Here is a 576,716-nt window from a genome sequence, read left to right as displayed (position 1 = left end):
CATTCAATTTTCATAACAATGCCCTAAAGTGGAGACTAGAGAGGTTAAGGGACTTGTTTGAGGTCACATGGTCAGTGGCCACATACTGGCCAAGCTGGAGCTAGAAATGTTGTAGGCCTCTTGGGCTCCTGATGTGAGAGGAGCCCAGAATTCAATGCAAATAGCTTCCTCATGAGTACTTACAGACTTAGAAGGGACACTGCTATACTGGGACCTCTCTCTTGGTTGCTTGCAGGCTGCTGCTTCAAGGTGACAAAGGTTCGTGCTTGCTTCAGTGCCCACGGCACGCTTTCCCAGCACCCTCCACCAAATCCTCATGCAAGGACCCTTCCCCATAGTTGGAGTTTTAATTCTTTGGAATGACTAAACTCAATATTCAAAAGACTGTTGCTAAAAAAAGTCTGAGGGGTCTTTTTTTGGTCTTAGATGATAACCTTCTAAGGCAAAAGCATTTCAGCTTTGTGTCCAAGGAAGAATGGGAGCCAGATTTCATTTTCATGGGGTGATTGGTCTGCACATCCACTGTCCTCTTCCATTTGAATGTTCAGACAGCCCCACCCCTGAGCCTGCAAGGTTTCCTTGGCTGACCACCAAGCTCTGCCCATTCGTTCTCCCAACACATCCCCCTAATTAAATCTCAGGGCTTTTAATTTTCATATACATGAATATGGAACATAAGGGAGGCTGGGAGAGGACCCGGTGTGGAAAGGCCTGCTGTAGCTGGAAGGGCAAGGTCAGGACTTGGACTCTTTCCAGGAGGCTCCCCCTTGGCATGGTGCAGCCTTCAGAGAGGATGGCTCTGAGGACGTGTCTGCTGGATTCATCTTAAAGCTGAACCGAGAAACATTCATTTTGTCTGAAAGGGCAAGGGGAACCTGTACTTTGGCTGAGAAGGCTGTCAGCGAAGGCACTGCCTCCACTGTGGGCAGCGAGTGGGTGACACACTCAGGGCAGGGGGCTGGCAGCCTGGCCCCATATTTGTGCTTCAGATTTGAATGGGAGATTCAGAACAGAATTTGCAAAGGCTGCCTCTTTGTCTCTACCTGGTATGTGCCTGAGCCTGTCACCTGTTCTCCTCCTTTGTCCCTGAGGTGGAGCTTCTTCTGGGAGTTTCTCCTGAAGCTCTCAATCACCAAGCCTGAAAGTAAGCGGAACCCTGTGGGATCTTCTCTCCACATTTTACCTATGACACCACTTCCTTTAACACTGCCTGCTCCTTATTGTTCCTGTAGGAGCAAAACCTTCCAGCAGTTCTTATCTTGAGATTTAACAAAGTTGCCATGTTTTGTAAAATGTTTTTTTATTTTGCTTGGAGAGGTGGCGAGGGGCAGAGAGAAAGGGAGACAGACAGAATCCCAAGCAGGCTCTGCAGTCTCAGTGCAGAGCCTAACACAGGGCTCAGTCCCACTAACCATGAAATCATGACCTGAGCTGAAATGAAGGGTCAGACACTCAACCGACTGAGCCACCCAGGCGCCCCAGGAGTTGCCACATTTTGTGGCTAGTTGAGCAGAATGAGAAGTGAGAAACCTTGCTATGAACCCCTTGGTTATGTAGTTTCTGATGTGTGGGGCCAGCAGACACATCGATGCCACTGTGGTGAAGGTCCTTATCTACAGGATGGTTAATACAGCCATGAAGATAGGCCTAGCCTATATAGGTTCAGTCTCTAAACATACTGGCGAGCCCAAAGGGAATCAGCCTGAGAGAGACCAAGTGCATACCTTCCTAGTTAGCTGCCCCGGGCTGGGCCTTGTTGAGGGTGAATATTGTATGAGGAGTGAAAATTTCTCTCCTCCACTCTGGAAATGGGCCATTCTCCGGAGGAGCTGAGCCAGGTAACAGGGCACTCTCATCCCCCACTGACCTTATTTGGAGATGGGGTAATTATAGAAGTAATCAAGCTAACATGAAGTCATTAGGGTGGTTTCTAATTCAATATGACTGGTGTCCTTATAAGAAGGGGCAATTTGCACAGAAGGGAGAGATGTGAACAGACACAGGGAGAAGAAGGTCATCTATAAGCCGCAGAGAGAGCCTTCCCTCACAGCCCCCAGCGGTGTGTGAGACCCTGCCAACACTTTGATTTCAGATGTTGAGCCTCCAGAACCCTCAGGCAATACATTTCCGTTGAATAAGCCACCCAGTTTGTGGTACTTTGTTATGGGCAAAGCATTACAGAGAACTTCATCAGCCAAAGCAAAAGAAAACACAATTACACAAAAAACACCTCTAGCTAAAATTTTAGGACTTAGTAACTGGGGATGAAAAGTTCCTCCCCTGGCAGCAGGGGGAGAGGGGGTCCTAGAAACCTCACCAGGCAACTTCTGGGGTATGTGCTTATGACATTTCTAACTGTGAAGAAGAAGGCGAAGGCAGTTTGCCAAACCAAATCCAAGGGCAAGAAGGGTTTCATCATTAATTTTTTCAAAGTAATTTGTAAGGCTCATTGCAAATTGTGGCTTTTCCATAGTTCAGGGCTATGTTATGGCGTTCCATATCTGCCTTCCTTTTATGAAACAGGATTCAGACAGGCCAGGACTCCATAATTGAGAGGTGTGAGATTTTAAGATTTATTGGGTGTCTGTGAGAGATACTGTGATATTTTGTTTAATTCTAAAATAGTCCTGCTTAGGAGATATTTTTGTTTCCATTTTGAGATAACCCTGAGAATCGGAGGGTCACAGTAACTTGCCTGAACTCACACAGCTGTGTGTTGGAGGAATATCTCCCACAAAAGCACATAGGCTTTTCAGAACAGTTAGTTTCCTGTGAATCAAGTGTCTCCACTAGATATCTGAGATGTCCTTGCTCCCGCTCTCCCTGAGCTTTGGCCTAATTTAGGAGAAGTAATCATTTTAAATAAGGTCCCATTCTTAGGATCCAGTGAATGTTTTTCTAGCTCCAGGTGGCAAAACTGCTTTTAATGTTGGGGGGAGGGTGGGTACCATCCCTCACTGCTCATTTCTAGGGGGGTGTCACCACACAAGGCACCAGGTAGGGTGAAAAGGCCTGCAGATCCATGCCTGGTCTGTACACTTTCTGGGTCAGAAAGGCAGCCCAAGACTATCTTCATTTACTGTGTACAGTATGCTCTGTGGGCATTTGAAGAGTATCTGGGGGCAAACTCTACAGAGATGGACAGTTGAGAAGCATATGGTAGATCCATAGCTTGCCACTCGTCTTGGTTCAACAAGCAAGTCTAGCCTCTTATTTCCATTTTGCTTCAATGCCAAGTGGCTGCATGAGTTTGCACACGCCTAGTCTTTAAGGGAAAATGAACACTTTCTTGTGGGACTTCAGGGGTAAGTCCCCCAAGCTCAGGTTGGGGTTCCTCTTTCCAAAGCCTCTGAGGCCACCCATGTTCTGCTCTCCCCTGGACCACAGCACCTGGGTTCTTTTACCTTGACCTTGGAGAGAGTATGGACAGTCTTTGTCTTGTGCGGTACTAACCTGCTTCATCTGTCTGAGTCCAACTGTTTATCGTTCCTAACCCCTCCTGTGGCCCCACTCCTGGCCTGGAGCCTCCTCTCAAGCCCCAAGACTCCCACAGCCACTTGGCTGTCATTTCTGAAGCACTCACCTCTGATGCCCACTGTGTTTACTTTTCACAAGGGGGCAGCTCCCAGAATTTGGAAGGGGCTTGCTCCGCTAAACTCGCCAGTGAATTGAACACCTCCCCACACTAGTGCTTCTTATTTCTGTCACGAAGTTAACCTTCAGCTCACCTGGGTTTCCTTGTTGTTGCTTTTCGATTTGATCTCCAAGTTATTCACCTGACAGAGTGATCATCTCTCCTTCAAGCTCTCTTCGTCTGCAGTGACTCCCCCACCCTTGGAGTAACTCTTTTATAAATATTAATAATTTGGAGAATTATGGACCCCAGTGTGACTACTTCAAGATTACAGCTGCCCACCAGTGTAGACCATCCCCAAGACCTCTGTCTAGCAGTGTTCGCATGTCAGTGCCCTTCACCAAATACATGTGAGTGCTTTGACCTTTAGAATGCTGTCGTATTTTCACTCCTTTGACGACTCGTTCTATGGCAGTGCAGCGGTTCCCAGACTTGAGCATGTACCAGACTCACCAGAGGCTTATTAAAACCAGATTGCTGGACTCCACCCACAGAGTTTGATTCAGAGAGTTTGGGGTGGGGCCTGAGAATTTGCATTTCTAAGAGGTTCCCAGGCCAGGTTGATATTACTGGTGGAGAATTACATCTTGAGAGCCACTGTGGCAGCATAGGCCTAAAGTATTCAAACCCCATCTAATATGAATGTAGGCTAACATCTCCGTAAGACAAACGATCAAGTTCATGTTATTCATTTAGTCAACAAATATTTCCTGACCACCTATTACTCACTAGCCAGGCCTTGGCATGAAATGGTGGCTAGGACGGATCTGACTCCTACCCTCACAGAGGATGAGCCAGACCAGCTCTGATGATTCAGTGGACTCAGGGCTGTAGGAGATGTACAGGCTGCTCCTGAAGCTCAGAGCAGGGGGCCAGCCCAGTCCCATGTGTGAATAGCAAATAAGGGGGAAGGGACTGGTCCTGTAAGGCTTCCTGGAGGAAGTGGCATCTCTGCTGGATCTTCAAACAGAGATAGCCGTGAAACGGGAATTTGGGGAGGGATTGTGTTCTAGCTAAACCAGAGAGCGTGTTTAAAGATCTGGGGAGAGTTATGGCATGGTGTGACATGGAAGCTGGAAGAAGGTCAGTGCTGGTGGGGAAGGTGTTTGTGTGTGAGAGGAGGAAGGGGAGTAAGTAGAGAGAGAGACAGGAGTCTGGAGTTGGTCATGGTAACAAGGGATGCTAGGCAGTGACTCCCTAAGTAATTCTTGCACCAGCAGCATCAGCATCACTTGGGAATTCGTTGGAAGTACAACGTCTCAGGCCCCATCAAGGACCTTTTGGCTCAGAGCCAAAGGGGGGATGAAGTCCAGCCATTTCAATTTTTTCTTCCTTTTTTTTTTTTTTTAATTTTAGAGAGAGGGAAGAGAGCACACAGAGGAGAGGGACAGAGGGAGAGAGAGAATCTTAAGGAGGCTCCATGTTCAACACGGAGCCTGATGTGGGGCTTGATCCCACAACCCTGGGATCATGACCTGAGCCTAAATCAAGAGTAGAATGCTCAACTGACTGAGCCACCCAGGCACCCTGGAGCCATTTCAGTTTTAACAAGCCATCCAAGTGACCTGATGCTGCTCAAGTTTGAGAACTATTTGACTTAGAGAAGTGGGCAGAAGCTGGATAGAATCCATGTAAGTTGTACTAGGGCATCTGGATTTGATCCTACAGCACCCACATCACAGAATCATTTCTCAGTAAATACATATTTATTGAATAAGCAAACAAGTGAAAAGAATTTAAACAAAATGGTAATGTGACCTACTTGCATTTTCAGGAAATCTCTTTGGCCAGTGTGGAGAATGTCTTCAACTACATTTCTCTGCATATCTTTATTCTCAGGGTTAGTTGTCTTTTCTTTGAAGCAAGGCTTTGGGGCCATATTTACAGAGGCCAGAAGGTAAAAGTATTGGCTGAGCCTGGCTCCCTATGACTTTCAAATATATTTATTAATATATACCTACAGTAGAATCAACTCAACTTGTGTGGGAAGAAAGGGTGTTCTGGTTCATGAAATGTTCTGGACGGCTGGGGTTGAACATACTCCTACTATAAAAGTACTTGGGATAGGGGTATTGTTCTTATTCTCTCTCTCTCTGTCTCTGTCACTTTCTAGTATTAGGATCTACCTCTCCAATGGGACTCCCTCTCCTGATGACTGAGAGTAGAGGGTTGGAGATGCAGATATGAGCTTCCCTCTGGGATGCAGCAGAGTCTTTGTGACTGTGAGTCATGTCTTGCTCTGCCTTTTCTTGCATCCGGTTCTGGTGTCTGCTTCCTGATGGGAGCCCTTCCTCAGATTCTTGGGATCCTGCCCCTCCAGTGTGAAGCCTATCTCAGTGATCCTATGGCACTGCCTTGATGTCTATCTGGGTCTTTAACCACCAGGACAACCCTGTACAGACTGTTCTGTCTGGTACTAGAGAGGGTCCTTCCTACCTGCCCTGCCCACACCCTCAGTGGAGGCTGAGTGGGCCTGGTTGGGGGCTGTACCCCGTAACCTGTCCCCTGAGCATGGCTAGCTGGACCAAGAATGGTCTTCTGTCACTGTTTGGCCAGCCATGTGGGACTCTGTGCCTGGGCTCACTAAGGCCAGTTCAGACTGCTTCCTTGGGAATGTGGAGATTACCAAGGATTGGGCCATGTGTGTAGCGACTGAAGTAACAGAGCCCTTGTGCAGGGAGAGTAAGTCCAGCACAGCCACGGGGGTTTGTGCAGTCCAAAGCACATGGAGGCAGGAGGTGCTGGTCAGAGGGGAGAGGTGGGAAGACACAGGCATGCACAGAGGCACTGAGGGAGAAACTTGTCCTTACAGCTTCCTTGCTCTCTGGCTGCCTCAAGTTCCAGTTTTCCCATGATCTGGAGCTCCCCAGTTTCACTCTGTGGCATCCAGCAAGAGTTTCTCCACCCCCACCCAACAGCATTTTAAAAACTGGCTTGAGAGATCTCTGTTAATTGTAGCTCTTTGCCTCTCATCACTGGTTGTATGCCTGGGACTGATTGGTTCTGTCTGGAGTCTGCTCTGCCCCGGAGATGCCTGTCCCCCTGATGGAGACTGTACTGTGCCCTGGGGACCAGTCTGGTCTGCATCCTGCCCTTCCCATTTGGCGCCATCTTGCCACCTATGTGCACAGCTGTGGAGGGAGGCTGGTGTGGACATGTGCACATTGGTGTGACTTGGCCTTTTCAACCACTGTGTGGAGAAAATGGGCTCCCAGGTGTCCGGGTACCCAGCTATGGACATAGACTTGCAACGCCATGTGGCTGGTGTTCTGACACAGGTGGTATTTTCCTCTTAGCCAAAGAGGAGGCTGAATTACGTTCGCCCTTCAACTAAAAGACTGTGTCAAAGGGTTAACTTGATAGGCATTTAAAATCAGGCTTGAAGGTTTTTGGGAAATGCAAAGTGAGTATTCTGGCCTTTCTGGCTCCACCCTTTAGCCCATGTCAAGATTGCAGGCTGGCAGGCCTGACTTCGTAGCTATGTGACCTATGAAGTCACACAGGGCTCCACACTCACACTCAGAAATACCCTGCTTGGTTTAATGCTCTGCCCTCTTGAAATTTTTAATAAATCTTAACAAGGGGCCCTATGTTCCCATTTTGCATTGAACCCTATAGGTAAAGAAACAAGGCCTGCAGACCGAGCCCTATTCTTGCTCTTTCCTGACACCCACACTGATTATTCCAGTGCAGCTTGAAGGTGCACAAATCTGGGACTGTGTACCCTAAGTTCTTGCCAAAGGCGTTATTCTTGTTGCTTGTAAGTGAACATCTTTGAGTGCCCATGCTGTGCCAGGCGCATGCTGGTGCAGGGAGCTCTTGTGTAGGGGAAGAGACAGATGCATAACTGGATAATCAACATTCAGGGGTGCCTAATCTGGCCCAGCTGTGGAGAGAGAAGAGCCTTCTTGAAGGAGTAGACACCTGAGTTGAGTGTTGGGTGATTAAAGATCCTCCAAAGACCAGGGAAAGATATTCTAGGCAGAGTCAACCAGAACAAAGATCTGGGTGTGTGGAATGTCACAACATGCACTGGGAGTTTGGAACATTTAGGCAGGACACGGTGTGAGGCCAGGAGTGATGAGGCTGGAGGGACCAGCAAGGGCCAGATCAGGGGGCCTTTTACATACTCAAGGAACTTGGAATCTTTGGCATCAAATGGGGAGCTAGAGGAGGATGGGAAACAGGCAGGGACGTGATCAGATTTGCATTTTGGATAATCCTTTGGTGCCTGTGGACCCAGCCAATGGACTAAAGGCCATGAGTCAGAAGGGTGTCTGTAACATGCTACCCCATTATTGAGGATTATCTTTAGCTAGCCAGATGCAAGTTTCCCAGGAACAAGGACTGCGTTTGTCCTGCTGCAGACTTTGCCTACAGATCTTCATTTTGCAAACCTTGCTTAACAGTTATTAGAGCTCTAATTAAGGCAATGAAAGGCTTTAACAGTAACCAGAGGCGTTTTTCCCTCTCTTCCTCTTCATGGTGCCAGAGGGCTCTGAAAACCCATCTCTCTTCTCAGTTGGCCTTGGCATCCCTTCCTAATTCTGGGTGAGCCCAGGTGCTGGAAGCCCTGAGACTCTGTGTCCAGGTACTGACTGCTTATATGGATGACACTAGGAAGGAGTAATTTCTGCGAGTCCTCGCTCACTGGGAAGCACGACAAACAGAGTCCTGGAGTAGGTACATGTCTAAAGATGCTTCTCAAAACTCCTGCCCCCTAGTTATTCAGTCAAACACTAATCTGTGTACTGCTGAGTAGAGAGTTTGAAGATGCATTAAGGTTGTCCATCAGCTGGCTTTAAGGCAGGGTGATTATACTGGGCTATCCAGGTGGGCCCCATGTAATCACATGAGCCCTTAAAAGCAGAAGAGGATGCAGGAAAGTTTCAGGTATGAGAAGGATCTGATGCGCTGTTGCTGGCTCTAAGATAGAGGGGCCGTGTGCAAAGATCAGACTAGTTTTAGGCACTAACTCGGAGGAACCCCGGTTGACAGCCAGCAAGGAAATGGGGACTTTAGTCCTATAAGCTCAAGGAACTGGATTCTGGTAGTAACCTGACAGTACGTGAGAGGGATTCTCCCCCAGAGCCCCCAGCAGGCAGTATAGCTCTCTGTCCCTTTCTTATCTTATGAAGAGCCCTGGCCTGACTCAAGGACCTGGTTTGATAAGAAAGGGACAGAAGTCAGGCCAGGAGTCTTGGGCTTGGAGACTCATGAAGTAGAATAGCTTTGGGTGGCTTTATGGTAAGCGAGATACGGCTTTGGGTAGACTCTGATGCTGGCTAAGAAACAGATGAGAGAGTTTATTTTTAATTAACCATAGGTTTCATGAGGTGCAGGTACCAAGTACTTCAGTAGTTCTGAGTGTGGTTCTGGACCAGTGGGGTGGGCATCCCGTGGGAACTTTTGGGAAGTGATTGCCGGGTTCCATGTCAGAACTGCTGAGTCAAAGTGTTGGGTGAAGACGGAGTCTGTGTGAACAAGCCCTCCAGGTGATCTTGATGCTCCAGTGTTTGAGGGTTACTAGGGTAACGCGAGGACTGCAGTCTCCCCCTTGGCCCCGTATCAGGATCCCTCGAGATACTCTCAAAACTACAGCTGCCTAGACCCTACATGAAACCAATTTATTAAACATTTCTAGGGTGGGACCTGCACATTTGTAATTTTCAACAGTTCTGTCAGTGACCCCAGTGTACACTGAGAATTGCTGCTCAGGTACCTGGCACGTTATTGAAGCTGAATAAATATTGCCTGACTGCATGGATGGTTAATAACATACGCTGGAAAATCCTGATGTATGTGATTCTCCAGAAGAGGAGTAACCCCACAGCTGGACCATTTGGGGTCCCAGGGAGTTGTCGGGGGAGGGGTCAGCTTTTGGAAGAGTACACCCAGCGTTGGTCCTGGTGTCATCCTTCCAACCCAGCAGTCTTCTGACCTCTAATCTGCTCTGTTTCTGTTTACCCAGAAGAGGTGGAGACGAGACGCAGGTGTAGGAGGAGAGCTTACACTTATTTCTATTTCCCTTTACATCATGTCTTCAGCCCTAGGATGTGCAGTGTAAACAGGTGCATTTCTGAGACATGGAGTAGCTGTAGTATGCCAGCTTCTCTCTTGTGCCTCTGAGCATCTTCCATGTCATTTCACTGATGTGCAGGGCTGGCACGTCAAGGCTACATGTCTTCTTGTGGGGAGACTTCCTCCTCTAAGGTAAGCTGCCAACAAGTGTGCGGTGGTGGGTCCTTGTCTTTGTAGTCCGGCTAGCAGTCTTCTCCAGTGAGTGGATAACAGAGAGAGACCCAAACCACAGTTCTCAAATATGGCTGTCCATAGAAATCTCCTGGAGAAATCTTCTCCAGTTCCCATCCAGACCCATTAAATCAGGATGTTCAATAATGGGGCTCTCGATCAGTGCTTTTAATAGAACCCCTGGAGATTGATGTCACCAGTCCATGGGAGTTCGGGGATCACTGCATCCTAACCTACTCTTTTCACAAAGTTATAACTCTTTTTCTAGAAAATGAGAATAGGTCTTAAATTTGTTAAATGTAAACTGGCTTTAGCAAAAAGATTGTATCATGAAAGCTGCATTATTTAGAGTAGAAGTTAAAGAATTGCAAATGCTATAGAAGAGTTACAATTCTTTCTCCTTATCTTCCATTCCTTTTTCACTGTTCTCAGGACTTAGTGGTACTTCTCATCCTCATCTCTGGTTTCAGAATTTAATTCTCTTCCCCTTGTGATTTTGGGCCGTTAAGCTAGTTTGTCATCAAACACCGTTCAAATGCTTCTACTTTTCCCCCTTCTAGATGCAATCACTGCTTAGGTGTAGCACAGTGGATGAGGGGTGATGGAACTGATCTCCCGACCCACAGGGTCTTTGCCATTCTCCCTCTTAGCATTCACCTTCCACTGGTCAAAGGAAAACTATAAATAGTTAAATAATAGTATTGTCAGGCCCACTCCAGAAAGTCTCCTCTTGTGTCTGTTTCCTCTTACTAGTACTTGGGCTAATTAGCTTCTAAGTCTTTCAGAGTTACAGCTTGTGTTGATGCTAATTTGGAAAACAATGATAAGATTTACATAGCAAACACTTTTCTCTCCATTCCCTTAGTAACCATCCCCAGATTTGATACTAAATTATCAATCCACGGTGGCTAGAAAGTTACTTTAAGAATATATTTGGACAGATGCTAACAAAGGAAGTCAACATCCTCACTTCCAGTTGTGGGTGCTGAGACTCACAACAGGCTAAGATTCTCAAGGCAGGAAAACCCAGCCTCCTGCTTCCATACCATTAACTTTGCTGGATTCTTGAATCCAGCCAAAAGAACCTTGTCTGTCTTTCATCCAGGCTGAGTGGAGGTGGACAGCCTGAAAGGCTGATGAAGAGCAATCCATATCCGTCTGGATCCACATGAGTTCATCTTCTGGTTGCTGCCCACTGACCCTTGAGAAATACTCAGAATATTCTTAAAGGGTATTCTTAAATCTGTATGCATTCTGGATCCCTGACTTAGAGGCAGGAAAATTTCCAGGGATGACGGTTATTTGCAAGCGTGCTGGTGAGATCAAGTTGCAGACATCTTTGTGCGGGGAAAGTGGATCTAGCCATCCAGGGTAGGCGGGGTAGAAGCAGACACAGGCATGCTGAGCAGAGGCATCCCAGCAGACCTGTCTGAAACAACAGTCTTGGCCACCCCGTTGCCTTCTTCCCTGCAGGCACTGTGGGCATTGTGCGATTTCGGTGCCAGGAGAGGAGGTAGATGGGAGAAACCTGACCCTTTAATACCAGACACCCACTGCAGCTGATGCATGGCTGGGTTCTCTTGCCAGACTTGGCTGGCCTCCCTCTCGGTTCGAGGCAGCATTAAAAAGATTGATTTCTGTTAGCCAGCCATAATGGGAGACTGTAATGGCTGTGAGGGAGACACTTGGCTTGTGGACACCTTGTACGGGTGCCAGTCGCTTCAGGGGAGACCACTTGACAGGGAGCCAGGCAAGGTTTCTCTTTAACTTCTTGCTTTTCTGTTTTTTCTTCTCTCCTCCCCTCTTCTTTTCCCCACATCTCTCCTTTCCTCCATTTTATTCTGCCTTTCCATTCCCCATTATCTCCCTATGGTTTGGAAATGTTCCATGAAGAAAGGATCCAGAGCCACTCTTGGCTTTGGATGCAGGGTGCTCTCTCACCTAGGTTTGTCTCGCTGTATCCTGCCAAGGGTGCGCATGGGGGCTGGGTCTCTGCAGCACCACAACAGGGGCTCTCACTACTTCTCCTTGACATTCCAAGATGGCCCATTGGCAGAGTGCAAGCATTTCCTTGTGGAGTTTGTTCCCATGAGGGAGCAGAGAGCTCGGTCATCTCAGGAACTGAAGGGTCGTTCCCAGGAGCTCAGCTTGACTGTGACTAAGTTTATGTCCCTTGCAGCCTTTTGGGATGAGTAGAAGGGAATTTGGCTTCTCGTAGGTGGAGATAGCTAACCAGGCCAGTGTACCAAGGCACTGTCGTCAGTGAACCTCTCCTAGGAAGGGCTATCTAGATTCTGAAGCATGGGCGGCAGCTGTGGCCTCTTCTTTCACATACCCCAAGGTGTGCCCAGAGGTTCCCAGACCCCTCTGGAGCATGCTCGCCAGCCCCAGCCTCGCACCCACCCACTAAGCACATGGGTGCTTAGAGACAGCAGGGCTGCAGGGCATTCCAGATGGAGAGCCACTGCATCCACTTCCCAATTCTCATCCCTACCCCCCAGGCTGCAGGATCCTGCTCCTGTTTGCTGCCACCAGCACTCAGAAGTAGGGCCAGGCCTCAGAAAAGACAGGAGACCCAGCCGTCACTTACAGGTGGGCTCCCTTCCTGCAAGAGCCAGTCTTTCTTGGAGCAGGCAGAGCCATCTCTACATGGTCTGGCTGGGAGGGACTTGTGGAGGCCACTCAAGCCACTCCCTTAGCCCAGGAAAAACAGCACACATAGAAGCCAAGTCTATTCTGAGCCATAAGTTCCAGGCAGTGCTGTTGTAGTAGGTAGGGTGGGGGAAAAGCCAAGTGCGCCTGTCATGTTACCCCCAGTCCCAGGTGTATCCCTCAGCAAGCATCTCTATGAATGCCATATTTAGAACACAACCTAGAACAAAGAGGGCCCCACACAAATGAACCCTGTCCGTCTTTCCAACCTCACGTCCTATACTTTCAGCGACTTGATCCTCACTTACTAGGCTTCGGCCCATTGCCCTCCCCTGGCCTCTGACATTTCTGTTTACTTGAGTGATGTTATGTCCTCATAGATGCTCCCCAAATGGCCCTGGGTGAAGTCGTGCTCCTCATCCCACCAAAGGTGCCCCTCTATCATACAGTGTTTTACTTTCTACATGGTTCTTAGTTGGCATCTCCGAGATGGTCTTACTTGTGTTTATATAGTTTCTTAAGGGGACAGTCTGTCTCTTCTGTAATTTAACATCCATGAAAACAGGGACTTCTCGTTGTTTCTCCAGTGCCCAGTCTTGGTGCCCAGCATGCTACAAGTGTTCAGAAAATCCATGCTGAATAAATCATTGACTAACAGCAGGAACAGAGAATCTTGCCTTGCCTTGAGGGAAGGAAGCAGCTCCCACTGGCATGGGACATCATTCCTAACTGGCACCTCTCCCCCATGTGGCTGTGTTAGTTCACAAATTGGCCCTCATAACATGGAGGGCAAGGAGAGACTGAAGAAAGAAACAGACCACTACAGATCAGTAGGTGGCAGGTTTAATAAGCAAGAGAACTTACATACGAGGCTTGTCTTGGCCAAAAAGTGAGATCTCTGCACCGTCCTGCCAGAATCTTAAAACTGTTGTAGAGGACTTAATGGGCTTCAGTCACATATACCATCCACATAATCTCAACAATTTTTGAAAACAGCTCCCACTGTGGGAACAGTAGGCACACTTACATTCCAAGGACAGAGGAGGTGGTAGCCTTTGTTGCCTGGGTTTGGCTCAACCAGCGGTCACGTCCTCAGTGACATCCTGCAACAGGCTGATGCCAGCAGCTTCCTCACCTTTGCTTCTTGTTCTCTTCCACAGGATCTCTGGGTGATGCTGGTATCTGCGATCTTGCTCCCTCCCTTGTGCTAAGTCATGAAGCTAAGAAACGACACAAATAATTTACTCTCTGATTTAGCATAAAAACTTAAAACAATTCTTAACTCAAGGCAATATAATGACATACCATGATATTAATGTAATAGAGAGGAAAATTACTTTATTAATCCCTCAACACCTTCTAAGAAGAGTGAATCCTGTAAAATGAAAGACCCTGTGCCCCACTCAATCCCTTGATGGACTCTTGTCCACATGGGTAGCCTGAAACAAGAACATATAATGTTATCTCTGAGGCCATTTGTGTTTCCGCAGAATAATTATCTCCTTCATCACTGCTGAATAGTTGGGGAAGTCTCCCTCACACCCAAATTCTGTGTGAGAATGGTGTGTGTGTGTGTGTGTGTGTGTGTGTGTGTGTGTGTGAACAGAGTGGGGGCCAAGTCTGTTTGAGTCAATTTGGTGCCTCATAGAGATGTTGTGGAGATCTATGCATGGAACTCATGAAGCAGAAGGTGTCAGAATTGAAAGCTTTTACATCCTGCCAATATTTCCTCAACTCTAACACTTCAGTCATAGTGACTTGACTCCCACTGCCAGCTTTGGGCCCTAGAGGCTTTCGCTGGGACCTTGGAGGGATCCCCTGCCTACCTTCATGCAGCTGGAAGTGCTGTAGAGTTGATGCTCCCCACCTTGGAAGCCTGAACTAATGTCTGAGGAGAATTGGTATATAAATACCCCAGATTCCTTGCGCCCTGGGTGAGATAACTCTTAAGTGTGTTCTATACTGGCTTCCCAGGTTTACTCCACAGGATTAATCTCTAGTCACCCATGATGGTGGATGGCTTGATAGTATACCATTATTGGCTGCTTTGCCTTTTTTGTCTGGCTTCCACACTCACCAATCCATGTTTCCTTCCCGTCCTGCCTTAATGAGGTCCCTAGAAGCAGAGCCTGACAGAGGGGCTCATTCAAGTGACTTAGTGGGAAGAGGAGAGAGGCCTGTAGGATGGAGCAGGGGAAGGGGCTGAGCAAATCTATGGTTTTCGCTAGAGACTGGTGTCAGCTTGATCCCTTGGGGAGCTCTAGAGTACAAATAGTATCACAGAGTTGGGCCCCCCCTGGGGTCAAGAGAGCTGGCTTAAAAAAAATTTTTTTAATGTTTATTTATTTTTGAGAGAGAGAGAGTGTGAGTCGGGGAGGAGCAGAGAGAGAGACACAGAATCTGAAGCAGGCTCCAGGCTCTGAGCTGTCAGCACAGAGCCCAATGCAGGGCTTGAACCCATGAGCCGTGAGATCATGATCTGAACTGAAGTCGGATGCTTACCTACTGAGCCACCCAGGCGCCCCAAGAGAGCTGGCTTTTAAACCCCTGTTTCAGTTAGACATTTCCCAAGGATTGCTCTGAAGGGTGGAGGAGGGCAGGCATATCCTCCTAACTTCAGACAGTGCCCATTTGGCGAAAGGCAAATGCTCCAGAAAAGGGCTCTGCTGAGCTGTTAGCAGCAAGCATTCACAGCTGGAGGATGGGTGAAGTAGTCAGTAAAGGGGAGCATCCAGTGGACCTCCATATGGGCTTGCATTCTAATCTTCGTCTCAGGATCTGATTCTGGGGTATGGAATAAGATAAATTTATCTAGATCTCCAGGGAGACCTCAAATCCCTTGATAGTATATTCAAGTTCCCATTTGTCTATTTGGTACTGGAGGTCATTCTGGAAAATTGGTGGAGTTATTCAGACAGTGAGCTCTTCCCTCTCCATCATTCTTTCTGTGTGAAATGGTACCTCTCCTGGAGTAACTCAGCCTCTCTTTTTCATTCTTCTCATCCTTACCACCGTTCAGCTATGGATGTAGGGCTCTCTGCCTGCCCAAAGCCCTCTTTCCCGCATCAGGTCTACGTAGGGAGTACTAATGGCGGAAATGGCACAAATGCCAATTGTTACCAACATGGCAGATGCTTTTTCAGCAAGCCACTTCCCCATTTGTCCGTGGACAGAGATATCTGTGGTGTTGTAGGACTGGGTCTCTGACTCCCCTCCCTACAAATAGCCTAGCCCCTCTGGGATGCCCTGCACTACAAACCCCTCCGTGGGGCCTTGATACCTCCCTAATCCTTGCTAACTCCCTGCCCTACAGATTCTGTTTCCCATGGTTCCAGTCAGCAGCTGGTTGGGGTATAAATATAATGCAGGCTATATATTTTCTAGTAAACACACTAAAAAGGTAAAGAAAATAGGTGAAATTCATTTTAATAGTTTAATACACTGTGTGAAATTATCATTTCAACATGAAATCAGTATAAAAATTATCAGTGTGATATTTTACATTTTTTCATACTAAATCTTTGAAAACTGATATAAATTTCAGTATATTTTATATAATGAAAGTATATTTCAATTTACACTAGCCCCATATCAAGTGCTCAGTAACCACATGTGACTAATGAGAACCATATTCGGAGGCTCATTCCTAGAGTCTCTGGTAGTAAACCTCGTTCTGTTGAAATGGTCTGATCACAGGGTCTAGTCTGGACTAGGAGGCACGTGAAGGCAAGAGTACCTGATATTCTTGATGGTGTGGGGCAGCTGGGCTGGGGTTGAAACTGGAGGGAGTGGTGAGGAGTAGGGGAGGGGAGGTTGATGGAAGCCTGGGAGGTCCTGGTCCAAGAGGAGAATTTACAGAGGTAGAAATCATGGAAGTGGGGCAGGGTCTGATGCTAGTGGCTGTCAAGACGGGTTGGGGATAGGGACCAGTTCCCTGATGTGGTGGAGATTTCAGGCCAGTGTTTTTAAGGCCTGTGAAACTATCTGTGATCCCGGCAGGAAGAGGAACAGAGGAACAGGCCATGGCACCCATGCTGGTGCTATTTGGGGAAACAGGACTGTGTTTAGACAAGGTGAGATCAGAGCCAAACTTGCCGGTCTGAGGCTCATCTATTAATCATTAGAAAAACCAACCATCTTCAGTTCTTTTTTTTTTTCTAAGATTTCAAAAGGCAAAAAGTGACAAACACAAATTTAAGTAGCATGCATTCTGTTGCATTATTGAGTCCATGGTGTAGCTGTTAAAAAAGGCACATGTTTTGTATTGACCTCCTCATAAAGCACTTGTAGATTTTACCATTAATAAGTCCCCTTTAGTTCTCTCTCCAATTAGTTGTGTGATCATCTAACAGCATTTTGATCTGGACTGCATTTCTTGTTATAATGATTAGCATTTCATACCTTGGACTGTCTGTGAAGAGCAAGATAAATTGCCTTCATTTCTTTTCCTTGATCAACCACACATAGCCCTTCATAAAGAGAATGATCTAATTTTGCACTCGCAAGTGCCTGTTAGCTGACTTTTGAGCAGAATATATACTTACTTCATTTTTCAGATGGGTAAACCGAGGCTTTGAGCAATTACTGGACTTGTCCATTTGACTCACTTTTAAAAAAAAAATGGTAAAACCCAGAGAGTATGCTTCATAAAAATACATGGAAATGGTTAGTATTGTGGTTTCCAAGTCTCACTTTTGGTAAAATTCAGTCTTTCAAATGACTGAATTTTGTAAAGAAGGGACTTTGTAATTCACTGCTGTATCCCAGATATGGACACATCGTATGCACTCAATAAATATTTTTAATGAATGGGTGAGCTGTATCATCTCTTCATTTAGTTTTAGTTAGATGGTCAAATCTCATATTGTTTCGAAAACATTTCTAAATTAATATTTTAAAACATTAGTTCTTCATGTAGGCTTTTCTAAACAGAAAATTCTGTTCAGAAACAACTCAAAACACATAAAACGTGTACATACAATCAGGAAGTCACACACACACACACACACACACACACACACACACACACACACCTATGGGAAATCTAGGACTGTTTTCTCTCGTTTCTTCTGCAACTTGCCTTTTCACAGAACCCTGGATCTTGAAGATATACTCACATTAAGTGCAAATAGTTGCACATCACTCTTTTTACACTTGTATAATATTTAGTAGTATGGCTGGATCAGAGTTTATTTTCCTTAATTAATGGCATCTAGGTTATTCTCAATTTTGCGCTATTTTAAAATTTGCTGCACTGAACATCTTTGCACACGGCCTCCTTATGTGCTCCATGGTTTTTTCCTCTGGGTTAGTGCTGAGCAGCGAAACTGCAATACATAGAGATGCCCAATTTAGGTTTTCTTAGATACTGCCAAAATGCCCTACAGAATAAAACTGCAATTTATACTTTTACTGTCCATCTGCCCACATCCTTGCCTGCATTTAATATTAACAAACATTTGTTTTTACCAGTCTGCTGGGTGAAAAATTATATCTAGTTCATTTTGAGGAGATAACTTTACTGTTGAAAGTATATACAAAATAATGAATAGAATATACATATATATGTATGTATGCATGTATAGGCATACAATTTAAATATTAATACCTACCTAGCTGAATATTGATGTTGTCTTAGGAGCATCTTCCCAACTGTGTGACAATAATTTATTCATTTTTGCTCGTGTATATGAATATACCCAATACTTATTTTTTTGTTTCACAATGATGGACATTTGAGGTATTTCCTGTTTTTTTCCTATTATGAGTTGAGTATCTGTGAACATTCTTGTGTATCTCTCCTGGTGCACATGTACATAAGTGCTGCTAAGGTATACCCAGCTGTGAAATTGTGGAGTCCTACGGTGTAGTGGGGATTGCCAGTTGTGCACCCAAATCTGTTCTCTCCATCTTCCCACTTGGAGTCCAGCTAGACGTCTTTCCCAGCCTCCTTTTTAGTTGCATATGGCTGTGTGACTGAGTTCTCACCGAAGGAATCTAAGCAGTTTCCATTCTGCTACTTTGGGATCAGAGCCGTAAGGCAATGAGTGTACCTCGTCCATGCTCTCTTCTCCCTTCATAAGACCCAAAACCCAAACATGGCGGTGACCCAACTTCAACTTTGCAGAAAAACAACAGAGTCCTAGTTGTTGGTGGAGCAATGACTTAGAAAGAACCAGCTATCTGACCATGAGGACCAAAATTGTCTCACTGACCTGGATGGTAAACTTTGGGATGGATATGTGAAAGAGTAATACTTTTTTTACCATTAAGCCATTTTATTGTTAGTGTCTGTATTATGGTGGCTTGTACTTACTCCAATACATAAGAAAGCATATGTTAAACTTCATTGAGTGATACCATACTCCTGTTCAGAATTCGAGCCGATCGATACTCCCACCAGCAGTGTATCACCACTCCTGTTGTTCCATCTCCTACCGATCTTAGCTGTTGTCTGAAATGTCTATTCAGATCTTCTTCCCTCTTTAATATTGGGTGATTTTAAAAGTATGATTAAATATATAACATCAAATTTGTATGGTAACCATTTGAAGTGCACAGTTCAGTGGCATTAATTATGTTCACAATATCGTGCAACCATCACCACTGTTTCCAAAACCCATTCATTACCCCAGACAGAGACTCTACCCATTAAGAATAACTCCCCCTCTGGGGCGCCTGGGTGGCTCAGTTGGTTGAGCGTCTGACTTCGGCCCAGGTCATGATCTCACGGTCTGTGGGTTTGAGCCCCGCATCGGGCTCTATCCTGACAGCTCAGAGCCTGGAGCCTGCTTCGGATTCTGTGTTTCCCTCTCTCTCTGCCCCTCCCCCGCTCATGCTCTGTCTCTCTCTCTCTGTCAAAAATAAATGAACATTAAAAAAAAAAAGTATAACTCCCCATACCTCCTTCCCAGTAAACTCTAATCCACTTGCTCTCTTCATGAATTTACCTACTCAAGGTAGGTAATCATATGAGTGGAATCATACAATATCTGTCCTTTTTGTGTGGTCTCAAACTACGGAACACTTCATAAGTGTGTGTGTCATCTTTGCGCTGGTGTCGTGCCAGTGTCTACATCATCTACATCATCTCAATTTTAGTAGATGTGCTGCCAGAGCAAGCACATGGGCCCTTTTAAAAATGTTTATTTCTTTTTGGTTTAGAGAAGTTCTGTATATAAATCTGGATATGAATATTTTTTTAAATTAGATGGGTGGCAAATATTTTCTCCCAATGTGTGGCCTAACTATATTTATGGTGCTAAAAGTACCAAAGTTTTTCATTTTATGCAGTCCTTCATATATGTCTATATTTTCCTTTGTAATTTGTGCTTTTTTGTGTCCTGCTTATGAAATCCCCCTCCACCCACCCGTGTCATTAAAACATTATCCTATATTTTCTTCAAAATTATTTTGAAACTTTTGCCTTTCATATTTGTTTTTAATCCACTGGAATTGATTGTATTGGTGTGAGAGGAGTCTAATTTTGTTTTTTCAAATTGTCTCTGCAACATTTATTGAATGGTTGATTCTTTCCCCAGTACTTGGTAGTGCTTTCCTTGACACGGTGTTTCCATAAACACATTGGTCCTAAATCCCTACATCAATTCCATATTGTTTTAATTATGCCTCCCATTCTGTTTGTCTTCAGAATAGACTTGGTTATTGCCTTTTGATTTTGAATTTGGGGTCAATTTGTCAAATTCTTCCAAAATTTTGTGGGTATTTTTCTTATATTTGTATTCAACTTATATTTAAAGTTGTAGAGAATCACCATCAGCTTTTTTACCCACAAAGATGGTGCATCTCCCCAGTAATTTACATGTTCTTTCATAAAGTCTTATAATTTTTTCCATACAGGCTGTTTAAAACTTTCTTTAAATTTATTCCAAGATACTTTGGAGTTTTTGTTGCTATTAAAATGCCATAGCATTGAAAATTATCTATTTTCTGTAGATGTTTAGGAAAGCAATAGATTTTTATATACTGACTTTGTAACCAGCAAATTTGCTCATTTTTCATGTTTGGTCTACTGGTTTGTCAGTTTCTTGGTTTTCTATATAGATAATCTTAGTGTTTGTGATAAACTTACTGTTGGTTCTCTTTCTTCCTTATGGATTTCATTTCTTTTTCATGTCTAAGAGTGCTAGCTAGAACCCTAGTTCTAGCAAGTGTTGAATGGCAGCAAGGAGAGTAGCCATCCTTTCTTCTTCCTCAGCTTTAAAGGGAATACTTCTGATGTTTCATCATTAAGTGTATTATGTGCTCTGGGGTTTTGGTAGATACCATGTCTAAAGACAAGAAGGTTTCTTTCTATTCCCCCTATTAAATACTTTTTAAATTGTGACGAAGTTCTGAATTTTTATCAAATGTTTTATGTCTCTTGAGATGATTATATAGGTTTTGTCCTTTAATCAGTTAATGAGTGAATAGATTGTCTAAAATTAGACTGTTCTTTCATTTAGTTATATTTATTGTGTTGCTGATACCCTTATTGTGAATGCTGGCGTAAATATGCATTTATTTCCATCATTTTATTTTTCACTCTGTGTGTGCAATGCTCTTCTTACTTATTTTTTCTCCTCTCCTACTTACCATTGTATTGGTTAGTCCACCACCACCACCACCCCCGTACCGCTGCTTATCTGGAAGAGGTTACCCTTAACATTTTTAAAGCATGGTTGACTTAGCAACATCTAAAACTGCCTTCAGAATGGTACCAGGGTTTTAGAAAACTAAAGTTTTTAAACTCCTGACTTAGATGCTGTTCTTATTCTGTATTTTTAGTATTATCTTGCTTTTATAAACCCCAAAGATTTACCCATATTTACCACTTCCTTTGCTCATTATTGCTTCATTCATCTTACTTTGCTCTTCTGAGTTCATTTCTTATTTCCTTATTCCTGAACCATTTCCTTAAGTAAGTCTCAAAGATGGCACCTGGCTGCTAACCTCCTTAATGTTGCTTGAAACATCCTTGTCTTGCTTTCAGTCTTGAAAAAAATGTAGCTGGATGTAGGATTTTAGGTTACATAAAATTTTAAGTTGATGGTTATTTTCTTTCTGTACCGAACATTTTGCTGCTTGGAAGACTCATGGTCATTTCTTACTAGCATCTTGTCACTTCACTCTGATGGCTTTTAAGTTTTTGTCTTTGGTGTTCTAAAGTGCATTACAGTTTGCCTAGTCAGGGATAGGTTCTTTTTATTTTGCTCAGGACTTCCAAAATCTGTGTTTCCTGAATCTGAGTAATTCATTTCCTTCACCAAGTTCTGGAAATTTATCTGCCATTTTCTTTTAATATTGCTTATCTCCTCCCGCCCCCCCCCCCCCCCCGCCACTTCTATTATTTCCTCCTAGGTATTTGAAAAATGATAGCCTTATCTTTGCTTCTATCATATTTTCAACCCCTTTTTAAATGTTTTACATTAAGCTTCACTTTTCTCTGTTGCGTTAGAGTTAATTTTCTCAAATTTAACATGAAGTTCAGTTAACCTGTCCAGTATATAGAACCTCTTAAACCTATCCAGTTTCTAGTTTCCTTTTCTATGTGGTTCTGTCTCAAATCAATAGGTTTTTTAAATAGTGTTTTATGATTTTAAATGTTGATATTTAAGAGACTTTCTCTGGTAGTTCTACAGGAATAAGGGCCTAATCCTGTTTGTTTTGCCTGCTGAATTTTGCTCATGGTAGATTTATTCATGTGCTCTGTGATTGTGGATTGTGAGTTCATGTCTGTCAGGGCTTTATCTGTGGAAACCTTATGGGAGGTGTGTTCTTTTTTGCATTTCCTCCTGCCAATGCATTTACAATTAATTGTTTTCAATTGAGTTCTTGGCTTGGGAGATCTGAGATCAGATAGTATAAATCTGAACTCAAACTCATGTAAGTGAAGGCCTATGAGAGGAATTCTGAGGGGAGCTGCCCAGGCTGAGGGGCAAGCTTCCTTCCTCTCCTCTGTGAGAGGGACTGGAGACACTTCCCTCAGTCCACTTTTTTGGTGAAGGTGTTGCAATTTGAGGTCTCAGCTTTCTGCAGTGATCGTTGTTCCAACTTTTTGCCTTGCGTTCATTCGAAGTCTTGTTTCCAATTCATGTACATTAAAATTCAAGCCATTAGATTTCCCAGAACAGGGACTAATCCCCACCCACACTGCCATGTAAGCTCCCACATTTACCATTTGGGATTTTAGTGCTTCTTTGTTTCAAGGCCCTTGGGAATACTTCTTATGAGCTCTGTAATATATTGAAAAGAAGCTGTTTTACTGAGTTTTGCTAGCTGTGGTTAGCAAAAGTTTTGCAGGGTAACCTGTAATATTACCCTAAATTAAAATTATTCTTTTACTATGTATTTTTCCCTTTGTTTTAGGCACCATATGTAATGATATTATTTTGTAGCCAACAAGTGTTTTTAATCAAGAGTCAGTTCATTCATATTTGTAATTGGAAGTGATTATGTAATTTCTAGTAAATGCTTATTATTTAAATAATAACTTCCCTTCTGTTAATTTAATATTTTTAAAATTCATTTAAAAAAAACCATCGGGGTATATTTCATTTTTATCTTCTCCAGTATTTTCAAAGGCATATATACTTCTTTTAAGTATATTTGTGCAAACTTTTAAGTATTTAAATTGTTTTTAAATGAACTTTAATTATTTTAAAGCAATTTTGGTATTTGTAAGATTCGAGCATTAAAAAAACCCCACCTCTTCTTTTTTTTTTTTTATATATTTTATTTAAATCCAGGTTAGGTAACATAGTGTAATATTGGTTTCAGGAGTAGAATTTAGTGATTTATCACTGACATATAATGCCCAGTGCTCATCCCAACAAGTGCCCTCCTTAATGCCCATCACCCATTTAGCCCATCCCCCCCACCCAACACCTTTCTAGCAACCCTCAGTTTGTTCTCTGTATTTAAGAGTCTCTTATGGTTTGCCTCCCTCTCTGTTTTTATGTTTTGGGTTTTTTTTTTTTTTAGTTTTTTTTTTTTTTTTAACGTTTATTTATTTTTGAGACAGAGAGAGACAGAGCATGAACGGGGGAGGGGCAGAGGGAGAGGGAGACACAGAATCTGAAGCAGGCTCCAGGCTCTGAACCATCAGCCCAGAGCCCGACGCGGGGCTCAAACTCACGGACCGCAAGATCGTGACCTGAGCTGACATCGGACGTTTAACCGACTGAGCCACCCAGGCGCCCCTGTTTTTATCTTATTTTTAAAAACACCTCTTCTGAATCCCACCCATGTGAACAAGGAATTTCACATAGCTGTGCTACCTCTCCTTAAATTCCTCTTCTCTTTGTTCTTAATTAATATGATCTGAGTTATTAGATTTAGGTTTTTGTAATTAGAATGTTAACAACATGTATATTCTTTATTGAGACTATTTTTGACATTTCAATTCAATTTAAAAGCAGTTTGCAAACATTTAGACTTCTATTTTAGTTGATTTTATTGCTTGTCACCAAAACTCGTCTCTGTCATTTGAATATATTTTCAAGTATATTTTTTCTAAACGGTTGCAAGCTTTCTGAGACCTGAAAATGTAACCAAAACATCTATTGCTTTCAGTCAGCTGGAAATATATTTTTTGTGTCACAAATTTTCCCTCGTAAAACTCTATAGCTCCGGTTCCATTTTCTTTTGGAATTTAGTGTTACGAAGTTAACGATTTTTATTCTACTGTAGGTAACCTATTTGTCCATGTGTGTCCTTATACAGATGTAAGGTTTCTTTAAAATCTCCATACAGTTTGAAAACATTACCTAGATGTAATTATCAGGTTTTTATTCAGCTAAGACAAGTTTTATTCTTTCATAGCTCTGCCATTACTTTCATGGCGTTTGTAGTGGTATCTCTTTTAGGAATGATTTTAGGGACTCTTTCAAGTCCCCAGTCCTTTGCAAGCATGGGCACAATTTTATATATGTTGGCTCTACATTTTCTGTTTCCTATATGTTCTGTATTCTCTTTCAATGGTTTTCCTTTTCTGTCCATTTTGTAGTTATTGTTTGAAAGATTCTGTTTGTCTTGCATATCATTCATTCATTGCTCAACAACAACACATCTGCCCTTTACTGCTACACCAAGGTGAAGTTCGATTCTGACACTGCAGTTTTGTTTCCTGAAAACCCTTCTCTCTTTCTCTTCCCATCTCTCATTCTGTTGTCTTTTCTGCTTAACCTGCTTTCTTGTAAACTTGGACCTTTTTCATGGAGTTTGTCTTCGTGCATGCCAAGAAGCTTCCTGAAAGTCTCTCTTGACTGTACAGAACATCATTTTTAAAAAGATGCTCCCCTCTGGGTCGTGGAGGTGTTGTTCTGCTCTTTGTTCTTCAGTGTTCTAATAGACCCTGGGTGTCATGATTCCTCTTACTGCTCCTTGAGAAGGAAGAGACTCATTAATTCTTGCTGTTTTTTGCTAGGCAGGATGAGTGGGTTGGCTTTGGGCCCTCCATCTCTCTCTTGCTTGATGGTTGAATCTTCTGTTTAGACCTATACTGGAGGGCCAGCCAATGTTCAATTGCTGGTTGCCAACAGGCTTCATCTAGTGTATATCTGCTCTACTGAAGTGGCATCTTTCCCCAACCACCGTCCTGATTCTCTGGTGCTCTGACCTGATGTGTCATAGGAAAAACAACATTCAGCAGGCTGCACAAATTCCATAATTATTACTGTGCCTGCTCCAGCCTCTAGACCATCCTTCACATCCTGAATACACTGTGTCTTCACCAGCCCATCTGTCTTCCCAGTTGTCTTGCTCATTTTGGGGCTCTTCCTGGGTATAAGAAGACCTTGGGGGAAGGGAGGAAGATGACCAGGGAAAACTGTTCTTTATTTGGGCGTCTGAGTCAGGTATTGGCAGAGAGGGAACTACAACATATCTTCCTATCTATTTCTTTAAAATACATCCTCCTTATAGGGGAGAACTTGGCATATGTCATACATGTGCTTGATAGGTTGTTCTCCAACCAACTTCATCTGCCTTATAAGTATTGTCAGTTCCTTCTACATCCTGGCAATTATGTTGTCTGTCAGTGTTCATTCACCTCATTAGTGTGAGTCTTCATATTTGTCTATGTTTTCTGGGATATTTTCCTGAGAAACAAGGAAAGTCTTGTTGGAAGGCTCTAACCAGAGGCCATTTTGTACAGAAAGTCCCACAATGCATTTTGACATCTGTTTTCCTAGGGAGACCATGAGATCCTCAAAGGGAGGGGCTGGGTCACAAACATCACTGGGTCCCTAGCACCTTGCAGGTGACTAACACAGAGTTGCTGCACAATAAATGTTGAAAGAGCACAAGAGAGAGGAAGATTTTGTTATTTGTCTATCACCCATTGTTAAAATGTTTTATATGACTCGTAAATGGTTAACCTGCTTCTCCAAAAGGAATTGATGAAAGTGGTATCTTGCAGCTTAAGAATAAAATTAAAGGTAACTTGGGTCATGGAGTGTATAACTAAAACTTTAATTTATGCAGTTAAGTAATATTTTTAAAAAGATGGGATAAGGGAGCAACTTAACATCTTCTCAGGTATAAGATAGCCATATAATCATCCTCAGGATGGTTACTGTTTGTCTACGCTTTCCACCACTAGGTAGAATGAAGAAAACAGCCTTAAATTACAATAAAAGGGATGCAGGTTAGAGGTGAGCAAGCACATTTTATAGGTTAGCTTTATAATGTGTAGAGTTATCAAGGGAAGTTATACAACTGTGTTCACCAGAAATCTCTTTCAGCCTTTTAGACAGACTCTTTAGAGTTGGGGGGTGAACTGACTGGCTGCCCCAAAACCATCTAGCCAGAAGGACTTCTGAGCTGTAGACAAAGGGTCAAATCACCTTTGGGTTCCTGGGAATCCTTAGCTGCAGGCTTAGAGGTGAGCATCTATAGCTTTGAAGGAGTGATTTAGTGATATCAAATAGCTGGGTGATTAATCAAGAAAACAAGCGAGCATTTGACAGCAGAGAGAAAAACAAAATAGCCTAGGAGATGCTTTGGGGAAAATAGGCACCCAGGCTTGCATTCCCCAACCAATGGTGCTTTCAGGGATATTTGCAAATCACAACCCATTGCAAGAGAAAGATCAATTTGCTGCACAGCTAAATTAATATTTAACTTGCTCAAGAAAAGTCAATCCCCTGGGTTATTAGAGAAATTAACAAAAGCCCTAAACTGATGCTATTCTTATCTGAGCCATCAGCATGCTTTCAAAGTCATCAATGCTGTTTTCCTTACCCCTTCTGATCTGATGTGCCCCAACCCCACCCCAATCCAACCCTCTCTTTTAGCCCCTCTTACCTCCCCTCTGACTCTTCCTCTTCTTGCCACAGAACCCTTTCTTCAAACAAAACCTGGTATTGATGCCCCCCGCGCCCCCCCCCCCCAATACAAAAAGCTGCTGGAATAGAAGGGAGGTCTGGGGCTCCATCCCCTGATCACTCCTGTACTTCCCCACCTGGAAGTCCCCTGAGATGACCTGAGAGCACAGTTTTAAACACCTGGGCAGGAACAGTGACTCCCAAGCCTCATTGTGCAGCAGAATCAACCGGGGTGGGGCCTATAAAATCATATTTGTGGGCCTACCTCATGCCTACTGACTTCAAATTCTCAGGAGTGAAGCTTGGGGGAATTAGAAGACATTAAGACAGAAATTCTTGTGTAATTTGCCTGGTACAGGTTGAAAGACCCTGGCAGAGTTCTCCTTGGGATCCCTGTACCTACGGTTTGCTAGGGTCTTCCCAGCGGTGACGTTTTGCAGTTGGACAGTGGTCTTCAGCCAGGTCTGGAAGAGCCACTCAGAACTGCCCAAAGAGATGTAGCAGGAGACTGTGGGTGGGAGGGACCAGCCGAGGGCCATCAAGACTGCCTGGGCAAGGAGGGATTTGGGAAGAAGTAGAGGTCAGGAAATTCTACCCACTTCGTTTCAGTTTTGCACGTAAACATCCAGCGCAGTGCTTGTTGGCAGAAGGTGTTGAGTAAACAGAAGCCGTTCCCCTCATGTCTGACTGCACCATCTCCCTTCAGCTGTTGCCTTGCCTTCTTCTCCCCCTGGCATTGCTACTGCCTCTGTCATCCTGCCCCACTACACTGCATGCTCCCTCAGAGCAGGGCCTGTGTCCACTGAGTCCCCACAGTCTAGTGCAGGGCCTGCCTGGCTTCATCGCAGGTACTCAATATTTGTTGAGTAAGTGGGTGGGCGTGTGACTAGCCACGTGCCGGGAAAGGGGGACCTGGGTGTGGGGGTGTGGAGAGTGAGGGGTTCAAGCTGGCTGAGCCACCCAGGCCCAGAAGGCAGGTTTCAGGGAGCCTATAGAGAAGTCTGGACACCGCGCCAGAGTGGTTGGTCTTTCTTTAGCAGACAGTGAGGAGCCACTAGTTTTCTGTGCTGGGAAGAGATAAGATCAAGTTTGGCTTCAGGAAGATTGGTTTGTCAGCAGAGTGCAGAAAGATTAGAGGGGGAGGGGACAGAAGCTGGGCAGCTATTCAGACTCCCCAGTTGTCCTGGGGAAGGAACATGGCTGGAATTGAGACAGTCTTGTAAGCCTTGTTTGGGACAAGGGCACTGGGAGGAAGATGTGGCAGAAGTGGACGCTGCCCGACATGCCTCTCAAAAGGCTGTGATGTAGTGAAGGGGAGAAAAGAGTCTGAGCCTCATCCATCCATCCATGAGTGAGGGGAGCGATGGAAGGTACATGAGCAGGTGAAGCTGCGAAGGAATTGTCCAAGGACCCAGGGAGCAGAGTTTCCAGGGACAGAACCGGTGGAGGGGATCTGCTTTGGAGAGTTGAAGAGGGAACAGTAGAAAGTGGTAAGACAGTGGTAAGAGAATGGGGACCTTGGAAAGGGAGGCAAGGGCTGCAGGACAACTGTTGGTCATCCATTGGCGGGGGCGGGGGTGCTAGGCATCCAAGAGGATGATGGGTAACTGGGGGTGGGTCATTCCCACTGTGATCACTCCAGAGATGTTGGGACACCATTGGTGGTGTATGGCAGGGCAGAGGGCAGCTGGCATGGCGTCAAGATAGATGATGATGGGATCCACCTTTCAGGTGTTGAGGCAGTGTGGGCTGGAGGGTCAGGGAGAGGCAAGAAGCCCTAGTGAGAGTGGGGGAGGAAAAGCAGGATCAGGATAGGGAGAGGAGTTTGGCTGTGACAGAGGGGGTGTGGTCCCAGCAAAGCAGAGGCCACACACACACACACACACACACACACACACACACACGGTGGGAAATGGACTTAGCAAAGCTTGAGAAGGAGGACAGAGAGCACGGGAGGGTCACCACACCTGCTTACTGTTAATTCATTGGCAACTCTGGGAAGGGCTTGATGGGGAAGAGGCAGGCACCTTTGCTGTTGTTAGGCCATCCAGCAGGCCCTCCCTGACCCTGTAGGACCAGACCATCATCAGGTCTGGGGTGGGAGTGCTGGGGTGAGGACACTTCTCCAACACAACATTACAGCCTCAAGGCAGGTCCTCAGTGTAGAACACTTGCTATGTTCAGAGACGGGAAGAGACAGGAGGAGAGGAAGAGTGGGAGCTGGGCCTGGGAGAATCACTCCTACTTCTGGTGCCCTGTCCCCTTGTTGCCCAGTCAAGTCCTTCCAACCCATGTGTGAGGTCTCACCTGCAATTAGGGTGCCTTTTTCTGTGCCCCACTTTGCAAAACCTTTTGCTGCTTCTACTTCGATCTCTGCTTTTTATAGCAAGCTGTGTTCACCATTGGTCTCTCCCACCTGACCTGACTTCTGGGGTCAGGCCCTCTGTGGATGCTCATAGAATACATTTAGAAGTGAAAAGTAGACAGAAACTTGTGGAGGACTAGAACAGCAGGGAGTTAGACAGGACGCATATTCAGCGAGCTGTACACACTGGAACAGCAGTCCACAGATTCTCTGAACTTCCTTCCTTCCTTCCTTCCTTCCTTCCTTCCGATATATGCCATCACCTTCACTGTTCAAGGTACTGGGTTTTCTGTAGTAACAAAACACATATGAATCCCAAGAATGGAGATCCTTTCCATTCTAATAAGGGGAGACCCACAATAAACATATTTTAAAAATTTATTTATTTATTTTGAGAGAGAGTGTGAGTGGGAGGAGGGGCAAAGAGAGAGGGAGAGAGACAATCCCAAGCAGTCTCCACACTGTTAGTGCAGAGCCCACTGTGGGGTTAGATCCCACCAACAGTGAGATAATGACCTGAGCTGAAATCAAGAGTCAGATGCCTAAGGACAGGTGCCCCTAAACATCATTGATTAGTAAAAAACAGATGTGAAATCCATTCTGTGTTAGAAGGTGAAGTGCTGTGAATAGGAAGGATAGAGTGCACCTTCCGGTTGCACTCTAAAGGGTAGCCAGGGTAAGTGTCGCTAAGATGAAATAAGAAAAAATTGATTATTTAAAGCTCACCCAATCCTGGTGTGCTATAAGGAGGGCAAAGCGCCTCAAAAGGCTCCTTGACTAGGCCTCATAAGTCTGGGGCCTCGGGAGCTGGGCAGGCGGGTGCGCTTCTCAGAGAACACCACGAGGGGGAGCCCGGACCCCTCCTAGTGCCTTCCGAGCCCTCCCGCACAGCCTTGCAAGCAAAAGTTTTTCTTAAACTAACAATGCCTGTGTAAGGAGGTGCTCGCGCCTGATTGGACGGGGGAATTTTGCAGGTTTGATTCCTTGATTGGACAGGAGGTGTTAGGGGTGGGGAGAGAGCTGATGGTGGGGGATTCCACTCCCTCCCGCGTCAGTCTGGCCGGCTCCGTCCTCTCGTAGGCTCCGCTGTAGCTCGCAATGTGACACCAGGACGCACACGCACTCGCGCGCTCTCCCCAGCTCACACTCCCTCGCCCTCTCTCTCCCATACACGCGCACGCACACACCCACCTCTCCCATAAACACACACACACACATGCACACCCACACCCACGCGCGCCCGCACCGCCCCACGCGCGTACACTCCCGCCCACGCCCACGCCGCGCTCCGGGGAGTCCGGTCCCAGCTAGAGCGCGAAAGGATACGGAGAAGCCACCGGCGGGGAGTGCAGCGGCGCCCCGGGACGCGGCGCCCTCCCCGCGCGGCCGCCTTGGCTTGGGCTCGGCCTGGGGGCCGCCGGCCGGCGATGGCCCCGGATTGCCTGCTGCTGCTCCTCCTGGCATCCGCAGTGGCCGCTATGGAAGGTAACGTAGCCTCCGCGGAGCAAGTTGGCGGCTGGCGGCTGTATCCCCGGGGCTGGTCTGGATGCTTTGCGCCGCCAGCCTCCCGCGCCCGGAGGGCACGGCTGCTGGGGAGCCCCGGCCGCAACCGAGCTCGAGGCTGGGGCGGCACCCCTGGCGCGCCCCCGGCTGGCTCTCGGCGCCAGCAGCTGGTTCGCGAAGCCCCTGGCTACCGCGCCCCGGCGCTCCTGGGCAGCTCGGGTCTCTCAGAGCTCCGGCTCGGCTCGGGGAGCGTGGAGCCCGCTGCATTGCGGTGCAGGCTCCTTAGCTCCGGGGGTGCCCGGTACTGGGGACGAAGGGACGGCTCCGGCCATCCGGTCCCTGGAGTGCGAGCGCCTGTCGGTTCCCTTCCTGTCCCGGCCACGGATGCGCTTAGGTGGCCGTGCGCCACCTCTCCTTTACCTCTGCTCGGGCTCGGGGACTCTGGGCTCGGCGGGCTAGCTCTGAGCGCGGGGACCAGAGCTCTACCCCGGTGCCCCGAAAGTGGCCGCTGGAGGAGAGGGACTGAGTTCATTGGCCGTACCCTCGGGGGACAGTCTGGTGGTCCCGGAGCCCGCGGGAGCTGCATCTTTCCTGGGTCAAGTCGGGGCGAGGCGGACACCTTTGTCGCCTCTTGAGCCTGGGAACGGGGGTGCTGTGGGTGGGTTGTAGGTCCTGCCGAAACTCGCCGAGCATCATCTTCGCCTCGGAGGGGAGACTCGCCGGCCGGGAGGCAGCGACACTCCCCCTGCTACTTCAGCCTTGGCTGCGCTTTGGGCTGTGGCCGGGCAAGCGCGCCCCGCGGGCACAGCGCCTGGCGCAGCAGGGAGCACCCGCGCTCGGCGGCGCCCGCGAATCCCTGTGGGAAATCCCTGCCTTGCTCCCCGCCCCCCCCCCTCCCCCGCCCCTGGTCCCAGCCGCTGAGCGCGGGCCGCAGCCCCTCCTGGGAACGCGGCTCGGCCCCCGAGCCGAGCGGAGTTGCTGGGGGGAAACCACTGTCGGGGTGGTGCGCCGCCACGGCCGGGCTCGCAGCCTCGTTTCCCGGTGGCCGGCGGGTTGAAACTCCGCGGAGGGACTCTGCGCGGGAATCACGCGCAGCGTTCTGAACTGGTGGCTCGCTGGGCTGGTCTGTCCGGTCCCTCGCAAGCTGTTACCGGTTGCCCAGCGGAAACGCCCCCACCCCAGACACCGTGGTCCAGCGCTCCTGACACCTCCGGAAAGCGCTGCCCTTCTTGGAGCGGAGCTGGGGCATTCGGGGCCCCAGGGCGGGGCTGATTCCTTCCCCGCGTGGGGAAGACCACGGTGTGCCGCGTTCGTTCTGGTGGCAGCGCGGGGGTGCGACGATGAATGCCTAGAAAGCTCTCACTTGCTTTTCTGAAGATGGTTTTTTGTCTGCCTCCCGCTGCCCTTCCCGGCTCCTGGTCTTTGTGCGGAGGGGATGCATTTTGGGACGTGCGGGGACTAGAGCTGTGTGGAGCGCGGGCGACACCCCGGAGCAGGGATGCTTGGGTTTGACTGACAGAGAGGCAAAGGCGGGAGCAGTTGAAATAGGACAGGTGCAGCGTTTCACACTTCCAAACCGGTCAGGACAACCTGGGTGAGCGAGCGTAAACAACGAGCTAGGCGAGGCTGGACTTTGTAGCGTCCAACGTCCTAGCGTCTTCACGCCCGCCAGAGGGTCAGAGGCTGAGCCTCGGAGAGCAGAGGGGTGCCCACTTTGGGAGCCTGGTCTTGGCACTGGGTCTCCATCGATGAAAGGAGGGCATGCAAGCGAGCAAAATTGTTCGAAGAGCAAGTGCGTGGGAACCCACGTCTGGATGCTCGCAGTTTCCTCCCTAGACCCCTTCTTGGCTCCCGGTCGGCTGCTGGGCTGGAGCTGCCCGAGGGAGAGTGCCCTTGTACGGGTGGCGCCCAGCCCTGTATATGCGCCCTGTCACTAGGTGTCCTGGAGTGGCTCCTGTTGTGGGAGTTGTGTTTCTTCTCGGCACAGCCCCAGCAACTTTGCCAGCAGCCTGGCAAGAAGAGCCTGGCTTTCTAAGCTGAAAATCTCTCCAGAAAGGGTTAAAAGAAACACCACATTCAGCAGAATATTAAAGCAGCCCCATCGTCCCTGCTTAGTGCGCAGGGATAGTACACACCATTCACTCCTATCTCTCCTCCAGCGAACACAGACAGGTTCATTTTCTCCTCTTCACACGCAGAGCCGCCTTCCTGCCTGCCTGGCTGGGCTGGGGCCAGCGTCATTGGGTTTGTGATGAGTGAGAGATAATTATCAGAAAAGTGGATCAATGAGTTGCCTACACAGACAGCAGATCCCTCCCAAACTCTGCTGTATCTAGGGGTGCCTCTCTTTGCTGGTTTGGCCCCTTAACCTGTCTTTTTTCCCTTAGTGGGGCTCTGGTGGAATTGCACTGGGGCAAGCAGCTCCAAAACCAGGCAGGTCCTTAGTCCAGGCCAGGGCAGGAACAAAGGGATAGTGGCAGCCATGGGCCAGTTGGGGACACTTGGCCAGACAGGCAGGCCCCTATGAGATTCTCTGCCTGGGAGGAAGGAAGGGGCTGGTTGACATGAGGTGTGGGAAATCCACACTGAAAGAGAGCACCCCTCCCTTTCCTCCCCTTCCCCATTTCCATTGGCTCTGCTTTGTGGGGAGAGAGATGGCATTGTGGGGGGCGGGGAGGAGGCTGCCTGGGGCTTTTAAAGTCTATTTTCAGAGGAGAACAGGGCAGCCTGGGAGTCAGGGATGCTGAAATCCTCTGGCTTTCCAGACACAGAACCGGCCTCTTAGTCTCCAAACACTTGCTTCTTCAAGCTTAAGTCCTTTCACACTGTGTCTGGGGCTTGTTGAGAATGGGCTGCTGGTGTCTACAAGGGAAGACAACCACCTGCCTTCTCTGAGCTGCCCTTTGGCCTGTGCAAAACAGGGTCTGGAGACCTGGCCTTCTTTCGGGCTGTTTCTGCAGCAGTAGGACGTGTTGGGCTGGCAGCAGACGCCCACCCTCAGAGTGGACTAAACATGTTGGCCTTTCTGGGAGGCAGCCATCTGGCATCACTGAAAGCTCATAGCATCTTCCCAGCCCCACCCCTGGCATCCATGAATGACCATATACCTGCAGGTGGCCTCACTGTTTGGACAATGGCTGACCAGAGCTCTCCCAGGAGATCTGCTTTTAGGTGTGGCCTGCAGTGAAGTCCTGGGCTTGCCGTCCTTGAACATACACATGTGTTTGATTTGGTGGTAGATTTCTCAGGGCCTGACAAATAGTGGGTTTTCAGTAGGGGCTGTTGATGCATGAATACACAGCTGAGTTACTGTGCTCCTTTGTGGAGCACACCTTAAAATACAAAGGCACCGAGTTACACCATATGCACTTAAATCTCCATTACAAGTTTATGGGGGAAAAACCCCCATCCTCAGCCCCTGTGTCTACAACAGGCCACCAGGCTAGGCACTGATTGGCTCTTTCTGCATTTTATGTTACTATTTCTTTGCTGTGTGTGCATCTGTTTTGGGTATCTGTGAGTGTACATGAGTCTACAAGCAGTAGCAGGCGCCAAAGATTTAAAAAAATGTCTGGGAGAGACAAGTAAATTTGAGGAAATTCTATTAGGTGATTTTATTTTCTATGCATTGTGAAAAGGTGGCTATTACTCAGTGTTTGTGGAGGGACCCCCTCAAGCCAGTGAGTGGAATGCTGGTGAGGCAGGGCAACGCAGCTCTGGGTAATTGCTTGAGAAAATTCTTGGCAGTGTAAACAGCTGCAGAGATTGGACCCGGCCCCAGCTTGAACCTTCTGGGTTGACAGAGCAGAATTGTCACCGGTGATGCCCAGGGACATGAGGAAGGCCTGCTGGGCCACATAGTATCCTGCTCCAGCCCCTCCTGCCATTTGTTGATCTGTATAAAACCAGACCTAGATCCCAGAAGCCCTATCCTGGCCCCTCACAAGTATGGATCCTGATTACCAACATGTGCTTTGGGAAAGGCCCGTGAGGCAGAGATAGGATACAGCATCCTGTACAATTGTACCCATCCAGAAGTAATCGTTGATAAAACAGATTAGACTGAAGAAGGGTGGTGTCAAGGTGTGCATGACCCCTTCTTCTGGATCTAGTGTGTGGGCCCACCCCCACCCCATTCACTAGAAGCTACCTCTTCTCTAGTTGGTTGACTGAATTTCAGGAACTTGGGGTAGTGGAGGAGGTGTAGGGTCAGGAATGGGGTCTGACCACGGGATGGGGCTGAGATCTACACAAAGTGGAGACAGATGGCTGGATTGTGAAGGCAGGTTTTTCATCTTCCAACTCTGTGGCTGGGGAAAATCACCTAGTCCCCCGGGCCAAGTGTCTTTCTCTGTACAGTGGGTCATGAAGCTCACCTGTTCCAACCTTAGAAGTTGGGCAAGTTATATATGTTATGAGGATACACCTGTACTAGTTCAAAACATGAGATGCTGTTAAAGTCAAAGATATATTTTTGTTATTGAATCAAAACAGTCATCTGTAACTATTCTATAAGAGTTCTTAATACCACTCATTCAGGAGCATAAGTCTTTGGCAGTGTGAGCCAAGGGTTAAAGCAATTTTAAAAGCCAGAAGAGCAGAGTATCATCTTGGGCAGTGGTTCTCAGGCTTCAGGAATCTTCATGGCACCTAGGCAGTTTGTTGTAGGCTCATGGGCTCTAACCCCCAAAGTTCAGCAGGTCTGGATGGAAATCTGTTTCTGGCCTCCCTGTAAAGATCCTGATGTAGCGCTTCCTGGAAACACTGCCCAAGGGGAGGTTCTCAATGAGGCTGCAGCCAGAAATTATGGGCAGTCTTGCTCCCCTTTGTACTTACTGAGTCAGAATGGCCTGGAAATCTGTATTTTTAACAAAGGGCTCCAGTGATTCAGATGCAGGCCACCTGGCACCAGTATATTTGGGAGCTGCTGGTAATAGCCAGCACTTAACATAGGTGTTGTTCTAGGTACTTTACATAAGTCAATTCATTTAATCTGTACAACGTCTGTATCAGTTAGGTATTGTTATCAACCCTACTCTCCCATTTTTCAGGTTAGAAGACTGAAATACAGAGTAGAGAAGTCATTTGATAAGGTCACATAGCTAGTTAAGTGTCAGTGCACTTGAACCCAGGTGGTCAGATTCTGGAATCTGTGTTCTTAACCATCCGCCTTACCTCACCACTTTTGTAGGCTTTGCGTGAAGAAAGGTTCAGATTGGCCTGAATCCACAGGCTGAAAGAATTCTGATGCTAACTCGGCCATTGAGTACTTCATTGATTACTGGGCACTCCATGCTTCCATGGTCATGGGAGAAGGGATGAGTGAAGTGTTCAGATAACCCCAACACTTCAGCTTGAACACCAGTCTCCGTATAGCTCCCTTCCTGCCCCTTCTTCCCACCTCCCACCCTACACACCTACACACACACACACACACACACACACACACACACACACACACTGCTGGAGACCTATACCACAGCATGGCTTATGGTCAGGAATCTAGTGGAAGGACTGGAGTATCTTTCCTCCTCTCCTCTCCCTGCCCTGGCCAGCTTCCCAAAGAAGAAATGATTACTGGCAAGTGTCCTCAAAGGGGATGGGCGTGAGCACCCTGTGCATTCTGGGAGTAGTGGAGGTGGCACATGGGACCCTTACCTGTCTCCACCTGATAGCCTAGAGCACATCCGTCCACCTGGATTTCAGGAGTTTGCATTCCTTGGAAGAGCTCCCTTTATGTCTCCCTCTTCTGCACTAGCCACTTAAGCAACCTGAATATTTCTGTTAGATTTCCATGTCTCCAAAGGTGGTGGAGAAACAGAGCATTGGATGCCTGCCCTTCTGAGGAAATTACTATAGTAATAAAGTAACGCCCTGGGAGAGATTTCATATTTAAAAGCAAAATAGTACATGAGAAATTCCTCAGCTCCTTTTGTGGATTCCATTTCAATTTCAGCAACAGTTGGGGCTCTCGGTCAGAGTGTGTTTGTGCTTGGAGAGGGGGCATTGACTGGCCAAGTCAGGGCCACCTGCTCCATCAAAGACCCCTGACACCTGACGACTGAGCTGCCTCGCTGGCTTTAGTGGATCACTCCTCTGGGGATTAGAGAAATGGGAACACACTTTCCAGGGAGGCCTGGAGGATGGGGAGTTGGCTCTTTGCTAACGGAAAACTGCTTTCCACCTGGCCTAACACACAGGGAGCAACCAGATGCATCTTTAGCTCTCTCCCTCCCTGTGCCTCAGTTTTCTCATTGCTGAATCAGACTAGAGGAGAGGTTGTTAGGGTGGAGAAGGTTAGCGGGGGTTTGGTGTGGGGGCAAACCCCAGGGTAGAAGCAGTGTAGAAGTAGGAGGTGGACAATTATAGGATGGTCTGGGGCGGTGGGGCATGGTGACCCCCTGGCTAATTGTGGGCGGGGTGTGGCTCCTCACAGACTGGCGGGATTTCTGCGGGGGAAGCTCAGGACCCAATTTTGGGGCACCAGAGATGAGTGAGGGGGAGCATGGCTGGCATCAAGAAAGGCCTTAGCCTAGTGCCTCCCTCAAGTTCCCTGCTCTAGGGACCTCCCACAGGCCAGCAGCAGGCCCAGTCTGTGTACCTACACACAGCGGGCCCTGGAGCCATGGTCCCTGCTGGCCACATGTGGTATCACCTGCTGGGTGTCTCTCAGTGCAACTGGCTTGTAAGTTTGCCTCCAACTTAGTGAATGAGAAGGTTTCATTTCCACAGCCTAGAAAAGGCATCTTGCTCACCTGCTCACTCACTCCCCAGCCAGCACGGAGCATTCCTCAGCTCTGTGAGAGAATGAGCAGAGCTGAAGATGTGGGAGCCCTTCACCATACTATAAGACCCTGCTGACCAGTGGGGCTTCAGGCCAATCTGTTTGCTAAAGAGGAAAGAGGATAAGAAGAAGGACCTGTTTCCCTCTCTGTCACCTGTAGCCATGTTCTGGTCAGTTGAAATCCCAGCAGCACAGACAATGCCATTAGTAGCTGCTTAAGGAGGCTGCACTGTCCCCTCATGGAAGTTTCCCCTAGAGTTCTTGGTAGCAGAGCTGGGCCAATATGGACACGTACAGGAAATTTCTTGAGAATTACCAGGACTCATTTCTGCCTGCAAATTGCACCTGAGGCCCTGATCTCTCCTCTCTCCCCTTCGGCTTCCTGGCAGCAAGTGAAAAAAATGACTGATTTGAATTTAACCTCCTTACACTGCTTCTCCATCCCCCAGTGGAGGTGATAATGAGCAGAGAAATGGGCAGAGGCAGGTGACCAGGAGGGGAGGGGGCAAGTGAGGGGAGCAGGGGCCCCAGGCTGTTGCCTAACATTAGTCTCTGAGGTGTCTTGGGGCTGTGTAAGCTCCAGAGAGTCAAGACAAGGGGTGGGACTTAGAAGAAACTTTCCAGAAATCCTATACCCTAGTGGCACTAGAACCAGAACTGAACTAAGTTCTCATCTGCCTATCGAGCATTTACCACATGCTGGACCCTATGTATATCTTGATCCCCATACGCTTAATATTGAAGCATTCATTCTCCCATTTTATAGGTGAGGAAGCTGAGGCTCTGAGAGTTTAAGTTACTGACTCAAGAACTAAGATTCAGACACAAGTTTTGACAGGTTTGACAACTCCCCAGGCCTCTGCTTCCCAGTTCAGCACCTTTTCCATTAACGTTACTTATTCATAAATTAAATCAGGGCACATCTATTAAGCACCAGCTGTTTACTGTCCTGCCAAGTGCTGTCAAAGGTACCAGACAGTGCCATGGGTCTCCACATTTAGGTCCTTTGGCCAGGCTCTCCTTTTGCTCTCTGGAACTGCCCCACCTGTGCCCCAAACTTGAAGAAAACCTTTTTGCATTTTCCTACATGTACTTTGCCTTTCCCGTGTGCTCCCCAGCAGTTAGATCCCCACTGTGGCATTATTGGTTTTCTTTTTGCTGGATGTCCATCTGGCTCTTGTCTCTGATGAGCTGTTTTGCTTAGGTGATTGCAGTTTGACATCTGTGCCTGGCTCTTAGTGGTGGGAGTTGGAGGACCGTGGGGAGCGGGGTCACTGTGGGTCTCCTGGAGCTCCGTCCACAGGCCCACCTTCTAGGGGAAGGGAGAGCTGTGGGTGCTTACCTTTGGAGACCCAACCCCCCGAGGTTCTGTCCTGTGGGCCCTGTCCTGCCTGGGGCTGTGTTGCTTCTTTAGTTCTGGCTGTTCCTACCCACCTTGCCAGATGTGGACACCATGACATCAGAGGAGGATGTTGGGATTTAGCATTAGCTTTGAGCATGGAGGGATGTGTGGGAGGATTGGGAGGAGAGCACCTCAGTGTCCTAGTCTCACTGGACAGTGGTCCCCCTGGAGGCTGTGATTGTGGAAAGGGCTGAACAGGAGCACCAGGAATAATTGCAGGCAGCCCCATTGACAGTGTAGGCTGAGAAAATGCCTTATCTGAGAGAGGCAGCTGGGCCTTGCAGTTAATTATTCTGTTGTTTTCCTCTCGCTGTTTTTCCAGCACATCAAGGTAGGACCTTTGCCCTTGGCTTTCTCATTGAGGTTAAGGCTGGAACTGGGTGGTAAGCTTGGAGGAGAGGAGAAGGAGAGAGGAGGAGCCTCACTGGGGAAAGGTGGAACGGGAGCCATCCTGGGATGCTTTCAACCCCTTAGGCAATGCATCCAAATGGTCTGGGTGGAGGAGCACAGACTATAACTTTTGGGGCAGGGAAGAGGGTTTCAATAGCACCAGAAAATCCACTGAGTTTTGGCGGATGCCCAGGGGCATGTGTTGGGCACAGGTCAGACCATATTTTGGGTATCAGACCATAGATTGATATTTCGGTTTACCTTGGCCACTACCTGTGAGTCTCTTCCAGCATCTTCATGACGAGTGGAAGACACTTCACAGTCTAGGTCCTCCTTTTATCCTCTCCTCCTGGCCAGCAGCATCTCCTGCTGCTTCCTTCCCCCCTGCTCCACACAGCACACATGCACACACACTCCACAGGTACACACACCCTGAGCAACATCCCTATTTCTTTTTTCCCATCTGTGCAGAGGCCAAACTGAGCCTTCTGTTGCTGTGTGCCTCTGGGTCTGCACCTGCTCACTCTGCCTTTGTTATATTTTTCACTGATCTTTTCCTAGCTAACCCTAACTTATTCTTTAGAATTCACAACAGTGGTCACCTTCTCTTGGAAACCTTCCTCTGAGCCCCAGTCTGGATTAGGTGGTCTGCTGGTCTCTACCACAGCTGCCTCTGCCTCCCTCTTGGGGAGCACATTCCCCACTGGTCTATACTTGGATGTTGCTTTTGCTGGATACCCCATAGTGCTGTGAGCCTCTGAAGGGTAGGGCTCTATCTTAATTGTCATGATATTCCCAGCATGTGGCACATAGGTAGGTAGAATCAACAAGTGTGTGTTGTGTAAAAACCTGAAATCATGTCACAAGTGGTAGTTTAAAACATCTCTGCAAAGTTTTAGATGCCCTTCTTGTCAAAATATGAAGCCCGTTCCTCTCCTCTTAAATATGGGTTGGCCGTCTTACTCCATCTAATGAATAGAACATGGCAGAAGTGATCCTGCGTAATGTTGGAGGTGAGATCATTGAGGATTCCAGCCTCTGCCTTGCTGTCTCTCTCCTGGCTTGCTTGCCTTTGTGACCCAGCCACCATATTGTGAGGGAGCCCAAGCCACATGGAGCGGCCATGTGTAGCCCCAGCCCCAATCCCAGCTCACTGCCAGCATCAAATGCCAGACATTGGAGTGAGGGGGTTTCAGATGGTTGTAGCCCCCATCCTTCCAGCCATCCCTGCTGGCTCCCAGTGGGAAGAGACAGGCTTTCCTCACTGAGCCCTGTCCAAATCATAGATTTGTGAACAAAACAGATGTTGTCACTGTTGAAAACTATCAAATTTGGGGTTGGTATGGTATGCAGCAATTGATGACCAAAATATCCTAGGAGAAGTAGTAGAAGAAAAATTGTTTAGAGAAGACCAGAAGGAAACTGGGGAGGGGGAAGAGATATGTTACCTCATTCATTCAACATCTACCACATATTTGTTAGCCTACTATGTGCTAGGCAGTATGCACAAAACAGGAAATGTTCCAGCTCTTGGGAGCATCCTGGTGGGGAGGACAGACAGTCATTAAGATAAAAAATAATATAGAATCTAATTTTAGGAAAATGCCATAAAAGGATAAACAGGGCAATGTAATTGAAAGTGATGAGGGCAGGCTTGGACAACTTAAAACGGGGGAGAGGCTGGGGAAGGAAAGGCATCTCTCTGTGAGTATGTGAAGGCTGGTCTTGCCAAACAGGCTTAGCTTTACTCTACATGCATGATAGATTTTGGCTTGATTATGAAGTTCTTTCCAGCAAAGCTGAACCAAGATGGAATAGGCTGCCATGAGGGGTGATAGAGCCCCATCCCAGGATATCCAAGTGAGGGCTAAGCCACTTCCAGATTAGAAAGCCCAAATTCTATAAGAGGGAAGGAAATGGGGGGTGGGAACAAAGAGAACTGACACCTTTGCTTAGGAGCCATCAGTTTCATGAATACTCATGCAGAACACATTTATTGGGCATCTGCATGAGAAACATTGTGCTTGACACTGAAAACATGAAGTAAAGAAGACATAGCCTTTCCTTCAAGAAGCCACCTATTAACAGACTGGTGGAGGAGACAGAACCATGCAGACTACAGGCTGTAACAGGACATATGATGGAGTCTGATAGATGGGGTATAACATTTACACATTAGCTGCTAGGAGAAACCAGATGAGAGGGTCATATTTCTAGTGGAAAGGATTTGAGGAAGGAGTGTGTATATGTGTGTGGGCATGTGTATGCGTGTGTGTGTGTGTGTGTGTGTGTGTGTATGTATGTGTAAGAGAGGGAGACCATATAGAGATACAGGGTGAAGCTCCATAGAGGTAGGGTAGAAGTTTGTCACATAGAGGTAGGAGTGGTTAGGAATGAGAAACCAAGACTGATAGTTATTCTTACTCTCTGTGTCATGAGGGTAGACATCCAGAGCTCTTCATCAAGAGCTTTGCCTGTTTTATTAGCCAGATCTCTGGCTGTAGAGACACATGTTCAACTCAAGCTGAAGGAAAGCAAAGGGTAGGGGTGATTATTGGCAATTGTTATTAGTGGACAGTTTGGGACTTAGGTTGTGATTATACCTAGGGGCACCAGGGCTGTCGCAGACTCAGTCTCCTTTTTCTCATACCTTAGCTCTGTGTCTGTGTCAGGAAGGGTCCTAACAGAAAACAGACTGCTCTCTTAAAAGGGTTATTTGAGGAGAGTTTAGTGAAGAGACTCTTTACAGAGTTACGAATAGGGTTAAGGGAATCACTAAGGATGGAGATGCAGCCAGAGGCTGGCAACAGTGGGAGGCCATGACTCCCCATAGCCAGTGGGACAAGGGAAGGGAATGATGCTTGGGGGCCTGGAAAGAGCTATAGCATGGGAGAGGGCTCGCTGACAGGGGCTGTAGACATAGAGGAATGAAGCTGCTGCCCAAACCATGCAGGGCAGAGATGGGGCATTGTATTCCCTGAACTTGTTCACCTCTACTTTTTCTCTTTCTGCCAGTATCTCCCATTGGATGAACTCAACAAGAAGGCATGGGGTATGGAAGCCTGGTTCAGAAAGGTCAGTCTCCTGAGGCTCAGAAGAGGGCAAAGAAAGGTGGAGAATGGATCTGAAGAGACAATGAACAGAGTCATTTAGGTTGACTCCATCCTCAGACAGACCTTCTTGCTATGGTCATGTGGCCACTGGCAGCTCAAGCTCACATCCTCTTGAAACTTCAACAGAAAGATAATGGCTCACCCCCAGTAGCTGGCCTTCCTTGGATCCTAAGCCTCTCTTGTGAATCAGGCTGTCATGAGGATGATGGAATGCACTCATTGGCCAGGCTTGGGCACACAGCTACCTATCTCTGGAGCTGGAGGGAGGTGCATGGCCTGTAATGAGGGCTTGGCCACCACAAAAAGTCAGGGTGCCATTACCAGATGCAGGAGTGGGTGCTGGACAGTATACCACATTTGCTGCATAACTGATTCATGGAACATAATGGAGAACTAGTGTGTGCAGTAAAGGAAAGGACCCAGAGTGCGGGTAGAGAAGGGGCAGATAGAGGGGGTTGTGTCTGTGAGGGTCCTGGTGGAAGATATGGGAAAAGCTGGGTAAACTGAAGGTGATAGAGAAAAGTAAAAACCCAGGAAGGGAAAAGCTGGAGGTGGCTGGGCAAACAGCTTCTTTCTTGATGAGGATGTTCCCTGTCTTCCTAAGCATCATGATCAAACTCAAAGTAATGAACAGGCAGACAGCAAGGGTGTTTGGCTAGAGACAAAGTGATTTTAAGACAAGGGTATCTCAAAGCAGACTCTAAAGGAGGAGGGCTCTTTTTTGGGGAAAGATGAAAACACAGTGCATGAGGGGCCATACCTCTTACTGTAGCTCTCCAGGTTGTGACATAGCTATGAGAACATCTTAACCTAATTGTTGCATGTAAATTGGATACCCAGTGGAGAGCAAGAACGAAAGAAATGCGAACTCATAGGAACAATGAGATGGCTCAATTCCTTTCAGTTCTCAGCATTATCTTATCAATCATGGCTTAGCCTTACCTGGAATTTCTGTTTTGCATCAATAGAATATGTATCCACAGTTTTCTGTGTACATTTTGTGTCAAGGCTTTAAGACTTGTATAACGATGGTAGACCTTCAGAGTCCTTTGCAGACTCCTTCCTTCATACTTCAGATATCTCTTCCTCTCTTGAGGAATCTGCTTAGAATACATCAGAGGAGGACTCCATTTGCCCTTCCAAGTTCCCTGCTCTTGGCTCCAACTTTCCTCTACTCCCATCCAAGCAGAAAAAGAACAGTTAATTTTTTTTTTTTTTTTTACACAGTAGCACAATGCTGCTGCTCTGCATGAAAACCCATGGTTTTCTTTTTCCAATCAGAAGAAAGTAATTTTCCTTTCACTCACCTGACTAACTTGTTCAAAGCGTCCCCTCCCCACCCTTTTCGGATATCTTGCTGCTAAGTATTTGCCAATTCATTTGCATCTCAATGGTTCCTTAGCAACTATCATACCCTCAGGATTAGGTACAAAGCTGCTCTCTGACACAGACTGCCAGGGCTACATTGCCCTCTTTTATGGTGCCTGAGTTACCAAACCAAGCCCTACCCAGACACAAAACAGGTTTACTCACAACATCACATGGGTTCTGAATTACAATGCAGTGCCTCCTTACCTTATCTGAGCATGCAGACTTCCAAGTGACCCTTGCACCGAAATGCCCCCCAGTAACCTTGTAGCTCCTGAAAACTGTCCTCTGATAACATGTCTTCAGAGAGAGAATCCCAGATCTCCACATTGGAGGAGAGTCCTGTCTTCTGACAGGCCGTGAATTAGGTCCTTTTTACAGATCTGGCGGCTGAGGTTCAGGGAAGTGAAATGACCGCCCCAAGGAGGGGCAGGCACCTGGAAGGCATCAGGGCCAGATGAGAGCTCAGGGCACCTCTGCTTCCTGGTCCACTGTCAACGTGCTGCAAAGAGAGACTCCCGTTTGCTGCCTATTGTGAGCTTTCCGAATAAATTTAAAGAAAAAAAAATTTTTTTTTAAGCATAGATATGTGACTCTATTCAACTGCAGTTCTAGCAAATTTCACTTCTCACCGAACTAGAGAGTAATTGCCCACATGAATAGGCCAAGTGTGTGTGTATCCCCTAGTTTCTCTAGTCCTGGCAGTTGATATTCTTTCTATTCTTGGGCTTGTAGCTGAGGGCAGTATGGGTGGGGTGCGGGAGAGCCCAGAGTGCGTGTGTCTCTGCGTGTGTCTCTGTGTGTGTCTGTGTGTGTATTTATTCAGACGATGTAGACAGACAGTGGCACTGGACCATGTAGCAAATTAGAGTATTCCACCCTGAGGAGGTGGTGCTGTTTCTGTAACAGCACCAGGCATCCACCACCAGGGCTCACTGGCATGGAACAGCCTGGCAAGTGGAAGGCACTATTCAGAAAAGGACAATGAGAACAGAGCTCATTGTACGGTAGGGCTGACCTTTGCGACTCCCACTTCACGTTGTTATTAAATATCGGGAAGAGACTGAAAGAACAATTATAGTATTGTCATAATGTATAAGCGTAGAAAGCAAGCCATTCCCAAGGAGGCTCTGGCTCGGCTGAGCTTGACAAAAGCAGGGGACTCAGCTCCAGTGCTTATTTTCTTCTCATCTGGAAGTTGTCTCTATTATTGAACACAGCAGAAAACCATGAACGTGCCGTGTGCAGTTCTGCCATCACGGGCTCCAGAAAGCTAAGATGTCAGGGAGGAAGGGGGTGGAGGTGCTTGGATTTCTGCTCATGTCCCTGTCGACCTCAGTGGTAGAGTTTTGGCTGCAGCTGTCTTGATGTCTTGATGGCCTGGCCTTAGCGGGGTGCTGGCTCCAGGGGTCCTGGGGAGAGTTTGCTGAGTTGAGCTGGCTTCAGGGCTTTCATGGGACAGTGGGTGACTGGCTTTCCCCTGTAGAGAAGGATCACAGGAGCTCCTGTGGCCACTCCCTCCTGCACACCCTCCCAGCTACTAGGCCACCTAACCATGCTGATGACCGGGGCTCACCGCATTGGTAATGTTAGCAGGTGGGATTTCCACACCGGGCCTTGGCATTGCCCTCTGGCGTCACACTCTCCCATGGAGAGCTGCATCAAGACCAGTGTCTCTCAGCCTCATTCTCATCCTTGCTGCTCTAAGGAGTCTTTAAAGACCTTTTCTTCCTAAGCACGCCATACCCCATGAAATGTTAATACCACAGATACACTGTACGTGTGTTTATATGTTGGGGCCCTTTGAAGGACCACAAACCATTGTAATATCTAAGTGTTTTTGTTCCCCATTGTCCCCCAAGAAGCAGTTTTCACCCCTGTTCAGAATACATAACCAAAACGAAATAAACCTGGCAGCAAAGTAGCCAGCCCTCAGCTGAGTTAGAGCACTGCTTCGCACCATCTGTTTTTCCGTATAACTTTTACCAAGGGTGGCACTGACCCATTGGGAAGAATATTCCCCTTGGCTGATCCAGAAGGTCCCCTGCTGGCTGTTATTAGCCTTTAATTCTTGGGTCCTGGGGCACAAGGGTAATCAGTAGGTGTGGAAGTATTTCAGTATTTTAACAAGCATGCCTTTGCCAGGCTGTACTTTCTGGACATCAGCCCTGAGTATACCAGTTTTGAAAATAGTTTCTTGAGTCTGTCTGGGTCCATTTTTTAGTGTTAATTTTAATTGAATTTTTTTTCACTTACATTCCAGTTAGTTACCATACAGTGTAATATTACTTTCAGGTGTACAGTTAGTGATTCAACACTTACATACAACACCCAGTGCTCATCACGAGTGCACTCCTTAATCCCCATCTAGGTCCATTTTTTAAAATAAATATATTTTTGGAATTTGAGGAACTTAACAGAAGACAATGGGTGAATGGAAAGGGAAAAATAGTTATAAACGGAGGTAGGCAAACCATAAGAGACCCTTAACTACAGAGAACAAACTGAGGGTTGATGGGGGGTGGAGGAGAGGGGAAAATGGGTGATGGGCATTGAGGAGGGCACTTGTTGGGATGAGCACTGGGTGTTGTATGGAAGCAATGAATCATGGGAATCTATTCCCGAAGCCAAGAGCACACTGTATACACTGTATAGCTAACTTGACAATAAATTATATTAAAATAAATAAATTTTCTTGAGGTATAATTTACATACAATAAAATTCACCAATTTTAACTGTAGAATCCCTTGAGACTTGACAAATGAATGTGGTTGTTAGCCACCACACAAACACAACACGGAACATTTTCACTACCCTCATGTCCCTTCTCTGTTATTCCGTTCCCTCTGCCCTTGGCCGCTGGCATCCACTGAGCTGATTTCTGGCTCTCTATTTTGCCTTTTCCAGAAGTTCACATAAACAGAATCGTAGCATGTATTTGGCTTCTTTCACGTAACGTAATGCGTTTGAGATCCTCCATGTTGTTGTGCGTATTGCTGGTTCCTTCCTTTTTATTGCTGAATACTGTCCCATCGCATAGATAAATCATGGTTGGTTTGTCCATTCAATAGATGATGGGTGTTTTTTTTTTTTCTTCCTAGTTTCTAGTTTTGGGGCTTTTATGAATAAAGCTACTGTGAGTACATGTCTTCCTGTGGACACAAAATGAAAAATAGGTTTGCATTTCTCTTGGGTAAGTGCCTAAGAGTGGAATTGCTGGATAATATGGTAAGCGTAAGTTTGACTTTATGAGATGGCCAATTTGTCTTCCAGAGTGGCTGCTCCACCTTGCATTCCTACCAGCAACGTATGAGAGTTCCAGTTGCCATTCTGGTGGGTATATAATGGCATCTCATTGTGGTTTCCACGTACATTTCTCTAATGACTAATGATGTGCTTTTAACGTGCCTCTTTGCTGTTCATATGTATTCTTTGGTGAAATGGACGTTCAGATCTTTTGTCCGTTTTTGTTAGGTTGTCTGTTCTGGGTCCATTTTCAACTTGGTTGTTCGGAGGTAACAGAGGAAACCCCCCTCCCCCCCACTTCCGCCTGACTGTTGGGTTGCTGTGTTGTGCTCAGGAGACCATAGGTTGCTACCTGCTTGGTCCCATGCCTGGCGTGGGGGTAGGTATGGACCATGATCTTCTCCACAAGAATGGGTGTTACTTATCAGGGACAAAGTGCATCCCCATACAGGGGCTGGCACCTTGGAAAGTGGGCTGTTAACTATGGCACTGTGTGAGCCTCCATAGGAAACCATAGTTGAGGTGATCTGGGATTGTGTTCCCAGTGTTTATTTTCCACATTCTAACCTTGTCTCCACCATACTTCTGGGTATGAAGGAAGGACCTGTACCCCCACCCCTGCCCAGCTTTGCAGGGGGAGCTGTGTCTCCATGGTGACAGCAGAAATCAGGTAGAAATCTCCCAAGGGTTCTGCTTCCCCAGGGTATTTCTATGACAGGTATCTTTTGGTTTGGGGTTTTCTTTTTATAAAGAAAGGCGTGATTCCCCTAGGAAAGGTGCTCTGATCCTACACAGGGAAGCACACCCAGGCTGGACTCTCAGGCCTGGGCTCACTGGGCTGCCCATCACCTTTCTCCTGCCGCTCCAACTCCTGAGGGGTCTCCCAGCCCTTCTGCTTTGTGCTGCATTCAAGCTGAGGAGGATGCCTTTGGCTCATTTCTGAACTGTAGATGACAGACTCAGGATCCCACGTCTTTCCAACACTGGGGATGATGTTCATGCTTCAGCCATGCTTGCTGTTATTTGCGTGATGATCAGTGATCATAGTAATCATGGGGGAGGTGACACGTGACAGGGATGAAAAGGCCTGCTGTGGTGTCATCAAGGATTGGTGTGCTCTGCTGGGCCCCGTGTCACTTCTCACAAGTGCCTCTTATGCTCGTGAACAAAGCTTCCATCGGTGCTGCCCCACTTCTGGCTGTGGGCAGCACGGGCTGCCTGAAGGTCCCCCAGAATCCAGCCCAGGGCCTGGCACAGAGTAGGCACTTAGTAAATGCGGAGGAGTAGACGGATGAATGGGTGAACTGGGTCTCTGTTACACTGCATAGGTCACTCAGGGAGAGGCTGATGCTGGTGACCCCAAGGCATAAAGCCAGGGACTCATGTCAAACAAAAGCAATGACAGCATGGGAGACCCTGAAGATCTAGTTGTGGAGACAAGACCGGTGCACCTGGTGCTGGGTGGAGAGACCCATGGACGGTTCAGATGAGGAGCTGCCATTGAAAGGCCTGTTTCTAGGGGAAGCTTAGAGGTAAACTGGGCCTCAAATATATGAGCTGGAGGGTGGTAGGGAGCACATCATGGGAGAAGTAGCAGAAGTGGAGGCCTGGTGATGGGAGAGGAAAGGCACGTACCTAGAAGGGAAAAGCAGGTACCTGGAAGAGTAGTTACAGTCAGGTGAGTGCTCAGTGGTACAGCCATGCGGTCAGTGTTGTAGGGAGTCAGAGGATGGAGAGATTAGAGTAGGCTAGGGTAACTGGGTTGGCTTCTTGAAGGAGGGGGTAACGTTTAAAGGAAAAAGAGCGGTTGCTGTGGTAGAGGAGGCAGGGCATGGGTCTGCCTTCTATTCAGGCTTGCCCTGCCCAAAGCTGAAATCATCTGGTATGGAGAACTGACAGAGATGTTTGTTTCTGTGATATATGCCCCTTTGTCTTGGACCTCTTGCCTTCAGAAAGCCTAGGAGGTGTTCCTGTGAGAGAGGGTTCAGCATCAGTGTTTTGTCTTGAGTCCCGAGGCCCAGTTGGCCTTGCCAACACGGTTCACCTAGAGGAAAGCAAGAGGCTTCTTGCAATGCTCTGCACCAGACTTTCACTAGCTATTTCCTTTGGTTTCATGCTCTGTGTGTGGTCTGTGAACCGTGGTCTGTGGGCCTCACCTGAGAGCTTGTTGGAAATGCAGTATCTCCGGGTCCCATCTCATAGTGATCAAATGTTGGAGCATAAAAAACAAAAAACTAAGGAGACATGACAAGTGACTGTAATGCATGACCTTTTACTAGATCCTGCACTGAAAAAAACGATGATCTTAAGGACAATATTGGGACAATTGACAATTGACAGTGGGCTCCCAACATTAAGGGAGAGGGTCTCATTAAATGAAAGTATTATAACAATATTAAATGTTTCAAATTTGATAACCTATTGTGACCAAATAAGAGAATATCCTTGCTTTTTTGATGTATACATCCTACTCTTAGAGGGTTAATGGAATTAAATCAGCAAATAAATCAATGTGTGTGTATATACTATAATGAAGGTGCATATAACACAATACTGTATATGAAATATGTTATATTCTGTTATAATTTATTTTTCTTATTTAAAAAAATTTTTTTTAAATGTTTAATTTTGAGGGGCGCCTGGGTGGCTCGGTCGGTTAAGCGTCCGACTTCAGCTCAGGTCATGATCTCACGGTCCGTGAGTTCGAGCCCCGCGTCGGGCTCTGTGCTGACAGCTCAGAGCCTGGAGCCTGTTTCAGATTCTGTGTCTCCCTCTCTCTCTGCCCCTCCCCTGTTCAGGCTCTGTCTCTGTCTCAAAAATAAATAAACGTTAAAAAAAAAATTAAAAATAAATAAATAAATAAAAAATGTTTAATTTTGAGAGAGACAGACAGAGCAGGAGTGGGGGAGGGGCAGAGAGAGAGGGAGATACAGAATCTGAAACAGGCTTCAGGCTCTGAGCTGTCAGCACAGAGCCCGATGGGGGCTCAAACCCATGAACTGCAAGATCATGACCTGAGCCAAAGTCAATTGCTTAACTGACTGAGCCACCCAGGTGCCCCTGTTATACTTTAAATATATGTAGAAAGAGAGAATGAAAAAAAAGAATGTGGCAAAATGTTAAAAATTGGTGAATCAGGGTAAAAGATCTGTGGGGTTGTTGTTCCCACTCATGCAACCTTCCTATGTGATTGATATTTTAAATATAAAAAGTTTTTTTTTTTTTTGAAAATATGGCTTGTTTAAAAGTTTGATGGATGTTGTAAGTTACCCTCCAAAAAGGCTGCACCGATTTATATTCTCACAATGCCACAAGACGGTTGGTGCAGCTGTTTGATGTAGCTATTTTTATTCAGCTATTTTGATGGCAGGGACTTTTCTGATGGGGTCATATATCAGTTTTGACCTGGGAACATTCATTTTCCCCCCCAATTTATTATGAATATTTATAAAAGTATAGAAAAGTCATAGTGCAATGAGCATCTATAGCCCACACCTCGATTCAACAGTTGTTAATATTTTACCATGTTTATTTATCAGTACACAGTTTGGGGGAAGGATGGGAATTGAGACCTAGCAAAATTAAGTACTTGCCACAGTTAAGTGAGGGAGCCAGACGCCATATCCTCTGTACCTGGTTCTTCATCTCCTGCCATTCAGGTTTTCCTGGATTGTTTCTAGATCAGATAGAACTGATATATATATGTATGTATATATATATATATATATATATATATATATATGTATATATATATATATATATATACACATACATACACATATACGTATATATATACGTACATATATGCATATACGTGTATACACATATATATGTATATACATATATATATATATATATATATATATGTACACGTATATACGTGTATATATATATATTTTTTTATTTTCTGAAGCAGTTTAGTAGAGCATTGGTGTTGGGCAGATCCAAATTAGAATTCGATCTCTGGCCGTGGGCAAACTCCTCAACCTCTCCTTGTCGCAGTTTATTCATCTGATAAGTGGGGATGGCATCACTTACCTGTCAGGATGGTTGAGAAAGATCAATGAGACAATCCACTGAAAGCATGTAGTAGCCATTATTATTGTCATTTTTCCTGTATCCCTCTTTTCATCTAAAGCAGATCTCTAGGGCACCTCGTCCAGGTCCCTGTCTTTACCCTGCCTGCCGGTACTGTGTCTGGCCCATTTATTCCTGGTGTGTGGCTCTGTCTTGTCTACTCCAGCAGATGTGGAGGGCCGGTGCTCCAAGTCTCTGAAAATTTGTACTGGGCACGTATACTGGGTAATGTTCAGCGGCTTGCCATCACTCATCATGGACCCAGAACTCCAGGCCTGGGCATCAGGCCTCCCAGGTCACTAACCCCCAGGTGAGCAGGTCTGGACCAAATCCCAACAGCGCTGGACTAGCAAGGAAAGGGCGTGTGGCCCGTTGTTCCCTTCCCACCCTGTCCCCAGGACTTCTCATTAGACCAGAGTTCAAGATTGTAAGGAGGGGGAGGCACAAGGATAGGACTAGGGTAGGGACAGTGAGGTGCTCACCTTGGGTGCACAATTTAGGAGGTACCCAAAACCTCAGTAACCAGGCTAAATATTAGAAAAGAAAATAAAATCTTTAAACTCTGGCCTGTGGCTGGCTGCCTGTTTTATAAGTAAAAAATAAAGTTTAGGGGCGCCTGGGTGGCTCAGTCGGTTAAGTGGCCGACTTCGGCTCAGGTCATGATCTCACGGTCCGTGAGTTCGAGCCCTGCGTCGGGCTCTGTGCTGACAGCTCAGAGCCTGGAGCCTGTTTCAGATTCTGTGTCTCCCTCTCTCTGACCCTCCCCCGTTCATGCTCTGTCTCTCTCTGTCTCAAAAATAAATAAACGTTAAAAAAAAAAAAATAAAGTTTAAAACTAAAGTTTGAAGGTCTCAGTCTGCCCACACAATCTCTTTGTGGCCCTAGAAATTGGGGGTGACTGGAGAGCACACCCCTGGCCCTTGTGGTCCTCAAGACGGCAATATCAACGAGGCTGCAATTCTAGATTTAGTGTGGCTCTTTCATCCCTTAAAGGGCCAGACACCTTGATGCTCTTAGCACCTGGCTCCCCAGGCCTGTGGCTAGCGTGGCTCAGAAGGAGGCATAGGTATGTGGTGGCTTCTGTTGGTGCCGGGTAGCACTTGTTTCTCTGTCACGGTGGAGGGGATACACAGAGCCCCTCTCTGGCCTTAGAACTGAAAGTACGCCTCCGTGGAAGAGATGTGGTGTAGGGGGCCGGAGAACTGGCCCATGTTTACCTGCTGGTGAACTTAGAAAGCCACCTCATATCTCTGAGGCTCATCTTCATCCCCAGTCCAGTGCTGGTCACAGAGTTCAACCTCCTCCTTTCTGGGTTCTTCAGTGAGAGGTTGTGGAGTAGAAGCTGGAGCCAGTGTGTATGAAATGCTTTGTTCTAGAACTGGGACGTGCTCTGGAAATACAAGCTGTCCTCTGGAGTAATAGTGGATGCGATAGATTCCAGTGGATAGTGTCAGTTCCCTGGCCCAAGGCTGGCTAAGTGATTATTCCTAGAGAGGAGGATCAAGTCCAACACCCTGACCAGCCTGGAGCAAGAAGGGGCAGTGACAGGTGGAGGGGCTGACAGCTTTCAAGGTCTCATGCCTGTGCTCCCCACCCACCCACTTCTCAAACAGGTGGCTCCCCAGTGCCCCCCTCCTGCCCCATTCTTGGCTCACCTAAGAATTGTGGGGCTATTGACTCCCCTGAATCTTCTGAGAATCATGTGGAGAGGCTGCTGGGGACATTGCTATAGTCACCTTTTTTTTTTTTTTTTTTTTTTTTTTTTACCTCCAAGGGAAAGAGAAATAGATTCCTCTTCTTGATATGAAGAGTGGTATGCACATAGAAGGAGGAGGGAATTAATGGGGATTTTGGCCCACAATTCGTATCACTCACACATGCTAAGTAGGCACATCCTCACCCAAGACCCTAACGTTTCATTCCATCCACTCTGGCATCAGACTCGGGATTTTAGTATAGGATATTTTCATCTAAATACGGTCTCTATCCAGGAGCAGATGAGGCTCCTCAGATGGAGTCCTTCAGATGAAGAGACCTGGATCATTCGTGGCGCTGCAGTCAGATGGGAACTGAAATGTCTACAAATAGTCCACCCATGGTACAGGTGATGAAGTTCATCGTAAGTCTGGAGTTGGTGCTGTTAGCTGGGATGCCTGGATCTTTTCCAAAATGCTCCTCCTCATCCATAGCTAGACCAGCTTCCTCCCAAGATGATCTCAGGGCAGCCCTTCTGCAGGAATATCTTTTATGGTGAGCAGGGAGCTGATTGGAGGCTGAGGAACAGTAGGAAACAGTCAACCTGGCTGGAAATGGGATGGAGGTGGGAAGGGGGGCAGATTCAATCTTCAGACTACCATGAGATGCCTAGGGGTCAGCTTCTGAGCAGAAGTGGACATTTGAGCAGGGTAGAAATGGATCTATACATGGAGTACCAGACAGGAGAATGCTTTGCCAGGTGGGTGTTTTGCTGTATACAGAGGTGAATTCCTCACTGAATACAGAGAAACGGGAGTGGGGTAGGCATCAATATACCTCTGTATTACATTTCCATTATAAATTGGGGTTTTCCATTTGGCGTGTGTCTGTCCTCTCTCTGCCGAGGGCTGGGAGCCTCCTGTTTGTGCATTTGTGCCTTGCATAGCTGGGCAGGGGTAGGCAGGATGTGTGCCCCACTGGTGACTCCCTATTTCCCAAGTTCACAAATTGGGCCCCATTTGGAGGGCAAGGAGAGACCCAAGAAAGAGGCAGACCACTCCAGCTAGGTAGGTGGCAGGTTTAATAAGGGAACTTATGTATGAGGTTTGTCTTGGGTGCTGCAAGACACATGGATCTCCACCAGACTCTTAAGTTTATATAGGGTCCTTGATGGGGTTCCATCATGTATACCATCCAGATAGTCTCAACAACACATTGCTCTCTCAAGACTGTGTCCTTGAAAATGGCCCCCACTGTGGGGACACGGGCAGAGTGTACATTCCAAGGACAGGGGAAGAGGGGACGAGGACCTTCCACTGCCCAGGTCCAGCTTGTGGGTCAGCCAGTGGTCATGTCCTCTCAGTGACCTCCTTCAAAACCATGACGGATGTAGAATGGTGCTCCTTGGGGGGGCGGTGTCTCAGAGACCAGGTGCCCATCTTCACTTGGTTGTTCTTGAGGTGTGGGCCTTGAGCAGTCATCTTGGCCTCTGCAAAATGGAATGAGTAATACGTCCTTATAGGGGTCTCAGTGTAAGTGAGAGAACGTATGTCTAGTGCCCAGTGCAGTGTGGGGTGTGCAGCAGGCACTCAATAAATACTTCCTTTCTTCCCCGTGTCTCTTCTTTCCCTTCTCCTTCAAGGCTATGGTGTGGGGGTTCTGCTTGGAGAAGCTGCGTCTCCACCTTACACCCACACCCTGCCTCCTGCAGCTGTGTAGACACTGCCCTTGTAGCTTCTCCTTGTGGGAGAGGTGACTGCCCTGTAACTCATTTTCCTGCTGCCCTGCCTCCCTTATCTCTGCCCTCCTGGGGTGCTTCCTTGTGACAGGCAGCCAGGAGTGCTGATGCCCCCTTCCCTACCCTGGTCTTGCCACCCCTGCCTCCTGCTCTGTGCCTTGCTGGGGTGGGCCCCGCTCAGAGGACAGATGGACAGTCCTGGGGCCAGTTTCTAATGTGGCTGGTATTAGCTAGTTGCTAGAACTGACTCCGAATCTGTTATTCAACAAGATTATTTCTCTTATGGGATCTCTGTCCCATCCCACCTCAAGGACCCGTGCTGATGAAGGAGAAGGCACACCTGCTCTTACCTCCCTCAGCCTGGAGGTGATGCATCTCTTCCCCTCTCCAGTGACCGCACCCATACACCAGCTGAGAAATGGGGTGAACGTCCATCTGGGAAGAGGGTGCTGGTTTAGAGAGCAGGTAGCATTGTCCCTGCAGTACCACCACAGCCTCTCTGCAGGCCAGGGACAGGGACAAATGCCTCCCTTCCCCCAGGGGAGGCCTGTCCACCAAGAGGGCTCCAAAAATCCCTCTCTTCTCCTCTCCCTACATTCCTGTCTTTCCCTCCTTCCTTCCAGTGTTTAGAGAGCATCCCCTTGGACCAGAAACTGGTCTTGCCTCTACGAAGTGGAGGAAGAGATACCTGAGGGTAACTATTCGGATCACGGAGGCTGGGCTCTCTGACCACAGGCAAAAAATCAACCACATTATTCCACACAGAGACAGGTGACTAGAATAATTAGGGCTGAAGCGCTTCTTCAACAGCAAGTTCTTGGTGTTGTTTTTTATTTACTTCTGTTTGCCTGGGCCGCCTGCAGTGTGCCCCCCACGCTGGCTGCCTCCTCTCTTCCTGGCACTCCCCACGAGCTTCCTCCTGCCTCCCAACATTTGCACCTGCTGTTCCGCTGCTGGGTAAAGGGAACAAACATTTGATATGCTTTGAAAGGGAGAATGAAATTTAATTTAAAAATTAAGAAAAAGAAACATTAGAACTGGTTGTTGTATGGAAACCAATTTGACAATAAATTATATTAAAAAGAAAGCATTTAGAGAAATGTTTAGAAATGATAGTAAAGTAAAAAACCAGGGAATGTAATTGCTTAAAAGGATTTGTGAATAATGAAGATGGTTCAAGTAAAGATAAAAGATAGGGATAAAAATAATGGTGGACTGAAAGTGTAAGCCCAGGTGCACAAGAAAAAATGTGAAATCCAGAAAACGAAAATACTTTTATGCTGGATTGTAATAATGCAAGAAGAAAAAATTCAGAAGGAAACAGCTGTTCCCAAACCATAGGTGAGGTGGGGGAACAGCCTGGCTCTGTGATTGTTCTGGAGGGAGCCTGTGTCTCTTCCTCTGAGAACTCTTGGTGTGTGAAAAGTTCCAGCGCAAACAGAAACAGGTTTCTCTGAGCAGGAAGAGGCTCTAGGTGGAGACCGTGAAACCGGGAGGCGGGGCAACTTGCACCGTTTGTTGTATCCCTAGGGTCCAGGCCTTCTGGGTCTCTCCTTTCTCCCTGTCTTTGGGGCAGTTGTGTGGAGCACAGAGATTGGGAGGTCAAAATTGGGGCCACCAAGAGCAGAGGGGTCCCTCCCAGACAGTGTATCTAGGAGAACGTTGGTTAAATGAGAAGTGAGATGGTGTTAACATGGGGCAGGAGGAAGAGGTGTCACCAAAGGTCTTGTGCTGTCTGGGAAGTAGTGTAGGAGCCGGGAGGTCTCCCTGCTCCACTTTTGGAATTGGGGACTGTATCTTGGGTGTGAAGGGGTGCTTCAGCTGGCAGAGACACCCCCTTTCCCTCTGACTGCCCTCCTGCCTGGAACCTGGTCTGCTGGACACCCCCGTCACCACACTGGAGGCTCCAGGGCTGTCCCCCGAGGCAGGCGCATGCTCCACAGACACCCTGTAGCCTAGGCTCCCAAGCCTCTGGCACCTCTCTGCTCTGACATTGGCCACCTTTCACTGAGACGTTGGCTCCAGGTGAGCTGAGCTGTTATAGGCTGACAGTGTATGCGGGATGGAGGGGGCACTAACCAACAGGTATTCCTTTCTCATTCCCATTGTGAAAAGATTTACTTTCTAAAATCAGGATCTTTCCCTGACCCTTCAGGAATGCCCATGATTCTTATTTAAAGTTGTAGGATATTATTCCATAGCATTTGTGAGCAGGACCACTCCAGCCTCTCCCTGCCCGGTTCTGATGAGCAATACAGCACCAAAGCACATTCCCTTTTTATTTTGCCTCATTTTGCAAAGATGACAGATCTAAATTACATCAGGGACCCTTCTGTTTTTAAATAGCATACTTTTGTTGTTACAAATTTTTTTCCCACTCACCTTGGAACAGATTTGTGTCCTTCTCAGAAGTGCTGGAATGGTTCATGGGAATTGGGGTAGCAGATTGTAGCTTTGACTTGGCATACATGAACCTCAATTATCCACTCAAGGATCATACTGGGCTGATTTGTCAGCACGACCTGCACCCTTGTCTCAGATCTGGGCAAGAGGGAAACAGAAGCGCCCTCAGTGGGTGGACTGGTCCACCTCTCACACCGCTGGGACCGTCTGGTTTCCTAGTTCCCTTCACACTCCCAAGTTTCCAGACACTGAGTTGAAAGGCTATAGTAGCTTGTCTCTGGGCCTGTGGCCTCTCAGATCATTGCTTTTGCTTAAAAGCCATTGCATCTCGCAGGAGAAGGTGTGAACTGGTGTAGATGACACTCACCTGCCTCCTTAATGGAGGAAGCAAATTTGGAGAGAAGTGTCCAGAAAACAAGGACAGGCCAGGGTCTCCCAGAAGGGAAGTATCTTCTGTAAACAGTGGGTGTGGTGAATGGAGAGGGCCGAACTTGCACAGGAGAAGGGATGGGGTGGAGGAGGTCACTCTGGACTTGAGAATTGGAAGCAGCAAGATGTTTCCAGAAACAGCACATTTGAGATGAGAAAACCAGCACATTTCTGTAGCAGTCCCTGGAGGTAGGGGTGGGGAAAGGGGGGCTTTGACTCTTGGCTGGAAGGAAGTCCCTGTGCAATCCTCAGAGCCCCCCTTCAGCATCCAGGGCTGATGAATCTGCTTGGATGGGGCCACTGGGACTACAGCATGAGTGCCCAGGATGGTGGGAGAGAGATCTTTCTGGACTAAAGGAGGGGCAGGCTCTGGATTGCTGAGTGTGGGAAGATAGGAAGGAAAGAAGGAGGGAGGGAGAGGTGGATGGAGAGAGGAAGGAAAGAAAAGGAGGGAGGAAAACAGGGAGGAAGAGAGAGAGAGGTGGAGTGGGGCTGCTTCATATGGCCCTTTCTGGGCAGAACCAGACAAAGAGGAGAGAGAGGACAGAGAAAGAAGGGAGGGAGGGGATCAAGGGGCAGCAGAATTGATATCATCATGGCTGTCTTGGGAGCTCAGGATTTCTAGCTGCCATTTCAGCCCCCCAGCACCTGCCAGGGCTCTTGCTGAAATGTGCCACACATACTCTAAGTCAGCTCTGGGGGACTGGGAGAAGAGAAGGCCTACCTGCTGGGCACCTGCCTTGCCTCAGACTCTGCAACGCCTAACTCTTCATGGATGCCTTGCAATAACCCAAAAGGCTAAGTCTTGTCATTTCCATTTCACAGACAAGGAGGTCAAGACCCAGCTTGGCCAAAATCAAGGCAGGTTCTTTCTACTATTCTCATGAGGCAATCAGTTGCATGGAACATAGTGAATACTCAGGAAACTGCTAAGTGTCCCACTGAACATCATACATGTGAACATCCACACTGATGTCTTCTCAAGAAATTGTAAATACAAACATATTTTATTGCCTGAAGTCAGAAGTTGGTAATAGCATCAGTTTCCATGGCAACATGCTATGATGTCACAGACAGATGCCTGCAATAGCAGAGAGACAACAGGCAGGGGAGTGGGGAGCCACGGTGCAGAGGACATGATCTATTAGTACAGATGCTGAAGGCCTTCTGTCCACCCTTCCCCCAGCATCTACACAAACTTTATGAACCACTGAATGCTTCAGCTTGCAAACTCACACAGTAATCCAAAGCAAATAGGATTTCCTTGGATGTTTTCTTTGAATATTTGCAAAAAGAACCATACTTGTTGTAGTTGTAGTAGTAGTAGTAGTAGTAGTTGTTGTTGTTGTTGTTGTTGTTTTGTAATACTGGGCTTTTGCAGTGGACTGATTGGTGGTTGGTTCTTTGTGTGTCAAGCATGGGGAAGCTGTTAATTCCTGTTGATATGGCATGCCAGGGTGGAGATGGCAGTGAGACAGGACCAGCTGGGGGTCAAGTGCCGGGAGGCAAGTGGGTTTCTGGAAGGAGACTGGAAGGTGGAGACCAGATGGTGAACATGCTGGGACAGAGTGCCAGTTGGTGCACATTGGACTTAAAGGGTCTAGGTCTGGGCTTTGCAGGGTATGACACACAGCAGCACTGTGTACCCTTGCCAACTGCAATCCTTTTCATTACAGTGTTCATCTTTTCAAACTTGTGGCCCATTATGTTGTTCAAGGATGGCTCCAACAATATCTTCCATCTCACGTGTGCTTCGGCAATGGGCCTGTTCCAGTGTAGAGGCTTATGCCCTTTCTCTTGAATCTGGCCTGGTCTTGGTAACTCACTCAACCAATAAAATATGACACAAGTGATGTTCTGGGACTTCTGATGCTAGGTCATGTACAGCTTCACAGCTCCCACCTGGATCTCTGGGAACTTGCTCTTAGAATACTCACTCTGGGAACCCAGTTTCCATGTTGTAATGTGCCCAAGCCATGTGGAGGGTTGACAGCCCCAGGTGACCTCCCAAATACCAGCCAGAACCAACTGCTGGCCATATGAGTGGGCCATTTGGGCATCAAACTGGGAAGAGCTTTCGTGACTGTATCTTCTACCAACATTGACTGCAACGTTCTGAGCAAGCCCAGGTGAGAATTACCCAGTGGAGCCCAATCAACCTGCAGAACTGTGAGGAATAATAAAACATTATTGTCCCAAGCCACTGAATTTTCAGGGTGATTTGTTACACACAGTAGATAACAGGAACACAAGCAATCACTTGAAATTGTCATGTGAGACAAAGCCCAGGTCAGTGACCGCAGTGGCATGTGTCTATTCCTCTAGTAGGCCCAAGGGGTCAAGGCGTTACACCTTCAAAACCAAAGGAAATGATCAGTGGCCTGTTGGTGAATCCTGGTCCAAGGAGGGCACACTGGAGGTGAGGAGATCATCTGTCAATCAACTCCACAAGCTTGGCGGTTGGTCTGCAGTTTGGCAACATCAGTGCCAATCAAGCCAGATCTATTCTAGCTCTGATGGGATCGTTTTGAACCTAAGCATGCAGGACTGTTCATTTCATCTGGTTGGTTTTGGCTGAGCGTCCCAGCAGTTGAGATTGGATGAGTGTCCCTTGCAGGGTTTCATCCAAGTGGTTGATGAAAATGCCAAAGAGAACAGAGCCTGTGAAATCTCACAGGAGATGCTGCTTTCCATTGGGCCCTCTTTGGCTACTGTTTTGCCAGCTGTGAATCCACCAATTTGTACTTGTCTCTGCCCAGAGCTCTCCATCTGATCCGCCATTTCATGAAGTACTTAACCGAGATTCAGATACACCATCATCTAGGGGCCTGGGAAGACTTTCAAGAAGGAAGGGATATATATTCGGTGGTTCTTACTCAACCCATGGTGTCTCCAGGCCATCTCCATTATTTCCTCTGTATACAAATATACTCCAGTCTCCATCTTCCACCATGGCTTGGCTTTATGGCATGTAGTGTTCACTTTTTCTTCCTTAAAGAAATAATACGTTTGCCTCCCAGTTTTCTACCATGTTTTTCATCCTCTGGCATTGCTTGAAGAATATAGTAATTCTTTGACCATATCTGCATTGCCTTTCTATATTACATTTTCTTCCAGATAGTATTAGAACATAAAAGGTGCTAGAAAATGTTTTTAGATGACTAACTTAGAAGCAGTATACACTTAGGAAGTTCTTCCTGTTACCATTTTGATGTCTATCCCAAATCAGTCCGGGTGCTTTGCCATTTTTTGTCTCATTTCTTTTCCTCTGTTTACATAGGGGCAAGATACGGGCCTCTCTAATTGACGATTCTTGCTGTGTCCTTCATCTGCCTTCTCAGGTTCTGGATAAATAACCCCCAGCTCCTTGTGCATTTCTTCACCACTCCTGTTTTTCAAGGCCCTAATCAGTTTTATTTCATTCTCCACTATAAATGGTTTTAAAGCCCCTTGGAAATATAAAGGTTGTCTAAATAATAAATCATCATTTTGGCAAATGATACTAAGACATTTAGAGACATAAAATTAATCACCCCTTATAGCTACATAGCAGCTTTTCCACAGGGAGTACAAAGTAGTTTGTAGAGCTCATAGTTAATGCTCCACCCAGTCCTGGAGAAAGAGGGTAGGGGTTGTTTATCTATTTTACTGGAGGAAAAGCGGTGGAAGTGCAGGTGACTTCTTTTCTAGCAGCCTCTGGCAGGCACGGTCCATGGTGTGAAAGAGGCCTCAGCTCTCTACTCAACATCTGACACTGCACCCATGGGGTGTGGTGTATATTCTCCACCTGGAGCCCAGCATGCGGTGGGCTCCCTGGGTGGGCATCATTCCCTCTATCCAGCCTGTACTGCGCCCAGGCTAATGAACACAATGCACATTTTCCTTAGAGCAAATTGTCTGCCCAGAATGCTTCAGAGTCTCCCACCCCATCAAGTACAAGTGCCACGGAGTCTACCAATATTCACGAAGCCTGAATTTTCATATACATCAGCTGATGAATTATTCTGCCCATTTTGTAGATGAGGAAACTGGGGCTTGTAGAACCTAAGTGACTTATTCAAACTCACACAGCTATTCTGTGATAGTGCCAGGATCTGAGGCCAGGTTTATTTATCATCCCAGTCTAACGCTTTCTCTTCTCTCTAACCTGAGCTTAGGGCTATGCCCATTACAATTATTTTGGTTCTGAGTAAGCAGAGTCAGTGCATATGAATACATATGCATTGGCCCATGTAATTGAAGGATCAGTGATGATGCTGGCTTCAGGCATGCCTGGAGTCAATATGCTATCAAGACTCAGTTTCTGTCCTTCTACCCCACTTCTTTGGGGTTAGCCTCAGGCTCTTCCATAATGGGAAGCAGGTCTATTGTTCTGACCACAACAGAAACAGGGAGACTCACTTCTTGGTTCCGGCACAGTCCTTGGGGTCATTCTGATTGATCCTAACCTAGGTCACATGCTTATCCCTGAACCAGTCACCACACCAGGGGGCTGGGATTCTATGGTTGGCCCACATTACTCCTTCCCCTAGGGGAGCTGGGGGCAGTGGATGGGCAGATGAAACTATAGAGGACAGGAGTGGTTATGAAAAGTAAGATAACAGCCCTCCATTGGCACCCCACCCTGAGTCCTCACGTTCTGGCTGGGCTGCCTCTCAGATGGGCATTCCCTGCCCCATGTCTTTGCTTATGGTTTTTTTTTTTTTACCTTCCCCTGTTTTTTGCTCTTCTCATCTGAGTCCCCCACACCCTTTGGCCTATTTCATGTGTCCTCGGACTGAGGAAGCCTTCCTGGCCCCCTGGCCCAGAGGCTTCACCTCTCTTGAGGACCTGTGATCTGCATTCCCGTTTTCCCTTATTTGGTACTCCATTGAGGAAAGACATATGCTTGGCGCCTTGGACAGTTTTCAAGAAAAGAGATTATGTTCAAGTTGGAATAAATGTGCACAATTCACATCTTGGTGCTATTTGGGCTTTTGGTGAATAGTTGGTGAAAATCACTGCCTCAAAGATGGAAGCAAAAGCAACTCTGTATGAGTAGGAACAAAAAAGGTCACGGGGTCTTAATAGGCTAGTGATGAATATGACTCTGAATATAGTGCCATAATGAGAAGTTTAGCATGGACCTCCCAGCTCCCTAGGTGGGATTAAAACAAATAGGGCATTTCAGGCTGAAGGTTGTCCTCTTTTTCTCTTCCTCCTGGTCAGTTAGAATCTTTTTAGAGACTAGTCCCCAGTTGGGCCATTATACCTGAAAACGTATGTTAATTCCCAGCATCTGACTCAACCTAATTATTTTACAGATTAGGAATCTGAGATTCTGAGAGGTTGAATTAACTCCCCAGGTCATGCAGTGGGTTAGCAGCACAGCCAGAAGTGGAAATCTCGTTTGGTGCCGTTTGCAATCTCTGTTGTTTTCCAGGGGTCCAAGCAAGGTTTTTAAGGCTGGGGAATACTCTGTGAGGCTGTCCCAAGCCAGAAGGAGGCTGAGGGTCATGGAAAGGAGCTGATGGTACTTCCTATAGGCTGGTCAGCACAGTCCTGGTACATGTGGACACTGAACCAGTGTAAGGACAGACAGCTGGATTGGCTTGATGATGCTTCTCAAGCATCTAGTTAGGAAGATGCCACCCCACCATTTTCTGTACTGCAGGAGAATGGGACTGTCAGGGTGATAGAGGTTGGGGTGGGCCATGCATGGTAGCCACTGGGTTCCTTCTCCAGAGGCATTAGAGGAGGAGGTCTGAGTGGCACAGATATGAACTACCTGAGGCCGGCAGGTTGGGGCTGTCCATCACCCGGCTCATCCTCTGGGATGCACCTACTGTCCCCGTCTTCCTCCCTGTTGATGAAGTATTGCTGTACAAATGTGTATTTCTCAGACATGATTTGAATAAATGGAAAACTCTCATATGGAGTGTGCTATTTTTAAGAGATACTAGTTAAGGAATAAAATTCTGTGAAACACACAATTATTTAGCGTCTTTGTGTAGCAACATTCTTCTAATTAACTACTGCTAGTGTCTACTGAGATGCCGGGCAAGTGCGCCCCACTGTATTCTTGTTTCAAAGGGGAAAAAAAATTATTTGTGTTCTTGACCCAAATCCTGAGTGAGGCTCCTCTTCAAGGACCTGAGTCTATCACCACAGAGGTGGGAGTAGGAGGCTGTCTTTGTCCTGGGGGCATAGGGACTTTGTCACCCCACTAGGCTCCTCTCAGCAGCTGCCTCCCTTGTGGGCTTTTAGAACCCCGTGGCTATGAGAGGGCTCCCTGATAATGCTCTCCTCCCCTGCACACCTTCCCCTTCAGGCCTTCTTAGAGCTCCTTTCTATTTATCTTTTAAAAAAGAAACAAACAAACACTCTCAATTTTGAAATAATTTCAGACCTACAGAAAAGTTTTAAGTATGGTACAAAGAACTCCATTATACCCTTGTTACAGGTTGAATTGTATCCTCTCCAACCCAGAAAAGATATATTGAAGTACTTATCCCTACCCCTGTACCTCAGAATGTGACCTTATTTGGAAATAGGGTCCTTACAGGTTTATTAGTTAAATTAAGATGAGGCCATACTGGAGGAGGGTGGGCCTCTAATCCACTATGACTGGTGTCCATATGAAGAGGGGAAATTTGGACAGTTCACACACACAGGGAGAAGGCCATGAGAACATGAAGGCAGAGATCAGGGTGATGCACCAACAAGCTGAGGGAGGCCAGAGATGGCCAGCAAACCACCACCAGCTGGAGGGGAGACCTGGAACAGAGCCTTCCTTATGGCCCTGGAAGGAATCCACCCTTGCCAACACCTTGATCTTGGGCCTCCAGAGCTGTGAAAAGATACATTTCTGTTAAAGCCACGCATTCTGTGGTGCTTTGTTACAGCAACTGTAGCAAAGTAATAATACACCCCTTCACTCAGGTTCCTCAGAGGTGAATGTTTTACCACTTCCTTTCCCTGCACACATATGCTCACATACACACATAGAGTTGTTATTTTCTGAAGTATTTGAAAGATAATGCCTGTTCATTCCTAAATCAGTGGTTGTTTCCTAAAAGTGAGGAAATTCTTACTTAAGGATCAAAATCAGGGAATTAGCACTGATATAATACTCTTACTTTTTCAAATATACAGACCTTCATATTTTGCTAATTTTTCCACTAATGCCAAAGAAAAAAGTTATTTTGATCCTTTTTATCTTCCTAAAATTTTTTTAATTAACATCTTTGATTTTTACCAGCATAAATGCACATTTGGAAAATAACTCTGAAGGTTTTAAAAACAAAAAGTTAATATACCTGTGTTCCACCTCTTCCTGTTCTCGGCCTTACTTCTCAGAAGTGACCATTTGTGTTGTATTTATATTTTCTTCTTCTGGTGATTATGCCCATGTCTGTACACATGTGTAGCCTTGTCTCTTTATTTCTCAAATTCAGTGGACTTTTGAATATCCTGTCTGTTGACATTTCTGAAATAATAGATTGGAGCCTGAACTTCTTTTATCCCTCCTCTTCTCCCCATCCCACTCCTCCTGATATCGAAATCTCTATTTCTTGTTCAGTCCCCCTGATTCTGCATTTTTTTTTTGTGAGGTGAGGACATGGGCACCGGTCACCCTTCCCAGCAGCTCATCCCGAGTCTCGTCAACTGTGCCTTCACCTTTGCATTGTGAAGGTCCATGTTTATATTCAGTTTTTTAATCACAGTGGAATATTCCATAATTTGACCACGGATTGATTCTAAAAGGCAAAACCCATTGCATGGCATTTATGACATCATAATCTGAAAGTGTCATTCACTGCAAGGCCAAGCAGCATGCTGTAACTTAATTTTCTTGTCCAAGTTTCTAATGCTATCACTCCTGAAGGTTCACACTTATTTATATATCTATTAATGCCTATTTATTTTGAGAGAGAGGTGGGGGAGGGGCAGAGAGAGAGGGAGAGAGAATCCCAAGCAGGCTCCATGCTGAGCATGGAGCCCAACGAGGGGCTCGATCTCAGGACCTTGAGATCACAACCTGAGCCAATACCAAGAGTTGGGTGCTTAACTGACTGAGCCACCCAGGCGCCCCATGATCCATTTAAAATTAAGTATTTCTAGCATTAAAAAAAAAAAATTTTTTACATTTATTGATTTTTGAGAAACAGAGTGAGACAAAGCGTGAGCGGGGGAGGGGCAGAGAGAGGAGACACAGAATCCGAACTAGGCTCCAGGCTTTGAGCAAGCAGTCAGCACAGAGCCTGATGTGGGGCTCAAACCCATGAACTGTGAGATCATGACCTGAGCCGAAGTCGGACACTCAACTGACTGAGCCACCCAGGTGCCCCTAGCATTTTTTTTTCCATATGCTACCAATTACTTAATGCCTTCATTTGGTGTGGTACATATTTGGATGGTGCCTTTCTTGTCTTTTTTTCCTCCTGGAGTTTTGGATTGCCTCTTTCTTTCTTGCATATTTTTTTGTTTTGTTTTGTTTTGTTTTGTAATATATGCCAATACAATATCCCCACGTTGCCCCCATAATAAGTTTTCCCCAAAGTATTTTCAAACACTCCATCGCAGTATGTAACCGAGCTTGTACCCCCTCATTTTTCAGAAACTTCCCTCCTGGGGTTCTTCACCATCATGCTCCGGTCCAGGCTGGTTTTCTCCCAAGTCTGCTGCACAGCAACCCCCAGAGACTTCTCAGCTCTAATCTCATGGGTTGATCCACTTCCTGTGTCCTGGCCCCTTGTCTTTCTCTTGCATGACTGATACCCTTGTTTGACTGCAATACAACCTCAAATAGCTTCTAAGAAAAGGTGCATAGAAAGTAAACTTGGCATTAGCTGCCTGAAAATAGGAGTTGGATGCCTGGAAGGAGCCTCCATGACTCTTACCTCTTTTTCTTATTTCCTGTTCTATGTGGGGATATTCCTTGGCTTCATCCTACAACTGTTGTTTGAAAGATATATATATTTTGACAGTAATTTTCTAAGCTTTATCAGATCACTGTCCTCTGTGTTTTCTCTGTTTTTGTACATGGTATTCTATTCTTGCTGCTCGGATCCAATGCCTTGTTTTCAAGGGTACTGATTAGAGAATTTTTAAGTGGGGTTGGGGAGGTGAGGAAGGACTGAGGAAGTATTTTTTGAATTGACCATTTTTTCTTGTTTGTTTGTCTATCTTGTTGCAGGGCTCCTCAGAGATATAGAGGTCCACATTTAAGAATTGGATAGTAGATTGTTCTCTAGATTGTCTCTTAACTGTAACTCCCTGTGTTCTTGCCTATATGACTTTTTCCACTCTGCTTCAAAAGGAAGCACTTGTCTATGGACTTTAATCAAGGAGCTTAATGAAATCTTTTCTATACTTCATTCTCTCTGTGGATCTGGGTTCCTGCTCTCCTCTACCTGAAGGAAGAGGAGAAGCTGTGTTTTCAGCCTGCTGTTTTCTGAACGCTGTGGTTTTTTAGGGCTGTGGTCTGCCTGCTAACCATGCAGACTCACTAGCTGTTATGGGACCTGTTACTCAGTGTGAAGGGATCCCTTTTCATTAGCATATATTGATGCTGATGGGCTGAGAAACATTGGAGAACATGTATAGAAGGTGCTTTATTCACAGGAGGACCTTCCCATCCTGGGGCCTCAGGGCTTGGGGTTTGGGTACTTTGCATTTGCTCTGATGTCATCCATAAAAGGGTCCCTCCAAAGCTCTCCCTCCGTTTTTGAAATGGATAGTGATTTCCTATTTTCCTGTAAACTGTCATGGCATCCCTCATCCAACTAGAGTATTGTTTCCATACCCTTCTAATAAATAAGTTCCAGAGTGGTCTCCTAGGAGGGGATGAGTCATAAGAGGGTGCCTCATAATTGGCATAATTGAGATCCAGTGTCCTCTCCAGGCAAATTGCTTCCAAGAGCTCTGAAAACACGTGTGGGTATGGCCTCCAATCTGCCACAGAGCTTGGGAGAGCAGCTGGGAGATGAGACCAGGTGTGGACCCACAGAGTCCCAGAATCTAACTAGGGAACTATAGCTTGTTGAGCTGCACCCCTGACCCCACAGTTCCAGACCAGCTCGCTGACCCCAGAGCTGGTCAGATTCAGGTGCCAGCAGATGCTCTGGGACCATGCGTTCCCACTCTTTTCCGTCCTCACTTTCTCCAGCTTGCTTTCCCCAAGTTGACAGATTGGCTCACGTCCCTCCAAAACAAGCAACACATACTTGCTTCTGGCCTCTGATGTTTCTTCCTTCTTTTCCTGCATTTTATTTTTTTTTCTCCCCTTATTTAAGTACTTATTTATTTATTTAATTTTAATTTTAATTTATTATTTTTTTAAATATGAAATTTATTGTCAAATTGGTTTCCATACAACACCCCGCATTTTCAACACACTTCACGCAAGCTGCTTCCACTTCCCTGAGGACATTTTCCCTATGTTTGGGATTGATTTGACTTTTTATCACCCAAAGGTTGTCTCTATACAAGTGGAAAATTACCTTCCAGCTTTGGCCTTCTGTCCCTTCAGACCACTGTGGTTTGGCCCAGTGCTTTGTTTCTATTTTATAAGATTTATTGTCTCCCCTTATCCCCTTACCCCCGCTACAAAGGAGTTATGTGCTTCTGAGCTTTCCTTATTTTCCAAAGTGAAGATTCCATATCCAGTGACAGAACGGAGCTGAAAAGAAATCTGGGATAAGGCATGAGTCAGCTGAACTTCCAAATCTTCAGATGAAGTGTCTGAGTCATTGTACTGTCCTGAAAATTTGCTGTGTTGAGGACATGTTTCTGTCCCCCAGCTTCTGCCATCTGAGTGTCACCGCTGTGATTCCCCCCTTATCCCCGTGCCACCAGTGCTAACACATACCTAATATTTGTCCTTATGTTCACTTAAAATCTTGAATACATGTATTTCAAAAAGGAGACTTGATTTCACCACTGCCAGGGAAAACCAATCTCACTTTTCACAGATTGCAGGTAACTGTAAACATGAGGACATTGAAATTGATGGTATTGAAATCTAGCTTTTGACTCTGAGTGTGAAACCTGCTCTTGATTCCTTAAAAAGTCAAATTGGGAAGTGGTAGAGAGATGCTAATAACACACAAGTCCCAGTTGGAGCTTTCTTCTGGACATAATCAGAAGAACAAGAGAAGAGTTGCAAAGGACACAACTTTCTATCCCTGTGGGTCAGCATATTTAATGCTGTGGCCATGCATTCATGGTTGATATGACTCTCACTTCTAGGAGGTGCTGGTATTGGGTATGTTTTAGCAGTGGCCAGTAATGCTGGTTTATTACTTATTTACTTATTAAAAAATCCTTTATAAGTGAATTTTTTTTCTCTGTGGAGAAGAAGAGATTTGAGTATTTGAGTTTCTGCAGAGCATGCCCACAGTGATCTAACCCATATCCTTTGCGCTCAACCTCAGGGACAGTGTCCCAGGGCCATGAGCCAACATCCGACAAAAACCATTTTGGGGTCCCTGGGAACTCACATTCTCCCATGAGTGAGGCTGCAGGGGTAAACCCAAATAGATTATCCAGCTTTGATCTGATGGTGGCCACACACTGACCCTGTGACACCACCAGGGCCTCTGGTTTGATGGGAGGCACAGCACAGGATATGCCAAATGGACCAATATTTTTGTCGTTGGAACTTTGAATGGGCAAACTGTGTCCCCGACAGGCCAGGCAGAACTTGGAGCACAATTTTTCCATGGAAACAATGTACTAAAGGGTGGTTAGGTTTTATGGTATGATTGGTTCAGGATAGTAAACTTTCATTGAACACCTAATATGTTCCAGACACTGTGCTGGGAGTATAGAACATATAAAGCACTGTTTCAGGCTAAATGGAGTTCAGTCTTGAGGGAGAAAGAGAAAATGAGCAGGCAGTGGCAGGTCAGTATCGTGGGTGCTGGCATTGAAAGAAGCCGAGGGTGCTGTGGGGTCTGGCAGAGGGGCCTGGCCGATCTTGAGGGCATCTGGAGGAGCTGCCCTAAGGCTGTCTCAAAGGGCAAAGAGGTGCTTAGTGGGTGAAGAGCAGGGATGCGGGGCGTGCATGCAGGGCAAACAGCCAATAGCAGAGCAGGGAGCTGACCAGCCCTGTGTGCATCTCACATGACTTGAATCTGGAAGGATATGCAGAGAGGATTATGGGAAGCACACCAGAACCTAAGAAGCTTGGACTCGCTATTTTAGGCAGGGAGCCACTGAAGGGTTTTGGTCAAATTTACCTTTAAGAAAGTTGCCCTGGCAGTGTGCGGGTGATGGCCAGAAGGCTGCTCAGAGGGAAAAGACCAGCTTCTGTGTCTTTCTGGGCAAGGAATGAGAAGGCTGGACCAGATGAATTGCCAGGCTCCGTGGAATGTAAACCCCATGATGACAGGCATCTTACTCTGTTTTGTTCAGACATACCCTCTGTGCCCAGAATAGAGCCTGGTAAATAGTAAGTGACAAATAAATATGTGTTGAATGAGAGGCTCAGACTGAGGGGAGATTTAGGGCCTCCAGCTTTGTGGAGATGAAATGGGCATTTGCTGTTCCAACCTGGATTCCTGACTATCCCCTTTAGACCTCCAGAGCCAAGACTTTTTCTTTTTCTTTTTTTTTTTTCCACACAAACTGACTTATGGGTGATCTTTTGGGATGTGAGTGTGAGTTGTCTGTGACTATCTTTGGTGTGATCATCCCTGGGGTCCACTAATGGATCTTTTCTGCTGGATTCAGATTGGCCAGTCCCAGTCTCTCTTCCTTGGTCCTTAGTAAAGATAGAACAGTGCTCTGCCTTTTTTTAATGCTCAGAACATGCCATCTTCTAGCTTCTTCTTAAGGATGGTCCTACCCTTTGAGCCTTTTTACTATGTTAACATCAAGTGGTCTTTTCAAATACTCCCCATTGGAGATGCCTTAGAATCTGTGAGTTGGGGACACCCAAGCAGAGGTCTCTTGACCATCGGGGCAGTTTGGGATGTCACCCAGTGGAGGAACATGAGCAGCCACCATCAAAATCTGTGATTAATAGACATAATCTCCACCAGAGCATTAATTTTGGGTATAATCAAAGCCTGCTGAATTACTTCAGTAGAAGTAATTGACAGAGAAGTCAGCCTGGGATTAGCATTTTGATTTAAAGTTCAATGGGTGGTATTTATCTTTATTTCTGCCACATACAAGTGATTGACTGTCTGTCCTGGAAAGTAAAAACAAATGCTACTTCCCCAGTCAAGTGAACAGGGGGTAATTTAGAGGCGCTCTCTCACGGTTGGCTGGACACGTGTGTAATGCGTTGGCAGCCTCTCTTTCTTGGCTTCCACAAGGTGTCTGGGATTCGGGTTCTTGATTCTGTCAGAAGTCAGGTGACCATGGGAGATGCTGCACTAACATCTGAGCAGGTGTATTCCTCCTGATGGTAGTGCCTTAGTCAAGCCATTGCTTGAGGGGAAAGATACTGGCACATGATATCGAAGGTGGAAGGGACTCTGGAGAAACCAGGTCTATCCTGGTGGCACTGGGGTCAGAACACCAGAGATCCCTTCTCTTTCCTAAGATGGACAGCTTTTAATGGTGGTAGGTTCCAGATTCCTGCTCATATGATTGCTTGCTAACTTGCAGCCCAGCAGAGGAATTGATAATGGGAACACATTAACAGATGTGGGTATGACATTTATTGATGTTGACAGTGCAGCTGGGCACTGGGCTGGTTTTTACCTGTGTTGTCTTGAATCTTGACCACAACGCTTTATACTTAAGGACCTGGAGGCCCACAGAGGCGATGTGACATTCCCAACATTAGTAGAAATGCCAGCCAAGAGTCCAGTCCAGAAAAGTCTGGCTCCAAAGCCTGTGTTCTTCCTGTCCCAGCACATGATACATCTAGCCAAGTGGGACACACTCTGGTGGAGGTGAGAAGACAGGCCACGGAACTTCAGTGGTGGTTCTGTGAATAGAAGGGCTTGACTAGGGAGGGAGGAAGGGCGAGGAAGGTGTGTCAGAGTTTCCTGGGCTCCCAGGGCTCTGATGTTCTCAGCCGGCATCGGCATCCCCTTCATCAGAACCTGGGGGTTTCTGTCTCCCTGCCTGTGGCCTCCTTTGGTCACAGGTTGGAGGCCGCAGGTGTGGGAGTTGTTTTGGTCCAAATGCAGAAATTGCTGATGCCTTACCAAGAGCCAGCAAGCTTCTTCATAAATAAGGTGTTAAAGAAAGGTTATGTATGTCTCAGTCAGCAGTTTGTATCTTTTGTGAACGTGTTGTTTGAAGGCAGAAGTTGATGCAGAGGGTGTCTGGAGGTGAGAAAGGGATGGATCCTCCCTCTCGGAGAGCTGTCTCCTGGGCACCCAGTGGCCACAGCCATCCCAGTCCCTCTGGTCACCTGGACACACTGAACACCCCCTAAGGCATGATCAGTGCCTGTTAGTTCCCAGGTTGATTTCACAGCAATAGTCAATGCAAAGCATGATTTCATCACCTATTATATGCAGCTTTTTCAATTAAAATAAATTTTAATAATGGATTTAAGCTCTTAGTTTTTCCTAAATCAGATGCGGGTTTTTTTTTTTTAAAGGTACATTTAAAGAATTAACTTCATTTGTCTATTTTTAATTTGCGTCTGAAAATGTAATCTTTTCGGAATTTTATTTATTCATACAAATTGAAGCAGATATTTGTATAATAAGAGTGAAACCATCACCAATCTACCAGAGAAATGATATATATTTGGTGAATTTTTTAAAACTGTATTTTATTAGGCAAATAAAGTGTAACAGAAATAACAGATATCCAAATTATTTTGTTTGGTTAAAACCACATATTTATGTATTGTGACTATCTACATTCAACAAAAGCACATTTTAACAAAAACATGCACACATTTTGTTAGCATTTCAGTTATAAATATGAAATGCAGGCTTAAAAAATAACAATAAATATGAATCAGCCTAAGTTTAATCAAGATAAGAAACTTAATGTCTTTTATTATGCAGCTACTTCCGCATTTACCTTCTCCTTCATGTTAATTCATTGACCCGGAAAAGAAATAGGAGCTCTCCTGCTTTTCCAATTCCCAAGTGACTGATCTTGAATAAATTTGTCTAAAGAAAGAAGACATTGTTTCTCTATTTATAGAGGAGGCTACTGTTAATAAAAGTTTGGTTTTCCATTTTAATATTCTGATGAGTTTAGGTAAATGACTTTAACTAGTTCAGATGAATCATTAGCAAATATCTATCTTTTAATGTGTTCCTCCTTAGGATTGACCATAGAGTCGACTTTGAAAAAGGATGATAGTTGGTCATGTGGCTGGAGGCTAAGGTATCCCTGAAGTTAAGGAGCCTCTACAGCCTGTTCTCTATGGAGAACACCAGCAATCAATGTGTCAGGAGCATGTGGGGACCCATTTGTAAAACTTTTCTTTAAAAGATTAAAATAACTTAGTCTCTCAAGCACCTCTTAACTAAAGAGTGTACTTTCTATTTCATGATCCTGTCTTTGAGCTGTAGCATATCTTTTTGGCTATAAAAAGGCAAATCAGTGTTTTTCAAATTGAGGATAATTTTTTTTTAAAGATGTTTTAAAACCTGGTTTACTCCTAAAGAATCCCTGACTGTCATTCTTCCTGGTTCATGTGGATGCAGATGTTGTTGACATAAACTCAAGGGTGACCACCAGAGGGTTCCCGGAGGGTTCAGACTGCTTTGCAGAATGCCCCAGCTGTCCAGGATGATGGCCGGGAGGAGACAACCGCTCTTTCCATGCAAACCTTGCCAGAGCAGGGGAGGGGTGGGGTTGGTAGGAGAAGATGCCTGCAAGGCTGAACTTTAGTGGGGAAGAAAGAGGAGTTCTTGGCCTGGGACTTCCTTCAGTCTTGCATGCTCCTGTGTATACAAACTTTGTTTTTTCAAAAGCACAAAGTCTTATAGGAAGTTCTCCCCCAGTTGCCAAAGATTGAGGATTTGCCAATATGAAAGACCTAGGGGTTAGGGGCTATTTGATGGAATTTTCTACTGTGTCCATACAAGGACAATTTAAAAGGAGAGCGGGGACCACGAATAGCCTTATTCATGCTGTTTCTCCCTTGTGGATGCTCTGTTGGTAAGAAAAGTGGTGATAGTTGCCTCACAGAACAGTCCCTGGACATTACACAGCCGTATACACAGCCACGTACAAGGAGGAGATAGCACCTGGGTGGACCCCAAGAATAGGCAAGCAGTGGGGGTAAGACTATGGGGAGTATAGAACAGCGGTGCGGTTTGAGTGGGATTGAGCTTCAGGACTATTTGGGAGGTTTGGGGGGTTCATTGGTTCTGTCCTGCTCTGGTCCCCACTCTTGCCCCGTAGCACCCTTAGACCTAGTGGTCAGGTTTGTTGGGAATGCAGCTGTCCTCCTGCGATTCTGGTCTGGGGTCTGGTTGGAGATCTGTCATTACCAGAGATGACAGAGGCTAAGATCAAGGAGATGCAACACAGAAAGGTAGAAGATTCATGTCAGCCAAGGTCATGGGAGCCATAAGAGATCATTTGCTCCCTGATTTCCTTTTATAGTGAGGAAACTGAGGCACAGAAAAGTTTGCTGTTTTGGCCAGAGTCTTACAGTATGTTGGAAAGAGAGCCAAAAGGAAATCCTAGTTTCTTGATTTTCTATCCTAGCCTTTTTGTCCCCTTACAGCTTTTCTGGGCTTATTTTGGCTCTTGGAGACATCTCCTGCGTGTCTTCTGTACAGAGTCTCTTAACAGTTTATGCTAAAATGTTATTATCCTGTTGGTCAATCAGTTCTTTCTACTGTGTCATCTATTTTGCCCAAATTTAAAACCTTATCCTCTCATGCTATACTTGAAAGTCATGGGAGAATAATTGCTTAGCACTTTCCTTTAAAAAAAATCCTTCACTTAATAGAATCTTCTAATCAATCATATGTAGCCTTTCTTGCTCGTTGAAAATTAATGTCTGGAAAATTCATGGGTGTAGCTGGATCTAAAACAAATCATGAGTTTTCCAGCCCAAAGTCAGCCACTGCCACCTGGTGGCAGTGTACCCTAATTACAAGAGAAGTACATAAAAAGAGGGCAGCTTTTTTGCATGCAACTTTGAAGCTAGGAAATAAAAGTAAACACTCGACTCCCAGGGAGATTCTAATAAAAACAACAAGAATGGAATAATTAGAAGCAGTCTGGAGCATGTTTAAGTAAATTCTTTTTTTCTACCGTATATTCATCCATTAATTCATCAAGTAATGTTCAAATGGAAGAGAACTAATATTTACATAGTGCCTTCTACATGCCAGGCACTGTATTAACTGCTTTGCATATGTCACTTCATTTGATTCTCAGTGTACAATCCCAAAATATTATTCCTATTTTACAGATGCAGAGGTTAATAGGCCAAGACACACAATCTGGAGCTCACAGGGTTAGGATGTGAACTCAATTGTTCAGGCACAAGTAACTGTCTTTCTTGCCCCACTGCCCGCTGATTCTACAGGGTCCTGTACTTGCCTAGCATGAGTGCATGACAGCGACAGCCACAGCCTTGCCATTACTATGCTAGTTATTGGCTGGTGGCTATTTCCATGCATGGATAGAATGAGTGATGTGAGCTTCACCTGGACCACTAGAGGCTGTTTCTTTGTTGTTGGCTGTTCTGGCTGTGTCACCAGCCACTGCCTGTCATGAGGCAGGAGTGGAGGAGAATAAGTCCTGTGGAAGACAGTGTGACTGGAGCTAAGGCAGAGATTTTAGGTTACAAGGAGAAGGCTCTGGCATGTCTTTAAAATACCTCTGCCCTTGGACACTTTGGAAGCCACTCTGTGCCATGCCTAAGGCACAAGGCCAAGGATGCCCAATCCTGGCCTCCTGACTAGGTCATGACCTCTGGTCAGACTGTCCCTGATTAGGATGGCTAGTGCAGTGGATAAACCCCTGACAGAAAAGATGTGGCCTAGATGGGGTCTGGCATAGGGCAGGGCAGTGGTGAGTAATGGGAGACAGACCACAGAGCCACCTGGTGAGTGTTTTCCATGTCCTGGTGAGCATATTCTCCCCCAACCCCCAAGAGGGAGCCCAGCTCCTTAGATGGTAGGACCTGTTTGTGTGTGGGATGCAAAAGCTTCCAGGTGATTCTACTATGTGCCCTGGGGAACTTTGTGGAATAAACAAATGAAAGGTAGAATATGCTTCTGCTTTGTTGAGGATTAGCTTGGGATGGGCTAGGATTGGGACCTCATTAGGGCCCCTGGGACATCCTGCTAGGGGGTCTTGGGGCTGGGGCAAGGAGTCATATTTCTTTGTGGGACCACATTGCTCCTCTGAGTCTCCCTACAAAATCTCTTTATCTCCACTTGGCTCCTCCATTATTCTCTGACTCTCATTTCTCTTTTAATCAGTTATTTCTGTGTGTCTGTCTGTCTTCCCAAGCAGAATGAACCACTAGGGCACAGGGATCAGGCCTTACTTACTTGTTTCCCCATGGTGCCTGGCACAGGGCTTGGCCTGTAGTAGACTACTGTGTCAGTGTTTGGAGTTTGTCTAGAGCAAGGCCCCATGACTGCTAGAGATTAGAGGTTTTGTAACCAGGTGGGGTGGCCTGGTGGGTGCTGTGTAGACAGATGAGCCCACACCCCATCTAGGTATATGGGCATTGCCTTATCTTCTGGATTTTCAAGGGGATAATAACCAATTTTTAAGTGTTGACAAAAACACATTCTGTCTCTCTCTCTCTCTCTCTCTCTCTCTCTCTCTCTCTCTCTCTTTGTAACATCTCTGTGCAGGCCAAATAAAATCAGTCTGGCTCTTGGATGCATTAAAACCCTCTAAATTAAAGCACTACAAATAGTCTGTGTATGTCCTAGTCTTTAAAAAATTGTTTCTTAGGGGCGCCTGGGTGGCTTGGTCGGTTGGGCGTCTGACTTCGGCTCAGGTCATGATCTCACCGTCCGTGAGTTCGAGCCCCGCGTCGGGCTCTGTGCTGACGGCTCAGAGCCTGGAGCCTGTTTCGGATTCTGTGTCTCCCTCTCTCTCTGCCCCTCCCCTGTTCATGCTCTGTCTCTCTCTGTCTCAAAAAAAAAAAAAAAAAAAAAATTGTTTCTTAGTGTGCATGTGTAATTAAATGGGCCTTGGCAATTGAACTTCAAACTTTCAAACGAGTGCATGTGTAACAGTACCCTCCTCATAAGAAGGAAAAATTTTATGAAGTTGTCTGAGTCAGAGCCGTAACAATACCAATAAAATGTATTTTATGAAGTTGGTGGAAAGTTGTAATGTGGATGCCATTTTGCAGTGTGCAGAGCTGGTACATGTTGTAAATGCCAGCTCCCTGACCACCCCCTGGGTCTCTCTTTTGGTGGCAGATGTGAGGCCCCTTCCCTTCTAGAGGGAGCTTCCAGCACAGTGGTGGATGTTAGTGGCTTTGGCCACTCATGGCCCTCTGGCTCACTTCCAGATCGCCTCATTCTGGTAGTGACAGTTACCGGACTGTCATTGGCAGGTGTTATTAGGAAGGGTGGATTCTGAACCGTGTGATATGCTTCCCCATCTCAGGGCTCCTCCCAGGAAATGAGCTCCGTTCCTGGACTCCCATGCTTCCAGAGCCCCCTTCTCTGGATGCACTTCCCTGTACCCCACTTAGGAGAGGATGTGTGTGCCAAGAAGGGGCAGCAGTCACTGGCACCGCAGTATGACTGGAAGCCCCTGTTCCTCCTGAGGTGTTTTCCTGATTTCTGTGAAGAGCTCTGATGTGAGCAGCAAACAGTGTCTCCAGAACCCTGTTAGGTGCCCTGCCTGCCCCGTGTTCAGACCCAGGCAGGGAGCCTTGGAGGAGTGGAACTTCCTTCCTTGCAGCCTTGTACCTCTTGCTATTCATGCTGCGTTTTAGTGGCGGCTATTTTTCCTGAATGTATATCAGTATGTATGTGGGTGTGGGGCATGGGTGGGAGGTACTGAGGCAGCTCACAACGGAGCAATGCTAAGCCTGGGTGTTTTGTTTTCTAGGGACCCCAGACAGGGATGAAAGATTGCTGAAAGGAGACAGGAACGAGTCTAGCTTAAACAGTTTTCTACTCATTTCTCCATTGATTTGCTTGCAAAAGCTGATGGTTGGGGTGGGCACCTTCTCACCTGAGGAGCTGGTTGAAAGTGTGGGAAGAGTGTAAGTGGTGATGAGTCAGGTACACGTGCATCTGAATTTGGCTTTTGCTCTGTGTGAACCTTAGGCCAATATGTCCTCAGTCTCCTCCTCTATAAAATACATTTAATAAAATCTCCCTTTCAGGCTTAAATAAGGGAGTTTGAGGTGCTTATCAGACCGCCTGGCATTGTGTATGGATTTATTGAAATTCTCTTATTTTCTTATTCACTTGAGTGTCCACTCCTCGGGGTCTCTCTCATTGCTTTACGCCTCAATGAGCTTATTGGCAGCAACTTTGAGAGCTGGGGAGAGAATGAAAGTAAGAGGACGTCATAGATATCACCACATGTCATTACGGTGGGCTCCTGAAAACCTCCCTTATAACGAGCCTCACTCTTGCATGCCCATGCCATCTGGAGCCTGTGCCATCATGGCACTCATTCCATCTGGGACCTGAGCCATTGCAGTGCCAGGAGCTAGAAGACACTTCCTGAGGCACTGATTAGAAAGATTTATTTCTCTAATTAAAAAACAAAAAACAAAACAAAAAGCCCTCCAGTTTCCTTTTGAATGGGGAAAAACCAGTCCTGTTTCCCTAGCCTGGCTTTGCACAGGTTTCCTTAGTTACCTGTAGAAGACTCTTCCAGCCTTATCATCTGGGCCCTCAAATAAGACAACTTGCTCTTCCTCAAACACAGCTTTCCTGTCTCCACACTTGTGGCTCCTCAGCTCTCTCTGCCTGGAGTCCCTTTTCCCACTCTCACTGCCTGTTAATACCCCCACATCCTTATGGCCTGGTTGAAGTGGTGCCTCCTCTCCTTTACGCTATTCCTGTTGTATTTTCCTGTTGCATTTATAGATGCTATAAACCCAGCAATACAGCCTTACAATTCTTACTTTATAATCTTATGCTTTTAAAATACATTAAGAGAAGACTCACATACTTACATATATTACATGCTTTCCATTACCTATTCTTTTCATGTTTTCATGTTACCTTCTGGTTTATATCTTTCCATCCTGAGTGACATCTGTTACTGGTTATTTTATTTTAGTTTTTTGTAAGGCAGGTTTGCTAGCAGTGAATTCTTTCTGTGTTTATTGGGGAATGTCTTTATTTTGTCCTCTTTTTTTGTAGGATAGTTTTGCTAGATATAGAATTTTTGGTTGGCAGTTTTTTTTCCCCCCTTTTAGCACACTGAATATCATTCCACTGTCTGTGGGACTCTTGTTTTGGAAAAGAAGTCATTATTAATCAGATCATTTTCCTCTGTATGTGATAAATTATTTTTCTGTTGCTGCATTCAAATGTTCTCTTATCTTTTAGATGTTTGACTATGGTGTATTTATGTGGGAGTCTCCTTAACTTTGGGTTCATTGAGCTTCCAGAATATGGTATACATCAATGTTTTTCATCAAATTTGAAAAGTTTTAAGGCATTGTTTTTCAAAAAATTTTGTGTCCCTTTTTCTCTTTTTCAATTTGTGTAACTATCATCATATGTGTATTGGTGTGCTGGATGTTAGTCAATCAGGCTGCTGAGGTTCTGGTGGTTTTTACTTTAATCTTCTTTCTGTGTTCTTCAGATATGGTAATGTCCATTGATCTGTCTTCAAGTTCACTGATTTTTCCTTTTTCCATCTTGAGTCCTTGGCTGAGTTTCTCTAGTAAGTTTTTCATTGTAGTTCTTATACTCTTTAACTCCAGAATTTCCATTTGGTTCTTTCTTTATAATTTCTGCCCCCTTAGTGAAAATCTTTGTTGATTCATTGTTGTCACACTTTCTTGATTCAGTGACATGGTTTCCTTTGGATTTTGAACATATTTATAACAGCTGATCTGAAGTCTTTGCTGAATCCAATATCTGGGGACTCAGAGACCATTTCTATTGACTGCTTTTTTTTTTTTTCTTGACTATTGGTCACACTTTCCTATTTCTTTAGATGTATCATAATTTTTAAGTTTCAAACTGGACATTTTAGATAATGTATTGTAGCAACTCTGGCTCCCCCCGCCCCCAAAAGACTGTTGTCACTGTTTTGTTTATTTGTTTGTTTAGTAACGTACCTGGGCTAACTCTGTGAAATTTGTCTCCCTTGAAGTGTGTGGCCACTGATGTGATGGTTTAGTTTTTGTGTTTTAATTTGTGTTTTTATTTTTAAGCTTTTTTCCTGGAGGTAGCTCCCTTGCCAGGGTAGCTGAGGAATTTGCCAGTGGTGAAAAAGAGGTTGTGCTTAAACACTTTGAGTCAGTAAATCTTCCGTTCTTTGCTGATGAATCTGTGTGTAGGTAAAAAAGCACATTCAAAATTAAGGCCATCTTGAAACATACTCTGGCTTTGACTCTGCTTCTACTATGAGCAAGCACAGTCTTGGGGCTGGCCAGTCATGTGTGGATATCTTGGGGCCTCCCTGGTTTCATTGGATATATGCACAGCCTCAGCCAGGAATATGCTTGCCCCAACCATGACCACAGCTGTGCCTGATGAGATCTTTACTTCTACTGACAGTGCTCCTAGATGTGGGCATTGTCAGCCGCTCCAATCAAGTGAGTCCTCTTTGACCCCACACCTCCACTACTCTCATGTCATTTCCTTTCCTGGAAGAATCTCCATGTCAGCTGAGCTGGGGGGATGGGTGGAGAGGAGGAAGCAGCAAGAGTCACATGGATTCCCACTATCGTTATTGGATGTTCAGCCTTTGAAACATAAACACTTCTCAGATTGTCTCTGGATAAATTTCCAGAGTGCTGAGATGGTTGTTTTTGTCACTTTTGCCCAACTTTATAGTTGCTTTTTAGAAAAGGGAATTAATAATCTTCTCCCTCTGCTCTAGCCATATATCTCTACCCTGTTGCATATTTTTTGATGTGATAAGAGTTTTTCTTGGCTGTGGAGTCTGTGGAGAGCTTGAGTTTCCTCCCCTACTTACCCAAGGGCTCCATCCAAATCCACGTCGGATTTGTCTTTGAATCCTCCATGTGTGGCATCACGCCTGGTGCACAGCAGGTGCCCAACAAATGTTTGTTGCACTTATGATCTGAAAGATGGCTGACAGATGGCATGATCCATTTAAACACTGGATGTGGACTCATGCAGATCTAGCTTTGGGTCTCACGTACAGTGCTTCCCTTTATTGATCCTTAGTCGAAAATAAACATCACTTCTTGGGATATTTGTGTGAATTAAATATGATAAAGTATAAAAGTCATTTACAACAGTACCCAGCATGGAGTAGTGCTTTGTAACTATAAATTTCATTTCTTTCCATAAGATGTGGGATTGATGAAGATTATATGCCTTGGGTATTCTGATTTATCCATCCATCCATCCATCCATCCATCCATCTTAATACAGATGCAGAGATAAATGAAACTTGATCCATGCTCTGGAGAAGCACATCTAGTAGCATAGACAGCCATATAAATAGACAATTTGTAATCCTGTAGGCAAGAGCTATGGCAGGCATCAGTGAAGGGCTGTGGGTATTGAAGCCAGAGAAGTGACATTGGGTGGAGGATCTGGTGTCCATGACACTTCACTGTGGCTTTGAGGCTGTCTGGCTGGGGGCAGGGAGCCAGAGTTAAGTAGAGACAAGACTGCCAAGCCACTTCCTTCATCCCATAGAATCCCAATGTCTGGTCTCATCTGGGGAGGCAACCCGGCAGATGTCACACTGTGGTAGTCATCTGTGTGCTCACACTGCTTCTCTAGGAGGTTCCATTTTATTTTTCTTGCCAAGACACTCATCACTTCTATTCATTATTTTACCCCAAAGCACTCACATGTCATAGTTTTTCAGTAGAGTCCAGGAGAGCCTAGGAAGTTCTCACTTTTTTTTTTTTTTTTCATGGAGGAGGCATCCCTGCCTTTTTAAGGTGACTGGAACTATTCCCCCCACAACACACACACTCATACTTGGGAGTTGGAGGTTTCCTTGCCTGGGTCAGACAGAAGAAGACCTGTGGTCATTTCTCTTCACATGCACAGAAGGTCTTCTGCAGTGAGCCACACCTCTGGGGAAGTGGGACTGCCAGCCTGCACCCCAGGGTTGCATTTTCTGCTCTGCTTCTATGGCCTGTTCTCAGGGACCCAGGGGACAGGAGGGCAAGGGTTTTTCCTGGGTATATTAAGCCAGGAATTATTTGTCTCTGCAAGCACAGACCCATTTTAGGAGGCAAATACTCAGTGCTGTGTCCGAACAGAAGCCCATTATGGAGTGGTTCATTGCTTGCATGTTGCCACCTGCCAGGGTAGGGCTCCAGGGTCCCATTCGAAGGGATGTCAGTGCAGCCCAGTGCGGCCCAGGTTGCCCATAACGCTGCCTTCACGAGACCTCCCAAGCCCTATATTGTTCCCTCCACGCACATCATCAGGAGCATCGCCCAGGTGCTCCTTTGCTGGCCCTGGGAACTTTATAACCCATATTTACTATTCATTATTGTTTCCAAAGTACATCTTGTGTGATGCCTGTTCAACGGTAAAATGGTTTTCCCCTCTCTTCTCCATGGAGTTACTTCAAAACCTGCTCCTGGCTGAGGGCGGGGGACAGTCCTCTTCAGGAAAGCCTTTGTGGTGGAGGGAAAGGCACAGAAGCCTTGCTCACCTTTGCAGGCCGTGGTCTGGGAAGGAAAGGCTAAGTAAGGGCAGCCAGGGTGGCTCACTGGTCCATTTTGGGAAGTTGAAACTGAAACTTCTGGGTGTTTACCCAGCCAAGTCACCTGGCTGAGGAATGGTTCAGGAGGGTCATGTGACGGGAGTCAAGGCGAACACAAAAGAATCCATTTATTATCCTGGCAGGAAATTTGTTCTTTTGGATTCTGTAGCTGCAGACATAATGATTTCATTTCCTTCAGTGAAGGGAGATTAATGGCCCTTACCCCTGGGCCTGTGTGGACTGCCGTTTCCTTCATTTCCCTAAGTGTTGTCAACTCCGGTATGCCTGCCTTCCCGTGGGGTCAGAGGGCATGTGCCGGTTCACGCTGATTAACAGAACATGGCCTTCCCTGTGGAAGGCTCCAGGATACCCGGAGGTGACCCAGGTTAAAACACACACATCATGGAAAAACACATCCCAGACAGAGAGGCTGTTCACAGGAGCCTCTGAGAATTTCCAGCACAAGTAGGGTGAGGCTTGGTTCCCCTCCTGCTTCAGAGGTGCCTACTCATCTTGTGGCTGGAGAAGTGAGCTGGAGCCTTGACTGCCCAGGAGATAGCTAGCACTAGGATGACGTTGCCATCGGCCCTTTAGCAGTGTGACCTGGAGCAAGGTACCTACCCTCATTGGGCTTCCGTCTGTAAATGTGCAGATGATACCTACTGTCCCAGGCCTTGGAGAGGATTAAATGAGATCTGTGCCAAAGTGCTTTCAAACCAAGGTCCTCTCCGGGAGTGATGGCAGCTCATGGCCCTTCTGGACTGGTGGCTGCGGGGAGGACATGCCTTGTGTTGAATCAGCCTTGTTTATTATACTTTTTTTTTTTCTTAAAATTTTCATGTTTATTTTTGAGAGAGAGAGAGAGTGAGACAGAGACAGAACATGAGCAGGGGCGGGGTAGAGAGAGAGGGGGACACAGAATTCAAAGCAGGCTCCAGGCTCCAAGCTATCAGCACAGAGCCCTACTTGGGGCTCAAACTCACGAACTGCAAGATCATGACCTGAGCTGAAGTTGGACGCTTAACCAACTGAGCCGCCCAGGTGCCCCGAATCAGCTTTGTTTAAAGGACATGAGAAGGTGGGTGGATTGAATCTGTTGGTCTGCCCTGAGATGAGTTCAGGAAGAAGGAGGAGGAGGAAACCAGAAAGCCTTGGCCAGGGTGCCCCTCCTGGGAGTGTCACCGGGTGATCTGAGTGGCCATTTCAAGCTGGCTCCAGTGTTTCATATTTCATGGAGCAGATATCCCATAGGGGGAGTCACATTCTGTGTTTGGATAGGGATCAGTGTTTTTTTTTGTTTTTTTTTTTGTTTTTTTTTTTTTAAATCAGGCTTAAACAATTTTCTCTCCATGGCCTTTAGACATTGTGTGCCCTGATGCTCTGCCTGGAGTCAGGCCCTGGATTATGAGGCACTGTGGCTTCTTCCCACTGAGCCTGCTCATAATTGGTGCTTATTGGCTTTTTGCTCATTATACCATAAATTAAACCAAATGTTTACATTCCATAGAGATGCAAGGTGATTTATTGGGGGGAAAGTTTTGTATTTCCATGTGCCTCAGTTTCCCACCTGTGCCTCCATTCCATCCCAGCCATGTACCCGTAATGGAGAGTAAGGAATTTCTTACGGTTTGCATGAAGAGATGTCAGATTGAATATCATGAAATTAAACTGAGTTAAACTGTGACAGAGCTGTTGAATACAGGACTGTGTGACCAGGACAAGGATTCTTCCCTGGGGGCCTCAGGAACGGGGTGAAGCTCTGAGCAGAGCTTGGTTTTAGGGGAGTCTTCCTGGAGGCAAGGGTGTATCTCGATGAAGCATTACAAAAAATACGTTAAATATGGTAACAGAGCAATTTTAATAAACATTTTACTTTTAATATGTTTATAGCGTTGTTAATTATCTCTCTAAGTGGAGAAAATAAGAGTTGTAGCACATCGAACAAAGATTGCTGATTAGGATAATAAAATGGAAATTTTAATCAAGACGATAACTTTAAGTCAAAGGGGGTTTTCTCCTAGGCTGCTGGAGCTTTCATCTTTATTAAACACCCCATTTATCATCACCACTCCATTCATCGTGAGCGTTAGATTAATATTGACAATTTAAAATAGAAATAACTTTTTCTGGCCATTATGGTGCTGATTTGATAATGGTGTTGGAGACTTTGAGGGAGCCATCACCAGCTGTCGCTTCCCCCTCTGCTGCATCGGCTGCCACTCTCCAAGCCAAGCCTCAAGTCACCAGCTACCCGGCAGGGAGGTCTTCTCCTGCCAGGAAGCTCCTCCGTGCTATGCAGCCCACTGAAGCTCCTGTGTTCTTCACTGAGAAAGTGAAAGACCTCTGCTGCCTTGAGGTTGTCTCTTCATGGTGGAAGTGTGCCCCGAAGTCACAGGCCTCTCTTTCCCAATCCAGTGGGAGAGGTATTTATGGGTACCGGCCAGGTACATGGATCGCCCACACAGGCGGGACAGCCCTGCCCTGCAGAGATGGTGCTTGCACCTAAGGCGGGAGGCCTGAGTGTCAGATGAACAGCTTGGACAGGTGCACCCCAGAGATTTAAGTGGAGGGAGGTTCTTAAAGGGTGGCGCCCGCGCCACCGGCAGCAGCAGGCACACCAGTGGTTGAGGTCCACTGACCCTAACCGGCGGTTCTCTGACTTCCAAAGGATGATCTGGAGGGCTTGTCGAAACCTGTTGCTGCTCCCCTACCTCAAGCTTCTGACCGAGTAGCCTCTGGGTGGAATGCAAAAAATTGCATCTTGAACAAGTTCCCAGGTGATACTGATGACAACTCTTGGAGAACTACTGATTTCAACTCAGAGAAGACTGCTGAGAAGAAGACCAGGAGGACTTCATGGAGAAGGTCCCTTTAGCTTCTGTGGGAGAAGAAGAGCCTCACCACGCAGAGACAAGGAGAAGGCCCCTGGAAGGTGAAGTGGCCAGAGTCAGAAAGGGGAAGTTTGGAGGGCAGCTGGTCCCAGGGAGAGGCCTGGCTTCGGAGCCCTTGAGGCTGACACGGAGGTGGACCAGCAGGCGGACCTGGGGATTGGACAGGGGAGCTCCATCTCTGTCTCTGGAGAGGGGTGAGTGCGCAGGGGGAGCTGTTGCTGCCGCCGTGATAACTCAGGGGGATCCTGAGGGCAGAGCTAGGAAATCAAGGTTGGTACCAGCTGGATGGCTGTCTCGGAGTACAGCCCAGCCCCCACCACAGAGACCTGTGCTTCAGGCCACATTGTCCCAGGCCTACTGTCTGGGTTAATGCATTTCCCTACGTTTCTGCCTTTGCTGGGCGGCGGGGGGTGGGGGGGGGGGTGGGAAGGGAATGGGCGTGGGTGCGTGTCCTGGAGCTCTGCTCCACAAGCCCCCGCTTGTGCGGAAAAACACCACCACCTTGGGAAGAGGATTGCTCCTGCCTTGTGCTGTGTCTGCTGGCCCCAGCTTTGGGGGTTCAGCCAGCAGCAGGGGCCCTTCAGCCGTGCTGGGAGGCTGCCCCTGACGGTGCTCTGGGGCACTGGGGAGGGGACCAGGTCACTGACACCTGCATGGAGCTGCCTCCTCTTTGGAGCCACTTCATTCTTCCACCTTCCCCAATCCTCTAGGGCTTCTTAAATGTGCTACATGGCTTCTTAAAAAGCCTCTTTCCTTTCCTTGATCATAAAATTGCCAAGGAACAATGGCTGTCATTTAACACAGCAGCATTAAAGCTCCTTCCCACCGGTTACTGCCATGTCATCGCTGTTCCACATCAAAGCAGCACTGAGCTCCCTGGGGAGGAGAGAGAGGAGGGCCTGGCCTCAGTCCTCCCCGGTGCAGGGGGGCAGCCAGCCTGTTGGCTGACACCTCTTCTGAGCGAAAAGGGTATCCTTCACGTTGGCCCCTGGGGAGACTGCCCTGGTCTGGGGCCTGAGAGAAATGAGGTTGGGGACCTACAGAGATGGGGTTCCCTCAATCTTCTTGAGTATCCTCTGGGCGTGCCCCCACTAATTGCTCTCAGTCAAGGGTGGGAAACCGGAGAGCATGGGGCAGGAAGGAGGCCATGTCCCAGGCATGGAGGTGAGAAGGGGTTATGGGGTCTGAGGGCTGATGTGGGAGTCTTATGCCAGCCCCTTATGCTGGCCCCAGAGGGCTTTGGGGATTGTGCCTGAGCAAGGAGGGGCAGCCTATGTCATGTGCCCACATGAGCTGTGGGGATTCTTCTGTTTAATGGGGCTGGGAGGTCATTATCCCCCCCCCCCACTCCCCTTTCTTTGGGGAGCACTCATGGCTGCTCCACGGGCATCAGGAAGGCCGGACAATGTCACCATGGAGCAGGGTCAGCCACAGCAGATGCTCTGGCTGGTGCTTACAGAGCCAGGAGTGTTTGTCCCCTTCCCCTTGGGGACAGCCCCACAGAAGCAGCTGGAAAGGAAATTGCATCACAATAGAAGGATGGGCCTTGACCTCCACCCCATCAGGAACTGCCTTTCTCCTCTCTTCCCTGTTGGATCACTGCCCTGTTTCCTCCTGGGCTGAAGGTCCGAGTGTGTTTGGGAGGAAAGGTGCTGGTTCTGTGTCCCTCCAGGGTCTGGCTGGGTCCAGTAGGGAGGGAAAGGGAGGTGGGGCCCCTAGGGCTGGGTAGGCCTTGTCTGGAAGAGTCCTGGCTACAGGGAGGTTGCTGAGCAGTTGCCCACATGACTCCTTAATGCAATGCCACCTTCTCAGTGACAGGTTTCCAAGGCAATTAGGCCCCTGGAGAGACTCATCTTGGGGCCCTCCTTGAGGTCTCCTCCATTGTCCATTCCTCACAGCCTTTCCCCACAGGCCCCTTGTCCTGTGCATTCCAGCCTCGACTCCTGGTACTCCCCCTGCGTCCTCTCCCCACCGCCCCTTTTCTTCCCTTTCATTTTCTTCCTCACCCCTCCAGTTTCTCCCGTCTCTCCCCCACCTCATCCTCCTGTAACTTTGTTCATAGAGTTCTCCTTTTCCGTTGATAGGCTCCCCTTCTTGGTGGATGTCTACCTTGAACTCCACACATATTTGTATGGCAGGGTTCATATGGGCTCTCTGCACTTTTGCAGTCATGTTCCTCGGGCTACTGCAAGTTCATTGTGGGGGCAAAACCATGCTCACTGTCCTCGGGGCTCTGCCCCATGGGCACCGTAGCCACTCTTCATGGCCAGACAAGGGATAGTTTGTTTCAGATCTGAGGTTTGCTCACATGTTGTCTTAGAAAAGAAAGTATAAATATTAAATCTCCCTTGTTATACATTACATGAATTATGTTGGCTGAAAATCAGTTACGTTGGCTGAAAATCATATAATGGTGCAAAATCTTGGGGGGAAAATGGGGGGAAAAAAGCAACCTATAACCTTGTTTAGTATTTTGTAACTATGTCCATGCTCAGAGCCAAACCATTGTCCTTTGCTAGGGTCTGGAGACCTGATGTGTGTCCATGGACTTTAGGATGAGCCCAGGATCTTGATGCATCCTTCTTTGCTCACTGTTTTGAAACTCTGCCCAAAGGTGGATTTTCAGTGGAACCCCAGGGCTATCAGGATCTGTCCAAGTTCAGATTATGTGCCCCGCCCTCATCCTGTGCAGGCGGCTGTGCACTTAACCCACCTCGGGGGTGTTTTCCTACCTGTTTTAAATGGTCGCCACAGGACAGTGCACCGCCATCTGGTGTCATCCACCTGCCCCCACCTCTCACCACTGTCCTCCTCAGTGGTCCCCTCATCGGCTGCCCACCCCTCTGGCAGTCTGCCTGGACCCTGAATCTGCAGCCGCAACACACCCTGACACTCCCACCCTGGCCAGCAGCATTTTCACAGATGGCTCTGTTAAATCTGGATGGGTTCCGAAGGTGTTATTTGATTTCTGCAGCCCTCTTGTGCCAAGACCATATGGGGCTACAAGGAGAGAAGGGCAGTGGGTCAGGCACTTACTCCTTCACCCCCACGTCCCCCTGAATTTCCTTTGGGCACCGTCTTCGTGGCATTTTTTTAAATCCTTTGTGGTGAAGTGATGGGATTTTGCAGACAATTTTTGTAGGTGCGTTCAACTGCAACAGAATGTATCACCCTCACCAGGAGGAGAATGTGAAGACCTGAAAAACCACAAAAGTAACATTTGGAGAGGGTGAAGCTGCTCTCGTCTGAGATTTGGGGTTGCAGGTGTCCATGTGTGCAGTACATGTGGAGGGGGAGAGACACAGACACACAGACATACCCAAGCACCCTGATTATTAATGTGTGTTTTAGGAAGAATGACTGTTCCTGTCTTCAGCAGAGGGTCACAGACCTGGAGTAAGGGACAGGGACTAGGAAAATCCATGCTGGCTGGGGTCAGGGTATCCCCCACTGTTGATCTTGCTGCCTGCCAAACACAGTGAGAATGGGGAGGCCCGTTTCCCACCCTGAGCCTCACGTTCCCATCCATAAAGTCAGATGGGCAGATGATGTTACTGGCAACTTTGACTTCCTGTGACTCTCACATCTGAAGAACAGGAAGGAGTGGAGCTGGTGGTGGTTGGAAAAAGAGAGAGAGAGAGAGAGAGAGAGAGAGAGAGAGAATATGAATAGACAAGGCCAAGGAGTGGGAGAGAGAGAAGCAGAACAGAAGATGAAAACAGAAGTGGGGACAGACATGGAAGGGAAGCCAAGACAGAGTAAGGTGAATGCTGCCCTGGGAGCTGGTGTGGTTAGAGGGAGAGAGAGGAGGGCCGCAGGGCAGAGCTTGAGGATCCGCTGTGTGCTTGTGCTCTCGGGTGACTTACAGCCCTCGCCCTGCCTGGGTCAGCCTGAGGAAAGCCAGAGCAGGCCACTGGCACCCCTGAGGATGCTCCAGTTCATGTGGTGGCTAGGGCAGCCTCTCACAGTGGACCTGGAAATGAAAAGGAATGGCAGACGAGTCAACAGATTTTAGTTAAGGGCTGGCTGTGGGAAGGAGGGGAGAGGGAGTTTTCAGACATGGCAACCAGGTTCCCGGCTTTTACAGCCGATGGATGATGGTACCACTTGCTGAAATGGGAAAGGATGGAGGGTTGCCACGTGTGGGTGACTTAACATGGAGGTGTGGATCCAGGGCTCGCAAGAGAGGTCTGTGATTGGGATGAAGGTAGAAAGTTGGTGGCTGTGGCATACAGATGGGGGCTCCCCATCACAAGCACCATGGCCCAGCAATATTCTTTGCCCCTTCTAATAGGGGTGGGGAAAAGAGAAAGCTTTGGGAAGAGAAGGCTCTGCGCTCCACCACCCAGAACTAAAGCCAGGGGGAAAATACTGAACATGGTTCCTTATAGGAGCAACATCACATCTCTGTGAAGTGCGTTCTCCTCAACCAGGACCAGAGTGCATCCATCATGGAGTCTTTCTCAGGAGCTCATACTCAGCCCCAGAATCCTTTGATAGAGCAGCTTCTATCAATTGTGACCTCTGTTGGTGTTCAAGCAGGCAAACGTGTTCCTCTCCTGCCCTGGAGATTAACCTGAGGCTTCTGTGCAAAAAAGTGGTGTTTGTCTTGCTGCAAGCCCCAAGGTGGTGTCAGGTGGGACTGGCTAGGACCCTGGGTGCATGACAGGTCTGGGAGTAATTGTGTGATAGGAGTTTGCAGGAGGTGCTCAGCGAACATGTGTGGAATGAACAAACGTCTAGAGGAGTCGGTGTCTACAGCCTCTTTGGGGCAGAGGTATAGGATCCTGCCTCATGACCTAGGGGACCATGCTGAGCCAAGCCGAGCCTGGAAAGAGCCAAGCTAAAGGAGGAGGATCCTTGAAAGGTGATCTGTGTCCTCGTCTTGATCCTCTAATGTCTCCCTCTGGATTAAGTCAGATCCACTGTGAACCCTGTCTCATGGTTTCCACTCCTCAAGGAATTGCTTTTACAAATGCACTACACTTTGGCGAGACATCATCAGCCCGCGCTGAGGGGCTTTAAATGAACGGCCCTGGGAAACTCTTGGTGGTGTTTATTGTGAGTGTGTCGTTGGCAGCGTTCATTGCATTACACGGTATCCTCTGTGAGGGCCCGTGGGAGGCATTTGCTTCAGGCTTCCATATCAAGAACGGCTGGGCTTTTCTGAGCAGCCATTTAGTTTATGTCCTGTGGACCCCCTGACCCGTGTAACTGATCAGGTTTTCCTCATCCAGTGACCGCTAGAAAATCCAGCTCTGAATGTGTGGCTTGGCCACAGAAATGAGCTGTTTTGGCCTCACTGTGGGCTCCAATTTATGTCTTCATTTTTGGTTTGGCTTTTTCTTTCTTGCCTGTGTTTCTTTAAAGGCTTTTCACTGCTTTTCCTCTTATTATAAGACAAATATAGGTGCTCTACAAAAAGTTAAGAAAATATATAGAAAAGTGTAAGGAGAAAACGGAAGTCATTTATAATGCCCACCCCCTCCTCATGGCAATCTATTAAATTTTGTGTTTAGCTAACCTGTGACTTCCCTATACATGCAGGAGCATGCAATACATAAGTGTGTACACACATGCAGATTATTCAGAAAATTTCACCATGTTGTGTATAGCGTATGGTAACTTAAAAAATAGCAATGTATATTTTTTACTTGGTTACTTAGATATCTTGTAGTATTGTACTTAATTCTTGTAAGACACCCTACATCTTCTAGGATGGAGTGGATTATAAATAAAATAAGATAAAATAAAATGTAACATTTAAGGTAGAGACTTCCAGGGAAGTTTTGGAACCCAGAGTGAGGCAAGGCCTGCAGCAAGTTCTAGATAAGGGGCCATAGGGGCTCCCCAGAAACTGGAGGCTCTGGACCGGGGTGAGAGCTGCCCCTGGGGTGGAATTGCCCTGGCAGGCTTGCCTCAGGTCCTTGAGGGGGGAGTTGACCACATTGGAAGAAGCTCAAAGGTGCTCATTGGATTCCACAGACAGATGGGAAGAAACTTATCTGTTGAACCTGTAACAGAATGTTGGGGCAACTATGAGGTGTTAGAAATGGGGAGAATGTCTATCCTCTGAATGACAACCTACCACTCATGTGAGCAGAGATATCAGAAGTCACCTTGAAGCAACAAGCTGGCTCCTGGATAAGATGGGGCTGTGACCTGAGTATACTAGCTGTAATGGGAATAGTATTTTAGAAATATTTCCTGATATATTCTGTGTTTGTAGGGTTGTTTATTTCCCTGTAGTCCTCTCACCAATGATACTGGCAGAAGGAGACGGGAAACATACTGCACAGCAGAGAAAAAGGAAGATAGGACCTAGAGAAGTTTCTGTTTCACTACTATAACTCATGTTATTGAGCCCTGACCCAGTACCAAGTACTCTTCTGTGTATGAGTATTTACCATTCAGTCCACAAAGCACCTCTATGAGATGGTAGTATTGGGGATTATGCCCATTTTATAGATGATGAAATAGAGGAAGAGAGGAGTCAAGTAACTTATTCTTGGTCATGGAGCTACTAACATATAGAGCTGAGATCCAAAGTCAAGTGGCCGGACACAGACAGCAGCCTTAATTTATGAGGGCCTAGGGCCCACTCAGGAATACAAATAAGACAACTCTCCTGGTTCTTGGAAGAAGACAAAAAGAGAGGAAGACAAGGGTGGAACTGAGTGTCAGGGCCCCAGAGCCCCACTTTGAGATGGGGGAAGGTGCTGGGGTTTCCAGGGGCCTGGAGACCCATAGACAGGTTTGGGGGAGTGAATGTATGGGGAGAAGCAGCAGCTGGGACCAGGCCTGGAGTGGGGCTTCATCAGGAGTGGGAGGTGCCCTATGCTGGTGCCCATGAGCCTGATGAGCCAGGCAATTCAGCGTCCCCTCAGAGAGCAGCCCTGGCAATCAGCCTGGGTGGGGCAGGAGCAGACAGTCACATCCCATGAGGGCAGCTCAGCTTCTCTGCACCCTGCTCCATCTCAGTCCTAACTGAGAGGTGCTGGAAGTTAAATATACCCTGGGTTTTGAAGACTTAGTATGAAAAAAGGAATAAAATATCTCAATAATTTTTATATTGCATATATGCTTAATTGGTAATCTTTTGGACATAATTGGAATAAATAAATTATTAAAATTATTTTTACTTTTTTATTTTTCATAATTTGGTTACTGAAAACCTTGAAATTATATATATGACTTGGATTACATGTCTGTTGGACAGCACTGGTTTAGACAGGAAGAAAAGATTAAAAAAAAAAAGGTTTTAATTTTTGCACTGAGCTATGTGAATTTCTATTGTGAAAATGAATCTTGAGAAAGAAATAGGGGCAGTGTGGGAATTGAGATCTCCCAAGTGACTAATCGGGCAGGGTGTTGTGGTAAGGGCCTGATGCCAGGCAAGTGGGGAAAGCTGAGTGAGCCGGCCCCAGGAGGGCAGTGCCCGGCGAGTTCCAGTGGGGCCAGCTCCTGGGAGAGCCCAGGCTGCCACTGATGCAGCATGAAGCTCAGATTTTGCTCATGCCTGTCTCCTCTCTGTCTGCTCCCCTGGGCATATACCCTCCCTCTTCTTTTAGAGTCTTCTCCTTCCCTCTGAGTTCCTGCTTCCTCCCAGCCTGTCCAGCCCTTCTTCATGTCTTCCACGTGGCCTAGCCTCCTGCTAGCTGCCTTAGCCCTGCAGGCCTTACTTCAGAGTCCTGATACAGGCCTACTGGTGGACGAATCATGTCTCTCAGCAGGCAATGGAATGGCCACTGACTGGCTGAGGGTGTTGGCCTTGGGCGCAGTGCTGGCCTCTGATCCACTCTGTGGTTTCCTCTGTTTGGATGCCAACTTGGCATATGCCCCTGAGCAGAGGGCAGAGAAGTTGGGCCTGACGGCACTGGATAATCGGGGGATGGCGTGGTTAATCATGAGAACAGAAACAAAGACTGGCAGTGTCCCTCTCAGCACCATGTTGGAGGGCAGTGCTTGTCCCAAGCACCTGTTCAGAAGTGATTCCTGGTATATCCCTAAGGTAGAGGTGAAGGCATAGCCTACTGGATGCTGATGCTGTTAAGTATTTAATTCTGTCATCAATTTCCCTGTACCTGTTGGATAATGTGACTGTCTATGTAGCTTGTCTCTAGGGAGAGAGTGTGTGCTGGTGAGTTAACATAGGTTTTCTGGCTACCTGGATGGTTACTCATTTCATTTAGAAGCAACACATTGACATCCTGGTTATACATCACGCTTTGTGAATGTTATTAGCAAAAATTACCATAGTTGTGGGTCTGACTTGGTCTGGGGTAATTTCATGAAAGATGATGCGAATTTGGTAAGCTTTGTGGAAGCTGTCCAGGGGGCCTTAGACTGTTCTATACCCCCCACCTAAGTCTTCCAGAACTGCTCCAGGCTGACAACTTTTTTTGCAAGCATTATGGTCCCATCAACATTATCATCATCATTATTGTCATCTCCAGGAGATCACCGTAGGTTGGGGTGATAGGCACTCCTTGGTTGGGGCCCAGAAACCTGTTCTGCAATCATCCCATGTGCTCATTTCGTTCCCTAACTGGTTGGAATCAAAGGCAATGCTTTGAGTGTATTTATGTGAGCACTCACAGTGGCACGTGGGAGGGCATCTGGGGCTACCATAGCCGAGTAATTAAACAGGAAGAATATATCTGATGTCCAGGTAATTACTGCTGAACATCTGCTAAATATGAAGTTTCATTGATGGCTGGTGTTGTTAGGCACGGAAGTGATGGTGTGTTTGCACTCAACATGGCAAGGGATGATTTAAAATCTGTTCCCATCAGCAGCCCACAGAGCAGCCCCAACAGAAGGATCTTGGAGCTTATATAACCTGACCCAAAAATCACTTCCAGAAAAGGGCACAAGAAAGCTTCTCTTCTTTGGAAAGGCAGCTAGAAATAACAGCACGAAATGACAGAGGCACAAGAAAGGACTGTTGAGAGCTGGTCAAGTCCACTCATCTGACTGTTGAGGAAACTGGCACAGCATAGGGAGGGCAAGTGACCACAGAGTCAGCGATGGCGCTGGAGCCAGGACCAGCCAGCCAGGGTCTCTAGCCAGGACATCCCCCCCGCGGGTCCTCAAAGCCCAGCCTACAGTCCCCTTGGAAGCACTGGGCCGTCCCCACCGGAGCGTGGGAATCCTGGGTGGGCTCCAGCTCTGTGTGCTGCACAGACATGTGTGGGGCAGGCTGCTTACACCAAGTCCTCCTTACCTGCACTGCCAAATGAGCTGAGACCCATGGGGGAAGTGGGACGGAATTCAGGGAGGTGTTAACCTCTGATTTAGAGGGCTTTTTCTTTCTCCTGTCCACTTCCTTGGGGCAGGAAAACACCCTGCACTTCTCCTGATTTCTTGTGTCCTTCTTGTCAGCAGCGTCTCTCAGCTAGCTGTTTTAGGCTCTGACCCAGGGACATGTGGTATCATATCTTCTCTCCTCCCTCCCTCTCCAATTATTGCTCCTCTTTAGGCCTCGCTGGATGACCGTCAAACGATGGTCTCCAAATAGCAGAGAAAATTCTTCTCAAACACAGCCTTGGGGTGGTGGTTATCAGAAGCCAAAAATGAAACTCCACCCCACTCATCCTGCTCGAAGTTACTTGGGGAGTGGTAGGAGCTTCCAGCCTGTTCTAGCTCATTCTGGTCAAGATGTGTGGCAGCTCTGTGCCCTGATCTGGGTTCAGTGGTTCCAGGCTTGAGATCTCTAGAGGGCTGGTCCCAGGGTGCTGCTCTCTGAAGCCTGATGCCCCCATGCCCCTGGCTGAGACGCCTGCCTTCCTTCCCCATTCAAGGACCCTTCTGTTGGAGCCTGCAGCAGCCAGTAATAGGATTCATAGCATCTTCCTTCTGAGACTCAAGACCCTGTCTTCTGTCCCCTTGGAGCCTGCCAGCTGCACCATTAAGACTTTGAATTTCCCTATGCAAGAGTAATCACTCATTCAATTAACAGGCATTTATTTGCAAATTTCCTCCTTTTTTAAAATAATGATTTATGTCATAAAATCCCTAAGTTCATTTTTTTTTTGGTGTTTCCTCTTCTAGTCCAGATGCATATAAATTTAATGTGTGTATTTTCCTTGTTCTATATAATCTCTGTAATTTTCATTTTAGATAGCTTTGTCATAGTCCATCAAGGGGCTACATAATATTTAACCACTCCCCTGTTTTATGAAATTGGGATAAATATATCTGTATTTAGCTTTCCTTCATACTGCTTTTTATTTCTTCTGGTAAACTTTTAAGAATGGATTATTTTGAATGCCTTGATAGCTGTTGAAAGTACAGAGCTACATCATATGTACGTTTAAGTGATCTTAATTCAACTCTAACAAAAGGGAAAATGTAGAAATACACACACACACACGCACACACACACACAGAGGGAAAGGGGCACAGACTCTGCTGACCCTTCAGCCTGCCTTCCTCCTGCAAGCCTCCCATTCTGGAAGTCTCTCCCCACACCCTAATTAAAGATTCTGGTGTTAAAGATGCGTGGTTTTTGTGTTCTCTGGCACCTAAGTGTATACCAACTGCTTCATCTGGCACCCAGCCAAAGAAAGAGGCCATCTGTTTCTGGGCTGCTTGGAGATGTGGAAAGATGACATGGTGGTCTCCAGTGTGGTGCCTTCCTCACTGACTCTCAAGGACAGTTTTGACCATAGGGACCTTCAAACCTAACCCTGGCACACGAAACAGCTCCACTTAATGCTTTCCAAAAAGGTTACTTGGTACTGTCACTGTGAGTGACACTAGAGCCTGTCACCAGTTGTCACACCCACCATGCACCCAGGCTCACCCCAGATTTAATAGATGAAAAGTAGTACTTCAGGCCTCACTGTTTAATCTGCATATGTTTGCTGCCTGTTTTACTTTTTGTGGTTCCCCAAGAAGTGCTCGGTGTGCAAGAGGCGGTGAGGAGGGGAGAGCATGAAGAATGGGGCACATGGCAGAAAATCGGTGGGCTGGAGTGCCTGGAGGAGGGCAGGGCTGGGTTTGCAGCTGGGTTTGGGATCATGATTGAGTGCAGTGGGGAATGGGGTCGGGGAGCACATACATGCAGAGCCACGTTGGGGTCTAGAAGAGCAGGGGGTGTGACTCTGGGAACAGGAAAAAGGAGATGCAGTAGAAAGACAATAGTGTCCTTCTAGAGTTGGCGAGGGCCAGGGAATTTAAGAAGGCAGGCTAGGGGCGCCTGGATGGCTTGGTCGGTTAAGCGTCTGACTTCGGCTCAGGTCATGATCTCACGGTCTGTGAGTTCGAGCCCCGCGTCGGGCTCTGTGCTGACAGCTCAGAGCCTGGAGCCTGTTTCGGATTCTGTGTCTCCCTCTCTCTGACCCTCTCCCATTCATGCTCTGTCTCTCTGTCTCAAAAATAAACGTTTAAAAAAAAATTAAAAAAAAAAAAGGAAAAAGAAAAAAAAAAAGAAGGCAGGCTAGTGCATGGAATGTGTCCAAGACCACCAGCAAAGGGGGGTGCAAAGAGCAACCTTGGCAAGCTTGTTTCCTGGCATGGTGGGACGGAATCCACATCACCAGGGACAAGGAGGAAGTGGACCTCTAGGTATAGACCATTCACCTGAGTTTCAGCAACCAAAATTTGAGAATTTGCAGTGCCAGCTAGGGGAGGCAAACAGCAGAATAAGGGGAGCCATGCAGGTTCCAGAAAAAGAACTGGAAAGGAGGTGTATGGAATAGTTAGGGACTGGACGGGGCCAAGGAGAGACAGGAAGAGAACCCCTTCACCTCCAGAGGTGGCAAAGATGTGTTCAGCACTGTTGGGCTACAAGAATAGCTCACTTGTAATATGGCGGTCCTTGGGCTTCTGACCAATATGTAACTTGGGTATTCATTTTGGAGGAGTCAAGAGGAGCCCTTAGAAATACTTAGCAGCCTCCCAGCCAGGCCTGGGGTGGGGCCTCTGCTCTAGGGATTCCTTATAACGTTTATCTTGGTCTCACTGCTGCCCCTGCACATGATCAATTCTCAGAGTATCAGAAACTGCTGAGCATCATGGGTGATGGAGGGATGCTGTGGTAAGTAAGAGATCATAGGGCTTGCCTGGGGCCTTGCCTGTCTGCCAGGAGCATGTGGTCCAGTGCAAAGGGTGATGGGGTTCAGGGACAACACCACCTGGGTGTCTCGAAATGGGGTTGATGTCTGGGAGAAGCACCTGAATCTCTGGGGAAGGAGTGGCTGGGCAGGTTTGGAGTTGGGGCCAGCAGGGAGGGAGAGGGAGCAGTTTGAGTTGGCCCAAAGAGGTCAGAAGTGTGTATCCCATGGACTTCCTTAGTCTGTCTCCCTACAGCCCTAAAACAGACTTACACCTGTCTTAACCATGGTTCTGCCCCAGGGCTACTGGCTTGTTTGGTCATAGAATTACTTTTATGGGCAAGCTATTATTCTTTTTTTGGTTTAACCTTTGTAAGGTCAAAAAAAAAAGATACCCAATTAGAATAAAACTTCAATTAAATTGAAATATCAATTAAAATATATCATCAATTAAAATAGAATACTAATTAAAGTGCTTCCAACCATAGCAGCCAATATGGCCCGGTGGCCTGGGGCACCAGTGTTGGCCATGGGTAGCTAGAGGGTCAGTCGGACATGTTGCTGTACCTCTTGGGGTTTGGGGATCAAGAAGGCTGGCTTTCGGCCCTGGGAGCAGGATGTCTCTCTTGCAGAGTTCCTCAGTTCCATGGCACAGTTGGTGACCCTCTTGCTCCTCCTCCTGGAGTCAGAGGGGCTCACAGCAGGTACTAGCTGTCAGGGGCTGTCCTCCTGGGGCCCTGAATAGGAAGGGCTGCAGGACACACTCAGGACTTTGCAGGTACCACTCCTGGCAGAGTCACTTTGACCCAAAGTCACATGGACATTTGTAGGTGCTATTTTTCTTCCACTTAAGATGGAACTTGGGGCCGTCCTTGGCGCTGTGGCTGTGAGAGCCAGCGCCTGTGTGTAGCTTTGCTCCAGGGGAGCCTGGACATCAGCTAGGGCCCTAGACTCCCCTGATGGCAGATCTGGCATTCGTGGCCTCGTGCCACCTCTGTCTTCCCTTTTGTCTTCCTGTCTCTCCTCATCTCTCACCAGGCCTGTGTGTACAAAGACCTTCCACTCAGCCACTCTAGTCTCCCAGCTAACTGGTAAATTGCTGGAAGTAATAAGATGTTTCTCCAAAACTGTCCCTGGCCACCTACTCCCCAAGGCCCACTTAGACATGTCTTCTTGCTGCTCCTCTAAGTCTGTATGTTGGCCTTGATTGGTCTGTTTCACATCGTATTACAATTACTTATATACAAGCCATTTCAGTTCCTTTGTAGATGTCAGGGTATCAGTTAAAAATAGCAGTAAGTTGCATCTTTCTTGTATAGTTGACTGTGTTTTTCTAACGGTAGTAATTGACCTTTACTTATTTTGTATCCATTGATTTTTATAATTACTCATTAACTTTCAAACTTTAACAATAATATATTTCACTCTTCTAAGGAAGAGCTCTATTTTGACACGAACAAAGTGTCAGTGTGTCAAAGAGCCCCTTCTGTCTCTGTCCAGCAGTCCCCGCCTGCAGAGGCTGGGATCGCAGGGCCATCACCTGGACCCCCGCTTACTTGATGTGAGCTCACTTCAAAAGCAGCCGCGTTCTTAGGTGGAAATCAATAACCTTATGTATGCTTGTCTTTTAAACCCAGTGCTCTTAAATGGAAGCATGCTCCACCAGGAACAAAAGAAGGAAGAAATTAGGTAAAAGGAGAATCAATATTTGTGTTGGGTTTTTAAAGACTTAACAGTCTTTTACTGTACTTGGTTCCGGGGAAGAGTGGCTATTATTCCAGACCTCCTGGAACAAGCCTTGGGAAAGCTCAACATTTTGAATGTCGTCTTTTACCTGAGAGCCTGGAAATAGAACAGGTGTGGCACACCCTGCAAAGCATTGTTCCTTCTTTCTAATGTATCTTCTTCCCCAGCTTCGTATTTAATGTAGAGACCAGGGAAAGCAGGCCTGCTGTGTGTCAGTGTCCTATGCCCAGACTGTGGCCCTTGTCCCACTACGTCCCTTGTAAGATGGAGAATAACAGTGGCGACAACAGTTGTGTTCCATTTCCCAGCTTCCAGTCAGCGTTCACCGGGGAGGTGGGTGGCGGGCAGGTGGGGGGCTCAGAGACCGTGCTGTGGGAGATGGCAGTGCCTCCACTGGTGTCAGGATGGAATCTTTCTCGTCAGGGAAAAACGCTTTGGGGAAAGTGGCGCATTCTGTCCTCTGTTACGCTGAGAACAGCAGAGATGGTGTTTTGCCTTTTGATGTTTGTTCTAGGCCCAGTACTAGGCCTTTTGATGTTTGTTCACCTCCTCTGCTCCTCTTCTGAGCCCCGCTGCCTTTAGTTGCTTTCATGTGAGGTTCTGTTCCCCTCCTTTCCTTTAATCCCCTGTTCTGTGAGTTCTGAACCGTGCTTAGCAATTCCAGTGTCAGGAGAAGGCTCCGGAAGACCTGAACCCTTGTTCCCAGATGTAAGGAAGGGCTTCTTTACTTCAGGGCTGGCTGTTTTCTTCCCTGAGCTCGCTGGCTGGCCTTTCCTCTGTTTGTTGGGATACCTTTGCACACATGCACTGCTGGTTCCTCTTCTTCCAGTTTGCCTCCCCCTCCCTCCCTCTGCCTCCCCTCCCAGTCTTTCTATGATTGCTCTAATTCTTTAAGGAGCCACAGGCTCAGAGGAAAAAAGAAGTCAGTGGACTCGAAGGAGAGACATTAATTATTCTATTGCCCTGAAATCTGCTCTTTCTCCTTACTTTTCATAAGAGCCAAAACAGCAGGTGGAGAATAGTCTCCCCATGAGAGTTTTCTCCCCGAGAAAATGAAGGGGTGGGAGAGGCCATGTGGAGGTTATATGTCAGGAGGAAGCTGTTTGTTCATTTATTCAGTGTAGCAGATGTGTTCAGAATGCCCATTCACTGCCCTCTGGGCTGACCATAGTGGACGTGAAGGCAAAAAATCCCACCGGCCTGTCCTTGCTCTGCTCACAGTCATTGCCCAGGACGTGCTCCAAACCCAGGGTCTTTGCATGGACCTCCCAGAGGTCAGAGAGTTAGGGGCACATTTTCTCAGAAGAGTTTCTATAGTCTTTCTCAGATTCTTGAAAAAGTTCAAGATCTAAGATTGACTTTAAAACTTTTTGACCATGATGTATGTGGTAAAAAATACATTATCTTGATTCTGTCACACACTCTGTGTATGTATGTCTGTGTGGATGCATGAATATGGTGTGTGTGTGTGTGTGTGTGTGTGTGTGTGTATGTATGCATGAGTTTTTTTAGGTATATCTCTATCTCTATCTCTATCTCATCCCTGAAACAAAAATTCTCCAAACAGTGCTTGACCTTTCTACATTCAAATAAATATGGCATTTCTTTTTTTAAAATTTTTTATTGTGGTATAATTGACATATAACATTACATTGGCTTTAGGTGAGCAACATGACGATTTGATATTTGTGCACATTATGAAATGATCACTACAGTAAGTCCAGTTACTATTCATCATAAACTACAGTTAACTTTTAGGATTTATTCTCTTGGTAACATTCAAGTGTTCTCTACAATATTATTGAAGCTAGTCACCATGCTGTACGTTATATCCCCATTACTTATTTATGTTACAAATGGAAATTTGTGGCTCTTGAGCCCCTTCATCCTTTCTCCCCCTACGCACACGCGCTCCCTTCTGGGAACCACCATGCTGTTCTCTGTATCTATGATTTTTGTTTTATTTTGTTTGTTCATTTGTTTTGTCTTTTGAATTCCACACATGAGTGAAATCATATGGTACTTGTCTTTCTCAGATTTATTTTGCTTAGCCTGATTCCATCAAAGTCCATCTATGTTGTTGCAGATAGCAAGATTTTATTCATTTTTATGGCTGAGTAGTATTCTTGCGTGTGTGTTTGTGTGTGCACGCATGCACCATATCTTATTCATTCAATGGATACAAGTTATTTCCATATCTTAGCTATTGTAGATAATGAACATAGGGTTGATATACCTTTCTGAATTACTGTTTTCACTTTCTTTAGATAAATACACAGAAGTGAAATTGCTGGAGCATATGGTAGTTCTATTTTTAACTTTTTGAGGAAACTTTATTTTGTTTTCCTTAGTGGCTGCACCAGTTTACATCCCCACCAATAGTTCACAAAGCTTCCCTTTTCTCCACATCCTCACCAACACTTTTTATTTCTTGCCTTTTGATAATCACCATTCAGAAAGGTGTGAGGTGGTATCTCATTGTGGTTTTGATTTGCATTTCCCTGTGTGATGAGTGATGTTGAGTGTCTTTTCATGTGTCTTTTGGTCCTCTGGATGTCTTTGGAGAAATGTCTGTTCATGTCTTCTGCCCATTTTTTAATTGGCTTGTTTTCTGCTGTTGTTTTATGAGTTCTTCATATATTTTGGATATTAACCCCTTATTGGTATATGATTTGCAAGTATGTATCTTCTCCTATTGGTATATGATTTGAAAGTATGTAGGTTGTCTTTTCATCTTGTTGATGGTTTCCTTTGCTGTGGTCTAGTTTCATTCTTTTGCATATGGCCGTTCAGTTTTCTCAACACCATTTACTGTCCTTTCCCCACTGTATGTTTTTACCTCCTTTTTTTGTAAATTAATTGACCATATATGCGTAGGTTTATTTCTGGATTCTCTATTCTGTTTTATTGATCAGTGTCTGTTTTTATGCCAGTACTGTACTGTTTTGTGATATAATTTGAAATTGGGGGCATTATGGTTCCAGATGGGTTCTTCTATCTCAAGATTGCTTTGGCTTTTATTGTGCCACACAAATTTTAGGAGATTCGTCCTATTTCTGTGAAAAATATTGTTGGAATTTTGATAGGGGTTGCATGGAATCTGTAGATTGGTTTGGGCACTATGGACATTTTAACAATATTAATTCTTCTAATCCATGAGCATGGAATATCTTTCTATTTATTTGTGTCTTCTCCATTTCTTTTATTAATGACTTACAGTTTTAGAAAAGCATCTAATTTTTGTATGTTGATTTTGTACCCTGCTACTTTACTAAATTCATTTATTAGTTTAAATAGGTTTTTTTTGGTGGAAGGTTTAGGGTTTTCTGTATATAAAATCATGTCATCTGCAAATAGTGACAGTCTTGTTATTTGCAATTTGGATGCCTTTCCACCCCCCCCCCCTTCCCTGACTAATTGGACTGGCAAGGACTTCCAATACTATATACACCACTGAATAAAAGTGGTGAGAGTGAGCAACTTTTTCTTAGTCCTGAATTTAGAGGAAAAGCTTCCAGCTTTTCACCACTGGACATGATGTTAGCTGTTGTCTTATCCTATACGACCTTTATTATGTTGAGGCACGTTATTACTTTTGTCTTTTAACCTTCATACTAGCTTTAGAAGTGATTAATACACTACTTTTATTATATATGTACCTTTTCCAGTGACATTTTTACTTTATTGTGTTTTTGTTATTAATTAGGGCCATTTCTTTTCAGCTTAAAGAAATCACTTTAACATTTATTTTAAAGCCAGTTTAGTGGTAACAAACTCCATCAGCTTTTGCCTGTCTGGAAAACTCTTTATCTCTTCCTCAATTATGAATGATAACCTTGCTGAGTACAGTATTCTTGGTTAGAAGTTTTTTTCCTTCCAGCAGTTTGAATATATCATCCCAGTCTCTTCTGGCCTGCAAAGTTTCTGCTGAAAATTCTGATAGACTTATGGAGTTCCCCTTGTACATAATAAGTTGTTTTTATATTGTTACTTTTAAGATTCTCTTATTATCTTTAACTTTTGACATTTTAATTATAATATGCCTTGGTGTGGATCTCTTTGGTTTTATCTTATTTGGAGCTTTCCGGGATTCCTGGGCCAGGATATCTGTTTTCTTCCCCAGGTTAGGTAAGTTTTCTGCCATTCTTTTTTTTTTCAAATAAGTTCTTTGCTTCTTTCTCTCTCTTCTCCTTCTGGGACCTCTATAATGTGAATGCTATTCTGCTTGATGCTGTCCTTAGTTTCCTTAAGCTATCTTCACTTTTTAAAATTCTTTTTTCTTTTTCTACTCTGTTTTGGTGAGTTCCCTTGCCCTGTCTTCCAGGTAGCTGATCCATTCTTCTGCTTCATCTAATCTCCTGTTGAACCCCTTGACTGTATTTTTCAGTTTACTCATTGCATTCTTCAGCTCTGTAACTTCTGTTTGGTGGTGTTTTCTTATAGTTTCTTTCTCTTTGTTGAAGCTCTCATTGTGTTCATTCATTCTTCTCCGTGGTTCAGCAAGCATCTTCATGACCATTACTTTGAATTCTTTTCAGGTAGATTACTTATCTCCATATCATTAAAGTCTTTTTGTGAAGTTTTAATTGTTCTTTTGTTTGGAATATGTTCCTCTGTTTCTTCGTTTTTCTGGACTCTCTGTGTTTATTTCTATGTATTAGGCAAAACAGGTATCTCTCCCAGTCTTGAAGGAGTGGCCTTGTGTAGGTGATGAAACTTATTGTTCAACCTTGCCATAGATCTTGGTTGTCTTCTGAACCTTCTTTGATTGTCTAAGCAGCCTGAAGTGTTCTTAATATATCCCTGTTGCTGAGGGTGTGCCAAGACATGTCAGTGTTCCAAAGGGACGGATCTCACTTAGTGCCTAGTTTCAGGCCAATTGGTAGTGGGACCCTCAGGAAGCAGCTTTTAAATTCTGCAGATCTATATAGTCGTGTGGGGCTGTAACCTTAATCCTTGTGGGCCTGTAGAAGATCTGGAGGCATCCTCCAGGTGACAGTTGCAAAAACTTGGATTCCAGGCAACTGTATAAGCTCCTTTCTGGGAGGTACTATTGAGCTGTAGCAAGGCCACAGGAGTGTGCAAGGATGATGTCTCCCTGTTTCCATTCCCTGAGAGTGCTTCTGTAGCCTCTAGAGGTATGTCAAACCTGAGGTCTGTCCCTCAGATGGAAGTTCCAGGACAAGCAAATAGGCCTTTGCCACAGGAAGGCTGGTGGTGGGTGTGTTTCCATCTGCTGTCTGTGCGGTGTCCTGAGGGTGGTGGCCTGCCGAGAACTGTCTTTCCAATTGGTACAGTTCTGTGGAGCCCAGGAATGCAAGTTCCCTTGGCCCCCAGGGCCAAGTGATCAAGAGGCATCCCCTGTGTGGGTTGTATGTGCCCACTGCCTTTACTGAGGCAGCTGGAGAGTGTATGGGGTGGAACACACTTGCCAGCTTCAGCAAGGCGGTGGGGAAAATGGCGTGTCTGTGTACCCACTAGCTTTAGCAAGGGAGCAGAAGAGTGCTTTGTCTTCACAGGCTTGTGGGCTTTCCGTAAGGGAGTGGGAGAATGCTGTCCTGCTCACATTCACTGGCTTCAGCCAGGGATTGGGGGACCACCACAACTCTTACTCCCGCCAGCCTTAGCAAGGCAGCAGGAAGGTGCCACATTTGTACGAGCCCACCTGTGCTAGCAAGGTAGGTGGAGAGTACCACAGCAACATCCACCAGCACCTCTGTCTCCATAGAGAGTCCCAGCTGTCCCCTGCCCCTCCAGCCAATGCCCCCAGATTAGCAAATGAATCTCTTTTCACATATAGTCAAACTGCCACTTTTGCTCTGGGTCCCCAGGCAATGTAGTATTTTCCATTTTATTCTTCTTGATGCTATTATATGCTATCCTATTTTATTTCATTAAGAAATACTGATTGCAACCCACAAAATTGATTTCATGACTCAGTAATGAGTCACAACTTGCACTTTGGAAAACACTGATCTAAAGGAAAAATGTTAAGAATCACTGATCTGGGAACTCTCAAACATCACTAGTGGGGATGTAAATTAGCACATTCTTAATGAGGGCCTTTTGGCAAAATCTGTCAAATTTACAAATATATACACCCATTGACCCTGATACTCCATTTCTAGGAATTTCTCTTGCAGATATACTTGTGCAAAGTGATGTTCAAGATAATTCTTTGCTCTACTGTTTATAATAGCAAAAGATTGGAAACAACCCAAATGTCCATCATAGGGGACTGGTTGAATAACTAATGCAACATTCACACAATGGAATAATACTGTGCAGCTGTTAAAAAAACAAAAAGGATGCTCTCAATGACCTGAGTTGGAAAGATTGCCAAGATTTATTAAGTCAAACAAGCCAGATGCAAAACAGAGTATTTAATATGTTACCTTTTGAGTTAAAAAACAGGGTAATTAGACTGTATATTCACACCTGCTTGTATTGGATTAAAGCGAATGAAATCACATTTTTAAAGGTCAGAATGATTGAATATAGGCAATTTCACATGGTTCAATGCAACATATGCCTAAAAGAAGGATAAGCTAAGAAACGGAATTATCTGGAGAAGGGTGGGACCTTCTCAATGGGACTTGCTAAAATAGATCTCTTTGAGGTGGCTAATGGGAAAGGAATGGTGGTCACTCTAAACTAGGACAGAACCAGGGACAGCCTCTTGTCCAAGTGGAGGGTGAGCAGAGGCCTCCTGCCCCTGTCCTCACACCTGAGTCCCAGGTAACACCAGCCCCAGACGGTGGGAAAGAGGCTGGGACAGGGTGGACCAGCTGCTGAAAAATGCCTCTGTCTCTCTCCTTTATCCTCCCCTGTCTCTCGATATTGTGTGTGGACGTTATGGTGAGAATGAGTTAGAAATTTAACTTTTTCAAAATTTTAAACTTTGAATGCAGTTGTGTGTGGCAAAGAAAGTATCAAAGTTCAGAAAAAAAAAAAAAACAGAAGTAAAACCCATGAATCACTGAAGTAGTAGTTAGTAAAAGTTTATTGTGCGCACACGAAAAAGACAATTTGCAAACTGGGAGCACTCAAACCAAAACATGGAATGAGGCTTGGAGATATATTGTTACAAAGTAGATTACATTGTGTAGAGGCACTGGCTGTTCTTCATGGTGATTGGTTAGAATATTAGAATTTTCTTTTTTTAAAATATTTTTTAAAATGTTTATTTTTGAGAGAGAGAGAAGGAGAGAGTGCACACATGAGCAGGGTAGGGGCAGAGAGAGAGGAAGACAGAGAATCCAAAGCAGGCTCTGCGCTCTCAGCACAAAACCAGGCATGGGGCTCAATCCCAAGAACCATGGGATCATGACCTGAGCTGAAGTCGGACACTCAACCGACTGAGCCACCCAGGTGCCCCTAGAATTTTCTTAGTTGAAAGTGAATTGTTTACTCGTTTCACTTAGATTTTCAGAGACATAAGCAAGAAGAGGCCCCGGGTCAAGTTAGCTTCACTTGTCTTGCAAAATAAGCTAAATCAGGCTTTGCTTGTATGACTAAACTTGTTTTGTCTGCTCAGGAGATTTTCACGGCTAGTCTCCATTTGTGTTTGATTTTAACAAAAGCATCGCCCAAGAAGTGTCAGTCTCTGTAAGGCTGGACCAAGTGGGCTTTTAAAGAGAGCTGCCCATAGTGAGGGACCACTTTTTTCATGTCCAGTACCTACTACCTTCTGCCCAGCCTGATGGTCAAGGTCTGTGAGGTTCCTAGGATCCTGGGGTCATCTGGGCAGGTGTCTTGAGGAGTGGGCCACTGCTGAGGTGAGAGTGGATAGAGGTGGAACCTGGTAGGTTCATTCCAAAGCTCATGCTGATTTTTCTTTTAGGGTTTCCAGGGCCAAGGAGGATCCTTGGGCAGCTGGCAGGGTAATCTGCTAGGTCCTATAGGGCACTTCACCACCATGGGGAGCTCGATCTTTGAGCTGCAGACTTAGACATTTGTTTTCATCAGCATGTGGAGGACAGATCCATCTCTTCAGGGCGGAGTCACACACTTCATGCACCCAGAGGCTCATATGTGGACCCAGCCCTGTGTGTTTGTTACCCTGGGAGCAGAGCCTCCAAGGGGAGCAGACACCCAGGCTGTCTGGCAAGGACACCCTGCCCCTCAGGCAACTCCAAAGGGGCAGAAAACCTTCATCTGGCAGGTGAGAATCTGAGCTATGCAGGCCAGTCTGGGGCTGTGAAACACCAGCCCTGGTGTATCACTGAATACATGGGGACTCATCCCTTCCACTGAGAATGGGAAATGCATGTGTGCATGTGAGTGTGTCAGGGGCGCAGTGCTGGGAAGGCCATGGCTTAATTCTCTCTGAGAAGTTTCTTTTTATTCTCTGGGTGTGACCATTCTCCCTGATGGAGCACATTCCTTTATTAGCCTTATGAATACCTTTAATTCAGCTGTTGTTAATGCTAGCTGGACAGAGATCTTTAGTCTCCTTCTGAAAATACCATGATGGAGCATTGACGTCTTTCTATTTTATATGTGTATGCACGTATGTATGTATGTATCTACTTTATATGTGTACTTATGTATGTATTCTGTCAGGGGAGGATCCTATACTCCCTCTTATTTTCTGCGTACATTTTACCCAGCAGCCTACTGCTCAGATAACAGAAGCAGCATTGGACAGTGTTAATAAAGGGATTGGTGTGACCACAGTGGGGCTCTGTGAAATTAATCAGGAAGTGCTAGACAGACAAAGGGGGGTGAGCAGGAGCCACATAGCAGCCAGGTAGGAAACTGCTGCAATAGCTCCAGGAGCAGCCCAAGGGCCCCACCTGGGAGGAGCAGGCAGGCGAAAGGGAGAGGTGGCAGTGGCCTTGAGAAGGAGGAAAAAACAGGCTTCAGAAGCTGACTTAGGGAGTGCCTGGGTAACTCAATTGGTTAAGCTTCCTGCTGTTGATCTTGGTTCAGGTCGTGATCTCACAGTTGGTGAGTTCTCCAGCTCAGCCTCCCACTCAGTGCTGGGGCGTGGAGCCTGCTTGGGCTTCTGTGCCTCACTCTCTCTGCCCCTCCTCTACTTGTGTGCACACGCACAAGTTAGTACTCTCTCAAAAATAAACAAAACAAAACAAAACAAAACAAGCTGACTCAGTATCAGAGGTGAGAAGACAGACCCGCCATCACTCTGGCTCCAAGTCTGGTGTTGGAAAGTGTGATGGAGAGGTGCCTTGGGGAAAAGGTGTTTAATTATTAAGTTCAGAGCTGGGCATTCAGATATGACTTGGTGATGGGCATGGAGAGTCCCACTCTCTACCTCCCTTGGCCCTGATTTCCTGACCCTGCTAGTGAATCTCAGGCTCGGAACTGAGTTCAAGATTTTGGTCCAAAGTTCACAGAAGCAAAAGATGGTGACTCACTCAGATGAAGGAATAGGTGAGATCTTTTAAGAGGGAGTATACAGAAAGTAGGTGGCCAAAGACCAGATCTTGGGAAATGCTTTACTCGGGAGTGCTGTGCCATGTCACTTCTCACTGGGCCCTGTGCTGGCAGTTAGGAGAGACGGCCGAGGGACAGTAGTCGGGTCTCCCGGGACATCTGGGGAAATGCTGTGGGCACTGAGTGCTGGGGACTCCTTCCCAGGGGCTCTGGTACCAACCATCCCTTTCTCCTATACTGGGAACAGAGCTGGGGCACTGAGGGAGATGTGGAACCAGTGGAGCATGTACCCTGAGGACAATTAGTAAAGACCTCATCTCTGAACACAAAATTCAGGGAGATTTGAAGGGGGATTCTGCTGCAGCCGGGGAAGAAGACTAGGGTTAGGTGAAGCGTTGATGGATGAATCAAGGTTTAACAAAAAGATACCAAATTGTACTTAAGTGCTTATCTTTCTTCGCCTCTCGTTCTTAAATTATGTATCAGATTTTAAAATGTAGACATGATTAATGCTACTTAGGATCTCTGCCTTGGCTGTTTTAACAAAGAGTTATATTTTAACTTAAAGAGCATAACTGAGAGGAGACTCATCATTTTTCATCAATCAGCGGTCATGAAGCTCAGCTCTTTGGACCCCAAGGCCGCATGCAGAGGCACCACTGCCCAGTGGGTGGTAATTTACCCTCATTATGGGTAGGGTACTTTGGAGAAAATAAACTGCCTCCTGGGTGCTGCCGCTGTAATGTGTGCTGAGGGTTACAGGAATCCAGAGGTTCTGTGTTCCATGGAGAAAGGAAATAGATGTAGAGGGGGACGTGGGGGAGAGGAAGTACAGTGCTGATGCTGGGGCAGGGGGTAGTCTTAACCTCTAGACGCATCAGGGAGACTCCTTGGAGAAGCTGGTCTTTGAAGGGAGCAGATATTCTGGAGGATTTGGGAAGTGAAATAGATGGAGTAAGTGCCCCACTTTTACAGTTCAGTTCACTAGGCAATTATGAAGCACCTACTATGTGTCAGGTTCTGGGGATACAACAGAAATAAGACACATTCTTTAAGTTGTTTATCATATAGCAGGGAAAATAGACTGGTGAACAGTTCGGTCCATACCTGTGGCCTGTTCAGTAATGGACATTTCTATAAGGCACAGAATCGGCCTCCTCATGGGAAAATAATGAATCCACAGAGCAGGCCAGCTGTCATGCTACTCCCATAGCTGTCATGTGCCACTGAACAACCACTTGGTGCCTTTGAGGCCATGAGCCTTCAGGGTTTGATGAGCTCTAACCAGAGGGATGATTAAGTGGGTTCAGATCTTGCCTCTCCCTCTTACATGTTGTGTAGCCTTGAGAAAGTCACTTAATGTCTCTGAGCCTCAGTTTCCTCACAGTGGTACTTACTTCACATGGCTGTTGGAAGGATTAGTGGTATTACACAATGTTAGCTTTGATGATGGAGAAGAAGGAGAAGAAGGAGAAGAAGGAGAAGGAGAAGGAGAAGGAGAAGACGTCTGGAAAGCAGAAGGGGAAGAGAGTTCATAGAGGAGAGAAAGCTAGGTAGGTGATAGAAAACCTGACCCAACATGGTTTAAACCAACAGAGAATTTATCACTTTTCCAGTGGGCCAAGAAGGTCAGACAGTGCATGAATCTGCTTTCTCTCTCTGCCTTGTTGGTCACTCCCTCTGGGGTGATGCCATTCTCACAGAGTCTGTATGTGACCTTACCAAGATGTCTGCAGGCAGCTGCTGGGACTGCAACCTCTCAGGATAGATTCAGTGGGAAGTAATAGTAAGAGTTGTTGTTCTGGGACTCCTAGGAAGAGCCCTTTCATGGACCCTGGGAGGGTAAGGACTGTGTCCCACCTTGAATCACTCTCTTAGGTCTGCTGCATGCCCAGGGGTCATTCTACTCTGGCCATCTAAAGTACACCTTCTCTAATGGCCACTTCTGGCTTCTTTATGTGGAACAAGAACTTGAAAACCCTGAAGCATTTTGAGTGCAAAATCTGCTAGCTTTTTAGTGATATTTTGTTTCTGATCTTTTAGCTTTGTCTTACCCTGTCCAAAAAGTGAGCAGTTTTGGTTTTTTGTTAGCAATTTGTGTTTGCTGTCTTTCCAAAGCATTCAACTTAGTGTCATAGGAGCAGCAGCTCTTTTTCATATTCATACTTAATAGGTTTATTAATAGCTAATTAAATTAAGTATTTATAATATCAAATACAACTGGCAAACAGGTGTGGGGGCACACACAGCATACTGTGGGTAATTATTCTACTTCACTCATGGGATACAAGTGCAAGAGTCTCCTTGAGCTGTCACAAGGCTCTGGGCACTGGGTCCATACATTTGACAGAGCAAATAGAAACAATAGGTAAAGCAGGAGAATCAGATAAGGACATTAAAGAGAGTTTTCACTGCCCAAGTTTGTTCTCTGATGACTGGATAGATGGGCCAGTTGCAGTGAATGCTGAGAGGGTGAGCTGGACCCATATGAGATGGGCAAGAGAGAGAGTGAGCTCTGGCCTTCCTGAGGAGAGCCAGCAGTCCAGAGAGAGACATAATGACATTAGTCCATACCCAGACCTGATGTGCAGCATCTGTGAGCATCTCATCTAAGCAAGGAAGATGCCCAGAGCAGAGTTCATGGGGGTGGAGAGGAGGAGGTTGGGAAAGCATAGTCCCAGCCTGCCCACTCTAAGTGTATTCCATTAGGGCGTGCGAAAGAGAAGACGATGCCATCCCCTGGCAGAGCAAAGCAGGGGGTAGCCCTAGCTCACAAAAGGGAGTACTCCCCTCGGGTCACCTGAGGCGTATTTGGAAGGGGTTGTCTACACAGGAAGGCCAGGATGGCACTGACCACTTTGTACAGGGATCTAAGCAGGCATGGCAAGTTTTGGATCCCACTGAATTTGAAATCTTGGGCAGAGACTGGCATCATCTAATACTACCTGGGACTGCCTGACCTCAGCTGCAGTGTGCAAGAACATTCCAGCCGTAGAAAACCTGAGACAGAGGCAGAGTCTGTTTTAGGAGCCTCATCAATAGAATGGGGACAGGGGTACCTACCTGAGGATTAAATGAAATGAGAATCACCGTGTTCCCTGTATAGAGTAAGAACGTAGTATCGGCTTCCTCTTAGCTACATCTCCCTGGTTTTTAGCATGGGTACTGAGGCTCACAGAAGTTAAGCAACTTGCCTCGTTTACATGGCACAAGAGTGGTAGGGAAGAGTACTGACTCTCCCTCTTTTCCTCTCAGCCCAAGTTTGGTCCATACACCAGGCAGGCTGCTGCTTCTCTGATAGTTCAGACCCCTGCTCCGGCCCCTGGAATGGGTGGCCTCGGACCCTTCACGGTGGGTTACCGCGCAGGGAGAAAGGCCTCCGCTTAATAATGCAGCAGAGATTAGAAAAGCATAGGCCGGAGGGAGGCCATAGAAATACCTGGTTACTAAAACAATATCAGATAACAACCTTTTAAACCAGCTGCAGTTCAGGGGACAGAGTGGTGCTGGGTAATGTCTACAGCTCCGGGCCTAACGAGAAGGCCATCACTTATTTATAACACTGCCGCCTTCTTTCTGTTATTGCACGTGTGCCCCTGGGGCTAGGCAGGTGGGCTCCCTTCACAATCTGAGCAACAAATGAGTCAATTTGTCCAATTCTCTGGGCTGAGGGACTGGCTGAGCTGAAGGAGGGGAGAATTTAGCAAGTGAGGTCCCCAGACCTCACCAGGGTGAGGGGAAGGAATGTTAAGCTCTGGAGTACTCTGAGTCCTTTGTTCCAAGTGGATTCAGTTGCTGGGAACAAACCAAGTAGACGTGGGGCTGTTGGGCTGCCACCTCGCCGTATTCATTATTTATTATGTGTGGTCATTATTATTATTGCCTTTATTGAGTACACTGCATTTTATATTCCAGGGCTCCCTAGGGGATTTCAACCACTGCCTGGACTTTAAATACTAAGTAAACACTGATGACTCCTGAACTTATTTCCAGCCTGAACTGTCCACTCACTACAAACACATATTTCCCCTTTGTCCCTGAATCCCTCCAAGGGGACATCTGACAGGCTCCTCACTCAAGGCATGTCCAAAATGGAACCATTCTTCTGCCGTTCTTTATGTCACGGTAAATGGCGTTATGATCTACCTGATTGTCATAGCCCCAAAGCATGGGTCACCTTTAATCCCTCCCTTGCCCTCATGGCCCTTATCCAGTCTACCCACAGACCCTGCTGGCTCCTCTTCCAAAGGGCCTCCTGCATCTGTCCACTTCCCTCCACCTGCACTACCTGATGCTGCCCAGCAAGCTTTGGCCTCCTACCCAGCAGGCATCGCTGCTTCCAGGTTCCTTCTCACCCATTCTAGTCAGGGAATCTCTCTCTCTGATGCAGAACCCCATGTTGTCTTCTTATTACACTTGGCATTAAACCCCAACTTTGTGCCATGACCCTTGAGTTATCGTCATGTGCTCTGACCCTTGCCTGTCTCTGCAACCTTGCTTCCTACTTCTCAGTACTTTCCAGGCCACACAGACCTTTCTGGCCAATTAACAGACCATGCTTGTTCCTGTCTCAGGGCCTCTGCTGGTGCTAGTCTTTTTGCCTGGAATGGTTTCCTTCCAGGATTCCTGGGACTTGCTCCTTCTCATCACTCAGGGTCTCCTAAATGCCAGCTTCTCAGAGACATCTTCCTAGCCTACCTTAGTTAAATAACACCCTCTGCTACTCCTTAGCCTATCTTCTTGCTTTATCATGTATGTATCATATATCATGTATATATCATATATATGACACTTATAATTGTCATGATTATCACAATTATCTTACTTGCATGCACTGGGGGCATAGACTTTCCTGGAGCAGGAACCATTTGTGTGTGGGTTCTGCTCTGAACAAGGCCTAGCACAGTGCTTGGGACATGGTAGGCTCTCAGTATGTTTATTGAGTGAATTTATGAGCAAGTGTTTTTCTAATTTAATTAGTAACCTACCAAAGGAGGTTTCATTTGCTCAATGTTACAGTAAGTTCAAGTTCAAAGATGTCCGCCATCTTGCCTAAGGTCATCCAAGCTTGTAAGTGGCAGAGATGAACTTCAAAACCAGTTTCATCTTGTTCCAACACTCTTCTCTAAGCCACGCCACTTTCTCTAAAGCCATGCCACTTTTCTAAGACAAACCCACTTGGGTGCTGCTCCCAAAACAGAGAGTTTCGGGGTCTCTGGGGAAAGTGTTACCTAGCTGGCTCAGGGCGACCCCCCCATAGAGGAGTTACTCTGCTTGGACCCTGGGGTCTTTGCAGTTATGATGATCATCATCCCAGTAGCTGCAGATGAGGGAGCACGTGTGAGCGTGAGGGGAACAGGTGGAATAGGTAGTAGCTGTCCTGAAGTTCTGGGTTATCCTCACAGGGACCACATCAGTGTGGCCCTGTGGTGGCCTACAGACAGCCTGCTTAAAGGAGTTAATACAGTAAATTGCACCAGGCTACCAGTGCGAACAATGGTGTCTGAGAAAAATCCAGAGACACTAGAATGGAACCACTTGGGTAGCTAATTGATAGCAATCATTCGATGCTATGTTTCTATGTGGTAACACAAGAGCTGCCAAATTGCTCTTCTATCCACCTGCACCTGCTCTTTTCCCCCTGCTTCTGTAAAATCCTTGACTTTCTGGTTGTGTCCCACCTCTTCATTTTGCCTTGGGTGCGTTCCGTTTGCTCTCATCCTCACCTGACATCTGAGAATAAAGGGTGGCCTCTTACGACAAATTCACAAAGGAATACTGGATTCGGGGTAAAAGCTTTGCCTCCCTAGGAGAGAACTGATGATCCTGCCCACTCCGGAGTCTCCCAGCATACCTCACAAAGTAGCCTTGACATGGTTTACGTGGGCTCTCATAAGCACATCTGAAATATGGCTCCTGTTCAAGGGACAGGCCTTTTGCAAATAGTGTCTTAGTTCTCTCTCCCATCGCCTCTTCTATTCCTTATAATTTGGATCTAGCACAATTAATCAGATTATAAAAGAGTCCTGGAACAGTAAGCAGAATTTGCCATTTTCATGCAAAGCTGAAAGACATGGCTATTTCACATGCAGCGATTAGACGTTTTTATGGCCAACCTATCACATTACACACCACAGATTTCCAATAAATAAAGGAAAGCTGGAGTGGGGGCTGCCAATTGTATAACAATCCAACTAACAATATCGTGGACAGAACGGTGCTTTCTTGACATCTCATTTACTCAATTACATGAGTGATCATGCCACTCCCTGGTTAAGCTCCTTCAATGTCTTTCCATAAATTAGAATGACGGGTGAATACCTTAGTGCTTCCCTCCATCATGGCACTTATCACAGAGCACTGGAAGAGAATATTCCTGTGTGCCTCTCCCATCAGACTGGGTGTCCCATGAGGCAGGGACCACACTATTTTTCTTAGTATCCCTGGGCTACCTGGCATCCTGAGAGAACCCTCTCGGGGTTCTGAGTGGTTTGCTCATTTACCTGCTGAGTGGGTAAATTACTGATCAGCTGGAGAGACTGTGGACAGGGGTGGGGATGGACTGGGGAGCATGCCATGGACCTAACATGGTTCATGTGGTGGCCAAGATTCACAAAGTGACATTTCTCCATATTTGACACATCACCTGGAATTTTCTTTCTTAGTGTAGACCCTGAAACTCGAACTGTTAGATTAGAATTATGCTAAATTAACTGCTATTGCTGTGACAGAGATTGGGGGAAGATGAGCAACTCATGCCCAAAAGAGAAAAAAGGAGGGAGGAATGGGGGAGGAGGCCTGGGGAGGGAGGGGGAGAGAGAGAGAGGAGGGATGTGAAGGGAAAGGCAATGATTTCTCCTCTATTCTGGTTCTCCTGTGCTCCTTGTGACCAGAATGTCTTGCTGCTCTGAGTGTGAGAAAAGATTTGTCATTTATACTGGCCTTAATACCTAATTCACCCCACCCTTACCCCAAGTAAGGGAAAACTCTTCTGGGGGTATATTTGCTGCATCCAAGTGACCCAGATGGTTTGGGATATATCCTGAATTTATCCGTATTCTAATAGCCAATCCCAGTAATTGTCTTTTTATCTAATCTACATCTCAGCAATAATAGTGTGTATATTTACTGAAGACATATGGTGGTGGGGACTCATTACATGCTGTTGTCAATTCACAGGGTTCTGCTTGGAGCTACCTGTCATACAGCCAGGGAATATCCTGCCCCTTAATTTAGTGGAACCCCCACTGGGCTTCTGGAGGAGTGAGACTGACAAAGTGTCCTGGGCCAGCAGGTGGGGACAGACCATGTCCTGTGACAGCTCTAGGAGGGGCAGTTGGGGAGGCGTTAAATGAGTAGAGGGATCTCTGGTGTGGGTTGAAGAACAGAAATAAATAAGAACAAGGTGGTGATGTCTCTCTCAACCTCAGATTCCGGTTTGGGCAGAGTGGCTCCTATTGGGAAGTCACTGGCAGTGGTTTGTCATTCAGGTAGCTCTGAGAGGTTTCAAGGAGAGGTGAGGAAGGAGAATGAGGTGCTGCTCTCTGTAGAAGACCTTTGATAGGAGCAGAAATTCAGCTGCTTCTGTGGGTTGTTTCTAGAGCAGAAGTGTAAACTCGCAGGGCCTGGCAGGTGATGCCGACAGGGAGGCTGGGCCGGCCCGTGGCCACAGGATAACTGCTTTGGTCCTGCCATTCACCTCCAGTGGGAGCATGCTAGGCCAGAACTTCAGATGTTCTTTAACACAATCTGGAAATTGGACTTTTTAAAATTTGAAATCATTGCTTTTTTAACATTTGCAAGAAATGTTTTATGTTTTTATTTTTAATGTTTTTATTTTTATGTTTTATTTAATGTTTTTATTTATTTTTGAGACAGAGCATGAGCAGGGGAGGGTTAGAGAGAGAGGGAGACACAGAATCTGAAGCAGGCTCCAGGCTCTGAGCTATCAGCAGAGAGCCTGATGCGGGGCTTGAACCCACGGACTGTGAGATCATGATGTGAGCTGAAGTCGGACGCTTAACCGACTGAGCCACCCAGGCCCCTGCAACAGATTTTTAAAGCATCATACACTGATCCCTCCCCCAACCCAAAAAAAGTCTGTGGATAGCATTGGAATCATGGATCCTTCAGCTCTTAGAGGCAGCAAGGTGGCCTGGATGACCTGTGGAGACTTTTGGGTTGAATTCCTCGTGGGCACACAGTGATTCTCCGGTCCTCATCTGAAAGCACAGAATTCACTCCTGAGGTGAAGATATGTCCCTCTTTTCTTGCTTGAGCATTTTCAGGAGGAGTAACCCCAACGTGTGGGCAGCAATCATTATTGTAGTTACCCGATGGTCTGTTTCTACAGCATGGGCTCCGTGTCTGCAGTCATCGTGAGGCCCCTCCTCTGCTTGCCCGTGTAGCAGACTGAGCCTGCATTGTCCGGCCCTTCGTCCAGCTTGAGCCTGTCTGCGGGAGACAGTCCACCTCCTCCTTCCTTCTTGTTGTCTGACTTGGAAGGCCACGGGGCAGGGCTTTTGCATCACTACTGGGTGCTGCCTAGGGCTTGGCTCCTGGAATCCTTAGGAACTCATCTTCCCAAGGGGTCAGCCTCCCCTGGTGCTTGCTTGTACCTGGACTGAGTCTTTGGTTTTGCAAGGCAAGGAAGCCAGGCTGCTCAGTTTAGACTCGGCATGTGGCTCTGCTGGCTCCTGGGGAGAAGCGGAGTGTTGTCTCTGATCCCTTTCCTTTTGAATCAGCCAGGAACAGCTGACCTGCCCGCCTGGTATCTCACCAGGCTTTGTGTTGGCGGGCAGAAGGGAGCAGAAGGCCAGCTGGGAGGGAGTGTTTGGGCAGATGGAGGTGCTGCCGGCAATGGAGACGCGTGCGTGTGGGCAGGAGGGAGAGGACTCCTGTGGAAGGCAGGGGCTCATACAGAACTGCAGGGAGAAGAGGGCAGTGGCCTTAAGGGGACTGCACGGAGGCCTGGGCAGCGTGGCCCCGTAGACATGTTCTGTCCCGAGCCTCCACATTGGTGCTGCCAGTCACGGGAAGTTATGCAGCGCCTCTGAGCTCTCCTTTCCACATCGAGAAAATGCAGATAATAACTACCTCTCACCGTGGTGATGAGCTAATGTTTGTGAGCTGGCTTGAAACGCCATAGATCGCTATACCTAAGTGAGATGATTATTATGTTTACCTATTTTTATTCCACTTCATAAGTACTTATTTTTTCCCCAGGTCTTTAAAGCAGACATTTTAAAGACCTCCAAAATGGAACGGGTCAGGGAAGTGGCCACAGGGCCTCTTTGGAGCCTTTGTCATCTCCTGCTGGCACCGAGACTGCCGTCTCCGTCCCTAAATGGCCTCCCAGCATCCAGCCTGGCCTCCTCTGCTTCTTGGTCCACAAAGCCTCCAGAGCTAGCTTTTGAAAACTGCTCTTGGCACCTTCCCACTTCACAACCCCTAGTTTGTAATTCTGCTCTCACGCGGGAAATGTCCATTAAGCTGGGCAGGGGGCTGGGATGGGACAATGGAGGGCAGGCTTACGGGTTGGGGTTCTTCAATCCCTTCTGGACAAGAGTCATGGCTCCCAAGTTCTCTGGGGGCTGTCCCTGCCCATATCTCCAGCGTCCTCCTCTGCCCCTTTCACACCAACCTCCTGGTTAAACTCCCAGAGCTGATTGGTCAGTGCTATTCTCAGACCACGCCCAGGCTGGTGTTGGGTGGCCCATCTTTGCTTGCTCATCTCCCAGATGCCCTTTGTACTCCCTCTGTCCCTCTTCATTTTCCAGTTGCCAGCCCAGCCTTCACGACTTAGGCTTTGTTGGGTTGTGAGCGACAGAAATTTAACTCAAAATAACTTTAAGTAAAAGTGAATTTATTGATTCACAAAACCAGAAAGTTACGTGCTTTCTGGATCCAGGTGTTCAGGCAACACCAAGAGCTGGTCTTTCCCATCCCATGGCTCTGTTGTCTTCTGTGTGAGCTTTTTTTGTTCTCCTGTGAGCTTTATTCTTAGGCCTCCAAAGTGGTGGCAGAGACAGCTACCCACAAGTTCACGCTTAAGATACACACAGTGTATGCTCTATAGTGGTGCCAGCAAAAGGCCTGAGGTGCAGGCTCCATGGGGTGGTTTGGGTCATAGAACTCATTGTTGTGTTTGGGAGTCATGGATTAGAACAAGGCCCATGTTTGGGGCAGGCTGGGGAGGGTATGAGCCTGGCTGAATCTCATGGACTAAAAATGGGAGAGAGTATTTTACCAGAGCAGAATTAGGTGGTCTTACTAAAGAAAGGGGCCACAGATGCTATGTTGGGGATCACAGCAAATTCCAGCACACCACCCTTGGGGTGGGTTTGGCAGGGGCAGTTATGTGCTATCTATGGGCCTTGCTGCTTTTATCAGATGGAATGAATTTTTGCCCATGCACCTGTTTCTCCAGTGAGCTGTGGGGTCCCTGAGGTGGGAGTGTGTGTCCCAGTTAGCTCTGACTCCTCATCATCTGACTCTGGGTTTGCACACCTCAGGGCTCAGTACTTGTGAACCCATTGAATGAGGCCCAGTCCTGCACAAATGGAGCCACACTGAGAAGAGTCTGGAGTCAGCTGGCAGACCTTGGGGTCATGATCCTGGCAATAGGCATGGACCCTTGCTGGGCATAATGGCCCAGATCCCACAGATCCTGTGGTCTGTTAATCCTTCATTTACTCCATTAATTTGTGGCCTGAGAATGTTGTGTCATGAACAGGATGCCCAGAAAGGATAGTGATGCATACACTTCATCATAGGAGCTGGTCCTTTCCCTGTGGGGGGGAGAAATCAACCCAGTAGCCAGCACCATGATCCCCAAGGAGCAGAGTCAGCCCTGAAACTGTGTTCTTCCTTTTTGAGAACCTCTCCTTAGCCTCCTCTGACCCTCAGGCCTCCATCTACAGCCAGTCCCCTTCAGCAGTTAGCTGAGGATACTCAACACCAACCTTCCTAAAGGCACTCACTGCAGAAATAGGATCACCATCAGTTGGGAGATACACTACAAGAAAGTTGCTCCTAATAACAAAGAACACAGGTTTGTGAAATACAGGGGTTCAAGGTTATTTTCTATAACACCTCTCTCACTTGCATGTGCTTTCCTGAGTAGGGAAAGAAGAGGATGGCTCCACTATAGGGGTCTGGGGCCTGTGTGTTACCTTCAGCCTCTCATACCTGTGCTGCAACCCCGTCATCTGGGGTTTCTAGGGAGCCTCTGCCAGGCCTGGTAGTGTCACCCACCGAGGCAGAGAGTCAGGCAAGATGTGCTACCCTAGGCCTTCCTCCTTCCCTTTAGCAATAGGAGTACTTGCCCCTGAGCACCCAGGGCTGCCAGGTGAAGTTGGGGTGAATCACACACACTCCCTGGAAGGTGGTTGAGAGAAGGCCAGCTCCCTCCTCTCTGCTTCTGTGTGAGGATTATCACCCACTCTCCCAGCTAGGGTGCTGGCGGACCTGAGGGAGCTCAGGTGAGGATGGCCTTGGGAAGTCTGAAACTTCTGGAGGATGTTCTGGTCCCATCTCCATTGGTCTTTCTGAGGGATATTTGTATATTATGACTTAAGAACAAGTTTCAGGATGCTCTTAAAACAGTTTCTTAAGAAAATGGCTCTGGTGCAATGAGCTGTTCTGAACAATTTATTTGCCTTCTTCCAAACTTAAATTTTCTCTTCATGGAGAAGCAGCCAGATGTGAGGCAGGGATAGTTGGTGGCTCATATTAAAGTTATTAAAGGACAGGGAGAGGCTGGAAACCCTGTGAGTGTCAACAGAGAGAGGTGACCCAGGGGTCGGTGTCACCATCCACCGCTAGAGTGGAGAGCTCCTTGCTGAGCACCTAGCAAGCCCCCCCCAGGCTGGAGGGCAGAGCTCCTGGGGATGGGGACTTCTTGGCTGTGACTTCCTCTGGCTTCCAGACGGCTGGCGGGAAGGGCAGATTTGGCCCCTTGGTGGCAACTGTGACTATATATACAGGGGTCGTGGTTTTCTCATCAGGACACCTGCGCTGAGGGTGGAAGGGACCTCCAGTGCCATGTAGCCCAGCATTTTCTGAACTTCCGTTATACACCAACCACCTTGTTGAATTTTTGACACACTGGCTTACTATCTGTACCACTGTTGGTTCACTTTTTAAAAATTTAAGTGCCTTCATTTGTAAAAGAAAGTTTAAATCACGCTAGTCTGTGGACAATTGGGCACATGTGATAAGTAGAGGATGGCTATCAAGATGAATCAAATGAAAAATATGGTCTTGAGCTTTAGCTAGAACATAAAGCCTGTTTTCTTGCATTTGAATATCGGGTGTTCAACCGTGGGCTGCTTCTGATCCTTCTCCTTTGTCCATCCTTCTTGTCCCTAGCCTGAAAGGTTCTCTGTGCAGGTCTGCTGGTGGTGGGCATATGTCCACCCAACCAGGAGTTCTTGGAGACTGCAGTGACCCTTCATATAGCCAAGAGATGGCTCCAGCCACTTCAGGGGGCATGGCATTGAGGGCCCATCACCAGGAACCACAGGGCCAGATGGCTAGGCCCATACCACTGCTCCGCCAAGATTCCTCTTCCAGGACCACCATCAGAGCACCCAGCCAGTGCTTGGCAGGGTAAGGCCGCAGTAGATGAGCATCTGTGCTGGCGGTCTGCAGGCCTTCCAGGCTCACTTACTACTGATGAGAATCCCAAGTGTGTCTTCATAAGAAGGTTAGGCAGCTTGGAATTGGGCTTCTGGGTCCTTCTTGCAAGAGGGAAGAGCTGTTATTGCTTTATGTGTGAGAGGAAGGTGTGATGTGAGAATTACATGGCCACGGGTTCTGGAACTTGGGAAGCAATTAAGAGGAATCAAGGTGTTCATCACTGGAATAGCACCAATTCTACACTTACCTCAGCAGATCAAGGGTAGCACAGGGTCTGGTGCAAATAGTTCGAGCACTCTGTCCTTGTGGGAGATTCTGGGTAGTCGAGCCTTTGCTGGTTGTGGGAGGACCCTTTGTTAGCAGTGGCCCAGAACCTTCCTACCAACATCCTTAATGCACGAAATGGCATCTCTTAGGGAGGCAGAGGCCCCAAAGACTCCATGGGAAGAGGCGGTTGGGTGTGTTTCACATGTGGATGGGATCAGGTGTGTAGCATGTACCTAGTAGTATGTTGTATGTAGATGTGTATATTGGGGGATAGGACATGTAGGTGTGTGCAGACAGATAGGGGCAGGGGATTCTCTGAAAGGAAAACCCAGCAAGAAGCAAAATGCAGACCCCAGGCTGACTTGAAATAAAGGTGCCTTGGTTGGTGATGGATGAGATGAGTCCCCATTCCAGAGCTGCCCCATCTGGGGTCCTACCTGCCTCATACTGATAGGGCCACTGGACAGACCACTGGCAGAGACTGAGTGGTGGCCATCTGCAGAGCCAATGCAGAAGGCATGCTCTTCTGAAGGGACCTCTTTTATAAAGCAGGCAGGATCCACAGGGGAAGGGAGCCTGACAAGAGATGCTAACTGGTTTATGTCCATCAGCAGAGCTGCTTCAACAGACATTCACAGGATGGTAAATAAATGAATAATTGAGAGTGAGAAAGAGCCTTTTAGACAAGGCAGCCCCTTAACACAGGCATAGATCTTATTTTTATTCCCCGGAATTCTGACTTTTTAAAAAGAGCTTGACTTGGCAGGCAGTAGAAGAAAACGTGGGAGTGAGTGCTATGTCTGACCATAGGTTGGCACAGCTTCCAATCAAAGATGACTGAGCAAATGAAAATAAGGGTTCGCAGAGGGTTAATAAAGCTTTATTGCAAAAACCAAACAAAGAATTCATGGAACGAAATGATAATGGGGAGCTGTCCAACAATATTCTTTGGGATGCATCCAAGACTGCAATCAGAGGCAAGCTAATTCAGTACTAATTTCAGGAAAAAAGATGGGGAAAAAATGGATAATTAGAAAAGAAAATGGAAACACTAGAGGAATCACATAAACATAAATTAGGTCCCAAAATACTAACACAATTAATCACAGCCAGGGGTGAATCAAACCTCATCCTATCAAGAAGAACTGAATATTTCATAAAGTATACATAAGAAGGATGAACTGAGGGCCATAACTAAACACACACACACACACACACACACACACACACACACAAACACTTGTCAGAAATTAACAACCAAAATGCAAGAGAGAAATAACATCTTCATTAACCAGTGGGGATGAAAAATGGACTCAGGAATTACAACAAATGCTCATATTCCTCAAAGCCCAATCTCCTTCTATTGAAATTACAGCCATAACTTTCAAAAATCTTTTTATTTTTCCTCTCTCAGGAACAGAATGATTCATTGTATATAAAAAAGAGAAGAGAACAGAGGAAATAATTAAAGCTATAAAAAAATTCCCCATTACGAAGCATCAGAGTCCAGATGGCTATACCACAGAATCACCGTGAAGAATCAACTTGTGTGCGTGCGTGCATGTTTGTGTATGTTTGTGTGTGTGTGTGTGTGTGTGTGTGTGTGTGTGTTTGGTGGGGAGAACATCTCCTCTAAACTGACGGAGCCAGAGACCTGCAGAAGGATGTCCTGTGAAAAAACTTTCTGCCTGCAGCGAGAATGTCTTAGGAATGGAAAGGGATATACAAGCTCACATGTTCCTGATTTGCTTATCCCCACATGTTGACACTTTACTTTGAAGGAGGAGAAGCAAACCTTAGTCTGTTCCAAGGAGCCACACTGCAAACCTCTCCCAAGAAGGCCCGTGGAGGAAATGAGGGCAGGCTGGAGAAGAGAACTCTCAGAGGTAGACATGAGTCACTGTAAGGGAGAGGGCTCACAAACACAGAGTGTATGCCAACTCTCTGATTTGGGCCCTGGCTGTCCTATGAAGAAATGTCCTGCCGTGGGGTGTAGTGAGCACTCCACCCCCACGGGGATGTACAACTTCTTGGAAGAAATATGGAGGGGGATACAAGTACTGAATTTGAAAGGGTCCTATTTAATCTTTGTGTTTCATAATTTTGAGGTCGCAAGCCAGTCTAACTTTAAACCCTCTCAGAAAGGTCAAGTAGACATATTTAAGATTTCTGGAGGAGGACAGGGTAATGTGGCTAACTTTTAACAACTGTCCATGACCCCTGAGTTGGGCATCAAAAAATAAAGGACATTGTTTCGTTTGTGGAGAGGAATTGGGCTGGGGGTCTGGACAAGGGCATGGCTGCCTGTTCTGATATTGGACCTTCCTGAGTAACTTCTGGTTACCATAGAGCCTCTGTGCAGCAGCTCCCAGCAGGGGCAAGATGCTCAGAGGACATATTCACCGTGCCTTGGTTAGCGGAGAGGGTGGTCAGGGACAGTCACCGTTAGGTGCCTTCCTGGTACTGGGAATAAATGCATTTCATATACCATCTTATGGCAACTCTGTGAGTCGCAAACCATTTTCCTGGGTTTTAGAGGTGAAGAAATGTAGCCACCTTGAATTTAAATGATTTGAGCAAAGCCACAGACGTGGTCGGTGATGGAAGGATGGCATTTGAACCCAGGTTCATCATTCTAGAGCTGGGTGCACTACCCTGTGCTGCCTTCTCTTCTAGTTTCTATGTATCAGGCCCTGTGGTTATGATCAGACTGCTGAGCCAAAGACATCCAAACGTCCGAGCAGTGTTCTGATGTGGGGTGCCTCTGGCTGAGTCCCACGTGTCAGAGGCTGCGGACCCCGTTGCAGCATGTCGGGGAGCAGCGATGGTGTGGGAAACGGGGATTTGAATATTCCTTATTGGATAGTGAGCAGCTGGAAGAATCCTGAGTCCTGGAGCAATCACCATTCTATCACTTCACTGAAGCCTCAAAGAAGCCTTTTTATATGCATATGCTTATCATAAATCAATGAGTGTAAGCCTTCTTTTAACTCTTTGAAAATACATGCTTGAAGCCACAGCTTCTCAGATGCCCTTCCTGGGGATTCAGAAGTTCATTTGATCAGAAGGTGATCTGTTCTTCTAGAGAATATGGTGGGTTCTAATTAGTTGGGGTTCAAAGTCTGAGCGAGCATTGCACACAGTTCTGTTAGTTAAGCAAAATATCAAAAATCAGCATAAACAAGCAATAGGACAAGAGTTAATAATATCATTTCCTTTCAAAAGACTTGGATGACCGAGACTGTATTTCCTTTGGCTAATTTGACTCTGCATTTTAAGAGGCCAAGGTACTGGGGCACTAGAATATTGGCAAGAAAGCATCTCAGTTTCCTCCATAGTGCGGGGTGAGCTGTGCTGCACCCACACCCGATATGGGCAAGCACAAGGGAGGTGCTGGGCCAGTAAATAGGAATTGGGCAATCCACCTGCTTAGAGCTGATCTCAGAAATGCACTCAGTCAATCAGCAAGCATTTATTGAACACATATAAATAAAGTCCTGCTGGAACTGACATCAGCCCTTGGAAGAAACACAAGGAGTGGATGCAGTGATTTCCATACTGGCTTTCCCAAGTTTTAATGGAAGTAAGAAGTTTTAGATTGTAACAGTGCTGAGAATTGTCTCTGCTTTTCAAGAGGAATGCATGAACACGGTAAGGGGAGACATAGAAGATAGGGAATGGGTCCAAATGGCACACCTGGAGATGAACATTTGAGATGAAAAATACACCGGGTGGGATCGAAGGAAGATGAGGCTCTGGAGAAAACATTAGTGGCCTTGAAGACACGCTCGTACGAATGATCCATAATGAAACACAATAAAAGATTGAAGAATAATGTGCAGCGTCCATAAACAGTGGACCTTAGAAAAATGACAACGGAATAGTATGTGCATAATGCTAGACAATTCAGGCAGCAGACAAAAATGTAGAATGAAAAGCAGTGGCCTCTTTCCCCAGTCTGTGTCACCGTTTCTTTCCCCAGTGATAATCACTGGTAACAGTTTCTCAGGCTTCTTTTCAGAAAATTAAATATGCCCACATCTACATGTTTGTATTTACGTATCTGAGAGGTGATCCCATTTAACCAGGAGGCAGCAGACCCTCCTCCCCATTTCTGTGACTCCAGGCACTCCTTCACCGAATTTCCTCACCTGGCCTCCGGGGGATTTCGTGCAGCCTAATTGACATTGTGAAAAAGAAGGGTTCCACGGTATAGAAAGTTTGGGAAACCCTGGAGACAACAAAGCCAGGAGAGTGGTTCTAGTTGTTGCTGACTTGGCAGAGCAGCCGACTCCCAGTGGAGCAGAGCATGAGCAGTGTTCCCCAGGATTCTTCTCGTTAAAAGGGGCTCCTTCAAGGAAAGGTGTGTCCTGTCACTACTGCTGCGGGTGCGTTCTCTGGGGGACGCCCCTCTTCCAACACGTGAGAGAGGGCGACTTGACTGGAAACTGAGCTGAAGGGAAGGGGCCATTGTTTGTGAGCCTGACGATGGGCAGCGTGGGAGAGCTCGTAGGCTGGGCAGCTGAGGGAGGGGCTGAGCAAGAACCCAGACTGGGCAGGATTGGAGGCGGACCCCGTCACAAGAGAGGTGTCACAGGGAGGTGAGCGTTGGATAAAGAGTTGATTAAAAACAGCAACAACAACGACAACAACTTTTCTGGGAGAAGAAGTTGATTCAGCAGGTGAATTTAGCTGCAGAAAAAAATAAGGGTGGAGAAGCCGGCTCTGCTGCTGGAGTTGAGCAGAAGCAGGAGGGCTGGGGGGCCCTTTTTCACAAGTGTGACAGTGGCGAGAGCAGAAGGCATGGGGTCAGGTAGCTCTTTTGCTCACTACCTGGTGGTCCTGTTCACCTGACTCATGCTTTCTGAGCCCCAGCACCACCATCTGAACCAGGGGGATTATAACCTGTGGCTGATATTTATTGAACACTTCCCGTGGTCGGCTGCTCTCTGCATGCTTGACAGGAAAGAACTGAATTACTTCTCACAACAACTCTGGAAGGGAAGTGCACTTTTTCATCTCCACGCTTTGCATGTGAAAAAGAACTGAGGCACAGAGAAGTTAAGTCATTTATCCAAGGTCACACAGCTTGCAAGTGACAGAGATGAGAATCAAACTCCGGCACTATTTTCTGCCATGCCCATGTGCACATCGTTGTAAAGACAAAAAGAAATAAGGCTCCGTGGCACAGAGAAAGTGCTGCATAAAATGTGAGATCTTTTCTTCCTGCCATTAACAATTTGGTAGAACATTCAATAAAAGTATTTCTCGAATAAATATTTTATAGTCATAATAGCAGCTAATATTTTTTGAGCACTCGTAATGTACTGGGAACTGTGCCAACCTTTTGCATGTTTCATCTTACGTCCTCAATAACTCTGGGTTGGTACTATGGTTATCTCTCCTTCATAGATGAGGAAATTGAGGCAGAGGGTGAGGTTAAGGTACTTACTCTAAGTCACACAGTGAGTGGATTGGTGAAGGCTAAGGAGGCGTCATGACTTAGTCCAAGACCAGAGGCTATTACAGGAGGATTATGAATCAGAGTGGTGCTCCTTTCCGAACAGTGTGTTCACCTGGAGGAAAACCTGGGACAGAAGAAAATAGCAATTAGAGATGCAGAATCATGGGGCAGCAGACACAGGGCAATGGTTTATCCATTGTCTCATAGCAAACCATTCCCAAATGTAATGGCTTAACCTCCTCTGGTGCTTTCTCTTCTGGTTTCACTTGGGCTCACCTGTGCAGCTGTATTTAGCTGAAGCGTTGGTGGCTCTAAAGTGGTCTTGCTCTGTGTCTGGCAGTTGGTGCTGGCTATTGGATGGGGGCCGCCTTCTCTTCCAGGTGGCCTCTCCTCTCCAGTGGGCTTGACTGGGCTTCTTCATAGCATGGTGGGCTCAGGGTTGGAGGACTGAGTGGGAGGTGTTAGGCCTCCTGAGTTCCTGAATGCACACATCACTTCCACCCATACTGCTGCTCAAAGTATGCCACAGGGACAGCCTGGCTGCAAGAGGGTGGAGGACAGACACCATCTACCGAGGGAAGGAGTGGCAAGTTACGTTATAAGAGGTGTAGACACAGGGTGGCAAGATTCACTGGAGGCCATTACCATAACCATCTACCACATTGGGTCTGGGACAGAAGGGTGGCCAGAAAGAGAATGATATTTACAAAGGAAAGAACACCAAGTATTTATTTTCATATATGCCTTGATGTCAGAGCAAAGGCTATCTACTGAAACAACTCTTTATAAATCTGAATAATGCAATGAAGTTGTTTGGGGAGTGATGATAAAAGAAGTCAAGTTTTCGTTGTTTCAACTCTGCAGGACGATCCACTTTGTAAGTTAGTGAAAAGTTGAAGAGTAATGAGACTATATCCATGAAGTATTTAGAGCTCCTTGCAAGGAGTGAGAACTATATCAATATTAGAGGTATCATAACACAGCTATCAAAATGCCATTTAAAAGAGGACAGGTCATATTTTCTATCTGGAAGGATTTGCTTCTGATTTTCATGGGCAGCCTGGATTTGCATTGATTACCTTTCCCCATTCCTCTTGGCAAAGGTGGAGTGAGGAACTTGCACTCCTTTCTGGGGGTGCTGGGTGAGGGGCTGCATGGAAGGTTCCACCTCTGGGGCATTTGTTCTCTTCCCTTGAGGTGACCACCAGGGGCAATTGAGACATACTCTGTGAAGGGAATCCTTTCTGGGGGGTAGGGAAGGAATATCCCTTGATAGGCAGCATCTGTGATTTCACACAGAGGCAGCCAGCTGGAACACTGGGGGCCTTTCCATATCTGGCCTCATTTGGCCTGATATATGGTTCACAATATCACATTAGAATGGTCTCGGTTCCACACCAACCTGGAAGTTGTCCACAATGAGCTCCGTGTCGTCAGGGAGGGGATTCCTCAGGATGTCTAAGGACCTGTGGTACAAGCATTCTGTGGTCTCATGTGGCCTATATTCCCCAGTCTCTCTAGGAAAAGGTATCCCCTCTTTTCTGGAAATAGAACATATCTTCCTGGAATGTCAGTCTTAGCCACATGTGATTTGCTTATTCATCAGATATGTTGAGTGGCCCATGCCAGACCCCGTGTGAGGAATGGAGACACAGCAAGGAACAAGGCAGACAGAATATCTGCTCTCCTAAGAGCTTTGAAGAATGCTCTAGAAGGGAAGGAGAATACTGCAAAAGTTCGGAGGGGGTTGGAGTTTGGCAGATTTCAGTAGCAGAGAGAAGGTCACTTGCTAGGGACTGAATATAAGGGCCTTAGGTTCTCAGAGGTGGGTTGAGGTAGACCCCTGAGGAGCCAGTCATAGGTCCTGGTGAGGAATTCAGATTTTCCACTGAGTGCCATGGAGTGCTATTGAAAAGGGTCAAGCAGAAGGGTGAATAGATATGATCTACATGTTTAAAAGATCTAGCAGTTTAGGGGGGCAAGAGAAGAAACCAGGGGAGGGGACCTGTGAAGAGCAGGTGCAAGAGGCCAAGCCTGATGAGATGGTGGCCTGGGCTGGGATAATTATGAACAAGAACTTATTTTTGAGTAGATTGCAAATTCTGCATTCAGTGAAACAGTAAAGGTTGAATCTTCAAAGAAGTTTTGTCCCCATAGTGGGCCACTTTGGGCTGTGGTCCCAGACCTGCAGATCTCTTTTCACCACCATTTGTCATGAGGGATCCTTGGGTGAAAAACTGAGGGGCACTCCCCCATACAGACAGTGCTGTGTTAGAGCAAGTAGGTAGCCCTCTGGAAAAAGAAAGGTGCGGAAATTTCTAAATGTCCTAGTTTATTCCATTAATTGACATCTTTTGTTTAAGTGTATTTTTGAGAGAGAGAGAAAAAGAGGGAGAGAGGGTGGGGGGTGGAGAGAATGAGTGGGGAAGGGTCAGAGAGAGAGGAAATCTCAAGCAGACTCCATACTGTCAGTGCAGAACCCAACATAGTTTGAACCATGAACTGTGAGATCCTGACCTGAGCCAAAATGAAGAGTTGGACACTCAACTGGCTGAGCCCCCCAGGTGCCCCAAATGACATCTTTTGATGCCAATACCACACTGCTTTTACTGTCTATGGCATGATTATATGTTTGAATACCTGGTAGGACTAGTTGCCACTTACTGTTCTTCTGTGAAAGCTTTCCTGGTTCTTCTTCCTTTTTATCTTACACTAGAATGTTTCAGACCTGTGAAGAATGTAGAGGAGAATGCAACACTTAAAAAAAGTAGAAAGAAAGAAAGAAAGAAAGAGAAAGAAAGAAAAGAAAAGAAAAGAAAGAAAGAAAGAGAAAGAAAGAAAATGTGTTCTAGACACTGACCTACCTACAACCCAGCTTCTGGAATGTCTCCAGTTTCATCTGCAAATGCAGAGGAAGCCCCTCCACCTCACCTCAGCCCCATCCTCCTCCTACCAGGTGGCCATTGAATTCCCTTCCTTGTATTTCTACATATTTTATTCACTTATAGTGCCTGTGGATGTGGGCCTAAACAAAACAGTGATGTAGATGTTTCTGAATTTTAGGTAAATGCTATTATACTTTATGTGTTATTCTGAATATTTTCCCTTTTTATCCCCCCAACTCAACATGATGTTTAAGAGATTCATCCACAGACAACTTGCTCTAGTCCATTATTGCCACAGCTGCGTGGTATTTTATTGTAGGAAAATACCACAGTTTGTTCATTTTCCTGTTGATGGACATTTAGCTTGCATACGATTTTCTGCCCTTATAAACAGTACTTCTACTGACATTCTTGTACATGTCTAAGAATTTCCCTGGGATTTTTTGGGTCTATACCTAGGAATGGAATAACTTGTTCATAGAATATATACACTGTTCATCCCTCCTATATAGAATCAAACTGCTCTTTGCAGCAAGTGTACCTGTTTTTCTGTTTTCACTTTAGAATTCGCTTTACCATTTCAAAATGAACATAAATATAAGTAACAGTTTTATTGGATTAAATTTATAGATTGATTTAGGAATAATTAACATTTTATGATATTTAGGATTCTAGGGGTGCCTGGGTGGCTCATTTGGTTAAGTGTCTGACTTTAGGTCATGATCTCACGGTTCTTGAGTTCAAGCCCCACATTGGGCTCTGTGCTGATAGCTTGGAGCCTGGAACCTGCTTCAGATTCTGTGTCTTCCTCTCTTTCTCTGCCCCTCCCCCATTCATACTCTCTGTCTCTCTCTCTTTAAAATAAATAAACTTTAAAAAAATTAAAAAATAAAGAATTTTTATCTAAGGATGTGGAACTTTTTTGTTATTCAGTGTATCTCAAATTATGTTCTCTTTTTTTGTTACTATTATAAATGAAAATTTTCTCTTCCATTCTATCTTATAATTGGTTGTTGTTTGTAATGATAAAAACCATTGCTTTCTTTATATTACTTTTGTAACTTGCCCCTTTATTCTTCCGAGCATCTTGCAAGTTGATTGTCTTGGGCTTTGCCAGGTGTACAATCAGATTATCCACTAATGTTGACCATATTTGTCTCCTTTCAAATTTGTACATTGAATTTCCTAGACTAATTGTTTTGCCTACTGCTCCACAATACTGCTAAATAATGGTGGTAAGTGTGGACATTTTGCCTTGTTCCTAATTTTTATGGGAAGAATTCTGGTGTTGTTCCATTAAGCATTTTGTGTTGAAAAAGATATATATCATCATGGCAGAAAATATCCATCTATTCCTGTTTTATTATGAGATTTTCTTTTTTTTTTTTTTTGAATTTTTTTTTCAACTTTTTTTTTTTTATTTATTTATTTTTGTGACAGAGAGAGACAGAGCATGAACGGGGGAGGGGCAGAGAGAGAGGGAGACACAGAATCGGAAACAGGCTCCAGGCTCCGAGCCATCAGCCCAGAGCCTGATGCGGGGCTCGAACTCACGGACCGCGAGATCGTGACCTGGCCGAAGTCGGACGCCTAACCGACTGCGCCACCCAGGCGCCCCCTATTATGAGATTTTCAAAATCAAGAATGAGTGTTGACTATTATTTATTGCCTCTTCAGTGTCTGTTGAGATGTTTAGATAAGGCTTTACATTCAGTAATATGGTTATTTTATATTATGAATTCTCTAATATTGAACCATCCTTGCTTTATAGTCAACCCTACTTGGTTCTTCAGTGTGTTGTTGGCTTCTCTGCCAGTAATGTATTTAGGAGTTTTGCATTGATACTCATAAGCAAGCTTGATTTCATGGGCCTGTCTGGGTCTCTGGGATCTATGTATGAGGCACCCTGGTAGGATCTGGGTGTTAGAGTCCTCCTTAACAGCTTCAGCATTTATACTAAGAACCAGTTCTCATGATTATTTGGGTCTCCAAATGTTCCACGGAACTTCAGCCTTCTAGAGATGATTTTCTCCATAATCTTTTCACAGAGTAGGGTGGCATCTCAGATAAGAGGGGTTCTGTTCAGATTCCTTGAGAATGGCCATGGACCACAGTCTCCTGTTACATAGCTCATCTTGTTCTCTCTCTAGTCAGGCTTTCTTCCATATAAGTGCGTTTTGGAGAAAGTGCGGCCTAACTCATTGTCTAAGCTGACCCTCTCCCAGCTCCCTTCCTGCTGTGCTTACTGCTTCACTAGAAGTTCTTCCCAGTTCTCTAAGCAGGTTATTTTTCCAAAGTTGAATTTATAAGGGAGCTATTTGGATCAGGAGTGTATTTTTCCAGAGAAAACATGTTTTAAGTAATAGTTGAACTACTTCCTTATCCTGGCCTTGAAGCCCATTTACTGCTTAAAGTCCCTACTAGAGGTGTGGGTCTGGCAGTCCCAACTACAGCTTGTCACCAGTTATCGTGGTCTTATGACAGGAACCTATGTGGAGTTCCATTGCTGGAACCCTCACCAGAAGCCCACTCTTTCCAACCTTGGCCTGACAAGAGCATCTTTACTTTCAAAAGGCCAGTTGCTTCTGGGGGATTCTTTAGACTGGGCTGCCTACTTGCACCAGGAACAGGTTAACTCTGTAAGAAGAGGTCCCCTTCTCTATTTGCATGAGAAAAGAGAATTCTGTGCATTTGCCTAGGAGAAAGCAACTACCCATCAATCACTCCCTAGGTGACCCCTCAGGAGAACAAAGGGCAGTTGGTTTTTTTAAGTCAAGGGTTTGTAAGTTAGGGGTTACCAGCAAATGGGATCTCTCTTGGTAGGATGCTTTTCTTTTTCTTTTTCTTCTTGATGGACAAATTAGGCTCCATTTTTATTTCTTTCTGACTCCAGGCATCTCTGTAGGTCTCTATTCTCTGGCTTTCTCTATCCTCTTCCTTTCTATTCTCACTTTCCCCAATTGGCTACCACTCTGCTCCCCCCTCCCGCCCTCCATCCTATCTCTTGGTGTGTAATTTGTTTGCAGTCAGGTTGTCTCTTTGATTTACTAGGCCTCTTCTCAGCAGAATTATAATAAATGGATTGCTTTGCTGAGCCCCAGCTAGTTCAACACCATTTGCTCAGCCTGGGTCAAGCCCCTTGCAAACAGAGGATGCGTACAGCCTGCACAGAGGCCCGTGCTCACACACACGATACCAGCCCTCTGCATCTCTTCCTAGCCAAATATAATGAAAAATCACAAGTCATCCATCTGAGAACCAATTACGTTACAATAACGTGAAAGAGATGTCCTTAGGACAGTTTGTCTCCCCATAGTGAGTCCTGGGTACTGATGCTCTTGGGCCTGGAGATTGTCCTGATTATAGACTTAATTAGTTGTATAATTAGCAAATGTAGGCTTATAAAACCTTTTGTTGTTTGCATCCAAAATACACGTAAAGAACATAAACCTAAACTGTGTTAACTGAAATGGGGAATGAACAAATCCATTCACGGGCCACTGTGCCTCGAACACTTTCAGTGGTTTTCCTTCACATTGAGAAGGAAGTAGAAAAGCAAGAGAACAAACCATAAATCCAAAGAACATCTTAATGCGGCCTATGAGGCCCAGCCTGCCTGCTTCCCCTCCCATTCTGTCCAGTGCAAGTGCGTACTCCGTGCCCTACTCTCTCTCTCTTTCTCTCTCTCTCGGGCCCCATAAGAGCCTTTCTCTTGCTCAGAAGTGCCAGACCCCATGAGGGCTTTGGCCTCACCCTCACCTCTGCCTGACAGTTCTGCTAGGCACCAGCTCCTTCCTTTCCTTCATCAGGCCCTTTTGCTCATCCCTCCAGGCTCAGCCTCAAAGCTGCTTCCTCCAGGAAGCATCTCATCATCTACATGAGCTTGGTCCTGTTGTCTTCACCACCCACTGTCATCCTCCTCTGTGTCACCTAGTGCAGTGGTCATGACATGAGTATTTGGGCCACTCCTTGAGGGTTATCTGTCTGTCCCTCCGGACCACACAGTGCCTGGCATTTGGGCTCCTGTCTGTTCCATTCTGGGTTTTATCTGCAGAGCAGGTACTCCCTAGGGTACCTGTGGGCAGAACTGAGTGAAGGAAGGAAAAGAATGCCAAGAGCAACAGCAGCTTTGTCTTTCTTCACTGAGTTGTCAGGAGAGGTTTGCACTGAAGTGTGAAATTTCTCTTTTCATAGCTCCCTCTGTTTCCCACCCTCACTCACCCACCTTTATTCCTGTGCATGGCCCATTCTTGTTGAGGTGAGCCCATGCTGATTTCTCCTCACCAAAGATGGAGCCTGAAGGGTAGCGACTGAACCTCTGCCAGCCTGGGATTCTGCAGCCCAGTGTGCATGGGCTCATTTCAGATTCATTGAACTGAGTTGGTGACTTCATCGTGAGGCGTCCTGGCCAGGGATCTCCCGCTGTCACCGCATCTGAGCTGGGCACAGCGTGACTTATGGAAAGAGGTGCAGAGTGGTGGCAAGGCCTGGGCTCTGAGTGGACCCAACTCACTGTGCTACCTTGAGACACCCTCCCCCAGGGTCAGCTTCTCATCTGAGGCCCCTCCTAATGATATGATTTGACCTCTGAAGCAGAAATGCAAAGACTGGGTCTTCTCAGCCTACAAGTCTTCCAAAAGGTCACGTCAGCCACCCCTTACCTCCAGGAAAGGTGGCACCTTGTCCATCTGTTTCTTCTCTGATGTCTGTACTCTATTGTCCTTGTCCCCATCTAGTGGTGTTTATGAAGCCGTGAGCTGTCGGTTTGGTTCTTTCTTTGGGTTCTGGCAAATGAAATAAGGTTCTGGAAGAAGGGTGGGGAGTTCTGTTTGGACCAACGGCTCCAATGTGGAAGACCGACCAGCCTCTGTCACCAAACTCTCTGGGCTTTTTGAGATGCACTCCTTAGCGCAGCGTTTTGTGAGTATATCAGTCAGAGGCGGTACATTTCCCCTGCCTCCTCCTGTGGGCACCTCTGATCCACAGAGGTGTGTTGAAGAGCCAAACGCTTTGTTCCTGGAAAACATCCCCTTCTGATGGTTTGATTCCCTTACCTGGTATTTTTCTCTGTAGTTTCTCATTTTCTCTGTCTCGGGGAACGAGGAGCCGTTGCGGTGATGCTAGGGCCTCTCCTTTTCTTGTTGGAGTTCAGTAAATCTGCAGCATCTGAAGGGAGTGGCAGCCTCCAGCCTTGGGCTTCAACAGGGAAGTAGGACACTTAATGTATAGCCGAAGCTTCTGCTTTCATAACCAGCCCCCTCTCTTCTGGAGATTTGTAGTTTAGAAGGTGTTATTTAGAAGAAATCAATGCAAAATAGGAGTCTGAATCGGGGAGAGCCCTATGCTCTCCGCTCGCTCACCCCTGCTCTCCCATGGCCCTGCAGATTTGCCTTGCTTTTTCTAGCCAAGCCTGGCCCCCAGGAGTTGACACCCACAGAGATCAAAGCCACCTCTATCTTGTCTTCTCACTCTGCATTTGCTGGCTCTCTGGATGCCCAGTGAATTAAGCATTTCGCTCAGTGACAGAGAATCAGGGTCCAGATGGACGCAGGAATGGTCTTGGTGCCCGGTGCAGAAGGTGGGTGTTGGACAGTGACTGCCTGTCTTTCCGGCCATTGCAAGCAGGGGGAGAGTAAAGGTCTTGGAGAGAATAATCTCGAACTGTTACCAATGCATTTTTTTCCACAAAGAAAATAAGAAAGCCACAGCTTTGAAGTGGAAATTTTCTAGGCTTGGAAGAAGCTGAAAAGTAAAGTGTGGTGCTAGGGACCTTTTGTGTGCAGATGCAGAATGTGAAAACATGTACTTTTCCCATTAAACATGCTCAAATATCCTTCTAGTACTCATGTAAGCAAAAGTGAATTTGCTGTTTATAAGTCTAAGAGGAAAAGCCACCTGAATGTTAAGAAGGGCAGCTTAAGTTTCTATTCAAGTTTAAACTGCTTGAGAAGGTGGGCCGATAATAGGAAAAGCATGACAGGTTTTTCTCCTGCATTTTGAAATGGATGGGCAAGGGGAGGGGGAGTGGGCACAATTGAAATCCAAAATGAAAGGTGAGGTCCTTCCTCTACCTTTCTTTTTCAGTTCCAGTTTCTGCAGCCTATGCCAATCGTTGTTGGAACAGGCAAACAGGCTTGGGGTTGGGGTAGGGGTTGGAGAGAAGCAAGGAACTGGAATCTTCTCTTGGACTCCTCCAACTTTCTTCCATGTAGCCAATAGCAGGGAGTTGTAGCAAGAGGGAGATGTGGACATGGAAGTCTTTTAATGGATCACCAGGTCAGGTTTATGGCACCTCAAGGTCAGGGAAAGAAGCTGTGAGATACCACACAGACCGCCCAGACCTGCAGACTGTTCATAGTCCCCAAAGGTCCTCCGAGGCCTCCCTGTAGAAGCCACCTCAGAGATGCCCCGTGTGTGTTTGCCACGTATCTGCTGGATGTCTACCTTTCTCTTCAACCAGTGTTCTTCAGTCTTGGTGGCCTCCTTCTCATAACCTGTCACACTGGATGCAAATTATCCAATTATCCTGTCAGTGAAGGGGGTAATCACTGAACCTACCTCATGGGGTCACTGAAGACTGACAGAGGCACTGAGACCATGCCGTGAGAATCCGGTAATACTTGACGCCATGGTGGTGGACGTTGCTATTACTACTCTGACAGTCATTGTCTCCACCCACACTGGCGTGCCGCTGCTCACCTTTCTTCTTGCTGAGTGACTTGATGGTTTCCTCTTGTCCAAGGCCTGCTCCCCAGCGGGTTGGTCTCTACTGTAGATCGTTACAGAGTTGGCCTCCTCCAGCCCATGTCCTCTGCCCACAAGCCTCTTGCTTTGCTCATCAGTAGTCCCCTGCAGTGTCAGGCTCAGAGGGCAGCCCTCCTCGGGCAGACTTGCTAGAAAGCACCGTGGGTTTGGTGTTGACAGAGGTGGGAATCTGGCTGGAAGCTGTAGTTGTCCTCAGGCCCCTGTCCGAAGGGCCCCACATGAGCCTTCTGATTCACAGGGGCAGAGGTTGGTGAAGGGTCAGCCCTGGTAGTTCAGCTTCATGATGGGGTGTGGGAACCGCTCAGTGGAGAGTTGCCTCCTGGCGAATGTCCCTCTGCTCACGTGATATCTGTCTCATCACCAGGAGGACTGTATGAGAGTGGAGGCATGGGCCTACACAAGGTGTGTGTGGACGGGGGAGACTCTGGCCCTTTGGTGAAATGAGTGTGCCTTGGAGAGTTTTCTTGAAAAGGTGAGGGCAGAGTTGTTCCCTGATGCTTTCTCACAACCAGGTTTAAGTCAGGGGATTCTGGGCATACCCCAATCCCCCCTCGCCATATTCATAAAGAGTGGTTTTATTCTTGGTCAGCTCCTCACTCTTAGGATTCTGGAAGATTCCACCTTCCTTTGGCCTGGGAAACCATGAGGGGCTACATGGTTGCTGTGGAGGGATGCTGCGATCCTAGCTGCTCTCTGACCCCTGGGACTCAGGCCAAGGGCATGGGGGGTGGGGGCAGGCAGCAGCAGCCCTGCAGGAGAGTGTGACTGCAAGTCAGCAAGGCAGGGTGGTAGGGTCATTGGCAGGTCCCTTAAGGTGGCCCTCCCACCACAGGTGTGTCCAGTCCTTAGGTATCATTGTTCCTCTGCCGAGAATGCCTTCCCTGCTGGTCTCTTCAGGGACATGACTCATCTAAAATTCAGAGGGGCAGGGGCGCCTGGGTGGCTCAGTCGGTTAAGCGTCCGACTTCAGCTCAGGTCAAGATCTCACAGTCTGTGAGTTCGAGCCCCGCGTCGGGCTCTGGGCTGATGGCTCAGAGCCTGGAGCCTGCTTCTGATTCTGTGTCTCCCTCTCTCTCTGCCCCTCCCCCATTCATGCTCTGTCTCTCTCTGTCTCAAAAATAAATAAAAAAACGTTAAAAAAAATAAAAAAAAAATAAAATTCAGAGGGGCATTTCCTCTGGGCTGCCTGGCCCGACTCCTGGCTCTGACTGAAGTAGCCAGCCCATCCTTCCATTGCACTGTTGACTGACACATGGAATGAATGAAGGATGGATGGTCACTTCTCACTTTAGGACCATTATTACCTACTTCAGACCCTCCTTCATCCAGGCTCAGACATTTTGGGACTAGCTATGAAAGATGGGGGCTGGTTTGGGACTCCAGCCTGAGTGGGTGTGTCTGCCTTCCTTCCCCAGGGGAATCATCTTTCTGGTGGGCAGCTGGGTCTCAGTGAGATGTGAGGAAGGGAGGGGTTTTAGAGCCGCTTCTGTAGGCAGCCTCCCTTCTCTTCTCTTAGAGCCCAAACTGCATGTGGACCATGGCCCAAGGCCATGACACGCCCTGTGTTTCACCATTAAACATCCCTCAAGGATTCGTGACTTGGAGCCTGATTAATCCCTAGAGGGCAAATCGATGCTATCTCCTGTGCCAGTGGCATCTATCGGCATGTTGGTGGGGTGGGCTGCCATGAGAAGGATTGTGCCCTGGTGGCTTAGTGTGCCTGGGCTGCTGGCAGTGTCTGTCATGGGTGAGGGGAGAGGTGTGGCTGCACAGAGGCCAAGTGTTTTGTCATCTCAGCTATCCACTTCATGCCCAGCCTCCTCTAAGTTACGTTTTTACAGTCGTCACCTCCAAGTGTCATCCTATAAAAGGGATTCATTAGCAGCCCGTGTTCAGCTGGGGAAAATGACTTGATCACAGTGGCACTGAGTGCTGAAGGCAGGACTGGGTGGAGAAGCTGAGTCTGTAGGATTTCCAGCCCAGTCTCCACGGGTTCCTCCTTCCTGCTGACCCCATGGTCTCATTTAGTGGCACAGATTGGCCTTCTCTGTGTCGCTGGTGGCAGGCCAGCCCTGATGCTCCAGACTCCCAGGAGATTGCAGGAGAGGTTCGGCAGTCAGCATGCTGGCAGGTGATACAGGGCTTCAGCACAGTGTGTAGTTTGGAAGCGATTTTGTGTTTTCTAGGCGCCCATCTGTGGAGGAGAGCAGTGTCTGCGCGGGTCTGTCTGCTTACTGAGGAAACAGCTGATGCTCCCGTGTGGAACTGTCTGCCCTCTGCGTGTGTCATTTCATTTCCAGGCTGAGAAGCTCCAGGCCTTCTCAGGAGGTGGGTCCAGCCTTCGGGAGCTCTGCCTCCAGTCCCCGGAAGCGCCCTGATGTTTTGCTTCCTTGTGGGAATGAAACGTATGCCATGCCAGGTATACAGCATGCTGGCTGGGAGCTCAGCTCCCACTTCTGATTCTGGCCAGCCTCCTGAGGGCAGCATGCAGGGCGGCATGGTCTTAGAGGGTGTCTTGAGCCAGTTCTTAGTGGTCTCCTAACAGATGAGGTAGATGCCCCTACGTAGCAGTTCCGATTTTCTTAACTTCTTTGTGTAGTGTGGATCGGTGAGTGGAGGGCAAGCAGAGGGCCGTGGGCTCTTCATATCATGGGCGTTTCCCAGGAGTTAGGAGTAGAAAAGACACTTTGGACTCTTGATGCATGAAGTTCATCATCATTGTCCTAATCATCCTCTTTCTCATCATCCTCAGCCATGGGGACCTGGGGATTAAGGAAAATTTTTGCTGGATGTTCTAGGCAGAGAATGAGACAGCTTCTAACTCAGGTTGACCTGAGTGTTAATTCGCTCTTGTCAGTCCTTCTGAGATCCTACACTGGGCAGCTTGCTGATCCCCCCAAACACACAATTCTTGCATGTGTCAGTGCCTTTGCTCTTGCTGTTCCCTCTGCCTAGAATTCCTTTCCACGTTTCTTTGACTAGCACACTTCTCGTGTGCTAAGCCCCAGCTCAAGTACCCCTTTCTGTTGCACAGAATAAATGTATTTCCAAGGATAATGTTTATCACATTCTAAAGTTGATCTCTTCCTTGTTTTCAAGTGCCCAAATACACATGCAACTTTGGGTTTATTGAGGGGAGGGTAGGCACACACAGCAAGGATAGTGGTGGGAAGTCATAACTATAACTGGTGAGTTTGTGAGATGATGGAGTGACTGATGGACTCAGAGCTTCTTTCTAGGCCAGGAGTGGCAATACATAGGCCAGGTGGGTCAGGGATGTCTTTGGTGTATAAGCTGATAAAACTATCCTAGGAGAATGGACTTTAGGGTTAGATAAGACCTTAGTTGGAATCAGGCCCTGGTTGCAGCATGTTCTGAGGCCTCATCTTTGAGCCCGGTTTCTCTTTCTATAGAAATGTGATAATACAGTCTGCCCATTAGGCTTCTGTGGGAAGCATGTGGGGTGATGTAGGTAAAGCACACAGTAGGTACTCAGTCTGGGTGGCTGTAATTGTGACCGCCCTGGCTGAGAAACTGAGGCCTTTAGGAGCAGGTATCTTAATCGTGTACAACTTTAGATCTGCCAGTAGGCCTAGCATGGTGCATGTGCATACTGGCTGCTCATTTTTTGTAATTGGTTGAGTAGAGCTAATACCCTAAGGATTTTGTGCCAGGAGGAGGCTGGGTGAAAGTGGTAATTAAGGAAGAAGGCTCTGGCAATGGCATGTGTGTAGGGTGAGTTAGAGGTGAGTAGAGGTGTTGGAAGGGAGAGGAAGAACCTTGAGCCTCAGAAGTGAGGAGATAGCAAGCACACTGTGACGTGACCTGGTGGGGCCAGGTGGGTCATGGAGCCTCTTCTTCCAGTGTGGGCTCATGGGGCTGAGTGGGAAGGTAGCCTTGGGCAGAGAGGTGGGAGGGGCATGTGTGTGGGTAGAGGTACTTGTGGGTGTCTGTAGGTGTTGGGGGGAATGTGCATGCGTGGGTGTACATACATACACGTCCAGAGGACCCACCGCTGACCAAAAGACACATTTCTGCCCTCACACAGCTAACAGTTGCATGGGAAAGAATGGCATTAATGAAATTGTTAAACATGTAGTGATTGGTCTGACGGGAAAATTCAGGGATTCTTTGGAATTCATACAAATACCTAATTCATACTTGGGGGCTTGGGGTAGGCAACTTGTTTTCAAAACAGCTTTTATCTTTTGGTCTTATTTATCCATAATAAGCATAATTTAATAATTTTTACATAGATAAATATGTTGATCTTTCCTTTCTTTAACATAACTACAATACCATTATTACATCTAAAAAAATTAACCTAACTTCTTAGTGTTCTCCAATATCCAGTCAGTGTTGAAATTTCCCTGTGTGTCTCATAAAAGTTTTTATAGTTGGTTTATTCAAATCAGGATCCAGACAAGATCCACCTGTTACATTTGGCTGACTTGTCTCTTCTAATCCATAGGTTCCCCTGCCGTCTTATTTTCTCAAGTAATTTGATTGTTGAATGACCAGGTTGTGTGTCCTGCAGAGTTTCACGGAGTCTGGGTTTTGCTGATCACACCCCCATGGTGTCAGTTAATTAGCGTGCTGCTGGGGCTCTTGCACACCCTGTAAACTGGAAGTTAGAGCCAGAGGCTTGAACAGGTTTGGCTTGACTTGGTTTCCCCATAGGCCTTTCACCTACTGCTTCAGCAGCCGTTAGTGACTGTGGCCTAGGCGGGAGACATGTCATTGATGGCAGCATCCACGCTAAAGCCAGCCAGTGAGAAGAGTCACCCAGGGAAAGGGAAGGGGAGGGAGGTAAGGCTTGGGTGAAAGAGAGGACGGACATGCCAGCACTGAGAAGAGCTCTAAGGAGCTGGTCACTGTAGTGAAAGAGGGCTGGGGTGGAAAGCAGAGGCAGCACTGAGCTGTGGGGACCTAGAAGGTCTTTTAAACTCTTTAAGCCTCATCTGCAGAGTGGACAGAGTACCTATGATCGCCTCTGAAAGGCCTGTGGAGATTCAGAGAGGTAGCGGATGCAGGACATTTAGCAGCGGTGCCTGGAAATAGAAAGGGATTACTGGATGTTATTGGTAACAATGATGATGATGATGTGGAGGAGGAGGAGAAGGAAGCTTGGACTTTCCCCCCAGGTCCACGAAGCTGTTGAAAGCTTTTGGGCCAGAGGGTTATGACCAGATTTGCATTTTAGGGAGCCTTACCTGTTTGCAAGATGGAGGATGGGTTTGGGACGGGGATAAAGGGGGGCGAGACCGAAGTTAGGTTGATGCTGTTGTCCAGCAGGAGAGGGGGCCGGCATGAGTTAGTGATGCCAATGGGGGTGGAGGCAAATGGACTTATTGGAAGGTATTCAGAGAGCAAACACAGAGAAGAGGTAAGAGTCAAAACAGGTAAGAGGAGGGAGCCAGGAATCCAGGAGGGGGTAGAGGGCTTTGGCTTGACTCTCTAGAAGGAGGATGGTGGTAAATCTCTGGGACCTTGGGTCAAGCATGCACTCTAGTACCTATATATTTCTGTGTTGTGTGACTGTGTCTGTGCTGCTGTACTAATATATTCTGTGCATTTTAATATACACAGTAAAATAAAAATTACTTAAAAATCAGATAAAGATGAAAGAAACAATATTTTAAAATATCTTGCTATGATTAAAATGTCTCCTTAATCTCATTAGCTGGGAGAGCAAGGCAAAATACACACTCAGGGAAAGGTGCATCATTAGCAATAGCAGGTATATATCCACATCTCAAATAGTCTTCTTGATTATTTGATGTTTTTGGCCAATTTCTTTTCAGATCTGATTAGACTAGCATGGCTCTTAGCTCCTTGTGTGGCTGATGAAGAGCAATTACTAGATGTAGGGCAAGTGTCAGCAACCTCAGGCTCATGGGCCTTATTTACGCTTGCAGTACTGGAATGGCTCAACTTGTGAGTTCTTTGCAGGAATCTTTTAGAGCCACTGATTCTATTTTTATAAGGGTTCATTTGGCCTAAACCAGATTATACGCTCTTTGCCAGGCATCTATAAGCTGCAGTGTCACGCTGAAATGAACACACTGTTAGGGCACGCTGGTCACCCTTCTGCATTTTGTCCTCCTGTGCTTCTCTCAGGACACCTGGGAAGCTGTGCCTGACACATGACCCCTACCAGAGCCCCAGGGAGGGCACCAGGGGCCATCTGTACACTCAGAAGGACTAAGCTTAACTTCTTCCTTTTATCTTCTTTTATGTATTAAGAAGAAATAGAAAAGGAAGTGCAAGCACCATACTTAGATCCCTGGGTTGCTCTGTGACAAGCCAAGGGTGGCAGAGTGTTTTGTGCGAGGTGGTTAAGGCAGGTGAGGTCCTGAGCAGCCTGCTAGCATGTGGCTCCAGCCTGGGCTCTTGCATGCCAGGTACCCCTGCAGCTCATGGAGTCTGGCTGTTGAGGGGTGCCCCCTTTGTGCTGGAAAAGCCAGGGTGGGTGTGTGGAGGAGGGTGGGGGCAGGGAGGAGCTGGGGTGTCACATGTACCCTCTCTGACCTCTAAAGCAGTCTGCCCAGGAGCGAGGCCCCAGCTTGCCCCGAGGCCAGGTGTGTGGGCCTGTATGGGGAATTTGGCACATTTAACAGCATTACTTGCCATTAAAAATGAATTTGCATAAGATCACCTTCTCAGCTGGTCCTGGGGGCTGGGGGTCCAGGGTCCTCTCACTTACTGCCTGCTCATGGACATTCCCCTCCCACCAGCCAGGGCCCTGTGTACGTTTCTAGGGATGGCAGTGGTGAGGCCTCTGCAAAAGGAGGGGCCCGGGTACCCACCAGAGATGGGAACCAGATAATGGATTAACCAGGCAGAGTTGGTGGAAAAGAGATTTGTGAGGTTGTTTAAAATTGTTCGGCATTCTACAGGCTGTTATTCTCTTGCTGCTAATCCTGGATTCTGATGAATCCACAGGAGACCCGTGGACTCGGACGTCATGCCTATGCTGAGCAGTTCCACCGCGACCTCACTGCAGCCAAATGTGCCTGGGAGGGAGACTGGCTGGAGGAACGTGGGCCCTAGTTGGTTGTTGCTGTAACATTGCTTCCTGAGCCTGTGCAGAGCCAGTGCAAGCATCTGCTCTGGCCCCAGAGCCCCTGCAGTCCTTGGGAGGGGGCAGGCGCCTGGGCACTTGGGGAGGGTGCGTCCGCCTTGACGGGACTGGCTGCTGCCAAAGGGAGCTCATTGGAGTCAGCTCCACAGTCACCCTGTGCAGTTCCCAGCCCTGGAAAGGAGGCCGGCTGTGAGAAGAGGCAGCGCTGCCGACCAATTAGGAGCCCAGGCCGCGTGGCGCTTTCCTCCCCTGAGTGATCATTTCCTTCTGAGGCTTGGTTCTGCCCTCTGATTATCGCGACGCGTTGCCTGTTTGGTTTTTCTCTGCTTAACTCCCACACTCATTTTGTGCATGAATGAGTACAATGAAACCAGTTTAATTTGCTGTTAATTCTCTGTTCAAAATATTCTCTTGTGTTTAAGGGACATGGTCCCTTTCATCTTTCTGCGGTGGTTCTGGAAAGAAGGCAGCTGCTGGGGTGGCGGAAAGGGTGGGGAGGGCGAGGGGCTGTGGGAGACAGGCACAGTTCTTTGCGGAGCAGGTGGGCACTGTGGAGTGGGACATCTTTCACAGCCTGTTTGAGAAGAGGGCCCGTGGGGGTGGGGCCTTTAGGCTTTGGAGCTAGGGGTCATTTTGGATTCTCACTGTGGGGTGAAGTTCATGATTGAGAGAAATACCTCCCAGTGGAGGGGTCATGGCAAGGGATTCGAGGGTGCAAACCCAAGCTGGCTTCTGTGGATCCCGTGTGTAGGCATGAGAAAATGAATTCTGCAGCAAGTCACAGTTGTGAGGTGGTCAGGGGAGATGGTGATGTAATTTACAGAAGGCAAACTTTAAAAATTGCTTTAAAGCATCTATGTGTAGTGTTTATACAATATGCTCGAGCTTAGCCAGTCTGAAAGAGACCTATTTTTTGACAAAAGTTGCTGGTTTTGGTCAGCCGTGCCTAGCTCTTCCACCTCTCTGCTTTAACCAGAGGACCTTGGGGGAAGAGAGCTTTGTACCTGGTGACAGGTATCCAGTCCCCAGTGTCAGGGCTGTATTTTGAGTGACAAATGATCTACACAGGAGCCGAGTCTGCCGAGCAAAAGTAATGAGGGGGGCGGCAGCTTTGGGGCTGGTCACCCCGACAGTCCCTCAGGCCATGTGGGAGCAGAGGCAGCTGGGTGGAGGGTGGGTGAGGCTGATCCACCATGAGGGTCTGCCTCATTCTCCAGTAATTGCAGAAAGACCCCATCTTTTGGGGAGGCTGTTCTTTTGGATGCTTTATGTAAATTGAAGATGGAGGAGGTTGAGAAACCACCAGGGATCAGCTTCCCTCAATTTTCCTGCCTGGAGGTACCAAAAGTGCAGGTTGAGGGAGCCCAGGAGCCTCCCAGAGCCTGTCAAGCATTCTTCTGGTGACCTAGCTGGGCATTCTTGATTCCCTAGGTAGGAGGGCGGAGCTCCACTTTGGAAAACACACGTGCTTTATCCATGATTTTAGCACATCTGTAGAGACTGCCTGCTAGATAAAGGTGCACAGGAAAGGGAGAAGAGCAAAGGCAGCCTGTGATGGGTGGATTTACAGGGGCCAGACAGTACGGCCCGTGGGACTTACCACACTGTTCTGCCTGGGGTTCTTTGCCAGAAGTGGGGAGAGAATTTCAGAGGCCCAGGATGCTGGGAAGCAGGGATCATTGGAGAAGATGGGGCTCTGAAGATGAAGTCGGGGGTCAGCTTGGCTGGGTTGTGCTCAGGGAGTGGTGAGGGCCACCCTCCCCTGCCCCAGGCATGGGGCTCCTTCTTACCTGCTTCACTTCCCATGGCCCCCTCTTGACATGAGCACAGTTTGGGGAGTTAGGGCAGAGATTCCCAGCAAGGAGTGAGCTGAGAATGGATACAATCAGGATCAATGTGCTGTTTGGGGGCACTGTAGTTGTACCAAGGTAGAGCATTGTCATTAAGCTCATCTGAAAGGATGTGAAATGAAAATAAACACAGTGCGTGCCCTGTCATCTTGCCTTCTTTTTGTAATTAGGAAATCTCCTTCCTCACCAGAGAAGGCATAGTGACACTCATGTTCGTGTGTCTTACCAGGTATGTCTCTACCACAGCCTGGGCCCTCCTCACCTCTGGCTTCAGACCACCTCCTGAGTCGTATGGGTGGAAGGCTGAGAATGGTGGGGACAGGTCCCATGTTCTGCAGGCTGACACCAGCCTGGCCCTGCCGTGCCCACTCTCTGCCACCCATTTACCATTTACCATCCCTCTCCTTGGCAGCCAGAATACTTGACCAGTATTAGCTACTGAGGATGGTCTGTTTCTGGAGCCCCGCTTCACAACCCACCCCTTTATCCTTACCAAAGAGTCTTGTGGTAAGGACACTGGTTTAATTAACTTTTCTAACTAACTGGACCACATAACATTTTTTTCCCTGGAGCATATATTCTTGTTTCCCAGTTCCACATATTACCCTTTGGGAAACATTGCTCCAAACCTTCCAATCCCTTATGTCTTCTCCCATCCAAATCCTTTGCAGAATCCGAGAGGTGCCTGTAGTCTGGCTCTTGCAGGAAATCTTCCCTGACCATCGCTGTCCTCCCCAGGGCCCTGATAGTTCATACCACTTAGCTCCAAGGATTCTTTTACAGACTGAGGTGATGAAAGTAGTTTTTCAGGATAGTCACAAGATCCAGGGTCATGGTTTTCTCAGGAACCTGATTACTACTTCCTGCTGGACTTCCAACCTTTGCTGTCACTTGCTACACTTCCTCACCCCAGTGCTCCAATGCACTTGAACTTAGGACTTCGCAAGTCAGAGAATTCCACAGCCTTCAGGCCAGTGCCTTGACCAGCTATCTCCCACCTCTTGTCCTACTCTCAGGCCCAGGGGCCACCCATCAGTCAGCTCAGGGCTTGCAGCAGCCTTGGCCATCCATGCACTGAGCAGGTGGTGAGTATTTACAATGTGCCTGGACCTGAGGATATAGGTGTAGACAAGACAGACCATGCCCCTGGAGTCATGGAGGGAACATGCCATTCCTGGCTGGATTAGCTTCCTAGGGCTACCATAAAAAATTGCCACAAGCTAGTTGCTTAGAACAACAAAGATTTATTCTCTCATCGTTTTGGAGGCCAAAAGTCTGAAATCAAGGTGTTGGCCAAATCGATTCCTTCTGGAAGCTCCGAGGAATAATCTGTTCCTTGACTCTCTCCTAGCTTTTAGTGGTTGCTGGCACTCCTTGGTACTCTTTGGTTGTAGTTGCAGAAATTCAGTATTGGTGGTGACAGGAGCCTTGCTGTGTCCATTATCCCCCAGCTGCCCTCTAGGCTGTGGAGGGCGGGCAGAGTTTTGCCATTTCCCCATGATTCCTGGGTAGGCCTTGGCTTGTTTTGATTGAGCATCTTGCTGTTGGCTTCCCTTCTGAAGCCCCCTTTGCCCATCTGCTGACTCCTCTCCTTCTACCACCTGGTTTTGCTATGTTGCATTTTCTCTCAACTGATCTCCTTCATTGTGCCTCTGATTATGGCCCCATCAGATCAAAGGGGACTCTTCCCTAAACATGACAACATGTTTCTGTTGATGTGCCAAGTTTACAGACTCCCAGCTGACAGGAACACTAGTTACCCATGTGTCTCTGAAAATTCAGTAGTGGTGAGTGAGACTTGTGTTCCCCATGCTTCTTCTGTTTTCCTTCAGGCCTTCTAGGAAGAACTTAAACTCCTTCCTGAAGCTGGTGGAAACCAGTAAGCCAGAGAGAATGGCATCATAGACCAGACTTAGGCCAGTCATCTTCCATGGATATACTTTGCTTAGAGTACTCAATATAAACTATGTTTAATTTTGTTTTTGTTCACTAAATATCCCCAGGGACACAGCTGGTGTCTTTCTGGTGTTCTGAAGGGTCACAAAGACTTCTGCAGAAGTTTGTAGGTGTACTGATAGCTCAAAGGCTATTTTATTATTGTATGTTAAAATAACAAATTAGTTGATTAAAAATTACATGAAAAAATTTAAATCTCACTCAACAAATTCTGTCTGCACATTTGTCCAGGCCAGACCCTTTTCCTGTCTAGATTTTGGGTGGGCAAACAGTAGGCCACGGGCACGATGAAGCCTGTAACCTGTTTTCATGCTGTAATGGCAATGGCAGATTTACATAGGTGTAACAGAAACCTTATGGCTCACAAAGCCTAAAATATTTACTATTTGTCCCTTGACGGAAAGTTTGCCAACTGCCAGCATAGACCATCGTAGCGAACATCATTCAGCCCAGCTTCTGGGTGGTAAACTAAGGCCACTTGGGAGGGTGTGCTCTTGAACAGGCTGGAGGACTTCCCCTAGAGCTGTGTTCTTTCCCAGCCAAGATGGTATGTTCCCTACAGAGGTCCAGGGAATGCAAGCCAAGATCCATTTGACTGATGGTACTATGGCTAGTGTGTGTAATAAGATCTCAAGCAATAGGGCACATGCCTATCTCTCAACTGTCTTTTGAAGATGTGATGATGTCTGTGAAAACATTTTATAAATTCTAAGGGCTGTTTATTAAAAGCATATGTTAGCATCCCCTCAAAAATAAAATCTAGCAAGATATGGGTGAGATCTTTATGAAATGAACGGCAAGACTCTGATGAAAAAATTGAAGAAGAACTAAATAGGGGGATATTCCATGTTCGTGGACAGGAAGATTCAATATTGTCAAGATGTCACTTCTTCCCAACTTGAGCTATAGATTCGATGCAATCCTAATGAAAATCCCAGCAAGTTATTTTATGGACATAGACAAAATGATTCTAAGGTCTGTATGGAGAGACAAAAGACGTCAAATAACCAAAACAATGTTGAAGAGCAGAGGTGGAGAACTGACACTACTCACCACTGAGCTTGAATGCTTTACATGGTGACAGAGGAGCAGCACAGAGGAGGGAAGACTTACTATAAAGCTGCAGTAATCAAGAGAGTGCGGTATTCCTTTTTTTTTTTTTTTCCTTAACGTTTATTTATTTTTTTGAGACAGAGAGAGACAGAGTATGAACAGGGGAGGATCAGAGAGAGAGGGAGACACAGGCTTCAGGCTCCGAGCTGTTGGCACAGAGCCCGATGTGGGGCTCAAACTCACGGACTGCGAGATCACGACCTGAGCCGGAGTCGGACGTTCAACCGACTGAGCCACCCAGGCACCCCGAGACTGTGGTATTCCAAAAGAATACACATAGCAATGGAACAGAATAGAGAGCCCAGAAAAAGACCCCTACAAATATAGTCAAGTTCTCTTTTACGGAGGAGCAAAGGCAATAAAATGGAGCAAAGACAGTCTCTTCAACAATTGGTGCAGGAACAATTGGAGGTCCACATGCAAAAAATGAAGGGGCATGGGACCCCTGTCTAGACACAGACCTTATACTCGTCATAAAAGGCATATATCGGGGCGCCTTGGTGGCTCAGTTGGTTAAGCATCCGACTTTGGCTCAGGTCATGATCTTACCGTTTGTGGGTTCGAGCCCCACATTGAGCTCTCGGCTGACAGCCCGGAGCCTGGAGCCTGCTTCTGATTTTGTGTCTTCCCCTCTCTCTGCCCGTCCCCCACTTGTTCTCTCTCTCTCTTTCTCTTTCTTTCTCTGTCTCTCAAAAATAAAAAAAAAGTTAAAAAATTTTTAAAAAGCATATATCTTAACTTTTTATCCAACTGTTTCAAAATAATAATAGATAATGAGTGATTATTATGGGCCAGGTACCATAAAAAACACTTTACAATAGCATCATTAGACCTTGATATTACCTTGAGAAACAGGTATATTTTACCCATATTACTGGTGAGAAATCTGGGGCTCAGAGAGGTTGTGTAGGTTGCCCAAGGTCACACTGCTATTATATAGCTGGATTGGAACCCATGTCTTCTGACTTCACCTCCAGTGCTCTGTTAGCTGCATCATAACTGGCTAGGTAGGGGTCCTTTAAATAAGGCAGGTGTGTATTTTCCTCTGCTGGTAAGTAAAGCTTTGCATCATTTTTTAAAAGGAAGGGCAGGTGTACCTAAGGAACATGGTGAAACATAAAACACAGCTCAACTGTCTCTGGCCATTTCTAGCCTTAACACTGAATTTTGGCTGTTGTAGAGTAAAGCTCCATGTCATTTCGCTGCGATGTGAACCCAAGATGTGAAGCACCAAGGGAGCTTCCAGGAGGGACACAGTTTGCTGTTTGCCAGTTGTCATCACATCATACATTAGGGCAGTTCTTACGATGTGGGGAAATGGTGACCCCCCCTCCTGTCCAAGAAAGCCAGCCTGTAGTACTGGTGATGGAAATCAGGAGGATGCAAAGAGAATTGACACCTTACCAGAAAGAGTGTACACTTGATTGTATTACTCAATTTAAAAATTAATAGAAGTCTTGGAACATGACCACATTTAGATATTACCACTTGACTGTCCTTGGGAGGCTGAAGAATAACCATTCATGTCCCTGCTTACCGCCTATGCACTCTCCCCACCCGCATTCCAGAACTTGGCGTTCCCTCTCCAGGCCTCCAACACGTTGCTGCCTTTAAATTCACGGTCTCCTGGTACAGAGTTAGGGACCAATACATTGCAGATAAGCCTCCTCCCCTGAGAAGACTGTAGGCTGACAGCCTCGCTAGTGTCTTGTTCCCCTGCTGATTTGGTCACTGGCCCATTCACCCAAACCTGAATGGGCCCCCAGTGCTCTTACCCACATCCTGGGCACATTTCTGCCCCCATCCCGTAATGCCCTGAGCTGTGTATCCCATCTTCCCTTTTGCAAGCCCTCACCCCTCCTATTCTAAACACAGGATGTGGGGCCTTCTGCGAATACACCAAGATGCTTCCACGTGTCAGGCATGGAGGTGCTCATATTCCCAATGAATGCATGGGGCGGGGGGCGGGGAGGGCTTGCCCAGCCTCTGGGAGCTCTGACTAGAGAGAGGCTGGTCCTTGTCACTGGCTTTCCCGGGTCAAGGACCTAGGGCTCCAGCCTTGCTGCACAGGGCCCCATGCCTTCACAGTAACCCACGTGGGCTGCATGCAGGGAAGGGGATCTGTTCCCTGTGCCTGTCACTCTGCACTGTGCGGAGGGAAGTGGGGCTTTTGTGAGTTCTCAAGTGAATCTGCTGGCCCATTGTCTGGGCTAGCTCTCCACAGAACTCCACCAGCGCCCATGAGGACAGGGCGGGGCTGGGAAAGGCAGGATGTATTCCCAGCCAGGGCTGAAAACACTATTCATCCCAGAAACACCCTATTAAGCAGCAACAATGGCACAAGGAGGGAGAGGGGAGAGTGGGAACAAGGAGGGAGAAGGCAGGAGAGGTGAGGGAGGGGAAGGGGGGAAGAGGGCCGGGGGAGGGGGGAGCGCAAGGAGGAAGAGCACCCACACGCAGAAGAAGGGGCCACTTGTCAGGTCCTTGTGTTCCTGGGGAAGGATTCAGAGCTTTAAGGAGCCACATTTCTGCTAGGGAGACCCTGGCATGCTCAGTGGGATTCATAAGGGAGATGAGAGGTAGGATATGCCCACCAGGGAGGTGACAGCCCCCTTCCCTCCTCTGTGCTGCTCCTCTGTGACCATGTAAAGCATTCAAGCTCAGTGGTGGGTGCTGTCCCTTTAGGACGGTGCCAGTGAAGTGGTGGGGCTGACAGAAGAGCTGAGGGAACCAGAGTGAGGGGGAAAGAGACTATTCAGAAGGTCCTGTCCCCTCATAATCTGAAGGGCTGACGTGGAGAAAGGGAAGCAGTTGGTTTTGGGGGGAGGGGCTTTCATGGTCACAATAAGGTCCAAAGAAAGGAAATCCCAAGGAGCCAGCCTTCTGACATTTGGACCAATCTGACAAGAAAACGGCCAGCTTGGAAAGGTAGTGAGTGACCCGTCTTGGGTGGTATGTAAACTGACACTGAATGGTCAACTGGTGAGGGTGCTGTATCAGAGGCTTGAGCTTAGGATGGAGGAACATACCAAACTTCTGGAGCTTTTAAACCCAGAGAGGTTCTGAATTGAGAGTGATGCCCAGATTCGGGACCCAATCCCCAATGTATCTGGATAGGAAATTGTGAATGGGCAGAGGAAATCTGGGCAAGTCATTGTGTCTGAGCTGGAAAACATGGAACAGAGCTCCAGATCCTGAAGCCACTGGACTTGATCTTTTCTCAGTTCAGAAGGAAAAGAACTGCAGGTGTCGTTTTTCCCGAAGCCTGTTCTTTAGGCCAGAAAACCGAGAGAGAGAGAGAGAGAGAGAGAGATTGAGAGAGAGAGTTGAGAGGCACAACCCTCTCAAGGAAACCTCTCCCCCAACCTAGAAGGGAAATGCAAGGCCAAGTTGATGAATGAACCTCGCCTTGAGCTTCCAGCATGGAAGAGGAGGTGACTTCCAGGCAAGAGCCTCAGTCCAGAAAGGCCTAGAGTGATCATCCACCTTATCCACTGTCTACCTGGGGGACTGGGCAGAGAGAGAGAGATCCAAGCTTATAGCGCATGCTGATGGCAGAGCCAGGCCTAGACCCCGGGTCTCCTCTGTAATTGAGAGTGCTCTCCTAAGCCTGGGACATCCAGGTTGTGATGCTGAATTTATCCAGTTCCAAAGCCCTGGTAGCTGTGGGAGTGTGACAGCTTCTGCCCTGGGAGGTTTCAGGCATCAGACTTCCCCCTGCCCTCCCTTCCTACTGCAGAGGGCAGATCAGGTGCTCCTAACCAGAGCTGGAGCTGGACCCTGCGGCCACCAGTCTAGCTTGCCTCCAGTTGTGAAAACCCAGCAGGACGCTTTGCAGGCCAACAAGGGAACTTTGCCTGGAGCTTCAAATCCCTCTGGAGACATTTCTGCACAAAGGCATGCACTGCAGGAGTTTTTCAAGGCTTAGGGAGAACATTTGTGGCATTGAAACCATTTGGGATCTCAGGAAATGCTGGATGTCAGGAGCCAGTCAATGCTATTGATTGGAAAACACAAATAGAAGTCTTCCCAGGGCCCTCTCCAGACACCTTGGCGGTGAGAGAGAGGCCTTAGGGGCATTAGTGACAAGCAGGGCTGGACAGGCTCTCCCTGATAAGGAGAAATAGAGTGGCAAGAGGTCCATTCCTGGGGGCAGGAGACATTCGTGGAGTTCAAGGGGTGGTGCTGGAGAGGCCTTGGGCATCACCCCATTGACAACCCCCCCCCCCACCCCCCCCCCACCCCCCACCCACCCCCGCCAACCACACAGCTCAGACAGGCCAGAACTGTGATCTCACAGCTAAGATTGAGCCATTCCCTGGCAGGCCCCTCCTGGGGTCAGCTCTTGGTGGTCCATTGCTTCCATCACTGCTTGCCTCCCTTTGACCCTCTATGTGTTAACAGTGGTCATGTGATGCAACAGGACAGGGTTAGACCTAGACAGACAGCACCTTGCAAGTAGTTCAGAATCAGTCCTTCCGGACAGGGTAAAATGATGAAAGCAGACAGCGATTGAGCACTGCACTGAGTGGTGGCTCTGTACCAAGGTGAGGGTGGGGCAGACTTGGTGGCTGGAGTCTTAAGGGAGGCCTTCTGAAGGAAGAATGATCGGGCCTCTGTGCCTTGCCACCTCTGTGCCTTGCCACCTACAGCCTTTGAACCCAGTACTGATTCACACAGCTGGGCCCATGGGTCAGCTCTCCAATGGCTGTGCATTGCCACTGCTGGGTGATCTGCAAGGTACCTGTGGAGGAAAGTGATGTCATTTGGTCCTGCTGTCATGGAGCTCGCAGGACACTGGCCAGGAAACTGCAGAGATGACATGGAACACAGACCCTACAAAGCTGAGGTGCTAGTGGGGATGGGCTACATCTTCAGGGGCAGGAGGAACGTAAAGGCTGGGTGGTCAGGCAGGCTTCCTGAAGGGGGCGAGAGGGGCCATGGCTGGAGGAGTTTGGGGGGTGGACAGTTAGGGTGTGATGAGGATAGATTCAATCGGGGGGACCTGGGTGGTGGGTCTGGGGGTTGCATTAGACCAGGCTGGCTCTCTGGAGAGGGAGGGGGAGGCCTCTGTGTAGGAGTGGGGTGGGCAGTGAGGAGGCATGAGGCCACGTGCAGAGAGAGCGGTGGCATGAGGCACAGAAGCCCCAGCACAGGACACTTGGAAGAGGATATCGGCAAAAAGTGTTAGCACCTGATGGCAGGTGTGCTTTGGAACAGCCTTAAGGGTGTTCTGGTGGCTCCTGGAGACTCAGCACCCCCAGTCTGGTCCAGGGTGTGTCCAGGAGAACATGAGAGCCTGCCTGGCCAGCCCCACACCCTCCTTTTCTGACTGGTGGCCCCTCCCCTGGCACATCCCCTAAGCCCTCCCCCCTGGGGGCACCTGGTTTTCTCTGACTGCTCTCAGTGTACTTCAGAGTCAGTTCCCAGTGCCAGCAACTTCAGAGACATACTGTGCCACAGATCAATCCAGGATGAGGGCACAGGAGGGCCTGGAAGGGGAAGCAGACGGCAGCGTGTTCCTTCTCATTAACGAGCTCGGGCCACCATCCATCGCTGGCCTTCATTAAGACTGCACAGAGTCATTTTGCATGGGCATATGGGCTCTCCTCCCTGCTCTTCTCCCGGGTGATTGATGCCTCTGGGGGCCTGTACCCCCAAGAAGGGAGAGGCCCTCTTTCCTGTGCCCACGATAGACAGGAGGCAGCAGGCTTATTCTGCACAGCTCTTTTTTGTGTGTGCCACTGGTGCCAACTCATGGGTATGTCCGAGTGGCTGGGGCACAGATTTCCTCTCCATCAGAACCCATGGTGATGGAAGAATGGAAAGTGCCAGGCTCCTCAATTTTAGTAGTTCTTTGACATCCCTCGCAAAAACGCAAAGAGGTGAAGCACTGAGCGGCACTGGGCTCCTGGCCAGGCCTGCACCATCAGTGGGGGGTGTTGATTTAAATGATGTCCTCAGACCACCGCATCCCTGTGTGGTTTCCTTTTCTCTCCTGGTGCCTTGCGTCTCTCTCTCTCTCTCGTTCTCTCTCTCTGTCTTTGCTGCTGCTGGATTGGGCAGAAAGGTGTGCCCTGTGTTGTCAGGGAGGAATCTGGGTTAGGCAGAGGTGAGGGCCTGAGAGCCAGGTTGGCTGTAGGTCTGGTTAAAGGTCCCAGGACACTTGATGGCCCGGCAGTAGGCAGGGCAGTCAGCAGTCATGCCTGGGCCGGAGGCAACCTCAGAAGTCTGCTTTGCCTTTTCCCACTCGCCTGATCTGGCTGGTTTGGCTTGGGCCCATAATGTTTGATGCCAGAGATGCCTGGAGATTCCTGACCAGGGGTGGTGACCCCCAGTTCTCTTCTTGGTTCTCTGGCTGTGGCATATTTTCAGGCACAAGAGGGGCACACGTGGATCTGAAGGGGTGTCTGGCCATCTTAAAGGACAAGGGAATACTGATATCAGAATGGGAAAAGGGAACTGAGACAGAAGGAAAAGAAGGCAGAAGAAGGAATTTGGCAAAAGAAAGACTGTTTGGGATTTTTGTACCCCAAATGGAACGCTTCCGGTCTCTGTGTTTCCTTGTTCCTGTGTAAGTCTCACATGTGCAGGGCTCCTGCTATGTTGGAGAACATACCTGGGGCCCCCATCCATCTGTGAGCCATGTGGAGACAAGAAGCTATGCTCAGGGTGGGGAGGCCAAGGTGAGGGGGGCCTGGGAGCACAGAATGAGTGCAGGCTGTGCAGGGGCATGGGGGTGGTGTAGGGGTGCATGGAGGGTCCTGGTGGCCAGACCTTCATGACAGCAGTCTCCCGCAGGCAGGGTCCAGCACTGAGCTTCCTCTCCAGTTAGACAGGAATACTGTTGATGCTGTAAAGAGTGAGCCCAGCCGACCCGAAACCTCAGGAAGACTAGCAGCATGTTGTCTGGGAGGGTAATGGGACAGACACTGTTGTCACCCTGCCTTTGTTCTGAAGAACTACCCGGACTTCGCCCCCTTCGGGAAACCTCCAAGGGTTGTGGAGCTGCTTGCTGACCCCCTTCCCAAGGGCTGTGGATGCAAGGAGAGACAGACTCTTGTCCTAAGTTCTTGGTGGCCTTCCCAGAGAGAGCCCTCTCTGGTGGCTCATGAGATAGTAGATGGGAGAGGAGCCCACTGCCTGGCACTGTCACGGGGAGGGGAGCAGGGTGCAGAGGAAGGCAATATGGGGAGCACTGGGATTGGGGTGTGGCCCTTTCATGCAGAGCAGAGCCAGTGATGAGTGCCTTGAGTGCCAGCCTCACATGCTCTGCCTCAGTTCCAGGGCACTGAAGGGAACACTGGACCCAGGAAAGCCCAGTGCTGCTTCCTGGGCCTCAGTGTGTGTCTGGGGGTGGGGTGGGTGGGGAACCACTCGGCTATTTGGGCTTCTTCTTGTTGGCCTTCCCTATTGCTTCAGACCTGACGGGGGCCACACAGGGTCCAGGTGGTCCTCAGGAGGAGCCGGCCAGACAGTCATTTAGTGAGCTCTTGCCCGGGCTCCTGCCCCACCCCAGATCCCTCATTCACAGTGTGTGTGGGAAGAATGAGGCTGCACTGAGTGGCCTGTCTGTGTCTGGGCAGGGGGTGGCTGAGGAGAAGCTAGTGTGACACCTCCATCAGCTGAGGCCACCAGGGCCAGGTGGAGCCAAAGCCCATCCTTCAGAAGGGCCTTTGGGTGGGAGACAGGCATCCGGCCCAGTCCCAATGGGTGTAGCTGAGGACCTTGGGCCATGAGAGACTCTGCTCCACACCAGGACCAAACTTGGGACATAACAACAACTGCTGTTTGAGGGTCAACAGCAGCTTGTCAGTGGCCGGGAGAAGTGCTGGGTATGAATACTATCTCATTGGCTCCACACAAATACCTTGTATGAGGTGTGGGTGCTCTTATCTTCATTTAGTGGATGGCTGAGCATGAGCTGCAGGGGCCTGAGCACCTTGCTCAAGGTCAGACAACTGGATAGCGCTGGAGCTGGGACTCACACCCAAGTGTGTCTGATTCCAGTCCCATGTGACCAGGACTCTGCCACTCTGCAGGTGGCTGCCTCCCGTGTGCCTGGCTGCAGGACCTGGCTTGGGAGGTACAGGAGATGCGGTGCTGCCTATCCTGGGTTACTAATGTGAGCCCTGAGGATCGTAGGGGCCTGGCCGGAACACATGGGGGCCCAGAGAGGTGGCGGAGGGGAGATGAATGAAGCGGCTGTTTACCAGGGTTTGCATGGGGGAAGCACAGCACCAAGGATGGCAGAGCACTTAGAGACCAGTAGCGATGGGGCACCTTTCCCACCCGCAGCCTGAAGGCAAGGTGGGGGCCCTGTTAGCAGACCCGGGCTGTAGGAAAGGGCCACCAGCCACTGCACGCTCTGCAGGGAGGAGCCAGGGATGTGCCTTAGCCCTGCATTCCCCACACCCTCCTGGCTCCTGTGCTGAGGGGCCCGGCTGATGCCCCTATACAGGTCTCTAAAGGTCTGCCTTCTGGGACAGAACGAGAAGGAGAAGGGTGGCCAGTGGATCTGGAGGAGAGCAAATGAAGACTGTCTCTTACCTGTTAGAAAGGATGTCTGAAGGAGACACCGGCCTTGTCTGTGTCTGTATTTGCCAAGCTTCCCATGCGGGACCTGAGTATTTGTTAGAGGAAAGCTTACAGCTTTATTTCCTGGCAACTTACCCTTCTGTTACAGATTAAACTGTGCCCCTCCCCTCTGCCAAAAGAAAGGTGTGTGGAAGTCCTAATGCCCAGCACTCTCACATTGTGATGTTATTTGGAAATAGGGTTGTTGTGGATATAGTTGGTTAAAATGAAGTCATGTCGAAGTGGGATGGGCCCCTAATCTAACATGACGGGTGTCCTTGTGAGAGAGTCACATGAAGACAGAGACACACGGGGAACAGTATGCGCCGCAAAAACAGACATATGATGCAGCTGCAAGCCAGGGAGCACCAAAGTTTGCCAGGATACCACCAGAAGCTAGGAAGGGTTCTCCCCTACAGGTTACAGAGAGGGCATGGCCCTCATGACTCCCTGATTTTGGACGTTGCGCTTCCAGAACTGAGATAATACAAGTCTATTTCAGGCCACCCAGGTTGTGGTACTTTGTTGCAGCCCTAGGAAACGAATATGTCTCCTAAAGCAATTTCCGTGTTTTATTAGCAAAAAGCATTTGCGAGGTACAAGTGTATGCATGGCTAAGTCACCAGAGGACCAAGCCAAACCTGGGGATTCAGGAGGCAGAGTTTCCCTTTGGTGTTTGGCCATGTTTCTTAGAGACCACTCTAAGAATTAGGAGCCAGAAGTGACCCTCTGAGGCCAGAGAAGAGAGGAAATTCTCTCGAGCCATATACCAAGTCTGAGGCCAGGCTGGGCAGAGAAGGCAGCCCATGTGAGGCTTATCTCCAGCCCGATCCAGCTCCACAACTGAACAGCTCATGTCCCGTCCCCATGCTCTGGTCTGTTGCCCTGTGAGCCTCGGCAGTGCCCTTGGAGGGAGGGAAATCAGAAGCGGGGCTCTGGGCCTCATGCTTGTTCTCGGGCTGTGCCCTGTGTGGACCAAGCACAGATGGAGACCTGTCCCAACTCCTTGAGGCACACTGCTGTGCTGTGCCCCACCTTCCTTCTATGTACGGTAATTGACTGCACCTTGGAACAGAAAGAGAAAGGTGTGTGTTGCCGGTTGGGGGTGGGGTGGGGGTACTGCACTGATCTGTGCATTCCTTAAAAGAGTAAATTTCACAGTTTGTAATTTATCATTTAAATGCCTGTTCTGACTCATTCAGTCCGTCAGTCAGCAGATGGGTAGGACCAGCTCATCTGTTTACTCGGTGTTATCTCTCGTCCCCACTGGCCACTACGACACATCCAACAGTGGCGACTTCTCTAATCATAGCTTCTCTTACCTAGCATTTTACACTTGGCAAAGAGAGTAAAGAAGTGTTAGTCCAATGGGTATCATTAATGATGTGCAGAGCCTCTCTCGGCCTGGGCTGGCTGGCTCATGGATGCAGGCGGGAATGCCTCTACCTGTGAAGATCAGGCTTTGACACTCAGAAGAGATTTGCTTTGCTTGTCAGTTGGTAACCCAGGACTCCAGAGTTGACTGAGCGTTTTGCTTAGTGTGGCCATATTGCTTCCAAACCGTTTACATTGGCACCAGATGGCTGAGATGGGAGCTTCTGTTGAGATGTCGTTGAGGAGGCGGTTGCTGTGGTCCCAGTGTTCGGGGGCGAAGCCCCGGATCAGAGAGGTTGCTGAGAATGGAAAGAGGTGTACAGATCAGTGCTGCAGAAGGTGCTGAAGAGAAAGAGTCCCTGTGGTGTGGCGAATGATCTGATGAGACTCGGGGGGGAACAGGGAATCGAAGCTAAATGCCTCTGAGGCTTCTCTCCTGGGCTCCAGGGAAGGGTGGCAGGAAAGTTTGGGCAGGAACCGTGTGCACAAGAGGAGACATGGAGAGATTTACATGGGCTGGACACATGGGATGGGATGTGAAAGGCTTCCTTAGAATGCTTGCTTGCTTTAACTAACCTTTTGTATCTGTGCAGAGCCCGGGCCGGTTGTGCCAGAATGTGGGCCCTTGAGGCTGGTTGGTGTCCTCAACAGTTCATATTCAACCACTTCACCCCAAACCCAGAGCCGGCAAAGCCTCTCTCTCCCCTGGTCCAAGGAAGCAGCTTGAGGCCGAGTCAGAGGCCAGAGGCGTAGGGATGAGATTACAGGGAGGCTGGCCTGAATTGGCAGCAGGAGGTATGGGTGTGGTGTGAAGCTGAGGGTTAGACGCTGTTGGTTCTGGGACCCTGTCTCAAAGACTGAGGATTGGGAGGGGAGCCACGGGGGCATCGTTCAGAAATTCTGTGACAACAGGCTGGCTTGCCCGGTGAGCACAGCACGTGGAGACAGGACACAGCCCTGAGGAAGGTCGGGGAAAAGAGCTACAAAGGACTCTGCAGGGAGGCCAGGCTGAGTCCTTGGCAGGCTGCTGTGATGGACGGAGCAGGGCCAGGATGGGAGCACCACAGGAGCCTGAGGTGGTGGCTGGGGGGTGTGAGCTCCAGGGGGTGCTCAGACTACTTGCTGAGTCCAGGTCTGGAGGGTAGCACGGGCCTCCCCGGAAAGACAGAGGGCCTCGCCGTGGTCAGAGGTGCCCAGCACATTCTGGTCCCTCCACACTCAGGATGTGGGAGTGGGGGCGACTGTGTGATACACAGACTATTCCTGCCAGTATGAACTCAGTCTTAGGGCAGGTGTGTGTGTGTGTGTGTGTGTGTGTGTGTGTGTGTGTGTGTGTGTAGGTGTAAGTACATGGGGTGGTGATCCCTGTGCTTTCATCAGCTAGGGGATGGGGAAGGAAGGAGGAAGTGCCAGCTGTGTGCCAGGCTCCAGTACCCCTGTCATTTTATTCACTGCTCACAACTCTCCCTGGGATTCCCCTTTCCTGCCATTCAGAAGCTGTAAATGCAGATTTACCTGCATGGTTATTTGATTAATTTCTGTTTTCCTACTTGCCTGCAAGCTCCCTGAGGGGTGGGATGTCTGTCTGTCCCCTGTTCTGTCTCTAACGCCTGAACAAAGCTCATTCTGCCTGCGGGAGTGGCTCAGACAGCCTTTGCTGAATGGATACCGGAGTCACTTCATACCACCCTGTTTCAGACCTCTTCCAACCATCCTGAGCCCTTGTGAAGGCTCAGGGAGGGAGTTGGGGCTGCAGTGAGCTGCCCCTCGACTCAGTGCATTGATATAATAACAGCTTGCTTCTTGCAACTACACCTGGTGTGGCTTCTAGCTTCAGCAGTTCTGTGGGCCCCGGAGGGCAGCCCAGGGCAATGACTGCATGGTTGTGCTGGCCTCCTCTGCTTGGAAGGTCCACAGACTCGCCTTATCGGATGCACACAAGGCACTGCTCCGAGACGGCCTGGAAGCCCCGATTCCATCTGTATATGTTGTCGTATATTGTTACCACCACGGAAGGACGTTGTAAATATTTTCAGCTGAATGTCTGATTAATGTCTCTCCAAAAAGAATGGCAGAGCTGTAAGGAGAGGGTTTATTTATCTCTCTTTCATCATGATGGGTATCTAATTCATCCCAAATGTCAATACATCCCGAGGTGCCAATCCAGACAGAGACGGGAGCCGCCTGCAGAGCCAGGCAGCAGCCGCCTCTTCCTCCTTGCAGGGGCTCTGACCTGGCCCTTCACCCGGACCTCTGGGCACTGGCCCCCACAGTTGGAGGGGGCACCCTGAGGGTTTCTGTATCGAAGCCACTTCAAGGAGATTGTTCCTTGGGAAACTGGGGTCTCTCTGCCAGGCTTCTCATGTGCCTGGGTTCTCAGGTTCTTGCCAGTCCAGCCAGCTCTTGCCAGAGGCCCCCTTCTGTCTCCCCTCATGGCCTCCCCTCTCCTCTTGCTCAGTCTTCCTCACCCTCTTGTATGTTTGGGGTGGCTCCCACTTGGTTCCCATCCACCTGTTTCTGCCGCTGCCCTTGTTGCCCCTGGGGAGTCACTCCATCATCTCTGTCCCAAGGGCCAGGTGGAGCTCTCCATCCTCCCCTCCCCACCACTGCTCACCACTGTCCAGGAGACTGCAGCATCTCCTTTTGCCTCCACGCAGTGTGAGTCTCTCATTCTCCCTGTTGGGATGGGCCCACTCATTCCCCATGTGCAGAAGAACCCCATTCATTCCCTTGAATTTCTGTCTCCTTCTCATGGCCTCGGCCAGAATAGGATGCCAAGTGTAATTTTTTGCTTCTTGTCCGTCCCTGGACTAGATCACGAGTCTTACCAGGGCACCCACCTCTCTGATTTGCTGCTGTATCCTCAACCTGTTCCTCCTTGGTCTTTATAATAATGCAAGGAAGAAGGTAGACAAGATATTATTAGATATTTAATATCGTTAAGTCTTACAGATCTCTTATAGGTGTCTTACAGATAGCACCTTTAGGGTTTTTGCCTAGCAAAGGAAACTGCAGCTTGGAGTGATTAAGTGGTAATAATAACAATAGCATATGATTTGCAGTGCTTTATCTCCCCCTACCTCCCCATTCCCCCCACCCCAGTCCTGTGTATTGGAAAACTCTAGCCCCATTCTGCAGATGAAGAAGGAAGGAGGGAGTGATGACTGAGTGAGGGATGTGGGGGAGAGGGAGGGAAAGAAAGAAAGAGAAAGGAGGGAGAGAATGGGACAGAGAGCGAGTCGTGGAGGTGGGATCCCGACTCAGTCCGCCTACAGCATCACCGCCTCTTCCCCTCTCCAGCATTCCTCCCTGCCGTGGGCAGTGAGGACATGCTCCCAGAGGGCAGAGGCCAGGCGGTGGGTGTGAGTTCCAGAGTTGCATCCCCTGTAGGCATCAGATCTGACAGCAACACATGCACCTCCAGCTGGTTGGTCCCCACGCCACTGTTTGAGAGCAGAAGTGATGGTAAATATTTAATTGTGCTTCCACCATAACTTTCTGCCAGAGCTCTCAATATGCTTTATAAATGCAAATGAGTGCTCTTTTCCTCTCCAGGGATATGTAAACCTCCTCAAATCACTTTTATTCAGCCCCCACCAGAATGTAATGCCATAATCAGGAGCGCTCTGTGCCAGAAAAGAAACTGCCCTTAATCATATCGAGTGGATGGTTTATGGTTTTGTGGTCTTCTGTCTCCACGGCGGGCAGGATGCAGGGAAATGGATTCCTCTTGCTGCAACTTCTGTCCAGTAGGGTGGATGGAAAACATTATTTAGAAATAGTTTCAATTATAGCCCTTGAGCAGGCGACTATGAATAAAATGAAGTCTTAGATTATATTAATGGGACTGACAGAACACACTAGTCCTTGGAAGCTTTAGGAATGAGGCTGATTCTTATTTTTGATTCTGGACTCGGTTTCCCTTGCTGCCTGCATCCTCTGCCTGTCCATCACTACTTCACCTCGATCCTGAAGTTAAGGCGGGGTGATGCATGATTCTGGCGGCTGTTGTGGCTTCTTGGGTTTATGAGCAAGGCCCCCACCCTTCCCCCAGGGCCACAGTAGAGCCCCTGGAAGCCCAGATCAGCCTGGTAGGGAGCACCCTGAGGTTTGAAGCTATAGCGTCAGGGTGGGAGGCTGTGTGGCCTTGCAGAAAGTACTGCACCTTTATGTGCCATGGTCTCCAACTCTGTCAAATGGGTTCACTGGCCCCTGTTCAGGGCCACCTGGTGGAGCCATTTAAATCATAGAGATGAATTTCTCCAGAGCCTCATGGAGTGTCTTCTGAGAAGTGTGTTATGTAAATTTGGTGTGTCATGATCATTATTAGTGCTGTGAAGTGGAGATGAGGGGGAGAGGGAGGGTTGGTCCTGGAAGGGACCGGCCTCCCCAGCTGTCAGAAGAATTGGAGGAAAAAACAAACTTAAGAAGTCTCTTCCAGTGCTTGCCTTCCTTCAGATATGCACAGTATGACTCTCAACGCAAACCCAAGCTCAGACAGGCGAGAAAATACAGCTTTATTTACTTTATCCCCTTGATTTGCTCTTTGAGCCCCATTCCCCTGGGGTGGCAGAAATGTAATTTAGGTTACACGTAGGCTGTATGGTGCCAAGTTGTGGAGGAAGCTGCCTCAATGCCTCTGTTAGCTCCTGTCCACACTGGCACCCATCGAGACACCCCACACCCCATGTGACCCTTGCCTATAGTCCATGCAGGTCACCACTGGGTCGTTCTGGGTCCCCTTCATTAGTCCTGATGGGACCTAAGGCTCCCTCTGCTCTGTCCATGCCATGTCAGCCTGGTGGGTCACTCACTGCTGCATCCCACACTGGAAAGAATGCTGCATGTCCAAGGCCCTGTCCCCTCCACAGACTCCTACCATCCCTTCTCTGGGATTGAATACCAGGAGACAAGAGCATAGGGAACCCGTTTTCTCAACCAACACTACCCCTCACTTATCACTTCGATTTTCATTCCTCCCACCTGCCCATAGGGGGATTGCTTCCCAAATCTTTGGCTTATGCCAGGAGTCCTTCTGTTTCTTGAGGGGCCCACCATTTTGTAACTGTACATTCTGCATTCATATCTCCCATCTCCTGCCTGAAGCAGTGAACACAGAATGGCTGTTCACATGGGGCATAGGAGCATTCAGGAAAAAAAGGAAACCGAGGAGGGGGAAGCCAAAACAGCTGATGTTTATTTCCCCCTCCTTGGTTGGTTGAGCACCTAATGCACTGGGCCTATTCCTCTGATACATGTCCTGGGAAATCCAGGTGGATGAGACACTTCCACCAGCCTAACCAGCACCATGGTGTGAATTTAAAAAGGTGCCCCTCTGCAACTACTGGACATCCACATGACAAAAACAATTGTACGTTTGATTCACCTTGCACCTTATGCAAAAATTAACTCCAAGTAGATCACATACCCAGGTAGGAGGAAAAAATCTTTGTGACCTTGGGTCAGGCAAAGATTTCTCAGTATGACACCCAACCATAAAATAAAACATTGATAAGCTGGATTTCATGAAAATTTACAACTTCTGCTTTTTGAAACACACTGTTAAAAGAAAGAACATACAAACTGCAGAGTAGGAGAAAATATTTACAAAGCATATATCTGATAGAGGACTTGCATCCAGAATATATAAAGAACTCTCCAAATTCAATAATAAGAAAGTAAAAAATCATAAAATATTGAACACACTTCACTAAATAAGATATGCCAATGGCAACTTGGCACGTGAAAGGATGTTTAGCGTCATTCATCATTAAGGAAATGAAAATTAAAACCACAATGAGCTACTGCTACATACTTATGAAAATGGCCCAAATTAGAAATGACCCACAATGGCAAGTTGGTGAGGATGTGGAGGAACTGGAATGCTCATACACTCTCATGTATAGCCCCAAACTGGAAACAACAGGTGAATGAGTAGGCAGACTCAGTGTGACCATACAGTAGAATATTACTCGGCAATAAAAAGGGATGGACTGCTGATGTACACAACATGATCAGTCTTTTTAAAAAAAGTTTTACTTATTTATTTTTGAGAGAGACAGAGCAGGGGAGGGGCAGAAAGAGGGAGGGAGACAGAAAATCCCATGCAGGCTCTACACTGTCAGTGCAGAGCCTGATGCGGTTCTCAAACTCACGGACCATGAGCTCATGACCTGACCCAAAATCAAGAGCCAGATGCTCAACCGACTGAGCACCGGGGACCCAGGTGTCCCCACAACATGATCAGTCTAAAATAGTTATGCTAAGTGAAAGAAGTCAGATTAAAAAATAGTATATGCTATATGATTCCATTTACATAAAATTGTAGAGAATGCCAGTTAATCTATAAAAAGGAAAATCAGTCATTGCCTAGGGACAGTGATAGGGTGGGGCAGGGACAAGGGAAGGAAGGTTTACAAAGGGACAAGGGCACTTCTGGAATTATAGATATGTTTATTATCTTGATTGTGGTGATGGTTCCCCGTGTAAATATATGTCAAAACTTATCAAATTGTATGCCTTAGCTACATGCCGTTTATTGTACGTCATTTCTACCTCAATAAAACTGCTGAAAAAACACCCAAAGAGGATTTTGGCTTTGCTGATCAGGAGCTTATGATCAGGCTTTTGGGAAGTAGTTTCCATTGAGAAGTATGGGCTGACAGCAGTCAATAATGGACTGACGAGCAAAAAAGAAAAAGGCACCTTGTTTTCAGGACACTTTACTGCTATCTGCCAGAAGACAGTTCTCATAAATAGTAAGTCTGTGGTCACTCTGTGCCTGATGATCTTGGTGTGTGCACTGGAGCTGCTACAGTGGCTCCCAGGAGCTCACAGCTGGAGCCACAGTGTCTCTTTCTCTTACTGGCCACAAGGATAGGTGAATAGGAAGCAGGCTGCAGGGACATGACAGGTGCATTTGTGTGAGCCCCTTGTAGAGTCTTGGAGAAGGGGGTGACGTGTATCTAGGTCCAGGGTCTAAGGGGCCTGCAGGGAGGCTGAGTCTTGGGAGGGTGGTTGGGGGCCAGGGGAATTTATGGGAAATTATCCAAGGGTGTCAACTTGGATGCCTGAAAGGGAGGCGGAGGAGAGTGGTGGGGAGAAATGGGTGCAGACAGACGAGGTTGGAGACGCAACCCAGTGGGGAGGAAGATGGCAGAAAGACATGGCTCAGGAAGGCCAAGAAGGAAGTAAATTGGCCACTGAGTTGGCATGGCCCTTGAAGAGCCTGTGGACAAGTACAGTGGGAAGAAGCCGTGTCTGGGGATAAAGTGGTGGGTGGACAAATGACTTCATCCCACACAGGGGGCTTTCAGTCTTTCAGGGAGAGACCAATGAATGTAGCATCAGGATACGTAAGCTGTGGCATCTGACAGACTTCCCTTCTCTGAGCCTTAGGCTTCACAGAGGGCCCAAGGCTCCTAATATAGACATTTACAGTTATAAGTAACCTTATGAACATAAGGGCCACTGCCTAGAAATCCTTCTGACTCATCAGATTTTCTCTTTTGACCCACAGAAACCTTAATGGACACCAGAACGGCTACCGCAGAGCTGGGCTGGACAGCCAATCCTGCGTCAGGGGTGAGTGTCAACCATCCATCCTTCAATCCTGCTGTGAAGTCTAGGGCCTATGGGATGGCTGGGGGAACAGAGCCTGCCTACAGCAGGACCTTTGTGGGGGGAATGTAGATGTGAGTGGCTGTGTCCTCTGCCCATCCACAAAGAGGCAGCACTGAAGATCTTTGGCCTGAGCTGCTCCCTGGTAAGATGATGTAGACCATCTCTGACACAGTCCTTCAGGAAGCTGGCTCCCAGGTGACTAGGGCTGTGCCTGTGTGGGAACAGGGGCAATGGCTGCCAAGAGCTGAGCACTCAGGCCAATGGCGCTGGGGTAGATCAGAGATCTGTGATGCCCACAGGGCTGCCAAGAGGCAAGGGCACGAGGAACTGGAAGTCAGAAGGGCTGAAGCTCTCTTTCACCTGGAGCTTGCCTTTGAGAGATGTTCTTGATTCATTTGTTCAGTGTTCATGTCCCTGGCCAGACCCTGTAGCCACAAGAATGGAAGAGCTCTGAGGACCTCGTGGTCTCCATGGGTGTGGGGACTGCCAAGTTCATAAACAGGCAGAAGTACATCTCTTCTTTGTGGCAGTGGAGTAATCAACAGGCAGGTGTGGCCCAGAACTTGGGATGAGGAACTTGGCAGGGACACAGGAGCCTTTGCAGAGAAGATGCATGCTAGTTGGGGTTTGCAGAGTGAGTAGGAGTTTGACAGGTTAGAGAGTCTGCAGAGATATTCCAAGTAAGGGAAATAATTGACCAGAGGCATGGGGCCATGAAAAGACATGAGACAGGAGAGTCTGTGTTTTTGGAACATGGCAGGGTGTGGACAGGGCTAAGATGGGGCTGGGGTGTGGGTTGGAACTGGGTCTGATGGCAGAGGACTATGCCTGCCATGCTGAGGAAGCATAATGGATTTTATCCTGTAGGTAGTAGACAGATCCTGGGCAGGAGAATAACATGTATTAGGCTCTTGCAGCTGTCTTCGGTGGGTGGGAAGAGTGGGATGAAAATGGGATACTTAGAGGGCAGTTGGAGCAAAGCAAAGGAAGAAGCATTGGCAGCCCTGGCAATGGATGGACTGCAGGAGGATGGAGCGGGAGATGGAGGAGGGGAGATGACATTCAGGAGCCTGGCACGAGTGACTGATCACCAAAGGAGAGGGGCCGGGGAAGGAGTGGGCTCTTCATCCCATCAGGGAGCCAAGTCAGCTGGGGTGGGGCTGCCCACGCCTCCTGTCTCCTTCCCTGCCTTTGGTGGCCTCTACCCCAGGGCCCCTTTACACCCTGTGGTGCGTATCATGACCAGGCCTTTCACCCACTTTTACTGTAGGGTCAGTGCGAAATGGCCACTCAGGTCCCAGCAGGCTGTGCATCCTCCCCGGCTCTCACTGTCCCCACTCTATCCCAGCATTTGGAGAAACACACCCCCCGGGAGCAAGCATCCTGCCTTGGAGCAGGAAGGCAGGGATTACCACGGGTTGGCGTTTTCCAAAGCAGGGCCCAGAGCAGGGGCCAGTCCTGCCCACGCAGACCAAGTCCCAGTCCTGCTGGGAGCACGGTGGGCAACTAGGGAAACTCCCCTACTTCTACAAGGGACTTTATACAAAGCCTGTGAGGCAGCACCTCTTCATGTTGCTGGATATTAAGAACCTGCCACTCTTTTACAAATTACGTTATTGTTTGAAGGCCTGTGCTTTCACAAAGTATCAACATGATTTATGGCGAATTTTCCCTGTGATTTTTGTACACCTGTGTTCTTTAAACTTCTGCTCTCCTTTCCCAAGGAAGATTGTCCTTTAGGAAAATACTCAAAGTCAAGTGATGCCCTTTAGAGACAGCAGCTGCCGGGCTGCTCTGTGCTTGCCTTCCCACTGGTTAGCAGCCAAGGTTCAGCTGCCTTCCTCCACACCCTTACAGCCAGGTAGCTCTGCTTTAGGTGCCCTGAGCAGCCTCAGAGCCTGCCTGGTTTATAGTGAGTGGCTGGAGGGTCAGGCTCACCCTAGCCTGGGTCGAGAGGGAAGAGCAAGGACCACGCTTCCATCCCAAACCTCTCCTCCTCCCCCTCTGTTATCATCCTGGATAGTTGCCCCTGATTCTGTGAATACCCCAGTGGCTCCCAAGTGTGTGTCCCTAGCCCATCCTCCATTGGATGCTCATGGGCATGCCAGTCTAAGCCTGGCCCAAGCAGAATTCAACCCCCTCCACCTCCCTCACCAAACATGAGGTCTCCATTTTAGCACATTGTAAAGACCAAACACTGGAGTGATTCTTTGTCATTTCCAGGCCCATCTACACGAGCACCTTTGCTGTCCCCCTGACTGTACTGGGTCCCCATCACAGGTCCACTCAGGGCCAGGGAGCTTTCCTCAATAACACTTTTCATAGTTGCAGATTTTGCATCTTTATGTGTCAGTGTTGGATTAGTTTTTATCCCCCCTAATTCTAGCTCCTCTTTGGCCATACTGTCACCTCAAAGGTAGCTGGGATTCTCCCTATTTGCTCACCGTTGGAAACTGGCACTGCCTGACTCAGCTACTTGCTGAAAGTTTCTGACCTGGGCAAGTGGGTGGATGATATGGTGCCATTCTTGGGATGGGGGACACAGGAGGAGCAGCGAGCTTGGGTGGGAAGAGGCAGAGTTCAGCATTGGACCTGTTGAGTTTGCAAGGCACCCATGGGGACGGGCTCTGCCAGAATTTGACTCATAGGCAGTGGAATCAGAAGGCAGGCAGCCTCACTGGGAAGGGAGCTTGACAAGAATGTGTCAAGGAGTAAGAGGAGACAGAAGTGGCAAATGGTGCGGGGGGCTGGATGGGCTTAGTTACAAGGACCCTGTTGGTGACCCGTGTGGAAGGTTTCACAGGGGACAGGCATAGAAGCCAGAAAGCAAGGGTTGAAGGTCAGTGGGAAGTGAGACAATGGAGACAACACTTTGTGAAGAGGCAGGAAGACCAAACATGGGGACAGAGGGAATGGGGCTGTGGGCACATTGGCTCTTCACGGGAAGAGACTCCTGTAGAAATGGAAGTACAGAGATAAGGTGGCTACAGAGAGATGTGGGCACTCAGATTTTGTGACAGAAGCCGTGAAAAGGAAAATTATTTCAATGTTCTATCTTCTCACTGAGGTTGGAGTCCAGGTTCAGGCCTCGAGGATGGGGCGGTCTTGGGCAGCAAGTTTTAGGGGGGCAGAGCAGGTCTGAAGGCACTGCTGGTGTTGGAGATGTGGAGAGAGACTGGGTGTGTATAGAAGGAATGTGGCCTAGCTGTGGCCACAAGCCATGTGTCTGTGGTGCCCTGATCTGCAGGCCCCCTTCAGTGATCTGACCACATAGGAGGACGTGTCCTGGTAGATCGTCCTGAGGTGTGGGTGTGCAAGAACAGTAGGCCTGGAAGGGTAAGGGGCTGAGGACATTGGTGAAAGGAGGTTGGCATCTTGTATCAAGGCATCTACTCAGCAGGAAGAAATGTGACACCAGGAGGGATTGACCACTGTGACAAAGTGCAGGGGCCCAGATGGAGGTCTCAGTAAGACTGGAGGAGGACCACAGGCTACAGCCTTGAGGCAGGGCTTGGATTTAGGATATGCAGAGTACTTCTGGGTGGTAAAGAGGTCCAGGGAACGGGATTGAGGTCAAGTATTTGAGAAGACAGGGGGCTGGGTGGGTGACCACATCTTCCTGGGACCCACTGAGGATGAGACACTCCCCACCCCCGCCCCCAAAAGGGGGAAGAGGCCTCAGATCCTCTCTGCAGTCGTGATACTATGCATGCATGCCTAAAATGGAAAAGGGTGGACTGGCATTGTTCCGGTAGCCTGGGGGTCCCCAGCGAACTGAGTTTGTCTTGACCAGAAGAAGCCTAATTCTGCCAGGGGGCCCAACTGGCATTCCAGTGAACCCTACCCACAGTGCACAGCCTGTGAGGTGGCTCCCCAGAGAGAGGCCATGGGACTCTTCCTTTTATGGGGCTCCCTGGATGTCTTCACAGCTGTGCTTGAGAACCACCAGTTGTGGGAAGGCGTTGGACTGCCCACCCACACACAGCCCACAAATTGTTTTCAGTTCTATTGCTGGAAAGTGGATCATAATATTCCATGTCAAACACAGAAAGTATTTGTGCCCAAATGAAAACTGTTGCTTTATGATCTAATTGTAGCTTTAATTCAAAGCCTTTAGATTTAACCTGAATAGAGGCCACCTGGTGAGTAGAGGGAGAACGTGACATTTATCCAGTAACAAATGCCAGGGAGGAGCTTAGCTGCCCACCAAAGGGCATCCCAGGGACCCTCACTGGTGACACGTGTGACCTTGGGCTGGCTTCATAGATCTCTCCCAAACCCTTGCTTCCAGCCCTGCTACAAAATGTTCCCTGACCTTCACATTTCAGGGCCTCTGGGCAGTGGGGGTGTTCAGGGAGGCCTCATGGTAGACACTCAGTAAGTGGTGGTCTTTATGGCTACCCCTCTCACCAATCTACCCCCCCCCCCATTTCTGGATGCTTCCTGGCCCTCCCTACTCTTTTCCTTCCCCCCTCCCTTCCTGCATCACTCCCTGCCCCTCAGGTATCAGCTCTGTACTCACCCCCTAGGGGAGCCCTCCTGGATCCTTCTCTCCACCAGGGCTCACTAGGTGCTCTCTTCTTGAAGCCCAGACGGCTTGGTGCAGACTTCTGACACACTGTCCATCGCTCTGTGAGCTAACCAGATATTGGTGTGGTCTCCCCCGCTGGCCAGAGGATGAAACAGCCTTATCTCTGTATTCCTGGTGCCCAGCACCAGCCCGGCAGGAGACAGGCCCCAATAAATGTTTGTTGACCAAATAAACGAGGAAGGTCCAGAGCATTCCTGATACTTCTTGCATCTCCAACCCAGGGTTCTGAACATAAGAGATGTTCAATTTTGGTTTATTGTAGCCCAATGAAATACTTGTTTTAGGCCCCTCAATACCCAATTGGTTGTCAATATCTTTTCAAAGAGCTTACTTAGTGATGCAGATGGTGCCACCTGTCCTGAAATAAGCCTGACAAAGGAGACCTGGACACCCAGGGGAAGGTGCCACTTGCTTTCAGGTGCTGCCTATGATGGGTTAGAAAAACAAGCCTAGGTCCCTCTGATAGTGAGGCTTATTCCATTCACTTATTGGAAATCCAGCCCCAGAGCTCTTTCACTTTCCATGAGTTTTGCCAGGGCTCACTGGCTCTGTGCACCTGGGCTGCCCATGGGCTCTGTGTGTGTAGGTTTCTGTGTCTGTGGGCCATGTGGCCTAAGTGTAAACATCTACCTCAGTTATCTGCAAAGAGTGCTCCCTGGGCTTCCAGATTCCAGCTGCATCTGCACTGCCCTTGGGAACCACCTTCCTGGCCTGCTACAAAGTCTGTTCACTACTTCAGTATTGGTAAATCCTTATCATGGGAAGGGGAATTTGATGGTGGCAAGATAGAAAAGGACTCCAGAGCCAAGCCTATGGGCCTTGAGGATGAGCAAGCTGGGTGTGTGTGTGCCTGTGCTCTGTGCATGTGTGTAAATGTATATATGTGTGTATATGTTCATATGTGTATGTATGTGTGTCTGTGGAAGTATACATGTGTGTGTATATATGTATATATATATACATATGGGCATCTGTGTATATATGTTGTTTGTGTGTATATATATGTGCATCTGTATATATGTGTGTGTGTATGTGTCTATATGTGTATGTATGTGTATATGTGTGAATATTCATGTCTCTGTGTATGTATGTGTCCATATATATGTCTGTATATGTATATGTGTATATATATGGTCACCTGTATATGTGTCTATGTGGTCATCTGTGCATATATGTGAGGGTATATTTGCATATATATGTGCGTATGTATATATGTATGTTGGGGGGGGAGTTAAATGAGTTTATTTCATTTCATGCCCCTGTGGGCAGTTCCTAGAGTTCTGGAAATATCTTAAATGATGGGAGGGTTATTGGACTTAGTGGCAGAGCTTCCAGAGGAGGCCCCTGTGAAGGGAATAACACTCATTTGAATGCGTGTGTCTGGTAAACTGATTCATTAGCTCCCAACACCAGATGCACGTCCATGAGAACAGACACACGAGGGCCTCACCGCCACTACTTAGTGTCCACATATGGACCTTCCTGGACACTTGGCAGTCCCTGGCTGCCTCCCTGCTTGCTGTCAGTCAGTCCTCCAGGCACCCCTGCCAGCTGCCCTTATCATGGGAATAAGGAAAGCATGGTCAGGAGAGAAATTTGCTCTTATAACACCCCATTTATTCCAAGGCCATGCAAAATCAATTGAAATTTGTCTGATGGATGAGAAGTTATAGAGGAGCCCTGAAGGCTCCAGGCCTTGGCATCAAATAAACTGGCTCCCATTCAGCTCTGCAGCTCCCTGGCTGTGTGATGTTGGTCTGGGCATTAAGACTCTTTCAGCCCCAGTTTCCCCCTCTCCTCAGTGGGGCAAGGTTGGCACCTCCTCATACATGAAACACTTCAGTAGGACATTTTCCTCTGTAAACACTCAAGAAACATTAGCATAGTACTAGCCCTTTGGAGGGCTGGATTTTCTCTTTTCTTTATTTGATGACTCAATCATGTTAATGAAGACAGAAAAGCCTGAGCTAAATTAGGCAAATCCAAGAGAAATTTAGCTCTGGGCAAAATGATTTTGTGAATGGAGCTTTCTGGTATTTGAATTTCAGGCCTTGCTGGGGGACAGGCCAGCAAAGGGGCTTGGGGTTGGTCATCCTTTCTCAGACTGGTACCACCACCTGGGACTTGGGAGCCTTTGGCCTGATTTGGCTTGATTGCCGGAAGCCACACTTTTGTATCAGTCCGGGTTCTCTGGTGGCCAGTGACAGAAGAGCTCAACTCAGTCTTTTTTTGTTTGTTTGTTTTAATGTTTATTTAATATTTGAGAGAGAGAGAGAGACAGAGAAACAGAGCTTGAGTGGGGGAGGGGCAGAGAGAGATGGAGACAGAATCTGAAGCAGGCTTCAGGCGCCAAGCTGTCAGCACAGAGCCCGATGCGGGGCTTGAACTCATGAACTGCAAGATCATGACGTGAGCTGAAGTCGGACACTTAACCACTGAGCCACTGGGGTGCCCCAAGCCCAACTCAGTCTTAAAGAAAGTGCCCTGGCTCATGTAACTGAATGGTATAGGGGCCGATGTGGCTTCATGTGTGGGCTGCTCCAGAGTCTAAGGATCTCTCTCTCTCCCTCTCTCTCCCTCCCTCTCTCTCTCTCCCTCCCCACACACCCCTGCCCATTCTCTTTTTTTCCCCATCTACTTTTTTCTCTCTCTACTCTCATGGTGCTGGTTCCCTACTGGGCCTCCTCTTGGTCCTAAGAAGTCCAGCTTCTACAACCTTGTTCATTCATATCCCCTGGGAAGAACATGCCCCTCTTGGTGGTTGCCCCAGAAGAAGCCCTGGAATTAGCTCTGAATGGGCCTGAGCAGCTTGCCTGGAATCCCATGCCTGCCTCAACTAGTTCTGCAGCCAGCAAAAGCCTAGTGCCCACTGGTCCTCCCAAATTCTGGGTCTGTCTCTGTGTTGTGCTGAGCATACCTGAACCTGGGGATAAAGGGCGAGAGGGAGTAATTCCCCAGAAAGAATTGGGATATAGGTACCAGAAGGATGAATAGATGCTAGGTAGGGAAAAATTAAATCTCATAGTGTATCACAGGCTCAGAGTGCATTATAGTCATGCACACATGATTCCTCAACAGCCCCATTTTACAGATGAGGAAACTAAGGCACAGAATCAGCTGTGAAATTACTCCCAGTCACATGGGTAGAAAGTGCCAGTGCTGATATCTCATCTCCTGCAGGCTGCTCTCCTGCTGACAACCATGGGGTACTGTCTTTCCCAATGAAATGCTGCCCACCTTGGTCTCTTCAGAGGGTGGCTCCAGAAGGAACTTCCAGGTCATGCTGCGGTGGGTTCCTCAAACTCAGACTGAGTACATGAAAGGTTTTCTCTTACAGTATGAGAGATGAGTGGTGTCCTTTCCCTGAGCTGTTAACAGGAATGAATATTGCTTTCTCCAAGGAGAGAGGCCCTGCCTCCCAGGGAGGAGGCCTCTGACCTCCCTGCTCCCTCCCCCCTTTCCTCCCCTCCCCCCACCCCCTCAGGTAAACCACTGAGATAAGTCAGAGCTCCCCACCCTGGGCCTCCCACCCACTCTTTATCTTTTTCTCTCGCTACCAAAAGGCCTGTAATTAGGAAACATTAGCAGGCTCCAAACAGCTTTCATACCTGAAACATCCTCTGTAATTGCACTCAGCAGTGCTCTTCCCTGGCTATTAATGTCACTTTTATGAAGCAATGAGGAACAAAACACCCCGAGGCACTTAAAACATTTTTTTATATAATATGCGTCTTTTAGGAATGGAAGTTTAAAATCACCTGCCTGACAGAGACAGTGATAGACAAAGGCCCTGGAGCTGTGGAGGTGGGGCCCTGGAGAGAGGAAGGTAGTCCATGAGGTGCTGGGGTGCCCGGGGCTACTCTGGGAAGAGTGTGACAGCTAGGGGCCCGGGGGCTGAGGACAGCAGGTACCCAGGGCAGGGGAGAGGTGGACCAGAGGGAGCAGCAAGGGCACCATTCTGCCCTGCTTCATCGTCTGTGATTGCGCTCTCGTGCGGCTTTTATATGAGAGCTTCGTGGGCATGTGTGGGCCTTTAACAGACAGGTGAAGAGAATGTTACAGATGACCAGTGTTGTTGAGTAGAATGGTAATTAGTATATTGGTTGCAGAAAGAAATTGGGTCTGACTGTGTATACGTGGGGCGGGGGTGAGGTAGGGGCGGAGCAGGGAGAGAGATTGAGGGAGAGATGCTTCTTTAGCTTGCTGGATTAAAGAACTTTGGGGGTTTGTGACGGGTCACCAAAACCTGTCTGGCAGTATCTTGTTGTTCTTGGAAGGAGCTCACAGGCTCATTCTGCAGCGGAGCAGGAGATATGTCTGTCTGCAGACTCTGAGAGGGAGCCCCAGAGGTCACCAAGCCCCCCTTCCCCTTCTTGGAGGCGGGCTTAACCTTCATTTGCTGGCACAGACAGGTGTTTTTCCTCTTTCCTAAAACCTTCCCCAGAAAGGCAGTCACCTCCACCACATCCCTTGTTCTAACGCTCAAAGTTTTCTGCCACTGATAGGTGAGCCTGAGGACCAACTGCCTGATGGCTGCTCTCCTCACATTGAAGGCAGGAGTCGCTCTCAGGGCTATGGAAGGAGACGGGCACCAGGACAGAGCTAGGTGGGTCAGCAGGGGCTCCTTGCCTGAATTCACAGCTCCATCACACTGGCTGCCTTGGTGAAGAAAAGAAATTGGGGAAGACAAAGCTTTAGAAGGAAGGTGAGACAGAGCTTCGAGTCCTAGCAAAGATGAGTGAGAGGCAAATGGAAGAAGAAGGGAGGGTCAGGATGGGCAGACACAGATGTGGACCCTGAGTCTAGGTCTGCAGGGACCAGCCTGGCCTCTGTGGAAACCGAGCAGCCCTCTGATGATACCTTTGACTTTACCTCCCCTTACGCCCAAAAGCATTGGAATAATTTGGCCCCAACCCCAGTGTATAATAGTCTCCCCTTATCCACAGTTTCACTTCCGTGGTTTGAGTTACTCACAGTCAGCTGTGGTCTGGAAGCAGGTGATCCTCCTTCTGATGTATCGTTAGAAGGTCAGTAGCGGCCTAGCGCTCCGTCACAGTGCCTGTGTCATTCCCCTCACTCCGTCTCATCACGTAGACATTTTATCATCTCCCATCATCACAAGGAGGGTGAGCTCAGTACAGTAAGCTGTGTCGAGAGAGAGAAACCACATTCACGTAAGTAAGTTTTATTACAGTAGATTATTATAATCTATTTTATTATCAGTTCTTTTTGTGCTAACAACATTTATACATTTATAATTTAAAATTTATATTTAATTTATAAACTAAACCTTGTCCTTGGAATGTTTGCTTAGGAGAGGACCATATAGGGTTCGGTACTATTCGCAGTTTCAGGCCCCCACTGGGAGTGCTGGAACATGTCCCCCGTGGATAAGGGGGACGACTGTACTTTTGGGAGTATAAAGGAGCAGGCCCAGCATTTGGAATCAGTTGTCCTGGGCTATTTCCATTTTCCTTGAAGTTCTTTAACTTCTCTGAGCCCATTTTCTGCCTCATCACCTGGGTAATGTGACATTTTATTTATACAGTGGATGGCAGGATTAAATAGTGTTTACCTTCTTTGTAAACTCTGAAGCTCGGTCAGTAGCACTTGCCCTGACTAGTACTAGTAGTTGCAGTGACTCTTGTTTGAGGACTTAACTTGCATAGAATTAACCGACGACGGGGGTGGGGGGTGCTGAGATGCGAGATCAGCATTCTAGCTTTTCTGTTTGGCTCTGGCATGAATGCCATCGGAGGGTGAACCTCGCTGTTAATAACCATGCTATTGTTAGTAATAGCGATAACCACCGCTACTGCTAGTCACCCATCATTAAGTACCAGCTGCATACCAGGCACTGAAATTACTTGTATGACCTCAATGGATTTTCACCAGGACCCTGCAAGCCAGGTGGTATTTCTCCCATTTTACAGAGCAGACATTGAGGCTGAAGGCAATTACCCAGAATCATAGGACTGCTTAGAGGTTTCACTGAGGCTGACCCCAGGCCAATCTGGACACAAAGCTTACTCTTCTTTTTTTTTTTTTTTAATGTTTATTTATTTTATTTATTTATTTTGAGAGAGAGAGAATCCCAAGGAGGCTCCACGCTGTCAGCAGGGAGCCCAACATGGGGGCTCAGTCTCGGGAACTGTGAGATCATGACCTAAGCCGACATCAAGGGTCAGATGTTCAACCGACTGAGCCACCAGGCACCCCCCACAAAGCTTAGCTTACTCTTGTACCTCTGTTCCTGAAGATGTGTTAGGAAGGGATCTCAGAGTCATATGTCATTGAGAAACTGGAGAACAGGGGTGAGGTAAAAGTTTCCTTGTTTTCTACAAAGGGAAAAGGTAGATTTGAAACCCATGTGCTAGTGAGTAGTGCACATTTTAAGCACCCCATGAATTTATTTTTAAGTGTTTATTTATTTTTGAGAGAGAGATCACCAGCGGGGGAGGTGCAGAAAGAAAGTGGGATAGGGGATCCAAAGTGGGCTCTGCGCTGACGGCAGAGAGCCAGATGTGGGGCTCCGACTCAGGAACCGTGAGATCATGACCTGAGCTGAAGTCGGATGCTCAACCAACTGAGCCACCCAGGTCTCCCCCTGCTGTGAATTGTTTTTTAAAGCAAGCTGTATGGGAAGAGGTGGAACAGACGCTTTGTGACATATGGGGCTCAGGGTCCAGGAGGACTTGGAGGAGGACCAGGTAAGGGCTGGCTGGGATCCAGAGGAGGGCACAGGTCGTCCCTGGGGATGGCTGGCTCTAGGCAAAGATGGAGGAGCCTGGGGGTCAGCTTCCACCCCCAGGCCTTGGCAAATATTCAGGAAGTGAGGACTCTAGGAAGGGAGACACGTGAGGGGATGGGCTCTAGTGAGTTGCTTTGTCCCATCCAGTGGCCTCTTGTCACTTCTGTAGAAGCAGCGCCCGCTCCACTTGAGATGCTGTTCTGCCGCTCTCATGGCAGGGAGTTCTAGTCATGGCACATCCTCACCTCCGTGGACACACTGTCCCACTCACCACTCTGGTGGGGACAGGCATGCCCGACATTTCCCAGTGCCACAAAGGACAACCAACATGAAAGATGTTGGAGTTAAGATTTAAACTTATCCTGCCGATGGAGAGCTCTGCTGTCAAACTGACATGGTTGATGGTAATGGGCTTCATTTGCATTTATATGTGAACAGCTCATTATGCAGCCAACAAGCCCCAGGGTGACCCAGGTGGGCAGTGCCTCAGGTGGTGGGGACTTGCATGTGGCTGGTCACATTTTTGTGGGGACTGACCATAGGATGCAGAAGCAGGAGAGGCCAGACTGAGCTGGTGGTATTTGGAGCAATCCAGGTGCAAGTCACAGGTGATGGTGGCCCCATTGTGTGCTGTGCTGGCCTGAGTACATCTGCCATCATGGGCTCATTCTGGGAGCTGAGTTTTAAAAAAAATATTGGAAAGTCTGGAGCATGCCTAGTAGAGGGTGACCAGAATGTTCGTGGACCTGGGAAACATCAGTCCAAAGACAGTCTGTAGCAAAGTCTGCGAGGCAAAGGAGTAAGATCGAAGTCCTCCCCGGGCTTCCCAGAACCACACTCTAGCAGCTGCAGTCCCAGGAAAAAAAGTCCCCTGAAGTGGGTCCTACATAGTGACCACATTCTCACAATTGGGAGGGAGTAGGCAAGATAGAGGACAGTGTGTTCTCTTTCCAGGCTCGATTTGAGTTTATAGCACCCTGAGAATGGGAATTCTCCCCCACCCTGAGAATGGAACAAAGCCAAGAACTTTAGGAAGGCCAGCCTCTTCCTCCCCCCATGGCTTGCTCTCTTGTTTCCGGGGTGGCTCCAGCTGGCCACAGCCAGCCTGGCCCTCATGCAGTCAAAACTCTGTGCACTCATGCACTGAGGAACCCATTCCCCCAGGCTCTAACCCAGTGCTCCAGCCCAGCCCCAGCCCGGCCCCCTCTGTGCGTTCTGAGCAGAGATGGCTCCAAGCTGCTGGGAAAAGTCATCAGTTTCTCCTGGTGATAACTCTGCTCCTCGGCGGTGGAACCCAGATCTGGGCAGAGCAGGATTAGGCAGCTGGGGCCTGGGGCCCTGCAGCTCCCGCCCCTGCCTTGTTCGACAAGGCCTTGTTGGACAGCAGCGAGGACCACATTCAATCGACAGCTTAAGATAATCACATGTGTGAGGCACTGGGATAATGACAGCTGAATACCCTGCCATGGTTGCCATAGTGACCAGCCAAGCACTGGTTCCCTCCTTTTTTTTTTTTTTCTTTCTTGTTTTCTGGGCCTCCTTGTTATAGGGCTGGCTGGTGGGGTGGGGGCTGAGTTTGGGAAATGGGAAAGAGGAGGAAAGGGGGAGGGGAGCCCCAAGAGGGGCAGCCCATTATACTCTCTTTAAATACCCCAGCTGGAGGTGTTTTAAATCCCAACAGAGACAGAGAGAAACAGTGTCTTAATCCCTAGCTCCCTGTGAATTATTGAAAGGGATCTTGTCAGAAGGATGAATTTGTCACTGTTGCAGTGTCAACAGCAGCAGCAGCAGCTGTCATAATGGCTGAGGACCCCACTCCAGGCAGAGCCTGGTACGAAATGCTGCTGCCTGGTGGAAGTTCCAGTGGCCTGGGGGCTGTGGACAAGGAGCCCCCTCCGGAGGCACAATCCTGCAGTGTTTCTCCCAGCAAGCTGACGGAGACCTGGGTGTGAAGTGTGCCAGGATGCAAAGAGATGCATGCCATCTGGACCTTGGGCCCAGTCAGCCTCGCTCTCTGTTGGTGTGATCTCTGAGCAGTGAGAGGCGTCACCCTGGCTGGGAAGGTGCAAAGCCGACCGGTGCTCATGAGACAATTGGTGTGTGGGCATACCCAAGGGAGGGCACACAGGCCCTACCCGGGCCACAGCCAGCACTCCCAGCCACACACGGGCACATATATACACATATGCATGTGTGCACGTGCCAAAGATGATGCACAGGTGCAAAAAACCAGACAGCCAGGAAAGAGTCCTAGATAGTACACACCATGGAAGAAAAGCCAGGACTTTTAAGGAAAAATAACAGAACTGTGCTCAGGGAGAGACTAAGCATGTGTCTCTGGAGGGCTGATATCCATAATAACTGACTTACAGGGGTCTCTTATTCAGATTTAAGTACTTTATGTGAATTGTCATATTTAATCCTCACATTGAATCCTCATGAGGTAGGTACCCCTGTGTCCCTGTGATAGAGGAACAGCCGGGGCTAAGAGAGGGGTGAAGACTTGCCTGTGGTCACACACATGGGCTTAGCTGACTCCAGAGTCTGTGCAATTGAACTCTTGTGCTAAACCAGGGGTCACCGTGACTTCTGGGGTCCAGTGTTAGGCACGGTGATGGCAGTGCTTCTTAATTCCAACCCTTTTTTGGTAAGCACAGAACTATGCTTCCCAGGGACACGATGTGTTCCACTAAGGCTGTTTCTCCTGCTTGCAGCTGAAGACAATATTTCTTGCATTTCCCGACCTAAGGTTTTAAATGGATTTTGTAGAGACTCTTAGAGCCTGCATTGGAAACAATGAGTGTGTTTTCCATATTCTAATTATTTCCGTACCTAACTGGGTCCCTCACCCCCCTTCCAGTGCTCTTCTGCATGGCAGAGAGTAAGTAAATCCTTGAGGGAATGCATGGATTTGTACCACTGCAGTATGAAAGCCTTTCCAGGCAGTCCCTGTCTCAGGTAGCCTGTCCAGTTCTTTGGCACATCACGTGGAGCCATGGTAATGAGTGGAGGGTCATTCCTGTCCGCCCAGCCCGGCACATCTGGGAGGTAAATTAAGCCTATTGGGAGGTAAGCTGGTGCTCGCAGCCCTCAGGGGGGCCATTGAGTAAGTGGCTGCCTTGGTTGGTTGGTGCACTAAATGGTAGATCCCTCAGGGCTTGTAGGAATTTATGCCCCATGGACCACATTTTACATTTTAATTAGGCCTCTAGCTTGTCTAATATCCCAGCTCTTTCAGGCCTAGTCTACTGTCTGTACAGGGGCCGCATCCTTGGCATCCAGGCTGCTGGGGTGGCAGCTGTGGCCCAGCGCAGTCTGCTGCCCTGAAGAACCGGTGGCCTCCTGTGGGCTCTGTGAAGTTGTGTACTGTTCGGGTCTCAGTGGGCTTCTTGTTCAGAGAGGCAGCCATCTCTAACTGGGGTCTGAAAGTGGGTCTTTGGGCTTCCTCTGATTGGGCAGTGACAGGCAAGTTCCATATGGCTCCATGTTGGCAGCGACTGTTTGCAAAATAACAAGTTCTCTCAAACAGCAGTGTGTGCCCCAATACAGACTGCTGAATGGGACCAAAGCCTATGTGCAATGTCAGATTTCATCTCCTTGTAGTTTGAGCTGGTAGCTGATCATGCTTCAGGGATTGCCTAGTTGAGAGAAGGGAATCCATACTTAAACCTGCCCAGAGGATTCCAGGAGGGGCAAGAAAGGGGGGTGCTGACTGTATGGAGAGGCAGGTTTTGGCTCTTTAGTCCTGGCATTCTGCTGACCAAAGACAGGATTATTTATCCAAGATGGAGGAGACAATTTCCACACCCTCATGCATCAGTCGGAGGTGGATCCTGAGATTAACATTAACAGTGGTGATGCTGCTGATGGTAGTAGAAATGATAATTGGTACTTAGTGAATGGAGGGTATTTGCAGGCATAGCGCAAAATGAGTTTCTTACATGATCTTTCAGTCCTCATGGCACCCACCAAGGTAAATAGTCTTTGCATATGAGGACACTAAAGCTCAGAAAGTCATCCATGGTCACAGAGCTGTAACTGGCAGGGGTGGGGCCCCTTTGTCCTCTGGCAACCTCTCCTGCCTCATCTCCTCCCTTTTCCCCTTGCCCTGTGCAGTTTGGCAGCCACCCTGGCTTCCAGGCTTTCCTGGCAATGTGCTAGGCACACTCCTGCTCTGGAGAGTTCATTCTTCTTCTCTGAGTCTGGAATGCCCCTCCCTCGTGTGCCCTCCAGGCTGGTGGCTCCTGTGTCATTTAGATCTCTGTTAAAAGGCAACGTTCCACGATGACCCCACTACCAGCTGTCACTCTGTCCCCTTACCTGTTTCTCAAGAGTGTTTGACACTGTCTGACTTTATATTATTTATTTGTTTGCTTGTTCATCCTCTGGTTCGCTCTATTAGAGCCCACGGGGGTGGGGACTTTGTCTCTGGTTCACTGCTGGGTCACCAAAACATAGAACACTGCTTGGGAATGTGGTAGATGCTCAATTCTTTATTTAAAAAGTGAGTTAAATGAGCTGGGCTTCATACAATCAGAATGGCTGGGGTCTTATTAGGCTAATAGAGGCCAAAAAGCCCCCTTTGATTATGTCTTCCTCCTAAAGAGCAGTATCCAGAGCAAGTGTCCTTCCTGGCCAGACTGGAGGGAAATGGCTTATTTGGGGGCAGTTCTGGATGCAGCACTGTGGCATTGGGTGGGCATTCAGGAAGGGCAGGGTCTACCCAGGAATGTCGCTGCAGTCCAGGGAGTGGCCAGCTATCACAAATCTTTCCAGAACTCCATGCTTGGAACTAGTCAGAGGCATAAAGTGGAATCAGCTCACTTCTCTAAAGTTCGTTTTATAGTGGCTCTTCATTTTTGAACAAGAAATATTTCTTAGCTTGTTCATTCATCTGACTCATCAGATTTGGCTCCAAATGACTTTTGCCTGTTTCTAAAATCCAGATCCACTCTTGGAGGGTAACGAATGTGTTAGAGTTTCTGATGGTTGTTCTAGAAGGCAGTGTGGATGGACAGATAGATAGAATTCATGGCAGTGGTTTTGTTTTACACACACACACACACACACACGCAGAGCCAGACTGCAGATAGTCAATATGCAACCAGTATGCACTGTTCAAATGTCAGCAGGCACTGCTGCCTACTCCTGAGCACAGACCTGCAAGATCTGATTTCAGCAAACAAGTCTAACAAACCTGGATCTTGGAGGAACCTAGAAGTGTCTTTCTCATACATCAAAGTCATGGTCTTAAAGCCTGAACAAGTACTTTCTAATGGATGTCATTGTTTTCTTTACTATGCTTATCTCAAGGACAGGTGGTCCATTTGCATCAATAATAGAGCCTTTTCAGAGGCTGTTAATATTCTGCTGGGTGTGCAAAGCCGCTTTGTTTCTTCTCCTCCCAGGAACAAGGTAGCCTGGAGTCACCTGCAGTAAGTCCCTAGCAAAGGACCAGGGGCTAAAGAGGTAGAGAAAGTTAAGGAACAGACCAGGGCCTTGTTCATTACCTCAGTCTTCCAGTATTTATTTATTCATTTGCTTATTTATGTTTATTTTTGAGAGAGAGAGAGAGAGAGGAGACAGAGGATCCAAAGCAGTTTCACTGCAGAGCCCAATGTGGGGCCTAAACCCATAAATCGTGAGATCATGACCTGAGCTGAAGTCCGATGCTTAACCAACTAGGCCACCCGGGTGCCCCCTTCCAGTATTTACTCAGGGCTAGGTACTGGGACTATGGAGAGGCAACCCCATGGGGAAGATGGAGTTTTACAAAACTCACTGGGGTAGGGGAGTTAAAGAGAATGACTGGTGGAGTGACTAGGAAAGAGAGGGAAGTCAAGTGGGGAAAGGGACACACCTCATAGATGAGCTATGGAGGGGAAGGGAGATGTGGGTTTGGTGCCTAAACCCCGGGATGGGCAACAGAAATGTCCAGAGTGCTTCCTGGAAACCCAGTACAGGGACAAGGTGCCGTCTGTGAGCAGGAGGACCACAGAGAGCTTGGGTAAGCACCAGGTGTTCATCAGGAGGTATCTGGCAGGCAGCTGGGGAAGAGTCTGGGCACTGGGGAGAGGTTAAGTTTGGCGATGTACTCTGTGGTGGTTGCCTTGTGTGTGGACTACATCTCCCAGGGTAAATAGTGAAAGAAGAAAGGACCCCTGAAAAACCAGTCGATTTCAATGTTTCCAGACATTACTGAATAAAAATGCAGTTGTTCCGTATCAGTGCTGCAAAGCTAAATACGTGGAATTATTTTGCTTGTCGAAATCAACTAATAAATTAGTCAAAACATAATTCCCTATCCTCAAGGAGCTCACAGCCTGGTCACAGAATCCAAAGTCATACACAAAGCAATTAATGAATAGTTCAAAATATTGTACTATGAAATGCTAAATTGTATGGAATGAGCTCAATCATGCTATAAGGATTTGGAAAAATGATAGCTGAATACAAGCTAGGAAGGCCTCCTGGAGGAAAGAATACCCAAGCCCCCTCACAGGAGGGAGCTACATAGAGAGTTTGGCTTTGCCCCCCATCAACTGCCTGACTTCAGGCCAACTATTGAATGGCTCTGGGCTTCAGTACGCCCATTTGTTAACGAAAGGTTTTGGTCAACACGATCTACAGTGGTTTCCAGCCAGATCAGTTATTCTCTGGTTCTCTGTCTTGGAGGAGTTGAGATGGGATGAACATGAGAGAAAGGTGTTAGGGCCGGTCAGAGCATCCACAACAACATCAAGAGGCAGGGATGAGCACTGTCTCAATGTGCAGAGTGAGAGGACCTGGCTCTGGTTTGAACCCTTGCCATCTCTTTCCTGGTCTGTTGTCATTACTTTCTGACAAACAGCAAGCCAGGGCATAAGTCCAGGCATTAAGTAATGGCAGCCCTAATGCATGGTCAGGGAATGCAAGAGAGAGGTCAAATAAGAAGAACATTGTTCTGGAAGAAATGGCAAATTATGGTGACAAGGAGGGGTGTATGTTGGACATGGAGGGCACTTTTGGCCTGATACCTGGCTGACTCCAGGATGGAAAATCAAGTGATTCTTGAACGGGGTCCTGGGCCCAAGATTCTGAACCCATCTTAGGACCATTCTCATGATTCTACTCAGACTCCAGCTTCAGGGTAGGGATTCCACTTCCTTGGAAGTGTCCCATCTCAAAGATGCCATCTTTGCCTCAACTTAGACATCACTTGTTCATTCACAAATAAACTTGGTCAAGCACATACTGGTCATAGGGATGTAGGGATAAAGGAGTGAGAAGGGTATCCCTGTCTCAGTGGATAGGACAAGCAGGGCCCTCTTGTTGCAATGGGCATGGCATTTGTGGAAAAAAAGAGACCAAACCAGCATTGGTGGGGTATAGAGGTGGAGACTGGACTAAATAACAAAGAGGTGTTTTTTTGTTTGTTTTTTTTTTTTAAGCTGGAATCAAGTGTTAGTTACATGTCATAAAATTTATTCATTTGAATTGTACAGTTCAAGAATTTTTAATAAGTTTGCAGAATTGTGTACTTATCACCACAATCCCATTTTAAAACATTTCTGTCACCTCCAAAAAAGATTCCTCATGCCCATTTGCAGTTACTCCCCATTCCCATCTCCAGTGCCAGGGAAATACTGATACTAATACCTTTCTATTTATAGATTTGCCTTTTCTGGACAGGTCAGGTATATGGAAACATGCAACATATGGTCTCTTGAGTCAAGTTTCTTTCATTTAGCATAATGTTTTAGAGGTTTGTCCGTGATGTTGCATGTACCAACACTTCATTCTTTTTTAGTTCTGATTAGTATTCCATTGTTTGGCCACATCACATTTTGTTTATGTGCTCACTAGTTGATGGACATTAACAAAGGGTCTTGGGTGCCATATTGGAGTCCGATTGAGAGCTCCAAGAAAGGAAGACTTAAGTAAGATTGGGGTGCAGCATTATAAATCTTACCCTCAAAACAAAGATGCACAAGGAATATCCTAGCCTTATTTTCTTTTAGTAAAATTATTTCAAACTCTGAGTTCCCCCATCCTACTGGTTGGTGAGAATTTCAGTCTCAATGGTTCTTTCTACCATGCTTGTCTAGAGGTCCCACTCAGAGCAAATTTGAGAAGGCTGCTACATTCTCCATAGGCCCACAGTCCCCTGAGGCCTGGCCACCTCCAGGTGTCCTGGGCATGCATAAAACTCTGGAGGTGATGGTGACTGCAGGTAATACCGTTCATACCTAATTTTATACACACACACACACACACACACACACACACATGCACACGTATATCTGGGGTTTGATCCTAGAAGTGAATGGCTGGGTCAAAGGGTAGAGAGAGCTATAATTTGAATAAATAAAACCACAATTTTTATAGAGGTTGTACCAATTTGCCCTTCATCTAGCTATGTATCAGAATGATTACTTTCCACACACCCTCCAATATAGTGTGTTATCAAATTTGTCTGACCTGCCCACCCAAAAACAAAGTATCACAACATGGTTAATTATCATTTTGATTATATTGAATGATGTTCAACATCTCTTCACATATTTATGAGCTATCTCTCTTAGTAAACAGTTTGTCAATATCCATGCCTATTTTGCATCTTATTATTGATATATAGATTATCTTTATATATCAGGGGAAATTAACACTTTATCTGTGATAAAGTATAAGTGGTTTCTTCCCAGCGTATTTCCTTTTTTTTCCTTTTGATTTTACTTCTGGCCATTTCTGTTATGTCACTTAAGAAAAAACTTTGTAGAGCTGAATTGATCAATCTGTTCATTTGTGGCTTCTGTGTTTCATGTCATAATTACTATACATAAATTATCTCCAGGGTTTCTTTTAGTATTTTTCTGGTTTCACTTTTAATGTTTAAATCTTTGCTTCACTGGGAATTTATCCTGAAGTAAGGAACAAGGTATGGATGCAAAGCTGTGTTTTTTTCCCAGATGGCTACTCAGTTATCACAATGATCTTTTTTTTTTTTTTAATGATGTACCTTTTCCCTGCTTATTTGAGTTGTGGCCAACATTTGAAATGTTGAGAGAAACTGTTGATTTGACTTCTAAAAGATTCCACCAGTCACACGGTCGCCACTAGGCTTGTGAGTCCCCTTGGCTTCAGATTCTTACCAAGACTTGCTATTGTATCTCTTTAATTTTTCGCCAAGCTGATAAGCAAATCATGGTGCTTTGTTCTCATTTTAATGGTAAAAGACAATTATAGAAAGGAACACAGAAGCAGTATGTCCGTTGCCTAGAAGGAGAGGCTGAGAAGCTGCCACTGAACAGAGACCCTTAGGAAATCAGCTTGGGGATAGGCAGTGAGAGTGTGTCACAGGGACCAGGGCTGTTGCAGGCCTTGAGTGAAAGAATCTTGAGTTCTGCACATCCATGGGTAGGATATCCACTCTTGTAAGGAGTTGGGAGTGGTGTGCCCCAGGGACACAGCAGAGCTCAAAGCCTGATGTGTGGAAGAGTGCTAAGGGATACATGGGCCTTGGGTCTGGTCAGGTCTCTCTCTGTCCTCCACCCCACACTCGGCTCAAGAAAACCTAGAGGTTCTACCCCAGATTATCTTTTCAGTTTCCACTGGTTTACTCCAACCTACTGTCCTCTGTTGCCTGTACTACCATACCTGCACCCAGTTGTCCCCACCATCTATTGGGGTGGCCCTCCAACCCAATCTGTACTTTATATCAGATAAATCTTCTAAAACCTCAGCTCTGATAACCTGTACTTTTCCTCACGGAAACTCATCAATGACTTCCAGTTACCCTCAGGATGAAATTCAGAGTTCTTGACCAGACTCACCCTCTCCTCAGTCTTATTCCTGCATCTGCAGTTTTTTTATGACTCTTCTGTCACACAGGCAGCATTACTCAATGGCTCCAGGCCACATTTTCCCACCACAGGGCCTTTGCAATTGCTGTTCCTGGGCCTAGATTCCCCACTCCTCCTCTGTCCCTCTTGGCCCCAGCAAACACACACTTCTTCTAACTTCTATCCGTCCATCCCCTCTCAGTTTGGAGGTTCTTCCCTGACACTCCTTTCTGCATCAGGTACACCCCCTCTCTAGGCACCCTGTAATTTTCCCTCACAGCAGCTAGCACAATTGTAATTATTTAGTTATTTTAATCACCATTTATCTAATTTCTGTTTCTCTTACGAGATTATAAGCGTCATATTGTTGTATCCCCAGTGGTTAATAGAATACCTGGCATAAAGTTGGCATTCAGCAAATATTTTTTTTTCATTGATGAATGAGTGAGGTATAACTATAAAGCAACGAGGCTGACTCCAGATATCACAGACAAATAACAATGTTTGTCCCTCCCTGCTAAGAATGCCATTCCACCCGCCTCTCTGTTTGCCAAAATAATTCTCTTTCTTCAAGGCCCCCGGTCCTAATTGCCGCTTGCCCGGAAGGCATTCATGCCTACTCTAGCCCACTCTGTAAGCATATTTTTCCAACCCCTGTCGTACCTGCTGACAGGAGAATGAAAGAGAGAAAGAAATGAATGTGAGGCTCTGTGATGGCCTTTCCCCAAACAACAGGGAAGTTATTTCCTTTCTCTCAATTTCTCTCTACTCTTTCCCTTTGAATATACAACTGTATTCCTCCTAATTTGCTTTGATCGCTCCCTTAGGAGCTGTCATGGAATCAATTAAATCTGTGTAGATTTTATAACTTGAGGTCACCCAGTATGATTCCTCATTTTACAGATGAGAAAACTGAGGCCCAGAGAGGTTAATGTTTGAAACGATTACCTCTATTGGGTCTTATAATACCAATCAGTGTCATTTTCTAAGATAAATGTTCTCAATATCCCCGCTCCGCAAGAGTATAAACGCCTCATTCTGTCTATTTAAGACCTGCTGGTGGTGACAGTCTCAGTGCTAAGGTGAGCCCTGAAAGGCGGGCTTCCTGTCCTGCTCCCATACAGCGAAGCCGCAGCTGTCTTGAGTGGGTCAACAGCTCTGGCTGGGACAGGTCCCTGCCCTAAATGGGGCCACAGGCTTCACCTGTGCATTGACAAAGGGGCCCTGTGTTTGTGCCGCCACTTCACACAGGCCAACTGAAGTCATGGACTAGGAGTCTGCTGTGCTTAAGCACCTACAGAACAGCAAAAGAAAGCTGTCCTCTCAGAAGTCACGTAGGGTCAACTGGGGAAATGTTATTTCAAAATGGCCACGAAAGGGAGAGAGGTCTGAAAATTGAAACTAAAACAGCTGTCAGAGACTTCTCTGTAATATATTTGCTTCTGGTTCCAGAAGCCCAGGCAAGCAGAACATAACTTTAACAAACACATTTAACTAGGACATTACATAATCTTTAAGAGGAGTTAAAAGTGGTTCCTTGACATCTAGAGAATCGATAAGAAATTAAGCAAAGTTCCAGGTGACGTTTGGCAATGTGCAAGGATCTGGAAAGAACTCACCAAGGACTCCAAGCTGAGGAAGAGACTGACTCCTGGGGGTGCTGGAAGGGGATGGGGGAGAAGAGCCTTGGATAGATTGGTACTCAGGTGCCTCAGTGGCAGGGCCCGGGCGGCAGAAGTGGCCATGAGGTCACTCTTCAGGTCTGGGTGGGCGGGGCCAGCTCTCTACGTGCCTGTTTGTTCTACACACCACGCCTGGTCTCAGATGCTCTGGCGCAAGCTTGAAGGGCAGCCTGGCCCTCCCGCTCCTACAGGGGGCTTAATTCTGTGCAAGAAGCAACTGTGTGTATTTTCCATGCACACAAGATTGACTTCAACTTAAAAAAATTTTTTTAATGTTTATTTTTGAAAGAGAGAGAGACAGTGGAGAAAGGGCAGAGAGAGAGAGGGACACACAGAGTATGAAATAGGCTCCAGTCTCTGAGCTGTCAGCACAGAACCCGACACTGGGCTTGAACTCATGAACCATTAGATCAAGACCTGAGCCGAAGTCGGACACTTAACCGACTGAACCACCCAGGTGCCCTGACGTCAGCTTTTTAAATTAAGAATACTATTTTATATATTTCAGCTCTATACTGTGAATAATAAGCAATTAGCACAATATTTAAAGAAATAGATACTATTTTGTACTTTTACTTTTTGCTACTGCTAAATATTAAAGTCAAGGATCATCATCTGTTTTTTCTTTTCACGTAAGATAAAGTTTAATTTCTTGGGGCGCCTGGGTGGTTCAGTCAGTTGAGCATCCAGCTCTTGATTTTGGCTCAGGTCATGATCTTGCGGTCCATGGGACTGAGCCCTGCATAAGGCTCTGTGCTGACAGCCCAGAGCCGGCTTGGGATTCTCTCTCACTCTCTCTCTGTCCCTCCCCTGCTCATACACACTCGTGCGCGCACACTCTCTCTCTCTCCCACTCCCAAAATAAATAAACATTAAAAAGGAGAAGTTTAATTTCTTCAGTCCCTTATTTGTTTCTGGCAAGCAGAACAGAATTTAATGAACATATTGAAACGTCCTGGGAATACTCTCAGTTCTTGAAGTCAGGGTCCTGAGAGCTCGCCAGTACAGGTAGTGGCTTCCTGTCCCAACCCAAGGAAGAGAGAATGCCCCATGACTCTCCTCCCACCCCTGATGGAAGTGAATTTCTTTGGCCATTCAAAATACCTCTTTCTCCTCTCTATCCTGTCTCTTATGGCCATGTGACCATGGGTGAATTGCATGATATCTTTTCATCTGTAAATTGGGGGTGATAATATCTAGTTTTCAGTGTTAAAGGGAAGATCAAGAGACACCACTTAATAAATGCATTGTTCCTCTTCTCTTTCCCACCTGCAGGGCTGCTAAAAATGAGAGTTTTCTTTTCTAGTGTGAAGCATGCTGTCTCTCCCCTGTTAAGAAGCTCTCCTTCCTCCCTATGTGACATCCTCCAGCATTCTCCTCCATTACATCCCTGCTTTCAGTTTGCACCCAATGAAGCTTGATTTGTTTCCTTAAGCATCTCACTTAGTAGCCCCTACTCCTACCAGTTTTATGGTTTAGCTTTTTCAAAGGAATTGATGTTATAAAACAAAAGTTTATGAGAATCTAAGTTTGTTGAGAGGTTGTGAAAAGCCTTATATTCGTATGCTTTTCACAACTCTAAAGGAACCACCATAAAGAATTAGGTTCAGAAGTGAGGATTTCTAAGGTGAGGGGTGTCCTGTAATTAGACCCCTAATCCACAGAGTGGTTGTGGAGAGGAGAGGCTGTGTCACTCAGGAATCAAGTCGTTGCCATCACATAGGGCAGATAGCCTCAGGCTTGTCCTGTGGAGGTGATGAGCCATAGTCACAGCAGGAGTGCTGTAGGTTAGATGAAGGAAGGCTTTCTAGAGTAAAGTCTGTTCTATTTCAGGGTGACCAGTGGAGAAATATTTGAAGTCTGCATATAAGGAGGTCTTTAAAAACAAATTAGGGTTAGGTATGTTTATTTCTCACGTTAAGTGGCCGGACTGGTGAGCTCATAAGGCCCTCTGCAGAACGAGGCTTCTTTGCTCTGCCTCTTTTTTTCTTCTTACTCTCTATTTTGTGTTTTTGCATGTGTGTGTCTGCGGCCTGCTTGGTACAGTGGGAAGAAGTCAGTGGCTACGATGAAAACCTGAACACCATCCGCACCTACCAGGTGTGCAACGTCTTTGAGCCCAACCAGAACAACTGGCTGCTCACCACCTTCATCAACCGGCGGGGGGCTCATCGCATCTACACAGAGATGCGCTTCACTGTGAGAGACTGCAGCAGCCTCCCCAACGTCCCAGGTTCCTGCAAGGAGACCTTCAACTTGTACTACTATGAGACGGACTCAGTTATTGCCACCAAGAAGTCAGCCTTCTGGTCTGAGGCCCCCTACCTCAAAGTAGACACCATTGCTGCAGATGAGAGCTTCTCCCAGGTGGACTTTGGGGGAAGGTTGATGAAGGTCAACACAGAAGTCAGGAGCTTTGGCCCTCTTACTCGGAATGGTTTTTACCTCGCTTTCCAGGATTATGGAGCCTGTATGTCTCTCCTTTCTGTTCGCGTCTTCTTCAAGAAGTGTCCCAGCATTGTGCAAAATTTTGCTGTGTTTCCAGAGACCATGACTGGGGCAGAGAGCACGTCTCTGGTGATTGCTCGGGGGACATGCATCCCCAATGCAGAGGAAGTGGACGTGCCCATCAAACTCTACTGCAATGGGGATGGAGAGTGGATGGTGCCCATCGGGCGCTGCACCTGCAAGCCTGGCTATGAGCCCGAGAACAGCGTGGCCTGCAAGGGTAAGTCCTAGGGCCTCTTAAGGCCTCTGCTTCTTGCCCACCTGGGACAGGGTCCAATCTGCAAATCTTCCCCACCTCCAGCTCTGGGTCATAAAGGAGCAGAAGAGCCTGATAGCTTATTACAAAGCTCTGTGGGAGTCGGGGGGTTCCTGGGTGGCTCAGTCAGTTAAGCATCTGACTCTTTTTTGCGGCTCAGGTCATGATCTCATGGCTCTTTGGTTCAAGCCCTGCATCAGGCTCTGCACTGACAGCACAGACCCTGCTTGGGATTCTCTCTCTGCCTCTCCCTCTGCCCCTCCCTGTCTCTCTGCTTCTATCTCTCTCTATCTCTCTATCTCTCTTTCTGTCTCTCAAAAATAAATTTTAAAAACTTAAAAAAAAAAACACACAAAAGGTCTGGGGCATCTACATCCCCAGCTATGATGATTTTTCAACTGTGTCCAACCAGAATGCAGTGTTCATGATGGGGAAAGAGATAGAATTCCAAATGGTAGGCAATCACGTAATAACCCTGGACATTCATATTCTGTTTTGTCTGTGTATGCACTCTCTTGCCCTTCACCATGCACACACCCCTGCATCATGTCCAGCCCCATGCTCTGAAGCATGGAGAATTTGGGTTGTCATGGGCAGTTCACTCAAGGGTAGTTGAGAAGTGACTGAATTTTCAAAATACTTTAAGTCATTTCAGTTCAGTTCCCCCAGAACCCAGCTTGGTCTTGAACCCATGTAGCTCATTAACTCAAAGCCTTTTGCTCAGCTGTCTTCCTCCAGGGGCTCAATGCCAGGGGCAGGGGTGGAGCTACCTTTTGTGTACTGGAAGGAGATGAGCTAATGCAATGGGGGGAGGTGGTATCAGGTATTGTATTACTTTTGCTTCCGAAGGATACAGAGTGATACGAACTTGGCAGTTTGGGAGTGTCACGGAACTGTGTGCTCACAATGGCTCTCCTCAGTCCAAGAGAGCACATTTCTAATACATGGCAATAAATGAGCTGAACTGGTTTGAGATTCTTCTCTGAGAATGAATAAGATGGTCTAGAGAATCCATGACTCATTTCTTTAGTAAGTGCATGGAAGCTGAACACAGGGAGGGGGTGTCCAGAGTTGGGGAAGAGAAGACTTCGTTCCTCAATTAAATTTTGCCTGTGGCATTCAAAGTTTCAGATTCTTTCAAGGGCAGGGCTTCCCACATAGACCTCAGAAATGACCACCTTGACCCTAACTCATCGTTTAGGTTACCCCAGACCTCTGGGGGCAGGTTGGAGTTGGAGCTCCATTAGCTCCCTCTGCTCTCTCATGAGCTTCCTATCAGCCATCCTCCCTGTTGCCCCCCCTCTGACACTCCGCCTGACCACCATATTGTCTTTGCCTGTCCCTTTCCTCTCTTACCTTGCTCCCCAAACACCTGCAGCCAAGCACCAGGCACAGGATTGCTAATGCCCATCAGCTCTGCGATCCTTTGGACTCAGCTAATTGCCTGGGCTGGGGCACTCACACAGCCTTTCTGAGGCCTGCTGAGAGCGGAGAACTAAGGCCTTTGTGTCTTTATTGGATTTCTTGGTTATGGTGCCCGTGATGGATGGTGTGGAAACAGAGGGGAGAGAGTGCCAGATCAAGTGATGAATCAAGGCAGACAGTTTTAAAACCAGCCTAGCCTGGCCCCACAGCGTTCCTCTTTGTCCCCCTGGTTGGAGGTGGGGCAGGAGGCGCCCTTTTTGGCATTTGTCAGGGTCTGAGTGGGGACCCGGGCACTAGGCTGAGTTCTTAAAGGTGCAGGTGCGGCAGCTGCCAGGCACGCTTGCAAAAGTGCTGATGATTTCTTCAGGCTTCAAAGAGCTGCCACACTGCACTTCCTGGCTGGGGCCCTCTTGCTTTTCCCATTATTTCCCGAGCAGAATGGCAGGAATCAGGGCAAGCATTGATTGGTTCTGATTTAATTGGGACTCTGGGAACTGGCTCTCATTTCTTTGGGCTAATTGGAACTTTTCTCTTTTGGGGGGTTCTGCTGTCTGTGCTGTTTGTCAAGTCACCTCCTGCAGTTGTTGTGGGATGGCCTATGGAGACAAATATGTAAATCCAAGTGGCTTCTTTCCATTCTCCCTACCCAGCTCCAACCCCCTTCTGACTTTTGGTGGACGTTCCTAATCTAGAGTTATTATGAAACTGGCTTGATTTCACAAATTGCCTATTGCAAATGTGCTGGAGGGTGGAGGAAACGGGGTGGCCAGGGCATCACTTTGCCATTTTAGAAGCATAGGCAGCCACGTTTTGGTGGCATTTCTGAGAGTAGAGAGTGGCAAGCCAGGTGGTGTCATGGGTCTCACAGCCCAGCAGCCTGGCTGAGCTTGTGTCCTAGAAGGGCAGAGAAGCCCACCTTTTTTCCTATCTCAAGGACTTTAAGATACATCCTCCAAATCTTAGCCATTGGCTCTGCTAGTAATCTGGCTTTGATGGATGATCATCCAGGACTCCCTTTCCAGAACTAAGCGGGCTGCCCCAGGGAGGCAAAGAGGTCTTGGCCATCGACGGTGATATTGGGAGGACTCTGCACCCTTTGGATGGAGATGGGCGGTGCATGTGGAAGGATTTGTGACTCGTCCCTGTATGTGTCTCCAGGCAAGGGTACCCCACCCATTTTGGGTTCTTGTGCTGTGCTGTCAGGTAGGCACCATAGCCCTTGACGGCAGTTCTGGGGTGGCCCACCTAGTGTAGCCAGTTCTCCGGCCAGAAGCATGGAGAATGGGGGATGCCAGAGAATTGTGGGTGAGACACGATGAGCCCCTTTCAGCTGTCCTGGCAGGACCGGGGAGGGAAGGCAAGCTATTCTCCTCCAACACAGCCCTGAGAATTAATGCCCTGGAGCCTGGCTGGGCCAAACCTGGATGATTCTGGGCTTCACTCAGTTATACTGACCTGATAAACTTTTCTCTGGATATTTGAATCTGGGCCTTTGCATGTGTCAAATCTATAGAATATCTTTATATTATTTTCTGGCAAGACAGACTTTCATCATGGACAGGAACCTTATTCTGACCTTCACTTTGTGTCTACTAAACCTGCTCCTGTCAAAGTCATGGTGACCTGTTGTTCTGTTGTGCAGAAGCACCTGGAGACCAGTTAGGTAGCCCAGCCAGTGAAGAGTGGTCCTGGCCTAGAGCTCTCCTGTCCTGATGAGGGTGGGGGCAAGATGGGGGCAAGCAGAGGAAGCTGTTGGGGGGACCTTATACATTAGGATGTGCCACAAGTGGCAGACATACTTTCTAGAGGGCTCCATGGCCCAAGGCCTCTTCTGGACTCATCCTTTATACTCACACAGATTGGACCAATCAGTCAGAGTCATAGTAGCCTGCTGACCCCTCCAGTGACTCTGGTCCCGCCTATAAAATTATTAATTACTAGGAAAATGGCCCATCTGCCCCAACTTCAAACCTTATGCTCATAGTATAGTCGATCAATGAGCACTCATGGCTTTGTCTTTACCCACCCCATACCTTTCCTACTCAGGTTGATGGCTAAGTTGATTTTCTGTGTGGCTGCCTGCAGTCTGCCCATCCATGGGGCCAGGGGCCCTGAGAGCTGGCACTCAGCAAGCTTCCTCTGTGCCATGGAGCCTGAAATATTGTGCCAGCTGAAGTCAGTCTTGGGGAGGAGGGCTGGGCTGAGACTGACAGTTGCTAGGGGGAACCTGGCATGTGTAGGCCTCTTAGCTGTCTGTTGGAAGCTTGGAGACTATGGTATCCCATTTGGGTGCCCAGGGAGGGGTCTCAGGTGCTAGAACAGCCTCTGGCAGCCAGATCCTAGCTGGAGCAATATACTCATGGGGCTTGATTCTGTTTCTGCCCCTGAGTACTCCTTGAGGGCCTGGCTTTCCTTCCCAGACATAGTCCTGGGAGCTTCCAAAAAGAGCTGTCTCATTAGCCTGCATCTCCAGCCATACTCAGGACTCAGAGAATGACAATGCTATGTATGACCTTCCCTGCTATCCTCCCTTATTCCTGTTCCTGTGGGTGTTTAGGCCAGCCTTGGCTCACCACTGTAGAAGGCACACGCTGACCCATTGGGCCCAGGCCTTTGTTGTTGGTGCTGTCACTCGAGGGGAGGGTGTAGGAAGATGAAAGGGGAAAGGAGTATATCCAGGTGGAAGAGGTCTAACCTAGAGATAGGAACTGGTTTTAGTCCTGACTCTGCTGTGAGCTTCTGGGTAGTTTTAAGGTAAGTCTTTTCCCATGAGAGCCCTTTCTTCTGTGCCTACTTCTTAGGGTGTATGAGAATTAAGTGGATAATTAGTGCATATGAGAGTGCTATGAAAGCCATGCGATGCCATGGCATTGCCCTTAAGCCCTGAAACACACCATCTGACTCTGGCTTCTAAGGGGATAAAATTCTGGAATGAAGGTGGCATGTGATGTCCCCACTCAGAGACACAGGTCAGCAGGAGACCTGAATATTCATCCATCACTTGCCTGCACCTGCGTGGCCCCAGCTCCATGACTGTCCAGCAGTGACCAGTGATCAGCATGTCAGTGTGATTCACTGTCCCTCAACAAGTCAGTGGGTCAGTTAATACACATTTGAAAGGTGTGGCCCATGCCAACTGCCTTGAGGCAGGTTGTGTAGGCAGGTGGTCTTTGTGAGCTGGAGGTCTGAGTGAGGAGAGAAGACTCCCCAAGCCTGAGGAGGATGGTCATCTGCAGCAGTGATTCTTGATTCCATGGTGGGCATGAGACCCCACAGGAGAGGTTTTATAAAATGATATCCCCAGGTGACCCCTTCTGAGATTGTATTGCATAGGTCAAGTGGAGCCCAGGCCAAGGACCCCAGATCTAAGCTCTAGACCAGAACCTTCTATGTTGCTGGAGTATAGAAGAAGGGGGCTCAGGGGAGGTCACTGAAGGCATCTTGGGCTTGTGGGATTTGCAGAAGGGTGGACCTGAGGTGACATGGAAGGAGTCTGGGAAAAGGGACTGCAGGAGTGGGCTGGAAGCTGGGCAGACTGAGCACGAGGCTAGCTGGCCAGCAGCAGGGAGATGCTCAGAGCATCAACACACTTTGAGCAGGGCCCTACAAGCCGAGCTGCTAGAAAGCCTGAGAAGGGGGCTATGGACAGAGGAGTGAGGGACAGAAAGCTGAGGGAGGACTGTCTGGGAGTTACAGAAAAAAGCAGCCTTTCCTGCAGCTGGCCAGCACCAGCTGGATCACTCAGGGCTATTCTCCAAACAAACATCAGGGGTGGATTGCTGTCCTCAAGGGCACCGTCAAGCCTGCAGGACTCCTGTGACTTTCTCAGGTCCTGCCAATCAGGGTTGGAGCTGAGGACGTGTGTGCCGTAACCAGGAATCCACATGGCTTTTCCAGGGGACTCTCAAGTCAGCTGAGACCATCCATCCCAACTCCAGATGTTGGCAGGACCTTGACAACTTCTGGAGAAGACCAGAGCAGTTCTTGGTTCATCCAACTCCCTGTTTCATGTCTCTCCCACTCCCCACATGTCTGTCAAAGCCCTGAGCTAGGGCCTACACCCTCTCTGGCACTTGTCCTGTGTAACCCTCCCAGGCACTCCTCAAGCCATCCACTCCCTTGCCAATGCCCCAGAGGCTGCTGTCCTTCCCCAGCTGCTTAGGCACTCCCCTTTCTTCAAATGGGGCCTTTTTTCATGGTAATTTTCCACCTACATGTAAATTCCTTCATGCCTGGAAACCCAAGGGACATTTTGAACCTTTCAACAGTTTTGGTGCCTTTGTCAACTTGAGTGGCTGAGATGAGCCAATTTATAAGCCTGGGGGAGTTGAGACAGAAAATCTGCAGGATTTGAAGGTGGAGAAAAATATGTCTAATTTCACTCGCCTTGGAAAAAAAAGTTCTGGGGCCTATTTCCATCTCTCTTGGGGTTGCTGGTCCCAGCTTTGGGTTACCACCTGCATTCTCATCCTGGGTGCTGAAAGAGAAAGTGGGTCCCAAGGGGAGGGTGTGTGTGTGTGTGTGTGTGTGTGTGTGTGTGTGTGTGAGAAGGTGTGTGCACAGGCGCAGCCACCAGCCTGGCAGCTGCATCCGGGGCACTGGGGAACCCTGTCTTCTAGCTCCAGCCCATCAGCTGTTGGCTGGTGAGTGAGAGGAAGCCTGCAGCTCAGTCAGCCTCCGCTCCAGCCCCAGGGAGACCAGCTCTGCTCAGGGCTCGGGGAGGACAGGGTCATTAACACCGCAGCCTTGTAAGATGAGCTTCATAATAGGATTTCCCAACAGGCTACTTCATTTAGAAGTCTCTTGGGCTTCCTCTGCTCCCTACAGTGGCCCTGCCCAGTGCCCTCCAGAGAAGAATCTAATGTAATTGGCTGGATGTAATGGGCTGTGACACCAGCATGAGCAACAGCAAACAGAGCTGGAAGGATGCCCCAGTGCCTCCCTGACTCCAGCATATGAGGCGGGAGCACTCGGTCCTGTGCTCTGGTGATAGTGGAGGACAGCAAGAGGGCAAGGGAGGGAAGAGAGGGGAGCTTCAGGTTCCAAGTCCTCTTGTGATCTGTGCTGCCCCTCTGCCTTTGAAAGACCTGGGTGGAAGCACCAAATTCCACTGGTGTTGACCAAACAGTTGTGATTCTCCCAGGTCAGTGCTGGAGTGACTGAGAACGATTTGGCAGTGTTCTGTGCACAAGAGCTGCCCGGCATGGAATCCACCACTTACTAAATGTGTGCTATCAAAGATGCTGACAGACACACTATGTAGCCGTTACTCAGACGGTGTGGGTAGTGGAATTGTCACGGGCGATCGGTCCACTTGAGGCCCTAAGGTCACCACTTACTGCACCGTCATTGGCCCATGCAGAACTAGAGAGTCTGAAACTACTCAAGCTGGACAGGCGTGTGGGATGATGAGAGACCACCACGGTATCCACAGAGAGAGGAAAGCCAGGGAGCATTTCTGGGTACCAGTCTAGAGAGCCCTGGCTGGCTAATGTCAGAGCAGGGATCAGAATCCCGGTCTGGGGAGGCCACCATCTCCTTTTGCATGTGAGACTGGATTTTGTTAAAGTTAACCATCCTTAAACATACAACATGTATCTTCAGGACTATCAGGCTTGCCTCAGCTGTTCTCTCATAGATAACCCTCTCTTGTGACTGTGTTATCCACTGTTGTTTCTTGGGTCAGGGCTCCCTGGCACCGTGTTCTGTGGCCATACGTTTGCCCACTGTACAGCACAGAGCTCCACATTGACTGCCAACAGCTTCTTTTAGCCTCTCTGGCTGCAACCCTGTCTCTCCAGATCCTCTGACATGTTCATCTGCTAGTTGAGCCACCCAGAGGTTGCATAGCATCTTAGGGTTGGGGGGCGACCCCAAGCTCCCTGGGAAGGATGAGGTCTAAGGCTTTGTGCTTATAAAAGGGGACAGAGGGAAGGTGGTGGGGATGTCAGCTGGAGGCCTGACTGTGGCTCTCTAATGGGTCTCAGAACCAGCATGGGCTCCCAGGGCGGAATCCCAGCTCAGGCAGGGTGGGGGTCAGACTTTCCCTCTTTGCTTCCTGTCCCCATCTCGCTCTGGAGCCGGGTAGTCCCTGCCTGCAGAACTTGAGGATGAACATCCACACAAACTTGCTTGCCTGGGTGAGGAATCACTACATTTCATTTTGAAGCATGAAGATCAAAATCATTCTGAGTCTGAGCCTGCTTGCAATGGGGTTCTTCAGTTCTGGTCCCCAGGGAGCTCTGACAGTCTGAATTCTTTTCCCATTGCTTTTGGCCTTTGACAAGCTGTGTTGACAGTGCCCTAATGCTCCTGGGTCTTATTTCTCCCTGAAGGAAGTGGGGTGGAAAAGACTGAGAAGAATCAGCCCAGGATATTTGCAAACAGAGAAGGGATGCGTCCCAGACATGGGCAAACCACCAGGAGCAAACCTTAGTTTACCAAGAGGGCTTTGACAGGAACAGGGAGAGAGGGATGCTCTTGGTCTTTTCCTAGGGGAGAGGTCTCTGCCTGTAGAAGTCATATCTACACTCTTTGGTGGCTTAACTAAGAGCTTGAGTACCAGTTGATATGGCAGCTGGGCCTTCCATTTTTGTTTCAAGGGCCAGCTAATGAGGGCAAGGCAGGCCAATCCTGTGGAGATGTGGTTTAGTATACAGGAGTATGTCTAGGTTGGCTCTGGGCCCCAGGAGTTATCCCCTACGACAGAGAACATCCCACCTTCCTGTGGATCCTCCCAGCCTGTTGCAGAATGAATCCGTGCAGCTGCAGATAGGCTGGGCTTATCCTGTGTGTGTGTGTGTGCGCACGTGCGAGCGCACTTCTGGCCAAGGGGGTCAGGAGGAAATCAGGAGAGGTGAGGGTGAGGCTAATGAGGCACTGTGGGGAGTCTCAGGAGGCTTCTTAGAATCACAGGACAGAAATTCAGGGCCAGAGAGGGCCAAACCCAGCCCTAACAGAGGTTTTTATTGAGGGTAGGGCCCAGTTCTGGGGAAGAGATGGACAAAGAAACAGGTCCTTTGGTTTCTGGCTTGTCCCTGGACTCTGCCTGGAATAGCCCACTGTCACTAGGAATGGGGACACATTCCTAGTGGTGACTGGAGTTACTTGGTCTTTGGGTATTACCCTTGGGGACCTGCTCTGGTCTCCTCCTTGCAGGTCTGGGCAGTTCTGGCCTTCTGTTCTTCAATCAAGTTGGGTTCCACTTGTGAGTTCATGTGGATTTAATGATACCTGTGCTCATTCTTTCTTTAGGTACTTACTGGGTACCTACAGATGCCAGGCCCTTTATACTTCTGTACATAGATTGAGCGATTTTACTTCTAAGAATCTGCTACATTCTTAGCTCTCTGGAAAGTGGTTACAATGTCCACAGTACAAGGGAGTCACAAGAAGCTATGTTGCCCTGGTGGGACCCGGTGGAGGATAGCTCCTCCCAGCTAGGTAAGACCTCTAAGGAGAGTGAGTCCAGCCCACCAGATGATACATTGCTTTCCCACAGTGGTCCACCGCCCTGCTTTTCAACACCTCCAGTGATGAGACACTCAGACTTCCTGAGGCAGTCTGGTTCATCGGAGCCCTTCTTCCTAATAGTGAATCAGGGCTCACTGATCCAGTCCCTGGGGTAGAACTTTTATGCAAATCTCTCTTCTGCAAAGTTACTTTTTGTTGTTATTTTAAAAATGTTTTGTGGGAGCCGGGGTAACCGGTTCATTCAGTTAAGCATCCAACTTCAGCTCAGGTCATGATCTCCCAGTCCATGGGTTTGAGCCCCGCATCAGGCTCTGTACTGACAGCTCAGAGCCTAGATGGAGCCTGCTTCAGATTCTGTTCTCCCTCTCTCTCTGCCCCTAACCCACTCATGCTCTGTTTCTCCATCTCTCAAAAATGAATAAATGTTAAAAAATTTTTTTTAAAAATTAAAAATGTTTTGGACAGGTAGTAAATAGGAAAAAGTTTCCCTCCCACTCTTGTCCTCACCAGGAGCCCTAGCTGTTAAAGTTTCTAATATGCAAAGAAAAGTGTGTGCATTTGCACACCCAGAATATAGCTATATCTTTTTCCCACCTGTATAGAGACATATTACCCAGGGCTTTTTACCTAGTCACCCCACCTGTTTCTTATTTAACAATGAAGTTTTCAACAATGAAATACTTATTCTGTATTACACAGAAATCTGCCTCATTTTTTCAAATGATTCTGTAGTGTTGTATTAAATGGGTGTGCCTTCATTGTTCTTCATTTATATACATGTAGGTTGCTTCCTGGTTTTTTTTGTTGTTGTTATTTCTAAACAATATTTCAACAAAGATCCTTGCATTTATCTTTGTACTTGTGTACGAGTATATCTGCGAGTCAAATTCCTTAATTAATTTATGCAATGAATATTTATTGAGGACTTTCTATGTGCCAAGCACTTTTCTAAGAACTAAGGGTGCAGGAAATTCTTAGAAGAAAAATTGCTGTGCTCGCTTCGGCAGCACATATACTAGAAGAAAAATTGCTGAATCAGAGTATATACATTTCTAATTTTGAGAGACGTTCCTGAATAGTCCTCCAGAAAAAAAAAAAAAAAAGGGCATTTTCTACCAATTTTGCTACCTCCAACAGCGTAAGAGAGTGCCTACTCCCCACACCTTTGCCAAGAGAACAAAATGTCGATCATTTTTATCTTTGCCAATCTAGTAGATGAAAACCAGCAACCCACTGTGGTTTCAGTTTACATTTGTCTTGCTATGTAGGGCATTGAACATGGTAGCATTCACAAGTTGCCCTGATGTTCAGTTGTACGGGACTTGACAAGCGTTCCTGTACAACACATCATTAAATCAGGTGGTTTGCTTGTTGCAGACCTTTTGGGGTTTGCTCCCTCCATGGCATGGTCTATTCCTCACTTTCCTCTGTCCCCCTCTGTCCCGTTCCCTCCTGCCATATATCCGCCCTTGATCTGTTCTTTGTCCATCTATAGCATCAGGACATGTTGGCACATGCCGCTCACCCATTTTGACATTTCTTAGTTAGTGGCAGGTGACCGGTCTGCAGATGGGACAGGACAGGAACAGATGCTGGTGCTCAAGGGCCAGGCTGTTCTCCTGGTCCAGTCCCAGAAAACCCGGCCAGCCTGGTTTGTGGGGAAATACACCTCACTTTTCCCATCCTTCCTCTCCTGCCCGGAGCCAGTTCTGGGCTCCTTGCTCACCCCGTGCAGTCCTGCTCTGCTCCCTGCATCTCTCAGCTCTTACCCTTTGGCCCAGACCCTCTACCACACATCCTTTCCTTCAGTTCTCCCAGCTTAACTCTGGGGCTTAGGGTTTCAGCACACCCTGGTGGCTCCCCCTCAGCTGCCCCTTCCTAAATCACCAGTGCTCAGCCCTCACCTGCCCCACCCTCCTCTTTGTTTCTTCTGCACCAACCCACCCTCAGCAGAGCTGTCCAGCAGTGTCAGTCCTGCCACTGACCAGGCATCTACTCCCCAGGCCAGAGCTAAATCCTGCAGCCCTGCTGAAGCCCTGGCCCTGCTTCTACCAGCAAGCCTGATCTTAGCCCTGGGTGGCTGCTCACTGCCTCCTTCTCTCTGTGGCTTTTGTCTTCCAACTCTGCGGGTTTTCTTTCTCTCTGAGACCAGGGACTTCCTTTTTCCCTTCCTTGTTTCAGTCGCCCCTCCTCTCTTGTCTGCTCCCCTCCCCACCTGTGCTCTCCTCTCCCTTCCCTGCCCCTCCCTTTTCTCTCCCCTGCTTCCTTCCTCACTTTTCTGTTATTTTCTGTGAAAATAAATACATTCAGGTTAAATGAGTCAACTTAAAGAAAAATAATAACTTAGCTAATAGACTAAAAACCTGGTACATAGATGTGGCAAAAAGCAATGAAGATGGGATGCAAAATGACTGATGTGTGGTAAGAATGCTGATTTGCCCTGTGTACCTGGGCTAAGGAAGCACCTTATATAATCTTCTGGGCAGTCTCACCATTCACTGTCAGATCATGGTGATGGCTATCATTTGGGTAGGGAGCAAACCTTTCTGGATTGGCTTCCAGCTTGCCTGAAGCACTAATACAGCGGGGCTATTATTTGCAGAGAACTCACTATGTACCAGATGCTCTGCCTAATTCTTTTCGTGCATTATCTCTTAAATCCTTACAATAGCCCTATGAGGTACATATGATTATCAACCTCATTTTTCAGTTGAAGATACCAAGGCACAAAGAAGCTAAGTAACTTTACCAAGGTCATACAATGTAGGACTCTGAGGCCTGGCTGATAACTGCTATTCTCTACTCTTCCTCTCCTCACTCCCTACCCCCAGCTGGAGAAGAGAGAGATTCCCACAGGGCAGAACTGTGATTTGTGGTGGGGGTTGGGCCTTCAGCATCCCATTTGGACTGTGATATAATCCTTCACTAAGGGACCCAAGGAAAACCCATCAATTTGATATGCATTTCCCATTGGTTACGGATGACCCAGGAGATCCGTGGAGGGACCGTGCTTGAAGTTGAACCCCTCCACCTCTGTCCTCCACCTAGCCTTTCAATCTCTGTCACCTACTTCCCAAGCTCCTCATGGGCAGGGCCATGCTTGCTGTGTCTCTGTGTCCCAAATGCCCGCTGTGTGTCATCTGTTTAATGAGAACAAAACAAAATGCATTGAAAACAAAATTTGTGGAATCAGGGTGAGAGCTGAGGAAGAAGAAAGGCTTTGCATGTGTAAGAAAACATCCTAGCTGCACTGAGTAGTGTAAGCTCCGTAGAAACTGGGCAGGAACCATGCGGAGTCGCTGACAAGGCATGTGCTTATAGAGGTGATGATGGCAGAACCAGATGGAGGAAGTAACCAGTGATGGCAGAGGCCTTGTCTGTCTGTTGTCCAATATAGTGACACGCTGTACGCACACACGCACGCACACACACACACACACAGAACAAAATCAACAGAATGGCTGAAAGCCCATACATTATGAAACCCTTTCACTAAAAGTTGGTGACAATGTCTCAGTTTGACAGAGGACATAAGGTCAGTGCAACGTGTGTATTTCAAGTGGAAAATGACAATCTGCTCTTAGAACAAGATGGATACAGCTTCTCATTGAAATTGTATGGAATATGCAAGAACTCTGCCAAATCATGAACTTGGCAAAAATTTGCCTGTTCTGGGAATTAGGCGATTTGAGGGTTTCTATTTGGTTTTTGGGTCTATCACACACATGCCTGCATTGATCTGAATGTGGAGGTCCTTGTGACGTGGGGCTTTTCTTTTCCTGCTGGTTCTGTTTGTCTTCCTCTCTGCATCTTTGGCCAAGTTGGTCTCCCTGTTTTCTTTTCTTTTCGTCCATTGACTCTATTCTCTTGTCTGTCTTCTCTCTGGACTTGATTCAAAAAGGAAGAAAAGAGAAACACATTTCATTGGTAGAAGTTTAATGAATGGATGGTTATTTCCATTCACTGTTTTTATTTTTTTCCCTTGGAAACTGTTTACATGCAAACTACAATAAAAATGAGTTCTTTCATGTAGTAAAATGGAAGAAATCAATGTTTATCATTGAAATTGATTGCAAATATTACAAGAGTGATTTTTGTCATCAGAATTACTAATATATAGTCACACATGCTGATAATGAGACCATTCATTAAAAAGAACAATAGCTTTTTTTTTTAAGTGTCTTTGTAGAATGCCCTGCTTCTCTGTGCTCATTTCTGTATTTTTCTGGAGCATATTCCTATTTTTTTTTTTTTTTAGCTTTTCAACCCCATTTTTTTATTATTCTCCCCTTTTGAGAATTCTTTTAAGCTCCCCCTTTTTTTTCCCCTAACATTTTTTAAATCTTTCAATCCAGCTACGAGTTAAAAACCAGTAACCAAAGCTGTGCATTGTTGAATTTAACTTTCCCAATCAGAGTGATTGATTTCAGCCTTTGGGGTTGACGCCGCCACTCCTGCTTTGTGGGTACCTCTGCCCACTCACCTAAGAATTTCTTCTAATAGAAAGTCAGTTATTTGGGACTGACAATGCAAGAGTGAGCAGTTGATCCCCCTTCCCTCCAGGACCTTCTGCAGCTCTGGGGGCAATGGCTTTGCTATCCAGAGAACTGATAACACATCAGTACGCAAGCCAACTGAATATCCATACAGCCACTTCCTTCTGGGCCGGGAGGAGGGGGCAGTGTTGCTCCTGGATATCCATCCCATGGGTTGATGGTCTCCATCCCCTCCCTACCCTGGCTTCTCCCAGGGTCCGGGCCTTTTCAGGCCTTCCCCACAGACTCCTTTCCTGCCTGTAGCTGTGTGCCGGCCCCTCCTTCATAGCCCACAAAGAGCTCTGTAGACAGACATTGTGTGCTGTTTGCCAACACGGGGGCCCGGGTACACAGAGGGGGCGAGGGAGAAGCCATCTGCTCTCTCCTTTCACAGAGACCTTTGCTTTCTCCCTTTCACTCTCCTCCTCGCTCTCTGTCTTTGAACGTGCATACAAAAATAAAAAAAGCAGTTGCTAATTAGAGCAAGAGAATGAGCGTGAGCCTGGAAGGGGGTACAGCGGAGAGGCGGCCCCCGTGCAAATCAGCCCGCTGGTAAGAGCCAGTCGGGGAAGGATGAAGGGGCGCTGAGGGGCTTCGGAGGGATATTTTGACAAAATAAGCAACAAAGCTTCTTCTTCAGAGTGGCAGAGGGGCTTTGTCTTAACTTCTCACCAAAGAAGGGGAAGAAATAAGAAATGACAGAGTTTTTTGTAAACTCCCACTGCTGGTGTCCACTGACCTTTGCTCTGATATTTTCACTCCCTCAATAGCCCAGTAAACAATAGTCTCTACTGGGGGGACATTTAAGTGTATCCTTTTATTGGTAATTTTTGTCCTGGCTGATAGCTAGTGGGAAATCACTGGCTTCATCTCCCAGGCAGTGCTGGCTGAGGGAGAGCTTCCCCATGCAGGAGCAGCTGAGTCATCAGGAAGCCCGAGCTGGGAAAATATCCCCGGACAAATCCAGACTCTCTGTCAAGGCTTTTTTTTTTCCACCCTACTCTTTCCTGTTCTTGGTTCACCAGGTGATTTCTTTTCCCAGACCCATGTTGTTAAATTGGAAGGAGCAGCCTGATGCGTGGTGCTGATGTGTTGGCTGCCTGAGCGTAGCTGGGGTTAGAACAGGATGCTGCTCCAACCCTGAGCTCTGGGAATCCATCCTTCACTCATGGAAGGTTCTGGACATATCACCTCAGCCAGGCCTGGGGCCATCTGCTGGGAAGTTTTGCCATGGCTTTAGAACAGACCCTTTCCATCTTTACTCAGCCAGGCTCACTCACTCATCACCCCTGGGAGGGTTACTGCGTGACTAGGCCTCTGTAGAGATGCAGTTTTTCCAGGTATAAACTTAAAGGACGGATGACGCAGATAAGGAAAGATTTGGATGTAACTACCCTGTGCATCTTAAGAATGAGGTGATTTTCTGATTTCTTGTGAATGTGAACAAGTGAGAACAGGAACATGGAAGTCTCATCAGGATACACACTGGTTACTAACTAGTCAGGGAGGAGGAGAGGAAAAGGCAATAGAACCTGGAAAGATGGATTATAATTAGTTCATTCTTCCTCCACTGGGCTGTTTAAGGTGATGGCTACACACGCAAAGACAGAAAGACCTCTCTGTAACTGCTGGGAATATCCCTGGACTCTCAGATGATGTCCCCAAACGAACTTTTCATGGGTCCATACTCAGTGCACCTGTCTCTAGCACACAGGGGTGCTTCCCCGGGAGCCCAGTGCAGCCCGTCTTAGCCCCGTCCGAGGACCCCTCCAGGGAAAGCAGGGCAGGAGTCCACACACCATGCAACTAGGCCAAGCCACCAAAGCCATTGAGGAAACAGCCGTGGATGGGGCCTTGTTAAGAGCCGGTGACAGGAAAGCTTGGGTTTTTCCATCCGAGCTTTGTGTTTGTTAGCAGAGTGGTATCTCTGGGTCTCAGCATTGTTCCCCATTAAGTGATGGTTTAACACAGGGCTCAGTCTTGCTGTGAAGACTGTATGATAATCTGCCTGTGCGGAGCTCAGCAAAGAAAGACCTTGGCACATTGCAAGGGTTCAGAAATGGATGCTGATGTTACCAAAATTTTTGCTATTAAATAAGCCCAAGGATAATTTTCTGCTGGTTCCTTTGAGATGTGAGGACTGTGTGAAGAATGTGGGAAATGTACAGAGATCCCATAAATATTAGGAAGGCTTAGATGGCATGATCTGAGTCCTGGGTACATGAAACATTTTAAAGTAGAGTTGCTGAAGACAATGGAAGCCACCCATCTAGTCATAAATGGATGTGAGTTTGCCCAGTTTGCCACTGCAAGATTAAATCCTTTTTTAAAGTTAGTATTTTTTTTAATTTTCTGTGACTTTAAATTTCATTAAAAATTGTCATACAGAAAATGTGACTTCTTCTGGTGGAAAGTTTTATGAATTTTAGTCCATGCACAGATTTGTGTAACCACCCTAAAAATCAGAATACAGAGAAATGCCTTATGGTGTTGCTTTATGGTCACTGCCTCCTCCCACCCCACCCCCTGCTATCAGTGATTCTGCATCCCGTTGTGTCATCTTTCTACATGGAGTGATATAGGAAACCTTTGAGACTGGCTTCTTTCACTTAGCATAATGCCTGTGAGATTCACGTAAGCTGTTGCTTATGTCACTGGTTTGTTGCTTTTTGTTGCTGAGTAGTATTCCATCCTGTGGATGCACCATAGTTTATCCATTCACCTGTTGAAAAACACTTGGATCATTTCCAGTTTGGGGTAATCATGAATAGAGTTGCTGTAAACATTCATGGGCAGGTTTTTGTGTAGACATACATTTTCATTGCTCTAGGTCAGATACCTGAGAGGGATTGCTGGGCCACATAGAAACTATGTGTTCAACTGCCAGATTGATCTTCAGTGCCTGTTCCATTTTGCAATACCACAGCAATTTTTCTGCGTCTTTTGCAGCACTTGGTATGATCAGTATTTGTTATTTTAGCCATTCTATTAGATGTGTCTTGATATCTCATGGTGGTTTCTAGTTGTGTTTCTCTAGTGAATAATGATGTTGAGTATCTTTCATGTGCTTATTTGCCATTTGTTTATCCTCCTTGGTGAAGTGTCTATTCACAATGTTTGCCCTAGTTTTAATTAGGCTGTTTGTTTTCTTACTATTGGGTTTCAAGATTTCTCTACATATTTTAGATACAGGTCTTTTTGTTGAATATGTGAATATATTGTTTGCAGATATTTTCTTCCATTCTGTAACTTGTCTCTTCTTTCTTTTAATGGTGTCTTTCACAAAACATTTTCAATTTTGATGAAATCCAATTTATCCATTAATCTTTTTTATTGAAGTCTTTGTTTTCTTAGAGAAGCTTTAGATTCATCATAGCAAGATTGAGGGGAAGGTACCAGGATTTTCCACATGACCCCTGCCCCTGCATATGCATGGCCTCTCCCATTTCAATACCCCCCGCCATGGTGATACACTGGTACAATCCATGAGCTACACGGCTGCTTCATAATCACCCAGAGTCCATGGTTCACATTAGGGTTCACTTGTGGTGTTATACCTACTATGAATTTGGACAAATGTATAATGGTATGTATCCAGGATCCACCATTATGGTATCACACAGAGTAGTTTCACTGCCCTAAAAATCCTCTGTACTTCACCAATGCATCCTTCCCTTTTCCTTAACCCCTGGCAACCACTCATATTTTTACTGTCTCCATAGTTTTGGCTTTTCAAGAGTGTTATACAGGTATATAACAGGATGTAGCTTTTTCACGTTGGCTTCTTTCACTTAATATGTATTAAGGTTTCCTTACGTCTTTTCATGGCTTGACAGCTCATTTCTTTTAAAAGCTGAATAATACTCCATTGTCTGGAGAATTTATTCATTTTTGTTCTCAGTGTGTCCAACTAATTACTTTTTCAATTGATCCAGGTTATGGATCATACTTTTGGTGGCATGTCCAGGAAAGTAATTCCATGCCTAACCCGAGATCACAAAGGTTTTCTCCTAATGTTAATCTCCTAAAAGTTTTACAGTTTTATGATCCAAATGCATGTCTGTGACCATTTTGAGTTAGTCTTTATTTAAAGTATGAGATTCAGATTCAGGTTTATTTTTATTAGTTTTGTCTCTGATGTCCACTTATACCAACAACAGAGAGCTGTGGTGATGGCTCTTTCACCTCCTCCAAGCCTTTACTTGAATATTACCTTCTCAGTGATCCCTACATTGACCACCCCACTCAGAGTGTGGGCTCCGCCCTCCTCGCACTGTGGGCCCCGCCCACCTTACAGTGTGGGCCCCGCCCCTCCAAATGTGGGCCTCGCCTTCCTCACAGTGTGGGCTGCCCTTAACAGCCCTCCCATCTCCACTACCTTGCATTATTTTTCTCCATAGCACTTATTGTCTGTGACATAGTGTGCAGCTTGCTTACTTACTGGGTACACCATCTCACTGGTATGCAGGCTGCATGAGGGCAAGGATATTTGAGTGCGTGCTGGGAGGGGGTTGCTTGTGAATGGATGTTTCCTGAGTGGTCGGTAAGTGTGGGGTGCCTGAAGAGGCTGGGGCCCGCCTAGGGCACATGGCTGCAGAGGGAGAAAGCACAGGCCTCCCTGTCTCACACATTCATCAGGCAGAACAGGTTTGTCAAAGTTAACACTCCACTCTGAGGTCTTGTCTTACCCACCCGCCCACCATATTGTTTGAGATAAATAAGAATTTAAGCAATTAAACCTTTTTCCCTCTCAGTCTTAACGTATTTGTTCCTTGAAACTTAAGCTTTATCCCTTATGCTCCTTGAAAGAAAGAAAGCACTCTAATGCCCTGGGAAAATTATCTTAAATTCTAATCAGCCCTCAATCCTGGGTGTGAGAAGCAACTCAGAGATGAGGTGGTTGGCAGAGCTGGGGGCAAGCAGGGAAAGCTGTTTAGGCAGCAAAGCCAGCTAGAATTGAGGTTTTCAACTGGCTAATAGTGCTTCATTTCCAGCGAAGAGGCTTAACTTATCAAGTGAGAGGCCCAGGGAATCCGAGAAGCAAACAGTGCAAAGATATGGAGATCCCAAAAGAAAGTGCAGATTAAATAAACTGGGATGCAGAGTTGAGTGGATTCCTGTCCCCCTGCAATGGAACCTTCCTCTTTATTCTGTCCCTACCCTGAGTTCCAACATCACTGTGCCCTGGGCTTCTCCAGTAACAGGTGGAGTGGATGCATGCCCTTGCATTTCCCTGGGGCCTGCTCTGGAATTTCTTTATCAGGTAGCTTGGGGGCAACAGTGTGGTTAGCTGAGTGGGGAGGGGGCCAGCTGGGCACTTGAAGCTAGCATTGGCACAGCAAACACACCGTCCTTAAAGTGAATGTTAATTTTGAGTGAGTTGGGGCAGGGCTCTAGAGGACCTTGATGGGAGGGCTGCCTCTGTGTCTGTTAGGACCTGGCTGGTGAGGGCTGGTGAGGGCTGGTGGGAAGCATTTACAGAAGGCGCTGGTCCTTTCCCTTTCTTGCTGCAGAGAAGCCAGCCCCCTAGATGCCACTCCACCCCCCGCCCTAAACTGGTCCCCTGCAGGTCCAGCAGGTCCTGGCAGACAGCCCTCTGTTCAGCTAGTCCTGCTCTTTGATGATCTCTGAACAGCTAAGGCTCCTGGCCTGTTTGGAATCTGGTCACATACCGTGTTTGTTCCCAGAAAAGCAAACCCACGTTGTCTCCAATTTCTCTCTTTTCCACCACTGGATGGACCAAGCCGGCTAATTTTCCCTTTTCATAAATTTGTTTCGCTTCAGTGGGAGGAGCTGCTGATTGTGAGTCATCAGACCTGTGAGGTGGGGGAACCCAAGTTGTAATGTTTCATAAATAATACTTTAATGAAGACACCCATTAACACTTGTAATAATTCACAGAAAAGAAGCCCAAGCAGATCCGGTTGAAATATCTTCTTTTGTCTTTTTTTTTTTTTTTTTTTTTTTTTTTTTAAGTGTTACCAGCTTAAACAGAGGTCTTAATTACAGAACAGAACAGAAGCCAGCAGTGTCTGGGAATTTCCTCTTGCCAGTGTGTACCAGTCCTTGGCTACACCTTTCTCCCGTGGCTCCTCCCAGAAGACCTGCCCCAGGAGAGGCAGCCTCTCCCCCCTCACCTTCCCCTCCCTTCCCCTCCCTTCCCCTCCCTTCCCCTCCCTTCCCCTCCCTTCCCCTCCCTTCCCCTCCCTTCCCCTTCAGAGCATCCTTGCTATGAGCCAAAGCTGTGTGCAGGGCTTTGTCGCTGAAGAGTGCCTAGGTCTTTAAGTCTTTCTCAATGGATGTGCATGTGCGCACACGTGTGTTTAAAGAGGTGAAGTCAAAACAGGATTACAAAAATTGTGGCATGACTTAAATGTTTGCTTTCCACAAATAAATGCTTTTAACACAAAAATTGCAATACTCTATGTTATGCTCTAAGAAGATACTTGCAGGATTCATAAAACGTATTCATGTCCAGTGCCCAGAGGCAGGCTGCTTGGATAATGCGATACAGTTTTAAGTTGTATGGATTTCTCATTTCAGTCTGTGAGTATGTGTCACTGAGTGTGAATTTGAGCCCTTTTTTGAATGGGAATGAGGCCGGATGGTCTCCATACTTGTCTGTGACAACCCTGCTGGGCCTCTGAGTCTGGGAGGGCCTGTCCCTCATGCACTTGCTCATCCCAGGTTGGTTGCGTCCTCCATCTCAGGGGAGCATGGTCTGACTCCTTTTCTTGCTCTCTCTAGAGCAAGGTGGGTGGGTGCCACCACCCACCGAGAGCCAGGGTGGGTGCTCCACCAACAGAGACATAGGGAGTCAGATTCAGAGGACAGATTTAAATCTGGTGCCTGATTGAGCTGGGGGCTGCTGGAGCAATCAGTCTCCTTCCCTGGGTGTGGGGAATGTGTCATGCTGTAGAGGCCTCGCCCCACCACACCCTCTTCTGACACACGGGCCCCCAGCCTCTTCTAAGGCCAGGCACAAAACAAAGGGACAGCTTTCTCTGGCTGTGTTGGCTGGCTCCCTTACCTTCCTGGGCAGGGAAGGGGGGAACATGATGGTGAGGGGCAGGGTTGACTGACCAACGTTCAAGGCACCAGGCAAGGCCCAGCCTAGCTCTCTGTTTCTTTTTTTTTTTTTAATTAAAAATGTTTTAACATTTATTTATTTTTGAGAGACACAGAGAGTCAGAGCACAAGCAAGGGAGGGGCAGAGAGAGGAGACACAGAATCTGAAGCAGGCTCCAGGCTCTGAGCTGTCAGCACAGAGCCTGACGCGGGGCTCAAACCCACAAACTGTGAGATCGTGACCTGAGCTGAAGTCGGACGCTTAACTGACTGGCCACCCAGGCGCCCTTCTCTGCTTCTTTACTCTGGGAGAGTCAACTGCAGATCTCGCAGTAGGAGGGGAGCTGAGCAAAGCTCTCTTTGCCTGTATTGTGGTCCTCGGAAGGAATCCTCTGAGCAGAATTGAAATAATGCCCAGGAGTGCTAGGGGTGGGGTGGGGTGAGGGTGGCCAAAGAATGTGGAGAGAAAACATTTCTGAATACTGACCCCTAGAAGAAACCCCTGCAGTTCCAGGCTTCATGGCCTGAGTGGGAAGGTGTGCCTTATCCCTTCGTGACATGCTAGAAAGCGTCGTCTGCCTTGGAAAAACCACAGAGAAGCACATTTGCCAAAGGGATGATCCCAAGGCCGGGGAAAGTTGGTGTTTTGGCTAAGGGGATAGTCTTCAGAGATACCATAGAATGATTTAGAGCTGCCTCTGGGCTGGAGGGCCTGTCCCATCTCTGCCTTTATCTTTTTTTCTTGATGGAGACCTTGCCTGTAGCAATGGTGTCCGTCCAAACCCCTCCCCACCAGGACTCTGCATTCACCTCCTGTCTCCAGACACATCTTCCTAAGTCCGGGTCAAACTGTGACAGCTCCCCACTGCTATGTGGCACGTTCTCAGGCAAGAAGCCAAGAGTGCACACAGGCACACGTATTGGCACACAGGCCCCAAACTCAGCTTGGTTAAGAGTGTACACTCTGGGGCTGGACCACTGGGTTTGAACTCTGTTGCTACCGCCATATGATGTTGGATAGGTAACCTTACCTCCCTGTGCCTCAATTTCCTCAGCTGTAAAATGGGCATTATAGTAACTACTTCCTAGGGCGATTGTGAGAATGGAGTGAACCAGTGCTCAAGATGTACTTGGGACCCTGCTGGCTCTCAGGGAGCATTGAACACACATTCGCCGTGGCTGTTGTTTGCCAGCCCTCTCATGTAGCTTGTGGAACCTTCCCCCTTCAATTCAGCAGTTGCACTTTGAAGTGTCATCAACCTTTCAAGGCCCACTGGAACTTCTGCCTCGTCTATGAAGAGCTTTGGATTCCCTCTCCAGCTGTTAACTGGACAAACTTACTTGTCCCCACCTGTCTTCCCAGCACTTTGCCTGTTTGTTCCTTGTCCTCTCTGTCCCCCACCCCACAAGGGGCCGAGGCAGACTGTCCGCCCCTGAAGAACAGCAGCCCCATTCCTCTTCGTGGCCTGCTCCCTGCTGGTGGAGCTGCTCCTGCGTGGTGCCTGCACATCTCTGTCCTTCTTCCTTCTCCCTTTTTGACTCTTCTCCCAGCCACCAGCCAGCCTCCCTCTTTCTCTTGTCTTCCCTTCTCTCCATCTCTTCCTTTTTGATTCTCCTGGTTTCTCTGACCTCCTCCACTTCTGTCTTAATGAGAACTTTCACACATCATATTGATTTGGAGTTTTAAAAAGTCAGAATTGATTTTTCTGGGGAACTTTTCATGATCTTATTTTTAAATGTAGGAAGAAAGCTGTTTCCAGGGCTGTTGACTTTGTTCTATTGAGTTAGGAGTCGATGTTGGAAACTCTTTTCCGGAAACTCAGAGAGCCTAGGGACCTCTGATGCCACATCTAATGAGCTGTGGGTCAGGGCTTCCCTCCCCTCCACAGGCCCAAGTGTGGGGGCAGAGAGTCCTGGCAGGGGGAGGCCTCGCAAACTGGCCTGGGTTAGAGGACAAGGTTAAAGAGCATGTACAGAGAGTGAGCACACACAAGGCAGACTTACAAGGCCATAATGAGTAAGGGGCAGGCTAGGGGAGAACAGCAGTGGGAATTTGCTGGTGAGGCCACAGCTTCTGCTGTGAACCCATCAGAGATGGGTTCCATGGACTGTCTCCTCTATTCCCACATGTAGCACATACTGACCTGACACCTTTGCTGTGTGCCTGGCCCTGTGCTGAGGGCCTTGCCTATATCATCTCATTCAATCCTCCCAATAACCTCAGGATGCAGGTCATATTATTTACAGCTTGCTTTAGGGGTAAGATAACATTATAGCAATAAATTACAGTTGGCAAAGGGCAGTGGGCTAAAAAAACTATCTGTAAAGATGGAGTAGTAGAAAGATCTAAGAGAGCAGGATGAGGGGGAAGAAAGGCAACATCTTGCCTACTGGGATGGTTGTATGTGCACATGGGTCTGCACATGCAGGCTGCATTGAATCTTTTTGGGGAATGAGGCTGGATATATATAAATAAACTGAGAAAATAAATGGAATAGATGAGGATGTTGGATTAAGAGAAAATAAAGGCAGGGAAGTAAGATAATCTATAGCTGAAGGTCCTGATTCCCATGGTCGGGGGTGGATCTTCTGGATGGACTGGTTGGTTGTCACCAGGTCTGACCTGCTCTGCTTTCTTGGGTTGTGCAGCCATGAACTATGACCACCCCTTCCCCACATGGGTTCAAAGCTCCATGGAAGGGGCCAGGAGAACAGCAGCCTCACCACATCTCATCTGACCCAGTCTCCCAGGCAGGGGCAGGGCAGAGGGGCCGAGGACATTCCTGGGTTGGTACAGCAGCCCCTCTAGGCACTGAAGCCTGGCAGGCCCTCTGGCAAATGCAGAACAGCCTTTTCCCCCTGGCTCAGTAAAGGCAGCATTGGGCAGGGCCAATTCGCAGGAAAGTTGAAAGGTGATCAGACCATCCTGAGATGACCTGGAACCTGCTTGCCAAGTCTAACATTGTCTGGATTTTGTTGCAGAACAATTTTGCTTCCTTTTTCACCTGGCTGACTGCTCCTCATTTTCACATTTCAGTCTAGGGGTCACTGTCTCCACAGGTCACCCCCTCTCCTCCTCTGTGTGCCTATGAGCCTCTTAATGGCCAGGGCATTTCTTCCACAAAGCCACATATACTTGCCTAAACAACCTTTTCTGTAAAATCGCAATCTACAATAACAGTGCTTATGCGGAAAGAAAGGTTAGGGCTTGCCATTTACACCTGCAGAACTTTTAACCAAAGCCTTAAGAAAAACAACAATCCCAATAAAAACAGTAGCCCAGATAAATCTGTTCCAGGGCTTGCACCCAGCCTCACAGCAGATGGAGCTTTGAGAACCCTGGGGCACCTCCTTTGACTTTGAAATGTAGGTCTTAGAGGGCATTCAGCCTAGTTGAGACCCAGTTTATCAACTGAAACTTTGTGGATGCTTTCGCCACAGGCAGAAATGTGTTTGTAGCTTCTTCATCTGCATTCCCACCTTCATAACTTGACAGAGTGGAAGAGTGGAGGTGCTTGAAGCGGCTAACAGTGGAGCTTACACTGAGGAAAGCACTGTGTAGACTTTGGGCTTGTGCTTCGTGTTGTCATGGCGCTGTCACAGTGAGTGCCCTGAGATGTGCAGGCGAATGCCTCAGAACACCCCCCAGCTCCTGGCCTGTTTTCTTTCAGGAAAGGTATGCTCTGGGGAGGGACAGGATGGCCTGCAGGAGCCATCCTGGGCAGAATGGACTCCTACATCCTGTATCTGTCTAATAGCATCTCTGAGGCCTCCACCATGGTGACTCCCCCTGAATCCTCTTCCCTCATTTTCAAGCTTCCTTCTCAGGAATGATAGCAGAGCCTAGAATGTTGGTGGCAAGCCTTTCTTCAGTGACCAGGACACCCGCTTGTCCCCTCCCATGTCCCCACCCTGTTTCTCCCCATCTTCTTAAGCACAGGGTGAGGGTTTCCCCCCACCGAAGTTTTGGTTTTTTGTTTTTTGTGGGTTTTTTTGCTCTTACGGGGTGAGATGCTCCCCACCAGGTTCATTTTCTGTAGCTCTTCCTGCTTATGTTTCTCCTGTTCCTTCCCAGCTGCTCTTCCCTCCCTCCTTAAATCACCATGGAAGGGAGGAGTTTTCCATTCTCCCAAGATGCCTCTGGCGCCCCTTGGGTTGTCCCTTTGTGCCAGGCACAAAGGCCGAGGCCTGACCCCAGTGAATGTGGGAAACCTTCAGGGCTCGGAAGAGAGCATCCGGCCTCCCCAGGCCAGGCTGGCGGGATAGCTCTACCTGCAGAGGAAGGAATGAAGGAGGCTTGCCCAGCATCCTCCCTGTCCTCTGTTTTCCTTCCTGCAGTGTCCAGGCCTCAGACAGTGTGATCCATATTGGAGGAGCCTGGCATCTCTGCCGCACCCACACATCTCCTGTGGCTCAATCAGCCCCTTCTGAGGAGCCAGGGCTGCTGGTGGAGTCTCAGAAGTCGGAGGTTCACGCTTTTCCCTCCTTCCGCCGTGGAACTCCCCCTGCCCCTTCCCAAGCCACTGAACTACCAGGTTCTGTCCATTCTGCTGCTGAAGATCTCTGGGGCCTTCCCTTTCTCTTCATTGCTCCTACCCTAGGGCAGGTGGGCCCTCTCTGGTCTTCCTGGCTCCTGTCCTGACCACTCTGTGCATCTGCCCCATGGCTGCCCCAAGGGTTTCCCCAAACTAACGCTGGCCCTGGCTGGCTGTGCCAAACTCTTCAGGTCTCCCCACTGCTTCCAGGATAAAGTCTGACACACTCCCCCTCCCCACCCCTTAGCACCAGGGCATTTAGTAATCTGGCCCCTGACTACATCTCCAGACCCATGTCCTGAGGCCCCACTTCATGCTTCTGGCCAGACAATGCTCAGGGGTTGCCAGAACCGAGTCTGGTCATCAATGCTGCTGACACACTCTTTCCTCCTTCTGGATCTCCCTTCTCTTTCTCCTCTACTGGTACAGCTCCAGGTCTGTTCGTGTGGCTCCTTTCCCTACTAAGCCCTCCCTGTCGTCCCCTGCAAAGGCATGTTAGCAGCTCTTGCTTCTGTGTCCCCAGTGCCTTGTGAGCATGAACTCAAGTGGCATTCATCGCACTGTACAGCAGAGTATCCTCTCTCCTGGTCCCTCACAGGACTTGGTGCTCCCTGAGGGCAGGCAGCCTCCAGGTTAGTTCTGCAGCTCCTCACCTGGCCCAGCGTAGGTATTACAAGGACTCATTCCATACGTGTTGAGTGAATGAGTGAATGAATGAGCGAACGTGAGAATGGTGTGAGAGCTAGACAATAATATGAGAGGTGGTAGACACTGCTGCCATCTGGCTTCAGAGGAGGAAAATAGAACCAGTTTTCTTGAGCTTCCTCCCCCTGAATGCTGTCTCTGTGCAGGGTGGAGCCAGGCAGGGGCCTTGGTCTTGGCATCTGGAAGCTAGACAAACACTCAGGATTTCTGGTCCCGTGGTATAGATTGTCAAAGCCCCTAGGGCAGCGAAGTCAAGAGATGTTAGAGGATTTTTCTTCAGGAAAAAGAAATATTCTCAACTTATATATTTAGAATGGTACAGTATCTTCTACCCTATGATTTGACTGACAGAAGAAGTGTATTTAAGCTATTTTTAACCTGGAATCTTAGGAGGAAGAAATCTAGCGATTAGATATTTGGAAGCTATTGTGTAATTTTAGAACTTTGGTACCAAAGGAGCATGTTGAGAGAAAGAAAGACAAAAACCCAGATTGATGTGTTTCAGTTTTCTCTGTAGCTCTAGACTTTTGTTCTGGAGAAATCCATTGTCTTCAGAAAGGGCATCCAAGGGTGTGTGTGTACGTGCACACACGTGTGTGTGTGCGTGTATAACTCACTCCCTTCTCCATAAATAGCTTAAGATTATGTTCTTTACCTAAAAAAGCATTTTAGAAAGGGCCTCCTTCACTCTATTGACAGCAGCAATGAGCATTTGTACAGGGCTTGGCAGGCTGTACCTTCTCATTTATTTATTTTTTTTAACAATCTTGTGGGGAAGCCATTATGTGATCGTTATTATTCACATCTTGTGGAAGGAAAAGAATGAAAAGAAGAGTGGCTGGGTGACCAGCCCAAGACCATATCTAGTCAGGGCATGGTTGTACACAGTGTTTGAATCCAGAGCCTCCCACCCTAAATCGTATGTTTTTTCCCCATTACTCTGATACAAAAGTTATGTGGGCTCTCCATACATGGCATTGCTGGGACCATAACTTGTAGGGTTATTTTGGTTTCCAGTTGCTGCATGACAAGTCACAATTTTACTCCTCTGAGTTCATTCTTTCAATAGCAACCATTTTTATTACTCTCATAGATTCTCTGGATCGGGAATTTGGACAGGGCACGACGGGGGTGGGTTGCCTCTGCTCCATTATGGCTGGGGCCTCAGCTAGCAGATGGAATCATCTGGAGGCTTCTTCACTCACATGTGTGGCCCCTGGGCTAGGATGACTAGAAGGCAGAACTCATCTAAGAGTTCTAGAACTGGACTGGAACCCTTACAGGTATCCTCTGTATGTGGTTTGAGCTTCCTTATAGCACAGTGGTCTCAGAGCAATTGCATTTTTCTCACGGTGATTCAAGGCTCTGAGGGAGAATGTTTGAGGAAAGGAGGGGGAAGCTATGTGCCTTTTATGACAGTCTCAGGAGCCACACATCATCACTGCTGCCATACCCTAATGGTCAAAGAAGTCACAAACCCCCTCGAATTCAAGAAAAGGGCGCATAGCCTGCCACCCCCCCAATGGGAGGGGTATCAAGAATTTGCTGCCATGTTTTTAAAACTACACCAGACAATTTCTCTTCTGACTAGATTGATCTGGCTTCACTGCTGTTTGGAAGAAATCAAATGAACAGCATAACCTCTAGAGAGACTTACTAGCAGTGGACTCTGATGATATCTCAGATTTCTCTCTCCACATGAGAAGACAGGCCTTCCACATTGTCCCATGTAGTTCTCCCTGGCAGTACCAGGTCAGAGAAAAAGTGGTCCTTGCCACCCTCTGCTGGGAATGAATACTCAGTGCATGTCAGGTAGATTACCGGGTGCCATGCTAGGCCCGGGGCTTAAGAATTGTATGTTTTGGGGGTCTCTGGCTGTTGCTCCTAAGCTATAACACTGCATCACCTTGGAGGGAGGGTACTTCATCTGGCATAATCCTTGGGAGTGAAGGGACTGAGAACCTTTCTGAAAGAGAGAGACCACAGAGACAACTTCCTGGAAATGCAAAGTGCTGTATCTGTGAGCTTCAAGGGTTCCCTTTCTTCAAGGCTGGATCAGGGAGATGAGCAAGGACAAGCAAGGGATCAGACCTTGCAGGGTCATCCTTGTTGCACCAAGCCATTGCTGACACATTAAGATCTCCTGGGACACATGTTGACCAATTTCTTCATTTTTGGTAGTCAAAGGTGGCCCCAAATAAACCTTCTCATGTGTGTGCCAACTTATATGGTAGTGTTCTCAACTACACTCCAGACACGACAGATTCTATCGTTAGATTTTCACAGGCTGTTGTGCTTGTAGTGGTCAGCATAAGCTAAGTCATGTTGCAGTAACAAGCACTCCCTCAACAACACATGCTTATTTCCCCCCTCACCAAGTGTTTATCATGAGTTGGCAGGGGTTCTGTTCCATGCCATTGAAAGTCATCTGTCAGAGGTAAAGGGAAATCTGCTGGGTCTTGCATTGATGATTAAGTGTCCTGGCTTAGAAGTCACATACCTCACTTATATTTATAGAAGTCTGGCCAGACTAGACTCATGGCCTCACTCCCACCTCAAATGGTCTAGGAAGCATAATCCTACCATGTCCCTGGAACACAACTGGAAAAAATGACAAATTTCACTGACTGTTATGTGATTACCATAATGCTCTCCTTAAATCAGTATCTTTGCCCTCTTTTTAGAATGTCCTTTTCCTTGGGGCACCTGGGTGGCTCAGTCAGTTAAGTGTCTGACTTCAGCTTGGGTCATGATCTCACAGCTTGTGAGTTCGAGCCCCACGTCGGGCTCTGTGCTGACAGCTCAGAGCCTGGAGCCTTCTTCAGATTCTGTGTCTCCCTCTCTCTGCCCCTACCCTGCTTGTGCTCTCTGTCTCTCATAAATGAATAAATGTTAAAAGATTTTTTTTAAAATAGAATGTCCTTTTCCTCTTCTCCACATTTTCATTCATGCATGCAACTGTCTACCCATCCACCCACCTAATATTTAGTGAGCCCCTGTCCTGTCCAGGTATGGCTTCAGGTGCCAAGAATGTGGAGATGAAGTCATTCCCTCAGGGAACTTCATCTCTTCATCTCCCTGAGAAGTCCCTGACCTTTCTGGAATTGTTCAACTATCTAGCTTTTTCATGCCATAGCTAGACTCCCCTTAAAGACAGCCAGTATTAATGGAGCCTTAATCCCTGATATATCATTGATGGTTAGGCATAGCAACTATTACTTAGTTGTTATTGAGCCCTTACTTTAAGCCACAGACTTTGCTGAGAGTTCAATTTAACCCTCACTATAATTTTGAGTGGTTGGCTGTATTATGCCCGTTCACAAATGAGTAAATTTACCCTCACAGGGGTTAAGGCACTTGTACAAGATCACATAGCTACTAAGTGGTAGCATTGAGGTTTAAATTTGGCCTGAGTCCATGTCCTTACTCTTCAGTGGCTGCATGACACTTACCTTTAATGCTCACGCAATTGTTTCTCTGTATCAGAGACCTGAAAACAAGGAACCAAGATTACTCCCTGCAACTGTACTATGAGCGCTTAGAAGGCAGAGATCATTTCCAGTGATTTCAGATTATTCGATTCCTTTCTGATGAACGAATGAAGCAGGGAGAAAGGGAGGGAGTGAAAGAAGAAAGGAAGGGAAGAAGGCAAGAGGGAAGAAAGGAGCAAGGAGGAGGGAGAGAGAGAGAGAGGAAGGAGCTGGTTTTCTGAACACAGAGGGGAAACCTTGCCAGCGAGGTGGAGCGGCGGTGTGGCTGCCTGAGAAGACAGGCTTGAGCTCTGATCCTGAGGAAGAATGTGTAAATCGCGGCAATGGTCTTCTAACCCGACCGAGGGCAAAGTCTCCGAGTAGAAGAGCTCTGTGCCTCAGCGCGTCTCATTACCGCCAAAGAGGTTCTTCAGTCTACCACGTCTGAACTGACTACAATTAAATACACAGATGTATTCCTCCTCACTCGGCTGCTGAAAAGGAAATATTTTTGAAAACTATGACAACTCAGTATCACAGCTCAGAGAAACTGGAGGAAAGGAAGAAAGGGCTACAAAGGAAGCATTAAACAGAATTTTTAAAGGTCATCCTCTGATTTTGTGTATTACTTTCCAAAGTGGTATTTTGAGATTAAAAAAAAAAAAAAAAACCCGTGAGTGTAACAATTATGGCTAGCCTCCGCCCTGTACAGTTAGATAATGGTTTCCACTGGGGATCAACAATGGTGAGGCCTGTAAGCGTCGGCCTTTTCTGCAGCCCGGCCCTGTGTGCCAGGCCCAATTTGTTTTCCATGATTGCTCAGTCTTTATCAAAAGAACAATCTGCAATCCCATGCTGTTCTTATCTGGTGCTGGAGCCTTAGACTGTGTCTTATACATCAATATAAGGTTTGGGTTAACCTAGATTCTTCTAATGCAGCTTCTTGACGTTTTAATAAAAAGCCACCCCCCCTCACCCCCCCCCCTGCCCCCGCCATAGTGTCCTTTAGTCTCCAACCTTGAGAGTCAGATTGCTTTGTTCTGTGTTCACTCCTTCATCAGGGAGTGTATGTACATATTCCTGTATGTGTGTGTGCATGTGTGTGTGTCCCTGGATATGTGTGCATGCTCATAGACGTGTGTGTGCTGCGTGTGTGTGTCCCTGCATGTGTGTGTGTGTGTGTGTGTGTGTGTGGGTGTGTGTGGGTGTGTGTGCATGTGTGTGTGTGTGACCATGCATCTACTAGTGACTACTGTGTTGGCAACTTTCATCCTGGAGATAATGTGTAAGTGCCTAATTGCATTTGCTATTTAGCAATTAACCACTTGCAGGTGCAACTAGTTGTAAGCACAGTTCTGCATGTGTGACTAATTGCAGGTGTAAAATATTCACCTCTTAAGTTCCCTTCATGGCTCAGTGGGGCTTGATGCTAATTCTCCCTCACCATCTGGGTTCAGCCTCATCCTCTGGCCACAGCATCTCCTCAGGAGAGGGAGCCATGGGGAAGGTGGGAAAAGTGTTTTAGGGCAGGAAGGGACAAGGAGATGAAGGGGAGCAGGGCGGAGTTCTTTGGAGACTTTGCAGAGACTCAGAAGCTTAGCCGGTGAGTTTCCTCCCCACCTTGCTGCCCATGCAAAGCAGGGGATTAGCTGGGCTCTTGGGCTGCAGAACCCCCACATCAGGGGCCTGGCATCTCCTCACATGAAGCCCTCTGTGAAGGGCTTTGCTTGTCTGAAGGTCTTCCCTCTCCTAGGACCCTTTGCCCAGGCAGTGGTGCGAATCTTCATAGAGTTGGCTGATGGAAGTTTGGACAAGTATTCAGGAAGCTTGGATCCCTCTGCAGCATTGCCACTACACTGTGTGAAAGCTGCACTCTTGGGTCTCAGCAGTTGATCTGCAAAGTGGGGGTGACACTGTCCCCTGCGTTCCTGGTGGGCCCCCAGGGTGTTCTGAGGGTTTGGTGGATGTAACCTCAGTCCTGGACTTGCCTGGCGAAGAATATATTCTGTGTCTGCAAAGGAGCAGATGACTCTTAGTGGTGGCCATAGGGAGTTCCTTGAGTTCATGATAAAAATCTCTAAAAGGTGTCAAGGGGATGAAGAAGTAGGAGTTCTGGCCCTGAGCTTCACTCACGGTACCTCTCTCTCACCACAAGTTGCAAATGAAGGCCTGAGAACAAGCCCTTTTCAGGGCAAGGACCCATCCTCCCAGTGGCCCCCAGCTATGAGCTCCCTGCAGCTGGGCAGTCTTCCCCTCCCACTGAGGCATACCCACCCTGTGGACAGTGACCCTGACAGCAGCCTGCAGACAGCCCCTCTCCACAGTTTGAGAGATGGATGAGCAGAGCTTCCAGGAAAGGAGAATGGGAGAAACCAGGATCCAAAGGAAGAGGGAAGGCCAGGAAGAAGCTGGACAATGTCAGATGGCAAGCAGGCAACCAAATGGAATATCAAGCTGTCTGAGAAGCTTCTCTGGAAGGTCTAGGGAAGAAGCTACTTCCAGGCACCAGACAGGGAATGGCCCTGTCCCGGAACTCCTGAGGGCTCGGAGCTTCCAGCCAAGGGTCTACACAGAGCCACTCTTGCCACATTGGACTAGGTCTCACTGCAGCTCTAGACATGCATTTCCTGGGGTGAGGGGGCAGGGGAGTGGTTGGGAGAAAGCCTCCAGAGGCAACAGCTTGGTGTACTGCCAGGTGGGGAGTGTTACAAGAGGCCTACTGATGAGGGTGTGAGCATGGGGCCTGAGGCCAAGGGAGAGGTGAAGCGCAGAGGGAAAACAGTCATGTCATACGCTCCATTGTGGTCAGGGTTAGGGAGCTTAGGTGGCCTAAGTGGAGCTCCGTGGAAGGGTGCGGAGCTTAGTAAGGACTTCATGGAGTTTGTGACTCCCAGAGTTTACTCCAAGGGAGTGCTGGACCACTGGAAACCACCACTCTGGAATCATGTGTTCAACTGAGTCCCTTTTATTGTATAGCTGAACTTGGCTTTCCGGTCCTGACACTTGGGTTCCTACTCTGGTCAGCTTTCAGTAGAGTACCTTACAAAACTTACCGTGACCCTGGGACCCCTGGCCTGCCTCTTGGTGGGGTTCCTTGGAGTGCAATTAACCCCTTTAGTTGGCTTTCTGTTGGGATTGAGTTGAGCTGTCCCTTTATGCCTTATTTCTTTTTTTATTTAAAAAAATTTTTTTTTAAAGTTTATTTATTTTTGAGACAGAGAGAGACAGAGCATGAACGGGGGAGGGTCAGAGAGAGAGGGAGACACAGAATCTGAAACAGGCTCCATGCTCTGAGCAGTCAGCACAGAGCCCGACGCGGGGTTCGAACTCATGGACCGCGAGATCATGACCTGAGCCAAAGTTGGATGCTCAACCGACTGAGCCACCCAGGCGCCTCTATGCCTTATTTCTTCAGATTTGAGAACTCCTTAAAAACAGGAACGAGGACTTTTCTATACCTACTTCACCACTTGCTACTTGTGCCTCAGATTTCTCATCTATGAAATGGGATAATAATAGAACTTATTTGATAGGGTTGTAGAGAGGATTAAATGAGATGAGTAACATGTTCATCATGTTAGCTACGATGGCGCAAACCCTCACTAAATATTAGTACTCAAGTTATTTATGTTATTGTTGTTCTTAGTTTTCTTTTACTGAGGCTCCTTTCTTCCCAGAATTCCTGCCCCCCACTGCTGGACGGCTTAGGGTCAGTGTTGTCTGTTGGCTTTGGATGCCAGCACCCCATAATTCTGAGACCAGTGTGGTTTGAACCTGAATTATTGGCTTATTCGTGACAGCAGATGGCTTTGGGGACTGCTGGGAAGCCTCTGGTCAGGAGTCACACACAGTTCCAGCCAAGCAGAAAATGTGTTTGCCCCAGATAATGGCCATCAGACACAGATTTCACTAGCAACAACTCAGGGATCAGACTCAAATAAGGAAGTCTGCCTTTTGGCCATTGCTTTAGATTATAAATTCAGGCTTAACATAACGGGTCAGGATGTGGTAATTCAAATGCCAACTCCTCAGCTTCATCCCACAATCATGGGGAGTGACTGTTTTCTAGATAATTAAAGAATGTGAGTGCTGTGAAAATCCCTCATGATTACTCCATGAAACCATCTTTTTCATTTGAGAAAAGTGGTAACAGTGTTTAGAGAATTTAGCCGGAGTTCATCCTATTCGGGGTGCTTTATCTCTTAGCTGGTTCCTTTAAAGTCGTTCCTGTCAAGTGCAATGCAGCTTAAAAGAGGCTTTCTTAATTGCCAATCCTCACAAATAAGCATATGCATCGATATGTGTCTGTGTGTATGGCATTATGCATGCCAGCCAACATGCAGCTTATTCTGAAAGTTTGCCTCAGGGACTGGCTGAGGTTCCACATCAGCCAGACCACTTGGAAACACCCAAGTGAGGTCATGGTCCAACTTACTTATCTGGAAAATGGAAGCCTGAGACAGAGAGCTCAGCTTTTCCAGTTCATATTAGACCAGAGTCCAGCCCATGGGCTCCAGGCTTCTGGACCAAAAACGATATGAAAAATACCAGGTTACTAATACAAGCTTTCCATTAAGTATATTAAAGCATACACATGCGCGTGCGCGCACACACACACACACAGCCCAAACAAGAACATGAAAGCTTCCCTCAATTGTCGGTGCATCATTTCTTTTTTAAAAAATGTTTATTTATTAATTTTTGAGAAAGAGCACACAAGCAGGGGAGGGGGCAGAGAGAGGGGGAGACACAGAATCTGAAGCAAGTTCCAGGCTCCAAGCTGTCAGTGCAGAGCCTGATGCGGGATTTGAACTTACAAACCATGAGATCATGACCTGAGCTAAAGTCAGACTCTTAATTGACTGAGCCACCCAGGTACATCATTTCTTAAAGGGAGGTTAGTTTAACACCAAAACAAGGACAAAGCAGAGGATCCCTTTGTCTTCAACTCAATGTGTGTCATCACAATTCTAGAACAGCCTCATTACATGTTTCCAAAATAAAAAGAGAAAAAAAAATACAATCTCAGAACTTACACATTTAAGAATTTCATCTTTATGAAATCTTTGAAAATTTAATCTTTGTGAAAATCTCGCCACATTACATTTATTCCCTGTGTGCATACAGCTTTGTCACTTCTAGCAGGTCTAAGTGAAGGAATAGCTGTTCTAACCTGATCTTAAGATGAACGACATTTTCTTTCTTACTGTATACACCTCATCCAAACACTCACCTGGAGGGAACTTTAACCATGAAATATTGGGCACTCGCTGTTCTTCAAACATTAGTCTATCATGACTCAATGTTTTGAAAACAACAATATCAGTAGTAATAATTGCTAACATTTATTAAGCGTGTAGTATGTATAGGCACCATCCTCCTAAGTGCATTATGTGCATTAACTCATTGATTGATCACATACTGAATTATGTCCCCACAAAATTCACATGTGGAAGCTCTGACCTTCCATGTGACTGTGTTTGGAGATGGGGTCTTTAAGAAATGTGATTAAGGTTAGGAAATCTTAAGAATGGGGACCTGATCTGATAGGATTGATGTCCTTATTAGAAGAGGAAGGGAAACAAGCTCACTCTCCATGCATGTGCAGAGAAAAGGCCGTGTGAGGACACAGTGAGAAAGTACCATCTGCAAGCTCAGGAGTGAGCTCGCACCTGCTGGCACCTTGGTCCTAGACTTTAGCCTCGAGAACCGTGAGAAAATAAGTATCTGTTGTTTCGACTCCCAGTTTGTGGTGTTTTATTAGGGGAGCCCGAGCAGATTTGGAGTAGGTACTTCCGTCAGCTCCATTTTGTCTCTAGCATCAGGGCCCAAGTAGCAGGTGAATGTTTGATTTAAGGAGGACCTTGAATCCCGGAACTGTGACTAGCATGTCTGAGGCTGGACAGGAATTATGGAGCTTGGCCTTATTCCAGAGCCTGAGCTGGTAGCCACGCGGGAGCTGTCCTCCCCTGAGATCGGAGCGGCTGGGGGTTGGGGAGGCAGTCCTCGCTCTTCACTCTAATAAGCCTGTAGCCCTGTGTCTCCACCCAGCGGGGCTGTTGTGGTAGAAAGAGAATGCATCCAAAGTGGTGGGCTCAGAGCTGGGCACCAAATGGGCGAGACCTCAAGAGATGCTAATGGGATGTGATGAGCAAATAAATGAATAGTATGCTGGCCTCCCTATGTCTTCAGCTTAATGTGTGTGACCATAGTCATAGAACAGCCTAATGATATATTTTTTTCAAAGAGGAGCAGTTAGCCTAATGAAATGAGTAAACATGAGCAGAACGAATCACTGTCAGGTTCTATAAATTGTGTCTTGAAGTGCTAACTGCCCTAATAAGAGCAACCACAGTAAATGAATGCACCATTACCCTGAAAATAGGACTATCAATACCAGAAGATGCCTGCCCCCTCACCCTCCTGCTTATTGCTAATGGATGCTAGCTGGATGGGCTATGACAGACACACGGTACAAGCATTCAGGTAGCCATATCCACGTGGTTTTCACTTGTATTACTTACAGGGATTTGTGTGTACAGTAATCCCTCCCCAAACACAGATTCTCTTTTTATGAAATTCTGGTATCCTTGGATTTATTTCTGTATACTTTGACAATTTCTGTTCCAGGATACTCAGGTTTTGAGTCACTGCTGCTGGAGATAATTTAGAAATAGAGGAACTGGTGGGTGGTAGGAGAAAAGAGAGTGAGTGGAAGGCGGAGCGGTACCAGACGCTTCACAACACAGTCTTGGAGGGGGGCGTGTGATGCCTTCCTGGTCTGAGTCTGCTCCGGGAAGGGGACTGAGATGTGCGTGACTTGGGATCTGGGTTCCGGGCCAGGAGCTGAGGAACTCTGGCTGTCTGTCCTGCCACGCTAGTGAGCAGGCTGAGGAATTGGATACCCCCGGGGCTCTTCTGAGCTGATCACATAAAGACTCCTGAAAATGTTTCAAACTTCCCAATTAGTGTATGTCTGTAGCATCAGGGCCCAAGTAGCAGGTGATATAAGTAAGAAGGGCTTTGAATGTTTGATTGGAAGGTAAAATAAGGCAAAACAACAACAACAACAAAACGAATTAGCGTGTGCGTTTACTGCGCGAGAGCAGGAGAATTACAGATGCCTTTTCAAAACTGTGGAGGGGGAGCCTGTGTGGTTCAGTCAGTTGAGTGTCCAACTCTTGGTTTTGGCTCAGGTCATGATCCCAGGATTGTGGGATCAAGCCCTGAGTGGGGCTTCTTGATGAGCATGGAGCCTGCTTGAGATTCTCTCCGTCTCCCCCCCTGCCTCTCTCCCCTGCTTGTGCTCTTGCTGTCTTTATCTTTTATTTTATTTATAAAATAAAATAAAATAAAATAAAATAAAATAAAATAAAATAAAAACTGTGGAGAGGGAGTTTCTGAAAATGTTTTAGTAAGTAGGGGCCTAGTAAATGAGAATTACTAACATGGAAATCCTAATTATTACTTTAACTTATGCAACATGTATTGATCTCCTTTTTGTGTGACATTTATATTTTTAGAAAAGTGACTTTGTTTTTATTAAGGTGACACATTTTTATTGACATTCCAGAAAAGAAAAGAAGAAAAAAGTATAGCGAGTAAAATAAAACATGACTTAAAAAAATCCAGAAACTACCATTGTTAAATTTAGGTCAACACCATTTTATATATATGTCTGTATAATCTGTCTTCACTGTGACTGGAAAGAGAGATGGAGAGTTAGAGCTAATTTTAGGAAACTATGGTAATGCTAAATCTTGAAAACAGTAATTTAATTTTCTTTAAATGTAACTAAGAGGGGGTGCCTGGGTGGCTCTGTCGGTTAGGCATCCGACTTCGGCTCAGGTCATGATCTCACGGTTGGTGGGTTTGAGCCCCATGTTGGGCTCTGTGCTGACAGCTTGGAGCCTGGAGCCTGCTTCGGCTTCTGTGTCTCCCTCTCACTCTGAACCTACCCCAACTCATGCTCTGTTTCTGTCTGTCTCAAAAATAAATAAACATAAGAAAATTTTAAAAAATGTAACAGAAGAGAAAGAAATGAATACAAAACGGAGGAAATCTCTCCATTTTGTGTTTCTTCAGCACAAAATATATTATTTCTTGAAAGGTTCTCTTAAGATTAAGAAAGAATATTATAAAAACGATGAAACTAGAATTATTGTTCTAAATTTCCTATTTCAGTTTTAAGTAGCTGACAGTTAACCCCTTTCTATGAAAGATAAAGAAATTGGTGTACTTCTATTTCTTCTCTCTCTTCCCCTTCCTCCCCTCCTAGTTTTTGTTAATTTTTTAAAATTACTCTTTCATGATAAGGTTTATAACAACTTCAGAATGTTTTCATTTTCTTTCTATATTTAAGAGACTGTCATGACTCCCAGTCGCCCCATCACAGCTTCTCCATGCTGAACTCATTATTTGGATTTATCTCTTGGTTGATTGAATTTCATTATCAAGTAATTGTTCCCTGTGGAAGGACTCTTCGTTACCTGAGGTTCTACATCCATGAGGATACCTGCCTGCGAATGTCACTATAGACAAGTCTGGGGCTTGCCTATGCTTCCCCTTAGAGTGACTGCTCGCTCCATCTGCTGCTTGAATACTTTTTTACCTTTGAATTTAGGAACTCCACCAGGTTGTGCTGATTATTCCTTCATTTTCAGAAAAATTTTTTCCTATTAGCTCTCTGAGCAGAGTAGGCACTTTTTTTTTTTTTTTTTTTTTGGCTGGGACCTCTAGTTTAGGAATACTAGTTTTCCTCCATAGATTATTTTGAGCCTTTTCTTTGCTAATCATCTGTGTTTTATGTATTTACATGATCTTAAACTGGATCAACTCTGTAGCCACTTGTGCTTTATTAATTTTATGATGTTGTTATCTTGATCTGTAGCTTGTTTCTTTAACTCTGCCATCTCCCTTTCTAATTTTATTCTATTGTTTTATCGTCTGGTTTTGAGCTTTTGTATTATTGAATTCGTCTGAGAATGAATCCTTGTGGATACGCTTATTTCTTGGACTATATTTTCTTCCTTACTGAGCTCTTTTTCCCTTTCTTTTCATGTTATGTTTCTGTATTTCTTTCTTATTTTTCGGACAGTTGTTAGTGAGTTTGTGTATTTGCCCCGTTGTTCATTTCTTTTCATTGCGGTGACTCTTAACAAAGGTAGCTCAGCGCAAATTTCCTGTTTCTCTGAAGGGCAGTGGGTGGCTCCTCCGGGACTCTCTGCCCACGTTGCCTGAGCCACACCTGGAGTGCTGGGTCACTACCCACCTCCACCTTCTGTACCTGGGGGAAGAGGAAAGCTCATCTGGGTCTGTACATTGTCTTTGAGGGAGATAAATATGTCTACTTTCTGTCTGGAACTTTGTTCAATGCTTCCGGCCAAGACTGGTCTTCCTCGAAATTGGAATGGGAGTAGGGGTAAAGCCTTGGTATTTGAATTCTTTGCCTGCTTCAGAGTGGAGCCCTATGACTTATCTTTCCAGAAGGGTGTTAGCCCTGGAAAATAAAAAAGAGGTTTAAAAAGACCCTTTCAGCTTGCTCCTTTGCAGCCCTCCAAATGAGGGGGTCCAGAGGGAATTCTCAGAACCTTAAGCCACCACTTGTGCCACACTGGCCCCACAGAGCTGTGTGGATTGCCGGCCTCACCCCTAGTTCCCGTGTATACCGCTGTCCCCCTTGCTGGCTGCCCTTCCTGTGGGCCGGCTTCCCATTCCGTGCCTGCCCCTCCCTGTGCTCTTCTGACTAGAGGCCTTTCCAGCATTGATCCCTCTGCTTGGCTCATGCCTCCCTTCCTTCCCCCTCGTTCCCTAAGTCACATTACAGTTCAAATGTCACAACCTCAAGGAGCCCACAAGGAACCCTCACACAAGGCCACACCTCTGTTATTTGCACAGCTCCGCTGTCTGTGTTGAAATTCTCCTCTCCTCCAAGTTGCAGTGTGCAGTTACTTTCTTGGGACTTTCCCTCCATGGCTGAGTCTGGAAGCAGGCCTGTTTCCAGGGCTGTTTTTTTCCAGTTATCCGTTTCTCCCTGTGACTCTCTCTGCCTCTACGTTTTCCAGCTGCATTGTAGAAACTTTAATCCCAGGCTCCCTGTGAGGAAAAACTGACTTGTTCTCTTTTCTTTTTTTTTTCCTTGTAATTTTTTTTTTAAAGGTCATATTTTAAATGAGCTCAAAGTTGGGACCTAAAGTGAGACACTGTGGCTGTAGAAGCCTGTGATTTATGGTGCCAAGACACCATCCCAGAACCTGAGGGGGTGGTCCAGGGAGCAAATAGGCTGCCTTGGGGTGAAAATGAAGGCCTGAGATCTGCTCTCTCCCAGCTCTGTAGGCATCTCTCACTTCAGGCCGCAAGCTTATGAGAACTTGGTGACGCCTTTGGGACAGGTGTCCCCATACATGTGGCAAACGATGCTTGCTCCAAACTTCCCTCTGGTCCCAGGACTAGGTCAGTGAGATGAAAGCAAGCTGCTTGTGTTCCTGTTTCCTGAGACAAAGGGGTTACAGCAAGACAAACATCCCACCAGTTTTGACTGACCATCTACTATGTTCCAGACACTACCGTAAACATTTGAACATGAGCAAAAAATGATTCTGACATAGTGAAAGGGATCTTTGCTAGTGCTTGGGCTGCTGATGTGATGCCCTCAAAATCTCTTCGGCCCACAGCGTCAACATTTTGCCTCCAACAGAAAACAGAGTGTATAGAGTCAGATGGTGGCAGGGTGGAGCCCCAGTGTCTTGTCATACCCCCATTATGCTGGGAGCTCCCGGAGGGTGAGACCTGTCTCATTCATCTATCCACCTGCAGTGAGACAGCAGATGGAACAGAATCATGCAGGCCCCCTTCTTCCTCATACCACACTGGTCCTGCTCTTGTGGTCCCTGGATACCGCCCGTGAGAGGAGCCTATCTGTGGTTTTCTGCCTCTTGGTTCTCACCGGGTTTGGGACTGACTGGTGGTCTCCCCCCATTCCACCAGCCCCTATCCTCTTCTGAAAGCCGTTGTCCAGATTACACTTGTCCCCAGCAGGCATCTCACAGTCCAGAATGATGCCTGCTTGGCCAGAAAGGGTGCTGTGCGCCCGCCCCTGCATGCCTGCACTGCCAGCTTGCCTATCTGCAGTGCTTGCCCTGTCTCTTTCTAAGCACAGCAGCACAGGCTGCCGGCTGCCCTTGCTGCCAAAGCACAGCCTAGGAAGCCATCCAGTCTCATCCCCATGCCAAGCGAGCAAGACCTGGGGAAACAGATAGATCTAATCCTGGCCTCAGAAGGGACAGCTAAATTGTCAAGCAGCACACTAATGGGGGCTGCTGACTGCACAGGTATCTCTGGGTTATAAATGCCCGGCACCAGAGAGCCTCCTAAGTCACACAGAGGACAACTTTATGATCCAGAAAGTAAAGAACTGGAGCAAGATCAGCTTGTGACAGGGAGCAATTGATCGGGGATGGGAGAGAGCTTGGCCCAGGAGCTCAGGACTCCATAAACCATCAGAACTCAGTGCTTCCTGAGGGGACATGCGCTGACCACAGCACGGGGAGCCAGGAAGCTCCGTGTGAGAGCTCCGGAGGGCTGTATGGTGTTGTCCTGGAGCTGGGATTCCCTGCAGCACCCCGGTGTATTCTGCACTCGGAATGATCTTCCCATAACCCAGTTCTGATCGTGAGCCTCTCCTGTGGAAAAGATTTCAGGGGTTTCCCCAGCGTCCTAAGAGTCAGACTTCTTAGTATGGCATTCAGGATGCTATGGGATCCTGGGTTTGATGAGCTTTCCAGCTGCATTTAACGTCTTGGGTTTCCCCAGTTGTGACACACGTTTTTTACCTTTGGGTCTTTGTATAAACCATTGATTCCTTTTCTCTCAAAGGCCATCCTCCCCCATTTTTTCCTCATTTGGCTTGCTGTCACTCATGCTTCTGGTTTTAGCCCAGATGCCACCTCTTCCAGATTTGGATGCCTCTGCCATACACGTACCCTGTGCATATCTGTGCATACCTTGTCATGGCATTTATCACACAATAATGTATTTGATGTTTCTGTTTGTATATCTCCCCATCAAGATCTTGGCTGGAGTGGGGTGGACAAGGTTGGTCTAATTTTACTTGTCATTTTATCCCCAGGGCATGGTGTACTGTCTGTCCCATGGAGAATATTTGTTGAACAAATGAGTGAATGAATAAATAAATGAATGATATGATAAGTAAGCAAAACAGCATGACAACATGGGGAAAAAAGTTAGCCCTCCCAGGGCATCCTCTGTCCCTGTCTGCCCTCCCAGAGATACAGTCATCACAGGATCTCAGGCTATATCCCCATCCTCTGTTGCTCTGTGCCTGAGAATGCTCTTGCTGGTTGCAATCCTTCCAGATTCCTCAGTCAACCTTTCTTGAGGAGGCCTCCCTGAATCCCTTGTGGGACAGAATTCCCACTGTGCCTCTCTAACTTCCAGTGTTCCAGCCTAACTATGGTTTGACACATACTTTGTTGTATCTTCACTGTATGTTTTTATGTCCCATTGTCTTTTTTACCTTTTTATTTTGAGAAAATTATAGATTCTTAGGCAGGTATAAGAAATAATACAGAGGGACCTATGTGCCCTTCATCCAGTTCTCCCCAGTGAGAACATCTTGCATAACTGTAGTGCAATGTCACAAGGAGGAAATTAACACTGATCAGTGCCATCCATTGATCTTATGCAGATTTCACCAGTTTTACGTGCACTCACTTGTGTGTGTGTGTGTGTGTGTGTGTGTGTGTGTGTGTGTGTGTGTATTTAGATCTATTCCATTGTATCACATGTGTAGAATCAGAGGACCATCACCACAGTCAAGATACAGAGCAATTTATCATAAGCATCCTTAGTGATCCCCTTTTATAGCCATAGCTTATTCTCTTCTTCCTCCTTCTCCCTTACCCTGGCAACCAGTCTACTCTCCATCTTTATAATTATGTATTTTCAAGATTTCTGTATAAAGGGAATTATATAGTCTCTAACCCTTAGGGGTTGGCTGTTTTCACTCTGCGTAATTCAGCTGAGATCATCCAAATTGTATGTATCAAAAGTGTGTTCCTTTTGATTGCTGAGTAGTATTCTATGGTATGGATGTACTCTAGGTTGTTTAGCCTGTTGAGAGACGATTTGGATTGTTTCCAGTTTCTGGCAATTATGAATAATGTTGCTATGAACATTCATGTACAAATTTTTGTGTGAACTTAAATTTTCATTTTTATACAGATGGACCATAAGCACATGAAATGGTATTCAACACCATTTCTTGTTAGGGACATGCCAGTTAAAACCACAATGAAATATCACTGCACACCTATCAGAATAGCTAAAATTAAAGGTAGTGATAACAGCAAATGCTGACAAGGATGTGAGAAACTCTATCCCTCACACATTGCCAGTACCATTCTGGAAAAGGGTGTTATGGTTTCTTACAAAACTAAAGATGTGCTTATCACATGACCCAGGAATTGTACTCTAGGGCATTTTAATTGTATTTTAAAACAAGTTGGAAATAATTCATGCATAATTCATATTCATGGTAAAAAAAATAGAAATACAAGTAAACATAAAGGAAAAAAATCTGTCGTCTTGCTATCTAGACGTAACTATTAGTAATGTTTCGGCATATGGTGTGTGTGTGTGTGTATTTTTTTAATAAAAAATGGTGGCATATACTTTTATGACTTTTTTTTAACAATGTATTGTTTCCCCCTCCATGTCAGTGGGTGCCTGTGTTATCATGTTAACACTTGCCTTATATTAAATTCAGTGACTCATTTCACTGAACTGAGACCTCTAGGTCATTTCACTTTTTTTCTCCTGCTGTTATAATAATACCTGATGAAGTTCCTTGTTCACATATGTTTGATAACTTAATGGATGCTATTCTAAAGATAAATTCTAAGCAGAATTCTTGGATTAAATTTTTTCCCATTTTTAAGACTTTTGATAAAAATTTCCAGTTGCCATTCAGAGATGCTGTACTGATGGATCCTTCAGATCCTGGATGACCATGAGTGACCCCTGACTGTTCCCACCATGGTCCTTATAATTCTTTTGATTTTAGGTTAGTCTGATAGCTGAAAAGTGCTAAATTTTAGCTGTTTGAATTTAGATTTTTAAATTTGATTACCAGTTGGACTAAATACTTGTTTGTATTTCATCTTTGTTAATCTCCTGTTGACAGTCTTTACCCATTTTTCTATTGATTTGAATGATACAAACCTTCATATATATTTCATTTTTTCCCCTTGTTTTGTCATTTGATTTAGAACAGCATTTTTGCAGCAAACCTTAACATTTTTCTGTAGTTATTCTATCAGTCTTTCTCCTTATGTGCTTTTCCCTCTGGTTCCCTCTTTGCAAGTTCTTTCTCCCCCAAACTTACAAATATTCATCTGTGTTTTGCCATATTTATTTTTATGGCTTAAATTTTCATTTAAGTATTTAATCCAATAGAGATTCATTTTGGGGATTTGGCATAAGGTAGGGATTTACTTTGTCTTCCAGCAGCTAACTTGTGACTCTGTCTTTCCCCCTGACTGGAAAGGTCCTCTATGTTACTGCCCGTGTTCTCCTCTACCCTCAGGTCTGTTCTATGTCAGAGATGTCTGAAGCCACCTATTCAACCTGCGAGCAGACGGCTTTCTCTCTCCAACATTATCTTGATTATTTTCCATGATGTGTCTAGGGTCGCTTTTTGCTGACTTTGCCTGGTGAGCCCATCTGTCTGTACACACAGGCCTTTATCTTCAGCTCAGTAACATTTTATTACATTATATCTTTCATTTCTCTTCTGCTTCATTTGTGGATTCTATTTTAGGAATCCTCATTATCTGCATGTGGCTCTTCATTCTCTATTTTCCAGCTCTTTCACCTTCTGCCATATTGTTTTAATTTCTTTCCCATTTGTTTTCTGTGTTACTGACTTCATATCCTGAAGCTTCACTGCTAGCCTTCCCTGCCTGCAAAGTGGCTTTGTTTCTGTGATTGCATTTTTAGTTCCCTTGCTATCTTTCCCTTTGGAAAGCATCTTCTTTTCCATCTCATCCTGCAGATTGTGCCTTCTTGTGACTTTCTGCTCCTGTGACTTAGAAGCCATGCTTTCTTGCACACTACTGAAAAAGTGTACATTTTCCTGAATTTTTCTTCTGCATTGCAGGGCATCTCATTTTTAGAGGTGTGCTCTTCCTCTGAGTCTACAGAATGATGTTCCCATTGTGGCGTATGTGGTGTTTTTCCTTCTCCTTTGAACATGATGCACTTTGGTGGGACTTGGTGAGGTTCCACAGACAGCGTGAGTACGTCTGTCCTGGGACTCTCTTTCTGCCCACTTTCGGGTGATTTCACCCCTTCTCATTTCTGTACTAGCTGCAGAGGTCCCCATTACTTGCCCATATCTGAAATGTCTCCCTTGATGTGTCTCTGCTCTGAGCAGGGGCATATTCCTTTGACCTGCAGCATCTGGTTCTTTGTTTCTTCTGGTCTGATGCAGTCTGAGAAAATTACGGTTCCCTGCCAGTACCACTTCTGGGCATTTCTAACCTCACCCCTTCCCGCGAGTGCTTCCCGCTTTGGCCAGCAGCTGTCAGATGCTTGATGCCACTTGCAGGTCTTGGGCGGCCCTGTTCTGTGCAGCTGTGTTCTGGGAAGGGAAGAGAGCATAACGGGTGAAATGGAAACTTGCTTGATCTTTAGCATAGCCCAGCTCCTCACTGGTGGCAGCCTGGAGCCTCTGACACAGGGACGGAGGGTGGCACTTACTGCCTTTTTTCTCTGGCAGATTCCGTTTCGGGTAGTTGAGTCAGGGAAAGCATGTCCTAAGCTCGAGTGGGTTCTTTCATCCATCCTGGTGCATCTTCCTCTCCCCTACTCTGACACTGGATTATCGTTCAGTATTCGTTTGGAGAAAGGGTGTCGTGAACTTCTGCTGTTTGTCTGACATCATGATAATTGACCTGAAAGATTGGGAGTGTCTTGGGGCCTGCTCTCCCCATTTTGAGCCTGAAAGTCTTCTTCATGTAGTATATTAAATCATCCATTTATCAGTCTGAACCCACCCCCCGTCTGACATTTGTCTGTCAGGTTTTGGAAAGAATTACAACTCACCACGACACCAACAGTGTCTAACACAGTGCCTTGTGCCTGGTGTTTCATACTAGTTTTTGAATTAAATTGGGATATGATTGCCAAGAAAGGGAACATAGAGAGGAAGGAAAGGAGAGTGGACAGAGAGAAGTTGAGGGACATGACAGCAGCAGGAGGAGGGGCACAGGCCAGCGAGGGAGGCACAGAAGTCGCAGGCGGAGAGGTCGGGGGAGCGGAGAAGGTCTGATGAAGCACAGGTGCCTGGAGGACACCTAAGGGAGGACCGGTCAGCGATGGCGGGCTTGGCCACCTGGCTGAGAGGGGTGATGAGGGAGGTGATTGCATGCCTGGACCATCACTGGTGACCTTTAGTTTCAGGAGATGGAGGCAGTCCTTTCCTGAGTTGGAAGGCTGAGTGGGTTGAGGAAGAGGAAGCAGTTCCATGCAGATTGAAAAAGAAAAAGAAGAGAAAAAAGAGGGCTTGAGGGGAAATCAGCATGCCAGAAGGTTTTTGTTTTGGTTACTGATGTTGCTGTTGTTGGCATGGGGAAGATTTGATCAGCTTTATATCCTAAGGGAAGGAGGTTGTGACTAGAAAGAACAATTTGTAGGCCGAGAAGAAATATTTGAAAGAGCCGGTCTGACTCTGATCTGCACAGGGTGAAGTCAACCATGTGGAGAGAAGACGTGGTCTGAGAGCCCCCAAGGGCAAGGGCTGCCTCCCACTGGGTCCGGCCAGCACCGCGGCTGTGGTGGGTTCACCTTAAGGTAGCAGCGGAGGTGGGGAGGGTGCTCCCCCTTCTGCCTCCTTGCAAAGGAGGGGGCAGGGCCCAGCCAGGCCTGGTGTGGCGAAAAGGAGAAGACTGAAAAGGGTTCCTGGCAGCCCTTGGGCCCAGACGAGGGGCAGAATAAGCCTCTCAACTGGATGCTGGGTGGCACCACGAGAGAGCCTTGACGGCCTCTGGCTTCAGGTGGTCTTTTGCCGTGTGCTAACATTGATTGCCTTTCTGGAAGGCTCGAGGAAGGCTCTGAAGCAGTGGCTTTGGTTTAGCCAGGAGAGGGACTTCTTCTGGACCCAAACCCTCTTTTCCTCGCCTTTCGGGTACTGTGAGGTATTGCTCCCCATTCTGTCTCCGGAGACGTGAAGTTCATCGGCTGCGGACGCACAGTGAAGCTCTGTGGGGATGTCCTTGTCTGATCCCCAGACGCCGGGCAGCACTTGGCCTCACTCTCCTCTGTGTCCCTGCCTACCCCCTCTCCGGGCATTTACCTCTCCGAGGGCTGACTTGAACCCACCCAGCCTGGCTCAGCGCTGTCAACTGGACAAGAAAGCCCGCTGTAAAATAGCCAGCACTGAACTGGGCTTACGATAGACTTATTGGGTTGAAAAACAGGATATTAATCTTACTTCATTAACTAATTAATCAATTAATAAATAAAACATCTTTGAGAATCTTCTGTGTGTCAGGTACTGATACCATAAAGGTGATGAGGCCATCATCCCTGCCCTTGAGAGTATATATCTAGTTCAAAGAGGTGACACTCACTTAAATAAAGGCTTTTAAACTAAGGGGGAGAATTCACGTGAGGTGTAGACAGTCCATTCAAATGAGAGGCACAGGGATGGATTAAGTAATCCCTGGAGTCCTGTCCCAACCAAGTAGTTTCATTATAAAGCAGGACCTGCAAATTGGCTTTTCCTTTCAGTGTTCTGCATTGCCCTTTCAAACAAATAATTAACCATGCAGCAATCATCCAGCATATTCTAGAACTCAATTCCTAGTACTACTCTCCGGAGTACTTGAACCGTGCCCTGGGGTTGGCATTGTTACAAGAAATTCTTGATGAGAATAATGCCTGATATTGTGCAATTGTGTGCGGTTGGCCTTCCTTGCGCGGTTCTGTGTATGCACATCAATTACACGCATTCGGTATAATTTGTCTTTTTAAAATCACACCTTCTATTTCACCCCAAGAAGATAAATGGATCCTGCCTCGGTCCCAATTCCATTGATTTTTTTGTGATCCTATGGTGAAGCTATTATCAACACTAATCTCAAACCCTGCTAGGAGCCAGGAAGTCCTTAGAATACAGAGTGCCAATTTCTGTGACTTCCAACTTATTTTTCTTTTCACTGGCTTTTGTTCTGACTCCCCTCTCCTCATCTCATTTTCAAAAATATGATTTGATTATCATCCTGTGAGGTCTGTTCCACTGGCTCTGAGCAGAAACCTTTTCGACACATCCAGCCTGGAGGAGGTTGCCGGGAGTCTCTATTGATGGAGCATGACCCTCCCCGGGGCAGGGTGTCCCTGCAACTTTGAAGCCCCACTCGATGGCCTCCCTTTCCAGCGGGGTGAGCCCACATCCTTCACCTTGCCTCTCTCAAAATGGCTTTTCTAGGGAGAGGTGGAAGAAAAGAAGAAACATGGGGATTAGAATTGAGAGACTACAAGGCACCGGGGAGGCTTTTGACAGTGAGCTCAGTGTTTGAAGATGGGGAAGCAGTGATGTTTCTAGGACTTGAAGCGATTAATGCCAGACGGTCATTTGCTTCCATTTTCCAGGGCTGTTCCGCAGCCTCCTGGCTGTCACACACCCCACCTTCTGATGGACCTGTGACCAAATTTAAAATCTTAAGAGATCACATGCCAATTAAAAAGCATATTGATTAATTTTCAGAAGGCAAAACATTCAGTTCATTAAAATATTTCCAATAGTACAAAGGGCATACAGTGAAGAATGTCTTTCCTCACTGCTGACCCTGGGCCCAGTGGCCTCCTGAGCACTGCTCTTACAGGTTCCTGTGGAGCCTTCCAGAGACAGTCTGTAAATCGGGCATGCACTCAGTTCCTCCTGCTACTGCCATTGTCCATGCTGTTCCTTCCCTCCCTTCCTCTTCCTTTCCTCCCTCCCTCCCTCTCCTTCCTCCTCCTCTTCTTCCTCTTCCTCCTCTTTTTTTTTAATGTAATATCCTTTAGATGATTCCATACCAGAATTCATAAGCCTGCCTCATTCTAAAGGGTTGGATGGTATTCTAATGTGTGGATATGCAATAACTTATTTTACTAATCCCTTATTAATAGCTATTTAGTTTGTTTCCAATCTTTTTGCCATTAAAAAGAATACTTCCCAAAAGACTTGAGAGCAGGGACTCAAACAGGGACTCAACATTTTGTACAAAAATGTTTACAGCATCATTATTCACAGTAGCTAAAATAGGGGGAAACAACCCAGATGTCCATCAGATGAATGGAGAAACAAAATGTGGTATGTCTACACAATGGAATACTATTCACCCATAAAAAAGAATGAAATATTGATAGATGCAACATAGATGGATCTTGAAAATAGTATGCTAAGTGAAAGAAGACAGACACAGAAGGAAAAATACTTATGATTTCACTTATGTAAGGTACCTAGAATAGGCAGATGTGCAGGGACAAAAAAGAAGAGAGGTTATGAGGCAAGGAGGAAAAGGGAATGGGGAGTTCTTGTTTAATGGACACAGAGTTTTATGTTAGCGATGATGAAAATGCTTTGGGTATATTTAGTGGTGGTGGTGGTTGTGAAACTATTTAATGCTGCTAAATTATATGCTTGCAAGTAGTTAAATTGATAATTAGCATATAACATATGCTTTGCCACAATACAAAGAAATGATGATAGAAAGAGAGGAATATGCTGCTAAAGCCTAAAAACAAAACAACCAAAAAAAAAAAAAAAAAAGAAAAAAAGAAAAAAAAAACCCAGGATGGTGCTATAGTGAACATCTTTGTACAATAGAGAGCTCTGTAGGAATGCAAGTGTATCTGCCTGATACGTTTCCAGAAACGGGGTTATAGAATGAGACAGTGTGTGCATTTAAAATTTTGATATATGATGCCAAACTTTCTTTTAAAACATTGTGTTACGTAATGCTCTGACCATGAGATACAAAGTTGGTTTGATGCCAACCACAGTGTGATATCAAGTGTTTTCATCTTTGCTACCCTGACAGCTGAAACAGGGTCCCCCTTGTAGATTTAATCTGCGTTTCTCTTTGGGGCTTATGCTCTGTGTGGGAGACTCTGGAGATCAGGAGTCGTCTTGGTCCCAGGTCAAGACAGAAACAGGTCAGGAGCAGCCTGGAGGCACAAGGGAGGGCTGGTTGGCTGAGCTGACTCAATTTACTCCTTCCTCAACCTCCTTGCTTCCTCTGCTTGTTGCATCAACCTTATCCTGTGATTCATGGGGCCATGGAATGGCATGTGGAAGAGAGCCTGAGGCGTCCAGTTGCCTAACAAAAGTAGGAGTCCTTGATCTGTTCCCTTCCCAGCCTTGAAAGCCTCTGTCCACAGCTAGGGACAGCAGGCTTACTCCTTCTTGATCCTTATGGAGGCTATGCTCCCATCACATGCACCTCCTGGTTTCCAACCCACACTCTTAGACCTTCCAAAATAACCAGAACAAGGGTATTCCTTCTTTTAGCATCTCTTGGGCCAGTGACTTGCAGAGATAAAGCCAGAAATGTGAGGGTGGTGAGGGGATCCATGAAAAATGAATTCTCTGCAAACTCTAGTCACTCATGTTCTTATTATCTTATGGCTTCCACAACAGCACAGGATTCTTTGGAAGGAACCTCTTCAGCTGGCCCTTTCTGGGATGCAGCTCTGTCCTGGATCAGGGCAGGAAGCACAGAGTCAGCTGGCATGCCTTGGTCTTCTTCACAGAGTGTGCTGAGGAGCCAAGACTCCTTGATTTATGTACATTTGTCCTGTCTGAAGAGCACCTTCTCTTGGCTTCAGTCCAGAATTCCAAACCCCCATGATCAATCTGAGCGAATCTTAGCTCGCTCGCTGGCACTTCGGTCATTTCTTCCAGCTTTCTGTCACTTCCTGATTTGATATACATTCTGTTAAATATTTTTCCTCCACGTTATGGATTAAAATGTTGATTAGGTCAGGACCAAGGGCAATGTCAGGTGGTGACATCCCATTCCTCAAGGCTGACAGGATACAGTTACTTAACAGAATTATTACTAATGGAATGGCTGAGGTCTCGGCCAACTATCGTGTCCATGGTGAGATCACGAGGGGCTCAGACTCTGCTGAAATCAGGATGCCCAGGACTGTGGGAAGAGCTGGGGGACAAGTGGGAAGGACAAAACTTAGTGCCTGAGTTCTGACTGCCATGGAAGAAGTAGACTGTGCAGTGAAAGTGGAGGGGGTGGGTCGAGACAAAGTACTGGCTCGGTGTGTGGAACTGAAAGAGGAGAGGAGGGTAGTTGCCTTCAGACCTGTAAGTACAATTTGAGAATACAAATAATGAACATACACATAGAGCTTCCCATGTGCCAGACATGGTCCTTTGCATACTTATATATATATGAACTCGTTTAATCCTCATGCATCCTGTGAGCAGAGGTAATTATTATCCCCATTTTACAGATAAGGACACTGAGGCACGGAGGATGGTTAAGGAACTTGTACTTGAGTCATACCTCTGGGGTTTAAACCCAAGCAGGCTGGCCCCAGTGCGTGTGCTCCTAACTGCTACACTTGTGTGGCCTTGGCAGGTGCAGCTTCCATCATATTATTGACTGAATTTCAATGAGTGCACTGGCATGTTCAGCTTCCAGAAAGAGGACTTGGAAATTCCAGATCTCTCCAGGGGTAATCTCTCCAGGGCCAGCAGTGCCTGTGGAATCTTCTCTTAGCAGACCGGGAGAGTGAAAGTGACCGCTAGGAGTTGTTGGATTATCTCCCTCCAGAGGTCATCCCCTCTGATGAGAACGCATGGCAGTATTTCCTAACAAGTGGAAAAGGCACAGGGCCAGCAGGAGAAGGTCTGGCTCAAGGGAGGGCTTTGCCATCACCTGACACCTTGGTCTTCGGTCGCTTCAGCTATGGAAAGATGAGGCTGATCTAGAAGACAACTTGAGTGTAGTTACTGTCTTAGTAACAGTTTAGTGTGTCTTGAGAGGGGGAATGTAAGTCACATATCTGGGTGTCTGTGAGATAAGTGCGTTCAGTGCTGGCAGACCCTTTACTGGACCGGTGTTGTCAACAGCCTGATGGACTTACCTATCCATCACACTCAGCTGCAGAGTCACAGAGCCCTGTGCTGCCTCTGGAGATGGGAGTAGCATAATCCCACATCTTTCATTAGATCCAGCAGCAGCAGATGTGAGAGCAGGGGTTCTCAGCCCAGCAGCAACGAGACCGAAGTCCACTGATACCGTGGACCATCTACAGAGTCTGATTCACTCCTCACATTTTAGGGGGCAGAGATCAGGACCACTTGGACAACCGTTTCCAGGTGTGATTCTGAGAATCATCAGAGTTTGAAAACCAGTGGTCTGGGGGTGTGGCTCTGAGTCATTTCTTAGAGCTTAAAGTGTTTTACTGTGCAGCTAAGGGAGTACAACGGGCAGGCTCTCCTATATCTAGGTGTTAGGGGTGCAGAGGGTAGCAGAGGAGAGAGAAGCTAAGGCAAGCCTTGGTAAGCTCACTTGGGCTGGGCAAGTTTAGGATGGGCTGCCCCTGAGGCTTCAGGCACTTGCCCAGGGCACCAGAGCCCCAGAGATGGCCAGAGGTTTTGCAAACTGCCAGAGAAACTTCTCAGTGCAAACCATTGCAAGATTTTCCTAACATCCTGATACTGGAAAATCTAGGTCTGTTGGGCCTAGAGTAGTTCAGTTTTTAGCCAGCTTATCTCCTAATTTGACTTCTTTTAATCTCATTTTAATTATTTTTTCAAGATTGATACAATTTAAGTACTAACTAGAACATCATTGAAATTTGTTATTTTAAACAAAGGCCTTTCTGATTATGCTTTTTAAGAAGGTTTTTTTGTGAAGTGAATTCAAGCCCATTATTTGTTTTTTTTTCAATTAAGTAATATACAAAAGTACCCAAAAAAGGAAAATGAAAAAGAAAAAAAGAAAAATTACTTCCCATTTCCACCACGGAGAAGAAATTAACATTTGGTGAACATCATCACCACACTCTTTCTCTGATAGAATGATAGCTAATTAGGTAAATTGAAACACTTTTACAAAAATAGAATGTTACTGTACACATTTTTAAATTAAAAGCAATATGTTTAATTTGATTTGAATTTAATAGACAAAAAAATTCAAATGGAACTTCAAAAACTGCTGAAGTTCAGAAATATTTTTTCTTCATTACAGGTTTTCAGTTTCTGAAACAATTTCTGTAAGGTTATTTATTTATTGGGAGGCAGGGGGAGATGCGATTTTTTTTTTTTTCCCCTGATTCTGAAATTTCCCATTGTCTGCCGGGGTCCTGCCACTCCCTGCATCCCAAACCCTGGATGTCTTAAGGCACTATTTTTATACGGAGGAGGTGTGAAGCATCTGTGTTCTGTTCCCTGCCCTGGGGGCTCTGCCTGGCCCTCCACTCCCTTCAGTGCCTTCCCCTTCTTTCACTGGGTTTCTTTATTCCAGCCTAATGAGTCCCAGGCCTTAAAGTGCATATGAATCGCTTGAGGGTTTGGGTAGATTGCAGATGCCTGTGCAGTAGGTCTGAGGTAGGGCCTGAGGGTCTTGATTTCTAACAAGCTCCCTTATGATGTCCATGTTGCTGCCCTTAAGAACCACGCTTTGGTAGACAAATTCTAAAATTTTTTGTTTATTTCGGTGTTAACCAGATTCCATCCTCCCCCACCACCTCCACCCACCTGGCCCTGCTACCTCATTGGTGCTGTGTTCCCTGAACTGTGGCATTCTTTTTTTCTTTTTTATTAATTTTTTTTAAATGTTATTTATTTTTGAGAGAGAGAGGGGGACAGACAGAGAACAAGCAGGGAAGGAGCAGAGAGAGAGAGAGAGACACAGAATCTGAAGTGGGCTCCATGCTCCAAGCTGACAGCACAGAGCCTGACACAGGGTTCGAACTCACAAACTGCAAGATCATGACCTGAGCCCAGTCTGATGCTTAACTGACTAAACCACCCAGGCACCCCATGAACTGTGGCATTCTTGACAATGCCTGGATCTTCTTGCCTGTTTGTGTGCAGGGGGTGAGGAGCAACCTACCTGGGTTTAAAACACATAGTAACTTGGGGTGCCTGGGTGGCTCAGTGGGTTAAGCAGCTGACTTCGGCTCAGGTCATGATCTCTTGGTCAGTGAGTTCGAGCCCTGTGTCAGGCTCTGTGCTGACAGCTCAGAGCCTGGAGTCTGTTTCAGATTCTGTGTCTCCCTCTCTCTGACCCTCCTCTGTTCATGATCTGTCTCTCCCTGTCTCAAAAATAAATACAACGTTAAAAAAAAAAATTAAATTTAAAACACATAGTGACCTAAAGTTGTTTGTTTTTTTTTTCCCCCTCAGGATTGATGACATTGCTTCAGTGTCTTCTGGCATTGAACATTGCTGTGGTCAGTTTGGGGCAAAGCCAGAGTGTTATTTTTTTTTTATTATTATTTATTATGTTTTTTAGGTGATAATGCCTTTCTCCACCTGGGTGTCCAGAGGAGTCCTTCTTTAGGCTTGAAGTTTAGTGATTCACCAGGATATGTCTTGATTTGATCTTGGGATGTATTCTGGCTTTTTCAAAATGTACTTTCAAGCTTTTAATTCAGGAAACCTTTCTCCCATAGGCCTGTAAATTGTTGTTGCTCTCCTTTTGGTGTCTCTTCTGCAGAGCAACAATGATGCATATGTGGGTGGATGCACAGGGGTACATGTTTTTGTCATAGCTGCTGTAGGCTGTGACCCACTGAAACTGTTACCCTCCCTAATCCACACTCTCTTCTGGAAGTTTCTCCAGGCCAGGGTCTGTCTGCCCAGGAGCCCTGGAAATGGGGGCAGAGATAGAAGAAAACCCTCTGGGCTGTACCACAGGTTCCCACAATTTCCTCTACACCTTGCAACTCCCATATATTGGGCCTTTCTGCATGCTATATTGGCCTTTAGAGAAATCCGATCTTGCCCAACTTCTGAGGTTTGTCAGTTTTCAATATTCTTCCAAATTCCCCTGCATTTTCTATTATGTGGTTTATAGTGCTGGCTGTTTATTTATTTTAATAAAGGTTGATATTTCATCTCTTCCTACAAGAAAAAATCCCTTTTCTTTTTTGCATTTAGCTGGAGATCTATGGGAGGAGGTAGAAGGCCTCAGAAACAACTTTGCTTTCCTCTACCTTTCTTTCTTGGCTGAGTCCAGGATGTGGTTTAATTTGATCCACAATTAATTGGCCTATTTTCCCCTCTTTTCCCAGATCAACATGGCTAACGGGGGGTGCACATGACCAATAAGTGCCTGGCTCTCTGTCCCCATTGCCCTGGTTCCTGTAGCTGTACTAACTCAGTTCTGAGGCTCCCATGGGCCAACTCCGTTAGAGGGGAATCTCTTTCAGCCGAACCTTCTCAGCTTGTGTCTCTGGGAAGGCTGTTTTATTGGCAAATGATGAATGAGAAAAGAGTCTGAAACTACCAAACCCATTGACCTGGCTCTTTGGGTGAAAGCCATCATTTCATGTACTATTATTTGCATATCTGTGCTTTATTGGAAAACAGGGAATGTTGGCTAGAAGTACTTCAGGGTGGGCCAAACCTCCCTTCTTCAGTTAATTTCAAGCCATGACATCATAATAGATGTGGCACCTGACCACTTCAGAGTGAAGGCCTTTCAGTCTCCAGAATCGCCCCACCTTTAACCCATTTAGTAGGATCGTGCCCAACAGGAGGGGTGTCCTCTGCACTTGGGAGAAAGGAAAGTTGAGAGCACAGAGGTGGGCGTCACTGACCCACCTTGTTTGTACCAAAAGCCATGAAACAGGTGACGATGACCCCATCATCTCAGGACTTTAGTAACAGATACCAGGAGGTTGAGGAAGGTGCAGAGTGTGGTCTCTCCCTGTGATGCCTGCCCAGTGACGCCCACCTTCTCACGGGATAGCGGTGAAGTCGGGGCCTGCCTGTCGGGGAGGATAGGAGGTGAGCAGATTGCGAGCACTGGGAGGCAGCAGCCTGACCCATGTATCACCCCAGAGTGCTGTGGAGCCCAGATGTCAGAGGACACATGTGGGAGAGCTGGCTGCAGATGTAGATGGACGCTCTTAGTGTGGCAGCAGGGAGGGAACGGGTGGCGGTGCCAGCCACTGGCTGAGAGTCTGTGGCTAAACTCAGGAAAGCAAAGGAGTCTTGTCCAGACCCCTGCCTCCAGCCAAGAGTGACTGCTGCTCCCCCCACTCCTAGGCCACGGACTGGAAACGACCCGGTTCTCTATCTATCGAAACACCTCAACGCCTCAACGCCTTCCCCAGTGTCTCCAGCCTCCCTTGGTAACCAGAGGCTAAAGTTACAAATGCAGCTGTTTCCTCTTGGCTATGGCTTTAGCACATTATAAACACTAGACTGTAAAACTGACTCAATTATACACCTCGCAAGAGAGCTTATTTCTGCTTAAATTCAGCTACTTTTACAAAGTCTGATGGAATAAGGTTGCTGTGGAAGTTGAAGACGGGATTCCATGTCGTAGTGGATGTACGTCTGGTGTGTGCGGGTGGGTAGGGGCACTACCTGGAGTCTGAACACTTCTTCCTACTTGGAGGTGGGGAGGGTTGTCTTCCTGGAGAGTGTGAGGAAGTCCAAAGGGCCCAGGTGTTCCTCCTTCCCACCTTTGGGGAGCTGGAGCATGGGTACCCGGCCAGGTAGCCCAGCCACCCGGATGTTCCTGACTTAAGGCTTTGACTTTTTAGAGAGTGGCTGGAAGATTTGGGAGAACTAGGACTTTTGCCACAGCATTAAGTCCTAGCGAATGCATCTGCATTGTTAGGATGGTCGGCAGGGCAGAGGGGTTATTGGGACGCGTAGCCTGGCCCAGACCCTCCCTGAGGTGTTGGCGGGGCTCTGGAGCCCAGCCTGCCTAGACTCCTGCCCAGCCTTTCTGATGATTCTGAGCACTGTTCCATGTTCTTCCAGAAGGCTGCCTTCCTTTTCTGTCCCTTACGTTGAACTACAGTCAATTTCTGTTACTATAACCAGGCATCCTCACTGATACAAGAGTGATGCTGAGTTTTGAGTCAGCCTTCCTAGGGGAAGGCTGCTTCCAGCAGAAAGACCATACCTATCGAGTGGATCAAGAAATGTCCATTCATAATTCAGTAAATAACCAAGTATATGCTGGTGGCAGGCACTGTGCGAAACACTAGGAATCATGTGCCATCACGGAGCTTAGGCCCTGGTGGAGGAGACATGCCTGTCTGGCTTCCAGATCACCATTCCACACGGGTCCCATTTGGAAGGCTGCCTGCCTGGTAGGAGGATGTGCCATGTGTCCATGAAGCAGGTGCCCAGCAGGCCTTTGTGGAGAGTCAAGTAAGGTTCTGGCATTCAGTAGTGGTAACTTGTCTAGAGACTGGCTTTCACGTAGGCACAAATCACCCACTCCTTTATGTGTTATTATAGCTATTTCATCTAGTTTTTACTTTCTTGTTTTATTTTCCTATCTTCTTAATTAATAGACCTCAAGAGGGAGAGAATTGCTGGTCATGGCCAATCATAGATTTATCCTCTATCTTTAGGAATGAAGGGACGCTAGGCTGCCAGGTATGTATGTGTTTGGGGTGTCAGGAACCCCCACAGCAGCAACGCAGGCTCCCACACAGTACACAGGCTCCAATCCTGAGTCCTCCTTTGCAAGGCCGTCCCATTTGGGCTTGGAGCCTGACTGCACCCTCCTGTGGGCTTGGCCACACTTCCCACCTTCCAGTTTCTGTGCTTTTCTTGCTTATTTCTCCATCTCTAAAGGTACTGGGCCTCTCAGTGTCCATTAGCCAGAGCCTCAGACTCCCTGGCTAGTCAGCATAGGCCCCAGTGGCCTTTGGCATGCCCCAGAGCGCAGGCACGGGTCATCGTCCAATGAAAAGGTAGCAGACATAGCAAACATCCGTAAAGTGCTGATCCAGAGATTCTTAACCTGGCTAACCTTGAGAACAACCTGGGGAGCTTTTAAACAAATACTGATGCCAGCCCCCATCCCTCCCCTGTCATTCTGACTGAATTGGCCCTTGTGGGGGTGTGGGCAGGGTATTTTTTTAACCTTTCCAGGTGATAACCATGAGCTTTCGGGGTAAAGAAGCACTGTTTAAGGTCTTTTTTTTTCTGAGATGACCCTTCAAGGAGGAACCAAGAAAAGGTTAGGGAAAGGAAGGGTCAGGTCAGAGGTAGAGCTTAAGGAAAAAGTGGTGGGCATGGCTGGTGGGGCTGAGTAAAGAATCTAGGAGTGTGGACTGGATTGTCAGCCTCTGCCCAAATATAGCCACAATCTTGCTACATCTCCACAGCGAGAGGCACATAATTGTTTCTTATTTTTTATTTTTAATGGATCTGCCCTTTGGCCATGACCCTGGAGAAAAAAGGAGGGGAGCAGACCCTTTTAGTCTCAATCCCATCACTCTATAGCCTATCCTTTCTCTGGTGGGGTGGGGGAAAATTGTCTAAGGAACAAAGTAACAAGAATCTGAGCTTAGGACAAGGCCTGGGAAGGAAGATGGAGAGAGAGTGCCTGGAACTGGGGCTACTTTCAGTGGGTAGTCCGGGAAGTCTCTGAGCTAAGGGCAGGAAAATTAAAAGCCATTTCAGGCTTCCCAAGTATCATGAATTGATGCTTGGGAAGAGCATTCCAGGCAAAGGACCCAGCAAGGACAAAGGCCCTGAGGTGGGAAGGTCTTGGCAAAGTTGAGATTGGGTCTGAGGAGTAGGTGTGGGTCAGGTGGTATGGGACTTGTAAGTTGTCCTCAACTTACTTTTCTGACGAGTAGAGATGACCTCAGTCCTCTTCAGCATCATCATACCTCATCCTGAATAGGTAGAGGTGGAGATTTGGAAATTGAAGAGCCTTCACTTTGAAGTGGTCAGGTGCCCTATCTATTATGATGTCATGGCTTGAAACTATACTGAAGAAGGGAGGCTTGGCCCACCCTGAAGTACTTTCAGCCAAAACATTCTCTGTTTTCCAGTAAAGCACAGATGTGCAAATAATTGCATGTGAAATGATGGGTACCTGTGGCTTTCACCCAAGGAGCTGGGTCAGTGGATTTGGTAGTTTCAAACATTTTTCTCATTCACCATCTGCCCATAAAACAGCCTTTGCAGAGACACAGCTTAGGGGGGAAGTGTATTCCCCCTCTGTGTGTGAAGGAAGCCACTGGGGAGTTTGGAGGAGGTGAATGGTGGACTGACTTAAGTGAAATAATAATACCACCCTGACCAGTGTGTGTGGAGAGCTGGTGGCAGTGGAATTCCGAAGGCAAGGTAGGGGTGCCTGGGTGGCTCCGTCAGCTGAACATCTGACTTCAGCTCAGGTCATGATCTCATGGTTCATGGATTCGAGCCCCGAGGTGGGCTTTGCACTGACAACGTGGGGCCTGCCTCAGATCCTCTGTCTGCCTCTCTCTCTGCCCCTCCCCTGCTCCCTCTCTATTTCTCTCTCTCTCTCATTCTCAAAAATAAATAAACATGAAAAAATAAGAAGGGAAGGCAAGGGGGCTGAGGCTGAGAGGGGCAGTGTCCCTCCCACGGTTACCCAGCACTCGAGTGACAGAATTGAGCCCCGCCAGAGCCTGGAAACCAGGTGGGCAGGCCCAGATCCAGAATCCTGAAGGGCAGTGTCCTCCCTCTAAGGGCTCAGGCTCCTCCCACTTGCCAGGAAATCAATAGTTTTACTGCCCCCACCCCTGCACCCCGCCTTCTTTCAAGATCAGAATAGGAATTTCACTCCATGCATAGCTTCCATCCCATCCATTTGATGCCTTTCCTTTAAAAATATCTCTTAGGCTTATTTCTTAGGACCCTGGCCAGGAGTATTTTCTTCCTTGAGAGATTCCCAGGCAGTTCTCCCCTCAGGCCTGGGCTTTCACCAGCGAATGACTCCCTTCCCTTCTCTCTAAGCAGCGGATGAAGGCCTCGAGCTTGAGGGGGAGGAGGAGGCAGAATTGGCAGACTTCTTCCTCAGGCACGCTGGGAAAGATTGTTTAAATTTAGGCCTTACCCTCCCAGAATGAAAATAAGTTATTTTTATGTGAGTAAGTGTTAGTTATTGAATTAAATATAAGTACGGGGCACTTCTCCTAATTTATAGCTCCGGTCTGGGAGCTGAGGCGGTCTGCGTCATCCGGGCACCCTCCTCCACGGGCCACACTGGCTTCTCGGCTTCTCCCACCCTCTGTGCTCATCTGTCTTGGTTGTCTCTCCCAACTTTGTCAAATGTAACGTGAAAGAAAGGGAAATTAAAAGAAAACAAAAGAGAGATTTTCCAAGAGGGGAAATCAGATTTATCCTGAGGTAATTAAATGTGTAGGAAACTGAGAACAAAGGATTGCAAATAGTGTTGTGTGTGTGCGCGTGTGTGTGAGTGAGAGAGAAAATAAATCATTATTTCCCAGGCAGCCAGAGCCCTCTGATGAATCTTAAATTCAGGTGCCTTTGAGGTGGAATTGGCAGAGGAAGCCAAACGTGGGCTTTGTGTGGCTGCAGCTGAGTGCTCAGGTGTCCTGGGCAGCTGCACACACCGTTGTCAGCTTCCCGTGGCTCCCCACAGCCCCTCGGCATGTCCCAGGAGGGTGGGGGGGGGGGGTCACTGAGGGAGCCCCTCCCTGCCATGGCTGGGAGAAGCACCATTCACCCCCTTTATATGTGGCCTTCTGCTCCCACCTCCCTGCAGAACTGGCCGGCCCTGTCTGTGCACAGGGCCCTTGTCCCTGGACTTTTCTTTTGTTTTTCTCATCCACTAGAGGCTGAATACATTGGGGTCAAGGACGGTATCCTTTATTGTGCATTCCTAAGTGTCTACTGCAGGGTCTGGCCTACTGTGGTCACTTAGTATGTGTTTGTTGAAGGAGTAAGTGAATGAATGAATGGGCCTAGGGAGTAAGTGAATGAATGAATGAATGAATGAATGAATGAATGAATGGACCTAGGAGGGACCCTCATTCATTCAAACGCATTAAGGTCATCTCACTGCCATATTTGACACATACATCACCTGTGACTAGGCTGTGAGGTGGGGTGTGACGAGAGCTCTGGGAAGGACAAGGTGGGGGGGAGGAGCAGGGAGGTAGAAGGTGGTGCTTAAACTGGGTCTTGACAAATGTCCAGTTTTTGTGAGGTCCCCATCAAGCAAGCAGCAGTCACCCCATCCTCCCCACACTCTGCCCAACTTAGACCAGTGAAGGCATAGTTCTTCCGAAAGACAGTGCTCGTGAGTGGCCAGCAAGGCTTTCAAAAGCTGTGATGGGCATGCTGAGCAAGGACCAACCTCCTCGGGAAGCTTTCTGGAGCCAGTCTCCACAGCCCATCTTCCTATCTGCCAGCCCCTGGGCTTTTGCTGATACTGTTAGTTCCTTCTGTAATAGCCTTCCTCCCCTTCTTCACTGACCAGCTCAGATGTCACCTTCCTCCCCTTGGCAGATTCTTGAAAGCTTTGTTTATTATGCCATGGCCACTTTCCAGCCTGTCGTGCTGCTCCTGATCTACCTTTTCTCATGACCCACCCATCCATAAGTGGCACAGGACATGGCCACATCCCACTCAGCTAGCCTAGGAGCTGCTGAATAAATGCAGGGCTTATTTCCTTTACAGACCAATGTCCTAATGCTTTTTGAGTGACAGTGGGGGACAGGGATTTTACATGGCCTTTGCATGATGATCTCACTTTCTTCCTCAGTGCTGGATAGGAGTTGGTCTTGCCAGCTGATGGGGACTGAAGGATAGAAATTCGTGGGGCGCCTGGGTGGCTCGGTCGGTTGAGCGTCTGACTTCGGCTCAGGTCACGATCTCACGGTCCGTGAGTTCGAGCCCCGCGTCGGGCTCTGGGTGGACCGCTCAGAGCCTGGAGCCTGCTTCCGATTCTGTGTCTCCCTCTCTCTCTGCCCCTCCCTTGTTCATGCTCTGTTTCTCTCTGTCTCAAAATAAATAAACGTTAAAAAAAATTAAAAAAAAAAAAAAAAGAAATTCGGGGTTGAGGCTGTGCCTTGGAAAGGTTGAGGCAGAGGGGGCCACAGGGTAAGCGGCAGCCTTGGGTAGGTCAGTCCGAGAACCTGTGCGTTCGGAGTGATCTTGCCCTTCTACCGAGGCTTAACCATCACAGGCTGCCCAGCCGAGCTCTGCTTGCAGTGCTTTGAAATACCTGGAGGGCTCCATATTGGGGTCTCCATGCCCCAATCTTTGCCCCCAGGAGAGGTGGGGGCTGCCCACCAGAAGCAGGCTTGGCTACTTGGGGATTCCTCCCCACCTCTTTCCAGAGGCCTGAAATTCCACCATTGAGACCTTGTTATTATTTTATTGTGATAAAATACACACAACCTAAAACTTCACTGCTTAACCACTTTTTAAAATTAAAAAAAAAAATTATTTATTTATTTATTTAGAGAGAGAGAGAGCAGGGGAGCAGCAGCAGCAGGGAGAGAGAGAGGGAGAGAGGGAGAGAGAGAGAGAGAGAGAGAGAGAGAATCCTAAACAGGCTCCACACTCAGCCTGAAGCCCGACGTGGGGCTCGATCTCACAACTGTGAGATCATGACCCGAGCCGAAATCAACAGTCAATGCTTAATTGACTGAGCCACCCAGGTGGCCCTCTTGCTTAACTATTTTTAAGCGCACAGTTCAGTGGTACGAAGTGCATTCTCACCTCTGTGCCTGTCAGCACCTTCCATCTCCAGAACTCTTTTCATCTTGCAAAATTGAAACTCTGTCCCCATGAGACACTGACTCCTCTTGACCCCCTAGCCCCAGCCCTTGGCAACCATCATTCTATTTTTGCCTCCCCACTTACCCCACCCTCCACCCTCTGGTAACTACCATTCTACTCTCTGTCACTGTGACTTTGCTGTGTATGTGTGTATATGGATGTGTGTGTTTATACACACACATATATATTCATTCTACGTGTAAGTGAAATATTGTCTCTCTACATCTGGTTTATTTCACTGAGCATAATGTTCTCCAGGTTCATTCATCCATGTTATCACCAGCAGCAGGATTTCCAGCCTTTTTAAAGACTGTATGGTATTCCATTATATTATGTTATATCACAGTATGTACAGTGGAATATATATTCCATTATAATAAATATATATCTCACATTTTCTTTAATCATGAAACATTCTTTTCACTGGATTCTAAATGTTCTTTAGTCTTCAATGTGATCCATGTTAGAACAAATACGACTTTGAGGTACCTGGGTGGCTCAGCCAGTTGAGCATCTGACTTTGGCTCACGTCATGATCTCAGGGTTCATGAGTTTGAGCCCCTCATCGGGCTCTGTGCTGACAGCTCAGAGGCTGGAGCCTGCTTCAGATTCTGTGTCTCCCTCTCTCTCTGCCCCTCCCCCGCTCATGCATGCTCTCTCTCTCTCTCTTTCTCTCTCTCACTCTCTTTCTCTCAAAAAATAAATAAACATTAAAAATTTTTTTTAAATAAAGAACAAATACCACTTTGGACTAAAAGACCTTCACGCTTATCAGTGATATCAATAATAGCTTTATTATTCTTTGTGAGACTCAGCCCTACAGAGATAAGAAGCCTAGATAAATTAGAGCAAATGAATGGGGGCCCTTAGTCAGTGCTATGGTCTGAATATTCATGTCCCCCCAAAATTCATATATTGAAGCCCTAACCTCTAAGGTGATGGCATTAGGAGGTAAGGCCTTTGGGAGGTGATTAGTCATGAATGTGGAACCCTCACAAATGGGATTAGTGTCCTTCTAAAAGAGGCCCCAGAGAGCTCTCTCCTCACTTCAGCCATGTGAGGACATAGTGAAAAGTCTGCAGGCCCGAAGAGGCCCTCACCTGACCATGCCGGGACTGTGATCTCAGACTGCCAGCCTCCTAAACTGTGAGAGACAAATTTCTATTGTTTGTAAACCACCCATTCTGTGGTGTTGTGTTATAGCAGATCACGCGGACTAACACAGTCAGCTTGGTCAGAAGGTGGGTCTGCCTCCAGAGGTTGGCTGGGCCTTTACGGCTGCCCCTCTACAGTACTCTGGGGCAAGGGAAGGTGGGGAGGGGTGTGTGCAAAGCAGATACCAGCTTTTAAAGGAATTGCATTGCAGTTATTCCTCTTCTGGCCAAAGACTTATCTGCAGATGAATATTCCAGAAAATATGCCCATCGTAGAAAACAAGGACTCTGCAGGAAATATAAAGAAAAACTGACCATCACCCAGAATGCCACCACCTAGTGATCTTTTCTGCAAGCCCTTTCCTGTATTTCATGTTAGCATTGTGTGTATATGGGATCATATTGTAAGCAATTTTATATCCTTCATCCATTGAACATTACATTGTGATCATTTTCCCTGTCATTAAATTTATTTGAAAACATCATTTTTAATGGCTGCATAATATTCAGCCTTGTGGCTGATCCATAATTTATTTAACAATTTCTCCCTTTTTGAGCACTGATGTTCATTCTAATTTGTGGATATTATAAATATCCACAAATAATGCTGTGAACATCCTCATGCATAAATCCTTGGGTATTTTGTGCTTATTTCTTGAGGACGGATTCCTAGATGCAGAAAAAAGGGGATGTGTATCTGGTCGTAGATCTGGATGCTTATTCCCAAGCTGCTTTCCAGCATGGTCTCCAGGTGAAAGCTTTGCCACAGTAGAAAAGAATGTCCTTGTTCTAGTACCTTCTTGTGTATTGAGCATTTCTTCCTTCCTTCCTTCCTTCCTTCCTTCCTTCCTTCCTTCCTTCCTTCTTCCTTCATTCCTTCCTTCCTTCCTCCATCCCTCCCTCCCTCCCTTCCTCCCTCCCTCCCTCCCTTCCTCCCTCCCTTCCTTCCTTACTTCCTCCCACCCTCCCTTCTCTTGCTTTGCTTTGCTTTGCTTTGCTTTCTTTTCCTTTCCTTTCCTTTCCTTTCCTTTCCTTTCCTTTCCTTTCCTTTCCTTTCCTTTCCTTTCCTTTCCTTTCCTTTCGACAAGAGCACTTTATTTAGTTATTTCTTTAATTTGTTTGTTTATTTATTGAGAGAAAGAGAGAGAGAGAGAGCGCGCACATGTGCACATGAGCTGGGGACAGGGGAAGGGGGCAGAAGGAGAGAGAGAATCTCAAGCAGGCTCCACACTTAGCACAGAGCCCAACCTGGGGCTCTATCTCATGACCCTAGGATCACAGCCTGAGCTGAAATCAAGATTCGGATGCTCTACTGACTGAGCCCCCCAGGCATCCCAAGCATTACTGTTTCTTGAATCACTGCTAAGGTGATAGAATAATCACTGTTCATTAGCCTCTTAGTCATTTATTGTCCCTTCATTGTCTGCCCAGTTTTCTAATAGGGTGTCATCATTTTACTTACTATTTTTAAGTGTTCCTTATATAACAAGATTATTAATATTTTCCTGAGTATGTTACAAATATTTCTCCCAGTGGTTATTTGCCATTAAATTTTTTATAACAGCTTTATCGGGATATAACTCATACAATTCACCCCATTAAAGTGTACAATTCAGTGGTTTTTAGAATATTCATAGAGGTGTGCAGCCATCACCACTATCAATTTTGGAACATTTTCATCATCCTAAAACGAAACCTCATACCCATCAGCAGTCACTCCCCATTTCACCTCAACTCCCCCTTCCCCCAGCCCCTGGTAACCACTAATGTACTTTCTGTCTCTATGGATTTGCTTATTCTGGACATTTCATATAAATGGAATCATACAATATATGGTGTTCTGTAGCTGGCTTCTTTCATTTAGCAGAATGTTTTCAAGGTTGAGCAGGGTCTTAGCATCTCCATCCGCCGTTCAATTTTGCTTATGATTTTTAATAGTAGAAGTTTAAAATTTTTATGTACTAAATATTTTGAGCTTGCCTTTCATGATCTGCCCCCTCTCTCCTCAGGGCTTTTATGCTTAGAATGTCCTTCAGTTAAATTTACAACTATATTTTCTGCTAGTTTTTTTTTTAATGCTTCATTAAAACATTAGAATAATTAAATCTCAAAGTAATATATGGATATAGTCCTTTTTTAAATGGCTTTCGTTTTTATATCAACTCTGCAATCCACCTGGTGTGTATTTTAGTAAATAGTAATAGGGTGAGAGTCTAATTTAATTTTTTTTCCAATAGCCAATTGTCCCAGTGCATTTCTACCCCATTTACTTAGACTGCTTCCTTTGTAATTTATTAAGTTCCTAAATGTACTTGGGTCTATTTCAAGACTCTTCTGTTGCAGTGCTCTGTTTATCGATGATTGCACTGGTGCTGCACATTTTAACAGTTGTAAAAAGCAGGGGACAGTCTGGTTATTAGACAAGTTACCTCCCTTTAGTCTTCTTTTTATACTTTCTTAATTCCTTTACCCTACTCATCTTAGCAGAAGATCTTAGGTTTTTGTTTCTTCAAAATCCCTTCTCTTCTCTCTTTTTTTAAGAATTTTTTTATTTTTGAGAGAGACAGAGACAGCATGAGCAGGGGAGGGGAAGAGAGAGAGGGAGAGGGAGAGAGAGAGAGAATCCCAAGCAGGCTCCCACTGTCAGTGCAGAGCCTGATGCAGGGCTCAAACTCACAAAACCATGAGATCATGACCTGAGCGGAAACCAAGAGTCAGACACTTAACTGACTGAGCCACCCAGGTGCTCCTCTTCTCTTCTTTTTAACAGTGCTTCTCCCCTTCCCCAAACCAAACAGCCGCCCATGATTTCATTGCTTATGTTGTAAAGTTATATATTATTTTGGGAATTAATTACATTCAGTTTTCCATCCAGGAACACATTCCCATTTTGTCAAATCTTATTTTATATATTTTAGTAATGTTTTTAATTTTCTTCATTTTGGTGCCACAACTTAGGGCTATTCTTATGTCTTTGATTGCTTTTGATATTTTTTATAGCTGTTGTGAGCAGATTTTTAGAAGTAGCTATTTCTAGTGTTAAAGAAGGGTGCTTGTTTGTTTGTTTTGCCTTTGTAATGGTCTACATTCCTGAACCCTCTTTCTAATTATAAGATATTTTCCAGTTGTTTCCTTTGCAATTTCTGTGTCTGATCATACTGTTTGAAATAATGATTATTTCTTCCTTTCTAATAGTTATATCTCTAATTCCTGTTTCATTTCTTATTGCCTTGGTCTGATCTTCTAGAAAAGTGTAAAGCATTAGTGGAAGGGAAAGAGCTCATTTTCTCTCTAATTTTAACAGAACTGACTTTAGTTGTTTCATTAAGAATAGTGTAAGTTCAAAGTAGGAAACTAGGAAGAAAATAATGTGTATTTACTTGAAAGAATAGTAAAGAAGAATATATTCAGTATGTTTTGAGGTAAGCATATGGTTTTCCTTATTGCTCAATTGACACAAGGTTTTGGTTACTGTTAGCAAAAATGATAAAAACTGTATTTTCAGTTTTGAGAGTAAATCTTAGTTGGCCATGGTGAATGATGTATTTGGTATATGATGCTTTTATTTAGATGCTCACATCTGTATCTGTACATTTTTATTTTGTTTTTTTTTAATTAGTTATATTGGCACATTTTGGTATAAGGTTTTACTAGCTTCATAAAACAGACTATAGTTATATATATATGTATTTTAATATCTAATATTAACTAATATATAATATTAATTACAATATATAATAATATATAATGTTAAACATGGAGCTACCTGTTTGTTAAATGTTTAAAAGAACCCCCTATAAAAGTATTTAGTCTTGGAATCTTTTCCAGATATAAGCTTTGGTAGTTTTCTTATTCTACCCTCACAACTGATTTCTTAAGGTTTTTGTTTTATCCTGTGTCAAACTCTGGTAATTTACATTTTCCAGAAAAGCCATCCAATTTGTCGAGATTTTTCAATTCATTAGCAAGTGCTGTACGGAGAGATTTTTTTGGACTAGAAGGAACCACTGTCTGTGGTTGTGTCCCCTTTCCTATTATGATATTTATTTTCTCTCTTTCTCATTACTTACAATAATAATACAGAGAACTTTACATGTAAATGGGTTTTATCACTCATCTCAAGCCACACCATTCTTGAGTTCTTCATTTTGATTCATCACTCAGTCAGGTGGAGTATGTTTTCAAGTAGTATTTTCTCTTCTAAATGATACATGTTATAATTTTAGAGTTCATACATATCTTGAAATGCCTTCATGGCTCCACATTTAGACCATGGATTATCGTATTGGTTGAATGTAAAATTTCTAGCCACAGCCATTTTTTGCAAAACTCAGTGGATATTGTTGTCTAATGTCTTCTGTTCTTTGTGATGTTGCAGAGATGGTCAGAGGCAAGTCCTCCAGTGGTTATCTCATTTTTTGTTTTGCTTTTTTTCCCTGCATGAATACTTGTAGAATTTTAAAAGCTCTTTTAGATAACATTATTAGGGCCTTGAAACCTAATGTATTAAGGTGTATGAAACGCGTCTGTCTGTGTGTGTATATTTGTGTGAGACAGAGAGACGGAGAGAGAGAGAGAGAGAGAGAGAGAGAGAGAGATTGATTGATTGATTCAGTATGATGGGGAAACAGACGTTCTTAATGCCTTCAAGTATATCTCCTGCACAGTACAGCGGTTTTTCTCATCCTTGGCACAGAGCCATTCTGTGCATCGTACAATGTTCAGTGGCATCTTTGGTTCTCTACCCATTATATGCCAGGAGAACCCCTCCCTTGAAGTCATGATTGCTCCAGACGTCCCCAGAAATTATGAAATGTTTCCTAGGGAGCAAGATGGACCCCTGTGGAGAATCTCTGTCACAGAGTGTGGCGTGAACTTGTGTTCTAAATTCTAATGCGGGAACTGAACATCCTGCCTATCTTATTTCAGTTGGGCTCTAGTTCAAGCAAAAAAAAAAAGAAAAAAAGCATGTGTCTCAGTTTGTGTTTTTCACTTCCACTCCCATGGCTTTACAATTAGTGGAAATCCCGGAGGGTTTAACACTGTATCAAATTGTAGTTAATGTAGTGGCATTTGAGTTTTTACTTGCCTAGTTTTGACTGGTCTTTAGTGGGAACCTGGGAGAAACTGTCAGGCATTGCTGGCCAGCCACTGTTTAAGACCATTTGCTGTGGATTTTCTTACTCTGTGCATTTTTATACTCAAACTCTTTAAAATTTTTTTTTGTTTCTTAGGGGAATTGGTCTTAATATATATGCTGGTGTTTCGGGTGAATATATCACTGGTTCAGATGGTAATTTGGGATGCCCAGTGAAGTAGTTTCTTCTGGGCCACATTGAAAAATGGTCCCTCTGTGACCTTAAATACGTGGTCAGCTCCTCAAGACCTGACGACACTTTTCTCAGGCCACAAACGCTAATGACGACTGAGCTGAGCTATCAGCTTACAGTCTACACCGAGTCAATTCTGAAACCAGGCAATGATGAAAATCCCCTCTAAATGCAAAGAAGTGTGAGACGCAGTCAAGGCATGGTGTGAAAACAGTTTGGCTGCGTACCCTTTGCCCAACTTCATCTCGAGAGACTCGGGAGAAAAAAATACAGAAACACCTCCTTTCCAGTTTTGTTTATTTTCACGTCACAAACTGTGCGGTGGGATGAAAACAGGGCCCTAGTGTGGCTCTGGTTGTGAAATGTGATTTTACTTCTTCTATTTTTAATCCCAGAATGGGAAAGTTCCAAATTATCTGCTAAAGCCACCTTTTTTGAAACCTTTCAACAGCATGGTTTAGAAACAACAATTGATGTGACCAGAATTTAGGAGGGATGTCCAAACCCCAGTCGGAGTGGAACATGTGTTTGGGGTTCCTTTTGCATTTGGCCTCCCTCTGACCCACCCCAGGGGGTACACCAGCACCTTCTTTTCCAGGTTGTTGTAGGCCCACTTGGGGGAGCGGCAGCTTTTCATTTTTTAAATTAATTTTAGTTTTTATCAAAGTAATGGATTTAGAAACCCAATGTGTACCAAAATGAGAGAACATTAGCCTCCTGCCCGCATCCCCCACCCCATCCTGTTCCCTGACACTTGGATTTGTTTCTTGTATTTACTTCCACGTTTGGAATTACGTGCTTATAATGCTACTTGTTGATACCAATTTAGACCTTATCTTTTGACTTACTTGAGAATTTAGCTCTCTGTTTTGCCCTTCTCCATAGTTTTCCTCTTCTTTTGTTTTACTAATACATCTCTCTTGCTGTGTTGCCTGTCTATAATGTTTTGGTTTTACGTATATGAATTTGGGATGTAATATATGCACAAGATAAAATTTATCTCTACTTATTTTGTTAATCTCTATAGATGCAATCCACGTCATGCTCATATTATTATATTTATGCAACTATCTTTCAGTGCTGAGCTCAGTAGAGTAGTATATGGTTACTTTCTCATATACTTTTGATAAATTTTGGGATTAATGGTTTCCTAATTTTTTCGTTTATCGAGTTTTCTGCGTACTCGGAGGGTCCCCCCCACCCCCCAGATCTGGCCAAATCTGGCCAATTATAAGCAAGATTATATCCCAAATTCTCAGAAGATTCCCACCTCCTTCCTGCAAATGGGTCTGTTTACGTCCTGCTCACTCTCTGGTCCTACTGCACAGTTAGCATGTTAGGACTTTTCTGTTCTACTTTGGTGCATTGCCGATGTGATGCGTATCCGTGCTGTGTTATTTATATGCTTATTTGTTGGGATAGTGGCATCTGTGCCTGGACGCCTCACCTCCACTCTCTGAGGACTGTGCCTCTGGGGGTCCCAGTGACCAAGCTGCTCATGTGCCCCGTTAGAGGCATGGACATCGTGTCCCTTGTCCAAAGTCACCGTTCACTCCTCCCTCCAAAATGCATACAGACCTTTGAGACCTTCCCGGTGCTTTGTGAGGAGCTCACACCTTTCTGTTGCTTATTGTCATTTAGTGTGGTTCCAGGAAGTAGCCAAGAGAAATGTGTGTTTGAGTCAGAGATTTGAACACAGATGGCTTTGGTGGCAGAAATCCCTGTGTCTGAAGACTGTAACACCATAGGGAAGAGGAACCTGAGGCCATGGCCAAGAAGGAATAAGAGTCTCCAGGCTCCCAGAAGGATTCATTTTGTGTTGGGATAGTGTGTTGCAGGAGATTCCTGTCCTGCAACGTGACAATCAGGGTAGAACCTGGAATGGTTTATTTCAGGTTTGGCTTAATGGCAGAGAGATAGACTCAGAGAACCCAAGACCAAAGCTCACCTTGAAGACAGGGCAGCAGTGTCTCCTGGGGAAGGTCAGCTCCCCCTGGGACCTTCCATCATTACAGCCACTAGAGTCCCCAGAATCAATTGTCACCCCAGTCCTGTAGGAAACACACAGGACAGCTGTTCTCTTTGCTGTGTTGATTCACTAGGCCTCAACCCTCCGGGCTACAGAGTGGGGACATTGTCGTCAGCCTTCTGGAGAATGTGCCTGTGAAAAACACAATATACATGAGGGTCTGGAGGCTCCACGAAAGCCTATGGTCATGACTGAGAACTAACTTTGGCCAGGCCTGGCACTGAGGATTCACACACGTAAATCCTCGTCCACAGCAGATTTTAATATCTTCCTAGGACGATGAGAAATAGCTCAAGCCAGGGTAATATCCCTTAAAAAGGAGAAACTGCTGCTTCTGAATAAATTGTTTGCAAATAGGCTGAGAGAGAGAATCAGGAAATGAAGACTAATAAATCACTAGACCTTTCCTGTTGCATCAAGAAGGTTCCATCTGATTCCCGTGTGCTCCAGCCTTGGCCCTGGAGCACTCAATAACGTGTGTGTCACAGATTCAGAGAATTTAGTTGCTGGAAGGGGCCTGAAAGGTTCTAGCAAAATGCATCTCTTTGTAGATCCTGCCGCAGAGGAGCCATTGTGCGGCACACTCTCCCTCACACCATTAGTGTCAAACCTTCGTCAATATTTAAACATTCATTATTCAGAATTTCATTTCTCTGCTCCTCTTCTTTTTTTTTTCCCTTACTTGGAAAAGGGAAGAAAAACAAGGTTAGCAACTGTATGTTGTATTTCTGCAGGAAAGAAATGAGCCACTTCAAAGCTGAGCTGATTTACTGGATAAATATATATTTAAGCTTTTGGGGACTTTAAATGTATATGATTTACCAGAGAAATAGGGGGCATCCTTCAGAATCCACTATGCAAAGATATATTGACACAATTTCATCTGTATGGTTTTGTCTCTGATAAATCAGCCTGCCTCCTTCAGACCTTCATGGTCCACTGGAGATAAAATATGCATCACCCTTTTGGGGAGGGCAAGGGGCAGGCAGGCCAGGTCTGTGGGGAAACACCTCACAGGGAGGCTCCTGTAGGGCACAAAAGGCCCGGCCTGGGAATCCTGTGCGAGGCTGCAGGCTCCTGACTACTCATCTATTGCCGGGTTCAGGAGGCTGTGAGAGGCAACTGCTGTCTGCCTAGGGGAGCTCTGGAAGCTGAAACCCCATACAAGAAACTGGGGAGGCAGACTGTGGTGGAATGATAGGTTTAGTGCCTAGACAAGGCTCAGCTCCAGGCTGCAGCCAAGAGACCCTGGTCAGGTCTTGCAATGTGGTTTTGCCTAGGGAGGCCCGGCATGTGAGCTCAGGTGACCCTGTCAGGGCAGCTCTTGTGGTTTTTGGTAGCAGTGCTTTCTAAGGTTGCTAGAGTGGGGCTTGAGAATACGTAAGCAGATGGGGGACCTGGGCCCTAGAGCTGGCTTATAAATGTAATGTTTCATCACAAGGGTGACCTTTGAAACCTCTCCTGCAGGGGCTCCTGCGGGATGGGCCCTGCTTGTAGGACCTGAGTAGGACTTACGACCAGAAAGAAGGAGGACAGCTGATGGAGAGACTGCCGATGAAGCTGAAGAAGGACAGGGTCTGAATATCGGAGGCCGAGATGGAGGCCCAGTGCTCACGGGCCTTCCGTGGGATCTTCCCATGGGCACACCCACTTCCTGCTGAGAGCTCACAGGCATTTCCATGCCAGCTGTGGACTTGTTTCCTCTATGGCCACATTCTGAGCTCATTCTTTTAACCCCAATGGGGATTGGAGCCACATGGCCTGAGCCCTAGGGTTTGTGCTCATAGGGTGGGGATGGGTTGTGCCAAACATCCCCTCTACGCTCCTCTTCCCTCCCATACCTATCTCTCCTTGGGGAGGCTGCAGAAAAGCCTGTAGTCACCCTTGTGAGGGGTCTGTGGTTTCTCTTAGGCTTAAAGCTTTGTCTCCTGCCCCTTTCCACAGAGAGGGACTGGCTTATTGCCCATGGAGTTGGGTAGTACTGCTTAGTTCCATGGAAAGGAGTGCTAGAACTACATGGGAAAAAAGAAAAGTCTTTTATTCTAAGCCAGTATTTACAATAATTATATGCAATGGTAAGTGGAACTGAGAAAGCAAATTACCTTCAATTAGGGGATCTTTTATTCTTAAAGTAGATTCTAGGGAGCACATCCTTGGGTATTTCAAGAAGGTGGTTGAAATCCAGCAAGTTCTGCATTTGAGTCTTCCACTCAGGACTGTCCTGCTAACCCCCACATCTGCTCTCATACCCGTCACATGGGTCTGGGTCCTGTTGCTGGGAAAAGCTAGGCCAGCTGGAGACCTGGTATCCGTTGGCCTTGAGGTTCTATCACAGCATCTCTTACATCCACAGACATCCTTTCATGATGCATGAGTCATAGACCATTGTAAAGCGTACTTGCTTGTGGCAAGGGTCAGATGACTGGCCCACATGGAGGCCTGTTGGTAACATGCCAGCACTCTGGTGTAACACAGAGAACAGAGAATTCATCCCTAGGGAGATGGGCACGTGGGACTTTTCAAAGTATCTGGTCTGGCCAGGTCCACAGGTTTGAGGAAAGGAGGGGCATGGGTGCATGGAAATCCCATTTGGAGCTAACATTTATTTATCTCTCCATCCACCCTCCCTCCATCCACCATCTCCACCCATTCACTGATCTCACATCCATCCATTGAGCACCCTCCAGTGGCTACCAGGCTCTGGGCTAAATGCTGAGAAGCTATTCCTGACCGCCGCCAGCAGCATACAGTTGGGTGGGGGAGGGCAGACCAAGCTGTTTGCATGAATCATATGGTGAAGCTGATGAAGCACTGTCTCTGGAGGATCAGAGCCTCAGGCCCATATTATACTTAAAGGGGGTGGAGGGTGGGTAGTGCCAAGGAAGCCTGGGGATAGTTCGACCCAGCTGCTAGGGCTTGCTTGACTTAGATGGGCTGGGAATTAATTAAGGAAGTGGTGGAATTTGCCCACCTGTCCACACTGGCTAGGATGGAGTTGGGGGACAGGCTCGATGGCCTGTAAGGTCAGGAGCTCCTTGTGGCTTTCCTATTCTGGGCCATGCCTACCGTGTGAATACCCTGCAGTGTGCAGATTGTGTCCTGATATTGGGAGAGATGTGTCCCCTACAGGCTTGAACATCTTGGGTGCAGCTATTTTTGTCTAATATTAGTCCCTCCTCCTTAGACCTGTAGAGGGTCCTTCTAACTCAGTCACCATGACAGTGTAACTGGTAGGCATCCTGGTCCTTGCCTTCCCCTGAAGGTATGTCTGAACTTGGGATAGGTGCCTTAGCCTCTCTGGTCAGTGGGGACATTGTGCCTATTTAGGAAACTTCTAGAATAACAGGTTGTGCTGATGACAGGCAGCCAGTTCAGGAAACCCAAATTGGACCCCACAGTTGGGATCTGGAGGAGGGTATAGCAATGGACTGAGGTGGCTGGGATCTAGAGCTACAGAGGTTTACAAACGTGGGCATCAGGGCTTGACGAGCCATTGCAGTGTAGCCATAAACATAACCTCCTGCTCCCCTGATTGGTTCAGGCAGTGAAACACCAGGTGAAATGAGCAGGACTAGAGCTCTGGGATGGTAACTGGACTTGCAGAAGATGAATGGGTTGTTATTCTGTGATCAGACAGTCTGAAGGCATGGGGCTGCATCCTGACCTGGGATACCAGCAACCTCACACCAGGCCCTTTAATGAGAGAATTAGCACATTACCAAGGAGGTGGAGTAACTGCTCAGGCCTGGAAGCAAAGTAGAGGATTTTCAGTGCAGTGAGCCATTCTGAAACTCAGTCTCCTTACCCTAGATGCACACTAAAGATGAAAAGTTCACTGTTTCAAATCTCCATGAGATGGGGTGAGTAGGGAGATGAGACTCTGGCCTCTGGGAGGATTTGATAGAATCCTTCATAGTCTTTGCCTCAAAAACCAGAGAGGGTTCAGACCCTCCAGGTGATGTCCTTTAAGGATAAATATGCAGAGCAACACTCATTAGTATGTAAGGGAGAAAGTGACTGGTTTTGCATGAATTTGGCTTTCAGAGGTCATTGGCACTAGTTCCCAATGTCAAAATGTTGGAAAGGATTTAGAAAGCATGTAGACTAAGTCCATTTTACATAAGGGGAGACTGAGGTTCAGAGCATTTAAGTGACTTGCCAGGAAGAGCGTTTGTGTCTATCCATTCCTCAGCCCTTCTCAGCACTGACTTCTTTAGAGTGGGTATTTTGCACTCCTTACTTGAAAAGTAGAATGCACAGCTACAGTTTTGCACAGTATCTCATCTTCACTGAGGACAACAGTCTCGTTACTGAGTAAGCCAAGAGGTGCAAGGTTGATATGTGGATTTTATGTATTTTGGAAGTTTCATGATGTCTGTGTGGAGCGTTGCATAAATGGTGGATTTCATCAGGCCACATTTGCTCTGCTCCCTTAGCCTTTGACTGGTTGGATGGCTTAACGCAGAAAAGTTACAAGAATTCTGTAGTTAGTGTTAGAATACTTTTCTGGTGTGCCCCTTATCAGACCCCACCCTTTATTCTCATCATCGTTGTCTACACTCATTAGATCCCCCAGTCTAAGAGCCCCTGGAGCATCTGGTCCTATTCACAGAGCTCTGGTGTGTCCCCTTTGTGCACAACAGATGTGAGGGGCTGTTGGCCATTTGTAGCTCCAGTGGGGTAGCTTTGCCAGGCCCTGGCTTATGTACCATCTATGGGTTTACTTGCCACCTGTGGTGGAATAGGACAGCAAATCCCTAGATACTTGTCCCATGCAGAGATGGGACCCATTTATACCCCCCTGCCCCCTTGAATCTGGGCTGGCCTGTGGCTACTTTGACCAACAGAGTGTAGCAAAAGCAACACTTCGCCACTTCCAGACCTTGCCCCTTAAGAGCGTGTGTTGCTTCTTTCTTGGTCTCTTGGTGCCCTGAGCCACCATATAACAGTCTAATTACCCTGCTAGAGAGAGTACATGGGGCAGTCTTGATATTGCAGGCCGAGGGAGATGGGCGCAGCCAAGTGCAGCCTGCCAGCCGGCCCCACCAGGTTGCCAGCAGGTGAGTGAAGCCATCCCAGAGCCTCCAGCCCAGTCCAGCCACCAAGTGACTACCACTGAGGGACACTGCTCAAGAATCTTGGAGCTCAAGAATTACCCCACCAATTTCTGTCTGAATTCCTCACCCACAAAAACTTTACATGTAATAAAAGTATGAGCTTAGAGTCTGACTTTCTGGGTTTGAATCCCAGCGCTGCCACTTTCTGAATGTGTGACCTCAGGCAAATACCAATCCTCTCTGGATGTTGGTTCCAACACCTATAAAACGGGCAACAGTACTTTTCAGAGTTGTGAAGCATTCACCATGGTAAGGTATAAAGGGCCTGGCATATAGTAGATGTACAATAAATCCAAGCTGTTCTTTCACCTTTTTTCATTAAGCCAGAATTCCATCAGGCGGGGTACCTTGGGAATGGCTCCCCACAGGCACTGTGATGTTCTGAGAGCCACCTGGCTTGTCCTTTTGGGGACCTGCAGTGTTAGAAGGGAAAGACCACCCAAAGACACTGAGTCTTGGGTCTGGGGATATTTGGTTAGCTGGAGGCCCACGTTCCAACGTGCAAAGAACACAGGAACCACACAAGGTTTATAGATGAGGCACATTTGCATCCATGGGCATGCCCATGTGCCCATGTACACACGTGTGTGTGTGTGTGTGTCTCAAAGGAGGGAAGGGGAAGGAGGATGAGGGTATTCAGTTCAGTGAATGTGGCTGTAAGGAGGGCTGGAGCAGGAACCGTGAAGTCTCAGGGAACCCTGTCAGAGCCCAGGCAGGTCACTGCACTGCCCAGCCTCAAAGTAATGCCCGGAAAGCTTTTTCTAAACTGTAAGGCACTCTATGAGTGCAAGGCATTATTCTTTATAGCTTGACAAGGAGGAGGAGGAGATAGGGGAAGTGGACGAGGAGAAATCCGCCTGAATCCTCCTGATAACAATTTTACATCTATAATTCCTTCCCCTTCTTACAGCATTGGAATTTTATGGGGATTAGTGAGCATCCAGTGTGGAAGGCCTGGAGCCCCTTAGGAAAGGCTCAGCCTGGACTTTATTTAATGAATCCCCTCAGAGGGGATTTTCTTTTGTGTCAAAATATTCCCTGCTGGTAGGGGATGTCTTCCACTGCCTAGGGCCCCTTCCCTGGGTTTCTGTAAACCAGGAGGGGAAGGATGTATCCACTCTGCAACATGTCGTGGTGGGCATGTTGGTTGAATTACTTAAAATTATGGAGCCGCAGTTAGTTTCCTTCCTTCTCGTCTCTGCCCTGGAAAGAATAGCTCCTGGCCCTCTCGTTCCCCATTCCTCCCCTGGGTACCCCTGGAGTTTACTTGTGTGGCTCAGAACTGCTGGGATGTTGAGAAGCATGAAGTGCCTGGGGAAGCTTCTGCAGCTCACGGAAATGTGAGCTGTGTTGCTGGGTTCTTTGCCTGTGTGAAATGGAGTTTTTCGAATGCAAGTATTCCAACTTGCATGAGGAACCCCTTGGTCTTAGCCTCCCCTCACAGCCCTGAACAACCCACTCCTCTGAAAATGGCAAGGAAGCTCCAGACTGCCAGGTACCATGAGCAGGAAGGTGAAAATTGGAAGCCCAGGATTTGAGACCATGAGGATAGGGTGGCCAGACAAAACGCAGACTTTCCAGTTAAATTCAAATTTCAGATAAGCAGTGAATAACCTTTTAGTATAAGTATGTCCCAAATGGAGTTCTCACAAAGAATGATTTTTCGGTACATGTCCTGTGCCATCTTTGGGATGTACTTACACTAAAAAATGTTACTGAAATTCAGATTCACCTGGGTAGGCATCCTGTATCCTGTTTGCTAAATCTGTAACCCTTCCTGCGGAGCACTGCCTCTCCTGCAGTGGAGGTCGGGTCTTGCACAGTGACCTGACTTTTGCTGCATCTGCAAGGCAGCCTTCACTGGGATGATGGTTCCCTCTCAAGGAGTTCACTTGCACTAACATCAGTGGCCCCAGGTAGGCAAGGTGCGCCTTATTATGCCTTATTATCTGGTCTGTCCAAACAGCAAGTGCATTCTTCAGCTTATCTGGAGAAACCTCATGATTCATTCCCCTAATGCCCTGTCTTTAAGCATAGTAATAGCTCTCCATGCCAAACAGCAAATACTAGACTATTGAATTGGAGATAAAGAAGTTAACTCAGATTTTATTTTCTTGTTTACATGCTACTCTCAATTCAAAAAGAATATAGAATATCTGAGCCCCTAAATATAGTTAGGTACTTTTCTCTCTGATGTTTTAACTGTTAGTAAACCAGGCTCAAGCTTAATCAAGGCTAGAACAGGGCTCTCTCTTGTGTACAAATATCTGTCTCAGAATGTGAAACCCTCCATGAGGCACGTTTATGCCCCTGGGCCTCCCTGGGGCCAAGGTCTGGGATGGAGACTCCTGGCATCAGCTTTCCTCTCTTCCTGCCTCTGCCCCTCCATACCTTCTCCCCTGACCTCCCTTTCTAGGGAGGCATCTGTCACTGTGTCTGGTTTGGGATGCCCTGAGGACTCCCTGTCCTCTACCATGGAAGGTCCTGCTCCGTCTCCATCCCAGAAATTCCCAAGATGCATTCCTCTGGTGGAAGTCTTTGGCATCCATGGACATACAGTTGCCTCCAGTGTGGATGGCACCTTGTGGCTGGTTGGACCCTGTACCTCATACTGTTCTCCTTGGGTCTTTTCTTGAGTTACTGCTTGTGGAGGAAGAAGCAGAAGAGAGGCGGAGCTGCACGTTGTCCAAAACCCAGGGGGAGGACAGTAAAGTGGGAGCACTGAGAACAGGGCATGCCGGCTTCCCAGGGAGCCCATGCCAGCCCTGCCCATCGAGTCTCCTCAGGACGTCACTCTTCCCAGGCTGACATTTGACTGGGGGTAGAGGGTGAAGACTCACCTCAGAGTGAGAAGGACAGTCAGAGACTTTGTGTAATGTATACCCTGAGTAGTGAATTTATCAACAAACGAGTTCTAATTAAAACTGAATTTGTCTCACACTCAAACCACTAATTAAAAAAAAACAACAACGGAGGTCTGATTATATTTGTTGCCTGTATTTGCTGCAGTTCCCCAGGATGTCAAGGGGCAGACAATTCTGTGTATATCGTAAGTATGCTGGGGGACCCTATGGTTTGTGGCAAGCTTGCTGCCGCCATTGGCTCTGTGACAGGTAGAGGGAAAGGGACCCATCTTGCGGCAGAGCTGGGCTGTCCTGGGGGAGAGCAGCTGTGCCTGCATCTGCCCCGAGGGATGGTCCCCACGGATGCAGGTCAATATCTCGCCCCCGGCGAGCAGCAGGGTAACTTCGGCTCAGCAGTGTGGTCAGCTGTGCCTGAGGGACTGCAGAGCAGAGGCCCTGAGCGCACCGCTTCCTGGTCAGACGGAACCAAGTTCATAATCGCGGTTCTGCTCTCTTATTACTGCTGTTTAATACAGGGCACATCACTTCACCTCTCCGAGTCTTACTTTTCTGGCCTGTAAATGGAGGTAATTATATTTGTTTCATAGGGTTGTTGGAAAGATCAGACAGGATAACATAGGCTGAGGTCTCAACACAGTGTCTTCCCATAGTAAATGTTTAACAAATGGTACCGATTATTATTAGAAAACATATTAATTGGGTCTGTAATGTCGTAACACATTTGGTTGTTTTTAAAATGCTGCCTTTGAAGCTAAATTAAGCTGCTTGCTTAATTCAGCTATATGCTTAGCACATGCATTGCAATAAAGACTATCTTCCCTGAAATGTGTTTCCCCTACATGTTCACCTTTGTGTTTTCTTTTCTTGATGTATTTAATCTCTTGAAACATCTCAGAGACAAGGCTGAGTATGAACAAGATAGGTAGGTATTCAGGAAAAGTTTGAAAAATGCTGAGGAATTTAATGCTCCAGAGGTTCTCAAAGTGTGATCTATGGACCTCCCTAAGGGTTCCTTTTAGGAGGTCTTCAAGGCCAGATCTATCTTGATAATAAAACTTGCATGCCACTTGCCTATTTTTCTGTGTTGATACTTTATTTTTTAAAATGTTTATTTATTTTGAGAGAGAGAGAGAATGGGGAAGGGGCAGAGAGAGAGAGAGAGAGAGAGAGAGAGAGAGAGAATCCCAAGCAGGCTCTGCACTGTCAGCTCAGAGCTCAATGTGGGGCTTGATCCCATGAACTGTGAGATCATGACCTGAGCTGAAATCAAGAGTCAGACACTTAACTGACTGAGCCACCTAGGTGCCTCTTACTGGGTTGATGTTTGCATGGATTATGGGTAAAAATTGAATCTACCTGACTGAAACTGGTATTCTTTTTTATTTTTTTAATTTTTTAATGTTTATTCATTTCTAAGAGACAGAGCATGAGCAGAGGAGGAACAGAGAGAGAGGGAGACATAGAATTTGAAGCAGGCTCCAGGCTCCGAGCTGTCAGCATAGAGCCCGATGTGAGGCTCGAACTCACTGACTGTGAGATCATGACTGAGCTGAAGTCGGATGCCCAACTGACTGAGCCACCCAGGCGCCCCGAAGCTGGTATTCTTAATTCTTGCCAAAGCAAGAATTAAAGCAGTGGTACCAAAGTGTTCTCGCGTTCTCGCAGTCATTCTCTTCTTTACGAACAATCACTCATAAGAAGAAACCAAACAACCCCTCTCCTAGGAAAAAGCTAGTGTCAGTTTTACTTAAGAATATCCTTGATGGGAATACCTGGGTGGCTCAGTCAGTTGCATGTCTGACTCTTGATTTTGGCTCAGGAATGATCTCAGGGTATGGGATTGAGACCTGTGTCCTCTTTGCAGAGAGTGGAGCCTGCTTAAGATTCTCTCTCTCTGCCCCTCTACCCTGCTCTCTGTCTCTCTGTCTCTCTCTCTGTCTCAAAAAAAAAAAAAAAAAAAAGAATTTCCTTGATGAAGCAGTAAAAGTAATTTTTTTAAGTCTTGATCCTTGAATACATGCCCTTTTATCATTCTATGTGACAAAATGGTAAGTTCAAATAAGATACTTCTGCTGCATCCTGAAGTATTATGGTTATCTCAAGGAAAAGCACTCATGATTATTTGAGTTGCAAGCTGAACTAGCCACTTTTCTTTCAAGGAACATCATTTTCAGTTGAGAGAATGTCAGATAAACAAATTATAGCTATTTGGACTTGGATATTTGGCAGATATTGCCTTGAAAATAAAAGAGTGAGCTTACCATTCCAATGAAAACCACTGAAGGTATTGGATGCTAATGATAAAATTTGAGCTTTCAAGTAAAAATCAGAGTTTTAGCAAATTGAGAGCTTCCCATTTTTAAAGAGGAGTATTAATGAATATAGTTTTTTGATACTGTATGATGTAATGTGTCAATATTTGGAAGATCTTCATAACTCATTGTACTGATATTTGCCAAATGGCCAATACATGATGTGAACAAATCAAGCATACATAAAAGTTTCTTTGGAAACTCAAAATAGATGAATGCATTCTAATGCAATGTGAGTGCAAAATTTTCATTGATCAGATTTAAGATTCCATATTACAGCTAAACTTCCTGAGTTTTGGTGTAGTATCAAAGAAGAATGTCCTCAATCATCTGAAAAGGCTACAGTAATGACCACCTCTTTTCCTTTTTTCCTTATTTCCCTTTTTTCCTTTTTTTCTTTTATTAATTTTCTTCATATATTGCAATTAAAATGGCATATTACATCATATTAAATTCAGAAGCAGAAGGATCCAGCTGTCTTCGGTTGAGCCAAATATAAAGAGATTTGCAAAAACCATAAGGCACTGCCAGCCTTTTTACCTTTTTTCAAAAATATATTTTTAGAATAAAAATCTGTTATTTGTGTGCACATGCAATGAATTTATTATTGGGGTTCTCAAAAATTTTTAAGAATGTAAAGGGGCCCTGAGACAAAAAAAAATCGACAAATTTATAACAAATGCTTTGTTCTTTCTGAGCAATATCTCTACCTACACTTTATTACAGTTATTGGTGTTGTGTACCTTTCTCCTTCTCTGGACATGTAAACTCATGGAGGAAAGCTTCCCATTTTTGTTTGCATCCCCAGCAGCTAGCACATGGCAGGGCATGGGATAGATGTTTGGTAAATATTTAATGAATTGGGTGATGAATGTTAGATTGTCTCTCCATCTATAACAATGGGGTCTGTTGACCCACAAAGTTACCTGAAATGATGCCAGGTATGACATCAGATTCTACCATACAAGAAACCTGTTTCCCATATATATCTTCCCATTGACAAATGTGTGATTTGAGTAAGTGACTTGATTTCTAGTGTAAAGTGTTAATCCTCTGATTGAGAAAGACAAATTTGTAGGCCCCAGCCCAGACCTACTGCATCAGAAACTCTGGAGATGGGGCCCAGCAATCTGTGGTTTAACAAGCCCTCCAGGTGATTCTAATGCACCCTTGAATTTGAGAAGTTTTAAATCCCTTTTGTTCTTCTGTAAAATGAAGAATAGGGGTGCCTGGGTGGCTCAGTCAGTTAAGCATCCGACTTCGGCTCAGGTCATGATCTCACAGTCCATGAGTTCGAGCCCTGCATCAGGCTCTGTGCTGACAGCTCGGAGCCTGGAGCCTGCTTAGTATTCTGTGTCTCCCTTTCTCTAACCCTCCTCGTGTCTCTCTCTGTCTCAAAAATAAATAAACATTTAAAAAAAAATGAAGAATAAAACTCTTACTCTATAAGGTTGCTGACAGATTACATAATACTCATAAAATGGTTGGCAATGCCTAAGCAGGCTCTCACCAAATGGGACCTATTCTTACTTTATTTTATTTAATTTAAAGGTTATTTATTTTGAGAGACAGAGAATGAGTGGGGGGAGGCAGAGAGAGAAGGACAGAGAGATACCCAAGCAGGCTCCATGCTGTCACTGCAGAGCCTGATGGAGGGCTTGAACTCATGAACCATGAGACCATGACCTGAGTTGAAGTCCCATGCTTAACTGACTGAGCCACCCAGGTGCTTCAACCTATACTTACTTTAAAGGACAAGAAAGCCTAGACTATTTTACATCTTACTGAACGACTTCCTTGTCCACAGCCCCAGCCCTTGGCCACATTCTGTGGCCCCAAGCCCAGGATGAGGAGTGTGGTTGGGTTGGAGAGGGAACAGAGATTCCCAGAAAGCTGAGGAAGGACAGTGTGTGGCCAGATCCCTGAACCTTGTTTCCTTTTCCTTCCTGATGAAATAAAGTCTGCTGACCTTTAGCTGCACAGGTTCACTGGTCATACCTCAGTGAGGGACAGCACCCAACAGTTTAGTCAACTTTAGAAAAGGCCCTGATGGAGGGAGAGGGAGGAAGAGAAGTGAGAGCTTCGAGAGAGGTCAAGAGAGGAGAAATGCCGAGCAAATTAGAGCAAGTAACCTTTGCAAATGGCAGCTGGGGAAACAGAAGGTGAGAAACTGTCATTCCAAATTGCAACTTGACAAAGAAAATGAATCAGCGCCTTGGCAGACAGGTGCCTGAGGTTCCCTGTGTCACATTCTGCAGTCTGGCTTATCAGAGGCCCCATTCCTGTGACCCTATTGAAGGTCCATTGGCATCTGCAAGTCTTCTTGTTAATTGGAAATGCATCAAACTGCACAGTCAGCAAAAGCCCATTGAGAATTCAGGGTCTCAGTAGGACTCGCTGACCTATTAACTGCTTCTCTGCCTACAGCTTTTAGTTTATGTACCCAGAGTTCCCTGGAGGCAGTATGCTTCCTCTCCAGTGCAGTGAATGATTGATTGACTGATTCATTGATTCATTGATTCATTCATATATTCATTTCTCTGTTCATTTGTTCTTTCTCTCAACAAACATTTATTCACACCCTATGGCAGCTTGTTTTTATTCTAGACCAATGGTTCTCAAACAGGGGCATTTTTTCCCCTTTTCCCCCAGGAGGAAATTTGGCTTTTGGTTGTCAAAAGTGGAGGGTGTATGGGCAAACAGTGGTAGAGATGCTGTTGCTGAACATCCTGCAATGCACAGGACAGCCCCCAACAAGAGAAAATTGTCTGGCCCCAAATGTCAGTAGTGCCACCATTGAGAATACTGCTCTAGATGGAAAATGAGTGTTTGAGGGTTGCTGAGGGAGTGAATTGATGTGGAGCTGGCAGATACCAAACTGTATCAGCAAAGTGAAGAGCCACACAGTGGGGTGATGGCTTTAAGAGAGAGCATGGGGGAACTTGAGATTGTTCTAACAGTTGGTGGAGGACAATGGTGCTAGGGAGGCCAGGTGTGACTGCAGATTGAGGTCTCAGGGGAGCAGGGGAAGGAAGCCATTTTTAGCCTGTCTTTTGTCAAGTCTTAGAAAGTCTCTCCTCTCACTAAGGGCCCATGACCTTAGGTTTGAAGCATGTGTCATGGGGCATAAGGGAGCACCATAGCCAAGTCTTCGCACCTACCACTCTGCCATGGGCAGACTCATGCTGCGATCTAGTCCCATTGGGTGGATAGTGAGACCTCTGTTCTGGGGCCCATGGCCTCCACAGCAGGGCTAAGGGGCCCTTGATTATGGGACTCTTGTGGCTTCTGGTTCTTCCAGCTTTGTAAGGAAGCACGAAGTCAATTCATTCCTGCTTCCTTCCTCTGTGGGCTTGGTTGTTAAGTCCTCAAAATGTGATCAAAGAGGAGTAAGAATTTGGCTGTTCATTCATTAATTCATTGGTCAAATAGTCGTGAACACTAACTTTGTACAAGGCTCTATGTGGGGACAGAGGCATAAGCCATGCCTCCTTCCTATGAGGAATGCAGGGGTCATGGACTAATTTCTAGACCTTTGAACTCTGTTCTGAGTGTTCTTCCTGGTTAGAAACCTGAGATGGGGCAAAAAGTGACTGGGCTCTGAGTCCACAATGTTGCTCTGCTGTGAGCTTCTGATGGTACCCCAGAACAAGCAGCGTGAAGGGCCTCACCCTGGAAGTGAAGCCTTCCTCCCCCTTATCTTTTAATATTCACAGCCAATGTGAGTTTAAGCTCAAGTGCAGTGGGTTTTCTGTTACATGCATTCAAACTTATATAAGAACAAAACAGAAGGAATGATACAGGAATGCACACAAGCTATCATGTATGCATGGAGGTCATGATGGCTGTTGGAGGGGCTTCCTAGGATTATACTGTATGGCTTTTGCCTTATGTCTTGGTTTTATAGCTTACACTTTGAGTTAGATATGACCCCTATGAAGCCATTGAAAATATGAGCATCTATAGCCATTGTTAATTCTGTAAAAGAGAAGACACCTTAATCCCCATCCCCCAAAGTGGCAAGGACATAGTAATAAAAGACAGTCCTTTTGATGAAAATAAATTTATCTTTATTAAGACTGAATTTTCATACTTTTGTCATCATGTCACAGCCTAATAATCAATGTAGTAGGCACTGTCCTCCTGGGGCCCTTCCTTTCCACATGGAGGTGAGTGGCCTTTGGTTACTAGGGCATGGTTTCTGCCACTTGCAGCTGTGGGTCTCACCTCATTCAGGAGCATCTCCTGAGAGCCTCTGATCTATCCTAGTTTCTGATGGAATAACTCAAGTGTCCACCACCATATCTAAGAGTCCTTCTATCCCAGACTTTCTGGGCTCTGTTATCTAATCTTTGAGAATGGCCAAAGGAAGGGCAATAAGAAGGGCAACAAGCTAGATTTGAAGAATCAGTTCATTCTCACCCACCCTTACTCTTGGCCTGGGTCCTTAATCACCTTCTCTTCTTTGCCATGTTTGCTTATTTTTTCTTTGAAAACCTAAAGCAGGACAAAGGCACCAAGGTAGTGATTCTCTAATAATAAACTGCCCCCCACCCTCCTTCCTATCCCTGTGTTAATGACTTAGTTCCTTGGAGGTTTCCCCTTGGAAATTTTGGAATGGCTCAAGCAAGCTGTCATCTTTTGAAATCATTTCTGATCATAGTCTCAAGATTGATTAGCACCTGCTCTCCTATTTTCCCCACCCGCAGGCATCTCTGAGAGCAACATGCTGAAAAGATGACAACAGTAGGGACCTACGTAATTCATAAATGCCTTTGACTGCATGGGTTTTGATGAGGCAATATGGAAAATGATTGCATTAAGCATTGCTATTTATTTACTTGACTTTGTACAGGACAATCAATTTGTTCACGTTCCGTGCCTCCTGTCAGGAAGTTAAACGGCAGAGAAGGCAGGCTGGATGCATTACCTCATTGCTCTAAGAGATGCTGTCACTTCTCAAATCACTTTAGATTGTTTTTAATAACAGCATCTTTCATTCCTGTCCACTGAGGGAGTGGAGAATTCTCTTTTCACGGAAAACAGGACACTGAGGAAGGTGAGGTCTGACCAGGAAAAGATGAGCTCATTTTTTTCTTGGACTATATGAAAATGCTATTTCTGTAGGTCAAATATCAGCAGTTTCATACAGATCAACCTAATAGTTTAGTACAACCCTTTGCCAGAATGCGTGAATCTGTCCCAGGCAGGCAGGAATTGGTCCTGTTTGAGCCTTTAGGAAAAAAACTCCAGATCCTCGCCGAGGGAGCCAGTCAATATTCAGCCTTGGTCACAGCAGACATCAAACTGGGGTTATGTAAAAAGATTGTGGGTATTATGAGGCTGAACTGGACTCATGGAATGGGCCCAACGACAGAATGCATGCCTCTCTGTTGTGTGTTGATTGAATATTTTTGGAAGGTCTAGAAAATTTATCAGAATGATAGCTAGTCTCTGAGTTTGAATAAACTCTGGAAATCAGTCTTCTCACTTGGAGGGAAGGGCTGGTTAGAGAAAGAAAAAGAGAAAACAAATGCTTTTATTTAAGAAGTAAAAACTAGAAGAGAGAAATCACTTAGACATACAGTTGAATTTGAGTTTAGGACTGCCAACTAGTTCTCTAGGCAAGACCTGTTGTCTCCAAGGACCTGTTTCTTTTCTTTCTTTCTTTGTTTTTTCCTCATTTGTGAAAGTATAAGGTTGGTGTGATGGTTAATTTATTACATCAACTTGGTTAGGCCACAGTATCTGGGTGTTTTGTCAAACATTATTCTAAATGTTTCTGTGAAGGTATTTATTTTTAGATGAGATTCACATTTGAAGCTATAGACTTTGAGTAAAGCAGATTACCCTCTTTAACATGGGTGGACCTCATCCAATCAGTTGAAGAGGGTTTTTTTGTTTGTTCGTTTTTTTGTTTTTTGTTTTTTCTTAATACTGACATCCCCCAAGGAAGAGGGAGTTATGCCAGCAGACGCCTTCTGTACTTGAGCTACAGCACTTTCCTGGGTCTTTAGCTTGCTGACCTATCTTCCAGATTTTGGTCTTGTCAGACTCTGTAATTGCATAAGCCAAATTCTTAAAATCTCTCTCTCTTTCTACACTCTAACACACACAAACACACTCAGCCTGTTGGTTCTGTTTTTCTGGAGATACACTCTGTTTCTCACCAAACAGTGAATGAGAAAATTTTTATGTTATTCCACATATTCGTTCAAGACATGAGGCACCTGCTCTGGTCTGACCCGGCACAAGGTACCTTGACACTGATTTAAGCTCCAGGAGACCACACGTGTCCCACTCCCTACTGGCCCTCCAGTTCTCTGCACAGCACCTAGCACAAAATTCATTTCTTGTAGATGATCATTTCTTTTCCATTTCAGCCCTTAAATCCTGGGTCTGTTCCAGAGAGGGGGCTTTACCTGGACCTGGAGCAGGATGGTCTTTCTGGGAGACCTTTCTGGGTGGGTGCTAGGAAGGCTCAGGATGAGAGTACTATAAGCTGAGCATCTGTTTCCCTCTGCCCTGGAGGGCATCCTGGCATCACACGCAGGTGAAGGAGGGTGAGCATCTCAGAGCATGGCCAGCTGAACTTGCCATTGTTGCAGCCAAGCACCCTGATCATCTGCAGGCAGCCTTGGACTTTGCACAGCACCAACTAGTGTGGATGTTAGCTCGTCAGATCTTCACAGATTTATCATAAAAGATTTACATCGTATACATATTTATCGTTCCTTTTTCCAGATGCAACACAATTTCCACAAACACTGCATATTTATTCCTTATAAACTCAAATTTATTATAGATTCAATTTTCTTCTTCTCTGCATGGGTTTATCTTTCCCTTTCTGCGTGTTTTCCTGATTTTAGAGATGCTTCCTTCCAAAGGCATACATCTGTCCTTATGCTTCCTATGGCCTTATAGCTGCTTATGTCCTACATGATATTTCTCTGGCTCTCAATTTTCCTTATTTTTATTCAAGTAAATTAAGATTTTTTAAAATATGGAATTAACAGATGCCTACTGTCAAAAACTTAAGAAGCTAAACATAATAAAGAAGTAGGCAAAATACTACCCAAATTTCTGTTAATATTTTGGTGTGTTTACTTTATCTTGTAGCCTCTTCTTCGAGTTCATTAGCATTTTGTGCCTAACAATCTAGTCTAAGCATTTTGATATAAAAAATCATGAACCTTATTTTTAATGGCTGTCCATTTGGCTGTCTACCTTTGGGTATAATATCACATACAAAACAATTTCCGTAATGTTGGACATTTGGTTTGAATCTGCTTTTCATAAAATGACTATGCATAACACTTAAAAGAACATATTGTACCTACATCTCGTCTGCCTTTTGGGGTACATATTTAGGAAAGACTCGATCATAATGCTGGCTTACATCTAGTGAGCCGTCCCGTGAGCCAGACCCTATGCTAAGTGCTGGCTGGTTGTTTCTGAAGCAGCCATATGGAATTGATAACCATGATTCCCATTTTTTAAAGATGAGCACACATAAGGTACAAGGAAATTAAATGACTGGGACTTGTCCTTGATGACCACTCCGTTAGCAAGTGCCAGAGACCAGCTCTGAGGATGAACGGGCCCATCCAGTCCAGGCCTGGCCCCAGCCTGACACTTGGGAGGTGCCATCAGGGATAGCTGCTGTCATTTCTATGCTGAGGCCTCCACAGCCCAGGTCTGAGAATGGACCTCATTCTTCCATGCTTGTAGGGAAGTCCCCATTCGTGTCCTGTGGCCCAGAGGATAGGGAGACAGGAAAAATGCAGTGCTTGCCTAGGTGCTCTTCCACCTGGGGTTCTCCTTCACATCCCCCTATAGCCTGGCCCACAGCCTTTTCATCTCTTCTGTCTTAGCACCAGTAGCCTGCCTGTCAGACACTAACTCCCCGGAGAAGGAACGGTGTCTACTTCTGAGCCCAGTCCACCAATGCCAGTGACCATGGAACCAGGGAACCTGTACATCACTGTTGAGCATTGAGCTGCTCCCTGCAGAGCTGGATCCTTCTGCCTCTGAAGTCCCCACAGGGTGGGTGCCCACCACTGCACACAGGCAGGAGGGGTGAGGCCCCCTCCTGCAGTGCCCATGCCCCTGCTCACCCCCTGGGCCACCTCTGCGTCCCCCGCTGAAGAAGCTCTGTGGACTTTTAACACACCCCTCCTTCCTTTAGACGGAACAGCCCTGCTAGGCTCTTCCCAGAATGCGTCCTCCTCAGTGGGCACTTGAACTCTCTAGAGCCTCCGGAAGGGCCTGTCATGGGCAAAGCGGATGTGACACTCTGTGTTTTTACCCTAGAGGCAGCAGATTTCCCCATAAGGGTCGGAGCTGGCATGGAGACTGACTCAGGTGTGCTCACTGTGCCCTGGGGCTCTCCTGAGCAAAGGCAGGGCCACAACAAGGCAGACATGAGATGGCAGCGTCATATCCAGAACTGAGAGAGAGAAGTTAAATTCTGTCTTTCTATTCTACTCTGGTCTCATTAGATTTCCAACAGATTTCATGCTTCCAAATGCATTTGCCACACAGAGATGCTTGGGGTTTCTTGGAGCCCTCAAAGACAGATGGCGGAGAGGGGTGGTGGCTGGGTGGTGGGGGTGCTCAGCTCTGAGAGCGGGGCCGACTTGCAAGCAGGGAGCCTGAGGAGTATGGGAGGGGATAGAAGGCCTGAGCCCCTGCTGAGAGGAGATTCCTGCCCAAGTGCAGACTGAGGGTGGCCTGCCCCTCCTCAGCTCTGCTCAATACCACTCATGGAGGCTGGGAGAAGGACGTTCACTTAGGCAGAGTGGCCAGATCGAGAATCCCCTTGGGACCTGCTCAGTAACCTCTGATTAAAATCATTACTTGGTACCTTGGAGAAATCATTAGACACCCCCCCACACCCCCCCCAACACAGCATGGCCACATCCTTCTTGATGCCTCAGAGTGCAGGAGCAGGTGAGGCAGGGACTGGAAAAGGAGCCAGGCTTGGAGGCATCCTGGTTACACAGATGGGCTCCCCGTGCCACATGCAGCTCAGGATATCTTTGGAGAGTGTCTTTTCCATGAGAAGTCCCTAAACAAGGAAGGCTTATAAGGGAGGGGGTCAAAGAGCAAGAGATTACAGGCCAGAGGGGCCTGGGGGCAGGTGAAAGGGATGGAGAGCAGGCTCTGTGGGAGCCTCATGAGCCCTCACCGTCCAGCGCTGTGACCACTGGGTTCATTCTGCATCATTCAGGGACAGTGCCCTATTCTTCCTTTCTCTCTCGTTTCCCTCTCTATTATTCCTTTGTCCTTTGAGGAGTTTCTGGTGTGCCCTGCCAGTGGGGTTTTCACGTCCCCCAGAACCCACATCCCCCAACCCCCAGCCCCATGCATTTTTCAAACCACCCTCCTGGGCCCATGGAGGACCCGTCTCTGCTGTGCTGTTCTATCTGTTATGCTTGCAGGTGCCCTGCCCTGTCCCGCCTTCTCTCCAGGCTCCCCTGTCCAGCTTTTCAGAGGGGTTCTGTCCCCCAACTCCCATGGCTTTGGTCACTGTTTCTCCCTTGCAGGTTTTCTGAGCGTGATGACCACATTTTCCGATCTCAAAATTGGATTCTTTAATAAAAGTGCACTTCTGTCGTAGGTATGCATACGTCTGTATATACACATGTACTGTATGTATACACATGCATATATCTGTAGGATATAAACAAAATCCTGTCCTTGGTTGCCTTTACTGAAAGCCCCAGACAACCTAGGCTGCCGGGCTGAGCCCCCACCCAGTGAGGCTCTGTGCTGCGGCTTTGTCTTTTACGTTAGCTTCATTTGAGCTCCCTTCTTTTAGTGAGTTTATTTTTCTCTCTCAACTGGAAAATCACATTTGATCAGCTGTAGAGAGCAATCAGATACCGAAACATTGGGATTTCGCCCCGGAGGCAGTGCCTCTGAAGCTGGTACGGGTTCTCTGGGGCTCACCCAAGCCCCGGGAGCAGTGGGTCAGGCAGATGGTGGACGGGCACAGAGAGGGCAAGAGGGGAGTGAAGCAGCCACATCAGAAGCTGGAGAAGGCCATACTGAGCTGAGCACTGGAGCCCTGTGCATCTGGGTGCGGGCTGCTGTGTTCTGTGTGCCTCCTTGTCTCCCTCATCCCTCTGCTCTTCCTCTGTCTCGATGAATGTAGCATAGGTGAATGAAGTGTCCTTGTCTCAGCACTGGTGTCCAGCCCCTCTGCTGCTGGGTGCTGTGTGCTGTGAATGGAAATGGTCACCTGCCTGACAGGGTAGTGAGCTCTGCCCTCCTCCCCTCCCTTCTCCCTCCTCTGCTGCCAGTGAGCCACCGCAGGCCCTGGGGAGGAGGGCCTGGCCACACCGGGGGCTTCCTTGCTAGCTTGCTTTTCCCACCAATGTGGATCTCCTAAGCGTGGCTCTCCTCCTGCTGTAAAAACAGTGTGAGCGGCATCCCCGGCCCTCTTCCCACGTAAACCTCCTGAGGGGCACGTGGCGTTCCGCAGCCCCGAGGGTTCCTCCCACCACCCTCCTCGTCCCACCTTTGTGTGTCAGCCCGGAGTCTATCAAACACCTTACTGGCCACTGCTGTTCAACCATCCCCGGCATCAGAAGCTCAACCTGCTCCTTCACCGCTGGCCGCCCTCCCCCTCCACCGCCTTGCACCTTGGTTCAGACATGGCATCTCCTGCCTACGCGCCACAGAGCTCTTGTTCCTTCAGCTGACACAGGGGTTCTGGGGAAAGGGGTCTGTGGCCAGAACAAGATGGTGTGTGTGTTAGGAGGGGGGGTTCTTCTGCAGGACTCCACAGACCGTTTTGTATCCCAGTGTGCTCCTTAAGACTCCAGGAAGGGTATTTAGTATTAATCGTTTCCTAAACTCTTCTTGCCACAGGAAGCTTTTCTCCTCAGAACACCTGATGACACCTCACAGAATCCAGTTTGGGGGAAGTGGTGTGGGAGAAGCAATTTGTTTTTAAACTTGACTCCTCACTCATATTCATGACAATGATCCTTGTGGCTATTATCAAAGAAATTGTGCAGTGCACCTACGTGCAGTATCTCAGCTTGGTCCCTGTGATGTAGCAGATTCTTTTGTCCAAATTCTGTTCCGTGATAAAACCAGGGATCGTACGTTCAGCTTCTCGACAAGGTTTACTTCTGAGGTAGGAACAGTGTTATTACAGAAGGAGTCCGCTCTGAGTGAATACAATCATTTACTGCTTCACAGCGACTAGGCTGACATTTAGAATTCAGGTGTCGCCGAGAGTGCCTGAAGTACCGCGTTATATGGGATATTATGACATGGGTCACTTTTCTCCTGTAGGCCTGATCCCCGGCAGCTCACCCCATTACAGGGAGGTCTCCTGATTTGGCATTACTGGAGGAGTGAACCCCCACCTGCTTGAAACAACTTAACGCAAAAGGGGGGAGAGGGGAAGAGAGAGGAAGGGGACAGAGCGGGGAGGAAAGGAGGAGGGTAACCAGGGAGGAGAAAGTGAGGCACAGGCGGCTTGCACCCCACAGGAGCTTCAGGGATCAAAAGTTGCTGAGCCTCCTGGCTTTGCTATCAGCGTCTGTTGCATGGGCACAGGGTTTTTACTTGGTTTTAGGAATGGTGGAGTCTTGCTTCCTAGTGGGAGTAGGTGAGGGTGGTGATAATGTAGACATTTCAAGGTCTTAAATTCCTAGAGAAGCTGCATAGGCTCTTAAGGGCCCTGAGGTATGGGGATCCGGGCCCTGGTTCCAGTGGTGCCACTGCTAATGTGTGACCTTGGTCAAGTCTCTGTGGCCTGTTTGGGCCCCAGTGTGCTCATGCATAAGGTGAGAATCATTACTGGCCACAGTTCTCAGATGTAGTGCTTATGAGGGCCGAGCAAGGAGCAAGGCAATGGGGAAGGATGGAAGTGCCAGTGTGCGTGCACATTCCTCCCCTCCCCTCCTCTCCTTTTCCCTCCCCTCCCCCATCCCCTCCTCTCCCTCCTTCTTCCCCTCCCCTCCCTTCCCCTACCATCTCCCATCTCCCCTCCTTTCCCCTTCCCTTTCCCCCTCCCCTCCCCTCCTCTCTCCCCTCCCCTCCCCTCCTTTTCCCTCCCCTCCCCATCCCCTTCTCTCCCCTGCCCTCCTGTCCTCTTGTCCCCTCCCCTCCCCTCTCCCCTCCTCTCCCTTCCCCTCCTTTTCCCTACCTTCCCCCCACCCCTCCCTTCCTCTCCCCTCCTCTCCTCTCCTCTCTATTTCACATACCAAAACCTTTGAAAGTGGTTTTTAGTATATTCACAAATTTGTGCAATCATCACCACTATCTGATTCTAGAATATTTTCAGCACCCCAAGAAGAAATTCATACCCATTAGTAGGCTCTCCCCATTTCCTCCTCCCCCTCAGCCCCTGGCAACCACTAATCTACTTCCTGTCTCTATGGATTTACCCACCATGGATATTTCATATAAATGGAATCATATAATATGTGGTCTTTTGTAACTAGCTTCTTTCACTTTGCGTAATGTTGTCAAGGGCCATCTGCATTATAGCATGTATCCGTACTATATTACTTTTTATAGCTGATTAATATTCCATTGAATGGATATGCCACATTTTGTTTATGTGTTCATAAACATGGAAGTTGTGTTGTTTCTACTTTTTAGTCCTTATGAATAATAATAAGCATTTGTGTATATGTTTTCACATGGACATATATTTTCAATTCTCTTGGGTTTAGAATTGGAATTTTTAGATCATATGCTAGCTCTATGCTTAACTTTTTGAAGAACTGCAAAACTGTTTTCCAAAGTGGGGGGACCATTTTTTATTCCCAGCAGCAATGTATGAGGGTTCCAGTGTCTCCACATCCTCTCCAATACTTGTTATTGTTCATCTTTTTTATTATAGCTGTCCTAGTGGGTGTGAAGTGGTACTCATGAGTTTAAATTTTTTTGTTTATTTTTGAGAGACAGACAGAGACAGAGCATGAGTGAGGGAGGAGCAGAGAGAGAGGGAGACCCAGGGTCCGAAGCAGGCTCCAGGCTCTGAGCTGTCAACACAGAGCCCAACGCAGGCCTCGAGCTCACAAACCATGAGATCGTGACCCGAGCCAAAGGTAGATGCTTAATGAACTGAGCCACCCAGTTTAAATTGCATTTCCTTAGGCGTGCCTGGATGGCAGTCAGTTTAAGCGTCCAACTCCTGATTTTGGCTCAGGTCATGATCTCCCAGTTTGCAGGTTCAAGCCCTGTGTTGGCCTCTGTGCTAACAGTGTGGAGCCTGCTTGGTATCCTCTTTCTGCCCCTCTCCCACTTGCACTCTCTCTTCTCAAAATAAATAAATAAACTTTTTAAATGAATAAATAAATTGTGTTTCCCTAATGGCTAATTTGATAGAGAATCTTTTCATGTACTTATTGGGACTACTGATGCATTTTCAGAGAAATGTCCTTTCAACTTTTTTGCCCATTTTTAAATTTGCCTTTATTGTTGAGTTGTAAGAGCTCTTTATATAATCTAGATACTATTCCCTTTTCAGATACATGATTTACAACTATTTTATTTCTCTCTGTGTTTTGACTTTTCACTTTGTTGCTAGCATCGTTTGAAGCGCCAAGCATTTAATTTTTTTTCATTGTTTAATGTTTATTTATTTTTGAGAGAGAGAGCACAAGTGGGGGAGGGGCAGAGAGAGAGGGAGATACAGAATCTGAAGCAGGCTCCAGGCTCTGAGCTGTCAGCACAAAGCCCACAAACTCACAAACTGCAAGATCATAACCTGAGCTGAAGTCAGATGCTTAACCTACTGAGCCACCTAGGTTCCCCTCAAAGCATTTAATTTTTTTAAAAATTTTTGTTAACGTTTGTTTATTATTGAGAAACAGAGACAGAGCGTGAGAAGGGGAGGGGCAGAGAGAGAGGAAAACACAGAATCTGAAGCAGGCTCCAGGCTCTGAGCTGTCAGCATAGAGCCTGATGCGGGGCTTGAACTCACAAATCGTGAGATCATGACCTGAGCCAAAGTCGGACACTTAACTAACTGAGCCACCCAGGCGCCCCTGAAAGCATTTAATTTTGATGAAATACAATTTCTGTATTATTTCTTCTTGTTGCTTGTGCTTTTGGTGTCATATCTAAGAAACCACTACCTAAATCAAAGACCTTAAAGGTTTATGTCTATGTTTTCTTCTTAAGAGTTTAATAGTTTTAGCTCTTATGTTTAGATGTTTCATCCCTTTGAGTTAATTTTTATAGTGTACTCTCTTAACATATTCACCTCGATCAAAAACAAAAGAAAGCCTGTAAATCGGGCCAAGCCAAACCTTCTTGTGGGTCACCAGTTTTGCAAGTTCTGAGCAGGGGTTCTGTAAGGGCTCTCTGCTGCTTCTCTGTCAGGCTGCCTGCCTTCTGTGAGTTCGTGGAGAATCACCTAGATAGAACCCAAGGGAAGACAGTTTGGAGCAGCAGTACAGGCCAATGGTGGCTGTCCTGTGCTGGGTCTTCTGGAGAGGAAAGCCACGTGGCCATGGCCATGCTTCTGAGCAGGCCTCAGAACTGGGTAAGGCTTTGCCAGGTTAGATTGAAACCGACCGTAGGTTCTGTGGGCTCAGGCCTCATGTGCTTGCTCACACATGTGCTCCCAGAGCCCGAGCACTGGCCTGGTTTCTGGAGATCTGGGTCCTTTGATTAGTTCTACTATAACCAGCTATGTGATCCTTTATCACTCACTGAACCACTCTGAGCCTCTAGTTCTTGCTCTGAAACAGGTCATTGGTGACCTTGTGTTAAAGATTTTGATAATTGCTTGGGTCATTCTGACATGAGATAGATGCTTCCAAAAGTTAAAATGGTTTGATCATGGAAGTGTTGAATAGTGTTTCCCCAAGTGTATTACCTTGCAAATGTGAGACACAGTGGTTGTGTGGTTGAATGACTGAGAAACACTAAATCAAACATAAATAGGTTTCTTTATTAGGGGATTTTCCAGAGCCTTTCTGAGAACATATCGTCTGAATCTGTTGGAGGGGGATGTGCTATGCAACATTTCCTAAATTAGTCCAACTATGAAAGAAATATTGTAAAATGTAAATGTTGCCAATTTCAAACAATGTGAATGAAACCACAGTCCTGGAGCCAGACTTCTGTCTGTGTGTGATGCTGTGTGGGTCAGGAGCCACATTATCTAACCGGGTGTATAGAAGTATGTCCCCTTGAGTAAACCTCGCACACTGGTGTGCCTACAACAGTCCATCAAGCTGACCTAGATTATGGAGGGAGACTCTGGTCAGCCTGTGGGGTTTTCTGATTTTCACTCCTGGCTGATGTGAAATTCAGGGCTGCCCACATTCCTGTCTTGGGCAGCACTTAAGGGCCGCTATGCCAAGAACCCCAGGATCCATCTGACCTATCCCACAGATCAGTGGGACTTTGATCTTTGATCATGTCAGAAGTAGAAAGCCAGGTGTCTCTGGGCTTACCCCCCAGCATTACTGGCAGTAGAACTGGCCAGGCCACTGGGAGACTGAGCCCTAGGGTTTTAGAAAGAGTCTCAGGCACAGGGAGGTAAGGAAGAGACTGGCAAGGCCACTACAAGGTGATCTTTCTTTTTGCATCAGCCCAGGTTATTTGCTTATTATTGTGAGGAGTATTGGGATGGGGTGGGTAGAAATAGTAATGAAGGAAGAAATTATACACAAACAATTTAATTTACTCAAAATAATTTTATAATATATTCTTCTTATATTCTGTTTAACTCACCAGTGCTGCAGTTTTAGACAAATGTTTGCATTATTTTACATTCCTAAAGTACAGGTTGAGAGTTGCTTGATGCATAACAAGGTTGGTGGGAGACATGGGGCATGGAAGAGGGAGTCCTATACCTGAGACAGTTAGATGAAAAGGGACATCAGACTGTAGGCTCTATTCTGCACATAGTGAAAAATGGTGCACACGGACAAGTGTTCATTATACTGCATTGTATGTGTGGCCAGTGGGCCCAGTTGGTCTATCTGGTCTGTGTTTTCTCTCTCCTCCCACACCTGGAGGCTTTTTGGGGTCATCAAGGACCCCAAAGGTCCTTGTATAGCATCTTTCTCAAAGGCTAAGGAGACCTGACCCCCACCAACCATCCTTTGCTGACCTCATCTGGCTCTGCCTTGGCACAAGTCTTGTAAACCTTCTTTAACAATTAAGTATATTTCCCTGGTAGAACTGCTGAGGAGATCCAGGTTCCAAACATCCATCCTGTTTGTACTGGGATATAAAGGTGAGGCTGAGATAATGTCTGCTCCTGGGGACATCACAGTCTCACCGAGGGGGACTGTGCCCACATAACCACAGCACTAGGCTAAAAGCAATAAGATCTTGAAGGAAGGCAGATATAGAGAGGAGTGAAAGATTGTTTCCAGCTAGTGTGAAGGACAGGAAGCCTTTGTGAGATTAGAATGACTTTTTAAAAGAGTTTTTAAAGATGGTAGGGCTTGAATAAGCTGAGATGGGGGAAGGACTCATGTGGCTTCTTCCGAGAATTCATGAAAGGCAGCTGCAGTTATATGACAAGACAATGTGCTGGACCAGGATGTGTTCAGTCTTATATACTGGGCTCTGGGGATTGACAATTTAAAGCAGTTGGACACCTCTTTCTGGTCCAACACCATTTCATTTGAGGTTCAGGGATGGCTTCAGAAAGGAGGGTGGTGCTCCTCTTTGTGCTTTATTTTGGTAATGAGTGAAAAAGCTCATCTCTCTAAATACCATCTATATGCTAATGACTTCAGAATTTACATCTCTAGCCAAGACCTGAGCTCAAGAGTCATATATTCACCTGCTGACTTGACACGTCCCCCAGGATGGCTAATAAACTTTTCAAACTCAATGCATCCCACCTGGAACTCTTGATTTTCTCCTTCACATTGACTGCTCCCACTCTTTAGCATCTCAGTAAATGGCACCATCACAGATCCAGGTTTCAAATCAAGAGAAGTTAGGTCATTCTTGATTCCTTTCCTACCAGTATCTTCCCCAGCCCTGCTTCCAGTCCACTGAGTTCTTTTGGCCCTACCTGAGAATATGTTCCTGTCTCTGCTTTGTTCCATCTCCACTGTAGGGCCAAAGCACAGTCTGCCATGGTTTCTCCTCTTCTTAATAAAATCCATTTCTTACCAACTCTCCTTGACCAGCCCTCACTCTGCTCTCTGATGTGTTTTTTTCTGTTCTGTTCAGGCCCACCCAGCTGCAGCCACACTACCCTGTATGTTGTTCATACTACCCTAAGGTCATTCCTGCCTGAAGTCTTTGCACTTGCTACTCCCTCTGTCTAGAAAGTTCTTTCCCTTGATCTTTTTTTGTGTGGTCAGATCTGACCTTAAAGTTTAAAGCCCCTTCCACTCCTCATTCCTGTCCCCTCATTTTCCCTGTTCTATTGTCTTCAAGGCATTTGTTAATATGAAAATTTCCTGTGCGTTAATTTATTGTCTTTACTCCTCGCTTCCCTCCTCACTAGAATGGAAGACCCATGAGCCCTATGAGAATAGTTTTATTCTTTGTCTAGTTCATCATTGAACCCTCTGCACCTGTCACCTCATAGGAGCTCAAAAATATATTTTTAACATATTTAAAATGGAAAATTTCAAGCACATACAGAAGCAGAGAATAGTATAATGAACCCACTTCTACCTATCACTCAGCTTCAACAATTTATCAACTGAAGGCCAATCTATTTTCATCTATCCCCCTATGTTGAAGCAAATCCTGGTTATCATATCACTTCATCTATAAATATTTCAGTGTATATCTCAAAGATAAGGGCTCTTTGGAAAAAATAACTACAATACCATTATCACATAATTTACAGTAATCCCTTAATATCATCAAATATCCAGTGAGCTTTCAGAATTCCCTGAATGTTGTGCTTTTTTAAAAGTTTGAAATAGGCTCTAAAGAAGGCCTTTAAATTACAATTGATTTATTGTGCCTTTTCAGTCTCTGTTAGTCTATAGCTCTCTCTCTCTCTCTCTCTGCAACTCTCTTGCTTTTTTTTTCTTGAAACCTATTTGTTGAAGAAAGTAGATCCAGCAGAGTATCCTGTAGCCTAGGTTTGCTAATTACATTCCAGTGGTGTTGCTTAACATGTTCCTCTGTCCCCTACATTTCCTGCAAATTGGAACTAAGAGGCTTGATTAGATTCAAGTTTGTTCCTTTGGAAATAATACTGCAGGCTCATATATTCCTCTATCAGGAGGCACGTTGTGTCTGGTCGTCCCTCTGTGATGTTATAGGTATTGATCTTATTGTCTAGTTCCTGTATTTCATTCCAGTTTACAAAATGTTAACATTCTAATTCTGTAATTACTTCTGCATATATTAGCTGGAATACTTTTATAAGAAGCTTACCCTCATTAGTTATTTGATTACCCTGAAGCAGACCTTCCCTCACACCACTTGAGATATAATTTGTATAGGAAAGGCAGAGAAATGCTTGATTCTTTCTTGTGTCAGATTTCAAGGTAACAATTTGGTTCCTACATCCTCCAAAGTTGACCAATGAGGATTTTATTTTAAGTATCATCATGAGCTCATAGATTTAAATATACTTGATGCATTTCAATCAATAAAAATATGCTGAATTAATGAGTGAATAATTGAACAAATGCAAATTTAGGAATTTCTATAGGCTTTTCAGTTTTTTCTTTCCAGACTTTATAATCCCAGATTTCATATGCAAAACCATTGCATGATTTTTTTCTAGAGTTAATTCTATTCCTTGAATTTTTACTTAGTACTCTGGGGTTTAATTGAATAAGTGAAAAACAGGCCCTGCTTTTAGGAAATTCTTATCCATCTGCTACTGAACAAAACAGTTTTAATTAGATCTTGAATCACTTCATTATTGAAACCCACTGATGCGTTTCCCACCTGAGAAAGTGCTGGTCAATAGCCCAGGAGCAGTGGCATTGATCTAGGCCTGGTTCAGGCTCCTATGCTATGGGCTTGGGCCAGTTACCTCCCCTCTGTGCCTCAGTTTCCCTGCCTGAACATGTAGGGATGACAGCAGGTCATTACCAGGGCTCTTTCTAATTCTTATATGATGGGAAAGTCTCCATTCTCTCTGCTACATGTGACCTCTAGGTAAAGGCCACGTGAATGTGTCAGAAGGAGCAAGCAAGGCCGCGCCGGAGTGGTGGGGAGTTAGGAAGGAGAGACCAGGAGGGAGAGCTCGTCATGCATAATTCAGCCAGCTGCTCAAAAGGAGCCATGGCTGACATACATTTGGTGAAATACATTGTGCTATTTTCTTTTAAAAGCTTTCTAAAGTTTGGCAGGAGTGCTGGGTGCTCACCAGGTTAGGAAAAATTTCTGGGAGTGTTTGGTGGTCTTTGAAGGAAGAAACACTAGGTGCTAGATGCAGGAGCCTGGTACTCTGATGCTTGAGCCGTCCCACCCCCTAACCCCGCACTTCCTGGCAGGGCTGCTCCCACACCTTCAGTTCATCCCCCACCTGTAGTTGCGGCCCTCCCTGGAGGCAGAGGAGGCCTTGCCAGCTCCTGGCAGCATTGCCCGTCTGGGAATTCAGACGTTCAGAATGCCAAAGAGTCCGCTGGCATTTTCCTTTTGTCTGCGCAGGGCTAGATTGCATGAGAATCGATAGCCTGCATTCCAGGAGCTTTCTGATGAGCAGGCCTGCTGCTGAGTTGTCTGCGTCCAGCTCTCCAGTCACAGGCCCCCCACTTTCCCATCTCTGTCAGCATGCAACCCAAGTCCCCAAGAGGAAATCAGTTTATCTGATGCTCACATGGATCCAGTGAGGTACCCAGTGGTGATGGAATGTCTCTTTTTCCTGCTTCCTGACACTAGCTGCCAATAGCTACAGGATGATGGGCTTTCTGTAGCCAAGGATGGGGCCTTGGCTAATAAGGGGTGTAGTGGCTTACATGGTGTCATCCACAGCTCCTCTCATCCCCTCTGTGGGATGAAGGGGAGCTGCTCTCCTGCCTCCCTACCCCCACCCTCACAGTTCTCCATCACTGTTCTCTTCCTGGGTGTGAAATAGTGGGCAGCAGACTCTAAGAGGGAGGAGTCAGGGGCTGGCATGGTGAGGCGACCCTTCTCCCATTTGAGGTCCCTGGGGTTGAAGGGACAGTCAGAGTTCCATTGGTGGTGGGAAATCATCCCATAAGGTGGCTCCTGGTGTCCATTTAGAAAGAAGAGAAGGCAGTGAGACAATTGGAGATCCATATGGAAGACAAGCAGACCTTTCCCTCACACCCACTTGCCAATATTAATTCGAAATGGTCATAGAGCTAAATATGAAAACCAAAACTATGAAACTTATCAGAAAAAAAAATTGTGACCGTAGGACAAAGATTTCTTAGATATAACTCCAAAAGCACAATCATAAGAGAGAAGATTGATAGATGGGACTTCATGGAAATTAAAACTCTTGCTCTTCAGTCAATACCATTAAGAAAATTAAGAGACATGGCATAGACATGAGAGAAAATATGTGTAGCTTGTAAATCTGATAAGGGACTCATATTCGTGACATAGAGAATGCTTAAAATTCAATAATAAGGAGTCAAACAACTCAATTTAAAAAATAAGCAGAAGTTTTTAATAGTATTTTGGTAAAGAAGACATATACATGGCTGAAACACAGCAGAAATGCTTAGCATCATCAGTCAGCAAAGAAATGCAAATGAAAAACACAGTGAGATACTACTTCACACTCACCAGGATGCCTGTAATTTTAAATTAAAAGAATGGAACACTTGTACACTAGTGGGAGCATACAGTTGCACAGCCACTTTGGAAAACAGTTTGGCAGTTTCTTAAGTTACACCTAAATGAACCATATGACCCCGCACTTCTACTCCTGGTTTTCTACCCAAGAGAGTGAAAACGTGTCCCCACAACAGCTTGCATGCAGATGTTCACAGCAGCATTATCCATACTGGCCAAAAAGTGGAGATAATACAAATGTCTATTAACTGGTGAGTGGATAAATAAAATGTGGTATGTCCATACAATGGAACATTATTCATTAATAAAAAGGAATGAAGCACCCATATATGTTTCAGTATAGATGAAACTCAAAAACATTAAGTGAAATGAAAGAATCCAGATGCAAAGAAAATATAGATTGAGTGCATGAAATATCCAGAAAATAACAAATTGGTAGAAACAGAAAACAAATGGGTGGTTGCCTGGGGTTGGCACTGGGAGCAGTTATTGGCAGCAAATGGGCATGAGGGAACTTTGGGGAGTGATGGAAGTGTTCTAAAATTGGATTGTGGTGATGGCTGCACAACTCTATAAATTTACTAAAAATCTTCGAACTGTACACTTATAATTAATTTTACAGTATGTTAATTATCCCTCTGTAAAGCTATTTAAGAAAAAAAAGGAGAGAAGTAGATTCCATCATGTACTTTGCCAAAGGTACCCCAAAGGAGAGGGAGAGAAGGGGAAAGTGGGCTCAGGACCCTTTGGAACATGTCTCAGCCTCCAGGGAGGGTGCAGAGCTTACCTGGTCCAACCCACTGAACTGAGTCCTGAGCATCTTTGAAAAGCAGTTAACAGCAGATCATGGATTAGAGTCCAAGCAATCAGTCTGGTTCCTGCATCTGTCCCCCACCCTCACCCCTGCCCCACAGGCCTCTGCCTAGTGTGGATTTGATGGGGTAAGAAGCCAGACTCTTAACAGGCCCCGTATGACAAGGCTGGAGGTCCTTCAAGACAAGCTCATCCTCTGGGTTCAGTGTGGGGAAGAGGAAGGAAAGGAGTAGGAGAAGAAGGTGACATGCTCTGGACAGAGGAGAGGCACAGGTCCTTCCAGAAAGGTGTCCTGGGAACCTGTCTCCCGGAGGGAGGGAAGCTGGATGGGCAAAGCACCTGAGCCTAGCTCCCTGGCTCCAGCTACTACATCTATAGGGTACACATAGATGGAAGCCTGGGCCAGCAGCACCGTCCATCCCTTTGCACACTCTGGCTTGGGCACTGCAAAGCCAGTACCTTCCTTGGCCACAGCCAGCTTGTGGGATGGAGGGTGTCTTCTGAAAGAGCAGTCTGTAAGGCCAGTGTGCTGATGACCAAGGACAAAAAGGCAGCACCTATTAAAGAGGGAGGCGGTCTAATGCAGAGGGAGGTTGGGAGCTGGGTCGTACTCTGCCCAGAAAAACGTGATCATGCATCTTTCTTAGGGAGATTTCGGGCTCATGGTAGCAGGGGCTGAGCCTAAAAGAATCCAGTGACAGAGGAGTCTTGAAATTCAAGAGGATTTTTACCTTTACCTAGTGTGGCTTCAGATTCAATCTGCACTTTTGAGCACCTACCATATGCTTGGCTTTCTGGACAGAGACCTTCTCGTGGATCTTGGCAGGTGCATTCTCTTCTCTGGTCCCTTTTCCTTTTCTTTGATTTCTGCAACCCCCACCTTCTCTAAGCTTCAATCAGGAACCTGAGCAATGCAGACCTGGGTTGAATGTTGATTCTTTCACTTACAGCTCCTTCCAGAGAAGGACCTTGGGATAAGAGTACTTGTGAGCAGGTACCTCCAGCATCCAGTGTCTAACAGCATAATGTTGAGCCCCAAACAGTGCCTGGGGAGTTGTGGACATAAGTTTAAAAGCCCAACCAACCACTAAATGGTTACCCATTATAACATATACTTGGGGAATTGTGTCATTCTTGGGTTTGGGCAGTGATGACGTAGAAGGCTAAAATGAGTCAATCAGAGAGCTCTGAGCTTGCAGAATGATGCTAACCTGCTTATGGACCATGCCTTCATCCAGATGGGTCCCATACTTGCATCCAATTGGGACCCATACTTCCATCCAAAGTCCCATTCAAAGGGGCACCCATGCCTCCATCCAGTTGGTGCCTTGTGAGGACACCTCTGCCTGCTGCTGCCACCACACATTCCCTGACCCCATTAAAGCAAATGCTCTGAAAGGCTGTGCCCCCAAACTGCATGTGAGGGGAGGCCTCAATCTGCTTCCTGCTTCCCAGAGACCGGCCTTTTATTTAAGATAATGCTGGTGGAGAGCAGGGCAGGGAGATCCTTGGAAAGCAGTCCTGAGCTCCCTCATGGCTATTCTCCTTCCCTTTCCCTTCAGCTTGATTATTATTCCAAAGGCCTCGTTATGGAAATTACAAAATAATGGTTCTGCAATTTGTGCATGTGTGGCTGTGTGCACACTAATTGTCATCCGTGTACCCTCTCTCAGAGGGGCTGCAGAAGAATACAGACGCAGCTCACTCTCTGCTGCAGCCTTTCCCTCCTCCCCTCCTGTCATCTGTCACCACAGCCATCCCCCTTCCCCAAAGCATGAGGATAGCATGGAGTATCTGACCAGAAATGACCACTCCAAGGTCACCTACATATGTCCAGAGGCGCCCAAGACTCAGAGATGTTCCTCGGCTAGAAGAGGAGATGTGGATCTCTATCTGTGGAGCACACACGTTGTTTTAACAGAATGCCTGTTTGTTTGGGGTGGCTTTGGGGGGCTGGTGGAGACTAGGAGGCATAGTCCCCCTTGTCACTGGCACTGTGGCAACTCTACCTCCCTGACTTGCATCATCCCCCTGTGTTGGGGAGTTGCTTGCATAGTTGGGAAATGAAGGTGGAGGAAGACTCTTAGGGGGTGGGGTGGTATTACTGAGTAGGGTGAAATCTTGGCTCTAGAGGGAGGTTCCCAGAGTGGGTGGAGTGGCTCTGAGCCAGATGTCTTTCAGAAGGGGAAGCTGGGGCCAAGGCAGAAGGCAGAGAGGGCAGGAGGAGACAGGAGCAGGGACAGCCTGCCCCAAACCCAGATTGCTCAGATTCTTTCTAAAGGAAATTGTTTTGGGGGAAAGCTAAGCTTTCTTTTCAAGAAGGGGTAAATTGCTTTAATGGAAACACCCCTGGGAATACTAGGGGTGGGGCAAAGGCAGAACCTTCAGAGGGCCACTTTTGGACCACGAGGAGAATGTGGTCCTGGGGAGAGGAGGAGGGCAGTACGTGTAAGAGGGACTCAGAAGCACGTGCTGTCAGTGGGACAACTTGGCATCTTTAGGATTTGAGTGCCAGTGAGATGGCTGGAGGTCATGATCAAAGCTTCAACCCCCACCTTCTCTAAGCTTCGATCAGGCGCCAGAGCAGTGTAGACCTGGGTTGAATGTTGATTCTTTCACTTACAGCTAGCTGTGTGGCCTAGGATGAGCTACTTAACCCTGCTGTACTTGGGTTTCCACATTTATTTAAAGGGGTAGTGACACCACTGACTTCATGGGCTGCTGGGAGAATTGAACATGACAACGTAGCTAAGCCCTTAGCACACTATTCATCCAGAACAAGTCCTTGTCCATAGTGGCTGTTCTGTTATTATTGCCAACGGTTATTCGGTTGTTTTAAGAATTCACTGGTATAGTCGTATAATTTCTGTTTAGCTCTAGCACAAGCCCTGGCATGTAACCACTCTGTATTTGGTGTCGATTGCTGCTTTCACATCCATCCTCTTCTGGTTCAGATGGACATTTTCCATTCCAAATCTCCATCCCATCTACTGCTAGAGAAGTGAGGAGAATAAGGTGGGGGGCTGGGGAGGAAGGGGCAGGGGGAGAAGGAGGAGAAGAGCCTAGGATTCCACCCTACCCTCTCTGTGCCATCAGAGAAGCTCTCTATGTCTTTGAGGAATTTCAAATTCCTGATACCTTTGAGTATGCTCCTCACAAGTTCTTAGAATGTGTGACATGAAAAGAGGTCTTCAGGAAGAATTAATTTTAACCTATTTTAGTAAAAAGCTGTGTGCTGTGAGGAGGAAGGGAATTGACATAGAAATATCGCAGGTTGTTTCAGGTATAAGCAGATTTGATATAGGAATTCAAAACTCTTGAAAGAGATGGGGAGACAGAGGTCAGACCAGGCCACTGAGTACTCTCAGGTTGGCCATCAACTTTCAGGGAGTCTGTAACCAGAAGATCCTGTTGACCATGATCACAGCACTAGCACTGAGGCAGGTGCAGAGGAAATGGCTGGGGATCACTGCAAAATGTCACATGTGCCAGAACCCATGGGCTGCTCACCACCACTGCCCAAGAGCCGCATCAAAGCTGCTGTCTCTCTTCCCTCTCATATGTGGTGGGTGGGCCTCTCATTGGTGAGCTCTAATCCAGATCCACAGGCCAGCATTTTGGGAAATGTCGTTTCCCTGCTTCCAGCCCCTGTGAACCTGGGGGAAGCATAAAAGGTCATGGGGGATGATTTTCCAACAGATAATCTATTGAGGTGGGGATCTGATGCCTTTAAGATCTAAAAGGCAGTGGTCACGAGTGCAGAGGCAGGGCCCGCATCAGGACCACAAAAGGACACAGAAGGCACCACCATGTTCTTGTGGGCAGAGAGCTCAAAGCTGCACAGCTCCTGGGGGAGGAAGGGGAAGGAGAGGCAGAGGCCCGGGTACCTCTCTGTGAGGCAGATGGGACAGCAGCAGGAATGGGAAGATCTCAGCAGGAGATGCAGGCTGGGAGGTATTAAATGCAGACCCTCCCCAACATGAGTGATTAGCAGTGTAGGTGGGACTCAGAGTTAATAGGAAATCTGGTACTGCCCCAGAGGACCCCTAAAACTGGATCAGGGCCAAGAGAAGAGCCTGGAGAAGCCAGAGGTTCAGTGGGAGGACTGTAGGATCACCACGGACAGACATAAGAGCCATAGACCAATGGGGATATAAGGACAGTCTGTAATGGATTAATTTAAACAAGTACCCAAAGCCACCGCCTGGGTTGGTCAGGACCTTGGACACAGAAGGGTAAAAGCAAGACCTGGATACAGCCTGTGCTCTGTGAGATGTGATGATGATGGTAGTGGTGGTGATGAGGAGGAGGAGGATAGTGATGAGGTAAATCTTTTGACTGCAACTTATACGAATAATTTTATGTGGATTATCATGTTTAATCTCCAGCAGTACAGTAGGTACTCTTATTATTATGTACTAGAATTATATGCTATTATTATTATATACTATGACTGTTATAACAGGAGCTATTATTATGCCTAATTTACAGATGGGGAGCCTGAGGGTTGGAGAGGTTGGGGATTCACCTGTGGTCACAGTTGATAGGAGGTAGAACCAGAATCTATCTGTGGACTCCCTGACTCCATATCCTGTGCTATAGTACAAGACAGAGTGTGTTGGTGGGGAATGACAGGGTGCAAACGCATGGATGGTGCTCAGGGCATTCTGGGAGGAGACATTCACGCCCACTAGGAAATGAGGGACTAGGGTGGAATGTGAGGTAAGCTCTAGGGGATAGGCACATTTTAGGTGTAGAGATGGGCAAGAAAGGCATCCAGATGGTGAGATCCATGTTAGCAACATCTTGGAAGGCCATTAACAGTCATATAGTAGGGAAGGAAAAAAAAAAGTCTGAACTCTAAAAAGTTTGTCTTGCCTCTATGCACTCGTTTGCTCATTCACCACGAGGATGTGAGTGCTGTTATGTCCTGGCAGGCAAAGATACACAGGGAACCAGGAGCAGCTTGGCGGGGGAGGCGGGCAGGTAGACAGCCAGCCATACCCAGTGTGGGAAGTTCTACAGGGAAGGCACCTGGAGTCTAGGACTGGTGCAGAGGAGGGCAGTTCACACACATGGGTGGGAGGTCCTCAGGCAGCTGCAGGGGCAGCGAGAGGCTGGAAGTGAGCCGGGCCATCAATCCTGAGGGGCTGTGGAAAAGTCACATTCAGGCACAGGGCTTCTTTGCCAAGGCAGGGGAGCCCTCGAAGGTATTAGACAGGAAAGAGGCACCATCAGATCCCTGTTACTAGAAGATTTCTCTAGCAGGTGTGTAGAGGAGGCAAGCAGAAGTTGAGGACATCAGACAGGTGGTGACAAGACAAGGGTCTGAACAGGGGTGAGGGCAGACATTAGGAGATCTGACAATAGCTCAGAATGTGGAGACAACAGGATGTGGTGACTGTTGGATGTGGAGGCTGAGGGAGTGCTAGGGAAGCAACAGGTTATGGGACATTTACTGTGAGCTGTCCGCAAGTCCTATACCCAGAAATTGAAAACACAGAAGAGGGGATGAAACAATTAGGGAAGGGCCCAGAGCCCAGCAGAAGAGGCGTGAAATGAGGCCGGGAGTGAGAGGGAGTGGGGCAGAGGGGTTCTCTCTATGGCAAGCAGAAGCTTCTCCTGAGTTCATGGCAGGTTTGGGAGGGGGGGATGGCAGATGGGAGGTGGTGAGCCTCCTGTTTCTCTAACTGGAGCTTTTAATTGTGTGTGGTAGGCAGGAGTGAGTGCTACGTGGGTCAAGTTAATTAAAGCCTATACGTTAAATATAATCATAATCAAGGCCAAGTGAGTCCCTCACATTAACGGTGCCTCCTGCTCCATCCCCTTGCTTTCCGGGAAGCCTGGGGCAGTCCTTGAGGCATCCTGGGGCCCCCTTACTTCCCAGGAGCAGGTGACAATGGCACTAACACAGGTCTGTGTTTGTGGTGGCAGAAGTGTAAAATAGTTCATCTAGGCAGAGAGTAAAATCTCTGCTGGATATGGTTCCTCCCTCTCTCTTTTCAGGAATAGATTTTTGTTTCTCAGCCCAGAAGTATGCCAAGAAAATGAAATAAAAGTAAAGGGGAAAGAGAGAGACCCAGAGCATGAGCAAGCCAGTAGGAGAGAGTGCGCAAAGTGCCTTTGATTTGAATAGCTTTTCCCCATGTGAAAAAGCGACAGTTCTTTGCAAAATATTTATCTTCATTACGGTTGGTATCATTATTGATGGAGAAGCTCTGCAGACTAATGGGAAAATCTCTATAGGAGGCCTGAATCCAGAGAGCTGTCTCCACCTTGCCTTCGACATGCTGGGTGAGCATGGCCTTTAATGTCTAGGTGCCCCAGCTGACCCATCCTTGCAGCCTGGAGAGGAACGTCTTCATGGCTAGATCAGCCTCACAGAGCTGGGAGAGGTCTTCCAGATCAGGGCATGAGCTCCTCGTGGCACGGACTGCTTGGATCACATGGGTCCTTGCCATGTGGCTGAGTGACTCGTGAATGGCGTAAGGGTGAGTGTGTGTTAAAGGGATAGGTGAATCAATGGATCCGGTTGAACCATTCATTCCTCTGAAGGGGCAGTGTGGTCCAGAGAGGGGGCTCACATCCATCAGCTGTGGAGTCGGCCTGAGGTTCAGCTCTTCCTTCCCAGAGGCCTCTCTGTCCCTGTCCCTTCTGCTGAGACATGTTATAAAACATAAATGAGAATGTGCTCTTGTAGTTACTTTTGCTATTCAGAATAAAAGGAGCTTATAAAAATCAAAGTATCATTTATCATGATGGATGTTTGAGAGGCTCAGGTTAGCAGCGTTGGAAGCTGTAATTCACAGTAAAATCAAGCCTCGTATGTGTTCGCCAATCAGCAGCAAAGATGAGGAGCTCTCCGTGTCCCTCCCTCCCAGAGGAGCCCACTGTGGCTCAGAGTGACTGCAGTGGGACTTGCCCAGGACTTCACAGGTAGTAAGGGTTTAGAAGCTGGTTCTGGAACCCAGGTGTGTGGAATCAACACTCAGGGTGAATTCTGCTTCCTAGTGGCCACCTCCTGTGACATTCTGGGGCCTTTCCTCTTGTGAGCAGGAGGGTCCAGGGCTCAGAGCTGTGTTTTCCGGCGCCCGAGTCAGTGGATTAACACAGGAGGTACTGAGAACATCTCTGACTTTGAGGAATTCCTTGAGGGGAACTGACTGTGTCTTCCCAAGCTCATTACCTGGTCTCAGAACTTTATAGCCATACCTCGTAAATTGGTACTGTGTGACATTTGGCTGTTTGCTTGGAAGAGACGTCAGGGGTGATTGAGAGCTCCTGCACGTGGTTTCCGGTATGTGTCAGTGCATGGAAAGCTTGCATAGGATGGAGGCCTTTGTGCACACCCAGCCACCTTCAGGCCCAGGTTTACTGCTTTGAGATTGTAAAGATGCTGAGGAAAGGGAGACTGGGCTTGGCTTTTCCTATGCCTGCCGTGGACGGCATCTACTTGTCTGGACAAAGATAGCATCACACACGTCTGATGGGGGTGGCTCACCTTGTCCTGAGGGTGTCATCCAGTACTCTGAGCACACATTCATGCCTCACAGCTGAGGCAGTGAGGCATCCAGGCCATGCCCTCCCTGCCTCTGTCTCCACCCCCCTTCCCCCCCGTGACTAGCGTCCCTTGCCACACGTCCATCTCAGCATATTACCAACACCTCCTTCTGTCTTGAACCGCTTCCCTTCCCCCAGGGAGTGCTGTGGGTTTGAAATGATGGTCTTTAATCATTTCTTAAGTGACCAGCCCAGAAATCATTTCTTAGTGCCATACACACAAATTAAATCATAAATCCACACTGGGCCCTGCCCAGGAAGGACTGAAGTGCAGCCTGTTTCAGAGCAGAGAGGAGGCCTCCACAGGAGAAGGAAATCAGCATGCACCTAGAGGAAAGGCCGGGGCCTTGGAAAGAAGGAAGAAGTGTCCCTGCTGTCAGAGCTTGGCTGCTATAACAGAGTACCTTAGACTGGCGGCTTAAACAACAGACATTGATTTCTCACAGTTCTCAAGGCTGGGAGATCCAAGATCAAGGTGCTGGCAGATTCTGTGTCTGGTAAGAGCCCCAGTCCTGGTTTGCAGACAGGTGTCTTCTTAAGTCCTCACATGCCCTTTCTTTGGTGCTTGCAGTCAGACAGAGAGAGAGAGAGAGAGAGAGAGCGAGCTCCTGTCTCTTTCTCTTTTTATAAGGGCATTAATCCCATCACTGGGGCTCAACTCTTAGGACCTGTAAAGGTACCACCTCCAAATACCATCATGTTGGGGATTAGGGCTTCAACATATGAATTGGGGGAGGGGAACACAAACATTCATTCCGTCACACCTGCTAACAATTCCCCTTTTGCAGAAGGTTCCTTTGCATTTCTGTTGTCTTGCTCTAGACAAAAGAGGTCCTGGAGAATACAGACAGCTATGTTCCGGGCATTAGGAGGTACCCATACATCTCATGGTTAGCAGGTCTGGGCAGACCCATCCAGGGCTGACCTGTCTGTAGCCCACTATCCATAATGAACCAGGCCCGAGAGGTTCTCTCATTACCTGTGAGAGTTCAGAAGAAAGGGGGCAAGCAGGATTACCTGGGAGAGTGAGGAACTGGCAGGCACTCATCAAGAGAGATGTGCTGGTAGGGGTTGAGTATGGTGTTCCTGAAACATGTCTACGATTTCTATTTATTTTGAGGCTCAGTTTAACATTACAGCCCCAGTTAAGTTCAGCCTATTTGGAACATCTGATAATCTGTCCCCGTGAAAACAAAGCCTCTGCTTCACTAGGTTGGTTATGGGTATACAGTAAGGACACTACCAAACTTTTAAACATCCTTGACTCTTTCCTACCGTCATGTCTTTGCACATGCCGTTTCCTTTATCTGGAATGTCTTCCTTCATTTGATCTACCTAGTAAATTCCTATTCATGCTTCAAAACCCAGATCAGCCTTCCCTCATTCCTAACTAACATAGAGAGGGGACTGCTTCTTTTCTCACCAGTCCTATACATGCTCTCTTTTCATATTACTCAGGCTATTTTACAATTGCCGTTAGCATTTGGTTCTTCCACCAGGCTTCATGTTCCTTGAGAATGGGGACTCTAGCTGACTCTGTTCTGTATCTCTAGTGGCCAGGTCAGGGCCTGGATCTAAGGAATGACCTTACAGAGGCTGTCTAGTGAAGTGGTTGGGGCCCTAAGGTGAAAGAGCTGCTGCGTACCTTTTCTTTGCCTCCAGCGTGCTTTGTCTGCATAAGTCACTCGCTGAGTTGAGACTCTGAGTTTCTTGTTCTGCAAAATGGGAGAAATAAAGCCAGTGCTTTGACTATTTCAGAAACCTACGAAGAAGATGAATCTGAGAGTGGGTTGGTGGGGGAACGTGTCAAAATGCTTTAGCTCCTTGAAAAATTCCATTAGAAAGTCAAGGTGTTGGTATTGCAATTATTATTTGATTCCCAAATGGTGAGAGCGCTTCCAGAAATGTGCTTTGCTTGATGAACCAATACATTTTCAGCCCCCACTGATGAGTTTGGGAATCGAATACCTGTCATCTTGAAATAATTGACACATCTTGGTGAAGCGCTTACATTCCTCTGATGAAATTCTGGATTCTTATTGAAAGCGAGGAGAAAGACATGTTACGTGGGAGCAATATTGTTTTATGGACCTTTATCTTGGTTATTAACAAATGAGCGTTACGTGTAGAAATGGGAAAGGGGGAATTCAGTAATGAAGTTTCATAGGATTATAATGATTATTAGCCTGATGATGATGAAATCCAGATTATATTGCATGTGGTTTCCTTGGCACTCGCTGTTCTGTGGCCCCTAAGGCTGATGGACAGCGGGCTGGCTACTTTTGTCCTTATACCCTACCCTGAAGTTATGTGGGAAGTGGGCATAAAGGTGATAGGCCCCTTTAGCATATTTGGATTGGGGGATCAGTAAACAATAATAATTACAGGCGCCCGCATGCCATGTCAATAGCAAATACCTTACATACTCAGAAACTGGCCCCCCACTAGAGGTAGGAGCAGTTAATGCCACTGACCAGTTACCTGCAGTGCTGCTGAGCTGCCCAAGCACCCTCTAGAAAAGGCAACCGACCCACCATTTACACCCTCTTCATTTCCCTCTGCTCACCAGGAGCCTCTGGGAAGATGAATTTGCCTTTCGGAGCAGGCCTCTGCAGAGTACCCAGTGACCACATCCATATATCACCTTTTTACATCTGGTCAGGAATTCAGGCAGGCAGGGACTCAGAGGTCTCAGAGCCAGCGTACGACATAGACCACAGTTTTTTGTGTTTTTTTCCCCTCCCTCTGGAGGCAGGGAAAGTAGGGCAAGATGCCTTCAGTAAGCAGAAATGAAATACACTTGTCCGTTTCCCAAGCTTCTCATCTGAACTCATGTGCACTCGAATGCATGTTCCTGAGCCTTAGTGCACGTGCCCATAAATGCAGAAGGCCCCCATCCCCATGAATAACTTACCTTAGTAAATAACTGGAAAGGGCATCAGCATTGAAGCCTGGCAGACCTGGTTTTGAATTCTGCCTCTGCCACAGTCTAGCTGTGAAGATCAGGCGAGTTGTTTTACCCCTCTGAGCCCTAACATCATAGCCAGTGAAACTGGAGATAAGGACTGTTACTCTGTCTTTACAGTTGAAACGGAGATTCAGACAGATGACAGAACTCAATTCCTATGGCCATAAGTCATGTAGCCTGTTACTCAGGGGCTGGTGCTCTTGTCCCCATGAGGTTATGCTGGCCATAGTTTATATTTAATGTGATATACACTAACTTTTGTTGCTTCCGAGGAAATTTACTTGATTTTAAGATACTCCAGCCAATGAGCTATCAAGTCTCCGGAGTCAGTCAGGCAGCCCAAGTTCAATGCCTGGCTTCACCACTTACGGGGACCTTGGACAAGCTGCTGACCTTATTTGAGTCTCAGTTTCTTCCTGTGCAAAATGGGAATAATTGTAGCACTCTTAGGGCTATTATGAGAATAAAATGAGATCATGCTGAGCACCTGGCCCATGAAAAGTGCTTATTTAAATGTTGGCTACTATTGTTATTAACATTATTGTTACTCATATCAACACAACTTTATAACCAATTTCTGCAGGTGGTAGTCAGCTTGGCAACCTATGGACCTTTCGCTAGAGAGATGTACAGGGTGGGAGCGGGCTGGTCCAACATCCCACGCTATCCTGTGCTCCGCAGGACATGCTAGTCTCTCATTTAATAAAAGAGCTTTACTGGCCTGACCCAGAAGCCTGGGGGTGGAGGATGGACAAGGAGGAGTGGGCCCCTTCTGTTGTAGTGGAGGGAACCAGCAGAGTGGTCTCCTGTCCAGCTAGGTTCCTGTCATCCCTTTGGCCCTGGACTTGTTCCCTTTGGGGGAAGGCCTTTCCCAAGTTGCTCAGCAGGACCTGCCCCCACTTGCCTCCCTCCTACTCCCCCCCCCCCGGCCCTCCCTTGGGTCTGTACCTGCTACTCCTTCCCTAGGTCCTCCCTGATGTGGGGCCTTCAGTTGAATGGCTCTTCCCATAAGTGCACATCGAGATCTAAGTGCTAAGTGCACCCTTAACACCTCTGATCTTTGCTGCAAGCTTCTCCCTTAATCATGTTTAACTGACAAACCTGAAGGCAGTTTGTAATGCTAATGTTCATCCAGGAACTGCAAATAGGGAGGACACAGAGCATTCTGGAAATTACCTCTCAGCACTTGGGAATAAATGGTCACTCTGGAGAACACAGCTATCTGATGCTCTCCTGCCTCCCCTGCCCTGCAGCAGGAGCCCTCCCCAGCTGCTCTCATTGTAGTAGCCATGGGTCTGCTCACCGCCCCCTAGTGTGGGCCCTGCTCAACTGTTCAGAAGAAAGGCATCCTCCCTATTCTAGAACCCTCGAACCCCCTTTCTGTGGTCAGAGGCTACTGCAGATTTGGTGAGGTTCCCGAGCAAAAGTCATGGGACAGACAAAGTGAATTCTGCCAAATTATCTGCCTTTTGGCCTTTTGGATAAATGTCATACAACAGTTGTGCCTTATCACGTTCACTCCTACTTGGGGAACCTTGGGGGATGAGTATAACCTTATTATTTCAGTATTGATTACATTACTTCCGGTTGTTTCACTTTTCCAGAGTAGTCTCTGGGACTCGCAAAGGGCTACATCCACTGTCACTGCACTTTAGGAGCTGAGATGGGGTGGAACCCTGGCGAGGGTGTGGCAGAGCCGGTTAGATCTAACTTTGGTTCCTCTGTGACCTTGGACAGGCCACCTTTCTCTCACATTCTGCCAGGAGGCCCGTGCCACACTCTTTGGCTGACAGACAAGGCCAAGGCAGTTTGGAGGAAGGATTCCTATCCTTTATCTGTCGAACAGCTCTGGCAATACAGCTTGAGAATTTCAGCCTCAAAGCTTTTGCTCCTTCATTACCGTAAAATAAAAATCATTTCTTTTGCTTACTTGTCTCACTTGAATGGTGTGTTACAGATTTATGTGTTTATGACTTGGTGACCTGGGGAGAAGCTGGAAATTCCACTGTGCCCATCTCTACTCCTGGGTTTCTGTAAAGGTCACAGCAAAATTATTTTATCAAGTACACCACAGAAGGGGAAAATCTTAATCTTATATTATACATATGCAGCACTTGACCTTCTCTTGAGATGCAGCACCTCTTAGCTACACTTACTTAAACATAATGCGGCTCTTCCCCGGATGCACATAGAGAGAATAATTAGGTGCCCTGGCATCCCAGCCGGAGAGGAGGCTGCACCGTGGGGCTGACCTCGAAGATGAGAAGGAGAAAGAGTTGAGGGCAGTGGGGGCAGGGATGGGGTAAGCCCCGCAGAGCTGCAGCAGGCTCGTTCTGATGAGTGGGTCACGTGGGCAGGTGGAGCAGACACCATGGCTTGCTCTGCCTCCCCTGCTGACTGTGGACCTTTGGTAAAAGTCATTCCGTGCCTTCTCCTGGCCTTAGTTTCCCCATCATAGGTATGGGATGTGCCATCTTTGATCCATGAAGAGTGGCTGCCTGGGGCATTGTGTTAAAGATCCTGAGTTCTGGTCTGGGTTGAGTGGGAATGAGAGCTGTGATTGATTAGTGATATCTGCCGTGGGCAGCATGTGAGGTAGTGATTGTAGCAGTGCTGGCTAACCTTGTTCTAGGGTATTTCTAAGGTCTTTTCCCACTCTGGCTACCTGTGATTTGTGGACTTGTCAAAGCCCCGGGGCAATGAAACTTGGAAAGGGAAAAACAATAACAAGCTTTCCTAAGAGAAGAGTACTATTTGCTTTGTCAGGTTTTGGAGGGGAAATGATATTTGTGTGTGATGCATCCAAACATGGTTGGTTTTTTTGTTTCTTTTTTCTTTTCTTTCTTTCTTTCTTTCTTTTTTTTCTTTTTTTTTTTTTTTTTTCATACTCGCTCTGTGAAAAGCAGAGAGAGCAGAGGAAAGCAGTGCTATTTTTCTGGGTGTGATGACTCACCAGACCCAACCATCTGTGTGTGTGCAGGTGGCCAGCCCATGCCCCCTGGCCCACAGGAAAGAATGAGGAGCCCTGGGTGACTTCTCACCATTGTCCAGCCTTAAGAAACACAGTGAGAAGTCACCTTCGTTCATCTTACGAACTTGGTTATAAATTATTTTTTAAGGGAATCCATCAAGGTCTGTGTCAGGGGAAGTACTTAAAATAGGTTTTTCTCAAAGGGTAAACACTTCAGTTGGAAAATGTGGGAAGCTGCCTGACTTCCAGCATATGTCCCCCTAGCCTGCTGCCCAGAGCTACCAGATTGATGGTGTTTTTAGAACTTTGGCAGCCAAGCTCTGACGTTTATGGAGACAGGGCCTGCGGAGGGGACATCTGGGGATTCCCTACCCACCCCCCTGGCACAGAAGTGGAAGCTTAGGCCTGACAGCCCTGGTGGCCCAGTGGGCCCAATCAAGAGAGATGACCTTGGAGCCCCTTAGAGTGGCTGAAGTGATCTGACCCTCGCCTTCCTATTTGTTGGGTCCCAGGGGCCCTGTGAAGCATCTCCTTGGTGATGAAGAGGGAAATGGGAGGCCATGCTCTCTTAAACATGTCGGTCCTGGCAGGGTGCTTCTGCTCTCTTCTAAAGACCAGACCACCCACCCCATCACCTCTGCCCCAGCCCCCAGCACAGACTCACCTACCTCTTTCACCACCTGGCTACGACATTGACTGTCTTCCAGGAGGCTTTGTTCTGCCCTTAAGAGCCTGACACTTGGAGAATTCCATCCCCATCTGGCCATTTGCTGCCTCTGGATTGGGGGCTCCTCCAGGCCCCTTTCCACTTCTGATTCCCCGTACATCTGCCACCTCTCCTAAACAATAGCCTTCTTCTTTCCTAATTTAAGAAAAGTGACTCTCATCTTTAACTTGGGGCGTGTAGAAAGTGCCCCCAAATGCGTGTTGCATGTAATGAATGAGACTAGCATATCACAGGGAAAGGCTCTGTTGGACTAAAGCTTTAGGAAGCAGCCAGGGGCTTTCCACAGCTACTGGCTATCCAGGTGACCTGTGGGAGAGGGGCTCAGGTAGTTGCATCTTCTGAGTCCAGTAAATAAAGTAGATGCATGGCTGGCTCTCCACTAGCAGCCTCTCCCTGTCCCATTACCGAGTCCTGGAGGCTCTTCTGGCCGCTGAGAATTCCTGAGTCTGAAGACTGTTGCATCCCCTCCTCGGTGCAGGAGCTGCTTGAGCCCTGTTTGGAGGCTGGCAGTTAGAGGATGGACAAAATTGGGGAGCAGTCACAGCCAGCTCCAAGGGGAGCCCAGTCCTGGTTTGTGAGTGAGCCCTCACCACCTCCCTTCCCTGCTGTGGGCCCTTTCCTAATATCACTCCCAATCCCCTCAAAGTCATGGACATCATGGACACAGTGGACACACTGCCAGGGCATTGGATATTTAAAAGAGAATTCCAGAGGGGCGCCTGGGTGACTCAGATGGTTAAGCATCCGACTTCGGCTCAGGTCACGATCTCACATCTCACGGTTCGTGAGTTCAAGCCCCCTGTTGGCTCTGTGCTGACAGCTCAGGGCCTGGAGCCTGCTTTGGATTCTGTATCTCTGCCCCTCCTCTGCTCATACTCTGTCTCTTTCTCTCTCTCTCTCTCTCTCTCAAAAATAAAGTAACTAACTAAATAAATAAATGAGAACTCCAGAAAGCAGAAAGTGTAAACTCAAGTGGATGTAATGTGGAGGGTGGGTTCAGTGCTTATCTGCTGAGTGAATGAGTGAGTGATCCCAGTGAGTCACTAGGTCCTCCTTTTCTAAATGACTCTTGAATGTCTCTACTTCTCCCTGTTTGCATTACCCTGATAATGATCACTCTTTCTGGGCCACTGTGTCTCTCCCTAACTATCCCCACCCCTCCAGTCCTTTCTGTTCCCAGAAGCCATTGTGATCTTTCAGAAACAAAAGTCTGATTGTAGTTCTTCCAAATTTTAAGTCCAATCAGTGGCTTCTATGACCTGATGATAATAAGATAATAAAGCTGTTTGATGACATGAACTCAGGTTACGTCTCTAGACAGCCTCCTCCTTGCCACGTGACCCCTGCCTACCCCATGTGTGCTTTCTGCCTAGCCATGGAAACACTGCTCTCAGTTTCTTGACTGAGTCACATTCTTTCTCCTGGGACTTTGTACATGCTGCTCTCTCCTTGTGGAGGCCTCTCTGTCTTCCCTTACTAACCCATCTTACCTCTGCCAATCTGTACAGCTCTTACTTAGTCTTTGTGTCTTAATTTGGATGCTACTTGCCTGAGACCCTCCAAGATGGGGTTAGGTCCCTGCTCCAGCCTCCCCACCCTGATTCCCACTCTTGGAATTTCCAGTCTAGAGTCTGCCTTCCTCCACCAGGATGTCAGCTCCATCAGGGGGGACCTTGTGTGTTTTGTATCCCACTGCCAAGCACAGCTCCAGGTATAGAGTAAGTGGTCACCTTAAATAACTTAAATTCATCCTGGCACCTCTCAGAAAACACCCAGTTGCTATTTATTGAGGAGATGCTACATTCCAGAAAGTTTATATACATTACACTGATCTTCACAAAGCTGTGAGAAAGCTCTGTTTTACAGAGAAGGGGGCTGAGATTCAGAGGATTAAGTAACTTGCTTAAGATCACACGACCAGTTAAGTGGCAGTTTTCCTGGACCCCAAGGCTATAATGTTTCTACTGTACCAGGTAGTCAAGAACAGTGGTTCTCAAAGTAGAACCTGCATCAGGTCTCTTGGAGGGCTTGCTATAACACTTTCATCACTGGGCTCCACCCCAGAGTTTCTGGCTCAGTAGGTTTAGAGTGGGGTCGGGCACTCTGCATTTCTGCAAGTTCCCAGGAGATGCTGCTGCTGCTGGTCTGGAGACCACAGTTGGAGAATCACTGGCCTAGATCATTAGGAAACACCTGGGTTTGCCTTATGGCTACCCCCACTCTCTAACCACACTGACCTTGGGCAAAGACTACAGGATGCAGCTCTGAGCTCCCTTCTGAGAAGCTCTGATGCCTCCCACATCTGGACCTGGCCTTGGCTGTGCTGTGCCTGGCTGCTCTCTGGGGACACACTGCCATTGCTGACAAGGATCTGAGTGCCTGCCCCTCCCCCTGGGACCCTGAACTTCTGTTTGTCATCCTTCAGTCCTGACTGGTAATCTCCCCATTCCCACTCCACCCAGGCAGAGGCCTCCGTCTCCACCCCACCTCTTTAACAACTTCCATGCTGATTGATGCATTCTAGGCTCACTGCTGCTGCTGCTGTCTGAACAGCTTAATAGCACTGGAAGTTACAGTCTTGTCTGTGTCGCGGTGCCTGCAACATTCATCAATTTCAGCAAGTGTCACCAAGAGTGATATGAGTGTGTGACACAGCTAAGTATCCCCTCTGCACAGGCCATTACAGCTGGCACCTGGCCCAGGGAGGCAGAAACTGGAGACCCGTTTGGCTTCGTTTGTGCAAGTCGACATAGACGCGCACCTCCTGCATGGCCCCTTTAAATGCTTTGTGTTCCTAGCAACCTCTAGGACTATCCAGAGTTTCCCCAGGCAAGCCAGCCCCCTGCTCTCTGTCTTGGCACATTCTCTTCCCTTTGCCCCACCTTCCCATTTCTGCATCAGCTGTTACCCATCTTTCAAGGCCTGTGCATGTCTACCTTCTCCAAGAAGCCTTCCCAGCTCGTCTTCACTCTCCCCGAGACCTGCAGCAGGGGGCATCTCCACTCTTGTCGTAGAGTTTTTCTCAGTAAATGGCCCACCCTGACCTGCTGTGCTCAGCTTAGCTCCCACTGGGATGTCCTGGGGTTGCTCAGGGAGGTCCATTTCTGGGAAAAGCAAAGACTTCTGGTAAGAGTGGACACGGGAATCTCAGCACAGGGGTCCAGCATCTTCTCCCTTCCATGGAGCATCATGCCTGGGGTTCCAAAGTCAATAACCCATGGTGCCAGCCACCAATAATGTGAAGGTGTTGGAGACATTCGGCCACAGTAATGACTACATACCAGGCTCTACGTGGGACCACAAGAGCTCTGGGAAGAGCTGTGCAGAACTGTGCACATGCCCTGCAGGAAGCTCTTGTGTCTCTCCCCTTCTGCCGCCACCACTCATCCCGTAGTTCCCTGCAGCTGCCCCCAGAGGCTCTTCTGCCTTTCCTACAGAGCAGGAGCAAAGCATGGAGAGGAAAGGGAGATTTCAGGAGCAGAGAGTTGAGCTAAGGGCTATGGCCAAGGGTGAGTGCCTTGCCCAGCTCACTGTTGCCCCTAGAGGCAGGCAGACCTCGCTGGCCAGCTGCTGGCCTGCACCTGCCTGTAGAAAAAGGCACCCGGTTCTTAAGCAGGGAATGAATATTCATGGGCATGAACCCTTGCAAACTCATTTGGGGAAAAAAATTAGATCAGGAGAAGTAATCAGATTATTAAAAAGAAAGCAAGGACAGAAGGCGGCGGTGGAGGGAAGAATCACATTTAAAATGCAAGGAGAGATTTCCTTCCTGTGGAGTAGCTGTGACCCCCTGGACCATGCACTGGGAATAGTTAAGCTCTCTCACATTTCTGCTGCATAAAAATGTTGTGTTTTGAGGCTTCAGTGGATGAGGGAGGGGCAGAGGCAATGTGTACCCTCCACGTACGAAAATTATAAAATAATGTTTTGAGGTTTTCATTTTATCTTCCTTGGCTATCAGAAAAAAATCATGAGAGCTAAAGAGGCTCTGGTGAGTGCTGAGTGACAGGTTAAAGGGCTCCAATAAAGATTAGATGGTCCACTATCTCCTGAGGAAATTGCATAAAAGTGGTTATTCCCTCTTGCTTCTATTAATTTCCTTTTCCTGGCTGCTTGGAAATGCTTCATAACCTGATGCTGCAGATGGGGACGAGAGGCGCTTTCCATTATCTCAATCACTGCACTGTTTATGAGACACTTAATCTGTTTCTTTATAAAGTAATAGTACTGTAGGTGATGGATTTAGTGTCACTGGTAGCCTGCGTGCAGGGACGGGAGGGGAGGGGTGTTCTCGAGAGCATTGTAAGCACCAGGTAATTTGTTACATGGTTGAGGCTCTGAGAAGTTGGGTGGGCGTTTCGAGGTGACCTTCGGATATCAGCTAGAGGTCACATGTACCGGTCCCTTGTCACTTGAAAAGGGAGAGAAACACTGTGCGTTTTGCCTGGGGAATGGCAAATACACACATGCTTAGGGACCTGGTACTCAGGTCTCGTCTCTTCCTCTCTGCCAGAGTTGGGGGTGGGGAGGTGCCACCCAGAAGCTCTATTTATCACCTGTCTGAACTGTGATCACTTGCAATAGAGGGAAACAAACTCCCTTTTCTTAAGGAAACAAAGCAGTCTGGGCTGTGCTGGTGTCAGAACCGTACAGGCCTGCACTTACAGGTGTCTTACTGACAAAGGTCTTGTGCCAACATACGGCCAGGCACATGCAGCTCTTCTCTTCCCACCCACCTCCTGGAATAGTGATGAGCCCCTTCCGGCTGAGATAGGACTGGGCACTCTTTGACCTACTTTCTCTTCCTACCTCTCCTTTTCTTCCAGCTCTTCCTTTTTTTGCCTTGTCTTTGCTTCTCCTGAAACTTGCCTCCTCGTTGCCACAAGAAAATGCTTCTTCTGGTCCTCATCTCACAAGGACAGAGCCTCATCCTGATGCACACCCTGCCTCACCAGTCCCCTCAGCCTGTACACACAAATATCGCCCAGGTCATCCCATATGGGAATCAGCTTTCATTTCCATTGTCTACCTCCCCAACCTGGAAGGGTGCCTCCCGATGCCTGCCCCCACCTCCTGCACTCTGCTGTCCTAGCAAAAGGTCTCTAGCTCCGGGCAGCTCTTCTGTAAACATTTGTTGAATGAGGGGCTCGTAACTGTAGTGATTGTGCTGACCATACTTTTATATCAAGAGAGAGGCAACCCTGAGTTTTGCTTTAATGATATTAAAGCAAAGAACTGTGCTGTCTACATCGAAATTATTTGAAAGTTTGTATATGTGCTTGGTTAGTTTATCACAGTATTTAATTACTAGTTTCGTAAAACCGTAGAGCCTGTAGGCAGGTATGCCGTCAGCAGGCTGCCAGAGCCCCCACCATTCTTCACTGTGTTACTCCCACCTGCTTTACATATTCAGGTGACTTATTTGGGCTGAGATCCTTTGCTTTTGCTTCTCTTGGCCTAAATACTCTTTGTTAGAATCTACCCAGAAGCTCCATGTATCACCTCTAATTAAAGCTGCATTTTCTCAAGGGGCAGCATAATTTTCTTATTTATTTTTCTATGTTAAATTTCTAGTATAATAACAATGTTGTTAACTTCTGTGTCTTATTAGTGGTGTCTGATACCAGATGAGTTAAACAGGCTTTGTAGAATAGCCTGGCACTTTAACCATTATTTAAGGCATTAATTCTGTGAGAAAATATAGCTCAAGTATGCTTACAAGTTACGATCTAAAACTTTAATAACTGAACCTAGAAATGTTGCTTCTTTATAAATTAGGGGATGCCTAGACACAGGTTTTATTAAAATGTTAACTTATGGAATCTGAATATTAAGGAGATTCATTTTATAGTTACATGTAAATATATTTTCAGATGTAATAATTCACCATTATACAAATAAGAAATAATCTGTGCAGAAACACATTCATCACTTGGATTCCAAGATCAATTTGCCTGCTTTGGGACCCCAAACTCATATTCTGATCCTGAATTCTACAAGTTCCTGCAAAGAAAACTTTCTTTTCAGCAGGGAGTGGGGTAAGCAGTAGCAGAAAGAAATTAGCATTATTTAGCATTTATTAATGCTAGGAACATTTTCATATTTGAGTTTATTAAATTCTAATCATCTGTGGGAGTTGTGAGAAATGTAAGTTCCTTTTTTATAGATCCTTAATACAGACGAGCAGGTTGAGGCTCTGAGGCATTACATAACTTTCCAGTGGTCACTCAGCTAAGAACCAGTAGATCCAGGAATGGGACCCAGGACTGTCTGATCACTGCCCACTGTTCACTGTCCTGGAAAGGATGGAGTCACCACCCCTCCCAAGACCTCTCCCCCCAACCTTTCTCTTAGCTTCTCTCCCTAAAGTTCAGCTTGGACTTGCTTTCCTCCATTTCCTCCCCTTATGGCCTTCCTAGAATCTAGAGACTTCAGGGCACCCAGTTCTGTCTGAGTTTCTTCCATCAGAAATCTCAAAGGAAGGCACTTTCTAAATCCCCTGCTACTTGTGGATATCAGGATGATTGTTTATGCTTTTAACTTATTAAATGCAAAACAAGTAGGCTTTTAAAGGCTGGAAAGCAAGTGAAAACACCTTGTTCCTCCTGGACTGATACATTAAGAAAATTACAGTGTAGCAGGGGACCCATGAATACATTCAGTTCACCACTCTCCTCTCCCCCAGTTTCCAGGGAAAGGGCTTCTGCTATGCTTGGGCAGCACAGGCCTGGGATTTCTCTGTGGTCTTCAGCTCTAGAACTGAATGGCCCAGCAACACTGGATGATTTACAATGGAAAGGGTCAAATACTTCTCAGAGAAGACAAGGAAGAGATGTGGAAAGAAGCAAGGGAAGAAGAGGAAAGAAAGGGAGAGACTTTACTGAGTGGACTTGGAAAGATAGATTAGTAAACCACAGTGTAGGATACTTTGGGTTTGCCACTCAGGGACAGCACCGATATTTTATTTGTTGAATCTTTAGTAAAAATGTAATTTTTTCTTTCTCCTGAGAAGCTTCTTTTGAATGTGCTGGGGTGGGTGGTGGTCAAATGGCCCATTTATACATAGGTTACAACCAGAAATCGTACTGGATCATCTAAACAACTTTTACGCTAGTGTGTTCCATGGGACTTGAATCTCAGCGGATGCTCTACAAAATAGGGCTTCTTGTTGAGAAAACAGCATTCTGTATTCCATTTTTGGAAGTTCTTAGAAATTCTATAATAAAAAATGAGATTAACTTTTTCAATGTACATTTTCAAAATACCTGGCCACAGAACACTTTTGTAAGTAACAGGTATTAACAATCCAAAGAACATGGACTCCATAGAATACTCTTGGGTAATGCCATTCCAGAGCATTCCACTTCAGAAATTACCTCTCATCAGAGATGAACTCCTGCCCCAGGGCATCCAGAATAACAAAACCCTGTACTTCACCTCAAAAGAGCAAAGGAGTGCAAAAACTTTACCAGCATAGGAAGTAGTTCTTCCTTCTTGTCATAGTAGAAAAGCTGTGGGTATTTTTCAGATAGTTTATATGTATATCATCACTATCATTTCTCCCACTGTGTAATTCTGGGTAACTTTTTTAACCTCTCCATGTCCCAATTTCCTCATTAGCAAAATGGAGATAATAATAGCTACCCCATAGAGTAATGCATGCAAGGCACTTAACAAGAATGTTTAACAGATGGTGGCTACTGCTATTATTAAAGAATACTCTGTACTTTCCGGAGGGAACAATATATTTGATAAGATGAGCTTTGTGTAAGCAGAAGCCATTATAATGGTATTTCTGTTGCAGTGACAATCACACTGTATTATAATTGTATGACTACACTAGATCAAGAGCTCCTTGAGGGCAAGCTCTGTTCTCTAAATTCCCTGGATCATATTCTCAGAAGAGTCACAGTAAATGCTTGTTGAATGAATTAGCGAGGAAGTCAAATGAGTTGACCATGCAGTAAGTTTTAGTCTGTCTCAAAGGAGGATGACTCAGAGCAGGTTTCCTGGAGACAAGGAGAGTCGGGAGCTGTGATGGTGAGGAAGGGCCTAAGGGAAGTAGGACAGGCAGAAGCAGTCTTTTGAGGAATCTATAAGGAGGAGACCAGATGTCTGGAGTAGAGAGTCTCTGTAGATGAGGCCTATTGAAAGCCTGAGGGGTGGCCTGGAGCCAGACTTTTTGGGGCATGGCTTCTCACAGGCCGACCACAGAGAGAACTAAGAAAAAATGCCTCATATCTGAGGGTACCTCTAGTGGACATTGGGCTGTACTAGGCATTCCAGACCTTCTCCTCTGCAATGTACATGATAGATGACCTCAAGTGCGTGACATATTCCCTGGTGCACTGCCTGAAAAGCCTCCTTCTCCTTCTCCTTCTCCTTCTTCTCCTTCTCCTTCTCCTTCTTCTCCTTCTCCTTCTTCTCCTTCTCCTTCTCCTTCTTCTCCTTCTCCTTCTCCTTCTTCTCCTTCTCCTTCTCCTTCTTCTCCTTCTCCTTCTTCTCCTTCTCCTTCTCCTTCTTCTCCTTCTCCTCCTTCTCCTTCTCCTTCTTCTCCTTCTCCTTCTTCTCCTTCTCCTTCTTCTCCTTCTCCTTCTTCTCCTTCTCCTTCTCCTTCTCCTTCTTCTCCTTCTCCTCCTTCTCCTTCTCCTTCTCCTTCTCCTTCTCCTCCTTCTCCTTCTCCTTCTCCTCCTTCTCCTCCTTCTCCTCCTTCTCCTTCTCCTCCTTCTCCTCCTTCTCCTTCTCCTCCTCCTCCTCCTCCTCCTCCTCCTCCTCCTCCTCCTCCTCCTCCTCCTCCTCCTTCTCCTCCTCCTTCTCCTCCTCCTTCTTCTCCTTCTCCTCCTCCTTCTTCTCCTTCTCCTCCTCCTTCTTCTCCTACTCCTTCTCCTTCTCCTCCTCCTCCTCCTCCTTCTCCTTCTTCTTCTTCTTTTTTTTTTTTTTGCCACAGCCCCTGAAGCATTTCAAAATGCAATTAAGGGAGAATGATGTTGTTAAGCCAGTAACCTTGAAACCACTTTAATTTATTTTTAAAGAATCACTCATGAATTTCAGCTCTTTACCATCATTCATAACAAATGCTTGTTAACACAGCTCACAGGGTCCCTCATGTGTGTTGCAACATGACATTTAAGAACCATGGGTCCAGTCCATTGTAAACCAGGAACCCTTTCCATCTGAGGATATCAGGGGAGATTTTTTTTTCAATGAGTGGTTCAGGGTAAGGCCCTGGCTGTTAACCAGGTGGAAGAGGGAGGGAATAACCATTTATAAAGCACTTATGTCCCAGACAGTGAGCTACACATTAGATTCATTTTCTCAATTAAATCTCTTGACACACCTGAAAGGGAAGAATCATTATTCATATTGTTCAAGTGAGAGAGGCCATTGGTACCAGGAAGGTATATTTCACTAAGGATGTTTGAAGAATTGGAAGTGTTAAATAAGGGTTTCCTCAATCTGAAATGCTCACTTTGTGCAAGGAGGTATCTCAATATCCTTTTCTGGGAGGCAGAATCTTTCATTTTCCACAGGCAGAGAAGGGCCTCTGACTGCCACTCTTCCATTAATTCTCAGATTATCTCTTTGTATTCCAGCCTGCCCTGCTGGGATGTTCAAGGCCAGCCAGGAAGCTGAGGGGTGCTCCCACTGCCCCTCCAACAGCCGATCCCCTTCAGAGGCGTCTCCCATCTGTACCTGCCGGACCGGCTATTACCGAGCGGATTTTGACCCCCCAGAAGTGGCATGTACTAGTAAGTGTCTAATAAGAACTCTGGGCTGTTGAGTTTGGTTCCCTGAGAGTGCAAGTGGCAGGCCTGGGGCAGGGGAGACTAAGACAGAAGAACAAAGCAGAAATGCTGGTTGTGGTGCTGAAGTGGACAGCTCCTGTGCTGGGCATGCAGACCCCCTCCGCTTAGTAGCACAAGGTTGAGATTATTATGTTCTTTCTTACCTCTTTCTCCCAAATGAGAGAGTCTTCCTCTGGTCAAAGCAAGGCAGCTGCTTTCCACTAGATGTTAAAAATCCAAGCCTCAAGAGTTCTTGAGTGCAAAATCAAGATCCACTAGGCTATTGTAATAATTCCTAGTCAGCTCCTCCAAGAAACCCCATTGGGCCTGACAGCTGAATATTTTCTGTCTTCACTGCAGTTCCTGTATCTGTGTGACCAGGTTCCTCTCAAAGTCTAATAATTTTATTAGTTGCCCATTTATTTTGTAGTTTGCCTTCTCAGTTACCAAAGGAAGGTATTTGTGTGCCAGGACCAGATATTCATCTGCCTGTGTCCCTTCCAGTGCCCAGTATGGTGCAGCATCTGTGCCCCTGCCAAATGATAAGACCAGAGGCTGGGCTGCAGCACGCATGTCTGAGGCAGAAATTCTATGGGCAGAGGGGCTAATGCTTGGGCTTCACCGCTCTCCCATTCTCTGTTGTAGAGGGAAGGGCAGTCATCTTGCCAAAAGTGGATGAACGACAACTCCACTCCCTGGGTGGGAGTGGAAGAGGGGAGAATTTTGTCCCAATATTCTCCCCCGTAATCCTGGGGAGACAAGAAGCATTACTCTCCCCACACAGTGCTTTAGAGAACTTGCTCCCACTCTCCTGTGTGTTGTAGCCCTGAAACAGGCATGGTTTTTTGTTTTCAGTATTCTCATTGTATTTGGAAGTCAGTGTTCCAGGGTAGCCTCTAGTTATGATATTACTTTTTTCTGCATTAGATGCTGTTGCCTGACTCCCTAGGCTTCCCTTTACCTCTTTGAACCAAATCCCTTCCTCCCACCCCCAGGATAGAAGGGCACAGAGGGAATGTTTCATATATACCTGCAGTTTGATGGACGGGAAAAATGACTCAGCTCAGTATAGAAGACTTTCTTAATTCTGGCCTTGCAGTATATGTAATCTTTACTGGGGAAAGAAATGAAAGTATCTTCTAGATCAAGGTCCTGAGGTCGATCAATGCTTATAGATTTGAACTGAGGAAAAGCTCATCCTCTTGTAAACTGAATTTCCCCAGACCTCCCTCGCTAGTACTTGACGTGAACAGAAATTATTCCATTTCTGCTGACTGGAGTCCTTGTCTTCCTGTGGTGGTATAGTCTCTACTGATTCCTGAGGTTCCCCTGTGGGTCTCTATGAGCATGTGAAGAATTATTTAATGTACTTCTTTAGAAGCTGAATCAGTGCTGCCTGGGTGTTCATCCCAAGGACTGGTCTCCATGAGTGCCAAAGCATATGCTCAGGGTCTCACCACTCCCCCCTAAAAACATTCCCGTTTGCTTCTGCCATGAACTCTTTCTCTCTGGCCAGGCTCCCTCTGCAGATCAACTCATGCAAATAGAAATCTGGGCCTCAAGCTTCCCACTTCAGGAGACATACCCTGTAAATCCATCCAGCCCCTGGATAAGGTCACCTACACGGATGGTAGGCCAAAGAGCAGATGCTCAGAATGCCAATGTGGGGCTGTCCTCCTTGCTATACAGCACCTCCCCTGTCCACCTTTCAAGGCTTATCTTCCAACCACCTAACGTGATGTGCTTGAACAAATAGGACCAATCCCTGGAATAAATAGCAATGTCCCAAAGCTTTCAGTCTGCACACTGTAGATCCTCACTTCACTCTGCTTACCCATGTCCTGAGTTCATCTCATTAAAATCACACCTCACCAGTTTTTCTCTCCCATCTCTGGTCCAGCTAGCTCTGGGGATAGGCACACCTTCCTTGCCCCCTGTGGCCCCACCACAATCTCCCCACCTTACCCAGAGTGGGGATGAATGCTAGGCTTGCCCGTATGTGTCACCACGTTCTTTTATGTGGTTCTGTGCTCTTATGCCCCCAGTGTAGAGCACTAGGGTCAGACCAGAAATTGCCAAATCAAGGCCACACTTGTCTGTAGTGGTCAGGCCCCAGAGCAGCTCAAGGATGCATGATCCAGCCCCTGGTCCTGGCCTATGGGAGCAAGCACTTGGTGAGGGACCTGGAGGCCAGGCTGGGCTGCAACACAGTACTAGGCAAAACAAGTGTAAATAAACCTATTATTTTATTGAGCCTCATTATATATTTGATTTATTGTGTGCCAGGGAAGTACTGTATGAAAAAGTCAATTTGTTGGCTTTTATAATCTCATTAGGGTTTCCTTTTAAAGCATTCTAATTGGAGGTGCCATCTGTTCTCTTAAAAAGGCATCACACATCGCCACAGTAAATAATTTTTCAGATACAAGGAGCATATCTGGAACCGTTGAGGCCAGGCTTGGCCTTGCACTATAGCCTTGGGGACCCTGACTGGTTCCTCAAGTGGAGCAAGGCAGCCAGGCATGGGTCCAGCCTGGGAGAGGCCAGGGTGGGGAGGGTGCAGGTACTGGTTTACTTTCACGAGTGTGATTCTCCATCCATCCAATCAGGAAACAATTACCGATCACCGGGACCCAGTGAGGACCCACGTAAGGGGTAGCTCTGTCCCTCAGTGGGCATCTGCAGGGTCTAGGTGGGTGTTGGGGAAAGGGGTCAGTGTTGGGAGTATCCAGGAGCCCAGGCCTCAAAGTCTGGAAAGGCCTCAGTCTTGGCCTGTTGCCATCATCTTTAAAGGAGATTCTATCATCAGTCATACTCATTCACTGACGATATTGAAATATTTTTAAAACCTTATGATTTAAAATATGTTCTTTTACAAAGCTAAAATACCTGTAGTGCATTAAAATGTGTATTTTTAATAAATCCGGTTAGTCTTCTGGGACTGGAATTTATTCTAAATTAATCTAAATGTTTAGAGTGCATGATAGCCTTTGTAGCCTTGTGTGGGCATTTCTTCATTTTCTTTTTAATCTCCCGGGTAAGCCTAGGACCCCCTTGACATTTGAGAGTCCCCTGGCATCCCTGTGTGTTCAGCATTGTCCTTGACAAGGTTCGTGGACTCAGCAGGGATTTGGGTGCACCCCAAGGCAGTGCCACAGGGGCTGGTGTGAGCTCTGACTGAAGTCCAAGGAAGGGGCCCCCTGGGCCCGACTGTGATGATGTTACTGTTGCTGCTCTGGGGACACCCACTTCCCTTCTTCCTTCTTCATCGTGCTCACACCTCTTCCAGGATTAAGCAAAATAGTTTTATAGTCTTTGGCACAATGCCTGGTTCATAGTAAACTCTCAGTCGATGTTAGAACATGCTTTGGTTATATCCCTGGAAAGTGTGAAGATTACAGCAGATATGGAAGATTCCAGCATGATAGAGTTCTAAAAATAAAAGTGATGTTCCCAGGGAGGGTCCAGGTTGACACGGTCTCTGGGCATCACAGCAGAATCCACTGTGTGGCCCCAGACCACTTGGCCTGAAGGTGCTGATGAAAACAAGTGAGGTTATGGCCACCAGAACCAGATGTACTGTGGGAGAAGGAGGGAGGTACAGACCGAGCATCCCAGACTTCAGACTTAGGAGGCTGAGAAGCTGGGCAGGAGTGATGGCCAACAAGACTGCCTTCAGTCTTCAGGGAGCAGAGCCCATTGAGTCCTTGGGGTCAGACATGCTTCTTTTCACAGGAGGCTCTGATGGCATGGCAGGCGTGACACAGTCAGCAGAGAGGGGGAGCAGCCAGGAACGCATGCAGAAGTGCACAGCAGTGTGAAACCAAGCACCAAAATGCACATCTTTGGTTTTAAATAATTTCTAGTTTACTGGGGGATGAAATGGAAAGGAGGAATTTATGGGGCAGGTAAAAATAGATAATTATGCCTTATAAAATTGCTGTCTGTGGAAAACTATGCAGAAGGACTAGTGTAAAAATAATTACCTTGTTACATTTCTGACCACCAAACCCTTTTTCTTTTTCTTTTCTTTTAAATTTTATTTATTTTTTATTTTTTTTCAACATCTAATTATATTTTATTTTATTTTTTTTAATGAAATTTATTGTCAAATTGGTTTCCAAACCAAACCCTTTTTCTGTCACCCACATGGAAGAAACTTCGATGGATCACAGAGACAAGCTAGTGCCTATCGTGTTTCTTTATTTCTTCTTCAAATGTAGTGGGTTTCCCTCTACAGTTTTGATCATAGAAATGTAATGAAGAAGGGGCTTCAGAGATCATTGTCTTGTTCTCTGGGTCCTTCTGCTGTCCCCTCACATAAACCCTCTGGGGTTCCCTGGAGACCACCCTGACCTCCCTCCTGACTCACATGGAGAGACTGGGAAGTGAGTGGTGAAGCAGGGGTTCTCAGTGTGGCTCCCAGGGGCGTGCCCTGGTGCCCAGTACAGCCATGTGAGCAGGGACTTCTCATCATCAGAACCAGGCATGATGGAACCCACAGCAGGAGCTTGGGAGAATAACATGTCCGATGTCATTGAGGCCCCAGGATGGAAGCTCAGGTCTGTCTGCCTCCAATGCCATGAACTCACATGCGGTGAGAGCTAAAATTTGGTAGCTCTTAGGAGGTCGCTGCAGATGTCCATGGCAGTAATCCACTCTTGAATTGACCTATAGGGAAGGATAGGAGTCCAGTCTTCCCTCACCCATCTCTGTACACTCCAGTTTCTCTTCCTTAAGCTTCTGCTTTCATTCTTTAAGGGCCTCCCCCTCTTTCATCCCAACCATCCCAGCGCAGCAGTGTGGTCCCCAAGGCACAGGGTTTATGCTCCTTGGACTGCCAAAAAGTGGCATTTCCCAGACCCTGGTCTTTCCAGGCAGGCTGAGTGGATTGGAGGAGTGTGCCAGGGACCAGAGGGTGGGAAGGGCATCGGGATGGCAGGAAAATAAGGCAGTCCTCTGCAGCCAGGCATGATGGCCTTCAGGGCATTGTGAAAAGTCTGTAAGGACATAGGCTCATAAACTTTATTCTACCAATCTTGAGTCCTGCTGGGCCACACTGCACAAGATCACCTGTAATGGTTTATTCTTTACAGCAGTGGCATTTAAATATTTATTTTTGAGAGAGAGAGAGAGAGAACAAGTGGGAAAGGGGCAGAGAGAGAGGGAGACACAGAATTGGAAGCAGGCTCCAGGCTCTGAGCTGTTAGCACAGAGCCCAACTTGGGGCTTGAACCCACAAATCATGGGATCATGACCTGAACTAAAGTCAGACACTTAACTGACTGAGCCCCCCAGAAGCCCCCCAGCAGTGGTATTTAAATGCAGTTCATGGGCAAGGAGCCTCAACATCACCTAGGAACTGGCTGGAGATTAAGAGTCTCAGCCCCTCCCTAGACCTACTGGATGAGAAACTCAATGGATTGGGTGGTGGGGAGGCAGTGATCTTAGTTTTAACAAGCCCTCTAGGTGATTCCGAAGCATTCTAAATTTTGAGAACATTGCTTTAAAATTAGGTTGGGTTTCTCTGTCCTCTGCTTTATGGCTCCTGGGGGAGAAAGGCCACTGAGTGAATTTCTGCAGGCTGAAACCACAGGGCCTGCCCCTCCCCATTAGTGTCCCGTGTACCAGGCTGGAGAAAGAGAGACAGAGACTGCAGATACCTGTTTGTGGAAGAGCAGGGGTGGGTGTGATATGAGAGTGAATGTGGGAGTGTGCGTCAGTGGTTGTGTTTCAAGGGAAGGTCTCACTGGTTCTCAGCACACCCCCACCTGTCCTGGCTTGGTTGTCTATGCCTTTCTGGGGTGGTTGAAGCAGTGTGGAGGCCTCCAGCGCAGCATCAGCTAGGGCTGCGGGCATGATGGGAAACAGAAGTGGGTGGAGGTCAAGAAGCGTGGCCTGATTAGAGCAGGCTCGGGGAGGGCTGAGAGAGAAACTGAGGCAGAAGGAAAGTGAATGGTGGGGAACATTCACCTGAGCTCAGATGGAGGATTGGGTGGGGAGAGAATATAAATGGGTGATGGGCTCATTACTCATCTGGTCTTCCACCCCACTCGGCAGGAAATAGGTCAAAAGGAAGTCTTTGGGGCTGCCACAAAAGACCGCCAGGGCAGGGAGACCCCCCCCTCCCCAGGATCACAAACAAGCCACCTGAGTCAGTGATCCAGTTTCATGAATTGAGGACTGCTCGCTTGTCTACATGCCTGCTTTGAGGATGATCTTCAGAAGTGTTTACCTCTTTGAATGTAGGAGTTGCAACATATTGAAAGAGGGTTCCTTTACCCACGGCTTACCAGAGCTTTAGTAAGGGATACAGCATGTATCCCATTCTGTAGGTAAAAGGCTGCTTGATTTTACTCTGATACATGATCCATGTTGCACATAAAAAAATATAAGTTGTGTTTTTTAGAGGGAGGTAGCCTGTGTTTTCCTTGAGATGGAATCTGGGCAGGGGTCATAGATGAACAAGAGTCCTAGGACAAGACGTTTCTCCAGGTGCCTGGATTTGGCTGGTTCATCCACCTGGATGCAGATTTGAGGGACTGTGACAGCAAGCTAAAAACTATTTATAAATGTCACCGCTGTTTCAGGAAGGGTCAGCGCTGCCTGTATAAACACACTTCCACACTTCTATCATCTACAATTTCCTTTCACAGTTGTTGACCCAAGTGGGTATAACCCTTAGGAGGCTTTGGATAGCTCTAAGTTTTAAGCTGACAGCCAGGGACACGCTACATTTCTGCTGAGGCATTTTATCATGAGGGCGTTTGGAGTTACAGATGGTTAACATTCAGAGCAGCCTTCTAGGTCCCGCCACCCAAATTCTTCCTCAGTGTCAGCCTCTCTTTCCAGCAACCCTGAATATTGTGATGACAGACAGCTGATATGTTTTGTGAGACAGCTCTATTCCATTGCCAGGCAGCCATCATCAATCACTGAGGAATCTTCTGGCCCCTGAGTTGGGTACTGCCTTCCTCCTCCCCTCACCCTTGGTCCACCATTGAGGACCAATGTTCTGCAGGCCAGCAGTTGTAGTGTTTAAGAATGAGTTCCTCATCCTTCCTGAATCACCTACCTTAGGCTAAACACCTGTTATATTATCTGTTCCCCAAGACACGTGATTTCCTGAACTCCACCATCCTAGCTGGCCTTTTCTGAATCTCTCACATTTATCAATAAAACTCTCAAGATGTGGTAGCCAGAATGAAACATGTGACCCTCACCCCAGAGCACGGTTCAGTGGAAAAGTGATGGATCTTCTCCTCCTGGGGCTGGGATACTGTTGATTGCTCACTGTGATTCCAGTCCCCATGCCTTAGATCCTACCAGACTTTTGGCCACTAAACATCCAGTGGTTTTGTTTGTCCCTTCAGGAAATGCTACCCATTTGGGTCTTTTCTGCACTGACGAATGTGACTTCAGAAATTTTGTCTTGTGGAGTTAGTTAGGCATAGTGCTCTTTCAAGTCTAGATTATTTTGAATACTGATTTTTGTCATCTTTGAAATGAGAAGTATTAGCATAATTGTTAGGACTGTGGGCTCTGGAATCTGTGCCTGAGTTCAAGTCCTTCTTTGCTGCTTGCCGGCTGTGTGATATGGGGCAAGTGATAGGGCTTCACTGTGTCCTCATTTGCTTATCCATAAAATGGGCAGAGTATTGGTATCTGCCTCACTGTGTTGTCAGGGGTATTACATGTCATAATACTATTTAGAACGCTGTTTGGCATACAGGAAGCACCCAGTGAAAGTAAGCAATTTCATCCTATCACTGTTGTTAGAGTCGCTCACCCGACTTTGATGCCATTTTCAAAGCAGCTGAAACCTAAGCACTGACATTATCACTTAGCTAACATTTCCTCCTTTGGTCCACAAGTATTTGTGTACTTTCTTTCAGTTACCACGGTTGAAATCTAGGCATGCTCTCTATACTCTTTTTCTCCATAGGCTCATAAACATTTGGAAAAAGAAACAATGTCATTTGGCCTGACTTATACTTAGAGACATGTGCCGGTTCTTGTCCCTCTTTTCTTGAGGCCCACAAAGCACCGGTTTAACTGTGAAGTTTCAGAAGGAGGAGGTGACTGAGGTAAAATGTAATCTGTTCTCTTCTCTCTTTTGAAAATGTGGAATGAAACTGTCCACCCCATGGTTCTAGGACCCCGTTGTGTCATGAATGCTCCTTGGCAGTCTTCAAGCAACGGCTCTGATGCCAAATTTGCAAGCTCTGGTCCCAGGTGGGGCTGGTCTGGGATGCATGCTGGAACTTAATAGTAGCTAGAACTCGTGTTTCTTAAATCTTCCCTGCTCCAGTTCTCCACCTCAGAGGGGAAGACCATCAGAAATAGGTGACTCTGCAGCCTTTGTCCTCTGCCACCACCTCACCTCATCCCCAGGAAGGAAGGATGATGCCTTGCTTTGCTCACTCTGAATATTCTACACCAGTTAGAGCTATTCAGATATAGGACTGCCTCTGTCCACTGGACTGGGAGCTCTTTGACATGCTAATCTGATTTATTTTACCCTCTCCATGATCTTATACAGTAGGTACCCAACACAGTTGAGTGTTAAGAGTCCTGCTGTTGGAATCAGGTAGCCCAGGATTGACTCTTGGCTCCACCCTTCCCTTGCAGCATGGCCTTGGGTAGATTATCTAACGTCTCTGAACCTCTGTTTCTTTTTCAAAAAAGGAAGCTATAGTTTGTTATTGTACCCACTCTGATAATGAATGTAAAATACCTCAGTACTCAAAGACATATGGGAAGTGCTCCATAAATGGTTGTCATTGTTTTGGTTGTTATGAATAAGGATAAGAGGTGCGTCAGGGTCATATCTAAATTGCCTAATCCAAAATAAGAACAGAATAAAAGTGTGGGGGAAATGGGAATTTTAGAGCAAATATTCCTGGAGATCCATTCTCGGTTGGCTGAATTGTGACATCATCACCCCCTGTGTCCACCCCATCATAATGTGATCACAAATCTGTATATCATTTATGTAGACCATCTTGGTCCCCAGCTCCTCACAGGTGGTCTCCAGATGGCCTCCTGATTCCTCCAGTCTTCCCTCTTTCATCCATAGTATTCAGTATCAGACCCTGATCCAATTCTGACACCAAAAGGCCAAGCCCACATGTCATGGTGGAGTCTGGGATGTATCTCACGCCTAGATCTCTGTCCAGTGCTGTCTCTACGGTCGCCATTCAAGATCACCACTGTCAGTTAGCCCTGGAACCCATATCAACCCACTCCACCCCCTTGCTACTGGCCATTGACCCTGATAGCCAGCTTCGGAATCTACCCTCAGCACCATAATGACAGGTGTCGGGGGAGGGGGGGGTCCCTGGCTCCACCCCCTCTTTCATTCCCTGACCCTCTAGTTTGCCATATCGGAAACCTGGTAGCAGCCAATACTTTCTCAATCCAGAACTGTGACCTTCCAGATTTCCTGGTATGGTAACACATGTGAATGTGGCAAGGATACCAGAACCAAGACCCACATACATCAGCATGGCTTCACTTGTGTTTGACAAAGAGTGGGACACGAGGTGTCTTTGACTCTCATCAAAGATTTAGAAGGAAGCCACTTTCAACTTAGTGTAAAGGTGGATTACAAACATTGTCCAGAGACCAAAAGCCTCCTGAGTAATTAGCAATCTCCCCCTAACTGGAGGTGTGCAAGAGGGGTGCTTGTGAGGCCTGCCAAGGGGGCTCCTGAATTGTGTGGGAAGGTGGGCAAAGTGAACAAAAGTGGATCTCATAGTCAGTTTGTGTATGCCCATGCTCTCTGAACTATGTGTGGCATAAGACGGGGATGCCAGCGTTTTGTAGTGATTTATTTTGAAACTGTGTGTCTGGTCTTCTGAGAAACTTGGCACACAATTGGCTGGAAAGTGCCCAGTCGGAGCCAGACACCTGAGAACTCTTATGATATGGGGTTGGCTGTGGGCTTAAAGGCTGGGCTCTCCAGTGGATAAATGATCATGAATGACTTTGCAGAGGAAGAGCAGGCTTCAGTCTGAGGTCAGCCTGTGGAAGGGCCAGGATTCCCTCCAGCCTGTGCCAGAGGCCACCCTCCATCCCACTCAGTCAAGAGTGCTCTAATTCTCAAGTCACATGAATGACTTATCTCAGAGGCAAAAGGGCAGAGGGCCAGAGGCTGCCTGGACACAAAGGCCCCTCTGTCGTTCCGCCCCCTTCTGTAGAGAGAAGGTCAGGGCAGTGGTAATAGCAGTGTGCTGCCTTCCGCATGGCTCTGGGCTCAGACTTGCAGGAGATACCCAAGGTGACCTTTTGAGCATCTCCTCTGGGTCACCTCTGAGCTCTGTTCACCTTGGAAATGGGGACAAAGATGTTCGATGTTGCCGTCTGGAATGAGGCCTTCATGGCATCTGTGTAGTGAGATGAAGCTTGGTATAGGCTGGCTCTGCTGGGCCAGGTGTACACAGAAAGTGGGTGGTTTGGTGGGGGCGAGTGGGCCGTGGGTGGTGGGAAGCACTGGGCACCGCCAAGCCCTGACGGTGCTCGGTGAGCACAGATGGAGGGCCGCTCGGTTCCCACAAAAAGCACACTGTCTGCTGGCCAGTAAAGGGGAACTGTGAGTAAGGTGAGAATTTGCTCTGCTTGAGAGTGAAGGGCAGTGTTTGTGCCCATGTTCAGTGAAGAGGCTTGTGCTTGTGCCTGTGCCTGTGCCTGTGCCTGTAGCCCCTGCTCAGGACTTGGGGCCAAGGCCTATTCTGAGGAGATGTCACATGCTGTGTCCCATGGCGCTCGACCATGCCGGCCACAACCGATTAGAGTGGGAACGCACGTGCATGACAAGACTGAGAAAATCGCTGACTCTGACTGAGGTCTTACCACATGTGAGGCAGGCACAGTGCTAAGCGCCTGACATGGATCTTCTCAGTCTCACAGAAGAGAAGATAGGTACTCCTGTTATTCCCAATTTATAGGTAAGAAAACAGAGGCCCAAAAGGGCTTACACATCAGTGAGTGGCCAGGCCTGATTTCACCCGGGCCTGACTGGCAAGATTCAGGTCTCTTTACCCTCAGTGCTAAGTTGCTTCCGTCAGGAGGGAGGATGCTCTGCCTCTGAGGCGGCATGGCACCAATCTAGTGACACCCCATTTCGGACAGTGAAGGATCACATTTCATGGGCTAGGACTCATCATGTGATTTCTAGTGTCTGGGAAGCCTATCTTCTGTGAGACTGGGGAAGAGAGAATTGGGTGGAGGAGGCACCAGTGACTTCTGCTGTGTTACACAGCACCCCCCGCCCCGGGCAGACATTCGGGCTAACTCCATCCTTTTCCTAATATAAACAATATTGCTGCAAAAATGCTCAGACATACCTTGGGGGGCACATACGCTTGTATTTGTGCAGGAAATTCACCTGGAAATAGAATTGCTGGGTTGGTGGGCACATACACTCAGAAAGGCAATCAATATTACCTAAGTGCTCTCCCAAGGGACTCATCCCATTTACACCCCTTATGTGCACCTTGCAGAATTCTCCACATACAGGCCAGCTTTTACTTTTTGCCAATTTGACTGATCTCCTAGTATTTTTGAATAGTATTTCCCTAATTATAAATTAGGGTGTACTTTTCATATGTTTCTTGACCAGTTTATTTGTCTTCTGGGAATTGACTGTTCATAACCCTTGCCCTTTTTCTATTTTAAAAAATTGATTTCTAGATGCCCACTAATTATACAGGGCATTCTCCCTCCCACCACCGCCCCAGCCCTCCACTGATTTTTAACTCTACTTATGGGTATAGTTTTTTGTGGGGGGAGGTTGTCATATTGACATTTTTATTTAAACCCAAACCTGACCATCTTTTTCCTTCTGGTTTTGGGGATTTGAATATTGACTTTTTGCCTGGGTTTGGTATATGTCCTCCTGCTCTAAGGTATAAAAACAGTCTCTGTATTTTCTATTAATAGTGTTTATGTTTAGCTCCTTCCTCCATCTGGAATTTATTTTTGTGTAGGATGTGATCCTGGTGTTCTTACATCTTATTAAAAATAACATCCCATCAACTCCACCTGAATTGTCCACATGTTAGTGAGATGCCCCTTTTATTATTTACTAAATGCCCGGTACATACTGACCTTTATTTTTTTCCTGTTGAGAGAATGTTCTGTTCTGGCATCACTTCTAAGCTGTTCTAAAGATGGTACCTTTATAAACGTTTCAATAACTTGTAAATCAAACCCCTACCTTCCATTCGTCAAAAATGCCTTGCCCATTCTCAAACACTTTTTTCTTCAAGACGAACTGTGAAATCAGCTTGGCGCATTTCATTAAGCAGTCCTATTAAATTGAGATTGGGGTTGTATTGAATATATAGATTGCTTCTGGAAGGTCTGTCATTTTTATGATATACCTCTCTATCCAGGAGCACAGTATTCAAGTCTACTTTTGTGCCCTTATGTAAAGTTTTATAGTTGTCTTAATACAGGTATTATTACACAGGACTTGTGAGATTTAATCCTAGGTACCTTATGGGGTTTGTGGCTATTGTGAGTAGGTACCTTTTTTCATTATATTTGAAAATAGGTTCTGGTTACTGTTAAGAGATGGCTCCTTAGTAGTGAGCTTCCATCGCTGGAAGAATAAAGAGAGGCTCGGGCGCTTGGGTGGCTCAGTCAGTTAAGCATCTGACTTCAACTCAGGTCATGATCTTTCAGTTTGCAACTTTGAGCCCTGCATCGGGCTCTCTGCTGTCAGCACAGAACCTGCTTCAAATCCTGTCTCCCTCTCTCTCTGCCCCTTCCCCACTTGCATGTGCTCGCTCTCTCTCTCTCTCTCTCCCCCCCTCTCCTCCCCCTCTCCTCTCCCCCCCCCTCCTCTCCCCCCCTCAAAAATAAAAATAATTAAAAAAAAAAGAGTCTGGCCAACCAGGTAGGGACTGTAGAGGGCATTCACCACCAGGGATACACCATGATCTCCAAGGTTTCTTCCTGTTCTGAGAATAAGTGTGTCTATAAAGTGTCAGAATAGGGATTTGATTTTGGATGACCTGTAACTTTCTGGGAGGAATACCTACTTTTTCAATTTCTCTTTTTGCCCCCTTGGCCTTGAATTGTTCTCTTTGGAACCTGGATCTTTTCTGTATACCTAGAGAGAGTCTCTTTGAGAACTGAATGGGATAATGTCTGGCAGATTCTTCTCTGTATTCCCAGGGAAAACCGAATGAATAATCCACGAATCTGGGAGTGCATCTCCACCAGCCTTGTCAGTCAGTGGTTTCTGTGGCTGTAGTACAGGTGCCCACCTCCCCTGCAGATTTTGGACCTCTCAGGGAATATGTCAGTGAATTTTTATACCATAATCTTATACAAAGGGCATAGCACACAGTAGGATCTCAATAAACATGTCTAGCTCTATCAGTCACAGATCAATGAAAGGTGAGGCTCAGAGAGTGTAAGTGACCTGCGTAAGGTCACACTGTGGCAAAGCTGGCCCTCAGCCCCGATCTTTTTCCTTATGAGTCTGGTGTATCTCTCACCACTCCACAAGGCCACTGAGCCTCATTGCAGGGCTGGGAAAGAGGTCTTGAAGGCCATGTCTTTAAGATGACATATGCCCTATAGCTCTCCTGGACTTGAAGTATCTCCAAGAAATCTGCAGGAGAGAGTCATGTCAAAGTTTCCCTCTCTCTGGCCTCACCTTGGGCCACAAATAGAAGATTAAGCCTTGTATACCTCCCCACCCAGGCAGTGGTGGGAGACATTCCTACTGAAATACGCTGCCTCTCCAGGTACAGGCATCTCAGACATCCTCCAGGGGTTCTGCAGCCTTGTAGAAATTAGACGCTTGGGCTTCAGCTCAGGCCAGGTAGAGGGGCCATCTTTTTTCCCAGAATGTAATCCACCCCCTCTCTCCCAGACAATTAGCTCCATTGAAGCAGGAGAAACAAGAAGTACTTTCTACAAACATTGCTGTTTGGTGAAATGTGTAACATTAGGTTCTCTGATGCTCCCGAAATCCCTCTCTGCAGGGTCCCTCCTTGTTTTGACTAATCATTTCTTCTTATTACTAACTGTTATGATTAGGAGAATTGCCTGAGTACAGGCCCAGTGTTTCCAAGACCCTAATGAGCAACACGTGCAGACTTGCTCAGCATAGTGCTGGAACCACGGCTGCTCTCTCTAGGGAAGCTACTGAAAAAGCTCAGGAACAAGAGCCTCCTGCCATCCTGAGAGACCCATCCCCCCACCCCCAGCACCCGGATGCATTTGCATTACTCCTGCACCTTACACCCTTAGGTACCTCCACCCTGGGTGGAAGAGTTGCTAAGGATGAGCTTTGAGAGTGGCCAGGCCTGGACTCAAGTCTTGATTTCATCACTCACCAGCCACATGACTTGAGCAAGCTACTTAATGTCTCTGAGCTACAGTTTCCTCATATGTAAAATGGGGACAATAGTTCCTACCTTCTTGAATGTTGGGAGATGGGATTTTATTAAGTAATATACCAAAATACCTAAAGTAGTACTTTGCATATAGGGTTTGTTATTAAAACAAATCTCAGAATTCCATATATAACTCCGCGAAATGGAAACCAAAGCTCTGCTCTTACAAATGATCCTTGTAGGAATCTACTCTAGGAAAACAGCCGATATTAATCACTCAGTTAGTGGCATAAAGCACACAAGTCCCACCAAATCAATGTCTTATCCTTCTGACGACCATGCAGATGGCATAGGTGTCTGTCCACTGGAAGCCTATGTCCCTGGGTTCATTTTAAACTGGTTCCAAAGGTGGCATAAAACTGTCTCTGGGAATATTGGGATCTAGGACTGTTAGGAAAAATAAAGCAACATGATTTCCCCAGGTTTCAACCACTCTCATCCTTGTCCCAGGGGGAGTCTATATTTTGAGGGGAGCAACCAGGGTGCCTCACTTGCAATGGGACAGGCACCACTCAACTTTCTAGCCCTGCTGCCTCAGGCCTCCAGCACAACCGCCTCTTTGGAAGGGACACCTCAGAACTTGACACATTACCATCTTCACATTAAGCAAAACAGTGTTCCAAATGTCTGGTGCTCATCACTCACAAATTGTAGATAGTCCTTGGTCTTTGTTTTTTTTTTTTTGTAAGGATCTCAATAAAGTCCCTCTAAGCTTCTACTATTGAGTGGAGGTTGCCTCACTAGCCCATTTTGATGCCACTACTTTCCACCAGGTCTCTGATAAATTATTTGTGGTTTTCTGATCTGTCTTCAAACAGCCACCCCACATCCCCCAATAAGACTTGAAAACTCTGGCTGCCACTGGCTCCTATTATTGTGGTGTTATTGGTGCCTGACATAGAATCTTAGGAACTGCCCCACTGCTGTCCAAGGCACCTCTGTGAAGGGGGATGGGAGCACACAGGCACATACCCCTCTCCAAAGTTCTGAACCAGCATGTTACAGGACATCACAACCCTTTCCTTTAGGACAGTGGGCATTCCTGTCCAGTCTCTCCCAGAAACTCTACACCTACTGCAGGAATGATGGGAGAGGAATTGGCATCCTCAGGATAGAAAGAGAGAGGGAGAGAGAGAGCTGAACTTAGGCTGGGGAGTGTCATAACTATATATGGCACCTAAAAAAATAAAGAGAAGTTTCTTTGTTTGGTATTGTTTTTAAATAACCAGATACCAAAGAAGGAACTACAACTGAATGTGGGTCCACTTCACGTTTATTTGATAACTCTACTACATTTCTGATAATTGCAAAATTTCCCTCTTTTGGCTTTCCAACCCATCCTGATTTTAGCCCTCTATGCTGTATTGAGGGCAAAGACATAACAACCAGCCTGACCTGGTTTGCTGCATATTTTGCCTCCATAAAAGACCTCGTCATACCTCTACAGCTCTGTTTCCATGTCCACCTCTGTTCCTAGACTTCTATCTGTCTCTCTATAAAATCTCAAAGGACTTTCTCCTTTCTCCAGAAAGCTTCCCAATTATTCAGACATAGTTCCTTAAGTATCTCTTTCATAGTGAGCAATAAGTAAAGAGATGTCCCAATAGTACTGTAATTTTTTATAACCAATTCTCACCACCCCACCCATGTCTTCCTGGGCCCCCATGCCATGCTTTTTGCACCATCCCTACTCCTGGTGTCATTTTCTGATCTCCCTCTCCATCCCCTCTTAACCCTTAGCCCACATTAAAGTATGCAGTCAGTTTTCCAAACTACTGTCTTGACTCTGCTCAGCCACAAGAACATTATCTCTGCATTCTTTTGACTTACAATATTTAAGAATCTTGAGTATCAACTGTCCTTCTTGACCCATTCCCAGACGGTATCTCCATCCTTTCTCCTAAAAGAAGACTGAGTTGAGGATGTAGTTTGCTGTAGGGGTAAAGGATGTATTTCCCTGCCCATAGGGTGAGAGAGAACAAGCAAACCCAGATTCCATGTTAAAGCCAGACCACCTCTTGAGAGGCTAAGGAGCAGATATATAGGAGCACAAGAAGGTTAAAAAGAGCTGGACCCATTCTGGAGACACAGCCCCATGCCCAAGATTAGGGCTCTCCTCCTTCCTGGATGTGTTTTCAGGGATTAGTGCCCTAAGGTGTATAGACTGGAGCACAGCCTCCAAGTCTGTACATGTAGCTCCAACTGGTAGACAAGGCCCCAGACACCATCTCTGAATATTTTGTTCTGCACTGATCTTATCTTTTCCCAGACACCTATAACTCTTTGTGTCTGTATTACTTACTTTGATCCTTAATTGTATGTGTCCACAGATTCTAGGACCCATGGGTGTGGGGTCTTGCCTGACTAGAAAGCGTCTGGGCTCCCCAGCATCATGGGCTGTGGCTTCCATAGCTTCATGGCTTTCACAGTGCCAGCACAGTTCTGGGCATGGGGTCTCTGCTCAATGAATGAGGGACTGCACAAGATCAATCTTAATTGAATGAATGGTTCAGGGCTCCAAATCATCTAATAATGGCAATACTAATTATAATAGCAACTGATATTTATGGAGTTCCTCTTTGTACAGGCCACACAGCTAAACTCCTTAGGTATATTATCTCATTAAATCCTCAAAACTACCTCTTTTCAGTTGAGAGTATTAAGGCTTAGAAGTTCACCATCTCAAGGGTCACCAACAAGAGATTATTTTTGAACTTGGTTGCTGTGAACATCTAGGGTGTTCACTGGTTAGTTTCAAGGAACTATGAACCCCTCAGAGTCTCTGAAAACCCATGTTTGTGTTTAAGCATTTGTCCATTTTTCTGGGTAACATCTTTCTCTTTCGTCAAATCCTTCAAGCAGTTGTGCACACAACGTGGAGGATCCCATCTCTGGCCTGACGCAGAACAGTGCAATCTCAGCCTGCACATAGGGTCTCCCTGGAAAGCTTCACCTCATTGTGGTTGTCACCCTCACCAGCTCCCCATGGGGAGGGATGCAAGTATATAGATCCTGGCTGCAGCAAGGCACAGTTAGCTGGACCCTACCTGGTTGGCACCTTGGACCAGGCTGAAGTTCACATCTAAATTCTGAGACCAGGAAGTTGGCCTTATTAAGATTCCTGATAAAGGAATTGGCTTTCAGGGCTGACCTATCTTCAGCAGATTTTCCCTTTGATTACTCAGGAGTGCTCTTATTTCCAGCTTAATGCCTACAAATAAACTCACTCACCCTGTCTCTCCATTCTTTAAAAAAAAAAAAAAAAATTCATCCTGCCCAAATCACATTAAGAAGCAGGAGATTCTATCTCAGTATGGCAACACTTGGGCTAATCTTGTGTCTCTAGAAGGATCTTTTCTGTTTAACTCTTTGAGGTCCCAGTGCCAACTGTACTCACGCAGGCTGAGCCAACCTCTCAGGCACATTCTGGAAAACACAGAGCCCTATCCTCATGACCCAGGACCTACCATGCCCCTCCCACTTAAGCCAGCTCAGTGGTTTTCCCATATTTTAAAAGGACTGAGTCTCTTTAGCCCTTTTCACAGGAAGCTTTCATCAGTAGTAACCGTGGCAACAGATCAGAGAAGCTTCAAAAAGCCTGTCTGTATATAATTAAGAAAAACGAGGACATGGACGCAAGAGCAGGGAGCTTTAGACAAGGAGACTGTGGCTCTGAGCCCCTACCACTGCACGCACTGAGGCCTTTTGCTGACGGAGATGAAGAATTTTCTTCTCTTTCTGGCCTCCCCCTCTACTCCCCCCGCCTTTTGACATTTTTGTTTGGTTGCCTCAGTTGGCCTCCTTCCTGAGGATGTTGAGTGGAGCTCTGGTTCTGGACAGACACTCCCCACAGGGGTAAGGGCCTCAAGCCCAGGGAGTGCTGCTTGGAGGGGTAGAGGTGGCGTAGCACCTTTGTCTAGGGACATTTATTCTGAGGCCAAACATGCTGTGGTCAGACTCTCCCAAGTACAGGCAAGGCTGAGCAACCTGCTGGCAGGAACGTGCCCTTATCATTAGGCTGATGGAGCACAGACCAGGGACCATTGCCATTTTAGCTACCCAGAGACTGGCCCCTGGCTTGCCCTGCCCAGAGCAGGCCTCCTGGGAAAAGGGGCAGGAGCTAAGCATTGTTGGGAGGCAATCTTTTTTTTTTTTTATTTCTTTAATGTTTATTCATTTATTTTGAGAGAGAGAGAAAGAGCTTGAGCAGGGGAGCGGCAGAGGTGGAGGGAGAGAGAGAATCCCAGGCAGGCTCTGTGCTGTCAGCACAGAGCCTGATGTGGGTCTAGAACTCATGAACCATGAGATCATCACCTGAGCCAAAATCAAGAGTTGGATGCTTAGCCGACTGAGCCACCCAGGTACCCCATTGGGAAGCAGTCTTAACCTGGGGCTATTTTATTTTATAGCACTTATTTTTATCTGAAGTCATGTCATTTATCTCCATGTTTCCTTCTTTCTTTCCTTTCTTTCCTTCTTCCTTCTGTCTGTTTTCTCTCACCAGAATGTAAGTAAGTTCCATGGGAGCAGAAGTTTGTCTATCTGGCCTTTCCCTAACCTCTGAGTGCCTAGAATTACACAGGAGTATTTGTTAAAGAAGTGAGTGAGTGAATGAATGAGTAATGAACAGGATCCCAATCACTGTTTGTGGACCAGACTCGGGCCATCTCCACAGATGTGTACTGTGAGCCCAGGCACTCTGCTGGGCTCTGAAACAAGACACACCCCTACTCTTGAGGACATGGTGGGGAAGGACACACAGCAAGACATATTTGGGTTCTTCTAGCTTTCCTTGAAAGGAAAGGATTCAGATATACGCAGTTCTGGAATCAATAAACATGGGCCCTATAGGTCCCCATAGGTCCCCATTCATGCCCCACGGATGCATTTGCTCTGGAAAGCAGCCATGAAAGAGAATGGTGCAGTAGTTGCTTTATATGAAGGCTGTGTCTAAATAAACATGAAAAAATCTTCTTGGAAACCTGCCACTTTTCTTCCTGAGCAGGGAGCAGGCACGGGGCAGCATCAAATGGGATCATCCCACCTGCCAGGGACACCACTGGATCAAGGGACAGGGAAGTCCTCTCCAAACCAGCTCCTCACTTGCCACCTTTATCTCACTAAAGCCTCTACCACTCAGGGCCACAAGCAGTCTTCCCTGTTACCACAACTGTATCCTCCCTCTGCCCCACAGCAGGGCATCTCATGCTGGGATAGGGTGATCTTAAGTTGTGCACCCTGAGCAGAGGTCAAAACCAAGTGTGAGGAGCCTCCCCTGAGCAAAGAGCTGGGGCATTGGAACCACGGAGATAAGCCAGCCACAAGCTCCCACCCACCAGGAAGCCACAGCGTGGTGAGTTCAACACAGAGGAAGAGATCATCACAGTGCAATAATGGAATCTGTGTTAGCATCTAGAAATAGGCTTATGGAAGCCCAAGGGTGGGGGGTACGTGACTGCAGGCATCAGAGAAGCCTCCTGGTGAAATTGAGTACTAGATCTTGGGTGGTGAGCAGGAGTTCATCAAATGGATAAGGAGGAAAGGAATTGCAGACAGAAGAGAACACTGTGCAGAGGCTCAGGGGCATGAAGGGAGTTTAGTATGCACAGGAAATCACAGGAATCTTCCTACAGGCCACAGTATAAGGCCACTTTGAGGGTCAAGTGACCAGGGATAAGATCATGAGTAAGACGACTACATGGGGACTTGAAGGATGTGGAAAGGAGGTAAACTTTTGGGCAGTTGCAGTTTGAGCAGGGGAACACTATGATCTCATGGGCATTTCAGAACCCACTCTCTGGCAGAATAGAACGGACAGGAGGGGTGCAAAGCAGTGTGGGAGGATTCACAAGAAGGCTGTTGCTCTAGGGCAGGAAAGTCCACAGGGCCTGGAGTTCTAAGGGGGTGAAGATATTGAGGAAGGGAACATTCTGAGGACAAAGAGGTGGGACATCACTGTAGTGACTGAATGTGGGGGACACAGAAGATGTGACTGTCAGGGTCTGGCTACTGATCATGCAGGGTGTCAAGCAAGGGAAGGACTGAATGGCGTTCTCTGCATTTGTCAGGTGGGATGCCAAAAGAAAAGCAGTGACGGAGGGGGGGGTGCGGGGGGGGGGGGGTAGTAACTGGACTGCACTTGCCCAAGCAAGGAGAGAGGAGGCCCTCCACTTTGGAAAACTTGGCTGGAGGGCGAAGAAGAGAGGGCAGTCAACATAGATGCCAGTGGTGCTGCTTTAGCTTTTAAAATAGCAAAAATCTAATGGGAGTTTAAGTGGAGAAGGTGGAGCCAGGGGAGAAGGTGAAGATTAAGGTCATGGGAGAAAGGAGATAATGACATGGGGAGGCCTCCACAGGGTGGGAAGAATGGGTGGTCCCTCTCCTGGGCAGTACCTATCTCTGCTCTACCAACCAAGGCTGCTTTCCAGTGATGGTGTCCCAAAGCTGCAATAAGATAACATTGTTAAAGAATCCTTCCACACCCAGCAGAGAGCAAGTGCTGGATGAATGTATTTATGATGAGTATGAGAGATGGTGGCCTGTGGCAGAGGCTAGGCTGTCTGCTGAGACAGGGAGCAGTGGCACTGACCACTGGGAGCTTGTGGTCCAAATCTCATCAGTCTGAGCAAACAGACGTGTCCAAGACAGGCACTGGCCAATATGCACATTAACGAATAGTGCAGCGCAAGGTGAAGCTGGCCCGGCCGAGTAAGAATCCAGCAACGGCCATGCCAGCTACCCTCTCAGCACTAGCTGTGTGCTGATCCGAGAAGAGACGGATGTTTATCCCTGGGCAGATGGGTTGGGAATTCTTGAACGCTATTTGCAAGACTTCAGTAAAAATGCTTCATGAATCCTGCCCTGTCACAAGCCTGTATGAAAGTTGTGCTTTAGCTCAGGCCTAATGGGCTTTATATAGTACAGTACTGATTTTCTTTCACGTTTTAATAGAATCCGATTTAATATTTGCTTTCTGCTCTAGCTGCTTGCTGTTGACTGATTCAACACAGAATCCTTCCCTGGTGCCCCCCGACCTTGTTGTTATTCCCTCATTTTGTTTGTTGGCATTTGATTCCTGTCTTCAGCATGAACCACTTTACACATGTCTTCGTTCAGCTGGCGACAGTCACGTGTGTGAATTCTGAATGCATTACTATTCAGAGCGGCTGCTCCAGCAGACCCGCCATTCAGAAGGGGGCTTTTGGGTGGGATTCATTTTCATCATTAGACATTGAGGACATGCAGCGCTTAGCTTGGGAACCTGAGGCTGTGATCTGTTCTGTTTCTGGGCAGGAGATTCTCAAAATGCCCAGCACCTTGGCTGTTAATTCAGAGGTATGTTGCCTTCCTACAAAGGACTAGGTTTTCTAGAATTTAGTATTTAGCAAGGCATTTCAACCTTTGCCACAGTGTGAACACCATCTATAGACAGAGCTATCCAGAGGGAAGAGTCTGCCCTCCTTGACTCCCAATGAGTCTGGCTGGTTTGTAGGAGAGAGAGTCTGGTCAAATCTCCTGTTATCCATGAACAGATCTGATCATCAACCTTTGGAGTACCATACCAGTGTAAGGCCAGATTGGGAAATGGCTTTTCCCTTAGTAGGGAAGGATAGCCGGTTTCACTAGCAGGCAGCATAAGGCTGTTGTTAAAGTGCATGAGCTTTGGAATCAGGCAGACAGGGGTCTCCACACTGGCTGCAGTTCTTACATACCACATGATCCACAGCCAGTCTCCATTCTCAGTTTTAGTTTCCCTTTCTATAAAATCAAATTAATTACTGTCTCTTCTCAGGTAATAGGTGTAAAGCAGCTAGCAGAATGTCTAGAACAAATCTCTATGTTCTTCTCATGTCATGGGGTAAAAAATGGTGGCTATACAAACCTCCCAGCCAACTTGGCTTCTTGTCTTCACCAAAGCTTGGGCACTGTGAATATTCATGTATCCAGGTGATCTGGCAGCCTGCCCGACAGAGAAATAGCCCCAGCATGTACACATCACGCAGACTCCAAATTGCATGTGGTTTTGTGCAAAATGCCAGGATATGTCAGAGCTTTTGATGGGTCACTCATGTCCCTCAACCCTTGAATTCTACACAAAGAAAATACAGGAATCCAGTAAGTGTCTACTACATATGTGTAGCATACCCTAAAGCTGGCTAGAGGAAGTGGCTTGGTCCTGAAAACCAAAGAGCTTGAACCCAGATCCCTGCACCCTCCTCTCCTTTGGCACACACGATTGCCACTGTCCCCACTGGGATGACTGAGAGGGAAGTTTAGGCCAGGTTGTCATTTCTGTCCACCATATATTCTCAGAATGGATTGGAGCATGGAGATTTGGCCTTGACGGCCTGAAGGTGATACATGTGTGTGACAGGGGAGAAGATACACCAAAGGCAGATGGAGAGAGGCAGGAGGAGGAAGCTTCTGCCTAGCCTCACTGGGCCCTTCTTTGTCTCCCTACAGGTGTCCCGTCAGGTCCCCGCAATGTCATCTCCATTGTCAATGAGACATCTATCATTCTGGAGTGGCATCCGCCAAGGGAGACAGGCGGGCGGGATGATGTGACCTACAACATCATCTGTAGAAAGTGCCGGGCAGACCGTCGGAGCTGCTCCCGCTGTGACGACAACGTGGAGTTTGTACCCAGGCAGCTGGGCCTGACCGAGTGCCGTGTCTCCATCAGCAGCCTGTGGGCCCACACCCCCTATACCTTCGACATCCAGGCCGTCAATGGAGTCTCCAGCAAGAGCCCCTTCCCCCCACAGCATGTCTCTGTCAACATCACCACGAACCAAGCCGGTGAGTCTGGAGGCATCTGTGCTCCTTCTGTCTGTCTGTGTGGCTGGCTCCCTATCCATCCCCGTGAAGGAACAAAGCTTCAGTCACACCCATTCTGCTTCTGGGCCTCCTCCCAGGGGTGAAGGTGTCAGGCGATGGGCATTTGTGGCCATGGAGGAAACATGGCAGAAAAGAGTGTTTCACCTCTGAGAGTGAGTTGGATTCTGAGGGATATTTTCGTGCTCAGCACAAAAGCAAAGAGGGATATCCAGGCCAGCGTAGAACCCCCAGCTCTGCATCCAGCTGGGATTCAACAAATGCCTTTGGAAAGATAGATGGACGGACAGACGGATGGGTGGTAGATGGACAGACAGATGGATGGGTCTGCACGATCTTGAGAACCCTGGTGCCGCTTTATCAGAAAACCCAATGAAGGAAGCTTCCCAGAAATCATGTGATAAAGTGAGGATTGCCTTCATAGATTATTTTTCAATTAAACTGTGTAATTCAAGAGTGCATTCTCCTGTATAGCTTGCCTAAATGAATGCTCCACTGTTAGAGAGACTTCAGGTAGTTGGCAGTAGATCACTCCTGACGGCCTGTACGTCCCTGAGGCGTGCACAGCTCACCAGACATTTCCTTCTCTTCTCTTTATTTCTGTATCTCTCACTCTTCTGACCTTTTCTCTGTTTTGCTTTTTACACCTCTTGCAACAACCCATTCCTTTGTATGTCCGTTTAGCCAGTCCATTCAGGCACTCACTCACTCATTTATTTATTTACTCACTCATTATTAAGAGACGGTTAGTTAGCATCTGACGTGGGCCCAGCTGCGGATTAGACACTGTGAGGAGTACAGGAACGGACAACACCGTTCCTCCCACAAAACTAATTCACTGAAGAATTTGCAGGACGTAGACACAAAATACAAACCTGCGGCATGGTGTATTCTAAGCGTGTGTACCATACACATGCAGTAAATACCGAGGGAGTTAGAAATGAGCAATCTCTCCCCTGGGGTGATGGTGCAAGACTGCAGAGGGAAAGTCTATAGGCAATAGGGGTCGTGGGCAATGGACTGTGATCTTATTTGGAATTATGGATTTTTTTCAATCAACAAATTCTAGAAGGACAGCTTGTTAGTGGAATAGCTGGAGCCAGGCACGTCTCTTTTCTCTCTCTCCCTGTGTGCAGCTCCCCTTTCTTAACCTCCTCTTCCCTATTCCGTCCTTGTCTGCTCCTCACCTCCCCATCCTCAGGCTCCTTCTGCCTCTTTCAATCCCAGGCGTCTTTGATGGCAGATGATTCTTGGGTTTAAGCTGTCAGAACTCAGGAGAAAAAAAGGTGTTGTAGGAGAGCATGGCTGTCCAGATGGCTGCGTTGTTGCTGTGAACACGTGTGTGTTCGTGTGTGCATGTTTGTATGTATGTGTATGGTCACGTGTTTGCATGCATGTGTGTGCCGTGAGAAAATAGGCGTGGAAGTGTGGAAGCCTCCAGCTGGTGACCACAGCCCCAGTGCCGTGGAGACAAAGGTTGTGACAGTCTGTCTTACCCAAAGAAAAGGGAATGGTAATTTCTATATCACGTTGAACACGGAACATGGGCAGCCTTTGTTAGCAGTGTTTCCCTTGGAGAGTTTAAGGCAGAAAACTGGCTGAAATATTTTAGTGTCCCAGCTTCGGGGACTAATAATCCTGCCAGGCTGTCATGTCATGCTGGGCTTGGCTGTCTGCTCTCTCTCTCTAAGAATGTGCGAACAAACCTGCCACTTATGGCGGTTTACTTTGATTCCTGCCCCTCCCTTTCCTTACCCTGCTATTCCCGAACCTGCCCATCTGCTTGTCTTGCCATCTGCACCTTCCCAGGCTGCAGAGGCGCTGAGCGACCAGGGCTCCTGCAAGGGGCCTGGCATTGCCGGCATTCAAAGTATTTGTTTTGATCCTCACTCATTTTCTCCTCCACAAGCACATTTCTCATGGCCTTTGTTCCCCCTTTGGTGGGCCCTCTATTCCTAACCTTCCCTGATTTGGGGGTCCCAGCCCCATCCACATGTTCCAGTCTATGATTTCTTTCTGGGAATTCTGGAATTTGGGTGTCAGAAAGCTTATAATCAATAAGAGAAGGGTGCTTCTCAGTGGCATATGGTTGTTACAAAACAAATGACAAGGGGGCCCATGGGTCCTAATCTGTGGACTGTGGGGCCCTGAGGAACATGGTGCTTTCACACTGCTTTGACAGATCCACATGTGAATGCAAATTATTTTCAACCAACAGATAACTCTTTTAAAAGATGAGATTTTTCAAAATAAACACTTGGGCCTGTTCCTCTGTGAGAGGCCTTTTATGGCATCATAAAAGCCGTATCACTCAGATCCAGTAAGGAACAGGGTAGATGGACCCATGCAAGTCCACAAATTATGACATGTCTAACGTCTTTCCAGGGACCCCTGAACTCTTCCGTTCTGGGTGAAGTCCAGGTCAGCCTCCCCACCCTGACCTCGTGATATGGCACGGCCCCTGCCACCCCTCTCCTACTGTCTGGGTCATGAGTAGGTAGATAGAAGGTAAAGAATTTGACCCAGAGCTATCCTGGAATCAGTTATTAAATCAAATGATAAGTGCTATCGAGGACCTATTCTGGGTCTAGAACTGCCCAAACTGAAATAGCTGGGGACCGTTGAATGGATCCTGATTGAGGAGTAGGTGAATAATTATTATCATAGCTTAACACCTCATGTTTGTTGGTTCATTTTGTTTTGTTTTTGAGTTGACAAAGAATTTTGTCATACATGGACTCATTTGATCCTCATAATTACCCGTGACTTAGGCGTTGTTCATATGTTTCTGATAAGGAAGAAGAAGCTTAAAGGGATTTGAGAATCTAGGATTAGAAGAGGGTTGGCAGGAAATCACCTCTGATTCTGCCTTCCTGTTTCCTTCCCTAAACAGTGGGCAGTCCCTCTGCGCATGGAGAAAGTTTTCAGAGCCAGCCAGTGCCCTCTGGCTCAAAAGAGCACCTCACTGTGCACCCTCTGTTACTCTTCCACAATTTTCTCTGTGACACAGAACCACAAAAGACTTTTCCCTGCCTCTGGATCAAGATGGAGATGAGTGTGTGTTCGTTGAGGGATCCAAGGTGTCCCCCACGGTGAATTGGATCTTGACAGTGGGTGTCAGTAAGGGTCACACAAGAGAAGGGTTTGGATAAGTTGGCTGCTCAGTGGTCTTGGACTTGATCTGAAGCCCGATGCTCATGATTATCAGACTCTATCCTGGGAGGCTGGTTGCTGCTTTGGGCTGGTGCTTTCTTTTGTTGGGAGCTACAGACCACATCCATGGCTGGGCATGTAACTCTTACTATTCATCAGACACAGAATTTCCATGTCCCCCTTTCTCAGGGCTGCCCAGGCACGCCACGCTGATGCTGCATCTGCTGCTATCATGAGCCCTGCCCAGTGGAAGCAGGCAGCTCATCCTAGCTGATTGAGGTATCTAATAAAAAGAACTGGTTGGCATCAGTCCATCAGAGGGAGTCACCATGAGGCTTTCCTTGACCCTCAGGGCTGTGATCTAAGACCATAGGAGGTTTTATAATCATCTTTTGGTCCATAGCATACACAGAGACAAGCATCACTGAGGGAACACTGAAGGATCTCTTGGGTCCTGAGATGCAGAGGGCTTCCGTATCCTTCCATAACAACCCCAGTCATGTCTATAGTCATGACTTCTCAAGGATCTCATATCACTTGGAAAGTATCAGGATCAGATCCTCACCCAGCCCATAGGCAGTGGCCGAGAACTACTATTTTGAGCACCTCCAGTGTGCCAAGCACCTACCAAGTTCTTTATAAAGTTGAGGTGGATCAGATGAAGAAACTGGGGTCAGAGTGCTTTCAGAATTTTCTCAGCACCTTATAGGCAGCAGTGATGTTTCTAGGTTTCAAACTCAGGTTTGTGGCCATTTTATCCTCTGACTGATCAAAAATCGCATTATGGTGAGCCGGGTAAGTTGTAAGCTCCCTCTAAGCCATTGCCACATAGCTAGGCCACTTCAGCTGTCAAAAAAAATGTCCATCATCTTTGGTCAGGGTTGGTCATGAATTATGCAAGCTCAGATTTACGTGAGGTCTTCAGGGATGCAGCCTCGCACTGAATACAGCTGCCTTGAGTTTAAAATAGACCAGCTCATGTGGAACTCTCTCTGTTCCAGTGGCCAAGCGATCTGCAGAGAGGTTGTTATCACCACTAACTCCTGCAGTCACTCTCTGGCACCTGGCCCCAGATTCAGACTGATGGCCGGATCATCTGCTGTCAGAGAGAATTAAAGTGAATGACAAACTTTACTTCTCTTTTCTGCCAACTAGATTCAGAGTGTCAGAGTTGGGGAAGGGGACCTCAGAGGAAATCCTGGAAAAAGTAAATAAGACAAATCAGACTGGCACATCTTAAAAATCAACTTGCTGCAAAATAGAGTCCGTGAATTTAGGACCAACTAACCCAGAGAGAACAAACCCAAAGGCCCACGAGGCCTGTCTAGCAGTGGAGAGGAGCAAAACATGGCCAAGTGTCAGGCAGTAGGGAGTGGTGAGGACCACAGAGGACTGTAGAGGACAGGGCGAGCCTCTGCCCAGCTCCAGTAAGTGATGCCACACCCAGCAGTGCCAGAACTTATAAGCTGATAACCTAGATTTAAAATGCTGACAACTAATTAGAAAATTTTAAAGCACTTGAGAGCCAAACGTGTTGGCTGTGGTTTCTCACCTCCACCTCAGAGGGCTAATCTGACTTAGCCAAGCCTGGATGGCAAGGGTGCTGTGTTGGTCTAGCCCTTTTCCACCATGGGGCAGTCACCTGTCTCAGCTCCTGCACTCAGTGTGGCAGAGGTGCAGCAGGGGACCCTGCAGTTGGACCCTCTCTCTGCTTTTCACACGACTCAGGCAAGTTCACATCACTCGTATGAGTGATGACCCCTCCTTCCTCAACTGTAAAATGTAAATAATGACACCTGCTTCCGAGTGCTGTTGCGACAAGCAAATGAGACGGGACAGAAAGTGACTTTGTGACCAATGCTATGATGGGGAGATGAGCATCGTTTCTGGGCCAGACAGAAATTTGCTGGACTCTCTTCCTAGGCTTTCCTTCCAAGGCCCCTCCATCCCTTTGTTTGGAACTGATGTCATCCCCATCAGATAAATGGCATGTATGGGTTTGTCCATTCTTTGAGGGAGGAGTAGGCACTAGAAAGGCGAGTAGCGAAGTCCCAGTAAGTTGACAAGGACAGCGGAGCTAGAACCTGTATGTATACCTGGCACAGGCTGATCTTGCCACTCTGAGGAGCCTGTCTATCCTTCCTTCTCATGTATTTGGAGAAGCAGCCCTTGGCCTCTTACTTTCATGATGGCATCAACAGTGTCTATATCTGACATTATATTACGCTTGGTCGGTGGATGGCCCACTATGCCTATTGCATATGGAATATTAACATATTCACTGTGCCCACAGACACAACCCATTGCTTAATTTTGTTTAAAAGCTACTGCATTACTTCTATTAATGGTCATAAGCCCCAATAGTTTGTCCATTTTTAAGGCATTTTTGAAGCTCCTAGACAATTAAAGTCACTCAGAAATGCTACTTTTTCTACAAAAGAATTACCTAGCCCACCCATTCCTCTGAACACATCACCTAATTTGCATTATTCCTTGGTTAAATATAGTATTTGCATGCATAAAGAATAATCTTTGAATATGAAAAGGAATTTTATGATATTGCAATATATCGAGCTCTTTGGAGGAAAGATATTATGTAAATCTCAAAATTAAATATTAAAACAATATTACAGTGCTGCCTGTAAAAATTTAGAGTGTTAAGATCCATATGCTGAAACCAGTTCATTTTTAGGGGCTGGTCTCATTGGAAATTAGTAGGTGAAATTTGCTCCAAAGCAGAGAAAAGATTGAGTCAGAACTTTAAAAAGACTGGAATGACTTTAAAGAAAACTTTCATTGAAATTAATAAAGAAAGTTTAAAACCCTTAAGTAAATGAAATTTTCACTGTTCTTCATTCAATTTCATAGCTCATTTCATTGGTTTCTTCTTGTTGTTAATTCTAAAAAGATTGTTTTTATTGTTTCTTAAGCCTTGACATTGAGAAGGAAATTTTTTTTATATGAAATTTATTGTCAAATTGGTTTCCATACAACACCCAGTGCTCCTCCCGACAGGTGCCCTCTTCAATGCCCATTACCCACCCACCCCTCCCTCCCATCCCCCATCAACCATCAAGTTTATTCTCTGTTTTTAAGAGTCTCTTATGGCTTGGCTCTCTCCCTAATTTTTTTTTCCTTCCCCTCCCCCATGGTCTTCTGTTAAGTTTCTCAGGATCCACATAAGAGTAAAAACATATGGTATCTGGAAAAGGAAATTTTAAGTGGCCTCAGAAAGGTCTGGGCCATTTGCAAACAGTTTTGTGTTGTCTGTGGAGCAGAGTAGGTCAGCAGGAGTACTGCTCACGATAAAAGTCATGGCTTCCACCCCTGCAGCCTTGGGGCTCTCCACTAGATGATGAACTCTGTGGAAAATCAGATTTTCTCACCTACCCCAGCTCCTTGAGGGAGGGACCACACAGTGCTAGGCACAGGGAAACTTGATAAGTAATTGCCAGGATCCTTTAGTCCCTACATATGAATTAGTCCATAAATGTTTGCCTTGGTGGTGGTGACAGCCAGCCAGCTGGCTAGGTATCTTCCTCCTCAGTGGCTCCTAGAAGGAAAACTGAAGGGAATGATGTTCGGATGATGCCAGCAGCCCTGATCCACTTAGAGGAGCACAGTGAGATTCACCCATACTCAAAGGAGTTTGCTTTATTTATTTGTTTAAGCATTTCAACTTTGGAAGTGTATTCATTCATTCAACACAGCCTTGTGACTGCTTTCTACAGGCTGATTCATTGGTTCCGGCTTCTAGGGGCTCCCATTCATTCAGTTTCTCAACAAAAATTATTGAGGCTTTCTGTGGGTCATACACCACTTTAAGCACCAGGAACACAGGAGCAAACAACACAGCAAAAATCTGTGCCTTGTGGAGCTCACGTTCTAGTCCACAGCACTCACTGAGACTGAGGTCAGAGGCCCAGAAAAGTCACAGGGGAGCAGATGACTAGCTGGGAAACAGCAACACAAGGGGTCCTTCCATTGGGTTCTTGGTACTATAACCTGCTGTGATGCCAACTCTCACTTTACCAAAGTTAGGGTGCAGCCACATGCCATCGATAGAGAGTATCTCAGTCCATAGCAGCTACTGCTAAAGAGTGACAGTGTTGGATGGGCTATTGTATTGCTCACTAACTCACCAATTTGGACTTCTCATGGACAGATATCGCTTGCTGGGCCGTGCAGTGGTTGCGCGTGGGTATTCTCCCTGTTCTGGTTTGTGAGCGGTGCCTGGTGATGCTACTAACAGCTGAGAATGCCCCACCTTGCATCCCTGCTGGGATGACCAGAGCACTTATGGGGCTTGGGGCGCCAGTGCTCATTTCACTCCACCTTGGGCCAGGCACTCCCAACTATGTGGCTTGTTGAATGAAGATGGGACACACTGCTGGCAGTTAAGATTGTAGTAATTCCTTACCCTGCTCAAAGTCCAAATGAGATTGCAATAATTCTCCTCATGGAGGGAATCTCACAGAGGGAACTTCTGATTGGATTATGAGATAGCTGCTGTTCACCCTGTGGCCTTGGCAAAGGAGGTGGCCGGGAGGAGGCATCCTCGTGATGTGTCTGCCCTGCACTTCTCTGGCACATGTTGACTCTGTGAGCCACAACTATAATCTTTGGTACAGCATGCCTGTATCCATCTTATTGGTTATTGTTCCCCAGTGTCTAGCTAGGTGCCTGAAATAATAGAAGTCAATAAATGTTTATTGAATGGATTAATGAAGTATCAAGCAAATGTATGAATGGATGCCTCATTCTTTCTTAGACTCATCTCAGACATTAGCAAATGGTGCAGCTTGAACTCTGTCTGTGGTCTTTCCTTCCTCAAACATCTTTGGGCAGGTGCTGTGATGGGAGTTATGCCTCTGCATTCTTCCAGATGTTGGCGAGACCTGGAACTTCCTGGGGGCACTGTCCTCCCAAAACAAGGCTCTGTGGGAGACCCTCTTCTGTGACCTGGGCTTGCCCCTCTCTCACGGGCAAGGACCCAGCTGCCGGAGCAGGCAAAGCTGGGGGTAGTTGGGATAGCATTCCACTGCTACTGTCTGTCCACCGGCATGCCAACTCCGTGCCTATCATTTTCACAGCACCAGCCGTGTTAAACAGGCAGGAGCACCAGGGGTTTTTGAATGCCGCAATTAACAAAACAGTAATCAAGCTAAGTGTTTAATTTCAGAAAATTAACATCTTCTCGGAGCGGATGTGAAAGATGGAGAAAAAAGGCACATTAAATGTTCTGGGTAAATAAAGGCAACACCAGACCACAAATATTTTCCAGTGCAAGAGAGACTCTCTGCCAACCCTCAGGCCTTGGGATCAGTTTCCTTCTGCGATCTGAGCTGCAGGACATCAGCTATAGAATTGAGCCCTATGATTTTAAAATTTCTTTTTTTCTTCCTCCCTCCCTCCCTTCCTGCGTGCCTTCCTTCACTCCTTCCCTCCCTCGCTCTCTTTCTTTCTGAACATAGCAAATACTTTGTCCAGAGCAGCTCAAGGGAACAAGGGCCCCTGTGAGCATATCTGCCCCATAGAAAATCTTTATGTGTGTTTGCCCTTCTCTGAACTGCACTAGTTATAAGGATGACACAGTGAGTTCTTAAATGCACATAAGTTTTTCATGTGCTTAGGCTGTATTTTTCCTGATAGGCTGTATGGCTCCCGAGGGAAATGACCAGATCTCACTCCTCCAGTAACCCCTGTACGTCAGCATGGTGTCCTCTGTTCTGGAATGTCCTGACTGGCTTTATATAATGTTCATGGTCTTTGGTGCTTCATCAACCAGCGGGCTGGCATTTGTTTGCAGGAACAGGTCTGCATGTGGGGAGGGAAGCTTGTGAGATGCTGGGTGTGCAAGGGCTGGGTGGAGACAGGACATCGTGGTGTCTGTTGGTTTGTCTGATGTCCTGGAAGAGAGTGAGGGCCCAGGACAAGGAGTGGAAGGAAGGCAGCTTTGCAGGAGGAACAGGGTGAAGTTTGAGCACAATAGGCAGCCTTGAGGCTACGTGATGAGGTGTCATAGTGCAGCAGGGAGGTCGGGCTCTCAGAGGTTGTAAGGCTTGTGCTGAACATGGCCACAGGTCCTCAGGGAGGGGACTGGAAATGTGGCTTAGTGAACAGCTTTCCTAGGGGGCATATCGCAGGCAGGTAACATGGAGAGCAGAGAAGCAGGAGATTGAGTGGATGGTTTGCAAATACATAGGAGACTTGTCAGGGCCTCCCAGAAGTGTTCAGGGATGGTGGCAAGGGGAGGTGGGGTCAGTTCTGCACATGAGTGATTTGTGGAGCTTGAGTTCCCAAGTCGAGGTATTAGTTATGCAGTTGGATATTTTCTCCACAATGTAGGAGATAAGCTTGGTTGCTGAGGGTGAATGGAGAAGTATTGGGGTCAAAGGTTTGAGAATGGCAAGTTTGGTAGTGCCATTGCAGAGATGGGGAAATGGGATTGAGCAGAGAAATTCTGCATTTCTAGAAAACATGAGGGCTCCTTGGAAGCTAGTGATCATGTGTTTACAAAGCTGCCTATCTGCCCTGTTATGTGACTTTCTCAGCAGTGCGTGGCTGACCCTACAGGAAGTTAATTGTGGATCTCTCTAGGGTTGGGTTTTGCTGGTTGTGTTCTCAGAAAAGCTAAAGGCAACTCCCACCTGAGGGTTGAGGGAGTATTGTCAATTTTGTTTTTGCAAAGATGGAACTGGGCTGGATAATGAGGGACACAAGTAAGGGAAAGGGCTGATGCATGGGGTGGAAGTCAAGGCTGAGGGGGCTGGAGGAGCCAACAAAAGTTGCAGTGGACTCATCAGAGATTGCAGAGGAAGAAGAAAACTTGAATTTGTGGCTTTGAATATGGATGTCAGGTGAGGCCGAATCCAAGTGTCAGATGTGGAAGAGTTGTGGGGGTCAGGGAACAGAAAGTACATTATTCTGGTGGATATGCAAGTTATCCACTGAAGACAGGATGGAGAAGACAGGAGCCCAAGTCTTCAGTGAGTTGGGACTGGTGGTGGGAGGGAGTACACAGTGGTCCCAAGCTTGGAGCGCTGTGGCCCAGCTGAGTGACATTTTAACAGAGGGTGTGGAGGATGGTGAGCCATGGTGTGGAAGTAGTGACTAGAAACAAGGAGGACACAGTCCACTTCCCAACCCAGAGGTGTGCCAGACACGAAACTGTAAACCACCACCCTTCAGAGGTCTGCAGGCAGAGGTGTCCCCAGGAGTCAGAGTCCAGGGGAGGGAGACCTGTACCATTGTGGGGATGGTGACATGCAGAGAGGGGCTCACAGCTGGGCATTGCAGGAAGGAAACTTGCCCGCAGGATGAGGGGTCTGGGCCCCACGGCCAGGAGACTTCCATCTCCAGGCTCGGGGAGGACAGTCACAGAGACTGTAGGCACAGTTCACAGCCCAGTGTCAGTAGTGGCAATGTCAGTCTTAGGGTGATGGCGGTGGGTTTCCCAGCTGTGGGGGGCACCCTGCTGAAGATGTGCGGGTGACAGCCAGGGAGCAGGCACACAACCTGCTGTAGTGTATCCTTTGCTCTCTCCAGTGCCGGGGATTCTGTGAACTGCCTTCTGTGATCAAACATTCAACAAACAGGATCTGCCACAGTGCTTGCCCCACACCCGGAAAGGATGACAGACCTGCAGGAGGCAGAGCTGATGGATCCGTCCTCAGCCTCGCTGTCCTGGGACAGGCACCGCCTGACAAGTGCCCCTCATACACTCACATATCCTTCCAGAGCCTCCCACTGCCACAGGGCCAAAGCACTCAGGTTTGCATCCTTAGGGCCATTTCCTGGTATGCTTTCTGGTTACCCCAGCAGGGAGAAGGAGCCAGGTGGGGTGACCTAGGAGGGTCTCAGGACCCCACTAGCTGTGATGCTTTCTTCCTGTGGCACAGGGCTCCACACAATTCCACCTCCCTGCTGGGGACCCCTGATATCCCTGAGGAACTGTACCCCCCCAACCCCGTACTGGGCACCCTCAGTGCCTGGTGCCTGAGTGCAGGGGGAGGGGAGCGATGGCTGGAACCATCATTCCTACTCTGCTCTCGCCTGCTGAGGACTTAGGGAAGTCACTTTCCCTTCAGCCTTCAGTGCTCAAATCCATAAATTGTAAGAATTGGCAGAAAACTGAGTGACCTCAGATGTCCTTTCAAAGTTTTACATTCTGATTTTTAGATTTCTAGACAAATAGTTTTCAAATTTGAGTGTGCCTCAGAATCCCCTGGAGGACTTGTTAAAACACAGATTGTTGAGCCCTACCCCCAGCATTTCTGATCCAGTAAGTCTGGAGTGGGGCTCAAGATTCTACATTTCATGTCAGCTCCCATGTGAACTGGGATCACAGTTTGAGAACTAGCAGGGTCAGTTGGATGATCCCAACAAAGAACCCTCCCTTCATCAGCACTAATATCACAAATGAGAGCCTCTTCTATAAACCTGCATCCCCAGAACGGCCCCCAGCCTCCAACCCCCAGTTGTCACACCCCCTCCCTTGTCTTGGAACCAAGCCCTTCATGGATGGACCCAAGATGGAAGCACCTATATGATATAGGACTGACTCAGCCACCCAGGCCTGAAGCCCTCACTTTCTCTCCCACTCCTGCTTCGCTGAGCCCACAGAGAGACTCAGCCAATATTCTACAACAGAATCAAAATGATGCCACCCCCACAAAGCAGTCCTCTGTCCTTAGTTGACCCCAAGGTAAAGAGGGAGATTGGAACAGGGCGTCAGGGTCAGCTCAAGGCAAGCCCAGAGCAAAAGCCAAGAAGCCAATGTGCACAATAGGAGAAAACAATTAGAAATATAATTAATTCTGCTTTTGTATTCATATCCAGTCTCCAAACTAATTGCTTATTTGTTTAATCTACTTTGGCCAGAAGTGTTACTGCACCAAAAATATTTAATGAGTCAGGCTTCCTAATGTAAAATTCAAGCATATTTGTGCAATGAAATGAGTTTTCATCATCAGAGGGAGAACCTGTTATCTGAGCAATACCTTCTCAACAAAGTTATCTCCTAGAATAGAAATGTCAGAGGAAACACAATTCCTCATTTGCACAGTTCGTCTGTGTGCAAACTGTTCCTCTTTGTCTTCAGTAACTGGTGGACCTGAAGTCCTTAGCTGACATTTAAATCTAGATTTTAGTTTTTTCCTAAGAATGTGTTTCATATAAGGAACAAGATAACCTACCATACCAGCCCCTCAGTCCCAATCTCATCACCCACGCCGTTTATGAGCACCCATAATTTAGTCTGAGGCCTCAAAGGGACTTGTGGAGGCTGCCCAGCGCTTTTGGATCTCTTTGTGACCCCTTCAGAGTCTGGGCTGGGGAGATAGGAAATGGACTGGCTTCTGGGCTCTGGGACTCCTGCTTCTGATTCACCCAGAGCAGCTGAATTGTTCTGCTTCTCCTTTAATGCTTCAGGGAAAATTTTGTTAGGAGAAAGGATTCCACAGCTCTTAATAAAAGAAGGAAAATTAGAAAACTGCTAATGCTAGGGTAGCATTTCATCTGAAACCTCCCAGTGAGGTGGGGATGGCCCCAGCCTCCCAGCCTCTGCCTCTGTGCTATGTAAAGCACTCCTGCCCCTGAGCTCCCAGGATGGCTCTATTCAGACCCACTCCGTATTCCTCCCCAGGGGCGCTGCACCTGCTCCACAGAAGGCACTTCACAACCTTGCCTGCCCTCCCCGCTGAGCCTTTATCCCTGGAGGGCCGCTGTCTATGTTAGGTATAGGTACATGATTTTCTGACCCTTTAACTTCCAGTGTCTTTAGAGAAGAGACTGAAATCACTCCAGTAAAAGCAAACCCTTATGGGACATCTATTATGTGCTAACACAGTAGGAAGAGGCTAAAAACATGACTTCTACTCTAAAGAGTTTATTCCAGTGATGGAGAGCAGAGATGAGCACTTGGAAAGTTAGATCTGTCCCAAGGTAGCGATTACAGCCCAATGAGTGTTACTAAAATAAGGTCTTTGAGTTGGGGGGAGGGGGAGATGGGGTGCTCTGGTAGGCATGGTCAGGTGGGGCTTAAGGCAGGGGAGTGTGTTGTGTGATCTGTGCTTCTGAAGTCTACTGGATTACAAAAAGACATGTCAGAGATCCCCAAAGCTGGGTTCTACTGGGACATGGTGTGTGGAGTAGTTAGAGGAAATCAGTGGGGTCCTCTGTGGACCAGTTGGGAGGCAACCTGGACCGGCCATTGGCTGCCATGTTGTTTACTGTTAAGAGGGGGCACTGGGACCTTTTCCAATGGGGAACCATTGACGGTTTTTGAGCATCAGAGGAACCTGGGTGAATCAAGCTTTGGAAAGATTAATCTGGCTGCAGTGTAGTTTGAAGTGAAGAGGCCCAAAAGTGTACAAGAGAGGTGGGTCTGGATATCAGGTGTAAGGAGATACAGGTGACAAAACCAGGAGGAAGACAAGGACAGAGCCAAGGAAGTATCTGTGACCCCTGGACCTGAGTCATACTATAAGATGAGTGGGCCTTGGCTCATCCTCTCCTCTGAGCCAAAGGTCTATTTGTCCTCAAGGACAAGGCACCTTATTGTTTACATCCTAGATTACTTACAAGAAAAACTTTTGGTCATCTTGAGATGTCACAGGAAACCATCTGTCTTCTGGGATGCTTATCATACCAACCTCTGGGGATCCCTGCCATTAACCTTCCCCTTATCCAAGCTATTCTTCTCCATCATTTCTATCCTGACTGGGTAGACATGTTTATGTATCCCCTCAAAGATATTTATCAAATAAATACCCACACTGTCACTGGATTGTGCTTTTCACATTTACTTCCAGGACTATGCCCAGGCATTGATCTGCATATGTCAAGAGTAGTGGACCCAGAAGGAGACTATGAGGTGGTTGCTAAGACCCCTGGCCTGGCAGAATAGTTCTAAGTGGAGGGAGATATGGTCCGTACAGGGTATATCCTCAGGACATTTGAAAGATCCATAACATAAGAATTAATACTTCTGTTTTACAGTTGATGAATTTCAGGCCCCGAGAAGTTAAGTAACCTTAGTCCAAGATTGCACTGTAAGCAGATGGCAGAATGGGAACCCACATGTCTCTACAGCGCCTCCAGGCCCTATAGTTCTTCTCTATGTTTGCCAATTCCTACTGCCCTAGGCTGGGGCCCAGGATCCTGAGTATTCCTTACCCTGCCTTGTCTTCCTCATAGCCGGGGTCTGTGGTCTACAGATTGCAGGTGGTTAGTCCAAGGATGATTTGGCTGAGAAATGCTCTTGCAGGAAGAATAGAAGAAGTTAACATTACCATGTTATCCAGGTTACCATATATATCCAGGATATATCCAATATATCAATTAGATATATACCCAAGAAAAATGCAAACGTAGGTCCACACAGAAACTTGTATGTGAATGTTCTTAGCAGCATTATTTGCAACAGCCAAAATGTGTAAACAACCCAAATGTCCATCAGCTAAGGACATCTGTCCTAGAAAAAACAATGCCTGGGAAGGTAGAAGAGGTTACTAAGCTCAGAGGTGCGCCGTTCGGGCTGGGGCAGCTGCATCTCTCTGAGGGGTCACTGGAAGGACCTTCCCTCTGTTGCAAACCACATGACAGGGCCAGGGAGTGTTCCCCCAACCTCCCCAGCATGAGTTATCATGAGGAAGGCAGATGGGCTCCTCTTTCTATGGACCTCCTTGGCAAGTTCAGATATGAAAATCCTCCCTAAGTGGAGAGGTCATTTATCTTCCAGGAGATTTATGAGGGCTGTCACCTGAGCCAAGGCAAAGGGGACTCAGCTGTGACCTGCACCCCAGCTCCTAAGGCGGGTCAGAGGTGGCCTCAGAACAAGACTGTCCCTGGCACAATTTCTACCTGCAGAAGCAACACTGCTTTATATGAAATCTGCCAAACTTTGAAATCCAAGTTCCATATTTTTATAAACTCTTCAGGCATTTTACTACAATAGATCAACTTAATTGTTAACAGTATGTGTGTGTTACTATTGTTTTTATTTAAAACCACTTTAAGTACTTTTGGTGTCTTAAAATATTTTAACACAGTAAACTGTTATATCATTTATTATTTCCCCAAATGGATTAGGGTTAAAACTGTTGAAAAAGGGGCTCCTGGGTGGCTCAGTTGGTTGGGCATCCAGCTTCAGCTCAAGTCATGATCTCACAGTTGGTGGGTTCAAGCCCTGCGTCAGGCTCTGTTGCTGACAGCTCAGAGTCTGGAGCCTGCTTCAAATTCTGTGTATCCCTCTCTCTCTGCCCCTCCCCCACTCACACTCTGTCTTCCTCTCTCTCTCTCTCAAAAATAAAATGTTAAAAAAAATTTAAAAACCATTGAAAGAATTATTTTGACACAAAAATCAATTAAGACATTAGGAGGCAATTTTTAATAAACAAAGATAATGCATTAGAACTTAGTTATTGTCCTAGGAAAAAAAAGCATCAACTCATTCTCACATCTTGGGGTTTGAGATGCTTAATTGTTGGAGGGGGTGGGGATGCCCTTATCAAATAAGGATAACAAAGAATAAGGGGAAAACTTGGAATATGACTGAGTCCATAACTACATTAAACGGTCAAAGAATGTTGTAAACATAAAAGGTATGATCCAGGTGAACCTGAGATATGACAGCAAAGCTTCCATACATCAAGACTCAAGGTCCCGGATTTGGGGTTAACTCCTGGCATAGATTCATGCCACCCTCCCAGACCACAAGCTCTGTGATCTCCTTTGGAGTCTTTCTTACAAATGGAGGGCTGGGTGATAGCTGGCCAGGCCCAGCCGTGAGGCCATAGGTGGTGACCTGTGACCAGTTTGGGTCCAGTTCCACGTTTGTCTGGTGTCACCTGTATGTTCTTTCATAACTTGCAGCCGGGGCCATCCTGTTCTGGCAATTTATCCACATCTCATTTGTCAGCTCAGGCGAGAACATTCTGTACACTTTCTCTGCCGTATGTGATATACTATCTTGGATCTGCCTGCTTCAAAAGCAATTTGGGAGTATGATCTCCCCAAAGTCTTCCTTGGCGAAAAAGAGGCAGTGACTCACTGACTCAGCCTGCCTTTGCATTTTCTCCATCCCTGAGCCCCTTGACCAATGGAAGTTAAGTCTCTCTCTGCTTCTGATACATCTATTTGTTTTTAAATGTTTGTTTATTTTTGAGAGACAGAGCACGAGCAGGGGAGGGGCAGAGGGAGACACAGAATCCAAGGCAGGCCCCAGGCTCTGAGCTGTCAGCCCAGAGGCTGACATAGGACTCGAACCCATGCACCATGAGATCACGACCTGAACCGAAGTCAGACATTCAAATGACTGAGCCACCCAGGCGCCCCTGCTTCTGACACATTTAAAGGGCCTCTTATTGTTGGCATTAGCCTGTCTCATCAGACACTCCTCATTCTGGTTCTGGTTGTTTTTGAACCCAGCTGATTTTACTCAGTGTTTGACAGGATACTTTGCCTTGCCTCTCCATTCTTTTCTTTGTATCCCTAATTCTTGTCGGGTCCAGCCTCTTTATTTTGCTTAGAAGGAGTGCAGAGCAGTTTTGATTGTATTTGGGGCTTTTGAGGATTTCCTCTTTAGGACAAACACATCCGTCTTGAGCCTTTAGTACCTTTTTTCCAAATAGGCCCTAGGGTAACTCTTTATTCGTACTTTTTCTAAAGAAAGGTCCATATTTATTTCTTCGCTAAATTTTAATAATATGGTGAACTCTTTGTTTTCATTTTCTTCTCTCCACAGAGTGTTTAATTTAGTCAAAAGGATTCTTGTGAGGGAGAGACCTTTTTAAGCATTCAGTGAAACTTCCAACATAGGTTTATGGAGAAGAGACAACTGGCCAGGACTTACTGTTGAAACCAGCATGTTTGGGGCTCAGAGGGGCTGCTTCTTTGAATTAATCTTCCCACCTCTCTTCAATCTGACTTAGTTTTGCTAGGTGGTGTTTGAGGGGATACCTGTGCTCATTTTCATTTTCTGTCTTGTTGGAAGTTTTTATAGCATGTAAAAACACCAGATTTAGAGGTGGCATTTGCAGTTGGGGAAGGAAAAAATAGTTTGTCACTGTAGGTGATCACCAGTGTCAGAGCACCAAACATAAGCTGTCTTGGATTTTCAGGGAGGAAGACTAATACTCTGTTCCTCTCTCCCAGGTGCTAAATCCCATCTCAATTAAAACGTAAGGCATTTAGAGTGACCTATGTGAGGATAAACAGCCTGTAAGGGGGCCTGTGAACATCTGTCATCACCATAAATCTGAGCAATGTTGGCAGTAGTGACCCTTACCCTCTGGCAGCTTCTCCCGGATCCATCCGTGTGCTGATTGGCGGCTGGGAGGTCCTTGCCATCTGTGGCTCTGGATTGCTTCTGGATCACCCTGCCCTGTGATTGCCTCTTTACCACCTAATCCCAGCTATATGCCAAGGATCTTCAGGGCAGGGCTGTGAATTTTTATTACTCATCCTTTTGTCCCCAGTGATTAAAGCAAGGGCCCAGCACAATGTTTGGCAAATATGTTGAGTCTTGAATGATGGTTTTCCAGGGATTAGAGGCAGAGAAAAGAACCAAGCCCATCAAAATCATCAGACTGTTAAAGTTAATCTTTCCAATTTTTAATCCATGTTGCATTAGCTCTTGAGACAGAGGAGGATCCTAAAAACCTATATGGCACTGACAGGGTTGGCAACATAGAAGTCATGTTTCCATGCGAGCCCGAAAGGGCAGCTGGAGCTACACAGTGAGTGTGGCGGGGTGGGGGAAGGAGGCTTCCCTGGGGTGCCTGTGTTGGTGGGCCCACCAGGATCCATCCCTCCCCCCGCCCTCCTCCACCAACCCTGTGCTCTGCTCTGACTCCAGGAATTGTCCCACCTTCCTCCTCTCCAGGACTCTAGACAGTGCACGCGAGGTCGGGAATGAGGGCCATGAGCCATCCCCACTTAACCATCCAGCCTGTTGCTGACTCTGTGCTCAGTTCCTGGTTTCCTTTTATGTGACTTAGCAGCAGCGTTGCACACATTCTCTCCTCCTGGAGACACTCACTGTCACTTGACTTCTAGGTAATCACACTCCCCTGCTTCCTTCTAGCTCATTGGCCTTTCCTTCTCAAGTCTCTTGGCTGTTTCTCCTCCTCTCCTGAATCTTAGATGATATATTCTTTTCTCCTCATTCTCACGATGATCTCTGTCAGTTCTGCTGCTTTTGGTATCTCTCACAGACTGGTGGATCTAAACTGGTGTCTCCAGTCTGGACCTCTTATACATGCATTTGCCTACTCCGACTGCTTCTACTGATGTCTTGCCACATCTCAGTTGATGGCAGCCCCACTCTTCCAGTCACTTAGGCCAAAAACCTTGGAGTCATCTTGGCTGTTCTGTTTCTTCCACATCCCACATCCATTGAGATGTTCTAAATCTATTCAGAATCTGACCACCCCCATTCTCACCACCTCCACTGCTCCAAACCCGGTCCAAGTAACCACAGTCTTGCAGCTGGACTATGACAATAGTGTTAAGATGGAGCTTTCAGCTTTTACGTGGCCCCTGCATTCTATTTGCAGCACAGGAGAGGGTGATGCTGTTAACATACGAGTCAGATTACGTCACTCCTCTGTTCGCCACCCTCCCATGGCTCTCCTTCTCACCCAGGGGAGAAGCCATCGTCTGTGGCCTCATCTCTTCTCTAGTCCCTCTGGCTCTTTGCTATTCCCCTGGAAGAGACTGCTCCCAGTTTAGAACCATTGCCTTGGCCTTTCCTTCTCAATTGCTCTTTTCCCAGGTGTTACGTGCCTCCCTCCCCTCCTCCACCCCCATGCTGCTGCATCTACTTCTCAAGCAAGGCCTTGCTGAGCCTGTGATTTAGAACGGCAGCCTTCTCCCGGCGAGCCTCCTACACTTGGACATTCTGTGTCCCTTCCCCCCTGCTCCATTTGTTCCTGTTGTACTTAATATTTTAACATACCTTGTGATTGATCACATCTGGCCTTTGACCCCCTCCACTAGAAAAGAAACTCCGTGAGGACAGGAGATTATATTTCACTCACTATGGAATCTCTGGAACCTAGAGTGGTGACTGGCACATGGCAAATGCCCTGTGAACATTTGTTTAATTCATTCATTAATGGACCTGAGCCGTGATGCTAGGAAGAGAAGGCACATTTGATGGTTGAATCGGGATCACAAATTATTTCGGCTTCCTAGATGAATAGGCCAAATGTTACACCATAAAGGTAAAAGCGTATGTGTAAACCCTTGTAGTCAAACCCACAAGCAAACTATAAACAAAAGTTGAGGCACACACCATGAGAAAACCTAAAGATTCTGTTTGACAGTAATGTCAAATCAAATGACAGGAACAGGTTTTTGATCCAAAAAAAAAAAGGCTAATGGTCACCTTCATTGATGTCTGGTACCCGGAGCATGGGAGATAGTAGTTTCACCCTAATCTTTGCTGAGTAAAGAGCAGTGGGAGAATTGGGTTTACCCCTGGGCCATATGCCTACAGAGAGATTTAGATAACATGACCCCCATTTGGAAAAAAGCCACCTCAGGGGGCAGCGTGTCATGGGAGAAACATTCATAGTATCTGGCCGTTGTTTTCAGCAGGAAGAATTCAGGGGGAACCTAACTAGCTTCTTTAGTTACTTGACGAGCCATTCTGTGGAAGAGAGAACATTTTCTGTTACCTTAGTCAGTGGAACTGGGACTGGTGAGAAGACAACGAATTTCAGATAGGGATAGGAAGACATGCACATTGGTGAGAGACACCCAAGGATGAAGCCGCAGCCCCTAGAGGCAGTGAGCAGCCAGTCCCTGGGGACGCAGCAGGGCCCAGCAGAGAGTACTTGATAGGGGGATTCAGAATTGCCTTAAATCAGGTCCTCCACGAGGCCGACACCAAGATGGGATTGGAGGTGCCAGATATTGATGGGCAGGTGGGAGAGGAGGCCAGAGGGGGCTGGCAGAGCCATCAGATCACAGTGAAGGAGAGAGGGCAGGAAGGAGGATTAGGTGAGAAGACTCTCAGACCGTCACACTGTACAAAGAACCGTTGGTGAGTCCAGTAGGGAGTCTGAGTGAAAGCTGCCCAGGAGAAGAGTCAGGAATGGTTTTTTGGTTGTTTTGTTTTGTTTTGTTTTGTTTTGTTTTGTTTTGTTTTGAGGCATCCTTGCTGCTCTCAGTCATTGGCTGGAAGCAGCCTCTGATAAATGGGGCCCCGCATGGATGTGGTGGTGGTTTCAGGGTACAGCAGCCAGGGCCAAGAGTCAGCTGTGCTCCCAGGGGATGGAAGCTCTGAGAGGCACGTTTGCAGGGTCACCCTGAGGTCTGTAGTGGGAACCGTGCAGGGTCCTGGGTGGACTCTCTGATTCTAAGTCCTCCTAACACCACGTCTCACACTGTGCTCTCTGATGGCTCTCCGATGGCTCCCTTGAGTATGGGCATCTTCACAAGTGCTCAGCAGCCCCTCCCCTGGCCTGGGGGCCAGCTCACTGAGAACTCACTGAGAGCTCAGTGAGTGGAGAGCAACCCTATCCCCCACCCCCAGACCGGCAGCCATGCTCTGGAGGGGAATCTGTTAATTTAAAGTGAGGATAGTAAATGTCAGTCCGCCACAGTCCCCCAGAGAAACCCTTGTAAAGTGGAGTTCGCATGAGGAAACGACCTTCATCACTAGAGAAGTGCCAGGACTAAACGGAACAGCCCGAGCAGAGCGCAGACTGAAGCCTCATCCATTACCCGCCTCTTCCCCTAGAAAGACAGCCCTCATTTATTATTTCCAGACTGTTTTCATTTTACTTACGCCGCGCAAAAAATGTTGAATTGGAAAATAAATAATATTATTTCCTAACAGAAATTTTGGAATCACTTCACAGATTTTGGAATTATTATCCTGTTTCCAAATGTTTGGTTTGTGTATCATTTCTTCATTTATATTTGTGAGCTCTTTATCGCAAATGTCCTCATCTGGAAGACTCTGACAGAAGTCTGAATGAACTCTGTTGGTAGTCTGTGCTCATGTCTTTTTGAGTGCTGCCTCCTCTCTTCCTTTTGAAGTGCAGCAAAGTCTTACATGCAGTTTCAGAGCTCTTTCTGAAGAGTTTGCTCTTTCTAGAACATTCCTTTCTATGGCAGTAATTCTGCACTGACCAGTTCTAGTTTCTCATTATCATTCCTTGCCTCCACATTCTCTTCTTTATAGGAGCTCACCCCATTAATGCAAGACTGAGATTCCTTCAAAACCTTCTGCTCAAAAACATCCCATTGTGCCTCCTGTCCCACTGTTCTTCTTGTGCCACTGCCTGAAGCCTAGACTTGCTCTGGTTGTCATACCCTCCCTGGATGGCTCGGCTTCCTCAGCCGAGCTGAAAGCCACGCTGCTTTCATGTGATTCAACCAACCATCTCTTTTTGGTCAAGCCTTTCTCCTCCCTGCCCAGGAAACACCGTGTCCATTCCAGCCCTGCCCTTACACATGTCCTCCTATCCTAAATTGTCACCTTTTCTCTCCTTTCTCATCCATAATCTACTCACTATGCAAAACCACGGGAAGTTCTGCAGATCAGCTCAGCTGGTAAGAAAGAAAGGGTAGATTCAAACCCAGAGACACTTCTCTCTTCATTTATCTCTGAAAGATGATGCATATCATATACTCGAGGGTCTGTTTATCTGCCCTGTCTCTTCCTCTCTCCACAGCCCCTTCCACTGTTCCAATCATGCACCAGGTCAGTGCCACCATGAGGAGCATCACCTTGTCATGGCCACAGCCGGAGCAGCCCAATGGCATCATCCTGGACTATGAGATCCGGTACTATGAGAAGGTGAGCCAGCTCCGTCCTCAGTCTTTCAGTACCCAGGGCCAGCTACTGTCCGGAGGATGGTGGCCATCTGAGGACTGGAGGAAATCCTGACGGAGGGAAAAATCTGCTGATGGAGGCCAGAGGCTCCTTGGGAGAGTTCATCGGGTCTTCATTGGCAAAAGTCTCCAAAGTCCAGACTCTTCCTGTGTCAACTCAGGAGAGAATCTTCCAGCTTACACCCTGCTGTCTGAACAGTTCAGTGGGCCGGTATGGGCAGAACCAATCCCATTTTTCCCAGTCATATGTTCGCTCTATTAACATAGATGCTACAAAGTTCCAGGTGTCCCCTGAACTTCCCAAAGATTTCGTGGTTTTGTAGAGCCATGTTCTCTAAAGTTTTTGATCATGTTCTTCCAATATATGTTTGTGTATTTATAGGTCATATGCATGTACTACTGCACTAGTATATTCATAGAGATTGAAGACATGTAAGTGGAAATTTTGAAGGATGAGACAGAAATTAAAAGAAATGTTTGTGCTGCCCACTGACCGCTCTTTAGCAGCTGCTCCTGAGGCCTGCAGCAGGGCACACACTGCCAAGTATGAAAGTGGTGCCTTATGGAGTTCGTCCCCTTGGTCTCTGTAGGGGAGGCAGTACCTCCTTCCCATCCTGTTAAACTGCAGCATTTGCAAAATCCCAGGAAAATACTGACCCAACACATCGTTTGTAAAGACACTACATTCATTAATTGGTTCAGCAAGTATTGATTAAGTGCCTGCTATTTGGCAAGTACTATTCCAGGGTATATGCATGATCCAAACAAAGATGCCTGCCCTCACAGGGCTCACTTTCCAACAGAAGGAGACAAAAAAGGAACATAGTAAATAAGGAGATCATATAGTAGTTAGAAAATGAATGATGCCATGGAAAATAGAAAGAGCAGAGCATGGTAAATGGAATCAGGGGGTCAAATTTAGGGGAGGAACAGGTTACAGAATTACATAGGATGGTAAAGGGAGGCCTCTTGGAGTAGGTAGCTTCTAAGTAAAGACTTGAAAGAGGTGAGGTTGTTGTGAAATGGGGGAGAGAGAGGCAACCACCTGTGCAAAGGCCCTGAGGCAGGGTCATGACTGGTGATTCTAGGAACAGGAAGAAGACCGGCCTGACTAGAGTGGTACGAGCAGTGGGAAAGTAGTAGACAGGTGAGAGAGGTAACCAGGGGAGGTGATCAGACTGGACCTTAGAACTTAACCACTTAGAGCTTAACCACTGAGTGAGATGAGGATTCATATAGCAGGGTTAGAAGCAGAGAAGAGACAAAATCTGACTTACATTTTAAGAGGCCCATTCAGCTGTCCCATTAAAAAACAGGCTAGATTACAACCAACTAGAACAAGGATGATGGTGGCTTGATTAGGATGGAAGGAGATGGCTGGCGAAACAGGGTAGATTCCAGATATATAAACTAAAGGCAGAGCAACGGGATTTCTAACAGTTTGGGCTTCAGATGTGGGAGGGTTTAGGCCTGGCCCGATAGAAGGAGGCAGCCACCATTGACTTAGAAGGGTGCTTGTTGGGGCTCCTGGGTGGCTCAGTCACTTAAATGTCCGACTTCAGCTCAGGTCATGATCTCATGGTTTGTGAGTTCAAGCCCGCATCGGGCTCTGTGCTGACAGCTCAGAGCCTGGAGCCTGCTTCCAATTCTGTGTCTCCCGGTCCCTCTCTCTCGGTCCCTCTCCCCCTCATGCTCTGTCTCTCTCAAAAATAAATAAACATTAAAAAAAAGAAAAAAAAAAGAAGGGTGCTTGTTGAGAGAGAGCATATTTGTGGTTGTGGTAAGGGAAGGGACAGAAGTTCAGCTCGATGTCTAAAACACTTCTGAGATAGCCAGTAGTTCAGGCAGCTAGATGTCCCTGCCTGGAGCTCAGGAGAGAGGCCAGGTTGGAGAAGTCCATCTGGAAGCTGTCAGTATGTAAATGTATGAAAGCCCTGAGCCCGGCAGAACTATCCAGTGGGTCAGTGGAGGATCAGAGATGGAGACTCACAGACCTCCAGGACGGAGGCAGTATTGAACAGTGGTACGTGACTGCCTGGGGAAGGAGGGCTCTAGTCTCCAGTGCCCTCCATAACTAACCAGCTGTGCAGCCATGGCCAAATTATTTAACCACTCTGGGTCACAGTTTTCACATTTGTAAAATAGTAGCAGTTTGTGTCCCTGAAAGTGGAGGGCTACATGGATCACCAATCTAGTCTGTGAGGATGTACACCCTTCTGCCCTTGCGGCCGAACTTGTAAGCAAGGTGAGGATTAGGTAATGTTCTATTCCATTTAGAGAATATTGGGTTTTGTAGACAGTTGATTCAGATAATTCTGTGAATTGGGGGTAATTTAAACCATCTGGATTCATAAGCAACCATTATATCCAATCAGCTTTGAATTGGGAGCCCTTGTTTGCTAGATATTTTTTATCAGTTAATAAAGTAAATGTTGGGTTTCCACAATGTTTTGGACCAATCTGCCTGGACCAATTGTCCACACAGTCTCATTTCATCATCAAAATTGACCTAAGAGTTTGATAGTTATCATGTGTGGCCAGCATATGATGCAATGTCAGAATCACCAGAAAGATTCTAACAGTGCCTCTTCCCACACACACTTGAACTTGAGCCTTATAAGCTCACCTCAGAAAAATAATAGTAATTTCTCCCTAGTCTGCCCCTCTTGGGTGCCAAGAACTTTATAAGCATTATCTACTTTTCTCCTCACTACCCAGTGTGGTAAATATTAGTATCATTGCTATGGGTAAAGAAGCCAGTGCACAAAGTAGTTCAAAACAAAATAAAACTTACCCAAAAGCACACAGCCAGGAAGTGAGCTTGTCACACAAGGCAGTGCTGGAGATCAGCTACGTACATGCGAACCGCCTGCCTTCCGCCTCATCTGCCCTGCCAAAGGCACTCACGCCATCATAGGGGTGGGCTTCGTAACAGGCTCCTGCCTGTGTCCCTTGGCTCCTCATTTTCCAGCCCACACCCAACCTCTTCTGCTACTTTTCCCTTTACATGAAAGCCTTGTCCTTTGAAATACTGTAATGAACTTCAACTTTTGATGCTATGAAGGAAGCTTATTCTCCCATTTCAGACCACGTCCCTACTTCTCCGTAATTTATACTAATTATTAACAGACACACATGCACAGCAGCCCAATGCCCAAGGCAGCTTCCACACCTCAGTGAAGCATATTATTGTCCTCACTCCAGAGGATAGAATGCTTGCCTTGGAAACACAGAAGATTCTTTGCCAAAGCGTTGGTTACCATACGGTATGTTACTACGGAACTCTCCTTCACTTATAAAGTGCTTGACTGTAAGATCTGTTACATTGCCTGGACCATTTCTAATACAAATAAAGAAAAATACATTACCCTGTGAGGGTATTTTGAAATAACCACAGTGGTAATAAATCATCATACACTGAGTATCTGTTATGTGCCAGATGTTCACAAATACATTAGCTCTGATCTTGAAAAGAAATAAAAAGAAAGATACTTGAAAGCCAGGTATAACCAATTTATAGGTGATGGAACTAAGTCACAGAAAGGTTAAATGACTTACCCATGACCATAGAGAATCAAAACTATGGACATTTTTGATATATTTCAATGGTGAAAATTTCCGAGCTCAGTAAGGAACTAGATAGCAGTCATGCTGATGCTGAGGATCTCAAAATTAATGTGGCCTGTGAAATAAAAGATTGTATCTTAATTTTAAATCCAAATTCTTATAAGCAGAAAGATCTGCCTACCTGCTCCACGAGGCTGGCAAATCCTGGTGTTTAGAGATGCAAACACAATAAAACTCAGCCCAGTAGATATCCTGGATTCACCCCAAAGAAATAAATCCCCATTCCTCCGTTCTGTGCCACTTCTTTTAAGCCAGGAGTCAGCAGAGTTTTTTCCATAATGGACCAAATAGGAAATATTTTAAGTTTGTGGCCATATAGTCTCTGTCCCAACTACTCAACTCGCCTTTGTAGAAGAAAAACAGCCATAGGCAATATATCAGAAGGTGGGCATGGTTGAGTTCCAATAAAGCTTTATTTACAAAAACAGGTAGCTAGCCATGGGCCATAGTTTTCCAACCCCTGCAAACCCACCCTGGGTCTCCTACTTCACATCGCCCTCTCAATTTATGCTTGGAACACCTTTCAATTTCAGCTCTATAAATAGAATCAATGAGGCTTTCGCCTCCTCCAACAGCTCATTAATAGAGAGCTCAGATGCCATCGAGCTGATGACACTCCCAGAGCCTCTCCATGTTCATCTCCTTCCCATTTTCATATGCTTCCATTTATCATCCTCTCTTGTTTACTGTCTTGTAGCACTTTTCACTCCTGGTGTCAGCGCTTGTAGGCAAACCATGGGAGGGGCATCTACATCTGCTCTCAGCTGTCTTCATGATTAAGCGTTTAGACGCTTACTTGCTCTTCATAACTGTCTGGGCCAGAATGGACTGGTTTAGGCCTTGGGAATTTCTACCCTTCAAATTTTAGGATCATTTTCTCCTAGAAACTCTTTCAGGCGTTGGCAATATCTTGTGCTCGATCGATTGGTTCAAATAACTGGTCTGAAGTGTGGTGTTTATTCATTCATTTAGCACTGAACCGTTGAGCAGTTTGGTGCCAGCCCTGGGCCACAGGTTGGGGATGGGAGCCATGGTCTCTGCCCTCGATAGCGATGGTCTATACCTCTCACATGCTATTAGAATCAATCATGAAGCAAACAAACAAACAAAAAAGCCGTGTGCTCTTTGCTCTCACCCATTTGCCTGCAGTTGATTAATGGGTTTGAAGAGAACAAGGATTAATATTCATTTTAATCACGGAACTTCTTGAATGTGTGGGCTATAAAGTGATAAGGGGTTAATGTTTTGTCTTCACAATCCAAATACTAATACACCAAAAGACAGTTGTCAGTAAAAGAGCTGCCCAGTGGATGTTTCACTTCTTTCAAGCAGTGCCTAATTCCACAGATACCAGTGAAACCAGAAAATCCAGACAGCTACCCGGATTTTGTAGCAATGGGATTTTGTCCTAATTTGCAAGGTGATTAGGTGATTTATATAGGTTTAGGTCTTAGATCTTCAGTGTGTTAGGACAGTAATGACCAACGTTCTAGCTAATATCCCTCCTATAGTAGACAGCCTTCTTTCTGCTGGACCCCTGATTGGTGGTGGGGTGGGGGCATACTCCTTTTTTTTTTTTTAATAGATCAAACCGATGGATGGGCAGTTCCTTCCAAGCAGTCCCTCCCAGAGGTCAATGGATATCCCCTCCATGAGGATGAGTGTGTAACCTTCAACCGTCTATTCAAGCTGACCTCTAGCCTGTGGTCTCTTAAAACTACTTCCAAGCATTTGTCACCAGGGCATGTGTCACCACAGTCTAGATGGGCCCAGTTGCTTGCAGGCTTCTCATCTCTCTAGGCCTTGCTTTCACGTGTTCTATTCAGTTCTCACTCTCTGTATTTGTCCATGTGGCTAATTTCTTCCACCTTTGATGACTCAACTAACGTCACCCTCCCAGTCTCCTTACCAGCCTGAGCTGGGTGACCCTCTGCTCTTCCCCCCCCCCCATCCCCCAGCCCCCTAAGCTGCCTTCTGCCAAGTCACTCAGTCAGCACTGCTGTCAGCATCTGGGTATTTTCTGGTCCACCCCACAAGATTTTGCATCCCCAAGGAGAGGGGCCATGCCTTGGTCCCTGAAACCATGTGTAGGTAGTACCCAGCACATGGTAGCATGCCATAAATGTGGCTGCCGGGCCAAATGATTGAGTGAATGCACATTAGGTCACCTCTGCCTTTGCAAAGTAGATGTTTGCATATTTTAAAACAATGGCAATTTTTTTAAATCATTGCACTGTATTCTTTTGTCCTGGCTCAACTCCCCAAACTTCTGTTGCTTGTCTGAGGCTGTGGGTTACACATCTCTTGCCGTCAGCTTTCCCCTCATTTGTTACCATGCCCCTCAAACCATTGTGCCTAGAATTCATCACAGAACCCCAGATCTGCACAGGGACTTGGGAGCTTCCCTCTCAGTGACCTAAGCTCTTCATTTTCACTGATGTCCCCATTTTGCTCTGAGACTGATGGTACAGACAGGGGCAGTCCCAGAGTTGAAACTTTTGTTCCTGTACACTTGGAGATAACCCACAGTCTTCATAATGCACACATGAAAATGATCAGAGGCCAGGCTGGTGTATATGAGGGTGCTGAGGGGAGGGTGTAAAGATGAAAGACAGCAATGAACAGAGTCCATGGGAAGCCTTCCTGGAAGAGGGGGTTTTAGAGATACAGGCACAAGGAACATGCAGGGTGCAGAGGAGCACTAGAGAGAGGCATTTCAGACCAGGAAAACAGCCCAAGCAAAGGCCCTGGGTCTGGGAGTGTGGCCCCTGAAGGGACAGCGAGGTGGTAATTTGGGGGTTGTGAGAGACTGGAATTGCTTCATTATGAGGACCCTCTAAACCTAGATTTAGGAGTTTTGTTTTTATCTGATTATAACTTTAGGGAAGGTCAGAGATCTTTTTTAATGTTTTGTTTTTATTTTTGAGAGAGAGAGAGAGACAGAGCATGAGCAGGGGAGGGGCAGATAGAGAGGGGGACACAGAACTTGAACCAGTCTCCAGGCTCCATGCTGTCAGCACAGAGCCCAATGTGGGGCTCAAACTCACTAACTGTAAGATCATGACCTGAGCCTACATCAGATGTTTGACTGAGCCACCCAGGCGTCCTGTTAGAAAAGAAGTTTGGATTTGGTGGAGAGGGAGTGGCAGAAAAGATAGGAGGCTACAAAAGTCTAGGCACAAACCAAATGTTAGTAGCAAAGACAGGAAGTACCCTTGAAGGCACCAACTATGGGTGGGGAGTCAGAAGGCTGAGAAACAGGAGCAAAAATCTGTGCACACCAGAGGACACTCATGTGTGGATAACAGAGACTATAGAAGACCAGGCAGAAGGTGCCGGAGAGAGTGGTGGGGGTGGAGGGGTGACCCCTGAATAGATGAGAAGGGGCAGAGCCTGCTCTCCAGGGAGAATGGACATGTCTTCCCGATGCTGGTGGAGAGGGAACTAGAAGTTGGGATCCAAACAGACTGACACAGGCCAAAGTGAAGGCAGAAGCAGGTATGGGAGGTGGTTTGGAATGGCCTCAGGCTTTGTAGCAGAGTGGACACTAAGTCACTCAGCTAAGGACTAGGACCTGAGGGAACTTAAGGGGTGATCTAGAACAGTCATGGTGAGGAGATCCTGAGTGAGGAGAGAAAAGGCAAGTCCTCAATAGAAATGAGACAAAGGGCAGGGACACCTGGGTGCCTCAGTCAATTAAGTGTCCGACTCTTGATTTCAGTTTAGGTCATGATCTCACAGTCGTGATTTCAAGCCCCATTTGGGGCTCTGTGCTGACAGTGCGGAGCCTGCTTGGGATTCTCTCTCTCCCTCTCTCTCTGCCCCTCCCCACTCGTGTGTGTGCTCTTTCTCTCTCTCTCAACATAAATAAACCATAAAAAAAAAAAAAAGGGAGACAAAGGGCCGATGCTGCCCAGCTTGCTTCTACTGACATCGGAGACGCAACAGGATTTTGCAAAGCTGCATGTGCACTGAACCCTGGATGGGGAAGGACTAGAAAATGATGAGCCCTCCAGCCTGGCTCTGAGAGCCTAGCCATTTGCTCAGAGCCTCCTTTTTAGAGCATGGCCACCTCATGACACAGAGCTGATCCTTCATTCCCTTGGTCCAGGCCAGATGTCCCCCATTCAGAGAGAGGGCCTGGGGCCAGTGACAGCTTTTAGCAGACCTGTAGGACCAAGGACTGACAGGGCCTGGGTGCTCCAGGGTGGAGTAGGTGGGGACGCAGACCTCAGGAGGAGGCTGCAGACTGTTCTCCTCACTCTCTTTCAGGAGCACAATGAGTTCAACTCCTCCATGGCCAGGAGCCAGACCAACACGGCGCGGATTGACGGCCTACGGCCAGGCATGGTGTATGTGGTGCAAGTGCGTGCCCGCACGGTGGCGGGCTACGGCAAGTTCAGTGGCAAGATGTGCTTCCAGACGCTGACGGACGGTAAGAGGCAGGCCAGTGAAGTGGTACAGGGCCAGCACTTGGGGGAGGGGAAGAGGCCCTGAAAAGCTGCCCTTGCAGCCCAAGTGCCAACCTGTCACTGGATTCCAGTGCGATTCCCTTGGAAGGGTTTGCCCTGGGGGGGTGGGGGCAGGGCATTACTCTTGAGTCATTCACAAGGCAGGGCATCTTTCTGAAGTCAGGCCTATTTCTCTCCTAACATCGCTTGGGTTTTCCTTCAGTGGATCTCTGTACCACATGCAGAGAGGTCCTGGCAGGGAGACCCCCACGTAGCTCAGGGTTCATGTGCCTCCTGCCTCAGAATCAGGGCCCAGGTGTTGCCGTTGTTTTACCCTCACTCCCACTTCACCCCTCTGTTCTGGGGGGCTGGGAGCTGAGCTCACAACCTAATTTCACGAGATAAGGTCTCCAGGAAGGACACAGAGGGGCAAATTTTGGGGTATAGCAGTCCCATGCAACCAGTATCTCAGCTTGTTTGAAACAGCTTCACATGTGACTCTAGCCATGTATCTCCAGTGATAATAGACAGACACTGTCTTCTAAACCATCCCCAAGGCCAGAAAGCCTGTCACCCAAAATACTTCCACCTTTGGGCTTTGTTAGTTCCCCATTAATGACAGTCTCTCCTGGTCCTCTGAGACCATGCTTTTAAATGGTTATGAAAATCTGATTTCCCTGTAGCCCGAGGAGGCGGTGTGGGATATCTGCCTGTGTTCACCCACTCTTTCCCTTAGCCAGCCATTTACTGTGGTATATGCTTTCATTTTTCTATTCACTGTCTGTCCATTTTATTTATTCATTTGTGAGCTGTTTCCTGATAGTTTTCCAGATATCAGTCTCTTCTCAACCCCCTCAACTGAGAGCCTTTAATTTTTCACTTATTAATTAAATTACACACAAAACAGTCTGCCTTTACATAACATTTTATTTTAGGCCAGCACTCTCTGACTAGGCGCGTGATAGGACCTGAGGTTTTATATTGACTCACATTATGATGTTTAACAATTTAACATTTCACCAGAAACATTTAAAATCAGATGATTTCATATGAAAACCATAATGTGCATTTTCTTGTGAAAAGCTGAAAAGAAGCCAAAGCTGATGGGCGTTGTAGGGGGAGGGCTGTACCCCCGAGCTGAGAGGCAGCTGCCCCCATGGGGCGTCTGCCCCTTCCCAGTGATTTGTACCCAGATGCTTTAATGTGAGTTTTCTGGCTCCTGTAGGATTGGAGCTTGCAACTCGTTTTGAGTTCTTTTCAGGTGAATCTTCGCTCATATTTTGAGGATAGTGAGATGGGGTAGAAACCGAGCCAATTTATTCAGGTTAATAATGCTGCCGGTATGAAAAGAATGCAGGCTGTCTCCTGTTCCTTAAGGATTCTGTCCCCTCTTTGCACCTTACTTACCATCTAGATTTATGGGCACTGTGGCACCAGGAAGTACACAGGATTAAAAACCCAAAACTCAGAATGCTCTGAGCACTGGTCTCTTGGCAATTCTGCTAGACAAATCAAGAAGTAACAAATTTCTCCCAAGAAGACTATTCCTTTTACATTTGGCAGTTAAGTTTTATAAACCCAAGAGGGGCTAGATGTAAGAGAGTTTTGGTAAGTGGCCAAATTCAGGAGTATTTATCTTAATGACTGAGGTTTGCACTTCGGTAGTAATTATGTTCACTGAGGCTTCGGGCCCCGTCTTCAGCATAAAGGTGAGTTGAAGGTTGATCAGTGATAGGTCATTGGAGCCGGAGGACCTATAGGATTCCGCCCAGGGTCAAAGACCACGCTTTGGGCAGCATTGACCTCCACATGACAGCAGAGCTACTATGGGCTGCTGTTAGCTATAGTATGCTAACCTTTGGCTTATATGCTTTTTTTTTAACCCATTCATACAGCATGATATCTGCATGTTTATCAAACAGTCCAGGTGATTCTTATGCTCCCCAGTGTTTGAGAATCATCATTCAACTCTGTGAGCAGAGGAAGGCACTTCTAAAGATAAGGATGTTGGTTCTTGAAGCCTCTCACTCTCTAGAAATCAATTTTAAAGACTGAAGGTCACATTGCTTTATGAAGTTTTTAAGTTATAAAGATGTTTTTATGGACTCTTCATTGTGGTTCCTTGAATTTTGTTCTTTTGCCAAAAAAAAATTTTTTTTAAAGTTTAATCACTTATTTTGAGGGGGAGGGGGGGCAGAGAAAGAGGAAGAGAAAGAGAATCCCAAGCAGGCTCCGCACTGTCAGTGCAGAGCCCAGTGCGGGTCTCAAACTCCCGACCTGTGAGATCAAGACTGGAGCTGAAACCGAAAGTCGGGCGCTCAACTGACTGAGCCACCCAGGCACACACACCCCATTTTATTTTTAAACACTCATGTTACAGAAAGCTGTCAGTTGAGACACTATACCTTCAGTCTTTAAAATTGATGTCTATGGAGTGGCTTCGAGAATAACATCCTTATCTTTGGAAGTCTCTTTCTCCACCCACAGAGTTGAACGGTGGTTCCTAAACTTTGGGCAGCATGAGAATCGCCTGGAACATTTGGTAAATATGGAGATATTCTGCTCTTCACTCAAAGGTTCTGATTCAGTAGACCTGAGGAGGGCCCCCAAAAAAGTCATGGTTTATTTTCGGGCTCAGGTGATTCTGATGCAGGACATGGTGAATTTCACTTCAAGAGCTATTGTCATTGAGGTTGCCAAGTGAAATACAGGATAGCCAGATAAATTTGAATTTCAGATAAAGAACTGGCAATATTTTATTCTAAGTAAGTATCTCCCATTCAACATTTGGGGTATACTTACACTAAAACATTATTCATTGTGTACCTGAAATTCACTTTTAACTGGTCGGCCTGTATTTTTATTTACTGTATCTGGCAACCTTAATTGTAATAGAACACATAAAGCTTGATCTCTGTATGCCTCAGTCCTTAATGCCAAGTGAAGGAATAAGCATGATGATGATGATAATAATAATAATAATAATAATAATAATAATAATAGCCAGCTAGGCCAAGTGGTTTCTATGGATTAAGGAAAAGAGTATTAGGATTTGGGACATTGCAGACATTGCAAACTGTGCAGACATTGCAAACTGTGCCTCTCATAATTTGATTGTTTTATTATTACCTTTTTTTAGCAGAAAGGAGTCTGAGGGTCAGAGAGACTAAAGACTTTGTCCAGGATCACAGAGCTCACCCATGGTAAAGCCAGGGTTTCGGGGGAGCTCTGTTCACCTCTGTGACTCGGGGGCTTCCTTTTTGCCCGTGTAATACAGCACGGTTCTAACCTTGGCAGAGACCTTGATCGTATTCTTCTTGAGTGGGAACTTTGGAGTGCCGGGCCATTTCTCCGGTGTTCCTTCATCCTCCACAGCTCCTGGTGTAGCACCTGCTGCCCAGCTGCTGATACTCTTTAAATATCTGCTCAAAGAATCTATACGCTGTGCTGTGTTTCAACACCTGTGTGTTTTCAAAAGTCCTTCAACAGTGGTTTTTCTTCTTCCCCTTAGACGTATCCTAGCATGACTGACCGTCCTTTGAGATACCTTCCAAATGAGGGGATGTAGATTGGAGTCACCTCTGCTGTGGGGACACATGTCATCAGCATTTAATTCTGAGCTTCTGTCCCTGCTGTTTTGTTTTTATTGTTACTGTCATTTGCTTCTAGTTGTTCTTGTTTATTTGTGACTTGAAGATCATTCTTTGTTTTAGTTGGTCTTCTAGCTCTGAAGCATAGAAGCTGTACTGTACATATGCATACATATAGACACACACACACGCACGCACACACACACATACTTATAATGTCTTTAGTGTCATGCATCGCGTCCCAGCTGTATGCAATGAGCACACAGGAAGAACTCTAATGCCTCTTTTTCACCTAGATGACTACAAGTCTGAGCTGAGGGAGCAGCTGCCACTGATTGCTGGCTCGGCAGCAGCCGGGGTCGTGTTCGTGGTGTCATTGGTGGCCATCTCCATCGTCTGTAGCAGGTAGGTCCTCTACTTCCATCTGCTCCCACTAGCTCACCTCAGACTCGGAAAGCCCCTCTCCACATGCAGGCCCCTCCCAGGCCATGCAGACTGGACGGGGCCTGACCATACACAGCCTTGCTGTCAAGCTCATGGTCATCATTCCATCTCAATCCACAGGCAGCCTAGAATTGTCCAGATTATTTGTTTTCTCTGTGCCTGGGATAAAATCCCCCATAAGAGCTGGGCAAGGCTATGGGTAAACAGCATCCATCTTCAAACCTCATTTTATTCCCCCTCACTGTTGGAGCGACAGTTACCAAATTGCATTTGACCCACTGGAGCATCACACCCTGTACTGTAACCCATCGTCTGGTTAGAGAGCCAAGGCCCTCGGCAGAGGGCACAAGGCAGGCAGTCAGGAGGAGAGCCAAGGAGGAAAACAGGAACTCCAAGTTCTGCAGAAGGGCAGGCCCTGAGGCCTTGTGCATTTTTAATACTGTTGCTACTGCCTTTGGGGGTTAGCCCAGATTCTGCTCTGGAAAGCACTGTAGTTGGCTTCTCCTGAGCAGTTCCATGGTACAGCCAGCATGCTGATAGGTATCCTGAGAACCTCTGCCCCAGGCTCTGACGGGGACCCAGAAGCAGACCCGGCTTCCAGGAAGCAGGACAGGAACTAAATGTTAAAGTGAGAGCTGCCCAGTTCCCAGTCCCAGAAGATGCCCTAGTGAGCCCCCGTCGGGACAGGGGAGGTGGGGGAGACCCCTGGAGCCGAGCAGCAGGGGTGCACTCCAGCTAAGAGAGTTCCTCTTCCTCGCATCTACAGGAAACGGGCTTACAGCAAAGAGGCCGTGTACAGCGATAAGCTGCAGCATTACAGCACCGGCCGAGGTGAGTAGAAAGCACACACCCACTGCCTGGTAGAGCAGGTGAGTGCTTGGAGGAGTGCTCCTTACAGCCAGACTGGCCAGTCCCAATGACAAGTCCCCTTCCAGCCCCCGGTGCCCCAGCAGCGTCCTTTCTCTGCAGGTCCCCAGGGCCACAGGCTGCCTGCCCCATCTGCTCTCTGCCTGTTGTGGGCACTCATTGGATGCTTGGTGGGTAGATTATCTTCCATGTTGATAAGCCCGTATAGGACACAGAATTCGGGGGAAAAGATTGGGTTTAGCAAGTCAATGAATCCTGAAATCAGACTCAGTGGGAAAAGATGGAGGGTTCTCTATTAACATCTTCTGCCTTATCTTATCCAATTGAGCGGCTGGGGAATGTGTTAACCAAATTCACAGATAAGCTAGAGAACATGAATATAGGGAATTAAAAAGATAGCAGAGCCCAAGAGGCCAGAGTGTTGGGATATCTCCCAAGTGTTTTCTTTTAAGCAGTGCCTTTAAAAGTTTTTCTCACTCATTATCCTACCCATCTCTTTTTTAAAAACCTATATATAATATTTTTATAACTAAAATTTCTCCTTACCAACGTACAGTGTAAAGTCCTACGTCAAAACTATTCCTTTATCTGTGTAATTACAACATTGCAGGATCTGAAAAAAAGGTCACTTGGGCCACCTCCCTACTTCCAGAAAGCTTAGGTCCTTGGGACATGTTGTCTTTCTAAATAACTCCTTTTGAATTCCACAGTTACCCTCAGAAATCTGTCCCAGCACTTTGCACTGTGCTCTGTCTCAGGCTTCTTCTGTAAATCTCAACTCACCTAAATCCCCCTGTGCAATGTCAGCCCTTTTCTTCCTGTTCACTCAGCAGCAAGCATAGAAAATAGACCTTGTACACACACACACACACACACACACACACACACACACACACGCACACTCAGCGTGCCTTCAGTGGGCAGTCCTGGGAGCGAAAATGGGCTCAAAGGCAAAATTTCTCATGAACCAAACTCCTCCCTTCTCTAAAATCGACTCAGGAGAGTGAGGCCAGGACCTTCACCCAGCAGCTCCACCTCAGAGGAGTTTGTGTTCTAGCACGGCCAGTGCTGGCTGGCACTGTACAAAGGCCACTCTGTAGATATGGCTTTGTTCTCTGGGGACTTTCAACCCAAGACCAAGAAACTGCCAAGGGTTTGTAGAGGACCAGACTCCTGGCGGCCGGCTGCTATTCCCAGGCAGTCATTGCTGGGAGGGAGGAGAGGGCTCAGAGTGAGCTCAGAGACGCTGAGACTCGACCACAGTGGTCCCGGGCAGCTTCCAATCAGCAGCATAAATGAGGGTGGGGGACTGGAGAGTGGCCTCTTCTAAGGCTACAGGCAAAGTTTCTGCAACACTCAGAATCCCATACACTCCCCTTCCTTTCCCTGTCCAGGCCACTGTGGGCCTCCATTTTAACCAGTTGTAACTGGTTTCAGAGAGGAAACCTTACTGTGTTCTCTTTCTTTCCCAATGTCCTGACTCTGTGCCTCACTGCAAAATCTACAGATGTGTTTACCCATTTTAACCTGTGCATTTGCCCTTCCGGGCAGGGCCTTTGCTTCCCCAGCTGAAAAACAAAGACTTTGATTTATCTCTGATTCTCAAGTGAAGGTACCCCCTCCACAGTGCATCAGAATTACCAGAAAGGCTTTCTCTATCACCCTGCTTCCCTGCCCTGCCTCAGGATTCTGACATTACCCACCAGCCCCCTGCTCTGGACTAACTCCCTGCCATATTAAAAGCCACTGTGGAGGTACCTAGGTGGCTCATTCAGTTACGTGTCCGACTTCAGCTCAGGTCATGATCTTGCAGTTCACAAGTTCAAGCCCTGTGTCGGGCTTTGTGTTGACAGCTCAGAACCTGGAGCCTGCTTCAGATTCTGTGTCTCCTTCTCTCTCTGCCCCTCTCCCACTCATTCCCTCCCTCCCTACCTCCCTCTCTCTCTCTCTCTCTCCTCAAAAATAAATAAAACATTTTTAAAATGTTTTTAAAAAGGGCCATTGTGAAGCCCATTTCAGACTTAGCATCCTATAACCTCTTTTGAGGAAACTTTTGGAGATGGCCATATCAGTCTGAATGCAGAGGGTGCAAAACTGGGTTCAAAAGGAGGAATGCCATTTTGGAGACTAGAGATGCCCTAGGGTGAGAATGGGGTACCCTAAGACAGACTTCTCCTCTTTAAAGCCAGGCAAGCTAAGCCTCGTCACTCTTCAGTCAGGGTACAGGGGGTCCCCAAGCATCGAGTGCAGGTGCAGCTTGGTGCCCTCCGGGCCACTTCCACTTGAGTTCTGGCCATCCTGCTCTGGAGGGGTGGGCTCTGCCAGCCACAGCACGCAAGTACGCTTCCACAATACTCAGATACTTCTGAGGAACTCTTCACCTCTAAGGCCAACAGAAGGAGGCTTCCCTAGTTCCCAGCTCCACAGAGAAACCACTATGCAGTCTGCAGTAATAGTGGCCCTGCTGCAGCCAGCGGGGACAGCTAAGCACACGGTGCTAACAAGCGGCACAGTTGCTGTCCCTGGGATGCAGGGTAGACCAGAGTTCACTCCCTTGGCTGCTTTAGAAGTCTGTCTTCTTTTTAATTCAGCTCACCTTTTATAAGTCCTTTTCCCTATTCGTACCATTCTTTTTATCTAACCCCTGAAACCTGGCTCTTCTTTGCAGCCTGGTTCCCTAAACCCATAGTCTCATGCATTGAACTGCATTAGTGCTTTTCCTCCCCTGCACATCCATCACTCTGACCTAAGCTACTACTGTTGGAGAATCACAGCTGAAGGACTGTAGAGCTGGGGGAAGGCTCAGCACTCTTAGAACAGAAGAGAACACTCCAGCTCTGATGGAGGCTGTGCCTGGCTCTAGACAGGGAAGGGGGAGGAGTATTTAGTTATGGAAAGCCTACTCTGTACCATGAATTGCGAACTTCATTCTGGTAGCTCATTTCAACTCATCTAACCTTGACAATCGCTTAGGAAGCAGGCATTAATCTAGGAAGATTAAGCGACTTCCTCAGGTCACACGCCTCCTACATGGCAGTAAGTCTGGCTACAGAGCCCATGCTCTTACCATATTGCAGAGGCTCAGGGTACCTGGTGGTCAGGAGCAGGGGCGAATGGGGTGAGAACTAATCCCAGGTGTCCTGGTTGGTGGACCCCCTTCTGGGTCCCACTGCAGGAGACAGAAAGATCAGTTATGTCTGAGCAGAATGTATGCACATAACTATACCTGAACCATCCACATGCATGCATGGTACTGTGGGATATGGCCAGCGACTGCAGCTCTGAGGACTTCCTGCCCAAGAGGTGACAGAAAACCCGCAGCAGCTCCCCAGCTGTATTCATCAGTGCCCAAGAGAGCCCCACCTCTCTTCCCCATGGGCAGGGAATAGGGTGCCATAGAGAGGCCGGTGGTCTGTGCTCTCCCAGACCCTCCTTTCAAGCTGATGAAAGGCTGAAGGAGAAATAACCAAAATCTTCACAGATGGATACCCTCTCTAGCTCATCTAGACGTGACAGAGCTGTTCAATTTGAGAGTACAGTCTAGGACACTGTCTAGGACACTGGTTTATGCCCTCCTCTGAGCTTGGAGCACACAAAATAAGCATGTAAAGGGGAGGTTGGATTTGGGAAAGTCAAGTTGGGAAGGGAATCTGCTGGATGTGGTGCTGGATGCTTGGATAAAGAGCCTGGAAGGTTCATGTTCAAGGATGGGTGGGTGGGACTGTGGGTTTCCCGTGTCCAAGAAGAGGCAGACAGATGGTGTGTTCTCATGATTACTGTGAGCCAGATCTCAGAAGGTGCTTGCTGGCTGACTAAAAATTGCCTGGACAGGATGATCCAGGTAGGCCAGGGTAGGCTTGGGAATTAGAAAAGTTCTAGTCAATTCTATATTTGGGAAGTGCTACTGGGTATTGATGAGGCTTATGTAACCACATGCCTGATAGTGGCTGATGCCTCACAGATTTCTGAGTTGGGTGAGGTGTGTAGGGGTGGGGAGAGAGGAAGAAAGAGCTCGGTAAGGGGGCAAGGGCTTTCAGAAAGCAACCCTAACACAACCACCTCCGTTGTACAGGTAACTGTGGATATAATCACAGATCTATTCTTAAGCCTTGAGAAAAGTGAAAACAAATAGGTTACGTGCCCAAAGACTGGCAGAAGCTCAAATTTCCACCTAGGGCGAGAGGACAGAGCACTGAGATTACAGAACAGGAGTGTAAGCTTGATCCCTGCCAAATGCTTGTAGAGACCAAAGCAAATGGGTTCTGGGCATTTACAACTGAATTCAGTGATCACTAGGAACCACAGAGGATGATTAAGAAAGAAGCATGAGGACCTCATATCATTTCCTAGGGTTATACATTTAGTAATTTCAACAGGAATTGCAGATGTAGTGAGTTTTTATTTTGGCACAAATATTTGATGCTCTCCTAGAGGAAAGCATTGTAAAGTGAGTACAGACATTGTCTTCGTACCCAAAGAACATGGGTTAGTAACTCCTGTCAGCCAGGAAGGAAGGCACCAGCCTTATTCTAGCCCTTGTCCAATTCAATCTCTTGTTCGTTTTGTTGTTTTGTTTTTTTGTTTTTTTTTTTTAATTCATGAGTCAGGTGCAAGCCTAGGGATGCTTATCAAGTTTGTAGGTAACAGTTGGAGAGCATAACTAACACCATATAAAACAATCAAAATTCAGAACTATCCAACAGCTTTGAATGCTAATTTGAAATCTGCAAGATGAAATGTTAGAGGGATAAATCTAGAATCTATTGCTTGGGTTTAAACAAAAATAAGGCAACACAAAAAGGTGGAGACCTGACTTGCTATTTGTTTGTGTGAAAAATGTCTAGGTGTTTAGTTTACCACATGCTTAATATGAGTGATATATAGTGGAGTAAAAAGCCAAGCACTGTTATGGATGCAAAACAATAGTAAAATATAATGTTCAGCTTGAGTGCTTACTGTGTTACAAGACCCTTTACCTGTACTAACTCATTTAATCCTCATAACTGTCCCATGAGGTCGATTTTACATGTGAATAAATAGCCTCAGAGAGGACAGGTAACCTGTCCAGAATCCTGGAATTAGTGATTTGCAAAACAAGCCTTTAAACTCAGGTCTGCCTGACTCTCTGGTCCCTGGATCAGAGGAGGTGACAGACATGCGGTCCTCTGTGCTGGGAAGAACACATCTACAGTGATGTTCTTGGTTCTGAGGACCCCATTTCAAGAAGAACATTGTTGGCAAAGCGGCCTGCCTGTTTAAAGTGCCAAGTCCTGATCTCTTACCTCAGGGACTTGGAAATACCCATTCAGTGCTGGAGAAACATGGGCAGGGATCAAGCATGATGCCTTTATGGCAAAGGAAAGGAGATGGTGTTGTTGTGCTTCATGAGGTTAAATGGAACCATTGAGTGAAAGATCAAAGTAGGCAGATGTGGATTCAGTGTAGAACACCCTCGCCCAGACCGGAGCTGTCCAACACAGAGCCAGGCTGCTTTGTGGGGAGGTTAGCTCTCTGTTCTTGGAAGCATTCAAGCACAGGCTAGGTAGCTATCAGTAAAAGATGTTGTAGAGCAGACTGCTGCTCTAGGTGGGAGCCTGGACTAGATTAGACCAGAAACATACCTTGCTCCAAGATTCCACACCCGACTTTCCTGACTCTGGGTAATAGAGGTGTTTCCGAACTATAGAGGACCAGTATCCAACCCGCTGGAAATCACTTTGGATACCAGGGTGAAGGTCAAGTGGATCCGCTGGAGGAGGAGACAGGCTGGGTACTTCGGCTGCCTCTTCTGGAGGTAACACGAACACTAGCATCTGGTCATGAGTAAATGAGGGCCTATGAAGAGAGGAGGAAAAGCCCCCCGGGGCAAAGGTGGCTGAGTTGTCAATGGGTGCTTATTAAATATCAAGCACCTCTGTGGCTGTCAACTTTGGGTTTCCAGCACGACTTCAATGGCCCAGAACCAGTGGGCCTTGCCTGAAAAGACCTGCCTATGCTGGTCATTGATGTCAAGAAGTAGGGAGGTGTGAAACTCTTTTTCCTAAAGTACCTTCCTCAAGGGCAAGTCACCGGTGGTCTACTTTTCTTCTCCTAGAGATATATTAGGCAATTACTGTGGTTTTAAGAACAAACCTTAAAATGTGGTGAAACTTCCAAATAGAAGATAGGAGGAAGATTCTCTTCAGATCCACTGCTTTTCCGCTGAGGCTCATTGACTCCCTAAGGGCTCTCCTCTTGGATTCTTCCTCAAACCCTGGCTGGGCACCCAGGACCTCTGCTCCTTCCTGGAAAAAAACAACTATCTATTGCCCTGGTCTTGGCCCTCAGAAGCAGGTGGAGCAGACTGTTTCTACTTTCCATCAAGCTTTCCTGGTAGGTTTACTCCAAGAAACTGCCCATCACTCAATAGCTTCAACCACCACCCATGTGTCTCCTATATCCACAACTCCAGATTTAGACTTCCAGCTCTGTTTCCATTCTGAGTTCTGACTTCTAGGCACTTGCATGTTTCATCTGTGCATTCAGAGTGTAAAAGCACATGCTCGAACTTCCCTGACACTGGGGTTTCTTTCCCAAAGTCCATTACCTGGTTTGTAGCACCACTTTATGCCAGAAGTCTTGGCATTGACTTGGATTCTTCTTGTACCTCTTTAATTCTCCATCTTTAATTGCTCACTGAGTGCTATCAGTCCTTCCTTTGAGATTCCTCTTGCCTCTTCTGTTGTTCTCATTGCAGCACTCTGGTTAAAAACTCTGTATCTTGGCACCTTAACTATTGCAATGACCTTAGAGCTGTTTCTCAGCCTCCGGCCCCTTCCCCATGACATACATGTGAACGCTGCAGCCTACCAGCCAAAGGAATTTCTTGGTGCCTTGCTCTCAGTGCATCCCTTCCTAGCTGATGGAACAGTTGTCAGCTCTGTGTGTCTGATGGCATCAATCTTAATGCCTTTGTTTGGAAGTCAAGGCCCTCCCATGCTAGTACATCAGTGCTCTCCCGCCTTAGTCCTCCCTTCCCACCACACGTAAGCTGGTCACACTCTCCTTACTCCTCTCTGAGCTTTGCCTTAGATACTCCAGGCTTCTCCTTCTCCAGTGCATGAGCATGTGACCTGTTCTTCTAGGATTCTGACCTTGAACACTGACGTCCATAGCCCTCTGCCTTCTCTGGTTTCTGCAACATTTATAGCTCATTTCCAGGTGTGGTCTCCTGATTTTAGACTCTCCAGTGCTGTTTTCCCAGTTATTTCATGTCTGCATCATCTGAAGAACCTCATGAGCTTTGCTTTTTCTATAGCTCCCATAGTCGCTAGAATGGTGCTGTCTGGGTATCCTGTTAAGGTTGAGAAAAATGAGGGGTGATCAATGTACTGAGGGAGAGGATTGGATGAAGTCCCTCCCAGGGACTGTATTTTATGTGCAGATCCCTAAACTGCTTCCCTCTTGTGCTTAGGTATCTGGACCAAATTTAGGTGAGTCACCAAGATGAGAAAGTCTGCCTTGGATCCAGAACGGGGAACAAGGAAGCACACTTCCCTCCTTCCCATGGCTCCATCAAACCTGCTGGGACACAGGATATCAGTGACTGAGAACAGCCTAACTTACTACCTCTCCAGAGCCATACTGTGGGATTCTAGGAATCCTCAGCCAGCTGGAGGGTATTGGGCCCTTCCTAGAACCCCTGAAGCCTCCCGGGCTGTCTTGCTCTCCCACCCCCCAGATGTTCACGGCACTGATTTTGTACTTTCTGGATCCATGAGAGGGCTGAAGAGGAGCTCTCTGTCTTCTTCAGCTGTTAATCCTCAAATGTCACACACTATTTAGAACTAGCCCTTACCCAGCCTGTTTCTGCTCGACCCTGAGACCCTGGCACTTGCAAGCAGATCTAACTCTTTAGATACACCCATACATCTGCCAGCATCCCCAGACTGTCCCAGCCTGATCTACTGATGTAGGGTATCTAATAATTGCCAGGAGTTTTCTTCTGCTTCGAGGACTGCTCTGTACCATGTAAGAAGGCTCTGCATAGTGGCTAAGTCATTTCTTCTCAGACTTAAGTGCCTAAAGCATTGGTTTGTGGGTAAGATTTGGCTAATCTTCTGGGACTATGGTCTTTTAAAGCTTGAGGCAGTCCAGGCTGCAACCCACACCTATAGCATAAATGGGCTTTGAGGTCCAAGAACAAACATATCTGCAAATTGGTTCTTTAATAGAAACTAGTGAATTAGAAGAACATAAAATTGAAGATTTTTTTTCTTTCTCGAGACACTAGGAATCAGAAGTTTAGATCTGTACATACTACTTTTGTGTCAAAGGTATGTAACCTATGTTAAAAATGAGAAAATAATTGATAACTATAAAATATTATAATTATATAATATTTGCAATAATGTGAAACACTGTACAGGGCATTATAAAATACCTTACATTATGAGCTATATTGCATCTGATATTATTATTACTACCACTGATAATATTTCCCCAACACTCATAATCTGAGAACAATTTCTGAGCCCCGTCTCCAAATGTTTGGCTGTGCCTGACTCCGCAGCTGACTTGAATTCCTTGTTCACTGTCTGGTGATTCATTGCACTAAATACCATTTTCCTGATAATTAAAAACTGCTCACTGGCAAGTGGGAGCAGGAACAGGCTGATGCAGGATTTATGCAGAAACACAAAATGAGCCACAAGACAAATGACCTGTTCTGCCTAGCTAAAGGCATTATTTTTTTCTCATCATCTTCGGGGACTTGAGAAAGCCTAGCGGTAATGCCAGAGAGAGGTCTGCAGAGATGTGTTATTCCAGGATGAGGCACAGAAGCCATTATGTGCACGTGCTGAGTAGAATCACTTTCCTGGTTTCCTACACTGGATCCCTACCCCTGCCAGAGGAGTTAGGCCAGGACCCTCTGCTAGGTCAGCCCTCTCAGACCCTCATCAGAGGAGAAGCACCCGAGTCTAAGCCATTTGATGATAGGCTTTTGTTTTCAGTTTCCCTTCCTCAATGTAACAATGGTATCTTCAGGTTCAGGGAAAACAAGTACTAATTCCTATATGCAGAACTTCACAGTGATGTCGCATCACCCCTCCTGGGCCTCTCCGTGCAGCCTCCTCAGCTTTCTGTCAGGAGCTTCAGTGACTGTCAGAACCTCTGGCCCCACAATAGCTGTGACCTCACGAGCACATGTCCTCTGACCCCCACGTACACGTTTCTTAATTCTACGAGGTAGCAACCTCTCTTTGTGAGTAAATTGCACCAATCATTGAAGTATGAACTTTCTCCCACCTTGGTGCACCTAGTTGCCTATTCCTGGCCTGCAAGAATGCTGGCACCATCAGGACGTGAACCGTCCCCTTCTGGGAGTAGGTCCTTCCCAGAACTGATTGGGGCTAATATCTGCAAAGCTCATTAACTCCGGATCCTTTCTCATTCATCCTTATAGATGTCTGTACTTGCAAACCGTTCATTACTGCACATTCTAGATTGTTTAATTAGTCTTTGTGGAAGAGTTCCTGTAGGAAAGCTTAGCATACATCGTTTAAAAGCCCTTGATCTAAAATAACAAGGTAGTTATTCTTAAAGTAACTAATACAACTCTAAGTGCCTTACATCCTCCACTGCCCACCCCCCCTTCCTCTTCCTACCTCCCCAAACACTTCCTAGAACCGTTTATTGATAATAATCCTGAGTAAGTCAGTCTGAGCCCTTCCCGTAAACATCAGGCACTGTGCTAAGGTATTTCATTTGCAGTGTGTTCTTTAATATCACAGTCACCATGGGAGGGATGTGCTATTTCCTCCACTTGCAAAGGAGAACATTATTCTAAGAGGGGTATGTGGATTTGCTGCTTTATGCCAGACTAGTAAGAGGTTTTAGGATTCTCTTCTCACCTATAGGCCCCAGCATCTGGGCTCCTGACCTCCTCTCCTCTCAGCATAGCACAGGATTTGGGGAAAGTTGCAGGTTGTTGACACTGACCTGCTGTCTGCTTTGCATTCTGAGTGGGTCTGTTGTTGTCTCACCTCCTGCCCTCACCCCTTCAGTTCACACTGGCCAACTTCCACGTGCAGCATCTGTGTGTCTTCGCCTAAAAGCTCTCTGGCCATGGAGCCTCCCTGCCCACCTGCGCAGCAGGCCAATCAGCTCCCACTGAAGGCTGATGGGAAATGTGTGGTAATACCATGGCTCCGTCCATCCAGGTGGGCCAACTCTGAAGCATGTGATCACCCACACCAATTCCTAGAGCTTTCCAGGGGGGCTTAAGTCTGCTTCAGTTACCCATGGTGGGAAGTGGCTTGAGAAGACACTTTTTATAAGCTGCCTTCCTTGCCCGCTCTTGCCCCATTCATCTACAAGTGCTGCTTGGGATCATCTTTCAGATAAGCCACACGGCTTTCAGAGCCTTTTCTCAAGGGTTGCTTCTGGAGGAACCCAAAGTGCGATTACCTGGAGATGCTGATCTGGCTTTGTTAGACCCTTTCAGTCTGGTTTCAATCATTCTTGGTCCTCACCTGTTCGTCTGAGCAAATGAGAGATGAACCCCCACTCTATTTTCCTTTAACTCCACTGTTAGCAAAATAGAACACCAGCCTTGCTCTCACTCGCTCTCCCCCCCCCCCACACACACACACACATTCCCTAGGGATTACAACATTCCATATAAAGGTGAGGATCTCTCTGTTTGCTTTGTCCAAATTTCAGTGGGTAGATTCCAAAGTCCATGTTGTCATGTTTCCAAGGAACATTCTAGGATGGCATTGACCATCCTAAAGCAAGCCATCTAGCATGCTAGGAGTGATTTTATTTAATGACGCCTATAACCCATTTTTCCAAAAGAGCAGTTCTTCTGGGCATGGAACCTGGCTGTCTCTGACTTAAAAAACAAATCCCCCTTCACTTCTCTGCTGCATCTTCCTTCTCCCTCTGGACTGTACTCTAGCACTTCGAGTCCTTGCCTGAATTGTGACCAAAGCAGCATGAACTTGGGGGAGCTGTAGACTCATCAGAAAGATGAGTGAAAGATGTCAAAACTAGCCTCTTCGTTTAGGTCTGAGAGTCAGCAGAGATGAGCCGCAGTGAGGCTTGCGGTGCTCACCGTATCTGGGGAACTGCCTCAGCCTTGGGTCCCAGCCGAGGGAGCTTGGCATTTCTGCTTTTTGAGGCCTGCCTGCCCTGCTGACTTGACCCTTCCACCGGCATCGTTGGCCGGCAGGGAGAGCACCCACTCTTCACAAGGATGCCATGCCAGACCATGTTGTTTAGCTTTCAAAGCCCTCTCCTGCCCAGCACACTAGCACCAAGAAAGCAGTTTCTATACTTGGCCTCATGACACATCAGGCATACTGAAAATTACGTTGTGCGTGAATCCATTTGTTTCTTGGGTTCTGTTGCCTTTTTTGTCCCCTTTCCTCCACTTTTTGAATGTATTTTTTCTGTAGTGACAATTCTCTGTTTCGTCCCCATGCATGCCTATTTATCCTGCCAGTGTAAACATCAGTGACAAAGTCTATATTCCTTTTTGTATTTCTCATTCTCCATTTTACTCGTTTTTCGTACTCCAGTGTGTCTGAGGCATGGGTGTTCATGACCATTTTTCTTTCATTCCACCTCACTTTTTTCTATGTAGACTTTGCTCTTTTCTCTATCAGTATTTTCTAAGCTTTTCTTTTCACACTTTCTCTTCTGGTATTCTGTCTGGACATTTCTATCTTGAAGTGTTTCTAACAGCAATTTCTCCTTCTTCTTCTTCTTCTTCTTCTTTTTTTAATCCATCCTCATCCCTCTTCCAGCCGTGGCCACAGCCGTCAGTTATAACCTTAACGGTGGCCTCCACTCAGAAGAGTTGTCAAGTTGATAAATATTGATATCTACCCTACCATTTTACCACCACTCTTCTGCTAATGCATTTGGTTGGCATCAATCAGTTTCTTTGCCTTCTGTGAGTGCTCAGTGTGGGAGCTGGTCCCGATCTGTCACTTATAAGTAATCTGCTCCACATTTCATCAAGAGCTCAAAAAGAGAAGAAAATATGGAGGAGAAGTAAAGGACGGAGAATCAAGCTAGTGTGGCCCAGAGGGAAGGGAGATGGGAAGGCCCAGCAAGGCAAAGAGAGGCAGTCTGGTATGTAGGAGGGATGCCCCCCCCCCCCCCCCGCCCCAGCCATACTCTTACTGCTGGGGACAGCAGCCAGGACTTACTGACCACCGTGTCCTCTTTGGGATGTTAACCCTGCTTATCTCCTCTAATAAGGCTCCCCAGGGATGAAGATCTACATTGACCCCTTCACTTACGAGGACCCCAATGAAGCTGTCCGGGAGTTTGCCAAGGAGATTGATGTATCTTTTGTGAAAATCGAAGAGGTCATCGGAGCAGGTATGGCTCTCCCCTCCCCTCTTTTCTGTTCTCTTGGTGTCCAAACATCTGCTTCCCACCTTTCTAGGTGTTCTCTTTCAGCATAAAAAAATCATCCCATTGGGAGAAGAGTTTCTAACATCTCTCTCCCCAGAAGATGAGTCTGAACCATCTACATTGTGTGTCTAGGGATCTTTGGGGAACCTTGAAGATGGTGGCCTAGCTTGGTTGGTGTTGCAGAGAATTCAGCTGTAGTTTTGAAAGATTCAGACAGACATAGCTCCAGAAATGGACCACCAAATACACCAAAAGAGAGAGAGCTAGGGTACACAGTTGAGAAGACTTTGAAAGAAACAAAATGTGTTTAGAAGCTGGACAGAGTGCCTCACTGACAATATCTCCATGGCTCTGGATCAAGATTTCCCCCCAAACTTTCAGTTCTCCTTTTCCTGCATACATGCATTTGGAAGCAGACCATGATGAATTGAAGAGGGCCCACTATTTCCAGAAGAAAACCCACCCATAACTGTATTTCCTACAAAAGATATATAATATGAATAGTAACCCAAGACAAGTTCTACTTCGAAGAAACATGCGTGCTCTCATCCATCTCACTGCATTGGACTAGAAATCCAGCCCAGCAGAGAACTAACTGCCTGAGCTGCTGTCAGGAGATCCTACCTAAAGACTGATCCAGAATTTTCATCTTTCCTTAATGGATCAGTAGTTGAGTCAATTTGGCAATGGACTCAGCCTTATTAATGTGAATGAGTGAAATATCATCACTTTACTGGCTCCTCTGCTGCCTGTTTTGAATTGTCTTAAAAGATGTGTTTGCTTTGTGTCCTCTTTCCTACTTTTATTTTCTTCTACAGCATTCTTTATCTTTTCTTTGTCTTCAATTCTTGTTAGCCGTTGTTCGAGCTCTCTTCACTCATACACTGTAGTCTTCTTTTTAGTTCCTGTGTTTAGGAGTGCTTCACTCATATCAGTATTTGGAGAGTCATGGAGTTGCCTCTACCTGTAACATTTAACTCGATAAAATGTGCTTAGTCTAAGTTTTACAGACAGCCACTTTGGATATTATCTTTAGGGGGAAAGTCACTATCCTTCCGTTCACTGCCTCTCTTAATGCACTGAGGGGTCAAAAAGCCATCTGTGAAATTGGAAGTCACATTTGAAAGCTTGCCCCATTAGGCTACCATTTTCATGCTCTGGATTCCCTCTTAAAGAGCTCTACCTTCATGGCATCTCTGTGGTGGCTGTTGGGACTGTCCCTGTCAGGACACACCTTTCTTCTCTCACCAACCCCTCAGGAGTTCCAGCCGGCTGGCCATAATCTGATCCACATGAGTCTATACATATTTCCCATTGACTTTCATTAAATATGTTACTGAACCACGACTTTCACTTCTGTGCAGATAATTTTCTCTTCCTCCTTAGAAGCTGACATATTTAAGGATCATGCCTTGGAAGGCTGGATACCAGATAAATTGGATTACTCCTAGAGGCTCAGATTTCTCCAGTGAACTTGAAAGAGTGTTGGGGAGGCATGCTTACAGTCCCACACCCTGTTTGCCCACATTATTAATTGTTGTTATGTCGTGTGGTAATGGTGCTAGTGATTTTAATGTTGTTACTTATGTCATGTGCTTAGAGCAATGTGTTCTGGACTGTGTTTCACCCCAGAGAGCACACATCAGCCCCCTCCCACCTTTGTCAGAGGAAGAGTAAAGAGCCTTCTCACTTTATGACCCTGCCAGGGAGTGACAATTTGGGGTGAGCTCACCAACTGCTGGATGCCTGTAAAGGGACAATCGATGGCCCTGCTCCATCCTTCACTTGACATTTTTGTAGAGCCTGTGCTGCTGCTACCGTGTTTGTGCATCCTCCTCCGAGAAGGTCAGCCCTCTCTGTGGCTCGTGTGGTAGTGGGGAGGGATTGGTACACTTAGCGGTTTATAAGATGCCCAGCGGCACGGGGTAGAGACCTGTGCCCAGTCTGCTGCTGCCTACTCTCTACCAGACACTCATCTCCTCCTGATCCAGAAATTCCAGAGCTAATCCCTGTGGATATTAATCCACTATGTGTAACTCAATGCAGTTTTAACAGAAGAGACTCCTAGCTGGAATCAATCCTCACTCCCCAGTTCTTTTTCTCCTCTCTCTCCACTCTTGCTTCCCCTAAACCCTGCCTCATGGAGACTCACTTCACTTTGTGCTAAAAGAGCTGGTGTGAAGGTCAAGTTAAAAAGAAAAGAATTTTGTAAGGTAATATTTATACAGCGTTATTGGCAATATTGCTCTTAGCCTCCTGGCTGATTGGGAGCACAGGGCAAAAACTGGGTTGCAAAATGGTAACAAAACATGAAAAGAAGACTCAGAAGTCATTTGTCCTTTTGCTGGTGTACTCCTTCCTTCCCTCCCTCAACAAGCTTTTACTGAATACTTCTTGCATACTGCGTGTGGGATTCCGGAGACGGACAGACAGCAACCCTGCCCCCCTTCAGTGGTCTGACAGTCTTGGTGGGAGATAGGCCGGTAACGTGTTCACTGTATCACGCCATCCACAACACAGGCATGTGCAAAGTGTTGGGCCACCAAGGAGCCATGGTCAGCTCCTTGTTCGGGGAGTGGGTGTGGGCATCAGGAAGGCTTCGCAAAGGAGTTAACCTTTGGCCTGAGCTTTCAAGGATGAAAACTAGTAGAAAAAGCAAATTTTTGTGACACTCATTAGAGAATGAGACGGTGACAGAAGAGGAAAATTGCATGATTTAAGAGAAATGAATATGACCTTCTAGCAGCAGGATGTTGGAGCTAGCTGGCACCAGCTCACAAGAGCCAATTGTGTACATCTCTTTCCAGCCCCATGTTCAATGACACATGTTGGTAAGTTGACATCTGCCACGGTAGGAATTTTTACACAGTAGGAATTGGCAGATGCTACAAATGGGAGGTCTTTGTTTCTTTGTTTCTTTGCTTTCTGGAGAACTAGTAGTTGAACACTTACTGGCACACCCCAGCCTTCCAAAGTGTGCAAGGTTATTTCAAAGAGGATGCAGAGGAACCCACCTATGCCTGCTGAGTATAGAGCCAGAGGAGAAGGTCATGATTATTGCAGGAGGGATTAAGTTTAAAGTTCAAGAAGATCCTCATTCATTGAACATTGATTCTGTGCCTGGGACCATTGTGGATGCTGGAAAATACACCAGTGCCTCACAATCCTTGCCCTGTAGTGGTGATTGTCCAACATACACACAGTGCCACTCCATAAGAGGAGGGTAGGCAATTGACAGCTAAGATGAGTGGTCCAGAGAATACACAGTCTTGGAGATGGGAGGCTTAATGGCAGGAGAGAATCCAAGGAAGAGAAACCTTAGGGACCCTTAAAGATATGAAAGCTTTGCATGGGCTGATACTCTATGTGGCACTTCCTGAGAACACAAAGGAGAGAAGGCTAACAGGGAGGCTTTTCCTGAGGGTAAGCATTGAGCATTGAGTCTGGAGAATCAGCCTGAGACCCAGAGATCCAGAGGCTGTGGTATGGATTTTATCCTGTAGAAAATGGTGACGTCTTGTAGGCACCTGAGCAGGCTGGGCGACAGGAATGAGATTCTGGGGAGACAAATCTGATAGATGCTGTGTTTGGACTGGCCTGGAATGGGTGACAGGGAGGGGTGGGTGAGGCCTCGGAGGCATGGAGACTTTTATGGGGCTTTGCTTGGAAATGTGGAGTGGGTTTGAGATGGCTACTGCTGGGATGGAGGTGGTAGGGAAAGCTCTGCTCGAGGAACTAAACGGATCTAAACCAGAATGTATCCAAACATGATGAATGGAGCTGATGGGGGAGACACAACAGGGAGGTTGTGGCCAGAAATGAGGGGCATTGAGTTAAAGCCCTTGAAGGGAGAGGAAGGCTGCCAGGCCTTGGGGAGTGTGGGGTGGCAGTTGTGCATGTGAATGAAGGCCAGTAAAGTCTAGAAACTGAGGCTGAAGAATTGCAGCAGCTTCCCATGTTTCTTCTCAACTTTTGAGGATGTTGGATGAAGGGATAACAAGGGGCACCTGGGTGGCTCAGCGGGTTAAGCATCCAACTCTTGGTTCTGGCTCAGGTCATCATCTTATGGTTCATGAACTCAAGCCCACATCAGGCTCTGTGCTGACAGTGCAGAGCCTGCTTGGAATTCTCCTCCTCTCTGCTCCTTCCCTGCTCACTCTGTCTCTCAAAATAAATAAACTTTAAAAAAATTTTTAAAAAAGAGTTACACAAGAGTAACTGTGAGCCAGGTGTGATGGCATCCAGGAAGACCGAGCAATAATGAACTTATTAACCATTATGCAATTATCTGCCTTTCTTTCATCATCAGGCTCAAAGTTCCAATGACGACAGGGCAATCTCAGGATTTTTTTTATTCCTGCGCCTGGCCTGGTGTGGCACTCAGGTGCTCAATCAAATATCATTTGCATATGGTTCAATGAAAGTAGGTCCTTTTGGGGAGAATATAGTGGGGAGGAAAATTTGGAGAACTGGACAGAGCTTGGGAGAATGGAGAGAGCCTAGAAGGAAGTGAAGGGTCCTAAGTCACTTGGTGCTCTTGAAATGACCCAGTGGGATAATGGCTGGCCTTCCTTTTCCCCTGCAGATAATGGACATTATTGGTCTGTTTAGAGAGGGCAGAAGGCCTTCTGGTTAGGAAAATATTAGCAATTAGGAGAACTGGAGAATATTAGCAATTTGTGACCATGAATCTGACTCATAGGAACCATCTCACAGGTCAACTCCAAGGCGTTGGTTAGTTCTGACCAGTTTGATCCGTAGATTTGCCCAAAACATAAAGCAGGGTTGCCATGAATAATTAGGCCCCTCAGCATGAATGTCACTCTGGGTTGCGCAGTGTGTAACCCGTGTAACTGTATGCAGCAGCCCTGATCATGATTTTCAAGTGCATGAAAATGTAGGTAGAGGTGTCACTAGAGGGTGGCTTCCAGGGGAAAATAAGGCAATTGTATTTTATTAATAAATCTCCTCCTCTGACTCCAGCAGCTGCCAATTCAGCATTTCCACAGATGGCTTATTGTGAGAGAGCGGCAGATTTGTGGGGAGAGGGCTGGGTGAGGAAGGCTGGGGAGGGGGATCTCTGATGTGCACAGATTGGGAATGGGGCCAGCAAGGCCCACCAGTTCTCTCTTTCAAGAAGAGGATGGGTTTCTTGGAGATATTTTGGTAGAAAGGCCACCAGCCAGCCTGATTCCCCTAGGCTCATTTGAAGTGAGGGTGGGCAGCATGAGGGTGGCCTCATACTGGATAGGAGTCACAACAGGAAGGGTTTCCAGAAAAGCAAATCAAATAGATGTCTTGAGTAATTATAATTAAGACAGCTGGCATATATTGAACACGCACTGTGGACATACTTTATGAAAACATTGTCTCGCTTCCTCCCATAATGTGACTTAGGGTGTGTCAGTGAGTGTGCGTGTGTGTGGGCACGTGTGTGTGTTTAAACTGGCAAGGAAATCAATATTCAGAGGATAGCTCCCCAAAGGTTGCGCTGCCAGCTGAATGAATGATAGAGCAAGAATTGAAACCCAGACACTGCTGATCAAGGTCTGGTGAATGAAACCCCCACATACCTACACTTTGGTTACTGTTCTGGAAAAGAGCAGTTAAATATGCAGTGACATTACTTCTGATGGTAAACTCTGTCTGGGAGCTTGGAGTAGGCAAGCCTCCTTGCTGGTAATGATGATACTATCCTAGAACTCAGATTGCCCATAGGGTAGGCGCCCTTCTCTTCTAGAATGATTCAGTAATCTCCCTTAAGAAGGACAAGGACGAGGACCAAGATATCTGGCATTTTCAATGATAGGTGCTTGCTTACCTAATGAAACCAGTAAGTCATCTGTAGGTAGGCAGGAGTCTAATGACTGCAAACAGCTACAAGAAAAGAGAACGTCTGCTTGCTCTCACCCTGTAGGTATTAAGTATTGTGGACACCACGGGCAACTTCCATCTCATCTGCTGGCTCCAGTAGCCTGGTAACAGGGATCTGGGGAGCTCTGCTGGAAAGGAGGAATGGGGCTGCCATCAGTAAGGAATGTCTGTCCTGGGTGCAGGGTTAGGAGGTAGCAGAATGCCTGACATGCTTTTACTATCCCTGGTTTAGCCATAACCTACTTACCTTGCACAGGCTAGTGTGATAAAGCTGGCTGGAAATCATACTTTAAAACCTAGTTTGAATTTATTCTTTAAAAGTTCCTTTTCTGGTGGAAGCTTGAATTAGTAACTAGAAGCTCTGCTTTCCTTTTTTTCCCCCAAGGCAGTTTGTGACTTCAAAATACTGCTAAAAAAAAGAGAGAGAGAGAGAGAGTGCAATTGTGTGTGTAGATTCGCACTGCACATAGCCAACAGCTACCACCTCACATACCTGCTGGCAGGTTGGATGTTTCATTTTCAAAAATTGAAAATTCTTTCCTTCTGATTTTATATATAATAGTTGAGGCATTTAATGCTGCTGAACTACTTTTTCTCTCTTCCTCATTTTGTCAAGGAAAGTAGGAGAGAGGAACTGGCAAGGGGCTGAAAACTTGTAGGGAATAATTTCCGTAGCTGTCTGGAGGACAATCTCAGGAAGTGGCTAAATTACCCTCAGCTGACAGCCTTGAGGGCAGTGGTTCTCAAACTTGAGCCAGGCATCAGAATCACCTTGGAGGCGTATCAACACTCCTGTCACAGGGCCCCACCTGCTCAGCTTCGGATCCACTAGATCCAGGTGGGGCTTGAGAATCTGTATTTTCTAACAAGTTCCCAGGTGAGGCTGACTTTGTGAGGCAGAAACCACGCCTTGAGAACCACTGCCGGCCAAGAGCCACTGGCCCCCAAACTGGCCTGACGCTGGAGCGAGGTCCTGGCCGGAGGGAGGTTTGGCTGTAGTAGAGGCTCCAAGGTCAGCCTCAAAGATGCTTGCCAAAGTCCAGCCAGACCAAGATGAGGCTGGCTGCAGTTACTGTTGGTAAAGGATCTACATAGAGAGAATCAGCCATAACCAGTATGCAGTCATTTGCTATAAACATCTATTTTAAATATAATGTTAATGCTTGATTGGTCGAGAATATTTTTAGGTGTTATGAATTTCTATCAGAAATTGAAAAATGGGGGCGCCTGGGTGGCTCAGTCGGTTGGGCGTCCGACTTCGGCTCAGGTCACGATCTCGCGGTCCGCGGGTTCGAGCCCCGCGTCGGGCTCTGGGCTGATGGCTCAGAGCCTGGAGCCTGCTTCCGATTCTGTGTTTCCCTCTCTCTCTGCCCCTCCCCTGTTCATGCTGTGTCTCTCTCTGTCTGAAAAATAAATAAACGTTAAAAAAAAAAAAAAAAAAAAGAAATTGAAAAATGTATGGCCGTGGTTTGAAGCTCATGTAAAAGGAAGCTCTTTGGTGTTCAGATCATGGCAAATCAAAGCATCACAGACAGCAAGTTCTGGCCCTAATTACAGGAAAGTGTCGAGAAGCAACAATAGTTTCTTGAGAATGGTGTATGAACCTGACGTCAAAGATCAAGGTGACAGGGTCTCTCAGATTATAAGCCATACAAGGCCTCAGTTTTCTGTTACTAATAATGGCAATATGCCGATCAACTCCCACTCCCCATGAGGCTGTGGCCGTGCCAGAGAGCCAGATCCCCCACGCTTTAGCATGCTAGACTTGCCTGGGGACACTGTCTATACCCAGATACCTGGCAGCGGGACTCCCCCACTACTCCTGGCAGAAAGCCCTGCTTTGCCTTGGCTCCCACTTGTTTGCAGAAACGTGCTCCTCCTTTTTTCTTCCAGAGCCCACCCCCACGTACCACCCACCTCATGCCCCTACCCCTGGCTTGTCTTAAATCGCCACCCATATGTGTCACCCACAGTTTGTAGTTTACAAAACACTTTCTCAGAGACTCAACACCCTGTTAGGAAGCTGGGGTGGTCGACCCTTCCTTTTTATGGTTTATAAAGCCAAGACAGCTGGAGAAGTGAAGTGCCCCAAGTGGGGTGGCAGGGCTGGTGTAGACACGAGCTGCTTCTTCCACTCCCTGCCGGAGTTCCCCTCCCAGCACTGGGGCCACTTAATGACAGGGTGAAGCACAGCTTCCGAGAGAGAGAGAGAGAGAGGACTGTGGATTAAGTGGCTTCCTTTGCAGTTGGTACTTTGAAAACCTCTGGGCTTGGAGAATATGAAGTCATTTCTTTGCCAGACAGGAAAGGAGCTATTTTTACAGAATCACTGTGAGGCCACTGCTTCCCAGTGACTGCAGAGCAGATTCCTTAGAGCAGTGGCACCTCTACCGCCATAGTGACTGACTACAAAGCCCGAGATCTCTCCCTACCCAAGGAGAGCACGTTTTTTTTAACATCTACATTTTTTTAAGAGCAGTTTTAGGTTCATAGTAAAACTGACCGGAAGGTACAGAGATTTCCCATATGTCCCTTGCTCTGCACATGCACAGCATGTCGCCCATTATCAACATCCCCCACCAGAGTGGTACATTTATTGACAAACCTACACTGACACATCACCATCACCCAAAGTGCATGGTTTACATGAGGGCCCATTCTTGGTGTCGTCATACATTCTACGGGTTTGGACAAATGTATAATGACACCTATCTACCATTACAGTTTCAGACAGAGTGGTTTCACTACCCCAAAAATCCTCTTAGGAGAGCCCATTTTTATTTTATAATTCTAAAAAAACTATATGAGGGGCGCTTGGGTGGTTCAGTTGGTTGAGCATCTGACTCTTGATTTTGGCTCTTGATCTCACGACTTGTGAGCCCCCAGCTGGGATCTGCACCGATGGGACAGAGCCTGCTTAGGATTCTCTCTTTTCCTCACTCTCTTCTCCTCCCTGCCTCTCTCTCTCTCACACACTCACTCTCAAATAAATTTTAAAAAAAGAGCAATTAAAAAAAAAAGTGTATGATGAAACCCCTACAGAGGATACAACTTAAAGCTCAAGTATTAGAAACATTGCACTTGATGACAGCTCAGAGCCTGGAGCCTGTTTCAGATTCTGTGTCTCCCTCTCTCTGACCCTCCCCTGTTCATGCTCTGTCTCTCTCTGTCTCAAAAACAAATAAACGTTAAAAAAAAAAAAAAATTAAAAAAAAAAAAAAAGAAACACTGCACTTGAAAACCGGTCAGCCACAAAGATTAAGCAATGAAATAACATATGTCAGTTAAGAAAGTCACGGGAGCCACGCTGTTCTGTGTAGCTAGCACTTGCCAAAGCCACACCTTCATTGGTTTCTTCCCTCTCGTGTTCTTTCTTTCCAACCCTGTGTATAAAGCCCGCGCTCTCTGGCAGGCGCTGTGCTCTAAGAAGCAGCCCATATACCAGCACTGCTTTCTGAGGGATCCAAAGGTGGAGTGATGAATCCCAGATATCCCAGGGCCTCCGGCAGCTCCCTAATCCACCTGAAATATGCTGGGGTGCTTTAGACCCATGGTGCCGCACCTGGCTGCACATCAGAGCTGCCTGGACAGCACCGTGTTCAGAAGGGCCCACACTTAGTTTAATGCTATGCTGTCACAGGCTTGAAATCCTTCATAATTTCCAAACAAGCAGTCCCACGGTCTCATTTTGTACCTCGGTCTGACCCACAAATTATTGTAGCTGATCCTGCAGGCAGCTTTTAAGTATGTTCAGGTGACTCCAGTGGGTGGCCAACTTTGGGAAACACTGGTGTGGGAGAGAAGTCCTTACCTGGGGTGTCCCTTGTGTGTTGTAGGGGACATCAGATTCACCTGGAGCCCTTCCTCAAACTCTGCACACTGATGTAGAAATTGATGGATATTCTGATTCCTAAATATTCTGATCCCACCCGATTCCAGGCAGGAAGTTCCAGCAAATGTGACATCTGTCTGTGAGACAGTCCCACTGTGTTTGCAATTCCCTGTGTGTGAGTTGCTGTGACAGGGACTACACATGAACTGTTAGGACCTGCACAGTTGGAGCACGGTGGCCCCTCAGTTGTGACTTCATACAGCTGTGTTCCCTGTGGCACTGCTAATCGAGCACACCTGTAGAGAGGCAGTGTGGCTCTGTAGAGAGGCCGGAAGCAGGATGGGCATGGACGGCAACCCTGGCTCTGACTCATAGCTGTGGGGTTTGGGTGTGTTTTTCTTGTGCCCCAGATTCCCTATTAGTAAAATGAGCATCATAGTACCCAGCTCATGAGGGTGCTATGAAGATTAAGTGAGATATGACCTGTAAAGAGCCTAGCACATTGCCTGGCACATAGTAGGTGGTCAGTAGACATTGGTGTCCTATCTTCTCTAAGACAAAATGTTACCATATCTGTCCCCTCAACTCCTAAACTGTCCTTTTAGTAAAAGAAAATGTAACTCATTATTATAGCAACAAGGAAGAAATACTAACCGATATTCTTCAGTTGGCATACTTATCAAATATGTAATTTGTATTCATCTAGCTTATGGTTATTCAATATTTGCTAGGTCAAGGTGTCAGAAGGATGGTTTGTATATGTACATATACACAAACAGATATATTATAGATTGTACGTATATACACATACACATATATATGCATACATGTAGACGCATATATGCATGTATACAAATATATACACATGCACATATAGTATACACACATATGTACATATACATACACATATATGACAGGACCCTGTTGTGCAGTACTTTAAAAAAAAATGTTACTCAATTCAGGGCTCCTGGGTGGCTCAGTCAGTTAAGCGTCTGACCTCAGCTCAGGTCATGATCTCGCAGTTTGAGGGTCTGAGCCCCGCATTGGGCTCTGTGCTCACAGCTCAGAGCCTAGAGCCTGCTTTGGATTCTGTGTCTCCTTCTTTCTCTGCCCCTCCCCCACTCACGCTCTGTCTTTCAAAAATAAACATTAAAAAAATTAAAAATAAATGAATATTTTAAAGATAAAAATTTAAAATAATGTTACTCAGTTGACCAACAAAAGTAATGCTTATTGTAACAATTCAAACATCAAAGTAACATAAAAGTAACTAAATTAAATTGCCTAGCTTTACTTCCCACTCCTACTCCACCCCTGTAGGGCAACCATTTTTAAAAATACCTGTAATTTGGGGGCGCCTGGGTGGCGCAGTCGGTTAAGCGTCCGACTTCAGCCAGGTCACGATCTCGCGGTCCGTGAGTTCGAGCCCCGCGTCAGGCTCTGGGCTGATGGCTCGGAGCCTGGAGCCTGTTTCCGATTCTGTGTCTCCCTCTCTCTCTGCCCCTCCCCCGTTCATGCTCTGTCTCTCTCTGTCCCAGAAATAAATAAAAAAAAAAAAAAGGTTGAAAAAAATAAAAAATAAAAAAAATAAAAAAAAAAAAATACCTGTAATTTGAAGTTTAAATACATTTTACATGGATTTTGTCCCTTGTTTTTCTTTTGCACCCATACACACACACTCCATTTGGGTACATACCGCATTCCCATTCCGTAACTTTCTTCATTTAACAATATAATATGGACATCTTTGAAGTCCATGCATATGACCCCTCTACCGGTTTTCAGCAGCTCATGGCATCCCGCAGGATGAATACACCACTTTCCAACCATTCCCTGGTGATGGGCATACAGCGTTTCGCTGTAGAAGAGGCTACAGTAAACAATCTTTTCTAAAAATTTAAGTACTGGCACTTCTACTTATTTCGGATAGAGCAGAGATAGAGTCTCCAGCAGGTTATGACCCAAGAGCAGACAAGGCAAAAGCCGAACAAGTAATAAGAAGCGTGCCCCCCCCCCCCCGCCATTCACTGACATGCCTACCACATCCCAGGCACTTCAGTGGGCACTACAAGCTGTGAACGTGAATGAGACTCAGTCTGACTTGAAGCAGTTTGTTCACCAAGGCAGCATTGGGTTAAATGTCAAAACCAGGGTCCCACATGATATATGTCTTAAGGTCCACAGTGAAATCATCCTAATGGTGCTTAAGCCAACCTCCACTCCAGCCCTAGATTCTAACAAGTCCCACTGACTCTGGAGTTCTGTATGAAAAGCCCTTTCATGCAGTTTCCTTCCAATTACATTTGTAGTAGAAAACAAGAGAACTCCCAACTAAATCGCAGAGGAGATGTTAACTTCCTTTTCTAATTCGGCCAGTAGTTTATCCGCTCAGTTTGCTCCCTCGTTTTCTTCCAGAAGCTAAAGGTGAAAGAGAAAGTTTCCCCCCCCCCCCGCCCCCCACAGAAAGACCCTGTGTCTCCTGTCAGGCCTTTGACACATTTCAGCGATACACTTAAAAGTAGATAACTAAACAGGAAGTTACAAAACCAGGCTAAGCCGTAGAATAACTTTTGAAAGCACATGTAACAGGATTCAACAGATTTTTTAAAGCAGCTATGAAATAGTGTCACCAGAATTGTTTTTACTCGGTGATTTTTACTGCACAAATGTTTAAATGCTGTGGCACCCGTGGAGATGTGCGGCTCGTGTTTGCTTGGAGAAATCACTGACTGTTTAGCTGCCACCCTTCAGCTGCAGCGTCTTCAGGACCTGCCTCAGCTTCCCTGCAGCCGCCACCAGTGACTGAGCATGGAGGGAGGCTAGAGCCTAGGCCTTCCTGGAATGGGTGCTCTTGACTGTGGAGCTCCCCGGGGGAGCGGGAAGCTGACAGGTCTGCCTCAGCCAGCTCTGCATTGCGATCTGGAGCTCTCCTTGTCCATTCCTGCTTCCTCCTTTCTTTTCATAATGTCAGGCCTGCCTTGTGATCTGGGACTCTGGCCAATCTTGTTTCCTCCCCTTCTATCCTGCACAGCATCTGGTAACTTCCCCACCTCACTTCTCAATGTCTGCGTTCTGGGGCATCCAATCAACACAGAAGCTTCCAGGGCAATGTAGGAACATAAATGTTTTACATCTCATTCAGAGAGCCAAAGAGCATGAACATATCCCCCAGCCCCTGGATGTTCTTTCACCAGGCTCTGCTAAAAATGAATTATGATCTGCCAAAGTGAAACTGACCATTTCATTTTCATTATTCAGGTTGGACACAAAAACCAAACATGAAGAAAAACAAACTCATATATACTCTGAAATTCCACTTTATTTTTTTATTTTTTTAAGTTTATTTTTTGAGAGAGACAGGGAGACAGAGCGTGAGTGGGAAAGGGGCAGAGACAGAGGGAGACACAGAATCTGAAGTAGGCTCCAAGCTCCCAGCTGTCAGCACAGCCCCACACAGGGCTCGAACCCCTATGCCGTGAGATCATGACCTGAGCCGAAGTCGGATGCTTAACTGACTGAGCCACCCAGGCACCCCATGAAATTCCACTTTAGTTACCTAAACTTTCTAGGAACTGAGGCGAGGAACATATTTTGGTATAACTTCGGTGTTTTCTATGAACTGAGTATGGCTAGGACATCATAGTTAAAATGAAAGGACAGGGGCGCCTGGGTGGTTCAGTCGGTTGAGCGTCCAACTTCGGCTCCGGTCATGATCTCACGGCATATGGGTTCGAGCCCTGTGTGGGGCTGTGCTGACAGCTGGGAGCCTGGAGCCTGCTTCGGATTCTGTCTCCCTCTCTCTCTGCCCCTCCCCCACTCATGCTCTCTTTCTCCTTCAAAAATAAATAAACATTAAAAAAAATTTTTTAATAAAAAAATAAAATAAAATGAACGGACGCTATTTCCATCTCTGTCACTTTAATTGCAGTTCCACTTGGAGCACCATTGTTCCTGATAAGCTGCCTCCCCTTGTGCTTCCACGGACTGAGAAGGAAATGAGTAATGATTGTATTCTCGTTGCAGGGGAGTTTGGAGAGGTATACAAGGGGCGTCTGAAACTTCCGGGCAAGAGGGAAATCTATGTGGCCATCAAGACGTTGAAGGCCGGGTACTCAGAGAAGCAGCGTCGGGACTTCCTGAGCGAAGCAAGCATCATGGGCCAGTTTGACCATCCCAACATCATCCGCCTGGAAGGCGTGGTCACCAAGAGTCGGCCTGTCATGATCATCACAGAGTTCATGGAGAACGGCGCTTTGGATTCTTTCCTCAGGGTAAAGGCAGCCCAGGGGTGTGGATGATGTTAGCACAGTTGACTGCTGGGGAGAAGTGTCTGCATGAGGATAGGCTGCCACTTAGGAATTGCCTGATGAAATGTGGGTGGGCGTTGGAGATGTTAGCGAGGTTGACAGATTTGTTCCTAAAAGGATAGAACAAAGAGGAGCCTATGGACCCCTTGGTAGGAGGATAACGTGGAGTAGGGCCTCGATAAATACTCGTTGGATGAATACGAATGAATAGGGAGGCAGGTGAAGAATGGCCATCGGCATCTGCATGAATCACGGAGATTGAAGAGACTTCAGCTGCTACGCTGCCCTGTGTGATTCACGCAGACGCCAGGGGCCATCTCTGCCTTTTCTCCAGTGCGGCCACCCTCCCCACCTGCTCCCTTCATTTGCAGCTCAGAGATAAAGCAGGCTGCCCTTTTCTGATGCCTGGGCCACCCGCCCTCTGAAGGGGCACTTCTGGGCATGAAAGGAATAGACAGTGTCACGAGCATTCACAAGTCTTTTCTGGGCTTGATGAGGAAGCATGACTTCAAGCTACAGCAGAGGTGGGGTACCTCGAGGCCGCCGGCTGCAAGATCTGTAAGTGATCGTTGTCAGAATGTGCTCACATGGAACCACGCTGGAACCGCTTTCATTTCTGTGGGACATCACAGAATTACTCAGGGCGGGAGTGAGGGAGAACAGACATGATGCTAATGCCTGGGGAGTGGCAGCTGACTGGGCATAGGCCAGCGAGCAAGTCCTGCCTCGGACCAAAGCCTCAGCTGGGGACTGCTGGGGGCCCTGAGAGCAGAGAGTATGTGGGCAGCATCACAATGGAGCTGGGCCTTCTGAGCAAGGACTTCAGGGTAATACCAGCTGGCAGGCTGTACATGTCACCAAAGCTACCAAACAGTAGCTGTGGCTGCAGATTAAAGTATTATTCATACACTTGGTCTTGAAATATTCATGGGGTGAGTGCTATGGTCACGCCCCGTACTGGGTGCTGGGCCTTATAGGGATGAAAGAGACATTGCTCTAATGCTATGTAACAGATCACCTAACTTCCGTGGCTTAGCACAGTTTATTTTGTTCATGAGTCTGCAATCTGGGCAGGGCTCGGTGGGGATATCTCTGTTCCATGTGCTATCAGCTGGGGCACTTCAAGATCTGGGGCCTAGAATCATCCAAAGCCTCACTCACTCATCTGTCTGACAGTTGATGTTGGGTGTCAGCTGGCATCTCTCCAGGTGGCCTGCTTGGGCTTCCTCACAGCAAGCTGGGTCCCAAGAATTAACATCCCACGAGATGAAGGCAGAAGCTGGACCGCTTTTGGAACCTAGCTTCAAGTCCCACAGCACCCTTCAACTACTGTGATATGACCCCCAGGTTCACGGGGAGGAAATGTGCCCCACATCTTGATGGGGAACAGCCAGCATGGTGTCGTCTTATACATAAGGGATGGGAGGTCCTGTTGTGCCCACCTTAGAGACCACAACCTGCCACAGAGGTCCCTGCTCTGAGGACCTTGGTGCCCAAAGCGTCCAGCAATCATCCACTTAGATTCTGCTTTTTGTTTCTGTGTGTGGCGTAAAGAAGTATTGTAAGCCAAGAAGAACTGAAATCTTCCTGGGGAAACCCGGGAAGGCTTCAAGGAGGAGAGAGAATTATCTGATTGTAGAATGAGGAACCCACAGGCAGACGGGGCAGCAGGCCGGTATGATGGAACAATTGAGCAGTGTATTCAAAGTCCAGAGCCAGCATGGCCTATCTGGTAACGTTTCAGCAGCTGGTGGTGGCTCCAAAGTTCAGAAGCAGGGCTTGGGGACTGCGGTGTGAAAGGGTAGCCAGGGGACCTGTCTAGAAGCTGCATTTGCACATACTGAAGCTACCTTGGCAGGGCAAACACACACTTTTGCCTCCTCTGGGTTATTAGGCAATAGTAGCTTATTTTTGGAGGGGGGAATGGGGGGGCAAATGATGGGGTGGATGTACTTTGCCTGGTACAGGCTCCTTGAGGGTATGGGTTATGCCTTTTATTTTGAAACCCCCAGTGCCCAACACAGTGATCATCTGGTGAATGCTACTTGGATTAAAAAAAAAAAAAACAAAACAAAAAAACACAAAAAACCATTTCTGGCACAAAAAGGTTTGGGAGTGACAGGGGAAATGTAGACATCCTGAGCGTCCGTGGACTCTTATTCTTGTGGCCAGACCTTTCATGTCAGAGTCAGGAAGAGACCATGCTTTCCTGGGGGCATTCATTCGTGATCAGGGATCTTCTTGTGAAGACAGCCAAATAAATGTGAATAGAAGGCCATGTTAGGAGAAAAAGGATTTTCTGGAAGCAGCCTCCAGACCTTTTTAGGAGTCATTTATTTCCTACAAGTGACCTGATTGTACTTCACAGAGTCACAACATGATTTGAAGACTGTGATCAGACTTTCTCCCTGGAACATGCAGGGGAACAAGGAGATTCATTCTCAAGAGGCTACAGAAAATCAAAACCCCACACAGATGCTCCACTCAGGGCTATTTCCGTGTGAGGCCCAGGACATGGGGGCATGGTACGCACCAGTATTTGTCACGATGATGAGGCCTGGGCGGTGGGAGAAGAGCCAGGGGCAAGAGAGGAACACAGGGAGGCAGAGGAGAAAGGATGGCAAGTAAGGGACGGCCAGAGCAGGCAGCGCAAGGAGGAGAGGGAAATGAAGCGTTTCTGACTCCTCGCACGGCATGGAGGCAGGTAATCTATAAATCTAATTTCAGCCTTACTACCAAACCCTGGAGCATAGCAACATTAATTGATGTATCTGCTGCTTGGTAAAATTGAAAAGTAGGTCATCAGTTCAGTTCTGCAGGGTCCATCTTTTGGGAAGTAGTATAATTTTAGGATCACCATTCAGAGAATAAAGGAAAAGAGTTAGTCCTCAATTTGTGCAACTGCCCCCACCCCAACACACACACACACACACCAAACTGGCCATGGCCGTTTACACTGGGCATGGTGGCTTTGGGGAGTGGCTGCAGCTCCAGCTCTGGGTCAGCATCTGGGCGGCTGTGGCCACTGGGGATCCAATGGGCACACTGGCTTCTCACAGCCCACCCACTGCTCCTCTCCCATTGCAGGACTTAGAGTCTTTCACCTTCTGAAAGGATTAGAAACACTGTTATTTTCTAACCACACATTCAATAGGTTCAGTATTATTCATTTTTTAAATGTCTATGCCATGGATTATGTAGCATGCAAATCCATTATTTAATATATCCTTGTTGGCACTGGTGTCTCTTGCATAATCTTGGGAATGGTCCCTGAAGCCCTTCTCAATGTCCTGTGCCATAGCCAAAAAGGTCAACATGCTCTGTAAGGCCTTCTTGCCTAGCCTGACCTTGTAGTTGCTGCTGGGTCATCTACAGACAGTCATAACTGAAAGACTCTTGGAAGTTACTGAGCAATGTCAAATTCAGACATTTCTTATCAGGGAGGCTCATTCATGGGTTGGAGCCCATGACTATAACCCAGAAATCGGGAAGAGAATACCAGATTGGACATCCCGAGACCTAGGTTCTGCTTTGTGCTCCACCATGAGTCACCGGTGGCCTTGAGCAAATCTGTTAACTCAGTTTCCCAGTCTATAAACTAAAGGCATTGGAATTGAATGATCTTGAAAGGTAGGGCTCTTACAGTTAAAAAAAAAAATCTATGATTCATTCTCTTCAAACAAATCAAATAAGGGTTTCATTTCCTGAAGTGGATTTGTCAATGAAAGTTGAAATACCTAAATCCTTCCTGCCTAATAAAAGGGCCAGCAAGTGGCTTCAGTGAATTTGCCAAAAAGCAATTTCAGCAGAAAGCACTTCATGAAGGGAAGAAAGTTTAAATCACTTCACTGTACTGTATTTTTACCATGTGATCACCGTGGAGCCTGATCCTTTCCAAAGTCAGTGAGAGAACTGGGCTTTTTCTGTCTTGTACATCTTTGTATGCTGATGTTCCTGTCTTTGGAAGTTCTTCTTGGGGAGTTAGACCAATGAACCGAACCTAAAACAGTTGAATGTGTCAGGGAATCTTAATAGGTTTGTGTCTTTAAGTTTCACCAGGATTATGAACTCAACAGGCACAATCCTGTCTTATCATGAAATGTGATTACCCTGCAGGTTCTAAAGAAAATATGTTGCCATTACAAAGTCCATATTCCATGGAAAAGACCCTGGACAGGAGTTTAAAGATTCAAATAAGAGTAGCATATTTCAGGCACACATGTCTCTACTTTCTTTTTCTATGACCATGGCAGACATCATTAATCAATCATGTCACTTTTTGCTGCAAAGCTTCTACACAGCCTTCTTCTCCACACAACATTTGAGGAAGGTGTTACCAGTTGATCACAGATGGAACGTTAGTGCAGAAGTAATTTGCTATCCTGGACTTAGATTCTTGTTATAAGTCAAAGCCACACAGAATGATTTAAGGCTGATCACTTAAACTTTCTGGACTTCCTTTATCTTCTCTGAAAAGCAATAAACTGTTGTCTGCCTTGCACAAAGGAGGATCAAAACACATTCTATCAAGAATGACTTGCCATTCAAAAGTCAAGAAATAGAAAAAATCATGTTAGTTAATTAATTGATCCAAACTTCAGGCCTGCATCATTAGGCCTCGGTCATCCACTGCTACAGTTGGGGTGTGGGTGTTGGGGTTTTTTTTTTATTGCAGCTGCCAACCTGTAGAGCCCAGAATGCCCTGTGAGCGAGGTTCTCCTATGGCAGGGATCCTAGGATGTGTCCCTAGCATACCAGGAAGCTGCGAGGAACCTGTAGTCCTGGCCCCTGGTGTCCTCAGACTCTCTCACCAGGCTCTGGGAGAGCTGATTTGTGAGACATTATGGCTTGGCTGATAATACCAGCAGTTGTTGCTGTCTTAGTATTCACGAGCACCGAGCTAAGCCCTTTCATGTATACTGTCTCATTTAACCTCACCAAAATCCTATGAAGAATGGACGCTATGTTCTTATTTTACAGATGTGGGAATGATGGCTCTGGAAGTTAAATGACCTGCCCGGGGGCACACAGCCAGTGAGCAGCAGAGCCTAGGTCCAGGCCAGGTCTGTCTGTCTCCAAAGCCTGGACTTTTTTTTTTTTTTAATGTTTATTCATTTATTTTTGAGAGAAAGAGAGCACAAGCAGAGGAAGGGCAAAGAGAGAGAGGGAGACACAGAACCCGAAGCAGGTTCTAGGCTCTGAGCTGTCAGCATAGAGCCCAACCTGGGACTCAGACCACAAACCGTGAGATCATGACCTGAGCTGAAGTCAGATGCTTAACCGACTGAGCCACCCAGGCTCCCCAAAAGCCTGGACTTTTAACCACTTCTTGGCCTTCGTTGACCCCAGAACCTATAAGGGTGACTGACCTAAATATTAAAACAAATCAGATGGTAAAGCTGTTCCATGAAGGCTTCAGTGATTTAAAGTAGAAACAGACCTATTGCTGTGCATTCTTCCAACATTTCTCTTCCCAGAGCTGTTTACAACCACCACCGATCCCCTCCCCAGAATCTATCTACAAACCGGCTTCTTTTGGGAGACATTCATTTTTAACCACATTGTTGTCTACACTTACAGAGAGGAAGTAACAAACTGAATTGGAAAAATGTGACCCTTGTGACTTGCAGCTGAGATACATTTTCCAACATACAGAAGTTGCATGACAACTTTCTGGGGAGGCAGGTCCCTAGAGACCTACTTAGAGAAAATGAATGGTGTTCGCAAAAGCCTGGCTAACTTCTCGAGGAGGTGTTGATTGAAGTTCATTAGCAAGGAGGAGGATTCGTATCACTCACAGCACATCCAGCTCTCACAGATGGGCACCATGTGCTGAACAACAGTCAGGGTTTCCAAAAAGCAGATCTGCACTTCCTTTTGGAGTTGGTTAGAAGAAAATATTGCAGGGAAAGCATTCCAGGCAGGGTGGGAGGTGGTTAAGGTTTGAGTTAGAAACAGCCTGGAGCTTGGGGTGTGTCAATCCCAGTGTGTTTGGGGTTCTCTTCTGGGAGGCATCTCAGGAAGGTGTGGAGGGAGCGTCAGTTTGCTCACTCTGATTGATCAAGGGGCGTAGCCCTAGAACACAGACCTGGGCTTGCAGTCTTGCAGAAGGAAGTCTTCAACATTCACACTATCATGGTTAGACTGTTTGATTGGTGGGGTTTTCTCTAATACACAGGGTAGTTTTTCAATGGCTGTTTTGTTTTTCCATATTTATTTTTGCATGGAAAATGCTTTTGTAGGAGTGCATGCATAGATGCTGTGTCTCACACACACTTAAGTGAGGTAGTGCATGTGACTGTGTTGTATATCACCTCACATGCAGTAGGTGCTCAGTAAATGGGAGCTGTGCACGTTTTTGTGTGCTGTTTCACAGGAGGGAGCTGGGGAGTGGCTGCTTTGCCCAGGGTCTGTGTCCAGCAGTAACTTAGACTAGACCCAGGGTGTTCTACCTCCTCTCACCTCTCCTCTAGTCAAAGCCTCTCAATGCCTGGGCCAAGCTCTACTTAACAGAATACTACTTATCGTTCTTCGGCGGAGCAGCTGGGGCGGGACTAGAAGAGAAAATGTGTTATTGGCAGCAAAGCACGGGGTCCGCTGATGTAACCAGTGTGTGCAGAAGCCAAGACCCAAGGGCTTTGGGGAAGCAGGAGGAAGGTTGATACATTCACTGAGGTCTGTCACCAAACCTTGAAGGAGAGCATCCACCCAGGAAACAGTGAGCCCACCGGTGACTGGAGAGGGGCAGCACTGCAGCTTGGCTCCCATTCGCTAAGAGGGCCAATGCCATACGTTGTGTGTGTGTTTCTCCTGCCACTAATCCCTTTGAGGTGCATATGGCTATCCCAATGTCAAGGTTGACAGCTCTGGTAGGACCCAAGGAAGACACCTTAAGCATTTAATTCTGGAAACAGGGAGAGATGTAGTAGTCACTAATGGAGCACATGTTTATTGAGCTTTTTCTATTTAAAGTTCTTAGCACTGGGAGTGCAATGGTAACCACAGGAGAGAGGGTCTTGTCTTCAGAGAGCCAAGCAGCAGAGGCAGATGGATAGGTGTTACACATACACACCTAAAACTTGTGATATGCTAAGAAGAATAATAAGAGCATTCATAAAAGACAAGAAGATAGTAAGAAAGTGCTAATCATATTTGAAGGAGGGGAGTAGTTATAGAGACATTCTCTCTGAAAAAGGGACACTTAGTGGAGACCTTAAGGGCAGGTAAGTGTTGATTGTGAGGAAGAGCAGAGGGGACGGCAGGTGTAGGGGCCATAAGGAAGGAAGACCTTGGCTTGGGAAAGGACTGAGAGGTCACCAGTCACTGTGGCTGGCAGGTGAGGTGGTGGCTGATCCCCTGGGGTCCCGTGGACCATGAGGAGGAGTTTGGAGCTTTTCCCTAATACAATGAATGGGAAGCTGTTATAGAGCTTGAAGCCAGGGAGTGGCATGGCCTGATTTATGTCTTGCAAAACTGGCTGTAGCTGCTGTGTAGAGAATGGATTGGGGAAAGGCAGGTGTGGGGAGGCTGTTACAGGTGATGGATGATGGTGACTTGGTTAGAATGGAGGCAGTAGAGATGGAGAGGCGTGAATGGCTTTGAGATGTATTTTGGAGATAGAATCAACAGGGTTGGCAAGGAGAGAGCAGAGCATTCAAGGAGAGGGATGGGGGAGAGGGGGGAGGGAGAAGGACACAGTGAGCAGCATGGCCAGTCACAGACAGAGGCTGACAAGCAGCAGGACCGTGGTCCCGTGGCTTCTGTTTAACCACTGAAGCCCATCTTGATCCCAATGCCCTTTATGTCTTGTTACAGCAAAATGATGGGCAGTTCACGGTGATCCAGCTGGTAGGGATGCTCAGGGGCATCGCCGCGGGCATGAAGTACCTGGCTGAGATGAACTACGTGCATCGGGACCTGGCTGCTAGGAACATCCTGGTCAACAGTAACCTGGTATGCAAGGTGTCTGACTTTGGCCTTTCCCGCTACCTCCAGGATGACACCTCAGACCCCACCTACACCAGCTCCTTGGTGAGTCCTTCTTAGTGTTCTCAGGTAAAAGCATGGCATGAATAAAAAGTGGCTGCACATGGCTGGGCCAGGGACCCATGGCAGGGCACACTGGAAGTGACTGGCACTTGAACTTATCTCCCACTGGGGGAGGCAGGTGCTAGATGGAGAAACAATAGCAGCTGCTTGTCCTCGTTGTCCAGGTAAGCATTTGGGCATAGGCTGTAAGGAAGGATCAGGGTGTCTACTCTGAAACCATGGATGGTGTTCTTGGCCAGTGGGAAAAGGACACTTTGGAAGAGGTGATTTGGAGGAATCCAGGCAGTTGGAGAGTAGCGTCAGAGACGTCCATCAGCAGAAGTAGGCGCCGGTGGGGCTGGGTACTGTGTCACCAGGCAGACCCTTGGTCCCCTCCTCTTCTCCCTCTCCCGTGCTTCCAGACAGCTCTAAGTGCCGTGTACATGATGAGTACTCTCACATTGGTATTCCCACTCAGCTTCCCCCTCCACAGTCAAGGCAGCTCTCATCACCTCCATCCAGTCATCTGGTTCTCACAGTTCTAGTCCCAACCGTTACAGGTCCAAAGCAGAGCTTTCTCCTCCATTTTCCTCCCCAATTTCTCCAGCTTAGTGGTTCCACCAATTCAACGAATGACTGAAACCTGCGAGTCACCCTTGATTTCTCTCTGCCTCACCATCCATGTCCAATCCCTTGGCAACTCCCATAGGTTCAAATAAAATCTGCCTCTTTCTTTCCATCTCTGCAGCCCCCATCCTATTCCAAAGCACCATTCTCTTTCACCTGGTCCCTTCTGGTAGCTTCCTAACTGGTCTCCCTGGTTTCTTCACTCCCAGGATGTTATTATAAAAATAAGAACAATACAGAGAAGTAAGGGGGGAAAAAGACAACCAAGAAACCACAATCCCCCCTGAAGCAAGAGTCAGTAAACTTTTCCTTAAAGGCCATATAATAAGTATGTTAGGCTTTGTTGGCTAAGAGGCAACATAGAGGATATTGTGTAGATAATTAGGTAACACTTTAAAAGGGTATAAATACCATTCTTAGCTCATGGGCTGTAAGAATCCAGGTGACCTGACAGATTTGGTGTTCAGGCCATAGTGTACCAACCCCTGTCCTTAGGCGTCAGTATTAATAGTTGGGCATGTCTCTTTTCACACTTTTCTCATTACTCCAAAATTTGAAGATTTTTATTTTATAACAGTGGGATCATACTGTGCCTATTGTTCTGCTGTGCGTGTCTCAGGGGCATTCTTCCTGCCAAGCTGCTTTTCTACAAGTTTGTGAATATTTACGCTCCACTAGGAACGTATGGTGCCCACCTTCCAACATCCTTACCAGCACTGAAGGCAATCGATCTTTACCAATTTGCCAATCCAAAGATGAAAAGCACTACTTCCTTTTGTTTTGGTCTGCCTTTTCACCTGACTGCTGGAGATACCCCTTTACTGTCTTCTCGCAGTTACTGGGATTCACGTTTCAGCTGCTGTTTATTATATGTACATGCCTTTACCTGTTTTTCTATTGGGTTGTATGCTGGCTTCTTAGAAATTTATAGGAAGCCTTTTTATATTAGGGGTGTTAACCCTTTGTCTCCATGTATGATACAGTTAGTTCCCCTTACCACATCTCTTGTTCTTTTGATACTGTTTATGATATCCTTTGGCTTCCAAAAGCGGTTAATATTCTTCTGGTCAAAAATACGCATCTGTTCTCTCTATGTTTTCTTGGGGTTTTTTTGTTTGTTTATTTACTTATTTATTTAAAAAATTTTTTAAATATGAAATTTATTTTCAAATTAGTTTCCATACAACACCCAGTGCTCATCCCAACAGGTGCCCTCCTCAATACCCATTACCCACCTCCCTGCCCTCCCACCCCTCATCAGCCCTCACTTTGTTCTCAGTTTTTAAGTCTCTTTGGCTCTCTCCCTCTCTAACCTCTTTTTTTTTTCTTCCCCTCCCCCATGGTCTTCTGGTAAGTTTCTCAGGATCCACATAAGAGTGAAAACATATGGTATCTGTCTTTCTCTGTATGACTTATTTCACTTAGCATTAACACTCTCCAGTTCCATCCACTTTGCTACAAAAGGCCATATTTCATTCTTTCTCATTGCCACGTAATATTCCATTGTGTATATAAACCACAATTTCTTTATCCATTCATCAGTTGGTGAACATTTAGGCTCTTTCCATAATTTGGCTATTGTTGAAAGTGCTGCTATAAACATCGGGGTATTTAAAATGTTTTTAACGTTTATTCATTTTTGAGAGACAGAGAGAGACAGGAGCATGAGCGGGAAAGGGGCAGAGAGAGAGGGAGACACAAAATCCGAAGCAGACTCCAGGCTCTGAGCTGTCAGCACAGAGCCTGATGTGGGATTCGAACTCATGAACCACAAGATCATGACCTGAGCCGAAGTCGGACGCTCAACCGACTGAGCCACCCAGGCACCCCGGTTTTTTTGGTTTATTTAAAAATCTCTCTTCACTCCAGGGTTATAAGTGCTTTTTAAAGTTTCCTGTACTATCTTATTGGGGGTTTTGCTCTATATTTAAATACTAAGCACACCTGAAATTTATTTATTTTTCCCAAGATTTCATTTTGGAAAATTTTCAAGCATACAGAGAGCTTGATAGAATTTACAGAGGCTAGCCATTACCCACCATCTAGGTTTTAGAATGAATATCTTGCTCTGTATGATTTATTATATAACCATCCATCTGAGCTGTCCCTCTGTCCATTCTTCACTCCATCCTATTCTGTTGATGCATTTCCAGATTTCATGTACCTCTTGGCCATCTGTATGTCTTTGGAAAAATGTCTAGTCAGATCCTTCACCCATTTTGTAATCAGGTTGTTTGTTGTTGATGCTGAGTTACATGATTTCTTTGTCTATTTAGATATTAACTTCTTATTGGATACATTTATTTGCAAATATCTTCTCCCATTCAGTAACCTGCCTTTTCATTTTGTTGATGGCGTCTTTTGATGTTCAGATGCTTTTTGGTTTGATGTGGTCCCATTAGTTTATTTCTGTTTTTGTTTCCCTTGCCTTTGAAGCCAAATCCAATATAAAACATTGCTAAGATTAAGGTCAAGGAGCTTGCCACCTGTGTTCTTCTAGGAGTTCTGTGGTTTTAGGTCTAACGTTCAAGTCTTTAATCCATTTTGAGCTGATTTTTGTATATGGTATAAGATGGTGGTTCAGTTTCATTCTTTTGCATGTGGCTGTCCAACACCCTTTATTGAAGAGATTGTCGTTTCCTCATTGTGTACTCTTTGCTCCTTTGTTATAAATTAATTACCAGGTAGGCATGGGTTTATTTCTGAGTTCTCTATTCTGTTTCTGTTTTTGTTTTCTTGCCAATACCATACTGTTTTGATTACTGTAGCTTTACAGAATAGTTGGAAATCAAGGACTATGATACCTCTGACTTTGTTCTTTTTTCTCAAGATTTTTTAGCTATTTGAGTTTTCTTTGTGGTTCTATGTAAATTTGAGAATAATATGTTCTAGTTCTGTAAAAAATGCCATTAGAATTTTTATAAAGATTGCACTGAATCTATAGATTGCTTTGGGTGGTATGGACATTTTAACAATATTAGTTCTTCTAATCCATGAACATGGAATAGCTTTCCATTTATTTGTATCTTCTTCAGTTTCTTCATCAGTCTTATAGTTTTCAATTTTTTTTTTTAACGTTTATTATTTATTTTTGAGACAGAGAGAGACAGAGCATGAACGGGGGAGGGGCAGAGAGAGGGAGACACAGAATCGGAAGCAGGCTCCAGGCTCTGAGCCATCAGCCCAGAGCCCGACGCGGGGCTCGAACTCACGGACTGTGAGATCGTGACCTGAGCTGAAGTCGGATGCTTAACCGACTGAGCCACCCAGGCGCCCCCAGTCTTATAGTTTTCAATGTACATACAGGTCTTTCACATCCATGGTTAAATTTTTTCCTAAGTATTTTATTCTTTTTAATGCAGTTGTAAATGGGATTGTTTTCTTGATTTCTCTAACAGTTTGTTATTAGTGTGTTAAAATGAAACATATTTTTGTATATTAATTTTGTATCTTGCAACTTTACTGAATTCATTTATTAGTTCTAACAGTTTTTTTGTTGGAGGATTTAGAGTTTTCTATATATAGGATCATGTCATCTGCAAATACAGTTTTACTTCTTCCTTTCCAGTTTGGATGCCTCTTATTTCTTTTTCTTGCCTAATTCCTCTGGCTAGGCCTTCCAATACTGTGTTGAATAAAAATGGGGAGAGTGAGCATCCTGTCTTTATCCAGATCTTAGAAGGAAAGCTTTCAGCTTTTCACCATTGAGTATGATATTAACCATTGTTTGTCATATGAGGCTTTTATTATGGTGAGATATGTTCCCTCTATACCCACTTCCTTGAGAGTTTTCATCATAAATGAATGAATTGTATCAAATGCTTTTTCTGTATCTACTGAGATGATCATATGATTTTTATCTCTCATTTTGTTAATGCTGTGTGTGATGTTGATTGACTTGTGGATGTTGAACCATCCTTGCATCTCTGGAATAAATCCCACTTGACCATAGTGTATGATCCTTTCAATGTATCATCGAATTTGGTTAGCTAATGTTTTATTGAGGATTTTTGTATCAAAATTCATCAGGAATATTGACTTGTAATTGTCTTTTTTTATATTGTCTTTGTCTGGTTTTGGTATAAGGATAATTCCAGCCTCATAAAATGAGTTTAGAAGTGTTTCCTGAAGTTTTTTCGAAAGAGTTTGAGAAGTATAGGTATTACATATTCTTTGAATGGTAGAACTCACCAGTGAAACTGTCTGGTCCTGCCCTAATATTTGTTGGGAAGTTTTTGATTACTGATACAATCTCCTAGTAATCGGGCTATTCACCATGATTCAGTCTCAGAAGACAGTAAAATGTTTATTTATTTCTTCTAGGTTGTCCACTTTGTTGGCATATAATTATTCATAACACTTGCTTAAGACTTTTGGTTTTCTGAGGTATCAGTTATAACTTCGCCTCCTCTTTTGTTTCTGATTTCATTTGAGTCCTTTCCCCGTTTTTCATGCTGAGTCTAGCTAAAGATGTCTCAATTGTGTTTATCCTTTTGAAGAACCAGCTCTTAGTTTCATTGATATTTTCTATTGTCTTTTTAATCTCTCTCTCATTTATTTATGCTCTGGTATTTATTATTTCCTTCCTTCTACTAGCTCTGGGCTTCACCTGTTCTTCTTTTTCTGTTCCCTTTAAGTGTAATGTTAAATTGTTATTTGAGATTTCTCTGGTTTCTTAAGCGAGGCCTGCAGTGCTATGAACTTCCCTCTTAGAACCACTTTTGCTTCATCCCAGAGATTTTGGTAAGAAATGATTCTTAAGTGTACATGTATAGAGTTTGAACAAATCCATACACCTGTATATCCCAAACTCCTGTCAAGATACAGAACATGGCCATCACACTGGGAAGTGCCCTCATACCCCTCCCCAGTCAGTTGTCACCCCTACCCTACACCCAGGGGCAACCACTGTTCTGATTATTTTTTCAACCATAGATTTGTTGTGCCTGTTCTAGAACTTCACATGATTGGAATTACAGTCTATGCTCTTTGTGTCTGTGAGATTCATTCATGCTGTTGTGTGCAGCAATACTTTGTTCCCATTTATTGTAGTATTTCATTGCTTATATATCTGTTCTTTTGTTGGTGGACACAAGGGCTATTCTCAAACTTTTTAAAAAATTTTTTAAATTTTTGTAACTTTTTTTTTTTGAGAGACAGAAAGAGACCAAGCCTGAGCAGGGTAGGGGCAGGGAGAGAGGGACACACAGAATCCAAAGCAGGCTCCAGGCTCTGAGCTGTCAGTGCAGAGCCCAATGCGGGGCTCGAACTCACAAACTGTGAGGTCATGACCTGAGCCAAAGTCAGATGCTTAACTGACTGAGCCACCCAGGTGCCCTTCAGAATTGTTTTTGAGTATGTATTAGGATATATATTTTTTTACCCTGTTTTCATGCAAGTGAATAGATCATTTAACAATACCATGTGTTAAATATATTATCCATATTTTATTGATCACTTGTCATCCTGTCATATATTAAGTTGCATATATGAACCATGTTTTGATTCTCAATTCTGCTCCATCAACTTATTTACTTATTCTATGCCCAACCATATTGTTCTGATTGTAACAACTTTAGCACAAGTTTTACTATCCGTATTGTTTGGATTATAATAACTTTAGCAAAAGTTCTCCTCTTTGGGTGAGGTTATCCTTTATTCTTCCTTAAAAAAAAACACTTTGTTGACTGTTATCAAATATCTTTTCTTTCAGGTATATTTGAAATCACTTTTTCTAGTTCCAAAACATGCATAAATACTCACATTTGGATTTTGAATGGAACTTTATTCTGCCTTTGAAAGGACTAACAGTTTAATGACTGTGAATCACCAAATAATGATGTGAACCAAACATTTATGCTTTACATTAAATTTTTTTTAGGTAAAGGATTCCCCACATGATGTTCTTATATACATTAGTTAGACCATTCGTTGTGGTTTTGTTGTTCTTCTAACTGATAAAACGTATAAACTCCTAGATCTAAGAGCTTTCAGGATCCTTCACCAATTGTTATGTTCCTCTGTCTCACTATATTTATCATATCATTTCTCCATTCTTTTCCTTTTAATTGAAATAGACATGGGGCACCTGGGTGGCTCGGTCAGTTAAGTGTCTGACTTTGGCTCAGGTCAAGATCTCATAGTTTTTGAGTTCAAGCCCTGCATCGGGCTCTGTGCTGACAGCTCAGAGCCTGGAGCCTGCTTCAGATTCTGTGTCTCCCTCTCTCTCTGCCCCTCCCAAACTCGTGCTCTGTCTCTCTCTCTCTCAAAAATAAATATTTTAAAAATAGACAGATAACATGTTTGTTGATTAACAACTTGTGGTTCTAAAATTACAAAGAATTTATTCACATGGACAGTATGTATTGAGCAGCTGCTATGTGTCAGTACTGGTCACAGGCCAGGGACACTATCAAGATCAAAAAGAGACATTGTTATTGTTACTCACATCACTCACAGTTTGATGAGGAAAGGTAACATTAGTCAGACACAGATATAAGTGCATAATGACCAGTGGAGAAAAAAGCCATTGTGTTCTGTAAGAACATGAATAAAACAATAAATAACAATATAATCTGACCATATCTAGGGGGATTAAGGAGGGCTTCCAGAAGAGGAGATGGTGCTTCAGCAGGGATTTGAAGAATAAGTCACCCAAATGAAAGGGGAGGTTAGAACACTGAGAGACATAAATAGCACATACAAAGGCCCTGTGGCAAGAGAGAAAATGGAACATTAAAGGAGCTCATAGAGGACCCCTATGCTGGGAATTTGGGAAAAGAGGAGGAAAGTGGCCAGGGAGGTCAGCAGCAGCCTCCTGGACCCTTGTGATAGAATTCAAGGCCTTAGAGCAATGGGAAGTCATTCCAGGGCTGTGTATGTGTGTGTGTGTATGTGTGTGCACACATAGATGGATACACATGATCCAAAGGTGATGAATTTGCATTTTAGAAAAATAACTGGCTTTTCTCTTGTCTTTCCCTTCCAAACTCTTCTCTTACCTTCTTTCAGAATGAAACAAAACACTTTATTGGCTTTCTTTTATCTTTCACCAAAAAGCTACTTGGCAGACCCAATCAAGGTAGATGTCTCAGGCAAGGGAGGCATCCCTACTAGATATCTAGATCCATGTGGGGGAGAGCCAGCAGCCAAGAAAGGTTGGGAAATTAGCTATTTGCAAGGAGATGAGGAAATATATTGGAGACAATGGGAGCTATTGGAAAAGGAGGTACAAATATGGAAAACAAAACTAAAATGAATTATGTGGTATTGAATTGGAATTGAAAGTATTGGTGTGAACTTGGGTTTTTTTAATATATAAAGAGGTAGAGGAAAAACTACAGGTTGAGAGTGCCTCAAAGCAATGACACCACCTACAATACAATTACCTGTATGTAGAACGTGTGAAATCGTTCCACAGGTTCTTGAGGCTCTGCTCGTTATTTTCCCCAATTTTTCCTCTCTTCCTTATAACTGTCTTTAAGTTCATTGATTCTTTGATTTACCGTTTCCATTTTGCTAACAGAAAGTTCCTCTAGTGATTTTTTTCTCATGTTGTCTTTTTTAACTTTACAATTTCTTATTAATCTTTCTTTTATAATTTCCAGTTATCAACTGGGGCGCTTTATATTTTTATACATCATAAGCATACCTTTCTTTATCTCATTGAGCATAGCTATAATAGCTGCTTTAAAGCTGAGGTCATCCTGGGGCGCCTGGGTGGCTCAGTCGGGTCAGCGTCCAACTCCAGGTTTCGGCTCAGGTCATGATCTCACGGTTTGTGAGTTCAAACCCCGCATCAGCCTCCACACTAACGGTGCGGAGCCTGTTTGAGATTCTCTCTCTCGCTCTCTACGCCTCTTCTGCTGTCTCTCTCCATGTCTGTCTCTCTCTCAAAATAAATAAATAAACTTAAAAAAAAAATCCCAGGTCATCCTGAGGTTGGCATCCTTTCCCATGAAAAGGGGTCACATTTCCCTGAGTCTTTGTCTGAATGGTAGTTTGGGATTATATACATTATGAATGTTACAATGTAGAGCCTATAGGTGCTATGACATTGATCCAAAAAGTGTCAATGTTTCCGATTTAACAGGAAGTTAACTCAGTTAGACTCAACCTGCAAACTGTCAAGTCTGCAGGGAGAAACAGCTCAGATTTCATTTCCTGTGGTTTTCAGTCTGTCTCATAAATGCATGATTCAGGGGTCAGCCAGAGAATCGGGAAAAGTTCATATCCAGAATTTGGGATTCTCTCTCCCTGGCTCTCTTGTTTCCAGGGAGTCCCTGCAAACCCCAACTCTCTAGCAATCCTGATTATTCTGGGCTCCTTCCCTTGGTTCCTGCAGCCACAAGGGGGTGGGATTTTCAGCTGGAGTTTTAGCCACAGGGCACACTTTCCTCAGAGCAAAATTGCAAAAGGTGAAACTCACCTTGTGCTATTCAGTTTCTGGAATGCTCAAACAGTTTTCTGTTATCTTACTTCTTTTCCTTTTCTCTTCTATTTTGTTGTTACTCACTGGAGATTCTGTTTGTTAGAAGCATACCCCTCACACCAAAAGTAGAACCTTCCCCTTGTTACCCCTGTTCCATGAAACAGTCCTTAAGACTGCTATACTCCGTCTTTATAGTCCGTATCATACTCCATCTTAGTTCCCCCATTTCATGCCGTTCTTTCAAGACCTTTTTAATATCATCATCTTTCAAGACATCTTGTTTTACTTTATAAGTGAAGACCTCATTAATAGCTATTAAAGTTTTCTAGTTTTCCCTATTTGGCCCTCAGCTTTCATGTCTCATTCTGTCTTAATTCTCCACCATACTTTTCCCCAGGTCTTCCTCCTCTAAATTGCTATTTCTAGCCCCAGGATCATTTCCTTCCCACCAGGCTTCTGGAATAATGAACAGATAGAATGTGTTCCTTTGTGCTTTCTTATGGTTGGAATAAACCCACTAACCTAAGGAGTTCTTAACTGCTGGTAAAATTCCCACCCTTTAAGAGGGACAGATCTATGAGCTGGCCTGGGCTCTAACACCTGTATGATTTACAGGTATTCAAATTAACATTCCCAATTTCTTAGCTTGTGTGGGCAGCCATCACAAAATACTATAGCCTAGGTGGTTTGAACAACAGACACTGATTTTGCACATTTCTTCTGGAGGCTAGGAAGTCCAAAATCAAGGTCTTGGCAGATTTGGTTCCTGGTGAGAGTCCTCTTACTGGCTTGCAGATGGTCACATTCTCCCTGTATCCTCACATGGTAGAGAGAGCAAGAGTTCTGGTCTCCCTTCCTCTTCCTATAAGGACGCTGATCTTGTCACGGGGTCCCACCCTCATGACCTCATCTAAACCTAATTACCTCTCCAAGGCCCTACCTCCACATACCATCCCATTGGGGGTTAAGGTCTTCAAAATATACATCTTGGGAGGACACAAGCATGTTTGACTTCACAGGTCACATTCTGATTATGACTGGTCCTGTCTTCTGTTACCAAGAAGAAAAATAGCACATACGTACCAGGAAAGGTGCCACATCTTTGATCAACTGTTTGCATTTGGGGCCCACATGCACATTCACAAACCTGATATTCACCCTTTATCAGCTCACGTTGGTGGACACAGCCCCAAGAGAATCCCACAAATCTCTTCATGGTGGCCTTCTGTTGGTTAAGTCAAAAACCCTACTCCAGTTGGCTTGCTTTCTCTTCTCATCAGTAGGAAAAGGCCCCATCCAGTCCCTTTGTGAGTGAAATCTCCCCTTCTTAGTATTCCACCAGGTTTCTTCTGCCAAAGTAGTGTCAACTCTCCCATCCTTCAGAGCCCCAGGCTGTCTCTCTGAGAAGTCTCTAGCCTTGCTCTGTGCCTTCCTTAGGCCCTGCTCCCTGCAGGCCTCCCTGTTTCATCATGAACTGAGCTCCGTCTTCAAGGCGCCTCTGATCTCCCTCAGCCCCTTCCCCTTTGCTCCTCCTGCTGCTCCTTCCTCTTGTCTCAGGCCCCCGCTCCTCCCACACCCTGTGTTTCTGCAGCTTCTGATGCTTTCTGCCTTCCAAGCTCGCTGATCCCTCCTTCTCCTTGCTTTCTCTCGTCTAATGTCCGCTGGCATTCTCTGTCCCCTCTGCCCTGTGAACCTCAAACAGAGCTGTTCCTTGGGCATCTGCCCATCATGGCAGGAGACAGAAGCCATCTTCTCAGACAGCTTGCCAGCTGCACCCTTGTCCTTCCATGATGGTTTTCCCTTCGTCAGGTCTTCCTTATGTGCTGTTCTGCCTGGTGCTGCCCCTCCCTTCCCACCCTGACTGCCTGGACCAGCTTCCACTTCCTCTAGAATCTGCCCCATCTGTCTCAGACTCACCTCCTGCACTGCTCTGGGCCCCAGGCTTGGAGGCCTATCCTCGCCATGGGACAAGGGACAGTCTCTCCTGGGGGGCGATCCCTGTGAGCACCAGGCTCATCCTGAACCTGCTGGGGGAAATAAGGCCCACCCCACACGTGTTCTGCAGAGCCCTTGTTCCTCTGCGATGAATTCCAGTCATCCTGGGTCACAGTGGAGGCAATACCCTTGTCTCATCCTCCCCCGTTATTCCCATGGATTACTGTCCAGGCTGCAGCCTCCATCCTCACTGTGTTTCTGGGGGACAGTGTCTGCTTCAGCCACAATCAGTTCTGTGCTGAGATCTGTAGGGCCTTTGCTTTCACAGAAGATTTTACCTTTGTTCCACGATATCACGCTTCCTGTTTAAGCCCTGTCTTCATTCAGCAGCATCAGCTGGGAAAGCGGCAAACCCTCTCTAGAACTTTCTTGCTGTCTGGTATGGCAGAATAGTTCTTTGATATGACAGGAAGAATGCAGGACTTGGATTCAAACTATTCACAGAGGTAAATTTGACCTTAGGTCTTCCCATCCATAAAATGGGATTTGTGAGAATTTATGAGATTCGTAAGACCCCATGTGACAGAAACTAGAAACTACCCCCGGTACAGGTCCTGCCCTGGTCATGGCTTATGTGACTGTTGTGGGTGCTGCCGTGAGTGCCTTCCATGCTCTCAGAGCCCATCCCCCATGGAAGACACACACGGATGTACATTCTCAAGGATAACTGGTGGAAAAAAAAAAAAAGCCTCTAACGTTCCCTAATCCCAGTCACTCAAAAACAGAAAACAATAAAGCAGAGAGCCTCCAAGCATCTCAGGAAAAGATGATAGTCACAAAAGACAATTAAGGGTCCTTTTGATAGGATCACCGTGGAAGGATTTTGAAGAAAAATTCTCAGGAGAGAGCAGGAGAAAAGGCAGCTGAGTTACTGTGTCCACTGCAACGGCTGTGTTCACACTTCGCTGTGCACCCGAATCCCCAGAGAGCTTGTTAAAGCACGGATTTTGGGGCCCCGCCCCCTGAGTTTCAGATCTGTAGGTCCGAGGTCGGGGCCCGGGAAGCACCGTCACACAAGTACCCAGATGATGCTGATAGCCCTACTCTGGTACCACACTTGGGGATCCACGGCCCTGAGACTGTTTTAGGGAGCATATGTTACTTCACACACTTGCATTGCAAGAAATGTCAATTATTTTTCAAAAAGCAAAGCAAGTCTGACAGAGTCCTCATGCTGTCAGACTGGAAAAGGAAATGCATTTTCCATCATCTTGGAACTCTTCTTCCCTCCCCAACCCCAGGGGGGCTGTGAAGGCCCCAGGGCCACACCTGGGCACGTGGTCTGCAGCCCCTGTGCCTTCGGCCCGGACCTTTGTCCGAGGAGGCTAGGACGGCATGGTACCGGCAGAGGTCCCCACCACAGACCGCACACCAGCACCTGCTTCCCGGGCTCCAGACCCTCACGCTGATGCTGCCATTTGGCTCCCATAAGAACCCAGTTCCCAGAGTCTGAACCCCTCTCCCTTCCATCAGCTGCTTTGGACGAAACACAAAACAAGAGACATTAATCAGCCCTAGAGATCCTGTGGTTGGCATTAAAGAGTTAAAAAATAATACTCTTTATAAAAGAGGATTAAAGGCATCTATGTTTACCCTCAGTCTGGAGATTCTTCCGTTCCGTAGAATAAAAATCCTATAAATTAACACCTCGGTCATATTCATTGTCACAGTTACCGGTGAAGCGGCTGCCTGGACACTGGCGTTGAACCGAGAGAGGGTTTTCTTGCGTTGTGTTTTTTTGGCCCCTATCTTTTATAAGTAAATCAGTGCTGAAGGAAGGAAGATAAGGGGCGCCTGGGTGGCTCAGTTGGTTAAGCGTCTGACTTCGGCTCAGGTCATGATCTCCGGGTCTGTGGGTTCGAGCCCCGCGTTGGGCTCTGTGCTGACAGTCAGAGCCTGGAGTCTGTTTCAGATTGTGTGTCTCCCTCTTTCTCTGACCCTCCCCTGTTCATGCTCTCGCTCTCTCTCTGTCTCAAAAATAAAATAAACATTAAAAAAAAAAAAAAGGAAGGAAGATAATAGCTCAGGACACCTGAGGGGGTCACCCATGTCTGGGACAAAGAATTCCTTTCTCTCTAGGGAACTGGTTTTGGGGGTCTTTCAAAGAGGGAATCCACAGAGAAAAGATTGAGGGGGCCAAAGCCTCAGCCTTAGGGCCCTCTCTCTGCCTCACGCCAGGCTCTGAGACCAACCTGCACAGAAGTGGGTGCTGCACACAGCTTGAGACCCCCTTCTCTTTGCCATACCCCACAAGAGTGGTGGGCCTGCCTCACTATCCCCTGAAACGGCAGGGGACCCAGGGCAGAGCTGGGAGCACAGGCGTCTCCCTTTCCAGGCTGCCTAGACTGGCTGCTCCACCAGGGGCCAGCAATGCCATTCACAGCCCTCCTGGGGGACTGACTGGCTAAGTGACCCTGTGATAGGAGTGGAAGACTCTGGGAATTTTCCTAAAGCCTGCGGTGAGCAGCTCTCATCAGCAACACACACAGAGGGCATATGTGGGTGCGCACACACATGCACACGTGCATACACTCACACGTAGGTAGTACAGTATACACATTCAGTGCCCAAAGCATAGTCAGAGACACACAGAGAAATGCACACACACCCTGAACTCCCCAGAGGCAGACAGAAACCTAAACTGGTGCAGGGTGATAACTGGGCCAATTCTTTTCATTACCGCCGAGAAGTGGGTTCAATGCTATAGTACTGATTTAGATTTTTTTTTTTTCCTATAATGGACTTAATACGTAAAAGGTGCAAAGAAAGCAGAAAATTATCCCGGAGATAATCCTTCAGGGCTTTGGGAGAAAGCCCCCTGTCTGCACTTTGCAGCTCCAGCTCCATGCTTTTGCTCAGTAGGAGAACCTCTGCCTGACAGGTTTCAGTGCAGGCTGGGAAAGAGGAGGGTTGGGATGCCTGGGCAGCTCCTTTGGCTGAGCTTCCGACCTCGACCTCGGCTCAGGTCACCATCTCGCAGTCCCTGGGTTCGAGCCCCGCCTCAGACTTTGCTCCGACAGCCCGGGGCCTGGAGCCTCCTTCGGATTCTGTGTCTCCTTCTCTCTCTGCCCCTCCCCCCTTCTCAAAAGTAAACAAACATGAAAAGAAAAGAGAAAAGAAAAGAAAAGAAAAAAGAAAAGAAAGAGGAAGGTTTGTTGGCTTTCTGTCCGATAACCCCAGGTCCAGCTCTGCTTCTCCCCACAGTTCCGGGCATTTTTACATTTAAATCCTACTTCTTCTCCCTATCTGATCCACAGCTTTCCTCACGAGGCCGTTTTCCAATTATGATTCCTCACTCTTCTTTCAATCACCGAGCTTGGGTAACAGGCTATCTCTTGGGTGGATGGAAAGTAGAGAGGAATGAAGACAAGCAAGGAAAAGAGGGGAGACCCTTTAATTGCAGCCAGAATAAAACTGAGTCCTGGTCCCCTGGAAATTCTTCTGTAGCATTAATTAAGCTGAAGGAGGAATAATTCAAATGCCACTCTACCCCATGCTCTGCAGCTCAAATAATTCTTCTTCCTGCAGTTCCGCCTCCTCCTTGCTCTGATATCTCTCCCGGGTCACTTTGTCACCAGATGCTCAGTTAGGGATATCAGGCCCTGACTGAAATGCCCTTTTGAAAAAGACTCAGCATAATTATTATTAGTAAGGCCAGTATATTATTAGCACGAGCAAGATCGGGATGGGATTTCAGAGCCCCCGGAGACTGGAGTGAGGCACGAGTCAGGTTTCTCGGGAGCACATCTCTCCGCTTTGAGCCTGGTGTATGGGGCCAAGCAGGCAAAACCCTCATCCTTTTGTGCCTGTCATCATGTCCGTCATCATAGAGGAGGGGCTGGCAGGTTGAGTGTGGGCCCATGCGATGCCTCCACTAGCTGTTCTCCCAGCCAGCACATATTTTTCTTAAGTACTCAGTCTGTGCAAAGTACAGCAGTTAACGAAACAGACGGTTCCTGAGCTCCTTGAATTTCCTTCCTGGCAGAAAAGATGGACATGAAATAACTAATTAAGCAATTAGCTATGTAATTACAATTGTGAGGTGCTATAGGGAAGTATGTATCAAGGGTGTATCACAGGACCCCGAGGAAGGAACCTCTGGGCTGAAACCCAAGGGTAGAGAAGAGAGAATTAGGGGGACAGTATGGCCAGTGCCTCATGGGGACCAGTCCCAAGCTGGACACAGGCCCACTTCCTCAGCAAGGACAGAGTGTGGAGGAGAGGAGGCTGTCGGCTGAGACTGTGCTCAGCATGGAGCAGAGAGAAGCAGCTTTCCCGTAGGCACAGCCACAGGGTGTGTTGGGAGAAATGGCAAGCAGGGGTGAGTCAGCTTGCTTTCAGTCATTGCTGAAATGGCAAGTCAGGTAGGTGAGTCCCTACCAACGAGTAGGGACTGTGCGAGCAGCCCAAGTGGGCCCAGGGTAGCTTTGATCCAATCTGTGAACTCTGGGGTTAGAGGAAGAGAGGAAGAACCAGAAGTAAGACCGTGCAAAGTATAGCATTTACCCGACTTCAAAGTACAGATGCCCGACTTCAGGGCCTGGGCTGGAGAGCCCTGTGAAGAAATGCAGGATTGCACTCCCAGCAGCGGATGGCGAGCCAGATTTCACCTTCTCAACTGAGGTTCCAGTGAGAGTCAGTCAAGAAGTCAATGAGCCAATCAATCAAGGATCATTGATTTCTGGCTAGAGGCAAGGACCTCTGTTAGAGAAGGAAATAGACTTTACTTATTTTTAATATGTTGATTGGCAGTAGTACCTGTAAATCATTCACTAAGATATAGGCTTATTTTCCTGATTCAGTGCCTAATAAATAAAAGTGTGGAGCCATAAGCTGAGAGGAAAGAGATGGCTTTCAGCCGAGATGAGAGAGGGGGATGGAGTAGACTCCCAGGTGAGTTAGATATGAACTAAGCAGTAAAACGGGGCACATAAAAGGTACTCAGTGGCTGTTTATAGAATGAATGGATAGATGGATGGGTAAATGGATGAAGTTACAAGGGCTAAGAGGCTAAGGGTTTTCCAGAAAGAAATAATAGTCTGATCAGAACTGAAGAGACAAAAAGTAGCTGGTGTGCTCATTGGGTAGTGAACAGGCTGATTTGGCTGGTGTTGGGAACAGGACCGGCCAATAAAATCTAGGCTATGTTAGTCCTAGAAGGGCCCTGTTATCACATGAACTGTGTTTCCCCCCCAAAAAGATACATTGGAGTCCTAACCCCCATACCGGTGAACGTGACCTTATTTGGAAATAGGGTCTTTGCAGATGTGATCAGGTTGAGATGAGGTTGGGGCATCTGCGTGGCACAGTTGGTTAAGCATCAGACTCTTGATCTCATGGTTCCTGAGTTTGAGCCCTGCGTCAGGCTCTGCACTGATGGCCTGGAGCCTGCTCGGGATTCTGTCTCTCCTTCTCTCTGCACTTCCCCCACTTCTGTTCTCTCTCTCTCTCTCTCTCTCTCTCTCTCTCTCTCTCGCAAAATAAATAAACTTAAACAAATTTTTTTTTAAGTTAAGATGAGGTCATACTGGATGAGGGTGGACCTTAAAACCAATCATTAATGTCCTTATAAGATGGGGGAATTCTAGACAGATGCACACATGGGAAAAGATGGGCATGTGATGATGGAGGCCGAGATTGGAGGGACGAGTCTACAAGCCACAGAAGGGTAAGGATTGCCAACAAGCACCACAAGCTACAAAAGGCAAGGAAAGATTCTCCCCCACTGATTTCAGAGGGAGATTGGCCCTGCCGATGCCTTGATTTCAGACTTCCAGCCTGCAGAACTGTGAGACAATAAATTTCTGTTGTTTTAAGCCACCCAGTTTATGGTACTGTGTTAGGGCAGCCCTAGAAAATTCATGCAAGTCCTAAGAGGCCAACTCTACCCCTGTCACTGAATGGGTGGGTGGTCAGACCATAAAGGATGGAATGTAAGACACAACATGGAGGGTCTTGGATGTACAGCTGGAATTTACCCAGATTCAGGAGAACCTTACTGCATGACAAATAAGAAAAAAATAATAACAAATAAATATATATATACATATATATATATATATATATATATATATATATATGTATATATATAAAAGCCTGGGCGCCTGGGTGGCTCAGTCGGCTAAGCATCTGACTTCGGCTCAGGTCATGATCTTGTGGTTCGTGGGTTCAAGCCTTGTGTCGGGCTGTGTGCTGACATCTCAGAACCCGGATCCCACTTCGGATTCTGTGTCTCCCTCTCTCTCTGCACCTCCCCCAGTCACCCTCTGTGTGTGTCTCTCAAAAATAAATAAACATAAAAAAAATTAAAAACAGAAAATTTAAGCCCATTATCATCATCATTTATTGAGTTCCCTGGGTGGCAGTGAATGTTTGTGGGAGCACTGCCTTCAAAGACCTACAGCCAGAACAGGTAGAGTAATTAGGACCTGCTCAAATTTCAAAAGCCCTGATCAGCTCTGAGGCCCTGGGAGTCTTTGCAAACCTCCCTCGAGTTCTTCATTCTTCAGGAGTCCTACCATCGTGAGAAGAAAGTTGATACAGAGGGTGGAGGTGCCCATCCTGTGCACCCAACCTAATAGGGCCTTCTAAATGTTTCTGTTTATTTTTGAGAGAGAGAGAGAGAGAGAGAGAGAGTTGGAGCGGTGGAGGGGTGGGGGGGTGGGAAGAGGATCTGAAGTGGGCTCTGTGCTGACAGCAGCAAGGCTGCTGTGTGAGGCTCGAACTCATGAACTATGAGATTGTGACCTGAGACAAAGTCGGCTGCTCAACCAACTGAACTACTAATGTACCCTTGATAGGGCCTTCTAATAGCGCTTGGCCTATGAGTCCTTTACAGGGCAGAGCCGCCTCACAAAAAGAGGCCTGTGGGTCTAGCAAATCTCTTTAGAGCAAGGTGTTTATCCTAGAGAGGGAAACCAAGCCCTTCCGCCCAGCCCTCTGAGAGCACATAGAAGCAAGAATGATTTTCCAAAGATTCCAGCAGCTCAAAACCAGCACTGTCAAGGGTAAGCATATTCCACTTCTGCTGGGAAAGCCGAATTCAGGATCGGAAAGCAGCCAAGACGCTGTCATCCGGTACAGTTTACAGATCCGGAGGTAAAAGAAAGAGTGAGAGTGGGAATACCAGGGAGAGAGAAAGAGAGAGCACAGTGAAGAGGGAAGACTAGGAGGGCACCTGGCCAAAGGCCACTCACTCACTCACTCACTCATTCTGCAGATACTCTAAATGCAGGAGAACAGGCGGGGAGGATTACAGAGGTGAAGATTTTATTTTAATCCTCCCTCAAAAGCATGCAAGTAAACCCTTTCCCTGGGAGAAAGTAAGAGAGTAAGAAACAGGAAAAGAAGATTCTCTGCAGCAAGATCCACAGACCTCCACTAATACTCCTCACTGAGAGAATACATGCCATCTGGGTATTTGATAAAAAGAAAAATAAAGTAGGGTCCAAAGCCATGGATTCGGCTCGTGAGTGGCAAGCTGCTCCCTTCTCCTCATGGCCAGCTCTTTGCTTTGTGCAGGAGGATAGTTGTTTTTGTGGTCAGCATCGGCCACCTTTTCAGAGTGGCCTGTTGGGGCTTCATTCCTTTATTATCTTGTGGCCGAGGAGCTGAGCAGTGGGGAGAGTGACCCAGGTGACCAGAGCAAGGCTGACCTTTTATTCCTCATGTGAGAATTTTCCACTAAAATGCAAAGCCTCAACCCCGTTGTGCCTGGGGCTGACCGTGGGGCTTCACATCTTGCTGCTCCTTGTCAGATGGGTCAAGCAAGGGTGCCTGATTTTGTCCACACACATTTTCTTACTCTGCATGTCTATCAGGTGCATGCTTTGGGTCATGCCCCAGGGCTCTGACCCATCAGGAGTGGCCATGGGGCCCTGACTTGAGGCTCCAGAATTTTTTAAAACTTCTCCTTTGGAAAAAAAGTTTGGCCCACCCCCCAGGGTTCATAGCAGACGGCAGGAAATCCAGGGAGACTCCACCCTAAATTGCCAAGCTTTGTGAGTTAATCACCAATAAACCAGCATCACCAATAAAATGGTATTAAATGGCTTTGTATTTAGATGTTTTACCCCGAGCAATTGAAAGGGCAAAGGTTTGGCCAGGAAATGCTGGGGTGGGAGAGGGAGGGGATGCGTGGCAGCAGGGAGAAGGGGGGGGAGGCCCTGACAGGGGGAGGGGCCCGATGTGCCTCCTAAATTACTTTTTCCTATTACACAGTATGGTTCTATTACCTTAAAATGATGGCTAGTATTTTACAGTAACTCTCAATATTAGAAAAGTACTTTCGTAAGTAAGTAGGGCACTATCATTTAAAATCCACCGTTCAGTTTTTTGGCTGTTGATTTGTATTGGCTTTTGATACCCATTATCCTGTCAGTCGCCGTTATCGTCAATAACAAACACACTAAAGTCATCCTTTCCTTGCTTTATTTTTCAGTGTTTGCATCACATTTCAAATCACGTAGCATAACTCGGTCCACTAGCTCTAATGACAATTTCAGTGCATAGGACTCTACAGTAGGTAATTCTGAAGGGTGGTCCCCTCAGCAGTTATAAGGACAAGGATGATTTGTGAGCTGGAAAACATTGTCTGGATCCTGGCTCTGCCAATTATTAACTTGGGGTAAGCCTCTCTGAGGCTCTGTTCCATTATCTGTCGATTGGGAATAGTATATTATACTTGGTCTATATCACATTATTGTAAAGATCAAAGGAAAAATATTGTATTGAAGGTGATTTAATAAATTTCTAACGTCCTACAAAAATTTGACGAAATATAAGTTACCATAAAAGCTGATGAAATAGAATCAATTATTCTCCATCTCAGTGAAATACATTTTTCCCCTGATTTTGGGGGGGAGGGTGGGAATCTGTTCCAACAACATATGACTTGCCAAATATAATTAGCAGTGCATGAGACTAGTTCCATTCAGTTAGTAACACAAGTGGCAGGACCTTAATATAAAATCTAACCAATGTAATGTAAAGAACGGAAACTTGGGGGCACCTTGGTGGCTCATTTGGTTAAACATCCCACTCTTGATCTTGGCTCAGGTCATGATCTCCGAGTTCGTGGGTTAGAGCCCTGCATCGGGCTCTGCACTGACAGCACGGAATGTGTTTGGGATTTCTCTCTCTCTTTCTCTTTCTCTCAAAATAAATAAGTGAATATTAAAAAAAAAAAAAAAAAGTGGAAACTTGGATAGCAATGAGACTGAAATCTAAACCCTCTGGCTCTAACACACTATATAACTGGGGTGAGGTATTTACTTCAGGAGCCTTAATTTTTTAATCTGTAAAATGGGGATAGGGGCATCTGGGTGGCTCAGTTGGTTAAGCATCCGACTTCGGCTCAGGTCATGAGTTTGAGCCCCACGTCGGGCTTTGTGCTGACAGCTCAGAGCCTGGAGCCTGCTTCACATTCCATGTCTCCCTCTCTCTCTGCCCCTTCCCTGCTCATGCTGTGTCTCTCTCTGTCTCAAAAATAAAATAAACATTAAAAAAAATTTTTTAATGGGGATAAAAACCTACCTCTTAGTATGATCATGAAAATTGGATGATATTAATTATATATGTAAAGTGCCCAGCAGAGCACCTCGTGCCCAGTGGATACTTGACAAAATCCATTTGCTCTCACCAACTCTGAGTTACCTCTTAAAAATGGGAATGGAGACATAGCCTATTCTCTTATAGTGCCTGTTCCTTTGATGCAAACTTAGTCTGTGACTGATAAATGGGGGAATGATGTCAATATAATGTGCAAGTCCCATGGCTTCATATGATCTTTCCCCAGGATATTTACGTCTTGAAGCAATTGGGGCAAGATTTTATACAATCATAGAAAAAGCCTTGGCAAAATAATAACTTGAGAAGAAAGTCGAACGTTGACAGACTTTTCTTGTGTGCAGATAGTGGCTAGGTTTAGTGGTTTCCAGAACTGCTGTATTTTCCACTCTGTTATCTAGTGAATCTGAAGATGTGGAAACTGCAGAAACATTTTCCTTTGTGTTAAATTTTAATTTTTGGACAAAGAAGACTACACTCTGGATCAGATTCGTAATTTTGATGAAACTGATCTCTTTGAGATGTGACTGACCCCTAAGTCCTGTCTCTTCTACAAGGAAACACAAAATCCAGGGTCAGGCTGCATAAGGAGTGATGGATATGCGGCTGCAAATGCACGTTGTAATTCACCCATACTGCTATTTTTATTTGGGTTATTGTGTTTTTGTTACATTTTGAATGGTCTTATCCAAATGTAATTTTTTCTCACAGGCTGTGTTATTTTATCGTGCCATTTCGCAGAATATGACGTTTTTTTCCAAATGCATATATGACATTGTAGCAGAAATGCCTGGGTTGGGAAATTAGAGTCCATTCAGTCACTTTTAGGAAACATGCACTCCATTTAGGCATACTAAATACTTGACCCGTCAGCAGGCCTAACCATTTGAGACAGGAAAAAATTTCAGCGTGTTCAGTAAGATCAAAATTAAAACAACAGTGTTGGTAGCTGTATATGAATCAAAGGAAAAGAAAAAGTATGGTATCACTTCCTGTATATGAGTCTCCAGAATGCCTCTGTACCCATGTGGCCAGTGCTCTTCTCTCCATGTGCTACATTAATAGGAATTTTTCAATATTTTCATTGCATTTCAAACCACGTAGCATTATTCAGTATAATAGGTCCATTGACAGACAGTTGAATACATAAAAAACTTCACAGTAGGTATTTTTGAAGCGTGGTCAGGAGCACAGCTGGGTGATGGGGAGACAAAACTGGGCTCCGGAACACCACCATGCTTCAACTACAGCAGCTTCTGTCTTACCAATTTTAGATACTGCGCTTTTACCAAGCTTTCCTTTCAAACGAGGATTTTGCCACTACAAGTGAAGTATTTGGAAACTATAGGCAATCAGTTGTGATGAGAATAGGTTATTTTATGTGGTCAATATTTCTGTCCCTAATCATACTTGTTCCAGGCCTAAGAGATTCTACAGACCATGCCCATTATTGGTCTTTAAAGAAGATCCCAGGGAGGGGCGCCTGGGTGGCTCAGTCAGTTAAGTGTCCAACTCTTGGTTTCGGCTCAGGTCATGACTTCATAATTCATGGGGTTGAGCCCCATGTTGGACCCTACGCTGACAGCATGGGGCCTGCTTGAGATTTTCTCTCTCTCTCTCCCTCTCTTTCTCTCTCTCTCTGCTCCTCATGAGTGTGCTCTCTCGCTCTCTCTCTGTGTCAAAATAAATAAATAAACCTTAAAAAAAAAAAGAAGAAGAAGATCCGAGGGAAATTCTATTACATTTTAGAAGCTTCTAAGGTAGGATGTTGTCCGTATTACTTTTTTTTTTAACTGTCTGCATTGAAACCATGATAGAAATGTCTTGGGGCTCTCTTCGCTGGCTTCTCTATAAAAACAATTTCAAAAGGAGATGCCACATTTTGGTCACAGAACTCCGTTAACTACTCAATCAGCTGAGGGGATTGTTTAAAACTTTTTACTTCCAAAAAATGGAAATGATTTTCAATTTTGTAAAAAACGATCTCTCCTGGGAGTAAATACCCTCCAGGTCCTGCAGTCTAGGGTCAGATCTTGTAGTTAGTTGTGCCTCTTCCATCTTCTTTAATCTGGAACAATTCCACTGTCTTTCTTTGTCTTTCATGACTTTGGCTTTTTAAAGAATGCAGTCACTTTTTTTCATTAACAGAACATTCTTCCTTTGGGGTTTTTCTGGTATTCCTCATAACTAGCTTCAGGTTCTACATTCTTGGCTATAATCCTACCTAAGTAATGTATACTTCCTATGTTTCATACCTCAAGATATATGAGGTCCTCGTGCCCTTCATTGGTGGTATGAATTTTGATCACTTGGTCAAGGTTTTGTCCAATTTCTCCACTATATATTTTCATGCAATATATATTAAATTTTTCTCTCTTGTAACTGATAAGTAATCTGTGGGAGGACAGGCTATGCAAATATCCTGCTCTTCATGGAAATTTCTCCTGTAGTTATAGCATCCATTAGTGATTCTTGTCTGAACCAATCCTCATTATCATGGCTACAGAATGATGTTTTCCAACTCTAGCCACCATGTCACACTTGTCATTGATATTTTGGATGGTAGCTCCATAATCCAATCAAATGTTCCTTTATTCTACTTGGAAAGTCAACTGAATAACATTCTGAAGATCACTCTCTTTGATTTTTTCCTGGGAAAGTTTTGGAATGACCTTTGGCTAAAAACATTAAGATTCTCATCTCTTTCCAATTCCTATTTTAGGCTGTTGCTTTGCAGACCTGGTCTTATTCCATCACTATCCGCTCTGCCCACACCTTTGATGTAAACAATCTGATTTACTTGAAGGAGAACAGAAGAAGGGGAGAGCAGACAAGTTCCTCTCTGCCCACAAATATGCTGGCTCATTAATTCCTACTTTTCTGCCTTCATACCTGCTCTTCTCTAGAGGTAGCATGTCCTGCCCGTTACCTGTCCTAATCCCACCCATCCTTTGCCACAGGCAGGAAAATACAGCCCTGAAGGCCCCAGAAATGTGAAAGTCTTAGAGGCCTTGGGAAATACCAAAATGTTCCTAAAGGATACAGAACCTCTAAGAAGTTCTCCAACAAGACCAGATGAGAAGGCTCCTGTTTATCATGTGCATGGCCGTAGATCTTGAGAAACTTCTAGGACTCCTCTTGACTTGTGATTGAGGATTATCTCCGGAGCCTTTTGGGCTCCTATACAATGGTACATATGGGTTCTAGGCCTTAGGTGATCAGGGATCTGGTGCAAATAGTAACTGGTTTTTTTTGGGGGGAAGGGGTACTCACAGTTTACCAGCTCCAGATAAAATGGATTCTGAACCCTCTGAAAAGAGGGTGTTTTGGACTTCAGCAGGAGGTGCTGCCATGACTCTCACAATTACAGAAAATTCTGGAACAGAGACCTGGCAGTCCTAGGCTGTGACAAGATTAAGAAGGCCCCAGGTCCAGTAAGTGGAGCTATGGATAACAGTCACTAAGAGCTATAGGGAAAGGTTCAAGTCGAAGTTTGGAGGAGCAGAAACTGAGGCATCTCTTTTCCCACCGTGAAGAACCCAGCTGCCTTTGAGACAGCCATATTGTAAATTTATTCATGGCCAGAGAGGCAAAGACCAGGGGTCTAGACCTACCAGGTTGGGGGAAATTAGGTCTGGGAATGTGGGAACAACCAGGCATTGGTTTTCTAAGGAATAGGGAAATTCAGTATAAATCCTAAAACGTATCAGAAAATAGATCAGTCACCCGTGAAAGGACAGATAAGATGCCGGCAGCATTGGCCAAAGTCTGAATCAAGCTGGAGACCCCAGCCCACCCAAGCAAGTGTTCTGTTGAGCAGACCTATGCATGCCAACAGAATCCTAGGCCAAAAGGGTGAGAGATTGGGAACAAGCACGGGCACCTGGGCCCAAGGTCCAGCCTCTGCCATGCCCTCAATGCTGCTCTCCCAGCCTGCACCTGGTTGCATGTCAGTCCCCTCCTCCAGACTGCTCAGTTGCTCCCCAAAGCCTCTGCCACATGCCTCACATTCTACCGAACCCTGCGCCCTTGTCTCCCCACCCTAGCCTGGCTTCCTCTTTTATCAGAGGATCCCCAAGCTTGACCATGCTACTCAGTAACTGTTTGTGAATTAAGAAATTAATTAATGAGTGACAATATATCTCTGGTGATCTGAGATACCAAGTAGGAAAATGATGTACCTAGGGACCAATGTGGCTGTCCATGGCAGCTGGGTTCTTCATGGTGGGAAAAAAGACCCATCGACCATGCCCTTCTCTGTGGCTCTTAGTGGCTGTTATCACCAGCCTCACTCACCAGACTTTTGGTTATCATAATCCCACTCCTTCCACCCACACCTGGGGGAAGACTGATCCCAGAGCAGCCAGAGAGAAGGGAGCTTACTAGTTCAACTTGGAGGTTCAGCCAATCTGACCTGAAAAAAGAAGTTTCTAGAATGCCTTATTTTTTAACGTTATTATGGTTTTATAGTAACCATAAAACCATAATAACCATAAAAGTGATGCTTAAAAACATCAAAAAATAAAAGTGTGTTTAAAGCAGAAAGTGAAACAGACTTCCCCTTCCCAATTCCCAGAAGTCACTGTCAATAATAGTTTGGTGTGGGTGTGTATGTCTTTTGTGGTCTCAAAAATGGTCTCATACTATACCTACTGTCTTTTTGTTGACTTACTTTATTACTTAAAAATCCATCATAGGGGCACCTGGGTGGCTCAGTCGGATAAGTGTCCAACTCTTAATTTCAGCTCAGGTCATGACCTCACAGTTTGTGAGATGGAGCCCCACATGGGGTTCTGCGCTGACAGTATGGAACCTGCTTGGGATTCTCTCTCTCCCTCGCTCTCTGCCCCTCCTCCACTCACACTTGCACACTCCCTCTCTCTCTCTTAATAAATACACAAACTTAAGAATCCATCATGAACATGACCCTTTCCTCTCTTAGTCCCTACTTCATGTCTTTGGAGACTTTTCACTGCTGCTCTTGTAGGTTTTGCAGGTATCCTTTGTATGAAGGAACAGTAGAAACTATTGAACAAGCTCTCTTTGGAGGGCCATCCCTGTAACTTCTGCTGTCATATCATTTCAGTGCTTCAGTGAATGCAGATGTCTCTGCACACTTGTAGAGACATCTCTGTACAATAGACTCCTAGAACAGAAATCGCTGGGTTAAAGAATTTGCACATTTTACATTTTTTAAATACCTTCAAGCTTAAATAAAAATTCCAAGAATAAGAATAATATACTCATATACTCTCTTTCCAGATGCTTTATTATTATCACTCCAGCTCCATTTCTTTATCTTTTGCCTGCTCCCCCCTCAAAATGAAAGGTTTCTTTTCTAAATTCTTAGAAGAAATGTTGGATGCATTATGGCCCTTCATCCCCATAGACATCAGTGTGTACTTTTGCATTTCCTGAGAATAGGGACACTCGCTTACATAACTACAGTAGAGCTGTCAACTTCAATAACTTGATAAAGTACTTTTAATTAATCTGTCTGTATTCTAATTTTTTTAACTAACCCCAAAATGTCCTTTTTTAGCACTTACCCTTTTAGTACAGCATCCAGTCTCAGATCAGAGATTGCATTTTGTTGTCATGTTTATTTAGTCTTTTTTATATGAAGTACTTTTGTACTATTACTTTTTTAATATAATTCATTGTCAAGTTGGCTAACATACAGTGTATACAGTGTGCTTTTGGTTTTTTTAACCGGGACTATTTTCACAGCCTTCCTTTGTTTTTTACGATCCTGACATTTTTAAATAATACCATTCTTTTTTTTCTTAATAAGATCTTCCTCGTTTTAAGTTTGTCCAATTAGACCCAGGTTATGGATTACACATTACATAAACCATGGCATGTCCTCAGAATATCACATCTGGAGGCACGTGATGTTTACGTGGTTTTGTCAAGAACTGCATATTTTCAATTCTGATAGAAAAAGTTCATTTCCCAAAACCTTTTGCCAACTTATACTCTTGCCACAATTTGTGAGAGCTCCCCGTGTCGCTATTCCCTCCCAGTCACTGGGTACCATCAGTCTTCTTAACTTATTCCTGGGCAGTACAGCCTGCCTGTTACTGCTTTACTTTAAAAAGAAAGCAATAGGGGGACCTGCCTGAGTGGCCCGGTCAGTTGAGGCTCCATCTCTTGATTTCAGCTCAGGTCAAGATCTTACAGTTCGTGAGTTTGAGCCCCACATCAGGTTCTGCACTGGTAACACGGAGCCTGCTTGGGATTCTCTCTCTCCCTCTCACTCTGTCCCTCTCCCACTCATGCTTTCTCTCTCTCTCAAAATAAATCAGTAAACACTTAAGAAGAAAGCAATAAATGTTTTTTCCTGTTTGACTTTGGGATACACTTTAATATTCATATCTCTCTGCAAATGTTCCCCAAACATCAAAAGTGCAGTAGACTCATGTGGTCTTTTGTATCCCAAGGCTTACCTGGACTTAGGCGGTCTGGGGGTCACAACAGTGCAGGTGGGATGGGACCCCAGGCCGAGAGTCAAGGGCTCCATGCTCTGACAAAGTAAAACAGCAGCCAATCCTTTTTTTCCCCATTTGAGAGAGGAAAGGCACCACCTGCCCTCCACATACAGGGGCACACTCTCCCGTTTATCTTTCCTTGCTGTTTCCTGTCACCGCTATGAGGAAAAGACAGCACAGGATTTGGGATGGGAGCACTCAGGTTCAAGTGCCCTCTCCACCTCTGATCCGGTGTGGACCCAGGCCGCCCCTCCACTCCTCTCCAGTTCCCGATGCTTGTAAAACGAGCCTCAGAATACCTGGTTCACATAACTAGTGTGCAAGATACACGGGAAGGAGCTGGCCTCCCTGATTGGTCTTTGGGGCTGGCTCTGCCCTCCCTGGTCACCCCTCATCCCCACGGGAGGAGGATGTGTGGTCCAGAGAATAGGGCTCATGCCTGGAGGCAGGCGGAGCAGCCTCAATGCACGCCTCACACTCTGCCAGCATCAGCTAGCAGCTCCTCATACGCCCCTCTGAGATAATTAAGCATTATTATCCCTATTGGCAGGTGGAGACAGTAAGACAGAGTGGTTAAGTGACTTGGTTATAACTGCTGGGATTGTTTGAGAGAGAAACCATGCCAAGAAGGAGTGCGGTTCAGAAGGCCAGAAGAGCTTAAGCTATTTAATGTGACTGATTATTTTAAAATAGCTGTTGGAGGGTGTGGGCAGGAAGAGAGACTAGAAGTGTGGCTGGTGGACATTGGTAAGGTACCCAAAATTACACTGTGAAAAAGGAATATGCCTCGTACATCTATTAAAACGGGTTGCCATGGATGGACAGGCTAATGCTTAACATCATGGGAAGAGGAGGGAAAAAAATTAAAGGCAGTAGTCAACTCAGGGATGACAATGGAATAAACTCCACAGGCTTCCCATGTGGCCGGACAGAGGTCTCTGGGAGGGTCGTGCAGAGGCCCACCTCAGTCTGCAGACGGAGAATCTGCCCGGCTGACAGCCCAGGCACCTTGCCATGGTGGGTGCAGCCCTGCCCCAGGAAGCCTAAGTGTCCTTGTGCACAGGGCGGGAATGGAATGCAGGAAGACTGTAGTGTCTGAGCTCATAGGGGAGACACATGAGGCAAAAGGTAGGACGGCTATATGGGTTATTGACAGAAACAGGAGCCACGGAGACATGGGGACAAGTGGGAAAGCCCAGAGGTCCCTGCCTGAAAAAGGAGAGAACTGTGGTCTTTTAGGGTGGGCCTGGGGCTGAGAATGGGCAGCAGTGAAGCAGTAGGGGTGGGAGCTTTGGTCCTCAAAAAAAGCACAGTTCTTGCCATTTTCAGAGAAGCAATGGATACATACTGGACATGGCCCAGGAAGTGAAAGGTAGATAGTAGGGTGATTGCCTAGCTCCCTCCTCAACCCTGTTTCCTGATCCTCCCTGGTCAGCCAAAGGGCCTAGAGACCCACCCTCCCACCCCACCTTGGGAGCTGGGGTATTTTAGTTCAGCGACTGTGGCACATTCATTCCTGCTCACCAGGTCCTTCATGAGGACTGGCTCCCTCCCTGGGTTACCAGCAGTCTACCATCTGGGAAGGCAGAGCACAGAGAAACTACAGCCCACTGGGCCACTTTATCCAGCCACTCACTCCAGAGGCCGACTTTTCAGCAGCCTTAATGGCAAGGCCCAGGCTTCTCAGACTGCACCATGAGAGACCAAGCCTGTGCCATCACCGAGCTGATTACCACTTCAGAATTCCCTGAACAGTGCCCTCCTCGGGGCAGAGGTGGCTTTGTTCCCTGGACTGGTCCAGAGAGAGTACCCATGGCCTCTTGTCAAGTGAATGAGGCAGCCAGTGAATTTTTAGCCCTGGTCTCTCTACCCTTCCTTTTTAATTATAAACTCAAGAAGTGCCGTGTGACAACAACAATAATAATAATAATAATAATAATAATAATAATAATAATAATGCCTGCCCACATCTCAGCCATCAGGGGCTATTTTGAGGGTGAGTAGTAAAAGACAGCTGTTTGCCCTGCTGGTGTAGTACAGAGAAACAGTGTCTGTTTGGTTGAACAGGATTTTTTTTCTCCAGCTGGGAAACGTCACCAAGTGGCCTTTCTGTTCTTCACACATGAAACACACACTATCATCCGCATATTTTTAGTTAATTTATGTCCAAATAAGCCTTTCTCTAGCTGCTGGAAAATGATATTTGGGCTGCAATTACCTTTCACAGTATCTCACAGAAGGGTTTCAGTGCTCACAAAGCTCAGGGGAGAGGGAACGAGGACCCCACCGACTGTAAATCTCTCCATTTGTAGTTATTCAAATCACATATTTTATTACGAGTATGAAATGCATTGTGTCACTCATTTTGGAGGAGCAACTAATGCTTCAAGAAAAGCTTTGAAAAACATTCTATTTAGAAACAATTTTGTCTGCAGCCAACGCAGTGTGTCTTTTTGGGTTGTCTTTTCTCCCAGCCCTTTTCTGTTATTTGTGTCATTTGCATGACAAATAAGACCATGTTCTCCAAAAGCTCACCTGTTCCTGCAGCCTGTTTCTCACCTAAAGTTCTAATTCTCTGTATGTTGCATCATAATCCTTAGCATGGTAATAAATTACAGTGTCACCATCAAGATTGTGGCTTCTGGAAAGAAATAAGCAGCGGGGCCAGATGAACTCTCTCAGAAGATGGAGAGACTGTTTTCATGCAAATTCCTGGCATCCTGGGGAACTAGGAACAGCCTCTTTATTATATAGATTCAATTGCAATTCAGCAGCCAGGAGCCATTTCCACTGGCTGTTAGAAGCTGGTAACACTCAAGAAAGATAACCTTTTAGGCAGAACCTGCTTTTCCTTCCTGGCTGATACCGGTCTTATCTGGAAAAATCACTTTGTTGGTTAGGTTGGGGGAAATGGTCTGTGTACTTTCAGAGTGCTTTTAAATAGAAATGTGCATTCCAAAATACCTTCTGATTTTAATCCTTAGAGCCACATTAGACCTCTTGGTCCAGGGCAGTGGACAGTGACTTGGGAACAGGAGGAGGGCGTGTCCTATGGATGCACCCTGGGGACAGGGCCATCTGTGTCTGAACTGTCTTCAGAGTGCTGCACAGAGCCCCTCTCACAGGCAGATGCCTCACCCAGGCTGGCCAACTGCAGAGTCAAGATGGCCACTGCCCCATAGGGACTGTCCCAAGGCCCCTTCTGTGGGACATTTTCTGTGCAACGGAAACTTCAATTCACCCTGTATTTCCCTTGGGCCACAGAGGTACTTGATGGAAACTTTGGGGAAACCAACTTGCTGCCTTTTTTCCCCCATCCTTTTGAGATCTTTTGAGGTTTAGTGCAATATTGGCAAATACTCATCATATATTTATAGCCACTCATTCTCTAACCTGTGGCAGACATTCCTCATGAGTCACGGCCCTCTTCCTTGCTGAGTCCAGATGAAGTCTCAGACTCCTACTCAACCTAGCCATCAACAGCACTCAGAGTTATACTCAAGATGAGCCCTCGCTCAATCCATGACTTCTGCTTGGTAGATATATGCCAGTGGTTCTCAAAGTGTGGGAACCACAGTGGGAACTTGTTAGAAATGTAAATACTCAAACCCTATTCCAGAACAAGTAATTTTGAAAGCCTGGGTTAGGGCTCTGTGATGTGTGTTTTAACAAGACGTCTAGGAGATTCTTATCTACACTCAAATTTAAGAACCACTGTTCCAGGCCAGTGGTTGTGACTAATGACTGCACATTAGACTCACCTGAAGCATGTTAAAATGTTAAAACCTACCAGTGCTCAGCCTTCACCACAACCAGAGACTCTAAATAAATTCTAATACCCACTGGCATTAAGAAAAGGAAAACAGAAAAGAAAAAACCCTTCTCCAGGGTGATTCCAATGGACAGCCAAGTCGGAGAACCACTAGGCTAGGTTTTGTGGGTAAGCCAAGAATAAGTACATTGACACTGCCTTCAACTGTACAACTGAGATGCAGCTGCCTAGGCCTGGAGTGGCTACCTGGGTCTGCGGCCACTCTGGTAGAGCGAGGGCGGATTCTCCCTCAGGCGTGGCATCCCTCTCCAATGAATAGAGAAGTGATGGTGGCTCCAGCATCATCGTCAGGACTGCCTTCTGACCCCTGTCCGTGCTAGAACTGCCGTGGTGCTGCCCTTGAAGTTCTCACCACACCACACTCATGTTGCCAAAAAAAAAAAAAAAGGCAGTTCCTCAAGGTGTAGACTGGCCTGGGTCTGATCAACAGCACAGAGGGCCCAGGGTTTATCTGCTGGGCTTCCATCAGAGCTATCTCTCACTCCCAAATCCTACTGCCCCCTAATGGCAGCCCATGGTAGCTCTGCCACCTGGGAATTTAATAGCAGTCATTTTCTTTTTTAAGATTTATTTATTTATTTATTTTTAAGTTTATTTATTTTGAGAGAGAGCACAAGTGGGGGGGGGGCAGAGAAAGGGGAGAGAGAGAATCCCAAGCAGGCTCCACACTGTCCGTGCAGAGCCCAACGTGGGGCTTGAACTCCTGAATCCTGAGATCATGACCTGAGCCGAAACCAAGAGTCAGACAGTTAACCTGACAGAGCCACTCTGGTGCCCCTATTTATTTTGAGAGGCGGGGGAGGGGTAGAGCGGGAAAGAGGGAGAATCCCCAAGCAGGCTCTGAACTGTCAGCCCAGAGCCCTACGCGATGCTCAAACTCACAAACCGTGAGATCATGACCTGAGCCCAAGTCAAGAGTCAGACGCTTAACCAACTGAGCCACCTAGGCATCCCTAACAGCAGTATTTTTAAGCGAGGGCCTGATAAATTTGTATATACTCAATGTATTAGTTTCCTCTAGCTGATGTTGCAAAGCACCACAAACTAGGTGGCTTTGAACAACAGGAATTTATTCTCTCGCTGTTCTGGAAGCTAGAAGTCCAAAACCAAGGTGTTGAATCTGTTCCATGCCTTTCTCTTAGTTTCTGGCTGTTGCTGTAAATCCTTGGCATTTCTTGGCTTGTAGGTACTTCATTCCAATCTCTGCCTCCATTTTCATATGTTATTCCCTCCTACCCATTTTTGTGTCTGCACATGGCTTTCTTATTCTGACACCAGTCATGGGATGTTAGGTCCATCCCCCAATCCAGTATGATCTCATCTTACTTGGTTACATTTTGAAATACCCAATTTCCAAATAAAGTCACATTCACTGGTACAGGAGGTTAGAACTTGAATATGTTTTCGGGTGGGGGAACGGGACACAATCCAACCCACATAACTCAATAAATCTTGTTTAATGGTGACAATAATATACTGAGTGGTTTACATATATATCATTGTGGATCTCCACAACAACTCCAATATGCTTTATATGTTATAAACCTTTTGGAGAGTTGTTTATTGTGAAATTCAGAGATACTGCATGATGCTCTTGGTCATAAACCTATTGCTTCCAGACTTCAAGAGAATTCCACATGCAGCATGATCCCAATATTTGATGAATAAGTCTTTTATCACCATACTCAGTATTCATGAGTGTCTGGAACCCTGCTATATCCCCAGTGAGACTTCATCTCACACAAGATGGCAGAGGAAAGTACTGTAGCAGTGCCCCTCGCCCACAGAAGTATTACTTTTATGGGCATCACTAGGATAAATAATCAGCAAGGGGAATTGTCACTATGCTAAGACTTTGGCCTGTAAAACTCTACAATTGACTGGGTTTTAGAACCAAAGCTATGAGCTGTGTCTACTTAATCTTATTGTGACAAGAGAGTGAACTGGCTCGGAGGCATGGTGGCTATCCATGGATCCTTGAGAGTGGAGCTGAGTCTCATCACTGACTGCCACATCTCCACCAGGATGCTGGGCAGCATGGGTGCTGGCTAGATGCTTGTTGCAGGGTGGCTGAGGCTGAGGGACTTAAAGTACCTCTACACTGAAACCTTCCTGTTGGTCACACCTGCTGGCAGTTGACCCTGAAGATGTCTAGATTAGAATTAATCCACTGTCAGATAATCTTTTAGTTCACCAAGTCACATACACGCAAACACACACACACACACACACACACACACACACACACATTATAGTTTGTCTTATACCAGAGTTAAGGCGTGTTTATTCTGAAGCAGTGGATTTCAAACTTTTGGAGAATTTCTTGGCAGCCCAACCATTCAATGCAAAGCTTTACACAGTGTGTAAGTCCTGTGGGGAGCCTAGGGCCCTGATAGTGGTGAGAACCTCCTCCCTCCTCTTCCCTTCTCCCTCCCCCACACCCAAACAGTGACCTCCTGTGGCAGCTCTGGGGAAACCGGGTCCTTGCAGAATGCAGACTACCTCTCCGTCCCTGGAGGTAGCAGTCATCAGGCACCTTGGAGAAACCCTGTGGAGGGACAATGCTCTCTTAATTAGCCCAAGGTCGGCCTCTTTTTGCCCATGTGGATGCACATTCTTTTCCAGTGAGCCTCATCTGCTCCTCCCCCTGAGAATTATTCCCTCATGTGCCTTCCCATCCAACAGAGCAAATCACTCCTTTTCTGTGGTCCTTCCTCATGCCTGCATTGGAGAGAGCCAGTGACTCTGAGAGCACTTTGCAATTATATGAATGCAATGGCCTTGGGCCTTCTGGTCCAGACTTCTCTTCCAGCAGGAGGACCGTCCTCACTGGCAAAAACCCTGCCTTCTGTAACACCATTCCACTGCCTTTTCTTCTGGTCTCCCTCCATGGGGCTGGTCACTATGCTGTACGTTAATAGCTTTCCTCTCACATAACCGAAGACGAGTTAAATAATCATCACCATAATTATCTCTGAGCATCAGAAGGCAACGCTCATGAAGTGATGTCTGAAAAGCTGGGAGGAATAGTTTAAAATTCCCAGGAATGAAAGCACCCATCCCTATGCCCCGCTGACTTTCCCTCCTTTGGTTCGCCTCAGAGGTCGGCATCTCCTGCTCTCTTGGCTAAGTGGGAGAGCTGGTGTGACAAGCTGTCACCTGTCGGTCCTGGAAGGCTCTTCTGGAAGGCTCTGCTCCCGCTGGGATTGGTGGGGGGGTGGGGGGGAGGTGGCCATGACAGGCCAAACTCTGTGTTCAGTGAGGCCCAACAGCACAAGGTGGCAGGAGGGCTGAGGCGCTTTGCCAGCAGGCCGGGCTCCACCACTTTACATGCAGGAGAGAGCAACTCAACAGCTGTCACCGGCAGCCCCTGGGGTCTGCTCCAGACTTGGCAGAGAGGACACCTTCAGACTCCCAATCCGCCTCTTTGAAATTCAGAAGAACCACACTTTCGAGTCCCCTCCCCCTCTCCCTGACACAAACATACACACAGAAGATAAGCCCTAATTCTCTCACTCACAGACCTACACAGCCAAGCTTTCTGTCTCCCACTCTCCTCTCACACATATTGATAAGTTCTTACGGAGCCCCATTCTCTCTCTCTCTCATGCGCACGCACACACACACACACACACACACACACACACACACACAGTCACCTGAATTAAACTCCTGCTCTCTCCTGCCTCACTTCACCCAGTTTCTGCCTCTGAGGGAGCAGAAACCCCTCCGCGGGGCTGCCAGGCCTTCTCCAGGCGTAGCATCCACCCCAGTGGTGGACACTGGCCTTCCAGGTGTTTGCTAACTCCCGGTTCACTGGCTGAATGTTCCACCTGTCTTCCCAGCCATGGGTGCCTTACAGATAAAACCAATGAGCTCATTCATGTTCTGGGGGATGGTGAGAACAAAGCACCCTATTGCTGCAGAGGCCCAGGCCTGCCCTCCAGGCATTTGTCATGTTGCTGGCATTTGAGCTGAGGACATCTCCCACCACAAAAGCCTGTGGTCCTCAGGGGAAATCAGGACTGTCTTCTTTGCAGGAAGCTGGATGTGCATCTGGGGAGGTCCTGGCCGGGCAGCCGTTATTCCTCTCAGGCCCTGGTCAGGAAACCAGATATAAATACGCTTTGCTGCTTGCTCCTTTTTCTGTCACTTGCACTCAGATTAACCACTTACACATTTTAAAGGTATTTTTGCCAAAGTCCAACATGCATCTCTGGTGATTGGAACAGATCGTGAGAGCGGTCAGTGTAAAAATAGCCCCCTTCAGCAGAGGCTTGAGGCAGATGCAGAGGGGAGGGAGGGAGCCTCCTGTATTGTGCCGGCAGAGCCCAGACAGAAAGGCCAGGGAGGGAAAGCCGGCTAGTTGGCAGGAAGAAATGAAAATGAGGATCGTATTTGTTCTAGAGGTTGACGAGCTGTGGAGGGCTGCGTTGACGTGTGTCCCCCACTTCACCCTGGGACGCGAAGTGGCATTGGTGCCCTGCCCTCCGCCCCTTTCCCACACTCACCCTTGGGACTGCCAAGCTGCAGCCATGCTGGGGTCCCCCTTGCATCCTCGCTCTTACCCCCCCGTCACCCGTGCACGCTCCTCTCTGCCTGGACTTTCCTCCTCCCGTCTCTTTGCCTGATCAGATGGTGAAGCCACAGATCCCAAATGTGTGGCATGCCAGGCCCTGTCCCAAGCACTGTGTGGGCAGTAACCCATGTTCTGACTGTATAGGTGTGATCATTTCCCCCACTGCGTCAAGGAGAAAGAGTGGTACAGAGAGGTTATGTAACTGGCCCCAGGTCACACAGGTTGGAAGGGGCAGTACTTGTATCCAAACCCAAACAAAGGCTCTAGGTGCCCTTAACCCCACAGGACACTGGCCTTCTGGCTGCTGCTGGGCTCCTTCCCCACCCACTACCTGTGTCAGGGAGTCTGTATCCCCTACGGTTAGGGAGGCCGTATCCCCATTTTAAGTGTCTGTTGTCTTATCTGCCTCCCCACTCCCTGTGCAGCTTGAGGGCGGGAACCGTGGCTGGCTCATCTCTGGGACACCAGCTCCTCAAAAAGTGCCTGGCACAAAGCAGTGCTCACTGCCTAATGTTGACAGGGCAAATGAATGAATGGATGGATAGTCATCCCTTAAAACAGGCCAACGTCTGGCAGACAAGCTGAGGGCCAAGCAGAGAGCAGGTTGGAAGCATCCAGTGTGGGGTTGGAGGGCAAGGAGGAGAAGCAGACCTAAAAGCAAGATGTGTCTACCTCCAGCCTCGGAATGCCAACCTCCACTGAAAGGCGGGGGGGGGGGGGGAATAGCTGGCACCTGCAGAGACCTTAGCACCAGCCCATTAAACCCAGTGCAGCCTGGGGCTGTCTGCGAGCTGCAGGGTGAGGAAACTGTTCCCCCCACCCTCAACCCCCTGCAAGAGGTGAAACACAAGGAAAGTGATCTTGTAGTAGGAGGCCCCACTTTTGTGTTTGTTTTGCTTCTGCCGACCCAATGTTATGAAGGCTACAAAAGCTGTGGAACAAAGACAGCCGCACCTGACATCTCCTGGCTCCTTTAGCCAATCTCCTGTAGTAGGGAATTGGGTGTTGGGGTGCATGTACACCATTTACACCCCCTCTACCACCCACCTCCCAACAGTGACATTAAGATCAGTGTGCAGGGAGTTGGGGACCAACAAAGCTTCGGTACAGCCATGGCCTCACGGTGGTGTGTCCACTTATGGCGTGAGACCAGCACAGGTCACACAAATCCTCCTTGAGCCCCTGTCTGCAGGTGCGTAATGGAGGCCTGCCCATGGGGCTCAGGCTATCCTGGATGTTGTAACTCACCGGACATGAGGGCGGGAGAGTGGAAAGCACGTGCATGCTGAGTTCATTTTCTCCTGCTTTTGACTAGAAACCTGACAGTTGGGCTGACTGGCTTCTCCTTCTTCCAGGGAGGGAAGATCCCCGTGAGATGGACAGCTCCAGAGGCCATTGCCTACCGCAAGTTCACTTCTGCCAGCGATGTCTGGAGCTACGGGATCGTCATGTGGGAAGTCATGTCATTTGGAGAGAGACCCTACTGGGATATGTCCAACCAAGATGTGAGTGTCAGCGGTACCCGGTCGCCACAAACCTCCATCGAAGGGTTCCCACAGCCAGTGGCATGCCAGCCCCTCCTCTCTGGTTTCAGCTCAGGGCCTCACAACCTGAACTTGAGATGTCCAGGCAGGAGATACAGGCACCCCCTTGGCACCAGTGTTTGAACTAATCAAAGAGTCCAGCATGGAGATATGACAATCCCGATACCCCCAGAGCCTGTAAAGGCACCTGGGCCAACCTGGGAGCTCCAGGGCTGGTTCCTAATGGCTGTGGGCCACGAAACACAGCAGGCCCAAATGAAGTAGGAGATTCTGCCCTGCTTCAAAGCGTGCAGCCCCTGTGTTGTCCTTCCGACAGAAGCGGAGCAGTGCTAGTCTGTGGGCGGGGCCTCTGACAGATGTGCTGTGTTGAACCAGTGGCAGTTTCTTTTTTTTTTTTTATTTTTTTTAACGTTTATTTATTTTTGAGACAGAGAGACAGAGCATGAACAGGGGAGGGTCAGAGAGAGGGAGACACAGAATCTGAAACGGGCTCCAGGCTCTGAGCTGTCAGTACAGAGCCCGATGCGGGGCTTGAACCCACGAACTGCGAGATCGTGACCTGAGCTGAAGTCGGACACTTAGCCGACTGAGCCACCCAGGCGCCCCAAGTGGCAGTTTCTATGTAGCTCACACCTCTCAACTTTAAAGAGAGGAACTGGAAAGGGCCCTTCTTTCCTGAGAGTCTACTCTTCTGGGGGCCTGTCACCTGTCACTGAAGGAGGAGCTGAGCAAGCTTCCCAAAGTTGGTCAGATTCAGATGGCCAGCAGGAGTGGGACCCTGTCTCTGGGGAGGTGATGAGCACCCCTCCAGGCTTTCAGCGTCTAAGATGCTTTAAGCAGAGGTGTTCCAGATGAGACCCTTTGCTTCATAACTGTTAAGCGGTGAGGAAGCCTTTTGAGGATGATTTGCTTTGTTAAGGCCCCAATCGAAAGTCCTATCTGAATTTCCACACTGCCTTTGATCCTGGGCTGTCCCCGCCACACACCCCCCCCCCCCCCCCACCATTCCGCTTTTGTATTTTCAATACATACCCTCCCCCTGGAGCTGAGAGGGTTGCAAAACCTGCATTCCTCTGTTCTTACTCTTCCCATCTCCCCGGGGGGCAGTTATTATCTTTCCCAACCTAGCAGCAGGATGAGGCAGGGCTCTCCCCAGTCCAGATCTGCTCCACTGGGCAATCAGCTGCACCATAAGCACCTCCATGCTTGGTGGCTCTGGGGCCCTGTTAACTGGAGAAATCTGGCCTCAGTGAGCCCTCTCTCCAGCCTGAGGTTTAGAGCCATGGCAGGTGCTCAGGCGACTGAGAAAGGTGGTGATCTGGGAGCTGGGCTCCTGCTGTGAATGTGCGCCCTGATCCCATGGGCACAGTGGCGTCAGCCCAGGGCAGGTGAAACGGCTGCATTGTTAACCAGGTCCCAGGGCCACGTGTGGCGTGTAGGCCCCCTCTCATCTATGATTATCCCCGCCTCGCCTCTGCCCCGTAGCATGTCAGAGCAGTAAGTGTCAGAATTGATGCCGAGGCTGTGTTCATGAAATCAGCCGCACCCGGCTGCATCCATGCCGTCAGCTGGAGCAGTCATAAATGTGATCTAGGAAACAGGGAGGCCCTTTTCTGAGACTCTAATCCTATTAAGAACAATTCAGCACACATAGAATGGATTATGAAACTGACAGGCAAGATTTGACATTCAAGATCTTCTCAGCAAATGAATTCACCTCTGCTGAAAACAAATGGAATTTCTGATACTAGACTTCCAGAATTCCCAGATCATTCATTCAGCAAACACTCATTGCTGCTAAGCATTGTGCTTGCTGGTTCTGTTCTCAGCTGTTCCCAGTCCAGCGGCACCTACTACATGGGGCTGTGGGAACATTTAGGCGAGGCGGGGAGGAAAAAAAGGCTTCCCAGATATTTGATGCTTGAGCTGGGTCTCAAAGGGAAGAGGAACATCTGCAAATTAGCAGCTTATTCCAATTTTGTATTTCTCCAACATGAGGCCCCTAAGCATTGTCCCAAGTGCATTTGTGCTCTGGGTGGAAAGCGGGGTGGGGGGTGCCTTTGGCCCACTCGGAACTGGACCGGCCTGAGAGGGAGCCAGGAGGGGCTGCAAGTGGCCGGGCTAGAGCCACACTCATCAGAAACCGCAGAGGTGGTGGCAGTAAAGGGTTCTACAGATGACAGTTGAAAGGCCTTAAGAAAGGGAATTGCAGAGGCAAGTCGGAGTGCTGGTAATTGGGCTTCCGGAGCCCAGGAAGGTCTTTGAACATGTACAGAGAGTTTGTCAGCCAGAGAGAGAACTTGGAAGTTCTGCTGCTTGGATCTGATTGACAGAGATAATGAGAGTGGCAGTGTCTGTGGAGAGGAGCTGTGGTTTTACTGAAACATCAGAGCTCAACTTAACCCCCTCTGCCCTGGTTCCTCCACTGTTCCGAGCTTCTCCACTTCACTCTCCCCTGCGGAAGGTGGAGCAGGTACCACCCAGCTCACTAATAGGAAATGCAGTCTGAGCGAGGCTAGGGGCCCTCTCATCCCCCAGGAAGTTCTAGTCACTTCCCCAAGGCACATGAGTCAGACCGCCTGCCCCATCCCCACCCAACCCATCCAACCCCAGCCCCCAGCACGTGCCTTCTCCAGGTACAGGGGAAACAAAGGCAGCCCCTCTCCCCTCCCTGCCCCGGCTCTTGAGGGCCCAGAGCATAGGCTTATGCTGGCTGTCAGAGGCCTGAAGAGTTGCTGCAGACCACTCCAAGTGAGCTGGCAGCCTGCTCTGCTTGGGTGACAGTGGCCTTTCTCGGGCTGGTTCTCTTCACCACCACACCCTCACTCTTGCTTCTCTCTGGAAATGCCATCTGATCTCATTCTAATCGCCAGTGTTTTCAACATCCGTTTATCTCATCCTGTTACAGACCAAGGAAGGGGGCCCAGGTCTGACCCCAGTTTTCAAGTCTGCTCAGAAGAATACCTTACACCCCCCACCTTGGGCCAAATCTTTCCACCCAATTCAAACGTGGTCACTGGTGTTTACAGCCATCAGGTGGTCGAATGGAAGGGGCTTCTCCATGTCTCCTCCCAGTTTCCCACACCTGCTAGCAAGGCAGGTGTGACAGAGAAATGATCCCAAAGCCCCATTAGAGGATCACAGTTATTTTTTTTGAAATAATGATGTTTTAATTTGATTACAAGTTCTATACTCAGGAAATTTGGAAAACACCCAGATTCTTAAAGAGAGTAAACCCCTCCAAAGGCATAGCACTTCAACGAAAGGCTTGGGTAGATAGATGCTACCCACACATCAATTAATGACTTAGGTAATTTTTTCTTTGGGGTGGAAGGTAAAGGTTTTTTTTTTTTTTTTTTCCAATGTGCAAGAGGCATCAGTGCTCCCAGAATAACAGCTTGAGTGATGACAGCAAAATTATGTAGAAGAGATAGCAAATGGCACGAAGTCCCATTTTGTAAACATGAGCATGGCTATCCTATATCCTGAAAGGTGAGAAATAGGAATCTGGCCATTAATCAACCCCCCACTATGTGCTTCGTGCTTCTCAAAACACTGTGGCCCTAGATCTGCAGTGACCAGCAGCAGAACAGTAACCTCCTTTGCAGGGACAAGTACCGTAGTAGATGTGGCAGGAATGACAGCCTCCATCTGACGAAGATATTCCCTCTACCATTCCTTCATGTGTATGGTGCTCAACATCACCTCACTGTGCCATGTAATCTTTTTAATAACCCTATCTGTGCAATTTCCAGAAGTCAAGTGACTCTCCCAAGGTTCTGGAGCTAATAAGAAGTGAAACTAGGATTTGAACCCAGGCCTCCAGTGTCTTCGCCCCTAGCTACAATGCCACACCATCACCAGCACCATGTGGGGGTCTGCACTCCTGGCCGACCCACAGGGAGGAGGGATCAGTGGTTCTGATATCCTCTTAAAAAGAAACCTTACCAGACAGGCACGGGAAATACAAAACAAATGGCAGGATAGTCTTCAAAATTTCCAGTGAGGTGGCATGCGGAGGAGACAGGGGAAGCGTAGCTAAGTTGCATTTAGCCCAGACCTCACAGACGGAAGACTCAGTCCATGTATGGGTCCCCCCAGTCTCTTGGTGCTCTGCCAGGAGTGGTTGGGCCAGCTGGTCACACCATGGAGATGTGCCCCCTGACTCCAGTACTCCTTCCTGTTACAGGAAGACGAGAGGAAAACTTGTCAGTGGGAAGAATTAACTACTTGGGGCTCTGGCACCACATAATTTGAGCAGAGATGCCAACAGTTTAGGGCAACATGAGCTGCCCTGCACTGGAAGACTTTGGTGTCCCCGATCCCCATGAGAAGTTGAATATGGACACTAGCCCTTCCTGCTGGCCCTGCCTAGCTTGACCTTAAGGAACCCAAAATGAGCTCAGGGGCCATTCAGTGGATAATCCCACTTATCTCCACAGTGAGTGGGGGCTCTGTGACAGGGCCCCCGGGTCTGGCTGCCTAGAAGGAGCTGGAAAGGGTGACAGTTTATGAGCCAGGCTGATGCGAATGATGACTGGCCACTCCTCCTCATGGATTACTTGGTTTAGCTCCATACCCGTTTCCTGCCATGAAGACATCAAACAGCTCCAAGGACTACTCTTCAGGTCAAGATTACGATGGCAGCCCCATAGAGGCCTCTGTGGGGAAAGTGGGCTTCAAAGTGTTCTAAACTTAAAAATCAGACACCTCTATGATTTATTCTTAGTCCTGCCATTTCCTAGCTGTGGGTCCTCAGGCAAGTTACTCCACTGTGTGTGCCTCTATTTCCTCATGGGGAAAATGGACTGTAATGCCCTCCTTAGAGGAAAGCAGGTAATGTGATTGACAGGAGTTTGGCGGAGGTAAAAATTTATCGGTGAAGCAACATACTATTCAAAAGTGCACGTTCCCAGTCACCAGTTTGTGTATAAAACTGATACCAGTGTGGTTTGTATCCTTGTTTGTTTTTCCACCACCTAGAATAGAAGGAATAATACACCTTGATTATCTCTAATGACTTCAGGTCATATCTCATGCCCCACTCTATGTCCCATATCCTGGGCATAGAATTTGTAAAAATACAAACTGATTGAAAATACTTTCTGACCGATCTACAAAGTTTAAAAAAAAAAAAAAAAGAAGAATCCGTTGAAATGAATCTGACATTTTTTAAAGTAGAGGTAAAAACACCTGAAAATCTCTGAACTCCAAATTATTTCCTTTGTTATTGAAGGTGCTTGAACTGTTTATTTTAATATAAAATCAATGTATAATTATTATAGAAAGTAAGAACACAAACGAGCATGAAAAGCACTCATGTGTCTACCTGCCCAGAGGCAACCGCCATTTAATGCCATGCCATCTATTTTTCCGAGGTCTTTTTTATGCATGTGTATAATTACTGTTTTTTTGTTTTGTTTTGATTTTTGTTTTTACAAAAGCAAGATTATACTATACCTGCAGTTACGCAGCCTGCTCTTTTCCCTAAGATTACAGTGTGAGTATATTTCCATTTCAATAGATACATTTTTACATCACTTAAAGGTGCTCATTGTACACCAGGCCTTCCATCATGGTAGGAGGGCACCGTAATAAATTCCCATGTTTAGCACTGGGTCGTTGACAGTTATTTTTGCTATTACAAAAAGCACAGAGCAGTCATAATCTATTTAAATGAATTAGAAATTAAGATATAAAGTGTGAAATAAGCTCTTGCAACCATATGAAAAGCAGACCAAACTATGTAAAGATTCTAAGATCTTGACAAAATTATCCCCTGGAGCCTGCAAAAATTACCAAAACCTCATTGGCTATATTCACTTTAGTTCACCTTGTTTTTGACCGTTGTCATTGCACTTAACTGATTTGTGTAGTCAAATTCTCTTCAAGCCAGTTCATGTTGCTGCATCATGAAGGTCAAGGCAAACAATGCACAGGAAGCATCGAGAGTGGCCCTAGCATGGAGTAGGCTCTCTGTTAAAGGCTGATTCCTTCCCTCCTTTCTCTTCTCTTAGCAGTGTAAGGATGAGGCCACCACAGGCTTTGGTGGTGGTCCTTTATTTTTTTTTAAATTTTTTTAACGTTTATTTATTTTTGAGGGACTGAGCACAAGCGGGGGAGGGGCAGAGAGAAAGGGAGACACAGAATCCCTAGCAGGCTCCAGGCTCCCAGCCATCAGCACAGAGCCCGACAGGGGCTTGAACTCACAAACTGCGAGATCATGACCTGAGTTGAAGTCGGAATCTCAACCGGCTGAGCCACCCAGGCTTCCTGATGGGGGTCCTTTATAAAGAACAAATGTCCACTAGGTTTCCCTTGTGCCATCTCATCATCACTGCCAGCTGCAGAATTGGGCCTGATGTCCTCTTAAAGAGAGGAGAAGCTCAAGCTATTCACCAGCTCATTCTTCAGTAAGCATTTACAGAGATCTAGTGTGTGCCAGGCCTCACTGTGGGTACTAGGGACAGTCTAGGGGGGAAAGCCAAGTACACGTCAAATCCATTATGGAGAGAGGTATATGAGCACAGAATGAGGGATGCTCCATCCTTGGGAGCTACTTTGTGAATGACTGGCTGGTGTCTCATCACCCAATCATACCCGTTCCCATGTGTGTCACTACAGGTCATCAATGCCATTGAGCAGGACTACCGGCTGCCCCCACCCATGGACTGTCCAGCTGCTCTACACCAGCTCATGCTGGACTGTTGGCAGAAGGACCGTAACAGCCGGCCCCGCTTTGCAGAGATTGTCAACACCCTGGACAAGATGATCCGGAACCCGGCAAGTCTCAAGACTGTGGCAACCATCACCGCCGTGTGAGTCTCGTGGAATAGGGTGGTTCATAGGTGTGGGTGGTCTCATAACTAGGGGCAGGCCCAATAGCAAGGCTGCTAGCCTTTTGATCTATTGAGAGCAAGGGTGAGGTGGCTAACCTTATCCACTAATGGAAGAGATTCCAAGACTTCCTGTTTCCTTTTTCCTTTCCATCTTTCTAAAATATTCCCTGCCTACAGCATGGGCTATAGACAGATATCAAGATACCTGTCTGGGTCTCCACTGTCTGCTGGCTTCAGATGGGCTGGGCACTGGGCTCTGTAATAATTGAATGTGTCTGATAGGAGTGGTATGAGGCCCCACTTCTGGGAGATCCTGTTTCCAGAAGGCACACTTTTTGTTAACCACACCGGTAGAGCTGCAGACTTGGAACCTTGGCCAACCTATTAGCCGCTAAAGGCCCTGATTGCTATGGGACACAGAAATAAAAAGCCATCGGATTTGTTATGAGCAAATGCACAGAACAACTTTCATCTCCTGTCAGTAGCTGTCAGCTGTATATTATTCTTCTACATTGCAGTGTTAACTGATTTCTTAATCTTTCAACCAAAGTTTATTGGGCATGTATGTGCTAAGCACTGTGCCCCTTGCTGGCAGTATAGAATGAATAAGATAGACATGATTCGTGTCCTCATGGAACTTTGAATCATTTAGGAGGGGCAAGACCAGATGATCACCCAAAGAAATGCAAAATTGAGACCTTGATAGCCACTGTGGCAGGGAGATGCATGGTGTTGGAGAGCATGGATACATACGATACCTGGTGTCAGGGAGGCATCTCTGATAAGTGTTATTCCAGTTGAGCACTGAAGGGAGAAAATGCATGAATTGAATGAAAGGAAGATGGGAGTCAAGGGACAAGTGTTCCAGACCAAGGAACAACGTGAACAGAGGCTCGAGGGTAGGAAGGACAGGGCCAGTGTGTTCTGAGTCCAGTCTGTGAGGGGACTGGGTCAGGGCTGAGGCTGGCAAGGTGAGCGAGGGCCAGACGCTCAGAACATGTGGGCCCTGCTAAGAATTCTGGGCTTGATTTTCAGAGTAGCGAGCACAGATTGAAGGATTTGACACAAATCAGGGTCAGGATGAAGGTTATGGACATGATCACACCTGCAGTTTTCAAAGAGCACCAGGCCACAGTGTGGACCTTATGTTGAGGGGAAGGAACATGCATGAAGACCAACAGGAGAATATTGCAGGAATAATGGCAGAGAACATAGGGTCTTCAGTCAGGGTAATGATGCAGAAAGAGGTGGATGAGTATGAGATATTTTGGAGGTCAAATCTTTAATTCTTGGTGAAGGATTGGGCATGGGTGTTGGGAGTTGAAGGATATATTAAGGTGGCACCCTGCTTTGTGGATTGGATAGTGAAGTGTCTGCTTTGAGAATGTCCCAGAGAAGATCAGCGGAGAGCTGCTCTGTTCCAATTAGCTGAGGATAGAATCAGGAAAAAAAAATGGTACCAATAGATTTGGGAAGGTTGTAGTGAACTTTATATATTTTTAATGGTGAAACTTTGGATGGTAAAGCGCCTAGGTTCCAGTTTACAAAGGAGTTATGGGCCTTCTCTTCCCTCCAGACTTCATGCTGTGTCAGTCTAGCTGTCTGAGCTGACTGATGCGAGACAGGGCCCGTAGGCAGGGGTACCAGCCATCTCGCCTCCAGAAGTCATGCCCACTCAGGATTCTGTAAGGCAAGAAGGGTCAGCACAGGGCTCCCCTGTAATCTTCATCCTGTCAGGAAAGAATTCTCATCCTACATGAAGTCTGCTATCTGCCCAGAGTGTGGCTCTATCCACGCACCTCTACAGCTGTGGGGTTACCTGCTTCTCTCTCTCTCTTTCTCTCAGGCCTTCCCAGCCCCTGCTAGACCGCTCCATTCCAGACTTCACGGCCTTTACCACCGTGGATGACTGGCTCAGTGCCATCAAAATGGTCCAGTACAGGGACAGCTTCCTCACTGCCGGCTTCACCTCCCTCCAGCTGGTCACCCAGATGACATCAGAGTAAGTGATGAGAATCTCCTCTCTGTACCCCGTGGGTGGGGATCAAGCCTCCTTCCCTGCTATTGATCATGGTACAAGTCTTGATTTCTGCCTCACCCCCAGAGCTCCACTTCTGTATAGAATCAGATCTGGTGGCGAAGCGCCCTGGAAAGATGGAGGGGTGGGGTGGGGAGGCTGAGGTCCAGTCTGGCCCCAAATGAGAGTTCTTCAAAGTCATAGGCATATGTCATTTGCCTAATCATCAAGACTCTCTCCTCTGTTTGTTTTCAAACTTAAACCATCAAAAAGAGCATCCAGATGGAAAGAACACAGCCAGCCAGCACTTTCAACAACATAGCAGGAAGAGGCACTACACTGATTCAGCAACAATCTCAGATGTGTGGGGAGCTCATATTCGTACTTAGATAGCGCGTTTGAATAAGCATACATTTCCATCTCCCACAAATTATTTACCAGTCTGCAATTCCCACAGGAGTATGGAGGAATGCGAAAACTAAAATTATTCAAATAAGATGAGAGCCAGAAAGGGTCTTAAAGATCCATTAGTCCGTCATTTCCCCAAGAATGTTCTGAGCAGCACCAGTTCTGGGAAATGTTAATAGGTTCTCCTTGGAAAAAAGGTCCCATGGTCAAATAAATTTGGGATATACTGCATACTTTATCACCCTTTTGGAGATTCACTACACACATTAGCATTCTAAAGGCCATGAGAAATCCTGAAATAAAGAAACCCATTTAAAATTATTAAATACTGTGGAACCATATTTTTGAGGGGCAGGGTTTCGTGGAACTGTAGTTTGGGAGATACTCATCTACTTGTACTCATTCCATTCAGCAGATTCAGAAAGTAGGTGAATTAGTGCCTGAACACTCAGTGCTCACGAGTGGCAAAGCAGGGCCTGGGGGCTGCTTTCCTGATGGCTAATTCCGTCTCCTTCTACCAGTCCACCCCAGGGGTACAGCGATCCCCATACATGGTGGCACACTGGACTCACCTGGGAATCTTTAAAAAAATATTGTTGCCTGGGGCACCTGGGTGGCTCAGTCAGTTAAGTGTCTAACTTTGGCTGAGGTCATGATCCCACAGTTTGTGGGTTTGAGCCCCGCATCAGGCTCTGTGCTGACAGCTGGGAGCCTGGAACCTGCTTCAGATTCTGTGTGTGTCTCTCTCTCAAAAATAAACATTAAAAAATGTTTTCTTAAACATATTGGTGGCCGATTTCCATGCCTAGATCTTTTGGTTTAGGTGGTATGAACTGAGACCTGGGCATCAGGGTGTTTAAAACTCCCCAGATGATTCTAACATGCAGCCAAGGCTGGGAAAAAGTTGGCAAGGGTCAAATTTTGAAAAGACACATCCCCCCAGAGGAGACTTCACCAGCTGCCTGGGCCACAACGTTTATAGACAACATGGGGGTTGGTGGCTTGTGATACACATTTCCCAAGGTAGAGGACTGGTCGGTCCTCCAGGCAATTGACAAATACTTACTGATCGCCTGATACATGTCAGGCACAGTGCTAGGTGCCAGGATTCCCTCTCGAGGTGGGCCAGTTGCTGAGTCCCAAGGGAGAGGCTGGGTCCCATCCAGCCCCAGCAGTTGAACCTCAGAGGAACAGCTTCTGTCCCAGACTCCTGCTTTGCAGTCAGTCTTCCTGGAGTCCCACTCTACCTCTTTTTTTTTTTTTTTTAATGTATTTATTTTGAGAGAGAGTGCACAAATGAGCTGGGGAGGGGCAGAGAGAGAGGGAGAATCCCAAGCAGGCTCCGTGCTGTCAGTGCAGAGCCTGACACAGGCTCAAACTCATGAAAACCGTGAGATCATGACCTGAGCTGAAACCAAGAGTGGACGCTCAACTGCTCAACCAACTAAGCCACCTAGGCGCCCCCACTCTACCTCTTTGAGGTTGATTCTTGCCAGAAATGATGGAAGCTCCGCTTTCCCTAGGGAGATGGCTTGAATGTGCATCTAGCCTAGCATCCACTAAACAACAGAATTCATTTTTTAAATGTGAGCTCATTTTCCCTTGATGCCATATAAAGGCAGTCCCTGCCACTATGAATTATTGTCAGGCACCACCATCACCAACAAAAGCAGCACTTACCAGTGGAAAAGCAGCTTCTCCATCTTGCAGAGCTGGCATGGATGCCCTAGATGACCGGAGAGCCCGGGTTCAGGGGCGGCAACGGGTGCTCATGCTGGTGGGGCTGCGCCTGCTTCCTCACTGTGATGTGGCTGAGTATGGAGGCATCACCCCCTAACCCCCCACAACTGGAGGAATCCAATGGAGCAATTTCCTCAGTCTGGAAAAGGAAAAATTAAGGGATTTAGTTCAAAGTAAAAAATGCCCACACACTATTGGAGCAATTTAGTTTGTTTCTTGAGAGATAAAAGATGGAAAAAGAACATGAGCTACTAAATAAAATAGATTGCAGGACAATTTGTGAATTCAGAATTCAAGCGTGCCTCTCAGAAGTGTTTGCTGAAAAGACATGGACAATTTGACAATCTGAGCCAGCTGCAACTCTGAGGGGGTTGACCGCCAGCTGTAAGGGGGTGTTGAGGAGAGCACAGGAGCCTGGTGCAGCCTCGTGGGTCTGGTGCACAAAGTGATCTGCTATGCCAGGGGCAGGGGCCTTTGGGGGAATATAGTCAGGACCTTAGAACAGTTCTGAGAGCAGCCCTACAGGGTGGCTGAAAACCAAGTAGTCTTGAATTTGAACCCCAGTTGCACCACCAGTTAGTTACCTGCTGTGTGATCTTGAGCATGTTACTTAACTTCTCTGAGCCCTACTTGTCCATAAATGAGCAAAAAATAAGAGTACCCATCTCATTGGTTTGTGGTGAAAGGTTAATGGAATAATGTATACAAAGCACTTGGCCTATTGCCTGCCTACAGAATGCACGCAAGAAACAATTGCTGTTAAATTATTATTACTGACCTTGAGTGGTTTGTCAATTTTCATGAACTGCTTCCTTAGCTATACATGAGATAGTATATCGCACATGAGAAATACTTGAGCAATGCTATAACATTATTATTATTATTAACTAGGGAAAGATGCATGGGTCTCCCCAAAATTAAGACTCACAGCTTAAAGATGAGTACAATCCAAACCCCTATCCTAAACATATTACTTCGATTCCTGCTTGGGCAGATATTTGAAAGTTATTTTGAGATCACCCTTCTTAAAAATTCATGACATTAAAATTCAAACAGAGGCAGAAAATGGAAACTCAGGGGAAAAACATCAGAAAACCCAGCAAACCCCACATCTTTTCAATCTCAGTGGGTGATCACTAATTTAGGCAGAAAGCTCCGCAGCATAACTGAAGCCCCATATCGTGTGTGCGTGGAGTGTTAAAACACACACACACACGCGCGCGAAAGTTCCAGTCTGCCTAGGGTCATGGAAACAATGAAGGGGCTGCTCCAGCCAACACCCATATGTGAGGAACAGGGCACGACACTTCCAGGATTGTCTAAGTTGGGAGGGGGCCATTGGAGACGAGGGCCACTGCATGAAGCAAATGAGATTGAGCAAGAAAATACCTATGTAGGCATTTGCCAAAGACTTGGGTAATCTGAGTGTTGGATTTTAAACACTTTTATTTGCCTACCCACCTAATTCAAGAGCTTGCCTCTGTGATGAGTTGTGATCCTTGAAAAGCTGCCATAACACTAACGTGCCCTTTTTTGTGACTTTTTTCCCCTCCTAGAGACCTCCTGAGAATAGGGGTCACCTTGGCAGGTCATCAGAAGAAGATCCTGAACAGCATTCATTCTATGAGGGTCCAGATGAGTCAGTCACCAACGGCAATGGCATGAGAACTCTCATTTTCTGGGGGGAGGAGAGGAAGGAAAAGGACCATGCTCAAGAGGGAACCAGAGGTTGACCACTGTGGAATGTTCTGGAAAGAGTGGCTTCTTAGCTAAGAAATGCATTACATCAGTGAAGAAGAGACTGGACCTGTTCTTAATAGGCAATCTTCATTTCTTAGTGACAGAAGCATGTATAAGATGCCATGGGAAACCAAAACATAATAATAAAAATATGAAAGGGTGATGTTCGACAGAAGTGAAGACAAAACAGTATGCATCGGGGCAACCAAGAGTAAACTCCGCTCCCACTCGGGGCTGGAGTCACCGATCCACAGGAAGAAAGGGAAGGAGGTAGAGGGAAGAAACAGAGGCAGTTTTCCATTTTCTTCCTCACCAATGACATTCTTTTCTTTTCTCCTTTTGTACTCCTCCCCACGAGCCCTCTCCCTTCTCCCACATCCATTTCCCTTTGCTCATGACTCGTGTAGGGAAGTTTCTTCAAACAAACCCCAGCTCCTGAGTCTCCAGATGTCGTTCTGTCAGTTGCCAAAGGACTTTGCTGACCACTGCATGGGGGATCCAACCAATTCAATTAATGTCTTCATATTGAAGAAGAGATGTACCTTCAATTGAAAACCTTGTTTTTCTTTTGTTTGCATTTTCTGCAAAAAGGAAAAAGAAACCACAAATTGGAAAAAAAAAAAAAAAAGAAAAACCTGTTTCCGTGTGCAGGAGCACACATATGTATGTCTGTGTTATAAAAATGACTGTGCTTGTTCGTAACAGATGCAAACAAGAAAGAAGAACCGGGAGGTCTTTGCCCCTGGAAAATTCAAAGGGGCTGGAGCGTGTTGTTGGTTTGGTGTTCTGGTTGGCCCAGTTGGCCTATTGGCCCAATGGGGAGAGAGAGCAGGGAGAAAAATAAAATTAAAGGGGAAAAAACTCTCAGGAGCTTGCAAATTCAGACAGGAAACAGGTGAGTGGTTTGAATTGGATGCAGTGTGGGCCATTCTAGAATGATACTGACTGATTATTCTTGGTAACATCTGAAGAGAAGGAGAAGGAAAGTGTTTCTGGAGAATGTTCTTCCACATCCCTAGAATCTGTAATTCAAGAGATGGCAAGGGAGAATTCTTCTTACCTTATTTGTGGACTGGCTTAAGCCGTGTGGCATCCGAGGAATGTTTCAAATGTGTCTGTGTTTCTCCGCATTCCTTCTTGTACCTCATTGTTCAATTCACTTTTGTAAATTCCACCTAACATTTAAATATTTTTAATTTCTCCTTTTATCTTAATCTCCTTGCTAATTTTATCTGTCTAATTAAAATGAGAAGAAGCATGTCTGGGTTTACATAGAATGGTGTCAGCGTGTGTGTTCTCAGACCCCAGTGGGTCTGTCCCCAAGTTACAGGAAAATCCTTAATGACTGTCCTTCTTCCGCCTCATATGAGAGGGAAGGAATACATCCCGGATCCTGTGCCTCCCAAGAAGCACTATATATAAGAATCATTCTCACTGATGTGACCCAAAGGAAGAACTGAATAAATATGAGGCTCTGAAGAAGTCACTGGCAGATAAATATAAACAATCACCGATAATACACCATCAGCCCTGATTTCAGTTTGCACATTGCATTTGTGATGTTCATATCCAGGCCAGTTTTGTAAAAGGCGCTAAAGACTATTTTAGACTGCTTGTGGTGTGTCTGTGAACAAGCAGTTGGAGGGGAGGGTGTGAGCCAGTAAAGGAGCCATAGTTCCCATGTGGCTTATTTAATGTAAATTGAAAGTGAGATGAGCCTTTTCCCCCTAGTCCTCGGTAACTTTGTACTTGGGGAGGTCTTACCTTCTGAAGCTCCTTCAAAGAGGCTCATGGGCCTACGGGTACAGCTCTGATGCAGGGGAGCCCGATCTGAAAGCATCACCCTTGTGTGTAACCCCTGGGGGACTAAGGGAGATGGACAGAAGTATCTCAGAAGATTTGCATATGGTTACAAAGAGCCCCAACCCAACATGTAGCGGGTAGAAGAGAAAACTTCCCCTTATTAATAGCGTAGCAATTCCATGCACAATTTGCTAATTACCCCAAAGACCTGAATCCATGAAGTGTCTTACAAGCCTAGGCAATTCGACTAATCTACTCTCAATTTTCCATAGGAATGAATTTTAATTTGTCACCAAATTTCTCAGGCAGCATCCTTAACCTGAAGTCTTCACTGTGCTTCCACCAGTGCCAGCCCACCTTCTGGCTGTCCACAAAGCAAGGTCAAGGTGAAAGTCAGGTCACACCCTTTGGTTTGGTTTCACCATAAGATCCCACAAAGGAGACAGAGAGTGTGTGTGAGAGAGAACCCAAGGGCACATGGGAAAGCACAAGGGGTCAGCAGAGCCAAGGCCAGGGCACCTGGAGGCATAGTTATCAGTGGGAGGGGCATGGCCAAGCTCTGGACATGCCCCCCGACCCTGCAGATGCTCAGCACAGTTCAGCATGCCAGGCTTCCCCACCCCACACCCTGAAATGCGGTATATCTCTAGTGATTGAGACCAGGCCTTCCCTCTGTAGCACGGGGCCAGTCACCGACCTCTCTGAGCCTCTTATGTAGAGTCAGATAGTCGTAACCACCTTTGATGAGGCCTAAAGCTCCTGAGCAGGTTCTCTATGCCAAGCACAGTCTAAGTACTTTGCATCTATTAACTCTCTTCTTCACAAGCATCTTATAAAGCAGTAGCAGATACTTCATCACCCTCAGTTTTCAGATGAAGAAACAGAGACAAGACCTTCCCTACATCACACAGTGGTGGAGTCAGGATTTTGCCTCAGCAACCTGATTCCATGCTCCTACCACTTTCCCAGGGGGTCTCACACTTGAGCATGCATTAGTATCATCACTTGGAGGGTATGTTGAAACACAGATCACTGGACCCGACCAACAAGTTTGCTGACTCAGTAGATCTGGGATGGAGTCCAAGAAGTGGCCGTGTGGTGCTGATGCTGCTGGTCCAGGGACCACACTTTGGGAGCACTGCGCTACAGTAACCTGCCTTCCTTGAGTTAGTAACAGATGTAAAGTTCTTGACTCCAGGAGTGATAGTTATTAAAGTTTTTCTGCCACCGGCAAAGAGAGGAATGAACCCTCACCCTCTTGGGCAGGAAGCGATGGGAGAGGCTGGTCTCTTGCACAGGGGTATCTGTGCCCATTGACAGTTTGGTGCCAGGACACTTTACTCACACCCTCAAAAGAGAGCTCCCTGGGGAGAATGCTCACTGGATCAAGACCCCAGGCCTCTGAATTTCAGTTAGACAAGTTACTCTATCACCTGGCAGAGGATAAATTCCAATTCAGCTTCTTTCTTTTTTTACATTTTTTTTTTTGAGAGAGAGAGAGTGAGAGCAAAAGAGGGCATGTGAATGAGTGGGGTAGGGGATGTGCAGAGAGAGAGAGGGAGAGAGAGAATCCCAAGCAGGCTCCACACCCAGTGGTGAGCCCAATGTGGGGCTCAATCCCATAACCACGAGATCATGGCCTGAGCCAAAATCAAGAGTCAAATGCTCAACCAACTGCGCCACCCGGGAGCCCCCAGATTCTTTCTTAAAAACATGTTTTGCACAGTGGACAGAAGTCTGTGGCCTTCTAAGTCAGCCTAAAGACATGGAACCTATGGCCATGCTATGCAGCCCAAGATATGACTTACAAATGGGCATTCTCTGCCAGCCACACCTGCAGCCACCAAGGCTCATGTGTGTGAGGACTTCACAGGGGACAAGTGGGCAATGTTTAATTAGTACCCCTGGCTCAGGGGTTATGGGAATGGAAGTGATTTGTGGAAAAGCCTTAAAGACTATGACCCACCTCTCTGTGCTTTCTCCCTGCCCACCCCCCCCCCCCCCCAATAAAGGAAGATGGTAATGAAGGATACCAAGTAGATACATCTACAGAGCAGGTGTTTATTGTATCATCTGAAGATCACTGGAGCTCATAGATGTCAAACAGGTATCTATACTACTAAAATCACACACCTGCTCCTACCCACCGCCTCCCTCTTATGCCCCTGACCCTTGCAAAGTTATGTGTACAGCTGGATCAGTGGAGTCCCCTAGGATAATCGAAACCAAGTAAGGACAGAAGTTACTCTTCGCATGCATTTGTGAAAAGAACAGAAACCAGTGAGGATTGAGGAATAGAACTCCAGGAATATTGTGGGCAGGAGGAGTGAGACATCCAGCAGAAGGGTGAGAATCTACAACGTGTCAGTTAAAAGTACAAGATTCTAGTACAGGTTTTGTTCTAAGAAGGTCGTGGTGAGCTAGCCTGGGAACCTCATTATCATTTCAGAAATAATAATGGCTTTGACCCCCACTGAGTAAGGGCAAGTGATGCAAGGGAGAAGCACAGCCATGATGGAGTAGTAGCAGCAAACAGGTATCATCCAGGATTCTCTGCCACCAAGAAGGCTCAAAGGACACTTAAGATCCATGTCAGAGCGAGCTTTGCTTTCATAGAGACGCCTTGCAGTTCCTATAGAAGTTACAGGGTCATTTTCAAACGTAGCCAGAGGTCTTGCATCATCTAAGATATCAGTGGGGCTAGTGGTTGGTGGTGGTAGAGGGAAATCACTGAAACTACAGAAAGGTTGTCAAAAGGGGGAGGGCGTGGCTGGATCACACTGAAAACTCATTCAAGTTGATTGAAGTCAAATGGTGACTATGTTCACCACCAGGGAGTCTCTTGAGACCAGCAATTTCCAAAGAACAGGTCCACAGGGGCCTGAGAACAAACTCTTGGTCCCTCTCAAAAGAGTGCCAGCCCTGGTGGTGGGCAGGTGGGGGTTTAAGTGTTCTGCACATCCCATTTAAGGGTAGGTGGGATGGACAGCCTTGGGCAGTGGTGGATGGACCTCCATTGCACACCTGGCAGGAAAGGAGAGCCCTCTGCTCTTTTAGCCCCACCCCTGCATCCCTCCTGAGCTGACCCTGTTTTTTAAGGCCCTTGATGGGTTCCTTTGTTGTTGGGAGTCATGACTTGGCACACAGTGTTTGTTCTCAACCAGAAACTTCTGGTGATCCCCAGAGTGAGAGTAGACGCAGGTCATGTCTTAGTCACCTTCATACCTAGCACCCAACACACAGCCTAACACATGGAAGATGCTCAATACATATTTGGTGATTTAAATAAATCTGAGTTGAGAAAGTCTTACATACCATTCTTTTACCTACAGAAGTCCATGACCTTAAACAGCATGCTTTTAAAGAAACTAATCCCTAGGTATTTAGTTGGAATCTTTTCTCACTTACTCTTAACTGCTATCAACTGTAAGCTATTCTAATTTTAGTTTTGTGAAGTTTAACACACTCCTTTTCAACCCTGTCTGCATCTTTCACACGATGTCACAATCTTCCCCAGAGGACCAGCCGGGGAAGGCAGCATGCCACCGAGTGTCAGTCACTGTGCAAAGTCCCCACCTGAGACATAGCAATGAACACGGCACCATCTTTGGTATGATGGAGGCAAATAAGAAGGTCATTGAAGGGCAGTGAGCAGCCATCCTTCTGATATTAGAACCAAGGCTCCTGTACTGCCAGGTTGACATCCAGCTGGGCAGAAACGATGGTGGGACTTCCCTCATCAGGGAAAACTTGTGTCTTTTAGCCCTCCCTGTACACTGAGATTTTCTTCCAAGAGTTGTTTTACCTCTCTAAATTCACCCGTACTCTAAGATTCCTATAACTACTCACTCACCAGAGGGGGGAAAATGCTGAATTAAGAAAACAAAACTGTATTATGGACAGATAAGCCACTTCCAAGATACTGAGATACCAAGCCCATACTATTTTATTCTTCTAAAATATAGAGATTATCTCCTCTTTAGTTTTCTTCTCTGCTCTTTAAAATTTGTATTTGCATGTACATTAGGAACTACTGTACCTCTGGAAATGGCTTTCTGACACAGAATACATGACAAGTTCCAATCTTTATAGAAGAATTCAGCTTTGTATAGAACTTCAACAGGGAAATAGGGATACAGGAGCATAGAGAAGGTCACTGCCATTGTCCTAAGGGAGTGTCAAAGAAGGCATCCTTGAGGGGGATCTGTTAAACTGGAACCTAAGGAATAAACACACTTATCAAATTGGGGAAAGGATATGTTAGGGGTGGAACAGTTTTGTAGGTGGAGGGAACAGCATGGGTAAATGTTCCAAAGCCATAGAGGAGGTGAAATATTTGTGGGATGACAGGCTGTTCAACAAGGCTGTAGAATAGAGTGCTAGATGTGGGTGCTTGGAGGGGTAGGCAGGACTGGGTCATGAAAGATCTTATATGGCATTCAGGAATCTGAATATTATTCTGAACACAGCTGATGGAAAGTGGGTTGAAGCAAGGGAAGTATATTTTACATAAATCAGTCTGGCCACAAAATGGAAAATTGAGTGGGGGGTACTAGACTCACTACTGGGACACTAGTTAGGAAGCTGGTGTGGTAATGTAGGCAAAGGATGATGGTGGCCTGGGTGAAGATGTGAAGTAGCAGTGGGAATGGACTGACTCAAGAAATATCAAAGAGGTAGGATCAGCAGAAGCTGGAGGTGGATTGGCTGTCAGGACAGAGGGAGGGCAGAGTCAAGGATCACATTCCAAGTTTCTGGTTTGGGCAACTGAGTGGCTTTGTATACCATTCAGTGAGATAAGGGATATAAAGGAGGAAGAAATTGAGGTGGGGGAGACAATATGAATTTGAATTGCCCATGGGCCATTTGATATAGGGGTCTATAATTCAGCAGAGCAAGCTGGGCTGATGATACAGATTTGGGAGTCATCCTTCATCCAGATGGCCATTAACTCCATGGGGGTGGAAGGTTTTACTGCACGAGAATGTAAAAGTGAGGAGAGAAGTGGGCCCCCATGGAACTCTGAAAAACAGCCAGATTTAAAAGATATCCAGGCAAAGGGAGGATCACAGAGGGAATCAGGATAGAGCCACTGCAGAAAATGAGGAAAATCCGGGAGTGTGCAGTGTCCGTGAAGCCAAAGAAAAACCTTTTACAGGGAAACAGCAGCCCCAAGGCCCAGAGCTTCCAAGGAAGGCTAATAGGGGTTGCAAATTGCCCATGGGTTTAGCCACAGGAGGTCATGGGTGCCCTTGGTGGGGCAGTTTCAGCAGAAGACATAGGGTAGATTGAGGAAAGAGAGGACATCAGAACCTTTCAAGAAGATTGACATCAAAGGGGAGAAGAAAATAAGGAGGTAGCTGGATTTCTTCCTCCTTTTGGTGGTTGTTATTTTGTTGTTTTTTAGTGGGAAAGACTTGAACCTGTCTGAAAGCTACTGAAACAGAATCCATGGAGAGAGAGAGGAGGGTCATTGAGTGGGCCAGAGAAGACAGGGGGCACAGCCAGAAGAAGGAGCAGCTTAGAAGGCACAGCCAATCCAGTTGGGTTTGGAGGATAAACGAATGGAGGATGGATGGCATGAGCTCCTGGAAGAACTCCAGCTCAGTGTCCAGCCTCCTCACAGTCTCATCACTTAGTTCCCACAGCCTCTTGTGCAGACAGTGGAAGAACCACGATTGGATCCATGGGCCTTGCCATCACAACATAGCACATTGGCAGTCATGTCTGTTTCTGATGAAGAGGATGGAAGACAGACTTGGGGACCTCTGAGAAATGAATAGGAAGCATCACAGACCCCCTTTTCACTCAGAATGCCTCTGTGGTTACTCCCCACCAAAGGGACAAAGTCCAAAGTCCTGATCATGGAAGGGAGGCCCACCTCTCTAGCCAAACTGCCCACCAGCCAACACCTGCCACCTGTCCAGACCCTTTCCACCTGTGTTTCTGTATTCATGGCTATCCCTATGCCGGGGACGCCCCACCTCCTAGCCTGCAATTCCATCAGGCCCCAGCTCAGGTGTCATCGGTCTAGTGAGGGTGGCTGCATCTGCAGAGTCAGGCCCCTCCACCTCTATCTCCTCAACAACTGTCCTTCCATCATATTCAACTTTCTAGTCTGTGAGCTCCTCGGACCATATTCATCTGTGTATCTCCAGCACCCAGCACAGGGCCCACATATAATAAATGTTTGTGGCAGGTAAGGCATGGCTAGGCCCAGGGAGACCACCCAGAAGGAAGAATTCTGGGAGAGTTGGGGTCAAGAAATAGATGAGCTCTGGCAATAGAGAACCTCAGAAAGAGAGAACCTCTTTAGAGAACCTCAACAGGGAACCTAAGAGAACCTCAGTCATAAAGAATGGAAGATGTGCCCAGGGGGAGAGGCTGGGCAAGGATGGTAGTGAGGGGCCACAGGCAGTCACCGTGGAATGCAGGGGTCAGCAATGGAACAAGAGCAAGTTCATGGACATCCTAATAAGTGGAAGGGCCTGGCCACAGGGCCAACGAGGCAGGCGGTGGGATTGGGGTATCTGTGCTTTAAGGTTAGGTCTTAACCATAGGGCAGAGCCCAGGGTCAGGATCCCAGACTCCCAGGAACTACAGTAGTGGGATGGGGAGAATAGACTGGTAACAGCAAAGCAGAACTCCATGCATTCATTCACCCAACACGTGTGAGACTACTCAGCCAGGAAGATAGGTCAGATAGGTCAGGGAGGAGCCTCAGCTTTTCCACTCAAGCTTGGTGTACGCTTGGGCAGGTCACCAGCCTCCTCAGCTTCTGCCTCCCCAGCACTGACAGACCCAACGAAACTGGGTGGAGATGGGGGTGTTCTTGGAGGAACTTCACTGCTGCAGGACACAGTCCTGAGTGTGCACATCAATCTTTACCTGTGCGGGTGGCATGTGCTGAAAGAGCAGGTGGGCAGCAGCTATATGTGAGCTGAGGACTGTAACTGCCCACAGCAGGAACTAAAGACTTCAGAAAGTGTCCCACATCTAAGCTGTATAAACAAAACACACTACTTCCAAATCTGAGCAGGTAGCCCACCTTTTGCTGGGTTGCTGTGGTTCCATGTTAACTCTGAGTCCCCCCACCCCACCCCACCCCTGGCCCCTTGTTGAAGCAATAGGCTTGATGACAGCAGAGCCCTGCTCCCTCCAGCATACATTTAGGAAAGGTCTGGACCCAGGATGCAGAGCATACAGGTGCCTGGTTCTGAAGGCCTGTGGGCTTTCTTGGTTTGATCACAGACATCTCAGGGATCCCTGACCATAGTGAAGAGATTTTCAGAAACAGGTGGTTACGGCTCCCATACCAGGTTTTTGTCTAGGAGTGAGAGCTGGGAGTGTTCTACATTTAGAATTTATTTATTTATTTATTATTCATTTATTTATTTTAATATTTATTTTTTTTTATTTTTTAATGTTTATTTTTGACAGAGAGAGAGAGACAGAGCATGGGGGGGGGGGAGGGGCAGAGAGAGAGGGTGACACAGAATCTGAAAAAGGCTCCAGGCTCTGAGCTGTCAGCACAGAGCCTGACGCGGGGCTCAAACCCACAGACCACGAGATCATGACCTGAGCCAAAGTCAGACGCTTAACCAACTGAGCCACCCAGGCGCCCCTAATGTTTATTTATTTTTGAGAGAGAGAGAGAGAGAGAGAGAGAGAGAGAGAGAGAGAGGCAGAGTGCAAATGGGGGAAGGGCAGAGAGAGAGGGAGACACAGAATCCAAAGCAGGCTCCAGGCTCCAAGCCCTCAGCACAGACCCCAACGTGGGGCTCGAACTCACAAGCCATGAGATCGTGACCTGAACTGAAGTCAGACGCTCAACCAACTGAGCCACCCAGACGTCCCTACATTTAGAATTTAAAGTGAACCTTTTAATCAGCTAATTAAAGGAGGCGTTCCTGGGGTAGGAGTTATGGCCACTTGAGAAGTTCTCAAAAATAACAATCACGAATTCAGTTATATAATTGGTAAGAGAAATTGCTACTGGTTTTTTTTTTGAGTGTTTGTTATGAAACAGGAACACTGAGTATTTATACAACTAGTATTATTATGCCCATTTGAAAATTAGTTAACTAATAACACTCAGAGAAGTTCAAGTGGCTTGTTCTAAATCACACTGAAGAGCCAGGATTTGAACCTACATTATTTACCTGGAGTGTATTCTCTGAATCACTAGTCATTCTGCCACCTGAGATATCTGGGAATTTCTATTGGCCACCCCAGTCCCGTCACATAGCACAGGGGGCTTGTTTATGCTCCGATGTTTTGTGTCTGTAAAATGGAGGTAACGTCACCTACTCCACAAGGTTTTCGCACAGGTGAGATGAGGGGCAACATAGGAATCACTCAGTCTAGCTCCTGGTACTTAGGGAGTGCTCAATAAATAGCTGCTATCAGTTAGTTTATTTTACTTATAGGGATTTGGAAACATGACCTAAAAATAGAAAGCAAATTAGTGCCTGAGGTTTATTGTAAAAAGTCTTCTTGCTTTCTGATAAAGGTCAGTCCTTAACCTCTGTGGATTTGGGTTTGTGGTTTTTTTTTCTTTTTGAACTTCAGAGTTATATGTATCTGTCATCTTAATCATTTCTGCCCTTCTACCTTGCATGTTTGCAGAGATTGGAATCGAGCTTTGACTTGCTCCTGGATGGATTTCCAGGATGCCTGTCATGAGCAACCAATGGTTGGATTCTGGAAACTCCTTCAAAATGTTGCAGACCCACATGACTTGCTTATACTCACATGCTAGGGGCCTGTCCTCCTGATACTAAACCAACTTCCTTCTATGAATTAAAGCCCAATATCTGGGCCTATCAGTCAATATGAGGAGTTTTATTCAGCTAATAGCTTTTCTGAGATTTTTTTGTGTTTATGTGACAAAAAAGCCATTTTCAGAGGTCAACCTGCTAGATTTCCAAAAAGAGTACTGAGTGTGCCATCGGTAGGCACGTGAGTTTTAGGACATACAGGTCCAAATTCTTCAAAATCATAATAGTTCTGTATTTATTTTAATGTGCACTAGAGAAAAATATATCTATCACATAAAACACATGCAGTATTTCCCAGGTATTATAAAGTTTCCTTTTAAAATAAATTTATTCAAGTGAAATGGTGTCTTGGTTTTAAGAAAAAATAGCAGTTAAATGATAGTACAATTAATATGTAGATATGGTAAAAAAAAATCATGAAGGAGGGGATTGAAAAACAGAGGTTAGGAAACCTATGAGTCCTTCTCACTTTTCTTCGCACCCCCCACCCGCTGCATCCATAACACACATACGCCTCCCACAACTGCCCTGTGGCTTGTCATAGAGTTTTAGCTGGAGCATGCCTGACCCACCTCCTCCTTCACCTGGTGGCCTCCTGGCCACCCTCCACACCTCAGCTCCACCGGAAGGCATCCCGTGACCCACATGGGTCAGCAGCTTGTCCTCAAGGCCCTGAGCACCCTGCCCTGTGCCTCCCACCGTCATGGTGTCAGTGCTCTGTGTTATGACACTCTGCTTATGAGTCTGTAATCCACCATCCCAAACTGGGAGCTTCTCCAAGCCAGGGAGCATGCCTTCCTCATGGCTGAATCTGCAGGCCCGGCATGCAGTCATCACACAGTAAATCTGTTAAATAAATGAACTAATAATTGACTCCATGCACCTTTGCCATCAGTCGCCTCCAACCAGGAAACCAAAGGACCCAAACTACGTATTGATTACATTGATTCTTCTTGAATTTACCTCACCCCAGGCTCAAGGTTGGGCCACTTCTCCCACAACTCTTTAGAATCGTGTTTACACCACCTGCTCGCATGGTTTTATTTGTGCTTTCGCTCAAGGAAAATGCAGCAGCTGAGCAGGGCACCTGGTGACGGGTCTCCCTGCAGAACAGAGCAGATGGCACCAAGCCTTGCATCCACTTTGCCCAGTGGGGGGAAGGGCTCCTTTGCTTATTGGTGACCTCTTGCCTTACTCACAATCTGATACTTTCCAAATGCAAAGTGCCCACCACAACTTTGAAAGATATTCTCTCTGACATCCAATTTAACAATTAACAATTTTTTTATTGTTTTTTTCCCACCATGGGGTTCATCTCCTGCTGGGATGTTTCACAGAGAGGGCAGTTTGCCAAGCATTAACTTGTCTGGCCCAGGGGGCATAACTGTACAGCTGATTTCATCTGAGCGAACATCATTCCTTTGGTCTTATTTGCAAACTGTCGCATGGTGCTGGGATTCAGTTAACTGTTTGTGATTCTAAGTTCTGTGGCTAGCCAGAAAGCAAAAAAAAAAAAAAAAATCCATAGTATCTCTCCTGGACTCTTCTGCAGCAGATCTATTCCAGGGCATGGTAAAACTTTTCCGTAAAGGGCCAAAGAGTAAATATTTTAGACTTGTGGGCCATATGGTGTCTGTCACAACTGTTCGACTCTACCATTGTAGTGTGAAAGCAGTCGTAGATGGTATTTAGATGAATGGATGTGGCTGTGTTCCAATAAAACTTTATTTACAAAAACAGGTGGCAGGCTGCATATGCTACATGGGCCTTAGTGTGCCAAGCCTGGTCCAACTAGTGGTTAAAAGCTCCTGCTCTTGAGTCAGGTCGAACTGGATACAACTTGCCTAAGGTAGAATAGAGAGACAGTGGCCAGAGTCAGGGAGGCTGTGGCAAAGTTCAGAAACCCAAAATATCTGTGGAAGCCTTACCAATTTAATGCCAATGCTGATGTTGTCTGATCAGCCTTGTCAGGCAGTCCTTACCACTGGCTCTATGGTCATTCTTGAAAGCGGTTTCACGAGAATCCGATTGTACAATAACCCTGCTTGTTACCAGCCATATTACAGAAAGGTAGAAACAAAGCAAGTTCCTCAGAATATAACTGTGAGTGGTGAAAAAGAGATGGCTCACAGACCGTGTTAAAATGATCGTGGTCCTGGACTAAAGCACTAGGAAAGCAAATAGTCAGCCACCATGGACTCTGTCTCCTTGGCTGATGAGGGCAAATGATGACCTTCTCCAGGGATCTTATGGGAGTCATGAGAAAGGAGATACATGTAAGCACGTGACTTGAGAGAAGGCGGGGGCAGTGAAAGACTCAAGTAGAGTCTCTAAGAGGTCAAAAATATCCATTTATTTGCCCATGCATTCTTTCATTCAGACCTTTACTGAATCCTGTAAATGCAAGGTATAATCTTTATCCTAATGGCACTCACGATCTACCAGGGGAGGAAAAACAAACTGTGAGAAGGGCTGCCATGGAGGCAGGAGTCCTGCGGGGGGCTGAGGAGACTGGTGTGTGAAAGGTCGGAGGGACTCCGACCCACCCAGGAGGGATCTGGCAGGAATCAAGGTGGCCGTTTCCTTACAGCCCCTCGCTGTACACAACCCGCAAAGGGAGAGGCTGACTCGAGAGCATGGCCCACAGTACCGTCCTACGTGGGACCTCTGTCACTGGCCTTGATGAAATAACCCTGATGAGCCGAACGCCCACCTCTGTGGCCTCTGAGCCCCCAAAGCTGTCCTGAGGGCGTGGTAAATTTGATTGCACTTCACATGCCATGAGAAAATCGTCCCTTTTCCAGCCCGAGATGAGCAACAAGCAGAATGGGCTGCCTCACACATGTAATTAGAAGAAATAAGAGCAGTGAGAGAAAATTGGTTAAGTAAGCCCAAAATGACTTTTTTTTTTTTTTTTTTTTGTAATGAAGGAATAAATCTCAGGGAAAAGAAGCTCAGTTAAGCCGGAGTGCACCACAATGTTTTCTCCTGCCACACATCAGGTTTTCAGGAGGAATCACAAGGTCACCTGGCCAACAAAGGGCCCAGCCTGTCCCAACCAGGAAGTTAGTGCCCCCATGACTCCTGCTCTCGGGGTGAGGGTGGAGGGGACCTGGAGGGTCTCCATGTGCTTTGCTGCATTTCTGTAGAGTCTCTGCTACTTGCTTCTCCAGTTCTAGCCCAGCGATTGCATTATCTCAGTTCTGCCCTCTGGCAGGATCTGCACTCCTAGGCCAGGACCTTGTATCCACATCTCTCCTCCAGACATCTTTTATGTAACTGCCTACTTATCGGAGGCCCCTCTCACGGCGTTTATCGCCCCTCATGCACCTCTCACTCTCTGTCCCCTGTGTTCCATGGAATGCTTCTCAGTTGTCAGCTCCATGTCTATATTTCTATGGCAACCACAACCCCCAGCCTCATTGCCTTTTCTCCCCACCCCCCACCCCTTCCTTTTGCAAATAGGATTTGCAGGGAAGCTGCTGACAGGCTGGTCTTCTAGTAATTTCCCTCATAAAACAAACAGCTGAGAAGAGGGAGTTTGGAGGCGGGGCTGTGTAGTGGGGCCAGCTGGGGGATGCCACGAGGGGAGGGGACAGAGAAACATGCACATGCAGAGTCCTATGGCGCAGCTTTGACAGCACTGTGAAGTCAAGTCAGCCTGTGGCACCGAGTGAAGTGTGGAAGGCTCCCTCCAGACGTGCAGGGATGGTGGGCCAAGTGCCGGCAAGACTGCTGGTCATCACAGCAGCCCAGGGGAGGTGTGCCTGTTTGGCTGCTGTGACACAGACCAGAGGGAGCAAGGACACAAGCTGTAGCCCACAGGGGAAATTATCCCAAATATCCTCATTACAGAGGCAAGTGCCTCTGAACCCATCAACGCTTAACTGCCAGAAGTGCCCTCTTTCTGGAAGACAGGGCCATTTCACCCACTCTAATGGCAATTTCCATCCATCCCAGTCCACTGAGGGTCACAGGCTCCTCTAGGTGCTGGAGGCCCCGGGCAGGTGTCAGGGATAGGGCAGGTGTAAGGAAGTGAAGGCCACCGGGAGGGCACACAGTTGGGGGCGGAGGGGAGACAGCAGCTTACATTGTAGCGAGGAAGCATGCCAGAGCTCGGGGAGGAGAGTAAATATTAATAGCTTTATTACACGTCTTTTTTATAAATAAAAGAAATATGTTTTTGGCTGCTAATGACCTTCAAATTAGCAGCTCTTTCAGAAAGTGCTTATGTATTTTTAATTCCAAACGTAGCTGAGTGTCAGTTGCAACAGCAATGAAAGCAGCAGGGCAGCTGGGTAGTTTTAAATAAGAGGAAACCCAGATCATTATTTTTGAAACTGTCAGCTCTTACGCCTTTTAATGGATTCACTTTCTCTCATCTCTCCCCCCACTTCTGTGGTCTTTGAAGTTTCCCAGGCATTCTCTGTGGGAGAGATGAGCAGAGTCACAAGGCCTGCCATATGGGAGGACCTGGGCTTTAGTCCCCACCTGGGCTCTCAGGGTGTTACAGTCCCTGGCAGGGAGGCTTTAGCACAGGGGCTTGAGAAGAGCGTCTGGGAGCATCAGAGAGAAGAGAATCGCATCCCGAGATCCAGGATGCTGGATAACAGGACTTGGGGCTTCCTTGTCCACCCTGCTCCTGATTTTAAGTAACAAAGAGATAAATTGGAGATTTTAGGGCAGCAGACGGAGAGACAGGGAGAGTTGTGGGGACATAAAGGAGACACAAGACAATGAGAGGAGACAGACAGGCAGAGGTAGTTAGAGAAACACAGTGAGAAGTTGAGGAGTAGGGAGGAAGTAAGCAATAGAGCAGGGCTTCTCAAAGTGTGGATCCCAGACCAGCAGCAGCAGCATTGCCTGGGAATTTGCTAGAAATGCAACTTCTCAGGCCTCAGCCCAGAAACACTGGATCAGAAAGTCTGAGCCCTCCAAGTGATTCTGATGCTCACCAAAGCGTGAGGAGCAATGATCTAGAGTGGAAGAAGGAAGAGGGGAGCATGGTGAAGGGAGAGACAAGGAGGAAGAAGAAACGGTGGCAAATGAAGCACATGAGTTGGGGCACCTGAGTGGCTCAGTCGGTTGAGCGTCTGACTTCAGCTCAGGTCATGCTCTCATGGTCTGTGAGTTCGAGCCCCGCATCGGGCTCTGTGCTGTCAGTTCAGAGCCTGGAGCCTGCTTCAGATTCTGTGTCTCCCTCTCTCTCTGCCCCTCCCCTGCTCATGCTCTGTCTCTCTCTGTCAAAAATAAACATTAAAAAAATTATTTTTAAATGAGGCACATGAGGGATGAGAAATGTGGAAGTGAGTCTGTAGAACCCCAGACCTCCAACACTCCATTCACACATTGCATGTTGTTCTCAAATAGTCAGCTACCAGACAACTGCTCACCAGCCCCCCAGACATCAGCGCACAGCCTTTACCGGAGGCTTTCTACATGGAGCTGACCCCCCAGTCACCAGTGACCCACAGCTGCATCAGGCTTCTTCAGACCCCAGGGGAGGATGCAGTGTCATTTTGCTGGTCTGAAAAATAAGGATGGTGTTCCTCCTTTGTTTATATGGGCTCCTAAGCAGCTCTTTCCAATGGGCACTCCAATTTTACTTCAGCTACCAGAAAGGATCAGCTTCCAGGCTGAATTTTATTTTTATCCTTTTTAAAAAATGTTTATTTATTTATTTTTGAGATAGAGAGAGAGCATGCACAAGGGGTAAGGGTAGAGAGAGAGGGGGAGAGAGAATCCCAAGCAGGCTCTGGTGCTGTCAGCATGGAGCCCAACGTGGGGCTCAAACCCACAAACTGTGAGATCATGACCAGAGCTGAAATGAAGAGCTGGATGCTTCACCAGCTGAGTCACCAAGGTGCCCTTCCAGGATGAATTTTAGATAAAAGCTGAGCTCTCCCGAGTTGTCAGGCTGACGGACAAAGAGCAAGGATCTTTGCTCCATTCGATCATGGAGTTCTTGGTGCCTAAAGCATGACTGCCTCTACATTTTTTTTTCTTCAATTTTTTATTTAAATTCTAGTTAGTTAACATACAGTGCAATATTGATTTCAGGAGTAGAATTCACTGGTTCATCACTTACATGCAACACCCAGAGTTCATCATAAAAAGTGCCCTCCTGGGGCGCCTGGGTGGCTCAGTCGGTTAAGTGTCCGACTTCAGCTCAGGTCACGATCTCGCGGTCTGTGAGTTCGAGCCCCGCGTCGGGCTCTGGGCTGATGGCTCAGAGCCTGGAGCCTGCTTCCGATTCTGTGTCTCCCTCTCTCTCTGCCCCTCCCCCGTTCATGCTGTGTCTCACTCTGTCTCAAAAATAAATAAATGTTAAAAAAATAAATTAAAAAAAAATAAATAAATAAAAAGTGCCCTCCTAATTAGTATCCATCACCTATAAACCTCATCCCCACCCGCCTCCCTTCTTCAACCCTCGGTTTGTTCTCTATATTAAGAGTCTTTTATGGTTTGGGGTGCCTGGGTGGCTCAGTCAGCTAAGAGTGTGACTCCTGATTTCGGCTCAGGTCATGACCTTGCTGTTTCTTGGATTCAAGCCCCGTGTTGGGCTCTGCTGCCAGCACAGCTTGGGATTCTCTCTCCCTCTCTTTCTGCTCTTACCCCACTCACGCTGTCTCTATGTCTCTCAAAATAAATAAATAAACTAAAAAAATAAGAGTCTCTTATGGTTTGTTTCAGTCTATCTCTTTTGTCCCCTTCCATATGTTCACCTGTTTTATTTCTTAAATTCCATATATGAGTGAAATCATGTGGTATTTCTTTCTCTGATTATTTTGCTTAGCATAATACACTCTAGCTCCATCCATGTCATTGCAAATGGCAAGATTTCATTTTTTTTGATGGCTGAGTAGTATTCTATTGTGTGTGTATCTATATCTATATCTATATCTATATCTATATCTATATCTATATCTATATCATCTATATCTATATCTATATCTGTATCTATGTCATCCTCTTTATCCATTCATCAGCCAATGGACATTTGGTCTCTTTCCATAGTTTGGCTATTGTTGACAATGCTGCTATACAAATTGGGGAGCAGGTACCCCTTCAAATCTGTATCTTTGTATCCTTTGGGTAAATACCTAGTAGTTCAATTGCTGGATTGTAGGATAGCTCTATTTTTAATTTTTTGAGGAAACTCCCTATGGTTTTCCAGAGTGGTTGCACCAGTTTGTATCCCCACCAATAGAGCAAGAGGATTCCCCTTTCTCCACATCCTCACCAACACCTGTTGTTTCTTGTGTTGTTAATTTTAGTCATTCTGACAGGTATAGGGTGTTATCTCATCATGGTTTTGATTTGTATTTCCCTGATGATGAGTGATGTTGAGTGTCTTTGTTTCGGATTATTTGTTTTTGGGTGTTGAGTTTGATAAGTTCTTTATAGATTTTGGATACTAACCCTTTATCAGATATGTCACTTGCAAATATCTTCTCCCATTCATAGGCTACCTTTCAGTTTTATTGATTGTTTCCTTCACTGTGCAGGTTTTTAACTTGATGTAGTCCCAATGGTTCATTTTTGCTTTTGTTTTCCTTACCTCTGGTGACATGTCTGGTAAGAAGTTGCTACGGCCAAGGTCAAAGAGGTTGCTGTCTGTTTAGGATTTTGATGGTTTCCTACCTCACATTTCGGTCTTTCATCCATTTTGAATGTATTTTTGTATATGATGTGAGAAAGTGGTTCAGTTTTATTCTTCTGCATGTTGCTGTCTAGTTTTCCAAACACCATTTTTTGAAGAGACTGTCTTTTTTTCCATTGGATATTCTTTCCTACTTTGTTGAAGATTAGTTAACCATATAGTTGTGGGTCCATTTCTGGGCTTTCTATTCTTTCCATTGATCCGTGTTTCTGTTTTTTGGACAGCACCATACTGTCTTGATGACTACAGCTTTGTAATACAGCTTGAAGTCCAGAATCAAGATGCCTCCAGCTTTGCTTTTCTCTTTTAGGATTGCTTTGGCTATTCAGGGTCTTTTACGGTTCCATACAAATTTTAGGAATGTTTGTTCTAGCTCTATGAAAAATGCTTATTCCCCACAATCAAGTGGGATTTATTCCTGGGATGCAGGGGTGGTTCAATATTTGCAAATCAATAAATATGATATACCACATTAATAAAACAAAGGATAAGAACCATATGATCCTCTTAATAGATGCATAAAAGGCATTTGATAAAATATAAAATCAATTCCTGATAAAACCCTCAACAAAATAGGTATATTTTAGGTTGGAACATACCTCAACATCATAAAGGCCATATACAAAAGACCCATAACTAATATCATCCTCAATGGGGAAAAGCTGAGAGCTTATCCTCTATGGTCAGGAACAAAACAGGGATGTCCACTGTCACCATTTCTATTGAACATAGTACTGGAAGTCTTAACCTCAGCAATTAGACAACAGTAATAAAAAAGGCATCCGGATTGGCAAAGAAGAAAGTCAAACTTACACTATTTGCAGATGGCATGATAGATACTATATGTAGAAAACCCAAAAGACTCCATCAAAAAGTTGCTAGAACAAATACATGAACTCAAGTTGAAGGATATAAAATCAATATATAGAATTTTGTTGCATTTCCATACATCAATAATGAAGCATCAGAAAAAGAAATCAAGGAATCAATATCATTTACAATTGCACCAAAAACTAGAAGATACCTAGGAATAAACCTAACCAAAGAGGTAAAAGATCTGTACTCTGAAAACTATAGAACATTTATGAAAGAAATTGAAGAGGACACAAAGAAATGGAAAAATATTCCACGCTCATGGATTGGAAGAATAAACATTGTTAAAATGTCTATCCTACCCAAAGCAATCAAAGCAATCTACACATTTAATGCAATCCTATCAAAATACCACCTCAACATTTAAAGTTAACAAACACAAGCCAATTTGTCTCCAACCCAGTCAGTAGACTTTTATTAAGTATCTACTCTGTGTAGACATGACTCAGCCTGTCTGATGTCCCCCCACACCCACCCAGTGGTCTCTGATCTCCTAGGCAGTGACAGAGAATAAGGACTCCTTCTGGGAGACCCAAACCCCACCCAGACCTCAGCCTGGTGTTTGCCTTCTCCAAAGACTGACTTTCTCAAGTGGCCATACTGACACCATGAAAACATCTTAGGCTCCTGGGACTATTCTGATTTTAGCAATGATAAATATAACTATTCATTTAACAAATGTTTATTTAGTAAGGACTCCAAGCCACCTGGAAACAGGCACTATTTTCAAGTGCTTAGGATACATTAGTAAACAAAGCACAGATCTCTTCTTCAACAGGATCTAGCAAGGGGAGACCCACAATTAACAATAAACACAAACATAAATAAATTATCAACATCTTTGAATGTGACAGTACTATTGTCGAAAGAAAATTGGAGAGTAGGAGAAGTGTAGTTTATAATTTTAGTTAGGGAAATCAGAACAGAATTCAATGAGAAGGTGGGATTTAAGCAAACATTTGAAGGAGGTAAGAAAATGAGCCAGAATAGAAGAGTCTTCGCAGGCAAATACCACTGGAGCCATGGCCAGCTATGTTCTAAAAACAGTCTGGTATATCCTAATAAGAACAAGTAGATTTTCCATGTGCTATCTAATTTAGCCTCACTATTCCCTAATGCACCAGGTATTATTATTAGCATTTCACTGATGTAAAAACTGGGGCTTAGGAAGACTTCCTGGTTTGGTTAAGGCTGATCAGATAGTGGTTTGCAGAGCTGGGATTCCAGTCCTTCTTGGATGATCCTAAAACACAAATTGTTTTCTAAAACTTACCTTACCTCCAAGTGTGTAAAGGTAGATGTGGGGATGTCGATAACAAATGGGACACAGAGCCTAGCCATGAAGACAAAGGGAGATACAACAGCCAGTAGGCGCAAACTTCACAGCAAGGCCATCCCCACCAACTATGACCCAACTTTCAGAAAGGGTAGATGCCTCTCTGCCAAGGGGAATGGTCTCACACTAGAAAGGGTAAAACACATGGCCAAGAGAAAATGCAAGTCTTAGTAACAAAATAGTAAAGCAGAAGGCGAGACATTCTAAATAATTTCCAATCTTCCAGCCCAGATGAATGATATTACAGGACTGTATTATAAGTTGTCTGATGGCAAGGAGTTGAGGAAATCTGGGTGCCCATTGCAGAGGAAACTGAGAGCCAAAATGTGGTGGATGCATACAATGGAGCGCTTGTGTTCCAGACAATAGACTACTAGATTTTCACATAGCAGCCTACACAGATTTTGAGATCACAGGGATGAGTAGGCAAAGCAAGAACTAGGAAGGATATATAATATGATGATACCTATTTTACAAGGACATATGTAACCAAAGTATCTACGTTGAACACAATCGAATGGTTGTCTGTGGGTGGAAATAATGGAGATAATCTACCCATTTCCCATTTATTCCACCTGAAGCTTTTAAACTAGATTCATACATGTCTATACCTATCTGTTACTGGATATCTGAGATGCTTCATTAGTCTGTCAACTTTTATTCTGGGACAGCACTATCTTAATTATTGCAGCCTCATTGCACATTTTAATGTTGTGTAACATGAGTCATCTATCCTTTTTCACTTTTATAATTCTCATAAGTATTTTCACCTGCATATTTTTTAGTTGAATTTTGAGAAGATTTTGTAAATTTCCAAAATATTGGTATTTTTATTGGTATAGCTCTAAGTATTAAATTAATATGGGGGAGTGGCAATCTTTACTAGATACATCTTCTAATTTACAGATATGGCATTTCTCTGTATCTGAGCAATTAATCTTTTATAGTCCTCAGGAAAGTTTTGTACTTTTTTTACAGATTCTGTATATTTCTTGCTAAAAATTCCTATAATCGAAATTTTGCTATAGTCAAGATAATCTTATTTTTCATTATACTTTCTAATTTTTAATGTGTATTTTATAATTATTCAACATGTTGAGCATTAATATTATTAAATATTTATTCAAAGGAATTTATTATTTCATTTGTTTTTAATTCAGGCACATAATAACCTAGCCTACAATAAAAAATAGTATTAATTCCATATTGGAAATCTTTTTATTTAATTTGTTTTCCTGCCTTATTGCATTGTCTGGGACTTCTAGAAGAATATTCAGTAACAATATTGGCACACATATATTTCTGCTTATTTAAATGGAAATGTCATTATTGTTTCATAACCAAATGTAATACTGGTTTCTTCTCTACATAGACATTCAAATAAGGGAGTTTCTATCTTTGTTTTACTAAGAACTGTTGTTTAAAATGAATAGTTTATTTTTTCAAATGCATTTTAGTATCTATGGAGGAGATGATATATTGAAGCAGACATGAATTCCTCAAATAAACTTTACTTCATCATGGCATGTTTTGCTTCTAATTTACTGGTGGATCAGTTTTACTTGGGGTTCTTGTTTTTATATTAATAAATATGATTAATATATAGTTTCTGTTTGCTTGTATATTTATGCTAGTCTTTTCATGATTTTATTATCAATGGCCCTGATTACTTAACAGTCACACTTATTAAAGTACAAGATAGAGGAAAAATTATCCAAATTGTAAATCAACACCATGATAAATTTTCATAAAGCAAATTCACCCATATAACCACCACACAGATTGGGAGATAAGAAATCCACTAGCATAAAGCTCCTTCTCAGTCACCTTGCCCCAGTTTGTAAAAGTAAACAGGTAACTATTCCCCTGAGGTCTAAAACCATAAATTGTTTTTGCATTCTTTTGAACTTCATATAAAATGGAATAATATAGAATGTTATTATTCAGTACCTGATTTGTTTTGCTCAAATAATATTTGTGAAATTTAGTCATTTTCTTATCATTTTAATTCATTTATTTTAATAGCTGTATAATATTCCTTTGTATGAATATACTACAATTAATTTATTTACTCTATTGTTATACATGTAAGACATTTCTGGTTTTTTATTATTAAAACTGTACTATGAATATCCTCACATGTTTTTTGATGTACATGTCTTTCAATATACACATTTATGCATTTCTGTTAGTATATACATAGAAGTGAAAGTGCTGGGCCAAAACATATCTGTGTGTACTGCCTTAACAGGTACTTTCAAACAGTTTTCTAAAGTGAAAGAATGGAAGATGAAGTTTCTCCATAGCTGCCACTTTTTCATGTAAATCCAAGATGCTGCTGGGCCAACCTGACTGAGTACTTGAATATATTACTTCCATTTGACAAGTCAGCTTATTGGGGACTTCTAAACTTGTTAATCACTGTCTGAGTCACAAGGACTTTACAGATCAGTTGCATACTTTCCACAAGAGCAAGATAATAGATGCTTTTCAAAAGGGGTGTACTTGAGCATTTTGAATAGACCCACATAGTCCCAAGAAATTTCATGCAAAGAGCTTGAATTTTGTCGGGGTTTATGAGCCACACTGCTGGCAGGGGTGTGATTATACCACAGAACCATCAAGACCCAGACTTCTGACTTGCCAACCAACAGGGTATCATTCATGCACTGAAGACTTTGGACATCAGGGAATAGAGACAGTCATGCTGAAACCTAACTCGTTCACTGGTGGCAAATCACAGCACAGTTTAGGCACCTGTGGGGAAATACTAAGGGTTTCTTGAACACTTCCTTTCTGACCAGGAGACTCTCCTCCGGACCTTATAAACATTCAAAGTACATGCATGTAAAATATCAGTATCAATTATACATTCAGCACTGAAAGCCACAATAGTACATTTAATTGGCCCTAAGTGTTCCACCCACAAAATTATGTTAGCTTTCTTTTCCCACTCTGAACCTTGCCCAAACCTCATTAGCTAAATCTAGGCAATGGATATGATGGTGAATTAGATTCGTGTCCAACAGAGCCATAAAAATTGGAATATCTCCCCTCCCAGAAATTCCCTAGCATACTCAGATGGGTACATATTGTCTTCAGTACTCCTGGGGACAAGGGGAGGTCTTGGCCCCATGTCTAATCTTCTTTCTCCCTAAAGCAACTGAGGTAGAGAAGGACAGGGGAATCAAGGGGACTGGACAGAAAAGGGCTCCACACCAGTAAGTAATGCACATTTACTTTCCATTTTAAGCAGGCAGCAGCTACTCTCAGCTCAACCCAAGAAACTCCCACAGTTTTAGCCTACCCAATGCTATATGGAATGGTGAGGTCCCCATGGCTGACACCCTGTGTTTCATCCTTGGGAACCCCTGACTCAACGGCCACAGCTGCAGTGACTTCCAGCTGGAGCCATGGGGTTTGTGCCCTCTGGCTGGCTTGAGCTTGGCTCACACAGTGGCAGCAACTCCTTTGAGGAGTTAATCTGGGGCATCATTTCCCATTACTAAAATAACATCTCCTAAGTTCTTATTTGATTTTCACATAAGGGCTAGGGAAATTTTCCAGGGTGGCAGGGCTGACAGCAAGCATTTATCTAAATTTTGGGGGATCAGTTTCTCATTCTGCAGTGGGCCACTTTCATCATTATTATAAACCCAATCCAGGGCAGTAAGACGCTGAATACTAGTTAATGACTCATTTATGGTTTCCCAGGGGAGTCTGTCCATTCTAGGGAAAGCTCTCTTGAAAGCAGCCAGAATGTACTGAGGAGACAACAACAACAACAACAACAACAACAACAACAACCAAACCTCTAAACCTTTCACTGTCATATGCAAAAGGTTCCATGCTTGACATGATAGACTGCAGGAGGGGCTGAGCCATAACAAAGCATTATGCATCCCACCTGGTTCCCCACCCATATGAACCAGCCAAAAATGTATAGACTCTCCTGGTTTCTGTACATAGAAACCTTCCCTACATCTTCCTGCCCCTCCCCTCAAAATCTTAGTATTAGTTATTACAACAGAGTGAACTTGAAGCTGACCACTAGACAGGAAAAGAATTCCCCCCAGTAGAGGGGAGTTGCAACATCCAGTGCCCAGTCCACACAGCTATTTTTAAATCTGTTTTCTAGTACTTGACCTGCAATTCCTCCCCAGTTCCTTCTCGTTAACAGGCAACAAAGTGTAGCACAATTTATTGCCTAGTTGAACATACATTTTGGTCAGTATATTTGCTAAAAGTGTCAAAAGTGTAGAGGGCCAAATATTTTACTCTCTTGCAAACTAACAAGTCACCCTGCCACTGTTTCGTGGGTGCTGTTCTGCCTCAGAGAGAGTTACCAGAGTGCCAGAGCTTTTGGACAAGTGCCTGAGTCCCAATTCCCACAGGATGGCATGTCATGAATCAGATGACACCTGAAAATAGAGTGCGTTGAATTGCAGAAGAGGAACCCTGAACTTACTCAACAGTAAGTTTTCCTTTTGCTCCAGAGGACGTTATTATCTTTATTATACTGGCCAGTAAACATGCCTGCACTTTGCTCCAGAGGGTGACACTATCTCTGTCTATCAAGGCTATTCCCTCTGCAAACATTCCTGAAAAGATAGTCCGGCACAAAGGGCAGTCATTGTCTACTCATAGGACATGCAAGAAATCCCTGGAGGACTGTATTTCAACAATTACATAAAGTTCACCATTTTGAGTGGTACATTCCTATGAGTTTTGAAAAACAGTCGTATAATCACTACCATAATCAACATAGACATTTTTTTTATCATCCCCAAAAGTTCCATGTGATCCTTTGTCCTCAATTTCTTCCCTCAACCCTCAGACCCTAAAATCCACTAATCAGACTTGGGTCTCTATAGTTTTGCCTTTTCCAAAGTGTTATATAAATGAAATCATCAAAAATATACCCATTTGTGTCTGGCTTCTTTCACTTAGCACAATGCTTTTGAGATTAATTTATGGTATTACATGTATCAGTTCATTTATTTTTATGCTGAGTACTATTCCATTGTATGTATATATGATTTCTTTATCCATTCAGCAATTGATGGACATTTGGATTGTTTATGGCTTTTTACTGTTAGAAATAAACATGCCATAAACATCCATATACAGGTCTTTGTGTGAGCATATGTTTTTATTTCTTTTGAATAGTTTGGAGTAGATTCTTGGGCCATAGTGTAAGGTCATGTTTAACTTTACAAAGAAATGGACTAGTTTTCCTAAGGGATTGTACCATTTTTCATTTAGCAGTGGATGAAAATATCACTTGATATGGAGTTGTTTTTGTTTTTAATTTTGGTCATTCTAATAGGTCAGTGATATCCCATTATGTTTTTCATTGCATTTCCCTGATGGTTAATAATGTCAAGCATCTTTTCATGTGTTTATTTACCATATTAAATGTCTTATTTGATGAAACATCTGTGCGAGTCACTGTTTTTTAATGGGTTGTCTTTTTCTTATTGAGTTTTGAGAATTCTTTACATATTCTAGGTAGGTTGCTTTTATCAGATCTTCTCTTTTTTTTCCAGACATTTTCTTCTGGATTATGACTTGTCTTTTTATCTTAACATTCAAAGAGCCTACATTTTAGATTTTAATTAAATTCATCTTTCTTTTTTAAAATTTTATGGTGTGTGCTTTTGTGTACTTTCTAATAAATCTTTGCCTAAATTGAAGTAAAAAATATTATTTTATGTTTTCTTTTCTATGTTTAATAGCTTTGCATTCTATATTTAGCTTATAAACCTTTTTGAGTTGTTTTTGTACATCATACAAGGCACAGGTTGAGATTATTTTGGGGGAGGATTTTTTTGGTTGCTATTTGTTTCTTTGGTTTTTTGCATTTGAATATTCAACTGTTCCAACAATATTTGTTGAAAAGACTATCCTTGATCTATTAAATTACATTGGGACCTGTATCTAAAATCAATGTTTGAATCTATTTCTGCTTTCTCTATGCTGTCAATTTACCTGTATGTCTTATCTTTCACAATTACTACACTGTCTTAATTATTGTAGCTTTATGGTAAGTGTTGAAATGAGGTAGTGGGTGTCCTTTTGCCCTAGAAATTGTTTGGGTTATTATATTTCTTTACTTTGCCATGTAGATTTTAGAGTAAGCTTTCTGACTTTTTTTACAAAAAGGCCTGCTGGTATTTTAATGGCATTCCATTAAATTCAATGGTATGATAAATGGCATATCATTTAAACTCAATTTATAGATTTATAGGTATAACTATTTATTTAGTCTGTCTTTGATAGCTTTCATTAAAGTTTTATAATTTCCAAATACAAATATTAGGACATATTTTGTTAATATTTTGCATTTATAATGCTATTGTAAGTGGAACTTTTAAATTTATATTTCCTAGTGGTCATTGCTAGTATACAGAAATACAATTAATTTTTTAAATATTTACCTTGCTAAATTCACTTGTTAATTCTAGGAGCTTTTTTGTAAAAAGAAACCACCTAGTATTTCTATATAGAGACTCATGTTATCTGCAAATAAAGACAGTTTTATTCCTTCCTTTTCAATATGGACTTTTCTTTTCCTTCCTTCCTTCCTTCCTTCCTTCCTTCCTTCCTTCCTTCCTTCCTTCCTTCTTTCCTTCCTTTTTCTTTATTGCCCTGGTTAGATCCAGACCCTCCAGAAAATGTGATGAAATGAGAGTAGACACCCTTGCCCTGTTCCTGATCTTAGGGGAAAAGCATTCAGTCTTTCATACTAAGTATGGTTTTAGCTGTAGAGGGTTTTTTGATGCCTTTTATTAGATTAAGGGAGTTCACTTCTTTTCCTAGTTGTTGTTGTTGTTTTTACCATGAATGGATATTGAATTTTGCCAAATGCCTTTTCTTTTTTAAAAATTTTTAAATGTTTATTTGTTTTTGAGAGAGAGAGACAGAGTGTGAGCAGGGGAGGGGCAGAGAGAGAGGGAGACACAGAACTAGCAGTGAGCTCTGGGCTCTGAACTGTCAGTACAGAGCCAGACTCAGGGCTCAAACTCACAAACTGTGAGATCATGACCTGAGCCAAACTCAGACGCTTAACCAACTGACCCATCAAGGCGCCCCTGTCAAATGCCTTTTCTGCATCTTTTCAGATGATCACGTTTTTCTTTTTTTTAGGTTGTAATATGGCAAACTGTATCAGTTGATATCCTAATGTTAAATCAGCTTCACATTCTTGACATAAACATAGTTTGGTTGTAATGTATTATTCTTTATATATTCAGGTGGCTAAAGTTTTTTAGAACATTGTCATCCGTGTTCATGAGGCATATGAATCTGCTTTTCTTGTACTCTCTAAGTCTGGTTTTGGTATTAGTATAATGTTAGCCACATAGATCTAGTTAGGAAGTGTATTTCCTCTTAAATTTTCAAAAAAAAAAGTCTGTGCAGACTTGGTATTTTTCTTCTTTAAATGTTTAGTGGAAAACCCCACTGATGTGAACCTCACTGATGTGAACCAGACCGGGGTTCGTTGTGGGAAGCATTTTAACTACAGACTCAATTTCTTAAATAATATGGGGCTAATCAAGCTATCTACTTCTTGAAAAAGCTTTGTGTGTATTCCAAAGAAATTTACCATTTCATCTAAATTTTAAAAAATTTATTGGTATGAAATTTTCTATTTATAATGTTTTCTTAAAACCTATTTGAGAGCTAGAGAATCTGTATTGCTGCATATTTCACACCCTGATATTGATAATTAGTATTTCTCTCTTTTTCATAATCTGTCTGGTTAAAGTCTATCAATGTTTTTGATCTCCTCAAAAAAAAACCCAGCTTTTGTTTCCATTAATTTTATGATTTTTTTCTGTTTTCTCTTTTATTGATTTCCTCCTTGGTCTTTATTGTTTCCTTTCTCCTACTTACTTGAATTTAATTTACTCTTCTTTCTCTGGTTTCTAGAGATTGAAGCTGAGCTCATTGATCTAGGATCTTTCCTTCTTTTTTCTTTTCTTTTCTCGGTGTTTTTAGTGCTATAAATTTTCCCCTAATTGTTGCTTTGCCTACGATGTCAAATTTTGATATGTGGTGTTTTAAATTTTTTTTAGCTCCAAATATAGTTTTCCTTCTAATTTATTTTTCTTTGACCCATGAGTTATTTGAAAGCCTGTTATTTACTTACAAATATTTGGAAATTTTTAAGATATTGTTCTTTTACTGATTTCTAATATAATCTCATTTTGAACAAAGAACAAACTTTTATCATTTCAATCTATGGAATATTATAATATCATCTGTCTTGGCAAATATTCCATGCACTCTTGAAAAAAAATGTATTACACTGCTGTTGGCACAATGTTCTAAAAAGGCCAAATAGCCTTTGTAGCAACATGGATGGAACTGGAGAGTGTTATGCTAAGTGAAATAAGCCATACAGAGAAAGACAGATACCATATGTTTTCACTCTTATGTGGATCCTGAGAAACTTAACAGAAACCCATGGGGGAGGGGAAGGAAAAAAAAAAAAAAGGAGGTTAGAGTGGAAGAGAGCCAAAGCATAAGAGACTCTTAAAAACTGAGAACTGAGGGTTGATGGGGGGTGGGAGGGAAGGGAGGGTGGGTGATGGGTATTGAGGAGGGCACCTTCTGGGATGAGCACTGGGTGTTGTATGGAAACCAATTTGACAATAAATTTCATATACTGAAAAATAAATAAATAAATAAATAAATAAAAAGGCCAAATAGGTCAAGTTGGCTGATCGTGTTGCGCACGTGTTCCATCTTTACTACTCTTCTGTTGACCTGTTCTGTTGACTATTAAGAGAAGAGTGCTGATAATTGGCTTATCTATTTTTTTTAAGTTTGTCCATTTTTGCTTGTGTACTTTGAAGATCTGTTATATGGCACATGGGCATTTAGGATTGTTATGTTCTCTCGATGCACTGATGCCTTTATTATTGTGAAAGGACATTCTTTATTTCTGGTAATATTCTTTGCTTTGGTTAATGTTAGCATGCTGTATCATTTTCTGTGTTTTCATTCATAACTATGTCTTTATACTTAAAGTACATTTTTTATAGGCAGAAAGTAGTTGGGTTTTATCTGCTATCCAACTGGTAGTTCCACTTTATAATTAGGGTGGTTAGACTATTTGTATATAATGTGCTTATTGAATAACATTGATGTGAAGGTAACTTTATTTTTATTTTATTTTGCTTTCAATTTTTAGAAATTAGTTTTTTGTTTTTTATTTTATTTTATTTTTATTTTAGAGAGAGAGCATGTGTGAGTGGGGGAGAGGGGCAGAGAGAGAGGATCTTTTTAAACAATGTTTATTTATTTATTTTTAAATTTTTTTTTAACGTTTATTTATTTTTGAGACAGAGAGAGACAGAGCATGAACGGGGGAGGGTCAGAGAGAGGGAGACACAGAATCTGAAACAGGCTCCAGGCTCTGAGCTGTCAGCACAGAGCCCGACGCGGGGCTCGAACTCACGGACTGCGAGATCATGACCTGAGCCGAAATCGGCCTCTCAACCGACTGAGCCACCCAGGCGCCCCTATTTATTTTTGAGAGAGAGAGACAGAGAGAGAGAACGCACAAATCCCAAGCAGGCTCCACATTGTCAGCACAGAGCCTGATATGGGCTTGATCTCATGAGCCGTGAGATTATGACCTGGGCTGAAATCAAGAGTTAGGTGCTCTACTGACCCAGATGCCCCATGATGGTAATTTTAAAACATTATTGAGAGACACAAAATAAGTTTTTAATAATGGAAAGGCTACTGTATTATTAGATACAAAAAATCAGCATTATAAAGATTTCGGTTATTCCTAATGTCTAAATTTAATTTGATCTCTATAAAAGCAACAGATTTTAAAAAGCTTTCATTTTTAAGTAATCTCTACACTGAACATGGGGATAGAACTCACAAGCCCATGATCAAGAGTCGCATGCTCTACCAACTGAGCCAACGAGGCGCCCCAAAAGCAACATATTATTTTTGAAGTAGATAAATTGAATCACATATTGATAAGGAAAAATAACTGTGTAAGAATCTGTAAGAAAATTCTGAAAAATAAAAACAATGAGGAAAAATTGGTCTTATAAGTATTAAAATATTTTATATAAATGTGTAGTAATTAAATAGTGTGCTGTTGACATGACTGGAAAGTCTCCAAAAGGAACAGAAGAAGGAATGGAAAAATAGATATGCATTTAATATTCATGCAAAAATTTTGTATGTGAGAAAAGTGTATCAGTATGGAAAATATGGATTCTTCAATACATGGTGTTCAGACAACTCAGAAGCCCTCAGAAGAAAATAAATGTGAATCTCTTCTTCACACTTTACATTTATGTAAATTACATTTGAATCAAAAATGTAACACACAAAATACTAAGTAAAGACATTAGAGTACTGAGCAAAGACACGAGAGATTTTTAAAAATAATCTTGAAAAGTTAAAGCCTTTATATGCACAACATAAAACCATAGGGTTTAAAAAAACTGATAATTCTAAAAACATTAAAAAATTAGGAATAGTTGACTAATCTGTGACAAAGGCACCCAGACAATTCAATGGATAGAGTATTGTCTTTTCAACAAATGGGGTTGGAAGAAATAGACTTCCATATGCAAAAGAAAAAACAAACAACAACAACAACAAACGAATAACAACACAGAAGAAGAAACAAGATGACACAAACCTTATGCCTTTCATAACAAATAACTCGAAATGGATCCTAGGCCTGATAAAAAATACAAAATTATCAAATTTCTAAAAGAAAATATATGATAAAATCCACATGATCTTGGGCTTTGGGATGAGTTTTGTGATACAACACCAAAAGCACGATCTGTGAAAGAAAAATTGACATGTTGGACTTTATTAAAATTAAAAATGTCTGCTCTGTTAAAGGCACCGTTAAGAGAATAAAAAGATAAGTCATAGACTGGGAGAAAATATTTCCAAACACGTATCTTTGTTAAGGGCTAGTGTTTAAAATACACAAAGAACTCTTAAAACTCAACAATAAGAAAACATTCAAACTAATTTAAAATGGGCCAAAGATCTGAATAGATACCTCACTAAAGAAGATATTCAGATGACAAATACACAAATGAAAAGATGCTCACCATCATTTGTCATTAGGGAAGTGTGAATTAAAACAACCAGATACTACTACATACCTATTGGAATGACTAAAACACACACCAAAAAAATGACAGTACTGATTTCTGACAAGGTTGTAGAAAAACAGGAACTTCTTTCATTGCTGATGGAAATTTAAAATGGTACAGCCATTTGGAAGACAATTCACCTGTTTCTTACAAAGCCAAACATGTTCACTATATGATCCAACAGTCACACTCCTAGGTATTTACCCACCTGATCTGAAAACATGTCTGCATGAAAACCTGCATATGAACATTTATAGCAGTTTTATTCATAATTACCCAACACTGGAAGTGACCAAGATGTCCTATGATAGGTGAATGGATAACCCAACTGTGGCACATCCATATAATAGCATACTATGGAGCGATGAAAAGGAATGAGCTATGCCACACAAAAACATGGATGAATCTTAAATGCATAACACTGAGCAAAAGAAGAAAGAAGTCAGTATGAAAAGACGACATACTGCAATTGCCATTTACATGACATTCTGGAAAGAGCAAAACTATAGAGACGCTAAATAGATCAGTGGCTGCTAGTGGTTCAGGTCAGGGATAGAGGGCTGAACAGGGGAAGCACAGGGAGTTTTAAGGTTGTGAAATTGTTCTGTATGATACTGTGATGGTGGCTTGTATGACATTACATTTGTCAAAACCCATAGAACTTTACAGCACAAAGAGTAAACCTTAACCCATAGAGTTTCATAGCACAGAGAATAAACCTTAATGAATGCAAATATTAAAAACTTATTTAAAACATTAGGGGTGCTCAGTTGGAAATTAGGGTGTGACAAAAGAATCTAACTATATTACAAATGCATGGAACAACCTCACTGAAGAGGGTAAGGGGAAAGGTGTTGATATAAGCAGCTTTGGAAAGGAGTAGAACCTATAAGGCAAAAGGACCTGGAGTGCCTGGGTGGCTCAGTCGGTTAAGCGGCTGACATCGGCTTGGGTCATGATCTTGTGGTCTGTGAGTTCGAGCCCTGCGTCGGGCTCTGTGCTGACAGCTCAAAGTCTGAATCCTGCTTCAGATTCTGTGTCTCCCTCTCCCTCTGCCCCTCCCCTGCTCACACTCTGTCTCTCTCAAAAATAAATCAACATTAAAAAAGAAAATTAAAAAAAAAAAGCAAAAGGACCTGTGGGGTCCCTGTAGGTCCACAGGGATCACCCTATATCCCTGTGATGGGGATATAGGTTGATGATGCCAAAAACACTGTACATATATACACATATAAAGATAATTAAGTAAATGGATGGCAGGGGGCAGGAACCAGGTTTCTCAATGTTAGAGTAGGATTTTATAGGTAGGCAAGGGAGGAAGCTAGAAAGATCCATGTGGCACTGGATGATAGTGTGCATGCATCAATATGCACTCATGTTTGGCTTAATATAGATTCAGATGTTACATATAGAAATATTTATAGATATGTGTATATATGGGTTAGCATACACACACATTTCCTTGCTCTGTCAGCTGAGAGAGCTTACAAGCAAGGACACTCCAATAAAAATGAGCACACCTAGAACCATGGTTTTGATACGATTCTTCAGTGAAAGGAATAGGACTTCTTCAAGAAGTGTTTGATTCAAGGACTGGGACAGGAATTGTACAAGATGAACCTGGGACATCTTGCAGGAAGGAAGTGCTTAAAACACACACACACACACACACACACACACACACACACACACACGAAAGGGGTGTGTCAAAGGGACACGGGAGCTGGCTGAAAGAACTCCCAGTGGCCAAAGCAGAACAATGTGAGGCACAAAATAAATAAAGTAGTATTGGATTATAAACCAAAGTATATAATAAATATTCATGAGTCCATACTGACATAAACAAATCATTGAATAAATAAATAAACAAATATGTACATACCTACATAAATCATAAATGAGGGGAGAATAGACAAATCTGCTGTGTAGAATTTCCAATAATTTATGAAGATATGCTGTTTCAACAAGGTGGAGCCTAAGTCCTCACTCCTTAGGTGTGGGCTGCACATAGTGACTTTGGCCAGAATCAAGTATGGAAAGGGAGAAAAAGAGCGACTTTACAATGGGGAAACCTGACCACCTCAGCCAGGTGATTGACGTTAACATCAACAGTGGTAAGCTGTGTTCTCGTATGTTCGCTCTACAGTGTGTGATGAAAATGGTACTTTACCTCTGTGGCCTTCCTCCCAGTCTAACTATGAGAAAAACATCAGACAAATCCTAACCGAGGGACATTTGACAAAATACCTGATCAGTATTCCTCAAAACTGACAAGGTCATCAGAAGCTAGGAAAGTCTGAGAAAGCCTCACAGCCAAGAAGAGTATAAAGAAACATGCTGATATTGGCCAAATGTAGTGTGATAGGATCCTGGAACTGAAAAAGGACATTAGATAAAAGCTAAGGAAAGGAAATCTGAATAATAAAGGATGGACTTCAGTTAATAATAATGTGTTAACAGGGCATCTGGGTGGCTCAGTCCCTTAGGCATCTGACTTCAGCTCAGGTCATGATCTCACGCTCCGTGAGTTCTAGCCCCATGTCAGGCTCTGTGCTGACAGCTTGGAGCCTGCTTCAGATTCTGTATCTCCCTCTCTCTGCCCCTCTCCCGCTTGTGCTCTGTCTCTTCATCTCTCTCAAAAATAAATAAACATTAATAATAATAATAATAATAATAATAATAATAACAGTAAGTTAATACTGATTTGTTCATTATTGCCATTGAGCCCTATTAATTTGTTAATAATACAAGTAGCTAGGGTAGGGTATGTAGAAACTCAACTGTCTTCACAATTTTTTTTTTAAAAATCCAGAACTATCCTAAATTTGAAAAGTTTATTAAAGGTTTAGGATGGCAAAAACTCCATCAATAGTATATAAATGAATGTTTCTAATTCACATGGTAGCAAAAGACTAATTTCTTTAACAGATAAAGAATTCCTGTGAAACTTTTAAAATATCAATAACTTAATAGAAATGGCTCAGGTTTAACAAAATAGTTAATAGAAATGGAATTGCAGAAGACTTTTGAACATATAATAATTTAATTAACACTCATGATAAAAAGATATAAATTAAATGACACTAAGATATCATTTTCCACTGATGAGGTGGGTTAAGCCTGATAGTATACTTTGTTGGGAGGGCAGACAGTTTACAGAACTCTCTTCACTATTTGTGGAAATTTTTAATGGATAGGAACTCAATGGATGGAGATTTGGCAATTGTTTAGTGGACTGTTTACTCATTTTTTAAAATTGCTTAAATGCTAATTTTTCAAATGAGATATAATTGGCATAGCATATTAGTTTCAAGTATACAATGTAATGATTTTCTGTTTGTATATATTACAAAATAGTCACCACAATAAGCCTAGTTGACATCCATCAACATATATAGTTACAATTTTTGTCTTTTTTTTTAAAATTACTTATTTTGAGAGAGAGAGAGAGAGAGAGAGAGAGAGAGCAAGCAAGTGGGGGAGGGGCAGAGAGAGAGGGAGAGAGAGAATCCCAAGCAAGTGATGTGGGGCTTGAGCCCACGAACCATGAGATCATGACCTGAGCTGAAGTCAGATGCTTAATCAACTGAACCGCCCAGATGCCCCAAATTTCTTCTTGTGATAGGAACTTTCAAGATCTGCTCTCCTAGCTACTTTCAAATATGTAATATAGTATTATTGACCATAGACACCATGCTGTACATGATAGACATCAGCACCTTTTACAACTAGGAATTTATTATTCATACAAGGAGAAGAATTGTAAAATTGTTTATGCTATATCAATTATTTTCTTTAAAGCCAGACAGGCATTAGGGGACTTGTTAAAGAGTTACACATATGTAAAATAGAAAATGAAATACAATGTAGCTATTAAAAAATTTAATTAACCCTATGAGTCCTGACATTTAACACATACCAAGATAAAATGTCAGGGGAAAAAGAGCAAAATTGAGAATATTGTATGCCTAAAAATAAGTCTTATTAGTATACATAACAACAATTTAAGAGAAATTATATCCCTAGAAGAAAAATTGGATCATTTAAAAATTGCAATCAGAAAACAAAAAGTGTTCTCAGTAATCAAATATGATTGCAAAAATAGAAAATTATATTGCATTCTGAATAATAAGCACACAGCTAAAGACAAAGTTGGTCCTCTGGCAAATAAACTTATGGTAAAGTCTCAAAACATAGAGTAAAATGAAAATTGTAATTGAAAGTTAAGGCACTGTTAGATGTAGCAGGTCTAACATTTATACAAAATAGGTTTAAAAAGGAAAACGGGGAGGGGGAGATAATAGCAAATTATCAAGGAAATATTAGAAGCAAATGTTCTGGAGCTAAATAAAGAAGGAATTCTAATTTTGAAAGATCCTGACCAAATTCCAATAGGGGTTATTACAAAAAGCTCACATTTAGAGAAATCTTAGTGACATTTCTGAATTCCAAATAGTAATGGAAAATTCTAAAACTTCCTTGAAAGAAAAAAAGAGATTACCTCAAAAAAAGCAAAATCAATCTGATCTAGTCTTCTAATATGCAACAACAGATTCTAGAAGACAAAGGAGAAATGCCTTCAAAATTGTGAGGGAAATGGTTTGAATCCAGAATTCCCTGCCAATCTAAATGATCAGCCAAGTGTGAGGGTGAAATAGACATTAAGGCATTCGAGAATTCATAAAGTTTAAATTCCATGCTCATATATTTTCAAAAAAATGCTCAGAGAAGTATTCCAGATACCCAAAAGGAAATAAAAGAAAGAGAGAAACATGGACTCCCCAAATGAAGTAACTGCTAGATAGTCATCCTAGAACATAACCAGTCACCCCAGAACAGGAGCATGGGACTTCCATGAAGAATGTTTTGGGGAAAAATGGGGGATTTCTTTCAATCAACAGCATGACTAGGAAGCTACTTAAAGATCATCAAATGTGAAAAGAATCCATTAGGATACCAAGAAATATGAAAGGCTGCCCAAGAAAAACATAGTCCTGTCTTTAAAAGCAAATTACAATGAGGCACGGTTATGAGCTAAAAGGCATGTAAAGAAAGATAAAGAATTTGGTTTTTACTTTCTTTTTTTTTTATTTTTTATTTTTTTTTTTTAATTTTTTTTTCAACGTTTTTTATTTATTTTTGGGACAGAGAGAGACAGAGCATGAACGGGGGAGGGGCAGAGAGAGAGGGAGACACAGAATCGGAAACAGGCTCCAGGCTCCGAGCCATCAGCCCAGAGCCTGACGCGGGGCTCGAACTCACGGACCGCGAGATCGTGACCTGGCTGAAGTCGGACGCTTAACCGACTGCGCCACCCAGGCGCCCCTGGTTTTTACTTTCTGAGCTGTCTTCCTTAATGACAAAGGAGAATATATATTTTTGAGGGGGAAGGCACAGTACGGGTCAGCAATGAACACTATCTCCATATTCATAACATTTTAAGTGGTATTTATTTATTTTTGGAATCAGGTTATGGATAAGCAACAAGAGAATAGATTTATATTTACAGAACAAAAATAAATGTTACAAACTTTGACCATGCCAAAGGTGCAGGGGAGAGAAGAATGTTAATTTCTTCTCCATACATTGTGAGGATAAGATAATGTATAAAGTTGAGAATTTACAAATAGAGGCTTTATTATATTATTAACAGAGGTAACAGTTTCAGAAAGTAAAATGAATAGTATTTTAAGTTTGAACAATTAAAAGAGGATAAGCATGTTCTTTAGTGATACAGTGATAACCATTGGAAATGCTAAAGACAAGAGAGGTTGTAAGTGACCCAGGGGAGGGGGATTGTGTGTTTGGAGTGAAGGGGGAACAACTGGGGTTATCACTTTCTTTTTTTAAGTTTATTAATTTATTTTGAGAGAGAGAGAGCGTGCACACACAAGTCGGGGAGGGGCAGAGAGAGAGGGAGAAAGAATCCCAAGCAGTCTCCGCACTGTCAGGGCAGAGCCCGACATGGGACTGAAGCTCACAAACTGTGAGATAATGACCTGAGCCGAAACCAAGAGTCCAATGCTTAACTGAATGAGCCACCCATGTGCCCTGGGGTTATCACTTTCTGTAGTGGGCTCTACAGTACAGTTTGAAATTTTTCAGCAGTGTGCACATTTGCTTTCGTAATAAAATAAAATAAAATAAAATAAAATAAAATAAAATAAAATAAAATAAAATAAAATAAAATAAAAGTGACATAGATATTTAAGCCAACGATGAGGGAATGAATAAAGCAGTGATCAATTAGAACCACTGCAATTAAAAAATATATATATCCTAATGTGGTCTGAAGAGGAAAGCCTGTATCCTAGTCCTGGCTTTGCAAGAACTCTCTTCAGGCAAGTCATTTCCTCTCTGGGGCCTCAGGTTCCTTACCAGTAAAATGGAGGCTTGAACCTGACAATCTCTAGGTTCTTTTCAGTTCCAACTTTCTAATATTCTAATCCGAACTTCATTTATTTCACATTTGATAAAATCCACTGACTTTGCAGGTTAAGGATCTCCCACAGATACTTGTATTTTTGTGCAGTCAGGGCATTTGTATTCAGCTGGTCTTTCAGGATTCCCCACGTGGTAAGGTGGAGCACTGGGCTGGAAGGCAGGCCCTTCCAGTGGGTATCATCCTGGGCTTATGGCAACATGGAAAGTAGGCGAGGTACTTAGCTCTGTCTTTATTGACAAGGCTATCAGTGCATCCACATGGGACCTGCGGAATGGTACTTAGGATTCATTTTCAGAAAGACAGTCACCAGAAGCATGATGAAGGAGTTTTCCGGGAATAGACCCCAGAATCCAAAATTGAGTTCTCAAAGGGGGGGTAGGGGTGAAGGTGACTCTGGCACAGTGTCCTATATAGAGAAAGGACTGATTCTAAAGGAGGAGACAGAAAGAAGGGAGAAAGTCTCACCTGTGCTCTTAGCCTTAAGGTTAAATGGACCCAGTTGGTGGGGCCAAAGAGTGGTAGTGACAAAATGGGTTATCTTCAAGGGCACTGAGAGGAACAGAGACTTACTTGGCTATGGTGTAATAGTGTGGTTTGTAATAAGAAATACATATTTGGTCTTCATCCCCATTCCAGGCACAGAAAACCTATCATTCTTGGAATTTCCTGTGATGAGAGTGAGAAAGGTGTCTTTTGTTATGTTAATGAGGTGACTTTTGAAAACACCTAAAGATGGGGAGAACCAGCTGCTGATTAGAGAGTTAGAACTTTCAGTCCCATCCCCCTGACTCTTGGAGAGCCTAGAAGACCTGGAGGTTGACTCAGTCACCAGTGGCCAATGTTTTAATCAATCATACCTATGTAATGAAGCCTCCACAGAAACCTAAAAGCATGGGGTTTGGAGAACTTTTGGGTTGGTGATCGCATGGGATCTAGGGGAGTGTGGAGGCCTGCTGTTTCCCCACACCTTGCCCTTCCATCTGGCTGTTCCTGAGACATGTCCTTTTATAATTAACTGGCAGTGTAGTAAGTAAAATGTTTCTCTGAGTTCTGTGAGCTGCTCTAGCAAATGAATGGAACCCAAGGAGGGGGTCATTATAACCTCCCATCTACAGTCTGTTGTTCAGAAGCACAGGTGACAACTTGGATTTACGATTAAATTCTGAAGTCAGGAGAGGTGGGGTGGGGAGGAGTCTTGTAGAACTGGGCCCTTACCTGCAGAATCTGACACTGTCTCCATGTATCAGAGTTGAGTTGAACTGAAGGATACCCAGCTGGTGTAAGGGAGTTTTTTGGTGTGGGGAAAAACACCCACACGTTGTAACTGGATACAGAATCTGAACTGGGCTCAGATATTAGTTTGCTGGTACTGACATAAGAAAGTACCTCCAATTTCTACTGGAGACAATAGAAATGTTGGGGCGCCTGGGTGGCTCAGTCGGTTAAGTGTCTGACTCTTGATCTCGGCTCAAGTCATGATCTTACAGTTTGTGAGTTCAAGCCCCACATCAGGCTCTGTGCCATCAGCACAGAGCCTTCTTGGGATTCTCTCTCTCCTTCTCTCTCTGCTTCTCTCTCAAAAACAAAGACAACAACAATAACAACAATAACAACAACAAAAAACAACAAGAAAGAAAGAAATATATTGTCTCCAACTTCCGGAGGCAGGACACATCTGAGATCAAGGTGTCAGCGGGTTGCTCTCTTCTGAGACTGTGAGGAATAATCTGTTCTGTCCTTCTCTCCTGGTTTCTGGTGTTTTGCTGGCCATGGCTGGCATTCCTTAGCTTTTATTTTATTTTATTTTATTTTATTTATTTTTAAATATTTATTTATTTTTGAGAGAGAGAAAGACAGAGTGTGCGCAGGGGAGGGGCTGAGAGAGAGGGAGACACAGAATCCAAAGCAGGCTCCAGGCTCTGAGCTGTCAGCACAGAACCTGACGTGGTGCTTGAACCCACGGACTGCAAGATCATGACCTGAGCCGAAGTCAGACGCTTAACTGACTGAGTCACCCACGTGCCCCTTTCCTTAGCTTTTAGAAGCATCAGGCCAATCTCTACCTTTATGGTCTTGTGGCATTCTCCCTGCATGCAAATCTGTCTGTGTCTGAATTTTCCCTTTCTATAAGGACACACCAGTCATTGGATTGGGGCCCATCCTACTCCACCATGACCTCATCGTAACTAATCACATCTGCAATGACCCTATTGCTGAATAAAGTCACATTCTGAGGTCCTGGGGGTTAGGACTTCAACATAGGAATTTTGAAAAGACATAATTCAACTCATAACTCGTAATTAAGGTGTGGGCCAGAGCATTTCCTATTCTACAACCCAGGAACTTTTCAAAAAAGAGAGTTAGGACCAGCCCGGAAGCATGGCTTCCACTTCATTACCTGTTAGGTGACAGTAGGGGACAGATGACTTAAGGACAGGCCTGGGTGAGCATAGCTGGAGTGGCTGGGGGGTGAAGCACAAAGCAAGGAGAGGATACTGTAATAGCTGGAGGGCGATGTATGAATTTGATAGATGCCCCTTAGCCATGGGGAGTACGTTCCAAGACTCACAAAGAGTATTGAATCCTACATATACTACGTGGGTTTTTTTTTTTTTTTTTTTTTTTTGCTATATACATATACCTATGATAAAGTTTAATTTATAAATTAGGTACAGTGAGAGATTAACAATAATAATAATAAAATAGAACAATTACAGCAGTATAGTGTAATAAAAGTTCTGTGAATGTGCTTTCTCTCTCAAAATAGCTTACTGTGCTGTGCTCACCTTTCTCGAATGATGTGAGATGATAAAATGTCTACGTGATGATATGGAGTGAGGGGAATGACGCAGGCATAGTGACCTAGTGTTAGGCTACTACTGACCTTCTGAAGATACATCAGAAGGAGGATCATCTGCTTCCTGACAGTGATTGACGGCAGGTCACTGAAACGAAGGTTAGCCCAAGTGGATAAAAGGACTACTGTACTGTCAGAACATAGCAGTCAGTACCGGAGGGGCTGACTCTCCCTTCTAGGCAATCATTACTGTAATTGTGCTTTCAAAACGAACTAGAGCAAAACTTCCCAAATTACATTGATTTTTCTCCCTCGGGATTGTGTGTGTTGATGGGGGAGGGGATGGGGATCACTGCCTCAAGCAGTGGATCCGGACCACACCTGCTCTAAGGGCAGTTCTGAGACCATCAGTTAGTTCCCTAGGGCATACTCTCCTCGGTGGTGGGCTGAAGAAATACAAGCGACCAAACTAAACCACACAAACAAGTTAAAGCCTCTGCTCCTATCACATCCATTAACATCATATTGTCATAGTAAGTCACATGCTCAAATCCAGTGTCAATAGATCAGGCACAATATATGGTGCTTACTCTACTGGGGGCCACTACAAATTCTCCCAGCAGGGAACGGCTATGTTATCTCTTTCAGGGAGACAGTGAAGAGGTAAAAACAATATCCAATCTGTAACTCCGGCTTTTATTTCTTTCCCATTAATGACACAATGAACCCACGCATATTGGTAAGCATTTCGAAAATATAGAAAAGCAAAAGGCAAAAATAAAAACCACCACCACTTGGAAAGAGCCACTGGTCACATTTTGGCATATTTTTTGTTTCACTGTTTGTTCAAAGTGACCCTCATAAACCGCCCCCACCCCTGCATCCGCGGCTCCGCCGTTGTGTTCTCAGGCCTGGAAACCAGGGTGTCCTTACTAGACTCGTGGGGGAGAGAGCTTCCATGCCTCGGAGTCAGACGTGAAAAAGATGTAATTCGCTAGAATGCCAGAACCAGCTACATGAGACTAGTAAGAAGATATAAAATATCCTACATTTAGGTGAGAAAAAAAAGAAACTGTACAAGATGGAGAGAGGAAAACTTAATAACACTTGATGTGCGAAAGATCTGGGTGTGCCAATGTATCGTAGATACAACAGGAGCCCATCACAAAGCTGCCCTAAAAGATATATCCCAACTAAGAGAGGACTGTGTGTGCGTTATATCTGTACATGTGTACATTATAGCTGTACCTGTGTGTGTTCATGATTTTAAATGCAGAACACATTTTTGGAAAGATATACAAGAGACTGCTAACAGTGGTTATCTCAAAGGGGAGGAGGGCTATTGGGGAGGGGAGTTCTTTACATTTCATTTTACATCCTTTTGTGTGGATTACTTTTTTTTTTTTTTACTATGACTAGATATTATTTTTGTATTGTAAACATCATTTAAATTGAAAGAAAATCTAAGCGAGGGGATAGAAATACTGATGGGGCTGGTGAAAGCTGTGCTCAGTTTGAGACGTGCTATATCCTATTATTTTTATTACAATAACACAACATGGAAGCATTAGAGAATGCTCACTCCATATCCTCATAGCTGCAGTCATAGCTTATACACAGTTCTGTAACTGTGGCTTTATCATTTGACTTTAGCAGTGGCCAGGCAGAGTGGCCCCAGAATTCAACTGCCTGGGCTCCAGCTGTGTGATCATGGGCAAGTTACTCACCCTCCCTGGGCCTTTTCACCACTTTCAAAATGGGAAAACAGTGTTACCTACTTTGTGGGGCTATTGTGAAGATTCAAGGGGGTAATCTCTAAAGTGCTTTGAAAAGAGCCTGTGGTATAGTCAGTACTCTGTTTAAATGTTAGTTACTAGCACTGACACTTCTTCAGGTTTCTAGTAATTCCTATGCATAACGCGTAATATTGCATAGCCTTAATATGTCATAATTCATTAATCGTTCCATTGTTTGGCATTGAGGTTACATATAAACATGTGCGTGAGTAGCTATGAAGATGCCAGAGGCCGGTACGTCTCAAACTTTTATGTGTGTATAAATCACGTAGGGAGCCTGTGGATATGTAGTTTCTAACTCTGTGATGGGACCTGAGATTCTGCACTTCTAGCAAGCTCCCAGGGGATGCCAATGTTGTCGATCTGTGGGCCCCTCTGAACAGCAGAGAAACCTGAAGAAGTGTTAATGCTAATAACTATCATGTAAGGCAAGTGCTGACCACACCTCAGACTCTGTTCAAAGCATATTAGTGATTACCTCCATGGGTCATCACAACAGCCCCAAGAGGTAGATAACACCGTTATTCTTGTTTTAAAAGTAGTTCAGGGTATCTGGGTGGCTCAGTTAGTTAAGCATCCGACTCCCGATTTCTGCTCAGGTCATGATCTCACTGTTCATGAGTTTGAGCCAGACATCGGGCTCTACACTGACAGTGTGGAGCCTGCTTGAGATTCTCTCTCTCCCATTCTCTCTCTCTCTCTCTCTCTCTGCCCATCCCCCACACGTGCACACTCTCTCCCTCACTCTCAAAATAAATAAATAAACATTTAAAAAATGATAAAAGTGGTTTAGAAGGCCCAGAGAGGGTGAGTAACTTGCTCATGATCACACAGCTGGAGCCCAGGCAGTTGAATTCTAGAGCCTCTGTGCCTGACTATTATAAACATCTAGTGAGAATAGGAGGATAAAGAGGAGTTTAGAAACAGTTGTTGGAGAAACAAGGGATGACTTTCCTGGATAATATGGATATTGTGACTCTTGAATGCCTTCAAATACTTGGAAGACCGTCACATAAACAGAAGCCCGGTTTTTGGAGCTGCAGAATTCAGACTAACGGGTAGGAAGCATAGGGAGGAAAAGTTTCCATCAATATAAGGAAGAACTTTTCCACAGGTCCCATTTACCTCCACAGCTTAGGGGTCTGAGAACTAACATTGGCTCAACCAGTTGCCACAGTGACAAGACTGCCACCCTTCAGCACAGCAAGGGGGGTTTGGGGATGTATGACCCCACAGCAGTGGCAGCTCGAAGGGCACCATCCAAGAGAGCAGCCCATCAGGAGGAAACAAGTCTTCTGAATGTCAGCAACGAGGAGCCGGAGAGTCCCCACGGTATCCTTCACACCCCTCTGCAGTCCAGGTGGGCCTTCTATGGCCCCAAGAGAGTGTGGTGAGACCTTGTCTTGTGGCCAGACCATTCTTCCCCTGAGCTCTTTGTGGTGCCAGACTCCTCAAGTCTGCCTGCAGCCGTGCAGCCTTCTAATTCATTTCCTGGCTCCTGGTCTCCATGAACTTGCAGCCTGCAGACTGCCAAGGCAGCAGACTTTGGTGACAGATTTTTGCTCACCACGTGGCCAGGAAGGATCTGGGCATGTCCTTCAGCGGGATGTAGTCATCTCGTCCTCCTGCTGGCAGAAGTCGGCGGCACCTAACTTCCGTCCTTAACTGGTGGGCTTGGCTCTCGGCCCGCCGAGCAGGAGCAGCTGCGTGTCTGTGGGGAAGGAAGAGCACCAGCTTCCTGTCCCGGGTCTGCTTGGAAGCTGAGTGTCCTTAGGGTCCTTAGGTGACTTTTGAAGAACCAGGGAAAGAGGGGAAGCATGCAGGGAGTCAGCTGGGAGCCTTCAAGGATAGCCTAATGCCTGAATGGAACAGTGCCCACAAAGCCAGCAGGAGAGGAAGTGTTCTAGCCTCATAGGGTCTGGCCTGGGAGGAGGGTTGTCATAGGAGAGATCCTCTTAGTAATATCCTATGGCAGGACCACTTTTGTCCTGAGAGACAGCCCTCGTTCCAGCTCCAGAACAATCTCTCTCCTTCTCAACCCAGCACGAAACCTGCCAAGCAGAACCTTTTCTTCTCCTGTTGGTCGTTTTTGCAACAAGACAAACTGGGTACAAGGCTAGACAGTCATTTTCAGAATTAAAACTCAAGACTCCTGCCCTTTTTCTTTTTTGCCGTCTAAGACACTAAAACAAGACAGCGTCAGGAAAGCAGAAGACCATGCTATTAGCAGTTCACAGACACTGCTGTGAATGGCAGAGAAAACGGGAGAGCAGGAAGTACGCTGATGCCATTCTGTCTTGTCCCACGGCTGGTCAGGTGGCCCGTCTTTCGCATGTTTATCTTCTGGTGCTGAGTCTCTGAGAGTAGACATTGTCCCCTATTTGTCTTATATCCCCAGTGCATGGTTCTGAGCTGGTTCTCAGTAAAATCTTGTTGAGTGACTAAATCTTGGAATCAAAGGGAAGGGCAAAGAAGGAGATAGGAGGATAGCAGTGTAGGGCCCAGCAGCACAAGGCCTGGCATATGGTGAGAACCCACCTCTCATAACAGTAGACCAAATCATTAGGTGAGCCTTGTTTTCCATTACCATCACAGAAATGGTTGTCACTTCTCTCAAGGCCAAAGCATAGGAACACTAGGTAAATTAGCTGCAGGTACTTCCCTAGCACACATTGTATTCTTCCCTGAGCTCAGAATGGTCAAAATATACATAGCCCTCAGCTCAGAACGACTCACCTTGACATAACTACCAGCCTTGGAATGTAGTAGGCTTCTGAGGAACATTTGCTTAATGAATGAATGTGAAGCACGAATAATAATGGGACTTAACATAAAGCCTTCTATTCAGTTTATTTCCGCAAGGGGAAAGAGAAAGATGTGAGGAGAAAAGAGAAAAGAAGGGAGAGTGATCCCCAGCTAATACCTAATTCAGCCTGAAGGAGTTCTGAGCTGAGCTTGTATGCTGGGCTTCTGGCCAGGCAGAAATCTAGCTTGAATCTTGGTGGTGGACGCTCATTGATGGGGTAGAAGGGCTCAGCACCACCCCCTGCACACAGCCCCCATCCCCACCTTAGTGTAAGGTTCCATCCCTCCTCCAGCCCTCCCTGGCCTTGCATGGATCTTCCTCCCTTTGATTCTCTTGCAAACACACTTATTAGACAATTAAATGCTTAATTTGGGTAAAAGAAGGGAGGGTGTGAAAATGATAGTTCGCATGCACATCTAATTAGTATTGAGTGGGACAGATTGCAGAAGGCCCAACTCAGATGCATAAAGAGAAGAAAGCTACAGCTGCAGAATCACACTCTTTTGTTGAAATGGGGTGGGAGATGGGTGTCAGCCTGACCTTTCCACTGTTTGCCAGGCACTTTGCTTTAAGGGTCCCCCCAGACATTCACATTATATTATTGTTGTCCTTAACAGGAAGCTCACAAAGTTCTGTGTATGGTTTGGTCTGTGGCATCTTCCAGAGCTGGGGCTCAGTGGGGAGGGCCACACAGTGCATTGGCCAGGACCCAGAGATGGGACCAATCCTCAGAGCCTAGCAAAGGTTCAGATCCAAGCATCAGGCAACAGATGACTGACCAAACAGAAGAATAAAAGGAGATTGCCTCCTTTCTGAATAAAAAAAAAAAAAAAAAAAAACTACAGTCACTCAAGTTTGGAAATAGAGTAAATTTAACAGATACCACTTTATTGAGAATTGACTATGTTCCAGGTACTATGCTCTTTTATATACATTATCTCAATTAAGTGCTATAATAATTCTGTGATATAAGTTTTACAGGTTTTATTTTATAAGTGAAAAAACTAAGGAGTAGAGAGCTTAGGTAAATTGTTTGAGATCATAAACCTAGTAAGTTATGGAGGCGAGTCTGTAACCCATGTCCATCTGCCTTCAAAGCCCGTACATATAACCACTCCACCACTATCAGTCTCCAAGCCAGAGGCATGATAGAACCAGTCCTCACAGCCTGTCACCCCCAGGCTCTACTTCCCCTTGGGAGCTCACTAATGGTCAAAACCACCTCTGCCTGGTTGTTCAGGTAGTCTGACTTCCTCTTTCACATTTCATCCCAAGTGGAAACACTGGACCCTACCTGATATAGCTAAAACCAGACCTTAAGGTTGGAATAAAACTTTACCTGCTACTCAGGTTTCCACCACATCCCTCCCTGTAGTCAGGGTGGTCTTATCTGTTTTTAATATAGTAGGGGCTCTATAAATGTTTATAGCATGGCGTTGGGTAATCAATTACAAACACTTTTGAGACTCCACTGTTCTAGCCCTTCCTACTGACTAGTCTGTCCTTCTGGTGAAAAGCATCAACAGCATATGCATACAACCCAGAAGCATATGCATAGCTCTCTTAACATAAAATATTGTCCCCCTGATGTACCCAGGAAAGCAAGTGGTGTTACCTCCCCAGCTGGCTGATATAAAGCTGGCATCTGTGGGACTGTCCAAAGGGATGGCCTCATCTTTCAGGACCAACCCACAGACAGAGGGTTCCACACAAGCCCAGTAAATCATGGGGTCAGTGCAGGCAGCAGTGGGTGGGAGGAGGTCTTGTCAATATCTCCTGGCAGAAAGGACAGTGGGAAGAGGCCAGGAGCTAGCACTGAACCCACTGGCTAGGAGTTGGGAGCTTAGACCATGAGGGCAGGGAGATAAGCACATGACCAGTGGACATGACATTCCAAGGTGTAGTCTGGGAAGACATTTAACATGAGAATGGGTACAGGTGTTCAAGTCAGGAACAACAAGGGACTCTGTGAGGTGTGCACAGCATTCAGGTATAACAATGGCTAGGTCTAGTGATGGGATAGAACCTATAGGTGGGGGGACAGAAGAGAACAACGGCTGAGAACAAGACAAACTCTCAGAGAGGTCAGAATCCCAGACATAGACTCAGGGGTAAAACAAATCTCTGGAAGGCTTGAGATTAACAAGAGCCTGCCACAGGTCAGGAGGAGCCGAAACCCAGAGATGAGATTTCACCATTGAGGATGAGGCAGGTGTTTACCAGGTCAAATGAAAATAAAGAGAGAGAATGATCTTAGAAACAAGGTGAACACATTGGTTCTGTAATCCAGGACACTTGAGATGGGACCACAAGATCGATGGAATCCCAAGCCAACAAGTCACAGATCTGGGACTCCTTACAGAGCACCTGCCTAGAGCAGAACACAATCCCTGATCCTGGGAGGGCTGTGTTTACCTGCGAGGGTTAAATAGTTCAGCTACAGAGGAGGGCTATAGGAGCCAAGATCTGAGCAGGCAGCCCATCTTGTCACTCTTCTTCTGTCCAGTACAATATCAACTGAAGATCAGCCATGTGTGGAAATCCAATAGACATATAACATGGACACGTCAAGTAAATCAATCTCCAATTGACCTGGACCAGCCATTTCTGCTTCTCATCCTAAGCGGGTGGCACTCAGGAGCTGGCCGACAACACACACTACAATGTCATGACCTTCTCTCAGATGCTGGGGCTCCACGTTCACTGTGCCAGGCTCTTCTCCCTAGGGCTGGAGTAGCTTAAGGAGTGTGTGTGGTCTGACAGCAGTATGAGCCTTACCAAGGAAATTTTAGGTCAGAAGCCATGCCATGTCATGCCAGTGTCATTAGCAGGTTCAGAGGACAATTATCTCACTACCAAAAACAAGCAACCCAGCACTTGGCCACTAGGAGTCAGGCCACCAATCTAGAAATTTCTGCTTCTTCCTCAAGGGTCTTTAACCCTTGCTCCCCAACCTCTGGTCAGGAAACTAAAGGCCTGAACCCCTAGAACTGGTCCTGAGGCTGCTCTCTTCCACCCTACCTGGCTCTAGGCTAATCCCGACCCAGCCATCCAAGAGGCAAAGAGCCCCCTTCCCAACCATGGGTTGGGAGCCCTGGCCTGGACATGGTGTCTTATTTCCATCAATCCCTTCCCCAGGAGTTGGGCCCTGCTACTACAACCCAAGGAGATTGTGAAGTTCTAGAAGGCAAGGCCTATTCATAGTCATCTAAGTAGTGTGGGCCTGGCACTAGGGAGGGGCTCCACAGGATGAACTAGTGAATGAGTGAAGAAATGAAGAAACACATGAATGGAAGTTATCCTTAACCATTAAAGGTTTTGCTGAGATGTGTCCAGAGGAAGAGACAGTATTTTCCTGCTGCCAGTACCCAGACCTTGGTAGAATATGAGTGTGCCCTGATGAGAAAAAGGCAAGTATCTATAAGCCTCTATTACCAAATCATTGATCAATCAGGGAATTATGTCTTACTCTCTGATCACCTAATAAGAGAATTCTCTCTGGACTTGAAGCTTCTTTTCTCCTTCCAGAGGCCAGTGTGAGAAAGTTTCTCCTGTATCATTATCTCGGTTCCTCCTGCTCCCTGCTCCTCCTCCTCCCAATCATCTTAATCCCCTACATGCATACACACACACACACACACACACACACACACACACAGCTGCCCACAGCAGACTTAATTCTACCCACTTCAGCTTTAGGTCTCCCTCTTCTCTCCTCTGTCATTTCTCTGTCTTCAGATGCCACTAGAATGAGGCTCTTCATTATCATTTGGGCCAGGCCCAGTGGTGGCTTGGGGCTGGCAGACAAGATTAATTGTTCATCTTGAAACCCATTCGTTTTGCTATTTCTTGTCCCCCAATCCTACAGACCACCCAATGGCACAATAGGATGTGGGGGTACTAAAGTGTTAAGACCTCCCTTGGGCAGAGTGTGGACAGTCGGTAGACCCTGGCAGCTTGAGGTCTGTGTATAGCTCAGGGGAGGAGTGCCCTTGAGACACTGGTGATCACAGATTCCACAGGCCATCAGGGTGGGCCAGGGTTCAACAGTTTGGCAAAGAGGCCAAACCCTTCATCACAGCCCAGTCTAGACTAGCTATGAGAAGAAAGCCTGAGCTCAGCAGCCTGCAGACTTGCCTTCCTGGTTCAAGGCACTGCTGGCCTCTCAATGGAAGATAAAGTCCGAGTTCCAGGCCTACTGTACCCTTGGCCATCCCTGGAGACATGGTCAGTTCCTTTGTGTTTTCTCCATTCCCAACCCAGATACATGGAGCCCACTCCCACATTGCTTTCCATTGTTAAGGCCCTTCCCACCAGCACCTGTAAGAGGAGAATTATGGACCGCTGTGAGAATCCCCTTCCCATGCCCAGGTCAGCCATAGGACCATCCTCTAGTGCAAGCACCCTTCCTTTGGACAACAAAACATCGAGCAGAACAAAGGGACAGCAGGAGCGAAATATGAGGAAATGGAACTATCCTGTACAATGACCACGGTGGTGGATAAGTGACCCTGTGCATTTGTCAAAATCTCAAAGAGTGAATTTTATAGTATGCAAAAAAATTAAACAGCTTTGAATCCTAAGGATGAGAAGCAAAACTAGGGGATCATAAGCAGTGCCATCCTTTCCCTTCCTGGGCCCGTGTATTTAAAATCTAAGAGAAATAGCATATGGGCCACATATTGCAGGAGAGTGCCCACTCCTGCAGCGTGCCATGTCCCAGCTGATGCCTGAAATGGAGTCATCAACAAACCACTCCTGCTCTCTTTCCTGTTTCTGATTGATGGCTGGAGGACACAATCCAGGGCCTGCTGATGTGTGTTCCTAAGGGAATGGGTATTTTCAGGCTCTGGAAGAATCTGGAGAGTTTACCCCCTCCCTGTGTCCACAACCTTCTGGTTCTGCTTCTTCCAAGAGACTCTAACCACCTAACCAATCCAGCAGCCACCACTTGGGAATGTGTGGATACTCAGCTCGGCTCAGCTCTCCTCCTAGACAGAATTGCCTGCTAGAATTCTACTGCCCAGTGGTATTTCAGGCCATCTCTGTGTGGCGATGTAATTCCCCAATGTTTGCTTGTAGATGCTCCTAGAAGCATCTGAAAACCAAACTCTTAAGTTTTCTCATTGTTATTTAAAAGGCCGCAGAGAACTTCCCCACAGAGTCAGATGTATTGTGTGATATTCAACAGGACAATGTAATAGCCAGGAATTAGTTTTTCTTCCCAAGTATTTTCAGTTCTCCACTTTTAAATACACAGTAGACTGCATTTCTTGGCCTTCTGTTGCTTGGGTAGGACTCTGTGTCTAGTTCTACCCCGTGAGAAATCACACATCCCTCCTTTGAGGCTGAGTATTTATTTAATTGCTGGTATGAGATCCTCCAAGTCACCCTTTCCCTCTGGGTGCAACTGACATCATTTGGCATGGTGACCACTTCATCAGCTTTGGCCCCTCTCAGAACCCTCCCCTAACTAACCCTCAGTAGAAGATGGCATTGAGTGATGGAGATTTATATCTTTGTTATTTTAAGCCATTGAAATCACAGGAGTTGTTAGTTACTGGAGCATAACCTAGCTTGACCTGAGAGATATAGATGCTGAGGTAGTCACAGTCTCTGAGGGCACACAACTGATCGATCATGGCTAGTTATAATAGCTGCATGTAAGACCATTCACTGAGTTCCGACTACGATGCTTACAAACCACCTATGATGAAAACCAAAACTCTTCTGCTTCTAGCTGTGCCCTGGGCCATGTCACTCTAAGATTCTCCCATCCCCAAGGATGCCAGGGCCCATTTTGAGTGAACCCCATCTACAGTATTCTTGGCCCAGAGGGAACTATTAGTAGAGCATGTAAAAAGATTCTGGCATTTCTCTTACCATCTATTCCTCAAGGCAAGGGAGGGAGGCGTATTTGGGGCCCTGTCAAGGGATATGGCAAGAGGGTGGGTCTTTGAATTCCCTTCTCCGTATTCCTGCAGAGCTTTCTGACCTTTTGGTTTCACCCAGCATGGACCAGTCTTCAGTAGAAATTGTTATTAATAAAAGCATCCAATTGTTGGAATCCAGCTGACTGTCCGAGCAGGCACACAGCAGGGACAGCGTCTGATGGCCTCACCTATCACAATAGATTCTGCCTTATCTAAAATTATATTTCACTCTCATTAGTTAAGCACTTTCAAAATGTGTGCCCCCAAGTTACCCCAGATGATGGGCCTGCCATTACTTCCAGGCAAAACTTTTTCTTTTGTTCCTTGCTTATTCATCTCCCCTTCCAGTCCATGTTGAGTCCAGTGAGGTGAGGGCAGAGTGTCAGCCACTTCTGCAGACAAGGGAGGCTCAGTGGGATTACTTCAGAGGGGTCCCCAAGCTCACAAGTCCTCCAGCTCACAGATATCCCCATCATAGTATCATGGGTCCTACCCACCAGCACCCCTGGTTTGTGAGGTTGTGGATTAACCAGGGTTGTCACTCAGAAGCCAGAAGACTCACCCCTTGAAATTTTTTAATGTTTGTTTATTTTTGAAAGAGAGAGAGAGAGACAGACAGATACAGCATGAGCAGGGGAGGGGCAGAGAGAGGGAGACACAGAATCTGAAGCAGGCTTCAGGCTCTGAACTGTCACCACAGAGCCTGATGCGGGGTTCAAACCCACGAACTGTGAGATTGTGACCTGAGCCGAAGTCAGATGCTTAAACGACTGAGCTACCCAGGCACCCCTCACTCCTTGAGATTTTTAAAGGAGTATCCACCCAAAAGCCACAGATAAAGAGAGATTATTTACTTTAAGGAGAGATTTTTGATGTTTGAGCTCAGGTTAGTACTCTTGCTTAGGCTATTAGATACTCTCCTGAGAACCTACTGCTTCCTTGCTCTGTGGCAGGGCTGCTGGTCCCCAGGGCTGTGCCATCACTGGGCTTGTAGTCATCTCGGGTGAGCATGCCAGGCAACCGAAGAGCTGCTCCTTCTCTCTACTTACGCATTCCATTTGGGCCTATGACCAATTCCACACACCCTGAGGGCCTGCTGCCTACAACTAATTTCTGGAACCAATTTCTATATCAGCCAAGATTCTGCTGCAACAACAGAAACCAATTCTGCCTGACTGAAGCAGGGGTAAAAAAAACAACCAGAAGGAAAGAGGGGAGTATGCATGTGTGTGTGTGTGTGTGTGTGTGTGTGTGTGTGTGTGTGTGTGTGTGATTAATTGGAAGGATCCTGAGGCAGCTCACAGAATTGAGGAATGAAAAGCTGGCCTTGGATCTCGGGTCTCAGGGACAGGGCTGTTCTATGCATCAGCAGCGGCAGGAAGCAGGAGACCTTTTCAGACATATGCCCAACCCTTTATCTTCCTTTGCTCTACAGTTATACTTTCCAGGATGCGATAGGAGACTGGTCCAGCTTGGACCATGTGTCCAGTTCCAGGAAGAGTCAGGATCTGTTGCCAGTAGAAGGGAAAGAAATGGGTGGCCCTCTGTGGGAAAGCCTCAACTACTTCATCTGGCCCCAGGCCACACAGCCTCCTTCTCCTAAGGATTCCTTTTCCCACCCAGCCAGTGACATGCAGTGAGTGGTAAGACTGCCCGGCAGTAAGCTGACCCTTTGTCTACAGGAGAGGTTTGCATATCTGAGATCCTAGATACAGGGAGCTCTGGGTCACTAATCCTGGTCCTGCCCAGAAGGAATTCCTCTGAGCCTCTCTCCACCAGCCCCCAGATTCTCCTGCCTTTACTTATGGAACAGGTTTCTCAAGCATTGCAGGGGCCTGGAGAAGGGTGATAGACCAGAGGGAGATTCTTCCCCTGGATGCAGGGCTGAGATTCAGGTTCTCTCATTTCCAGCCCCACTAGGAGATCATAGTCAGGAAAGATAACATTCCCTATTTCCACTGGGTGGAATTAACAGGTGAATGAACCCCCTTAACACATTTGGCAAGAGGGCCGGTTTCACTCAAGAAACTCAACACTTTACTACCAGCAACAGCCTCTCTCTTGGGAGGACTGAACCCATTTGAGTTCACTGACAGCATCAATTTTCCTCTGTGGAAGTGTGAAAACTTACTTCACTGACAATACGCATCCCCTCAGACACAGCACAGTGAGGACTGGGCTCCAGGGAGCACTATATATTGGAGGAGAAACACCCCTAAGTCCCCATATCCCAGCCTGACAGGGTATTGGAAACTGCTCATGGCTGACAGTCCTCTCTGGTTCCGAAGATCTGTTGGTGTGACTATCATGACCAAATGTCCGTCTTCCCACAGGCCAGGGCCTGCTCCTCACATCAACCCAGCCCAACCATCATCTTCTAGCGGTAATGCTGACAGGAAACAGCCTTTCCAGCAATCTGAAGCAAGGCATTTACTTCATGGCATGGGCTAACTAAATATCTGACCTGCCGATTCCTTGCTAACACTTGTGAGGGCTCCCCCTGCCTCCATGCCCATTCCCTGTCTACACCTGAGCCTCATTCTCCCCTTCACACTTGGCTCCCATGCCATCCACTTTTTATCTTTCCAATCCATTACCCTAATAACATCCTCAGCCCCACTGCCCAAGAGAAGTGGTGGTTTTTCGGTGCCCCAGTCTATCCCCAATTTCTATTAGAGCACCTTAGCATTTTTGGCAATGATTCACTTAATTCTCCGCCTTCTCTGATAGGCTCCAGTGTAGATGCCATACATCTAACTATCTTGAGGGCCCAGCACAGGGCTTAACATAAAAGTCATTCAAAGCATTTATTTGTGACGGGTGCATGGGTGGAGCAGCCCATACCCTGTGTTCCCCAGGCAACGCCATGATGCAGGACCCAGTGCAGGGGCCCTGTCCTCAATCTAACTGGACTCACATCCCCAGCTTTCCGCACCCTCATCTTATTCCTTCTCCTGCTGCCACTTTGTAGATTTTCAGATTGATTAGAAGTTTTAATTTTCTCCTAGAAGTCTCCACACTGTCTGTGATGAATAGTGGGTTGAGAGGAGGGTTATGAAATGCATCTTTCTGTTTTTAGTAAGTTCCAGGTTTGGTAAAGCCAGGTAGCAGAGTAAGCTGGGAAGCAATATGGGATGACAGAGAGAGAGAAGCAGACTGGTCTGCGTCTCTGTGCTGGCTCCACTCAAGAAACTCAACACGTTAGTAGCAACAGCCTTTCTCTTGGGAGGACTGAACCCCTTCCTGATCTTGGGTTTTTCCATCTATACAAGAAACAAGCCTTCCTCATAGGCTTTCTGTGAAGTTTACTGGAGTAAACATAGGTTAAGTACTTAGGAGCGCCTGGCACATAATAGGCAGGTGACTGTCCCAAATAAAAGCAGTCAAGATGGTGGTTAAATGAGAACCTCCGTAAAACCCAGGAAAGTCAGCAACATGGAATCTTAAGAGGAGCTTGTGAGAAGATGCCATGAACGCATTATACTTTGTATCAGAAGCTCTTTCCCTCCTGCAAAAGCCAGAGACCCTACTGCTTTCCCAGGAAGGCCTACCCCAGAGCCTCGAGGGTAACAGTGACTGTTGATTCTTAGAAAAAAGCGTCTTGTGTCTACTAAAGCTGAATATATGCATACTTCATGAGACAGCAATTTCATCCAACACGTTCATAAATTTATCAAAAATCATGTGCAAGACTATTCACAGCAACACTGTACATGAGAGCCTAACACTTGAAAGTACCAAATGACCATTAACAGAAGGATGGATAAGTAATAGTGGTGTATTCATTCAATGGAATACTGCACATCAGTGAGAATGAATGAACTACAATCACACGTGTCAATGTGGATGATCCCACTATTATCGTAATATTGAGTGAAAGAAGCCAGACACTACATGCTCTATGATTCTATTTACATCAATTTCAAAAGCAGGTGAATCACATAGATGCTGTTAAAAGTCACAAGAGTATAATGGATCAAGAAAAAGTGCCACACATGTGTGTGCGTACACACACACACACACACACACACACACACACACAAAAGAATCTGATTTGGCCATTATAAAGAGGGAAATTCTGGGGTACCTGGGTGGCTCAGTCAGTTGAGCATCAGACTCTTGATTTCAGCTCAGGTCATGATCCCAGGGTAGGGGGACTGAGCCCCACATGGGGCTCCACGCTGAGCATGGAGCCTGCTTAAGATTTTCTCTCTTTCTCTCTCTCTCTCTCTCTCTCTCTCTCTCTCAAATTAAAAATTAAAAAAAAAAAAAAAGGAAATTCTGCCATTTGTGACAACATGGATGGGTCGACCTAGAGGACATTATGCTAAGTGAAATAAGTTAGAGGAAGATAAATACAATGTGATCTCAGAAATGAAATTTTAAAAAATGAAACAAAAAATAACAAATTCATATAAACAGATCAGATCTCTGTTTGCCAGAGGGAGGAGATGGGATAGGTGGAGGAATTCAGTGAGGGTCGTCAAAAGGTACAAACTCCAGTTGTAAGATAATGAAGTTCTGGGTTGTAATGTACAGCATGCGGACTATAGTTAACAATACTGCATGTCATATTTGAAAGTTGTTGAGAGTACATCTTAAAAAAAGGTCTCATCATCAGGAGAAGAAACTTGTAACTATGTGAGGTGATGGTGCTACCTAGGCTTATTGTAGTGATCATTTCACAAGATATACATATATCAAATCATTGTGTTTATACCTTAAACTTATTATATACATCAAATTATACATCAAATATATTATATACATCAAATATATCTCAATGAAACTGGAAAAAATGTCAGGAGAGTAGTAACCCTTGGAAGGGGGAATATTGACGGGGAGGGGCAAAAATAAAGAGGGTGGTTTCTGGGGTGCTAGTAATGTTATGCTTCTTAATCTGGGTGCAGGTTATATGCATGTGTCTGGATAATAAAAATTCACCAAACTGAACATTGCTATTTGTGATTTTTTTCCTGTGTATGTTATACTCCAAATTTAAAAAAAGTACTAGAATGTTGCCACATATGCACACACACACAAGAAAAAGCTTATGGCAAGGCCTCTGAAAGAGAGGTCATACAGGATGTCTAGGTGAAACACAGCTCCTAGATCTGTGGCAATATGACACCCACACCATGCCAAATTCTCCCAGTGATGACACAACATCTAATTAACTGCCTGGAGCCAAAGAAAAAGGCTTTGGGATGAATTCTGATTCCAGGATTCTTTTACACTGTTCTGGGTTGTGGACTCTGATTCTTGTAACACACTTTACTTCAGCTAACTGGGCAGGTTAGGTTTCAAGTCTACTTCATAAATTTAAAGAGGATAATCCTTGGATCCCCCAAATTTTAGATACATCGGCCCATTGAGAGTTGATGCCAGCTTTGTTTTAGATAAACGATAGGCCTGGGCATCTTAATCTGAAATACTCTGTGAGGTTCATTTCCCCTAATTGGAAATGCAAGTAAAGATAAGCTAAGGCTTGGAAGCATGTATTGATCTTGTCATCAGCTGTTTATACTACCAACAGAAATCAAACCTGGCCCAAGTTGTACAGTCTCATTATTGACCCAAGCCTATTTAACTCTCTTTCCAGACTTTAGTGCAAGACTCAGATTGCAAAAAAATTCTCACAAAATTACCAATGACATGAAAAATGTCTGTGCCCTATGTCCATTCTGATAGTTTTTAGATGATTGGAATTTATTTTTGTCTGATGAGGCAGAAAAAGATGGTCAGCATCTATTGTCTGAAGATGGGGTAGCATTCCCAGGAGGGGCCTCATGAAGCAATTTCTGTCACTAAGACCAGTTAATGACTAGTTATGCCTGTGGCAGACTCAGCAGCTATTCCCAAACCCCTTCTCCACTGCCACTTTTCACTACAAGAATATGAAGAGTTAAATACTTTCCTATCCTCTGCCACAGCTAGAGGAGGTCATACCACACAGTTATGGCCAAGGAGACTTTAGCAGAAGTTTTCTAGGAGAATGTTTCATTGATTGGTGGGAAAACTAGCCAGCATTGCCTTTATTGTTCCTTCCTGCATCGACTATGAGTAATGTCTTGATGTGCACCTCTGTATGACATAAGTCACCCTGCTAAGGATGGGGAGGAGGGAAAACATAAAGGTCACAGACTGCCTGCTTCATAACATGAGGGACACTGGAGATATGAGCCAGACTATTTAGAACAGTAATATAAACCATCTGGACCGTAAAATTGTAGTAGTCCACTTCCTGTGGGTGCCTTCATACCATGCAGAACTATCTGTAAACTAGGCACTCAGTTTTGGTGGAGTGGAGGGGTCAGGTGTTCATAGGGAAATTCTCAGGATGCCATAGATGCATCTGATGGGAGAGGAGGAAATGCAGCTGGACTATGTGCTGTAGGAGTCTGAGGCAAATTCACCTTACTTGAGCATATAGGACCTACTTGAGCTTGATCATTCAATTTGTGTCACTTATATTTTCACTTGATAGTGAATTGTAAATCTTTGCGTGTCTAACCTTATGACTTGAAGGCTCCAATGACACTCAATTCATGATGAGCAGCTCAGATCACATGGAGGCCCTTCGTCAGACATTCAGGAAGTACCAGGGCCACATACCAAGAGAGAAGCTATTTGTCGGAGGAATACTTGTTTGTAGAAGAGAGATAAGTTTTTCTCCAAAATCCTAAGGCTCTCCACAGTGATTCTTGCCAGAAGACACATAAAGCTTCAAAACCTTTGTGTGATATGAGATCTGCTAGGTCACGGGGACCAGCCAGCAGAGTAGCTTGCCCTGAAGCCTGGACTTTCTGCAGAGCTTTCTCTTTCTCTGAAACCCACTAAAAAATTTCACTTTGTTTGATAAATGAGTCCGAACATCATATTCCAGTGTGGTATATGTTGCCTCCAAAATCTAAAGAAGCCTCCCCCCTTCCAAATGTTGTTGCCGCATCTTAGTGGTAGATGATACAAGGTACAGGGACCTATCTTTCACATTGAAGGGCACATCCCATATGATCTATATCATAGGAATTCCAGACATGTCACTGATGTTGTAGGTCCTTGAAATTTTATGGTATTTATCTCCAATCCTCTGGCACTAATGCATCTTACTAAAACTTCTAAGCCACTTGATACTTTCTGATTTTCAAGACCAGCAGTTACCAGTGTGATAGTTTGTGTGTTGTCAAAATGATTAATATCTCTAGGTTAGATTATAGCAAAGAATAGGAGGGTTGGCATAGCCTGAGGGTAACAATGAACATGTATTGTGCCCCTTGCCAGGTGAAAGAGAACCTTCTTGTAGTCCTTGTAAATTTATATAGTACTAAAAGCATTTGCTATACAAATAGCTATGTAATGGGTTCCAGGAGTTGTTTCAATGTGTTTCAGGGGAGATTCCACATCTGGAACAACAGCTGTAACTGCTGTTAGTACACGATTGAATTTACTCTATTCCACAGTCATTCTCCAAGATCCATGCACCTTCTGCACAAACCAGCAGACCAAATTCAGTGGGATCTGAGCAGAATGATCATCCCTGCATCTTTTAAGACTTTAATGTTGGCACTAATCTTTGCACTTTATCCTGAGATTTAGTTTTACTTTTGGCTTACTATCCTAGTCATGGGAGGGCAAGTTCCAGAGGCTTCTGCTTGGCTTTTCTGACCATAAGAGTCCTTATTTCTTGGATCAGAGAGCCAATGTGGGTGTTCTACTAGTTGTTGAGTAGGCCTATTCTAATTATGTATTTAAAACATGGAAAATAAACACAAAGAGGATCTATAGACCATCAGATTACTTACTATGAGACAGAGTTGGACCCTATTTATCATAAGACCACTATAACTTCCACTCTGCCAGTGGACCACTGTGATACTTTTGATCCTTGAGGATTAACATTAAATCAGAGCCAGTGTCTAGTTAATTCTTGAAAGATCTTGATATTTCCCATTAGTCTGTGCACAATCATCCTAGTAAATGGCTTCGTATCCCTATGGAGAATTTGTGGAGGCATACATGGAGGTAGTGTTATGGGATCCTGTCTCAGTCTTCCCTGTAACCTGGGGGCTCTGGGTCTGTGAACGGACTTAGGCTTTGAAACTGGGTGGGAGAGCGGGATGTTCCACTGTGGCATCTCTCTCTAAGTTTCTGACCACCAGTCTGTGGTTTTTCCTGTTATATAAATTATGAAACATTTTAGTAGGCTGCCCATATATTTCATTCCTAGGTACTCTGTGTGATCAACTAGCCGCTGACAAAAATCTGTGCAGGTTAAAACTGTGGAGGTGAGGATTATGACCTCATATTTGCTGCTCACTACGGTAATTTTGTCGCCCTATCTCTGGCACTTTGGACTTATCACTTAGTTTCTGCTACTTCAGAATTCTATCAATGTCAGTGAAATCAGGAGACCATCTCAGTGGCAGCACCTTCCATCCTACAGATGGCCACAACTGAGCTATTCAAAGTTTTCAGTGTTCCCTCGCTAATGCTCTTCTCAATACCTTAATCAGGGAAGTGCAGCCTGGACCCTTTCCATGGATCTAGTGGGGCTGAGTAAGTGTGAAGGCTGTACAAGATAAATCTACCCCAACATTCTTATGTTCTTAAGCATTTTGATTCTTTCCTCTGTATGATGTGAGGGAAGTTTGAACATCTCAGCATTACTGAACTCAGGTTTCAGTCAAGTAACCAACAATCATACAGATAAATTCAGCCTGATCCACTGCTATAGATGATCCTTCTGCTCTATCACCTTATAAATCATTCCCAGACTATTTTCTAGGTCTCTGCTTATGTAAATTAGGAAAATTTTGTGGTTTTTATTTTTATGTATCAGCTATTCCCCTCTGGGATAGACTGTGCACCTGTCTTCTGGAACATGAAACTAATGCTAGGTATATGTGAAGAAACAATAAGGGTGAAGAACTATAGGCGATGACTCAGGCAGGGATGAAGCTGGAAGAACCAAAAGAAGCTGGGGCTTTAGCCAACCTTCTGCTGTTATTGGAGGGAAAATGAAGGAAATGGGAAAAACAAAAGAAATTTCCCCTTTCCCCCCTCTTTTGTTCTCCAGGCTTCTTCTAGTCATTGGAACAACTTCATAAGAGGCTAGCTGACAAAGGAGTCTGGGAAGTCACGTTTGCAGAGTCTCAGCCCTAGTGTCACAGAGCAAAGTATGAAAAAGCAGTCTTGAAGGTGAGATACTTTGGGGGAATAACTGCTTTTAGTATAACCCCAGCATTGTTTGTTTGTTTGTTTGTTTCTCTCTCTCTCTCTTTTCTTTCTTTCTCTCTCTCTCTCTCTTTCTTTCATTCATTCAGCCACACAGCATCCATTCACCTTCTTTGGTAAAAGGCAATACTATTGAATTTTATTGGAAGCCACCTTTTCTCATTCTCAGTCCATGGAAATTGGGGACAATGATACACCCACAGCTCCAGAGGTGAGTCTTAGATGGGCTTAAACCAACCAGAGCATCACATCACATTGGTCACAACAAGGAAGAACTAAGAGGCAATATAACACACATCAATCAGAGGGAATGAGATGCGTAAAGACTTTCCTAAGAATTTGGGGATAAGGGCAGAAGAAGCTTAAGGTTGACCTTAAAAATCTGTAGACTGGAGTTACTACCACTATCTTGATGGAACTTGAGTCTAAGCATCAAGTCAATGCATGAAAGAAAGCAGAGTTGAGACAGAGAAATCCAGATCCCAGTGACATTGTGTGAATTCCAATCATTTGCCTAAAAACAGCATTATCCCAGATCATTTCCATGTACCTACTATACTCCCTTTTTGTTGGACGAGTGTGCACTATTGCTTTTAATACCTACTCAACACATTGCTCCAGAGAACTACCATTGAACAGTAGGCTCTGTTATAAGATGAATGGCCATTTCCATAAGAGACCATCCACCATTTCTCCTGCCATTACATGTCTAGCCAGTTCTCCACAGAAGGATCAAATCTAGGAGCTAGACCTTATTGATGTGATGCTGATAACTAAATTAATTTACAGTAAATTTAGTATGGACTTAAATCTGCCAGCTTCAAAAGCTTATTTGAGGTGGTTATAAAACATAAGCACATGTAAAGTAGAATGAGGCAAAATGAAAACAAATAGAAATCTGAAAAATTAACATAAAATAAATGCTGGAGAAGCCTGCTATTGCTCCCTGAGTTCATTCTGAGTTTTCTGACAGCAAGGAAGAAAAGAAAAAAACTGATTTATATAGTCCTAACACTCTGATGAAATGAAATCCACAGGTTTGGTTGCAGAAGAAATAAGCCACCGATATTCATTCAAATTGGTCTACCATGTGGCAAGCCCTTTCCATGTATTTTATTCACTCCTCTGCATAAATTGGTGGAGGATTAGTCTCCAAGATGTAGCAGTAAGAAAGCAGAGATTCAGAGAAATTAAATACCTAGCCCATGGTGTTAGCTATAGCACCTGGTGGAGCCAAGCCCAGATCCATCCACCACCTCCTAGAATTAAAGCTATGTGTGAGCCATGAGAAGTTAGCAGATACTCATTTAATACCCAAGAGGATGCAAGAATCCTCACATATGTGGTCACAGTTGATCTTCCCATCAGCCCAGAAAGGTCATGTCCCATGTGACATGTGGGAAAGCCATGTTCAACATGCTTCTTGATTCTGAATAAAATGAAGTTCTAAAAGGGAGACTCCTCAAATCAAGGATATTGGCTATTTGATGGACAATATCTAACTTCAGTTTGACAAAAACACAGAGCATCCTTCCAGAAGGATAGTTCTCATATAAATGAAATACCATTAAATTCTAGTTCTACAAGGCATGTCTGTAGGGGAACTAAAACAGCCCAGGCTAAGCATTTTGGTTTCTGATGACTTTACTAAGTAAAAGTACAGAGCTTAGAGGATCTAGGAAAATGGAGAACTAGCAATGCTGTTCTGACTCTCTTTCAAATTGCCTATGTCTTGAGCAGGCCTGTGGGAAGGGCTAGGCTTCTGCATCTCTCTGCTGGATTCTCTAGATTGCAACTAGAATGATCTTTCTAAAATGCAAATCTGAGCATGACATTATCCTGCTTAAAAACCCTTATTAAAACCGCACATTGCTTGGATAAGTTCCAAGATTCTTAATGTGTTCCTTTATGACTAAGCCCTCACACTCTGGACTCATGTATCACCCCTCTCTTCCCCATGCTCTGTGCTCTAGTCACATTGAGCTACTTTTAGGCCCCGTTGCGCCCTCCCCTCACCTTCTGGCATTTCTTTGTGTTGCTTCTTCCTCCAAGAATGCCCTCTCTCTCACTGCTCCCTCCTGGGTCTTTCTCAAGCCATCTTTGCCTGGCGTGCATCCACTTACATTTCAGGAGCCAGATCGGACCTTGCCTTCCCCAGGACGCCTCCTCTGACTCCGACTTCTGGACTGAGATGGCCATAGCACTTGCACTCCTGGCACTCCCACACCAAAGCATTGTTGCCTGATTTTACACTGGACTCACTCATTTCTCTGTCAAAGTCCTGGGGCAGTGTAAGGTGCTTGCTTGATGTACAACGTGCTTACAGTCTATGAAGTGAACAAACGAATGTCTTGAGCTTGAAATGTTTGGATGTACACAGGTAAAAGAGATGATGCTGGTTGTGGACACTCGAATTCTGAGTGAAATTATTTACTAGGCATAGGAATGAAGCTTTGGACAAAAATTAATGACGTACTGGAGTAGGTTCAAAATGACATGGAGTTGAGGCACTGAAAGATAATATCACCATAGGCTAGTTGGGACAGTGGCTTCTGAGTCAGGGACCTATGTGACAGAGCATCAGATGTTCCTGCTCTGGGGGCCAAGCCTGGGCTGAGTCTGGAGGTGGGAACTGAAAACCCAGCCACTGGAATGCATGGAGCATGGGAGCAGGGGACAGAATCTATCCATGCTGAGCTTTATGTCTGACTATATTTTGCTTGTAGCAGGGACAGTTTTAACGTGGGTCTATCCCTAGCAGTCTCTAGAAGTGTACACAGAAAGCCTCAGAGAGCACACACATCACAGACACTGAACAGAGCCAACACTACATATCTCAGCTTCCCTGGCTGCTCAGTCCTGGTCCTTCACATGCCAATGGGGCAAGGCGATGAACTTTGGTAGGAAGAGCCCTTAAACAGCCATCAAAGGCTCGACACTGCTCCAGTCTCCTCTAGTTTGGGAGTCCTGTCACCTTGGGACACATCACCATCTCTCTGAGCCCCAGATTTCTCATCTGGAAAATGGGGATAAAGATACCTGCTCTGCCTACCTCAGAGGTTGTCGTGAGGATCAAATAAGATAATGGCTGTGGAAGAGCTTTGAAAACTGTAAAGTGCCGTGGAAATGCCAGAGAGTGTGATTAAGAGACAGCGCTGCCCCCACACTTACTTCAAAGGGGAGAAACAGGGTGGAGAAGGCTGACACGCTCTGCTTTTGAAGTGCACAAGAGCAGCTCTCAGCAGAGAAAAAACAGCATTGCTGCTTAAAAGGCAACTTTCAAAACAACCATTTTCTCTCTGAAGGGAGAATATAGTTGGGAGTACTTCAAAGGCTGGGGAAAATTTCCAGAAAAAAAAATGACGTTCTCAATCCAACTTTTAGTCAAGTCAGAGTTATTAAAAAACCTTCAGAACTCTTCACTTATTCAAAAAGAATTTTAATGCATTTAAAAATTAAAAACCGTTAAGAGGGGGCAGACAAAGGCACTATTTTCCCCATTCCTTAGGATCATACTGCAGAAGGTGGATGTAATGAGTCTGTCCATCGTCCGCCGCTTCCTCTGATTAAACATTCTCTCCAAGGCTTTCCTCCCTGTCCTGATAAATTTCATACCAAGAATAAGTCACCAGGAATAGGCCCTTATCTTCCCCTATCCATCTCTGACACCTCAGTATCAAGCACAGTGAGATTATTTATTTGGTTTTTCTTTCTCCTTCCTTTAAATATGGCAGCCTACAAAAGATCAACTTTGAGAAGCCAGAGCAGAATTACAATATCCTACTTAAAGTGAAAAGATATCCCCACTTCCAAGCAAAGAGAGAACCCCTTTTAAAAGAACTACACACAAAAATAAATGAAGCCCTGGCCTTGGTCTTGGTCCTAGCTGGAAGTGAAGTAGCAATGCAAGAGGAATGCCTGGCCATGATGCCCAGGAGGTCATGCCAACTGGAACTTGGCCAGACCCATATGGAAATGTGACTGTGCCCTCCTCCCAGCCCTCTGTCCCTCTCTACTTCCAGTGTTGTACTGAGGAAGCAGCCGGGGACTGAGGTCCTCAAGGTTCTGAGGAATCAAGTATTCCTCTCAATTCTGCCCTGGAGGGACTCTCCAGGCCCCTGTGGACATCACAGCAATGTGGTTACTGGGAGATATGGCTTATTTTTCCCACGGTTTACCCAGGCCTGTAGAATAGAATCAAATTAGATACCTGTGAGACAACATGCGATGCTCAACTGGGTGTTCACATTTTCTACTTTTATTAGACATACACAACTAGACAGGGGTAGAGGGTGAGCAGGAGAAAGTACAGAAAGAATTCACTCTTTCCAAAGGGGCAACCCACAGAGAGGAAGCTCTTTCTGCCCCCACTCCCCACCAGATCTGCCTCAGAGTTTATTTTTGCAAAGAGCTTTGAAGGCAGAAGTTAAAGAAATCTCAGTGGCCTGAAGTCAGAGAACGGCAGCTGCCAAGGGAAGATTAGTCCAAAGGAAAGGAGAAAGAACACCCGCAAGCAGGGTGATGTCATAGGAGAAGAGGCTGTCTGAGCCCCAGCTCTTCTGCCGCAGTTTTAAGCAACTCCATTTAATTAAAGTTGTGCCTTGCGCTGGCATGAGAGCAATGGAAGTGTCAGTTTGCTTGTCAGGAGCTCCTCTGCCGGGAGCACAGATCAGAGCACCCGTGGCTGAGTGCCAGGCTTCATCTCCAGCACAGATGGGAAGGCCAGGGGTAATTACCCCGCCCTGGCCAGTCGCCTTCCCGGGTGAAATTACAGAAAAGTAGGAGACAGCAGCTCCATCTGATTCTTATTCAGCATCATTTCCAGGGAAGGAATGAAGACAATCAACCATGACGTCCTGATTTGGGCAGGATGGCTGCCCTGAACCTTTCTACTCTGTGGACTGCTTTGTAGGAAAGTTAAGTCAGAGATGCAGGCACGCTGTGAGTTAGCCCCGCAGTGTTCCACTCTGGCACTCAGCTCCACAAGTGTAGCTGGTTAATTGAACTGTCTGAACTCTGTGGGGCACACACATGAAGAGATTTTCCTCCAATCTCTGCCTTCAGTTGTGCTTCATCAAATCTCTTCCCATCTTTTAAGTATCGCTTGGAAAAATCCAGGCTTTCTGGTCACTTCCAGTCTAGATTGCAACTTACCCTCTCTCGTCATAGGCCAGGCTTTGGCCAAGGGCATTTGAAGCAGGGAGGAGAGAGCCCAGTCTGTCTTGTTAACTGCATACATTTCAATACACTGAGGACAGTGTGACCTGCCTGTGGGGTATGTCAGTGAGTGGTTAGTGTGCTTAGTACCCTTCCTGAGAGTGTTACCCTCTCCCTTGGTGTCCATCTATGCAGCTACAGAGCTGATGTCTCTTACTCATTTTCTCCATGCTCCACAGAGACTATCCAGGGCCACTTCTGTGTCCTCTGGGGACCACTGGCAAATGGAGGATGCCCCATCTTCTTTTTGAGCAGACTACTCCACAGTTCCTGCTTGCAGGTATGTTTGAAAACCCTCTCCTCCAACTTGAAGGAATATTCTGTGATGCCACCCTCCTGCCATCCCTGGGCACCCATTTTGTAGATTAGGAAATTCAGATTCAGTAAGCATAGAAGACCAGCATATAATTTGTGTGAAGGTGGTGCTGATAGACAGTACAGGTCACTGTATGTGACTCAGAGGTTATGGAGGAAACTCGTTCTATGCCAACAGACCAGGACTAGCATGTGGCTGACAAAGAGTGAATGTGTTCTGTTGGCTTGCATTAATTTTGATGATGATAAGAAGAGAAATAACAAAAATTGGTCGAGGACTATATATTTGGTATCTCTTGTGCCTTCTTTCACAGCTTTTTAGCCCACATTTTACATCAGCTTTTGCTGGAACAACAACTTTTATGCAAGTATAACTTGGTAATGCCTTGTTTCAGCTACACCCTGCAGCTGCACCCTTCAGCTGCACCCTTCCTTTTGAAGGATTCTCAGATTCCTCAATATGGGACGTTGGGGGAATCTGTTGGAATTTCAATATACAATTAGAAAGTGTAAGGAAGTTAACACAAAATAAGGCCATCTTTGGCCACTGGGCAACAATAAATGAACTCTTCTTCCATCCTAAGGTGGACAGTTCCAAGATACACTGCTTTGCAGAGGATCCCAGCAAGACTGATCCTGAGCTGACACCAGGGGTGACCAACTCACGAATATACCATGTATTGGTCTTTTCTTCTTCCTGTTTCCCTCTTCCCAGGACTAGTATGTAGACCTCCCAGGCTCCCATTTCCATTCTCTGCTCCCTCTTCTCCAAACAAATTTCTTGTCTGCAAATCTTTGTCTCAGGCTTCAGAGGTGACCCACACTAAGTTGATTAACCATGTTTGGTCATTTGTTAAGTGCTTTATTGTAGATCATCTGCTTTAACCCTCAAGCAACCCTATGAGGCAAATACTATTTTTGTCCCCCTCTGATGAATCAGGAAAATAAGATGCAGAGAGGTGAAATAAGAGAAGCCAAGTACCCTATGGGTGGGTTGATGACCCCAGTGAATTCAGGTAAGAACATTTCTCTAACCTGGGGCAAACCTAGGTTTGGTTCTGGGCACAGACCTCCTCACAGGGAGTATGTCCATAGGAAGCCCCCAGGATGATGAGGGAAATAGAATCTCAGCCTTAGGAGGGAGAATGGGAAAAGAGGGTGGCAGAGCCCAGAAAACATTCAGAAGGCACATGAGAGCAACCTCCTTTTCAGGACTTCATGTGGAAGTCAGAGTGGATTCTTCTGAGCTATTGGAAAGACAGAACAATCACAGTGCAAGGAGGCAGGTTTGTGCTCAAGGCACAGAGTGAGTAGACCTGGCATGCAGCAAACCTGATGCTGCAGGTGGGAGAGCTGAGGGTGCATGGCCAACTATTTATTGGGAACACAAGAAGAGTCCTGTGGGGGAATTCTATCAGATTAGGGCAAGATTCTAATTTGAGGCTGACAAAAATTTGCCTCTTCACACACTAGTCCAAGACAGCCTTACCCTGGAAGCCTCTTGGGACTCCTTTGAATCCTTACTGCTGTTAGGGCTACCAAACAGTGAGATTTCAGTAGGGTATAGAGCGGGCAGGATGCATTTCTAGGCAGGAAAGATTACTGTTGGCTGAATAAGGGGCTTATTCCACCAGGTAATGTGTAAAGGTAAGAACCTACCTTGAGATTAATTTTTATTCACTATAGTACTTAAAACAGGGATGGGCACAAAGATAATGCCCAATAAACGTGCATAATCTGCAAATGAATTGAAAAGATTACTGGTCAAAAGCCATCTGTGAGTTCCAAATTGGCCTGGTGCCTCAGCTGTAGCCCAGCTCTGTCCCAAGTCCCCCTTGATGTGCTTGGAGCATCCACCTGACTATGAAGTCTTTCCTTAAAGCCCAGTGAAAGGTCTTCAAACCCTGAGAAGGAGCCTAGGGCTGGAAAAGGAGCAGATGCAGGACTGGACCCAAGAAATGGGTCAGTGGACTAGTGAGTAGATTGTTCATGGTCGTTTGGGGGCTATGAATACTGAGTGGATGAAAAGCTTCCTGCTTGGAGGTGGATGCTCCATCCACAGGCACAGGAGGTGGAAGGACTGCCATCACAGACTTTACCCTTGGTATGTGAGTTAAACACACACAGAGTTGGGCTGGAAGGGGGCCATTACCTCTAACCAGTTCTTCAGAGAGAAGAAGAAATGGGCTGGAAAACAGGCAGTTTAGAAAGGAATTTAAGGAAATGAGGGAATCAAGACCCAGGGTGGGAGAGTCCCAGCCCTCGTCAGATATTCTCTCTCTATCCCCTAAACCTACTGACTTCATACACCATGTGAATGGCCTGTGGCCCAGGGAAATTTTGTCCCAGTGTCTGGAGGAAGAGGTCCAGACAGTCAGGAAGCTCCAAGGAAGGGAGACTGAATCAGCATTTAGGGTCATTAGCTATCTCACCTCCAGCCCAGCAACTCTCCTGATGAGAAGGAAAGGCCTCAGTAATCAAGGAACAGGGCACAGAGAGAAGTTGTCTTTAGACTGAGAGGAAACCCTGAAACCATTGGGACCCCTCCTGCTTTCATTAAGCCAAGAGGTAAAGGAAATACACCCAGGCTCTGCCAGATTCTCTTCACCCCCACTGTCAACTCCTGGCCTACATGGCCACAACAGCTCCTCCTGGGTCTCCCTGCCTCTTCGCGTGACCCCGGCCAATTCATTCTCTACACAGCAGCCAGAAAGAATCTTCTTGAAATGGATGTTCACCAGACTATGCCACCTGAAACCAAATCCAGATGCTACACCACAGTCTTCGGGGCCCTGTGTCCTTAGCCCCATGTCCTTCCCTCTGGCTCATCTTGAATCTCTATTCCTCACTCACCATACACCAGACATACCATCTCTCTTTCATTTCCTCAAACACAGAGCAAGTCCTGTATTCCAATTGTGAGCATTTACCTGTACTGTTCTCAGTGCCTAGAATCTGTGTTCCCTATTCTTCACACAGTTGCTCCTTCTCATCGTTCAGGGCAACATTTGAAGTCACCTCCTGAGAGGACTCCCTGATCTCTGCAGATGAAGTAGATCCTGCACCTGTGTACCTTCACATCCATTCCTTATCTTTCCCCTGATATTTTGTGTCTTGGAGGTGGGGGCAGAGGGATACAGACCCCTGAAGCTAGTGTTTCCCATTGCCCCTTGTCCACCGCATCTAGTCGGGTTCAGCCAATGGGAGACACCGACAGAATGTTAGAGGGCAGGGGAAAGGGAAATGCTAGGGGCTTCTCCCTCTTTCTGTCTGCTCAGGTAGCATCTCTAGTAGTGTAGATAGCTTTCAGGGCAATTAGAAGCCTTGGAAGCATGTTAAACAGAGCAGAGGCACCGTCAGTTGACTTTTTTTTTTTTAAATAAAAGATCACAATAATTGTTTTGGGGAAAACGTGTTAGACTTGGGGAAAGGATTTAGGAGGCTGTCCCAGTGAGAAATGATAATGACTTGGACTAGGGTGATTGTAACTCAGACAGAGAGAAGTGGGCCGATTAAAGCTGTCTTTGAAGGAAGAATTACCAGAATTTGGTGATTGTTTGGATGTGGTGCTTCAGAAAGGGGTATGGTCAGGAATGACTTCCAGGTTTCTGGCTTGAGCAAACTGGGTAGACAGAAGTTCCATTTATTATGATGACAGACACTGTAGTGGAACAGATATTGTTCTGTTTGTGAAGGAAATATTCATATACATTCCTGTGACCTATTTTTCCCTATCCTGCAATACCTTTTATCTTTATATGTAAGCTATTATCTATCATCTGTCTATCTATCTATCATCTATCACATTTTGAAGTTTGGATTAAAGTGTGTGTACTATGCTGTGATTTCATTTTCCTATTTGTTTGCTATTATATATTCATTTGCATTCTGTATTTACTGTCTATTTTGTACTTTGCCAATTTAATAAATTAGATTCTGTAGAGTTTTCTGGTATGTGGTGGATACCTTAGGGTTTTCTACATACACAATAATGTTGTCTGTGAATAAAGGCAATTTTACTTCTTTGTTCACATCTTTGTAACTTTTTCTGTATCTGGCCTTATTACAATGTCTAGAACCTCCAATGCAAAGTTGAACAGAAGTGATGAGAGGACTGTCTTTGCCTTGATATGAATCTTAGCTGAAAAGTGTTGAATACTTCATCATCAAGTACAATATTTAACTATAGGATTTTTTTATTTTGGTAGATACTCTTCATCAGTTTGAGGCAATTTCCTTCTGTTCTTGGTTTCTAGTTTTATCATGAATAGTTGTTGAATTTTGCCAAATATTTTTCTATATCTATTAAAATAATCACAATTTATCTTGTTAATGTGATAAATTAAATTATATTTGAAATTTAAGCCAACTTGCATTCCTGGGATAAATCTCACTTAGCCCAAGTGAATTTCTGTTTTTATGTAGTGCTGGATCCAATTTACTAATATTTTGTTAAGGATTTTTCTATGTTAATGTCTTTTTTCCCCTTTCTTATAAAGTATGTGATCTTTATAGCTAATATGTGGTGCTCTGGGGATCCTAGAATATATCAGAAGTTCACAAGGATTCTTCTCACTGACTAGGTACAAATTCTACTGTCTCCCAACACCATGAGCTGTCACGTACCTTTGTTCAGCTTTTGTCCTGCATCATCTGCTCCCTGGCAGGCATTATGGGTCCTTGTTCTGTGCATTCAAGCCACCCTCCAAGTCACGGCAGCAGCTTCAAACCCCGATACCCACCTCCTCAGTTCAGTGAGACGATGCTATACCTCTCTGCAAAATGATAAGAAAAGTGTCCCAGACAGAAAGTCAGGTGGACTTGGGGCCGGCTTATGTTGAGTTTCCCTTCTCTCAAGGATTATAGTTCTGCTCTGCTTATTGTCCAATGCTGTAAATAATCACATGTATTTGTTCACTTTCATGGATGGGGAGGAGGAGGAGGAAGTGGAGGAGGAAGAGGAAGCTTTGTTTTTTATTGGGCACTCAGTTGGTGACTTAGTTAACCTGGAAAGGCATGCCCTTCCATTCAGAGAAGTTCCCTTAATTTCTTTATTGCTGAACGCTTTCCTTCGATTTTCTCTGCTCTTGCTTTTGGGAATTCCTATTATTTTGATAGGAATGATAGGATAGGAATAAGAAGAATTATTTTGGATCTCTCAGACCTTCTTAAAATGTTCTATGGTTTCTCTTAGACTATATTTCTTCTCTTTTTGTTTTCTGATTTCTATTTTCATTTTTAATTTTATCTTCCAATCCTTCCATTGAGTTTTTTAAATCAATAATCATATTTTTGTAATCACATTTTTAATTTTTGATTGTATCTTTGTTCCCTAAATGTTAATGTTTATAGCCTCTTCTTCTTTTGTTTCATGGAGATCTCTTCTACTAGCTGTCAGAAGACATTAATGATAGTTTCATTTTGCTGCTGTTGTTATTCTTTTATTCTTACACTTCCCTCAAGTTGCTTTTTCTCCCACTTGTTTCCATCTCTGTGTTTTAAATTAGAGGACTTCTTCTGTTTTCTAGTGATCTTTGATTGTCCACTTATTTTGAGATTAGGAAACTGGAGGTCTGTTTGGGAACTCTGTGAAAGTGGCTAGAATGTCCCTACTGTGAATGTCACACTGTGAAGTACCGGCTGAACTTTTCTTTGGAAAACTCCAATGTCATTATCTTAAGGTCTGTCATCCTAGCCTGGTCAGATTCCTCAGAGAAGATTCTTCTGATCTACTTCCTGGAAGGTCAAGTCTGGCTGCCATAATCCTGGAAGCTAATAGTGAAAAGGGAACTGGCAACCTCAACATCCAGTGTATAAATTTTCATGGAATCCCTCTCTTTCACTTATGGTGACCTTGCTTCATGTGGACCTAAGAGAGAACTTCTCTTCTATCTCCAGGGTAGAAGTCTCCAATATTCTGGAAGGGTAGAGAAGGAGCAGTTGTCCACCTTCTTGGAGTGGGAGGGATCTAGAGAACCACATTCATCCTGATTTTAGGTCTGTTTTCATTCCCATGCTCAGGGGTACGAGGAGAAGCAAGTCCTGAGCCTTTTGAAGGCTTGGGGTTGGAAACTCATTTGCTTTTCAATTGTCCTACTGTGGCTTTTAGATTCAGCTTGCCTTAAGCTAAGTCACATATGACATGTACATCTGCAATCTGGCTTTCAAAAATATTGTTTCTGCTCTTCTCATAGTTCCTTTGTCCTTTAAGATTTATGCCTTTTATTTTTTTAAAATATCATTTTAGTAGAATTTTGGAGAAGACCCCTATATTTTTTCAATGAACAGATGAAATGATGGCTCGATACCTAAGGCTAGAACTGGTAGCTCACAGTTACCAATGGGCAGCAAATATGCAGTCTTGCCAGGTTTTCCAAAAATATGCAGTGCTAGGATAAATATAAACCTTTCCCCCAAACTCCAAAGCAGTAGACTAAGAGGGTGTAAAAAAGAACGTCTACCCTCTATACATGGTGAGCTTAGGAAACTCATTGTCACAAAAATTGGTATAGGCTATTCATTCACATACAGTTGTTTTTTCAAATGTTCAGAAAAACTTAGGGAAGCAGAGTCATAGTAGATCACATAAGGGAGCAGGCATTTGAGACCCATCCAGGAGCCCATATTTTTCCACGATAGCCCTTGGCTCCTGCACTCATCCACATTCTGAGCTTAATATCCCCAAGCCTCTCTGGCTCTTGGCCACAGCCACCTCAACTCAGACCCAATAGAAAGTTGTTTTTCCATTGTTATGGTTGGTTGATAGAAGGTGCATCCCAGTGTCTAGGTAAACAGGACTCTGTGGCTAGCTATGTTCTCAACTATAGCCCTCAGCCTCTGTTCATTTGGGAAAGTAACCATACCAGTCATCAGCTATTTCCAAAATATTTGGGAAGAGAGTATTTCTCTCTAAGATGTTCTTTAATAAGAAAGTAAATAAGCTTTATAAAGTGAACGTGATCAAGTGAATATGATCTGCAATGCTCATAAGATGGAAAAAGGTCTTAATACAAATGGACCATCATACAGAGGTATCTGTACCTCCTCGTTCAGAAGTAGGTTTCCCCCCATTCTGGGCCCTGAGCACTACAACCCACCTCACCCTTCCCAGCTTTCTGCACCCAGCCTCCCTGGGACCATTCTCTCAGAGACACAAGGCTGTAAACCACACACTGTCTGAAGCAGCCTCCAGCTTCCAGAAATCCATGGATATAGACAGGCCATCTCTTCAGTCCTGCCCCTTCCCATTCACCCTTAAGGGGATATAAAAATATAGAAATGGCTGGAGAAAGGGCATTACCAGGTAAAAACTTCTTCTGCAGGTTGAGAGATTTCATTTTGATCCTGTCTTCAGTACTGTGTTATGATACAGCAATGTCATGATCACTTCACAGCCATGGAAGGAATTATTTTCACTAGCATCTTTCATTTCTGATCCCCTCATCCTCATGTGTCTGCCTGCTGACAAACCAGACCTGTCAGAGCTACCTGTCACTGCAGGGGGAAAAAATACCTTTTTGACAACTGTATCTTCCTCCAGCATACTCTTTGTACCTGATGTCTGCTTCCCAACCCGTGTTTGTGACATTTTTGTTATTTCAAAGGGCCTCATGAAATTCTCCAAAAAAGGAATCTCAAACCCAATTAATTTAAATTCATTTTTGTGTTGAATGTGCTACATGACATATTTAGGAGGGAGTGTGTGCATCGTAAAGTGAAGCTATGGGAGGGCCTTGCTGTAAAGAAGCAGCATCCCTCATTAAAAGCAAACCCAGGAGTCTCCAAGGACCTAAGCAGGGAAGGGCACCAGGAGGTGGCTCATTGCTGTTGGGGTAGGGGAGGGTGGGGGATGCTTGCTTCTAATTCTGATGTTAGCTCCACACTGGTGGGGAAATTTTTCTAGGTGGAAATAAATAGTCCTTCCTAGTTTCCCTTTAAATAACACCACCCAGTGACAATAACAACTTACCCTTCCCTCCACCAGTCCTACCTTCCTCATGGATGACATGCCAAAGCCACATCAAGCCCCAGAAGTTCTCTGCTGCATTACAAAATCTCAGCTTGCACTCTCTACTCCCCAATTCCTGAGTCAGGCTGTTCTTGTTGGTTTTGACTTTTGTTTTAATAAAGACCAATAGAAAAGAAAAAGAAAATATGGATTGGCAAGGAGATGTTCAGTAGGGAATTTCTTGTTCTCCAAGTTCAATGCCAACCTTTTGGCTTTCTATTTGGGATGGCGGTCTATGCATATGCATTGTCCTCTCCCCCTGCAGGATCACACAAAAGTGTCAGTGACATTTGGTAAAAAGAATAAATCCATGGCAGCCATTAAGTAGAAGGAAGAGTATCATCAGTGGAACAGAAATGATAAAAAATTTATGGACAATAGAATATGGATGCAACTGGATTGTTGCACTTGAAACCATGAGGGAGAAGGTTCTAGCAGCTGTAAGTGCATTGTTTCCCAGGGGAGCCTCAGAGGGTCTCCCAGCTTGCATTTGGCTATGGAGTGATAATCAGAACCATTAGTTGCAGGACTATCTACAGCCCTGGTTTCCAAATTGTTTTGAGTCACATATACTTGTTATTTGTTATTAAAAAAAAAATTTAAGTACACATCCACAATTTAGGTAAATTTATAAATTATATACATATATCATACTCATCAGCAAATATCTCAATATAATTTATATTTAGGTGAGATTAATCATTAATGATCATAAGTGAGACTTTATCTTCCAAAGGGTCTTCATGATAGTTCTGAATTTTAGGGACAAAATCCTCATCAGATCTCATGAAGTTATTATTATTTTCATCACATAATGCAGTGAATGAAAGTTAGAAGTATCAGCTTTGCTATTCTCCAGTTGTTTACTAGGGTTGGCATTTTTAAATTCTCTTTGATTCACATTTTTTATGCCAGAATTTTTAATCACTTAACTATTTTGCAAGGATTACATTTTTTAATGGAATGTATTATCCATAAATCTCCTTAGCCAAGAAGATATAAACTGCAATTCATCACAAGACAATCAAACCAGCAAACAAGTGGATTAAGGAACTCCTAGTCTTACTTCAGAAATGACAATCCATATGCTAAAGTTAGTAAGCCTTACTGCCTTTCATATTTTAGACACAATTCATGTCAGTAAAAGTGCTAAGCTTTTCTTTGCTCACTAAATGGATTGATCTTGAATAGCTCTCAGGGAGAGCACCCCTTGAGTCCACTGGGGTGTTATCCACTGGGCTGGGTGGCCCTGTACCTCCCTGTACCTGGCTGGCCCTGAGGCCCACAGCATGGATGTTGGAAAAATGGAAAGGAGAGACTGTGTACCTCCCAATCTCCTCAGCAGACCAGTAAACAGAAATGGAAGTCACTGTATTCAAGAGTAAATACAGTAAAGCACCATGGCAAGGGTCAAGGCCAATGCATTTAGGTAGTGGTGGGAATTGTGAACTTAACATGTCTGCCCAAGTTCAACATCAGTACTCCCCCCCCCCTCCCCCCCCCCCCCCCCCCCCCCGCCCAAGGTCTTGTACCTTGGGTACAAAGGGTCCCTTGTGCGCCCTCCATACCAAACAGCCTTGTCTTCCACTCATGAATGTGAAACATCAGCCAAGGGTCAAAAAGTCTTTGAGAAAAATCAACAGCATGGAAGGAGAAACCAAAATGAACCAAACCAATAACAACAAATCAATCAAGGAAAAGAAAGCAATTTAAAAATGGTACTTCTTACTTGGATTCTTAGAGTTGTTGAGACAACATTTAAAAGGATTAGCTACCTGTTTTCCCTCCTATGCCCCAGGGTTACGGAAGGAATCCTTGTGTATTAGAACTACTTAGTATCTCCACTGTGGTAGGAGAAACACAAGCCCACACAAATGATAAAATTGTATTGAACTTGATTCTCACACACACACACACACACACACACACACACACACGTAAAACCAGGGACATCTGAATAAAATTGGTGGATGGTAAAAAATGTCAGTATCTTGGGTGTGATATCATACTATAGTTCTGCAAAGTGTTGGGGGAAACAGGGCAATGTGTACATGAGATCTCTCTGTATTATTTAAAATTGCATATGAATCTATGAAAATCTCAATTATAAATATTGAGATACATACATTTTAGTGATGAGAGGATATGGACAATAAATGAGCAATAATGAACAATGAAAAACACATATATAAAATGTAAAAGCAAGGCAAGGAAACTATAGTTCCTGGGAATACCTCTTTATGGAGGTAGTTAGTGAAGGCCTGTCCAATAACAGCATTGAACCAAACTGTAAGCAATAGAAAACTAACGTGATACTCATTTAACTCGAGATATTATACATGGCAAAATAATTAATAAGAGCAAAGTATGATTTCACAAAATAACAAAGGAATGATCTAGAAAAAAGATACAACAATTATGAATTGTCAACAGAGATCCCATTATAGAACTTGCATGACTAAGAACATGATATTCCTTAATTGTCAAACGAAGGCAGATCTGTTCTCTACTAATAGTAAAAAGAAATTCTAGGCACAAAGGTAGAGTTATAGAAGTCTTTCTCTCTCAACTATAGAGGCTCTCTGCAGTTTAGTACATATCAACACAAATCACGTTTGCAGAGGGGAGTTGGGGCAGTAAGCCTGCTTGTGGAGGAGACCTGCAGACTTGCAGTGTTTTTGTGAAGATCAGATGAGGTCATATTATTTATTCAAGTGTCTAATTTACTACTTAACACTCAGTACACATCTGTGTGTCTCAGAATAGTATAAGCAATGCTGCAGTAACAAACAAACTCCCAAGTCTCAGGGTCCTAACATGAAAATGTTTACTTATTACTCAGATAAATTACAATGCAGGTCTGATAGCCATCCTTCACCCTATAGCTAAAACGCATGGAATATGAGATCTCAAGGTCAATGCAGCTAGGAAAGAAAGGTCTGGAGGATTTTGTAAGATGTTTTTAAGTGCAAACCTGGAACCAGCTCATAATATCACTCCACCTGCATCCCACTGGTCAGAATTCAGTCACATGGTTCTGAAGTAACTGCGAAGGAAGCTGGGGCATGTGGTCCTCGTGTGTGGACAAAACAGTATGGAGGGCACGGATCACTGTTGGTGCCAGAGGACTCAGTAAATGGAGACCCTGCCCTCCTGCCACAGCTCCTATTCCACTGCTATTACTTCTAATGTCCTAACAATAATGATAGCAACGCCTAACATCTGGCTATCCAGCACTAGCTACTTTTCATTATTTTGGTTTACACAACAACCCTTCCAAATACATTTATAATTTATTACTATAAATCAAGACTCAGGGACATTGAAATTGCCTGAAGTCACAAGCTAGTAAATATTTGTCTTATTACCAGTACTTTCCGTACTAAAAGAGAGAGCGTATCCTCCAAGAGGCCGGGGAGCCTCAGCACGGACTCTCTGGAAGACTCTAGCCCTTCCCAGCTCTAAGCTACCTGCCTGGTACATAACCATTGGAACATCTGTAAAAAGCTTCCCTCCACGGTAATTTTTTCTTTGATTTACTGGTTGTGTTAAAATTGTTGTTCTATAATGGTCAAGTCTGGAGGATGTTGCACTTAAAGAGAAAATTGCCTTAAATAAAAACGAATGATACCAAAATCCCTTCTCTCCCAATGAAATGATTCTCCTGTATTTTGTTCTCCTTGTGAGCACACCAAAAAAGCTTCTTTGGTCTATTATTTCCCAATTACCTCCTCTAGTGTTAGCTGAGAGCAGAGAAGGAAGATGGGATCATGAGGCTCATAACATTTGATCTTTTCCAGGCTTCAGCAAACCTGTGAATCACTTTCATAAGCTAAATCAATATCAGGTGTCACCTGGTGGCAGGTAAGGGCAATTCGATGGCTTTTCTAATACCTTGCAGGCATTGATTTCCCCACATATCAGGAGAGAGGAGGCTGAATAGGGAACGGAGGAGCGGGCAAAGGCAAAGTGACTGCGCAGCTCTGCAGGCGGGGATCAGGGGATCTTAGGGCTCACATCTGCCCTGACTTCACCCCGATTTCCCAGCTGCTGCCAGCCATGCCCATTTTCCTCAGAGCATTCCCAGGTCCAGGAGCCCGGAGAATGCTGCTTAGCATCGGTGTGTGAAAGTCAACCTAAACCCCACATTCACCAACTGAAACAGGGCAGTTCTTTTGCTTTCTCTGTTCTAAAGGGCCAAACTACCCAGACGGCATGACTAAACACTGCTCTCAGAGAATGTGAGACAGAAAATATGGTTCTCAAAGTCTCCTCTGGGATCAGCAGCAGCAGCATCACTGGGGAACTGTTTAGAAATGCAAATTATCAGGCCTCACCCTGCACCTACAGGATCAGAGTCTCTGGGGGTGGGGCCCAGCCACCTGTGTTATCAAAAGCCCAAGGAGATCATCATGACTGCTACAGTTTGAGAACTGTTGTACTAAAAGAACCTCAAGGGATCATTAGGCTGAGCTCCCCATCTCCCAGAAATGAAAAGTCAGGCCCAGGGAGAGCTGTGGCATATCAGGATAGGAACCCAGTTTCTTGGCCTCCCTTCAGAACCACCCTTTACAGCTTTCTCTGGGCAGCTGACTAGGCACACTGGAGTCAAGTGGGGTGACCCTCCAGACTGCTGTGGCTGCTGTGCCGCAGAGCTAAAGCCCAAAGCCCATTGCTGGGAGGCCTTGTTGGGGACACTGGGAAGAGCCATTTCTCAGCTGAGGGTAAGCCACTGACATTCCAGAGAGTAAGTGGGGAGTGGGCCGAGGGCATCCAAAGTCCTACCAGTGTAGTTGTGGCTGAACTGAATCCCCAAAAACACACAGATGCATTTGCTATGGGGAGGCACATCTGGGCTAGACTGCAAGCTTGCTTCTTGGGCATGTTTCTTCCCCAAGAAACAGCAAAGGCAGAGGAATGTGCTTATCTTTTGTCCTGGATGCCCCAGATTCTGTTCCTGCCTCCCTGCTCCCTCTGGTCTGGCCATCTCTCACCTGCTCTAGTGCAGGATCTTCCTCAAGAATTGCCTCCTCCAATGTCACTGCCCTCCAGACACTCTCCATCCGACGCTAGAGAGAGAGAGACCTCCTTCCAACCGTGCTTAAAAATCTTTCCCCAGCTTCCCTTGGCTTTGGGAGGAGATCTACACTCTCTCTCTGGCATATTCCATCCTCGGCAGCTGATGCCTGGCCCCCTCCAGCTTCCCCTCCTGCCACTTCCCTGTCCAGGCCCCAGCCCACCAGAAATGCTGCCCTCACAGCCCTGCCACTTAATTTCCACTTCTTTCAAGATCCAGACTGAGGTCCACTCCTCTCAGGAGTCAGAAGCCCCTCCCCACCGGCACCCTCACAGAAGCTGTGCCTGTCTCTGTCACAGCCCTGACCTTGGATTCAAAATATGTTTGTCTGTCATCCCCACCAGACAGTGAGAGACCGAGTGCAAAATAACCTCACTGGTGATGATGTCCTGAAACCACTAGCATTTATGTGCGTCCAGACTGTACATGTGCCAGAAACTTTTCATCGCTTGGGCGTTGCCCCAACTTCCCTCCTTTGAGTACCATCTTAGGTAGGAAATACATGGAAGTTTAAATTCCTATAGTTCCCTGGGTTTTTTTTTTTTTAATCCTAATTATGCATTATGCCAGCTGGGAAGGACCTCACCCAGCCCCTGCCTCTAAGCAAGACTGAAGGAGGCTTCTGGGCTCCTTTGTACAACAGTTGGTCTGTACACCTCAGTCAGCTTGGAGAAGGTACAGATCAGATGCTGGGGGCACTGCTCACACTGCAAGATTCATTCTCTCAGCTTTCCATGGTCAGCGGGCAGAACAAGAAACCCTTCAGGCTGGGTGCGACTCAGCCTAGAGCATTTTACCCAGAGAGACCTTTCTGAATACGCTTTGTGCCACTTAAAAGTTACTGTGTCTCCCTGCTTTTATCTAAATTTAACACCGTTACTTTTTCTACCTTAGTAATAAAGCAGACTGAAGTGTTTGGTGAAAGAGGTTCGAAATAAGAAGCTTGCTTTTCTTTTTATTTTCTTTCCTTTTTGTTTATATCTTGCTTTGGTTTTTTTTTTTTTTTTTTAATGAGGCACTCCGAGAATATTATAAATCCTCACAAGGCTCCCCAACTTACAGATGGAGAAATGTTCAAACACTTCCATTGGTCATTTGAAGCCCAGGCCATGTTTTCTATACAGAGAGGCTTCATTAATGGTGGTTCCCAGAGTATCAGGTAAGGTGAGGCAGGAATGGGAATGTTTAACCTTAAGCCTGCCGTAGGCCCTGGGGTCATCAGAGGATGACAAAGGAAAGCAAATGAGTCCACCAGATCGGTAGACTATTCACTGAGAGATCGTGGACCTCCACAACCAAGGGGGAGGAGAAGCAAGCTAGGCTACCCTCAAGACACCTCTACCAGGGGGGACATCTGGGTGTATCCCCCAGCTGTCCTTTTACAGCACCTCAACACAGCCTGGCCTGAGAGTTGGGCCAAAGTGCAAAGGATGGGACCTGCTCTTGGTCAGCAGAGAGGACAAGGCTGTCAGGTCTGCTGGGAGACTTTGGGTTCTCCTGAGGTAGCCTCGACAACAGCTTCATTCAGCCTGTTCCTCTACTTGGTATGAGTCATCCTATTTGTGTCTCCCTGCTCCAGAGTCTAGCTGTTCTTTCTTGCCTAAAATAGCCTGAAAGTCTCATGTTTGGCTATTTCAATGCACCAGAATGGGAAAGAAATGTTCCTGAAACAGGTGTTTACCAACAGGTCCTCTCTTGCTTGTTTCAGTATTGCCAATCCCCAGATAGCTCCTCCGGGAACACCTCAGCTCAGAGTGACCTGGGAGAATTCCCCAGAGAGTGAACTTAGGTTAGCTCTAACCACTGTCGTATTAGTCAGGATAGGCCAGGTTTTGCTGCACCAAGCAACTTCAAAATCTCTGTGGTATAACACAACAAAACTGCCTTAGGCTCGCAGCAGGGTTCTGCTCAAATTAGAGACTTGAGACTCTGTGCTCCATGGTGATAGGGGTCTATCTTGACATGTGCTTCCATGACTACCACAGAAATGCGGAAGTACTCAGGCTCGTGAAGTCTTCCAGCTGGAAGGAGCACAGTTCATGCCAACTCATATTGCATTGACCAAAGTAAATCACAACAGCTCCACGTGGAAGGACATATAGAAGTACATGGAGCTCCCTACAGGAGTCCTATATATAAAAGCCCTCAAAGAAAGACAGAAGCATCATCCTACTATGTGCTCAGAAGGTGGGGAATGAGCTAGAAATATTTGGCGAGCGACCATAACCAGCATCTCATGGACCCAAACAACACATCTTCCCAAGCACGACGAGTCCACAGGTCTCTCTCACGCTGTTTGCCAAGAACTACGTAGAACCATGCTGACATCTCCAGATACAAACCCAGTCTGTTAAGAGACCACGCTCTCTCCCACCCCTCCTAGGGGAGCTTTAATTATAGAAAACAGCCCTGTCATCTCTGCCACAGAATCCCAGGATATTGGGGAGAGTGAAAGAAATCTCTGCGTCACACAGTCTGCTCTGCAGCCTTCTTGAAGAAATAGGCCTGTTCTTTTTAAGGAAATTATAAAAAGAAGGAAAATCCTAGAGCCTCCTCTCCTCACCCATTCTAGTGCCAAATAATTATGTCCTTCCCATCCCTCCTTTCCGGACTGTTGAAAGCACTTGCAAATCAAAATAGTAAAAAACAAAACAAAACAAAAAACAGTTAACAAACATGAAATATTGAAAGCAGATATAGTGGGGAGGGGGTGGGAGAGTGAAAAAAATAGATCTCCTCAACCCACATACTCTCCCTCAGAAAGACTGTCTCAGAGACATACCCAGTTGAGCTGCAGGCTATGATATAATTAGAACAATATTGCCCAATTGCAAAGACATGTGCCTGTTTGCATGAAATGGAAGCATCTGCTGAAATTATTTGAGGTGTCCCATCACTAATTAAAAGAGCTTTCATTTATAGAGGATGCACCATATGGATGCTGTTGATTCTTGGGTTGCTGGATGTGAACGAGCACTGGGGGAGTTGTCGGGGCAGGTGTATGGTGAAGAATATCTGGCAAAATATGATTTAGTCTTCCAAAAATTCTTCTTACAAGGAGGTATGGGGGTGGGGGAGGTACCGCTGGAAGTTGTTTCAGTGAGGCACAGAAACGTGACACGTCATCCCAAATTGCACCCAGCTTGTCTGTGACCACTTATGAGCTTTACCCCTGAGGCTTGCTGTGTCCCTTTCACTTGTCAAGCCACTACCTTGTTTTCAAGGGGCCTTCCAGGTAAATAAGATCAGCTACAGAATTTGTGGGACCCTGCACAAAATGAAAACATAGGGCCCTCTACTAAAAGTTATTAAGAATTTCAAAATAGAAACAACAGAGCATTAAAATAAGTGCAGGCAATTCTGAATATGGGGTCCCTGTGCTACTGGAAAAAGTAAGATCTTCTGGAGAAATAGGGACCAAGATATAGGGAGGCTAAACCAAGAGTCATGTGAGACAATTGTCAGCCCAGCACATTACAGCCTTTAAGAGGCTTCCACAACCACACTCTTCTCTGAGGGCCACACAGCCCATGCTCTTGGCAGGACAGAAAGAAGAAACAACTTGCTATCACATCTCCATACTATGCAGAGCTGTGATAAAACCCAGATGCTGACTTTTGGCCCTACATGCTTTCCCCTACTTTATACCTCATCTACTCAGAAAGTTGTGCCCCCAGTGGACTCTGCTTTGCATCATTCTCTGCTAGCACATACCAACTCTAGGAGCCCATGTACATCCCATTTAGCACAGCAAAGTAGCCCAAACAGGTACCAGGAAAAACAAAGTCAGTATCAGCTGACTTATCTTATCATTCTTTCTAGTTAGAAAGGAGGTAATAGAATATTCAAGATGGGATTTTCAACCAACTTGGACTAGGGGGTCAATAGAGCATACTTTAAACAATTATGGAATTCTTTCTCTCAAAAAAAGATAATTGGGGACAAGGAAATAATAGCCACTGAATTGTCCTCTGAATCAGAGCTAGTGGTTTTTTTCTAAGTTCAGGGAATATCCCATTCCAAAATCACTTTGGGGTGCAGCAATACCCCTGTTTCAGATTCCGGTTTTTAAGAAGTGGTCTTAAGGAGACGAGATCCACAGCATCCAATGGATGCAATGATTTTGTTGTTACAAGTAGGTATATCTGTACTTGGAAAGAAAAACTCAAAATCAAACACCCAGAGTCTCAACTTAAAAAACTAGAAAAAGAAGAGCAAAGTAGACCCAAAGTAGAGCAAGTTAAGAAAATTAATGGAGTATAAAGCTGGTTCTTTGAAAAGTTCAACAAGATTGACAAACTCTAACTACATAGATCAAGCCAAAAACAGAAAGAACACATAACACCAATTTAGTAATGAAAAGGGTTTATCACCACAGATCCTACACACATGCAAAGGATAACAACAGTTGGTTCGTTAGCATTCCCTGGAATACTATTCAGCCATAAATGCTTATAATGAAGTTAAAGAACATCTCAAAACATTGTAAATTTCACTCAGAATATTGAAGGCAGAAGCAGAATTCAGAGGCAGGCAGCCTGACCTCAGGGCTTGAGTGCTTTACTGTGATGCTACCCTGCCTCCTTTCCTCTGCCCCAGGGCAAATTGTCCCATGGAGCACCCAGTTATGTCTCCTTGACATCTGTCCAGGTGACCTATGTTGGCTTTCCAAGGCGATAGATGTGTGGAGCTGCACTATCAGTCATCCATTTATACAAAGACCATAACAATACAATTGCAGCAAAGAAGACAATCCTATCTATTGTTGTCTGTGGTAGTTCAATGTATACAACCAATATCCTTGGATTGAATTCCCTTCAACAAGGACCTTTTCCTGTCAGTGTAAATGTCAATGAACAAATTGTCATGGAGGGCCTGTGGGCCATTTCTTTGGGTCCCCTGGTGGGAGAGAGCTTCCAAGACTTCAAGGAGTTTGTAAATGGGTGGTGTAGCATGATGAGATAACACATAGGAAAAAATGAGAGCTAGTATGCAAAGAGTAGATGAAAATGCTCGTAGAGACTGGGACAGAATTCAGGTTATGGGGACTGGGTTGGAAAGTGACAGAGCCTACAAGGAGAAAATGATACAGTCAGTAAACTCCAGGTATGATAAAAAAAAAAAAAAAAAGACACATTTGTGACTCATTCCCATCTTTCTGGGTCCTCTGGTATCTGAGAAATGGTTTCTGGTCATCCTTTCAGTGGTGCTTCAAAGGATTTTCCAGAAAAATCTACCTGGGACTTCTTCAAACTCTTTGGCCCTGAAATGCTGGAGAGAAAAGAAATAGCACCGTCTGTGTGCCTTGAGTTTAAAAAAGAAGCAAATCAAGCAGCTGGGAGATCCAGATTTTACTCAATAACTGTCTACAGAGAAGAGGACAAAGAATCCCATAATCTGTTTAAACACAAGATAGGAAAATGATTATTTTAGCCAATGTAATTTTTTATATTTCTAAATTGAAATAATTATGTTTCTGAATCAATCAAAAATTTCAATATAATCAACCTCCTTGATAAAATTATCCAGACTTATTTAAAGAAAACAAGAATTCCCCTCTTTTAATTTAATAGTATCAGGAATCAATTTCCAATTTGTCCTCAAGGAAAGTTTCCCACTTGGTCCATGGCATCCTCTAGGGCATCAGCATTTCCTCAGAGCCACCCCCCTCATCAATAGGTGTATCAACTTAGGACTAGCCAGCATCAGTGTTCCCTCCCTATAAGCCCCTCCCCCCAACACACACACACACACACACACACACACACACACACACTCACACACTTTTTCTCTGCCTCTAGAGAGAGGTTGGAAGACAAGATCAAAGTGGCACACACAGGTGGTGTGCAAACTGATCAAGACATTTGTAGGGGACCAGTCAGGGAGATGGGTGTCCCTGAAGTTGAGGAGACACACCCAAGAAATTGTTGAGAAAGAATTAGCAGGACAAATCAACTGTCTGTGCAGGGAAAGCAAAAGAGACAAATCCAAAGTGGTGACCAATATCCTTCCTAAAGTATGGGAGCCATGACTGCTCAACCATCACAGTGGCAAAATTGGGAGCAGGACAGGTGAGCAACTTTGTTGTCCTGTATTGGTGTGGGGAACTCAATATGGGTATCAGATGGCCCATGGGAACACCTGTGGGAAAAAGCAAATGCCTACCACTGAGTCTGGATGAGGCAAATGCCCTTGCAGCAGGAGGCATTACTCCATTGTGCCCCAAAGGGAATTTTTTTTTTTTTTGACAGCAGACTACCATTAGATCTCTGTGGTCTCCAGAATAAAGCACAGTCTCCCCAGTCTAGACCTCGAGGTCCTCTGTGCACTGATAATCAAGATGATCTTCCATGGACCAATCAAAATTGATCACTAGCCATGGTACTAGAGCAGGCTGGTCCTGGAGGCCCCCTGTATGACTGGACATTAATCTTTAGTTCTGGGTTTAGGAGATTTCTATGGGAATGAGGTGGTGGTCTGAGGCTGATGGCAGTATGTGGGCAGATTTCAGTTTTTTAACAACCAGTATGGCCCTACCATAGGCAGAAGCTAAATCTGCCCAGCTGACAACATTATCTACAGTAACCCTTTAATTTCTACCCTTGTTCCAGCCAGATTGGTCTTCTTACCATACCCCCTAGTTTATCACACTAGGCCAAGACTCTCTGACTTTGTTTCTGATGTCCTTTTACCTAGAACACCTTTCCACCCTCTGGATTGTTACTCAGAGCAGAGTGTGTACCCAGCTCCTACTTTCTCCTTGCCTGAGCTAGTTCAATACCAAGTGTCTACACCAGACAAGTACACACTGCATGGAAGTGTCTTCCTTTCAGATAGTTCCTTGTAGGTAAAAATTATACCTGTTATTCTTTGTTCCTCCTTGTAGATCCCTTCCAAAAGTGTACACCCTACTGGACCCACAGCTGGCCCTCAGTAAATGTTTTCTGAAAGGAACTGAACTAACAAAAAAAAAATGATGCTATTGGAATAGTGAGAGAAATAATAAATGAAGAAGTGAGAATTCTCATCCTGTCCTCTCCCACCCTTACCCCCGTGGAACTACTTTTAACCTTACTGCACTTGATCTGTGTATTATCAATATCTGATGAGTATTCAACATTTATTAGCTTCTAAAAGTTTACCTGTGTGTGTATTTAATCTACAACAAACTTGTGAATCATATATTATAATTATCCCCATTTCACAAATGAAATATTTGAGATGGAACAAAGCAAGATTACTTGCCCAGAGAGGCTCCAGAACCCAATCACTTAACCTTTTGCTTGCTCAACTTTCAAATGAGTGAGGCTCTCTCCAGCATAGCTTTTCTTGGGTTTTCTTTACAGCTATTTAGGATTGATCCTTCCATACCTCCTCCATCCCAAGATGATGCTGATTTCTTCCTGGTAACATTGTAATGAGAGACAAGCCGGCACTCCATATGATCAATTTCTGAACCAATAAAACTTATCTAAATTTGTTCTGGATCAATGGAAGTCCTTTCCTGCAATCCCACGAGCAAAAGAGAATATAGATTAAACGCTTTTGCTGAAAATTCCAGACTACTGTCCACATACTTTTTGGGTATGCTGGTCGGAACATACTAATTATGTTGATGACCCAATGGAAGAAGTAAGCCTCCTGTTGCAACTTACTATTACTTTGACATCGATATTAATGGGCATTTTTTGGATACATTATGGATCAAACATTGCCCTAGAAGACACACATACATTCTCTCATTTATTCCTCCCAAGAGTCCAAAGAGGTAGGTATCATTATTATTTCCATTTTAGAATTAAAGAAACAAAAGCACAGTGAAGTTTACTAAGTTGTACAAGCTCTGACAGGTAGTTGGTAATGGACTCAAGATTAAAGACCTGACATGCTTATTCCATGTGCTAGAACCTAATCAGGACATGTGTTTATCTCTGCTTATTATTTAAAAGTTTTCACTGCCACTAGGTGTAATGCTATACACTAAAATGTGGTATGCTGGAAAGCCTACTCAGCTGAGAATCAGACAACATCCAGAAGCCTGAACCAAGCTTCCAAAAAACTCTTTCTTAGGGGTCCCTCAGTTCTAAACCTGTATCATCTTGTGATTCTGTATCTGAGTAAACAATATGGTACTTGATTTTGTCAAGACAACAAGGATTCATGTTCTTCGGAGACAGGTATTAAAAGATATATATATATAGAGAGAGAGACATAACTGTTGATATAGATACAGATACTTAGAATTATTGAGCCTTATTCTGTGCCAGGCCTTATATCACTTTGGATTCAGGATTACATATTAAACCTCACAACAAACACTAGAAATAAGTATTATATTCTCATTTTACAAATAGGGAAAGTGAGATTCAGCAAGGTTGAGCAATCCTCCTACTGTTAAAGGGTGAATAAGTGGCAGAACTCCTACTCCAGAATCATCAGATTCCTGAGCTAGAACTCAGTTGAGAAGCAGGCACCCCTCAGATGCACAATCAGTGATCACTTATTTTGTCACAGGCAAATGCCATCAGAATCATTAAAAACAGGGCTGACATCTAGTGTTTGAGAGGACTTAAGGAAGTTTTCCTGCAAATAGCAAGACTATCCTATGGTCCAAGTTTACCTTCTTGCACATGCTACAATACTGTTCTCATAAAACATCCTTCCCTATGGTTCTTGTAAAGCCCATAGGCCCTTGGATAGTTGGTCAAATGTCACTGCCTCTGGAAAATCCAGCTGCCTGAGACTCCCTGCCTTCCCCAGGTAAAGTGAGTCTTCCTCCTGGGCAGCCCCATAGCACTGGACATTCACTTTTGTGGGGTTCTCCTTGGTGTTGTGGCCATTTCCTTGGCATCACACAGCAAAGGTTCATGGCTCAATCTCCATGACTCAATCTGGGAACAGTGTTAGCAACTTTAACAAATGCACAATACTTGGGTTTGATTTCCAGCTCTTGCGCTGGCTAGGTAGATGACCTTGGGCAGGTTATATAACTTTTTTTTTTTTACCTCATTTAAAAAAATCTATAAAATGGGGTTTCCTGGTGAGAACCAAACAACACACATGCCAAGTGCTTGGTGCATTGCCTGCCACATAGTAAGTTCTCCATAAATGGGAACAAATGTTATATTGTCCTGTTGCTGTTTGAACATCTGCCTTTTCCTCTGGTCCACAAGCCCCTCAAGGACAAGACCCTTTCTTATTCATCTCTGTCTCTTCAGAGACTGTCAAGGTGCCTCCACCCAGTAGATACATGATAGAGGTCTGTGAAATGGCAAAACTGTATGCCTTTCATCCTTTGGTGTCTCTTAGACGGCCCTGCTTCCACTACTCAGATCTGGAGCTGAGGAGCTACCCACTCTAGGCTTGGCAGGTGTTTCTTTGTCTGGTTCCAGCTTATGAGGCACCCATTCCCAAGCTCTCTCCTTCCTTCTGATTCATCAGTCCCGGAGCTCCATGTCCAACATGGCTTTATGTAGCGACACAAGTGGCAGTTCAGTGGTGTGTGCAAGTTTTGCTTTCATTTTAAATCAATGGAAGTTTTAAAAAAATCTTACCTTATTCCTCAAAGGCCCATAAAGCCTTTCATGGGCCTCAAGGGAATTGTTCACTGTAAGATTTTAAAATTGCTTCCAAGTTACTTATCATTCATTCAGGCTCATGCTATTCTTTAAAATTCTTATTGATTTTGGAAACAGTCCTTTAATTGATATCAAAAAGCAATTACATTTTCCAGGCTGTAAATCTGTTTCACTCCCAGTATTAAATTCATCATCTCTGTAAATAATTTTCTCTTATTATGCATACATATTAACCAAACTATAAATAGCATCATTACTGTACCCATGGTTGCCTTAACAATCAGTGACCCCTGAATTTGATTTAGAAAAATTGATTGCTGCTGAAAATTTCCCTTAAACGAAATTGCCATTCCTGCTGAATGTCTAGGCAAATGAAGGCATTAGAGGGTTGTTACCTTCCATTTCCTCCTGGGCTTCAATATAGCAATTTTAAGTAGGGATTTACATAGATGCACCTGTTGATGAGCAGTCCTTAAAAATCATTGCTGTAACAGCATGCATAATCGTTCTTATTAGATGCTCAAGTCTGAGTTTTTAAGAAAAGAGTCTTCTCAGCATAGAACTCCTTTCCAAAAACACAGAGGAACATAAAACTCTCATCTTGAAATCTATGGTTCAGCCAGGGCAGGCTATAAGGAGGCAGAGTAGAGAGGGGAGGGATGAGAAAGTTTGGGGTTCCTACAAGAACAATCTACATCTCTGGAACAGGGTTACATCAAGGGCCGTAAAACAACATGGGAAAACACCCATGATGTGACATCAAGAGAAGAATGCGGAACCCACAGTGATACCTGGGGTATGATCAAAGAAATATAAAATGTGAAGGTATGTGAATAAAGACGCAAAGGAGACTTAAGAAAATTAAAATAGTTGATTTAGGGTGATTGAATAATACATACATTTACTTCTTCCTTTCCTTTCCTTTCCTTTCCTTTCCTTTCCTTTCCTTTCCTTTCCTTTCCTTCCTATACTGCTATTTTCTTAATAAATATAAAAGTGGGGAAAGTGGGAAGAAAAAGGAGGCAAAGAATATTTGAATTAGAAAGATCTTACTCTTAGCTTTGATTAGACTCATTTACCAACCCTATGACTCCAAGGAGTGATGTGATGAAAAGTCATGAATTTTGTGTTAGACTCAAGAGGGAACCCAGTCCTCCATCACTAAGCAGGCTAGGGAGCTTCATGTCCCACAGGCCTTGTGATAAGTCAATGAGATAGTGTTTCTAAGGTACCCAGCACACAAGAGGAACTCTAAGCTTCACCTTCCACATCTGTAAAATTAAAGATATTTATGCTTATGCTGTCTAAACATTAACTTATTTAAACCATATGGGAAGCTACTTTTTAAACTATAAAATTATATACCAACACTGTTTTTACTGACCTAGATAAGACTAGATTTTGGAAAAGGAAAGCAAGGTGGCCATTCAAAGGTGGCCCTTTGCTGAGTCACAGTATCTGAAAAGTCTGCCAATGCATCCGGCCCTCTCAGTATCAGAATACCCTTGAGGTATAAGGACGTTTTATTACAATGCAGCTTCTCCATGGAGCAGAGAGGCAAATGGATGTGTCATATTTTGAGTATTTACCCCTGTAACAAATTTGAGAAGAAACACTTTTTGATCTAGAAATAAGATTCTTCATTCCTGGGATGGAGACCTGAAGATATGTGAGTTCCCTGCAGGCACAGGAATTGGTGAAAAGTCACCAAGACAGTTTGGCTTGAAGGATCCCCTTTTGGCCTCTTGTATCCTAACATGTGTGTAATTACGGTTTCAGAAGAAGAAATAAAGTAGAGAACATTTCTGTTACTTCTGAAAGTTTCTTCATGCCCCTTTCTAGTCAACTCCCTCCTCTCCCCCAACCAGGGACAACCACTATTCAACTTCCATTACCATAGCTTAGCTTTGCCTATTCTTTTTAAAAAATGTTTAATGTTTGTTTATTTTTGAGAGAGAGAGACAGAGACAGAGACAGAATGTGAGCGGAAGAGGGACAGACAGAGGGAGACACAGAATCCAAAGCAGGCTCCAGGCTCTGAGCTGTCAGTACAGAGCCCAACATGGGACTTGAACTTGTAAACCATGAGATCATGACCTGAGTCAAGTCAGACACAACCGACTGAGCCACCCAGGTGCCTCTAGATTTGCTTATTCTTAAACTACATAAAAATGAGACCATGTAGTAAGTACTCTTTTGACTCTGTCTTCTTTTCCCCAATGTTTTTGAGATTCATCCATGTTTTTGTACTTGTAAGTAGCTTATTCTTTTTTGTTGCTGAGTAGTATTCTATATTAATAGGCCACAGTTTTTTCTTTGATTTTCCTATTTATAACAAAGACTCACAACGAACTCCAAATGAAGGGAAATTCCTCAATCTGATAAAGTGTATTTATAGCAAATCTATAACTAACACGTGCTTCCTCATTCTGGCCAATTGATTCTGCCTCAGTTTGTTTAGGCTGCTATAACAAAATACTATAGACTGGCCAGCTTAAACAACATAGTTCTAGAGGTTGGGTGCCCACAGTCTGGGTGCCAGATAGCCGTCTTCTTGCTGTGTCCTCATACAGTGGAGAGATAGAGACAGAGCTCTCTGGTTTCTTTTCATAATCCTGTTATGAAAATCCCACCTTCAAGTTGTCATGTAAACCTAATTATCTCCCAAAGGTGTCATATCCTAAAACAATCACATTTGGGTTAAGGCCTCAACATACGAATTTTGGGAGTATACAAACATTCAGAACATAACTTTCTGCTCCCATTCCCCCCCCCCCCAATTCATGTCCTTCTTGCATGCAAAATACATATATTCCATCCCAATAGTCTCAAAGTCATAATTCACTCCAGCATCAACTCTAAAGTCTGAAGTCTTGTTAAATGCCATTTAAGTCAGATATGGGTGACACTTGAGGTAAAATCTTTCCTGAGGCAAATTCTTCTCCATCTGTGAACGTACATAACTGAACAAGTTATGGGTTTCCAAAATTCAATAATGGAACAGGCATATGATAGACCTTCTCTTTCCAAAAGGGAGAAATAGGAAGGAGAAAAGGGGTGACAGGTTCCAAGCAAGTCCTAAAGTTAACAAGGCAAATTCCATGAGATCTTAGGGCTTGAGAATAATTCTTTTTGGTTGATGCTTTGCCCTCCAGGCCCTGGGGTGACAGCAGCAGCCCCACAGCTTGGCAAGGTGGCCCCATTCCTTCAGCTCCGTGGGCTGCTATCCACACAGCTCTCTGCAGTGGCTCTGCCCATGAGGTGCTGACCCTCCAAATCAGAGAGGTGGCCCCACCCTTTGAACACAGTAGGACCTAGCCCTGTCCCCTGAGCCGGAAGTGGGAACGGCAGCTCTGATGATCTCTCAGTCACCTTTGGTGTCATTCTTTCCTTTCCATGAGAAACAGCACATGTTTGCAGCCTGCCTTCATTTCATTTTATTTTCCGTTTCTTTTAGTTCCAGCTTGCAGTGTTTCTGCCGGTAAAATACCTGTCTCTACTCCTGGCTTCTGTTGAGATGGCTGATTATGTCCTTGGTTCACACTCACACTAATCTCCAGTGTTAGCCACACCCTTGACGTTCTCTTCCAAACACACTTTCTCATTTTTTGGCAGTATGGATAGGCTGAGAATTTTCCAAATATTTAAGTTCTGGTTCCTTTTTTTTTTTTTTTCCAAAAAAGAAAATCTTAATTCTTTAATCAAGATTTAATTATCAAGCCTCTTTGTGATTTCATTTCACAAAAAATTCCTTCTTCAACTTTTTTTTTTTTTTTTTTTGCACTTTACTATGAGCAGTTAGGAGGGGCCAAGCCTTTCCTTCTTCAACGTTTTGTTTAGAAATGTCCTCAGTTATGGGCAGCTGGGAGGCTCAGTCAGTGGAGCATCCGACTCTTGATTTCAGCTCAGGTCATGATCCTAGGGTTGTGGAATGGAGCCCCATGTTGGGCTCCATGCTGAGCATGGAGCCTTGTTGGGATTCTCTCTCCCCTGCCTTTTTACCCCTGTTCCCCACTCACCCTCTCTCTCTCTCTATCAAAGGAAAGAAAGAAAGAAAGAAAGAAAGAAAGAAAGAAAGAAAGAAAGAAAGAAAGAAAGAAAAGAAAGACATCCCTTCAGCTCAATACCCAGTTTTATTGCTCACAAGTTCTACATGCTACAAAACACAAGAACATGAACACAATCCAGCCAAGTTCTTTGCCATGCTATGATGAGGATCGCCTTTGCTCCAGTGTCCAATTACTCATCTGCATCTGAGCCCTCATCAAGATGGCCTTCAATGTCCATATTTCTACCAACATTCTGTACATGTTTCCTTATGTATTCTCTAGGAAGTTGGAAGTTTTCTCTACAGCTTTCCTCTTCTTTTTCTGAGCTCTCACCAGCATGCACCTCAAAACTCTCCCAGCTTCTCCCCATCACCCAATTCCCAAGCTGCATTTCTAGGTATTTGGTACAGCAGCCCCTCAATTCTCACTGCCACTTATTGTTTTAGTCCACTCAGGCTGAGCTATTATGACAAAATACTATAGACTAGGGTGTTTAAAAACAGACATTTATTTCTCACACCTGGAGGCCGGGGAGTCCAAGGTGTTAGCACATTTTGTTCCTGATGAGAGCTTGCTTCCTGTCTTGTAAGACAGCTGCCTTCTCCCTATGTACCCATATGCACATGGAAAGAGAGAGAGGACCTTGAGTGGGGCCCACAATTTGCTTCCTTCATCAGATCAGTCCCTCATAGGGAGAATCTCACTCTTACTCGCTGTCTAGCAGCTTTCTCTGGAGAAGCTCTCTCCCCACTATGCAGTCCTCAGTTCTGAGCCAGGCTTTCTCTTCAGACTTCTCCATCCCAGGGTGTCACCCCTACTCCAGGAGACACAGGACAGGATCTTTTGGTGGTTCTAATGCCTCCATCTCTTAGGTTAAGGGGAGAGGGAAACACTCTCTTCCTTCTCCCACAGACAGGCAAGGGGCCATACCACACTACTCCAACCACTCTTGACAAAGAAATTCCCTCTTCTGACCTCTCCAGACTTAACTCGTTTTAAAGCTGCAGGTGGGTAATCAGCTAAAACTATCATCCTGCTTTGGAAAATGGGGCTACTTGGTGCTTACCACATTGGTATTGGGTCCAGTCAAAACTGAGTTATAAAGACCCTCATTTTAATAAACTTATATGTTAAGCCTTGATAAAGTTGGATGGTGGTTCAGATGCTCATCTTATTATTTTCTATTGCTTTTCCTGTTTTTAATATTTCCCAATAAAATTTGATTTTAAAGATGAAGGTCAAACATTTTTAACCCCTGATCATCGAGTGGTCAAACAAGACCTCTCCAGGGAGGCAGTATTTTAACAGAGAACTGAATGAAATGAGAAGTAGGAAGATTGTCAAAAGCCAAAGGGAGAGCAAGTACTAAGGATTGAAGTCATTAATAAATCCAGCAGGTTCCAAAATAGAAAGAAGATCTCTCAGGCTAAAATGGAGTGAGTGAAAGGCAAAATAACAGATGATACCAGAGAGATAGGCAGGGGCCAGTTCCTGCCAGTCCTTGCTGGCCATGACGGAGTCTAGATTTCATCCTACATATATAGGAAGATGTGAAGGGTTTTGCACAGGAACATAACATAACATAACATAACATAACATAACATAACATAATTCACACTTTATAAGACCCCTCTGGCTACTTTGTAGAGAGAGCCTCTCCTCAGTAAGAGTGCGCTCAGGGGACCATTTGCAGTGATGTTAGAGAGATATGGGGTGTGCCACAGGCTGCGTGGGCCTTTTTCTTCCTGGGTTTACAAGGAGGCTACATTTCTCAGTGTGTTTGGCTATTAAGAGTGGCCATTTTCTTCTTTTCTTGCCAGTGAAATGTGCATAGAAGTGATGTGCTTCACTTCTGGGCCAAGGTGGTTAGGAAGCAGCATGTTGTCTCCTGCTTCTCTTTGCTCATCTGGTCTAAGAATGGCATCTGAAGACTTGGGGATGATGGGGCCATGACATGGAAATGGCCTGGGTTCCTAAAGCCTCCATGGACCAAAGTTTCTTGCCAATCATAAACATGTGTGTTAAGCAATACGTGGGAGATATAAGCTTTAATTGTGTGAAACCACTAAAATCAGGAGGTTTATGAGCTGTAGCAGTTAGTGTTCACCTAACTAAGAAAAGATGTTATAGTGAGGTTGATGGAAAGTGATCAAATTTAGAATACAGGTAATTTTGTATATGTGCTGCCGAAGCGAGCACAAGAATACAGGTAATTTTGAAAGTAGGTATTATTCAAAGGCTATCCAGAGACTGTTCTAGGCAATGTGAACATTTGGGCTCTAATCTTCATAAGACCTCCAAAAAAAAGATATTATTGTCCCACTTTTACCATTGATGAAATAAGGCCCAGCAAAGTTAAATAATTCACATGGGGTCACATAGCTAATAAGTGGCCAAACCAGGATTAGAATTCCAGTACCATGTATCTCTTGTGCTACTCTACCACCCAGTATGTTAACATCGGTGATGCCTTTATGGAGAATATGAAATAAAGAAACTGAAGTGCTCCAGATATGCTGGTTGTTGTTATCATTCTGGAGAAGGAGGTGAGGCAGCCGGAAAAGGAAGTTTCTTATGTGCACCACCCTGGACAAGGCTTGTGCTGGGCCTCTGCTGGCATATAAGGTCTGCTTTATGCATCAAAGACATTCAGACTGGAGGACAATCCCCCAACCAGACGAAAGAGAGCTTAATTCAACCACTGGAGTTGAAGCTCATGATTCTGTAAGCGCAAGCAATGTAATAACACCTGTATGCTAAGCTGTACTGTGACAATTATTCCCTCCCTCTCCATCCAGGCCATGGTTCCCAAGAGGCAAAGTATAGAATTCCCTACCCCACTGATTCTAGGTTTGGCCAAGAGACTTGATTGGCTAATAAAATGAGAGTGTAGATATGATATAGGTCTTGTCTGAGCAGAAGTTTAAATATTCTTGGGGGATTTGGTTCTGCCTTTTTTGTTCCTACCTTCCACCATGAGAATGGCCTAAGAGTAGCTGCCTCTTCATTCTGGATGTGGAGCCCAGCTCAGTCCAGCCCAGCAGAGGCCAGCAAAACTATACCAACATGCAGCCTTCATGTAAAATCAGTAAGAAATAAGTGGTTGATGGTCCTAGGTCCCTGACAAATTGGGGCTTTTTGCTAACTAATACAACATCTCACATGCATAATGAGGGCTTTCCCAAATACTACCTTCCTGAGCTAATACTTGGGTGCCTGTGTGTGGTGGCTGGGGGTGGGGGGTGTTTGGGGTAGGGGAGGGGCTAGCCCAGGCTTCATTTTCCTCATGATCAAGTGAAGAAACTGAGACTGAGAGCAACTGGAGGGAGTCTCATGTCATACAGAATTCCAAGCCAGGCCTCAACATTGTAAATACCTCACAGCGTCCTTACCACACCAAGCCTCGCCCATCCTCTGGATGACATACATAAAAATCTGAGGTGTGGCAAAATTCCCTGGGGATCCAGCTAACAAGGTAGATTCCCAACCCCCATCCTGACAACCATGAGCCCCTTTGCTCCTGGGGTGAGTCTCAGATGCCCATATTCTTAAGAGATGATAAAGAGCCCCAGAAAAGGCCCTGGTCTGTCAATCAGATAAAACCATGTGCAGCCACACCTCTGCTCCTCATTAGCTGTGACCATAAGGCAAGTCACTTAACCTTTTATCAAAAATTGCAATAAGAATATTTGAACTCTCTGCTTTTTAGAGCTCTTGTAAGAACCAAATGAAGTAATTAATAGGTGTGAACGTGCACTGCCTGCGGCAAAGTGATGTAAAAGGGGGAGCGACTGGGTGCATCTTGGGCCCTTAGAGATGCTGCTGAGAAGCAATCACCAATTTCTCTCCCTTTAAGGTCAGTGCCCTGACGTGACTCACCTTGCTGGTATTTGCAGCCAGAGTGGCAGCTTCACCAGGTCCGAAGGGCCTCCGGTGCTCCTCCCAGCTGGCCAGGGAGTGGAAATACTGATGAGTACCATGTCCAGGGGACTTATTTGGGAGCCTGGAAAAGATCAACAAAAAAATACCTGAAATAATGGGTCTGAAGGTGCCAGACCAGCTCAGCAGGTTACAAAATCATTAACTGAGAGACTGAAATGGACTCATGTCTGTTTCCTCATTAATCATTTCAGCTTCTTCTTTGGTTTCTGAGAAGCCCTCAGAGCAGGAGTGGTGGGAGCAAATCTTGAGGGGAAGAGACGCTCCTCCTGCCTGCACGGGGACTGGGAGCAAACTTAAGCATTCCACGGTTCATATCCCCAGTTGTCCAAGTGGGGACACTGAGGCCCTGGTCGGGTGAAGTGCCTGCCCAAAGTCACACAGCTAACCCAATCTTCTCATTCCACTGCATGCTGCTCAAGGTCAGCACCCTGCCCTCTGGAGCACACTTCTGAGAAGGTGTGTGTGTGTGTGTGTGTGTGTGTGTGCATGCACCTATGTGAGTGTGTTTGTGTGTATGAGCATGTACCTGTGTGTGGGTGTGAGTGTGCACCTGTGTGTGTTGTGTGTGTTTGTATGTGTGAGTAGGTTTATGTATGTGAACCTGTGTGTGAGTGTTGTGTGTGAGAGTACACTTGTGTGTGTGAATATGTGTGAGTGGATGTGAGAGCATGCTGTAGTTGTAAGAAGGTGTGCCTTGCGTGTGTGGGGTGTGAGTGTTACGGGGAAAGCTCCGTGGATGATGGTGCAGGGGCAGAAGGGAGACTAAGCCCAGGGTGAGAGGCATCACTCTTCCCAGGGGCACATGTCCTCTTCCATGGACCACTGCCTGAGTCGCTTGCAGTGGTCGTTAGCAGCTGTCAAAGCTTTTTGCACATAATGTTAACTGTAAGTAACATCCGATTTTTTTACTCCATGTTTCATAGCCTATCTTCCATTCTCTCTGCCTCTACTACTTTACTAAAACCATACAGACAGCTCTGAACTTGTGCAATACGTCACCCCCTACCCTCCAGTGAATGGACAAAGGGTGGCAACCCACAGGGAGAGAAAAGTAGTAGCCGAGGAACCACAAAGCCCACCCAGAGATGATCCGCACCCAGGGCTTATATGGAAAATGTAAAGTTTTGACATATTTTCAAATTATTCTTTCTAATCTCACAAGTTTAAAATGGAAATGTTGGCAGGTCCCAGAAAATTAGTAACTTGGATATATGAAAAGTACTATGTAGCTCCGCTGAACACATGCTCTGGCATATTTAAGCTATTTTTTAAATTTTGGAAAGGCCAAAAGTGTTTGGCTTCTTCAAGAAAAGGGCTGTCAGAAGAAGGCTGCACAATCCTGCACGCTGCAGGCTCCGGGGCTCAGTGTGTCTTTAGTGTGTCTGAGGGGTCTATTCATCAGAAAAGGCAGGGCAGAGGAGTGGAGTGAGCTGGGCAGGGGGTGGCCAGCAGAGACTTCCTGTGTCAGTGACTCAGTCCTCAGGTAACCGCAACCTGATTGGAAGGGAACCAGACTGTGAACCACAGGGGCTTTTCATTTTCTTTGTGCTCTGACCACAAAAGGAAAGGAAACAAAAAGCCAATTGTCTCTTAGAGGGACTTGGGGAGAGATAAGGAAGGAGCAACCCCAAGCAAAAGCTAAGCCAAAAGGATCTGGGGTGTCAGAGGTTCATGGACAGGCTGGAGCTGGAAAGAGTGTTAAAAGGATTTCTGGAGGATAAGAGGAAACCTCAGGTCAAGCGGCAATTAATGACAGCTCCCACTCAGAGGCACCAATCTGTGCCTCACCGTTCTGTTTCTTTCTAGACCCCACTGAAACCTTGAACTTACCTCCTACACAGTAAAGTTAATTAGTGCATATCATTTTTTTTAACTTTTCTTTTATAGAAGGATCATGACTGACTGGATCATAAGCACTTTAGTGCGATATCAACTATTTACACCTAGAGAAGAGGGATCCACTATACTCCCTCAGTCCACAGCTGAACCTGCCCTATGTCACCCTTGATGAGTAGCTGCTCAATAGTAAAGGTCCTCATGGTAGGAAAGATGTGTTAGAAATAAGACAGGCGGCAGGTCACGCAGAATTGCCTTTCAGAGCTGTAATTCCATCCCCTCCCATGCCTCTGGAAAAAGAGTCAAATATGAATGAGAGTCGTATCATTATAGAAATAACTCTCAAACTATGGGTGAGAGGTGGGTACACGAATCATTTTTAGTTATTACAGGTGTGGTCACGCATCCTTGTGCTGTGACCTCAAGCTGAAAACCATGCGTTTAGATAAATGAGAGAGAAAGTAGTGCAAGGGGGAAAGCTTCCAGGTCTTCAGGGCCTGTTGAGATCTTGGGCTCCATGTCCCGAAGACACAGGGACATCTCTGGGATCCCCTCCCTGCCAGCCTTGAGGATGCTCTGACACCTTCTCAAGCAGGAGGAAAACCGCAGTTACAGGATTTCGCTTGGATTCTCTTCATTGTCTAGGTACGCTAACTCACAAAATGCTTCTGCTATTAATTTAGAATATTCTCCATCTCACAGCAAAACCCATCCCATTCATACCAACACCAGGACAGTTGTCCAGATGCTAGGACCTTCTGAAATCTTCTTCATTTTTAGCAAATTTGAGAAGGCACATATGCTTTATTCCCTACCCAAACAGACACTGACTATTTTAGGACATTTCTGACCAATGTTTTAGTTTGGCTATATCCTGATTTAGAAAAAAAAAAAAATTGTATGCGAAGTTAGTTATTTCTTTTTCTATGTTCCCCAGCTATTTTGTATAATTCACTGTTATGGAATTTACCAAACAGGATTTCACTAAAAATTTATTTACTAAAAAATTATTTATCTAATTTGTCTTTCTGTCCCTTGCCCAGGTGATGACCCCTTTGGAGAATAGAATCATGTCTTATTCATATTTCTGCATACTCCTCACCAAAAGGCCTGCATATAGAAGTCGATCAATAAATGTTTGGTTTCAGATGGATAGATGGATGGATGGACAGATGAACAGGTGTATGGACATATAAGTACAATATTATCTGTGTCTCAAAATATATGGATGTGATCTGCTTCCCATAATGAAAGAGGGCCTATCATTTAATAGCAAAGTCTGTATAGCCCTAGGTTTCCAATTAGAAAATTCACTGCTATGGGGTCAGCAGGCAGCAGCCTAGAAATGGTCTTTACTGGGGCAGATTGTGGTCTGTCCAGGACTGTGATCCCTTCTCAGGGCTCATGCAACTGCAAGGAGTTGAAAGCCTGAACGAACTGAACGAAGTCTCAGGTGCCCCCTGCTTGCTCACAGGGCTGTTGTGAGCCAGTGGAACTCCTCCTGCCTGACGACAACTTTCCTGCTACACTGAGCCAATTGCCCTGTGTTGTTTCCTAGGATTGACTGTGATGACATTTTCTAGGCTTAGCCATTTCCTCTCGCTCCATATGCCTTTTTATTTCTCCTGGCCAAAAAGTAATCTCTGTGAACTACTGAGAAACTCATTTATACCAAAGAGTGAATGATTCACAAGGCTTGGTGTATTACTCCTCCTCAGAATCTTTGCAACCTCAAGGGGACGACATCTTAGGTCATGAAAGGAATCTCAAATGGTGGCATTTCAGGCATAAGCATACCCTTTCCAGGGCTATCGGCTGTACTTCCTTCTTCCCCTGCTCAGTGCTGCCATCTGCCTGCCTTTCTCATTCACAGGTGACTCTGATCCCAGAGTCATGTGACTTCTGGGTCCACACGGTTGACCATCCAATACTCTGACTTCTCAGCCTCTTGACCTCCTCCTCCTCAGTGACCTTCTTTCATATTCCACATTGGTTACTTACTCCCCGGACCACCCAAATCTTGTCATCACGATTCCTTGTATGCACAGGTCTCGATTTCCTCTCCAGCTAGCTTAGTCAACTTCTTCCCAGTGGTTTTAGAATCTCACTGGGACCTCCAGTCAATTAACCCACTCCACTGCATGCCAATCCATCAGCTATCTTCTGTCTTCATTCTCCTCTGTATCAAACTTCAACCTCAAGGCCCGTCACTACATAACACTTTTTTCAGAACTATCTACTCCTCTGCCTCTCTATCTTTAATATCACACACATCTGGCAAAAAGCCATCTCTGAAAGGACCCAGCTCTTCCTGTGCTCTGAGACAGAGTGCAAACTGCTGAGTTTTATTGAGAAAGTACCACAGGGCAGATCAATTTCACCACATATTCATGGTAACGATTCTCAGACAGACTCCCAGAAACACCCAGCAATCATGCCACTTTCCTCTCATCAGCTCTAAGGCACTCCTGGCCTGAGATGCCCCCCTCAAACCTCCAACGCCCCCACTTCTTGCCTCACTCTTGGCTTACAACCCTGCCTATTTCACTTGGAACATTGAGACTGTTCCCCAGAACTCTCTCGCCCACCCACCATCAAGCACACAGGCCCACCCCCTCCCTCCTGTTCCTTGGCCTTTTCTCCTTCCCACCAACCAAGGCTGGTTTGTCCACGTGGCTTAAGATCCATCTTTTCCTGCCTTGTCCGGAGAGGTACTTCTCCACAATCCTTTCTTTCTCCAGTTCCCTCTCAAATAGATTTTTCCCTAAGAGAAATGCCCATTTTAAATATGCATAGTCTTTTCCACTCAAACATTGCCTTCTCTCAACCTTGCATACCCCTCCAGCTATTGTCTCATCTCTCTTTACCCTTGAGACCAAACCTCCTGGAGAGGTGATTTCATGCTTCATACTTACATTTCTCACTCTTTTTCAACCTACGCCTGGCAGTCCTTAGATCCCATCATTCCACTGGAACAGTTCTTTCTTGGGCCACCAGAGACATCCATACCCCACAACCAATGGGCACCTTTGGGTCCTTGTCTCACTGCACTTGCCAGGTTCTCACTGGCCCTGTTGGATGCTCCCTGTTTCCTGATACCCACTACCTTCCCTTTGCTCCAGTGACACAACACTGTCTCACTCCCGATTTCCTGCCAGCATTTGTTCTGTCTCCTTGCAAGTCTCCCTTCCTTTGTTGACTCCTCATACCAGGATTCCTCCAGACCTGCTCCCAGGTCCCTTCTTCCTCACACTCTGTACTCTGTTCCTCGGTGAGCTTATCTGCCTCATGGCTTCAATTGCCACCAACACTCACATGAGCTCTGGAATTGCCTTTGGCACTGTTCTCCAGTGCTTTCACACCTTCACATTCTTTATTCTGCCAGACTATCAGGTCTCTCTTTCAATAGCCTAGGCAAAGGCTCTACATCCATCACCTTCATATCTTCATCCATCTAGTTTCAGGGAATCCTTTAACAGGTTCCCCCCACAGCATCCAGCAATCCTCCTGACCCCAAGCTGCTGAAGAACATCCTGTGACATGGTTCATTCATTTCAACTCAGAGCCTGCACTGCTGTGTTTCTTCAGTGTGGCAAAGGGTTAAGGCTGATTTAGGTGTCCCGTATATTGGTTAAAACCTGTGATTTCCTTAGTCAATGACCACAAGGTTAAATTATTTAATGAGGTTATATTATTTAATCCCCTAGCCTCAATTTCCTCATCAAAAAGTGGGGAGAAGGATACTAATAATGTATAAAAATTATACTAATGAATTGAATTATCATGTAGTAGGCATAGAACAGTGCCTGCTATAAAGTATACAGTCATAATGGTAACCTGTTATGATTGTACTTATATTCAGCTTTAATGATTCCGTGCTGTATTCTTCTCTGTACAGATCCTAAGGGTTTCTATTATTCCCAAGTCCTTGATGGGCATACATTGATCTCTCTATGTGCTTTGTTATGAAGATAAAGACCATCCACCTGGTGCTTCCTCAGTTACCTTTCCATACTTCCAAAGTCACTGTAGATGGAGCCAGGCAGCCTTCCTTCCTGCAGCCCCATGGGTGTACCCCATCTCCTTACAGGGCCAGCCCCCTCTTCTTTAGGAGATCCTGGCTGCCCTAAACTCAGGTGCCTCCCTCCACCGGGGTTCCCCTCTATCTTCTTTATTCAGACTCTCCTACTTCTCTATCTCAGGACTGAAATAGCCTCAAGTGTCTCTAGCCCCTAGCCAAAACAAAACAAAACAAAACAAAATTTAAATCTTCTTCTCTTCTTTGTACTAACAAACTTAACAAACTTCTTGAATGGAGTCTATACAAGTTTCCCTTCCCATTCTCTGCTTAGCCTCTCACCATACACCCTCTGTGCTTTCAAAAGCTTTCCACTTCTGCAAGTGGATCGCCTTCCCCCCACCAGGCCTTTCTGCCCGTATCACACAGCTGGTTGCTCTCTTCTTTTGAGCTCCTCTTCCCCAGGACCTGCTGGTTCTTTTCTTCCTCCTTCTCAGTCTCTTTCACCTTCTTCTTTCATTAAAGTAGACTTATATTAGGTATGAATTTCTGTCTAGAGATGTAAGTGTTCAGGAAATATGTCATTTCTTTATTTCCCATTATTTAACTAGATTTCAACCCTGAGCTCTCATCCTGCTAAGTTCGTGGGAAATTCAGCCTCAGTTATTCCCAGGGTTTCTTCTCCTCCCCCTAAAGGGTTGGGCCATGTCTTGCCTAAGGCAGGACAGAGGGCCAATACATAGGGGAGGACCCTCTGATGAAAGAATATTGGTTTTTTTCTGGATTACCACTGCAAATTCCACTGGCTAAGTGACCCTGTTCCTTCCACATGTGTTTGCAGGGGTTTGGAGAGGCTTTGGCAGGGCTGGCATCCCTCTCTGAGTGCCTGGAATACTGGCAGGAGCATGGAAAAGGACACTGCTGCTCCACTCCAGGACCACAGTACTTGCTCAGAGAACTCTGTTCAACCACTGGGAAATCCTCCTTATGTCTACCCTCTCCATCTTCTTCAGACAGCCTTGACCTCATAAACATCCAGAGCCCTGCCTTGTAACCATAGTCTGTGACCTGCCTGGGTCAGGGAAGGAAAAACACAGGGAGGAAAGATGAATCGGTATCTCAAAAATGTATCCTGCTGCCAAACTCGTGGGTGTGCTTGCTAAGAGTTTGGGGTTTGGGATGTAATATTTTCTTTTTTTTTCTCAATTAGCAGATAGGATCAAATATATGCCTAATGATGGAATATGAGATTATGCTATTTTTTCTTTGCTTGTGACTGCATTTTTAATGTCTCACAATGAGTAACAACATTTAAAATCCCCAATAAAAATTTATTTTCCCAATAGGCATTTCCCAATTTATGTCCCTACACAATCTTCCTTGAAGATCTCACTTGTTGTCATGGTCTCCCCTTTCCCCACAGCACAGATGACTCTGAAATTGATCCCACAGCCTCTAAACCATCTCCTACATGTCAGAGTGTCATATCCAAGTGATCCAGGGACATTTGTATTTGCATATCCGACAAGCAGCTCAAGCTCAACCCGCCACCGCTGACAGAGCCCCCTTCCCCACTATTCTAATCCATCATCAAGCCTAGTCAACTTAACCTCAAAGCCTCTCAAATCAATCTCCTTCTCCCCATCTCCTCTATCACCCCCAGTCCAAGCCACCCCTACCCTACATCTGGAAAACTGCACCTGTTCCTGAATGTTTCCTACTTACTATCAATATGTACTCCACAGAGCAGCCTAAATGAGAATTAACCCCCTAAATCAGACAGGGGTCACTCCTGCCTAAGGCCCTCCTATAGCTTCCTTTTATGAAGGATAGTGTCCTTATTCCATAGAATAGTTGGCAAGCCCTAAGGTAGCCTGAAATCTGTCACAACTCCACTGGTTTTCCCTTCATTCTCTACACATCAGCTACCCTCACTTTTTGCAGTCCTCTAACATGTCCCACTGGTTCCCACCTCTGGGACTTCCTGCCGGCCACCCCTCCACCTCAACACTGCCCTCTCCCCCAAAGTCTTTCCATCCTTCCACTCTGCCTCTCCAGAATCTTCTCTACACGGCCTGCTTTTGAACTGTTCACTGGAGCATGGCAGGCCATGATTAACATTTAATATTTCCCATTCCCCTTAAGATGAGGTTTGGAAAGTTGAGCATAACCTAGGAGATGCTGTAGAATCCAGCCCATGCCAGGCCTCCCCTTGTCCCCTGTGCCTCAACCACCCTGGCCTTCGTGCAGCACCTCACATGTGCCAACTTCTTTCCCACTTCAAGATCTTGCTGTTTCTCAGTGCAGAATGCTTTTCACTTTATCACCTGGATAGCTCCTACCCATCCAGGATTCAGCTGAAAAGTGATGTCCCCAGAGAATACTTTCCTGATTTCCTACCTAAATCGGGACACTTCATATTCCCATATACCCTTGTGATAACTTACAGTGATGTTTTTATTTTTTTGAGGTTTTGTTAATGCCTGTCTTCCTCTCAATGAGGATAGAGATGGTTTGCTGTATACCCTACCCCCACCTGTTTTCCTAGTAGGCTAGTTCAGTGCCAGGCACATAGTAATATTCAATACATGTTGGCTGAATGAACAAATGAATGTCAAGGTTTTAGGCCATCCCGTTCTCCTCTTCTCTTCTCACCATACCCTTCATTTCTTCCCTAAACCACCCCATCACCCAGGTTCAAATTCTAATGTTATCTTTGACTCTTCCTCCACACTCCTTCAGTCCAGTATGTAGTCAAAATCCATCATCCATCTCTAAATAAGTCAAACACACTCCTGCTCTTTTCCATTCCCAGTACTATGGCCTAGGTGACCTCTCATTTGGATGATTAAAGTTGCTTCCTAGCTGCCTCCGCCTCCAGTGACCCCAGCCTGTTCTCCCCAGAATCTGCAGGATTGTTTTCCTGAAGTTGAGATTAGATTTCTTCCTCAAAATAGTTTACTCTTCCACACAATGAAATCTGAATGGAGCATTATGCAGCAATTAGAAGAAACAGATTCGATTTAAATACAGCAGCATGAGTGAATCTTAAAAACATAGTATTTAGCGAGAAGAGTAAGAAATAGAAGGAGATTATATAACACAATACCACTTAACATACATTAAAAATACATGTAGCAAACAGTAAACATTTTATGAAAATATATACAAGCAAAAAAGATAGACATCAAATTTACAAATGCAGTTGCCTCTGCTGTTGTAAGGAATGGGAACGTGGTGGGGCGGGGGACAAAGAGGAGAAAGTAAAGGAAGAGAAGGTTTGGTGTGCCCCAGTAATGGTAAGTGGACCATGAACTTAGGGAGATAAACTCCACCCATTACAAGTAAGATCCACAAGGAGGAAAAACACAATAACAACAAAACAGCTTGCATTCCAGACAAGTAGGTTTCTATTCCATTTTGCATCTCTCTTCATAGTTCTTAGGACATTTCCTTGCATATGGTTGGGGGAGGCAATCAATGTGCCACATGCACATTTATTTTAATCAGGTAAGCTCCCTGACATGCCTCAGCACCACCGAGAAAATAAACCACCCGTGTCCTCATCTTACCTGACTGGAGATAAATTTCCAGGTACTGGCTCCTCTACCTGATCACTTCTTGTGAATGGTCACTTCACTCAAGCACAGTAATTCTCTTAACAGCATGAGTTAAAAGCACCATTTAAAAAAAATCTGCTAAACAACTCTGAGTCTCTACCATAGATTTTAAGTACATTAAAGGGAAGTACCCTAATTTTATCAGATATATTCACCTATAACGTATAGTCACCTATTTTAAAGGAATTAAGAATTATATTTTTATCTTTTTTGGTACCCAATGCTCAAGCTTCTACCTGCCAGAAATTATGGAATCTAAAAAGAGAGTACACTCTTAGAAGGCATGAGGTCACTCGGAAATCAGCTTTGCTGGCAGAATCCAAGTTTCAAGGAGAAGGAATAAATATTGTGGACTGACTGGTCTAGTAATCCCCATTTGTCCCCTTCCAGCCAGCACAGAACTGAAAAGGATAAATAGTTGATCCTGGATTCCTGACTCCATCTGGATCTGCGAGACACTGAGAACACCTCCTTGCCTTGGGATGAGCATGCAATGTGTTCATAAACTTTTATTTAAAATCTACAGACAAAATGGATCTTCGTGGGGAAGTCAAGACTCTCATGGCCCTTGAATCTGGCTAATGAGAGTGTTAATGATTTCAGTAGACACCGTAAAATAAATACTCATAAAAGTTTGCAAAGCACACCGTTATATGGCCCCATAAAATCCACAAGGCAATTACAGAATTATGAGCTCTCTGCCCACCTCCCCGGGTGCCAAGGTTAGAACAAGTGGAGTTGATAGAGGAAGCTGGCAAAGGGGAGGGGAGCACAGATCCAGGGGAGACCAGAGCTCTCCATCTGCCTTTGGCTTCCTTGTCTATGAAATGGACGTTTGATTTCAGCCCAAGTCCCCTCTGTTAGTTCTCATCTCTGTGCTTTACACAGAGGAAAATGTTGGTATGGAAGATGCAAGTCTGGGCTCCACCCCTGTTTCATTTTTCAGGGCTGAGTGACCTCATGCACATCATCTAATCCAATACCCTTCTGGTCACACTTACAGGCAACATCTATGTGCTCAAGGTGGTTATACACGGTGCTAAACTCCTTACACCCCGTATCCCACTTAATCCTCACCTCATGCCTATGAACTACGAATTATCATTTTCCCCATTTGACAGATGAAGAAACTCATTGAAGAGCCTCGGCAGTTAACCACTGCCACATAGAGGCTCATAATAGGGAGAATGCAACCTACCATACAGGTACAGTGCTGGGCACAGTTAGTGCTCACAAAGTGTTAGCCCCCTGCCTATGTCTTTACCATACATCACTCTCACTGCTTCACAGAGAAGGAATAAACATGCCATAATTCTGCAGCCATGGAGCATGGGGGTGGGTGGAAAACTAAGACACAAAAGCATTGGCTGGATGTTGAATGCTGTATTCGACACCCTGTCCCCCAGCATTCCTCACCTGCCTCTGCTCCCTCTCTGTCCACCTGCTGCTCCCAGGGACCCCTTCCAATATGACAGTCAATCCCTGGAATGGTGCCCCATTCAGGCATTTCCTCACCAGCACAGACTTCATCATAGGAAAAAAAGACAGCAATGATCTTACATTGGTTTGGTGCTACACAGGTTAGAAAACACGTGGATAGAATATTGACTTAAACATTACTAAAATGATATTGGGGAAAATAGGCCAGTTTCTTTGTAGAATGAACATTGTCTCGGTTTCTTCTAATGTTTCCTCAGTAGTAAATTCAGGTTCCTCAGTAGTAAATTCAGGTTGTGCATTTTTGCAGGAACGGCCCTGAAGTGATAGAATGTCCATCTGGCACACCCCATCAGGACTCACATGATATTGATTTGTCCCCTTGCTCATGATCTTAAGTTTGATCTCTGGGCTAAGGTGGCATCTACCAGGTTTCTTTCTTTCTTTCTTTTTTTCTTTAAGTGTATTTACTTATCTTGAGAAAGAGAGAGAGAGAGAGAGAGAGAGAGAGAGAATCCCAAGCAGGCTCTGCACTGCCAGAGCAGAGCCCAATGCAGGGCTCAAATCCATGAACCATGAAATTATGAGTTGAGCCAAAGTCGGACACTTAACTGACTGAACCACCCAGGTGCCCCACATCTACCAGGTTTCTTTACTGTAAAGCTACTCTTTCCTCTCTGTAATTATGGGGATATATTTTGAAACTATGTATATATTTTATTTCTCATCATTCTTTCAGCCATTAACATAGCATCCATTGATGAATCTTACCTGAAATAATTATTACTATAGTGGGATAGAAAAAGAAATGAGAGAGAAAGAGAAAGAGAGAGAACGCAAAGTAATATGTTAGCATTTGGGGAATCTGGGGCAAGTGTTTATGGGTTTATGATTTTTTAAGTATTTTACAACTGTGAAATTGTTTACAATAATGTTTCTTAAAGGACATCGGATCACTCACAGAATTGGCAGGAGGGCTAAGGAGCCAGACTTAGGAGTGTCCAGCTAGGGGCAACGTACAAATTGTGCTGCCAAACAGTCTACCGAGGTCCCATTGTCATCCCCAAACCTTTGTGTGGCCGCATCCACAGAGCACACTGGGCTGCACCAGGCTCCCAGCCATGTGGCCTCAAGAGCAGCTTCCTAGAGGCCCTGCCTCTCCACGGCCTGTGCACACCAAAGCTGGGGGGACATGGCTGAATCATGGAGCCCATGTCCTGGGCCTCACTGGGCTACAGGGGAGCCTGACAAAGCGACAACCCGTCATTTTCAGCTTCTCCCACCTGGGCTCCTAAGATGGAGAATTCTTCAATGGAAGTAGGAGGGTTTCATTTACAGAGGGGCCAAAAAAAATGAAAAACTCCATAATGTGCCAGAAAACATCTGTGCGATCTCTCCTCGCCTGGCTCTCTCTATTGCTTAGTTAATCAATCCTTTTATTCTTTTCTTATCACATTGAGCTCCGTAGTTATTTCTGATTGTTTTTCAACTTTCTAGAAACCATCCGCCATCTCACCACTGATCCCTCACTCTCTGTCATGTCCTCACTTCCTTCTACAGAGAAAAGAGCCTCCCTACCATGAGAGTGCCACCTGGTGCTATGGGCATAAGATCAGGCTGATCTGGGTTCAAATTCTGACTCCCTCATTTACTGACTGGGGACACTGGGCAAGTTACTTTCTCTGGGCCTCAGTCCCCTTGCCTGTAAAATGATGTTAGAGATATTGACCTTGCTGGGTACTGTGTGGAAGTAAAGTAACATGTGTGAAGAGCGAGTACAGTGCCTGGTGCAGAGTAGGGACCCTTAATTCTCCTTCCTTTACCTGGGCCTCTTATAATGGATGGTGTGGTGTGCTGCCTACCCCCGGAACTGAAGAACTTCATTCCCTGTGCAGATGGAAGTGCTGCTGGGGCTACCCACCCTCACTGGGAATTCTCCTTGAGCCACTGCACCCAGGGGCAACACAAAGGCATAAAAGCCCATCTCCCTTGTTCCAGCTCGGGACAAATCTGAGAGTCAGCTTTCTGAACAACCCAATCCATGCAAGCCCTTTTCTCTGACTCATCTTCAATCAATTCTGGCCTCTTCAACTATATACCTCATGGAACCCGGTCCCATCCATCAGGTTCCATCTCAAAACAATCTCTCCCTCATGTTGGATGCTGCTGCCAGTTACAGATGGGTGTCGTCTGTATTTCCATCACCACCACTAGCCTTATTGATGAGATCCTCTTTAGGTTTGGAGGCCCATTGCAGGTGATACCTCTTCTAGAAGGCCTTCCTTGATTTCCTCATGGAAGTATCCACTCCATCCTCTGGGTTCTCTCACTGTTTTATCTTCCTCTCCTCATCTGGCACTGTGTCTGAATTGGTGTGCCGTTAATTGCCAATCACCCTCAGATCCATCCTAGCCGCACCCCCCCCCCGCCACTGAATTGAGTTCAGAGGCTCAATGTTTTCCCAAGTGCACATGCTCACTGGCTTCTAGTTAGGCTCTGCCAGTGAGAGGCAAGCATGGAAGTGTGAAAGATAGAAGAGGAGAATCCAGGGAATTTCTCCCTCTCTCCACCTTAAGGAGGGGACATCAATGGCAAGAGCTCTGCTCACCTGGCCTCGGCATCCAGCAGGCAGCCTCAGCTCCTGAGCTCTAGTCACTCTGTCTTCCTCCTGTGCCTCACCAGCCTGGGGGATGGTGGCTTCTCTTGTCAACCTCTTGTTAATCCCTGGGTTGCCCCACCATCCCCTGTTTTCAGTTCTTCCAACCCTGCCATAAACTATTCTCCCACAGCAAAGCCCCTCAATTGAACTCTCTGTTCTGGGTTCTGTTTTCCTGGATGATAAAGATGGCTATTTTCATACTGCCTTACCCTCTCTCACAAGACTGGGAAGACCTCCGGAGCAGAGACTGAATCAAGGCCCTGTGGTCAGCAAAACCAGAAATGACCATTCTTTAAAACAGAGAATCTCACAATTAACCAGTGTTGCCTCACCTTCTCACTCTCCAGTATTGTTTAGAAAAATCCAGGGATCCTTTGCCATATTGTAAAAAACAGCCTTTACCAGCTTAACTAACCTTCTCAACAACTGGGAAAATCTACCCTACACAGCATCTCCTGACACAAAGGCTTAGGGAGTTTTAATGTTGAAACAAAATGTGTTTTACCCAGTGGATGTCGCAAAGAATTATCTCCAAATCTTGCTTGTGGTTTTGAAGATAAACACTAATAGTTAATCTGTTTGTAAATATTTTGAACAGATGCTAAGTCTTTAATTATTTTTTGCATTAAAAATTGACAACAATCGATATTCCCCACCGATGAGCTACAAACACTGTGTGTGTGTGTGTATGGGTATATATTCTTTTTAAATAGCAATTATTGCTCTGTGATGACTGGGGAAATTGCTCTGAGGTTTAAAAGCGTATTTGCAGCTATACCCAGGGGATTGTGGATAGCAATGCCTACTGTATCATCTACCTTATTTAAAATTTGCAATAGGAAACACAATTCAATCTAGTGCATTTCTAAAGGCCAATGGGAAATAGATTGGGCAGCAGAGTCAGGAAATGCAAATCCAATGCTAAACTCCATCCTGAACCCATCTGCCTGGATTTTATTTCCTTTTTTTCTTCCCCAAGGCCAGTGATGCTGACTCATTAGTGCATTAAACACAACTGTGTGGGTTCGGCCCTGACCAGTCATTAATCAATGTGTGGCTACAAAGGCAGCATCCATGGATTAGCAATCTACTGCAAGGTGCCAGACACGCACACGGGGAGAAATTAAACCAGACTTTCAGAGGTAGGCAGGGGCACAGGCCACTTCTTATGCTGAAAGGTCCCAGTTGATTGAACAGAGATGTAAATGCCAAAACAGAGTTATAAATATGGGCTATATTTTAAAGGCTTACAGTTAGCAAGTTGTTTCCTCTAACTGTAGCAGAAAGAAAGAAAGAAAGAAAGAAAGAAAGAAAGAAAGAAGAAAGAAAGAAAAGAAAAAAGGAAGGAAGGAAGGAAGGAAGGAAGGAAGGAAGAAACAAAAAGGAAAGGAAAGGTTGTGATTTAGCCTCATTTGGAAATAACATCAAATTCTGCATTTGCAACTTTTGGGGAATGTGAGGCCTGAAAGGACCTCTGCTCCCTGCTCCCACACCCAGAAGCAATGGGGCAAGCAGCTCAGGTTCAAGACTCCAGCCACCCCTCCCTCAGTTTATAGAAGTGACTGTGCTGGTGGGGAGCCTCAGGAGGAGAAGGGCTGGCCTTCGGCTCTTCATCCTGCTTTTTCGCCCCCGGTTGTTGTTCAGCCCAGAAAGCAGGTGCTTTTCCCCCTCAGAAGCAGCCTGTGTCCTTGGACAAGGGCAGCCTCCTGCCATCAGAACGGAACTCCTCCTAGGGCCCTCAAAGGATGCAGAGCGCGTGCTAGATTCTCAGGGAGGATGGAAGGGAAGGCTCAGAGATGATTCCTTCCCAGGGAGTCTCTCAAGGCAGCAACTGCCCTCTTTATCCCCTCCCCGCCTCTTTAATCTTGCTGGCATGAACCACATGATCTGCACATCCAGCCCCACCTGGGGTGGTATGCAAAGCACCCCTGCATACCATGCATACCCTGCACACCCTCCCCCCCCCCATAGAAGAGACCCCAGAGTCTCACCTTCATAAAGGGGAATGGCAAGCCCTACCCTGCCAGTCCCCTGCCCCTAATATCACCAGGGGGAGGCGGAGCACCTCGAGCATGGAAGTCAGAGGAACCTCGAGCAACAGTAACCTAGCAACAGTGTCTCAGGATTTGAATGTAATTATACCCCGAGCGTGATAAATACTCGGAAGGGCTCCTTATGTGCAGATCATACTAAACAAGTCTTTGAAATTACCCTCATCAAATATTGATAGAAGAAAAGTTTTTTAAAAAGGAAAAAAACCCTGAAGTGTGTGGACAACCTTTCCCGCCGAGCGCCCTGGGCAGTGAGAGAACAGCAGCCAGGGCAGCTCTGATAGCCTCAAAATCCTCTTCACAGTGATGTGACAGGTCAGGAAAAGAAGTTTAGGCTGAGGACAGCAGTTTTCCTGCATACGAGGGGTGGTGTCCTGGTGCTGAGGGCAGCATTCAGGTTCTGAGGTCAGAAGATCTGAGTCTGGGGTCCTGGCTCAGCCCTCCAAACCAAGGCTTTCTCATTTAGAGTGAGCATGTTGACCGAGAGGGTGGCCCAGTGTGATCGGGCTGGCCAGCAGGTATGCAAGTCAGATGTGTGAAGGGGGAGATGCAGAAAAAGAAACTGTGGCAGGGGACAATGTGGACGCAGGTGCTGAGGCATTTGTACCCTCAGCTCTGGGTTGACTTTGACTGGATCCAAGAGGTGAGTACACAGTGTGCAGACCAAAGCTGGAGAGGTGAGTAGTGAGCCTCACTAAGGAGCCAGGGTTTTGCTACAAGTGAAAACAGGAGACTGTGCAGGCGTGGAGGCCATGAGTTATGTGTGTGCGGGCCAGTGCCAGCTCAGTCACAAGTGCATGGTGGGAAAAGGTCTGTAACTGTGCCAGGGGCAGGACAAGAGGGCGATCTCTATCCAGAGCCGTCGGTAATAATCACAGTCAGAGAAGGTGGGGGATTTAGAGCAGCAGAGCTGACCTTGACCTTCATCCAAGTGCTTTACCAAAACCCCCAGGACAAAGCCCAGCGCCGCCAACCTCCACTCAATGTGCTGCATCATGTTGAGGCATCAGGGGACACTGAGCAGAATGAGCAACAAGATCCTGGGATCAGAGCACGCCTGACAACAAGTCTGAAGTGAGGACGTTTGAAAGAGAGAGAGAGAGAGGTGAGAGGAGCAGGGGATTTCCCAGTGGGAGAGAGGATGTCTGTCGCTGGGTTAGCAGCGCTGCAGAGCTGAACGCGCTCCTCCGCCCTGCGCGGCTAGAGACTGGCTCTGAGAGAGGAAGAAAGAGGTGTCCTACATAGAAACTCAGCCTGTGTCTTTACTACATAGAAGGCCCTGCTCAGCCTGACCATGAACCTGCTCTATGAGCCACGCCAATCCTTTCCCCCTGGAGCCAAGTGCACAGGGACTCTGCCTTCTGGGACCCTGAGATTCTAGGACCAGGCTGTCAGCCTGGTCTGGGTGACACACAGCAAGCCAGAGCGCTTCGGGCCCTGCCAACCCCCTTGCTTCATCCCTGAATGCCCTCATCACAGGGGAGAGCCCCCTTCTCTGATGTCTCTCTCCAGGCCTGCCGTGCATCTGTCTCCTGCCTGTTAGAGGAAATCCTCTGCTGTTAGACGCAAGATCTTTAAAGGGCCTCAGATCTCATCTGTGAGCTCTCTTCTCTGGGCTGGGCTCCCTTGACAGCACTCTGGTGTCTCCCAGCACGTGGGGGGGGGGGGCGGTGGGGGAAGGAGGGCTGCAAGAGGATGAAAGTCCCCCCCCTTTCCTGCTGTGGGATTCAAGTCTGGATCAGTGCCCAATTATACAGCCTCATTCATCCAGTTCAGTGTTCTTCCTAAACATTGATGCGTCTGACAGCTCTGTTCTGGGTAATAATGGCCAGGTGGACCCTGCTTTAAGGAAACTCCATTTACAGAAATCCCCTTGAACAAATTAGCTAAAGAAAGGCGGGACTGTCTCACCTGCTCCTGCCCAGGGGATCCCTGTAAACCCCAGCAGCCCCAGATCACCACCAATGAGTCCATTTGGAGAGTACTGCAACATGGACTGAAGGAGAAAAGGGGAGGAAAATATAAGCACCAAATTATTAAAGGCCACTGCCTTTCAAAATCAGTGGAAATAGAAGCATAGCTGACATCAGACAGAATAGTGAAGAGAGACATCAGATCAATATCAGGGCAAAACTTTCCAGGGCTCCCCGGTCAGCAGGAAGAGGATCTGGAAAAAGCATCTGGCCTGTTACTTGGATGGAGTCTCTTGGCTTTGGAAAACACCTCCGTCTTCTATGTATTTGCTTTCTGGTTCAAGAAAGGAATCTCTCTCTCTCTCTCTCTCTGTGTATATATATATATATATATATATATATATATATATATACACACACACACACACACATATATACACATATATATGCACACATGTATACACACACACACACACACACACACACACACACACACTAGATATTGCCAAATTGTTCTCACCAGCAACTTGTGATAATTCCTGTTTTTTCACATCTTCCTAACATTAGTGGGTTGAAAGGTGATTTCCAGAAAAATATGTCCACATCCTCATTCCTGGAACCTGTGGATGCTTCCTTATTTGGAAAAAAAGGTGTAATTAAGTTAAAGATTTCAAAATGAGATCATCTTGAATAATCTGGGTGAGCCCTAAATCCCTTGTAAAACTGAGACAGAGGAAAATGAGAAGACACATACAAAGAAAGTCATGTGAAGGAAAGAAGCAGTGATTGAAGAAATGTAGCCACTGGGACACCTGAGTGTCTCAGTCGGTTGAGTGTCCAACTTCGGCTCAGGTCCTATCTCACAGTTTGTGGGTTCAAGCCCCACATCAGGCTTGCTACTGTCAGCATAGAGCCTGCTTCAGATCCTCTGTCCCCCCTCTCTCTGCCCCTCCCCTGCTTACGCTATCTCTCTCAAAAATAAAAAAAGAGATGTGGCCATAAGCCAACGAACACCAAGGATTCCTGGGAGCCACCAGAAGCCAGAGAGTCAACCCACAGAGTGGATTCTCCCCCAGAGTCCCAGAGGGAGCCTGCCCTTCCGACATCTTGATTTCAGGCTTCTGGACTCCAGAACCAGGAAAGAACAAGTTTCTTTTCTTTCAAGCCACAAAGTTTGTGATAATTTGTTATGGCAGCCACAGAAAATTAATACAGTGGGTAAATACAAGAGATTCTTTTTTTCTTTAAAAATTCTCCTTAACAGATAATTGATTGTTTAAAGCAAAAATGTTATCAAGGAACTGTAGGCTTTATAACATACAAAGAAGTAAAATGTGTAACAATAGCACAAAGAACAGGAGGGGGGAGTGGAGAGTTACTCTTGTAAAGGTTATTATTATACTCTGCCTGTGTGATAAAATATTATTTGAAGACAGACTTTGATAAGTTAAAGATTTATACTATAAACCTTAGAGCAACCACTTAAGGAAAAAAGAACAAAGGGAAAAGAAAGCTATTAAGCCAACAGAGATAAAATGGAACCAACAAACTATTTAACATCCATAACTTATGATTATTCTAATAAAATGTAAAATTACTCAATATTGTTCAGTATCCTCCTTCTTATAAAAATAGGTTTTTTTTAGAGTTTACTTTAACTCTGCCACAGTGTCGTCTAGAGTGATTAGTTTATTATGTTTACCTACATAGCTTACTAGTTTGTGTTCCCCTCTGTCTATCCTATCCCATGCCTTCCTTCCTTCTTTATTTAAAGAGTCCCCTCTTAAGATTTGTGTTTATTTGTTCCTCTGCTTTGTGCTAGTAGAGAAAGAACTATGGTTGGCAAACGGTCTTCATTTTTTGATATCTCAAAAATGCCTTTATTTTGCTTTTTCTTGAGTGAAAATTTGCCTAAGTATACAGTACAAATTTGGCATTTCAGGACTTTAAATACCTTATTTTATTCCAGCCATCTATTTTTTCTGAGGAGAAATCTGCTGTCACTCGATTGTTGTTTACCTCGTGCTCTATTGTTTCCTCTGTAGTAACTTCTGAGATTGTCTTCTACTCTTTATGTTCCACAGTCTCGT

General features: G+C 46.0%; 1 protein-coding gene and 1 long non-coding RNA gene across 4 annotated transcripts; both read left to right on the top strand.

Moving 5' to 3' along the window:
- Positions 1-138,478: 138,478 nt before the first annotated feature.
- Positions 138,479-461,532, top strand: EPHB1 (EPH receptor B1). Of its 3 annotated transcripts, none has more exons than XM_042955106.1 (16): positions 138,479-138,584; positions 165,730-165,794; positions 190,725-191,406; positions 317,592-317,747; positions 340,664-340,999; positions 362,881-363,005; positions 370,940-371,102; positions 375,005-375,113; positions 375,919-375,983; positions 388,272-388,394; positions 402,160-402,407; positions 410,259-410,474; positions 447,349-447,498; positions 454,162-454,355; positions 456,223-456,378; positions 460,098-461,532. In XM_042955106.1, the coding sequence occupies exons 1-16, from the start codon at positions 138,506-138,508 to the stop codon at positions 460,204-460,206; spliced, it is 2,976 nt and encodes a 991-aa protein (XP_042811040.1). In that variant the 5' UTR covers positions 138,479-138,505; the 3' UTR covers positions 460,207-461,532. The 3 variants fall into 3 exon arrangements, with proteins under 3 accessions (XP_042811040.1, XP_042811042.1, XP_042811041.1); XM_042955108.1 differs by lacking the exon at positions 138,479-138,584 and adding an exon at positions 152,642-152,806; XM_042955107.1 differs by lacking the exon at positions 138,479-138,584 and adding an exon at positions 152,642-153,108.
- On the top strand, positions 246,613-267,189 carry LOC122229708. Its single transcript, XR_006207108.1, has 3 exons — positions 246,613-246,700; positions 248,230-248,314; positions 266,965-267,189. It is a non-coding gene; the product is annotated as an uncharacterized LOC122229708 (long non-coding RNA).
- Positions 461,533-576,716: the final 115,184 nt, after the last annotated feature.

The sequence above is a fragment of the Panthera leo genome, chromosome C2 (genome assembly GCF_018350215.1).
Source record: "Panthera leo isolate Ple1 chromosome C2, P.leo_Ple1_pat1.1, whole genome shotgun sequence".
NCBI lineage: Eukaryota > Metazoa > Chordata > Mammalia > Carnivora > Felidae > Panthera > Panthera leo.
Note: the sequence above shows the minus strand (reverse complement) of the source record. Positions and strands in the feature narration are given on the sequence as shown.

Excerpts from the sequence above, each read along its gene's own strand:
- EPHB1 (XM_042955106.1), top strand. The coding sequence starts at position 138,506 with ATGCTCCCGTGTGGAACTGTCTGCCCTCTGCGTGTGTCATTTCATTTC. Across the intron at positions 410,475-447,348 it reads CCACCTACACCAGCTCCTTG|GGAGGGAAGATCCCCGTGAG; the intron begins GTGAGTCCTTCT and ends TCCTTCTTCCAG. Across the intron at positions 447,499-454,161 it reads GGGATATGTCCAACCAAGAT|GTCATCAATGCCATTGAGCA; the intron begins GTGAGTGTCAGC and ends GTGTCACTACAG.